This window comes from Canis lupus, chromosome 18 (assembly GCF_048164855.1).
Source record: "Canis lupus baileyi chromosome 18, mCanLup2.hap1, whole genome shotgun sequence".
Lineage (NCBI taxonomy): Eukaryota > Metazoa > Chordata > Mammalia > Carnivora > Canidae > Canis > Canis lupus.
Window position 1 is genome coordinate 19777481 of NC_132855.1, and position 494938 is coordinate 20272418.

Sequence of the window (494938 nt, forward strand, 5' to 3'; positions counted from 1 at the left end):
TAAGGTGCACACAATCACCTTTCCTGGGTCCCCTGTGAATGTCAGTGTCACACCTAGACAGGTGGCCAAGTGCAAACAAATGTCCCCGAGTGGTGCCCGGGTGACTCCCGGAGTTCTCAGGGCGGGATGCGCGTGTAATGAATAGATGTGTATGTATCACGAGTGTCATAGACAAGCGAGGGAGCTCCAAGCAGCTCGCATGTATCGCCAACTGTGGAGGGCAGGCCGAGGGGGATAAAGTTGGTGGCAGGAGCTCGCAGGTGAGGCCTCGGTCCGGGAGCCGCGGTCGGGGCCGCACAGCTGTTGCCGCGCGCCCTGGTCCCTCCTCCCAGCTGCGGCGGCCTCCCCGCCCGCGCCCGCGCCCGCGCCCGCCCCCGCCCCCGCGCTCCCGCCGCCGCCGCCGCCGCCGCCGCCGCCGCCGCCCTCGCCCTCCGCCTCCCGCCTCCCGCCGCTCCCGGTCTCTCCTCGCTCTCCGCCGCCGCGCCGGCCCCTCTCCCTCCGTCCCGCTCTCTCCGCTCCCCTCACCCCGCCTCTCTCCCCCTCCCCCAGCCCCTCCTCTCCTCACCCCACCCTGCCTCCCTCCCTCCTCCCTCCTCCTCCTCCTCCCTCCCTCCGCCCGCCGGCCCGGCGCTCGCAGAGCCGACACCAGGGGGGCTCTCGATGTAGCACCATGACAGGCATCGCCGCCGCCTCCTTCTTCTCCAATACCTGCCGATTCGGGGGCTGCGGACTCCACTTCCCCACCCTGGCCGACCTCATCGAGCACATCGAGGACAACCACATCGGTAAACGGCCCGGGGGTGGGCGGGGGTGCCCGGCGCGCGGAAACTCCTGCCCAGGCGAGAACCCCAGAATGGCCAGGGGCGGCGGGGAGGGAGGGCGTGTGCGGGCGCGGGGCGCGGGGCGCGGGGTGCGGGGGCGCCCGGAGGTGCGGGGCCGGCGGCCGGCGGGGCTGGGGGGTCCCGGGGGGCGTGCGCGCCGGCGGCGGCCAAGTGGTGGGAGCGGGGCTGCGCGGCGGCGGGGGCGGCGGGGGCGGCGGGGGGCTGCGGCGGGGCGGGGGCGCGGGGCGCGGGGCGCAGGGCGCGGCGGCCGGGCGCCGGGCGGGGGCGCGGAGTTAGTTGGCCCGGGGGGCGGGGGCGGGGGCGGGGGTCGGGGGTAGGGGGCGGGGGGGCGGGCGCTGCACGCCGCCCGCTGCTTCCGCCCGGGCTCGAGCTGTCAGGGCTCGGCGGCGGCTGCAGCGGCCGGGAGGTGGGAGCGGGGCGGGGGGCGGGGGTGGCTCCACCGCGGCAGCCATTCCGCTTCCTCCTCCCGCCGCCGCCGCCACTGCGTCCTGTCAGCGCGGGTTGCTAGGTGTGGTGCGTCGGGAGGGGGCGGGAGCCCGGGCCGCGGGCGGAGGACGCGGCTGCAGCCCCGTCTCCCCGCGCCGCGGGCTCGCTGGGCGCGGCGGGGGACGCCGGCCTGGGCAGCCGGGCACCCGCGCACCCTCCCCGGCCTGGCGCGGACGCCGGGGCGCGGCGGGCGGAGGTCCCGGGGGCGCCCGCGGGCCGCGCCCAACGCCCCGGGCCGGGCGTCCGCGGAGGCCCCCGCGGCTGTGTCTGCTGGAGAGCGATCCCCGGGGGCGGGGGCGGGGGCCGGGGCCGGGCATCCAGAGGCGCCCCGCTCGGAGATTTGCCTTTCAAATGGTGCTAGGCCCGAGGGGCGCCGGCTGCGCCCGGGAGCGGCGGCGGCGGCCTGCGCGGAGCCCGGGGCGCGGGGGACTCGCGGGCCGCGGGGGAGGGGCGCCGCCGCCTTCTCGCCCGGCCCGGGACCCCCCCCCGCCCCGCCCCGCCCCGCTCCGCCCCGCCCCGCCCCGCCCGGGGCAGGGGGGCTTTCAACAAGTCCCTGAATTCGCTCGAGTCCCGGCACGCATTTACAGACTCCTCCTACCCGGAGTCCCTGCGAGGGGAGAGGGGTCGGGCTCCGCTGGCTCCGGCGGTCCAGCCACCTGCAGAAGGTGTGGCTGGCGCCCCCGAGTCGACTGTGCGGGCTGCAAGGTGCGGGGGCCGCGCGGTGCCCCATCGGGCCCGTCCGATCCCGAGGACCTGTAGATTAACCCCAGAAATTCATTCCCAAACGAATGCTGGGGAATTCATCCATGTGGATGCAACTCACGTTTCTGCAAAGTTGTGAGAATAAATCACGACTGCTGTGTATTTATGCAGGAATAAAATGAGGCCGAGCCTCCTGCCCCTTTGCTTAGGATAATGCTTTCTCTTTGCACACAGTGGGTGCCTAATAAGCGTTGATTGCTAGTTTAGCATAGGATAATGAAGGGCGGGGGCATCCGGAATGGGAAGGAATCATTGAAAATGTCTACCGAATGCCTTTCAACTGATAATCCTGATGAGTAAATTGTCCAGGTTTTGAGACCTAAAAAGTTTTAAGACGTCCGTACCCTCCATCTCCTCTGATAGAGGTGTGAGGGAAAACGAGGCAAGTTTTGGTCGTCTTGAAAGCAGGAATTTAATGGAGTAACAAATTTGCTGATTCATATCATCATTGAATAGCTGGAACCGAAGGTACTTACAGGATAAATCAGATTTTTCATGATGGGCAGTTTGAAGTAATACTAAAACCCCCGTAATGCAAAGCTCCAATGGAAATTTTGTCAGTTCAAGTTCCTTTCCTTTCAATAATAAATAGAAAATAATAAATACAAGCAAATAAATATGTCATTATATAAATATATAAATAAATAATGTTTCCCGACTTTGAGAGGGCTGCTATTGCATACCTCATTATTCACTTTCACTAAGAGTTACTTCAGGATAAACTATAATTAATGTAAGGTGAGTTCATAGTTTTTCCACATTGCCTGCCTACTTGGATGGGTGGTTAAAAGAAAATATCAGTTATATTTATTAAAATGTGTTAAAGGCAGTTATCCTTCTTGAGGATTTAGTTTGTAATCAATTAGATGATTTTAAATGGTTGGTGGTTCGAAAGAGCTTTTTAAGCTCGCAGGAATTGTCTTTAGCATTGGGTAAACATTTTTAAAGAGGGTTAAAGGTTCTGTAAATTTTCTGAAACTCAGCTTTTAAGTAATGGTCATCCCCAAAGGGCTACTCTTTTCTCTTAATTAAAATATTGAAGAATTAAGTTTATAACAATAGTTATGACTTCGGCACACTGTGTGGCAAGGCTAACAATGACTGTACTTTGGAATTAGTTTAAAACCAGCCAGCTTTATGGAAAATAAATGCTAAAATGGACAAGCACTTGAAATTCCCAGAGTGAAGAGACGAACTTAAAACTATTGAGCGCCTCTGCTGAGCAGAGGCCCTTTGCTTTTTAAAGATAGCCCCGAATGCACAAATAAGAATTGACCTCAAGAAGAGTAAAAACATCCTGATTAGTAGGCAGTGACACATAAATAAACTTGCTGAGGGGCATATGAGTGCAGATATATCAGACCAAGCATTTAGTGAAAGTTCTTTATGTGTGTTGTTAAGCGGTATTTATTGTTTGTGGTTCAGTCTGTAAAGTTTTGGAGGCAGATGGTTATTTTTCAGGTGTCCGTGTTATTGAGTGACCACATTAAAAAGGTGCATGCAAGGACCACTGAAAGATTTATTTTAATATTATCTTTGATTTTTTTCACAGAGCTTGTTATTTAGCAATCATAAAAGTATTAGAAATAATGCTTAGGTGGAAGTTCCATCTTGAGGACCATTCTGAGTTATTGCAACTTAACCACTAGTCAAAATCCTTAAGCCAGCAGTGACATGAAGGTCTGTGGGACTATGGCCTGTTTCTTGCTTGACAGATTTTTCAAGGCCTTTGGTGTGCAAGGCCCATAGTTTTCATTATAATTGTAAAGCTTAGTGCAGATTAATTAAGAACATCAAGTGGCAAATAGCTGCTGTCTGTTCTGTTAAAATGTGCATTTAGCTGTTTTTTACCTGTACCCATAGGAACAAGGATTTGGGGCTGTGGAGCCAAGGGAAGTGTGATTTTTTTTTTTTTACCCCTATTCTCTGTCTTTGCTCACTTCCTCCTAGAAGAGCACAGCACTTGCATTTCCGTGTTGGTCCTTGCCTTTCTTCTCTGGTCTAGTACTGGAGCACCTGTCTCCATGTACAACCCTGGTATCCCAGCTGAAGCCGTCCCCTCAACTTGAATTACCTAGAAATCCCATAGCCCTGCAATTGTGAAGTGTTTCTCAGTCAGCTTTGCTCTCCATTCATTCATAGCCCAGCTCCGTTTCCTGGAGACGGGAAAAGCTGATCAAGATTTGTTTGCTTCTTACTGTGAGTAGATACTTGAGTTTGTAGAAACACTCTTGACATGCACATCCTAGATAGGTAAAGCTAAACTGGTAACTAGGCATCACAGAAACACCAAGGGCACTAAATTTAGCACTGAAGGTCAATGTCACAGACTCATGAAATGCCTGCTCTGTCTGTGCATCTCAGTGCTGGGAAATCTTTTTTGGCTTTTGGTCTCAGAAAGGGAAGGATTCCTGGTAGATTTGATTGTCTGGTACATTTGTAAAAGTACCTCTGCTTATTAAGTTTATTTATGTAATAATACATATTTAAATACATATTTATCTGTTTTGTGCTAGGCATAGTTCTAGGCCCTTGGTATTTTTTGGTGAACAAAGATCCCAACTTTGGAGAATTTATGTTCTAGTGGTGGGAGATAGTAAATAATCACCATAAAAATAAATAGGATATTGAAAGGTGGTTATGGAAATAGATTAGAGCAAGGCTAAGGTGGATTGAGAGGAGGAAGTGTTACAATTTTTAATTGGTTGATCAGGGTATGGTCACTAATCCAAAGAAGCTAATCCAAAGGTGATCCAAAACTTTCACAGAAGGAAGTTATCCATAAGGACATACAGGGAACATCAGGATCCAGGTAGAGGGAACAGACAGCACAAAGGCCTGGAGGCAGACCACACCTCTTAAACTGAAACAGAGAATCTGACCTAATTCAGTTATTCTTGTGATGGTACTGAACTAAAAGGTCATATAGAACATTCCACAGATGTTGGGAGCCTCAGCTTTGCTATCATTGTCTCAGATTTTCCTGTAGAGGCCACGTTAGGAGATGAAATATTGTTGACCTACTATCTTGCAGTAGCTAAGACTTGGGTTTTGTTTTGCTTTTTGTTTTAAAATATTTTATTTATTTATTCATGAGAGACACAGAGAGCAGAGACACAGGCAGAGAGAGAAGCAGGCTCCCTGCGGGGAGCCCAATGGGGGGACTTGATCCCACTATCCTGGGATCACAACCTGAGCCAAAGGCAGACACTCAACCACTTAGCCACCCGGATGCCCCGATTTGGTGGTTTTTGACCTTGAACGTCAGCAGGTTTCTTGTGAGTTTCTATTCCTTAGTTTCCTCATTTCCAAAACCAAGGTGATAAATCCATGCAGCTTCATTTCAGAGGGTAGGTTTGTAAACCACCTAATTAGTAAAGATCAAATTCCCTGGGAAGAAAAGTAAGGTAGTTACTGTACTGCCAATAATGTAGAATTTGGCTCTAACAATAGTTTAGTAAATATTTGCATTATCTTCTTAAAGTAGCACCATAGTGTGCTAAATAGATGGCTATATATATAATAAGTAGCAGGTCCTTTTTATTCCCACTTTATAGGTGAGCAAACGGAGGCATAGAAAGGTTATCAAACTTGCTTTAAGTTTGGCCATGGCTGGCCAACTGTGGACTGGAATTTGGATTTCAGACTGGTAGCAGAGCTGGGCCTATGCCAAATTGCCAAATGAGTGATGAACTCTACTCTTCCTCTAGACACAATTGGTCTGTATTTCCACCTTCAGAAAGTAGCTCTGAGCTCTTGAAGTGAGGATCACCTGAGAGGCAGCATAGTGAACACAGCATGTTTGGGTTTGAATATACACCTCGGATAATTGCCGGTCATTTGACCAGGGACAAATGGCGTAACAACACTGTGCCTCAGTTTCTGCCTCTGTACAATGAGGATGGTAATAGCACCTCCCCCATGCAGTGGCTAGGAGGATTAAGTGAGCTAATAAGTGTAAAGTACTCAATTACAGTACAATCACCCAATTTATTGCCATTTTGTGTATTTACCTAATAAGTATGTTTGCTATGAAACATGAAATGTCTCCTGCTATGAAAGTCTACAGTAGAGGTTAACAGAATGTGTGTTGTGTCCATCTACCGCTATGTGAAACCATCAGGCCCTTCCCAGGAAAGGTTGAGAATAGGAAATGAGAAACCCTTCTGCAGCATTGGGGTTGCAGACTCTGGTCACTTTCTGTTCTCTGTGGCCACAGGTACTTCAGATGCTGGCGGAGGCCTTTGCCACTGTGGACTGGAAAGTGGTGTCAGGGCCAGTGGCTTCCAACATGGCCTTTCCTGGTAGCCTGTATTTATTTGGAAAAACCCAGGATTAGAAAGAAGCACTGTGCTTTGAGCTTGTGGGCACATTCTTTATGAGGACATTTCCTGTGGGGAGAAGGAATGACTGAATGAGTAAATGAATGAATGAAAGGCTTGTCACTGCCTGCCCAGCTCTTTGCCTGCACCCTGTGGCTTGCCGGCAAGATGCCCTGCTGCTCCCTCCCACGGTTCACAAGAAGGGCCCAGGTACACAGCCACGCGAGGTTTCAAGTGCATGTGTGTGTGTGAGTGCATGTACAGACCATCCACGATGTGGGGGAACCCGAAATCTAAAACTTCGTAGCCTTCTCCAAAACAGTTTTCCATTTAGCCAGTTCTCAGCCGTAAACAGTCCTGTCCCCCTTTATGGAACATTGCTGGTGAACGTTCTGTCTCATAGATTTCACAAGCCTCTGATTTTTTTTTTCTTGTGATAGTGTCCATGTTTTCTGATGTGTGACTGAGATGCACAGACAGAAAAACTGCCTGCAACTGACTGACTGGGTTGGCCAAAGCCTCCATATTTGGAAAATAGCTTCCTTTAGATGGCTTGTACTTTGGAGACCTCTCCCACCGTGACAATACTAGAGATGCAAACTGATGGGCTGTTTGCAGGAAGCCTGATTCTTCCCCACTGATGACAGTGAAGAAGCCTCAAGGCTGGAGCAGGCTGGTGACACTTGATGAGAGGGCCTTTCCTAGCATTGTCTCGAAGCCAGAGGCCTTGTGTTTTAGACTGAGATCTGAGAGACAGGACAATGCTATCAACCCCCTTAAATATCCTCCCTTTTTTCCTGGCTTTTGCTTTTAGAACAAGAACCGTACCCCACATTTCTTTACATTTCTCTCCCTCCATCCCATCCTTACTCCTGCCTGCAGATTTTGACTGTGCTGACATGGACTGGATGCTTCTGAACTTGCTGGATTTAAAAGAACACATTTTGTTTCATGATGAAGTAATACATTTGTTCCATGTTGATCTTGCTCAAGTGTTGAATAGCACATGTTGTTTATTTAAAATCTGAAAATCAGAAACTGCAAATGTCAGAAATTTATTGAATGTTTGTTTGGAAATGAGCAAGCCTTTCAATTGTAAGATGCTAAATCGATTTAAAGAAAATTCTCTCTTCCCCCTTGCACTAAATGCTGCAATGTTGCAGTGGTTTTCACCTATTATTTATTTATTTTTTAAAGGCCAGCTGCAAGCAGGGACTGCATTAATGGATGTTCTCTTTGAGGATGAAGTCTTCCCAGTAGCTCTCTCTCCACTCTGGCAGGAGTCAAAGCGACTGTTCTTGGGTCACTAACTCCAGACTCTCTGTCCAGCATTGATAGTCTCCTAATGGCAGAGTGGCCCTTGCCTGGTTCAGCCGCTGGCCTCCCAAAGAAAGCCCTGTTCATTGTCTGCCAGGCTATAATGGTGACTTTCTTCTGAGATGGACCTCTTTGAAGGGACAAGATCCAGATGCCATGTTCTAATTATTAACATGGCACATCTCACTGTTTTGTTTTTTTTTTTTGGTATTATATAGAGAATTAATATATAGATAACTACAGATAAATGACATATACAGTATATAAAATACATATGTGTGTATAATACATATCTAAATAATCTATTTTTACATGTATGAATATCTCTACACCCACATGGATATATGTGTGTACATATATGTGTGTGTGTGTATTTATATGTGTGTTTATAATACATATATACATTTATATCTTTACTTACTCTGTGTCCCCACTGAGCAGGGAGCCTGATGTAGGACTCTATCCCAGGACCCTGGGATCATGACCTGAGAAAAGGACAGACCCTTAACTGAATGAACCACCCGGTGCCCCTACCATACACATTTTTGAGTGTTTACTATATGCTAGTTCTTAAGACACTACTTCCTTGTTTCCAAGGAATTGAAATGTATTTGGAAAGATCAGATATATACAGACTGAGATAAATGATGAGTAATAGAGACCATAGAGGCAGATTTATTGTGAAGCTAATGAAGCTCAAGCCCTGAGGCCCCACACTTGTATAATCCATGTTTCACCATTGATGAATACTCGCCTAGGACCCACAGAGTCCTTTCCAAGGTCCTGGAGGAGCCCTAGCAGTATGTGCAGTCCTGTGTTCTTAAGATCATAACGTGTTGTAAAATTTGAAAAAGCAAGATTAACAGCAGTTGGCTAACAGTTTTCTTTTCTACTCTGACTTCCCTTCTGTATCATATCTCTTTGAGTTCAGTGACTTGGGAGTTGAGAGTATTTTTGAGATATAGCTAGGGAGAAGTTGAATTTGGGACATACTTAGTTTGGGTTTAGTGGTATACATTTCTATGATTCATGTCATTTCTGTGTCTGAGTTATTCATAGCCATCCAAATATGGGAATCACTTCCCAGGAACACCTGTCCACTGTGCTGGCTCACCTGGGGCCCTTACACAAAGGGGTGGGGCTGAGGTGGTATTGTAGTATAAATGTGTACTATATCTATCAGTAGGAATTAGTTTGAAATGTATGGAAGAAGCTAGTCTGGAAAATTCTTTTGTTTGTTAAATGTGTAAAATTCTAAGTAGGGAGTTCAGTTCTTATCTAAGTTACCACGGAAGTTCCTTCTGTTAGGAATATACTCAGTAATGCAATATAACATGTAATATATAATATCACATATTATATATTATGTTATTTATATATTATAAAATTATATATAATTATATACAATACAATGTGAGATATTAGTATACATTTATAAATGCACTATTGTTTTTCATAGAAATTCTGCTTTTAAGTTTCTTGCTCATTTGATACAAGTGTGTGTGTATCAACAACAAAAAATATTGGCAACAAAGTGGTTAATGAATGTCTTTATGTTGATAAAGAATATCTGAAGTCAGTCAAGTCTTTCATTTACAAGAAAGCTTGAAAATGCCCTGAATTCTTGTGGTTCATATATAAAAGAAAGTTAATAAAGGTGTTTACAAGTTTGCCAGTGATCCTAAAAACGTATACGGCTTTACCAAAAAGGAGCTGTGAGGCTAAAAGTAACTTTTCTGAATTATCAATAATTAAAAATAAGTACTGATCACCCACACTTGGGGAAAGACTGATTTATGTTTGCACCTTATAGAAAATTATATTAATAAAAATCATTGTCATATGAGAAGTAACCAAAGAATATGAAGCCCAAAAGAAGTATTTATAGCAGTGTATCAGGTGGTTAATTCACATACTGGTTTCTTATTCTGGATATTGATTTTGTGATGTTTTGGTAATGTTAGCTTTTAAAATTTTGTATTTTGTTGTGATTTCTTAATCTAAATAAATGATAATTGTTGTAATCATTTTGTATTTGTAACTTTTTTTTTTTTTTCCCATATAAAGTCTAAAGCTGCAGGCCTCACAAAACATGGATCCATTTCTTGGTACCAGTTAGGGAGTCACTACCTTGTGCTAGAGATTGTATTAACCAATTTTCATACAATATTTAATTCACCCTCATTTTAGTCTATGAAATAAACATTACCCTATCCTAGAAGTACTTCCAGTTTGGAGTTAAATATACTACTATAGTAGTTAAATACATTATCTAGTGAAATATGAACCAGAATGTTTATTTTGGTAAGGTTATAAAACAGAAATTTTTTCCTTCAGAACAAAAAGCCTCTCTTACCTCAGAAAATAGCATTATTATCATTGGCCCTTCCATGTTTGTCCTGTGGCACCTGCTCACCATACTTCCATGTAATCACTTGTATACTTTGCCTCCCACCAAAGTACAGCCCCTTCCTGGAGGATGGGCCTGGTCATGTTCATAGCCTCTTCCTCAAGAAATGTTTTCAGAAATGAAATGAAAATAAAAATTGAGAAATGCTTTGGATGTTGAGAACAGTAAGTTCCAAGGTAACTTTGGGTGGTGAAAAACATCTTTGAAGCTAATCTTCTTTGGAAGTGTGTATGTATATATATGAGGAATAATATGTTTATGTGCTCAGATGTATATATGTATGGCAGACACAAATAACAGTTATGCAGCTGGCCCAGGGGGTTTATATTAAGGGAATTTGAAGAAGACTTTCTTTTTTTTAGGGAGATATGAAAAAGAAATCCATGTCTTTATTTTCACAGTTGGGAATTGAACTTGTTTAGGCTTGTTCCATGTTGAGGATATTATAAAGCTTAAGTTAAATGATTTCTTGCCTTACCTACCATATGTGGTTGCCTAGAACATTCTAGGACTTAATGCTAGGACAAAAGCATATGTTGCTTCCTCTTCCCCTTTTTCCTGGGGCAGTTTGGTATAAAGGAGGCTGGGGGCTGGGGTCAGGAGAAGCTTGGACTGTGAAGCAGGACAGAACCAGATTTTTTTTTTAAGATTTTATTTATTCATGAAAAAGAGAGAGAGAGACAGAGAGAGAGAGAGGCAGGCAAAGACACAGGCAAAGGGAGAAGCAGGCTCCATGCAGGGAGCATGATGTGGGACTCGATCCCGGGTCCCCAGGGTCACACCCTGGGCAGAAGGCGGCACCAAACCGCTGAGCTATCTGGCTGCCCCAGAACCAGCTTTTTTTAAAAAAAAATTATTTACTTATTCATGAGAGACACAGAGGCAGAGGGAGAGGCAGGCTCTGTGCAGGGAGCCCAGTACAGGACTCCATCCCAGGAACCTGGGCTCACGCCGTGAACCGAAAGCAGACGCTCAACCACTGAGCCACCCAGGTGCCCCCAGAACTGGATTTTGAATCTTGAATCCAACTACCTTTTAGCTTTTTTAATTTGGACAGTTCTGACAGTCTTCTTGTTTGTATAGAATAGTAACAACAGCTACTGTTTATTAAGCACCTACTAGTGAGGTACAGGCAAATTGCTTTTTATGCATTGCTTAAGAATGCCACATTTGTCCCATTTGACATGAGACATAGGCTAAGACATAGAGCAAATAATGTAGCTTATAGTACACAGCCAGTAAAATGCTCAGGGAAGTAGGCTTTGCTCTCAAGTGTCCTCCTGTGCCTTAGTACCTGCTTATACAGCCTTAGTTGTGCCCCAGTACAAGATATTTACATTTTAATAAAAGGCTCTTGTATGCCTGAGTGTTACTCATACAGAAGAAACGTTGGATTTCCAAAGGCAGCAATTTGGATTGTTGGGGAGATACTTTGATGTGTTCTGGTAGAAATAGAAATGTTTACAAGGGCACTGGGCTGGCTCAGTCAGTTAAGCGCCTTTTGGATTTGGCTCAGGTCATGATCTCATGGTCATGAGATCGAGCCCCATTTCAGGCTCTGTGCTGAGCTGAGCTTTGGGATTGTCTCTCTTCTCCTTCTGCTGCTCCCTGCCCTCCCTCCCCCACCCTGCACATGCACATGCTCTCTCTCTCTCTCAAAAAAAAAAAAAAAAAAAAAAAAAAAAGAAAGAAAGGAAGGAAAGAATGAAAGAAAGAAAAAATAGAAATGTTTCCAGACTACTGAAGAAGAGGTTTATGGTGATTGGGAGGGTCCATGAACATCCATCATCAATAACAGCAATGGAAAGAATAATTTGGCAGTTTTAAAGTGGTTGTAATTATCGAATTGTCTAAAGGTGCTAACTAGTTTTCCCTCCCTCCCGGATACTTAATTATCTGGGGATGGGAGACTCACCTCACGCTATCCCACACAAACTTCTCTTTTACTTTAGATTTCCAAATGAAAGTATTAGCATTATGTTTAGGTATGGTAATTAGAAAATTTGTTTGGACCAATGATAACTACCAGGACCCAGCTATAAGCAGTGTGACTGAAGAGCTGAAACCCGGACACTTCCCTAGTGTCCTTCATAGAAAGAGCATTTTTCAGGTCATAATACTTCATCACCAAGCCTTAAACAACTGGTGCAGGAGCACATCTGGACTTAAATTGAAGCACCATTTTTCTTACCTAAATCATTCAGCAAGAGTCTCTTGAATGCTAATTCAGCTGTCTGATTGTCAGTACAGGGTGTAATTATATAAGTAATGGCAAAAGCAGAGAAATCTGTAAAGACATTTGTACAGCTTACCATTAAGTAAACTGAACACCATGGTAAGAAGCATCAATGAGCATAAATTATTAAGCCCATGCTTCTTCAAGTATCAAACATCAAATGAAGGAAATGGGGTATTGAAGTTTCTTCATAAGCTAAGTACATATTACAGAAAGCCTTTACCCCAGAAATTCTAGATGAACTTCTCTAGGCCTCTCCTTTCTTCAGTTAATCTTACTTTATTGAGCCCACTGACAGGCCGGTGGACTGTGAACTAAAATTCTTCTTCAGGGCTCAGCAGATATTTCACAGGCATTTCATAGGCTCCAAGCAATCTATGGACAGTTTCAATTTTAAATCTGTACTGAGTAGATCTTTTGATAGGATATTTCTGACATTAGACATCTGGAGTTTGGCACCAACTCATTGGTTGACAGTGTATGCTTTAAATAATGTCTCAATGGTCTGCCTGAGTTGGAAACTCCCTTTTGTATGTTGGCCTCACTTCAGCCCTGAGCACTTTCAGCGGCCCACACCAAAATATCTGTTGTTTAAAGGGAACACCAGACAAGAAATTTGGTTAAGAGACATTAGATGTACATTTCACATCAGATGTTAGAATAAATAATATTTTGTCAAACCTGTAAAGATAATGGTACCTTAAGTACCATTTAATGTAATAAATATTGTAAAGTAATGAGGATTATTCTTATCTGTGGCTTGTGGCAGTCAGTCTTATTGATTTATAGGTCCCTGTATGGCAGTAGCTGACAACATGAGTTGTCATCAGAATCGCATGGGGGAGCCTGGAAAAGAGTAGGGTTACCTGGCTCCACCCCCAGAATTTATGATGTGATTGACCTGGGGTGGTCTGGGTCCAAGCACCTGTCAACGTTGATGCTAATTTGTTGTCAAAGTTGGGAACCCATTGGTTTACACTAATGGAATAACTAGTGGTGCAAAGATTATGGATTTTTTTTAAAAAGGGAATAATGCTTTTAAAAGTGTGTGACCTTTTTTTGGGTTTCAGTTCTGTAGGTGTTGTTTTTAGTTTTACTGGAGGCAAGTGTTCAGTGTAGAACAGTTTTGAAGATGTGATACTATCTCAGGTATGCACTCAGAGCAGAAATGCCCAAACTGGGAAACCTCTTTCCTAAACTTCTCAAAGTTGATGTACTCAGGATACAGTGTTTGTTTGTTAAAGATTTTATTTATTTATTCATGAGAGAGAGAGGCAGAGACATAGGCAGAGGGCGAAGCAGGCTCCCTGTGGGGAGCCCAATGTGGGACTTGATCCTGAGACCTCGGGATCACACCCTGAGCCGAAGGCAGATGGTCAACCACTGAGCCACCCAGGTGCCCCAGTGTTTTGAATGAAATGACCATATTCATTCGATGTAATTGGGAGTGCTGGGGACTCTGGCAAACCAGAAAGAGACCTTGCTTTGCTTACAAAGGCAGCTGCTACTCACCTGCAGTCCAGTGTTATTAGGTTTGGAGTATAGGCATCTGTTAGCATATCCTTGTCCTTATTTGGGAGAGAGAAGCTAGGAACTAAGATTTTTACATAAAATCTAGCTTATAATTTTGTTTTGTTTTTAAATTTCCACTTCTTTTCAGGAAATGATTAACTGTTTTTTTAAAATGAAAACTTTGTGATTTCAAACTCTTCCTTTATACAAAATTCTAAAAAATGAGCCTTAATCCTAAAAATATATTAGGATCATTATTGGGTACATTTTCTTCTGCTGAGGAAAAGAAACAGGACCATCCTGCAAGTGTTCTTCGTGGCAAATAGGTGATTTCGAACAGATGGATTTGAGCACTGTATCACTGAAAAGTCAGAAGGAAACTTCAAGGTGATCTAGTCGAACTAGCTAATTCCATAGAAGAGGCCAAGGAGGTTAAAGTCATGAATGGGTAAGAGTGCTTGGCCAAGAGGAGCAGAGAGAGCCACAGTAGAACAGGGATCCAGCCTGTGGCTGTTGGAGCCAACTTACCTCACTTGGGATCCTGGCTTTGTTCCTTCTGTCGAGTTTATAACCTCTCTGTGCCCCCTCCTTTTTTTTCATCTCTAAAATGGGAATACTAGTATGTATCTCAAGGTTTTGTGAGACACCATATTTATTTGGTGTGTTGGCTTTTGGAACTCTGGTGAATTCTGAAGGGAAGAAAGCTTTCCAGTGGGGCCCCCTTCATTGCCTTCTGGAGGAAGCTGTGTGGGAGGCTTTCCTGTGGAGTGAGTAGCTGTACTGCCCTGAACCCTGCTGGCTGTGTGACCTTGGCCAATGTTATTTAACTCATCTGGACCTCAACTTCTGTCAGATGAAGATAGTATTTATCTCAGAGTGTTCTTATGAGAATTAAATACAAACATGCATATGAGGGGCCTGGCGGCTAAGGAAGCATCCTGTAAATATTAACGCTAATATTGTTGTACCATCTTCCTGTATCCGTGATGATGCCGCCAGTGCCACATTCCGCAGATTCTTGTCCTCTTTATGTTTCCATAATATGATGGAAGAAGAAGAATCAACATAACATTACACATTTCTGTTTTTTGTTAAGCATTTTTACTTTGAGATATTTGATGAAATTTGATTTTGCTGGTAAGAGTTTTGGTTTGTATTTGTATAAGTCATACTGAGTGGTCATAGGAATCCATGAGCTGTTAAAACATTCCACACGCAAATTCTTGCTGTTTCAAAATATACCAGCCTTAATTTAGTATTGTTTATCCAGATTTAAGTTTTTGAGATGTTAGATCATGTGATTAGAAAAATGACTTCCATATTTGATAAATACAATTTTCCATTTGGGATAAAAGGCATTTTAAGAGTCTAGAGAGGTTTATTAAACTATATAAACAGAAAACATAATTTTTTCACGTTGTACCAAGTAAGCAATGGAAAGACAGGAGATGACTTTGTATGTATTGTTTGTAAAGATTTATTGTGAATCATTCGAAAGGATTTGTGGGGCTTTTATATAGCAGTCCAAAAATATGCCTATAGGAACCTAACCAGATGCCATGCTCTCCTGGTTAAGTGGCTGTGCATCTCTTTAATAACAGTCCTTGAAATGTCACATACTCAAATGCTGGGAGCTTCTCTGGGAAGTTCCAGACTAGGCCTTGTTTTAGAAGGTCGAGTGGCAATAGTTGAGTTGTGTACTGATTGCAGAGAATATTGAACTTCTTTGTTTCTAAATGGTATTTGACAATGACTGAAATCATTTTCAGTCCTACAGAATATGCTGCCAGTGGTTTTCCCCCTTTAAGAGTGTGCTGAGATCTGATAGAGTTCACCAGCTGGTCCAGGCTTCTGGGACTTATCTGTAGTTGAATAAGAAAAGAGTTTTCAACTCTATCATTCAGGGTTCCTTTAGTTATTTTCTTTCTCCCTCCCTGTGGATTTTATGCATTGAAAGATTTTTTTTTTTTCTGACAATCTGATTTAATAAGTAAATGCTTTCTTTTTCTGTTTTTTTTTTCTTCCATGAAGCAATTTCTAAGACTCCCCTTTATATATTTAGTAAATATTTATTGAGTGCAAACTATGCAGACACTGTCCAGGAGCTGGGGTACTGTAGTGAACCATACAGAATCTGTGCTCAGGGAGCAGTAAGAAAAAACACAAATCCATAAGATAACTTCAGAGTCATAAGGTGAGGATGGGAAGACATGTTGAGAGGCCTATTTGAGAGGTTTGGGATGGCCTCTGAGAGGAAGGCATCTCTGAAGGGACCTGAACAAAGTAGGGGCATGAAGGAGCCATTTGGGTCTCAGAGGGAAGAGTGTTCCAGGCAGAAGGACCAGCAAGGACAAAGGGTCAGAGCAAGAGTGTCTGGTGTGTTTGAGGACCAGCAACAAGGCTGGCTGGTGTAGTGGGAGGAGATGGAGAAAGGAGGAAGTGGTAGGGGACAGAATGGGAGCCACCATCAGGGCCTCCACATGAAGACCTGTCAGCCAGAGTCACCAAATGGAGTTAAAATAATTCCAGCCACGGGGAGCCTGGCTTGTACAGTCTTGGAATATGTGACTCTTGATCTTGGGGGGGTGAGTTCAAGCCCCACATTGGGGGTAGATTGTACTTAAAATTTTAAAAATCTTTAAAAAATTAATTCCAGCCTCAATAATGATGTAAGATGTTGTACAGGTTTATTATGGTTATAGTTTCCACTATACTTTCTGTAACATTTAGGTCACTCAGGGACTCCATTACTTCCTGCAAAGCTCCTTAGGGATCTGAGAAATTAACCAGCTCTAGATTTCTTCAAATCCAGTTCACTTTTTGTTCAATCCTAATATTTCAAAATCTATACTGAAATATAAATTTTTGACTAATATAATTCATGAAGCATTTGCTATTTTATTTTGGAGTGGAAGTGAAAACAAGGATTATCAATAATCATGATATGTTAGACAATAATGTTTGGTACAGTTCCTAAACTCTGGTCACCTATAGATTTCTTTAAAAATATTTTTCAGTAGCTTCATGAAATCTTGCATAGATTTTAGTGATGGGGGTATTGGCAGAATTGTTGGTGAGGGTAAGCTATGGGGAGAAGAGAGGAGAGGATGATCTTGGCAATAGTAACTTAAAACATATTCACAGAAGGGCAGAAAGGTTACTGAGGGAGATTATAGGGACCATGAGCCTAAAGGTATTATTTCACCATCAGTACCTTTTCTATTCTGAAATTTTAGTATTTTATAGGTCTCTTCCATGAAAAATAGATCCTGGTTTCTCTCCCACATCTGTATCATATGGGGAGACATTAGCATAAACATTTCACTGTCAAAATGAGCTTTTGTATTTATTGAGGATCTATGATCCTGTTCTCTACATTCTAACCTGCCAGTATCTTTTTTCAAGTAATTGAGAAATGGTGTGTTTTTGGTGACAGGATGCCAGTGCAGTCTGAGGGAATAATCACAGTGTGCTTTACCCAGAAATATATAGATTTGTACCTGTAATTTAGCCTTTTCCAGTTGATAGGAAATGATGATGCCATTAGTCAGCTATTGCCGCAGTAATATAGTATAACAAATTATCCCAAAACTCATTGGCTGTCAACAATAAGCAATTATTCCCATGTTCTATGGCCTACAGAGTGATTCAGCTGGGTGGCTCTGTCAACTTATCTATGCAGGTTGGGCACAAGCCAGCTGACATGTGTTCATTTTGGGGACCAGGCTGAAGGGCCAGCAGCTACTAGGGGCATGTTCTCATGGTGGACCACTGGAGCACAAGTGCAATACCAAACCAAGGAAGCTCAATAAAAGGCCTCTATTCATGTCATGTCCATAATGTTCCTTTAGCCAAATCAAGTCATGTGGCCAAGCCCAGAATTGATAGAGCAAGGGAGGGGGAGAGATGTGAGCAAACAGTAATCCATTATCACAGATACCGCTTATTAGAAATAGAAAAAGTCCAAAAGGATTTGAAATTTAATACAGAAATATAAATTTCCCCTTAAATGATTATAATACTGTGTAAACATTAGATTACTGTCCCTACACCTTCCTAGAGAATGTGGGAAGCATATATTGGGATTTCCCAGTAAGGAATGAATAAGCATTTCACACAGGGAAAGTAAGACTTAAAGAAAGTAACAACAAGGGTGCCTGCCTGGCTCAGTTGATAGACCATGTGACTCTTAATCTCAGGGTTGTGAGTTCAAGCCCCACAGTGAGTGTGGAGCCTACTTAAAAAAAATTTTTTTTAAAAGAAATTAAAAAGAAAAGTAACAAGCAGTTAAAATTATTTTTCCTTAGTCATAAAAAAACGGGGAATCTCCTCTGGTTAGGGATGAACCTTTTCCATTCTGAGGTTATGTAAGAATCCAAAGACTTAGGGTGACTTAGTCAGTTAAGTGTCTGCTTTCAGCTCAGGTCATGATCTCAGGGTCCTGGGATCCAGCCCCACATCAGGCTCCCAGTTCAGTGGGGAGCCTGCTTCTTCTTCTCCCTCTGCTGCTTCCTCTGCTTGTGCTCTCTATTGCTCTCAAATAAAATCTTAAAAAAAAAAAAAAAAAGAATCTAAAGACTTTAGGGGTGCTTGGGTGGCTTAGTTGGTTAAATCCAACCCTTGATTTCAGTTCAGGTCATGATCTCAGGGTGTGAGATTGAGCTTGTGTGGGGGCTCTGCACTGGGTGCGGAGTCTGCTGAAGATTTTCTCTCTCCCTCTGCCCTCCCCCCATCCCAGCACCTCCTCACCCTTCCCCCTGCTCTCACTCTCTCTGTCTCTAAAAAAAAAGGAACGAATGAACAAAAGAATTCAAAGACTTTAATTTGGGTGGCCCCATATGCCTGTCTTCTAAGTTCCTGAGCTGTTTGGCAAGGCTGACCCTAACTATAATGCCTTTTCCCAGCACAGAATGCTTCAGAGAAGCTTTGGAACTGCCTTGTGGGCTGGATCTTAGGACACTTCTGTTCCCCAGTTCCAAACCATTGTCCCAGAGGATGGGAAAGGGCTGACCTGCCAGTCTGAGACCTTTCCAACTTTACTGTACATCACACCTTCTGGTGGCTGAGGGAATGGTCACTGGTATCAGACACTCCAGGTTCTGGGTGGGCTGCTCTGTGACATTGGGCAACTTACTAAAGTATAATTTTCTCATTTACAAAATGAGAAATGTGATACCTACCATAGAGGGCTGTTATGAGAGCTAAGTAAGTGGTGAGTCCTAGCACAGTGTCTGGCACATGTTAAACATTTAATAAATAATGAGCTGATGCTGTTAATGCTTTATTATTATGTGGTGTAACAGGTACTACAGACGACATTCCATTATTCTTTAAGTATGTCTGTGTTTCCTTACTGGATTGTAAGCCTCCAAAAGGCATGATTCATGGCTCTGTGTTTCATCTCCGTGTCCTCATTCTGCAATAGCACCAAGTTTATGATGTAGGAACGTAAACTGATATTGACTGAATTGTATCCAGACAAGTATCCTCTACCATAAAGCCTTTAGCTCCAAGGACTAGATTAGATTATTCCTAAAAACAGAGTTAGTCATTCTTTTTTTTTTTTTTTTCCACTTTCACATTTTGCTTAGAAATAAAGAGTTCTGAAGCCATAGGAATGTAAAGGTTTTGAGTTAGTTCCATTCTTTGCCTTTAATCAGACACTTTGTACACACTAAAGGAAGCTGTGGCTTCTTTGTTATAACAGAGCAGTTGAAAACAGTATGGAGGCTGATCTTCATGGTGTGTCTACAAGATTTAAAGGGCATTTAAAGAATAGTGTGTTCTCCTAGTCTAACTCCTGTCCTAACCCCTGAATTGGCTCTCAAATTGCGTCTGTGATTTTTTTATCATCAACTTGTTCAAAAGTATTATAAATTTTCAGCTTAGTCATTTCTCCCAAGGAGTGGACATGCCAGGTTAAAGACTCAGCTATTGTTAGCAAATAGGCCTGACATTACATAGATGAAAGGTCCAGGGAATTTATTTTTCTTTCCCATAAGGATCTGGGCTTATGGATCTAGCTGGCAGGCCACTCAGCTCCATATAATCTTTAAGGGCTTCAAGTTCATTCCATCTTGTTTCTCTGCTCTCCTAAAGTCTACTCCTCTGCTATATGGTAAAAGCTGAGTTCTCTAGGGTCCTTCCCTGAGGATGAACCTTTGTATTCATTTTAGGAGAAAGGAAAAGAAGGTGGAGGATTGCACTTAAACAATGTGTTATGGACAGGGGCTTCGATGGTAACCCGTCATTCCACCCCTGTTCCATTGGTGAGAACTTAATCGCATGGCTGCTTGTAGCTGCAGAGACACTGGTGCTGTAGCCCCCAGTGAGGCCTAATGAGAATGGTTTACTGTGGGGAATGGAAGGGCCTAATTTGGGTTCCCACCTGAGACCAACAAGTAAGTTTGCTTTTGAGAATTTTGCTTTTGTTGATTAGCTAATATATATTCTAGTAGTTGAATGCAGAAAGAGGGCAGCCCCGGTGGCTCAGCAGTTTAAGCGCTGCCTTCAGTCCAGGGCGTGATCCTGGAGACCCGGGATCAAGTCCCACATCGGACTCCCTGCATGGAGCCTGCTTCTCCCTCTGCCTGTGTCCCTGCTTCTCTCTCTTTCTCTCTGTCTCTCATGAATAAATAAATAAAATCTTAAAAAAAAAATGAATGCAGAAAGAGTGGGTGTTTATAATAATAATAGGATTTACAATACATTGAGCTCCAAATATAGGACTCACAATTGAATGTATTCTCTCATTTGACTCCCTCAGGAAGGCCTTGAGGGGTGTTCTGTTGTTAGCTGCATTTTTAGGTCAAGACATTAAACCTTGAGGAGGGTGAGTAACTGTCAGGATTACACAGCCAGGCCTGCTTAACTCCAAAGCCTTCATCATACCGTTCTGGCAATGGTAGAGTCCTTAGGAATAGAGGGTAGCTATATACTGCTTCTAATTCTGGCTGCTATAGCTAATCAGTATATCAGGAAAGGCAGTGGGTTCTCTGGAAATATTCAAGCCAGCGGCTGTATTACCCTCTGTTAGGGATTCCACAGAAGGACTTTGCCTTGCACTGTGGGTCGTGGTGAACTTCCGTGATTCTCCGTGAATGTCAAGTGCACTGCTTTCTGCGCTCGGTTTCTGCATGTCACCCATGCTCCTTCATTCCTATGACAGCGGTGAAGTCCTGTTAGCACACACATTGTGTACTTAATTAATAATGAGGAGGCACCTGGTAGCATGACACAAGAGGGGTCAGTAGTTGAGATTGGAGTTCTAGTGTGACTTAGAACGATCGCATCAATCTTGAGTCTCCATTTCCTGGGGAGTAAAATATTTGTATTGAGCTTAATTACAGGTTTCCCAGGAGTGCTTCTTGGGGCTCTAGGATTTCTATAGAACTAGATAGTAGTTCTAATCCCTTCCATCCAGAGATTTGGGGTGTTCTTTTCTTAGATTAAAAATTTTTCAAGTTTAAAAGAAGTAAAAACCAAAGTGCTAATTATAGTGATGGTGGCTAATATTGAATGCCTATAGTATACTAGGTATTACTATGATTCCAAGTCCTTTACATAAATTAATTCACATATAAGGGTAGACCTATTACTATTCCTAGTTTACAGATGAAAGAGATGAGCTACGCCATAGATAAATAACTTGCCCTCTGTCACTTACTAAACGTAACCAGTTACTTTGAGATCTACAGTTTGAGATCTACAGCTACACTCTCAAGCAAGAATGAATGCTTTCTGAGGTTTCCTTTAGGTTTAAAGATGCTGTGTTGCATACAGACAACTCAGGAATTTGTCTTCTCCAAGAAAGACTCCTAAACCCACTCCCTCCCCTTCACTTGATCATAGTCAAAAGGCCAAGAAGCCATCCTACCTCCCTCTTGATAGTTAGAAGCTGAGTGTGAGTCCGAAAGGTCCATATCTTGCTGATAATTTCAGAAATCCTCCTATCTGCTCATCACCACCTGATGCAGTGTGAGGTTCTGTTACAATGAAGTTTCTGCATGGAGCTGCTTTGATAAATACACCAAAGTCTTCCTAAAACACAGCTGGCCCTGGGTGGGGGTGGGGGTGTCACTGCCACCTTCTCATGAGATGCTTTTGGTATGCAAGGAATGGCCTCCTGGGATGGATCAAAAATGATACTTTGTGGCTGACATTGCTATTAAGGGCATCTTAGAATCACAGAACTTGACAGCAGGAGGAGCCTTTGAGGACATGTAAGCCAACAGCCTACTTTCACACAAGCAATGTGCCTGCACCACCCCGTGCCTGCACTGTTCTAAGTGCTGCAGACACAGCGGTGAACAAAGCCTTGACTGTCATGAAGCCTGCCTTCTAGATGGGGGACCTAGATAAGCAGCAGCAACAAAATGGTTATGTCGGGTAGTGGTAAGTGCTGGAAAGAACAGGAAAGCAGAAGGGGGTAGAGAATGACGGTGGGAGTTCAGGCTGTTAAGTCTTAGATGAGGTATTTATGTAAATCAGTGTTGCTCAGCCCTTTCTTCATGAAGCCCCTCCCCAGGAACTACTGTAGACATTGTTCCGTATCTTCCCCCTACCCCCGTGAAATTGTAATACTACACATGTCCTGTGTGGTTTTGGACTGTATGTCTATCTGTGCTTTGTGTATAAAGAGAGAGAGATTCCACCTCAGAACGTTTTCACCACCTTGGAGGCAGTATCACCCCATCTTTGTTAAGTTCTTTTTGCTATGGTAAACAAAACTGAAGTAGCTGCTTTTAAAAGATCACAGTCTACGCTAAAAGAACATCTAAATCCTCCAATTAATTATGTTTTTATGAATGAGGAATATCAGGGCAAAAATTTGGGTAAAAATTTTTAAAAATTGTTTAGGCCTTAGGCGTGAAGTCTAATTCACTAGACTCCAGTTTGCATGCAATATCCATGATAACAGGCTCTATCTACACTTGGAAGGATGACATGGGCTCACAGAGCTCACAACCCGCACCCCTGCCTGTCACCCTTGATGGGCTCCTTGTCCTCCACCTCAGCTAACTGAGCAGCCTGCACTCCCTCCTCATGCTGTCATGTTACCCCGTTATATCTCTGCCTAGGACTGGCCTCTACTGGAACCGTATTACTTACATATTTGTTCAACTGTTCTCTGTCTCCCTCACCGGGTGTGAGTTCCTTGAAGCAGAGACTCGGTCAAGTGTACTATCATTTCCTGGGCCCAGGTTAGTACATTGGGATGCTCTGACCAGCTGGCTGTCAGCCATTAGTGGAGAGCCAAAATGAGGAGTGAAGTTCCTTGACATCTCTTTGAGGGCTTGACATCACTAGGCCTAATTCCAAGTGCACATCAAATTGAATGCTTAGCTGCAGTCACTGTAGGGCTGCAGGTATAGAGGAACAGTTGGGAGGTATAATAGGACCCGGGTAAGCCCAAGGTGAGAGGACCTGCAGGCAAAACTGGCCTTCCCAGAATCCCCCCTTACAGGACATCATCTTGAGCCTGTGATTGTTGCTCCATTATAGCTGAGAATTCTGTCTCTTGAGTTATGCACTGTACTGATGCAGCTGTTATCTTTATTTAATTGTGCAAATAGGATCTAATCTGGGGCCACTTGATTCTTTTAGCTTAGGTTAAAGAATTCTGGCTTTAGCTTGTGGTTCTTCTGCAGTGACCCAGGATATTCATGCCAACTGAGATCCCTACCGTTCTCTTCCTCTTTACCTCAGGATCACGGGGGCTCTTAGTTGAGGCTCCTTGATTTCCAAGCTTAGAGGAAGACCAAAAGGGCTTTCTAGGAATCCTTGTGCTATGCCTACATTACGTTGGCTGCCAGTGGGAGGTAGACAATAGATCTGGATGGGGAGGGAGAGGCCTGAGCAGTATTAGGAAGTGTGTGTGTTGTGTGTGTGTGTGTGTGTATACACGCGCACGCGCTTGCACGTGCATGAGCATGTGCACACATGCACATGCACACATGTGTTCATTGTGGCCTCCTTTCTCCTAGGCCCAGGGATCCCACTCCCAACTAAGCTTGGGGAGGCTAAGAAGTGTTATCTTTAGGATCTATTGTCCGGGTTTAGTTATGCAATAATAATGAGAGAGTAGACAGACGTTAGGCAGTCTCTGTTTGCAGCAACCAAGATTGATGTTGACCTCTGTGGGTTCTGCTGCCTTAGAAGGTTAGCAAGAAACATGGGTTTGAAGCTTACATCAGAGATTTTAAAAAAGGACTCTTCCATTTCTTTACTTTTTGTTCATTTTGAACATTCCTAATATCTCAGACTATCTCACACCAAAATGTTAATTCATATATGTAGCTGCATGGTCTGTAGTTACACTGTAAGCTTTCTTCATAGGGACCCTGAAATGCCATTACTCAGAGTAGAAGCTTCTTTCTGCGTTGTTAACAGAAGCAGACTGTGGTTTGGGTGGATAGTACCTCTGTTCCATGAGGCTCTTTAAGGACAGCTTCCTTCTCTGTTGTTGCTCCATCATCCTCTAGGCCATGGTTGGCAAATTATGGCCCATGGGCCAAATTTGGCCTGTACTCTGTTTTTGTGTGGCTCACATACTAAGATTGGTTTTTACATTTTTAAATGGTTGGGAAAATATTTTCTAACATGTGAAAATTATATGCAACTCCAATTCTATGTCCATAAATAAAGTTTTATTGGAACACAGCCATACTCATTTATTTTCATCTTGTTTGTGGTTGCTTTTGTGCTACAATGGAAGAGTTGAATAGTTGCAACAGAGACCATATGGCCTGCAAAGCCAAAAAATGTGCTGTCTGACCCTTTACAGAAGTTCGCCAACCTTTGCTTTAGAGTATGGTCCTAGATTCTGGAATGACGCTGGCCTCCTCTTGCCTTGGGTAATCTTCAGCCTAGGACAAGAGGGACTTTGTTGTCATTGGGCACACGTGGCTACAGGGAGGTGGAGAAATCTAGTTTGCAAACAGGCAACCATTTGCCCAGTGACAACTCTAGAGCTTCTGTTAAAAGGAAGGAGAGTATAGATGTTGGGGAACATTTAGCAGATCATCACAGGATGTGTGTATGTGATATGATCTTTTTTCTGTTTAAAATCCACTGTGGTTGAAGGATAGTGATGACCATCTTGATTTATATACAGTGTTCAGTAGCTTTGATATAAATAAATGCAGGAAATGTATTGATGGAAGAGGACTTACTCGTGCTTGTTTACTTGTACATTCATTCAACAAATATCTGATGAGAATGGTAACTCCTTCTTTACTTGGTAGTATACTCTGTTCTGGGATCTGAACTTAACTTTATTATAGCGAGTAGGTCTTCCTACTTATGCAGTGGTTCTCAAAAATGCAGTGATCCCCAGACCAGCAGCATCATTGTCTCTGGGTACTGTACAAGAATTGCAAATTCTCAGCACCAAGTCCCTTGTCCCAGACCTATTAAAGCAGAAACTATGGGAGTGGGACCCAGCAACTTATGTTTCAGCATTTGGAAACCACTGCTGTAGAAGATATAGCCTTAATCCATAATTATAATGAGCAAATGGCTTCCCTCCCTTCACTGAATGAACATTTTGTGCTTTCAGGGGAATCAACAAACATTTTTTCCTCTTACTTAGATTCCTTATCAATAGTCTCTTGTACTCAGAAAATGTACACAAGTCAAAATAGACAAATCATATTTTGGCTCCAGATTGATTCCAGCAGACAGTGGCAGGCTCTGCCAAAGCCACGAAGTGACTCCCCATGAAATTGGCCAGGCGACCACCACCACCACCACCACGACTGCACAGAGCGTTCTCAGTCTTTGACTGATTGCTCTGTGTGAAAAGGGGCCTTGACAGCCTTGACCCAGTGACTTTCAGATTCTGAGGAAAACAGACGCTTGATGCCTGGAAAGGAGACAGAGCCAACAGAACCTTTCGCAAGCAATACTTGGTTAAGGACTAATGGCTGTGGCTGAACAATTTAGGTGATTTGGTATTTAAGCATATGGTTGCATAGCTCCTGGCTGCCACAAAACGCCAGTGTGCTAGAGTGAGTGACAATTTGGGCTGAATGAATACTGTGTATACTAGGTACTGTACTTTGGACATTACCTGTATTAGCCTGTATAACTTCCCAGCCACTCTATGAGGTAGGTATCTTGTATTGTCACTTTACAGAGCAAAAGGCTGAGGCATCGCGAAGTTATTGTGCACAAGATCTTCTACCCAGTAAACGTCAGGGTGAGAATTTGAACCCAGGTAGTTGGGTTCTAGGGACTATATTCTTTACTGCCATAAAGCACAATCTCTAAAAGTAGTACTTGTGTTTGTACTTCTGTCGTTACACACATAAGTGCACGTGTACATGATACACATACTAGGCTATCCCAACCTGGATGTGGTTGTTTCTCCTGGTCTCCTTTGCTTGGGTCAGTGTGATAATTCAGAATTTGGGTGGAGGTTCTACTTGCTGCATGGCCATGAGTGGCCAAGCCCTGCTTTCTGTGTTCAGCACTTTTGCTGATTGACTCTGAAAGAGGAAGAAAGGATTACTTACTGCAGGCCAGAGAGCTGTAAGAGGTTCCCAAATTGCTCATTTCCCATCTGAATTTCTCCTCTTGCCTCATAACTAAAACACACTTTATTGGGGAAGGATGAAGACTGTATGACTCTTGGTGGCTTAGTTTGGTAATTAGTGAACTCGCACCTCTATCAGAAGAGTGATGCATTATTCCAGAGTCCTACAGAATGAGTTAAACCCAGAATGAATTATTTGGTTTGACTGATGTGTACAGTAACTGAAGACAGTTTATTACTAGGGTGGGATTTAATCTTCTTCCAAAATGAGTTCTCCTGGTATTCCGCACAAATACCCAGTCCCTTTAATGGGCCTGAAATTGAGTAAAATGAGAAGGTGCTAAAATAGTTGAAACAAGAAGTGATTCTGTTTCATCATCCATTCCAGAAAATATGCAGTATATTTTTACTATAGCCTCTCTTCCATCCCCCTCCCAGTCATTTTTATTAGTGATTGATGTGATTGCAGAGTGGTTTGGTGGGAAAAGCACTTGCAACCAAATTTAGTAAACCACAGGCCAATTTTATTTTTAGTTTTCTTGAACAAGGGCAGATAGCAGTTGCAAATAGATTACTATATCTGCTTCTAAGCTCTTTCTTTCTTTCTTTTTTTTTTTTTTAATGTTTTGGCTCTTGTTCTCCTTAGTATGTTTTGTCTATCTTGAATATAATTTCCTTCGAGGAGAAAAGGCCATTCTTTTCTATCATAGGAACACAGGTTTTTATTTCAGTATGTAGATGTCACCTTAGTAATACTAGAAATTGAATACATTTGTAGTCATTGGTGTTACAGAAATTTTGAAATTGATTGTTAAGTACTGTAACTAGTAAATGATAGTTGGGAATGACAGATCATTAAATAATGGTTTAATATTGTCATCAGTATCCTAAAGCTGCCCAGTGATAGACTAATAAGGTACAAGCAGAATAATAAAGGATACAGTTTCACCTGGATAGACAATGACAGGCATCTAGGAAATAGTAAATGTGGTTTGGGTTGTTGGTTGATTATTAAGTGAATATTTGAATCCTGCATTTATTCTAGGGCGCCAGAATATTGGAAATGAGATTAAGTTTGCTCAGGGATCTTGAGGAGGCTCTATAATTATCAAATTTTAAATACTGGAAGGGTCCTAAGGTCTCAAACTCATCCAGCAATCTCACACAAGATTTCTTCTGTAAGAATCCTAACAAATGGCTCACTGCCATGCTTAAACATTGTGATGATTTTTTTTTAAGATTTTTATTTTTAAGTAATCTTTACACATGGAGCTCAAACTTGAAACCCCAAGATCAAGAGTCACATGCTCCTCCAACTGAGCCAGCCAGGTGCCCCTAAACATTGTGATGATTAAGGGCACGTTAATTCTTTTCAGCTCCATTCTGGTCCATTCTATTGTTAGCTCTGATTGTGGGATTTTAGCAAAAACTGATCTGTACTATGCAGGTTCTTCCTTATACAAGCCAGATATCCTCCTGAGTGGAGGGAAGTCAAGCAGGATAACAATCCCCCAAACCTTGGAAGCCAGTGTTAGGGACTGTCATTCATATACTTCCTTCATCCCATTATGAAAGGACCAGATGCTCAGAATTCTCAGCATTTCCCAATGTTTTCCCTGGATTTTTCATAGTGAAGTTTTGACGGGGACTACTTTTAGATTCTCATGTTGACTGTTCCAGGGAAAATATGGGGTGGGGGTGGGGCAGAAGAGGATCTATGCTATGCAAAAAAAGTTATGGGTTTTCAGTTCCTCAAAAACTGAAAAGGCCCACAGGCCTCCAAAAGCCGACTTAGTAGAGGTATCATCATATCCTGACTATGGTGAGTGGTCACCCCACCATGGGCATTGCTAGACCACATCAATTCTGGTTGTGACATTTAGTGAAATAGGTATCTAGGGAAGGGCTGTCAAAAAATAAAAGCTCTGGAAACCTTGAACAAGGAAGAGTCCTATTGTCATAATGCTTAGCTTCATGAAGAGAACATAGCTACACATATGAGGAAGCCTGTCAAGGAAGAGAAAATTGATTTGTTCGATGTGGTCGTGGAGGGTGAAGACAGACTCAGAATGGAAATTATGATGGCCCAAGTTTGCCTTAGACAGAATTTCCTGGTATCATCATCTGGAATGGACTCTTTCTTTCTTTCTTTCTTTCTTTCTTTCTTTCTTTCTTTCTTTCTTTCTTTCTTTCTTTCTTTCCCCTTGCCTTTTATTATGATTGAAAAAAAAGCTACAATCTGGATACTATTATTTTTTTAAAGATTTTATATATTTATTCATGAGAGACACAGAGAGAGAGAGAGAGAGAGAGGCAGAGACACAGGCAGAGGAAGAAGCAGGCTCCTCATAGGGAGCCTGATGTGGGACTCGATCCCGGAACTGGGATCATGCCCTGAGCCCAAGGAAGACACTCAACTGAACTGCTGAGCCACCCAGATGTCCCTACAATCTGGACATTAAATGAAAATTTCCCAACAGAAAAATTAAAACCATTTCTTTCTTACTTTTTTCTTTCTTTTTTTAGATCACGATCTGAATGTAGAGTTTAGAAAAAAAGAGACTTTAAATAAATTGTTCTTTTTTTTTTTTTTTAAGTGTAAAAGTGATGCTTTTAGTCTAGGCTTAATTCGTTTACAGAAGAGACAGATGCTTCCATTTAATTAATTTTTTTTCAGCAAACATTTTCTAAGAGGCTATTCCCTGGCCAACATTGTGTTGGGAACTGTGCTCAAAGATGAGCCTACCAAGGTCTCTTTGGGGTTACTGGTGGCCCCACACTGCCCACACAGCTTCAGAGGAGGTGAGTGGGAGGGGCTGGAGCATGGGTATAAGGTAGTTACTGGAAGAAGGCCAAACTTAAGGGTGACCCTGGAACAGGGTCTAGAAGGAAGAGGGGTCTGAAGGTGAAGGGCAGATGTTTCCGAGCCGGTGACTGTGTGTGGGAAGGCATGGGTGGGGGAAGAGCAGGCTGCACTTGGCTCCCAGGGACTAGTGCTGTGTGGGACTCGGGGACCATGGGACAGGGAAGCGGAGAAGGGGAGCTAAGGCTTGTGTAGTTTTGGTTTTTCCTTCTCTTTTGTTAAACTAGAAAGTGGGGGTGGAGCTGCTGGCCTGGCAGTCCCAGGCTGTGTCCCAGGCTGTGTTGTTTGGTTGGAGACAATCCCAGGCTGTTCTCTGCCCAAGCATTTTTCTCTGTCTTTTCTTTTGAATCAAAGGGAAAATTGTCATAAACTGGAAATTGGCCCTTGGAAGTGGGAAGTTAGCCATAGCTCAACAAACCTTTATATGATACACATTTTTAATGTTCTGCGTAGAACTACCTATCCTCCTACATGCCTGTGGTTGTGAAAATGCAACACAGATTTACACAGGTTTAAAAAACTTTGTCATGATAGTTCTAAAAAACTTTTTATTTTAGTCATCTTTGCGTATCTCTATTTGTTTATCTGTGTATCTTCTTTGTGCTTCCTTGGTGTCATTTTTTCTCACGGTCTCTCCCCTTTTCACACCTTTGACCTTCCAGATACTTTTCCTGTATCTGTAACCCCTTCTCCAGTCACTGCTTCCCCAACTATTGTTCTTCATTAACTCAACATGTTACTCTTGTTCTTATTTCCTGAGTAGAATTTATTTTTATCTTTCTCTTCTTTAAAGGAAGACCAAATCAAGATTTATTTTACTTATGTGGCCTTTGATTTTTTTCCCCCTCTCTCTGAGTCAGTGGGAGGTAGACGAAATTAATATAATGTCTTACATGGAGTGTTTAATGTGCTGACAGGTGGTTAGTATAGTGGGTAATTGGTGAATGGGTTATTGGTGGGTCAGAGGGTCAACTTTTTTTTTTTTTAAGATTTTATTTACTTATTCATGAGAGACACAGAGAGGCAGAGACATAGGCAGAGGGAGAAGCAATCTCTTTGTGGAGAGCCTGATGTGGGACTTGATCCCAGGACCCCAGGATTATATCCTGAGCCAAAGGCAGATGCTCAACCACTGAGCCACCCAGGTGCTCCAGAGGGTCAACTTATATCAGGAACTAGACTCAAGGTTTCATGAGTAATAAAGCAAGCCATTTTGGGATTCATACTTGTGGAATTTTATACTAAGTATAGAACTTTAGGGTACTTGAGTGGATCTTAGTAACTTGTTGGAGAGACGTGGTCAAATGTGGGAAAATTCTACACAGAAGAGATATGACAACTCTGTCATGACTTCATCAAAGCTACTTCATTTCCTTTTAAATCTATTTATCAGTAGCTGACCTGTAGCCTTTTTGTGTGTGAGTGGAAGAGAACATCATTAATCAATAGATCTGGCTAGATGTCACCTCTAGGTGATGAAATAATTAAGTCAAATTGAAACTCCTACTTCATGTCAGAATGGAACTTCATAAAGACATGAACCTGCTGATTTGTTTTGAGAAATTGGTGAGTTAAATGATAATGTGATAAATATTCTAAACAGAAATAAAAATAATAAGTGTATGTCAACATGAGCCGCAACTCTGTTTTTTACTGGTAATGAGTGTTACTGCGAAACTTTCACTGAATTGTGGCAAATTTATAACAATTTCAAAATGCAGAATTTTTAAAAATTTAAGTTTGACCCTCATGCTTGTAAAAGTAAACATATTTTATCCTCTGGTTTTATTTTTATTTATTTTTAAAGATTTTATTTATTTATTTGAGAGTAAGAAAGCAAGAGGAGAGAGCACGAGCAGAGTAAGGGGCAGAGGGAGAAGCAGACTCCGCGCTGAGCAAGGAGCCGGATGTGGGGCTCAATCCCAGGACCCCAGGATCCTGATCTGAGCTGAAGGCAGATGCCTAACCCACTGAGCCACCCACATGCCCCATCCTCTGGTTTTAAAAGTATTGTAGAAAATGAAGAAGATAAAGAAAAATATGAACATAAATTATAGAAACTTTAGAGAATATACAAAAAGCACATTCATAATATCTCCTCCCAGGGCCATGGCTGTAAACATTTGCAAGTATTTCTTTTCAGTCTTTATTTGCACAATTCGTTAAGTTACTATGTGTAATATATATCATACTTTTTCCATTAACCTTACAATGTAAACATTTTTACTTTTAGTACAAATTCTTTGTACATGAAAATTTTAACAGTCCCTTATATTGAATCTGTGCACTTGTGTTTTAAAACAGTTGATGAGTACACTTCACACACTTCAGGGTTCAGGGGCCTGCAACAAGAGAAGTATGTGCCCTTCCAGCCACATAGGCCTCCTTCCTGTCCCTTCCTGAGCACCTCCTGATCTCACTCCACTCTGAACCTTGAGAAAGCTTATTTGCCTCTTAGGAGAGAGAAGGTCCACCTAAGCTCTGTAGTAATCTGACTCAAATGTGTAGTACTCTCACTCAAATCTCACACCCATTTCCATTGGTCTGCAGCCAAGTGACAAAAAATACAGAGACACTGTCTCTTCAAGTTAGTACGTCATTTGCGTTCTTTATTCTGAGATGATGCCCTTTGGTGAGAGTGGGCACTAACCTGTGTTTCTTTTATGATAGGAAGATGATAGTAGTAAATAACTTTCTGGGCTCTTCTTTGGCACTTCACTTGTCTTTAAAGTCCTGCTTTCTGAAATCCTAGTCTGGGAGCAACTCTTGCCAGCCAGCTGTGCCAAATTGGTTGGCAGTTCCTCAGCTGTGCCTATCTTTGCTCACCTCTCTTGCTCTTCCTGGGGTGCTCGTCCAACCATTGACAGGACAGAAAGTCTGGTAGGGTCCCTGTAAGGACCACCCTCTAAAGTCTCCAGACATGCTCTTCTGTCAGGTGGAGTGATCATCTCCTCTTTGTGTAATCCTCATTCTGCTTCCTCAGTTCTTTGACTGCTTTCTGGAAGAGTCTAGATGTTCCTTGAGACAGCTGAAAGACCTTTCTGAAGGAGCCAGGGAACATTCCTCGGGCTCTGGCCTGGGCATGGAGGTGCACAGCCAACAGCGCAGGGTCTCTCGTGAACATGTGCGTGCTCCATTTGCTCTGGTGTGAGTGTTGAGGGTGTTGCAGTCAAATTCAGACTGCTACAGTGTGCTTATTTCACCAGAGGAGGAGCATGGCAGGAGGAGAGTGGAAGAAGAAAATTAACAGTGTGAAGAAAACAAGATGATTCTGAAAAACAAGTGAATAATCTAGTAATTATTTAGCTCCTTGCCATATCAGATGCTTTTCAGCAAATACATTTGTTGAGGCAAATGTTGGGTTTAAAGACAAGTGAACTTTTTCTTTCCCACTGATTCAAATGGAAAAAAAAAATGTCACTTGTGTAGGAATTTATTTGAACTCACCGGTTTGGGCTTTCCCATTAGTTCTTTATTTCTGCTCTTACAACTAGATTCTCCTCCCAGTTTCTTACACTGAGAAATTCTCCAATAAGGGAGGCATGCCCAGGAGGGCTTGCCATAGACCACGAAAACAAGGCCCCATATGTCTGAGAGACTTGGGTGGGGTGGGGACCTGTGAACCCCCCTGTTCACATTTGATCTTCAGAGAAAAAGATAGATGAACCACTGCCCTTTCTTTCTCCGTAGACATTTTTCCTGACCCTGGTGACACACCTCTTTGGTACTGTTTCCAGTTTGAAGAGGCATGAAGAAAAAAAAAAGGCTTTTCATGCATTTGTTGACAGAGCAGGAGAGGGGATATGGTTGTCTGGTTCAGGTGGCTTAAATTGAGAGCTTGACCTGGGGAGCGGAGGCTGTTCATAGGCAACACAGCCTAGCTCATGTGTGAATGCTCCCTGACATCATAAGGTCTTGATTCCTTCACACAAATGGCAATTAATGTCAAGAAAGAAAACATTATCATTTTTGCTATGCATGACTTTGGATTGGAGAAAAGACTTGGATCTCATCTTTTCATTAATATTAGAACAGTATTGTACATGAAGCTGGTGTAAGTGGATGGGACAACCTTACCTATACTAAAGGCCCCTCACCTACCCCTCTCTGACCACATTAGCCAAGGAAGGTTTATCCTCCCACAGACTCCGAGATGCATGTATCATCAGTACAGTGCAGCTTAGCAGCAAATCTGTGACTCATGCCTGTTCCTTTGTTGCTCTAATTGTTCAAGTGCAACAAGTTTGTCCCCACAGCCAACTTGTGAACTTAGGGAGGGCAGGGAGTGTGTCTGACTCTTTTTAACTAAAAAAGATCTCTAACATCAACTGGGAACTTGGTTAAGTGTATTTTTTTTCTCATTAAACTTTTAATGGGTCTCAAAATTCTGTGACAAATTTTTGGTCAAGTTGTTTCCATTAAAAAGTACTGATTTTAAAAACTAATAGCTTAAAACTGACACACACACACCACATACACACACAAAACAAATGGTCCATGAAACATCCTCCTTTCCTTCTGAAGGTTTTATGATGCATTGTTATTAACCAGTCTTTTACTATTAAACTTAAATAACCAACTGACACAAACCGTTCATTTTTTTTTTTAAGATTTATTTATTTGAGAGACATAGCACGAGCTGAAGGGGCAGAAGGAGGTGGGAGAGAATCTCAAGCAGAGTCCACACTAAGCACAGAGCCTAATGTGGGGCTCAGTCTTGTGACCCTGAGATCATGACCTGAGCCAAAACCAAGAATTGGACGCTTAACTGACTGTGCCACCCAGGCGCCCCACAAACAGTCCTGAGACTATTGTTCCATCACTGATTAAGACCCAGGTGGCAGGTATCAGGAGTAATATTCATTTGCCATGGTGAGTGTTTGTTAAAAGAATGAATAGGTGAATGGATGAGTTAATGAGTGAAACCATTTCTTAGACTTCACCTTGATGATACCAAGGAGTTACTCTCAAGTCATATAATGCTCAGGTATGCTTTCTGAGAAGATTAAACATCAGGAAGTTAGACTTCTTGATGTGTAAAATGTTCTCTGAAGTCTATGTACAGCAGCAGGAAATTGGAAATATCCTAAATGACTAATGATGAGATAGGACTGGCCCTATTGCTGGTAGCCTCCAAAAAATGGTGGTTATGTAGCAAATTCAAGAAACGCATTTGGTAAGATGTGGTCCTAGGAGTGGCCAAATTATTGTATCCAAATTATATGTATCCTCCAAATATTTGGGAAACCCAGTTGCACAGGAAGAAAGAAAAGGAAATTCACCAAAATATGAAGACTGGTTGTTCAGATAGTATTTTATGAGGGATTTCTTTTTTCTGTTCTCCTTATGCCTCGGGAGGTAGCCAAACTGGTTTTAGAATGTAAAAAATTATATATATATTTTACTAGTAGAAAAAAATCTGAAAGAAATAGATCAGCTGTGAACAGTTTCTAAGTAAGTATCTATTTGGATACTTTCTAAACTTTTCTGAATCATGGGAATGTTTTTTGATTAATTTTTAAAGGGTAAACAGTAGTAGGTTAGCAGCAAGAACATAATAGTATCAAGACTGCAAGGTAATATTTTTGGAAGAAGACTGAAACTTCTACTTAAAAATGACGATTGTTGAGTTGCCTCAGTGGCTCAGTCAGTTAAGGGTCTGCTTTCAACTCAGGTCATGATCTTGGGGTCTTGGGATCAAGCCTTGCATCGGGCTCCCTGCTCAGTGGAGAGTCTACTTCTCCCTCTGCCCCTCCCCTGCTTGTGCTCTCTCTCTCTCTCTTTCTCTCTCTCTCTTCTCAAATAAATAAAATCTTTAAAAAAATAAATGAATAAATAAGAATGGCAATTGTTTTGGGCTATTTTGAATAGGAAGATACAAGTCTGCCAAAACTTGATAAGCCCTGAGACCATCTCTGTTTAAGCGCTCAGCACAATAGCTAGACTGTTTGTAATGATGATTCTGCATCATCAAGTAAACGTTTAATTATGTTCAGTAGACTCTGTTTAATAAGGCATGGAATTAGTACCTTTTTAGTACTTAATTAGTACTTAACAGCATTTAATAAGATAAATTTCAGTTATCTGAAAACTCACTCATGCAAAACACCTGAAGACCCTGAATCATCAGGTATCATGGGGGTACCCCTCACACTGGATGGGTGGCAATCCGTCCAATATATCAATATTCTCTATAATGTAGAAATACTGTTCAATCAATAAGTGGGGGGAACGGCCTTCTCTAACTTAGTGTTGGTCTAATCTTTTATACATAAGTGATTTCATCAGCATGTTGGCTTCTTATTCTGGCTTTGTTTCCTCAGCTTACGTAGTCATTTCCAACTCTTTGCTTAAGTTCTTATTGACTTGCCCAGCATGACCCTCCCAAGAGGAGTCAAGTGACCAGCTAAAGCCATGTTGACATTTCTTTGGAGGACGGACTCAAGGAAAGTGAAGAAATAGCCTTTGGAGTGTTAGCACACTGTTCCACTAGGGCTTCTGTTAGGGCTTCTAGGAAGAATGTACACGTGACGTGAAGGAACAGAATACTACCCAGCAATGAAAAAGAAGGAACTCCTGAACCACTCGGCGACTTGCCTAAGTCTCAGAACCATTAAGTGAAAGACACAGGCTTTTACGGTGTGATTCTACTTATACGACATTCTAGAAAAGGCAAAGCTACAGGGGCAGAAAAATAGATGAGTGATTGCCTTGGGTCCTGGGATGGAGGAATGGGGTTTGGCTACATAATAGGCACCAGGGAATTTTTGGGGCTGATGCAAATGTTCTCTCTCTTTATTGTGGTGGGTTACACACTGTATACATTTGCCCAAACTCATCAAACTGTATACTCAAAAAATGGATGACTTTTATTTTGTACAAATTCTATCTCATTAAAGTGGTTTTAAAAAGTGAATACGGAGAGAGCTTCAGATCAGAGAGCTTCAGATCACTTTTTGTGCTCCTTTGAAGATGAATTCTTAGGAAACCATTTTCAGTATTGTTAACGTTTCTTGGGCGTCTACAAGAAACTCCTGTGCTCAGTGTTTAAAAATGCTTCACCAGGGACGCCTGGATGTCAGTTGAGCATCTGCCTTTGGCTCAGGTCCTGATCCCGGGATCCAGGATCGAGTCCCTCATTGGGCTCCCTGCAGGGAGCCTGCTTTTCCTCTGCCTATGTCTCTGCCTCTGTGTGTGTGTGTCTCTCATGAATAAATAAATAAAATCTTAAAAAAAAAAAAATGCTTCACCTGACATTACTTAGGGTTGAGTTTGAGTGATTGATTAAACTGCAAGGTCAGGGTAGAATTTATCCTCAGCTTTGAGTTTTCCTTGTCTCCATTTCAATATGTGCTCAGATGTGCTTTCATATTTGCTGGTAATGTGGACTAGGCTTGAGGAAGATGTCAAGGATGGGAGCTATCTTGTTTCGTGACACTCTTGGGTCCTTCATTCCCCACATGACACTACAGACTCACTATGGCCTCTGGCCTTCTTGTAATATTGAGTGTGTTGGTGTCTTTTAGTGGAAAATAATATTTAAATCAGAAGAGAGGTGATTGGTCTCATTTCCCAAGCTCAATAAAAAGTGAATTGAAAAAGACCAATCAAAATTAATTTCTAGGTTTCATCAAAATTTATGTTTTATTCTCCCTTCTTGAAATTGAGTAATAATGTGGGGAAAGCAAGTATAATTTTTCAGCAAATTTAATTTTGATTTTAAAAACCTGAAGTAAATTAGGACTCTTTACATCTGTCCATTTTCCTTTATTTGGGGAGTATAATTTAAAGTCTCATTTGTAATATAAATGAGCATATTTCCTGCTAGATGATTATACTGTGACTAAACTGTGATTATATATATTTATTTTTGATGTTAATCCTATTGTTTGATTTAACTCTTTTCTTCTCTCTCTCTCTCTCTTTCTCTCTCTCTCTTTAAGGTAGGTGTTTTATTCTGTCTCCTTCCCGGCCATCCTCTGTAAGCTTGTCCCAGCCCGGGTGAGAGCCAGCCCCAAGCGCCCAGTGACAGTGGTGTCACTGCTGATTGGCAGGCTGGGCCTGAGACTCAAAGCGAGACTGCAGCTCCCATTGTTTCCTGCAAATGTCTGCCTCTCAGGGCCATGGAAATTGATGACTGAATAATGCAGTGTACACACACTGAGAACTTACGATTCCAGACAGAACAGTCTGTTTTTCTTTTGATGCAGTGTGTTGAGAATATGTGCAAATCGTTCTTGGTCCCATGCCTTCCGCTGTTTTATTTCCTCTAATATTTCAACCTTTTACAAATCAGCAGTATCTTTAATCTTGTTCTTATTACCAGCTAGGGGCTAAGCATTGAACTTGAAGCTGATTTGCCGCGTGACCTTGGGTTTGAATTCCCTTATCTTAAACTTGGGAGGATAGTACTGCCTGCATCCAAAGGGATGTGGTTTAGAAAAGCTAATTAGTGATTATAAAGCAATTTGTAAACATGCTTAGCAGTGCACAAGCTGTTCCAAGTTCTTTCCTTTCTCTTAGTCCTCCTACTCGGAACTTTATCTTCAGAGGTTCATTTGTTAGTTTGTTCATTCATTCATTCTTTCCTTCAACAGCTTTTTTTTTTTTTTTTTTAACAGAGCACCTTCTCCAGGTACTTTTTCTTTCTTTCTTTTTTTTTTTTTTTCTTTTTGGTAACAAGCCCATATAATGCTACACAACCACCCACCAAACTGCATGCCCATGGACTGTGCTCCCAGCCCACTGACCTGTGCCCACAAAGCCCAGGGCCACCCAGGGGGCCTGTCGGTCACCAGGCTGCACGCGGACTGCCTGGGACCATCTGCTGCATCCCCACCTGAGCTACAGCCTTAGGAACCCGACCCGAGCCACAGACCGCAACCATGTTGTGCAAACGGCCAGCTCCTCCTCGCACCTCTTAAGACCCTCGAAGGTTTCAAGCCAGTGTGACCCTAGGCAACCCTGAAATCCCCTCACTGCAAGGGTGGGCGGCGGCGCACCTCTGCGCTGGCACCCGGACCAAGAGCCCAGGAAGGCAGCTCCGCAGACCGACTCTGACCCAAACCACAAGGCACGTCCCTCTCCTCGCAGGTCTGCACACTGACCAGACCTGCAGAGTAAGAAAGCACGCTCGTCAGCATCCACCGGGCTCCATGCCCTGCAAACACCTGTGGAAGCACAGCCACCGGCATCTGCATCGAGGGGCTGAGAGCAGCCCCGCCCCGGGCTGGCTTTCACTGTGCGGGGTGCGTCGTGACCCCAACAGGGGCCTCATAGCATCCTTTCAGAGCACGAGGAAGCGTGAGGCCAGGGCCGCAAGGGCTAACATGCTTCTTTGGTGGTGGTCCCGCTGGAAGCCCCTCGTGCCTGCCTGGGCCCCACGTGTCCCACACACGTAGCCGTCGGGCTCCAGGTCTGGGGACACCGGCCACAGGAGAAGGCGGGCTGCCCGGGAGCCGCGGCCCTCCTACTGGAGGCCTGTGTTGTGTTTTCGGCCCTGGGGGGATTCAGCAGTGAATGAAGATGACTTTGCCCTTCTGGAGCTTTACATTTTAGCAGGAAAAGACAGATAATAGAATAATAAATAAGCTATGGCTTATGTCCTTAAGGGACCACTCTGGCCTCATTGATGAAACTGTACCATAGGTTCCTTTTACGGATGCTATCTTTTTCTCTCATACTTGGAGGATCCTTCTATAGTTCTTAAGACTGGGAGTAGGTAATGTTTCTTCTTGAAGCAGATGGGGGATCTTCAGTAATTGCTAGAGGGTAGAAGAAAGAGATCATCCACGCATTAGTTCCTTCAGTAAATAACAGCAAGTGACACACCTAGTACCTTGTGGTGAGTGGAATATCATCATCAAAGGATGTGGTCTCTACCTGTTAACAGAGAGACAGACACGCTTGCCAAAATTTACGGTTCAGCAAGACACTTGTTCAAGATGTAATAGGTAGAAGCTGTACCTGGGGGAGTCGGGGAAGGCTGAACCAGAGAAATACATAGCCTTGAACTGGAACTAGAAGGATATGGATGAGTTAACGACATACACAAGGGTTGCTAGGGACTTTCCAAGCAAGAAACAGCACTGCAAAGGCCTAAGGCATCACAGAGCCTTGGCCTATGCCTGCTTATAATGAAGCCTCCAGTTCCTAAGGCATTCTTTGTTGGAAAAGTCTAGTTGGATCTTGGGACTGTAGATAACATAACAACATAAAAGTTAAATTGAGAGTCTTGTTGGAATTAATGTGATACTGCTCTAAATACAGCCCTTTTACCTAGGAAACTGGCCTGCTTTGAGTAGTGTTGGCTTCTTCCCAACACCTTACAGGAATTTTCTGGCATGCCATCACTGTGTACCTAAAGAACATAGGGTAAGTTCTTTGACTCCACCTCTAAAGCTCAGAAAGCTGAGCCTTTAAAAAATTCTTTTCTTAAACCTTCTTTTCTGGTTGTCAGGCTATGTAGGAGCTGCTTGTTCATTTTGTTTGTTAACTTAAACTTTCTAGAAGTCACGTGTCTCCGAGTTGTGTCTAGATCAACTTTCTATTTAACATTTGGCTTGGGATTTCACTGGAACAGGATTCAGGCTGTGGCTGCATCTTCTGAGCCTGTGAATTTTTGTTCTACCTCAAATTAGAAGCTGGGATAACATAACCAACTGAGAGCTTCCTAAAACTACATGCTGGGAGTGGGTTTCACATGTGCTACCACATATTCATGGCTATAAAGTTCTTACTGTGGTAAAACATTTAATATTTCCTACAACCATTCAAAAAGCTATACCAATTCAAATCATATTTGAACCTCACTTGTATAGTTCCCTTTGTAAACTTCTTGCATTTAGCTATTTCAAAAGATTGTATTTGGAATATTTATCAAAACCCATTGTTTAATATCTTCCCTAGCATTTTATCATAATAATGTAATATAATAATCATAATAATGTAACATAATATCTTATAATAATGTAATAATTATTCTTATAATAGTGTAATTTAAAGAAAGAAAACTGATTTTTTTTCCTACCAGTCCGTACATAGGTGTTGCCAGTCACCTCTACGTTAATTCAATGGGTTATATAAATGTTATTGTTTGTATGTGCTTCTAGAAATATTGGAAGAACCAACAGAATCTGTTGGGGTTTGTATATTAAATATCTGTAGAACCTTTTAAGGGCATACATGTTCTCTCCCCACCTCAGGTCCTCTGAATCAGAATCTTGCTGGGGTTTGGGATGAGGGGCAGGCAGACAGGTTTCCCAGACTGCAGTAAAAATACCATAATAGCTATTTTTATCTCTCTTAGAGCTCCCTATTTTGACATCTCAGCACATTGCTGTCTGTGTATTTTCTGGGCAACTGGGGCTTATAGTGACATCATTCAGGCTTTTTTAGGGGTGCCCTTCCACTATTCCTAGTCTTGCTCCCCACCTCCTCCTCTTTTCCTGAAAGAACCATGGCTTCTATCTCTACCCTCCCCCACCCCCCTCAATTGCCAGCAGGCTCTCAGTACACCCGGGTTTACCCACAAGGCTGTTGCCTCCAGCTCCACAATAAGCTCCTGTCTTATCCTTGTGTCCAGGGCCTAGTCCCATAGTGAGTCCTCAGCAAATACATTGAATGAATGAGTAACTGAGTTCAGGGCAACAGAAGGAGTGATTGCTAAGTATTTCCTGGCCCTCCAGCAGGTGCATGGGATGGAATGAGCCTTTGCTCAGGATTTCCTCTGGTCTTTTCCTTGGAAGGGTTTGGCCCCTTCAGGGGCAGGCCCATGACCCTTCATGTCCTCAAAATGCTGACAGGGACAAACAAAAGCAGTACTTGTGGCAGAATGTGAATCAGAATGAGGTGTTACTCTAGTAACAGTGGAAATTTGCCTCTGATAGAGGTCATCAGACCTGGGCCACAGGGTAGTAATAACTCAGCCCTTCCACTTGAGGTTTACTAGGAACTAATTAATTAGTCAGTTAACTACTGAACTAGTCAATTATCTAGTCAACAAATTAGTTATCAGTGAATCAATTCACGCTTGTGTGGTTTATAGCTTGCAAACAACCTTCACGTGGGTTATCTCCTTTGCATCTCCTGCCGACCCTGGGAAGAAGTGTGGGTGCCTCTGTGTCATAGACATAGAGACTGAGGGCAGATTCACAGAGCCCCTAAGGAGTGAGCCTAGGCCTTTGCAATGCCAATCCAGTGCCCCTTTCCCTGTTCCCTTGAGGGATCCCTCTTCCCTTGGGATGTCCACAGTTCCCTTGAGGCCTGTCAGTCCCAACAGGTGTATGTATACTCAGCACAGCAATGAGACCCAGGACACTTCGGAGAAAACTGGAAACAAATATTCTTCAAAGACCAAGTTTGGATCAGAAGCCTGGTAGGATTTACGAATCAGATTTCCTTGTTCTCTTTGAAAAATGTCTTTAGTCTAGTCTAATCTGAAAGCTGTCATGCCTGTCAAAAGAAGCTACAGGTGAATGGTAAAGCATTCTGAGAATGAGAATAAAGGGGTTTTTTTTATTAGGGAAGGAAGGCATAGCAACTTAATAATTACTGTTGAAATAGTCACAGCAATGCTGAAGCTTCTCCATAATTTAATCTAACTTAATACTAACTGCCTCCTCCCTAGTGGCAATACATAAATTAATTAATAGTAGGTTGGATTTGAAGCTATGCTTTTGTATTTAGGCCATTATTAACTTGTTCTCTGTGCCTTTCTGAGTTGGCTGGATCTGTTCATAGAGTTGTAGAAATGAGAGTACCTTCTGGCTCTATTTCCATTAGGATGTCTTACCAGCATCAGGATTTTCAAAATGTATGCTGTTCTATTTGTATTTTACTCTCTCCTTTTAATAAACACGTAAACCCTACAGAAAGGCTACATCTACTTGCTTTGTGACATGAACTAGGTATGATTCTGGAATACGGATCTCCCCTCTTTAGTTTTCCTCCTAAGAGGTGGTTAGTCGAGGATAGTTGTTAGAACTGTGGCTCTGAGCAAGATCACCTAGAATTGAGTTTTGGCTCTACGACTTACCTACTGTGTGGCCTTAGGCAAGTTGTGTAACCTGCCTGTGCCTCAGTCTCCCTATCAGGAGAATGGGTAATAATTGTATCCACCCTATAAGGTTGTCATGACGGTTAGATGACTTGATACATGTAAAGTTCTTAGAAGAGTGCTCAATATGTTCTGAGTACCAGGAAATGTTAGCACTAGAAATGGTATCCCAGTTGCTCTTCATTTTAAAAATACTGCCATAGTATTCTTTTGCTTGTTACCAAGTCATTCCATTTGCCAGATGGTCTAAAAGGATCCAAGTTGGCCACTCTGAGTTCCTGGCTCTACTGCAGACACCACTCTCGCGATGAGTACTGAGAAACAGCACCTGTGGAGAGGGGGAGGTGCCATTCAGAAAGCACTGCCATCTACATCCTGGGGATGCACAAAGGCAAGTTATACATAATTCATCTGAGAGCTTACCATTCAGGGGCAGGAAAGGGACTTGCAAGGAAGTATTCCTGATGCTTGTGATAAATGCTGTGGAGGAGCTCAGAGCAGTGGGGAAAGGGGTATTTCTGGTTTACTGCAGATCAGTTTCCCCATGTAAATTTGACCCTCCTGTTTCGGAATGCCACAGCTTTGTGAAGAGCGGCTGGCAGTGGCACAGAGAAGATACCAATAAGGTGGAGAAGTTTGGCTGCAGAGAAAATGCTGCGTCTTAGCTTTGATTGGCCTTGTGCCTCTAGCCCACCTCTTTGCCCCTACTTTTCATATAGCTGGAAGAGTGGTTTTCTGAGTCACTCCCCTGTGTAAACCCCTCCTGCCCTCAAGAGCTTACTGGGCCCGAAAGGCCACATAGCACAGGGTCCACTGTGGGCTTTGGGATGGGATGTCCCAAGTTTCATTTCCAGCCCCACTGTTTTGCTGAGTCACTTAGTGCTAGGCGCTGCCCTCCTCTATGCCTTCGCTGCCTCCCTAGTAAAATGCATCAGGATGCCTAGTGGGGCACCTGGCTGGCTAAGCTGGAAGAGCATGCGACTCTCTTGATCTCAGGGCTGTGAGTTCAAGCCCCATATTGGGTGCAGAGATTACTTAAAAATAAAGTTTTTTTTTTAAAGGGTACCCAACTTATAGGGTTGTTGTGCAGTTGAATGCTTTTGCACAGGACCTGGAACAGGGTCAGCATGCAGTATTCGTCATTGTTATTTTCCAGCTTTTGGCCTCACTCCTGCAGACTGCTGGTGTGGAGGGCCCATCCTAGCCTCTGGCCCTCCAGATAGCCTACTTCATTCTGTTGGCTCCCTCGTGGCTTATCTCATGGCCCAGCGCCTCTGGGAGACCTTCCTGGTGGTCCCTCTGTCCTCCTCACCTGAAGGGGTAACCCTGTGCCTGAATAATTGGTACTTACATCAGCATTGGGTCTGATCATGTGTTGTAACTGCTACTCCTGCTGGTCTTTCCCTCTAACTAGACTGCAAATCCGTGAAGACAAGGTCTCTGACCTCAGAAATTCTGGCATGGGTTGACGTGGCTGGTGTGGCTGGTGTGTGGCTGGTGCTCACCAAACACTAGTGGATTTGGGCTGTGCAGTCCTACCACAACTGGACTGCCTGCTTAAGGCCTCCAGCCTCCCCCACCTCAACTGAGGTGTGGTGCTCTGTCTCAATTCTAAACACACTACTGTTTCTGGTTTCATCTTTCTTGGAGAACACAGGCCATATCCTTGTCTGTATTCAAATTACTTCTCCTTACCCCCTGCCCCCTTTAGAGAGGCTGCCTTCCCACCTAAGAAATTCCAAGAGCAGACAAGAGTGAGTGTGGCAGATAAGGACTTGAGTTTAGAGTTAGAAAAACTGGGTTTGAATCCCAGTTCAGCCATGTGTTCTTAGCGGTACTACCTCACACGAGTCACTTAAACTGGCTGTGCCTCAGTTTCTTCACCGGTCAGATAAGAAGTGTATACCTCTTCACGGAGCTGGAAGGGTTATGTGTTATGTGACTGAGTAAATGCAGAAGGCCCAGCACGAGTCCTGCCTCTTGTGAACTTTCAATAATTAGTCCCTGCTATGATTGTCATCATCATTGTTGTTATGTTTTTGGCTTCCATAGCAGCATTATAGATTGGCAGTGCTACCCATACATTTCCGAAAAAAAGAGTATTTTTCCTGAGGTGAAACAGGGAGAATGGAAAAAAGGTATTTGTACGGTTGCCAATCTCAGCAGCTTGCAGAAACTTCATTACATGGTGTTGCTTACAAGAAGAGAGCCGGTCCAATAGCTCAAGACGCCAGTGCAGGAAGAGGACTAGAGATGAATCTGTTGATAACCTCCTTCTACCTAGATACATAGATACAAACAGAATTTTGTGCTGGTGCCACCTACTTAGCCAGAATAGCACCGAGTTGTTTAGAAGTGTTTTGTTCTCGCTGTTGCTGTAAATGTCACTTCGCCTCACCCTGAAAAGAGTTCAGAGGCGTTTAACAGTACATGTGCCTCACTATTGATCAGACTTAAAAAGGAAATTGCTTCTTTTGAAGCTCTCTCTTGCCCTTCGAAACCTCTCCTCCGTGTTCTCTCAGAGCAGTGCCTCAAAATGCCGTCCCCAGATGTCCACGTGTGGGGGGCGTTTATCAAGATAAGATTTTGGCAGAAAGTCCTAAGTAAAGTTATTTTGCTATAAATCCAAACCATTTCTTATGAAAATAGCCAAAGAGCATGTAGTTATGAGCACGAGGCAGGGTGCTGTTTGCTCTTAGAAGCAATTAACTGACAGAAGAACAATTGTAAAACTCATAGCATGTAGCAACCCCTACATCTTCAACAGTGTATTTTGTACCTCATGGTGAAAGCTCTGTCTCACATCTGCCTTTTAGTTCATGTTTGTAGTAGCAACACAGTTCTGTTGTTAGGCACATAGCCTGTTGAGGAGAAAGGGCTCTCTGGTTTGGGGGAACACAAACATTAGGACTAGAATTTTCCATGCTTAATTTTCACTCGAGCCTGTGTCTCTGGGTGCATGCAGTGTAACATGTGCATGTTTGTGTTTCAAATAATCTGTTTCTCAAGTAATTGATGATGCTACTATATAGGGAATATATTAGTCATCCTCCCCCCTCCACCCCACTTACCTAGTTATCACTTAGGAAAGCTGCTGCTTGCAGGCAGGATAACTCAGAGTTTGCTTGCTTCATTTTGAATAATAGTGGGAATATCATCCATGCATTTATTTGGTGTTCATTAAGGGCCTGTCATATAGAAAGCGCAATGCTAGGGTGAATTCTGGGTCCTGAAAGTAAGTTGCTGCTAGATAAACAAAAATGGAGAATTTTCTTCCTTGGACCCTTCTGGCAGATTTTAAAAAGTAAACAGAGCTTGTACATTGTCGTCTTCTCTCTTTATCTATGTCCTTTTATCGAGGCAGCAGGTGTTCTTATGATTCTTTAATTTTATTTCTCCATTGTGGTATCCTTTTCCTGCCATATCCCTATGGTACTTCATTTCCTAAACTTAATTTTACCTTTCTTCCCCATTTAACCCTTGCAATTCAAAATTCTCATTTCTTCAAGGCAGCCAATGTTAGCTGGTGGTAGGAAAGCAAATCTGATTCATGGTCTGAATAACTGACATGGTCTGGTCTGCTTATAAAATTATTTGCATGTTTAAGGGTATGAAGCCTCATGAATTTGCCATTTTAATGAATAAATGGTAAACTAGAGATGAGTGAACCATATGAGTCGTCTGGAGGATGATCTTTTTTGGACAGGGGAGATTCTTGCTTGGGAGTTTGCCTCTGGGGTTAAAGTAGTGTCTGCTTTTTATGGCTTCTTTCTTCCCTCTACTCACAGATCCTCTCAAGAGTTCCATGTATATCTTTAAAGATTCTTGTGTGGCATCAGCAGGAAGTTCCATGTTTGGGTGTAGTGTGAAGGATCAGAAATGGGTTGGGGTTGAGAGTGGGAGAGAGGGCTGGCTCTCTGGGCTCATTAATTGTTTGTAAATTAAATATAAATTGAAAGCTGACTGTATTCGGGTATTTTATTTGGAAAATTTCACCTGCAGTTGGAGGATTAAAAAAATTGATATAGTTGACCTTTCTTCCACGTCTATGTTTCATTTCCACGCTATGTTTATGCATGTAGAGGCAGGGTAATTCTGAATAATGGTAATGATGAAGGGCCATCATTACAAAGAAGATCATTCTGTGCTCCTAATTAAAATTATGGCTGGAAATTGCTTCCTTATGTGTGGCTCAAATTGCATTTGCAATAATTTCACTTTATAACTTCTAGTTAATCCTCTCCTTACCACCCTTAAGAATCTTTCCTTGTCCTTGAAGTTGACTCCTTTGAAAGCTTTATGGGGAGTCTTGGTTTCCCCTAAGCAATGAATATCCTGATCTTTGTTCCCACAAGTCTTCTAGCTTGTGGGCAAAACAGTCTTTACTCTCTTCTCTCCCATTGCACTGTTAATGAGTTCTGGTTCTGGAACACAAGTTGATTTCATGTTGTGGTCAATATTATAAGTTAGCTGAGCCTTGCTGATCCTCTGTCTCCCTAATGAATTCATTGCTGACGATCTTTCAGGCCAAGACTGCCACATACTGTTTACCCTAATTAGTATTCTCTAATGGTAATCAAGTGACCAATAACTTACATGTTTTCAAAATAAGCACTTATTACATTCCATTCCATCAGTTATAGCAGGAAAATTGCATATAATGATATTCTCCTTGGGATTTCAACTAAGAAATGTTTTAGCCAAGAAACATCTGATCATGGGCCCAGTGTGATCAAAGAGTTTTTCATTTTAATCAATATTTTATGTAGTCAGTCTCTGACCTACATGTTGCAGGTGAGATTTTTGAATACACTTTTTTTTTAATCCCACTGGATTTCAAGAATCGCACCTAACAATAGTAAACAGAGAGAGCTGTGCTGTTGCTTTTCCCACAAAAGAGGAAAAGCTTTTGAGAAAGAATGCCCGTGGCAACATGACAGCCTGGTTTTCCAAGCCAGAGGTTAGAAAAATCAGGCAATATTTGACTCACTAAAAGAATGGTAACCGAACTTGATGCAAATTGTAGGATATGCCTCTGGAATAAGCTCTGCAGATTTGTGGTTGGTGCTGAGGAATGCTGGTTTTGGTCATTTGTTGAATGAATAAAAGAATGTTGTGTCCAGAGCTTTGTCAGTATGTTCAAAGAGCAGGTTGGAGGGGCCAAATGTCTGTCCCTTTTGTTTGTTTATAGGAAGAGATATGATAATTATGATTTTGAAGATATTTTTAAAATATCTACTCTTCTAGTGCACATTGTGGTTTATTTTTGTATGGAGAAAAGGTTGTGGTAAAATAAAAAATGTTTTGGAAGGGGATTGGCAGTCTTTTGCTATTGTCCTCTGTTAGATAGATAATAAGGGGAAAGTTCATTGCAGACCTTCAGGTGGTCATTTATATTAGTTTTTGTTGAAGTGACGGAGCACAGTTCTGAGGGCCTTCTGGCCTCGCAAATATACAAGTCACTGACATGCGGTTCAGTATGTTATCCATAGGGTTCCTAGTCTTCTGGAAACTAATGAGCAATTTTTTAAAAAGATTTATTCATTTATGATAGACAGAGAGAGAGAGAGAGAGAGAGAGGCAGAGACACAGGAGGAGGGTGAAGCAGGCTCCATGCCGGGAGCCCGACGTGGGACTCGATCTCAGGACTCCAGGATCACGCCCTGGGCCAAAGGCAGGTGCTAAACCGCTGAGCCACCCAGGGATCCCCTAATGAGCAATTTTTAATGTCAGGAATAATTGACTGTGAAAGGTCAGGGCATCTTAAAATTTCATATGTAGTTTTGTTAAACACTCACCAGAATCTCTGATGTGGGGTCTGAGAGTCTTTGTTTCTAAATGCTCCCCAAGTACTGGTGATGATAAGCCTGGGGTAGGACCATGCCCATAACTCTCAGAGAACAGTTGCTATGAAGAATATATCACTTGGACTTTTCATGGTCATAGTATGGGACTGTTGGGTCTGATTTCATTGTAAGGCAGTTCTCAGGCCAAGTATTAAAAGGTTAAATTATTCCTGTTCTTTGGGCTAACACACGTAGATTTTGCATTCTATCTAATCTCTTGTTGTGTTTGAGAGATTGAAGGGTATGTTAGTAGGCTAAGAAATGGTGGATGAGCAGTATTTCAGAGAGCTAGATCCCAGCTAGACTCCAGGTAACACTGGCATAGTACTTTAGAACCTCACTTGTATTATCCCACTTGGTCCTCAGAAAACCCTTGGGAAACCAGTAACAGATATTATGTATTAGCATCCTCATTTTCCAGACAAGGACTGGAAGCACAGAAAAATCTAGTGGCTTACTTAAGTTCCCATGTCTGAGTGTTAAATCCATTACAAGCGTTCTGCTACCAAGTGTTGCAGGAGAGTGTGAATGTGAGCTAGTCATACAAACTCCCATTCTTTCTGCCCTGTTTATAAAACATGCAAGAATTTACCTTTCAAGTTATGATGAGTGTATTCTGTGAAATGCATTCATGTTTTGGCCACTTCCCGGTTGAATAGAATTAAAGTTTATAGACTCCCAGGGCATGTTAAAAAAAAAATTATTTATTTTCTTGGATTTCAATTTTGTTCCAGTAGAGTCTTTTGGCTCCTTTTGAATTTAATGAGAAAAACCTTGGTCTAATAAGTTTCATTAAAGTGAATACTTGTTGTGTTAATATATTATATATATATATGTCTAGAGGCCTTTAAGTAATGTGTACACATTCATTAAAGTGAACTAAGGAGCTAATAAAAATTGCTAATAAACTCTATCAATGCTAAATCACTTAAAACGATGAGATTTCTAGCATTCTTGTACAAATGACACAAATATTTGTATTTATGTGTTCATTGTGCATATTTATGTACTGGCCACAGAGAATATTAATTCCTTGACTATTTTTTTAAAAACTCATAACCAGTAGAGAGTTGATATTTAGACATTCTGTTCTATCTGAAAGAATCAAGGAGTGGTAGAAAGATGTTGACAGTGTTGTTAGATGTAAAAAAACATATAATAACTATACTCTGATCCTACTACTATAAATATACTCTGATCCTATTACTTTTTTTGAAAGATTATTTTATTCATTATTTGAGAGAGAGAGAGAGAGAGAGAGAGAACACAAGTGAAGGGGTAAGGGGAGAGGGAGAGGGAGAAGCAGACGCCTCGCTGAGCAGGGAGCCCGATGCAGGGCTCCATCCCAGGACCCCGGGATCATGACCTGAGCCAAAGGCAGATGCTTAACCAACTGAGCCACCCAAATGCCCCTGACCCTACTATTTTAAAAAAAAAGAGAGAGAGAGAGAAACGGAAAGTGTGTGTGTGTGTGTGTGTGTGTGTAGAACAAGTTATTTGGAAGACTATTAATATACCAAGTTATCTCAGAGGTGAGGTTATAACAAGTATTTTTGCTTTCTCCCTTTTGCTTTTTTAATATCTTTTTTACAATGAACATGAATAACTTTTGTAATCAGAAAAAAGTTACTTGCTAAAAAGTTACCTTAATGACAGATACATACAAACTTTTTCTCAGCTACAATTTTCCAACATTGGCACCCCCAGAGAGAAAAAAGGAATTTGTAGTTCTTTTGCTGTAGAACTGCTTTATTTTCCAAAAAACAAAAATCCCCTTTCTCAGTCCCCTTATTAATACCCCTTGCAAATTGGAGAAGTTATCATGCCAGTAATTTTTAAAATTTATTTTATTTTATTTTATTTTATTTTTATTTAAAGACATTTATTTCAGAGAGCAAGAGAGAACGGGGGTGGGTTGGGAGTAGGGGCAGAGGGAGAGAAAGACAGAACCTCAGGCAGAGTTCCCTTGAGCACAGAGCCTGCAGGGAGGTTGGTGTCAGCCTGATTTCAGGACCCTGAGATCCTGACCTGAGCTAAAACCAAGAGTGGGACACTCAACCGACTAAGCCTAAGCCTAAGCCATACAGGTGCCCCTCCATGTCAGTAATTTAAATACAAATCCCTGCATCAAAATCACCTGGGCAAAAAAAAAAAAAAAAAAAAATCACCTGGGCATGCTTATTCAAAAGGCAGAATGCTGGACACCATCTCAAGTAAATTTGCTAATGGGGCCCAGAAGTCTGCATTTTTATCAGGCATTGCAAGTGATTCTGATGCACAATTAAATTTGAGATTCACCCTTCTGATTGTAGGCTTCCTCATGTATATTTACAATGATTAAAACATCTTCTAGGTTATTTTTCATCTTCAGTGTTTTTGATAAACATTTGCTGCATAACATCCATTTTATTGTCAGGAACCCTAAAAGGTTGAGTATTCTCTCTAAAATATAAGGATGAGAGGGAGTCCTCCATTCAGCAAGGGCTTTTGGAGTATTTACAGTGAGTCCTCCTGTAAGACTCTCTGTACCCCTAGGGAGCTCCCATTGTTGACGATGGAGCCCAGACAGTGTGTTGGGTCTGGAAAGGGAGGGGAGACAAGCATTAGATCAGAGAACTCAGTGATCATCAGAGATTCTCCCAGAAGCCTACACCAAACTTGGAGTTTCCTAAATAATAACTTTCTTTTTTTTCCATTTCTCTCTTTGCCAGAAAAATCGGTTATCTTTAAGAAATCAGTAAATCAGCATCTTGTGTTCTGAGTGGTACATTCTTTGGAAAAAGTTACTGTGTCAGGAATTCACACAATTAGTGTGTTTATTTTGAATGCATGCCACGTGCTGAAGGTACAGTGCAGCTATCCTTGGTTTCCTGTTGATTGAAATAATTTGCAGCAAGATGGTGCTAAGCATAAACTCAGAGACACGCCATCCTGCTGAACTGCCCTGGGAAACTGGATCTCAAATTTAGCATGCATAGAATCACCTGGAGGGCTTGTTACAAAGGATTTCTGGGCCCACTGCCAGATTGCTAATTCAGTAAGTATGGGGCTAGACCTGTGAATATGCATTTCTAATAAGGGCCCAGGCACTGCTCGTGCTGCTTCAAGAACCACTGGCCTAAAAGAAACAGCTCAGTGACCAGGACTACAGTCACATGTACAACCTGTTTGATCTGTCACTCAAAATTTATTATGGCCTCCTTGAACTGTCATTAGAAGTTGCAAATAGAGGGCTATCCTCCTAATTTTTCTTGCTTTTTGACGTTTAGCTCCACTTGGATGAAACTAAACTGCTCCCTTTTTTACCTCCTTTCTAGACTCCAGGCTAAATGAAGCACTAGTGGTGTTTCTTGTTAAGGCTCAACATGGATTAAGGCAAGACTGGTACAATGTTTGTATTGTACAGACCTGTATGGCATCTGGCAAACCATGCTGTTGACACCATTCCCAGAGCAAGTCCATTCTCTACCAACCAGGTAGATTAAGCCTCATCCCAGTTGTAGGTTCCTCTGGGGCATCTAGATGCTCAGCCTAAGCTCTTAGCCCACCCACTCTCAGGTGAACTGCAGGTAAGCTTTCACAAGTTTCTCTTAAGGTCATTTGCATTTAATACTAACTCTTAAAGCCTTCAAAGACTTAAGGCATGACCTATAAGGCCAGAGGGTGATGTGTTGGAAGAAGAATCTGCCCACCCTTAGCCCAACACTCCTAAGGTTAGTCTGGGGATCCTAGACTTGGTATGGAGCTGTCCGTATCATCTTTGTCAATTCTCCTTATAAGGAAGCTTCAGGACTTGTAATATATGTCCTGAGTTTCTGACCACTGATTGGCTGGCATATCCTGGAGTCCTAACTGGGTGTCTGGAACGAACTTTCTAGCACCTAACCTTTGAAGGCTTGCAGGCAGAGGGCTTTGGCCAGAAAAACCCAACCCACTTCATCTAGGGGACATCAGTTCAAGATTGTACTTTCCAGTTGGCTCAGAAATTTCTCAGGGATCAGGAGAGCACTGAGACTTGACCCAGAGAGGAGAGACCTTTAGGGTTCAGGGGGACAGACCCTCCTTTAGCAGACTTAGGCTCTTTCAGTCCTGAAGAAAACTCCTAAGATGAACCTAGAGACAGCAGCATCCTGGAAATACTGTAAGGCTGGGGCTTAGGGATGCAGTCTTGTTGGAAGGTGGTCTAGGAACTTAGCTCAAAGCTGCACTTGTCACATCTCTCTCTCTCTCTCTCTGTCCTTGGCATTAACTACCTCAGCCTTCCTGTTGTTCCCAGCTCATTTCTGCTCCAGGAAGCATGCTTACTTACCCCCTCCTGGGCCTGGGTCCTCACTTTTCTTCTAAATCTGTACAGAAGTCACCTTGTGAAAGGCTACTGTGCTGTGGTCTGCTGAACCCTCCCTTCTCCCCTCCCCTCCTTAGCCAACTTTACTTCTCTGTTTTGTTTTGTGTTTTACCTGAAATGTTACTGTTTATGTGTTTCTTGATTTATCTGTGTCTCCCTGCACCAAGATAAGTGAAGATAAGGATTTTTTCCTATTCACTGCTGTCTCTCTAGCACGTAGATGACAAATTGTAATTATGTAATAAATATTTGTTGCATGAATAAATGAAAGCATGACAAGCACATTGCTTTAGCTTGAGTGATGTGTCATTGAGGTGGTGAGGACAGGGCTAGAGGCACCCCTTCTTGATGCCTATTGCTGGTGGAACGTGGTTGTTCCCAGGTGGCTCTTGAATGGCAGGACCAGGCTGAAGTCAAGAGCACCTCACTTGGCAGTTTTGAAAGGAATTTTACTCTGCAGGCTCTGAAAGAGTCATCTGAAGGTCTGATTTTGTGTGCAAACCAAACTTTTGACCAATCTTGATCTTGGGTTGGCAAGCCCTTGTGTCACCCGATTGAATTGTATACTGAGAGCCTCGTCCACTCATCATTGAGCGCTGTGAGAAATCTCTGCAGTGCCACTCAGTAAGACCCAGCAATATTTTGTCATTTCTAATACCAGTGGTAGGAGGAGGGCACCAGTAAGGTGAGATGGTGGGTAGGGAAGATGGTGTCCCAAGCTGCTTGCAGCCCTTCCAAAGGGAAAATCCTGAACTCTGGTGCTTTGAACACCAGAATGATGTTAATCAGGGCATTTTTTTTGGTCAGCATTGTCAACATTTACAGTCACTTTACACATTGGATTTGCATTTGAAAAGACCAACTATAATCAACATTTAAGGGATAACACTCATATTTGCATATGATTGAGCAGACATGTTAAGTCATTTTACCCTGGCTGTTGCTAGGAAACCAATTAATAATGCTCTACATTTCATTAAAAACTGGGTTCTATCTTTGCTTTCATTTAACTTCACAATTCAGCTGCTTGTGCTGCATTTTTTTCTTTCTTAGTAAATTGTGACAGAGAAATTATCGTTTTACTGAATTTATTTCTGTGATTACAGTTGTTAGTCACATCTGTCAATACAACTTCAAAGCTTTTTTTTTTTTAAATTCTGGGGAGCGGGTGGGGACTGAATTTTAACTGTAATCATTTTTCCCTTTATAAGACGGTGGGAACTTAAATCATATTTTCATGCAGGCCTCACAAATTGTGGGTTAACGACAACAACAAAAATTAAAGCAATCGTCCCTGTCTTCTAATTGCCCCTTCCCAGTGTGGTGACTAATAATTAGAATATTAGTCACTATTCAGAAAGTGACAGACAGCTGATGAAGCATTCAGCTGCATTTTGTTTCTTTTTGTTTTTCCATGGTTTGTGGGCTAGACCAGGTTCTGTCCTTGATGCAGTGAAATTAAAATTTTCATGACTTTATTTTACATAATAGACTCCTGCTCTTAAGAGGAGAAAATACAGTTTTAGCTGCTGTAAGTGCCTCAATCAACCGGGCAGGTGTATTTAAATTGTAATGACATTTTGCCGTTCAGCATTTTGTAGTATTGATCTGGTCAAAATGCTCATCAAAGAGCAAAATTAGTTCCTATTCACATCTGTTTCATAGTTTTTCAATCGCTTTATTTGGGTGATGCATACAAATGCATCTGGTTCCTCAGCTTAGCTAAAATCGTGATCTTGCCCATTTTCTTCAAGCTAAATTAAGCAAACCAGGATCTGCTTTCATAAACTCCACTTTGGTCCTTTGGGTCTGAAGGTCTAGTGCAAAAAAGGATATGGAATTTGGAAGCAGATAGCCCTGGAGTCAAAATATGGCTCAGCCTCCTTTGTGACTCTGCCTCAGTGTCCTCATTTGTCAAATAAGAAGGAAGTACAGCAGCAGTGGGGAGAAGATGACCCATCACCTCAGATTGCCAAAGTTGAGGTGGGGAAGTAGATAACATTCTACTGACATGGCAAACATTCCTTCCCTTTCTCTCAAGGACTGCTGGGGCACTGTATTGGTTACCTCAGACTTCAACAATAGAAATGTATTTCCTCACAGCTCTGGAGGCTGGATGTACCAGATCAAGGTGTGGACAGGGTTGGTTTCTTCTGAGGCTGCTCACCTGGGCTTTGCAGATGGCCACATGCTCTTCCTTCTGTGTGTGTCTATGTCCCAATCTCCTCTTCTGCGATAAGGTCACTGTTGGATTACAGTCCACTGTAAGGGCCTCATTTAACATAAACACCTCTTTAAAAGCCCTGTCTCCAGATATAGTCATATTCTGAGGCACTGGGGGTTAGCACTTCAACATATGAATTTGTAGGGGGATGGGACACAATTTAGCTCATCACGGCCACTAACCAAGAAGCTGCATATGGCATGTTGCTGTCTCCAGTTGCTCGGTTTGGGTCCTACTCAGTGGTCAAAACAGCTAAGACATCTACTAAAAAGGAGTCAGAAAGTGAGTTCTTTGGTTATGACTTTTCTGGTTAGATCAGAGTTGATCAGAAACACTCGATAATATTTAACACCCCCATCCATTCATTTTTGGTTCTAATATCAACCTTCAACCAAAAAGAATATATTCTTTTTTTTTTAATGTAAGTTCTACCCAACTCAAGTTGTTTTGTTTTGTTTTTTCCAACTCAAGTTGCAAGCTTGAACTCACAACCCTGAGTTTAAGAGTCACATGCTCTACCAACCAAGCCAGCCAGGCACCCCTTTTTTGGATATATTCTATGCCTGTTTTCATGATCTCAGTATACATGAGGATCTTCAACCTTAGGATCTTAAGATCCTAATTTTTATCTCCATTGTTGCTAAATGTGGATATACAAGGTGTAAGTGATAGGAATAAATGTTCATTTCCCTGGATAAATGTCCATTTAAAAAGGACATTGTAGAAAAGTATTTGGTTCTGGGGTGGCTGGCAGGAGCCTGGTTTTAGGGCCAATACACAAACAGGCAATTGGAATTCAGTGACACAAGTAGAGAAAGTCTCTCGTTCATTCAGCTAATACTCCCACCTATTATGTGCCACTGTGGTTACAGTGATGAATGAAAATAGTCATGGTCCCTGCTCTTATGGAATTTATAGTCTAATGAGGAAATAGACTTTAACCAAAGAGTATCAAAATTCTAACAATACAGCTCTGATTAGTGCATGTGAGGAAAGGCATTTGAGACTATGAGGGTGAATAATGGTGGGGCTCAGGGATGGCTTTCCTGATTCAACTGAGATCTGAAGGGTGGGGAGGCTTACTTAGATAAAGGTAGGGGAGCAGTAAGGACTGTGGTGCTGGGGGTTATGAGTTGGAATATGGACAAAAATATTTCAGCATCACAGACTGCATATGCAAAGGCCCTGGGACATAAAAGGACTTAACATGGAAGGCAGGAAGTGAGAAAGCATCAGTATAGCTAGGAGAGTGAAGGAAAATGTGGTGGGAGATGTACCTGGAAGCCTTCTAAGAAGACCAGAAGAGTTGGGAAAGGCTTTCTAGGGAAGTGACATCTGTATCTTTCAGTATAAATATAGCTGAGTTCTTCTGGTAGAGAAGAGGGAGAGTTATTTTTAGACACACTATCAGTGACTTGGTATGTTCAGTGTGACTTGAATGTCGCTTCTATGAAGGAAACCCATCATTCCAGTTAATGGAAGTTCATACTTCAGTGGGTTCAGGCTAACTACTAATTTACTAGATTTGCAATTTTGAGATGTATCTTCCTACATCTATGCAGGGACTCATTAAATAGTGAAAGAATAAAGGAAGGAATGAATGAATAAACACATGCGGTGTACTGAGTAGGTGGTGCCAAGGTTGATATAACCTTAGAGGCAAGGATACACTGGTGTTTCACCTGCTTGAGTCTGGCTGATAGAAGTCTGGCTGCATTGACATGTCAGGCCCCCAGCCTCTGTCTCTTCCTCCTCTGCAAGACCTGGGAAGACCTCTTGAATACTGATCACTGGCCCATCATCACCCTCATTGCCTGAATCAGTCCCAGCTTGAGACGGGAGACCAGAAAGACTTCCAACCCACGGTCTGGGTCAGCAGTTAATGTTAGGCTGACCTGGGTCATGGTGGCCCAGTTTTGGTAAGCGAGGTTCAGATAATCACATCAGCTGAGCTGCAGAGCATGTTCCGGATATGGTGGGCAGTCCAAACTGGATGGAAGATGTCCTGCCTGCAGAGGAGGAGTGGGAGGAAAAGCTGCAACAGGAAAGAGAAGAGGGGGCACATGAGTGAAAACTCTGGCAACTGTATCTCTGATGGATTGATGTCATGTGGTCTGGGTTTAGGCATGAATCTTTGTTTCTTTCCCCCCAAGAAGCTAAAATCAGATAGAAGATGATTTTGGAGCTTAGAATATTTTTCTTTGTCAATTTTTAACAATTCATTTACATAGATAGAAACAAACAATGCTACTTGCTAGCTGTTGTTAGGTAGGTACCTCTATAGTTCAGAGGTTTGCATAAAGGTAAGGAATGTTCTTTGATCTTGAAAACCAGGACTTTCTTCCCACCAAACTATCCTTCCAGGTCCAGAGATAACTTGAGAAAGAACTATTGGTGACTTTCAAGGTTACGGGATTTGGCAATACCAAAAGACCGTGACATCGAGGGATTATTATAAATTGAGGGCACAGATTTTTACTTCTGAATAAAGGAACAGCTGCCTAAAACAACACGTGAAGGGCAATTACCTCCAGTCTAATTTGATGAACGTGGGCTTCATAATCTGTGGCCAATTAAGTACTGTCAGTCCTTCTGGGCCCCCAGAGAACATACAAACATGAGCCGTTCTTATCTACATTGGCCACATGTGCATGACTGCTTCTGTTAAATTTGACTTTTTTCAGCTCAAGCAAAGGGTAGATTTCACTTGTGGGAGATTCAGGAAACGTTATTGAGCACCATTGTCATTTCAGTAGGTAGGAGGAGTAGGAGAGGACCACACATGTCTCTGAATTCCGTATGAAGAGTGCAGAGGGAATGACCAGGTGATAGGGAATAGGAATGGGGCTCATGCTAAAAATCCTGGCATTTCTACATTATGCTACATCTCATTGCTTTGTAGATGACACCTGGACTCTACTAGCCCATTCCAAATTGTACTTCCCACAGGGCTACGCTGATTTTGCACCTGTAGATACTTTTAATTATGGCTCCATTAACCTCTCCCTGTGTGCTCCTGCTGTTACTAGCTCTCTCCTTCAGAGAGCTCTGGCTCCCAGCCGGGGCAGCCCCTGGCCAGTGCAGAAAGGTGAAGCATGATATGGCAGGCTAAAGGAAGCCTTGGATTTCATGGGTGCAGAGAGGGAGAGCAGTCTAGAATCTGGAAAATCTGTGTGCTTAGGGCCTCATTGTTTATCATCACTGAGATCTCCAGCTACCTGCTTGCAGTTAGATAATTGGAAAGAGGGCAACTGTATAGAACTAGGCAAATCCACCAGGGTGAGGTTAGTTAGGCCTCAGCTGGGCAGTAGCTCTCAGCAACTTGTCAGACAGCTTGGGAGCACATGTGTGGATTCCAGGAGGAAAGAACTGCACACAACCAGCAGTTCAGCCAGCTTCCCCCATCTCTAGGGACAAAGAAAAAGATGCCTGCCAGTCTGCAATTAATATTTATTCACTTTTTTTTAAACACTTGATACTATGACTTAACCTCCCTAGGCCTCAGCTTTCTCAAGGGGCAAGATGGGTTTGATGAACTGGTGTCCGACATTTCTTTTGGCAGTAATGTTCTGTGATTAAGGAATCCTACTAGGAAGTGCAAAGAAGGGAAAAGTATCTAGTCTTCAGAGACCTCTGTTCTAATTAAAGAGTTTCGTTAAACCTATGAAAAGAAAACCCACACCCACATCCCAGAAGCACTGTATGAGATAAAGATGTCTCACACACACACACAAAAGATGTCACACAAAGTACTAAGGACCCTTGCTGTGGGTGTAGGTGCCCAGGAAAAGCTTTAGGGAAGTTAGAGGGTTTGGATTGAGTGTTTGGGGGTGGGCAGGAGTTAGAGGGCAGGGAAAGGAGAAGGCATTCAGAGCAGAAAAGTGAAAAGAGGCCAGAGTGGGACATACAGAAAAGGCTGCTCTTGCTCATGACTGGATCCAACACGTAGTAGGGTTTTTTAAGGTATCATTGAATGTATAATTATGCCAGAATATAACTTCTGGTATAGATTTATTTATAGATAATGTTTATAATTATCTAGGAGGCTAGTGAGATGAAAGGCTGGAAAAAAAATAGGTTAAAGTAAGATTAAATAGAAGTTTTATCTGTTCAATGATATGCCCCAAATGCCTAGAATTGTGCCTGGCCAAAAGGGGGATTCAGTAAATATTTGTCAAATGAATGAAATGATCAGTGATATGGTTCCAGGCTATCATGTAAGTAATGGGGAACACTGAAGGTTTTGGTACTATTTAAGAAAGGTACATGGCAATTGTTTGTAGAATTGTTTATAAATGGGGAGTGAAGCAAGAAGGAAATCAGTTAAAAGTATATGAGTTAGAAAAGACTGTCTTTTTTCTATTGGATATTCTTTCCTGCTTAGTCAAAGATTCGTTGACCATAGAGTTGAGGGTCCATTTCTTTGTTCTCTGTTCCTTGATCTGTGTGTCTGTTTTTGTGCCATTACCATACTGTCTTGATGAGTACAGCTTTGTAATAGAGGGTAAAGTCTGGAATTGTGATGCCCCCAGCTTTGGTTTTCTTTTACAACATTCCTTTGGCTATTTGGGGTCTTTTCTGGTTCCATACAAATTTTAGGATTTTTTGTTCCAACTCTGTGAAATAAGTTGATGGTATTTTGATAGGGGTTACATTGAATGTATAGATTACTCTAGGTAGCATAGACATTTTAATAATATTTGTTCTTCCAATCCATGAGAATGGAACATTTTTCCATTTCTTTGTGTCTTCCCCAATTTCTCTCATGAGTGTTCTGTAGTTTTCGGAGTACAGATCTTTTGCCTCTTTGGTTAGGTCTATTCCTAAGTATTTTATGGTTTTGAGTGCAATTGTAAATGGGGTTAACTCCTTAATTTCTCTTTTTCCTATCTCATTGTTAGTGTTTAGAAATGCAACTTATTTCTGTGCATTGATTTTTTATATCCTGCCACTTTGCTGATTTCCTGTATGAGTTCTAGCAATTTTGGAGTCGAGTCTTTGGGGTTTTCCATATAGAGTATCATGTCATCTGCCAAGAGTGAGAATTTGACTTCTTTACTGATTCAGATGCCTTTTATTTCTTTTTGTTGTCTGATTGCTGAGTCTAGGACTTCTAAACTATGTTGAACAACAGTGGTGAGAGTGGACATCCCTGCTGTGTTCCTGACCTTAGGGAAAAAGCTCTCAGTTTTTCTCCATTGAGAATGGTATTCACTGTGGGCTTTTCATGTATGGCTTTTATGATATCAAGGTATATTCCCTCTATCCCTACACTGTGAAGAGTTTTAATCAGGAAAGGATGCTGTACTTTGTCAAATGCTTTTTCTGCATCTATTGAGAGGATCATATGGTTTTTGTCCTTTGTATTATTAACGTAGTATATCACATTGATTGATTTGCAGTTGTTGAACCACCCTTACATCCCAGGAATAAATCCCACTTGGTCTTGGTGAATAATCCGTTTAATGTACTGTTGGATTCTATTGGCCAGTATCTTTGTGAGAATTTTTATATCCATGTTCATCAGGGATATTGGTCTGTAAGTCTTCTTTTTTTTTGGGGGGGGGTGGTCTTTGTCTGGTTTTAAGATCAAGATAATGCTGGCCTCCTAGAAAGAGGACAACCACATGTAGAAGAATGAAACTGGACCATTTCCTCACATCATACATAAAAATAGACTCAAAATTGATGAAAGACCTACATGTGAGATAGGAATCCATCAGAATCCTTGAGGAGAACACAAGCAGAAACCTCTTTGACTTTGGCTGCAGCAACTTCTCATGAGACACGTCTCCAAAGGCAAAAATGAACTATTGGGACTTCATCAAGATAAAAAGCTTTTGCACAGCAAAGGAAACAGTTGACAAAACCAAAAGGCAGCCTACCGAATGGGAGATGATATTTGCAAATGACACATCAGATAAAGGCTACTATCCAAAATCCTATAAAGAACTCAAACTCAACACCCAGAGAACAAATAATCCAGTCAAGAAATAGGCAGAAGAAATGAACAGACATTTCTCAAAAAAAAAAAAAAAAAAAAAGGCATACAAATGGCCAACAAACACATGAAAAATGCTCAACATCACTTGGCATCAGGGAAATAGAAATCAAAACCGTAATGAGATACCACCTCACACCAGTCGGAATGGTTAAAATGAACACATCAGGCAATGATAGATGTTCGCGAGGATGCAGGGAAAGGGGAATCCTCTTACACTGTTGGTGGTAATGCAAACTGGTGCAGCTACTCTGGAAAACAGTATGGAAGTTCCTCAAGAAGTTGAAAATAGAGCTACCCTATGACCCAGCAATTGCACTACTGGGTATTTACCCCAAAGATATAAATGCAGTGACCCAAAGGGGGTGCCTGCACCCCAATGTTTATAGCAGCAATGTCCACAATAGTCACACACACACACACACACACACACACACACACACACACAATGGACTGCTACTTAGCCATCAAAAAAGTGAAATCTGGGCAGCCCGGCGGGAGGGGTGGGTGGAACTCAGCGGTTTAGCGCTGCCTTCAGCCCAGGGTGTGATCCTGGAGACCTGGGATCCAGTCGCATGTTAGGCTCCCTACATGGGAGCTAAAACCTACTCACCCTCTGCCTGTCTCTCTCTCTCTCTCTCTCTCTCATGAATAAATAAATATTTAAAAAAGAAAAAAAGTGAAATCTTGCTATTTGCAATTATGTGGATGGAACTAGAGGGTATTATGCTAGGCAAAATAAGTCAATCCGAGAAAGACAATTATCATAGGATCTCACTTATATGTGGAATTTAAGAAACAAAACAGAAGATCATAGGGGAAGAAAGGAAAAAAATAAAAGAAGACGAAATCAGAGAGGGAGGCAAACCATAAGAGACTCTTAATCATAAGAAACAAATAGGGTTGCTGGAGGGGAGAAGGAGGAGGGGGGATGAGGTAACTGGGTGATGAGCATTAAGGAGGGCATGTGATATAAGGAACACTGGGCCTTATATAAGACTAATGAATCACTGACCTTTACCTCTGAAATCAATAATACATTATATGTTAATTAATTGAATGTAAGTAAAATTAAAAAAGCAAACAAACAGAGTATATGAAGTAGGCACAGACCTGGTCATGAAGACGGTCTGAAATTGGAAACAAAAGGGAAGGGCAAGATGGGGGATATCACAAAGAAATACTAGATAGGTGGCTGTCATAGGGTATGAAAAGAATCAGAGGATGCTTAAGGTGTAAGGTGGTATGAAGAAGGAGTTTGACTAAATTGGAATATAACAATATTATTGATACCGATAGGAAACAGAATTTTGTTGGGGGGGAGGACGATAGGCATTAATGGTTAGTTTTAAGTACTTAGGTATGATATGCGGGTGAATTGCCTTCACTAGACATTTGCGAATTAAAAAAAGTCGAAATTCAAGAACATCATCTCGGGGACAGAGATCAGGTTTGTGAGCCTTTCTCAAGAGTCTGCAGGCTGACGTGGGAAACAACAGCTTGAGGGGAGGAGGATATAGGGAGACAGGGAGGCCACCTCAGAAGTATCAGGAGTACAGCCTCTGTGTTCACAGGTCTGTTGGCCTCTACTTCAGCTCTGTGTGTTTTAGAAGCATCACAGAGGTCAAGGTGCCTGGTGGCACAGTAGGTTAAGCACCCAACTCTTGGTTTTAGCTCAAGTCATGGGATCAAGCACCACATCAGCCTCTGTGCTCCGCTCAGAATCTGCTTAAGATTCTCTTTCCCTCTCCCTCAACTCCTACCTCCCCACTGCCCACCCCCTCAAATAAATAATTTTTTTTTAAAAGAAACATCACAGAGCTCTCAGAAGCTATGTGTCGTTCCTGTCTGGGGGAGCTTTTACTCCATAGGATCCTCCTGACCCACTTCCTCAGCATTTCCTTTATTTCCTATGTGGGATCATTTTGTTGCTGTCATTATTTTCCTGGTACTATTATCCCCTATGTAAGATTTTATAGTTCATGTCTAATACATGAGCATCCCTGTAGGAACTGATCCTCTTGCTATTTTTGAAGGTTATGCTGCTTATAACTCTGTGTGTGTGTGTGTGTGTGTGTGTGTGTGAATAAATCTCTTAGAAACTGAACTGTAATAACTAATTTTACAACCTCGAGAGGCAGGGAAATATGTGCAGTATGCATTGATTGGATAAAACTTGAAGGCTGGTGTACATGATATGAATTAATATTGGAGAAGGACTATAAATACATAAAATACTATACTTTTCTCATTTTACCTTAAAAATTCCAGTTTATTGGAAACTTTTGAATAGAAATAATTGGGACTGTTAAGTCTTTATTAAAGAATATTATTTGTCATGTTCATTTCAGTAGCACATATGCTAAAATTGGAACATTTCAGAGAAGATAAAATTACATGGCCCTTTGCAAGGATGACATGCAAATTTGTGAAGCATTCCATATTTCTATTTACCTTTATGAAAACACACACACTTATATATATATAAAATCACTTTTCGCTTTTCCAGATGAGGTGAATCAGATATTTTCTGAATTGCCTTTCTGGGTTTTTTTTCTCCTTTCTTTCTTTTTCATAAATCTTTTGGATGTCACATTGGTGAGCATATGAACTTGGAGCATATAAATGAACTTGGAAAAACCAGAATTCTGTCATTGATGGCAGTTTTGTCAAACCTTTTAGAGATTTTAAGTTATCTCTACACACAATGTGGGGTGTCAGACTTAACACCCTGAGATCAAAAGTTACATGCTCTACCAAATGAGCCAGCCAGGCATCCTGAAAAATCTGATATTATATTGTTTTTACTTACTTACTAAGCTTTATACTCAGCATGGGGCTTGAACTCATAACCCTGAGATCAAGAGATACAGAGTTTTGCCAAACTTTAATTTTGGTGTACTACTTGCCTTTTAAACAAATTATTGTGAAAAATAATTTAGCAACTTCCAAATTGTAAACTTCTCAATGACAGTCTGCATCTGTATATCTCTTCAAGTCAAGCATCTGTTGAAAAGATACTGATGATGGGGGAGGAAGGATAGTGCTGTATAAGTGCAGTTTCATGAAACTTGGCAGTTTTCATAAATAAATTGAATAACATAAATTGTATTTACCTCTTTGGTGTCTAGACTAAAGAATTAGAACCATGAATTTATAAAAATTCAGGTTGCTATCTATACAAATAGAAAAGTATTTAAAAATTATGTTTCCAATGGGATGATGATGAAATATTTAGTATATGGTATTGGGCCAAGTGGGTAGGTATCTGGAGAAAGATGCAGTTGGGGCAGTGCAGGTAGCTCAGCAGGTTAGCACTGCCTTCAGCCCCGGGTGTGATCCTGGAGACCTGGGATCAAGTCCCATGTCGGGCTCCCTGCATGGAGCCTGCTTCTCCCTCTGCCTGTGTCTATGTCTCTCATTAAATAAATAAAATCTTAAAAAAAAAAAAGAAAAAAGAAAGATGCAGTTGTTCTATATCTCATACCATTCAAATAAATTCCATCTTGATTTAGTTCATTTTATATGATGATTAATGTGGTATTCAAAAGAATGATGACAGAGAAAGGAACAAGAAATCAGGAAGGCAATTTATAAAATGGTCTACCTCAGTTGGAAAAAGTGAAAAATGATGTTTCTAATAAATATTTCAAAATATGAGTATATATTCATATCTGCTTAAAATCATAAAAGGATTAGAGGGGTGCCTGGGTGATTCAGTTGGTTAAGCATCTGACTCTTGATTTCAGTTCAGGTCACGATCTCAGGATTGTGAGATTGAGCCCTGTGTTGGGCTCTGCACTCAGTAAGCAATCTGCTTGAGATTCTCTCTCTCCCTTGTGTCCCCTTCTGGAGGTCATGCATGCTCTTTCCCCCTCAAATAAATAAATCTTTTTTAAAAAATCATAAAATGACTAGAAAAAACATAGGTAAATTCCTTTGTAACCTTAAATAAGGCCCTTTAACTATGACTTAAAATTCAGAAACCATTAAAGAAAACAATTGATAAATTTGGGTAAAAACTTTATCTGGTAAAAACCACAATAAGAACATTCAAAAGACAAATGACAGTCAGGGAAAAAAAACATTTATAGTGGGCAAAAGACTAATCTGTATATAAAGAGTTCCTACAAATGAATAAGAAAATGACTGTCAGACCAATAGAAAAATGGGCATAGGACATGTTCACAGAACATGAAACATAGGTTGTCTTTAGACCAAAGAAAATATCTTCAAACTCCAACATAAGAGAAATGCAAATTTAGACTGTGTTGAAGTAGTACTTTTCACTTCATCAGATTGGCAAAAACTCTAAAGTGTGATAATTATATATTATTGACTAGATGTGGAAAAATTGTCAGTGTACTTCTCGTAAGATTACAAAATAGCACAGCCTTTATGAAGGCCAGTTTGGCAGTATCTATCGAGATTACAAATGCAATTACCCTTTGACCCAGCAGTTTGGCTCTGGTAATTTCTCCCTGCAGGTACATCTGAATACATATAAAGTGACGTATGTAGGAGGTTTTCATTAGACCATTGTTTGTAATAGAAGAGATTGGAAACAATTCAAATATCCATCAGTGGAAGGCTGGTGAAATAAACTGTGACCCATTCATACAATTGAATATTGTGTAGCATTTAAAGAAAACTTGGAAACTCTTTATGCAGTAATATGGAAAAATCTTCAAGATTGTGATTAAATGAAAAAAGCAAGGTACAGAACATTTTATGTAGTATGCTACCTTTGGTGTAGAAAGGGGATAAAATCGGAGTCTACAGTCATATCTGCTTGTATCTGCATGAAGAAACATTGAAAGGATAAACAAAGTCCATAGAAATGATTGCCTTTAATGGGTTGGTGGCAAATGAGGTGGACAGAAAAAGGGTGGGAACGGTATTATTTGTTAGATACCTGGTTGTGTTATTTTTACTTGTGAACCATGTGAATTATTGCCTATTCAAAACAAAAAGTGGGGCGCCTGGGTGGCTCAGTCGGTTGAGCAGCCAACTCTTAGTTCATGATCTTGGGATCCTGGAGCTCTTGGGATTGAGCTTGGTGTCAGGCTCTGCACTGAGTGGGAGTCTGCTTAAGGGTTCTCTCTCCCTTTGCCTCTCCCCCACTTAAATAAATAAATCTTTAAAAACAAAACAAAAAGTAAGTTTCATATTTGCAAAATGTCATTTCAGTGGCAGTTTACCTATGTTCAGGGACTGGAAATATCTGCTCAGAGCTTTATTACAAGTCCCTTGTTTGGACTCCTGGCTGCAGTATCCTCAGTGGGTCTTGCATTTTGGTTTATCTAGAGCTGTCTGTCTAAAATGGTAACCACTGGCCAGTTCTGGCTTCTGAGTACTTGAAGTGTGGCTCATTCAAATTGAGGTATCCTGTTAAGCCTGCCAGATCTAGAAGGCTTAGTACAAGAAAAAAAGAATGTAAACTATGTCATTAATAATTTTTAAATATACTGATTACATGTTAAATGATAGTAATTTGGATTTGGGGGTTAAAATATATTATTAAGTTAATTTCACTTTTTTTTCTTACCTTAGATGTGGCTGCTAAAAAAATTAAAATTATATATGTGGCCTGGCTCTGTGGCTTGCATTTTATTATTATTTTTTGCACAGCACTGACATAGACTCCTGTCTACACTTGGCATGTCTGCCAGAATTACTTTCTTAAAGAAAGAAAAACAAAAACAAAAAACCAACTGAACATGGTTTAAAACTTTCATTGACTCTGAGATGCCTATAGAGACCCTTTGTAATGATCTCTGAGATGCTTCCTTTACCAGCTCGCCACCTCCCTTCACACATAAACACTGCTTCTCTTCACTGCTTGGACTGCAGGCTCCTTCATAAATGTGAGTCTTTGAATGCTCTGTCTCTTCTGCTTGCAATGTTCCCAAATCTCTAAATTCTTTGCTTTAAAATCTCAAAATCTTTAATTTTTTTTATTTGCTTTAAAATCTCAAAAATTCTTTGCTTTAAAAACTCTCTACTCATTTTGTAATGCTAGTTCACATGGCCCCTTCTTCTTTTTTTTTTAAGTTTGTTTATTTATTTATTTATTCATGAGAGATGCAGAGAGAAAGAGAGGCAGAAAAAGAAGCAGGCTCCATGCAGGGAGCTGGACGTGGGACTCGATCCCGGGTCTCCAGGATCAGGCCCTGGGCTGAAGGCAGCACTAAACTGCTGAGCCACTGGGACTGCCCCACATGGCCCCTTCTTTAATGAAATCTCCCCCTGGTTCCTCTCTCCTGTTTCCTTCTAACACTTGTCCTTCTGTGTTCTCACACCTATCACCTAATACTGCCATTAATTTTTTCAAGGTATTGTCTCCCTCACCAGACTTGTGAGCTCCTTAGGGACAGAACCCATCATCTCTGTATTCCCGGAACCTGAAACTGCCAGGAAATAAACTTCAAAAAATCACTAGGATAATGAGGTTGGTTGTGTTTCGTTGAGAGCACCCCATGCCCCGTTTGCCTGGCTGGTGCTTCTGTTTGTCTGGTCTGTATATTAACAAAATCAAGTTCAAACCTCGTTGGTCTTCTCTTAGTTAAGAATAGGCCTCTTTGGAATATTCTAGTTTTGAATTAACAGTCCAGCCTACCTATAGGCAGAAGATTACAAATTGCAGAGACATCAGTAGCACCAAACTCATAGTCAGTCTTGGTCTTCAGGGTTGTGTTCAGACTGGAAGCTGAGAGGTGTTTGTGTTCAGTCAGAGAGCAGAAATCTCCAGCCTGGCGGCATGCCCGTGTTTCCAGAAGGTAAAGGTAGCAGGTGGTTGCCAGGAGGTGAAAGCACTGGTGGAGCCTTGCCAGCCACAAGAAGGCTGCGAGCTGGGATAATGTTCTCCACGGTCTTGTCCACGGGCTCTTCAGTGACCATCTCTGTTCAAAGTCATTCCTGCTTGTCAAGATTTCCATTGTCTTTCTCTTCTACTTGTGGGGACTTGAGCTTTGGCCTGAAAGAGAAAAGAAGAGTAATAAATGGACTATTCAGGATCTGGGAAGCAAAGAGTTTTTAGAAGGAAAAAACTTTGCAAGAAACTTCTCTCCTTAGTGAAATACCTGAAAGGGCTCATGTTTACACCCAGATTTTAGAAGCTTCCTTCTCATTGTTCAGAATGTTTATTTCCTATATAATGATTCAGATATTTTCACTAGGCAGAGCTTCTTGTGCAGCTCTCATAAATCAGTTGAATGAGGAGTTCTTTCTTTTGCAAAACTTTGAGGGCTGGTAGGGTAGTAGAAAGCACAGTGTCTTCAAGGGACTAGGAAAACATGTCTGAACCCAGGATTGCCACTTACCTAGTGGTGTGAGCATAAGCAAGTTACGTCACCTCTTTTAGATGCATTTCCCGTAGAATGAGGTTATCAACACCTCCTGAGTTGTGAACATTACAAGAGGCGAATGAATGCTGGTGCCTAACGGGGTGTCTGGCCCAAAGTGCATTTTGGTAAATAGGATTTACAATTCCAATATGAATATAGATTTTTCTCTTGCTACTTGTCTGGTGTTGAGTGAGCACATGAGCATGCCCGAGGCAGAAGAAGACTGTATCTGTTCGTAACTGTGCCAGAATGCAGTGACCACTCCAAAGTGGCAGTCCTCACTAGCTGCTCTTCAGAGCCTCTCCATCACCTCAGGGAGTGAGCAGGTGGGTAAGGAGTCCTGGCTTTGCCGTTAGTTAGTCCCACAAGATTGCTGTCTATCTCCTTGGCCTTGAGTCTCTGTTTGTAAAATGAAGGTGTTGATCTTCTCCATGTCTAAAATGTTCCAGCCCTGTCTCCATAAAGCAATAGAAACGGGCAGCTCGTGGTTCTATCTACTACATTGTTTTTAGGGTAGCAGTTTACTGCATTGGACTCCATCCACGAACCTAGAAACTGCCCAGCAAGCTCTGACACTTCCCAACAGCCCCATACCGGAGGGTCATTCCCCTTTGTCTTCAGTTTGTATCTCAAGGCCACAGTCTTCTGGCTGGGCTCCGTTCCCCACAGTCTGCTCTCATCTTCTCCTGGGATCCACCTGGCTACAGACACTCACTTTTTTCCGGGGATGAGATCTGTTCCTCGTCATTCTTCTGACAACGGAAAGATTAATCTTTTCTAAGAGGAAGATCATCATCAGGCTTTTTTTCTAAAAAGTAACTTTTGTGCTTAGTAAACATTTTTATGAGCCTTCTGCTTTCTGTTTGGCGCTTACCAAACAGAGGTTGGCCTCCTCTGCTTTCTTCCCTGCCTCCCCATCTTATCTGACTGCACACCTTGAGGGGCCTATCCTTCATTCTTGCTTGAGATAGATGAACACAGCACTTTTTATGCCTAATGACCAGATGATTCGAGCTGGCAGTAATCAAGATTTGTGGCTGATTATCATTAAAGGGTAATTTCGTTGCTGTTCATAATTGGTCTTGCTTAAACTCACTATTGCATTTCTTTTGTCGTATGATTAAAAAAGACAAAAATGCTCTTGGCAATAAACTTTGGCAAACAGGCTTCCTACATTCAGTTCTTTTTCAGACCAACTTTACAAATTTCAAGTGTGCCTTTCTTAAAGTAATGATTTGCCTGCTTTATATTACATATTCAAAATAAAAGAGAATTGAAACAGTTCATCATGGAGATGAATATTACAAAAACAGCATCTGGTTTGAATAATGAATTTTTTTGTCCAAGTTGCGCTTCATTGAATGAAACTAATAAAACTGCCCTCAATTGTTGTATCATTGACTTCTCTGTCACTAGCATTTGGTTCTTTTCAGTTGCCCACTTGGAGGCCAGTAAGGTTTCTTTCAGAAAGTTTGTTCCTAGTGGTACTTGTTTTAAATAACTCTCAGACAGCCACTATTTCTGTCACCAGCTGGGTGGAGGTGATGATACACCAGGATCACAAAATCATAGGTTTGGGACATTTCAAGTATCTTCTCCACCAGTCAAGCTTTTGGAACAAGAGCAAAGTGGCAAAAAGGAGCTCTAGAGTTAGAATGATGAAAGATTAGATGTTGGCATAGCACCATGATTTCCATACAATTCATGGTTAGGTAGGCAGCTGTACCCAACTTGTTTCTACCTTGAATCCTAATGCTTGCAGAAATGTAGTGGTACCTGGTAATGATAATACTATGTGGAGGGTACAAAGCCACTATTGCTACTCTTACTGATAACACACAAGCATATAACATGCACAGAGACAAGCCTGGGAAGTCTCTGGAAAGCCAATACATTTTTTTAAAGATTTTATTTATTTATTCATGAAAGAGAGGCAGAGACACAGGTAGAGGAAGAAACAGGCTCCATGCAGGGAGCCTGATGTGGGACTCAATCCCTGAACTCCAGGATCACGCCCTGAGCTGAAGGCAGACACTCAACTGCTGAGCCACCCAGGCGTCCCAGCCAATACATTTTTTTTGCTACTAGGTTTTCTGATCCACGGGTATCAATGCTGAGTATATTTATAGAGCACTTTCAGATTCATCATTTGATTTGACTTTCAGAAAACCACTTTAAGATGGATAGGGTAGATCCTGTTATCCTTCTTTTACAAGTGAGGAACCTCCTCAAAGAAGTTCTGTGGCTGAGTCAAAACCTACAGCTGTCATATGGTAGGAAGAAATGATATTTTATAAAGGCCTAGTTTTACATTTTATCACAAAGCCTGTATGACATGTAAGGATAATCCTGTACTACACCTGCTTTTTAAAATTTTTAAAATTCAGTTTAATTAACATATAGTGTATTATTAGGTTCAGAGGTAATTTAGTGATTAATCAGTTGCATATAATACCCAGTGCTCATTACTTCATGTGCCCTCCTTAATGTCCATCCCCCAGTTACCCCATCCCCCACCCACTGCCCCTCTAGCAGCCCTCAGTTTGTTCCTTGTAGTTAAGTCTCTTAATGGTTTGTCTCCCTCACTGTACTACACATTCTACTTTAATAAAAAGCTGAATGAATGAGCGAATGAATGAACAAATGAAGAAACAAAATAAAATCCTAGCAAATAAAACACTAAAGAGAAATATCCTCAGGAGTCAGGTAGTAAAAACATGGAAGCAAAAAAGTATTTTTTCCTGTGTATTACTTCTTTGCCTGTATTTGGAGTTGGCAAGGATGCAGACAGGCTTGCAGTAGATTTGAAAGATATAATTGAATTTCATTGAATTGGCATTATTAGCTAAATAGAAAAGTAGGAGAATATTCTTTTACATAGGTAAATACTTTGTTACATGGATTGTTACCAAATATGAAACCAGTGGAGACAACCAATTTCCTACTTTCTTCAACCAGGTGTAGGTCCCTAGCAAGAGAGCCTTTGGGAAGCTGCTGGCAAAATCATGGTGGTTGTACCTCATGTCAAATAGATCTCAAGCATTCTCCCCACTCAGCTTTAGAAACAACAACGTATTACCAGTTGTGTTTCCATCTGTACTCTTTACAAGAATAAAGGGAAGACAGAAATTTGGGGTGGAACTGAAAGGCCCTGTGAGGCAAGGCTCATAGGTGAGGGAATGATCTCAGGTAGCTGTCTGGTAACCCTGTGGCCTGGCATGTGGGGGAACACCATCAAATATGAATCTTTCAGGATAGTGGGACAAAAACAAAAAGTACATCCCTTTCTCAACAGAATGCCACCTTTGAGAAATCCTGGAACCCTTGCTCTTAATTTTCTCTGAAGCTTTCCAATTATAGTTCCTTGTAGTTGGTTGTGCTTTCCTCTTGATCATGCTTTTTAAAATTCTAGCTCTTCAGGAGCCAAATGGATGTTTGCCTTTTTACTAATTAATGTGTGTAATATGCAAGAGTCCTTAAAAAGTATCTAGTATACTTTGTGATTTAACCTTTGTGGGCTTCATCTGAGGTTCTTTCCTGATGACACTTTGTTGGATCCTACTTGTAAAATTCACTTAGGACACTTAAGTTTCCAGACCTCAAACCCCTCTTTTGGGTTGGCCCATTCCTTCTTCACCTTTTGGCCCGGTTTGGCCATCAACAGATGATGCAAGGTAAGTACCCTCCCTCCCATGTTTCTCATGGCTGATTCCTAAGCAGGGCTTGGCAGAGACAGACTAATGAATGGAAAAGGTTCTGATTTAGTAGCTGATGGACAAGGTTTGGGTCCCAGTTCAGCCACTCGCTTGCTGTATTCTCTAGGACAAGTTGGTTAATTCGTACACACCTTGGTTTCCTTGTATGTAAAGTGAGTTAAGATCTATTTCATAGTGTTGTTGAGGATTGATTGAGATGGAATCGTTGGAAGTGCTTTACAACATATTTACTACTATTATTGCAGATGCTCTTTCAAGAAGAGTGGCTGATATACAAAGAAGGTGCTTAGATTATTATCAGATGAATCATGCAGGAAAGGTAGGATTTCAAGATTTGCCTGAATGAGGAAAGGAATAAGCCATTCCCTATCAAGGCACCTCGTGGGATGATCAGACCAATGAGCGGCTGAGTAAGTGCATGTTACAGGAACAAAGAGAACTGGCAAGAAAGAGGGAAGACATAGAACATGAGCTGGTTTGTTGATATCAGGGTGATGAGAGATGAGCTCCAAAACCAACAGTGCAGGCTCTCTTGTCACAAAATGTAAGAAAAAGGAGCATCATGGGCAGGCTCCTAGTTTGAAAGTAGGATGCTGGTGACCTTGGAGACTGAATGTATTTGGCATTGCTGGAAAGGTAAACATGAAGAGAGGTTGGAAAGTTAATCCAACCAAGAAATGAATTGGGCCCGGGTACAACTGTGTGCGCTAGGAGAAAAGCAAAGCTCAGAGCACAGTACCTGGCACAGAGTAAGTGCTGAGTAAATATTTGTCGAATTAGTAAAAGGGCACAATAAAGGTGGTATAGAGAACCAGTTGCAGAATTGAGGTGTAATCTCAGATTAACCTTCCCACTGCCTTCTGAAAAAGCCCTAAAGGAAGGAGTCCTTGCATCCCACCCGAGGGAGCCTCTATAGCCCAGGGAGGGCATTGTTTACCCTCTACAGAGCACATGGTTTGTTTTTTTGTTTTTGTTTTTTTTTCTCAGCCTAGTGAAGTGAGATGTGCTGGGGTAAGATGTGATATATAAGCCTTTAGTCTTATGTCTCTCTGTTTTAATTTGCAGGCCACTGTTCGCTAATAAATCATCCCTATGAAATTGTTTTAGTTCTATTTTAGGATCTGAAAAGTGGAGCTTTGTGTGCATCCTTTGACGGTAAACTTAGCATGTGTGTCCAGTGCTGGTAATGGTGACTTTGTATTCCTTCCTTTGAATCACTGTTGTAGTGGCATTTTGCTCTGATGGTGTCATAACCCCTGAGGTCATTCACGTCTGCCGTTCCTCCGTAGGGTTGCCTATGTTTTACTGAATCTTGTGTCTTGTCTTATTCCTGCTGGTCTGCCCTGGCAGCCTCTGGCTTCAACTCTACACTGGAATTTTTGGATTGAGAGGCTAGTCAAGCCCTAGATCCCCATATTCCTGGCTCCTTTGTGCTACACCTGACAAACCACATCTTCCAGTGAAGGTCTCATCAATCTGGAGTGAGGAGCACCGTGACTACAGGTATCCAGAACATTCTCTGCCCTCCACAGCTCTTTTCTTTCCTCTGGGTCATCTGGCACAAAGAGGACCACTATTCTTGGTTGCATTCTCGGCAGGTGACTCGGCTCGACTCCACTACAGTCTAACATAGTCTGTTAAATTAGACTGTGTAGTGTGTCTGTGGCTTTTAAAATATACAGAAGCGCTTCAAGAGACCGGTTGAAGAACTCAGCACATGAGGAGATATGCCTCAAGAGGCCTCACTCAGTAAGAGCTGGAAGCGTACTCTCCTGGGAGGGAGGTTTGTGGTTTCGTTGGTATTTAAGGGACAGATAAAAAAGCACACCTGTAAGACTGGGAGATTTAGGTGACAGATTAATTTGATGTTTGTAGCTTGAGTCATTTGGAATTGCTTCAGTTTAGATGCTTCTGCCGCAGTTAGAGATTTGTAGTCTCCTTTCCTGAGACAAAACAACTGGGGTATAATTTAAATGACTTTGCTAAACCCGAAACCCTATAACCCTCAGATTTCTCCAGTCCCAGTCTGTGCTAGCCCACTAGACCACTGGGCCTCTGCGGAAAATGGAAGTGCAAACATGTGTACTTGTATTTCCTGGGTTCGGGATAATTTTGTATCTCCTGCTCACATGGAGTACAGTATTTCATAATGGTATGTATAGTGTTCTGAGCTGAAAGAAGTATTTATATGGAGCCTCTCAGAGGTATGCCTGGTATGAAAACCATAAGTGATTTGCCTCACTGGTTTGTTTAAAATTTTCAAGCATAATGCTGAACTAACATGGATTTTATTCACTGGCTCTCTTTACAGTGGAGAGAAAATGACCATGTGGTAAATGAAATAAATATACTGGACTTGATCCTCATAGCAAGAGAGGCCTGTAATGTTTATGTTAAAAGGTGATCCTCTGTTCCTTCTGCTTGGCAGAGGGCCTGGATGTATAATGAGGTATTAACATGTGTCAGATCTTGTTTCTCCCTAGAAACTGGTGTTGTCTTATAACACTTGGGTTCTATTTATTGAAATGATGACACACTGCCATGGGTGCACCGATGCATACCTAGCCAGGTGCAAGTCTCCGTGAGAGGCTGATAAAGGGAGTGGCCATTGGAACATTAAGTCCAGATTTCCTGACTTGTGTGTGATGAAAATTTCAAATCCAGTGTGGAGTCAAAAGCAAGTGAGAAAAAAAAAATCATTGCTCTTTGGAAGAAAAACATGTCATGTCAGCAATATTAGAGGATTTCTGTGTGCTGATATAGATTCATTCATTTTCTCTAGTTTCACTATAATAAATAAAGTATTTCATATGCTGAAGTAGACTCTAAGACACCATCCAAGTGAAGATTATTCTTGATACCTGCTGAAAACCTCCACATATGCTTGGATTGGATCCTAGCAGAATGGATCATAGGCTTGCCTGTGTGTCCTTAAACATGTCCTTAAAACAATACTTCTGATTCTTCTTGGGAATGCATTGTTTGCCCTGGAAGAGAGTCCAGATGCAAAATAATTTGATTTTTTGTTTTGTGTCTAATGAAGAAGAAAAAGCCAAGCTTGATGAGGATGAGATAGTATTGTCAACTAATTAGTCACTTACATAAAGTGAGAAATGAAAGCTTTTTCTCTAGAAACTTGTTTAATTCTTTTTGGTTGAAACTATCTTCATCCTGCTTCTTAGGTAATGCAGTCTCAACATGATGAGAGGAGAGGAGCAAGTCAGGCTTGGTATGTTCCTGACAAGCAAAATCTTACAATTAAGCTGATTAAGTATTTAATTGGTCAGCTTTGAGGATAGGGTCTTTAATGGGATATAATTTTATAAGTTGCTTCTTTCTAAAAGGGGCTGGAGAGAAGATGATGGAAATCCTTTTCTAAAAGTCAAAGATGGAATGTGATGGAACTGCTTTACTTCATCTCTGTGCATTCCCTAACTGGAGCAGGCATTGTTGCTGGGCTCAGGTGTCCCAGAATGCAGTTTTACTCGCTTGAAAACCCTCACACGTTCAGCTCAATTAGATTAATTGCCTTCCTCACCAGAATTCACAATGCTTTGCAGTTTAGCTGCAGTAACTGTTAGTTCTGCAAGTAGAAGTTACTATTACTGGCCTCTAACAGGCCATGGTTTCTTTAGAACTCATGTAGAGGAATTTTTAACAGCCATTCTACCCAAGACAGAGTAGAGGTTAGTAAATCTGTCCTCAAGCTGAGTTTTCTACTGGCTGTGAAACATCTGCATGGAGAAGAGAGGTCTAACTCTGTATCATTTCTGTGTGGCGCCACCATGAGTAATTAAGTAATTCCAGGGGTGTTATAATGAAACATGCTATTGTCTGTATCTCCTAGAGTTCATAGAGTATGTTCTATATTCTTGATTTCCTGATGGAGACCACTGAGCTGAACCCAGACTTTTGTCCATTGAGAATTTACACAGAAACTTACCATGGGTGAAATCTGATTATATCATCAAGGCCAAGCAAAAGTCAAGGACAGAGTCCTGTCCCCTTGAGTTGTGTTCAGCAGTATTTCTGACACAACAGAGGGGGATTGGGCACTCTTAGTTTTTTTCCTCCTATTCCCCAAGGGAAGGCAAAAATCCCAGCCTATAAGATCATCATTTGTAGGGTTAGACATTGAGTGGATTTCTGAACCGAATTCTTTCCAGAATCCTAGCATTGTGGGAATTCTCAGTTACTAATCTCTGTCCTTGAAATAGATAAGTAAAAAGGGAGTTGGGGAAGCATTGTTCAAGCATGCCTAATTCAGGTCATTCTGATAGGATTGGGGTGTGTCTTCAACATAACAGTGATGATAATAACACCATTTACTTAGTTATCAAAGGGTCAAATTATTTTTTTAAGATTTCATTTATTTTTGAGAGAGAGAGCACGAATGGTGGGAGGGACAGAGGGAGAAGCAAACTCCCCACTGAGCAGGGAGCCTGATGCAGGGCTCGATCCCAGGACTCAGATAATGAACTGAGCTGAAGGTTGATACTTAACCAACTGAGTCACCCAGGCACCTGTTAAAGTGTCAGATTATTTAGTAGTTAGTTTGACATGCTTTAGTTCATGTGTTCCTCACATAACCCTGATGGAGGTGAGGATAGGAACCCTTTAATACTGCTTATTTATTCAAAAATATTTATTCAGTGCCTACTATGTGCCAGGCTCTGTTTTAGGTATTGAGGATACAATTAGGAGCAAAACAATAAAACAAATTCCCACTTTTGTGGAACTTCTATCCTCACTGTAGGGAGACCAAAAAATAAAGGAAGTTATGTTGGGCAATGGAAGTGCTATGGAGAAAGGTAAGACAGGACAGGGGGTTAGGGCATGTGTGGAGGCAGGGGGAGCTTTGTCACCAGACTTATATAGCCTGGTTGGGAAATCACTTTGGTGAGAAGACATTGAGGTAATGGCCTGAAGGAGATAAGAAGGTAGGGAGGGAGATCTGCAGGAAGGCCAGGGGGGTTGGAGTGAATGAAGAAGAAGGAAGTGGGAGACGAGGTGGGGGTGTGCACATGTGGGCCAGCGCAAGGATTCTGGCATTTTGTCTGTGGGAGATGGAGAGCCTTTGGGAGTTTGGGCAAGAGAATGACATGATGGACAGACACTTTAATAGCATTATTCCAGCTACTGGGTTCAGAATAGATTGGAGGGGACAAGGGTGGATGCAGGAGACTGACTGGGGAGGCGGGTGGCCGTTGCCATAACAGAACAAAGGTACTGGTTCTGGACTAGGATGGTAGCTTTGAAGGTGGTGTGGAGTGGTAAGGTTCTGGGTATATTTTAGAGGTAGAGTCAAAAGGTTTGGGTTTAAGGCATGAGACAAAGAAAGAAGTCAAGGATGACTCCAGGGTTTTTGACCTGAGCAACTAGAAGGACTTGGTTACCATTAATGTTGAGAGGGTGACTAGGAAATAGGTTGAGGGCTAGAGAGGCAGATGATGACCTTCATTTGGGCCATGCTATTGCATTTGCAATGCCCATGAGTCCTCTAAATGATTACCTCCAGTGGGCAGTTATTGATACTCCAGTCTGGAATTCAGGGGAAAGGTTGGAACTAAAGATAGACATTTAGGAATAGTTGGGGGTATAGGTGGAACTGAAACCACAGGGTGAACAGAGCTCCTCGGAGGTGAGACTCAACAGAATGGAGAAGAGGTCAGGGGTCGAATCCCAGATACTGGGACAGTAAGGAGCCAAGACTCTGGCTGAACCAGTAATGGAGACGGAGAAGGAGCAGCCAGGGAAGTGGGAGGAAAGCAAGAGGGGACCAGCTGGAAGCCAAGCCAGAGTGTTGCAAGGAGGAGGGATGATCATCCCCTGTCAGAGTTACTGCAGGTCAGATCTGATTCCATCTATCAGTCATAAACGGAGACCACAATAAATGACTCACCAGGGGCCATGGTGGGGAGACAGCTGGGCTAGGGCTCAAAGTCAAGTCCAGTTTCTTTCTGCCAGGAGAGGCCTCTGGCTGTACCTGACCTTTGTGTGCTTATTTGAGGTCATCATGCACTTGGTGTGTTGTATTGTCAACCCTGCACTAGTCCTGCACAGTTCTTTCGGCGCTGTAACCCAGGCTTAATATGAATATTCTGTTCTCTCAAATCTTTTATATAAATATGGAATGGATGTTCATTGTAGGAAGATTGGAAAAACAGATAAGCAAAAGGAAAAAAAAAGTTAATATAATTAATAATAATTGCACCACTCAGAAGTGACCATACTCACAAATTGGTGTATGTCCTTCTGTGCTTTTTTCCAGCCATAGATTGTGGACATACATGTTCTTTTCAAAGGATTGATTCTGTGCTAAATATATTACCTTTTTTAGAAGCTTTTAGAAACCCATAGTCTGTCATGAGTATCCATCATGGTATACATATTGTGTAGTTGTTTTATATCTTTTTTTAGTATCGTGGGGTGCTTGAGTGGCTCAGTCAGTTAAGTGTCTGCCTTTGGCTCAGTCATGATCCCAAGGTCCTGGGATGGAGCCCCGTGTCATGCTCTCCGCTCAGTGGAGAGTCTGCTTCTCCCTTTCCTTCTGTGATCTCTCCGGCTCTCTGTCAAATAAATTAATTAATTTAATTTTATATATATTTTGTGCCTAGATATCTATTATAGTTTGCCAGGGCTGTGGTGTTAAGATATGATCTAGATGTGATCTAGAGATCACCTATAGGAATTATTCAACCCAGATATGGGAAATGATGATCATGGGAATGCTCAGTGAGCCCTACCATGTGTTAGGCACTGCTACCAACCATTTTATTTGTAATGTGTCACTTATTTCTGACAACAGTCCTCTGAGGGGGAGATACTTTTATCTCTGTTACTGTAGTTGAGACACCAAGTGCGAGACCCTTGGTCATGGTTGGGATGCAGCAAGGATTGGAGCTGAGATGGGCTTGGGCCCAGTCCATCCAGCTCTAGGGCCTACAGCATTCTGCACTATCCATCTCTCATCCCTCACTGCATTTTCATATTTGACCCCCTGCTCAGCTAGGCCATTAGCTGCCTGCCTCTCTATTGACTTCTCAGGGGAGCTGTGTAGGCAGGAGGGTTGGAGGAAGCACCTGCTGGAAGTGGGTTTGGTGACACCCGCTTCCCACCCAGAGTGGCACCACTGCCCACCCCAGTCACTGAGATATGTCTGCTGAGGTGCTGTTTGTCCATCTGTGGTTCATAAGACAGCATGTAGTAAATTAGGATTTTATCCCTTGAGGTTTACTATGCTAAAAAGTTCTATGTCTTGCAGCATCCCTAGTCTGTTGATTCCCTTAGGCCTTAAAAAAAAAGTGACATTTCATCTCATTAGTTAAATATGTGTTTGGTTTTTTTGCAGATTGTCAAATATACCAGGCACACACTTTGAGCGGGCTTGAACTTAAATTATGTCAATATCTTCTGTGATTTCTTTTTCAAACCTTCTTGTGCATCTCAATTTTGTTAGATATCCTTGTGGTGAAATAAACATAATATATAACATGTAATCTATGTAAATAAGTAATGCATAGGGTATGGATGGCATATAACCCTGTGTCTGTGATACAGATGTGATTCATATAGCATATAGCAGTAGTTAAAATGTTGACAAGCTGCAGTGGCAGGCATATCAGATTAATTGTGTTTGAAATCACAGTTCTGGTATTATTTGCAAAATTAATGTGGTACAGTGAGAATAAAAGGGGAACTCCTGTATTTCCAGTACCCCTGTTGTTACTTGCAAAATTGGGGGACTTGATTGTTCAGTTCATTAAGTCATTAAACATCACACTTCAAAGCAATACTGAAAATGCAAAATTTCATACAGATTACTTCAGTATTATTCTCTTTTTAGGTGCTCAGAATCTCTAAGGAACTACTACCACCAACTCTTATGGGTTCAGTTCATCCATTCCAGTTTTTCACCCAGCAGAGAACACAGTGCTTCCACACAGATGCCCCATACATACCTGCTTATTGGTGTACCTCTGATCACTTTGCACAAACTTGGTCTAGTTATTCTCGTAATTCTTCACTTCCAGGCAGACCTTTGCTTTTCAGAATATTGGCAGGATATTTTAAAAGGAGTCATGTTTGTGATGATCTTGTGACCCTGTTTTCTTTTCCATTCTCCTACTCCCTTAGGTTTGTGACCAGAGTGGTCAGAGAATAAAGGCACCTCTGTGGTGGATTTTTTTCTCTCTCTTTTTTTCTCTGTGGCAGATTAAGCTAAATTGAGCTCTTTGCTAGGAAACTAGTCATGCTGCTTATAGAACCTAACATGCCATCCCTAAAATATGGGCCAATAAATGAAAGTAAACTTGCAGAGTCATCCTTTGCATTTGGGTACTGAATGAGACCTAACTTCAATGCCTCTGAATGTTCATAAACCAGAAACCTCCTCATTCAGTAAGAAATATATCTTGCTAGTTACATGTACATGAGTTCCACTTTGACAATCAATAGTTTCAGAAAGAAAACATTTTTAATGTGGATTTGTAGAGTTTACTTTACAGAAGTTTTCAGCGAGCCCAAGATGCTAATCTAAAACCCAGAGTTCATGTAGGGATTGTAGTTTATAGCAGTGCTCTCATGTGTTGTTTTATAAGTCCTGGTTTATAGTTTATTTTGAACTTGATTTATGAACAGAAGTATTAACTCTCAGTTACTAATGCTGATGGGCTTCTCCACTCATCCTCTCTTTAGAACTTGACTTTCTCCCTTTTAGTAAATTGGGAGTATGGAACATACTGTCTATTTCTCTTCCTTCCAACATTGGATTTCAGACTAATTAACAGAATGAAGCAAACATCTTTCAAAAACTTGACTTTAAGTACTTGGATATATATCATCAGAACTATTAAAAAGAACAGGATGTTTAGTGTGCTTCTCCTCCCTTAGGGAGCACAGAAACTTCTCTTGGCTGTTCCCAATATTAAGGCCGGCCAAGTAGAGTTCTAAGCACCAAAATCTTGGAGACTAAAAAGCCGAGTCTCTTTGTAGGAAAGTGAAGACCCCTTTCTTATTCATCAGTTCTGTTTTTGTCACTGGGTGGCTTTTGAAAATATGTTAAAAAGCTGTTCCATCTTGTATACTCCCTCTCCCCCATTTTGGTACGATTCCAAAGCTTAGAAAATTTAACCTTTCTAAACTGGAATTTATTAGCTGTAAAAAATGCTTTTTAGTCTTGCTGAGGTTGTGAATAGACAGTGAAAATTACATAGAACTTTTTTCAGTCAGTCCAAATACAGGTTTTCTTTTTTTAAGTCCCAAATCTTTTAGCATTGAAATTTGGGTGTGAAGGTGTGTTGGCTGAATATAGGATAAAAACAAGATATTGGGGGCACCTGGGTGGCTCAGTCAGTTAAGCATCCAACTCTTGGTTTTAGCTCAGGTCCTGGTCTCATGGGTCATGGGATTGAGCCCTGCATTGGGCTCCATGCCCAGTGGGGAATCTGCGTGAGATTCTCTCTCTCTCTCTTCCTCTGCCCCTCCCCATGCTCATGAATGTATGCTCTCTCTCTCTCTCAAATAAATAAATCTTTAGGAAAAAAGAAATAAGACATTGGACATTGGACATTTGGATAAAGTATATAGTGTACTTTTTGAATAGGAGAATTTCAGTTCCATCAATGCAGATAATTCCCATGTTATTCTAAGTCGTGTTGGCCAACATGTCAGCAGTAACCAAATCAGGGGAAAGTGGGGCTAGCAGCCCTCAGTTCTGGTCCTAACTTTGCCCTATTGCTTATTAGGAAAAGTTAGAGTGGTTCATGGCTGCTTACCATGGCCAAGACAGACAGAGCAAGAGTGAGATGGAGAGAGAGAGTCAGAGATTGGACATTTAGTTAAGAACATTTAGCTCTGGTTTGTGAACAATATCAAGAAAGGAATCTGGGCATGACTAGGGGATTTTCCTTTATGGACCTTCCAGAAGCACTGGGAACAGTAAGTGCTGCCCTCAGAGTTTCCTGATGATTAGGTGAAGTACTGTGTGGTATGCTTAGCATGATGGTGCTGGACGGGACGTAAATATGTAGTGTTAGCTTTTGCCAGGATCATCATCATTTTTTTACCATCAAATGCTATATCGTGAATCCTGGCATTTCCTTATCCAGTGGGACATAGTGTGAAGCATTCCCACGTTCAAAGGAACTAGAATCTAGGTAGAATCTAGGTATGCTAAAAAAAAAAAAAAAAAAAAAAAAAAAAAAAAAAAAAAAAAAGAATCTAGGTATGCTTTAGTTAAAAGGGATCTTGAAATAAAAAGTGAACTCTGTTTTGTTACAAAATGGAATTTACATTCTACTAGAGAGATTATGGTTAGTGGAATTCATTTATTAATGTCAGTTGGTAATTCCCGAGAACCTTTTACAGGGCCGACATGTAGCTAAGTGCTCAACATAGGAAAATGAAGAAGATAGATCTGGTCCCACACTCAGGGAGCTTAGATTTGCCTGGCACTAAAGGTAGTAAAGAGGCAGTTGCAATTGCTGAGTAATTGCAAGGTACAGCATCCTCTGGTGCCTAATGGGCGCATTTAACTCAGTCTCAGAAAGTCAGGGAAAGCTTGCTGGACCTTTGGCTTTGACCTGAAGGAGGAAGCAGGAGAGAGGAGGAGGGTGGAATAGTCTAGCACAGAGGCAAGCTGAGCTTTGGCCTACAGCTGAGAGAGCACAGTACATTGGAGGAATTAAAGGACCTCAGTAAGGCTGGAGTGTAAGGTCAGGGGCAGGGAGAGGTAGGAGAGGAGGGAGCACAGGAGTTTGGGAGCCTTTCTAAGGAGAGGGGAAGGTAAATACCTGTAAGTAGAGCCGTGCCACATTTAGGGTTGCATTTCAGAAAGATCATTTTGGCCACCCTGTGGAGGCTGGGTTGAAGGGAGGCAAACTGGAGGCAGAGAGACCAGTCAGAAGGTGTTTGAGTGCCTAGGTGAGAGGTTGATGAGAGCTTGAGCCAGGAGGGTGATGAATGATGAACACAGTAACCTCCAGGGTATCATCTGCCCTACATAGCATTTACTGTGCAGGCGTTGTTCTGAGTGCTCATATATATATTAACTCATTTCATCCTCCCAACTATCTTTGGGGGTGTGTACTATGAATATATAAAATATTTTATTCTATTGGGCAGATAGAAAACTGAGGGCCAGGAACTTGCCCAGTCACATAATTGTAAATAGCAAGAGACTGTTCTTGATTGGATTGGAGACACATTGGGAGGAAGAATGAATAGGGCTTGATGATCCTGACATGAAGATTGAGGGTGAACAAAAGTGATGCCTGGTCTCTGGCCTGGGCATTCAGGTAGATGGTGATGGCCTTGACTAAAATGGGGAATATACGATAGAGCAAACTTGTGATTGGAAATAATGAGAGATCATGTGGATTGTGACTTTCCAGTAGAATCCAAGCATAGCTTTGAGCAACAGCATCACACTGGTGGGAACTGACACTGTAGGAGCATATAAACTTGCCCAAAGGGAGAATCTGTGCACTCAGAAGAGCAGAGCCAACAGCTGAAAACCAGGAAGAAGAGGAAGGATACTGAGGAAGATGGCAGAGCTGAAGGGTGAAATGGTGGAGCATATGCACGAAGCTGAGGATAAATGGGGTTTCAGGACGGGTTGATGGATTCTCAGTGTACTGCACTCTGCTGAGAAGTTTAGTAAAAATGAGGTCATTTGGTGTCTTCCACTAGAGCACATTCAGTGGACTTGGAATCTGAAGTAGAAGGTGCAGTGGGTGTGGGGAGGACTGGGAGGCAGGCAGCCGTGTAGACCGTGCTCTCTGGAATTGAGGCTGGGAAGTAGAGAGATAGGGAAGGTTTTTGTTTGCTTATTTAAAGATGAGCTAGTAGGTGGGTTTAAATATGGATGGGAAAAGATGCTGATGGGGCCTCACCGCCCCCGAGGAAGTGGAAGGAGATGAGCATCTGAAGGACAGCAGGAAGAAGGAAGGCAGGGTGTAGATGCTGGAATGGTGCAAGCGTAGGGCAAAGAACTGAGGAACGTGCCATCTAGTGGCTTACTCTTCATGGTTGGTAGGCAGCAAGGTTGTCTGCTGAAGATAGAGTGAGGTCAGATTTTCGGGAGTGGAAGAGATTGCTAATACCTGCTGCCTAGAATGGGAAGCGGATCCAACCAAGAAGTGGAGGGATGTGGGCAGTATTATTAGAAGGAAGGCAACCTGATGGAACTACTTTAAACTAAGGTAGAGTTGATTGATTTGTTAACCCTTAAAAACCCCAAGGTTCTCCAGCCAATAAGGTATTATTGAACTTTACTTTCTTTGATTTCTATTATTAAAAGCATACCAAACAAAAAAATCCAGATTTATTAAAAATATAGGTTTTTTTTTTTAAACTGCTCCCCTTCCCTGAAGATTTTTTGTTTGTGTGTTTGTTTGTTTTTTTGTTTGTTTGAGAGAAAGAGAGGATGTACATGGCAGAGGGAGAGGGAGAGAATCTCAAGCAGTCTCCATACCCAGCACAGAGCCCGATGCAGGGCTTGGGGCTCAGGGCTCTTTGTTCTCACCACCCTGAGATCATGACCTGAGCCTAAACCAGGAGTTGAATGCTTAACCAACTAAGCCACAGGTGAGCTTCCCTGCAGATTCTTAAATACTTCCCTAAGAAACCTTGCCTGCCAGCCTCTATTCAGTATCTAACTGGTGCAGTATCACCCAGTACAAAGAAAATATTTTAGACAGGGAACCTGTAACTACCCAGAGAAGAAGTATATTCAGAAATAGAACTGGCTGCACGTGTACCCCTGAATTTTTGCCCCTTTAGCACTTCTCGTTTGCATAGGTCCCCATCCCAACACAGCTGATATCATGTCATGATTAAAAAAAACGAAAGCTAAAAAAAAAAAAAAAAGAAAGAAAGAATTGCCATCTCCACTGTAACTCTGGGTTCCAGCTTAAAACCTTCATCTCTTTGCTCCCTCCACCTCTGCCAGGTGGGTGGTAACTCACCAGCTTGCCTTGACTTTGGTCTTCACTCAAAAGCCTTATCCCCAGACGCATTCCAGGAGGTATCCCATTTAGCCACAGACTCCCATCTCTGCAGGATTCTAAACTCCGAATCCCAAAGCTCAGACCCCTGCCCCACTCACTCCAACCTTTGGGGCATGTCAATGAGGAGAGAAGCTAGAAGGGGCAACACCCAGTGTATTTCTCACAGGCTTTCCTTAACTGAATCCTCTCGCAACTTGTTTGCGCATAAAACCAGTGTTTTACTTAAATGACAGTAAAAGATAGTTGTTCATGGCTTGTGAGTCTTGGGCAAAGGCTATAACAAGGAAAATTAGTCTGTATTTGGCAAATGAAAATACAGCCTACGTAAATACGTATGCCATCTTATTTTAAAAAGAAAAAATACCATTGGTTGTGACCTGCTAACTTGATTGACCTAGTATTTGAAAAACACTAGCTTACCCTTGGTTTTTAACCTAATTGTTAAATGACACAATAGAAAATTTATGTTTTCTTGATACAAGAGGATTTAAAATAGAAGACACATAGTGGTCATTCCCACTCGTGCAAAATCTGGGGTTGTCAACACTTTTTTTTTTTTAAAGATTTTATTTATTTATTCATAGAGACAGAGAGAGAGAAAGAAAGAGAGAGAGGCAGAGACACAGGCAGAGGGAGAAGCAGGCTCCATGCAGGGAGCCTGATGTGGGACTCGATCCAGGGTCTCCAGGATCACACCCTGGGCTGCAGGCAGCGCCAAACCGCTGTACCACCGGGGCTGCCCAGGTTGTCAACACTTTTGAAGTCAGCTTTGTCACATGTTTATTCACATTTACTGCCACCATTTAAGGTCACACTTAAGTTTACTTGGGAATAGTTGCATAATAGAGGAAAAAGCATAGAGCTAGTAATCAGGGGAGCTGGGTGCAAGTCCCCTCTGGTTCCGAATGAGCTGTGTGGCCTTGAACAGGTAAATTTTACCTCTCTGTGTTAACATTTTTCTCTAAGCTGTGTCCAGACTAGATTTTTGGTTTATATATATATATATTTTTTAGTTACAGGATTCTTCAATTTATAAAATAGCTCAGAGACTTAAAGAAAAAAAAATGTCTACAAACCTAGCACTGCTCAAATATAAATATTTTTTTCCAAAATCTGAACCTTTCTGTGCTGGTTCTTTTCTAGTATGTGTTAAAATACATACTAGAAATTTTCTAGTTAAAAATTCAAATTTCATGTGTGGGAAATATCAGAAAGGGAGACAGAACGTAAAGACTGCTAACTCTGGGAAACGAACTAGGGGTGGTAGAAGGGGAGGAGGGCGGGGGGTGGGAGTGAATGGGTGACGGGCACTGGGGGTTACTCTGTATGTTAGTAAATTGAACACCAATAAAAAAAAAATTTAAAAAAATTCAAATTTCATAATCAACTTTGAAAGGAGGCGGGGGGGGGAATTTAATCTCCTATGGCAATATGATTTTATTTCATATTCAAGTGTCCAACATATTTCGTGAATTGACACATTGTTTCATGAAAGCTTCCTTTTCAGGCAGCAGTTGTTGCATTTCACCAGTAAGTAGGTCAGTAGGTTGGTCGGTCTTAATGAAAACCTAAAAGGTTGAGGTTTAGTCCCAACTCTGTTAATTCAGTATTTTATAACATGGTGCTGGTGAGACAAGTTCATGAGACTAGCAGCCTTCATGTTGGCTTCTTTATTTCTCCAGCCATAGGGACACCATTTCTGAACAGTGCTCTCTCTAGGGAATGTTCTCTGCTCTAGGCCTACCAGCCAGCCTCTTTCTCCCTGCTCAGATGTTTGTCTGTGGTTCTGGGTTTCCATCATAAAAGCTGCATAAAGACTTATTTCCTTCAAAATGCATATCTCTTTCTGATTACTAATCTTTTCCCATGTGTGCATTATCTGTATTCAGTTAGAATCCTTATATGTTTGTTTGCTGTTATTACCAAGTGTTTGCACACTGTGTGCATGTGGGCTTTCCCAGCAAGACTGAGTAGTACCACTTGGTAACTGCTTTTGGAATAGATGAGTGAATGTGTGAATGAGCTGATGTTGCTTGATTGGATGCCTAACTCCATGCAAATCCATTACTGGAAGTAGAAAAATGATTTGACATTTATGAGTGGGCGAATGATATCATCTTTGTTTACCAGAAATGTGACATTACTCTTGGAGTTGTCACTTGTTTTAGGGTAGTCTTTTATAGTAGTTTGCTCAATATTTCCATTTCTGTCTCCTTCTGGGCACATAGTAGGAACACACTTGGCTGGGATTGTATTATGTGATTAGTTGAATCAAGGTGGCTGGGTTGGTATGATTGGTCCCAGCCAGTGAGTTAGGAAATGATGTGTACCCCATCTAGGCAAGAGCATATAATCACCAATATGAGGTTCTGTGGGGTCCCCTTCTCTCTCTTGTCTGGTAACTGACAACTCTCAGTGGTCAAGTAACGTGAGCAAGAAATAGCTAACCCTTGTGGGTTTGGGGATTGTTTCTTTGCCAAAACTTCTCCTGACTGTGCAGTATTCTTTTTTCTACTTGGAGATTATAATGTGTATTATGTTACATGACACAGCACAGTAGTTAAGAGCCCAAACACAGAATCAGAATCAGAGTGCCTGGGTTTGATTCTTGGCTCCACCATGTACTAATTGTGTGAACTGGGGGTAAAGCATTAACTGCTGTGTGCCTCAGTTTTCTCATATGTAAAATTGGGAATTTATTAATAATGCCTATAGTATGGAATGGTTATGAAATGTGATGTGTTAATGTTTGTAAAGAGGCTTGGGCTATGGTGAGTCGTTTGTTGAGTAAAACAAATTAATGTATCAGAGAGTCATGGGAGAATGTAAGGAATTTGCCTATTTGCATGAAGGAAGGTTTAAACTTCCTTCAAAGATGGCCTGTAGGAGTATCTGGCTGGCTCAGTCAATAGAGCAGAGGACTCTTGACCTCAGGGTTGTGAGTTCAAGCTTTACATTGGGCTTAGAGCTTACTTTAAAAAAAAAAAGAAGGCCTGTAAAGCAGGTCAGTGACTAAGTCAGGCTTGTGACTTGGGACCAACTTTGCACCTGCATCTGGAACTCTGAACGCTTTGGAGCCCATGGCAGACTGGGGAGCCCATCATGCCTGTGCAGAAGCATTTGGTGCCCCAGCTCAGTTAAGGAAAGTTGCTATGTGGCCACTGGGGGGCATAGCATTTCTAAGCTTTACTTCCTTCATGTCATTGTCCCAGTCCTCTGGCCAGGAGACCTCTCAGACTTGTTCCCATCTCCCCACACCTTGCCTTCCTCCCTTTTCATTCAAGGTACCTGGAATTCCCCCCTCCTTCCAGAGCCATTCCTGTGCAAATTTTGGATACCTGTGATTTTCTCTGGCTCTATTCTCTATAAACATCCAGCTCACAGAACTCTCCCATTTTTTACTTCAGAACAAAATGTAGGTACATGCATGTAAGTTCATGTACCTGTGCTGTTTGTTCCATTGTGTCCATGTGCTTTAGTTCATCTATTTTAGGCAACAAGCTCTGAGGCAAGGATTTGGCTTAACTCATTTATACAGAGCTTAGTAAAATGCTCTGTGGAATGAGAGACACCTAATAAATGCTTTAGACTTTTGAATGATGCTGTAATCATTTTAATGGAGGCTGATGTGTGTGTGTTTAAACAAATGGCATGTTTTCCAGCAACATTCTGGCAAATTAGCAGCTTCTAAATGAAAAAAAAAAGTCTATACTTAGAAAATGAATTTTGTAAACTGCAGTAACATGCAGTTATTTATTGCTAAGCTGATTTAAGCAGAGGCTGAAATGCGGTGGTGAAGCCAACATTTAATTTTTTTACTGACTTTGTTTTCTGAAGAGTTGGTTGGCATGACAGGGGTAGGTAGGAAAGCGGGGCAATTTAAAGGCGTTATTGTGAGTTTAATACATATTTTAAAGAGTTGGTTAAAAAAAACCCTTTATATTAGGTTAGCAGATGTGATTTGGCACCACCTCTTCCCACACATGTGCCCTTTTCATTAGGAATGTGTGCCTGATGTGGTGCAGATGGTATTTAAGCCACTTAGTAATATTTTCCACAACCTGTTTTTAGTAATTAGGCTTGAATTTGCTGGTTCAAAATACTGCAGTGCCTTTTGATAACTTTGTCAACTAAGGAACTTGAAATGTGGTCATCGTACCAGCAGAGGGCAGTGTAAGTCAGTGTTTTATTCGTAGTCCCCAACCTGCTGCTTGGTTTCCACACTGGAGAGCTAGAATGATCCGAATCTATTTGAGAGATGTGACTTGAGGATTTTTTTAAATGACTGATAATGACAAAGTTTTAAAAGTCTTTTGTTGACTGTCCTCTAGTAAGAAAATAAGTTGTCTAGAGCAGATGTGAGCTGTAATTTTATGAATTTAATTTTTTCCTGATTCTTCCATCAGCCAGTATGTGTGACTACGTGGAAGGTATAGTCCTTCTAGGGATCATTTCATTCATGCACTTAGAAAACATAATATTTGGTTTGATGAGAGTTTTTCTTCAGCAGACCGTTGGCTGACTGAGCCACCCAGACGCCTGTTCCACTGTTTTTATGACAAGGGAATAAAGTTAAAGGTCATTTTTGAGTTTTTTGGATAGACTTCTTCCTTCCTGGGACTTCAGATATATTTCTGGGTTTTTATTCCCTTCTGCCTTCTTTAGTCAATAGCAGTGGAGGAAACAGGGCTTTGTTAGAAGACCGTGAACAGAAACATGAAGAAAGGGAGGGTGGACGTGGTGTCCTTGCATGGAAGGAAAGGCTTTGGATCTGCTTGTCTCGATTTCCTTCTTCCAGAAAGTGCTCTGCGCTGAATGGTTCATTCTTCCCACATGGCCGTTAGGTGACTGCTTTTTAGCAGATGGTAATCTAGAAAGAGTTTATTAACATGTGTAGGCTCACAAACAAGGTAGCTGTGTTTCTAGGACAGAACCCCAGGCCCAGCCCCAGCCTCTTCAGGCCTTTCAAGCTGCAGTGTTGTCTCTAGAGACAGTGGGCTAAGAGATGGGGCCTGGAAAGAGCGTGACCGCTGTGTTTGGCAACCTGGTCCTTCAGTTTCTGCCCTGCTGGTTACCAGCTAGGGAACCTTGAGACAAATGTGGCCTTTATTCTGGGCAAACATTAGGGATCTGTGTTAATGGAGAAAGGGCGGGATGGATAGTGAGTAACCAGACAGCTATTAGCTTTTAGATTCTTTCTTGATGAAAAAAGAAAAACATGAACATCTATTGCCACAATAGATGCAAATAAAAGTTTGACTTCTATTTCAAAGGACTATGGGCTGACTTTCACGTATCATCGTGTTTTCTCTTCTTGCCACATTTTGGATATTTACACAATTTTCCTACCTCCACAATGTGAGGACATTTATCATTGTCTGACATGATCTTATTTATGTGTTTACATGGTCTCCTGCTTTCATTGCACAAGAATGTAAGTTCCAGTAGGGAGGGGACCTTGGTTGGCCTTGCAGGTGTCTCCACATTTGTGACGTGTTTGTCGTGCTTGATAAATATTTGCGAATGAACGGATGGCATAGTGAAGAGGAAGGAGCAAGTTTTACTGGACACTGAATTCAATCTTTCCTCTCCTGCTTCTGCCACCCACTCCTTGCTGTGTTGTCAGGAACCCATTCTAAAAGGCGTCAGTGTTATTGGCTTCCTTGTAGGCATGACCATGGGGGCAAGAGGGGCATGGGGTGGGGTTACAGCACCCAAAAAGAAGGGAGCAGCATCTGTCGTTGGGGGTGTGCTCTGGGCTCAGAGAGAAGTAGAATATGCCACTGAGCTCCTCCATTTCCCCTGGAATATACTGGGGCCTGCTGACTTAACAACTCGCCAGCAAAACAACCCATGAACTCACAGCCTGGTAGACCTGATTGGATTTTAGCCATGTGAAAGGGTCATACACCAGGAGAAATTTTTAGCCAATTGGAAAGAAGATAGCTAAGTGATGACCAATAAAGAATCAGTTAAAAAAAAAAAAAAAAAGAAGAATCAGTTTTTTTCAAAGAGTTAGGTTTGAAGTTATTTAATCAGTTATTTAATCAGTTTTTTGTTTGCAACACCACCACCACTGATTCTAACTAGTGGTGGGAGCTGGGGGATAGGGGGCGGTGGTGATGTCAGATATCGAAACATCACATTAAAGAATGTTTTTGAAAGGATGTGCCCTTCTATCTTCCTCCTCAAATACATGTGGTAACTAGAACTAGAGCTACCTGGAACTAAAACATCCTATAGAAATCCTTCAAGAGACATTTTTTAATAAAGGGGTTAAAATGATGTGAATAAACATCGATTATTGGCCTAAGAATGGAAGTTTCCAGAGAGAAATTTCTTTTTTCTTTTTTTCTTTCTTTCTTTTTTTAAGATTTTATTTATTCATTCATGAGAGACACAGAGAAAGAGGCAGAGACATAGGCAGAGGAAGAAGCAGGCTGCATGCAGGGAGCCCGATGTGGAACTCGATCCCAGAACTCTCTGATCACGCCCCGAGCCAAAGGCAGACGCTCAACCACTGAGCCACCCAGGTGTCCCCAGAGAGAAATTTCTAAAAAAAAAGTTCTATGAGCTATTTTAAGTTATCCCCCCACCTTTTATAATATTTTAAAACACTTTCTGAACACACAATAGAATGGCAAAGTTCAAACTCCATATATTAACTAAGTGAAAGCTTAAATCAGCAGATATCATTTTTGAAAATGAGATCTTTTCATTTCCTTTTTTTCCTACTTTGGCAATGGTTGGTAGACTCAGCTTTCTTTTCCATAAAATGGGATATTAGAATTTATTTTTTTAAAGATTTGTTTAGTTCCTTTAGAATTTAGAGTATTGTTGCCAGATTAAAAAATATATATATTAGAAACTAAAATTGAGGGGTACCTGGGTGCTCAGCTGGTTAAGCATCTGCCTTCAGCTCAGGTCATGATCCCAGGGTCCTGAGATTGAGCCCCTTGTCTGGCTCTCTGCTCAGTGGGGAGCCTGCTTCTCCCTCTCCCTCTGCCTGCTTGTGCACTCTCTCAATCTCTCTCTCTCTCTCTCTCTCTGTCACATAAACAAATAAATTTTTTTTAAAAAGAAACTGAAGTTGATAGTTTAAATATTAACTCCAATCCACTGGATGTCCTTTATATGTGTGTAACTCAATATTTACTTATATACATAGGGCCACATAAAACACTCCACATATGCCCCTGAGGAGAGGACAAAGAAGTTCCTAAAATCTTAACTCCTTCTAACTGGAAATTGCATGTTGCTGTGTGTTCTTGTGTAATGAAGGCATTCTGGCAAAAAATTTCTTTCTTGCAGCAACAGCACTTGAACTTCATGAAACATTATTTTGCTAAACTGATTTTACAAGCTTTTTGCCTACTGGCATGCTGAGGTAAAAGATGAGTCCTTTCAAGTCCATCATCTAGGATCCAAGGACCCTTATAATCTAAAACAAGAGAATATTTTCTTGGTTGGGCCACACACACGCTGACAGATGTGGATGTTGCAGTATATTTCTGAATTTTAAAACCCCTTTTAAAATAAATTTTATATTAAGTGTATTTCCCTTTGATCTTATTATACGTGTGTTAAATCTTCATTTGGGATTCATTTTTTTCAGGTTAATATTACGATTTTAAGAGCATACAAGAAATTAAAACTTTATTTCCTTGTCTCTAAAAGTGGATTTAATGGGAATAATACCTACATTTAAAAAAAAATCTAAACTATTTTAAAAATGCTCTGAGTGGTGAAACTTGTTATGGTAGTACATTTGGGGCAAGGGAAAACGCTTCACGAATACCTCGTTTAACAACTGTGGTTTTTAATAATCGGGAAAAATAACATGACTGTTAGAGGGAAACATTAAATATTCATGGAAATATGGACTTGTGTTTGAGACATAATGAAAACTTAAAGTTTAGGGAGAGGGAATAAAGTACAACTCTCAAAAGTATATATGAATACTAACTGTTATTTCACCTGATAAAATTAGAAAAATAATTCAAATTAATTTTTTTTCAAATTAATTTTTAAATAAAACAGATAAACATGCACACAAAAATCCATGAAATAGGAAAAAAAGAATGGCTTGAATAGCAAAAGAGGAAGACAAATAGGAGATGAGGAGGCGTGGTGAAAAGTCAGGCAACTTGGCTTCATTCCAGTTCCATCAGTGACTAGCCTTGTAGCCTTGGGTCCTAGGCCTTGTCTTCTCCTCTGTGGGAAGGGAGTAATAATACTTGTTTCAAAGGGTATTGTGATGCTCAGATGGGGTGATTCACATCTAGAGTTTTTATTAGTCTTTGCCTACATAGAATAGAAAATGTAAATGTTAAGAGTGCATTGCAACCCTGAAATAACCTTCCTTTTGGCGAGTAAATTGGCTTAGAATTTACATTAAAAGTCAACCGTAGATTCTTATGTCTTGATTTGGCAGTGTTTAAAGTCTGAACAATAAAATAAAGAATGGGCAAGTAAAGTAATTGTAGAAGAAACTAATTTGAGGAAACCCCAGTATTCACATTGCATTCCTATTGGACATAAGCATCTTTGATAAGTAGAGCAGTTTGTTTTCATCATGATGTAGATGATGGTGACATTGAAGGTCCACTGAGTTCATAAGGTGTGCTAGGCCCTGTAACCATATAGAGGCAGTGTCTTACTTAGTACTCACTAAAGCCTGATGAAGAAGGTTTCATCATTAAACGCACTGACAGTTAAGAGGTTGGGTAATTTACTCAGTATCCACAATGAATGTTGGACCTGAAGCCCTGGCAGGCTTACTTTGGAGCCCTAACTTATTTTATTTTATTTATTTTATTTTATTTTATTTTATTTTATTTTATTTTATTTTATTTATTTTATTTTTATTTTTATTTTTATTTTTATTTTTATTTTTATCTTTATCTTTATTTTATTCTATTCTATTCTATTCTATTCTATTCTATTCTATTCTATTCTATTCTTTCTATTCTATTTATTCATGAGAGACACAGAGAGAGAAGCAGAGACATAGGCAGAGAGAGAAGCAAGCTCCACGCAGGGAGCCCAATGTGGTACTCGATCCCAGGACCCCAGGATCATGACCTGAACCAAAGGCAGACACTCAACCGCTGAGCCACCCAGGTGTCCCCGGAGCCCTAACTCTTGATTGGCATTGGCACCACAATGGATTTGGGGGTGCCTGCCTGTGGTTATATTCTTGGGGACCCAAATCTAAAATGGGCTTTTTGGTCTGAATAGTATAATTAGAACATTGAATTTGTTTCTTTTACTACTATTTCTCCTCCTTCTCCTCGTTCTTCTTTTTCTTCGTCTTTTATAGGAGCATAGTTTTGACAACTGGTTGGTATGCGTGTAAGGAAGAGGCTGTAGCTGCTTAAATATGTGTTAAGCTTCCGTAAATATCCAATACTATTATTGCTTTAGTGTCTGTATTATTTTCTTCTCCACTGTTGCTCCCTGGAATGTATCCAAATGGGATCTATATCATGGATAGCATTTTCATTCTTGTTGAAAATTGGTGGTTGTTGACAACATGATGAATATACATAGTGCTAATAATTTGACAGATTTCCTAGTTCAGAGATGTTAAATTAAAATGACCTAAGAGAAAGGGATTAATATGGGAATCAAGCCCCTTAGTAGTTTAAGAAGGAGTTTGTCTGTAGATTATATAAACTCACGTAAACAACCATCCCTGCTAACAAAAGAAACACATGAGGCAAGAGGATGCAAATAGTGATTTAGTGGAATAATGATGGTCTGGCAGATGAAAATAACTGAGTGTTCCCGCAGAGGAGGATCAGAGGACCATTCCTCAGAAATAGGCCTTTAAGGGATGGTAGGGTAGGGTTCGGAAGTAGAGGGAAGAGACTCCCTTAAACAAATCTAGCTAGACTTCATCACACTCACCTCCAGCTTTGATCTCTGCAGCAGGAAGCACTCCTATTAAAACTGGGACTTGCTGAGGCTTCCTCGTGTAATTAGAGAACATGTTCTCTACATGTTCCACGATGAAGCCTCCGCTCTAATTACTCACAACCTAGCTGTACCTTGATGGCAAGAGGTGAGCCACCAATAGCATTTCTTAACGAATTGCTGAATTTCCTTACAAGACATGGGGAAACTAGTTCCTAACAGAAAAATATCTCAGCATCATCAACAGCAACAACAACAAGATTTAGCAAGATGGAAGAGAGGTTTGTAGAAAAATGAAGAAATTGGGCTTTAAGAAGTGATGAAACTTTTGGAACACCATTTCATTTGGAGCTGCTCTTGGCTGCCGTGCTCCCACATTATTGCTCCTTGCACAGCAAATTGCAGCCCCTTTTGTAGCAAAGGATACCCTGTGTGTCCCTAAAAGTTCCATTAATGGGCACGTTTTGAACCCCCTCCTGGTTTTAAGGCTCTGTCTGTCACCATAAGGCATCTAACTTGTCTGAGGGGCTCTGGATAAAGTTCCACAGGTGGCAGGAAGATAGCTATCTGGAAACGAGCTTGTCGGGGTAACTGCCTGAATGGAGCAGAGATCTCCCTCCAATCCTCTGTTTACCTCCTCCATTCCCACTAGGAAAAAAATCAGGGAGGAGCAAAAGAATAGTTGAGAATACTGTTGATTTTTTTTTTTCTTTTAAAACTGGCATTTTAAAAGTTCTTCCATGGGGGAGTAGTAGTTGATCAAGGAAAAGAAAAGAAAGGAAACATGACAAAGACATACTTCTTTTAAAAAAAAATTATTTATTTATTCATGAGAGACACAGAGAGAGAGGCAGAGACCTAGGCAGAGAGAGAAGCCAACCCCTTCCAGGGAGCCTGATGTGGGACTCAATCCCAGGACCCTGGGATCATGACCTGAGCTGAAGGCAGATGCTTAACCACTGAGCCACCAGGTGCCCCAAGACAAACTTCTTGTTTCGTGTAAACAATTGGCCTTCTCTCTGTTGGTAAGTTTTAAAAAACATGTAAGATGATTGCATTCTGAAACTTAATATCCTAAGTAAACAAGTCCTTGGTAAAATTTTCTCAGTTAAGAAGCAAGAAATGGTTAAATGTATGCAGAGGGTCTTCATTTTTTGTGGCTTTTCCCCCCCAGAAAATAGGGAAATGGGACATTAATGCCAACTAACTACAGTTCTGAGCCATGTTATTTTTTGAAATGGTGCTGAACTACTTTTTTTTACCCTGTTCTGGTAAATGTGGATTTTTCAAAAAAAAACAATAAAACCAAACAAAAAAGAAAACCTGCAAAAAAGCCAAGAAAGGAAATTAGGGATCAGTTTATTTTTTATTATTAGTTTTTAAAGATTTATTTATTTGAGAGAGAGTGCACGAGCCCACATGTGCGCAGGAGCACCAGTGGAGGAGGGGGCAGAGGGAGAGGGTGAGAAGTAGACTCCCTGCTGAGTGCCCAGTGCCATGCCAGGCTTGATCCCACAATCCTGAGATCACGACCTGAGCCAGAATCAAGAATCTGCCCACTTAACCAACTGAGCACCTAAGAGCCCCTGGGATCACTTTTGAAGACTGTTTTTTTTTTTTTTTTTTTTTTTTTTTGATTTTTTTTTTTTTTTTTGAAGACTGTTCTTGTTCAGATTTGAGCATATCCATTTTGCCTTCTGAAATTAAATGGAATCTGATTGTATTTTGAAGGGGGGCCTTGGGACCAAGTCATCCCTCCAAGTTTGCTTCCTAGGATGGTTCTGGCTAGCGTATTCTTAAAATCAAAGCAAGACCCTGTCTCATTGTCAATAACAGGATTTATGCAGCTTTTCAGGATAATGTTGGTCCTTGGATTAACACAGCTGGTACACAGTTACTTTCGTCCATTTGATCATTAACATATAACATATAGAAGATGCATGTAACTTGTTGAAACACAAAAGACAAAACCTCATTAAATCAAACATTTGGTGTCATAAACTGTTTATAACATTCAAGTATTTTTTTAAATGAATTAAATCAAACGGACTACTATGAATTACAGAGTAAAGAGAAGGAAATCATAAAAGGTTAGATGAAGAAATCTGTGTTTTCTACATGTCACACTGGCAGGCACATTTCCAAGGTCACATCACCCTTATAATAGGACCATGGGTAAGTTGTTAACTCTTTAAAATTCTACTTCTAAGGATAGTTGTCATCATCAGAGGTAACCTTTTCTCTTGCTTCAGATGTGTTAAGTCTTTACACTTATTAATTCTTTTATGTAGTGTTTGTAGTTTGTAGAAGGAAATTGATTTTCTTGTAATGGGAAAATCATCGCTCCTATTATGACATAAAACTTTAATTTGATGTCTCCTTCACTGACCCAAGCTAATTACAACAAAAACATGTTAACAAAGTGAGTAAAGTTCTTTCTTTCATGCATCAATTTTACTACATAGGGCTGCCCCAGAAAGTCTTAAAGGAAGGTGCTGCTCTGTTACCCTGGGACCGTGTGTGTGCGCGCGTGTAACCGCTCTGACAGGCTGTGAAATATTGATGCTCTGGGTGGAACCTGAACTCCTAAGATCATCGGCTTCTCAGAAGCAAAGAAATATTAAAGGGAGTTATCCGTCAGAACACACAACAGCTGAAAGCATGGCCGTAGCTTCCTCTTTAATTTGGGCAGATTGGAATGCACTCCCCTAAAATCAAACGGAAATAGTAAAATTTAAAAACTTTTATGAGTACCCAGCTCAGCTGCACCTGGCTTCCCTAATTGCCTTCAACCAAGTCATTACTGGGGAGGCAAGATGTTTAGCCACTAACAGCCCTTATTAATGTATAATAGGAATTTACTTGTAAAACAGAATTATTGGGATGGCATGATGTCATAAAGACAGAGTGCTGACATTTTAGATTGTTTTATATAGGAATGTTGAATTAGAATTTAGGAGTGGAATATTCCTTTGGTAATTAATCACAATTTGGTGTGGCCTCAGTGTAGGTTAGGCGCATGGCTGCTGAAAATTCATGATTGTAACAGCCCTGCATTAAAGGCCATGTTTGTGCATATGCATATCATTCTCATGAATTATCTATGGGAAAGAGAAGTGTTCTCCACTAGTTTGCAGATGTGCAAAAACTGACCATTGCAGGTGTAAATACAATGAAATGTTTCATCAAGGCTGCTTCTCTGATTTCTGTAAAAATGTCAGAGCCTTACAATTATAAAAATGCCTACCTATTTTCATCTTGGTCTCGATGATGCAAGAAAGGGATTACACTAATTTTGCTGGACCTCAAACTTAGAATCTGTCAATATGGCCCTGTGATTAATGGGCACAGACTTTTACCTGCCTCATAAATATAATGTGCCTTGATTACCGGGCTCTGTTTGCAGAGCAATAGTTAACATGATGTCAACACTTCCATTGTAAACCCTGTTTTTGGAGGGGTTTATAACGTGGTCATAAAAAATCACTCGGGATGACACTTTGAATATGAGGTCTTAGTCCTGGGGGATGAAGATATATAAAAGGATAGGTTTAAGTGTTCCATTTACCTAATTTTATAGGTTTATGAAGACCTAAGCTGCATATACAAATTTCAAGTTTTATATTCTTTAAAGAGAAAATATTTAAATAACAAAGAGGATTTCTTATTGCTCATTTTGTTCAATGTTTTCCTAAGGGAATAACTCCATACCTAGCTGTTGGGTCATTTATTTTGAACCAGGAAGGAATATTTTAAGCATGGTTATGACACATATCAGAAGACATTTAAAAATCATTCAGTATTGATGTCTTCAGGATTTCATGCCAGTTAGCCACATAAAGTCATAGTTTAGGTCAAAATCAATTAGAATTCCAAGACAAAGCTTGAACTGGGTGAGCCTTGGAAGGTATAGGATGAACTGGGTCACTTTGTGTAAGATTCAAACATCTCTCCTGAATTGGAACATACGTTTTCTCTTGTGTTAAAGTGAGAGGAAATTGCCAAGACCTGGTCCAAGGCCAGCCCCTTTTCACCTCCTGAAGCATGGTGATTGCATGGTGATGTTTACCCAGTATCATGAGGAGTGGGGTCACTCTCAGAAGTTCAGGATTTCTTTTTTTTTTTTTTTTAAGATTTTTACTAATCTATCTATCTATCATCTATTTATTTAAGAGATAATCTTAAATCTCTTAGAGAATCTCAAGCAGGCTGTGCTGAGTGCAGAGCCCAGTGTGGAACTCAGTCTCAGGACCCTAAGATCGTGACCTGAGCTGAAACCAAGAGTCCACACTTAACCGACCGAGCCACCCAGGTGCCCCAGGAATTCAGGATTTCTTATGTCATATCAAGAAAGGACCAAAGGAGCCCTCTGGCTGTTACTGTGCCATACTTCTCTTCTAGTTTGTGAGTGCAGGCCAGGAAGCCAAGATTAACTTTGCTGGAATTTGGTGGTGAGGGGGGAGGAGTGGCGGAGGGTTGGATGGGAGGCTGTGGTTAGAATCCAAACTTTTGAAGTGGGTGTTCAGCTACCACAATGTACTTGACTTATTGGACAGCTTAAGAGTTTTAATTTAAAAAGTCATCTTACAGAATTTGTGATTGGTTCCAAATCCACTAGTTGACCTGACCAAAAGGGTTTTTTGTTGTTGTTGTTGTTAATTTGTTTTGTCTTGGGGCTTGGGGGAGGAGGATAGAAAGGCTTGGTTGTGCCATAAAGTCAGTAAAACAAGACTGTTGAATTCACAATGATGGGCAAGTTTTAGGTTTTCTTCCTGCCTCCCTTCTCTTCCCCATTCTCCCTCCTTCCTCCCACTTCTTCCCACCTTTCCTTTCTCCATTCCTCTTTCCCTCCTTTGGAAAATAGGATATGCCCTTTAAGGCATCAGTACCAAACCGTTAAAAGGACAAAAAGATCTTGTAGCCTGGAGCAGCAGGGGGCTTTTCCAGAATCTGGAACAGGCAGCGGAGAGGGTTGCAGTGTGGTGCTTATAGGACTGGCATGTGTTTCAGCACTCTGTGTAGTGCCCAATCTATTTTTCAGAATATGCTCTTGATTCTCTCATTCGGTCATCCTGGGCAGGAACGAATCATTCTCTTTATATTTTTAGTCTTACTACTGTAACATGTAAAGTATAGACGCATTAGCATCATTCTTAGGCTCACAGGTGTTAGACTTAGTGGTTTGCTTGAGTTACAATGCAGGGCGCTGAATGAATGTACTGGGCCACTGGGCAAGCCTTACTGCTTGGAATAAGTGTAAGTGTTCACATAAAGGCACCGGCAGCCTAAAGGTTAAGGCAGCAATAGTGTTAATTGATACAGTGATAAGTTGGTAGCACTGAGTTTTGGGAACAACATAATATGCTGCACTTGTTGCTTTATGTGATTGGTGTATTTAAATCCTCACAACAACCCTATGAAGTAAGTGGTTTATTCTGTCTCTGCAGGTTTGGATACTGGGCCTTAGAAGGCCCCTTTACACTTTCTAAGATCACATAACTTTTGTGAGCTGTGGAGCTAGATGGAAACCCAGGTCTGTCCCATTCTGAAGCTCATGGTGTTACCATTTTGCACAAACAACTCAGAGATCAAGTTCTCACGAGTGAAATAGGAACAAGTATTCATGAATTCATCAGTAAATATTGGTTGTACACCTCTCCTGAGATAAATAAACCTTGTGCTGCAGTCCAGGGGCATGATGTGAACAAGACAGCCTTAGAGAATTTAGAGCCTTCCAGAGTTTATAAACAAATGAGGTGGGGGTACGAAGGAGTAAATGAGGAGATTGCAGATTAGGCATAGGGCAACACTAAGGAAGCCCCTCCAAAGGGTACCTGATGTAGATTTAGGGCTTCAGGCAAAACTTCCCCAGAACCACAAAGCTGCAGGAGGGGTTGACATTAGCCAGATGGCAGGGATGTGGGAGAGGGGGGCAGAGAGATAGGGAAAGCATTTTAATCTGGGAGGACAGTAAATGCAAAGTAGGTAAGAAACATATTTAATTGGGGGAAAGGCTGGAACCCTCAGCAATAGTCAGGCCCTGAAGGGCCTATGAACAGAGTTTAAGGAAGTTTGACTCTCTTAAGAGCTATGGGAAGGAAGGCATTGGAGGGTTTTGAGCCAGGATTAGGTGATCACATTAGCATCTAGGAAGCTGGCCCTGACTGCCTTATAGAGCATGGAGTAGATTTGAGAGCACTGGAGCCAGAGCCCCAGTCACAATTGCTATGACTGAGATCTGGCACAGATGCCAGGGGTCCTCAGTGATTGGTGGGCAATGAGACCCTGATGGGCGGCTGGGTGGAAAGCCATGCTTTTCACCAGAGAAAATCAGAGCCAGCAGCCGGGTGCAAGGGAGCAGGTGATGCCTACAATTTTGAACCTGTTGCAGCCTGGGGAGTCTCCAAGTACACACCTCTGATAGGCAGTTGAGGCTAGAGAAAGAGATGTGAGAGCCATTATTATACAGATACTAACTAAAACTATAGGAGAGGAAAGAATGGTGGAGTGAGAGGAGCACATGGGAAGATCCTCTAGGACAAGGACCCTCCAAGGTTGGACAAAGAAAGGGGAGCCTGCATAAGAACAAAACGAATGGCCAGAGGTCAGAGAATAATGGTGCTGTGGTCTGAATATTTGTGTCTCCCCTACCCAATTCATATGTTGAAATCCTCACCTTCAACATGATGGTATTAGGAGGTGGGAACTTTGAGGGTGATTAGGTCATGAGGGTGGAGCCCTCTATGTGAGATTAGTAGATTAGTGCCCTAATAAGAGGCCTACAGAGCTCCCTAGTCCCCTTTTGCCTTGTGAGGTGCTGGCTATCAACCAGGAAGTGGGCTCTCACCAGACACCAAGTCTGTTGGCACCTTGATCTGGGACTTCCCAGCCTCCAGATGGTGAGGAGTAAATTTCTCATGTTCGTAAGTCACCCAGTATGGCATTTTGTTAGAGCAACCCAAATGGACTAAGACAGATGGGGAAATCCAGAAAAAAGGACTTCAATGAGAAATGTTGGCTGGTGCAGTTGAATGCTGCAGAGAAGCCGAGAGTCCAAGGGCTGCCAAGGTGAGTGACATCTGCCACCTTCCCGCACACATCCACATGTGCACTTGTCTTGAAGGAGGCAGTCCTTTGGCATGCTTTTTTTTTAAAAAAAGATTTTACCTATTTGACAGCACAATCAAGGGGAGCTGTCGGCTGAAGGAGAGGGTGAAGCAGCTCTCCACTGAGCAGGGAGCCTGATGTGATGTGGGACTCAATTCCAGGACCCTGAGATCATGACCTGAGCCAAAGGCAGATGCTTAACCATCTGAGCCACCCAGGTGCCCCCAGGATGCTTTTTCTGAAAAGATTCTATCATCTCATTTCATTTCGTCAGAGACCTAAAGAATACGTTAGTGGTACTTTAAGTTTTAGGTTTCCATATACTTTCTTATAATTATCAAACATACTCTATTCTAAAATAGCATAGGGACTTGTAAATAATAAACATATCTGCTATCTCAAAACGTACCATTTTTAGGTTGAAGGTAATTTCTAAAAAAAATTTTTTTAAGATTTTATTTGGGCAGCCCTGGTGGCTTGGCGGTTTAGTGCCACCTTCAGCCCAGGGCATGATCCTGGAGACCCGCGATTGAGTCCCATGTTGGGCTCCCTGCAGGGAGCCTGCTTCTCCCTCTGCCTGTGTCTCTGCCTCTCTCTCTCTCTCTCTCTGTGTCTCTCTCATGAATAGATAAATAAAATCTTTAAAAATTTAAAATAAAGATTTTATTTATTTATTTGAGAGAGAGCATGAGCAGGGGTGGGGTGGGGGTACAGAGGGAGAAGCAGGCTTCCTGCCTGACGTGGGGCTCGATTCCAGGACCCCAGGATCATGATCTGAGCTGAAAGCAGGCACTTAAACAACTGAGCCATCTAGGTGCCCCTAAGGTTGAAAGTAATTTTTGAGATCAACTTGTCTAGGACCTTAATATTACCTTTAGTCATTGGTTTATTCAGTAAACATTTATTAAACTCTATTATTAGCCAGGTATATAGATTAATAGGAGTTTTACTGTATTGATTTTGTTAAGAAAGTATAGGAGTGCAGAGTTTTGTCATAGTAAGAATGTTATGTAAATGCATAGAAATACAAAAAGTTCGATCTGTGTTAAACTTTTGTTGTTTTGTTGTTTTTTTGTTTGTTTGTTTCCTTTTTGGGAAGAAGGAAAGACAAAATATAAATGCATATTGAATCTTTCTCTGTGGGGTTTTGATGAGTACCTCTCACTCCTTGACCTTTACGTTTTACCAAATTCCTGCATGTCACTGATGCCTCAGTTTATCCCACATCCCTCTCCAGGTGGGGTCAGGCTCCTGACCAAGTCTTGGGGGTAGAGCAGAGGCCATGATAGTGCTCCAGGCCACACCAGTTTACCAAAGAGCATGGGCACTGCACTCTCCAGACTCAGGTCCCTTCTTACTCCCTAAAACCAACCACCATGGGCCAGTGTGGATGGGTAGTGACTTGCCTTGTTGGTGCTGGTTATGACCGGAGCTGTTGACTCTTCTCTTCATGCTCATCCTCTGCAGGTGTTGGCCACTCCCCCAAACTCCTTCCCTGACCTTCCTTTAAGTTGGAGCTAGACAACTTGCTCTGTCTTCTAGTTACTATTTATCCACATGCATCTTCTCTCATCATAAAGCCATTCTCATGTTCCAGGTTTACTGATGAGTGGGGACTCTCAGCTTAGTCTGTCCCCAAAACCTTAACCTGATCACATTCCAGCTGGTGTTCTCTACTGCATTGAGGTAAGAGGAATGCAAAGCATCCTTTAGCGCTTCTCGTTATTTCTCCATATGCTGCTCTCCACAGGGTTTGCTTGACTTTTCCCCCAATTACCAACTTACTCACAATTTCTTCTTGACATCTTCCTCCTCATTAATAGGTCATTTCTCTGATCTATGGTGCTCACTGTGGTTTGTAAACTGATGCTGTAGTTAATAAAGGTTGTTAACAGCATGCTGAGTGTTATGATGAGATTATAAGGAGCAAAGCATTTGAAGCTCAGGGCCTGCTGCATAGTGAGTATAATTAAATATTTCTTAATTAAACATTTTAGCGAGTAACTAGGTTCTCGAGTGCTCACTCCACCCATCCACAAGCATTTATTGATTTGCTTGTGAGCTGACTGTCCGTCGTCGGTGTTATTTTAATATTTGCTAACTCACAGATGAACTCTGAGGCAGTTTTTTTGTTTGGAGACTTGATACTTCCATGATTTCGCATAATGAGTTCTTTTAAATGATAGTATCGATATTTGATTTTGCTCCCTTTGGCTTAGTTTTTTCAGTATTTTTCAGTGTTTCTCGTTGCTCTATACCAGCATCACAGGAAAATGGGAATGAGGTGGTTTTTGAGCTGTGAATGAAGAGGTGATACACATGGCTCTGCCGTGGTTGGATTCAGCAGTCAGCCCAAGTGAGGCTGGTCTTTTAAATGATCTGGATCTTAGGTTCCTTAACTGTAGAGAAAGAAAGTGGAATGACATGGCATCTTAGGTCCCTACCATTTTGAAAAGTCGATTTTTCTAGTTCTAGAGTCCAGGCAAATGTGTGGTTGGCATTTTGGTCCTATAATTTGCAAATCATTCCACTGGCTTTTGAATATCTATGTTCAAGGAGGGAGGAGGGCAAGGCTTCCCACCAATGCTCAGCAGACCTCCTGAGACAAGCTCTCTTCTCATTCAGTGCTTTCTACTTCCCACAATTTTTTTATCATTATCTAATGGTTCCCAAAAAGTGGGTAGGAGCGCTGTATCTGGATTTACTGTTCACAGATTTAGGATTCTTTCCTTAAACTCTCTCCATCCTGTCACTGAAATTCAGGCTCGGTTATGGCATCAAGGTAAAAAAATAAATAAAACAGCTTGAATTTTATATTCCATATCAAGTGCCCCTTTGTCCACTAGCCTCACAATCAGGAGTTAGCTACATAAAAATAATCCAGCAGTCATATAATCATATCCTCCTTGGTTCACGAAATAACTTTACCTTTTGAGTAGCATTGTAGCTTTCTTACCACAAGAGGGCAGTGCAGGTGACTGAATGAAGGAAATGGCTCGTGCACCAGTAAGGACAGTGTTTGCTGTACTAGCATCCATTTTACAAAGCATCTTCGTGTGTGTGTGTGTGTGTGTGTGTGTGTGTGTGTGTGTGTGTGTGTGTGACGGTCTTAGTGGTTCTCTGTGATAGGGAAAGTAGGCATAATTATTCCCATTTAACAGATGGAGAAACAAACCAGAAAGGCTTAGAGCATACAGTTGTACAGCTAATAGTATCCTCTAGAGCTTGAATCCAGCCAAGTCCTACCTGAATCTAGGTCTCTTTCCACCACACCTCTCTGCCCACAAATGGTCATTATCATCATCCCAGTGACCTCCTAAAGTAGAGCTGAGAGGTTGTCCAAAAGCTAGAAAACCATCTGTTCTGTGGCAGCGGTTCTCAGATTTTTTCCAGTGGACACAGCATCTTGTGGGAGACTTTCCAGACCCCTACGTGTCCTGCTGTCCCAGAAAGATGGGAAAGGCTGGGAATGTTAGCCTCGTGAGTACCGCCACGAGCAGCCGTCATTGCAGTGCCAGCTCTTTTGATCTATACTAGAAAGAGGGTCTTAACTAGATAGAAGATGGAGAGGATAATGAGAGAGGTCGAAGTGAAGGACAAACTGGGACCCGGATGTGCATGATCCAAATGACTGCTCAGTTTCCATGGTGAACTTGGAAATTCCCTGTGGACTCCCTGAGCTCCACCCCCTTAAGTAGTTTCAAAGGAGACAGCGGAACACAGGAAAGGCACAAGCCAGGCTAAATCAGCACTAAACCAAACACCCCATTATTGAACATGCAGATGAAGATTTTTCTAAGCTCCCAAATTCCAAAGCCTAATACTGAAGGGCCAGCAGGCAGTTACCCAAGTGGTCGCTTTGCTGGGCAGCTTACATACAGAATTTATCCTAAAGGGATTTTGCCTTTTTTTTTTTTTTTTTTTTTTTTGGTAGTTAGAGTGATTCTATCAGGTAATTAATTTCAAGTGCATTTATTCATTTGTTGAAAAAAATAAAAGGCTCACATAGCAGCCTGTGGTTATTCTAGTTGCCCGATGATTCATGCATTCAGATCTAAAACCTGGAGTAGGTATAATCAATATGTGAAAAATAGGTGCTGCCTAATTGCCTTTTTAAATCAGTAAAATAATTAAAGCCTTTATAGCCTGGCCAATTAATGTTTGCACATCTGTATGGTTGGCTTAATAAGGAAAAGCTTGAGAAAGATAAAATTACAATACCAAAAGCATCTAATAGCTGAAAAACATTTCCAAGTGTAGTTGATTAATTATCCTCCTCTCTTCCTCTTTTTTTCCTCCTCTTTTTCTCTTAACAGACTAAACATTCAGTAAATCCGAGAGTTCCAGTTAAGTCAGCATTCCTATTGTAAAATGCCAGTGTTATAATTTTTCCTTCATCATTTTCTTAGATTCCAATATGAGTGTCATTGTTGTGTTTAGTAAAAGAACACAAATATTTATTTTAAACATTTCTTTAAACAGATTCTTAGTGGAGGGTAGAGCTCACTAATGCTATGCAGCTGGGTTTTGGGGCTTTAAAATTGGTTGTCGTCTGCATACCAAGTCCTCTGCAAGTACTCAGCCGCAGAGAGCAAAATCCCACTTGACAAGAAGCCTCTAGATATGGATTTATGCAATAGGATGCAATGTTTACTTTGGACCCGCCGTGATCTACCTGGGAAATTTTTCCTATGATATTTTATTAAAAAGTTCTAAATACATATTTGCACAATATTTTCTTATGGAAAGATCTGTGTAAGGAATCTTTAACTTATTTCCAAAAGGGAATTTTTTTTTAAATGCAGAAATGCAGCAATTGTGTCAGCAAATCACAGAAAAAAAAGGTATGGACATAATACGTTTAGAACTAACACTCACTTCTGGCAGAATTTCCATTCCTTCTCATGTCGGTGCAGATAGACGAAGTGATTATTATCCTAACCAGAATCCAGAATCCAAATCTCATTCTGAAGTCCTTAAATTAAACATACGATCAGTCTTTTTAGCAAAGCCTGTCATGGGAGGAGTTGGGTATTGGCTTTTCTTCTTTTTCTTTCTGTTTAGCCTGCATTGAACCTTTGGCCTTACCCCAAGTGTATGGGTGGTATATGGTTTAAAATTGATATATTAATGTTGAATTTTTATTGTCACAGTTTCTGTTCGTGCTCCTTTCAAACCTTTCATTTATTTGTTTCTGAACCTTGGATATCTCATAAAAATGTCACCATTGTGGTTGAACATTAAGCACCTTCCCATTTTGCCCTGGGCCGTTGAAATAAATTTGGACCAGGTGCTCTGCTCATAATGGAGCCTCTTGAAGTGCTCTGATAATGAGCCGGGAGCGGAAGCTGTCAGCCTTCAGCTGGCTTGAAGAATGCAATTAGAGCAGTTTTAATACTGCGGAGGGACCCCATCCAATCAAGGCCATTTGAGTTAAACCAAGTCTAGAATCCTAAACATGTACATTTAAGCACGTGAGCTTTGTCTCTGCACTGCGTATAGGGAGAAGGCATTCCTCTACAATGGATCCATTTTGAGTCAAAGAGGGAAAAAAAAGCCCCGAATGCCGGTGGAAGTTCTCTATCTTTCATCCCTCCTGTTATGTTATTGTGACCTTATTTATGGTCTGATGTCATTGGGCTCATGATAGCTAGCATCAAATTAAACTTCACATCAGTCAAGGACTTAGTAAGACCACTTAGCTCAACTTCTGTTTAATAGCAAAGAAAAATTGGATTCTCCAAGACACCCATGAGTATGGGGAGTGCTAAAGTAAAGTATACTCACTATAGGAAACCATTAAAAGGAATAGTATTGTCTATATATATTACTGAGTAAAGTAAATCCTGCTTGGGGGAGGTGGGGGACCAACCAACTATAATATACATGTATAGGTACGTAGGAAAGATTTAGAAGAACACATACCAAATCAATAAGGGGAAGTGGGGCTGGGAAGATAGGTTAAGATTTTGACATTCTCTATATATGTATTTTTAAAATTATTTTCTCTTTTATTTAACCAATAATTTTTATATTCTTGGGGTAGCTCAGTTCACTATCAAGCCAATGGCTTATTGTAAGCAAATAAATTAGCTTCTGTGGAGTAGGAAGTTCTGTGAGGGAGAAGCACCCACTTCTCCTACTACTTGAGATGCTGGGTTATAGTAATGAGAGAAGGTATTTACCAAATAGCTTTACATTTGTCATTTCAAATACTCATTCCTCCACAGATACTCATTTGATACCTGAGGACATGCAGGTTTAAGGAGATTTCCGTGATTTGCCAGGCCACAAGTTTGAAGAGAGGTTTCAGGATTTGAACCCTTATCAGCCTGGCTCCAAAGGCTATATGCTCTTAATCCTCTCTCTTCCCTGCGCTTGGTTTCTGAGAAGAGTTTTTAAAAGCAGATTTTATTTCCAGGGTCACGCTATCCCTTCAGATTTGATTTCTTTTCAGAAAATGAAGACCTACTTCAGGAGTAGACGTTGTTGTATGGTAGTATTGTTGTTAATGGAAGACATTTCTGTAAACACTTGAACCAGTCATTAAAAAGTCATTCCGGGCCCATGGAATTCACAGTGGATACTCTAGTGAGTGGAAGCCTTTGCCCTAACATGATGCTGTGATAATAACATCAGTTCAATTGCAGCTGAAAAGTAAATAATTTCACAGAGTGGGCGAGGTGGGCGATGTCCTCATTAATAGCAAATAGTATGCATAATGTAAGGATTGTAGTAATTAAGTATTCTTTTATTAGCTCCTGATTGCTGAACAGTAGCTTACTTAGTCATTTCTTCTAACATTTATTATTTAATAAGCCATGAATCTTTTGTATTCCATAAAAATATGAAGCTTATTCCATAGGGTACAAATCTTTCTCTTTGAGTGTGTGTAGATAGGTGTATATGTACATATACGTATTTCCATTTCTTTTTTTTTCTTGTGAGCCCTACAAATTTTGGAATTACTCATTTAAAAGAAATAATCACTCTAAGATCGAAAGTAGAATGGTGGTTGCCAGAGGCTGGGGGAGTTATTGTTTAATGGGAATAGAGTTTCGGTTTACAAGATGAAAAGAGACCTGGAGGTGGATGGTGGTGATATTTGTCCAACATTATGAATGTATTTAGTATCACTAAACTGTACGCTTAAAAATGGTTAAGATGGTAAATTTTATGTTTTGTGTATTTCACCACAATAAAAAACACTGGAAAAAAATTACTAAATTTAGCCGCAAGTGAGCCTCATCCGGTGAACTAACATTTAATGGCCCTTCTTTTGACATCGTGACACTGCTTGTTAACTTATCTGGGGCAAAGTAATGTATTTAGGCCAAATAATTTAAACATCCTCTCCCAGAACCTGAGAAAAATATCACTGCATAGGTAAACATGAGGCACTTTGAAATGTTGCAGTGACACCTGTATAATACCATTACTTAACTATATTTTTATAAAGCATAGGAAATGATAGAATACATTGGAGGGGAAAAGCCTCACCTCTGATTTTTTTTTTTTTAACTGAAGAAATAACTATTCTTTTTGAGCATCTTTTCCAACTGAAGTGATTTTATTTGGCATTTGGGTTCCTTTCTCATACAATTTCTTCCCAATTGTGATTATTTTATCTGATTATGTTTCGTACCTTGCCAACCCCTTTGACCATGTACGTTGCCTTTCAACTTTTCTCCCTTTGTGGTTGAGAAGAATTCACCGACCTGGGCGACCTGGGCACTTCTGCTTGTGGAAGGTTAGTTACTTTGAAACCAGCCACAGCACAGCAGTTATCCCTCCTGGGGTTGCAGGCAGGGAGAATGATGCAGACATGAAGTCAGGGACATAAACAGGTATATTGTATATTCAGCGTGATGAGGCGTGAGGATTCGGTGTTCCTCAAAAGGGAGTAGACTTTGGTGGTTTTCAGGGCACCTTGTAAAATTGTCCACTGTGGAGGGGAGAATGCTTTAGGCAAAACCATCAAGAGACTGAGCCCAAATAAACTCCTTTGATTGGAAATGAAAATAAAGCAAAATGCAAAGATTCAGGCCCAAAGAGCCTTGTGGGGAGAATGTTTGTGACTTCAATTTGCAAACCTTGGGCGTTGCTACATTGCAAGGTGGGTATGGAGGCAGCCCAGAGTCACCACACTGTGGGGCACATCTGAGGACTGACCCTCCATCTCACAAATGAAACTGCATATATAAAAGCCCTACAACAGACAGCCACGCTGGAATAGGGTAGAGGGTGGGACACCAGGTCCCCAGCCCGGCTCTGGCATGACCAGCTCTGCGTACGTAACCTTTGTGGATACTGGTTGCTTGTTTAGAAATCTGGAGGACCCAACAGATCCTCTCTAACCCCTGTGAGTGAAATCTAGAAGACAATAGTGTTGGATTTTGTGTGAAAGAAGGATTGCAGATCCCATATTTCCCCTACCCCCAAAACAAACTACAGATAATGCCAATTATAAAAGTCATATTTCATACTGGGACAGAGCTAGAATTTCTTTTTCCCTGAGGTTGGGAAGGCGTGGGGAACAAGGTGAGAAAGGTTGTCTTTCTGTTTTTCTGAAATATAATTTTTTTTCTGTCATTTGCACAGCGCAATTGCCTTTTTAGCATATATATATATATATATATATATATATATATATATCCGCAGAGAAAAGTCTGGAAGGTATGTGCATGTGCATATAAACTAGTTTCAAAAAATTAAAATCATAATACATGCGTGTGATAAAATAATTTAGATGATACAAAGAAAGGTAAGTTCATCCTTCTGTGATCCCCGAACCCATTCCAACTTTGTCAAACAGGTTCTGTTAAAAGAGTTTATATCTTTACTTCTTAAACATTACCATTAGGTTTTCTGTGGGGTGGAAGGGAACTGAATGATGAGTGATATATATTTTTTCTTTGTTTTGTTTGTCTTTATTTTCTTGTTTCTACAAATTATTTCTGGGCTTTTTTTTCTTAAAGTTATATGCAAAAGTTTGTATGTTTGGGGATATTTCTCTCAAAGGTGAAGCAATGCCAATTTACATTGAAGACCAGACTGTAGGAGTGGTTTTATGCTATTTAATCATGGAGTTGCATATAGTCATATCCATAAGGAAATATGGTAACAATTATTTTAAATGAACTTTATTCTTCAGCTTGAACAGATTAAATTCTATAGTGGGCTCATGCCATTTCTTTAATTGCATTAATTATTTATTACATACTACCACGCATACAGTTCAGTTGGTCTGGGGGAAGTTGATTATAGCAGTTTGTTTCAAGTCAGTTTTACACCCTGGGTGGACAACATTATCGCACTTTCTCGCTGAAATGAAAGAGCCGGGATAGTGCTCCAGGGCAGTTATCACAGATGCAGGGTTAAGGTGCAAACTGTGTTTGAAGTGTATCCACCATATTCATAGTGGAACTCAGTTTTGCAAGCAATATGGATTTGCTTCATGCGTCTTCTCCGAAGTTCTTCATTTTGGCAGATTTTAGAACAGGAGACGTGTTTAATGCAGGTACTGTGTTCTCTCGTGATTTCAGATTGTTATGTTAAGGTTACAGGATCACTAATTCCTTCTTTAACGTACTCTGTCTTCTGACAAGAGAAAAGGTTGAAATCTGCTCCATTTTATTATTGGTGGTTCTGTTCTGTATTTTTGGAATGAGAACTGCTAAAAGCATATTAGGACACTGTGCCATGTGAGCATCTGGAACAGCCAGCCTCTCCTTTTGAAACCGGCGGTCAGAATGCAAATCGAAAGCAGCTTCCTCTGCAAACTTGTGCTGTTTCTGATCACAGATGTGCCCTTCCTTGCTGCCTGTTGTTGTCAACCACACGTATTTTTGTCATCACCTCCAAACCCTTTAATCAGCTCTAAGTGCCGTCCCTGGATGGAAGGTCCGTCTGGGGGGCTGCACGTGGGTGGCAAATTGTAAGTGAAAAGTTTGGCAGAAATCTTGGCAGGTTGGGAGCTGGGTTAAAAATACATTTATGGAAAGTATTAACATTTGTGTATTAATACGTTTATTGAAAAACCAAAAACCTTTCCAAATGGTCCAATTTGAAAGAAATGGACATTTAATTGTCAGAGTTTGGGAGGAGGATTAAAGATTTTTTCCGGGACAGTTGAGGCAGGATTTTTAGAATTTGAACTTAGTGATGAAACCATAGACTCTCCTGGTTGTGGTTGATCAAGGCATATTAGCTAGGAATTGTAGCTTTGTCCTGGTCATAAAAGCTGAAAAGAAGTATGCTGTGTGGGGCACCCGGGTGGCTCAGGCAGTTGAGTGTCCCACTCTTGATCTCAGCTCAGGTCGCGATCTCAGGGCCCTGGGATTGAGCCCTGCATTGGGCTCTGTGCTCAGCGGGGAGTCAGCTTGAGATTCTCTCTCTCTCCCTCCCCCTCTACCCCTCCCCCTACCTGCACGCTAGTGCTCTCTCTTTCTCTCTCTCGTGTGCTTGCTCTTCTCTAAAAAATAAATAAATCTTAAGAAGAAAGAAGAAGAATGCTGTGATTTGAACTTCTCAGAACATTTCAAAGGCCTTTCCTGCACCTTGTAACACACTTTGAGTCTCCTTGGTGTCAGGCCTTACCTGTGCACTCAAGTGCTTGATTTTGCAGGTCACTTGGAACCTGTAGTGTCATGGTGCTTTGCTTGTTGACATTGAGGATATTTCACTGCAGATGAGGAGGCTGGCTCTTCATACGCTGGGAAAACCAATTCCATATTAGACGACCGCATTTACCATGTAGGAATTCTCTGTTCATCTCACTTTTAGCTGGCAGCCAGTTGTGGCTAGGGTGCCTGCTGGTCATGGCCCTGTTCCCACAAAGCTATTCATAGCTTTAATTCTGGTTCATCAGATCTCTTGAGTGTCAGCTGTGTGTGTGCAGTATGCAAGTGTGCTGAGTGTGCAGAGATGGATAGAAAAACAGGTCTGTGCCCTCAAGGAGCTCATACTTTAACATGAGTTTGGGATGTCCTGTAAGAAGTAAGCATCGTACTTGTGAAATTTTAGGCTTTGCTGATGACTGCTGTGGAGAGAATCTGGTGTCTTGCTGTGTTGCCCCCACGCACTGCTCTGGCCTCCCGCTGTGGGAATGCCAGAGCCGCTCTCACCAGACAAGAGAAACAACGGGCTGGGAGGGGAAAGAGGCTTGTTCTAAACGTAAGAAAGGCAAGGTGATTTGGGACACTTCAGTTCCATTGCCACCGAGAGCTGGCCCAGGGGCTCTACATGGGGCAAAATCACACGGGGTGTGGGGGGCGGGGTGCAGCGACTGGACCGATGGAAAATTTTGCAAAAACATCTGTTCTGTTTGGATGGTCCAAATATTTTCAAAACCATCAGCTTAGCCAAAGCTCATATTTCATAAAACCTTTGCAAATATCTACAGTTTTTCTTCTTTTCCACATGGACATGGAAGCAAAGGAGAGGAAAAATGTGGCCACATGTATGTTTCCAACTTCTCATTTCCAAATGTTTGGCCTTTTCAGGCATGAACACCCATGGTATCATTTTCCTGAGGTGTGCAATGCCCTCTAGACTTTTCTCTTTCAGATAGATAGCCTGAATCTTTGAGGACAAAGCCCCCTAGATGCGATGTAGAGAGATGACGATAATGATACCAAGCTGTAGTTTTAATTGCTTGAAAATAAACGAAGAGAAAGGTTCACAGCTGTTTGAGGGTGAGGATCGGACAAGGACAGAGCAACAGAAAAGCTCCCCTTTCCCGGGATTACTGCCAGGGCTCCGCGCTCCACCTCCGAGCGGAGGGTCTCCCTGTGCAGTGAGCAGGGAGGGGGAAAGGCGCCCCGGGGAGGTGGCGCAGGGGTGTCTGTAGGTGAGAAGCCTCAGTGCTGGCTTCACTCCAGGCTTGCGGGCCTCAGGCTTAGGCCAGACAGACGGGGCCAGTGGGGACTTCTTTTGGGACCTGAGTGAGTTTGTTAAAATTTGAGGGGGATGAGGTTTCGAGCAAACCACTCGACTCCTAGCCCTGTGCATGCTGTGAACCCGGCGTCAAGCCGCTGCCCAGAGAAGACGGTGCCCCAATCTAAGGCCACAGGCCTCTGCACATGATTATCAGTGAACCAGCTGGGTTGAAAATAAGTTCATTTCCCTCTGTTTGTGTAGTTATGTACAGAAAGACGAAAACAATGCCTTGGAAAAGCCCCCAGGGATTTAAATTGGAAATTAATTGTAAGAGCATGTAGCTTCGGTTCCCTTGATTGGTTTGAGTTTAGATGCGATCCAGACGCCCAGGACTTGGGCCCCCTCTGTGGCGGCGTCATCAAAGGTGGTTGGGTCATCTGCAAGGTGGGTGGAACCGTGAGGTTTACAGTCTCCATAAGCCCTACGTCTGAGAGGAGACACCGAGGCACAGTTTTATTTCCTCCGTGATTCCAGTTCGGGCATGGAGAGAAGCTTTTTAGGTATTTTGAATGTGATCCAGACACAGGAAACCAGGCCTCTCCTGCAGTATAGGTCTCACCTTAGGTACATGGCTCAGGCTCCTCAACAACGCCACTACACTTTCCTTTGTTTTGTTAACACTACTTAGCAGGCGGGGAGCTAGAGGACCAGGGGGGATGAGGCACTCGTCCTCAGCACCATCTTTGGGCAAGTGGAAAGTGGGATCCGCGGTGCTTCATGTCTCCTTAAAACAAGAAAACAATCCTGACTCAGCTCCTCCAGAAAAAAAAAAAATTTTTTTATTTAAAAGGTTAAAAATCAACAAGACAAAAAATCCATGTGACGCAGATATCCAATTTATGTGCAGTACTCAGGTCTCCAGATGAAAAAATAACATAGTCATGAAGCATGAGTCTCCTTGTGAAAACAGCTGAGTGGTGAGCAATTTCAGTTTTCACTAAAACTGGAAAGATTGGGCAGGGAGAGGAGGGGGAAGGCGCTGAGCCAAGGAACCCCGAGAGCCCGGTTCTGTTCTCTGCTCCAACACTGACTGCGCTGGTGCCTCAGTTGCTGGGACTCTGTCCCCCACGTCTGCCTCGTACAGAAGCAGGTTGGGTGGTGGATAAGTTTACCCTGTTCTGAGAATCTGTGAGCTGAGGACCGGATTTCCAGAGCCCTGGAAACATCTTAGCAATGGAGTAAATCCCATGGGACTTCCCCAATGGAGGCCTTGATCACATTTTGTGCGACATTCATTGGTGTGCAGTTGCCATGATATCAGGCAGCATTTTGAAACCATATACAGGGATGACTCAGTTAATAGCTTGGGCCATCTGTCTTTGCTACCAGAGCCAGCTTCTCTGCAATTCCAAGGGAAAATATGGGCAATTGTTAATACCCCAAAACGCTTTGTATGGTTTAAAACAGAATTGTCAACAGATTGTTTATCGATGACTCATGTTTTCTTTTTCTCTCCACCTCTTTTTTTCTTAAAGTGACATTTCCTAGGCCTGCTTCTCTCTTTTACGTTGAGTAAATGTATAGATATCTTGAAACCTACATTTTCTGTACTTACCTTGTTCATGAGAATTTCATGTGGCCTTGGTTATAGTCGAGTTAAATCTCATTAATGGCATTGTAACAGTTGGGCACTGGGATCATTGGCAAAGCCTGTGGGGGAGGTTTGCCTTTATGTAATTTAGGAAAGATTTTATTAGTGAGGTAAATAGTATAATTAATATAAGAGGAATGTTTAACTTAAGCCAATTCATTTTGCATACATCACAAAACGTATAGGTGTTTACTGATCATCTGCATGCTGTTTAGAGAACCTTCTATTTTTTTAGAATTTATTTATTTATTTATTTATTTATTTATTTATTTATTTATTTATGAGAGAGAGGCAGAGACACAGGCAGAGGGAGAAGCAGGCTCCATGCAGGGAGCCTGACGTGGGACCCGATCCCGGGTCTCCATGGTCACACCCTGGACGGAAGGCGGCACTAAACCACTGAGCCACCCGGGCCATCCAGAGCCTTCTTTTTTTTAATGGAAGAACAGCCCATACCATTTATCTCCTAGCCCAGTTTCTAGCATACTTGAAAGTAATAGAGTGTGTCTTTAAGTAACAGAGGCAGAGTGAGGCAGGGGAGGGGCCGCTAGACTGGGCCACTGAGGCCAAAGCTGACCAGCAGGTGACTGAATGTCTCTTATCCCATCTGTAAAGTTTGTAGATTGGATAGAGCACTTCTAAATCCCTTCCAGCCCTTTTCCACACTGAGATTTCACCAATTGAAACTGATTTCCCCACTTGATTCCAATTCATTATGTTTGTCTAAGTGACCAAACCCCAATTTCCCTTTTTATTTTTTTCCATTTTGTTAAGCTAGGCAGAAAACAAAAGTTTGCTTGACCCATTCTCCATCACTTGTCCTCCAGAGTTCCCCAGGGAGCTAATGCCTGGCATAGTATGGGCAGCCCCCGCTGATTTGCTGGCTGGAGTCTCGGTGTTGAGGTCCCTAGGATTATGGGGAGGCCGAGGTGCCCCCCGGGAAAGGGCAGAAGCAGCAAGGGATTGTTTGGGGGATGTGAGCACAGCAGCATCTGTCATGTGAGGGAGCAGGGGTCCACAAGTTCAACGACCGTAACAGTGGCATTCAGTCCTGTTCATGCCCAGGTCACCATCCCCTGGAAGCTTCCCTCCAGATAACACTAAAGGGGCAGGGAAACATTTTTAGTGACGACTCTCCCAATTCAATTTTGTCTGAACCCAGCCTTTTCTACCTCCCTCTGCCGTGGGCCTCATCCGTGATAAAGCTCTGCTTCGTTCGCTGAAGGGGACACAGACTCCAGCCTGTGATTATGTCTGGGTGGTCCCACCAGCTGAGGACGGATGGCAGCCGCTTGTCAGAGGCCCTCGTGTTCAAGGGTGAGGAGGCACAAAGGAGTTAACTGGCAGAAGTATGGGCCTGGAACGTGGTCTGGAGCCCTGCCAAGATTCTGTAGGTACTTGCTGCTTCTCTTGGCTCTGGATGAGTGGAGGCATCATTCGGATGGATTCTGTAGGGTTTGGGGGGAAAGCCTTTCGTAAAAAGGCCATTCATCTCTTTGGGTCATAAAATGGAATCACAAACTGGTTTTCCCAATTAGAATCTTAAAACAACAAGAGCAGAATCAGCCAAGCTCGGCCATCCTCTGGAGAGTATTGCGTGTGTGCTCAGAGAGTTAAGGACGGAAGAGCACAGGAATCCCGCAGGACTTTAAGGGGAGCAATCTTCTGCGGTCTGACATTTCCCATCATTTGCTGTCGATGCTTTCGCACTCCCAGCCCTGACCCAGCCTGTGTCAGAGCCTTTTTAGCATTCTTTTAGAAAGTATCCAGTCTGGGAAATACCTCTGGTGAAATTCTGTAGCCTCCGAAATTTGTTTCTGTAACTGTTTGTGTTAGAATACCACGCATCCAAGGTGTTAACACTTAGGTAATGTGCTAAGCAAGAGACTGAAGCTGCCTGGGGGTAATTTCCTCAGCATCGCTAAGCCCTTGGTTCTTGGCGGAATAAAAACAAAAACAGAGATAGAAGAACTAGCATGTTCTATGCTTATGCTAGCAGTCCTCCTGTGAACACTTAACTGTGCTCTTGGCAAGTGTGCAATCCATCTGGTCCAGTATTTTTTGTCACAAGTTAAAATTTGCCTGATGGAGCTCAACTTTTTTTCCCCCTTTCCGTCTTATTGTGTCAGATCTAAAAGGTACACTGTTTGGAAAGAACAAGAAAGAAAAAATAGCCCCAGGCTGTATAGCTAACACAAAAATAAAACATGTTGTAGTTTTATTTTCTCTGCTTTTTCCCCCCCATTTAAAAAGAGGGACAAATAAGAAGACCTATAAAATACAATTTCTTAGAAAAGAAAAGTCATGAGATGTTTTGGTGATTCTCCTTTTTCTTTCAGCTATCACATTAAACTGTTGTGATTTTACTAACCTAGTTAACAAGATTTTAAGAATTAAAACATCTTTGGTAATCTTTTTAACATAGTTGGAACATTTTTAAGTCATCTTGCACTGACTTAACAGCACATGTTGGGACAGGATAGTGACATTTACGGTCTGGCAGGGGAGGTCTGGGAAACATTGTGCAATAAACAAAGCGTGTTTCTTCCATTCCCTCATTTCACCTTCCAGAATGCTCTCTTGAGGGGCTTTCCCAGCTTCCCTCGCCCCTCCTCTACCTGGAGCTTTTACTCTGCTTACATTTGTGAGAATTCTAAGCTATGTCTCTTGAGGTTCCCTTCTAGTCCCTCCTACTATTAAAAACCACCTCTCCATACTCCTATTCCCAGAGGATTCTAAGTCAGTGCTCAGGGAGAAAGGCATCTGACCGATTCTTTGGCCATTTTCACCAACACTATAATCAATTTGTGCATTATTACAGTCTGCCAGGCTCTCTGGAGTTACAGAGGCCAAAGAACACAGTCATTTCCCTGAAAGAACTTGACCTAAATGTAATTCAGATAATGCTTCTTGAATGAGCTTAGACCAGTGATCTATACAGATGCCCTCATAACCTCTAGATTCTTAGATCTGACACATAATCCAGTAGAAGGAATCTTTAATGGGACCATTTCAGATATCCCATTAGGCTGGTCAAGAAATTGGAAAGGTACGGTCATCTCCTAGGTGGCCTAAGTAGGATGCCTCTCAAATGGCACTCTATTTCTTCCACCTGCGCATAAACCCAGTAACAGAGCAGTTTTTAGGAGAAAAAAACTATTTATTTGGTCTTTGATTTCATAATTTGTCAAAGGAGACTGAATTAGATGATAAGATCTCTTTCTGTTTTATCCCACATTTATGATACTTTGTTTGGCAAACATGAGGTATGGAGAAGCTCTGTGTGACTAGAGTGTTGCCGACAGTTTGTTTTCTCAACTGTCATTAGGTTTGTTTGAAAATTTACAGAATTTCCTTTGCAACCACTTTTTGGAATGCATTGCTTTATTTTTTCATTTTAAAGACTAGTTCTTTACCAAGTGGATGATGAGTAGGACTGTATCTCTTTTCATTCTTTTCTAGTTAATAATCGCTTACAGAAATGTTGCTTTCTGCTCACATGGTGGGATATGAATTGAAAAAGCATTTGCTTATATAATATTTTTTTAATATTTTAAAATTTCAGAGAGAGAGAGAGCATGAATGGAGGGAGACAGGGAGGGAAAGGGAGAGAGAAGCAGGCTCCCTGCTGAGCCCAGAGCCCAATGTGGGGCTTGATCCCAGGACCCCAAGATCATGACTTGACCCGAAGTCAGACACATAACCGACTGAGCCACCCAGGCGCCTTGCTTATACAGTATTTTTTACATAGTTTCCTTCTTTTAAATTTTATGTTGGTTTCCTGCTGGCTGTTTAAGGTAGAAAATGCTGCTGGTTGAAATATATTTATATTTTTGTGGGAAATGAAGTGACTTAAAAGATGGAAATAAGTGAATATATTGGCCAGATTTTTCTAGTCATTGAGAGGTGTTAGCTCTGTATCTTTAGTTTTTCTTGATGCATATAAATTTTGCTTGCCTCAGTCATTTCTATTTTTTAAAAATTATAATTTATAAGATTTCCTAATTTTAAAAAATTGTTGGCAGTTACTTATCACCATTAGACTGGTATGACCTTTGAGAATTATTTTTGGGGAGAAAGAATAGAACATTTCTTGCAGCCCTGTTGAAGCTCTTTACATAGACACGAGATGCAGCTCATTACATTTGAAATTCCATTGTGATGACTTTCAGACGGTGGCATTTCTTGAGGCCTCCCTCACATGTCAAGGAGAGGCATATAGATTGGAAACTATTTACTGAGGGAATCTCAAATGTTACTGAATATACAGCTGTAAAATGTCAAGTTATTTGCATGCTGGTGAATTGAGTGTCCTAAAAAATTTCGTAATCCTTAATATCTGCTTGTTTTCCTTACCAAGGAATATGGAGAAATACCACAAATGAAACACTTTTTTCCTTTTCCGTTTGTGTACAGTAACTGCTATGTTATAGGCAGTTTGTTGTTGTTGTTGTTGTTTTTAGTTTAATTCAGCTTCTTCATTTAAGAATCTGATTCCCAATGGATATGGTATAGAACTTTAAAATTTTCACTCTTGAAGATATTTGATCCTTTTCCCCCCTGAATATATGAGTATTCAGTAATACTTAAGAGGGATTTAATACTGTTTAACAGTGGGATTGCAAGGGTGATTCTTTGGGAGTACTTTTTAATCTTTCATTGTTATATCTCTCCTCTTTTTCATTCTCTTTTTCACCTATATTCTTTTTTTAAAAAAAATGATTTTTAAGTAATCTCTACACCCAATGTGGGGCTCACACCTACAACCCTGAGATCAAGAGTCATGTGCTCCACTGACTGAGCCAGTCGGGTGCCCCTTTGCACCACCTATGTTTTGGTCCTATTCCCCTGAACACAAGGGACTGTGCCTCATTCATCTTTTTATGCCATAGTACCTGGTTTAGGACCTGTCTCATATTGGACCTTCAAAGAATGCTAAATAAATGGACAAATAGCCTGTACTTTTCAATAACTTTTAGTATCTTAGTTGCTTGTTGTTAGTTGCCCAGGAAGTGATTAGGATCTGCAAATTTCTGTCAAAATAAGATGCTTTAGAATAAGGCATGGTGTAATCTTCTATTTGTTATCTTGAAATTATGAACAAAAGACCATCCCTTCTTTGTGAGAGGAAGACCAGGGTGTATAAAGAGGATGAAATAAATAATTGGACTTGAAATCCTTGGGTAGGTGAGGTGCTAAGCTTGGAATTCTTTCATATGATATTAGAAAAGAATGAAATAAGCTTGGAAGATATTTCCTGTCATTATGCAGGGATTTTCAGAACATCTAAGGAGTATGGGTGGCCCACATTTTAACTGTAATGCATATGAAAAGACAGTTTTTTGAATTGATAGAGGAAGTGGTATATGTTGAGAAAAGAATACATGACTATACAAATTTAGAAATGCAGTGTCAAGCACTGTATCAGTTTGGATCAACCAGGGACAGAAACCACACCATCATTCAAATAGGGAACGTTTAAAATAAAGAAATATTGGGGTGATTGGCTGGCTCAATCTGTAGAACATGCAACTCTTAGGGGATGAACTCTTGGGATCGTGAGTTTGAGTCCCACATCGGGTGTAGAGATCACTTTTTTAAAAAATCTAAAATAAAGAATTATTAAGCTAAGATAGGTGAGTGACCATAGGATATAAAGAGAACACCAAAGGATCCTTGGAAGCTAAAGAAGAGTACCTAAGGAAGGACAGGCTTGGAAGGGAGCCCTTCCTTATGACTAGGGTTCAGAGCTCACTGGCAAGGATGCAGACAAGCCCACTAGGATGGCAGGTTTGTAGGTTACATGGGCCACTGCTCCACAGTTGCTGGACTAGCAGGAAAAAAACATTCTGAGCATGGGCAGGCTGAGGCTGATGGGCCAACATGCAAAGGGAGTTGGAGTACGGCTGTGGGTGGAACAGCTACAGTGTGCAGGGTGTAGCAGGGCTGTGAAGAGGTGGTTACTGGGCCCAGAACAGTCCTGCATGGTCACTGAGAGACTGCGTGCCCTGGACTCCTGCCTGGAGCACAGAACATCACCAGATGTTTTCTTATGCGTGCAGTGCTAAGGGACCAAGATGCAAAAACTGTACGCCGGAACCACTGCAGTGTCCCTGCAGTGCCCTCTACTGACAAAGCCTAATATTGAATTCCCTGCAAAGAAGAAATGCTGAGTCTGGTTCATTATCACAGAGCAGGTGTTAAAGGGTGAATTTGGAATTGAGCCATGATAAACTGATAATGGCACAGCCTCAAATTCCAATTTAGTCAAGGATGTTTTGTTTTGTTGTCGTTAAGAACAGTGATAAATCAAAAGTAGCTGATTTCTGTTTGAGGACTCTCTGTACTTTGTAACTGAAAGAACCCATCAATGCTGGCAGTGTAATAAGCTGGGTACTCAATTAAAAATTGAACTTATGATAGATTGATTTTGACACTTTATGTTCAAAATTAGCACCTACTAAAATCATGAAATATTTGTCTTATAAAATGATCTCTCTGATTATTAAAAGATCAAAGATTGCATAGTATGTGCCTTTTACATAATTTGTAATATAGTAGCTTTCCACCTCTAAACACAGTCACTCAGGGCCCCAAAACTCTTGTGACTCTTATTTGGGTATCTATATCTCATGAGGCTTAAGAGCAAAGGATAACCATATTTAACAAGCTCCAGGCCACACTCATATCAACATAGCGTAGTTGCTCACCTTTACAGCTGATGGCAACAGCTGGCTCCATCCATTAGACACCATGAACATTACCCTTTAGGTATTTAAAATTTATGCCTTTTAATTTCATTGTGCTCTCTCTTTGTCTTAAATTACAAGAGTGGCTAAGTAGAAATGTTCAGTGAAATGTGTCTGCCATTCATTATTATATGTATTATATATTTTCTTAAATAGCAGTTTCATAAAAATGAAAGCATTGGCAAAAATGTTAATATAAAGTTACATTTTACAGAACTTGATTTTTTAAAGTGGTAGTATAAGGGAACAGTATTATGGAGTAGGAAGTCAGTATCTGTATTGTAGTGTCTCAGTATGGCACTAGCATGTAACCGTAATGATAATGATAGCAATATTTCTCTTTTGAGTGCTGGTTCTGACCAGGCATTGTTGTAAGTGCTTTATATGTATTAATTCATTTAATCCTCATAAAAACCCTCATATGAGGCAAATACTGTTCTTATGCCCATTTAACAGGTGGGGCTACTGAGGCAGAGAACTGAAAAAACTTCCCAAGACTACCTATTTAATAAGTACTGTGCAGAAATTTGAATCTAGGCAGTTTGGTTTCAGAACTCTCATTCTGAACCCGTGTATATAATACTGCCCACAGGGCTGATGGAAGGGATTAGTTTTCAGTACGCTGCTGATCTGACAAGATAGGAAGACATGCTCAGATGTTAAATACCAAGTGAAATTTGGAAACCCAGAAAGTTAAGCTGAACACGGCAGGCTGACTTACCTTAAACCTGCTCTTAGGTTTTCATAACCTCCAGGGCCACAGAAGGCAAAAGCCTGGACCCACCCAAGTTCCTTGATGTTATTAGCAAAGGCTCCTCTCTTTATGGAGCTAGAACCCTAAAGCTACATTCTCTTGGTAATGGTGAGCTAGGATAACAAAAGCCCAGGTTCTTCCAAGGAAAATTTTCTGTCTTGAACCTTAGAACTATGTGGTGGAGCAAACATAAAACCAGAAAATTTGTCACCTCAAGACAGTTCCTGGATTTACAGCTAGAATTTATACTAGCTGGATGGTCAGAAAAACATTAAACTAAAAATTAAAATGGTAGTAGGTTGGTAGTCCCTCCCAGCACTCAGTAGGAGCAAATAAAGATTCTTTGTGGAGGAACTCATGTTAATTTGATCATAAAAAACCCTTACAGAGTTCCTAAAATATGTTAACTCCCATTAAAAAGAAAAAAAATCACACAACACAAGAAAATACATCATCATGAAGGAGTCAGCAAAATCAAACGGCAAGGTTAGATATTGAATTTATCAGACACATATATAAAATAAGTATGTTTTCTGTGTTTAAAAATGGAAGAAGAGGGACGCCTGGGTGGCTCAGTGGTTGAGCCTCTGCCTTCGGCCCAGGGTGTGATCCTGGAGTCCTGGGATCAAGTTCCCATATCCGGCTCCCTGCACGGAGCATGCTTCTCCCTCTGCCTGTGTCTCTGTTTCTCTCCCTCTGTGTCTCTGATGAATAAATAAATAAAATCTTTAAAAAAAACGGAAGAAGAGATTGAAAGTATGTCTAAGGAGCAAGACTATTACTATGACAAAATTTGAGAAAGAGGCAAATATAATTTATATAAATAAAAAACACATAACTGAAATTAAAAGCCTAAAAGGCAGTTTATGATAAATTAGAATTGAAGAGAGAATTAATAAATTTGAAAAGAAGATTGAATTAGTGTTCAGAATATAGTACTATGGGCAAAGGAGAGAAAATACAGAAGAAAGGCTAAGAGACAAGGAGAACAGTGAACTTTGCAGAAATGAAAGAGATCAGGCCACAGATTGAGGACACCCAGCAAATTCCAAGCAAGATTAAACTTCTTAAAAAGAGGTCCATACCTGGATATGACATAGTAAAATTGCACAATGCCATGATAAAGATCTCAAGTAAGTCAGAAGTGATAGCTTTCAAAGGAACAATTCAGTTTAACAATGATAGAAGCATGAAATAGTGGAGCAATGTTTTCAGCATGCTATGAGAAAATCACGTCAATCTGTGATTCTCCCCAGCTAAATCTATTTCTCAAAAAGGAGGTGAAACAGCAATATTTAGATTGAGAAAAAAAAAAGTGAGAAAAGATCTGTCATCATCAGATCCTCACAAAAGGAATTTCTAAATTAGAGTATGAACTCTGCAAAAAAGGAAAGAGCTCCCAAATAAAAATATCAGAATCTTAAAAAGGAGCAAAACCAAAGAAAGTGGTAAATGTATGAGTAAATCTGAACCAACATTAACTCTTATGTTATGAGCTTAAAAATAAACGAAATATGTGTCAATATAGCGCTATCAGTTTTGAAGTGATTAAACATAACCTGTTATCTTGGAGGAAGGTAAAATAATGGATAAAATTTGAGTTTTAAATTTTGAAATTAGATTTAAAATTTAGATACATTATGTATACATTTCACGAATTCTAGAATAATCAATAAATAAAGCTAAACAAAGTGTTTAGCTTTCAAACCAGTAGAGGAAGCAAAAAGGAAATAAAAGAGTTGATCAATCCAAAACTTTTTAAAAACATAGTAATAGATAAAATAAATAGCACAAAATAAGATGGTAGAAGCAAATACAAATATAATCGTAATTATGTCGTGTAAATGGACAAATTATTATAGCCAAGGGATAAAGATTATGAGATTTTTAGAAACTCTAGCAATATGCTGTTTACTAAAAGAATCACATCTACATACATCGTAAAAGTATGTAAAATTATACACCAGATAGAATCCTATTAAAAGAAAGCTAGAAAAAAAAAAGAAAAAAGCTGGTATATTAGTAATAGAATTTAAGGCAAAAGTATTATTAGTGATAAAGACAGTCATAATAGGTACAATTTATTAGAAACATAAAACAATTCTAAACTTTTATACACTTAATACCCTAATATGATGATTTCAAAATATACAAAGTAGGGGATCCCTGGGTGGCTCAGTGGTTTAGCACCTGCCTTAGGCCCAGGGCGCCATCCTGAAGTCCTGGGATCGAGTCCCGCGTCGGGCTCCTGGCATGGAGCCTGCTTCTCCCTCTGCCTGTGTCTCTGCCTCTCTCTCTTTCTCTCTATGTCTATCATGAATAAATAAATAAAATCTTTAAAAATATATATACAAAGTAAAAGTAATTGAAACTAAAAAGGAAGAATAAAACAGTCCTTTATCATAAGGAGAGATTTTAACATGTTCTCTCTCTCTCACTTATTGGTAGATGAGGAGGCAAAAAATGGGAACACAATGAACACAGTATGTAGCTTGATGCAAAAGACATATAAAGAATCCCATGTCCAACATCTGAAGAGTACATACTTTTAAAGGACACATAAAATATTTAAGAAAATTGCACCAATTTACAACAAATTAAAAGGACTGGCATCATACAAACCAAATAGTCTGCAATACATTTAGAACCCAGTAACAAAAGTTAACTAGAAAAAAGCCTCGTGTTTGGAAATTATGAAACACGCATTCAAATACGTCACAGAACAAAGCAGGGAGCTCAGAAATTATAAAAGATTTAGAAATAACAATGAAAATATTTACATACCAAAACTTGTGGGATGCAGCTGAATGACACTTAGAAATGCGTAGCCTTACTTGCTTACTTAGAATTGAGAAAGGGCTGGAAATTCATGAGATGAAAGCATCTGTTCTACTTTGGTCTGTTGTCAGCTTGAGCTGCATTTCCTGAGTATCCTTCCTTGTATAGTTCTAGGTCAGTTGGCCCAAAGAAGAACTTGTGTGAGCCTGGGAGATGGAGTGAGGGAAGCAGGGGCCTTTATTCTCTACAGGCCTTCTGCTGAGACACAGTGGCAGGCAGAGGAGTGCTTCCTCTGTGCATCCAGTTCCTCTTCTCCTTGGGTGGCCACCTCCAGATTCTTCACTCTGGACCCACAGGGATCCAGAGGCCATGCCCCGTATTTTCCCCCACGTAGGTCCATGTGGGTGCAGAGTGAGCCTGGCCTCTGAGTTCTCTGCCCTCAGACTCAGGCTGGTCCTCCCACTCTGGGGCTTCAGAGGGAGGAGTGATGGCCGCCTTCACTTCCCCCAGCACCTTCCCCACTAGGAAGATCTACTTCTTTAAAAAAAAAAAAAGATTTTATTTATTTATTCATGAGAGACAGAGAGAGAGAGGCAGAGGGAGAAGCAGGCCCTACGCAGGGAGACTCAATCCCGGGTCTCCACAGTCAGGCCCTGGGCCGAAGGTGGCACTAAACCACTGAGCCACCCGGGCTTCCCGGAAGATCTACTTCTTGTAGTGTATTCCTTCTCTCGTGGCTTTGAGCTTCTGTTTCCCTGACTGATAAGCATCCAATGTAAGTTAGGAAAAGAACCACAAAAAAAAAAAAAAAAAAAAAGAAAAGAACCACATGTTAAACTCACAGAAAATAGAAGGAAGGAGATAGTGAAAGAAATTCAAGGATTAAGAGGAAATTTTAAAAATTTGTACACTAAACAGGATCAAGAAAGTAAAAAGTTGGTGGTGTTTTGGGGTTTTGTTTGTTTTTTTAAGATTTTATTTATTTATTCATGAGAGACACAGAGAGAGAGAGAGAGAGAGAGAGGCAGAGACACAGGCAGAGGGAGAAGCAGGCTCCATGCAGGGAGCCCAATGTGGGACTCCATCCCTGGTCTCCAGGATCAGGCCTTGGGCTGAAGGCAGCACTAAACCGCTAAGCCACCTGGGCTGCCCTGTTTGTTTGTTTTTAAGGTTGGTTCTTTAAAGAGATTCATAGAGTTGATAATCCTCTCCCAAGACTGATCAAGAAAAAACAAGAGAAAAGCCATAAACAGACACAGTGAAGGAAAAACTGCCTGTCTGCAGTTAGGCCAGAGCCTTAAATCTAATAAAAGAATATTTTGAACAAATTTGAAGCCAGTCAGTACATTTAAAAATCTTAGGTGAAATAGACAAATCCTTAACTTACTAAAACTAATTCAGGAAGCTACAAAAAACCTGAATAGCCTGTAAAGAGTAAAAACAGAAGTCTAAATCTTTTCATAGCAAACATACTAGACCAAGATGTTTTTACACCTAGGATGGCTAAGGAGTAAATGAGATAATACACATCGAGTGCTTTGATAGTACTTGGCACAGTGGTGCCAAGTGCTTAGCAAATGTTAGCTGTTGTCATTGTTACCAGCTTATCCAGAGGATCTCTGCTTAGCTTGGACTGAGGTCTAAAGGTAAAGTGTAGGGCAGCCTGGGTGGCTCAGTGGTTTAGCGCTACCTTCAGCCCAGGGCTTGATCCTGGGGCCCCGGGATCGAGTCCCACGTCGAGCTCCCTGCATGGAGCCTGCTTCTCCCTCTGCCTGTGTCTCTGCTGCGCTCTCTCTCTCTCTCTCTCTCTCTGATGAATAAATAAAATCTTTTTAAAATAAATAAATAAATAAATAAATAAATAAATAAATAAATAAATAAATAAATAAATAAAGGTAAAATGTAAAAATGTCCTAAAACCTCATAGAGCCAGACACGTAGGTTAAAGTCAAACATTTTTCTCTGCTGTACTTATGTAATAGGCTAAAAATCTCCTTATACTACCCATTCATTTATCTAGTGAAGTTTTCACCAAACCCTTGGTCACCAATAAAATTCACTGTCTCCCCACCAGAGGCAAACCCCTCTCTGATGTATGATAATCCCTGGACTTGAGGGTTACCTCAGTGGTGAGAGGCACAGCGCGGCGGTTTAATCTTACTTTCTACTGTTGAGAAATTGAGAAAAATGGCCAAATTAGTGTGATTTTTTTTTTTTTTCTTCAAGTGCTCCGGAATGAATTTAGTGTCTTAACATTTTGGCGTGTTCTAGAAGAGCAGCCTAAAATCTTACCCCTTTAAAGGCACAAAACTTTTTGTATATGTATTTTTTAATAGAGGGTGGTACAGGCACCACCACCCCCCCCCCAAATTAGAGACAAGTGTGCTCCACAGTATCCTCGTAGGTGGGTTCCTGAGTCGTGGAGACGAGGGGGCCGCAGGCGGGAGAAGGGGCTTCAGGGCCTGGGAGGCAGGAGTGCGCAGCCCCGCGGGTCATGGCCACAAGGTAACCCGAGCCCCATCTGAGGCCAAAGCGGGAGAACGTCCTTGACTTCCTAAGCTGTGTTGGCTTTCAGTCTAATCCACTAGTTTAGCCCTTGTGATACGGTAGATGTGGTTCTTTACGGAGTGAAACGTTTGGAATGACTTTTTCTTCGGTGAAATTTCATGCTTACATTCAGATAATACTTTCAGTCCAGCCTAAACAGGTTTTGTTGTTTTTTTTTTTCCAAAATAGTACAAGAAAATAAGCTGCCTTCAATGTACCGTTGCCCTTTGAGCCTTGCGGTTCACTTTTATACACGAAAGCCTTGCAGCCCCAGGAGCCCCATCCAACTCAGAGCTGTTCTCTGCTGTCCTGTCCACGTGCTGTGAACGGCCTCCTCTCCCTCATTAACTTCCTCCTTGTACTAATGAGTGCTCATGTAGGTGTTTGGTGAGCTCCCGCTTTTGAAAACAGTTTTTTTTTTTTTTTTTTTTAGGGAGACTGTCTAAATCATACTCTCTCCACCCCCTTTATCATCTGCCATTCAGTGACTCACTGGGTATTTCTGGAGCCCCCTCCTTCATTATGGAGCTCCAGGCTGGGTGCGTCGGAGGAGCCTGGGATTGGTAAACCCTCCCTCTGCTCATAAAGCTTGGACACTTGCAGGAGAGGACAGGTTCTTCCGTAAATGCAGTCTCAGGCAGGGGATGCACACCACGGTGGGGGTACATCGTTTTCTGAGAATTCGAAGAAAGAGGATATCAAATCCAGACTGTTCTGAGCTGGGAGGCCTCAGGCAAGTTCATTGCCGTCTCTGAGCATTTAGTTCCCTCATCTAGATTGGAGGGTTTGTACTATATATATTGCAAGGGTGTTTTCAGGAATAGAACTATGTGTAAAGCACCATGTATGGGAAACAGGCTCTTATTCGTGAAAGTTATTATTAATAAAACAGTAAACAATTGTTTGTTATTATTATCAAATTGGTAAACATTTGTGCACCTACTACATGCCAGCCACTGTTCCAAGCCCACAGGATACACAAGTAGAAAAATGAGTCTTGTCTTTGTGGAGCTTATATCCTATGTGATAAAAAGTATTAAAGCGTTATTGACTAACAAACATAGTAAACAAGTATTTGTCGCTGTCACTTTTTTTTTTTTTAAAGAATTTACTTATTTATTCACGAGACACACAGAGAGAGAGGCAGAGACACAGGCAGAGGGAGAAGCAGGCTCCATGCAGGGAGCCCGATGTGGGACCGGATCCCGGGACTCCAGAATCACACCCTGAGCCCAAGGCAGGTGCTTAAACCGCTGAGCCACCCAGGGATTCCCCCTGGTACTATTATTTTATCCATTTGGAGAAATCTGGAAAGAAATGGAGTTTTAACAGTCCAAGATGGAAATCTGGACAGGGATGGAAGTATGGGAGAAGGAATAACATGCACCAAAGTGTATGTTTGTGGAAAATTTGCAGAGGATATAGGCTCAGTGACAACCTCTGGGGAGTGTGTTGGGCCAGCACACCTGGCTGACCCTGGGTGAAGAGTGGGCAGCCTGAGTACCAGGCTGAGGAGTTTATAGACTGGAAGTAACCGAAATCAACAAAACAGGGATTTTTTTTTTTTTAAAAGCAAGTATGGAATTTGACCAGACCAGATCTGGACTTTAGGAAGTTTTAATATTTTAGTGCTGCATGAAGGATATTGGAAGGGAGAGAGACTGGAAGTGGAAAGGTCAGGTCACTGCAAAAGCTTTGTGAAGAAAAAACCCACAGGGAATGAATTGGTGCCATCCCTTGTTATTTATTAAGCCTATGTTGGGAACTTAGAAACCTTAATTTTCCCAAGTCTTATTGACATAAAATACAGAAATCCTAAGTGTACCCAATTAATTTTTTACAAATGTTTATTGCATATAGACTCATGTGGATTCCATGTATATTGAGATACAGAACATTGCCAGCACCTATAATAGGGACTATTAACTCAGAAGGCAGCGTGGGCACCATGTGCTGTAGCCAGTTTCAGGGAGGGATGGTGGGTGAGTCTGTGGGGTAAATCCTACCTCTAGCCAGCCAGCAGTCTTTTGGGCTCTGCTGTCCATCTCCCTCCCCTTCCTTCCTGAGCAGCCAGTTGCTACATTAACCAGACAGCAGGAAGAAAGGCAGACTGTGTCTACCCGAGTCTGCACCTCTTCCTGAGTTAACTTTTTTAGTGGGATACACGAAGCACGTTTACCCTAATGGCCCCAAGCATGAGAGAATCACATTTTATACCAAGCTTTGGGTTTCCCTAAAGGGAAACAGTAGAAATATTTACAGCTAGTTTTAGTGTGGCCAGAACATACCCAAACAAACCACAAATAGAGATCCTGTCAGCAGTGCGCTAAGGGGAGGGGTCCCAGAAGCTCAGGTGCGACCAAGGGACAGGGGGGCCCTCACCTCAGAGCCTTTGGCCATTCTTCCTCTCCAGGTGGGAGTACAGCCTTCTCTTTACCCACAGGAAGGAACCCATTTTTGTTCCATTGATGATTATGACATTGCAACTTAATAGTTAAAAAGCTTTGTATCAGTTGTTACAAAAGACACCCACCACCACCACCACCACCACCACCACCACCACCCTCACCCCCACCGCCACCCCCCCACCACCGAGTTTGGTCAAATTTTAAAGGATAGATTCTTTTAAATTGTAGTTCTTCAACTTTTATAACTATGATGTGGTCAGTTTTATGTCATTCTAGATAAATAGTATTGGTTATCAAAGTTGTATTTTGTGTGTTGAAGTATATTTAGGAATATCTACTTGAGGTAGATAGTATTTGAAACTTTTGTTTTCCCTTACTAACCAGTTGATGGCACGTATGCTTTTCACAATGGATTTGGGAAGGGGTGCCTGGCTGGCTCAGTTGGTAGAGCATGCGACTTTTGATCTCTGGGATTGTGAGTTCAAGCCCCACATGGGGTGTAGAGATTTTACTTAAAATCTTAAAAAAAAAAAGGGATCCCTGGGTGGCACAGCGGTTTGGCGCCTGTCTTTGGCCCAGGGCGCGATCCTGGAGACCCGGGATCGAATCCCACGTCAGGCTCCCGGTGCATGGAGCCTGCTTCTCCCTCTGCCTGTGTCTCTGCCTCTCTCTCTCTCTGTGTGTGTGACTATCATAAATAAATAAAAATTAAAAAAAAAATCTTAAAAAAAAAAAGAACTCAAAATAGACTTGGCAAATTATTCTTGAGAAGGCATAATGAAAAGTTAGAGAAGAGCAGACAAAGAATTATATTGGTTCCTCTCTTAATTGAAGAAATTGAATTTTAATGCTGGGAGGGTCTCAAACATGAGTGATTTTCCTTTGTCCTTTTATTTCTACTTGATTCAATAGATTAAAAAACACTCTCCAGTTCTTTCCACTCCATTCTGCTCCTTTGCTTAAAACTCAGTTGGTAGTGTGATGAAAGTTAAAAAGCTGTTTGATTTCAAACTCTTATCTGTTACAATCTGTCATTTAGGGTTATAGCATATTTTGGATCTTTGGAATACTTTTGCCATTGATAGGAGATATGAAAGTACTGTTTTATGTACTATTTTATTTTGTTAGCTAGCAGAATGAACTTCTTTGATTATTTCCTGAATGCACCCCTGAAAAAGAGTGTTTTTTCCTAACTATAATTGTCATAGTCTTACCACATCAGTCCATCTAATTTAGAAACCTAGACCTGAAAGCATAATGAATGTCAGATGTAGTGAATTGATTCTCTCAGGAATGTGTTCCGATATCAGACAACATAATTTTTAGAGTTCCTTGTCTACCTTTAAAAATAACTCAAGTGTATTGAAGACCTAAAACTCCTAGAAGAAAACATAGGGAAAAGCTTTAAGATATTGGATTGGCAATGATTTCTTGGATATGACACCAAAGGTATAGGCCACAAAAGCAAAAATAGACAAGTGGGATTGCGTCAAACTTAAAAACTTCTGTATGTCAAAGGAAACAATCAACAGAATGAAAAGGCAGCCTATGGAATGGGAGAAAATAATTGCAAATTCAATAACAACAAAACCAAATAACCTGATTGAGTAATAGACAAAGGATTTGAATAGCCAGTTCCCCAAGAAGATATATTTACAGAAGGCCAATAAGCATCTGAAAAGATGCTCAATATCGCTAATCACTAATGAAAGAAATGTAAATCAGAACCACAGTGAGATGTCACCTCACACCCATTAGGATGGCAACGAAAGAAAGGAAAGAAAGAAAGAGAGAGAGAGAGAAAGAGAAAGAAAAGAAAGAAAGAAAGAAAGAAAGAAAGAAAGAAAGAAAGAAAGAAAGAAAGAAAGAAAGAAAGAAAGAAAGAAGAAAGCAACAAATGTTTGATGAGGGTGTGGAAAATTGGAACCATTGTACCTTGTTGGTGGAAATGAAAAATGGTGCAGCCATTATGGAAAATAGTATGAATTTTCCTCAAAAACCTGCAAGTAGAATTTAACCACATGATCCAGCACTTCCATTCCTAGGAGAAAGAGTTGAAAGCTGGATTTTGAAGAGATGTTTGCACACCCATGTTCACTGGAGCATTATTCACAATAACCTAAAAGTAGAAGTAACCCAAATGTTCATTGACAGATGAATGGATAAAGCAAATGTGATTTATACATACAATGGAATATTATTAGGCCTTTCAAAATAAGGAATTCCAACATATGCTACAACATGGGTGAACTTTGAGGACATTATGCTAATGAAATAAACCAGTCACAAGTGGACAAAGATTGTGTCATTCAGGTGAGCTTCAGAAGTATTTAAAGTAACCAAAATCAGAGGCACCTGGGTGGCTCAGTGGTTGAGCATCTACTTTTGGCTCAGGTCATGATCCTGGGGTCCTGGGATCTGAGTCCTGCATCGGGCTCCCCGCTGGGAGCCTGCTTCTCCCTCTTGCCTATGTCTCTGCCTCTTTCTCTGTGTCTCTCATGAATAAATAAAATATTTAAAAATAAATAAGTAAATAAAGTAACCAAAAATCATAGAATCTGTTGCACAGCAATGGGAATATGCTTAACACAACTAAATGTACACTTAAAAATGGTTAAGATGATAAATTTAACGCTACATATTTTTTTACCACAATAAAAAGAAAATAGTCTCCATACTTGTTCTTTTCTCTTTGGATAAAAAATGATTTCTGATCTTTGTGAGTTTCCTTTATTCTAAGACTGGAAGCCTTAGCATGACTTTTGCAGGTTTGATTTTAACATGCTGACTGATCAGCATTTCAAGTAATCTCAAGTAACACAAAGCAAAGGTTACTTTGCTCCCCTTGTGAAATTGGAGAGATGACCGGGGAGTTTTTTCTTTGTATTTTTTTGTTAAAATACTTCTACGGTTCTTACTGGGCCAAATGGTTTCATCATTTTCAAACTAAAGAAGCTAAAGAAACTGCTTGTATGGTGAGGGCCTGGAGAGTAGATTACAAATCCGTGCAACACTCACCTCTCCTTTGCACTGATGTAAAGTGACAGTGTCAGTAGAAATTGTTTTCTTCCAAAAGTTTTTATGGTAGATTTTTATGCCTGTATTAAAATTATCAAATTATCAAATTGATTCCAGAAACTCAAGGAAAATGAAAATGATGCAGAGACAAAAAGGTACACAGTTTCCTTGGTGCTATTCATTTTAGGAGGGGGGGAGCACCCAATTTTTAATACGAGCAGTTTACAACCACTCATGGTTAAATGGTTTATAGGATTCTTTGTAACAAAAGGTGGTCTAATTACTAAGGAGGAGAGAATGATATAGCCAGGTTATTTACAATGTGTGACTTACTTAAATTATGATCCTGTTAACTATACAAAAATGACAGAAAGCAGAAACATCAGAGCAAATTAAACATTCTGGCTTTTCATTAATGATCTTGAATATAGGAGGTGTGCAGAAGGTTAATTTTTTTCCCCTTTAAACATCACATGAGGCCTGCCCTCAGAGTGAACCTGCAGTTTCAAAGATTCAGTACATCAGCTCCCACACGGGGAAAAAAAAAAAAAATGACAGTAGTTTTTCTTTTCTACTAGGCCACACTAGAATGTTTAGTTTCTGTCACTAAATCACATGGTAGGGTTTCTAAATGCCCATCTGGATCAATTTTAGGTGTAATTTCTTTCCTTGTGGTTTTTGTTTTACTCTGAGTTACTTGTTGTTTTTAATTGTTCTTATTTGCAATCTTTAAATATTGATTGACTGTGCCACTTAAAACACTCTTTTGTGGCACTGATCTTTGTAGGGAGTTTGCATATGAATCTCAGGACATTTTTCTCCAGCAATAGTGTGAGGAGGGCCTTGTCAGGAAGATGTATTCCTTGGAAGTGGAACAGATGAAAAGTATACAAAAGGAGCTGGAAAAATTAGTATTCAGAAGCCGGTTTGCAGGAGAATATGTAGAATTTTACTATATTAGTGACTTTATTTATCCTAAGTAAATTATACTCATTTAAAATATTTCAGTAAGACTTGTAACTATAGAGAACAAACTGATGGTCATCAGAGGGGAGGTGGGGAGTGTGGGTGAAATTGGTGATGGTGATTAAGGTGCTCAACCAGTGATGAGCACCTGGTGTTGTATGGAAGTGTTGAATCACTCACTATACTGTACACCTGCAACTAATATTACACTGTATGTTAACTGATTGGAATTTAAATAAAAACATAAAAATAATAAAATATTACAGTAGTTTTTAAAAACATAGTCATAATGTCTCTCTCAGTATTTGTCCAGAGACTCAATAACAAAAGAAAGTATATAGAAAATACTAGTAACTCAAGTAATAAACTTGATTTAATGACACTAGTAATTCCAAACAGAAGGAAAGCACATACTCTTTCAAGGTACTCCTGTGACACAAAAATTGAGTGGACCAGACCACCAAGAAGATTTGCACACATTATGAAAGTTGGATTCCGTGCATAGTTCAGGTTTTTTAAATGAGATATGCTAATACTGGAAGGACAGCCTTCCCCCCATCTAACAACTTGGAAATTTAAAAATACTATTTTTTTTAACTATTGCTGTTATTTGAGATACAACTCATCTACCATAAAATTCACCCTTTTGAAGTATATAATTCTGTGGGGTTTTTTGTTTTGTTTTGTTTTATTTTGTTTTATGTAGGCTCCAGGTATGGGACTTGAACTCACGAACCTGAGATCAAGACCTGAGCTGAGATTTTAAAGAGTTGATGTTTAGCTGACTCAGCCACATAGGTGCCCCCAATTCAGTGTTTGTTTGTTTGTTTTTTTTTTAATAGCATATTCACAGAATTAGGCAACCATAAACACTGTATAATTTCAGGACATGTTTATCACCTCTAAAAGAGCTCTGAACCCACTAGGCCTCCCTTTCCATTCACTTCTGTCCCCAGCCCTTGGCAATAGCTAACCTATTTCCCTTCTTCATATATTTGCCTGTTGTTGACATTTCACATAAATGGAAGCATAGAATGCATGTCCTTTTGTATCTGGCTTCTTTCACTTAGCTTGTTTTCATGGTTCATACATGTTGTAACATGAATCAATATTTGATTTATTTTTATGGCTCAGTAATATTCCATCATGTAATGATGACACTTTCTCAAATCCATTCATCCATCAATCTACATTTGGGTTGTTGCCACCTTCTGGCCATCATGATCATAATGCTGCGAACATTCAGTTTTTTGTATGAACATTTTTCAAACTCTGAGTTAAAGAATAAAATCATAATTTAAATAAAGTCATAATTAGAATGAAAGACAATTTAGAAGTCACTGGGAATGAGAACACTTCACATAGAAACCTATAAGCTGTGGCCAAGGCAGCCCTTAAAGTATAAATGATGGTCTAAAGATTTTTATAAGAAACTTCGAATTGCTGAAAATAGATTAAGTACTTAAATCAATATTTGAGGAAAAAGAACAACAGAATTAACCCCAAATGTCAAACAACATAAGTAATAACTATAAATTCAGAAATTATATGAAACAAGAGTAAAGGAAAAAACCTAACAGATTTGATAAATAAAATTGAAAAAACTTTTCTTTGAAACCATTGATAAAATAAGGACACCTCTGGCAAGCTTAATCGGAGAAAGGAAGAAGACAACCAAAGGTTCACAAGCATTTTTATGCATCTCTATTTTTAACAATGAATTTGAAAAAATTCAAACAATTATTAAATTATCAAAATTGACTCAAGAGAGAGCACATGAATAGAAAACAACTGCAGGTGAAAATTACTCTTCTGGCCATCCATCTATATCCATTCTTTCATTTCCATCCTAGCCAACCATTCAGTTCCTTTATAAAAGTAGCCAGTCTCCTTCCTCCTAAATACCAGATGATACATTTTGAGATTGGCAGAGAGAAATGCCAAAGCATAAAGAAAGATAGTAAGCATCCAGGTTCATTCTACAGATCAGCGTAAGTCTCATTAAGTAAACCAGACGAGAATATGACCGAGAATATGTGGAATCCTCTCACCTGTTAGTACGATACACATCATTATCAGAATAATACTCCATGATTTTGTATGCTTAGTGTGGGAAGGTAAGGATAGTCCAATATTAGGAAACCAGTGTAATTTGCACTGTTAATAGGATAAAATACTAAAGCTCACATAATTCTCTATGTGTGATATACGTATCAGAAAAGAAAGATAGCTTCAACAAGATTGTTTCATCATTAGAATATGAATCAACAAGGACAGCCCAGGTGGTGCTGCGGTTTAGCGACGCCTGCAGCCCAGGGCGTGATCCTGGAGACCCTGGATCTAGTCCCATGTCAGGCTCTCTGTATGATGCCTGCTTCTCCCTCTGCCTGTGTCTCTGCCTCTCTCTCTCTCTGCTTCTATGAATAAATAAATAAAATCTTTAAAAAAAAAAAGAATATGAATCAACAAAAATGAGTATTTTTCCTGTATGATGGCATTAACTACATCTACAGTATTATGGGGGAAAAATGACACCTCTCACAATGATATCACAATCTGTAAAAAGAGGAAGATAATTACCAAAAAAATGTATAAGAAACAAATGAAAACTTCACTGAAATGTATGAAGAGATGCTAATAAATGGATATATGTTCCACTTCTGACTAGGAATTATTACAAAGCAGGTTTTCTCCAAATTGATGGAATACTTATATGCAATTCCAATAAAACCCCAATAGAATTTTTTTAAAGCTTGACAAATTGCTTATAACGTTCATATAAAAGAATAAGCAAAAATCGCAAGGAAATATATCTAAAAAATCATTGTGGGCATTTGCCCTATGAGATTTTACAATATGCTAGGGAGAATCTACAAATAGGTCTGTGTGTACATAAGAATTTAGTATATGATAAAAATAAAACTTTCCAATCAGTAGGAAAGGATGGGCTATTTAACATCTATAGTTGACCCTTGAACAATATGGAGCTTAGGGGTGCCAACCTCTCTGCACAGTCAAAAATCTGCATATAACTTTTGATTCTCCCTATTAGCTTAACTACTAATAGGGAGAACCATGAGAGATCACTTTTTACTCTGATATGCAACTTGCTAGAGAGATGAACTGCTCACAGGGAGATGATTAGTATCACACAGTTTGAGGTTTTTCAAATTGTTGCAAATCTTTAAATACATTTACTGAAAAAAATCTGTGTATAAGTGAATCCATGCAGTTCAAACCCATGTTATCCAAGGGTCAACCCTTTCTTTGGGGAAATATGTATTTAGATCCCTATTTCATGCCACATACTACATTTCAAATCTATAAAATTCTAGAAGAAAATAAATCAATATATTTTTATAATTGTGGAGAAGGTCTATAGAAGCATGACAAGGGGCCCCGAAGTCTTAAAATGTTTAACAAATTCAGTTTCATGAAATTATGGTGAAAGAAAGTATAAACAAAATGAAAGTATAGATAGCCAAGTGGGAGAAAGTATATGAAACATAGCTAACAGGTGTAGTGTTGTATACAGAGCTCGCACGAATCAGTAAGGAAAGGTGGGGGAATAGAAAAGTGTGGGGAGGGGATCCCTGGATGGCTCAGCAGCTTAGCGCCTGCCTTTGGCCCAGGGTGCGATCCTGGAGTCCTGGAATCGAGTTCCACATCAGGCTCCCGGCATGGAGCCTGCTTTTCCCTCAGCCTGTGTCTCTGCCTGCCCCTCTCTCTCCCTCTCTCTCTCTCTCTCTCTCTCTCTCATGAATTAAAAAAAATTATAGAAAAGTGTGGGGAGGTTATGAACAATCACGTAAGAAATACAAATGACTAATAAACATCAAAATGCCTCCATTTACCATCAAGGAAAGTGACTCTTGGATTCAATTTTCATCTATCAGATAGCCAAAAATTAAAATGACCGAGAATGTCTGAAATTAAAGTAACTGATCATGTCTTATTTTTTGGAAGGTATGGTGGGAAGAGCTTTCTCTTACACTCTTACTGAAAGTTTAGATTTATACAGTCACACCTCTCCTAATGTAAAACATACCTACTTTTGACCCTTGACAGGTCCATCTGCTGCTATACTACAGAAATTCATCAGAGCAATATTTATGTACAGAAAACCTGGGGGCAGCTTAAGTTCCCTCAGTAAGGGAACAGGTGAAATAAAATTTGGAGGATTCATTATGTGTAATGCCATGCAGCCATTAAAAAGAACAAGCCAGTGGGCCACGTGGGTGGCTCAGTGGTTGAGCGCCTGTTCTTGGCTCAGGTCGTGATTCCAGGGTACCAGGAGTACCAGGATCGGGTCCCACATTGGGCTCCCTGCAGGGAGCCTGCTTCCCTCTGCCTGTGTCTCTGCCTCTCTCTCTCTGTGTCTTTCATGAATAAATTAATAAAATCTTTAAAATAAAACACAATAAGAACAACAAGCGAGTTTTCTATAATTTGACATGGATAGATGCCATATGTCAGCATAATGGTGAAGAGCCCAGGTCTGGAGCAGACTGGGTATCTACAAGGCTGAGTGACTGAGCAAGTTACTTAACTTCTCTAAGCATTAGTTTCCTCTCTGCATAAATGGGGCTCTTTATGATACCTCCTAAGAGTTTTGTGGGAGGTAATTGGGATACAATACCCCATGCATCATGCTGGGCACAGTAGTAAGCACTCACTAAAAAGTAGATATAAAATGTTTAGTACAAGCAATTTTGTATTTGATTGTGTGTTTGTTAGAAAAATTGGGGAAGGATAGCTGTCCCAGTGGTTGTAAGTAATTAATGTGGTGGGGAGGTGAATAAAATGGTAAAAAACAAACAAACAAAAAACCCCACACACCTACTGCAAAGTGTTCCTGACAGCATCAGCCTCACCACTGGTTCTCATTCTATGTAACAATCCGTCTACACTGTGGTCACTACACTTACCGCTATTTCTTATTCTGAATGTAATCCCTTTCTGCACCCCTGAGTTTGGAATAGTCCAGAATGCAGGAGGAGGAGGAGGAGAGAAATCATTTAATCTCAGTTCAGCAGAGCTTTTCTTCAAAGAGTCCCTTAGGAAGTCTCTCCTTTCCTGGCAGTTCCCCTTCATCTCTTACACAGTATGGGTCTACTGAGGAAGAAAGGAAGCAGTGCAGATAGTGTCAGAAGAAAACATTTTAAATTTTAGGGAAGACGTGTTCTGAGGCACTTAGCCATCTAGAGGCACTTCTATGGACACACTCCTGCCACCCCCAGCCCCCCCTTCTTTGAGGAAGTGAAGCCAATTTCTTTTTTGCTTCCCTAATTTTCACCTTCTGTGTCCTCCTCCCAGCCTTTCTTCTTTCCTTCCTTCCTACTTACTCACCCCATGGGGGGAGACATCCATCTCACCTCATTCAGAGTTAAAGAGGCTGGGGACCCTTGGTGTCAAAATTTCATCTCTTTTGGACAGTTGAACTCCCTCCCCCTTGCTTTTCTGGTTGTTGGAAGCATTAAAGGAAAAACTGACACTAAATTCCGAGAATTCCAAAATGGGTTTCAAATAAGGTTGGGTCAGCCCTTTGCTTGAGTGTGATTATAATGTCTCTCAATCTGTATCCCTCCCTACCAGCCCTCGCCCCAACAATTAGATGGTATGTAGAGACCTAGGAATTCTATGATGATTATAACCTTTTTCACTGTACTGCCACACTGTTAGTATCACCAGTAAATGACATCGTTTTTCATTACTATAGCTGCCTCAAGCCATAGATTCAGAAAGGTCAATTTTAATTAAAAACCAAAGAAAAATACGTTTTGTGGATTTTTTTTTTTTACCTTAGAAGAATAGGTTATTAGCTTTCTTTATAACTACTGCTATCTTGCAGAACTTTGAGAGAACATGGACAGACTCTTAAAATTCTTTAGCACATCACCTCATCAGGTAGGATAGTGCAAACACTTCAGCAGAGGAAGGGGGACTCTCATTGCTGTGCCCACTCTCTGCTAGGGGCATCCCACACGCATAGGACCTACATCATTCCAATAAATTGTCCTTCAAACATTAGAGCAGGAAAAAATTGTACGACGATTGGGTTCATGCAAATCCCATTTTGCAGATGACATTGAGGACTGCAAGGTTTGCTTGACTTTGTCCAAAGTCCCTAGTAAGGTGAGAATAAAGAGAAGGAGGTGTGGGAAGGGGTGTGGGAGTAGAGGGAGGAAGGAAGGACAGATGGACACTCACACAGGCTTAGAAGGTTCGCTTATTTGGGTTAGGTGTGAGATTAAATTTACAAAGATGAAATTGTTTGAATTGAGGTAAAATTCACGTGACATAAAATTCACTGTTTTAACCACTTTAGAGTGTCTAATGCAGTGGTTTTTAGTGCATTCACGACATTGTACAACTATCAACACTATCTAATTTTAGAACGTTTCATCAGTCCAGAAAGAAACCCCATCCAACTGCTTTAAGCAGCGCCTCCCAATTCCTCCTTCTTCCCGCCCCTGGAAACCACCTGTCTGCTTTCTGCGTCTATGGGTCTACTTAGTCTGGATATTTCAAGTAAGTGGAATCCTACAATATCTGGCCTTCTGTGACTGGCTTCTTTCACCTAACAATATTTTCGAGGTTCATTCGTGTTGTAGCATGTATCAGGACTTCATTCTTTTTCATGGGCAAATTGTAATCTGTTGTATGACTGTACCGCATTTTGTTTGTTCATCAGTTGAAGGACGTGTAGGTTGTTTCCACCTTTGGCTGTTATGGATAAGGCTGCTTTGAACATTTGTGTACAAGTTTTTGTTTGAACACTTGATTTCAGTTCTCTTGGGTATGTACTTAGGAGTGGAATTGCCAGTCATACAGTAAGTCTATGGGTAACTTCTTGAGGGCCTGCCAGACTTTTTTATAGTGGCTGTGCAACATTTTTAAAGCAATGTTTAACTGACAGTGTTTCTTAAAGTAAACACTATGTTATGTGCCAGGCAGTGAGAACACAAAGATGAATAAAAAGCAGCCCTCCTCCATAAGCAAAGACGCGCATGGAAATATTGTTGGGCTGACCTGCTGAAGGTGGGCGGTGTGGGGCTGACGAGAGAGCAGTTCAAGCTCTGGCTCTCGGAGGAGGTGCCACGAGGTGCAAGTCAGAGGTGTTAGGTCACATGGGAAGAGATGCACTCACAACACTTGGATTCTTGCATGGAAAGAGCACATCTTCTGGGGGTAAGGACAGTCATGGTCTGCCATTAACAGCAGCCATCTTTTATAGAAGCCCATCTGCTGGCCAGATTGTTGGTTCCCTAATTTTATTCTTCACTGCCTTCGTTACCAAGTTAGCTCCCCTTCTTAGTGTGAACCTTCATTCACTGTTCCAGGCTACTTCCCAGTGGTACTCAGGGCCTTTGCAGCAGTTACACATGCATCTTATGTTCTTGCAGGATCATAGGACCCCAGGAGCCCCTGCCAGCTAAACAAATAGATATACTTAACAGTAGAATATGGTACAGGACACATGAACCAAGCAGGAAGAGTGTTAGCCAAGGAGGACCCCTGCCAAGCACAGGTGAAAGGGTGGTTGGTTTTTGTTTCTTTGTTTTTTACATAAATTAGTTACTTTGAGGCACCTGGGTGGCCCAGTCAGTTGCGTGTCTGCCTTCAGCTTGGGTCATGATCTAGATCTAGGGTCCTGGGATTGAGCCAGGTGTCAGGCTCCCTGCTCAGTGGAGAGCTTGCTTCTCCTCCCTCTCCCTCAACCCCTCCCCCGGGCTCATGTGCTCTCTTGTCTCTCTCTCTCTCCTCTCAAATAAATAAAATCATCTTTAAAAAAAATAAACAGGGACCCCTGGTGGCTCAGTGGTTGAGCGTTTGCCTTAGGCTCAGGGCGTGATCCCAGGATTCGGGATCGAGTCCCACATCAGACTCCCTGCAGGGAGACTGCTTCTCCCTCTGCCAATGTCTCTGTCTCTCTGTCTCTGTCTCTGTCTCTGTGTGTGTGTGTGTGTGTGTGTGTGTGTGTGTCTCATGAATAAATAAATCTTAAAAAATGAAAATAAATAAAGCAATTAGTTACTTTATCTTTGTTACTGTGTCTTGCCAGTCTTGGCATATTCCCAGCCCCCAGCCTTACCCAGATCCGTTCTCTAGCTCCTCCCAGGGCTATTTCTAAAATGTAAATTTGATCATGTCACACACTCTAAACTCATAATTCTTCAGTGTGTCGTTGTTTCCTTCTGGGTAATCATCACATTCTAGCAGGATCCCCTAAGGCTCCCTGGGAGTATGGCACTGACAGCAGTGTCTTCTCCAGCCTCAGTCTGTCCTCTCCCCTCCCCCTCCCCTATGCTGTAATCCCAGGGGGCACCTTGTTCCCCAAATGTCACACTCCATCTTGCCTCCTACCGACACACTGTCAGCTCCTTCTCTGAGATGTTCTCGCCAACTCGCAACCCTCTTAACCTAACTTCTATTCATTCTTCAGAATCCATCCTGTGTGCCTTCAACACGCTCTTCTTCTTGACTGTAAAGGTTTACTTCTCTGCCCCCCAAGAGGACAATCTTTTTCATTCACCCAGGACCTTTTTTATTTTCATGGGGTGACCCCATCGTCTTTGACTGGACCAGTAAACATGATTAAAGGCAGCACTTCTAGGATGATCTAGATTTTTGAACCTAATTAGAGAGGCTTCATCTCCTATAGCACGGGAAAGGAGCCATTCCTTGAAAGTCCAACAGTTGTTAAAATTTCTCCTTAGCAGTTTCTCAGAGAACACAATCATTAGTAGCACTAGTCAGTATGAGAAATACTATTTCTGAGATGCTTATGAGTTTTTAGGCCCTATCCATTGCCAGACAGCTATGTTACAGGGAAATTCACTCTTCTGAGGATTTGTTAATAAAGAGTAAGGCGGCCTTTTCCTAATTGTTGGCAAGGACACTCAGAATGAAAACTTTTGGCCCTTGTGTGTATGATAGTCATAATCTCTAAATTCAAATAATCTGAAGTATGTAGGTCTTGCCCTCAGACTGATGAAGCTCAGACACAAAAATGTCTTGGACTGTGGAGAGGCACGATGCAGTGAGATTTTACTGGCTCTGGAGAGCTGAGGCTTGGGAAGTAGATGTGGTCATGGAATTCTGTGCTGCCTCATAATTTGGTACTTTAGTGAGATGTCTAGTTTCATTTTTCCCATGTCTGTGTCACCTTTTTTTTTTTTATAGATTATACCAAATCCATCTACATTCAAGCTCCTAGAATCCCAAGTAAGGAAGTATAATCATTTGGGACAGTCTGGCTTGGAAAGGAGGTGAATTTTCCTTCCTTCCACGGTCAGCCAACATCGACTCACCCTTGCAAACACACACGAACATGCTCTCACGCTGACGTGATCAGCAGAAACTTGTTCTTGGCATGTGAACCACAACCACATCTTCTACCTCTGTTTTCTACTACACAACTTCTGTTGCACGCATTTTCATTAAAAAAAAAAAAAATTGCCACCTGGTCACTTTTCATTCTATAAAAGAATTTGTGGCTTTGAGAACATACTCTAGCTATAAAATAGAAACAATCTGTGTGGGGAATGCATGGGTGGCACAGTTGGTTCAGTGACTGACTCTTGGTTCAGGTCGTGATCTCGGGGTTGTGAGATCGAGACTTGTGTCCAGCTCTGAGTCCAGTGTGGAGTCAGCTTAAGTCTCTCTGTCCCTCTGCCCCCCACCAGAATAAGTAAAATCTTCAAAAAAAAGAAAAAAGAAGTAATCTGCGTGCTTTCTAAATAGTTGTTATGACCCATTGTATAGAATTTGGGGCATATGAAATTAAATATCACTTAATTAAAATGAGTATCTAAAGCAACTCATGGAATGGAACAAAGCTTACTAGAGAGCCACAGTCTTTTACCCAATGTGGCCATAAAAAGTGGCATCTGTTCCAAATTCTCCCTTGATGCTGGGTGATCGTGTAATTGCCATAATTTATTGTTTAATTAGAACCATTCTCTTAGGTGGGCATTTAAAACATTACATGTTCAAAATAAAACTCTTGATCCTCTTCCCCTGTACACACTCTCTCGCACACAGAGGCACTCATACACTCTCTCCCTCCCTCTCTCTCTCTCTCTCTCTCTCTCTCTCTCACACACACACACACACACACACACACACACCTGTTCTTCTCCCAGGCTTCCCTCTCAGTAGGTGACACCATCCCCTGCCTTGTGGCTCAGTCATTGTGACCTTCCAGCCCCTCACACCTGCCCAGCTAAGTCTGGCCTTCCCACAGTGGCAGCAGACATCTCTGTGTCTGAGCTGTTTTTCCCTAGATCCTTGTGCGGCAACTTAAGACTCAACATAAATGCTTGCTCCTCAGAGAAGGCCCTCCCCGCACTCTTGACCCTATTGCCCTTTTACTTTCATTATTGTTCTAACACTCTTTTTTTTTTTTTTTTAATTTTTTTTAAATTTTTATTTATTTATGATAGTCACCGAGAGAGAGAGAGAGAGGCAGAGACACAGGCAGAGGAAGAAGCAGGCTCCATGCACCGGGAGCCCGATGTGGGATTCGATCCCGGGTCTCCAGGATCACGCCCTGGGCCAAAGGCAGGCGCCAAACAGCTGCGCCACCCAGGGATCCTTGTTCTAACACTCTTAAAAACTGTTTTGTTCATTTGTTGTTTGTCATTTTCCCACCTAGACTGTAAGCAGCATGAAAACAGGACCTTCTTAGCCCCACTCAGAACAGTACCTGCCTGGTGTGTACTTGGCACTCAGTAGATATTTGTTTTGTTTTGTTTTGTTTTAAGAAATCACTTACTACATAACTTTATTTATTTATTTTTTAATTATTTTTAAGATTTTATTTATTTATTCATGAGAGACACAGAGAAAGAGAGAGAGAGAGGCAGAGACGCAGGCAGAGGGAGAAGCAGGCTCCATGCAGGGAGCCCAATGTGGGACTCGATCCCCGGACTCCAGGATCATGCCCTGGGCTGAAGGCAGGCCCCAAGCCACTGAGCCGCCCAGGGATCCCTCAGTAGATATTTGAATGAGTGAATGAATAAAGGGAATGAAACTGTCTTTAGATTTTTCTTCAGAGGAGTTTGAAGAGCCCGGGTGGTATATAAAATGGAAGCTAAAAGTTAACATTCATTTTTAATGAAATTAAAGTTTTTCTTTCATGTGTAAAGAATACCCTTTAATAATACTTTAGATTTGCATTATCTGGACTCTCAGCATTTTTTTAATGTGTTAGAGGCTTCAGTTCGAGCACTTTCTGAAAGGCTAACTTTAATAACATCAGACCTGCCATTTCTACAGGGCTTAGAATAGATTCCAAAATGCCAGAGAAAATTAAATGCAAAAAAGCTCCAGTTAATTAATGTTTCAGAATAAATTAATGTTTTAGGTCTGACTTTAACTGACAAGATTGGTGAATTTCAAAGTTAAAACTGCCACCTTTTTCCCATGTCTGGATTTTGTGCAGGATTTAGTCTTTCTAGTTATTTATCTCCTTGGAGAAAAGGGGGAGACATGTACTTATTAAATTTTAAGTTAAAATAAAAAACACAATTGAACTCATTATTCTTAGGAGAATGGGTTTTAGCATTCTTCGTAACTCTCTTTAGTATGTGATAATTACTGAATTTGCAAAGTTGGGAGCAGATCCCAAATACCTATATTGATGCAGTGCTATAACATCCTGAGAGGAAGCTCACATGTATCACATGTATGTGTATAGTGTGTTCCAGGAGGGGCTGGCTTGGCTTACTACATATTTCTTAGTAAATTAGTTATGAAATGTTGGTGTGTGCAGTTGGCCACAGGGGAGGGGAGGCACATTTTCATCTTCTCTCATTTTTTCTGATTTATTTCTTATTTATCCTTGACTCTTAGGTCATTGGAAAAAAATTGGCAAAAACTTGTGACACTTTTTCTGATTTTCCTTCTGCTTCCTCATCTTCTCTTTATTTTCTGAGCCTCAGTTTCCCTGTTTGCAAGATGTCTTCCTCATAAGAATATTCTGAGGTAATAAGGTGATTGTGTGTGTGTGTGTCCAGTATAGTGCTGGATACCAAACTATTTTTTTTAATATTGGAATGTTCTTGGAGGATTTCTGCACTAAGGAGGGCTAGGTTGAGCTCTAAGTTCTCTTTAAACCTTAAGATTCTTCAGTCTTACATTCTTATACTGTACAATCATGAATCTTTTAAAATGTAATATGTCCTGCCTCCAATTCACCACTATTTATCCATTTGTTGGCGCAGATATTTCACTATGGAATTGTAATCAGTGTGCTAAGCAGTAGAGTTACAGAGATAAAAGATTTATATCCTATTTTGTTCCACAAAAGGATTTAAAGTAGACGTAGATGTTCATCATGAACATTTGTTCTTCTTGCACAATAAATACTTTAAGTGTATCAAATAAAGACAAGGTAGGTATAAACTGACCTGTAAAATGTTCAAGAAGTCTTTTGTTTTAAATATGTATATGTATTTAAATATATATATATTTATTATTTATATATTTTTTGTAGTTTCCTGCTTTTTTTTTTTTAAGATTTTTTTTATTATTATTTATTCATGAGAGACACAGAGAGAGAGGCAGAGACACAGGCCGAGGGAGGAGCAGGCTCCATGCAGGGAGCCCGACGTGGGACTCGATCCTGGGTCTCCAGGATCATGCCAGGGCTGAAGGCGGCGCTAAACCGCTGAGCCACCAGGGCTGCCCAGTTTCCTGCTTTCTTATAAAATCATGTGCCAGGACAAGCTCCAGGAAATCTGGAATTCTGTGGTTGGGCTAGGGCTTTCAGTTAATCAAGAATTTATTGAACTTAGAGGTGTGCACATGTTTCTTTTTTTGGAATTTTAGTTGATATTTGCAAGTAATTCTTGGAAACAAGAATTTCAAACAGAGTTTCACAAGAAATAACAATATTATAAAAAGCAGATGTTAAACAGTTATGTTTTAAAAAATGAAGATTATCTACATTATTTATAAATGTTTGAAAGAAGCTAACAAATTCAATAGTACAGTTTTTATCTTTTCCTCTTTTCCTTCCTTCATCTAGTCCAGTTATGCAAATAAAATTTTATGAATCATTTGCTTAACAAGTTCAAATCTACATAGATTTCTCATGTTGGAACCATAAGTCCCTGAAAAATGTGTGTTTATCTATGAGTTATGTTAATTAACACAAGCACGTTAAGAAGTCCTCTGCTGGGAATTGTGTAGCCAGGGTGCTTCCCTTAAACTAGGCTGTTGATCTGGTGTTTAAAAGGACAGCTGCCAACCTCATTGGTGAGCCTATTTTTGGCCAGTGAAGTGAACATGGACACTAATAATATAGGAGTAGGTCAGTTGAAAGAAAACCTATAGCATATAAACTTGGGGGGTGGGGAATGATTATGGTCTTGAATTATCAATTTGGACAGTCCCACTGCATGGAAATTCCCATTCTCCCCACACTGTGTGTGACATTGACCTGATGGATCATTTCTGGTTGAGTTTTTTTTCCCCTGCTGTGTGGGGTACAATGTGTAAGGATTAGCTGAGTTTCAGGGTTTTTTCCACTGGAAGAAAAGAGCTTTTTTTTTTTTTTTTTTTTTTTTTAGATTTTATTTATTTATTCATGGAAACAGAAAGAGAGAGGCAGGGACACAGGCAGAGGGAGAAGCAGACTCCACGCAGGGAGCCTGATGTAGGACTCAATCCCAGGTCTCCAGGATCAGGCCCTGGGCTGAAGGCAGGCACCAAACCACTGAGCCACCCAGGGATCCCCTTTTTTTTCTTTTTCTATTTAAGATTGTGACATCGTGATGTTGGAAGTTAAAATTCCCAAATCTCTGTCCATTCCTAGTCAAGCATCATAGATATGCATGTGCATGGAGGAGAGGGGAGGGAGGGACAGGCAGAGGTTACAGGGAGGCATATCATCAGAAGACCTCGGTGATAATTACGCTATCCAAAAAGGGAGTGAATTAGCTGGCAGAAAAGTTCTGCATTGCTGGAGGTGTCCTAGAGTTTGGGGAGTTCATTATTAATAAGAATTGAATTGAAGAAACCTCTTCATCCCATATAACTGTACACTCAAGCAGCCTGTGAATCAAAGTGTAGAAAGAGGATTCAGTTTGACCAAGTGTGTTTGACCAAGTGTGTTTGACTGACCTGAGCTCAGTCTCTAATGAAATTAAGATGCAAGGAATAGACACATGCCAACAAAAATGGAGAATTCCTTCCCTGTCTCTCAGATAAAGAAAATGAGCCCCCGAGAAGTAAAGCAACCTGTCCAAAGCCACATGACTAGTTCCTGAATTTGATAATAAGACTCTGATCTCATTCACGACCCTTCTTCCATTTTTATCTCACTGTGTCCCCCTTCTTTCCCTGAATCATTTTCAGAACACTTTACATAAATCACAAAACCCCACTGAGGTTAAAACGTGGAGGAGCTCTTGCAATGTTGCGCAGATCAATCAGGAAAGAACTGCTTGAGAATTAAATTAAAATTGGCTTCATTAGTCCTGCCTAGAAAACTGAAAAACAAAGTCACCAATTTTTTTCTAAGCAGATCTTTCAGGTATTTTCTTTAAATTCCTCAGCTTCTGTATCTCATTGTAGAGTTCACTTGCAAGAAAACATAATATTTGTTGCATCTGAGTACATCGAGTCTTGGTGCTTTATCTTTCCTTATGGTCATAATTACGTTGTAATTAATCTTAAGCAAGGTCTGCGTGTACCCAAATTAAATTCTCAGAAGACTGATTTTCTCTGTACCCTGCTAAGGATATACTCAGCTGTGTGCTCTTGTCTCACAAGTCTAGACTCTTCTTGAAGTCACATGAGCCACTGAACTGTGCACCTAGGCGAGTCAAAAGGAAGCTGTGTCTGTTGGTTTCCACTACACATAAAGAGAGTGTGTTCTTTAGGTATAGATGATCTGTTACGGGAGCTGCCAAAATGTTTGCTGTCTTTCATAGAGCTATGTATATTCTTTCCAGATGCTTCTCTCTACTCCTGACTCTACTGCCTTCCCCTCTCTGGGAGCATAGCCTCACCTCCAAAATTCCATAGTCCAGAGTGCCAAAGCAGAGTGAGAAACCTCTAGGTGTCTAATAAAGGAGAAAAGCCACTGGCCCACATTGGGAAGACAGTTCTCCTTCCTTCCCCCCGATTTGGGCAGGCCTTAGAATAAACTTGTATACCAAGAGAAAAGCAGAATGATCCTATTGTCTCTAAGCGACGGAGCCTTCCTCAAGGTGCCCTCAGAGTCCAAAGTCAACTTGCAGAGAGGGGTGCATTAATTTACTGCTTAGATTTGTATCCTGGTTGTTCCCCCCAAAATGAACCAGGACTGTGATAGCAGATGAGAAGTGAGCAAGAAGGAAAACTTTCAGTTACTAATATTCTTTAAAAAAAAAAAAAAAAAGATTTTATTTATTTATTCTTGAGAGACACAGAGAGAGAGGCAGAGACACAGGCAGAGGGAGAAGCAGGCTCCATGCAGGGAGCCCGACGCGGAACTCGATCCCAGGACTCCAGGATCGTGTCCTGGGCTTCTGAAGGCAGGTGCCAAACCGCTGAGCCACCCAGGGATCCCACTGATATTCTTTTAATAATATGAATGTCCCTGATAACAGTAGGAACCTTAAGAAGGTTAGATCTCTGTTTCAGTCTGTTACCATGTCAGTGGCCTGTTAATAAATATTTATCAAGTGGACTCTAATCTGCAGTTCATTCTGGGCTGGGCTGCTCTCCCAGTGAACTTAGTGTATAATGGAATTGTAATTATTGGCAAAGAGCAACATGTTAAAACGACTGGTTTGGGGAAGGTTTGATTGACTTTTTATTTTCCCTCACGTTTTACACACTAATGCGCATGGAGACAAAGAAAGGATTGTAATTTACTGAACGAAGTTGCAAAGGTCCTTAGTGATCATCTCACATATATTTACTTATAAGGAGGCTAGAGGGACTCTATTGGACTCTGAATGTTACACTGTTAGAAGAAAAGATGGTCTTCCTGCCAAATTGTTACATATACACCTCCACCTGGTTCAAGATGTGAGGTTTGACAACCACCTTTTTAAATTTTCCCATTTTTCTTTATTTTTATGTATTTTCTGTTGCATGTCTTTGGTCTTTTCTCAGAGTTTCAGTTGCTGTTACTTTAGAGTTGAATTCAAGCATTGCTCAGAACAATATTTGAAAGCTTCGGTAGAGTCTAAAACCCTGAAGGAAAGTGTATCCAGTTACATATTTTCTGACTTACATGTTGTCATTCTGTGGACTGTCTAATGAGCACATGCTAATGATGTCTAAGCAGCCAGTCATAATTTCTGCCTCTGTACTTTATCTTCTATTTTTTTCTTCCTGTACCCTCCTTCCCAAAGAGGAAACAAGAAACAAAATCAACAATTAGGGAAGAGGAACTCTATGCCTTAACTGAACAGCTCATTTGCTTTAAAGAGTTTATTTATTTTTTTTCTCAGAAAATGTTTTCTAAAAAAGTTTTGATGATGCTCTTTTTAATCTCTTAAATTTCTTGTTTCTTTCTTTTTTTCTGATTTCTTACTTTACTTGAGATTAATACCACCCTGATCTTTTTCAATTGTTTAACAGATAAATTGGGCCTGTCTCTTTTTTTAGATACATATATGTCTATGAGGACAGTAATTGTTCAGCCTTCACGTCGTCTGCTTCTTGTTGCATTGTTCCCGTCTTACTAGCTATGATATTTCATTAATACGCAGGCTAGTAAAAAAATCATTCTTTGTTTGCAGAGGCCATGGCATGTTTACCTTTTATTCAATAACAAATTCCTTTCTGAGTGAGTAGGGGAAGGACGATTTCTCTTTTGGTATTTCATCCAGTTCCGTGTTTCTGTTAAAGGGGCTATGGTGTCATTTGTGTACTGTTCTAGAAAGATGATGGCATTTGAATTCAGAAGCCTTGGGTCCAGATTCCCACTTGGCCATACACCTGGGCATGTGAGCAGAGGCAAATCACTTTCAAGGTTTGGCCTCAATTTTTTTTATCTGTGAAGTAAAGGCAAGAAGCCTGTCTCTTTTGTAAGTCTTTTTTGGAATTGGGCAAGATTAGGTATAATGAGAATATCTTCCTACAAGGATGTTGTGATTATTACATGCTACATTACATAAATCATAAATCACTGTGTATATGTTAGTTATCTTCTTTCAAATTCAGTTTTCAGTTGTAACTGACCACCCTCAAAGGCTGCCTACTAATATTAAAAATATCAAGCAGGGAGGCATACTTATTTGGTCACAAAAGAAACTGAAAGTATTTCTTTGTGCTTCATAATGTTCTTCCCCCTGCTGTTTGTTTTAAAGGCAGTTGGGACCCTTGTGTGCAAAGGTCTTGGCTGAAAGGAGCAAAATCCCCCTTTAACCCAGAAGAGAATTCATCAACATTGCTCTGGGAGTGGACTTGGCTTTAGATGCTTTTTTAGTAAAAACAGAATTACAGTTTCTCAGTTCATGGAATCAGTCACTTAAAAAAGATCTATATCAACTTCGACTGCGTGTGTGGTTTGTTGGCTTGTGTTTTGCCATGAAACGATAGCACACAAACCAATTTGAAATTTATACAGTCATGTTTTATTTCAGAAAATTAAGTGAAAGAGAATCCTTTTATAGTGGGAGAGATACTGGTATTTTTTTATGTGTCAAGACTAGCTGATTTTAAAAAGAATTAAAAGTCCCTACAGAGCACCATAATTATAAATTCAGAAATCAGGACGATTTCAAAATCAGGAAGAAACGAGGGTAAATTACTGCAGTATGGCATTTGAACGAATTCCACCAAGCCCTGGGGACAGCATTAACCACGGAGCTGGTGTATTCTTGACTTCATCAGCTAAGTGGGTGGGGAGGAGGGGTGCCCTGTGGTCACATTACAGCACTTCTCCCCGTCTCAGTGCTCTAAACCCTCAGTGCTCGTTAGTAGGACACCCTCTTTTTTTCCAAGGCTTCTGCTCCCCTGCTAACTCTGTGAATGCCTGGCACGGCTTAATGTGTGTAGCCTTGTTGTCACCAACGCCAAGTCAGGTCTGGGTCCTAGGGTGTCTCGTAAATAATCAGAGCCCCCAGCTGCTCCTCCTCTGCCCCAGCATCTGCTGCTGCTACCAGCCCTCTTGCCACTGTCCTCTGCCATTTTGCGAGGTTTCATTCCCCACCGCACAGCAGTCTCCAAATCCAGAGTTTTTCTCCTCGGCTCTTTGGAAATGTTTTCAATTTTGTGAACTTTGATCCCATATTAGAAGTTCAGGGCAGCCTGGGTGGCTCAGCAGTTTAGCGCCACCTTTGGCCCAGGGTGTGATCCTGGAGTCCCGGGATCAAGTCCCACATCGGGCTCCCTGCATGGAGCCTGCTTCTCCCTCTGCCTGTGTCTCTGCCTCTCTCTCTGTGTCTCTCATGAATAAAATATTTTTTAAAAAGTTCAGTCAGTCTTTTCACTTCAGTCAACGTTTTATCAACTGCGTGCCAAGTACTTTCCTATGTTCTGGGGGTTAAGACTCCTAACTCTGGGAAATAAACAAGGGGTAGTGGAAGGGGAGGTGGGCAGGGGGTTGGGGTGACTGGGTGATGGGCAATGAGGGGGGCACTTGGCGGGATGAGCACTGGGTGTTATGCTATATGTTGACAAATTGAACTCCAATTAAAAATTAAAAAAAAAAAAAAGCAGGTGAGCTAGAAGCTCATCGTCTAGTGTGCTCAAGTGACTGTAATCAGGTGAGGGGCTGACGAGAGGTGCCAGGCATGGGGTGGGATGACACAGGGACATAGTAAGGACATACGTTTGGGTAGCAGAGAGTCAAAGAATAGGCCCTTTATGATGACCCTGCGTCCTTACCTGGTAATGACACTTGCCAGGTCGTGGAGTCTCACCTTCATCAGAATTATCTTAACTCCAGTAAAGTTTCCATCTCCTTGAGTTGGCTCTTGGACCTCGCTTGAAATGCATGAAGTACAGAGACAGTTATGTTGCTCCAGGGATAGCCTTACCTCATGTTCTAAACATATCAGACAGATTCTCGTTAAAGCAAAGATCGGGTTTCACTTATCACAAACAGAAGAGGAAACCTGATCAGTGAATGAGGTAGTGGGTCAGACTCTCAAGCTGTGGCTCACTCGCACTAGCAAAGGAAAACGTGCTATTTACAAACACACCAGAGCAGAGAATGCTTTCAGCAGGGCACCCCAGAGCTTCAGTTTTCCTTGCTCTTTCATCAGTTCCCAAACTTACGTGTTTATTTTCTGTGGTTCTTAACAAAGAATGCCCAATAACATTTTTTTTTTTAATTTTCAAATTGCAGGCCTATGTATTTAGTTCCTATCTCGTTCTCTCAAGGAATATGTTTTCTTTCTTTGGTTTCTATCCAAAACGTGGAGACTCTTTATTGATTCTTACAGGGAATTCCCTGTGCCCATGTACAGGTTAAAGAAGACAGAAAGGAGAAGATAAACGTGTAAGCAAAGAGGTAGGATCACACTGTAAATGATAGGTTTCACATAGTTTATTTTTACCGATCGAGGATAAACGTTGACATAGGCCAGCCCCAGAGCTTACTTTTAGATATGTTGTAAAGATTAGTTAGAGAACTAGCCCCCAGTCTTCACTTCTGGATATGTGAGATACTCAGAGCCTTCCCACGTGCAGAACATCCTCCTGCTCCCCCTGAAAGCTCCCCCCATGTAACAAAGCTAAGTGCCTGCCTCTCCCCAGAAGATCTTTATCAGAGAAAAGAAGCCCAGGTCTAAATGGAAAAATTATGCGCATGCAAACACACACACATAAATGGCAGACTCTACAGTACAGTGCTTGTGACCAGAGTAAGGTCTTACCCGGGTCACTATTCATCCAGCCCTCTGCTTCCCATCCTTAGAAGCTGTCAGGAGCTGACGGGTGGGGCATGGGGAGGGTGGGGCTGTCTTCCTGCAAAATGCCTTCTTGCTTCCCTGCCCATCATCCACTCCCCATCCATCCTCCCTGTCTGCCAGGGTTTGCCTTCTGTGGTCTTTCACTGTACGTGTGGCAGAGAAAGGCCATCACCAGGATTTTCCCCTCTTGCCCCTTTCAGCTTCTAAAGACTTCAGAAAGTGTGACTGACTTCAGCTTTAGGATCTAATGAATGAAGTTGCCATCAAGAGGGAAAGGATAGAAAGGAAAGTGGACCTGGGATGGGTGTCTTTATAGCTCTCGAAGGCTCCATACCTTATCCATTGGAGGAATTTTAGGAGATATTTATGGACTTGGTAGATGTAAATACCCTTCACATACAGTAGCCAAGCTCTACGAAGAATAGGTACCTTGGGTTATTAAAGAGGTGCCAGTCTGGAGCACCTGTGTGGTGCTGTCAGTTAAGTGTCTGACTCTTGGTTTCAGCTCAGCTCATGATCTCAGGATCCAGGGGTAGAGTCCCATGTCGGGCTCTGCACTCGATGGGGAGCTTGCTGGAGATTTTCTCTCCCTGCCTCTCTGCCCCTCCAGCTTGTGCTCTCTTTCTCTCAAATAAATCAATAGGTCGTTAAGAAAAAAAAAAAAAAAGAGGTGTCAGTGAACTCTTGGTCACTTTTAATGATAACTTGCCCTTCTTGGTATGACTCATAAGACAAAAATGAAAATGACTAATACGTTCATCTGAATGTATTATAAGAAGGTTCGTATCTTTATCATGCGAGCAGTTTAGGTCAGATTTGACAATCTTCTTAGTAAATATTTATGAAATACTTTTGGTCAAGACCAAAATAGAAATCAAAACTTTTGTTCTCTTCTCCCCCACCCCCCCCAACCAGAAGAGAGGGAGACATTATTTAAAGTTAAAGTTTTAAAACCAGCACAAAGAGAAACAAGAACTATTTTAAAGTCAAGATGGTAACTGACGACCTGTACTTTACATTATAAATAGCAGAAAGGTTCATAGTAACTCATGCACTTTTTTTTAGCAGCGCAAGTCTCAAACTGACAAATAGACAATGTGAAATTTACAAGACCTCCCTAACCCCCTTCCAAAAAGAATGAAAGCCAGACCTTGCGAGTGTTACCAGCGTTGCCCTACTTAGGCAGCGCTGTCCGAGACCATCCACTCACCTTGGACATTTACCTGCACGAGGGCATCATTGCTTGTCTCAGGAAGGCACCGCTGTATCTCGTGTGGTGTCACAAAGCCCCGCTAACTGCAACAGCCAGACCTGAAATTATCCAAGTCTCTCCCTTTGGCAGCAAACCTGGCTGCAGAAACATCTTAGTTGTACAAGACCTTTAAAACTGTTTATCTCTCACTCCTGTCCGCATCGATTTGTTTGTGCTCCATGCCTGCCTTCCACAAGCCTGTGAAATTTCGGCTGTTGCACGAGTCAGCGCTGAGGCTGCACTCTGTGTATGTATATTTAAACTGATCACTCCTCCTCAGTTCTTTAAAAACATTCTCCACCCCTGCACCAACCGCTCAGAGGGATCTTGTTCTTCTGGTTTGCTCAGATCTGAATCTAGAGATGCAAACCCCCAAGGAGTCCTTGTCTAGTTTCTCCGAATCTCATGCTTTTACATCCTTTTGTAATGCAGCCAAGCTGTATTATGGTCTTGCTATTTGTTAGCTCTTGAAAGTAAAGGTGCTTGGCATCCCTGTGTGGCTCAGCGGTTTGGCACCTGCCTTTGGCCCAGGGCGTGATCCTGGAGTCCCAGGATCAGGCTCCCTGCATGGGGCCTGCTTCTCCTCTGTGTCTCTGCCTCTCTCTCTCTCTCTCTCTCTCTCTCTCTCTGGGTCTCTCATGAATAAATAAATAGAATCTAAAAAAAAAAAAAAAGAAAGAAAAGAAAGGAAAGAAAGAAAGAGAAAGAAAGAAAGAAAGAAAGAAAGAAAGAAAGAAAGAAAGAAAAGAAAAGAAAAAAAAGAAAAAAAGAAAGTAAAGGTGCTTTAAACTAGATAGAACCGGAGGTCGGCACTTCCACCAGGAAAGGCTCTGTCCCATTGCCACTATCCAACTTGCAAGGAACATGTGCTTTACTTAAGGATGAATCTTCCAACTGATTTTTATGATCTGCTCTCCACTTAGAAATGAACTCCAGTCAGTACTTGTGTAATCATATAAATCTTCACTTTGCCGGCAAATAAATAAATCTTCACCTGGCCAGCAAATTGATTACTTCAAAGTAATAATAATAATACTTGAAAATAATTACATATATAATAATAGTATTTGAAAATAAAAATAATTACTTGAAAATAATAAAAGTGACACTGCTTTCTTTTTTTTAAGCATTTTCACAATTAGCTTGTAAAATGTAAGGAAAGATCTCAATGCAAGTTGAAAAATATTTTCTTTATGCCTCAAATTTTAAAAATGAGCTTCATTTCATATAGCAACTTACTTCCATGGAATTTCATGGATTTCCCCTCTGAAGCCTTTACTTAGGTGTTACCATGGTCTGCAGCCTTTTTTATCCACCAGGCGTCTGTTTGGGGTAATGAAAGTTACAGCTGCCTTTGTAGTGACTTCCCAGATGATCCCAGTACACTCTGTTGCATGTATGTGATAGATGATTATTTAAGAGGGGATTTTTAGAGGACTGACTTTTCATCTGTTAGCAATTCCTAACAACAAAAGAAGTATCGTGTATCATACACTCACTCTTGATTGTATTGCCTCATCGTCACTCTTTTGCCTTCATTCTTAGAATATTTCATAAGTTTCTGGGGTGTTTGGGTGGCTCAGTCAGTTGGGCGTCTAACTCTTGGTTTCGGCTCAGGTCATGATCTCATGGGTCATGGGATAGAGCCCTGTGTTGGGCCCCATGCTCAGCAGGGAGTCTGCTTGTGGATTCTCTCCCTCAGCCCCTCCTCCTACTCACACACGCACTCTCTCCTTCTCTAAAAATAAATAAATCTTATAAAAAAGGAATATTTCATAAGTTTCTGCCAAAGTTTTCTGAATAAGGCATTGCCATGTTATTTAACAGTCAAGCGTCAAAAAGAATGGTTGGTGTTATACGCATAACTTTGGCTTGGCAGGACATTGCAAGAGAGTCCTATGCTGGGAACTATTTTCCTCCGTGTAGCCATCCTCTCTCTAAAAGAATGCAGTAGGGAAGAAAAAAAAAAAAAGAAAGAGAGAAAAAGAAAGAAAGAAAGAAAGAAAAAAAAATTAAAAATAAAAGGATTCAGCAATATCCCTTGAATCACTCCACTCCCCAGAAGTGAAAAAATGCAAGGAGGGTATTTCAGGAACATGGATATTAAGAGAAGATGTCTGCATTGATTGGCTTCAAGTTGGGTATATTGTTTAAAAATCCTTTGCAAAATAATTTTTTCTCTTAGTATGAAGAAATAAATTTGAGAGTCTGGCTCAGTCAGAAGGTCGTGACTCTTGATCCGGGTTGTGAGTCCGAGCCTCACAATGGATGTGGAGATTACTTAAATACGTAAACTTACCAAAGAAAAATAAAGAAATTTGAGCAACTCATACGGGTTTCTGTGTTACAGCTTGTTTTAAATTAAATTCTTGTTTTAAATTAAAATTTTCCCTTTTATTTTCAAGCAGTACAGTTTTCACAGTTTGTCATCATTCGCCTCCCTACTAGAACACAAAGTCCATAATGGCACAGATTTTTGTCTGTGTTTTTTTTTTTTTTTTTTTTTTTGTCTGTGTTTTAATTCACCTCTGCATCCTGTCGCCATGAACAATGGCTAGCATTTAATAGACACTCTACATATTTGTTGTAGGAATGAGTGCCAAGTATTATTCACCAACATTTGATACAGTTAAGGCAAAGGAGATTTTCCAAATGAGATGCCAAATCCCATCATTATTTGTGACCACAATGATATTCACTGAGGCTATTACACTAATACCAAATACTATATGAACCTTAAGAATGAAGCTATAGTGTGATTCCTACCATTTTGGAAAAGCAAACACATGGTTAAATTAAATCCACAGATAATATTCAAGTGAACCCTTTGGTCCTCATATTTGCAAAATCCTTCCACTTAAACTCGAATAGTTTAAAGGAACAATCATTTGAGCCCACCCTAGCCTTTTTTCTTTTCTTTTTCTATTTATTTATTTATTTGTTTGTTTGTTTGTTTTTATTTATTTATTTATTTATTTATTTGGAGAAGACAGCAAGCAATAAAATACTCAAAGGTTAAGAAAAAAAGGATGAGTACTACTTGGGTAATTTAGATTTGGCTGAATAACATTACTTTGCAGAGTAACATCTGACATTAGGTTGTTTCATATTGTACTTGGGCCTGTTTTGATGAAGGTCCTTTCTAGCCAGGGCCTTTTGCAGTAATTTTCGAATAAACTGGCAAATACAGAGAGTAAACAAAATTCCATTGTAATGTCTTTGCCATCATCTGGATTTTATAATGCAACAGGCTCAATTTAGAAATAGGCTCCCCTCACTACTCAAAGATTAATCTGGAAGATTTATTGTGCTTGTTCAATCAAGGGCTGACAACCCTGCCTTCCTGCTTCACATCCCATACTGTAAGGGAAAGAAAACAGGCATTGGGGCTGAATCTCAGCCTCCCACCAATCCTGTAGCATCACCTTGGATGAGTCACTTGCATCGATGCCCATTTAAATCCTTAGCTACAAAATGGAAATGCAGTATTTGCTTTGCAGTTATGAGGATTAACTGAGATAATGTAAGTACAGAGTAGAGCCTGTTGTAGAGTAGGTGTTAACACATCCTTGTTTCCTGCCTTCCCCTACATGGTGTATGGTTTATGTTGCCTCAGACGTTCTGAAGGAACAGTGTTCTTCCCCACCCCATCTACCCCCATTACCATTCCCCTATTCCTTTTTTTTTTAAGTTTATTTACTTAAACCATCCGTACACCCAAGTTGGGGCTTGAACTCACAGCCCTGGGATCAAGAGCCGCAAGCTCTACCCGCTGAGCCAGCCAGGCGCCCTGCCATTTCCCTCTTCAGGAGCTCTGGCATGCAGTCAAAGGCAGTGTTTCCTACACTTTTGCATTTCATGGGCCAGTAAAATTTTACCAAAAAAAACCTATCAACATACTGATGCTAACTTTTTACTTTGCCAGTTAAAGACTTTAGAAAGTAATGCCATCGACTGTCAACATCATTTCACAAAAGGCAGGATATTTTTATAACCTAAACAGAATATGACCTTCAAGCATAGGACTGTCCTTAAAATGTTTTGCCTCTTGCTAGAAAGCAGAGACAGTCTGGGGACAGGCATTTAGGAATAGGAACCTCTTTTCTCCTGACATTGACACAAAGAAAGATGATTTTCTTTTTTTTTTTTAAGATTATATTTATTCATGAGAGACACAGAGAGAGAGGCAGAGACATAGGCAGAGGGAGAAGCAGGCTCCCTTCAGGGAGCCCAATGCAGGACTTGACTCCAGGACCCTGGGATCACGACCTAAGCCGAAGGCAGATGCTCAACCACTGAGCCACCCAGGTACCCCGATGATTTCCTTTTTTAGCACAGAAGCACTGGGACTCTCTAAGTGAGGCCTACTTAGAGCAGCCCCTGAGACTGGCGTGGGGATGGGTCAGCTGGCCTGTCCATTGAGACTGCTTCTCCAGGGACAGGAGACAGGCCGTCACACCACATGCACACACGTGCACACACGCGAACATCCACATGAGCCCGCTCAGCTGTTACCATTTAGGGGCCTGAGTCTGTGCTGAGCCCGGGGCTTGGAGACTTTCACCAGCCCTAAATGCTCATAAATTAAAGAGTCTGTTTTTAAACATGGGTAATGGAAAAAGACACACTGGCAAATATGGGGGAAGGTGTGAAGCCCACTTGGAGCAGCAAATCACATCAGTTTTTGACCTGATGGAGTGGAAAACCGAGGTAAGGGGTGGATAGTAAGTCTTGCGACTTCAGCTACTCAGTAGGCATCTCTCTCTTTTTTAATTTTTTTAAAGATTTATTTATTTTATTCAGAGAAAGAGAGAGACTGAGAGGCAGAGACACAGGCAGAGGGAGAAGCACGCTCCATGCAGGGAGCCCGACGTGGGACTCGATCCCCGGTCTCCAGGATCACAGCCCGGGCTGCAGGCGGCGCCAAACCGCTGCACCACTGGGGCTGCCCGGCATCTCTCTTTAACCAGTCAGCAGTAAGAAGCAGCTTGTTCCCATTTCTAATGCTGATCCTTTGAAAAATACTTCATTTGGTTCTGTTCAGTTGAGGGGACATTTAGTAAATGACTACTAGGTATAGAGTTCTATGTTAGGGGCAGGATATTGGGTCTTCACATGCCTGCCAGTCTCCTTGAGAATTATTCTTTTTACAAATAGACAAGTGAGAAAGGACACTTATGTTTTTGTGCCTGAAAAAAAAAATAGCATTTGCATGGTGCTGCCAATCATTACACTAATGATACCAGTGCTGTTGGTCAGGTTCCCCTGCAGTGAGAACTTGGCATGACCAGCACATTCTAGAAGGATACGTTATTCAGCATACATCCCGTGCATGTGTTGGAGGAATTCCAGTCTCTCGGAGGGGAAAAGTTGCTGATACAGGTTCTAAATCAGGACTCTCACTGGGCCCCGAGTGCCACGGACTGTCAGTTTGGCTCCCCAAAGGTTAGAAGTTTCTGTGTCGGCACTACAGCCTCCTACTTTTTTATCCCTCTCTGGGGGAAGATATTCTCTTGGCCTTCGGCCTAGATGTAGTGAGAAAAACAGACTGCTTCCACTACAATCCACCCGGCTCTCAGGCTTAGAGCAGGTGGTTTAGGCTGGCTCTGGGCTTCAGGGAAGAATGCTTTTTGTAGTTATTCCTCCCTTGGAGCACTTTTCCTTAGTTTCATCTTTAGAAGCCACTTGCTGCTATTGGCAACAGGATGAGGTTGTAGGCTTGGGACCAGACCCAGCCTCTAGACTGGCTGTAATCTAGACCTTCAGCTAGACGGGAGAAGAGCTCCTCATGACCAGGGTGACCGTAAGTTCTGCTTTGCCCTGGCCTGACCTGGTTTACACATTTGTCCTGGCGTGATTATTAATAGTGTCCCCTTTCACTCTCAGAGGTGTCCCAGTGGTTTGGACAATAAATTATATGATCACTCTACTTATGAGTCACTGACATATAACCCACCCTGTCTTACCAGACCCGTGTGAAGTTTGGTGCCAAAGCTCAGAATAGTAACAGTGTGCCTTTGGCTAGAGTAACCCCAGCCCCACCCCGTCTCTCATGAACCTGTAGCCACTATGGAAGGCTGGTCTAGAATTTAGGATTTCAGAAACTTGGCCAGAAAACTTTCCATTTCACGTAAGTCCAACGTCTGGTGGTGTGAGGACCATACCAACAAGACTAAGTACGCCACCAAACCAGAAATGATGGCTTGGGAGTTGAGGGTATGATTTCAAAGTAGAATCTTAAACCCCAGATTGGGCTCTTGACCAATCTTCTCTAGCAAAGAGTATCTTCCAACTTGCCAGAGTTTATACATTTTCAAATGACCTTTTTTAAAAAAAAATAGTTTTAAATGATATAGTAGAATGAGTCTGTGGATGGGTTTGGACCCAGTGGGGCTTGATTATCCTTTTGCCCTCATCAGCCACGTGAACAACAGCAGGACAGTGTGCCTTTTCCAGTTTTCTCATCCATTTTATGAGGACAAGCATATCCTCACCAGTGGTTGTTGTAAGCGGTTTAGATATGATGCTGCTATACAGTGCCTGTTAGATATACTTTCCAGTTTTATTTTAGTTTCGTTTCTCCTCCTTAGTCACAGCTATGAGGGAATGGGGCTAACACTGCCCGGCTTAATGTTAAGAATGGGAATAAATGTCTAGAGAAAGGTTTCATTGTAAGTGGCATTTTTTTCAGCAATGAGGGGACAAAGTAGCTAAGTCCCAAGAGGTGAGGAGTGAAGTCAAGCCAAGAATAGCCCTGGACAGTTGTGGTGCCATGTGGACACTGTTGATGGGAGACCAGGGCAGCCCAATGCAGCTAAAGGAAGGTGTAAGGGGACGGTCCTGTCATCCAGAGGTTGTCAGTTCTGGGGAAGTACTGAGGCCGTAGCTCTCATCACCCAGCCCACAGTCTGGACTCTCTTTTCCTGCCAGAAGCTTGGCCATCTTTTTGTTTTTTAATTATCTCTTAAATTTAAATTCAATTAAATAACATACAGTATATGGTTAGTTTCAGAGGTAGAGGTCAGTGATTCATCAGTCTTATTTTTTTTTAAGATTTTATTTATTTATTCATGAGAGACAGAGAGAGAGAGAGAGAGAGAGAGAGAGAGAAGCAGGCTCCATGCACGGAGCCCGATGTTGGACTCGATCCTGGGTCTCCAGGATCACGCCCTGGGCTGAAGGCGGTGTTAAACCACTGAGCCACCCAGGCTGCCCTCATCAGTCTTATACCCAGTGCCCTCCTTAATGTCCATCACCCAGTTACCCCATCCCCCCACCCCCTCCCCTCCAGCAACCCTCAGTTTGTTTCCTATGATTAAAAGTCTCCTATGGTTAATCTCCCTCTCTGGTTTCACCCTGTTTTATTTTCCCTCCCTTCCCCTATGATCTTCCATTTGTTTCTGAAATTCCATATATGAGTAAAATCATATAATTGTCTTTCTCTCATTGACTGATTTCACTTAGCATAATACCCTCTAGTTCTAACCCCGTTGTTGCAGATGGCAAGATTTCATTCTTTTTGATGGCTGGGTAATATTCCACTAAATATATATCCCACATCTTCTTCATCCATTCATTTGTCAATGGACATCTGGGCTTTTTCCGTAGTTGGGCTATGGTGGACATTCCTGCCATAAACATTGGGCATTGGGGTGCAGGTGCCCCTTTGGATCACTACATTTATATCTTTGGGGTAAATACCCAGTAGTGTAATTGCTGGGTCATAAGGTAGCTCTATTTTTAACTCCCTGAGGAACCTCCACACTGTTTTTCGCAGCTGCACCAAGCTTGGCCATCTTACAAAGAAGGAAGGAACCCCAACCTGTGATTCAGGTGGGCTGTGGCATCTCCACCAAGGGCCATGGCCCCAACGTGTGTGTTAGCCCTATAGATTAGAAATCCTTGAGGACTAAGATTCTGTTTTATCTTAGAGTCTCTCAGGGTGGAAACTCAAAGCCTTATATGTCAGGTGAAAGAATGTGAGCCCTTCGTCTCTCCAGGAAGCTTGGTAAAGATTTCATCACCACTCCCTAACAGGCCTCTTTGACCTCTACTCTGTACCTCTCCAAAGCATCGACAGTACTTTTCCAATGACGAGGCATTCATCATGTCCCTCCCCTGTTCAGGATCTTTTGGCTACTTTATTGCTCATCATCAGGTAGTGCTCTGTTATGCCTCAATTTCCTCATCTGTAAAATGAGGCTAATCATGAGAGGGTTGTTTTGGGGTCTGAAGGAGTGTATATGTGTCTATATGCACCTGTATGTACAGATGGACGTACACGTGTACATACATCTTCCCCTCAAGCTTCATCTCTCACCAGAATCCTCCCTTTGCCACACTCTGACCCTGCCATTCTAAATGGATCATTTCCACAATTTCATCATGGTTCTTCCCTACACTAGCACTTTTAACATGCTAACCCTCTACCCGCCTCTTTGGCTGCCCCACCTCTTTCCTCTTCTTCCTTCAACTTAAATAACATCCCTTCTGAGAAGTCTTTACTAATTCTCCAAGCTTGTTTTAATATAGTGTATCTTCTACGGCCTCATCCTTCACCTATCCTTTATAAACAGCATTTGTGTTCTGTAGCCTAGCATTTATCACATGGGGTTATAGTTATCTGTTCACTTATCAGCCCTCTTCTACTCAACCATCAGCTCCAGGAGGGCAGGGACATTGTCAGTCTGGTTCCCTTCACCTTTGCATATCCAATGTCTATCCCTGTGCTGGAGTTATTAACCACCAGATACTTTACCAGTATTTTCTGAATGAATGGGTAAAGACAAGCTAAGCATTAAAGTCTCTCCCCAGGGGTTAAGTTTGGCTGATAAGTGGTTCCAAACTTGAAAATCATACATGGAATAGAGTTGTGTCTACCAAACAAATTTTATTCTTGCTAATATTGCATATATGATTTTTCACATCAGTTATTATTTAGACACTAGGAATCTGGGATTTCAGAATAATTTCAAAATTCTAATTCCTCAGGTAACTTCTTGATTTCCACTCGAAGGTCTGGTTTTCCTCATGAAGAAAAACATAATTTAAAAATTGCTTTAACTAAGTTGAATTTAGATAAAAATTCTTTTAAAATAAAAAATAAACAAACAAACAAACAAATAAATAAAATAAAAACTTATGGTGTATTAAGAAATAGCATTTGCAGGAACTCAGTTTTGTCCATAATGGCAGAGGCATAGCAATGGAAATGACTTCAGTGAAACTATATTTCTGTATTTTGGGGAAAGGGGGGGATAAATTAGTAGACTCATTAGCAATTTCAGATTATCTGTGAAATGGTAGTGCTTCATGGTTGGACTCAGGTCTTCCTCCATGACACCCCCTCAAGACCATGCTAGGCCATGGTAAGCTCATCTTGGTTTGAGCCCCTTACAGACATTCTTGTTTCCACTACTTCTGCGATCAGTACAGTAGATCGTTATTTATTTTTCCTTTGTGTTGTCATGTATCTTCAGCTAAAGCATAGGCTTTTGGTGAACACCAACTTCATCTCACATGCCTTATAATACCACTTAGCATTGAGCTCAGCTTTATGTACTAAATGGGTGCTCAGTAGTTTTTTTATGAATTAAATATTAAGCAAAATCTTTAGGTTATAATATGTGGAAAGATAAGATTGACCCCATATTGAAAAATATATATGCAAGGGGTGCCTGGATGGCTTAGTTGGTTAAGTGTCTGACTCTTGATTTCAGCTCAGGTCATGATCTCAGGATGGGGAGATCAAGCCCTGGGCCTGGCTCCACCCACAGTGCACAGTCTGCTTAAGATTCTTTCTCTCCCTCCCCACTCCCTCTGTGTGCTTGCTCTCTTTTTCTCTCTGAAATAAATCTTTTAATATATATATGTGTGTGTATATATATGATATATATATGCTGCAAGGAAAACTAGAAGGAAACACAGCAAAATGCACAAGTGGAACAATGTTTGGATAGTTGATTATGGGTAACTTTTATTTTCTATCATTTTCTACATTTCCCACTGTATCTAAGTCATATCATTAATTATGCACAAAAAAAATTTTTTTAGGGCAGCCCGAGTGGCTCAGCAGTTTAGCACCGTCTTCAGCCCAGTGCGTGATCCTGGAGTCCCAGGATTGAATCCCACGTTGGGCTCCCTGCATGGAGTCTGCTTCTCCCTCTGCCTGTGTCTCTGCCTCTCTCTCTCTCTGTGTCTCTCATGAATAAATAAATAAAATCTTTAAAAAAATTTTTTTGTAAAGAAGATACTTTTCTGCCCTATTTATCAGTAGAACCTTGTTAGGAAAAGATTTGGGGCTAGACAATCTTATTGCAACATGATTTACCCACTTGTGAGGACGATTGGGATGAGGTGGTGCCAACCACATTCTTTTGGTAGAAATTTGCAAAGGTTTAGTCTGGAAAAGCAGTTAAGAGCAGTGCTGCCATGGTGTGTTTCTGGAGCTGTGCTTAAGAACTGAGAAGTTACATAATGCTGAGGATAAGATGATAACCCAATTTTCTTAACAACTCCTTTATAAATAAACATTTGTGTGGAGGTTTTGTGCCATTTCTCCCTGATTTATCCTAAGCATGTCCTTAGGTCTTTGGGACTGGATTTCATAGAAACTAACAGTGGCTATGAGGTGTGGCTCAGATAGCAGCTGTCTTATTTTGAGTCTGTCTCATGTCACTTCACTTCATTATCTGAATCTTCACAGTAAACAAAGGAGGCAGGTATTGTTCTTGACTCATATTTTACTGATGGGGAACCTGCAACCAAAAGAGGTTAGTTCATTTGCCCAAAGTGACCCAGCACAGTGAGGCTCCAGGCCAAATGGTCCTTGAGCATCTGCTGTGCACAGGGCCCTCTGCTGGGTGCTTTGTGACATGTGGCCCGTGCCCTCAGGAAGCCGAAACAACCTCTGGAGAGAGAGAACACAGAGATGAAAAGGCCGGGTGATGAAGTCAGGAGACACCTGGGGAGCACAGAGGAGGCAAGAGCTGGTCAGATGCCTTAGCCTGGTGCTCAGTGACCTCCATCCCCTACCCTCCCCCTGCCTCCCACTCATGTCCTTGACCATCACACACCCTCTCTGCCTTTGCATCCATCTCTCTGCACGTGTGGCTCCCTCCAGCTGATAACAATGGTCATCTGCGTGTCCTTATTGTGTGCTGAGCCATCACTTTACATGTTATTTCATTCACTCCTCAAAGCTACAGTATGAAAGGAAGTAGCATCTCTGCTGTTCAGATGTGGAGAAGGTTTTTGTGAGCTTGGGGAACATGCACAGATGTATAGTTGGGAAGAAACAGGCCTAGGATTCCCATCGTGTCTGATTCCCCAGACCCGTGACTTCAGCCACTCTGCTGTGAACACCTACATGCCCATCTTTATTTGCCCCCAAATCTCATCCTATAGGATAAGGGCAGCACAAAAGCCTTTCCTGGTGTCTCCTACACCAGGGCTCTCCTGGCCCAAGTCGGCCTTTCTCCACTTCTTTGCTTTCTGGTACCAGGCCCCATGGCCGCCTCCTCCTGGGCCACGGGCTGTCTGAGAGCCCCCAGGTGCTTGAATGCAGCTAGACACTCTACAGTGTGTGATTCTGCAAGCGGGAGGAATGCTGGCGCACATCCACGACCGGGTTTGCTCCTTGGGTATGGTTGCGAAGAGAAATTTCATTTTGAAATTCCAAAGCACCAGGTTATTTTTCTGTTTCCTTCCTTCCTCTCTTGGACCTCATGGAGGTGAGAACGGGAAGGGCAGGGGAGATGGTATTTGAAAGCTCCAGCTGCCGTTTTCATTTCACTTTTAAAACAACCATTAAGTTTCAGGAACTCTCCTGCCCGAAGCCTCAGGTGCCAGATAAGAAGAAATGCTCAGCCAAGAGTTGCACGTGCTTGAAAACAGTGACATTTATTAGAAACACCGACACTGACACAGTCGCAGCCCAAATGCCAACGTCTCCGGTATACGTGTTCCTTGGTACAGCAGCGGCTACCTTTCCTCACTGCTGTTTCCATGGTGTGAAAACAGTGAGCTTGCACTTGAGAAAACATTTGAAGTTTTTTAAATGCTGCAGAATTGACAGATGGTAGGAATATTACTATGTAGGCCCATTTTGCTTTGGGGCCACCTAAGTGTCATGATACTTGCAGCCACAAGATGTCAGTATGGTATCAGTCCTGGGTGTCAGAATGTCTATGGGGCTTCCCTCGGTTTATAAATCCTAAGAGGAAGACACACACCGTCGAGGCCCTGGGATTGCCTCACCCTTTTTTTTTCTCCTGCAGTATTAGCCTAAATACTGCCTTTCCTATTAATTTTCCCTGTGCAGTTTTCCATTGGCTCACACTTCATCAGGAGGCTTTTCTTAGCACTCGCTCTAAATTTAAATGCTTTCCTAACTCCTACTTAGGTCACAAATAACCTCAGGAATCCCCCCATTTTGATGTTCTCAGCACTTTAAAAAATTTCCAGAAAGATATAAGTGACAGTGTAGTTTTATCTCTTATCCAAGGAGGGTTTTTAAGTAAGTTCGGGATGGGAGAAAATGTAGTATCTCTCGTAATAGTACATTTGGGGTTGGATTTCTCTCCTTCCTCTCTCTCTTTTTGTCAAAGCTTAACCTAGAGAGAACAAGGTAGGAGCTTGTATCAGCTAAAGAAAAGAAGAGAATGGTGCTTGGTGCTTGGGGAAGAAGACATGTGCGGAGACCCAGGCATGCTTCCTTAACCTGCAGAGAGAAGTAGGTAGTTATCATAAAAAAACGAGTAGGAACCTTGAGAATCCATGTGTGCCTTGGACGGCAAATATCTGTTAAGTCCTGGCCCCACAGAAGGTACGTTGTGAAGAATACAAAGACCTATTAAATATGTTTTCTCCCCTCAAGATGCAAAATAATGCCAAGGAAGGAGACAGGAAAAGGCATGTATACACGGGTCAATTGAAAACAATCAGAGGGCAGTGACATTTCCTTCTAATAGTGGAGAGATGGCAAAGCAGAGGGCAGAGCTCCAGTCCAGAATGAGTTCCAGCCCTTCTGCGGGCTCTTTATTAGATCAACCTTAAGTAAATCTGATAAATGAAGAGAGGGTCGCTAAGATTGCCTCTATCCTGACATTCTGTGGTTCTAAGATGGAACATGAGAAGGGGGTGGATAATCCAAGCCAGCAGAGGTTGCCACCCATGCCTGCCTTTGTAAACCAGACACGGTAAGATTATACTTAATCCTCTCTCTAGGTGGTCTGGTCCAAGGAGGACAGGTGAAAGCAAGACAGGAGGGCTAGCATGGTATGGCCGGACCAGTTCCAGTTTCCCAGTCCATGGTTTGGATGCAGAGGAGAGCAGATCTGAAGCTTCTGGAAAGATTTGGTAGGGGAAATAGCAGAGTGCTTCTGGAATATAACTTTAGAAGTACTGTGTCAGTGTGAAGAGCTTGGCGAGGATAAACAGAGGAGCCGCAAGGATGACTGAACATTTGAAAAATAAGACCTGAGAGGAGAGGTTAGAGAAACAGCGGTTATGTAACCTGGAGCTGCTCAGAGGTGACTTTGGCAGGCTTCTTCGAGAACAGGACTCTCAGTATCTCAGTACAGAGAGCAGTGACTGGCCCTGTTTGTCCATATCGAGTGAGTACAGACTCCAGCTGAGCCATGAAAATTGTTAGATTTGATCCGTGGAAAAGTTTTCCCTGTGCAGCAGCTGTGAAACATGGGCTACATCATGGAGAGAAGTTTATAGAATTTTCTTTTCTTCCTTTCTCGAAACAAACCAGAATACAGTAGACCCTTTTTATAATTATGTTGGCTGGAGGACAGGCTTAACTTGACACTATAGACTCTTCTGCATCCCCAGGCTGTGAATGTTTGGCTTGAGGGGACATGATTGGCCCAGAGAATATAGGGCTTCATCTAATACTCAGTCATACTCATTATAATAATGGGTTCTGGAGAGGATGGCCATATAGCTTTTTACAGTCTGCAACACTTTGGAGAATGAAACCGGGTGCTATTAATAATCTGCCGGGGCAATCCACATAAAATGACATTGTCCCCGACAGACTGTAACCTACAGTCACTCAGATTCTGAGGGTACCTTGTTAGAGTAATTTTCTTAACATATAAATCTCATGTTCTCTCCTGCTTCTGTGGCTTCCCATGGCACTTAGACGAAAACCCACACCCTCCTCAGTGTGCCATGAAGGGCCTGTGAAAACTGGCTCCTGCCCGCCTCCCTGCCCGGGTCCCGCACTCATCCAGTTCCTTGAGCACACTCAGCACATTCCCACCGCCGGGCCTTTGCCCGGGCTGTCCCCTCCGCCAGGAGCCTCGCTCTCACTGTCCCTGCTCTTTGCCGGGCTGGCTCCTTGTCATCCCTCACCTTCTTGGAACAACCGTCCCCGACCTCCTCGCTGTCGCTCTCATCATCTCCCATACTGTTGCCTTCAAAGAACTGGCCACACGTTGAAATTATTTCCAATTTGTTTATATCTTTTGGCTACTGTTCACCAAAACGTATACACACCATGAGGGCAGGAATCACGTCTGGCCAATTCAGTGGCAGCTCACCCTCGGCGAGTGCTGCACCCATACATCTGTGCAGCAGGAAGGACTCCCCGCACCTCGTTCATCTCTGGACTTTCCTTTGCTGCCAGAAGTGCTAAGGTTCGAAAACAGGAATGAGCTGATTTATATAAATTCTTTCATTGAACAGAATGGGCTGAACATCTACTGAGTGCACAGCCCTGTGCTCACGGAAGCCCAACACAGCCCCCGTCCTTCTTGCATGTGGGGTATCCAGCTGAAGAGGCGACCCAGAAACATTAACCAGGATGAGTAATGATATATCCTAAGCTCCAGTTAAGAGACCAGAACTGTCCCTCCAGCCTCCCAACCTGTGTGCTAGATTTCTCCTGAGAGTATGCGTAGTAGTATATATGCACATATTTCCTCGTTGACAGTGTCCCTTCCCAGAATGTAAACTCCACACAGAAGGGATTTTCTCTTTTCTGTTCATGGCTCTATCTCGAGTGCCTAGAATGGGACCTGGCATATAGTAGGTGTTCAATAGATATTTGTGTAGAGAAAGAATGAGTTGGGTAAAAGAGAGCAGAGAAACCCTGGCTGCATTTAGGATTTTAATGGGCCCTCTAGGGATGGGTTGGATTTGACTCCACTGTGGGGTGAAGGGGGAAGAGCCCAGGATGAGATAATGGCACAGATAAGAGGAAGGAACAACCAGTAGGTAGAAATGCTGACTTGGTTGATGTAGAAAACAAACCAGTAAGCTTTCAAGTTTTATTTATGGAACTCCCAGGTGATGTCCCGTGGCCCCCCTTCCCCTCATCCTCACTCATTTGGTCTGGGCAAGACCCAAGACAGAGGTGTCGGGGGGAAGGCTGGCCGCCACACACATTCCTTGGTATTGGCGCTGAAACAGCCAAGCGAAAATAGCCAGCCTCAGGAACATGTGGGCAGCCATGAACGTCCATGATTCCAGGGATTAGAATTCAGCTTATGGGCTGTCCAGGCCTCTCAGCCCCCTTTCCCCTGCATTCCCATTCTGGTGGGCTCATCACCTGTTTCTAACTCCTTTGGAGGTTGGAAAATGCGAGGACCAGTGTGTTAATTAATTTCTGCGACATCAGGAGTTCTGGATTGGCATGGAAGCATTACTCAGTGAGACAGGCCCCTGGGGCCAGGGGGATGGGTTTTACCTCTGACCAGGCACGGTCCAGTCTGAAGCAAAGAAGACACATGGACAGTATCCATGCGGCTTGGTCTGAGGTGGCTCTCTGCTGTCACAGTGCCTTGAATTCCACCGCTCTCTTCCCTCCAGTGGCCCTCCTCTGCCCTCACTAAGCTGCCAGTGCTGTTGGAGGAGGGGCACTCCAGGGCAGTGCTCAGCTAACATTCGAACACTCTAGCTGGGCCGCAGGCCCCCGGGAACGTCAGTAGGAAAGAGAGGGACCAGCCGCAGTCGGGCTGAGAGGCGAGGCAGAGGCTGGAGTCCAGGGAGGACGCGGGCCCAAGCTCATGTCCTCCACAGTTTTCCTCCACGGGTAATCCTGAGGGGGTGTCCCCTCCATGGTGACAGGGCCAGCAGTGCCTGGGGACCTCGGACTGAAAGGATCCGTAGCGAACTATCTCATGAGGGTGTGCTTCAGGCCTGCTCCTGGCACAGCAGCTTGTCTGAACACAACACCAGTCCTTTTCTGGGGCCAAAACAGGGGTGTATATGTGTAATTTTTATAGTCTCGAACTGTAAAATATTTTAAATTATGAAATCTCTCAAAACTAGTTTAAACCTGCAGACCCCCCGCCTGTGTATTGGCCATCTTGCCGATGCTTCAGCGCCACGGTTCCTAATTTGTTTAAACACCCTTTTATTTTTTTTTTTTTTACATTTTATTTATTTGTTCATGAGAGACAACAGATAGAGAGGCAGAGACACAGGCAGAGGGAGAAGCAGGCTCCATGCGGGACCCGATCCTGGGACCCCAGGATCACACCCTGGGCCGAAGGCAGGCACTAAACCGCTGAGCCACCCGGGCTGCCCAACGCCCTTTTATTTTAGAATCGTCTTAGACCTGCAGAAGAGCTACAGATGGTGGAGAGCTTCCCTGTTACCACCATCCTACAGCGCTGTGGTATGTTTGTCGCAGCGATGAACCAAATTGACAACCTACTGCAGTCCACACTGGATTCACACCTCCTTCGTTCTTCCCTCCTGTTCCAGGACCAGCCTTTAGGTTGCCGTGGCTGCGGATGAATGTCAGGCCTTACAGTCGTGGTGTGGGTGAGCCCTCCATCTTCATGCCCCTCTTCCCATGACAGAGGGACAGAGGTCTTGTGCAGAAGCCACAGCTTCCTGTTTACTTGTGCTCTGGGACTCCTCGTGGATTAACTGTTTCACAACCCAGGCGTATGCGGTTTTCTAACCCCCAGATTCGGGACAGCCAGCTAGAGTCCGGAGCACTGATAACGAGATGTGGAGACAGAAGCCCTGCCTGGTTACTGTCACGATGCCATCTGTCCTCTGTGCAGTGGCTCGCGTGACTGGAGGGGAGTGGGGGCGGGGAGGGCTGGCAAGGAGTCTTCCTTCCCATTCCTGGGAACCCGGAACCAGGAACCAGTGCGGTCGTGGGAAAACCGAATGCGTGGGCATTTCCTTTATTCCTTACCTTTGTCTCTTAAGAAAGAAATTTCTGAACTGAGAGTAGTTGAAGAAAGCATTTTTTTTTTTTTTAAGTAATTCTAGTACAGCATCTATTTGGGTGGCTATTAGAAGCTTGGATTTTAAACCACTGTATTTTTACAGCTGTAGAATCTAGTGCTTGAGTTGATTTAACAAGCAGCCGTGGGTTTGTTTTCTGGCCTAAGTCTGCCACTGGTGCTCTGGGAAAATTTGATCTTGGGCCTATTTCTAGGAAAGTGTTCTGTACTTTTTATTTAAATGTTGATGGCTCCACCTTAATTCTGAGTGGTAGTGAGCACATGATGATTCAGATACTCAAGCCTTGAAAACTGAAGTCTGTCAATTGAATTGGGAGTCCCGAGGGGCAGTTTTCTTGCCCCTGATCTGTGGCCAGTAATCAAACAGGCTTACAGACCAGGGCCCATCCCTTCCTGTGACATTCCCCACAGTCCTGCTGTCCTTGGCCATGTGGTGAGATCCCTGCAGCCCGGGTTATCACGTGTTGCTGTGTGTTACCTCATTGGAGATTATGAGGCTGCTTTCGGGGTTTTCAGGGCAATGATTCTGGAAGTGGGGTCCTGAGATGAGCAGCATCCGCACCACCTGGGAAACCCATTAGAAATGCAGGTTCTCAGGCCCCAGCCCAAAGCTGCAGAATCAGAAGCCCTGGGAGTGGGGCCCAGAAGTCTGAGGTATAACAGGCCCTCCACTTGATTCTGACACGTACTAAACTTTGAGAAGTTCTGTTACTGTATAACCCATGCTGAATGCCCCTCCTGTTTTTATCCTCCACTTTTTTTTTTTTTTTTAAGATTTTATTTATTTATTCATGAGAGACACAGAGGCAGAAGCAGGCTCCAAGCAGGGAGCCCAATGTGGGACTTGATCCTGGGTCTTCAGGATCACACCCTGGGCTGAAGGCAGCGTTAAACCACTGAGCCACCCAGGCTGCCCCACTTTCTTTTCAATCATTGGGCAACCATCTTTTATTTAGTTAGTTAATATTCAGTGAGCAAGCTCCCGTGCTGGGTGTCGGGGTTGGGGTAGGGTGGTAGGCATCCAGGGTAAACCAGCCATGGTTCATGTCCTTTGGAGGCTGAATACAACAGTGATTCTCCGCGCTAGCTGCATATTAGATTCACCTGAGGAGCTTGTAAAAATCCAGGTGCCTTCACTTAGTGGGTCTTTCATCCCAAATCAATTAAATCAGAATTGCTGGGGTAGTACCCAGGTGTAAACTACTTCATAAAGCTCCCCAGTAAGAAACGCCCGCCTTGTGGGAGAGAATGGGCAGTTTCACACAATATGATGAGTTGTGGGGATGGGGGTAACCAGAGGGTGTGGTGGGAGCAAATGGAAGGATCACCCTCCCCACGTTTGGGTTGGGGGTAAAGAGGAAGAAGTATGTGCAAAGCTTTTGGCTCAGGTCAGGATCTCACGGTCCTGGGATTGAGCCCCGCATCAGGCTCTCTGCTCCATTGGAAGTCTGCTTCTCCCTCTCCTTCTGTGATATCTCTTGCTCTCTCAAATAAAAATAAAACCCTAAAAAAAAAAGGAAGCAGCTCGGGGATATAACCCCATCTTTCACTGGCCTTCAGTGCCATTCTATCAACAAATTTTCTTTCCAAGAATTTTGATCTTTCCATGCTTTAAGAAACCCTTTTTTTTTTTTTTTTAAGAAGTAAAAGGGAGGTTTATATTGCAATTCCTTATTCATGAGTCTCCATTTTTGATTCAGAAGGTCAGGTGGGGAGATTTAATTTGAAATATTAGCTGTCTTTACCAATTGCTATACCCTGTTACCATGCTGTAAGCCAGAAATAGAAGCGACCTGTTTTCAATGACAGATCAAAATTTAGTGCTATGTTGATGGTCCAGAATGAAGATTTTTTGACACAGTGAATGAAATACATACCGGTGCATTTCTGGTTGTGATTTAGCTGACCAAGTAGTTCAGTTATAATTATATTATTTTTACTCCTGGAGATCATTACTCTGAATGAAAAATGCTTTAGTGTCCAGACTATTAAGATGTGGATGGTGAACATTATTTAAAACAAAATTATTTTTTTCTTTCTGGACTGTTAAACAGCTTTATGAGCATGTGAAGGCTGGAATATGATTGTTAGCATTTAAAATCAAATGAAAACATAGAAATGTTTTGGGTTTTTTTTTTTTTTTTGGTTTAAAAAATAAACTTGACTGTCCATTATTGTGTGCTCCCTTCTGTGGCCTATCTCCTCTTAAGCCCCTGATAATGTAATGGGGAGACACGTCTAGTAAATATACAGTCGACATAAATCTGAGGACATGAATATTATAAAAGGGCATTGAAGAGAAGGACTGTGGGGAACAGGCTGGAGGGAGTTTGTTTCTCATTTTTTATGAGGGACAATGCTCTTTGGGATTGAAGTATCTTTTAATAGTAAGTGTAGGTTTGATCTGATCTTTGGATCACTGTGTTGTTGTTCGTTGCAAATATTTCCCTGGGCTCTGATTACCAAGGTGTTAGAAGAACTTAAAATGTCCTCTAACCCTCAGGTTTAAAAGACTCAGTGTTTATAAGGGACAAAGATGATGTAAATGCCCAACAAGCTGCATAGTGTTCTCATTAGGACACTTGCCTGCCTGCCTGTCATATAAGAAAACAGAGGTTGACATTTGTTGTGTGAATGAACAAACATTTTAAAGAGACCAAGTAGGAGATGAGTGTTATCTCCTCTTTATTACACCTTTTCATACAATAAAGTGAGTAAATAATTCTATTGGGCAGGGAGTTTTAGAACCCGAAGCTAAAACCTAGACTTCATGAGGAGTCATTGGACTAAATCTGAAATGTAAACTTTCAAGAGACTGTAATTGAATAGACTTAACCTATATTTATGGAAAGGAGAAATCTCTAGATGATTATCTTTTTTTCTCTTTAAGGACCTTTCTTAAACTCTGCAGGTCTCTTGTCTGTTGACTTGATTAATGAATATTTTGCTCACTAAAATTGGCCATTAATTATTTCCTTGGGTTGCCACAATAATTACATCTTTCAAGTAAAATCTAATTAGCATAATAAGCAGAAAACACCCTGCCAGGTGATGGGGTATTGTGGGAGCTAGTTCGTCATCACCAGAGATAGCCAGTTCACCACACGGTAAGCAGCAATTGCCACGAGCTGCCTGCCAGCAGGTACAGTCGAAGAGATAGACCAGATCACCCCAAAAGAGGAATTTCGATGAAGTAGCTCTGTAGACACTATTACTAGAAAATATTACCTTATGACCTACAATCGCAGTGTCCTTAAATAATTAATCTTGTTACCTTTCATTCATTTATTGATCTTTTTAGTAATCACAGTTACTTGGGGACAAAGAGAGGTGCTGTGCTGGCTTTGAAGAAGTTGAGTCTGGTGGTGAGAACATGAACACATTCAAGTGTAATTCATTCTTTTCTTTTCTTTCTTTTTTTTTTTTTTTAAAGATCTTACTTATTCATGCAAGATACAGAGAGAGAGAGAGAGAGAGAGAGAGAGATCGGCAGAGACACAGAGAGAGATGCAGTACAGGGAGCCCGATATGGGACTGGATCCTGGGTCTCCAGGATCACGCCCTGGGCTGAAGGCGGCGCTAAACTGCTGAGCCACCGGGCTGCCCCAATTCATCCTTTTAACAGATGTATGTGCCGAGGTGAATGCTACCAAGCAGATTCCCAGAGCACTTTCAAGGGGAAGTAGCCTTGGTAGTGGCCTTTGAAGGATAGATCTGAGGATGACAACAAAAGTGGGAAAGAGAAGGGGTTTCTAGTAGGGGAGGGGGCCAATGTGACAAAGTCTTCTCAGCAGAATACTTCTCTCTCCTCCCAACTTCCTAATCTCGTAAGGGTGCTTCCTGCTGGTGAGGCTGAACAGAGGGCGGAGTGTCTGGGTGAACCAGCTCGGGACACAGAACGGGAGGTAGGGACGGAGAAGGGCAGGCAGTGGATCTAGAGAGGGAAACAGATCATCAGAACAGCAGCTGTAAAGCATGAACCAGGTGTATACAGAGGCTGGGAAGGAGGTGGGGGTTGTTAGAAGGTAGAGAGCTTGAAAAGAGCTAAGGAAGATGAGTTTAGAGCCAAATTGTAAACAATCTTCTATACATTTTACCTAAGTCTTTTATCCTATAAGCAATAAAGAGCCATTTGTTTTTTTAATTTTTTAAGCTTTTATTTATTTATTCATGACCCAGAGAGAGAGAGAGGCAGAGACACAGGCAGAGGGAGAGGGAGAGAAGCAGGCTCCATGCAGGGAGCCTGATGCGGGACTCAATCCCGGGTCCCCAGGATCACACCCCAGGCCGAAGGTGGCGCTAAACCGCTGGGCCACCAGGGCTGCCCTAAAGAGCCATTTGTGCGGGTGGACTTAATACATTGATTTATTGATTTGTTATTTAGCAAGATTCACATTTTTAAAAATCACCATTTGGGACTCATCAGTGGGTCATAAAATCAATTTAATGGGTTTTCCCAACTTTTTAAAAAGATTTTATTTATGAGAGAGAGAGAGAGAGAGAGAAAAAGAGAGAGGCAGAGGGAGAAGCAGGCTCCACGCAGGGAGCCTGACAACGTGGGACTCAATCCTGGGTCTCCAGGATCACGCCCTGGGCCAAAGGCGGCGCTGAGCCACCCAGGCTGCCCCTTTCCCAACATTTTTAAAGAAATATTATCAGAGTGCATTGCATGTGGTGAGGTTGAGTGCTGTTTTGTGAAACTTTTGTATATTTCTGTGCAGGAGGTATACTGGTTATAATTTAAAATATATATGCTACTTTGTTTTGTGGTGCAAATGTTGAAAAAACACTGAGCTAGATTGTTGGCTAGAGTGGAGGTAGAACAAGGGAGGAGAGAAGGTCAAGCAGGCAGTGTGGCTGTAGATGTTCAGCAACTAACATACATATTTAAAAAGTATGTTATCTTGACATTCCTTTTTAAATATCTTTATGATATTGAGTCCATGTCTAGAGTATTAAACTTCATCTCATATAAGCCGAGAAAATCCATCAGTCTTTGCCTTCCATTTTTCTGAAGCTCAGCTGATAGTAATGTTTACCAAATCCCAAAAGTCTCCTGAGCCTCTCTGAGGAATCCAATGTCTTGCAGTCCCTTTGATAGCATCATTTTCCTTAAGCATTAGAAAGTTTTGCATTTGGTTTGAATGTGTGATAAAATCACTTGAATGTGTCTTAGTTTATGAATTGAAAGGCTTTCCTTTTGTCTGTAGAGCAAGTTAATTGACCACACTCTTATTAGTTAATCACAATGGCTTTTAATAAACTCAGCTGAAAGCTAGCCAGAAAGTTCTATCTCTACTTGAAAAGACCTGTAGCTCTTTGGAAAAATAATTGGAGAACTTCCCGACTCTCCCAGGAGAAATTAACACAGGTGCATACGCACACTCGCTCTCAGAGCTCCAGGGTTGGCACAGGAAAACGAAATCTAAGTTCTTTATACAAATAACTCTGGTCATTGTTTTAATGTATAGTTTAAGCCTTCTCTACGAAGTATGTGCTAGAGGCACAAACAAGTAAATACATGGCTGCATGGAGTTATTAACTCCGAGACCACCTTAAGTTGGCCACTGGAAGCAGAGCCCTTGGAGTTTAGTTCAGTGCAGGATTCTCCTCTCCATCCTGTGAGGCTGATGGCTATCCTCTCCATTTCACAGGTAAAAGAACTTGCTAAAAGCTGTAGGTTAGAAATAAATTAAGACTAGACTCTGTACCTTCTAAAGATTAAGTTCTAAATCTGTGTTAAGGTCCGGCACCCAAAGGAGTAACTGAATAGGAGATGCAGGTGTAGTAACCACAGTTAATCCTGTATCACAGTTCTCATTTCTTTTTTTTTTTTTTTTAAAGATTTTATTCATTCATGAGAGACACAGAGAGAGAGAGAGAGGCAGAGACACAGGGAGAGGGAGAAGCAGGCTCCATGTAGGAAGACCAACGTGGGACTCAATCCCAGGTCTCCAGGATCAGGCCCTGGGCTGAAGGCGGTGCTAAACCGCTGAGCCACCCGGGCTGCCCACGGTTCCAGTTTCCATCAGAATTTGTCCCTGTCTCGTTCCAGTGTTTCCAAAGCATGCCAGTGCTTCTATCGATGAAGTGTTTTTTCTTTTCTTTTTTTTTTTTTTTTAAATAGTAAGGGAAGAGAGGGAGAGCCACTTAGTGATTTACTTTGAGTGCATTGACATTAATAGCATGCTGGGACTAAGCGGTGGTTAGGGTCAGTGGCAGGCACTTGGAATTCAGACCTGGATCTAAGGCCTCATCCCCTAGCCGTGTGGCCTGGATGTTTTCTGAGCCTGATATTTTCCTTTGGGAAAGGGATGGGGGAGATACTTTCTTTGTAGGGTTCTCCTGAGGATTGCCCATTCCATACTGATGCATAGTAGAAATATGGTAAGTGGCAATGATACCTTTATGATCAGTTGTTACTGCCACTTAAAAGCAATTGTTCACAAATTTGTCCACAATGTAAACACTCAGTGCTTTCAGACATGACTGCCTAAGAGAATAATAGTAATTGCTATGATTTATTAAGTACTTAGCATGTACCAGCCACTGTGCTCTGGGATATATATGGCTTATCTCCTATAATCCTTATAATAACCTCATAATGTGTAGGAACTATGAGTCACTGTCTTCCCTATCAGAAAACTGAGATGGGCTGAGAAAATTGCTCAAATTGCAGTCAGCAGTGAACTGTGCCTGTAGCTACCATATTATGTTGCCTCGCCTAAAGGAAGTAAGCCTTATTTAAAAAAAAAAAAAAAAAAAAGGCAATGTCAAGTCCACAGTTGCTTCCCAGAAGTCCTTCCACAAAAGCAAGGGATGCCAAGAGCCATCTGCCAGGGCCCTCCCAGGAGCCCAGATTCACACAAGAGGGATCTGAGTTACAGCCCAGCACGCACCCCTACTCATTAGCAAGTAGAATGAAGGCAGAGCCTTCACAGAATGGGGGGGGGGGGAGGGTGAATACCCAACAACCCCATCATCTCTGTGGCCCGTGAGCCTGCACACCAAGCTCCTGGCTAAGCCTGGGCAAGGAGGCCGTGGTGTACGTGATCCTATAGCCAGCCAGGCAGAGCTCTACAGATCTGACCTTGAGCCACGCACCGCTGTAACCAATATGCGTGTTCTGTTTGGTGACCTTTGGGCAGAACAATCAGGTCACTAGGTCTAGACTTTCAGCTTTTTAAAAAAATTTTTTTATAAGCACTGATTTGGCTTCTCTGGGAGATGAGAAGTAATGGCGGTGATTCTTTTTGCCAAATCCTTGACTTAACTGGCTTCCAAAAATGCAAAACTAATATGCTTGGTTGTGACCTGGTTTGTAACTGAGGTGAATAATAACAGCACAGGAAAACCACACTGGTTCAGGCCAATCTGAATTATGGGAAAATCTGAGCCACAGAATAGTTCAAGTGATGTAGTCTTATTAATTTTAAGACCACACTGGGAAGAAAATCAGTGACCAAAAAAAAAGTTCCTGGTCAGAGGTCTTATCAGAATGTTCTCATGCATAGATGAAAATCACTCACGACTTAAGGATCATTGATAACTGGTTGGTTGTGATTTGGCTTTTAAAAAACTTGAAGACCTTAACCCGTTCCTATAATTATCAAGCTTAACACTTTCTGTACAGAAAGTAAAAGAGGGGAAAACAGAACTCCAAGTGAAGTCTGAATTTAAAAGGTTTTACTGGATGTTGGATTTATTTTTAAAACCTTTAAGTCACTTTCAATATTTCATTGCCAGTTTCACAATTGCCTTTTTAACTTGGAAAAAATACAAACTGTTTGGTTTAATGACTTTCCCAACCAGTTAATTCTCGATCCCTTTCCTGGTTTCTAAGCCTTCTCAAGTCCTATTAATGATTGTCAATCCTGGTGACATGTTAGAATTTTGGAGATGGGTCGTGGGCATCTGAATTTTTTTTAAGCTCCCCAGGTCATACTAACAGGCAGTTCTGGTGGAGAACCATTTATTTCTAGGTAATTGGTGTTATAGAAATGAAACAGATGATACCAAACCTGCTTATAGGATGCATAGGCAGTGGGTGTCAGAACACCAGGATGGGGATTTTTTTTCTCAGCTTGGAAAGACTTTTTCCTAACTGGCTCACTTCTGCATTTATTCCTGTCATTTCTCTAGAGCCCTTAAAAGTACTTAAATCACAAAACCTATGTAAGCAGTGTATGATTCCTATGCTTAGCAGGAAAGCAGGTATTTTTTAATACTAGATCATTTTTATTACAGACCAATGTAAGTCAAGTCCTCTAAAGTCTGGTCTCCTTCACAACTGGGACCTTTTTTGGGGAAGGGAGAGGTAGGTCTTCAGTGCCTAGCACCAAACACTTGCCATATATTTGGCCTTCTGTAAATATCAGTTATTACTTCAATCTTGGTCTCTTAATTGGGTCTCACTTCTTTATCAAGTTTTTCTCCTATAGTATCTAAGCTTGTCCTGAATTTATGATTTGGTCAAGGGAGAGGGAAGGAAATTTCTTCAGGTGCAGATGGGAGAGATGTCACAGTAGATCTAGGCTTCAGGTGAATGCAATTCATGGTGTCAGAACTGCCCTTTAAAGAAGAAAAGTTTTGGCAGGTGGGGGTGGAATGGGTTACAGGGGGAAAAAAAGGAACAAATGGGAACAGATCGGCATTAATAAATATTCAGAGTGAGCCCCACTCTTGTGTCAGTGTTTGTAGGTGGTGTTATTACAAGTAGTATTGGGTGATGGGAGTTGTGCACACTCTCATTTTTCACTTTAATTGCTTGCCTGAAAAGATCCTGACAGCTTCAAAGGTTACTGGTGGTTGCATTGTTCATAACTCAGAAGTAATATGCATGTGCAATTTGCTTCATTATTGCCCACTAATAACCAATTCTGGAGGAAGTCCTAAAGCCACCAAAGGAGCTATAATTTGACATGATGGTTTCCTCCTCCTCTTTCCCCCATTCTTTATCCTATTTTAAGAAGGAGCCACAGATGTTGTGTTGGTGCAGGTATGATTTTACTCTCATTTTCTTTCCATGGGGTTTGATAAATTCTTAGAGGTGTTTTTTTTCTTTTTTTTTTTTTTTTTTTTAGATCCAAAAAAAGGCAAGACAAAATATTTAAAGTTTCAGATTAGGACTTCAGGTCCAACAAAACAAACTGGCATTCCAGTTACTTTGTGTTCTGGTTGATTTAGTTTGGCAGCACATGACTCACTAAAACCCTTAAACATAAATGGCTTAAGTGGAAGAGTTTATTTCTCTCACTTTCCAGACCTCTGGAGGATGTCGGTGCAGGAGTGGTATGGGGCTTCACAGGATCAGGGATCCAGATTCTTATTGTGTTGCCCCGCCATGTATGATTTCCATTCCTAAAATTATCTCAATTCCAAAGTAGATGCAGGAGCTCCAGTTATTCTTCCAGCCTGCAGGAAGGAAAATGACCCCAAAGAAAGGTGCATGCTTTTAAGGAGGCTTCCCAGAAAGCTTACATCCTGCTGGCCAGGACTTGGCCACATGGCTGCACCTGGCACGAGGGGGATACGTAGACTTCTACCAGACAGCGAGGTGCCCGGTCCCTGGAGGAAGAACAGAAAATGGCTGTTGGATGGCAGCCAGCAGTTTCTGCCACACTGTGTGAATGATGAGTTCTTAGGTTTTCTCTGCATCATTCTGCCTCTGACTATAAAATGGAGACAATGCAGGACAGTGCGGAATTTAATTGCAAAACACTTCACAGGCTGAAGAATTGAGTAGTAGCTACATCGAACACTGCTCATTTAATCCCTCATTTCAGCCCCGGGGCAAAAGTACTATCTTTATCAACATTTTTTTAAAAATATGTATTTATTAGAAGCATGAGCTGGAGGAAGGGCAGAGGGAGAGAGACCATCTCAAGCAGACTCCCTACCCAGTGTGGAGCTGGATGTGGGGCTTCATCTCACCACGTGGAGATCACGACCTGAGCCAAAACCAAGAGTCAGGTGCTTAACCGACTGAGCCACCCGGGTGCCCCATATCTTTGTGTTTTACAGATGAAGAAAATGAAGACTTAAAGAGGTTGTATAGCTAGTATTGAACTGAGGCAGCTTGACTTGTGTGGGATCGCATTATAAATCCTAAGCAACACCAGGAAGTGGGAACAGGGCTTCCAATGACAGGGTAACTGCAAGAGTGAGCCTCAGAGACTTGGGTACCAGGTCGTGTAAATCACTGGACTCTAGGCCGTTTGTGACTCTGTACCCCCTACCCCTGCTAGTTTTTCCTGTGATACTTACCAACTACTCAGTTTCTAGTGCAGTCCAGCCTCTGCCTTTTCTACATACTGGGTAGGATCTCTTTATCCCTCGTGCTTACTACTTGGCTGAGTGACAGGATAACCAAGTTTTTAATCAGACTTGGGTTTTTACTATATATCATTGTTTTGAGTACTTGCTCTGGTTCGGGGGCCTGCTGGAATGTGTGGCTGTGTGATGGCATCTTCAACACTCCGTTTCCATGTGTATCATGGGTCCTTTATCTCTCCCTGCTTTGAGATCCAGGCTTTCTTGGTTCTGCAAAATGTCTCTCTACACCTCAGAAGCAGACCTCCCTTTCTTGGCTGTCAAACCCTTTTCACTTTCTAGATACTTCTTACTTTTGATAATGAGGCACTCAGCTCTATAACATAAGCAAAATTATGTCTCTTCATTTCTCCTTTCCTCAGATCTTCTATTTCTGTCTTCTACTTTCTCCCCCATTCTCCATCCCACCACTGGTTATTTTTCTAAAACACAGACCTGTTGGTTTACATCTTCAGCCCCTCTCCACTGTCTATGGAAGTAAGTCTGAATGCTCCTGAGCATTTCAAACCCTCCAAGATGTGGGCCCTCTGAACTGCAAGACTCGTCTTGCAGAGTTCCAGCCACCCTGGACATCTTGCTGGTCTCTGTTTCTGCTCATGTGCTCAAACTCTTTTCTATTCCAACTGACCATTTTCTTTCTTTTCCAACTGGAGATTTAGTTCAAAGCTCATGTAAAATTTGCTTTCGAGAAGTGTCTGATTCTCTAAGAATCCTGTTTTGTTTTTACGGCAGTTAGTATGATTCTCTATATTGGCATCGTTACACCACAGTCCATCGTTAGATTATTATTAACGGTGAATGGTGTCATTTTTCTTGCTCAGTTGTGGATCTACTGACTTAGAATTTCCCTTGAGCAACTAGCATATGGCAAGAATTCAGTATGTCTTTCTTGAAACAAATTCCATTTCTCTGTTTCCATAAAGAAAAAGCTCTTCTCTAAGTGGAAACAACCTCTTGCATCCTTTTGCACCTTCCTCACAGCCTTTGGGCCTCCTGATTCAGAAAATAGAAAATAACAAAAATTATCATCTACAGGCAATCCAGGAGCAACAGCTCCATTTCTCATTCATGTAGCTCTGAAGCAGGGTTTCTCAATGTTGGCACTATAGACATTTTAGGCCAGGCAGTTCTTTGTTGGGGGGCAGAAAAGATGGGGGATGCTGTCCTGTGTGTGCATTGTAAGATGTTTCAAGCAGCATCCCTGGCTTCTACCCACTAGCTACCAGTAGCACCCAAGAAAGTTTCTCCATAAATATTCTGTAATGGATTACTATTGGCCCTACTGCCTTTCCTAGTATCTACAGGCTTCTCGCCTATGCTTTCTGCTTCAAATTTAATGCCATTTTTAGATTCCCTAACCTTACTTTTAAACCCAGCTCCGTTCCTCTTCATCAGTAAGTCCTTCCCAAATTAACCCTATCTGGACTCCATTCTAATTTTGCATCATTTTATTGCCCTCTGAACATCTGTAGGTATATTTTTCATGTAACTATCTCTACACTGGTATAGTCGTTATACGTGGGTCTATTTCCCTCTCCTGTCTGATTCTATTAGTTGAATTGTCTGAACTGGATGCTTATCTTTGTGTCTTTTGTGTTATGCATGTCCAGGGTATGCATTTATGTGTACGTCATAACGCACAGTGATTATTTACAGAGCACTGGGCTTACGATATGTGGCATCTAAGGACTGGTCCCCCAAGGAGCTTCTCTTTTGATGGGGTGCTAAACAGTTTTGCAAATATGTATAGCACAACAGATGGTAGAGGTAGTATATAGGCCAATGCCTTGGAGGATGGGTAGGATTTCCTTTGGCAGACAATTTGAAGCAAAAGGAATGGAGGTGTCTTTGCATAAACAGCGTTCTCTCCCAGCCCTGAAGAGAGGTTCTCAGAGCCTCTTCTCCTTGCCTTTTCTTTTGTCATCTAGCCTTACCCACCAGCAGCTAGCTATCTTCTCTTCCAGATGCCTCCTTATTAAAGGCCCTTCCATTGGCCAGGAGTGACACAGATGCTCCTTTGTGCTCTTCTGTGTGGCATACTACTTGGATCCATCATCAGGTTCATTCCTGGGGAAAGTAGACATGTATGTTTATGTGTACATACACACACACACACATACACGAAGGATTAAATGGGACCAAATTTTGCCCTTACTCCTGTTTGAAAGAATTATGTAATCCCAGTATCCAGGCTGCCATATACAGAGATGTGGGTTGCGCACTTCACAAGCATACCTGGCAGCCATGATGGTCTCTGGCCAGTCCTCTTGTCCAAGGTAACAAAGTGAGAGCTCAGGTGGATAAATACTCTGTCACCATAAAAGAGTATGGATTGATGGTGTCCTAGATATAAAGCCTACATGTCTCATACTTAGGGAAAAATAGCTATGGCTCTCAAGCAGCCTTCAATGACCTTAGGAATTTGATGGGTTGGTAAAGCGTTAGAAAGCATCCTGGTCAGAACTGTCTATTTCTAATAACTTTGACCCTCTGGCCATGCCAGAAGCTGGGAAGGCTGCAACATGCCGTGTTTATGAATTGGCCTCATAGAGCCTTGCACAAATGGTTGAATAATGTTTATTCACTCACTTGTAGGAGAAAACTCCAGTTACAAATGTGAACATGAATGCTTTTTTTAATAGGCGGTGTTATTGTGCTGCACAGTGTCCCTGACTTTTAGATATTTAACTCATAAAATTTACAGCAACACTTAAGTGCATCTGGATTTTACATCGAATTTGGGAAGGCAAGAATCTCACTGTAATTTCCACTGACTGCCCTGTAATGGAAATTATGGCTTGGGAAAAGTTTCAAATGACGTGTCTATAAACTAAGGAAAAGTTGATCCATTCAAAGGCTGGTTATGTGCAATTGTAGGATTTTTTTTTTTTTGAAAGGCCCATTCCCAAAAAGAAATATTTATTTCAGCAGCTGAAGTAAACTAGCCAAGAATTAAAAGTTGGTCTTTGTAAGTTGTTGGTTCATCAAATTCAGTCCTGAACATGAAGAGAACATTGAAGTAGAATTATGCTGGGCTTTTTAGACCTCTAGAAAGGTCGTCTATACAGAGTCCAGTGTTACAACTGGTAGTCGCAATGAGTTGACCTCGGAGGATGAGCAGCCTTTTTAAAGGTCAGGATGCTGGCCTACTGGTGCTCAGGATGCCAGTCTTCTGATCCTCACCCTCTCATTGCCTGGGCTTGTGTGAGCAGGCATGGCACTTGACCTTCCAAGTCTGTGGCTCTCCTTTTCTCTCCATACCTCCCTCCCCCACCATTGTTACCGTGTATCCCGTTCAATTTCACGACCTTCCCTCGAATGTCCAATGATCATTCATTGACTGTTCTTGGCTCATATTTAAGACCAAGGCAATACAAAGCTGATGGGAGGCTGTGGATGGAGGTGTGGATGAGGCTTGTTGACCATGGACTTAACTGTGGAGAGAGGACTTAATGGGGAATTGCCAGATGTCAGCCTCTGGTGGGATCTTCTCTGCACCCACTTAATCAGAGGAATCCTCTAACTGGCTGCTGGTAGTGGCCTGGGGAGCAGTGGAGTAGGTTTATTTCTACGTTCATGCCCTTCTTAGCCCTGATCTCTCCCCTCGCCCCTGCATGCTTTCCTGGTTCACTGTCTCTGGATAATGAACCATTTTAAACAGGCCTCCATGTTTTTTGTCTGAACTGCCCATTCCTTGTGTGTCATCACCTGGCACTTACGAGCCAGGGCTTCTCAGGGTTTACCGAGCTCAGGGGTCTCCCCCAGTAGCAGACACCGGAGGATACAGCTGCTTCTACTCTCTGGGTCACTTTCCACTTATGCAGGGCTTTTCTATCTGCCAAAACCTGGCTGAAATCACTGGTCTGCTGACATCTCCCCTATTTCTTCTATCCATGGAGAGTTTTCTGTCGCTTTATTTCTACTTTAGTGGGGCTCCAGATGGTGAAAGAAACAAATCCCCTTGGTCAGTTTGCCATGTTTGATCAAAAGTTCCACTTCTGGTCCTAAAATTAGTGTATCCATTTCATAAGTGTGCGTTCTCCTATCAGCCAGGCACTGAGCAGAGCAGAGCGCTGGAGAGGTGAGAAAAGAGGAGACAGTTCTTCACCTCAGAAGTGTGGAAGGGGGCAAGGATGTACCCAGAGGATGCCTCCCCGGGGACCAAAATACAGGGACAGTGCTGGCAGTGGAGCAGTGCAGAGAAAGGGATGTGGTAAATGTGGCCAGGGGCACGTTGTGGATGGCCACACTGGATAAACTAACACTCGGTGGTTTTATGAGTTGAGCTATTAGGAGAAGACTGAGAACAGACTGTGCCCATTAATTATTACTGAGTGAGTCCAAAGAAAAGTGGTGTATCCAGCCCGGATCTCCCAAATCCTGTGTCTGACCGGGTGGGCCTTTGCCTCTCCAGGGTCTTCCAGCACCGCAAGTGGCCCGCTGCCTCCCGACCCACATCCTCCCCACCTCCCACTGTGGCTGTTCACACTGAGAAAAGGGCCTGGTGTTAGGAAGACACAAAACTTGTAGGCCTTCTCAGGGGGCATGATTTCTCCCTCTTCCCATAGCACTCTCAGCCTGCAAATAGCTTGTGACCAATAGAGACCTCAGTAGTCTTGTTGTGAGGCAGGACAGTTGATTTCTCACTTTCTTAAATGTATAAGTAATTTGGGTCTATAAAATTGTAACAGTGGGCAGCCCGGGTGGCTCAGCAGTTTAGCGCCACCTTCAGTCCAGGGCCTGATCCTGGAGACCCCGGGATCGAGTCCCACATCGGGCTCCCTACATGGAGCCTGCTTCTCCCTCTGCCTGTGTCTCTGCCTCTTTCTCATGAATAAATAAATAAAAATTTTTAAAAAATCCTAACAGTGTAGACTACCTAATGCAGAGCTTGATTAGCCTCAGTTAACCCAGCAAATGACCTTGATAGTTTTCACTTCGGCTTGAGAATAGCACGATGAAATGTTCAACATAAGTCACAGATCCCCTTAGCTGCCATTGCTTCCCAACGCCAGAGACAGCAGAGCCTATGAGCATGAGCCTTACTGATTGAGCCTGTTCCTTGGTCATGTTGCAATTCCACTTCCTAATGAGAAGGGTCTGAGTGCTATCCTCTCTCTTACCTCTGCCATCGGTTCTGCCTCCCCCCACACACACACACACGCCCCACCCCCGCCACTTGAGAAGTAGTGGGAGCCAGTGCTGTGACATTGAGAAGTAGTGGGAGCCTTTGGCATTCAGTTGAATCTGGGAAGCCACGAGTCACCAGGACCACATGACCTCTTCCACTTTGTGCCTGCGTCTAGGCCTTCACGTACAACCGAGCATTCAAGCTGTCAGCCCGAGGTAGCAATGCCAGAAGAGGCGCATCGCCGTCTATTTTAGAAGATGTTTTAGAAACTGAAGCAAGCCAATAGGTTTCTATCACTGGGGTATTTATAAATCTTAGCATTTGAATCCTCTTAGCCTTCAGTCAACTTGAAATCTGTGAGCAAGCAAGGGGTGGCATGAGGCAGAAAACCAGAACCTCTCGGTGCTTTTCTTGGCTGTCGCCTGCCCTGCTAAAAAAGTTTGGGTTTATCTTCTTGTCACTTCTTAGTGCTATAAAAGCGGTTGAGTGCTGTTACATGTGGCCGTAGACAGCCACATTAGAGAAATGCTTGCCTTCTTGCCAGTCGCCAGCTTGAGGAGCATCCTGCGGCTATGAAAAAATCAAGTGTTCCTCTCCCACAGACTATTTACTGAGGTGGATTATATCTCTGCGCCGCGGTAGCTGATGTTCCAGTTTCGGATTTTTATTGGCACCGTAGACAAACCAGCCAGGGAACTATCTGGGAGATTGGGGCCATAGCCATTGGCGTTCATATCACATTTCTTTCTGTAGCAGCTCATCGTATGCAGAAAATTTCTCAGTGGCGTGGCACATTGTATAAGGAAATTCTTTTTATTGAATTCGGTAATATCCAGGGGATAGTGTTACTCTCTCCAGCCCGTTCTGACAATGGACGCTCCGTGTTCCTGAGGAGCACGTCATCGTCCTGCTGTGCAAATCCTCGTCTCTTGTTGCTCTAATCCTTTCCTGTAGAGAGTTTCTAGCAGCAGGCAGTTACTTTTCTGTCAGGGAGGGAGAAATAATAAAGGCAGCTATTCTACTTTTACCGAATGTGAAGTGCTCAGCGGCGTAATTAAATCCATAAAATGGTGAGTCATGATCACGGCACACCAGTCAGCCAGGAAGCGAGTGACGGAGCTGATGTTTATTTGCGACCAGCAGCTGATGCAGTTCCTCCAGTAGCACTTGTGTAGGCCTCTCCTGATTTGTGGGCACCAAGTGCCTAATTTCATTTTTAAGAACTCCAGGCTTTAATGAATGTTCTAAAGGTTGCCCAAGGAAATGTTTAATCCAGAAAAGATCTTTAAAGCCTAGTGGATATCTGTCTGGAAGTTCTACTTTCTTGTGGTTGGCAGAGTCTACGTTCTAGAAAAGAGAATCCTGTCCGAGGTGCTTCCGGATGGTCTTTTTGTCATGGAGAGGATGACATTTGGAAGCTTCTGGAAGTCCATTTCACCACTAATAATTTGAGGGTATGCGACCATAAGTCTAGCATAGGCTATAGAAGGTGGTGAAACAAAGTAAGGAAACAGTATTTCAGTACCTTCCTTTGCAGCTGGAATGCAAACATTCTTGATTCTTTGTGGGAAAATTACAAGGTATAATTTGTGTGAATGTCAGTGGCCAACATCATTCATCTGAGCATCAGAGAACTGAAGGATTTTATATAAGGTACTTCCTACCCTTCCCCAAAGACATATTGGGGTGTCAAGAAGAAAAGAATAATATACACGTGTGTTTGTGTGCGTACCTACTCACACTACTACTCACTACTCACACACTAGTGAAAGAAAAGTAAAAGTCAAGGTAGCTTAGAGAAGCCATATTTAAAATAGCTGAACTTCTATAATGTGGAAACAAAGGAAAGCTTCAGAGGATGGTTGTGGGAAAACAGACTGAGCATCAGTTACAAGAAGAAAGGCAACAGTGGAAGATATAAAAATGTTTATTGGCCTCCTAACTCTTTTCCCCTTTAAATGGACATTTTAGACTCAGGATGGTGTTTCTTTCAAAATCATACACCTTATGTAATCGTGCACCAGATGGCTTGGAAGGAATGGGTTTTAGTGAGTCAAGCTCAGGCCCTTGTCTCAAAAGCTAAACACCTCGATCATCAGGCACTCCACTCGAGGTCAAAGTGTTTTGTGATCGTTTGAGAAATTTTCCACATAGACATTTGCAATCATTGCCTTGTGCGTTCTTACCTTCCTCTCCATTTTCATGGTTTTTGTTTCCAATCTCTTGTTTCTTACCTCATTAAGCACCTACAAAGACCTTGCAGGATTGGTCTGTCAGTCACCATTTGCACACATGGCCTGCCCAGCATTCCAATGGACCATTTTGGAGATAAAACACCTTTCCCTGGTGAGCGTTGTCCTACTGACTCCTCTCTGGCAAACACAGGGAAAGGGCACAAGCATTCCTCAGAAACAAGGTATGCTTTGGGGTCACAGCAAACTTAGAGGAGCACAAGGAAAGGTATTTGAAAATGAAGTTTGCCTTGAACAGTGATTTCCAGTATGCAGAGAACCGTGGGTTGTATCTGTAGGCTAGTGATGTACAAACAGCCTCAGTTGCATATGTAATCATTGTAGCAGGGAGAGGAAATGCAGAGTTACTGATCTGTTCTCACTCGTGCTGCCAAAACCTTGAGACCCGACTTGATGGAGCCATTCAGAGAATCTTTGTCTCTTGTTTCAGAATTTGGCTTTCAAGGACCTGCGATGGCAAAGACCCAGGAAGCAGGATTTCTGAATAGTATGTCTCTGAAATTCTTGGCATAGGAGAAACAATAAAGTGAACATGAGATTTTTAACTTTAACACCAAGAATAAAATTGCTGCTACCGCCTAGTTTTAGTCTGGGAGTCAAGAGCATTGCAGATTGATTTTTATGCTATCATTTTTGCCACCCGTGCTCTGTGCCACTGTGTCTGCGCCCCCCCCACCCCCCCTCACCTGTTAATGTGCTTTGGGGTTAGCGTGTAGATCTTGCATCGACTCCGTGCAGTAAACGCTTCCTGTACAAAGGTGCTTGAAACAACATCTGTCATTACATCAAAGAAGGTGTTATTGCCAAGTGCAGCTGGAAGAGTTCTAATAATGAGATGCTTTTAAATGAGGTTATAATGAAAAGAAATCTGTGTGAAATGGCTGAGCCTTTTTCTAGGAAAATAAAAACGTGTGCAGTTTCCTCCCTTTATAGTCTTATTACATAAACCGTGTTTTGCATGTGTTTAGTGCAATCATTGCTCTATGTGAGAAGCTTGAGAATTTATTTCTAGTTGTGAAAAGTGCAATTTGTGTATGTGTGTGTGCGCACGCGCGCGCACGCCATGTTGGAAAGGCACCATTACAGAAGGTTGCTATGGTGTTGAATTCGCTCTCTTCAGGAGAAAAGCCCCTCTAATGAATGTGGTGTTTGTAGATTCTGAACCAGTATGAGAATTCCTGAATGAGAGTCTAGAAAAAGTTATAATAAACCCATTATACAATTAAAAAGGAGAAGAGCTGCCCTCCAGAATGTGAATCCAAACCCAGAAAAGTGTTCAGTGAACAAGAACAATACTCAGTGGGTTTTCAAATTGATGGAGCTTTCCAATGGCAACTAATTTGTTCCAGCATTCAAGTGAGCATAATTAACAGAGACTTTCTTTCTTAGGCCGATTACCCTCCAAAAACCATGCCAACATTGTAACTGTAAGCAGTGAAAACCAATATTTATGAGGGGGATTGTGCAAGAGTTTGTGTGACAGATGGACATTTTATCACTGTTGATGTTTGGAATTCCCTTGAAAAGTAATGTAATATCTTGTTATTTATGAATGAATGAACAAATGATTGTGCTTTGCTGCCTGGGTTTTCTTTAAAAAGAGCAATGTTAAATCTGTTTCTCTGTCTAGCCCCTATTTCTTTATGTTAGGCATCCTCATATATTCTAATGCAAAAGCTGAAAAATCATAATTGTGTTTTTATTACAGATACAGATCCACGTGTCTTAGAAAAACAAGAATTACAGCAGCCAACCTATGTTGCCCTCAGTTACATTAATAGGTAAGCTATTTTCAGAATTTATAGCAACTTTGTATCTGCCACATGTTTGTTTTTTAAATGTATCTTTTTAACAGTAGAAAAAATTGTTTTCAGTCTTAAAATATTTACTGGAGATTATTTAAGATCCACCTCTATACAGAATTTTGTTTCTCCATTGCAGAGCTGTAGGATTGTAGTGTTCTGTGCATATGTCTGAAAATAGGACTGATTTATAAGCTCATTCTGGAAGTACTTTGTATGCAGAGTTAGAATATGCTCTTTTGACTTCATAGGGCAGTTTGAGAGATTAATGGATGTATGTTTGAGTGAAACTTTTAAACCCTGGGGTGAAGAGGTACTTTATGAATTCAGAACATTGTTGGAATATCAGAATATATCAGGATATAATAAATCGAAATAATTTAATATAAGAAGGTTATTTAGTAGCAGCTCATTTTTAGTAAAAACACTCTCAGCAACCATCCCATCTGTGCAGAGTAACATGAGTTTTTACTGTAACTGAACGTGTGAGCATGACTTTAGAGAACACTTAGGACTTCATCTGTCAGATCTAAAAGGAGACTTGGTGTTTCAGCCAACTTAATTAAGGAGACAGTGATTTCTGGAGACAACCTAAAATCAACTTACATTAAGAAAACATACACCCCCAGAGAGAGAAAGGCAAAGCAAAAGCAAAACTAACTGGCTTTTAATGAGAATGAAAAACTCTGCTCGTAAGTCAGTGCATGAATTTCCATCAACTGTCCCTTTTTCATATGAGGCGAAGAGTGGTTTTCCTTCTCTTGGTACCAGAGCTGAAGTTCAGAGTCTGAAGTAGAAGACTGGGAATGAATTATCTTTTTTTTTTTTTAAAGATTTTATTTATTTATTCATAGAGACACAGAGAGAGAGAGGCAGAGACACAGGCAGAGGGAGAAGCAGGCTCCATGCAGAGAGCCCGACGTGGGACTCGATCCCGGGTCTCCAGGATCACGCCCCGGGCTGCAGGCGGCGCTAAACCGCTGTGCCACCGGGGCTGCCCTGGGAATGAATTATCTGTACTGTTCCATTTCGAGGCATTTTTTGGGGGGAAAACTTACTAATCTTTAGAGAGCTTTGAGTTGGAGTTGCCTGTACTCCATTTCAAGTTATTTTAGAATGCATGTTTTTAAAATGATTCATTAACATCAACCTCTATCTGCATATTATTGCCTTTGGATTTCTTGCTTACGAGCCTTGCCTAGAAGTGAGGTAAAGCATCTACAGGGTCTCACTGCCTATGATTTTTGAAATTTTAAGTAGAACACCTTCAAAACCACATCAGATACAAATGAAGGTTTACGTGCTTATCTGGATTTCTCACAAAACCGGTTTTTGATGATTAACCTACATTTTGAAAAGTCTTTTATACATTAGAATTATGTGTATGTGATATGTTAATTAGCCTAATATTGGGCAATAGGATCAATAGGCTTCTGGATTAACTGGCCTTGAATAAGATTTTTTAGTAGTGCAGCTGTTATGTTTCGGGTAAAACTTTACCTGTGTGTGGACAATTTCATAGAATACCAAACCTTATTCTAGTAAGAATCTGAGCTTTTCACATTCATTCTTCTTCACATTGTCCAACCACGTTGGCAGCAGGGATCTACTCATTACATAGGTGTTCTATTCCCTGGAGAAATACTCTGAGAAATATTTGGTAGTCCCAAATACTCTGGTGTGATTTGGGACTATCAAAGAAGACACTGTCGACAAGGGCCACACACAACAAAGCTACCAGAGAACTTGAATCAAGTATGGTAGTTTAGCATAAACTGTGCAGTAGGAGAAGCTTGAATCTGAGTCTTCGCATAGGAAATACAATGACGTGAACATGTAGTTCTTGGAATTCGCCACATCCTGTCCCAGATGACACAGAGTTGACGTATGAGAGGATGGATGTGTTTGCTGGTCTTTAGGTGACGAGAAGGACTGTGTACAGAGGTTGCCCAGGTTACTAACAACTTTTCTCACTCGAGATCCCTTTGTGAACAGTGTCACATTGGTAACGTAGTACATTAACATATGACAGTCTGTGTATTTGTAGGTGATGGATAAACACTTAGTAAATGAGAAGACCAAGCCCTGGATAACTGTGAGGAAGAAGTCAGGTCTGGCAACAAGGAGAGTTAGGTGAAAAGGAGTTGTAGGGCTCTTAGACCTAGAAGGGAAACCCTGGAATTCACATGAAGCCAGTAGAGGATTCAAGAAGAGAGTAATGAGTTTAACTGGAAAGAAAGTCTGCTTGACAGCAATCTCCTGCAGCAGAAAAGAGTGCTATTAGGGGGGAAAAAATAATTTTTTTTTCTCTCCAACCTCAGGGGAAAATAAAGCTTAATTTTGCTGAACAGTGAAGACAGAAAAAGAATATTTCTCTGCTCATGTATCTGTTTATACAACCCTAATGTACTTTTGGACATCCCAAAATTGAGATGAAACTTTCTTTGGCAAGAACATTGCCAAAGAGTGAAAACAACAGACTTTGGGCCCTTCAAATGGAGCTAGCTTTTTGGATTCTAAAAAAGAAAAGAACTGAGTGGAAATTGGAGCCTATATTTATATGTTTTAAATTGCCTTACTCTCTTGAACCCAATGTGTTGAACAAACTTTTAATTCCTTGAAAAGCAGTTCTGTTACAACACCTGAGCAAATTTTAAAATCTAAATAGTGAGAATGAGACAGACTGAATGAATTAGGGTTCTGGGAACAGTTTGGGGCGAGGGAGATGGATATGAATTTTAAAGATAGGAAGCTCTGTTAATTTTGTGATGTGAGGAGCAAGAATAAGTCCATGTAATGGGAAGTTTAATTACTGCGTCTGTATAATATTCGTATACCTGGGAAGTATAAAGTGCAAGAAGAAAGGCTATAAGACTTTGAGAGCGAATATAGAAGAAATAATACTAGAAAGAGCAAATATAACATTTCTTATGCTCTGAGCTCTATGCTAAACATTCTTTTTACATGGCTTATTTCAGTCTTCACAATAACCCTATGAAGGAGGTACTGTGATGATCTCCACTATACAGTGAGGGATAGAAGTTAAGTGACTTGTCATAGGTCCCCAGGTGGTATGCTGGGGATTATTGGGTTCAAACCTACATCATTAGGCTCCAGAATCTGGGCTCCTAATCACTATACAACTTGATTTGTTGGGATATCAGAGTTACATGCTAGTTTACTTTAGAAAAGTAAGAAGAAAATTTGGAAAACTAATGTTAGAAAAATACAGTAGGACAGCTGGGCAGAGGGGCACAGAGAGACCTAAAAATCAGGGTATATTGCCAAGCTGTAGATAACCAGAGAGTAGCAACCTAGTAAAACAGTAGGAGACAGCAGGAGCTAAACCTGCTGTAAGTGAGGCAATCAGTAACTCCTAAATGATACATTGCTATGGGAAAAGCAAATTGAGTGTGCCAGGCACATCCTAGCAGAGCAAGCAGGCCTCTGCTGTCCTGGAGAGGGATGCCTTCCATTGCAGGCAGAAAGGGTGGAGCTCATGAGCGGGGTGCACAGGGGACAGGATGGGTCAGGACTATCTTCACTCCCCCTCTCACCAGTAGGCACGTGATAGGTGAGTGGCAAGGTGAAGTCAGGTGAGCCTCCATCAAAAGGCTGATCAGGGGGATCCCTGGGTGGCTCAGCGGTTTAGCGCCTGCCTCCAGCCCAGTGTGTGATCCTGGAGTCCTGGGATCGAGTCCCGCATCAGGCTCCCTGCGTGGAGCCTGCTTCTCCCTCTGCCTGTGTTTCTGCCTCTCTCTCTCTCTCTCTCTCTCTCTCTCTCTCTCTCTGTATTTCTCTTGAGTAAATGAATAAAATAGTTTAAAAAAAAAAAAAAAAGGCTGATCAGAAACACTAACCCATACCTGGAGGTTTCCTTCAGGTTATGGTGATGTGGTTCAGGTGGCTGCCTTGAGGTGATAAGATGGCTTATTAGTAACTTGTGACTCTGCAAAATAGGTACCTGAGAGGAGATCCCTGGGTGGTGCAGTGGTTTAGCGCCTGCCTTTGGCCCAGGGTGCGATCCTGGAGACCCGGGATCAAATCCCACGTTGGGCTCCCGGTGCATGGAGCCTGCTTCTCCCTCTGCCTGTGTCTCTGCCTCTCTCTCTCTCTCTGTGACTATCATAAATAAATAAAAATTAAAAAAAGAAAAGAACTTCATTCAAAAAAAAAAAAAAAAAATATGTACCTGAGATAACCTAAACCTAGTAGCCTACATGGCCATGGCTGCTAGTTAGACTATCTTTTCTACAAAATGTTTTTCTTAATTTAGAAATGTTATTTTAACCTCAGTTTTTCAATTGTGTATATGATTTTGAGGTAAACTGTAAAGGAGTATCCTGCCTAGGCCCAAATTGGTACCTTTCTTGCGGTCAATACCTTGTTGTTTACTACCTAATAAAGATCTAATAGTTCTCATACCTAAACTACAGCTCTACTCCAGTTCTCTTTGTAAGACTGCACTGCCACAAGAGTTAGGTTTCACCTCCTCTGAAAATGGCTTTTTATTTAGCTTCGTGTTTGCTATTAAATTGCAAATTCTAAAATGAGTTTCATAGAACACCAATTCCAAAGGGTATTTTCTTGTGTCTGTCTGTCTCTCTCACACACACCTCATTTACTCACAAAGGATTCTGTGGTCAATTAAATGTGGGGAAAATCTGAGTTAAATAAAATGGGTTTCTTTACTGCAGGATTTATCAGATCTTTTCCTTTGCTGCTATGCATTCTAAGTCTCTAGGAGAAAATCTGTTTCTCATAGGGACCTGATCCCAGAGCACTTTTTCTTGAAGCATCTGATGGGACTTGTTCTGCATATACCGGCAGGGGGTTGCTAGAATTACATCACTTTCACCTGCATCCTCAACTTCCCCAAGGAACCCTGAAACCTTTTATTCAGGAAAGCGTTCTATTCTTTTCCTGGTTCAAAAATCAGAAGACTACTTTTTTCCTCATGGTCAGCTGGGACAAAGGAGAAAATTATGCCCTTCTATGATAACCCAGTCAACCTGTCTTGTGCCTTATTTATTTGAGAGAGAGTGGAGGGGCAGGAGGGAGAGGGAAAGAATGTCTTAAGCAGACTCCCTGCCCAATCTTAGGACCCTGAGATCATGACCTGAGCCAAAACCAAGAGTCTGACTCTTAACCAACTTGTACCTCTTTTTATTTTTTTTTTTAATTTTTGAAAGTTTTGAGAGAGATTGAGAGCATGCATGAATAGGGGGGAGGAGCAGAGGGAGGAGAAGCAGACACCCCACTAAGCAGGTGGCCTGACCTCAGGACCCTGAGATCATGACCTGAGCTGGAGACAGACACTAAACCAACTGAGCCACCAAGGCACCCCTTCGTGCCTCTTTTAATAGTAATCCCTTTACTTCTCACAGCCTTCCCAGATACCTAGTTGGTTTCTATGAAAACAAAACTTACATTTTCTTATTTAGAAACTATCACAGTTGATTTCCCCCATCTCCAATGTCATTCTCTTCTCTCTTTGAGAAATAGGACAATGTAGTAGTTATGAGTATGGGAGGAGTGGGGTGCCTGGCTGGCTCAGTCAATGGGGCATGCATTCCTCGATCTTGGGGTTGTAAGGTCAAGCTCCACATTGGGTATAGAGCTCACTTAAAAATCTTTAAAACAAAAAAATGGACAAGTCAGGCTACTTAGGTTTGAGTCCTTTTTCTGCTATTCATGAACTTTGTGAGCAAATTGACAAGTCTCAGTGTGTTTCCTTCTCTCTAATGACACATTCCTTATTTTGAGTATTGATGTGTGTATATAAAGCACATGCAACTGTGCTTATGACAGTATTACATAGGTCTAAGTCTTTATTTTTTTATATTCTACTCTTGCAAGTCACTGTTTTCTCTCTCAAATCAATAATTAGAGGAACAAGTGCAGAGGGGAAGCACTGCTTTGGCATGGAGCCAGAACACCTCTCACCAGGAAATCTACTCCATGAGGACAGGGACATTTTTCTGTCTCCCACAACTGTGTCCCCACTCCCCAGAACAGTGTCTGGCACATAGTAGACTCTCAGTATTTACTGAATGAGTGAACGAATGCATTGTGACTTTGTGTCTGAGTCAAAGAGAGTGACTACATGGGGGATTCCAGGAACTCTAGGGATGCTTATCTGAGAAATCAGGAGCCTCTGGTACTCACGTTGAGAGGGCTACATGATAAAAAAAAAAAAAAAAGGCATGTTGTACATTTATTTAGCACTTATGTGGATTGCAGTACAAAAATCTGTTAAGTGGTGGCTATCAATAGTTCTCCTGCCATAAACAACTGGACAAACTTAGGAGATAATGGTTTGTAAGCTCTGGATAATAGGCAGTAAAGACCGATCCCTGAGAGAAAGGAAGCATGATCACCTGGCTCACTCTGAGGACCATTTTCTTACTGCAGTGGAGTTCCCTAGAACTGTTCAAACCTGAGCACAGCACAACAGTCCCACTGCCCTAGGAAGAGAGAGGTTGATGGTTGGGGTAACTAAAGCTGCTGGAATCTGTAGCACAGAGGGACTATAGATGAGGGATCTGTGTAGAAGAGGATCACAGAAGTCTGTATGAGGATCCTTCATGAGTCCATGACTGAGGATGGGCTGTGTATATTATTTGGTATAAGACTGTGGATCTTACCAAGGAGCAGCAAATACATGGGTGAGAATGAAACCACGAGACCAGAGATGAGGTGTTGCTGGTAGGCATTGCATTCCAGCCCAGCCAGCGGGGAAATGACTGGTTAGCACCCTACTCTTCTACCTGAGATATTAGAAATAAGAACTTTGTCCTAGAGCGTGCCCTGCTTTAGAGCCACTCTAAAAACCTCTAAAACTGGGCAGCCCGGGTGGCTTAGCAGTTTAGCACCGCCTTCAGCCCAGGGTGTGATCCTGGAGACCAGGGATCGAGTCCCACATCAGGCTCCCCGTATGGAGCCTGCTTCTCCCTCTCCCTCTACCCCTACCTCTCTCTCTCTCTCTCTCTCTCTCTCTCTCTCTCTCTGTGTGTGTGTGTGTGTGTGTGTCTAATAAATAAATAAAATCTTAAAAAAAAAACTTGCTCCACTAATGCTTTAAAAAAAATAAAATAAAAACCCCTAAAACCAAGCCTCTATAAGATCTTCAGAGGAGACAAAGTTCAGAAGTGAGTCCTGACAAGTTAGATATTCTTAGAAAACACTCTGGGAAAACACTCTGGGCTTTCCACAGATTTGCCCTAAGAAGGTATACATTTAGGCCTATACAGGTTCAACATAATCAGCCTGAAATTGAACTGCCTTCTAGAACAAAAATCACTAGTCTTCATAGGAATGAATCTGATATGACAATGTCTAATATGCAATAAAAAATGACTAGACATGAAGGACAGAAAAATCTTATCCTTAGATGAGGGGGGAAAAAAAAGCAGTCAACAAAGACTCTCCCTAACATCTGATATGGCCCAGATGTTAGTTTTGGGAAAAAAAGACTTGAAAGCAGTCATTATAAATGTGTTCAAGAACTCAAAGGAAGAATACACTAAATAAGAGGTTGTTTTGAATGAAAATAAAATCAGTCTGGATGCTTTTTAAAAAATTCTACCAGAGTATAAACTGCTTCATGAAAGCTTTCTTCCTTTTCACCCCACTTTTATTCCCACTCCAAAACCTCACCTAATTCCCCCGAACCATCACTCTGGCTGTTTCAGTTGGACTCATTTTTGCCAGATTATAGTCCGTCATAGCCTCATAAAAAAAGCTGTAATTAGCCAAGTGTGCACTGACCTTCTATTTTATACAAACAAGACTGAAACATTTGATTTTTTTTTTAAATCTAAAGGCAGTAGGTTTTTTTTTAATGAAACCACCTGTTTGTGGTCTTCTGAGAGCAGTCTGTATTTATTACAATACAAGACATGCTTTCCTATTTCCCTCCTTTGTCCACCAGATCTGAAGTTCTCTGTGCCCCAGCCCCATACTGAAGTTTGTGGCCTAATGCATGCCATAAACATGTTGCATGCTGTTAGATCTCAAACACCAGACGTTGTGCTACCATTTTCTCAACCTGTGTTTTTTATGAACATCAGTTGAAACAAAGCTGAGATGGCTGCCTGCCAGATTTTCCTTGTAATATCGCTAACCTGATTTGGCTTGCTCATTGTGTTTTGCAAAAACCATGTACTCTCAAGAGACACAGAGAAACTGGAAAAAACCCTTATGTGACATTTTGGCTTGCTTCAGCAGAATTCGCTTGTGCTGCTGGCATAAAACACATGGTGAGAGAGGGGAGTCCTGGCAGAACTTGGTGATATGATTTGCTTGTTAGAATCTGGGCTTCTTGCATAACTTACTTCTTTGCTGTCCAGTTTGTTCTTAGCTCAGTGTTTTAAAGCAGGTTGCTTATATGGTTACCTGTTAGGTCCATTTTTTTTAATGTTTCTTGTGTCTACCATCAGTATTTATGACTGATCTTTTTTTTGATGCCAGTATACTTAGCATACAGTGATATATTAGATTCAGGTGTACAGTGTGGTGATTCAACAATTGCATATAACACCCAGTGCTCATCACAAGTGCACTCTTAATCCCCATCACCTATTTCACCCACCCACCCACTTCCCCTCTGGTAACTATCAGTCCTTTATATTTAAGAGTCTGGTTTTTGGTTTCTCCTTCTTTTTTTTCTTTGTTCATTTGTTTCTTAAATTCCATATGTGAGTGAAATCATACGGTATTTGTCTTTCTCTGACTAATTTCACGTAGCATTATACCCTCTAGATCCATCCATGTTGTTGGAAATGGCAAGAGTTCATTCTTTCCATGGGTGAGTAAGGTTCCATTGTATGTGTGTGTATTTATACATAGCATTTTATCCATTCATCTATCAGTGGACACTTGGGCTGCTTCCAGAATTTGGCTGTCGTAAATCATGCTGCAATCAATCTAGAGATGTATTTTTCAAATTAGTGTTTTCATATTGCTTGGGCAAATATCCAATAGTGGAATTGCTGGATCATATGGTATTTCTATTTTACATTTTTAAGGAACCTCCATACTGTTTTCCACAGTGACTACACTAGTTTGCATTCCTACCAACAGTGTATGGGGGTTCCTTTTTCTCCACATCCTCCCAACCCTTGTTTCTTGTATTTTATATTTCACCCATTCTGGTAGGTGTGAGGTGTTATCTCATTATAGTTTTGTTTTGCATATCCCTGATGATGAGTGACACTGAGCATCTTTTCATGTATATGTTGACCATTTTTAGGTCTTCTGTGGAGACATGTCTGTTTGTATCTTCTGCTCATTTTGAGTATATAGTATATAACTGTACTGGAATTAATACCTCAACACAATACCTTGTTTTTGAGGTATTGAGCTGTAAAAGTTCTTTATCAGATATGTTATTTGTAAATATTTTTTCCCATTCAGTAGGTTTTCTTTTAGTTTTGTTGATTTCCTTTGCTGCGCAGAAGCTTTTTGTTTTGATGTAGTTTTAATAGTTTATTTTTGCTTTCATTTCTTTTGCCTCAAGAGATCTATCTAGGAAAACGTTGCTACAGCTGATGTCAGAAATTACTACCTGTGTTCTCAAGAACTTTTATGGTTTCAAGTCTCACATTTAGGTCTTTAATCCACTTTGAGTTTATTTTTGTGGACCATGTAAGAAAGTACTCTAGTTTCATTCTTTTGCATGTAGCTGTCCAGTTTTCCCAACACCATTTGTTAAAAAGATTTTTCCCATTGCATATTTTTATAGTTTTTTAAAATTATTCTTTATGCCCAATGTGGGGCTTGAACTCAGATTCTTGAAATCAAGAGTCATATGCTCTACCAACTGAGCTAGTCATGTGCTTCCCACCCCCATTGCCTATTCTTTCCTCCTTTATCAAAGATTAATCCATAATCTTGGGTTTATTTCTGGGCGCTCTATTCCATTGATCTATGTGTCTATTTTATGCCAGTGCCATACTGTTTTAGATACTACAGCTTTGTAACATGAAGTTTGGAACTATGATACCTCCAGTTTGTTCTTTTCAAGATTGCTTTGGCTATTTGAGGTCTCTTGTGATTCTATACAAATTTTAGGATTGTTCTAGTTCTGTGAAAATGCTATTGATATTATTTTGATAGAGATTGCATTGAATCTGTAGATTGTTAAAATGTCCATATTACCAAAATCAATGTTATTGTTCCCAATCCATGAGCATAATAGATCATTTGTTTCATTTTATTTTATTTGTTTGTATCCTCAGTTTCTTTCATCAATGTTTTATAGTTTTCAGAGTATAGGTATTTTACCTCTTTGACTAGGTTTATTCCTACATATTGTTTTTGGTGCAATTGTAAATGGAACCATTTTCATAATTTCTCTTTCTGCTACTTCATTATTAGTGTGTAGAAATGCAACAGATTTCTGTATATTGATTTTTGTATCTGGTGACCTCACTGAACTGATTTATAAGTTCTAGTAGTTTTTGGGTGGAGTCTTTAGGGTTTTCTATATAGAGTATTATTATGACTTTTTTTATGCATCTTTGAGTACAGTTCAAAGCTGCATTACATTTTTTAAAAATCTTCAAACTTACTGGAATGAGATACCATGATATTGAAAGAATCTAATAATAGACTTAGATTTTCTATTTTTTTTTTTCCCTTTGTAGAAACCCATTCCCCAGACTTATCCTAAGTAAGAGCTGCTATACTTTCAGTGTTTCTGACTGTGACATTACTGTGTTGATCAGTGTCCAGTGCCACCTCTTCTCTCCCCCTATTCAGGCCAGTTGCTGGATATTAACTTGGAGTTTGTCAACTTGCACTAATTGCCTTGTGTCATTGACCCTGCTCACTCATTATCTCCACTCTGAGCCTCAGATAAAACTAACAAGTGCCTCTCTACTGAGGCTAGCTTTTGAGAGTCACTACAGAAAAGCACCTAGCAATGTGATTCATTTCACTGCAAACACAACCTTTCCAACTTAGCTGGGCCCTCAAGACTGTCCCATAATCCTTTTTCATCTCATGTTAAAACCTGGCTAAACTTATCACAGTCAGTTTCTAGTGTACCTATTATACTAAAGTTCCTAAAGGAATTCCCAATCCCCTCATCAGCAGATATTCTCAGTTCCTGTACTGAGCAGATAAAGACTGTTTCTGTGTCCACTCTCAGCTTCCCTCTTCATCATCTCCAGATTCATCTGGATCCTTCATCCAGTTATACTCTACACCCATCTCTTATCCCAATGGCCTGGAAATCCCTCTCCTCTGGCTTCATTTAGTAACAGCACATATACCTGAAGGTTTTGTCTGTCCTAAGAATTCCCTATCCATTTCCATTTTCTCTTCATGGATACCTATGGCATCTTCCTTGACACTTCACTTACTTGGTCTACCTGCATCGATGCCATTGGCTACTTTGTTTCTGAAAACTTTCTTCTCTTGTGCCCATTAACTTGTTCTGTCCTTGTGCTTCTTCTACTTCTTTTCAACACATGGCGGCTTCTTCCTAATTTGTGTCTCTAGTATTTTGCTTTTCTGTGTATATTTCCTCCATTCCATGAGTTTACCTCTATTGCCTCTGTGGAAAGAACTCCTCAACCCATAACCCCAGCTTCCTTCCAATCTTAATTTCTAACTGCCCTCTACTTCTTGGTACATGAATAGTCAGTATGGGCTCCACTTACCCAGTGCTAGGTCCATTACTTCACATCTCTCTTTGAAAATGATCCTCCTTTTTGGATTTATAATGTTGTTTAATGGTGCCTACTCATTCATTAATCTTGGAAGCTTGGAGTTAACTATCTGCTTGCCATCTCTTTTCCTCCCATTTCCAAATAACCAGACACCAAATTTGCAACATCTGCACCCTAATCACCTCTTAAATGCTTCCCCTGCTACTGTCTTTACTTGAGCCTCTAAATTCCTATTTTGATTATCCCAAGAACTCCCAAATCTCCATGCTTGCCCTGTTTTCTCCACTGCAGCCTACTAGCTGCCATCTAAAGATTTGTCAAAAGAATCAGCACCATGTACAAAAATCTTCTGTGTTTTGCCTTTAGCTTGCTATGTTCTCCCTCTTTTCTGGCTAGGACAACTCTACTTTTCAAAATCAACTTTTAATGCTACCTATTTTATGAATTTTCCTGACCCTCCCAGACAGAATTATTTACATCTTTATTTTCCAAAACCATTGTGTTAACACACTTTGCTATGACCATTGAATCGTATAAAATTTAAGTTTGTGTACGTTTAAAAGGAGTAGCAGCTTCTTCCTTCTCTCCCTAAGTCCTCACTAAACCCCTACCCAAAGTCACCATGTAACATCATGGTGTAGGTATCCATCTATATTCTTCCTTAGGTGCAGACATGTATGTAGAGCTTCGGTTGTGGCATTTTTCTTTTAAGATTTTATTTATTTATGAGAGACACAGAGAGGCAGAGACATAAGCAAAGGGAAAAGCGGGCTCCCTGAGGGGAGCCTGATGGGGAACTTGAACCCAGGACCCCAGGATCATTACCTGAGCCAAAGGCAGACACTCAACGGCTGAGCCTCTCAGGCGTCCCTGGTTGTGGCATTTTTAAAAATGGGAGACTGAAACGTGAATAAATATATAAAATCTATAATATACAAACATTATAATGCACCTATTACTTTTTCATTTAATATCTTTCCACATCAAAGAGGTAGATCTAACTCCCTTTTTAATAGTGACATACAATTCTAAGAAATGGACGTGTGGCACTTCAACTTCCCCCGTGCTAGTTGGACACTCAAGTTTCCAGATTTGTTTCTGTTTGTGTCTTTTGCTCCTAATAACAGTGCTATAATGTAGATTCATCCCTATTTATTCTACAGGTCTGTATTTTTTGCTTATATTTCTTCATTAGTAGAATTTCAGTCTGATCACCCTCCTCTCCTGACAGTGGCTTCTAGTCACCTCTGGAATAAAAGTAAAACTCCTCACCATGGCAAATAAGGTTTCTATGATCAGATGACCCCTACCTCTAACACCCTCCAGCAAGAGCCACCGTTCTTGTTCCTTGAGCACACTCAGCTCCTCCTGCTCCCAGCTCTTGGGCTGCCAGTACCTTTGATGGGATGCTCTTTCTCTGATCAGAGCTTCACACAGTTCATTTCCTCCTCCCTTCAGGTATCCAGTCCAATGTTACCTGCACAGCAGGCTTCCCTGACCACCAAATGAAATAGTTCCCTATCCACTTTTGCCCTCATTCTGCTTTCTTGTTCTTTGTGGTACTTACTTATCACTACCTGAAATAATTGTTTCTGTTGAATGAATACCTGTCTTCCTCATTGAGACTATGAGCTTCTTGGGGGCAGGAACTTTGTCTATCTTGGTAATCACTATATCCCCAACTTCTAGAATAGTACCCATTACACATAGATTTTTCAATAAATACATTTTAAATAAATGTGGGAATAACAGTTTGTGTGTGTGTGTGCATGTGTAGTATTGTGTTGCCCTCTCATGTGTTTTACTCATCTTAATTCCTACCTCTTCACACCTGACTATATGTTAACTGTTTGAAATCAAGGGATTGTTGTGAATAACGGCAAACTTTAACATAAGGGATGACCTTGGAGATTCTCCCCCCGACCCCCCTCCCTACCACCATACACATTTACAAAATGACTCAAGGCGCTATACCTCTTATTTCATTTGGAAATTCAGATCACTGGCAGTAATCTACTTGATTTATCGTTTTCCCCTTATGTGTAGCACCTCGGAGTTAATTAAGAAGGCCATGAATCTTCCCTCCATAGCTCTAGCACACTCCCATTTGCGAGATACTCTCATATTGCTGAGACTGTTGATTTGGGACTCAAGTTGAAACATTACTTAATTTTCTCACATTGAGCTTCATTATGCTGAGCCTAAAGACTAGTCTTGCCTTTGAAGGCCCCTTCACTGGCAAGCTTTAAAATAGCTCTGTGTTCCCAGTTTCTAAATAACTTGTTCTCATTTCCGCCACCATGGCCAAGACCTTTCCCGCTGGCTCAAAGTAGTGCAGCTAGGTCAGCCTCATGTCCCCAGAAAGACCTCTCCCTCCTCAGCCAGAGTGTAGACTCTCACCTCTGGTCTGTGCATTGGCTGTCTTCAGCAATAGAAGTGTGGACATAGGACAGCTACACAGCTATGTGGTCTCAATACCAGAGCATCTCGCCTGAACAAGTGAAGAGTCCAGCTATAAGAAAGCATTAACCTTAATTCCTTAGAACACTGGTGCTAAATTTTATGGAAATCGTCATGCTAAGGAAGAATGAAATGTGTAGAGAAAATGACTGGGATGCCTGGGTAGCTCAGCAGTTGAGCGTCTGCCTTTGGCTCAGGGCGTGATCCTGGAGTCCTGGGATTGAGTTCCGCATCGGGCTCCCTGCATGGAGCCTGCTTCTCCCTCTGCCTGTGTCTCTGCCTCTCTCTCTGTGTCTCTCATGAATAAATAAATAGAATCTTTAAAAAAAAATAGAAAATGACTTTGTCTCATCATTTTCAATACAGAGTAGCTTGTGTTGAGCACCTACTCTGTGCAGGGCACTGGGCAGTGCACTTGGCTGTGTCATCTGTAATCTCATAGTGCCCTGTGTCTCAGCTCTTCTCTTTTAGATCTAATGAATTCCCAAGAAGGCTGTGGGAGCTCTTAACCTTTTTAATGCCTTATACCCCTTTGGAGAACTGATAAAACCTATGGACTATTTCCAAAATGTTTTTAAATTCAAAACCAAACTACATGGGATTATGGAGAAAATGAATTACATTAAAATGTGCTTTTCAAAATATTAAAATTATAAATTTGTAGTGTTGTAACATGTGCTGCTTTATTGAGGCCTTTAAGGAAGCTTAGGTGCTGAGTTAATAGCCTCCATAATTTCAAATTAGTGATGAGTATAAATATCTTGAGACCTCTGTTAAAATTATACCATGATATCAAATTATCCATGACTTCTATGGATGCAGAGTCGTAGGTAGAGTGAAAATACTGTGGCTAGTTGTCTAAACTTGTTACTGAAAGAAATGCTATGTTTCAGTTAGAGTTCCAGTTTAGAGGTTACTGGAGGTTAAGATATCAGTTATTTTTTTTTTAATCCAAGTTCACAGATCTCCTGAATCCTACTAACAGCCCCTGTGGGTTCACAGACCCCAGGTTAAGGACACCTCAGTTAGGTGTCACAGTTACTAAGCAGCTTTTAGAGGTGGACTCAGACCCAAATGTATGCAACTCCAAGGTCTTTGCTTTTTCTTGTATGCCCTAGAAATTTTTCATCCTCTTGCTCTGCTTTCCATTAGAATTTCACACAGTTTACATGTCATAGGGCTGCTTTGTATGGGGTAGGCCATGGCAAAAGCAAATAATAAAATTTAATATGTGGATAGCAACCCCTTTTATTTTACAAAGAACTTCACAAATATTTCCAAGTAAACTAGTTTCTTAGGAAATCACACATTTTCTCCATTGAGCCATGATTCCACTATAAAAGATTGTTCTTACCTTATTTTTGTCAAGGATCAGACAAATTTTGCAGTGACTTGTCCAAGTTCACACACAGCTTGTAAATGGCAGACTTGGGACTTGATCTCCTAAATCTTTTTGTTGTATAGCCCTCTTCTTGTCCTTCTTCACAATTGCCTAGACTCTAAGGTAAAAAGAAGTCAGGGGATTTCTCTCAAAGAATCATGGAATCCAGGCGTGTCCTGGATGAGGGCCAGGTCTCCTAATCTCCACCTCCATTGTCTCTCACACATTGCCTCTAAAAACCTACTACTCAGAATTTATGCACACAGAATTCTTTAATCGGATATGCAGACCAGGTGGGGTTACCAGACTTGAATAATTTAACTGCTAGCTTGTATTTTATGCCCTTGTCTTCATTTGCCGATAAAACCAAACAAGTGAGGAGAATTTTTCATTCCACCCTAAGCAGGTGATAATTTAGTCACTGGTCATTGCACTCATGTCATGCCTGTCCCAGGGGCTTTTTTCCCTTGCCTGATGCAAGTTAGTGCATTTTCCTTGACAACCAATTCACTCTGTACCGTTGCTAAGGCCATAAACGTGCTATTCGACAAGCAGAAAGATTTGCAGAGAAGCCTTCCCAGTGGCTTCCACCTTCCGTGATCACTGAAATTTCCCCACAGATTTAGGTGGCAACGTGGGCCCTTGTAATTTACAGATGGCGAGGCTAGTGTGCAACCAGCTCTTGCCAAGTACCTTTCTCCTCAAACGAGATAAGCTTTGGTGTGCTGAGGCTAGAGATTGAATCTGGCTTTTGGAGTGGTCCCTGCCTTCTCAGCAGTGTCTGTGGACATCTTTTCTTGTCTGTGATTGACTAAGCCAACTCCATCTTTCATTTCAGGTTGAGAGGGTTGAGTAACAAAGCTATTCTCAGAAAGTACAGCATCACCTTGGCAACTCATGTGCTTGTCTCTTTCTATCAGATACTCCCCAAGTTTGCCATCTACCCAAAGTTTAGCAGAAAAGGATAAGTGGTGTCATAGTCCTTAAACCTAGAGAAAGTGCTATTGCACTCTTTGGCAGGTGTGTCAACCACAGATGCCTCTGTCCTGTAGACTTCCAGGAAAAATAGAATCCATTGTTGGTGCAAACTTGATTTATATTTTCATTTTCGTTATTGGGACAGATGAATTTGAAGCAGATAAGCTGCGAAGTTGCTTAGACTTCTTTTTGTGCCCATACAAACATTTGCTCTTTATTGCCCATTTTATTGTTGTGTTCAGCACCAACCAGATTCAGTGATGGACAATTCTCTTGGGTCAAACAAGTATGATGAAAAGCTGGTTTCTATATTGCATTAATCTTTGCTAGACAGCAGCCATATTTTTGAAAACTCAAAGCCAGAATGCTTTTAATGATAAATGTACACTATGCTCTTAGTTCATTACCCCTTAAAAAAAAAAAAAAAAAAACTTTTTTTCCTGGTCTTTAGCATAGATGTCTCTAGGGATAAGGTATCAAGGTCTTGCTTTCTAGATTTTTAAAGGGGCATGCATGTTTTTGTGTATAATATCAAATCTTAATTCAAAGTTGGTGAACTATTGTAACTCCTTCAATTTCTTTTTTTTTTTTTTTACCCCTTCAATTTCTAATTCCTTAGGTTACACAACACCCTGGTAGCTCCTAAAAAATGTCAAATTCAAAAAGACCAGGTCCTGGCTCTGGAATTCTACTTGCTATGTTTCTTTCTTTTTTTTTTTTTTTTTTCCAACTTCAAAATAACATAACTTTACCCATGGCGGTCATCTCTCCCATTTGTTATTAAGTTTATTATGTGAACGTGAATTATAGGACTCATTCTATTATGTATAAGATAATACTGTTTTGGCAAAGCAAATTAGGAATTTCAGGTGATCTTCTGTTTTAATTTTCACTTAATTGATTTCTTTTGCTTAACATGTTTTTGAGATTCATCCATATTATTGGATGTATTAGTACAAGTTTTGTTTTTGCTTGTTACATAGTATTCCATTGTATGACTTACTGAATTTATTTATTTCTTCATTCTTCTGTTGATGGTCTTTGACTATCATAAGTAGAGAGTCCATGAACATTCTTGTACCAGTCTTTTCGTGGGTGCAGCATTCATGTTTCATAGTTATATTACTAGAAGTGGAATTGCTGAAACATGGTATAATGTGTATTTGCTGTTAAAAACAGCCAGGTTTTTTTTTAAAGATTTTATTTATTTATTCATAGACACACAGAGAGAGAGGCAGAGACACAAGCAGGCTCCACACAGGGAGCCCAACGTGGGACTCGATCCCAGGTCCCCAGGATCACACCCCAGGCTGCAGGCGGTGCCAAACCACTGCGCCACCGGGGCTGCCCAAAACAGCCAGTTTTTGAAAGTAGTTGAACCACTCTACTCTCTACACCCAACATGGAGCTTACCTCACAACCCTGAGACCAAGAGTCATATGCTCTACTGATGAGCCATCAGGGGCCCCTAGATTCTTTTGAATCTTTCCCAGCTTCCTTTGTTATAATTTTCATCTATTTGATTCACTATCTTTTTAATGTATTTTTCTCTTTACAAAAGAAGTATCAGTGTGGAAATTTGGTAAAATAAAGATGATGAAGATAAATTTTTTCCATCCAGAGTTAATCATGGTTGATATTTTCTTCTAGTTTTTTTTTTCTTGTGCATATTTTTTCAGAATCCTACCATACATAGAATTTTGTCATCTACTTTTCTTAACTATATTGTGAGCATTTTTTTTTGCCTCTAGATATTTTATTAAATAATCATTTGGCAGCATTAGTACCTGGAACTTAACCATTTCCTATCAGTCATTGGATTGTTTTCTATTTTTCACTGTTATAAAGAATGCCATGACTCCCTTTGACATGTTTCTAGAATGGATATGCAAGAGTGTGGACACTTCACCACTGATAGAGACTGTCCTATTATCACCATAAAGGATAGTAGTCAATTTTTATTCTTACCAGCAGTGAATGAGAATATTGTTTCACTCTTTCCTTGCTGGCATTAAGAATGACCATTTTTAAAACTTTACCAATTTAATATTAAAGAAAATGTCAGTACGTAGGGTTCGTAAATGACCAGTGAGATCTCAGTTTTTCATGTAAATAGGGCCATGACCGAGAATAGGGCTAGTAGATCTTTTCAACAACACATAAAGGAAGGCTGTAATTCCCAAGCTGTCTTCTGGAATTCCTTTCAAAAGGGTACTGAATATGAGATCCAGAGAGAAGCCAAAATTTATGCCCCAGTCCCTGTAGAATAATGATCAAATCATTCATATAAAATGATGGAGTCCCTTGTTTGAAACTGAATGACTAAACATTTGTATGATTCCCGAGGAATCAAAGATCATCTTGCACTCAGATATGTTCCTTCCTGTCCACCATTTGCGATCAGTCTGTGAAAATCACAAAGGCCCTAGATGAGGAGGGAACCAGATGTAAGGGGGTGGAAAAGGAGAAGGTGTGTTGGCTGATTTCTGTTCCCATCTCTTTAACAGCCCCTCCCTGCAGGCCCCCACTTCCCTTCCATCCTCCCCAAATGAGCAGAAGTCTAAGGTGAGAGAGTATAATAGGAAATGGTAATTGGGCCTTTCCAAATCCCTTGGCTTTCACAGGTAGACCCTGACTAGCCCGATTCCTTAGGCTCGTGAGATCCACACTATCTTGCAGTCAACCTGCATATCCCTCCAGTTTTCTTTTTTTGTCTGAACTTAAGCAGCTGGGAGGTGAAGCCATTACCTCCTCTTTGTTGCTTGCTCTGCTGCTTTGCAAGTTACCAGATCAGCATCCCAGACCTCTAAAGGAATTAAAGAACTGGAAAGAACTTTCTAAGCAGGGTACCACGGGAAGGTCAGACAGGATTATCCCTTGAGAGTTTCCTAAGAATTCTGTTTATATCCAAAAGGTTCAACTAATATGAAAGCATGAAAATAAACCTGCCTTTCCCACCAGAGAGATTTGGCCACCAGTAATGATTGTGGCAGCCCGTGTTATCCTGCTTCTCTGTATTTATAGAGGCTCAGAAAAGGGATAACACAGTGTATGGGCTTCATCTCATTCCAGGCATGGCCACATTCCATACACAAGCACCAGCAGTGTCCTTTGCCTTCCAGGGGTCTCCCCGCCCCCATGAACATGACTGTGTCGAGGGTCAACCTTGAACTATGTTTTTCTCACTTGTGACAGGAATAGAATTTTGCATCTCACTCTCCACCTCCATTCATCGCCAAACCACTGCAATTCCCTCGTCACCGCTTCAATCTGCACAAAGTGAGGTTTCATTACTATATTTGCAATAAAAATACTATAAATCATGTAAGGCTGGTGTAAGAAAGAGCGGGTGGGGATAAAAGAAAAACAGCGCTCTTCCCAAGTTAAACTCAAAGCCAGCATCTGTGCGAGGCACCTTCTCGGAAGAACCCGACCTTGTGCTAGCGGGAATCTTACCTTGCCATGCAGAGTTGCTGAATGCATTGTATGGTGTTAATGTGTTGAATACTTTTTCTTTTAGCCAATCTTCTAGAACTGAGAAGCCATGCCAGCATGTTGCTTAACTTTTCCTGATTACATTTCCACGTTTTGTAATAGCAGAGGAAGGAGGATTCAAATACTTTCAGTAGCTTTCCAATTGAACATTCATGACAAAATACAGAAACACATGTGTCCAAGTAATATGTCACTTGATGGTATTTTTCTGTCTCCTCTTGTTTTTGTGTGTATGTGGCCATGTTGGTCATGTGTTTTTATTCAGGTAGTCCTATCATTATCCCCCTGCCTCCTGACTTGTTCTAGGGATGGGACAAGACGAACTTCAGAAGTTAAATTCAAACAAGATGTGCAGGAATGAACTTCTTTTAGGGATAAGGGAGGAATGCCTTCTAGTCAAGAAGGATTTATGATTTTTGGCTTTGTTTTTCTCTTTCATTTTTTGTCAGTCTTGAGCACGTTAGATTTTGGTAAGTCTAAAGATTTATAAAATACAAGGCTCTTTCATTTCTTGTCAGGACTAAAGATCAAGAAGGGTTAATCAGCACTCAACTGAATATACTCAAATATACCCCCAAAAGATGTATCACATAGAAAGATAAATTTTTTTAAACAGAAAGACATTCAGCAGTCTTCATCATATAGTCAAATTTGGGGAAATTTAAGGATGTTGTGATCCATGGCCCTTATTCATCTCAAATAGTAATTTTAAGATGTCAGAAGACTTTTGAGTGATGGACCTTGATGTATGTTAAATATTAGCCATAAGGAAAACTTATTTATGCTGTGTGAGACAACCTGACTATAACAGTGAACATGTTCAGATCTACGTTATCTTGGACTTTGCATATAGAATGGATGCATTTTTCATTAGCTGCCTGACTTTTTGTTATTTGTGTTATAAAAAAAAAATCACGGAACAAAGTTATCTTGGGTGTACAACGACTTGAAAAAGTAAATGCAACATTTTGGTACTGTCAGAGTTATGCTCTTTGCTTAGATTTCATGCTGAAGAACAATATGTACATATTTTAACCTTTGAATCTGATATGTACTGAAATGTGCAGTGTCAGTGTCTATAAATGAAACCCTGTAGCTGCCACAGCTGTCTTGACTTCTGAAAAATCTACAGCACGTTTCTAGTCGTTCTCATGCTGATAATGTTAGAAAAAAGAAACACATGCAAACATACTCACACACTCATGGTCACAGATACCACAACAGATTCCAGACCACAAGATAGACTGGGAATGTCTCTATATCTGTCTATCCCTCTCTTTTTCTCTCTCTCTGATTTTTCCTGAAAATAGCTTGGGCATTTTAGCTGCTATTTCAAGGACTAACGGATTCATGAGTTACTATCACTGGCACATGCAGTGACCCAGCTAGCCATCAATAAGATTCACAACCACCAGAGTAGATTGGGTTCCTTTTTCTTCTGATTTCCTTAGTCATCTCCCATGCTTGACTCCTTTAAAAAAAAAAAAAAAATTAAAAATTAAAAAAAAAAAACAAAAAAACACTTTATACATACTCTGTGGGCCACAAAAAAAAACATTTTTTTAAATTAAAGAAATCCTGGGGTGCCTAGGTGGCTCAGTAGGTTAAGCATCTGCCTTTGGCTCAGGTCATGAACCCTGGGTCCTGAGATCAAGCCCCATGTCAGGCTCCCTGCTTAGTGGGGAGCCTGCTTCTCCTCTGCCTCTGCCTGTCCTGCTTGGCTTGCTCTCTGTCAAATAAATAAAGTCTTAAAAAATTAAGGAAATCCTAAGGTATACTTTAAAGATGGTACCCTGGGAGTGGACCGTTTATGACTTCCTTTTGATTTTGACTCAGTCGAATTTATAGACATCTGTATAAGGGTATGATTGTGACATTTTAAGTCCTTTCATGAAGATCTTATTACCACATCTTCAAAATTACTATTTTTTAAAAAATGACCACATAATATCCCTTTGTAAGATACAGTTCACAGAGACATGGACTCTGTTGTCAGATGACTGCTTAAAAACTTTCATTATCAAAAAAAATAATAAGCTTTCATTATTAATAGATTACATTCAGTGTAACACAGCAGTTAACATGCCAGTAGGTTTTTTTTTTTTTTTCCTTTTAGGTTATTTTCATAGGACCTTTTCTCAGGAGTGGATACTATTTACCTTACCGATGAGTCTCCAACTTCTGCCACAATGTACATATTGGATGATATTATACAGTCCCCAAGGGAAAACAGATTTCTACTAAATCCCAAAACATTTGGAGGACAGAGAGTATGTAGGTGAAGCACTAGAGAAATTCACAATTGCCATTACTATATTACAGGTCCCTAAGTAAACAGTTCATATGTTAGCAGCATCCTCCACCATAAGAAATTTTGTTAGGATAAGAGAAAATACTGCTCAGTTAACCATAAGTCTGCCTTAGTTTGTTTAAAATGCAGTCATTTACAAACATGTATCTATGTGTTTTTAACCTGTGCAATTATTTATGGCGGCACCACAAATGTGTGCAAGACCCCTAGAATTGACCATTCCCATACCACTGTTTTAATTTAATCTGAATAATTCCATGGAATAGGGACAGAAATTGAAATGAAGCAGTAATTTTTTTCTCTTCCAAAAATTAGCTTTGATTCTCTCCACAGGTGAGGTAGCCCAAAAGCTACACTGTTTCAAATTTAGAGTTCATTGAAACTTAGCTGTGATATAGATGATTATTTTTGTACTCCTAAAATTGCATTGACTTAACAACTAGAAAATGAGTTTGCAGAATGCTATATGCCAGACTATACATAGTATGTACGAGGATACATTCCCCAGAAAATCCTGTCTCATTATCTGTGTTCACCTTGATTTATAGAAAATCAATCTCAAGGAATTCCACTTCAAAGTGCAATATACTTGGGAATTTGAATTCCCTAATTCTGAAAGCTCTCTGTGTTCACTTTGTTGCTTTTATTAAATTAAAGGTAAATGTTAACCCTATACAGTGAGGATTTAAAAGAAAGGATGATGGGTGGAATCATTTATGTTAACCTTTGGAGAACTTTAGCCTATTGATTTAAAGGAGACAAGATTTGCAGTGTATTCTAGACAGGCATACGTAGGGTGGTTCTACAACCAGGGCCAAAGTTCAAATTCCCTTCAATATCAGGCGAAATTCTCTCTCCAGCATGTTACTGTTTTAAAAACAACTGCCTTTCTTGCTGATTAAAAGTGATTTTAACTCTAGTGCTAAATACCAAAATGAAAGCAGCAGATAGGGAAGTGCTTGCATGTCTATTTGCTTTTACCCTAAGCCTGGCCATTAAAGGTAATTAATTTATGGTCTGGCAAAGCCTTTCTGCCTTTCTTCTAAGGATTTGTTAGTTCTGCGTTCGGTATGGGATTCCACATCTAACTCATATCCACCATTTCTGATCCCTTTAGTTCTTGTCTCTTGGAGAGTCCAGGATTAGCATGAAAGCCTTCTGTTTTTAGAAAGGCAAATCTTGACTCTCGGGGATTGGAGAAGACTGTGAATCACCCAATCATTGGTGCAAGTTAGATAAACTTCATAAGCAGTGGGTATACACTGTGAGCTGGCTTCCTAACACTTAAGGCCATGGACCTTGTAGTAATTTTCCCAAATAATTATAAAGTTATAATAGTTATAATGATCATTCTTACCCTTTTCTAGCATAAAATCGACAAAGTTATGCACATCTACAGTCAGAAAAACTTGAAGAAAAGTTATTTGATACTTCTTATCTACATGCATTTCCTTTACTATGTAGCTAGTCTTGTGTATGGTAGATTCTCCATATGTTGAATGAAAACATGCATTTTGTGCTGAATTATAGAAGACTGTCAGGGATTCACGTCCACCAAAACTTGATGTGCAAAAAGCAAGAAGTTTTGTAGTTATTAAATATTGTGTCTGGAGCGTCATCATCATTTTCTACATGAGCAGAATGAAGCAGAAAGAAGTTGCTCATCAGTAGCAGAGCTGAGATTTGAATTTGGGTATCCCCGGTTCTAAAGCAGTGGACCAGCACAGCACTCTGCCTCTGGGTGATGACATACCTTTGACACCCATGACAGAAAGACCCCGAGAGCACCCCAAACCTTTAGATTCTTTTTTTTTTAAGATTTTATTTATTTATTCATGAGAGACACAGAAAGAGACAGGCGGAGACACAGGCAGAGGGAGGAGAAGCAGGCTCCATGCAAGGAGCCCGATGTGGGACTCGATCCTGGGACTCCAGGATCACATCCTAAGCCAAAGGCAGGCGCTAAACCACTGAGCCACCGGGGCATCCCAAACCTTTAGATTCTCAAATTACATCGCATCGGCGCACAGTGGCAATGCAGAGTTCCTCTGGCTGGAGCTCCTACTGAAACTTTTAATGATGACATTTCCTCGTTTCCTATAAAATGTCTGGTGGACAGGTCTATATCATAGAGCTGATCAAAGCCAGCATTCCATTCTTGAATGTATCCAAGAACAAATTCCAACAAATCCTCTCCTTCCTGCCATCGCTAGCTCTCCCTATCTCTGTTTTGGGGTGGGAGTATGTGGGGGGGGGGCGGTATTTTCTGAAACATTCACACTTGAACATTGTCACCAGCGTTCCAGGCATGCCTGTGGTGGCAAATAGGAGGCCGCTCCCGGTCGTGAGGCAGTGTGAGGTGGTCGGTGGGGCCAAGTCGCCCCTTGTGCTGCTCGCTCACGCACACCAGTCTTGGGCAGTAGTGAGGATTCAGAGTCCTGCCTGGGGGGGCAGGGGGGAGCCACAGCTCCTGAACAACTCCCGTAACCTAGGGGCTAGCTGCTTGCCATAGGCTGTGGCGGACGGTCTAGCTGAGCGGCTAAGCGCACGGCCCCTGGAGACAGACTGTTTCTCCTGTGTCCCGCTGGTAAACTGTGCAGCCTTGGGCAGGTCTCTCCACCTCTCTGTGCTCCCGTTTGCCCATTGGTATACTGTGGTAAATACTAAACGAGGTAGTACACGTAAAGCACTTAGGACAGTACCTGGTGACGCTGTGGTCCATAGCTGCTATCAGTTTGTCGCAGTTTGTCGCAGAAGCGTTAAACAGTAGCGTCAAATGCCAGGCTCCCTTTGCCATGAGCCTCTGTTTACCCAGGGGCTGCTCCGCTGGCCTCTCACACTGGCTCCCGCAGAGCGCCCCCGTGCTTCTTGCATTGCTTTGGTCCGCCCTGCTGGCGTGCGGCCTCTTGCGCCTCGCCGCGTCTGCCGTCCTGCTGCCCACCTTCGGCGTCTCGCCGCACGCCTCCCGTGTGCCCTCGTCCTTCCCGCTCACCTCCCAGCAGGCTTTGCAGCCAGGCCCGGAGCGGCGGGCCCAGGCGCAGTTAGTGTCGGCGAGGCGCAGGTGTTGCGCCCTCAGCAGCGATGGGAGGGGGGGGCTCCTGGGAGCTTTTCCCTCTGGGTGTCCTCCTCCCCCTCCTGCAGCCTCCCATCCTGCCAGACGACCCCTGGTCCCCCTGTGGACGTGCCAGCCCCGCTGTTGTCACTCACAGCCAGGCTGAGGGGCCGCCTCCGGCCACGCGCCACTTCCCTGGGCATCAAAGAGCAGACCAGCAGAGACCAGCCAGGCTCGTGAGAGCCTTGCCCACGCTTTTACACCACGTCTCTCCCAAGTTCCTGGCGCCAGGTTAACGTATCAAAGGTTATCCTGAAACGAATGTAACCTAAAGAAATTTCCTGCGCGAGGTAAGTGCACTGCCCCTGGGAAGAAAGATCACGCAAGTTAGGAACCAGCACTTAGAGGGCAGCCCGGTGGCTCAGCAGTTTAGTGCCCTGCCTTCGGCCCAGGGGTGACCCTGGAGACCCAGGATCCAGTCCCACAACGGGCTCCCTGCGTGGAGCCTGCTCCTCCCTCTGCCTGTGTCTCTGCCTCTCTCTCTCTCTCTATGTCTCCCATGAATAAATAAATAAAATTTAGAAAGAAAAAAAAAGCGGCACTGGAATTGTTCAGTGTATAACGTTTTCCAGTGAAAGGCCGTTCGGTTAAATAAACACAGTGGGTCTAATGAATTAGGAAGATTTCATGTTCTGAAATCTGCCTTGTTTCTGTTAGAAAGTTGCTTAGAGATGCATACCTTTTCCAAAGAGAAGAATCTAGGGAATGTTAGTGCATTTTTATGGCGAGTGAAGTTAAGTGGGAAGGTTACAGCATTTCACCCGATCCCCACTCTGGGCCCTCCTCACCTTGCTGTACTGATGGGCCTTCTCTTCTGTGGAATAGAGATAACGTATGCTAATGAGTGCCAGGTACCTAAGGAGAGACCGAAGATCTAACATTTGGTCCCTATGTTCAAGAGGATGCACCTGAAAACTTAAATAACGATGCAAAGTGTGTCCCAGGGGATTCGCTGAGTGTGTGAGCAGCTCAGATGGTCAGCGCAGTGACTTGGGAGGAACTGAAGCAATCAGAGAAGCTTCATCAGAGGAAGAGGAAAATGACTAGGCTTTGCAGTGTAAAGAGGAGTTGGCTACTTAGGAGTAAGAATGACATTCCATGCTAAAGGGATGGAAGAATGAATGGCTTAGAGATATTTGCTGAGATTTGTCCAGAGGACTTAGAGTGTGATGAGAAAACATCAGGAACATCCTAATTAAAATCTTAAGTCTATTGTTTGCCACTCCCCCCATATCCCTGTGAGATAACTAACCTGAGAGCCACCATTTTCTCATCTGTAAAATAAGCACAATAAAGAAAAATGAATAAAGAGTCTCAACAGCCTTGAACGCTTAGTAGGTTTTTCCCTGAATGGCCACTAGTATTATTGATGTCACTGCTACTGTCAGAATTCCACCAACCACCAGCACTATTGCTAAGCTTACCTCTCCTCTACTGTTACTATTACAACCACTATTACTCCTATTAGTACTATGCTCATTTCTATGAGCAGGTCCCATCTCCCCACCCCCTCTCCCCCCATGGTCATCCGTTATCTGCTCCCTAAGTTCTTTGTAAGGAGACCTGACCTGGACACAACAGAGTGGGGCTGATGTAGCCAGACTGGAAAAAAATCCCATTCCAAGACTGAATTCAAAGGTGTAAAACACTTGACCTCACTTTGCTCACGAGCTATGGTGAGCAAAGGTGAGTCATGTGGAACTGGACCCTTTGGTTCATAACAAGAACGAATTGGAGAACATGGGCTGGAGGCTTCAGGTTTCACTAGAGCCATTTGGCAGGGATGCTTCAGATGAGCAGTGAAGTCTAGCTTGCAGATTGTTGGGGGAGCAGCCATGTGCCTGATAACACACAGGCTAGGTAGGCCAACTGACAGGTGGGTCCTATAGCTCTGTTATCATTCTTCCCTCCCCTTGACTTAGAACTGGTTGTGTGGCATTTTAAAAATATGTTTTCTACCCCCTTGTCTTTGAAGACATTCCTACCCTTCAACATTTGAACTGCTCTTTAATAGAAACTATGCATCAATCACCTTAATGATGTTTATTTTGAGCATTTTCTTGTAGAGCCACCCTGAATATCATCAACTGCATCCTTTAGGAACAGGAAGAGATGTTAAAACGTACAGAATGGGTAAAAACCCATGCATCTCTTAAATAAGCCTCGTGTCACTGCAGAAAGATGTAAAGTAGTAGGAGGAGTCAGGAATGCATGAGTAAATTAATAAAGATGGCCTCCATTCCTTGTACCTGCTCTCTTAGTGATAAATAATAATTTTCCATTTTCATTCCTGATATATTAGACTGCTCTCAAGGTTCCTATGTGATGACCTATTCCCTCATTTCTTATTTCACTGACCAAGTTCTCCTACTGCACAGATCTGTAGAACTTGTCTGGTGGGCTGTTAGATATGTTTTATGGCCATATCTAGAGGTCTGGAGTATTTTACATGCTATTCTTGGAATTTTCAATTAGCAAATTTTAATTAACTAATTGAAGTTTCTTATTAAGAAGCTTTTATGATTTGTCATAGTAGTCTAGCCGTGCGTCTACCCTATTCTATTAAGAAGCCATTAAATCCTTAGAAACAGCCTGTGAATTCATTAATCTTACTGTAATATTACAGTAGTCTGAGTACAGAGGCAGGGCATTTGTTAAGCATGTCCTAAAATAGGATCTTCTAGATGATAAAATGTTGCAACAATGGAGCTGGGGCAAAGGAGGAAAATACAGTACTGCAGTACTCTGGATAACCTGAAGCACCCCATTTGGATTTATTTTTGAGTCCATTTTTATTTGCTTTTATGCCTCTATATTTGATGCTCTGGAAATGTATAATACTTCATACCAGGTGCAGAACTTGAAATCCTGCAGAAAGGTCTTTATAAGGTGGACCAGCCCAAGATGTCACTTTCTCTGAGACCGTCTTGAAAATGATCCCTTGTGTCACCATTCCCTAGAAAATAAGCACAAAATAGGCTTATCATATAAATAAGCACAATAGAAGCCATGGAAACCACTTCTAAAATGCCAGGCGAGGCCTAATACTTAGGATACAAAAAAAAAAAAAAACTAGAAATTTCTGGAACAATGTGGCCAAGTGACATTAGGTATAAGCTCGTGTCCTCAAAGGTCTTTGAAGGAGTGCTTTGAAGACTCAAATGCAATTCACTTACCCAGGAAAGAACTGAGGGAGATTTGTACGTTAGATAATACAGGCCTTCATCACTAGAAGGGGAAAGGGGTTGGTGAATTCAGACTAGGGCAGAACAGAAATGCATCAGCAGCACAAACTTTCCATCAACAAATGGCCTTAGGAGTTACCACACTTGATTTTGAGTTTTAATAGAAAAAATAAGATTTGAAAAAAAAAAAGAAAAGAAAATATAAGATTTGCCATTATTCATGTGGAGCCTTGACTCTGGGATCTCAAATACATAGACTCTTACTTCAGAGGTAGCACTTCAACAAAGTTAACTGGCCCTATGTCTTGGAGGCGGGTGTCTTGCAACAGCCAGGCCTGGCCTTCACCAAAATGGTGAGGTGGGGGAATTTTGACGTGGCTGCACTTTTCACCCGTCCTCCTTGGTATGACATTCCTGCTGTTCTGTGGATGTGTGCCCTTCCACATGCGCCCCCTTCTCCAGAAAGTAGTTCCTGGTATTGTGAGGAAAAAAACCTCTCCCCTCAGAAGCTTCAAGAGTCCTGGTTAGGGGTAGAGGATCGGGTACAAAATGACAATTCCAAGTAGAGGGGCATTAGGGAATCATGATGAGCTCTGCTCATGAGGTTCAAATACAGGGGTAATTGGCTAATCACAACCTAATACATTACCCTCCCTAGTAGCATTCCTATGTTAAACTATTTCTTGAATACCTGAGTCATAAACCTAAAGAGCTTGATCTTAACAGGGGTCTTTGGACACATGGCAGACTCAGTGAGACAGTAATCGAGTCAGGAGACCCCTTGTTTTATATTACTAGTTGGTCACCTGCTCTCGTAGTAATGTGAAAGACGGGTAAAGGGTGGATCCAAATTAGATAGGTGTTAGCCCATCGGTATCACGTTCTACTCTGCTGCTTCATTGAAGCTCTCAGAGCTGAATAAAGGGTCCTGATCCCTGATCTTTAAGATTTTCTATGCCCTACTCGAGGATTTTGCTGGCCCTCCCACTACTACATCAGTGCTCCAGCCCCCCACCCCTATCCGAACATAAGCTCATCTCCTTGTTCCCCCAGTGCTCTGTTAATCTGCTAAATGGAATCCACATGTCCAAAAGTGAATTTGTCACAACATTCAGTCCATGAAGATGCTCTTCAGAAGGATTCTATGGTCAATATAAGTTTGGGAGTTACTATATATCATATATATAGTTGGAAAGATTCACAATGCAGATTAAAGCCTGTGAGAATTTTTATTTTTACTAAGATATCTGATTGGCTTGTTTAGCCTAGGGGTTCCCACCTGTATTTTGACTATAGACTCCCCCCTCCCTTTAGGAAATGCTATGTTAAGTCAAGATCATGACTAATCATGGCCTTCTATCTTACTACTACTCTTAGCTGACATATTTATGTAAAAACATGCCTTTTAGTGACACCCTCACGATCAGTTGTAAAATTAAAGGAAAGTAGTAGTCAAGTCACTGAACAGGCATGGGGGTTTGGGTGAGGGTGGAGAGGGGTCCACATGAATCCCTAGCAGTTGCAGTCAGGGTCGCCAAACAATTTGTTCTTGACCCACAGAAAATCTGAAATTCGAAGAATATGAGTCAACTTCTTGTTCATTTTTAGAAGCCAGGAAACTTACAGGGCTTTGGGGAGGTGATGTCCATCAGGAAAACACTCTAGAAAGCTAATTAAAAGTCTTTGAGTACTGAAAGTGTTTCACGGAAACAAATCATTGCAATCCGATTGGAAAGGTCGCTGTCAAAAGCAGCCAAGAGCATTAACTTAGCACTGTTATAAATGAAATGATATAAATTACACCTCTTTTTCTAAAAACACACTGAATTCAGGGAACGCATGTTGGCTTGATTTTCATAGGAGTTACAAAGGATGTTTCACTTATTACCACTTTTTTCTATTACTTCACAAATCTGGCAGAAATGAACATTGAATATGTAAAAGACTAATATATATCTTGAGAGGTATAGGTAGGCCAAACCACAGGAATTTATTGGCCAGCCTCCTTAATTGTCATGAAGTTAGAAGAAGTCAATTAAGACAGTCCCACTTGAGCCTGAAAAGTCTAGTGTGGTGCTTAGAGAGTGATCTTGCTCACAGATTGAGCTGAGCCTGTCCCCCACATGGACCTCAATTGTGGTACCTTTGATTTTTTACTAATCTCTTTTACAAATGACAGGTGGGCACCCTAAGCCACCTTTCTCTGAGTTCCTAATTTTGGCCTTCATATATGGGCTGACCAGTCATGATAGTGAAAAATTGCTAGATTATAAGGCTGGACTTCTTCTGGGGGTGGAGGAATGGGATTAATATTGCAAGTAGACATGAAGGTCCCACAAAAAACACCATTCTAACTAAGTGTTCCTGGACTCAGTGGTTACACTCACTGCCCACCAAGCCCCATTCCATGGTTAGCACTCCTCTGTAGGTAGCAGCAGGCACTGAGCATCCCGAGGGCCATCAGCCAGGCTGGGCAGGATAGTTAGAGAAAATTCAATGAAGGGAATCTGGGAAAAGAAACACTATGGCACCTGGGAACCCATTTGCATACCTTTAGAAACTATGAGGAGGGAGGTTACCCGCTATAAGGAGTAAAGGGTGTGTGTCCAAAGCCTCTAGGATGTCTGCAGTTAGGACTCTAAAGCCTCATTTTTGCTGGTTCCTGGACAGCCTACCTGGGAGGGGCCAGCTGAGGAATGAGCAGGTACATTGCAGGGAGGGGCCTGGCAAGACCCCAGTGGGGACAGGAGTCAGAGGTCACAGCACCCAGCACCAGGGTGTACTACCTCTTTCGCCATGCTGGAGTGATGGTAATATTGTCATTGTGGCTTCTCCGGTGAAATCTCCAGTGAGGAGCCAGCTGCATTCTGATTGTCCAGGATAAGCTGTTCATCTTTTCCCTGGGTTGTTGGCGCAACCTCGCTCATTCCTTTCTCTGAGTTGGCCCATAACTTACTATAGGTATATTTTTTCCAGATCTTTGGTCTGATCTTAAAGGAGTTCAAACATGATTTTCAGTCCATTTGTTTTCCAGTTGTTCAAGGGAAGTTGATCTTGTTTTACTCCTTCCCGTGACAAAAGAATGTGGGTGTGTACACACTGCAGGCCCAGGGCCCTGTTTAGAGATTCTGAGGATCTGGACCCTTCTAATCTGATTAGGTCAGTTCTGAGGTCACATACCCCAGCGAAACTCAGAGCTTTAGGAAGCCTGCTCCCTCAACCTCACCCTCTCAAAGCTGAGCTGGCAATAAACTGCTGGCACTTCAGCTAAGTACGGTGTCAAACAGCTGGATTTGTCATTTGCCCTGGTGACTAAAACAGCACATTTTAGATTCAGCATTAAGTTTGTAAATCCTTTTTATACACATAAATTTTATTCTCAAATGTTACCATACAGATGAATGCCAGAATTGGGTTTGGGCAGTTTTTACCTCTTGGCTGGAGTTAACACAAAGCCCACACCTCAAAATGTTGTTCAAGCTTAAAATTTATCCACCTGTACATTGGATTAGGGGCTTGAAAAATTGAGAAAGTGGAGAGAGTATTTTTAGTACATAGGGCCACATAGCCTTACATGACTTGACTTTTCAGATTATGCTTGCCAGCTGGAAAAACTTGAGTTTGGTAGAACTTAAGGCATCATCAAATATTTGTTCCATGCTTTTAAAATAAAGTAAGCTCAGGATTGTGCTAATACTGTAACTAATATTCCATGCTACTGCCTATAGAGTCGGGGGGAGTCCCCCTTTTTTTCTCTGCTAAAGATGATTTTGTTTAATATATGAAACTCTTTAAAAATATATATATATATATGAAACTCTTTGTTGATCAGGATGTGGTTCCATTTGGTAACATTTAAGGGATCAAATAGGTAAGACTTTTTATATTGAATATTGATAGCAGGTGTCTTCAAATCCCTACCATGTTTATACTCTCATAAGAATAAATATATCTTAATGTGTTTTTCCCGAACATGTTTTAAACATGTTTTAAATGCATTTCTGCATCTGTCCTTATAAAGAACAGAAAACAGACTAAAGTCGATAACATCTGATTTTAATGAAAAAGGAGCATGCTTGTTTAGCTCTCCCAGCCCTGTAGCTGCTTACAGTTCACTTCAGTCCCTTTTCCTCAGTGATTCATAGTCTAGAGAGAAAAGACTGCACTCCCAGCTAAAGCTCAGCCACCTCGGGAAGGCCTAGTGGGATTTGATTTCTTTTAGCTAGATCTGTATTTCAGCAGTTGGTGTTACTTAGGAGACCTAAGAAAGAATGTAAATGGAGAATCGGTGGGTTAGACTGTAATTTTGTTCTCACGGCTGTGTCTGCATTGGCAAAGGGCCCCGTTTGGGTTGGGGGCACAGGTGAAACAAGGGAACCATTTCACTGTGTGCCAGGATCAATGACCTAATCCCCTTTTCTCTCTGATAAACTCCAACCGATCCCTCAAAAGCCAGCTTCTGCAGAAAAGACTTCCCTGACTCTTCCTACCCCTTACAGCTAATTACTCCTCTATGCTAAGTGTTGCCTTCATGTCATGCAGAAGTGGTTATGGTTCACTGTGTACCTGCCTTACCTATTAGACTACCAGCTCTTTGAAGGCAAGGGGTGGCTGTTTTTTTTTATGCCCCAGGAACTGAGCACAAACTTCTTGTTACATTGAATTGCTGGTAATACAGCTGTTCTGAGCACCCACCCCACTGGCCTCAGCATTAACCAGTTTTTCATCTGCCAAGTATTTACTGAGAATCCTCAATATCAGAATTTGAATGTTTGTGAATGAACGAATTCATCAGATAGGAATAGGCACATTTAGATTGGTGTAGCTACAAAGTGAGTATGGTTGCCTAGGAAAGATGACCAGAATCAGAAAAATAAACATAAAGTTTCTGCTTTAATATTTCAAATGCATGCTTTTACTGTTTATTTGCATATACTGTGGTAGCAAATGCTTTAGAACCTGGTAAAAATTGCATTATTAAATATCAGAGACTTGCAGATTGGATTAGGCTAGCAGTAGTATTCTTTTAGCCTAGCAGAATTAATGCATCCAGGAATACAGGGTAAGGACTGTTATAAGCCGTCAAAGGATGAGCTATAATATTATTCCTAAGGAAGTTATCAAACCCAAATTAAAATGAAAGAGCATACTTACATAGAGGAGATGGGCATAATAATAAGTGTTTCTTGAGCCTTCACTGTATGACAAGCATTGAGCCAAGCTTCCTGAGTGAGATGGGTGAGTAGAAATAGTAAGTCCAGTTTAAGTGGTTTACAGTCATAAAAGTATGGGCAAGATAATGGAATACATACAACCAGTTATTTAAATACCATTTTAAAAGGAAAATGTAATAGCCTTATTTTATATTTCCAGAAAATTAGAGAAAGATTAAGTCTTCCTGTGTACAAGGGGAATGTCTTTTTTATGATTGAAATTCAGATCATTTGAACCATCAGTGCGTTTTTAATAGAAACTTACTGGACTGATTTGTAATATTGTGTACTATGTTTGGCCTTGAAATAACCAGTAATTTATGGATGCTGTGACAACTACTTTGCATAGTTCTTTTTTTTTTTTTTAAGATTTTATTTATTTATTCATGAGAGACCCAGAGAGAGAGACAGAGACACAGGCAGAGGAAGAAGCAGGCTCCATGCAGGGAGCCTGACGTGGGACTCGACCCTGGGTCTCCAGGATCAGGCCCTGGGCTGAAGGCTACACTAAACTGCTGAGCCACCCGGGCTGCCCACTTTGCGTAGTTCTATACAGCGCATTGTAGGCTAAGTATTGGATTAAATTAAATATCTAGTTCATAGCACATAGTCCTACTAAGTAGGACAACACAGAGTTCAAGTTTTGTTAACTAAGTTTGATTCAAAGTTAAAATGACTTCATATATTCATCCCAGTATTTGATCTATAGTTTTTAATTACTATGAGTTGACATCACTGGAATCATTATCATAAAAAGCTCATTTTTAAGTAAAATGTATGCCTGTCTAGAATTACTCAGAAGTCCCATGCTCATGATAGTTGGCCATTCATGGATTGTCTCCCATAATTGTGTGTCTCTTCATCACATTTGGATGGGGGTCACTGGACAATCCCAGCCCCTCTTGGGAGGGATAGCATTCTAAGCAGATGCTCTAAGTATACCTAAGGACACTGAACCACCTCGAAGATAAAGCAGCTTTGCCTATTTACTGTCAACCACCTAGGGTGGCCCTCAAGTGTCTTTCTGTAACTTCCAAATGCGTAGACTCAACAGCATTGCAAAGAAAAGGGGAAGTCTTCCACTGAGATCTGGCTGACCCACGTAATCACTTCTATATTACTTTGTAGATTACAAAACATTTTAGTAAGCATAATCTCATTTATTACATTCATGATGATGCTACAAAAGCTTGAACCTCGAAAATGTTAACATGTCTGTGTCTAACAGGGGTGGTGGACTGTGCAGTGAGGTACTATCAAGAGTACCATGAAGAACAGGGAAATATCTAATGGGTCTGATGCGAAGTATCCAGTAAATGGAAGGCACACTTGTGGTCAGGAGTCCTAGGAAAGTTTCTAAGTTGGAGTTGGGAGCCGGTGTGGGGAGTAGTTTTGCCTACATATATATAGGGGAAGCTTGAGGCTCCTGACATACATCCTATGAATCTGGAGACCTGTGAGATAGAGCTTCTTGAAGAATGGCATTGGCTGGGAGGTCAATTTTTAAATGACCACAGAGTTCATTTATATGGGTCAGGACCCATGTGGCAAAGCTGGTCTTCATGCCATGAGCATGGCAGTACTTGCCTGCATATAATCTGGATTCTGCGACTACACGTGCAGTCTGAAAACTGGCAGTGTGGGGACCTCAACTACAAGAGAGGGAAAGGAAAAAAACTGCTGTGTTGGTGGGCAGAACTACAGAAAGGATTATGGGAGGCAGGTGGTGCTCAAGGGTCAGCAAAATCAACCAGTCTGCTTCTGTTAGTATTGCCTCTTACCACAAACTCTTCCCTCTCTTCCCACCTCTCTGTAGTCACCCAAGATCCTGATATGGAACAGTATTGCTCTATAGAACATATCAGAATGACTGTTGAATTGGAGGATTCCTGGGGGGGAAAAAGGTGAAGAGTAACAATCTGGGTAGTGATGCAAAGCATGTACCTGATGGAGAGCAGCTTTTGGGGGGATATGTATGCAGCTGGTAACAGGGCCTGTTGAACACAGCCTCCTCTCTAGCCTTGTAAATTTGTGGGTGCACACTTTAGCATATGTTTTAGGCTTTCCAGATATTCAAAAATTGGGGGTCTCTTAAGGGCAAGTGGTAGTTAGTGATGTTAACTGCCAAGTTTTCTGATCACTGGCGTGGGGTAGAACACGGGCACAATTGGATGTAGGTCCAGGGGAGAAAGTTACCAAAATAGAACTCCAGAACTCAACCACTGGCCAAGAATGATAGTTTAAATCCTGCAATCTCCATTTTTTTTTAATCAAAAAGATGGGATATAGCCCTTGCAGGGAAGTTGTAGAACTATCCACAAGGCTTTGTAGATGGATTATCCTTATAGATTATAGACCATTGCTGTATTCCTGTTCCTTACGCCCTGGCCATAAATGCTCCTACATGCCTGAAGTTAATCTGCAGAATAGGAGGCTGTTGGGATTATTCCAACCCCTTGAAAATACATGGATGCACAAACACTAAGTCATCCACTGAAGTGGTAATGAGAGACTATTACTAAGGTTTCTACTGGGGTCCTTTTTCCTTAGGCACTGTAGTATAGTAGGAAAAATTAATGTAGGAAAAAAATACTTCATTTGGACCTAAAAGTCGTCTGTAATATTCATTGCCAGATTTTGTTTGATTAGATGAAACTCCTGGGGGGTGGGGGGGACATAAACCCACTGCCTTCTGTATAAATATTACCAAGTAGCAGCATGTAGTGTCTATTTGACCATCCTTGTGGTGATAAACTAGAGCATCTCATACAGTTTGTCTCTGTCCGACCTTCCTGGGTCCCTTGAGTCACCAGTTCTCCCATGTTAGTGAGCCACCTGTCACCCACCAACCAACTGAGCAGCCCTGGTCACTATCATCAGCACTGAGGCCTCTGCACATCATACCCACCCCCTAGTCTCTGGCATCCTCTCAGGCTTTTTGGCCTCCTTGGCAGCTTCTACTGCAAGTTGACCAAAGACGTAGGTAAAGTGAAGAAAGAGAATGAGGAAGGCAAGTGGAGGCCAGGTCTGGAGGAGGGAGGCAGGTTTGCTGTTGCTCATCAGTATCATCTCCAGGCCGCATTGGCAGTGGGTCCTGTCAGCAGCTAGGTAGGAATCTGTGGGCAGAGGCCTAATAAATTTTCATCAAGCATTCCTGGGCTTTGATCCACAGTGAGGAGTGGCTGGTGATGGCAATTTATTACCATATGTCACTATAGATGTAAATAACCAGAGAGAAATAGGAGGAGGGGAAGAGTAAACTTGATACATTCTGAATTTTACTTGATACATTCTGAATTTTACAGTTTTTTGGCTAGTTTACAGATCATCATAGATCCAGGGGGAATAACTAAGGAGTGTGGACTTAACTAAATTATGTGAAATGTAATAAATAAATGCTATATTAAAGCAGATTCATTTGGGGGCAGCTGGGTGGTTCAGTCGATTGAGCGCCTGACTTTCAGTTTTGGCTTGAGTCATGATCTGCAGGTCATGGGATCGAGCCCAGTGGTGGGCTCTGAGTTCAACATAGAGTGTGCTTGTCCTTCTCCCTACCTCTATGCACATGCTCACACTCTGTCTCAAATAAATGAACAAAAACCTTAAAAAAATTCATTTGAAAGAAGCAGAAGCTTTTATGAGCCACAAATGCTAAAAACAGAATTACTGAGTGCTAAATTCTTAGTAAACTAGTTCCTATTATATTGTTTATGGATGACTACTATTATGTAGTGGTTATAAATCTATTAGCAAAACTATGTCAGTGATGAACTTGACCTGTCAACGGAGAGCAAAATAAGACAAACTTTTTTTTTAATCTTGTAAGTATTTGAAAGCATTTAAAACTATTTTGTAAATATATGACATGAGTATCCTTGGGCGTGGTGAATAAATAATCTACCCTACTAGAAAGCAACAAAATGTAGACTCTCTGAAGATAATCAAAATGCATAGTATCACTTGCTTTATTAGGTAACATGACACATGGAACAGACATAAGGCTTTTATTTTCACCTCAAAGAGGAAAACAAATTATTTCATGCTCCTACTCTAAAATGATCTAGACTTTAGGCAAGTTTTCCTGCAAACAAACAATACAGAACCATTTCTGATTAAGTGCAGTGGGCACAAGATAACATAGCTATCTAGAAATGTTGAATTCTTCTTCTCCCCCTTAGGACAGTGGCACTTGTTGGTGGCTTCATTTCTATTTTGAGGCCTCACTGTCCTTCCAAGGGGCAGAAAGAAATTTTGGATCATTTGGCTCTGCAGGAAACCCCTCGCACCTAGCTTCTATTTCTCGAAGCTACACTCTTTCTAGAATCCTATCATCAGCTATGATGGGACTATTGATGCATTTTGGAATGCAAGAAATACTCTTTGACACTTCCCACTATGCATTTTTATCTCAAAACAATCACAAGACCTTAGAATCCTCCTTGGTACTTCTGGGGTACTAAACTAGGAGAGGGAGCGGGGAGAGCGGAAGCCTTTTAAAAATCTTTCAAGCCTAGGGACGCCTGGGAGTGTCTCAGTGGTTGAGCATCCGCTTCAGTTCAGGGCATGGATCCCAGAGTTCCCACATCAGGCTCCTCGCAGGGAACCTGCTTCTCCTGCCTATGTCTCTTCCTCTCTCTGTGTGTCTCTCATGAATAAATAAATAAAATCTTTTTTTTTATAAATAAAAATCTTTCAAGCCCAGAGCTTAAACACACAGCTGTTGGACACACTTCCCTTCTTAGGGCAGTGGCACTTGTTGGTGGCCATAGTCTGTCCTTGCTTATTGGAGTAAGGAATAGAGCGACATAGTTCACTAAGCACATAGGCACAACCTATGAGGTAGTCAGCAAAACCCTTCTTCACCTTTGGATTCACAAGCCTACTTAGTCTGAATCTCCATATAAATCTCTCTAAGGGCCATTAAATAGTGGCGACATTCAAGCCACCTTTGGAGCCACTCAGTGGCCTAGAACAAATGGCTCCTATTTATGGCCTTTCCCCCAACTCACCTAAGGAGATCTTAAAGACACAAACTCCTGGCTCCAACCTCTAAAGATTCTGGTCCAGAAGGAACGATGTACAGCCCGGGCATTTGTATTCTTATGTGCCCAGTTGTCTTTTGGAGCATTGAGTACTCCACATTATCAAAGAGATTTAGTTGGTTGTTAGGGGGACCATGGAGACTCTTTGACTCTTTTTATCCCCCCAGTAGAATGTTGAGTAACACAGAGGTCGCTTCATTCCTAGCCCCTGTCAGCTGGTGCTGAACATGAGGCCCTGAGAGATCCCAAAATACCTTCAAAATTGCGTATTAGATGGTCTTAGGTTAATTCTTCAAAAATGTTTATCCCTATTTGGTGTGTATGGTAACTAGAATATTTAATCCCCTCTCCCAGACTAAATAAACTGACTGCAGATTTAGACCTATCTCCTGGTTACCAAAGTAGGGTGAGCACTCCACCGATGAGATGTTGTAAAGTGGCTACAGTTGTCATTCTGAGGATTGTGTCAGATTCCTAGATCACTCATGAACTGTTGAGAAATTAGTTATTTTCAGGAAAGATCTATCAGTCCTAGACCAGTGCTACAAACAAATTACATAACTCTAGGGTAGAGTCCACTTCTGATAGGCGCACAGGCCATGCTGATGCTGCCGATCCTGAAAATACCTGGCAACAAGGGTACCGTGATGAACCAGACCCCTGATATATGTTGGTTACTGGTGTGGAGGGAATCAGATATCCATAAAAATCCGGTTGGTGTAATGAGACCTGGTGGGGGAAGTGGTGTGACTTGGCGGGAGGGGGGGCGGTGGGTAGGCATGGGGGTGTGGAGGAGGGTGGGAAGTGGGAACTGCTGGGAAGAGCTGACTTGTAGGGACCTATGGGCCCTGGGACTGAGAGAGGAGGTATAGAGGACTCTGATGGTCGACCTCAAAGTCAGAGATTGGAAGATGCCACCCAGAAACTCAGTCGGGATAATCAAGATTGCTTTTCATAGTCCAGAAAGTCAGTGCTGAGTATGGCTCACCACACTGTGCTTTACTGGATATTTTATGCACCAGCTGTGTCATAATTTTGTATAAAGGCAATACCTACACACCTAATTCTGTTTGAAACAATGGTTTCTTGTTTTACTTTGTTTAAAAGTGCGCCCAATAGCTGTGTGTTTAAACCTGAAAGGTTTTTTTCAAGACTCCCCCTGCCCAATTCAGTACCCCAGAAGTACCAAAGTGGATTCTCAAACACCTCCCCAAAGATTTGAGATGGAAGGTCTATTTTCTTGTAAGTCTTGTCATAGTTTTAAATGAAAATGCATAGTGGGGAGGTGTCAAAGATTATTTCTTATGTTCCAAAATGTATTAATAGTCACATCATAGCTGATGATGGGATTCCCAAAAGGGTGCGGTTTCAAGAAATAGAAGCTAGGCAAGGGGTTTCCTGCAGAGCCAAATGATCCAAAATCTTTTTCTGCCCCTTGGAAGGACAGTGAAGCCCTAAAATAGAAATGAAGCTCCCTAGGGCTGGCTTTACTCAGATTGCTGGAGTGCTAACTGCTGACATGTGTTTTTATGAATATTGTTGCTAATGGAAACAGCTTCGGGCAAATGACAGCACCCAAGATTCTCATGTGACCCCTGCATGATTTTTAGAAAAACGTGACTTTACCAAAAACAATAAATGAAATCCCGCATCCATATGTTTCAGGCGAGTTCAAGAAACTATTTTGTTGGCCTGAAACCAGGACTGTGAAATAAATAGCAGGCATAATTAATTTTTAAGATGTGGTCAACATTATAAAATGAAAAATCTGATAATAGCTGCTAAAATCTGGCATCCACATACAAAACAAATTATAGTCTACCACTTAAGTCACAGTTTATATTTCAGATTACTTGATTTTTTTTAGTAGAAATGTGTCGACAGGCTTATTTTTCAAAATAGGAAGCCAAATGGCAAGTGATTGGATACTCGGAAAATTAAGGGTTTGGTCGGCAGGCAAGCATAGGCCTGTTAAAACCTAATGCACTGTTGACTCTGCCTTTGAGCCACACGTTCTGTTGAAGTGGATTCACGCATAAGAACAACTTGGAATACAGAGGATACAAGTATGACGCTAATAGCACACCGAGCATATATATTGCATTCCTTATTACTAAAGCGTTTGGAAAGATTTAGTTCCCTTTGTAGTGCTCTGAGAGAGTTAAATGGTATCAGACCATTGAGCTCTGCCCAGTGGGGCAATAACTTGCATGCTAAACTTGTCTGTAGAGGATATGTTTCCATAGTTTTTGTGAAACCTTATGTGGAATTTGAATGTATGTTTAAGAACATGCCAAGGAGGGATGTGGTACAGAGCAATTTCCACATCAACATTGCATCGTGTCCTAGAAATCCAAGGAAATGTGAGAATCGGGACACAGACTTAAGCCTGTGAGGTTTCATTCCCAGACAAAAATCTGAGTTTACCTTCACAGAGCAAGGTGAGCAGAAGCTTGAAGACATGAGAAGCTGGACCACCAGGTATCTCTGTGGCACGCACTGAGGCTCTGCTCACTCCCCAGAGAAGCAGCTGTGTATCTTATGTCTTGTGACAGCAGCACTCGTGAAAGCAGATGCAGGCACATATACTTCATGGGGCAGCAATGAATGCTCACACAGGGGGATGACCCGAGCACCACTGGAAAGAAAATCAGCCCACACGGTGTTCATGAAACACTTGATTTATACCCTCGTGGCACTAACTTGGCATCAAATGGAGGGGAAAGATTGGTTCCCTAATTTGAGATTGTACGTGAAGGAAGTAATGAAGTAGGCCAGAGGTGTCAGGGAAGAGGGAACACATTATTTCAGAAGGAAATGACCACATTCCTTTCTTGTATCTCCCCGGATCTGTGGCGGGAGACCCTCATCTGGGTCTCATTAGCCATCCAGCCATGCAGCCTCCTGCTGGCAGTGGAGGCGTCTACCCTGCCTTCCTCTCCCCTGCATTTCCCACAGCCCTGAATCCTTCTTGCAAGCCATCTTGGGTGTGGCCACTGGGGAAACATCATTTGGCCTCTCACTGGACAGGGTGAGTTCTCAGTCCTTTCTGTATAGACTACATGGCCCAGATGGAGGGAATGTGAACATCTGTATTTTCATAGGGGCCCACTTGAGAGGAGACCCTTCCAATCTGGGAAAATTTAAAACCATTTTTTGAGGAGGTTGCTTCAAGTTAGGCTCAGAACCTCTTCACTGCTCCGAGTTCTTATCAGGCTGGCCTATGAAGGGCAGGTGGGTGAGGCAACAAGGTGGCCATGAGGCAGAACTGAAGAGTGGTGGTATTTCCACTTGAAAAAGCAAGGTTCCCAGGAGTCAAAAAAGGCAGTGGAGAGGAGGTTTGTGCCGCAAAATTACGACCTAAGGCTGAAAATGCTTGAGGTCACATGATGAAATTGTCCCAGAACCCCCAGCCCCCATGAAAAGATAGAGGCTGTTTCGGGCTTAGTCCTGCCGTGTTGTTTTGTGATTTGTCACAGCAAGAGAGCCAGAAAGGCACATTATTTATTGTTCCTTATAATTAAAATGCCACATAACAGTGTAGGGTAACATTCTCAGGCCAATGTCAGCCCCTCCCCTCCTCTCTACTAAAAGCATTTGTCAAAGTAAATAAAATACACAAAGGGGTCCCACCTGTTTAAGGAAGTAGGCGCTTTGCCTGGGCCCTGAGACATACCCGTCATGGGATATTGGGCAAGTCCTTTCACTGCCTCTTAACCTATTTCCTGGTCTCCAAATGAAAGACGATAAAAAGGATGTTGTGTGGATTCAACAAAGGAAAGCACTCCCTACAGTGACTGGCCTGGAATAAATGCTCATTTCAGTAAATGCCACTCCATTGGCTGTGGTCCAAGCAAGTTGCCATGTTTGCCTTAGATCTTTCAGAAGAGTCTCATCTTTGGTTTTGAATAGTTTAGGGCATTTGTACCAGTCAGTAGGAGGCTGTAGTAAATGATCTGTGGGAGTAACTTTCAGCTCAGCTAGTCTCTTAAATTCTGACTAGGGTAAGGGAGAAAGATTGAGTGGCAGGATGCACGTAAGACGCTGTGCAGGGCACAAAGCAGGCAGTTCGTAAACGTCCCTTGTGGCTGATCCTACCTTGATCATGGAAAGGGAAGCAGGGAGAAAGTAAATGGGTATTCACTCCCCACTGTGTGATGGCACCATGCTAAGTGTTTCTACACTTGTTACCTCTTAATCCTCACCCCAGGCCCGAGTCAGTGAGGGGATACTGTTGGCTCCATTCTTCAGTTGAAGCAATTTATTCCAAGTCACAGCAAGTAAGTGACAGAGCTGAAATTGAACTCAGATCTGATTCCAGATGCCCTGAGAAGTCCTAGAACTGTGCAATTGTATGCCTCCACCTCCCTAGCCTCCACTTTCCAGTAGCTTCCCTCCTGTGGGCCATGCCTAAGCGGGCATAAATTTCAAAAACAGCTAATTCTTCCTGCTGGACAGGCCATAAGTAAGATGCATCATAATTAGCTATGTCTGATTGACCTCCTGTTGTCCTAAGCTGTAGCCCCTAATTGTCTGGTGGTGGGGGTTTTGCTATGGCTAGTTTTATCATTTTGACAGTTTGCTAATAAAAGGTCACCACAGGTACAGAAGCACTCTGATTTACATATGGCAAGTAAAAGGGCATTATGGGAAGTCAGCATCTAAGGTAGGCCTGTGCATTTGTTGCTATTGACACCCATGCTGAGATTCCATAATTGACAAGAAATGCTATTATTAAGCAGGTCTGTTGAGATAATTAGCACTCGGGGTTGCATTTTTAATCGGACTTGAGTCAGATAATTTATCACAGCAGTAGCAAGCTGTCAGGGTCACACAATAAATACTCATTAAGGCTGAATAAAGATTAACTGCAGGCTGAAAGAAAATTAGGCCAAGTAGTAACATTTGATTTCAATATTTACAGTGCTAATTTGGACTGATATTGGCAAAAAGATCAGATACCCAAATTGAGCTCATTTATGAAGGAAGAAGGGATGTTGAGATGCCTGAGTGGGACTCTTTAAAACTTGAAATCTTATTCCTAACTGATTGTCAAAAGTATTAATTTTGAAAGGTTCATTTGGTGCGGCTGTTCTGGGAGCCTTGATATCTCTGCATTAATAAGTTGACAACTCCAAACAGAGAAATTGTGCATCTTGAAGGCATGCCTAATTTGTTAACATTAGTCAGATCCTGCACTTTTAATTTAATGCAACTAGCTTGTCTTTGGTTCATACATGGGCAGTTTATGGCACTTCAAGTTAATTAGAAACACCTACCATTAAAACATGCAACATCTTTAAAGGAAAAAGGAAGTCATTTCAGGCCACTATATTACCAGGCCAAGACATTTATGTACTTGCTGATAATTTACAGTATACTAAAGATAGGGAACCAAATGAGAACATTAGTATTTATGAATACAGTAAATTTTGTTGACAAAACCAGTGTAAAAGGTCAGACACAGAATCCACAGCAAATGTGCAGTTTGTTTATCAGACTGAAAGGCTTAGATTCTAATAGAAAATTAATTTCAAGGGCTGCTACATTGGTGTAAAACCCCACTGAAAACCCAGGACCCACGCAGCCTCTCCTGGAGCCTACAGGGACCAAAAGTCAGTGGCTGGCATGGACCATTGTTGGCATCTTGGTGCTGTTATCAGACTTGAGGGATTTCAGCCAAATCGCTGTCATCATTGGAGAGCTTTTGTTAAAAGCCTAGTTCCGCTTGCAGTCTTTCTCTGTAGAAAGATGATGAGTGAACTCCTGAGACAGACAGGGCTTCTGGAGGAACATGTGCTGTGTGTTGGAAATGCAAGTTCTAGAAAGTCAATGGATTAGACTAAGGCAGGAACTCTGAGGTGGGTTTAGGACATAGAAAGGGCATCTGAGGGCATGAGGGGACCAGGCAGAGGGAGTTTTAGATGTCCCGAGGCCAGGAGCTGCTGTGTGAGAGATGGGAGTGTTTGGTGGCCACAGCAGAAAAGTGTTGCCTTTCTTACCAGCCCTTCCAGGGAACTTACCAGAAATAAACTGAAGAGGACTTTGTGTTCTGGGGTTCATTTCCAATGGTGGCACAATCAGGACTGGTGGGGTGTTGAGTGGCAAGCAGGTAAGAGGAGGACAGAGGACAGGTGGCAGAAGTTGGATGCTTCCCAGGAGACTGGATGCTGCTCACTGCCATCACCCTGGGGGGTCCTGATCCACACCCGAAGTCTGACCCCCTGCCTGCCATTGCCCTCAGCGCCCTCTTCATTGGCCATGGCAGCCACAGAATAGGCTTTCAGCCTTAGCTGGAAAGAGACGTGTTTAATTATAGACGAATAGGAAAGCAGAGCCCCCGATTCCAGTTTATTCATCTCAATCAACAGTGTGTTGACCTTGCGATGGAAAGCCAGGGATGAAAGTAGATCTGAATCCTCAGAGCTTCTCATGGAGTTGGGAGGCACACCAGTGAGCAACCATAAAACCAGGCTCCTATTGGTGAGTGCCAAATGTAAGAAAAACAACATGTTAGGGTTGCTAATGGCAAGGTGACATTTAACCTAGTCTTACACTCAGGATCATCCCACTTCTAAAAAAGCCACTGTTACTTCTTGCTGAAACCTGCTCAATGCTAAACGGTAGCTTTCAGAGGGATATGAAGGAGGAAATAGGACTGAAGCTGTGGCTAGCTGACTGGGAGGACAGGGCACAGGACCACAGACGCCAGGGTTATACAACTCACCCTCTTCTCTCCAGATTTGGAGTCCTGTAAGCTGGGCTTGCTTTGCTGCTCTTCGAATGACAGGAGGTTGAGGCAGGTCTGTGACCTGCACCAGAGACAGTGAGGCTTTCCTTCCCAACCCACTTTCTCTTCTAGGCTACTTCTCACCCTCAGTCCTTCCCTACCCCAAGCCATTATTTCTACCTATCTTGGCTTAGCTCCCTGTCAGTTCATCTTTGCTAAGCTGTGAGCTGATAACGAGAATTTTCTTCCCAGGATCTTAGGATTTTAAGCAGTGAATTCCTGATAATCAAATCATTCCCGAAGTCCTGAATAATGAACCTCTAACTATAGCATTTTGTTAGTGTATTTTGGAGTGGAAAAGTGTGCTCTGTGCTCCTCAAACCACATTGCATGGCCAGCTGCTACTTCACTCTGCAACACCAGGGGTATTTTAGAGACCTGGCCCAAGCATCTGGTTTCTAGCTAAGTAGCGATGGAAGTGAAAGAGGCAGAATGTCTTTGCGGAAATAGGGGTGAGAAGTGCACTCTATGTGAGGGCAGAAATCAGAATTTTCAGGTCTTTAAAAAGAATCCTTAAAAACAACTACATACTGTTACCAATAATGGCTACTATATATTGACCACTTACTGCCACACCTGATCAAAGCACTCTACATTGTGTTAATTTATTCAGTCCTCATATGGGAATTCTGCCCATTTCACAGATGAGGTACTTGATGCACAGAGATAATAAGTAACTTGCCCAAAGCTGTAGCACCTGTGAGGGGTGAAGCTGAGATTAATACGCTCTGGAACTCCATGGAAATTGCTACAGAGCAAAGAGCTGCTGAACAGATGCTAGGACCAGGACAGAGAAACGGGTTTCCTCAGGATCTGAGCACAAACACGGATGTTTTGGGTTTTGTTTTGTTTTTTTTTTCTGTTTGTATTTCAAGGAAAAGTTAATGTTGAAAAGATAAAAACAAAACAAGCCGGGACGCCTAGGTGTCTCAGAGGTTGAGCGTATGCCTTGAGCTCAGGTTGTGATCCCAAGATTGAGTCCTCCATTGGGCTCCCTGCAGGGAGCCTGCTTCTCCCTCTGCTTATGTCTCTGCCTCTGTCTGTGTCTCTCATGAATAAAAATAAATAAAATATTTCAAAACAGACTAAGTCATGTGCCTGTGTACAGTAGAACCTTAAATTTCCTCAAGAGAAAAATACCTAAAATAGCAGGGTTCACTTGAGGATTGCATATGGCCATTCATTCCAACAGATGATAATGACACTGGGAAGAACCTTTGTTAAATGTCTTGAGACTGGGTCAAGCCATGGATCTGTTAAGAATTGGGCTGTGGGATTGTGATAGAAAAAGAAAAAAACATGAAAATAACCAAAATGCTCTTCAGTTTGAGACTGGTTCAGTAAATTGAATATATTCATCCCATTTAAAACCATGAGGTTAAAAAAAAAAAAAAGACCATGAGATAGATCCACATATACTGACCTAAGCATATGTCCAAGATACATTGCTAAGTTTAAAAGGAAAAAAGAATTTGCAAAGTGCTACAGTCTTTTATACATGTATATAGTAAAAGTTGGTAAAGAGTATACACTGAAAAATGTGTGTGGAGTAATCCCCAGCAATGACAGTGGTTGAGATGGGACTATTCAAACTTTCCCTTTTTACGTTGTAAATAATTCTATAACATTTGGATGTTTATGGTAAGATATGTTGCTTTTGAATTCCAAAGAAACAAAGAGATAAAAAGCGAGTTTTAATGGACTGTCCTAGTCAGGCAAATGAGATTTCTGAATGGGATATAAAGCTTTTTCATAGCATATTGATTCTATTGTTATATATCCATAAAAACAAGAGAGAACACAGATTGCTTAATTTTTTTATTTGTTAAGCAATAAATCCATTCTGATAATTTTGAGTGTTTTTGAGTGAACAATTTATTTTCTACTCAGTAGATGTGCTCTTGGAAGAGAGAGGTCGTATTTTGGTTACCTGGGAGCAGATCAAGATAAGAGTACATCATAGAAACATCCAAAAGGCAAAGTTTAACAATAACAAAAATAGCCATTGCCTTTATTGAGTAACTGCTATGTATCTCATTTGCTCCTCACAAAAACCCTGGAGGAGTAGACTGGTCCCTGTTTCTCTGGAAAGGAAAGGCAGAGATTGATTAAGCGCTGTGCGCGGAGCTATGGAGCTAGCCAAGTGGTAGCGTGGGGCTTCAATCCTTAGGTCTGAGTTACTCTTCCGGAGGCCTCGTTAACCATTAAGCTTAACTGCTTCCCTGTGGAGTAAATGGTTGGAGTACCAGAGTTTGCTCTCTAATAGCCACGTCTCGTTAGTCTCTAAGAGCCATGCCCGGAAAGTAGCTGGCAAGACTTCAGCAGCTCTAGTTGACACCAAGTACGATAAGTACATGAGGACAACCCAACATTGTTGGCAAAGCCTCACATGAGGATTTAGGAATGAGTAAACTGCTTGTCTGGGGAAACAAGTAGAGCAAAACTAAACATTCGAATGTTAAAGCCCAGGCACCTATTTAACTTGCTGTGTAATGGGATCCTAAAACTTGGAGTTACCAAGCATGCCCGTGATGTCAAATATTTGGCTGTGATTAAAGCAGGAAATGGTTTGAAAATGTTGAAAGCATGCAGTTCATTCTGGAGGGGATAATAAATAGGGAATCTTTGACAACAGCAAATAAATCAGAACGTGTAAATAGAAAGGCTGGCCTTATGAGCCATTTTATGCCATCGACAGGCAAGATAGGTAATCAAGATAGACGTGGGAGAGCATTTTAATCTTTACCACCGTCATCTGTTATCAGTCATGGTAGAAGTAAACAAGTGGACAAAATAAAGCTGAAAGCCTACCCACTCTTTCAGGAATACTTCGTACCTGACTTTGTACTGGATAGAAGCCAAGCAACATGCAAAGGGTGTGCGCTGAGCTCACTTTAGAGAGAATGTGTAAATGTGCAAATAAAAAATAAAGGATTATTGAGCAGCAATAATTCAACATTTTTGCTGTCAACAGACTATGGCCACTGATAAGTTGAATTTTCCATAATGGAAATCTTTATTCATCGCACTCACGAAGAAGCTTGGCCAATGAAAAGAACGAAAGCCTGTTGGTGTAGACACAGATGAGTTGAGAGGGCTGGCAAATGATAGGTTGAGCTGGCAGCTGTAGTAGACACGTCGCAGAGGAAGACCGTGCTAAATGAAATAGTTAAAGTAAGCGGTGTTGTTCCTTCTGGTCACAAGAGAAAACATGTCCTCTTGGCAAGCGTGTACTTTTTCTCACTTGGTTTTCCTTCCAAACTCTGCCTAACCTCTCATTCTTTGGGTCATCTCTGTTTTCCCTAAAGTAAAAGCAAAGAAAAACCTTTTCTTTTTCTTCGTGATACTTGCAGGAAAAACAAATGAGGAACGATGGTGGAAGCTTCAACAACGGTGTGCCTATTTACAGACGGTCTCGTTTTGAACTTCCCAGGGAGGGAACGTGGAAGGGATGTGCAGGATACCAAGGCCGGGCCGGGCCAGCAGGCCACGGAGTGTCACCTCCTTAAATGCGTGCTGGATGCTCTTGCATCACGCTGGTCCCCCAACCCGCATGGAACTTGGGCAGCCCAGGTTCTGGTCCTGCTTCTGCCACCTGCAGCCGTGTGACACCCGCCCCCCAAGTTATAGGGGTAGGGGCTTGGAAGGGGCAGCTGCTCCAAGGCCATGAAGATTTTGGTTTTTTCTTCTTTTTGAATAAATAATACCCTCCATCTTCCTGTTGATTAGCCATTGAAAACCTTTGACTGAATCTTTTTAGCAGCTTTATTGAGATAGAACTCACATATTGTGGGGATCCCTGGGTGGCTCAGTGGTTTAGCACCTCTGCCTTTGGCCCAGGGCGTGATCCTGGAGTCCCGGGATCAAGTCCCGCATCAGGCTCCCTGCATGGAGCCTGCTTCTCCCTCTGCCTGTGTCTCTGCCCCTCTCTCTCTCTCTCTCTCTCTCGATCTCTCATGAATAAATAAAATCTTTAAAAAAGAACGAAAAAAGAAATCTTTTAAAAATATATACACTTCAATGGTTTTAGTGTATTTGGAGTTGTGCAATCATTGCCACAATCTAATTGTATAACATTTTCATCACCCTCAAAAGGAACCACGCGCACCTCAGTTTCTCTTCATTCCCCTGCTTTCCCAGCCCAAGGCTACCATTAACCTACTTCCAGATTTGTCTCTTTTGGACATTATATATAAATGGAGTAACACAGGATGTGACCTCTAATGTCTCAGCTGCTTTCACTTAGCACCGAATTTTCAGAATGTATTCATGTGACAGCACATATCAGTACTTTTGCCAATGTTCCAGTATATGGATATGCCCTATTTTGTTTATGTGTTAATCAGCTGAGGTACAGTTCCATTTTGAGGATCTCCCAAAATAATTTCCAAAGCAGCTCCACTGTTTTTGCATTCCCACCAGCCATGTGTGAGGATTCCAATTTCTCTACATCCTCTCCAACACTTAGTATTGTCTGTCTGATTATAACCGTCTTTGTGGGTGTAAAATGGAGTCTAACTGTGATTTAGGTGTTCATTTCCCAATGACTAATGATGAACCTTTTTTTCATATGCTTATTGGCTATTTGTATATCATCTTTGAAGAAATGTCTATTCACATCCTTGCTCATTTAAAAATTGGGTTAACTTATCATTGAGCTATAAGTGTTCTTCATATATTTTGGATACAAGTCTCTTATCAGATACAGATTTGCAAGTATTTCCCCCATTCTGTGGGTAGTGTTTTCACTTTCTTGATGGTGTTGTTTACAACACAAAGTTTTCAGTTTTATTGAAGTCCAATGATCTGTTTTTCCTTTTGGTGCTTGCGCTCTTGGCATCCTAGCTTAGGAACCATTGCCTAACCCAGGTCAGGAGGATTTACTCCTGTGTTTTCTTCTAGGGGTTTTATAGTTTTAGCTCCCACATTTAGATCTGCGAACCATTGGAGTTTATTCATCTGAGTTTGAACTTTACAAAATGATCTGCTCTGTGGATTGGATTGATTTTTGTCCAATTTTTCAGATGGGATGTAGGGCCAGAATATAACTGCTCCAGAGATGACCCCACGATGTACCATCTGGCAAACTACGTTTATCAGAGCAATCTTGCACACTGTACCTCAAGAGGCAACATGAAAAAGTCCTTACCGAGCTTTAACCTTTGTTTAGTTTTTATTGCCTTTAAATGCCCTTTAGGTGGTGCTATTGCATTTCCTCGTTTTTCTTTCTTTTGGGCTTTGAAAAGGAAAGGGTCCGCAAGCTGTTTGGTGCGCCACATAATTTACTAGAGGAGACCATTACACCAAAGTAAAAGACTGAAATCCTGCATTTGGAGGACATTTACCCGATTGTCCTTATCTAACCGAATTTCTTAAAGACGTTCTCCAGGAAATATACCTCTCCAACTCAGTGACTTTGAATGTGTGCCTTAACTATCAAGTGAACATGGCCGGCTTCTGAGAACTGGTGGTGCAATGGGTTAAGATCTCCATGTGGCATTAATGATGATTTCCAGCTCTTTCAACTTCCATGTGGCTAATTAAAAAGTAAAACTTTCAAGTGGTTGACTTCCTAAAGAGGTTTGCAAAATGCCTCTTCTGTTAGGGAACCTGTGTACGGAGTTTACATCTCATTTCCTGGATTATCTTCCCTGTGCCAACTCACAGTGTGGGACATTAGGACACGGTATGCCTTTTTTTTTTTTTTTAACCACTTAAAAAATTCCCAGGAAGGTTTTTTTTCCACTCCAACTGCCTTCCCATTATGTTCTGCAGTCTGCCAAGCTTGCCAGAACTCAGCAGGTAGCCCACATGGTATGCGTGTCTGTGTGAGAAAGCTCCCCTGATGTGGACAAGATGTTGGTTGTAAAATGAAGCCAACATCTTGTCCACAAGTGTGCAAAAATACAGTATATCTGCAAGCACCAAGGCCATTAAGAACGTTTAGTCAAATATGGCTTGCTAGAACGACTCTATTGTTGTAAATGTGACTCAGAGATGAGAATTTCTAAACCTAGAGAAGAAAAAAATCTATAGTCAGACTGCCTGTTTTTCTTTGGACATTTCCTAACACAAAATATAATATTCGTGTGTTATTTTATAAACTGGAGAGTCCCAAAAGAGGGTCCAGAAGAGATTTTCCTGTAGATTGTTTTCTACTGTAGAGGCCACTCTGCTGGTTTTCTGGAGCTTACATTTCCATTGCTTCTTGCCTTCTCAGTGCTTGAAGTATTATTTTGGAAAAATACCTGGTTAGTAGTTATCAGTGAGCTGATGATTGATATTGGTGCCTTCTCTGTCTGAACTCAAAACCAATATGCTGCATGACAAGTCTGTTTAACTGTGGAGTGAATGCAATCATTATTAAACTTTCAACCACTGATTTTAGAGAATTATAAAAGGTATTGGATCCTCCTTGGCCTACTTTTACTGGGAACATTTTGAGCCACATGTAAAGACAAATTATAAGAGTGAGAATTTGAATATGTTTACTAAAAACAGTGAGATTTCAAAAGTGGAAGTGTTTGAAGGGAGCATTTAACAGCCCTGCTGTATTTATATATGCCTTGAGTTATATTGAGTTTTGCATGTATTGCCTCGGTTACACTGTAAACTCCTTGAGGGGACAGACTCCAATTTGTTTTAATATCTAACCTGTGATTACCCTAGAGCCAGCCCCGAGTAGGTACTCCTTTCGTGTTTGTGGCATGGAATTGTATCCAGAGCTCCTGGAGCTGAAGCTATAGCCAAGAACAGACAAGAAAAGATTGTGATGGCTTTCCTTTGGACATATTCCTTAGGAGTTTATGTGATGACGTTTCCCCATTATATTTCTTCCTCAAACTAAGGGCCTTCCTTGGAATTATAGCAGAAGCTTTTTTAGACAGCTGCCACCCCCAGTCAAAATTAAGGTGTGATATGAAAGAAAGAAGGTGGAGTTTTGAGGGATGGAGACAATATTTTATTAAAGGTGATTATATGGTCTCTGTTCTGCTTCTGTGCTCCTACTTTTTACCAAGCTAAAATGGACGTGTGGATTACTCTTGGCCCATACTGCGCCTTGAACTTGTTCCTGTGCCTGTGAATCCACTTACGGGCGTCGTCACCCAGAGGACTGGGAGGAGCTCTTCATGAGCACATGGGAACAATACCAGGACTGACCTCGGAGTGACTGTATGGGAAGCAGTTGAGTAGCATGACCTCAGAATGCTAAACCAATCAAAAATGCCGTCTTCTACTTCATGCACGTCCGGTTTATAGGCAGCCCCCAACTTGCCAGTAGATTGGATTGCAAATGTCCATATATAAATCAACCACAAAAAATAAAAAGACTTTCCATAGAAACAGTGGTCCAGGGTCACGGGTTAGCCTACCAAAGCTCATCTAGCCTTAATGTGGCTGGAGTTTTGTATGTGCGTGATAAACAACAACAAAATGCCAATTAATTGAGTAGAAGGAGGTGATTGTTTTTGTTGAGCATTATTATAGTCTGAGAACATTTTAATTAGAGAAGAGAGGGAAGTAAGTGGAAATACTCCTTATATTCCAGGAGTATTAAGGAAAGGAAAAGGGACAGAGATTCTGAATAGTTTAACCTAGGAAGCAGGAGGGGAAAAGAGGAAAGGAGTGAACAAAGATATAAATCTAAACATTAAAAAAAAAAAATCTCCCCAGAGAAGTTACCTGATTTCTAAAAAATAAGAGAACACGCAGGGAAGCTTTTGAACACTTCCCTGGCTTTAACTGAATAAAGGCATTTCTCCCTAAGATTTCAGAGGCTCCCACAGTGTTCATTTATTCTTACACCAGCATAGGTGTAGGAGCTTTTGAAGGTTTCTGTGTATGAAGGGCATGGTATTATGAGTTTTAAAAAAATTCTGCCAAAAGATTAGATGTTTATAGCCTATCCCTTTCTCTAGTTGGTATGCACTCACTTTAGAATTTTTCACGTTTGTAGTAGGCAGAAGTATGGCTTCGTGGATTTTGGAGTCAGGCCCCAGTCTGACCCCCAGATCACCACCTATGGGACCTGGTTCACCGTGGACATCTTGACATCCCTGAACCCACTTTCTTTTATTAGAAAATAGAAATAATAATAACCGTATTACAAGGTTATGAGGGTGTATGCCCTGCTAACATTTTTAAAGTGCTTCCTGGCCTGCCTGGTAAAATGCTTAGTGAATAACAGCCATCGTTACCAGATCTTATAGATCAGATTTCTTTTTTTTTTTTTTTTAAAGATTTTATTTATTCATGACAGGCACAGAGAGAGAGAGAGGCAGAGACACAGGCAGAGGGAGAAGCAGGCTTCATGCAGGGAACCTGACATAGGACTCAATTCCGGGACTCCAGGATCACGCCCTGGGCCGAAGGCAGGTGCTTAACTGCTGAACCACCCAGGAGTCCCAAAGATCAGATTTCTTATAGATTTCTGGCTTAGCCTGTTCATATTTATACAGAATATTAAAAACATGGTGGTGCCTAGGTGACTCAGTCGGCTAAGCGTCTGTTGTCGGCTGACGTCATCATCTCAGGGTCCTGGGATAGAGTCCCATGATCTCAGGGTCCTGGGATAGAGTCCTGGGATAGAGTCCTTGCTCAGCTGGGAACCTGCCACTCTGCCAGCTTGTGTGCTCGCACTCTCTCTCTCTCTCTCTCTCTCAAATAAATAAAATCTTTTGAAAAGATATATTTTAAAAAATTATGTGTATGTAATACCTGCTCAAAAAATAAATACTTAAAAAAAGAAATCAGCATAGAGGCACCAGGCTGGCTTAGTTGGTAGAGCGTGGGACTCTCTCACTGTCAAGGTTGTAAGTTCAAGCCTCACATTGGAGCCTACTGGAAAAATAAATAGCAGCAGCATAAAGAAGAGTGAAAAATGTTTAATTTAGGTTAATGTGTAAACTTCAAAGCTAGAAGAGAAGACTATTCTCAGTAGTGTATCAGCTCACCCTACACTTAAGTAGTTCTAAAGTCATTCAGCTATAGGCTTGCAGAAGGGCGGACGTGGAGTCTTGTTAAATATAACAAGTTCATTTTCACATCTTGAAAGATTTCATTTTTCATCTTTGGCCTTGCTTTAGTTCTAGCTGTAGCTGTTTAAAGAAAAGATGAGTTTGCCGTAAATAGATGCACATTAAAATGTTTTGGAATAAACCGTGTGTGACCAAAACACTTTTTAAGTCTGTGTTTAAAAAAAAAAAAAAAAGTCTATATTCTACGCTAGGAATCAAATTTCCTTTAGTGTTTCAGGCTGATTTCAGAAATGAATAAGAGCACAGCATGTGCCTTCTCTCCCATCTATACCTGCATCGTGGGTGATGGTGTCTGTGATTTTATGTAGCAGTAGTCACTGTAGAGTAGTACGTTATGATCTGGCCTGCGCAACACCACTGTTTTTCTCAACTGCGACTACCCACGGGCTGACACGACCCATGCATCACTGACCCAGGGTAGAATTTGAGAACTGAGGGAAATGCTTTATTTTTTTTTCCAAAGATTTTATTTATTCAAGAAACAGAGTGAAAGGGCAGCCCAGGTGGCTCAGCAGTTTAGCGCCGCCTCAGTCCAGGGCGTGATCCCGGAGACCTGGGATCGAGTCCCACGTCGGGCTCCCTGCATGGAGCCTGCTTCTCCCTCTGCCTGTGTCTCTGCCCCTCTCTCTCTCTCTCTCTCTCTCTCTCTCTATGAATAAATAAATAAAATCAGAAGAAAGAAAGAAAGAAAGAAAGAAAGAAAGAAAGAAAGAAAGAAAGAAAGAAAGAAAGAAAGAAAGACGAGCAGGTGCAGAGGAAGAGAGAGAAGCAGACTCTTGGGGCTCAAACTCCCTTGTCCCTTCCAAACCTTGGGTTCCCTTTCTTTTCTCATTCTCCATACCCATGTAACTCTTCTCTGTCTTTGCCCCTTTTTTCCTAAGCTTATCACTCTCAGCCCCTTTTTAAGAAATCACAATAGCAAAAAAAAAAAAAAAAAGAAATCACAATAGCCCATGTTTTTAGTACATCAAATGAGTTTCTATTCAGGACTCGGCCCATGATGACTCGGGGAATTCTTCCCAAGCACATCTAGGCAAGTCACCCAAACCTGAGTTTCGCCATCATGTACAAACCACACATATACTGCCCATAGCTACCTCAAATCTGTCTCACCCCACAGCAAAGTTTATTCTCATAATGTGATAGTCCTATGCTCTTAATTTTTAGGAAAAAAAAAGCCTTTAAAGAATGATTTTATAGGGATCCCTGGGTGGCGCAGCGGTTTGGCGCCTGCCTTTGGCCCAGGGCGCGATCCTGGAGACCGGGGATCGAGTCCCACATCGGGCTCCCGGTGCATGGAGCCTGCTTCTCCCTCTGCCTGTGTCTCTGCCTCTCTCTCTCTCTCTGTAACTATCATAAATAAATAAAAATTAAAAAAAAAAAGAAAGAAAATTCTAATCTTTAAAAAAAAAAAAAAAAAAAGAATGATTTTATAATTTGTTTTGTTCCTATACACCAGGGACCAGCAAACTATGGCTTTTAGACCAAACCTAGCCCTCTCCTGTCTTTTGTAAATAAAGTTTTATTGGAAGACAGCCACGCCCATCCGTTTAGGAATTCTCTATGACTCCTGTCATACTATCACGGCAGAGCTAACTAGTAACTGAGACCATTTGGCCCACAAAGCCTAAAATATGTACTGTCTGGCCCTTTATACAAGAAGTTTGCTGACCCATGCCCTCTATCTAATCTCATTGCAGATGGCCTTCCAGAAAAACAAAGATTTAGTACTCCACTGAGAAATTCTCCTTTGCCACAAATTTACCCAAGGGTCAGTAGCCACAGTCATTTAATCTCCTTAGGTCTGGTTTCACGTTCTGTAAAGATGTGATTGTTAACACCTGCTTTGTTTTTCTGAGAGCAAAGTGATAGACTGACTTCAAATTCCTGTTCATGTATATTTGAAGATTGAGATGCTGGCATTGGGTATAAGGCCACTGCCCTGGTTATGACTGTGTTCATATTTAGCATATACTTTTCTCAACATTTAGCATACTTTTTATATAATTTGCATTCAACTTCTAGTAGAATATTGGGTGGAATATATATATTGCAGTGGTAAGATATAAATATTTTCTTTTTTTAATTAAAAGAATATAGAACATAAATATATGAATATAAATTTAAAACATAAATTATATGAACATTTTCTTGGTGGTAGAGCAAATATATATATTTTGGGGTTCTTATGAAAGCATCTGAGGAAAACTATTACATCACGTTTTATTCCATGAAGAAAAATTATATATTTCCTTTAAAAAAAAAAAACTCAAAATCAAGTTATCAAAAAGTGAATAAGATACAGTTCAGTTATAATTTCATACTCAAAAAGTAATATGTGTTTATTATAGAAAATGTAGAAAATAAACGGGAAAAAAACCTATAATCTCACCACCCAGAGATAACCGCTGTTGACATTTTGGTGTAAGTCTTTCCAGACCTCGTTTCATACATATTATATGAGTTTTTTAAAATTGCTGTTCTTTCTGAGAAAAAAATAATACTGCCACTTATTAAATATCTGGTTTGACTGCATATTGTACTAACAGCTTTATACGCTTGGTCTCATTTCATCCTTACAGCATCCCTCTGGTACGCAAGTATTATAAACCTCATTTTGAGAAACTAAGACTCAGGAGGTTAAATCATTTGCCCAGGGTCACACAGCCCTCGCTTAAACTCACTCTTAAACACTGTACTCTCCTACCTGCAAACTTTTGTGTATAGTCAATAAGCTAGTGTTTGAATCTGGCAAGCTGAGGAACTTCTTTGTGGTTAATGTACTATTTAGTAAAAGTGGTCCTTCTGTAGTGCACCCTGTAGTGAGTGTTTTCATTGAAGATTCCAGAATGACCCTCACTTCCTGCTGCGAGTCTGGATCTCCTCCACATGGCTGCCGAGGACCTCCCTGGCCTGCCGGCCACCGGAGTTTTCAGAGTGGCTGGCACTTCTCCCTCCCCCTGCTGGCCACAACACACAATATGCTGGTCATCCCACAGGCCAGCAGGCAGTGCCTGGCTGCCCACTGGAGCCACCCTGCCCTAAATCATAGAGAAATACTTTAACCACTAAATAAATCATAAAACAGAATGTAGCAGCACTTGTAAAGGAGTCGGCTCCTAGAAGACTGTTTTATTTGTAAGTTTTGAAGAAGAGTCCAGAGGGAGAAGTTGCTTACAATCTTTTAGTTGCAAGAAAACCAAGCTGCCAATTTAAATCAAGTCTTGAACACTCCCCACCCTTGCCCATGCTTTTAGATTTAGAGCCTTTAGGTAAACACTGTCCCTGCCCTCCTGTTGCTGACTGCCCTGTGCTCTGTTTAAAAGGCTGTAACTCAAAGATGGTTAAGGAAGTTAGTTGCACAATACTGGGGAGGGCATTAGCGAAGAGTAAAGGAAAGAATCAGTGTACTTTAGAGCATACTAAATTAAAAGTTCACAAAAACAAGATTTTAACAATTGTTTTCTTCTGTGTTAGAGGGTAAATCTAAAATCAACTACAAAGTTCTTTCGTGAGAGTCATAAAAAGGCCTTGCCTGCAACTGGCTTTCCATTGGGAAACCTAATAAAAATTTGTTAATGCATTGTGATTGAAAATTACTATGAAAGTTAAGAATAATAAAGCAGAACCTAAATAAAGTGCTCTTAACTGTGTTTATATCTGCATTAGGCTTAAGCTGTGCTGGCAATTACATGTTTTTACTTTTCATTGTTCAACAGTTTCAAATGTACCAGAAAATGCTGGCCAAAGACTGTTGCCTAACTGAAACCAGATAGGTCCAGACTTCCAAAAGCTACAAGAAGAAAATAAATCCCTCTGTTCAAAATAACCTGAGCATTTTAAGTATAGCAATCACATACCATTTGACACAATCTGGTACAAGTCTGTGTTGCTTTTCAGTAAATATATGATTCAATAAATACAAATGAACTACTCAGATAATATACAAACATGCTGACACAAAGTTATACGACCTCATGTTGCCTATGGACCTCGTAGATTCAATTATTATTTCACTTTATCAGTAACCTGTAACATGAGAAGTCTTCATTGTAGGGTCCCTGAACATTGATTCCAGGGAAGAAATTCTTACTTCCAGAATTGGTTCTGACTGTCTTGTAGAATACTAATTAGCATTTGGGATGATTTAAAGGGCGCTGAGGATCCCTTACGCAAATAGTGCTCCCAAACCAACCGTTATGAATTATTCCTTTTTGTAACCTCTCTCCATAGTTCTATTTTAAAATGCAGATACTCTTGTGAGAGTCTTATTCCAACAAGAAATATGGATTGATGACTGGGTAGTAGACCCCATGGTCCCTGCCCTCGACAGGCATACAGCTGGAAGAAACAAGAAAAGCATTAAATTTTCAATACTTAGAAAAGGCAGTATGTGGTAGTATGATATTAAAAACACTGGAGTACATTTGTTGAGCAGACAGAGATATGTGTGTGTGTGTTCTGTGCATGTGCCAGACACTGTTCTAAGCTCTTCACATCTATTATATCAGCTAATGCTTACAACAATCCTCTGAGGAAGGTACTATTGCCCTCATTTTACAAATAAAGATACTTAGGTACAGAGACATTGAGTAACTTGCCCATGGTCACACAATAGATGGTCATGCTGGGATTCAAAACACCGCAGAGTGGTTTTGGAGCCCATGCTCTACTTAACATGTCTCTGAAGGACCCTCATCATAGTGAGAGCTTCGTAGTTCATTTCTATAGGAAATACTATAAATACAAATTCAGGGAAGAACATGGGAGTAGGGATTCCACAAGGAATTCTCAGATGAGCAGGAGAAAGCTGCAGCTGCTGCCTCTGAGAACCTGAAGCTCTGAAGGACAGGAAGCAGCTCTGGCCTCCTGGTGCAGCCCCAGCTACTCATCACCAATTCCTACTCTTTTGAGTATTGAGGGAGCAGGGGCTGTCAGGGTCAGATGGCTAGTTACTCCCCTTCTTCTCTTCCTCCACTTCTGGGAGCCCTTGGGAGTTATGTGAATCAGTTCACAGAAAAATCCATTCAACTCTGATCCCAGCAACACCATGGAGATGAAAGGGGGAAGTATGTCCATTACAAAATGAGAATCTCCCAGGGACACCTCCTGTTACCCAAGAACCCACAGGGTGTGGCCTGATATCCTAAAGAAGAGAACAAGGCTACTGTTCCCTTGGTAGGACTTGTACCCTCTTTGGGAAAACCTTCTTCTTTGTTGCCTCCTGCCACTAAGCCTGGGCTCTGGTGAATCTCTGGTTTTCATCATGGGATAGACTGGGAAGAGCCTATAGGGATTCTTGAACTCCAAAAACACTGCCTGTTAGCCACTCTGTGCCTCGGTTTCCTTGTCTGTAAAATGGCTTTTGTGATACTTTTCCCATCTGTATCCCTTTGTTGTGAGGCTCTTCATCTATAAGACAATATCTATATAAGATCTTCATCTACATTGACAAGTATTTGTGGAATGCCTAATTTGGATAAGGGAATGAATAAAAGAGGACAACAAAATAAGAGGGGGTGCTGTTATGGTGACACACCTCAGTGTCGCAAGTTACTTGGTAGGGTATACCCACATGCTGTATTAGTGAAAGTCTGAGATTCTCTTCACGTATACAGATTATCCAAGAACCCAGCAGTGGTTCAGAGCAGAGGGGTCAGCCTCCCCTTTGGATGCCGAGGGGAAAGTGAAAGGCTCTCAGCAGGTCTGTCCCACTGTCTTTCTTGACCATGCTGCTGCGGGAGGTGTGTCCTGTCCGTTGCAAAGACAAATCTTTTGCTGTCAGGGCAAGCTTGCAGGTCCAGTCATGGCCCACAACAAGGTAGAGCTTCATGTGGGGTCTCTAGCTATTTTGTAATCCTGTTAGTCTCTGTTCCCCCCAAAACGAAGTGCTACACCCAGGACGCTGGATCCCGAGGTGCTTCTAAACAGTCACTGTTTCCAGACCAGCCTTCCTCTCTGTCTTGAGCCTGCGCCCTCTTGTCCACACTCTTCTTGCCTTGGGGGTGACCTCTTTCTCCTTGGGCACTCATCACATGCAGAATGGCTCAGTTCCTCACCAGTACGTGGTTCCATGTACCACAGGGGATTTTTCTAGTCTGGCTGTGGTGAGGTTCCCAAAGTTTCTAGTCCACTTTTTCCTCTTAAGTTCCATTTTATATGTCTGTGTGTGTGTGAACCCACATATTTAAGTTATAAAGATTCAAGTGCCTGCCCAGAAGAAAGACGCTCTGCATCTAGGTGACCTTGATAGAGGAAAGTCTACAGTGATTTGTAAGGATGCCTGTGATGGGCATTTTGCTGACTTTCTACCACACACATGCACCAGAATGACCCATCCAAACGAATATTGTCCTTTAAAGGTGTCACACTGGGAGATGTTTGCAGGTGTGTATTTCTGTGAAGTTCCCATTGCTCGAAACATGAAACATGTCTGCAGCTGTTCTTTTGGCATGGCCTTCAAAGCAACTTCAACCCACAGGAGAGGTTTAGACTCCTATTTTGCCACACCTTATTTTGGGTGAGTTGTGCTGGTTTGCATTTTACTCTTTAGGGACCTTGGGAGGCTGAATCCACCCATCTTATTCTCCAAACTTGATTATAAATGGCTTTTGGCTCCACAGTGACAAAGAGTTACCACCCTCAGTGATACTCCACAGAATTCCAAGCATTTTCCAAAGTTGTTTTCAGAAGGAAGTCTAAAACCTTTTTGAGGGCAGCCCGAGTGGCTCAGTGGTTTAGCACCGCCTTCAGCCCAGGGTGTGATCCTAGAGACCCGGGATCGAGTCCCACGTTGGGCTCCCTGCATGGAACCTGCTTCTCCCTCTGCCTGTGTCTGTGCCTCTCTCTCTCTCTCTCTCTCATGAATAAATAAAAAAATTAAACCTTTTTGAGTAATGAAATGGCAGCATAGTACAATAAGTGCATATGGCTGCTTAAGATGGCTGCATGAAAGAGGAGAGCCCTATCTTTTTATATGTGCTCTGGCATTTGTCTTAAAATAGTCTGATTACTTTATAGTTAGGCATACCACACTGGTAAAGTATTGTGTTTATGGTGGGTGGTGGTGGTGTTTTGTGTCCTAAGCAGTTCTAGGTTTGTGCTTCCTTAGAGCTGAACTCATCATCTTAGCAAAAAACAAGTTAAAGCAGCTTATGCAGATTTGCCCAGAGAATGCACGCAGTACCCTATTGGCTTCATAAAAATAAGAAGACATTTTTAATGGCATCTGTTTTTCTAGGTCCTTTAACACGACAGCAAATTGAAATATTAGCCACCTTCCATTGGATGACACAGTTGTCTAAATACTCATTAAAAAAAAACTCCTCCTTTCCTGGCTTCCCAAAAAGAACAAGGTTTAGAAAGATGAAAATATACTTCATGGGCGCTAATTCATTCTTTATTCATTCACACGACTTTGTGAGAGATTTAAGATATGTCTTGATGCTCCTACTTATTATAGTGAAAAAAAATTCCAGAAAATGTTCAGTTTCTGATATACCTTCTTGTCAGACTGTTTCTGAACTTGGCTGCAGGCAAGTGGCAGGCCATGTGGCCAATGACCTCGCCAGGCTTTGCAAGTGCTACCTGCACAGATAGTGACAAGGACCCAGAACAGCACACACACAGACACACACCATCCAATAGGAATGAGGTGAAGGCGGCGTTTCTTGTATCCAAGAATAAAGCCCACTCGTACTCTGTGGCTAAATTTTAAACAGCACTTTGGACCCGAACTAGCTGACTTCTTTCTGTTTCTTCCATTAACCCTGGACTAGCCCATCCCTGCCAGATGTGTTGCATTTTAGATCTCCTTCCCTCAGTCGCCTGGTGTTCAGAAATTGGGCTAGGGCTGTCTGGGGTTTAAGTTCAGCCACTAAATCATGTCACTGTGGTGTGAATTTCCTTCCCTGTGCTGAGGATATGCAAATACGCTCGGCCTAATCCTCATCACCTGTCCACTCCTCGTGGGCCAAGCCTGCTGCAGGCCAGGCCCTGGTGGGACTGGGCTTGGGGGGCCGTGGGGAGCAGGGGTGGGAGGAATGACTGTAAATGTTGGCGGCGCCAGGCCCAGTCGCGCTCCCGTTGCTGGCAGCCCAACATCTGCTGAGAAGCGTGCGCTTCCATCAAGTCGGCTACAGCCTCCCGGTGGGAGATAAGCCCCCCAGTGAAGGAGGCTGAGCCTGGCGGCGGATTCCAGGCCTGGTGGAATAATGTCTGACATTCAACTCTGTGAGGTTGGGATGGGGTGTGTGGAGATGATTCCACAGGAACCAGCAGCTGCCCTATTTTAACTTTGGCTGTTGACAGTTCATGCTGAGAGCACTTGTTTCTGAACTCCACAGAGCTGGAAACTCAGCGTTTTAATTTGGGGTTTTCATTTGGAAGAGTCATTTTACTGGAACCAAAACGTCTGCTGACATTACCCTAAGAACATGCTGGTCTTGTCTACACCCCGGAGAAGAGGAGATGAGAAAACCCTCCAACACCGAACTCAAGTCCTTGGGAAAAGCAGCCAAGCCACCAGAGAATGTGCGGTTGGCTGGTTAGACTGTCCCCAGGGTCCCCAGGGAAACACTGAGATTCATCTACAGATTTACTGCAAACAATTGTAGCCTTGGTCCTTGCCCCAGACCACTGCCGCCTTTTGACTCCCTGAAGGTCTTTCAAAAAGATCGTGTTTACTGATTCAAAGTCCTGAGGAAGGAAGTTTTAATACCTACAATATCAAGTTCTTTTCCATCATCATATGACTTCCCATTTATTCCACTTATCCTGGCTTCCAGACGAATGTAAACCATGCATTTTCCTGCCAGAGAGAGGAACTTTGAGGAGCTCGCCCCAGCCCCTTGGAGAATTATTAAAAGCATGTATCTCTGGGTGCTCCAGGAACTATAGGAGTTACCTGGCACAGATTAAACTCAGTAAAAGGAAATATTGTGGTCAGATGCTTCCTCTTTTAAATTAATACTCCCTTGACTATTCTGGAAAAAAAAAAATCACCCACTATTAAAAGTTGTTAGTACTTTTGCTGACTTGAAAATATTATGAAAAAATTTCCTATTAAAAGTTGTTGGTTATTTTGCTGACTTTAAGAATATTTTATAACCAACATAAAATGTGGCTTGAAAGGTACCATCTAAATGAAAATGAGAGCTTGCCTTATTTTTTGTTCTGTCTTCAGTACACTTCCTCATATTTATCTTTACATACGGGTTTCTTTCAGTAATGATTTATATTTGCTTTATCCGAAAAGTTTATAATATGCCCTGTAAAAATTTACATTAAGTTCCCTAAAACACTTGAGAGGTTCACTGGATTTTGGTAGGCATATACTTCATTCACTAGAATGAAAACTTGGCTGAGGGAATCATGACGTTTGTCCACATAACTAACTTCTAGTTTCTTCTTCCTTGTATCCTGACCCTTAAAGCTCAGGTATGCTAGAAATTTTTTTCTTAAGTGAACTATTCAGGGCCCCATGGTCTTCATGGATAATCTTAAGAATTATTGTTGCGACAATAATAATACTAATATTTTGCAGTGCATTTTAGGAAGAGGTCCCAGCAGTGCACAGAAACTTTGTATGAAAGGCAGCTCGAAAAAAAAAAAAAAAGGCAGCTCGAATTAACAAAAGTGTTATTTTTTGTAAGTGAGTTTCTTGGAAGAGTCTTTGCTTGCCTGCCGTTATAGCAAACATCTTTCCAATGAGATCTGATGTATGAAGTTTTGACAACCATTCCCCTTTTATTGCAAATCTAAATCCGGGCTGGTAAGCGCCTTCAAAACTTCTGGCCTGCAGAGGGCTCTCTAATACCATGTTTTCTTAGCCCTCGCTTGGAAAAAGTAAAAAAAGCCATACTTGCTGGAAGGGGGAAGGGGAAGCCCAGAGGCTTCATAACGTTCCTGCAGTCAGCCTGGTGGCAGTCTGGTAAACAGACTAGGAATTGTGGGCAAAGTCCTTTTCCCTGAGTCTTTACCAAGCATGAGATCGGAGGACCCTGTCCGGATTCATTATTTTAATAGCCTAGAGCTAGTTCACGTAGCAGCAGGAGTCCACCAAAAAGGCATTTCATTATTGAAACCAAAACTGGTACGTTGTAACTGCCGATTAGTAGTAGTCAGGGTTTTTTTTTTTTCGGTATTTCAAGTAATTTATAAAGCGTTTACACACATAAATAGAAAGCTTTAAATGCTGATATTCCATAAAAAGTAAATAAAATATATTTTTGTGCATTAAGACTTAATTAAGTGGCATGATTTCATGTCACAAATTTAAAACAGGCGGGTGAGACTTGCCAACATTACTGCAGCTGTGTTTTACATTAGGAAATTAATTAAAACAGTCATTTATGCTTTTTTCCACTTACAGGTATTTAGACCTCTCTGTATTACACCATATATTTTCCCTTCAATCATTATATTATGGTAATCTATCTTAGCAGGCTATATCTTATTCTGTTAGTAGTAGAGGCATGTGGGGGGACATGAATCTAATGAAAAATTTGTCCTGTGCTGGTGAAGCAGATCAAACAGCCTGAAGACACTTCCTGCTGACTTCGAAAGAGGGGGTGCTCCGTATTTATGCACAAGTTCTTTCCTTTTTTCACATCTTAGCAGAATTTCATTTTACGTTTCATTAGAACAGGGTTTTTCTTTTTCCCCTGGTGTCAGGAAGGGGGAAGCAGGGGAAACAGAAAAAAAAGACTTGACGTGCCAGGTGACACATCATCATTTAGACTTAGCTGTTATGCGAGACCTTATTTTTGAAGCCGACCTGCTTATAAAGCTCAGTTATGGAATGTGCTAAACCTAAAACAAATTAAAACACGCCCAAGTGGATAGTTGATATGCAGTTTGCAATTCAAATAAATATTGTCCTGATTTTCTGTATCAGAGCTAAATAATGGCTAAATAATGACTCCCTTGAGCTATCAAGAACAAATCGATCACCCTGTACTTATTTACTGCAGTTATTTATGTTAACAACCATAATAAAATTATTACTTGATGAAGTTTTAATGATGTAAGTAATTTTGCTTCCCAAGAGGCATCAGTTGCCAAATGAGGCTGAAGTTTTGAAAAAGCTACAGACTCAGTATATAAAACGTTAACTATAAGATCTTTACTTTGGGGTGTAACATACAATAATATGGACTAGTCTTAGGTCGGGGTCAGAGACTTTTTTTTTTTTTTTTTAGAGACTTTTGTTTCCTCAAACACCAGAGGTATTTCCCGTAAGTTACTCACACCTGTGAGACATCCATTTGATTGATTTTAAGGGTGGCAATCAGGGAGGATTCTAACTAAGGCATAAGCAATTACACAGTTGCACACAGAAGTAAACAAGGAAGGAAACCAGGAACTACCAGAAACAAGGAAGGAGTTGTCATTAGTGGTAGTTAGACTTAGAGCCTATTTCCAACTTGTGCTTCTTGAATGGATTAGCTGCTTTTAATTATTTTTTAAAAAGGCATATGTAAAAAAGACATTGGTAAAATTCATAGCTCTGAATCTTCTTAGCTCTCTGAAATCAAATTCCTTGTTGAGTGCTCCTGTAATCAAACAGCACAAAATTAAGCCCATTCCTTCCTTTTTTTTTTTTTTTTTTTTTTAAGATTTTATTTATTTATTCATGAGAGAGATGCAGAGACACAGGCAGAGGAAGAAGCAGGCTCCACGCAGGGAGCCCGGCATGGGACTCGATCCCGGATCTCCAGGATCAGGCCCTGGGCTGTAGGCAGTGCTAAACTGCTCAGCCACCCGGACTGCCCCTCCTTTTGTAACCTTAAGTCCACCCCTTTTTTCTAAGACTTCACTCAAACCTATTGTGTGCTTTCCAGCAAATTTGGCACTATTTTACTTATTTCTGTGTTGTTGCCCTGTTATCACAGAATACATCCTCTTGCTTGCTCTGTCTAGCACTGGTAGGTTACATTTTTGATAACAGAACATGTTCTTATAGTGCTTTCAGCCAGTATTGACATGCTTGCATCTTGAGTAGTCTAAACTTGGTGGTTCTCAAACCAATAGCATTAGCATCCACCTGGGGAACTTGTTAGAAATGCTCATTCTCAGATGCTACTCCAGACCTATTGAATCCATTTACCTTTGAAAAATTGATAAATGTTTTTTTAAAAACTCTCACCACAGGTTTGTGTATGATTGACTTATCATTATTCTTAACTGGTTTACACCCCAATTTTTCCCTTTTTAGATCCTGTTGACAACTTGGGGCCAGCCAGGTCCAAAGTGTTTCTCCTGTGAGGTCAAAAGTTGTAATTCTGCAAAGTATAATTTAATATCTCCTCCTAATGGGATAGTCCACCCAACCTGTGCTGAGTATTTAACATTGCCCCTTACTGGGTTCTGTTTTTTTGTTTTTGTTTTTTAAGATTTTATTTATTTATTCATGAGAGATACAGAGAGAGAGAGAAGCAGAGACCCAGACAAAGGGAGAAGCAGGCTCCATGCAGGGAGCCTGATGTGGGACTCAATCCCGGGACTCCAGGATCACGCCCTGGCTGAAGGCAGGCGCTAAACCACTGAGCCACCCAGGGATCCCTGGGTTCTGTTCTAATACTACCTCAATCGTTTATTAAGCAGGTGACCTTCAGTGGGCCTCTCACCATCTGCTCTTAAGAACTCTAATATTTCGCATGGTGTGAAAGCAAAAATCTTTACGCAGAGGGCTGGGCTAGTGACTTCACAAAGTCCCAAATCAGATTATTGATATTAATGAAATGTGTTAAAAAAAGAATCCATCTGAGTAAATCTGAAGATCTAATTGGCTTTATTCAGCAATTCGTGGATCAAGCAACATCCCACCCAGCAAATAGAAAGGAGCTTCAAGGACTTCTACAGAATGAAAGGCTTTTATAGGCACCACTGTTTCTCTTCCACTCCTCAGTTCCTTTGGGAAAATATACAGTGAACAGTCCAATAGATTAGTCAAATTAGTTAGTATATAATCAATATTAGTCAATGTACAGTCAGAGAAATGGAAATTTAAAAAAAAAACACAACAGTAAATGAAGTGACTGCTTGCAACTCTGCTCACAAATGTTCAATGAAGCCATACAGGGAGAACATACTCAATAACTACCTGATTATCTGCAAAGAATGAATGGAAAAGTTCAAATACTATAAACTATTGACTGCTCTATTCTTGAGCTAGATTCTGTTTGTAAGCTGCTAATTCCCCTCCTTTGCTCAAAAGGATACAGCAATATCTGTGTCATGATCCCCTGCCTTGCAAATCAGTGAAGTGATATTACTATATATGAACAATTAGAAAATAACCAAGTACTGAACCTTGTGGTTTTCTGGTAGTTGGAATTGGTGTCCACATGACATACATGTTAGCCCGAATGATGATAAAATGTGAAGTGTAACATGAGCCAGGGCTTGAAGGATGATTAGGATTTTTTTAAAGGGGGTGTCTGAGCTAAAAGGGAAAAAATAATTTAAATGCAGCATTAAAGTTGTATATACTTTATATTAGGTAGGATGGGCTTGGTTATACTGCTTGAAAAAAATAATTTCCAGAACTCAATGACTTAATACTGCAAAGTTTATTTTTTGCCCACTGTGAATGTCCAGTGTGGCTGAGGAGGAATGCTCTGTTCATTTTAGTTATTCAGTAACCTAGAGTGATAAAGCTTGACTCACCATCTGTAATCACTACAGCAAGAGGAATCTCAGTGTAAGCCATCACTGCCATGCATTCCTCACTGGCCAAATCCAGTCACATGGCCTTGCCTGATCCTGGGCCCAGAAACTGGAGAGCCAGAGACACTTGGAGAGCCACATCAATAATCTTTAGAAAGAATGTAGCACTTGGTGTAGCTAGTAATTAAAATTCTGTACGTGCGTGCGTGTGTGTATGTGTGTGTGTAAGAGCAAGAGAGAGAAAGAGTGCGCATGCATGCATGGAGTGGGGGAGAGAATCCCAAGTAGGTTCCACACAGGGCTCTATCTCATGACCCTGAGATCATGACCTGAGCTGAAATCGAATAGGACGCTTAACCGACTGAGCCCCCTAGGAGCCCCAGTAATTAAAAGTCTTATTGCAAGGTTATCATACCTTGATAATTTCTAGTGTACCTTCTATGGATTTTAATAGTTTGCTAGGTGTTAGCTTCCATCTAGAAAACTGGGAATACAAGTTGCTAGTCTTCAAGCTCCCCACTTGAAAGTACCCTCACCAGTGTTTCGACAGACCACCTATGTTCCATAAAGAGTATATGTGGCTGCCATTGTTAGTGTCCACCCTAAATCTTCCCTCTTCTTATTTGCTGGAAGAGCTCAAGTTTGTTCAGGTGGTAAATCTTGAATAGTTTAAGCTTAGTGGTTCTCAAACCAACAACATTAGCACCACATGGAAACTTGTAAGAAATGTGAATTCTTAGGTTCCTCCCCAGACCTGAATCAGAAACTTAGGTCTGAGTTAATGGTAGTAATTCATACTCCTTGACACTGATTGATGGACAGTTAATATTGGGGTGCAAGTCTAGTCAATAAAATATGATGAGACCTACGCCGGGTTGGAGGGTGAAGGAAGGCTCTCTGGAAAAGGTCCTTTTTATCTTTAAAAGAGACTGCATCTCCATGAAAATATGTGCTAATGGGATATGATGCAACATTCTTGCAACCAGAGGAGCATCCAACATGCTTCGGATGATAAAAAGATGAAAGGAAGTAGAATCCTTGGTGCTACTGAATTAATTAGTCATCCTGGCACCACCCTTTTCCAACATTTTTGTAGGTAATAAATTCTGTGTTAATGAGATTCCTGGTGGCAAGAGTCATCCCAGCTGTGGAACAGAAGTGCTGCTGTATTCCTTCCCCACCCCGCCTCCCCGCAGTGTCATCCTTGCTTTGCCAGGGCTCTCAGGAGGCTGCTGCTGCTCTGGAGATTAGAAATACCTGAATTGCTGGTCCCCTGCTAGTCTGTTCTACAGTAAGACCCCCTTTGCCCTGCAAGGAGCCCTGTCCCTTACTTACTGATGTTTTTCAGCTGCGTACCAGTCACATATCAGGGTTCTCCTAGTTTGTACTCTACACAGTCAGCTGGGTGTTAGTTAAAGGATATTTAACAAGTTCCATATCAACTGGGCCCCACTGTCTCAGTCCTGGAGCTCAATGGATAGGTCTCTGCTCACACCTCTGCGTAGGCAGGCCCTCCCTAGAACTGGCGTAAGACTATGTCAGCTAACTCAACTGTGAAACCTAAGACAATGATACAGTCATTAGCTCATAAAGTGGCCCCTTTGCAGGTAGATCCGTAGGAGTTATGAGGGACATGTGACTCTTGAAGGACTATTTAAGACCTTCCAAAACCCATCACAGGTTCTTGGTATATTTTTTTTTTTAAGATTTTATTTATTTACTTATTCATGAAAGACACACAGAGAGCGAGAGGCAAAGAACCAGGCAGAGGGAGAAGAAGGCTCCATGCAGGGAGCCCAATTTGGGACTCGATCCTGGGACTCCAGGATCACGCCGTGGGCTGAAGGCAGGTGCTAAACTGTTGAGCCACCCAGGGATCCCCTCTTGGTATATTGTAAAAGAAGACAGGTATGAAAGCAAGAAGCCTCTATGTCCAACTTTAAGAAAAGCCCTTCCCAAAGTGAATCCATTTCTTCCTAACCAATTACATTGACCCCTCATAGCCAACACATCCTACGTATACCATCTAATATCATGGCTTTTATTAACCTTATGTCTGCACCAATACACTCAGGTATATGAGCAGCTCCTCATGGAAAAATCTGATTTTTAGTGTCCCTTGCCAACTAAAATCTTTTTTACTTTCTTTCTTTCTTTGCCCATGCACACAAGGGGGGAGGGGCAAAGGGAGGGGGTGAAACGGACTCCCTACTGAGCCATGGCAAGGCGGTAGGGGAGTGGGGACATCTGATACAGGGCTCCATCAGGACCCTGAGATCATGACTGGAGCCAAAGGGAGATACTTAACCAACGGAGCCACCCAGGCAGCCCCTTTAGGCTCATTTTAAAATTTTGTTCTCCCCTTCCCTAAATAGGAATCACTAATTTAGGGACACCTGGCTGGCTCAGTCGGTAGAACATGTGACTTGATCTCAGAGTCGTGAGTGTGAGCCCCATGCTTGGTATGGAACCTTTAAAAAATAAAATAAAATAAAATCACTGATTTATTGATTGCTTTTTGTTTGTTTAGATACTGGTTCTTCAACCTAGTTCAAGTTCTCCAAATTGGAGGAGGAGCTTATTTGGCTATTCTCAGAAAGCAAGACCAAATGGCACATAGTAGACATCTAATAAATATTTACTGAATAAGTATCATTGAAGATGTGTATGTCTAAGCAAAGGGTGGGGAATTTGAGGGCTTAAGAATGTCGGACAAATGATGTAAATGAATGGAGCTGGCTGGTTGCTAGAAAAATAGGGAGTGACTTTGAGAGCTTATGAGAGGCAGATTGCTTCTCTGCTTTCAGCTCCTTGTTGCTGTGTAAGAATTGGGTCTCAGTGATGTCAGAGCTGCTCATTTTCCAAGGATCTGGAAGACTGGATTGTCCTGTAAAATCTCATTTTTATTTTTATTTTTTTAAAAGATTTTATTTATTTATTCATGAGAGGCACAGAGAGAGGCAGAGACACAGGCAGAGGGAGAAACAGGCTCCATGCAAGGAGCCCAATGCGGGACTCGATCTTGGGACTCCAGGACTGCACCCTGGGCCAAAGGCAGGCGCCAAACCTCTGAGCCACCCAGGGATCCCCAAAATCTCATTTTTAAATCTTGGGTCAGGGGCAGCCACTGTGGCACAGTGGTTTAGTGCCATCTGCAGCCTGGGGTGTGATCCTGGGGACCTGGGATCGAGTCCCATGTCGGGCTCCATGTGTGGACCCTGCTTCTCCCTCTGCCTGTGTCTCTGCCTCTGTGTGTGTGTGTGTGTCTCTATGAATAAATAAATAAAATCTAAAATAAATAAATAAATCTTGGGTCAGCCTTCCGTAGACCATCAATTTGTGAGCTCTGGGCTTTTCAGGCTTTATTAAATTTTTCTGGCTTTATAAATAAAGTAAGTATGGGATTCCAGGTGGCTCAGTCAGTTAAGCATCTGCCTTAGGCCCAGGTCATGATCCCGAGGTCCTGGTGTCAAGTGCCGCACCAGGCTCCCTGCTCAGTGTGAAGTCTGTTCCTCCTGTTCATGAGTTCTCTTTTCTCTCTCTCTCATGCTCTCTCTCTCTCTCTCAAATAAACAAAACCTTTTTTTTTTTTTTTTAAGATTTAACTTATTTATTCATGAGAGAGGCAGAGACACAGGCAGAGGGAGAAGCAGGCTCTATGCAGGGAGCCCAATGTAGGACTCCATCCTGGGATTCCAGGATCACGCCCTGGGCCAAAGGCAGATGCTCAACCACTGAGCCACCCAGGGATCCCAACAAATAAAATCTTTAAAAATAAATTAAGTAGGTATGCTCTGGCCCATACCATTGGATGAAGGGCCTATCATAAGATGGAGATTCTTATAGTGAAAAAGATTTATAGTGGATAAGCAGATACAACATACAGATGAATGAGTAGTATAAGCCTGTGGCAGAAGGTACCATCGATCCCCATCATTAGCAGCTCCATTATTTGTGAATTCCACCAGCTAAAACTTCTTTGTAAACCCAGAATCAGTACCTGCGACACAGTGGTTCAGTATTCACTAATTCAGTGTTTGCAGCAACTTTATAAAACATATCTATTGTGCATAACTGAAGAATCAACCAATTCTATTTACAGGAGGAAAGAAAGTTCCATTAGTCCCCTTTACATTAATGAATTCTTTTTCCTTTTCCCTGAATAATCACTAACATGCTATTTTTTGAGACTGAGGCAGCAGACCACCTTTTAGGTATAATTAATGCCATCTTGGTATATTTTATCAACTCCTTTAAAAATAGCCAGAGCAATACTGATTCATCAGAGAATTACAGTTCATGAGGTTGTAGGGTGATATGGAAAGCTCTTAGGTTCCACCCACCTCTCTCCCTCTCTCTTCCCTCCCTCCCCCATCTACCTCTCACCCTCTCAGGTGGGCATACACACAACTAAAATGCTTTTAAGGAACATGTAAAGTACAGGGGAAAGAGGTTTGAGGTCAAATAGTTCTAATGTGAACTGAAATTTCAGTTAAATTCCAGTTTGTTTCATGATCAAATATTCTCACAAGAACCCTGGAATTTACTAGATAATATTTCACTGTTATCTTGAATAAGTCAATAAATCAAGTCCATCATGTTTCAGATTTAATAGCTGCCTTATTAACCAAAATTGAGTATTAATAATAAAGTCAACATATTTACTGCCCTTTTCAGTGGGATGGTTTTCATTATTCATTACTCAATTACTTTTGCAGTAAAAAGAAATGAGTTATGATTTGTTTTGGATGAGCCTGTTATTAAATTAATGGCTTGTTTCAAATGTTTTAACCTAAATGTTGTAGTTGAAAAACATTAGTAAAACTTTGCACTTTACCTTATTCAGGATAATAAACCTGTTCTGAACCAAATATTAAAACTCAACTCCATTTTTAATTACGACAATATCGTATTGTTACATGATACCTGGAATATGAAATTTTTAAAAAGTTGTAGTGATCAAATTATGCACCTCAATTAATTAGGCAATAACCCATGAAAGATCTATTGTTACCAGTGGGTGAAAACTAGTTTGCTATTTAATGACCCAAGCTGAAGTCAGGCTGAGCTAAGCTGAAAGAAGGCACTCGTTAACCACAGGAAGGATGAATTTTGAGAATTATAATTACCATATTAAATGGAATTTGGTGGTTTATTACAACCCCCTTTTGAAATGTAGCATTATAAAGAATTCCTGCCCTCAGCAAGGCAGGAAGCTTGACATCCTCCCCCAGTTTATTTTATAATTACTCAATAAAATCCAGACGAAATTAGTTGTTACCAGTAATTAATGACCAGTTTAATAAAAAAGAAGGGAGTCTAGCAGATGGTGATTATTTTTTTAATAGGGCCTGCTTGAAGGGATCATCCTGATAGTAAACCCTAAACGGTAATTTGTAGCTAAAATGGCTGGTGGTTGCCATCTCATTGGTTACCGAGGCAGAGTCTAATCCTTGCTTAAGAGCCGGGGCTCATTTCTCCATCAGCTAAAATTCTTGACTTAAAGGGAATGGTGCTCTGGTTACTACTACAAATAAAATGGGTCCCATTAGCACACCAGAAGGGGAGATTCTGAAAGACAGAGAAGCCTGATGCATGTCCTGGGAAATTCAGAGGCTCGTTTTCTAAGGGCACGTTGAGTGGGAGATGGAGACACAGTTGAATAGAGGCTACAAGAACCCTGTGTGAGCATCAAGTTAGTATCATCTAGTCCTTTCTGAGAAGTGGCTATCTATCTTGGGGGGCTAAGGAAGACTGGCGAGGTCAGCGCTGGCCCCACGCCCCTCTTGTCCTTGGCTGGTAAGCAGAATTTTCCATTTTTAGCAAGGGACGTGAGAGCTGCTGTCTGGCAGTCGTGCTGAATGCGTGAGAGTCAGAAATGCAGTCTGGAAACAAAAGGTACACAAAATTCCTGCAGACATAAACAGCAGGAGCCATGGGTGACGTGCACACACAGTTCTTCCGATCCAGGACTGCAGCCCTGCCATATACAGCGCTCTGCTGCTTTTTTAACCCTCACCCTGTTGCTGACCTGCTCAGAAGTAGCAGTGTTCCCCTCCCCAGGCTCTTCTCAGGCTCCCCTCAGACTCCCCAGAACCAGATCCCACAGCCTTGGAGGGCAGGGACCTGACTCCCTCAGCCCTGGTAGCTCAGAGATGCATGTGCACTGGAAGCACACACACGCCGTCCTCCTCCCAGTGACTGAAAACGTGGGGAGCCATCCCTTATGTCTGTTCAGAACCTTCCCTTTTCAGAACAGTCAATCCAGTCCGGTTTGTTTTAGTCCCATTCCTGCCTCTGTGCTATACCCCCACTTCCACCTCATTTTGCTTTATTTCTTCTACCTTTATCATTCTTTGTTTTTGATCATACTTCATGTATCCTGGAAAGCCATTTTTTATTCTTCCAGGACTGGTGGAAATAAACGAGAGGATAAAACTCCCATTTTACAGATCAGAAAACTGAGGCCCAGGGAGGGTTAAAATTTGATCACAGGCTATAAGAGCATCTGGTAGAGCGGGATACGTATCTTGCCTTGCAGTTCCCATCTTTGTTTTTCCGTTCACAGAATGAATGAATGAATGAATGCTAAGTAGCAACCTCACCAAGAATGAATGAGAGAAATTAAGCATCCATTCTAGCACAAGCAGTGTAGGTCAGAAACAAAGTGGCCAAAGTAGCTCTTTGCTTGCATTAGGAGAGGAATGTGGTGGCTGGAATTCCTTCATCTGGAAATTTCAGTCAGACAAGAGATGGAGGGGAAGGGAGCGATTTGAACTAAGCTCTGACCCAGCCTGAAAGAGAGCAAATTGTCTCCATCCTTAGCCTCCCAACAGCCTCAGGGCCCCTTGGAGGCTGCCCGAGCCTGGCCCCCCAAGCTGTCTTCACAAGGGGTGAGTAGGGTCTCCACCTTCTCCCCTTCCTCTGCTCGTCCTTAAAAAGATAACCTTCTCCTCACCCATCCTGCTTGTCCTAACAATATGGCCTCCTCTAGTGTTTTCCTTTTTTCCTTAAATAATGCATTGCATTGTTATGGTTGAAAATTTAACATTAAAAAAGATCAGAAAAAGTCAATTTCGTTACTGAAAAAAAAATCATATAAACTATTCTGTAATGACCTCCCTTTGGTCCCATTAGGCCTGATGAAGCACATTCTTGGGGACCCTCAGAAGGTGAATTAACTCTTTCAAAGGCACTAGGGTTCCATTCGGTGAATTACCCACTAAATGGCTCCCAGGTATCCTGAAAGATATAATGTCTCCTTGCAAATTCCTCATGTCCTCCCAGGGAGTGATGCCAACACAGAGAAAATATGGTTAATTGCACAAATGGGGCAAAAGCTGACTGTATGTAAATTCAGCACCAGGATTAGGAACACTATCCACCAGGAGTGAGAGACAGCTACGGGAGGGGGGGTGCGGGGGGGGGGGGGGGAGCTTAATTTTGGCATCCTCCGGTCTTTTCCCAGTATTAATGGGCAACGCTGGCCCTCCGTTTGCACGCTTCACACATTTTAACTCCCAGAATTCCTCTCTCCAGTGCTGCATTGTGCATTTAGCGCCGCGTGTACTGCGAGTGCCCACCAAAGCCCTGTTGTAAATTATGTAGGGAAAAAGTTGGAAATATTTTAATGGGCTTTTCAGAACTCTAAATTTCAAGGTTTTTGTTTTAACTCTAACCTAAATGCTAGCAGGCTCATTTATCACCTTGCTAATACCTTTCTCGCTCCCCCTCCTTCCTCTCTCATGCATCACCCACCTCCATTTATGGGGGTGGGTGACAAATTCTCTTTTGAAGTCAGTGGGAGTTCTAGACCCTACTCTTCTGTAGGATGAAAAGTATGGGGTAAACTGGCCCAAGATTTTTCTCACCCTCTCCAAGGGAAAGCAGTTTGGTCTCAGATCTTCCCAAATGAAAATTCCTTACCGCAAAGGCTTCACCAGTGGTCTTTTCACTGCCATTAAGGAAAAGGATTAGGCTTTTTTTCCGGGTGACTTTGGTTACACAGTAAGAAATACAGGATCAGATAACTTCATGAAGAATCCCCCAGGCAACTGAAAAGGAGGGTTTAAGCAAAAACCTTCCTATAAAGTACCCTTCACCACAGGGATCTGTGTCCGAGTTTTTATTTCAGTAAGTTTTGGGCATCTCCTTATTTAAGAGGGTTTGGGTACCTTTTGAAATTGAATTTAAACCACTTCCTACACGTTACATCAAAGCCATGGGATGCAGTGCTCTATGCCAGGGTTCTACTGCACAAAGTGCTCTGGCTCTGAGCTAGAATGTGTAAATGCCCGTGCATTTCCAAGGGAGGCCATTTTTGCACAAAGCAATAGAATGAACAAACAAATATACTTTTTATCATTTAAAAAAGCAGATCTTCGGTCTCTGTATATTTGTTCCCTAAATTTCATCTAAAAATGTAATAGGAGGGAATCCCTGGGTGGCTCAGCAGTTTAGCACCTGCCTTCGGCCCAGGGCGTGATCCTGGAGTCCCGGGATTAAGTCCCACATCAGGCTCTGTGCATGCTGTGCATGGAGCCTGCTTCTCCCTCTGCCTGTGTCTCTGCCCCTCTCTCTGTGTCTTTCATGAATAAATAAATAAAATCTTTTTAAAAAAGTAATAGAAATTAATTATCAAGTCTGACAAAAGTACGAGAACTCTATTTCTTGGTAACTCTGGGGGCTCCTCTTCCTCCTACTGCCTAAAATGTGAATTTCCCCCAAGTTTCTTTTCTCAATCTTGGTCCCTTCTCTCCGAACATGCTCTCCTGCTTTCCTGCTCTGAGTAGATGAATCCTAATCTAGATTGCTGAGCTGTGTGCTTACATCCCTTGGATGTCCCACCACTATTTCAAATCCAACATATCCAGAAATGAAGCATGTCCACTGTAGCAGCACCATCCAATAGAGCTTTCTGTGATGATGAGAATGTTCTCTGTGCTTTCCAATATGGCAGCCACTAGCCACATGTGGCTATTTACATTTAAATTAATTTAAATGAAATTAGGGGCACCTGAGTGGCTCAGTCCACTAAGCTACTGACTTGTGCTCATGTCATACATGATTTTAGCATTCTGGGAGGGAGCCCCCATATAGAGCTCCCCCTCTCATCAGGGAGTCTGCTTGTTCTTCTCCCTCTCCCCCTGCTTCTGCTCGCTCTCTCTCAAATAAATAAAATCATTTTAAAAAATTAAGTTAGGAATACAGTGGCTCAGTTTCACTAGCCACATTTCAAGTGTTCAGTAGCCCCTCTTGGCTGATCACTATTGGATTGGATATCATATCTTTAGCACTTTTGTTTCTATCTTTTCTATGGCATTTTATTAGCTGTGAGTCCTTGGGCAAATAAGACTCAACTTTGTCAGCTGCAAAATGGGACTGATAGGGATGGCTGGATGGCTCAGTCAATAGAGCAGGTGACTTTTGATCTCAGGATCATGAGTTCAAGGCCCATATTAGGCGTAGAGATTGCTTAGAAAAAAAAAGAAAAGAAAAAACAGAGGGGACTGATAATAACCTCTGACAAATTAGTAATGAGGATTCAAGAAGGTAATAGTTACAGGGCATCTAGAATAGTACGTGCTGAAAAGGCTTTTTTGAATTGTTAAGATCCTTTTCCCCTTATCCATCTCTAATATTAATTTGCAAATATCCTTCTAGAACTTAGATAATGTGAACAATTACTAGAGCCATTTTAAGAATGGGTCGCTTTACATATTGTAAGAAACACCTTTAAAAAACCCTATGGGTTTAAGCTGCAGGTCTTGGTTATTGGACAAATTCTGAGCAATTCTGTGCAGGAGAGTTAATACAAGAGTGCTCTGCGGGATCTAACAAGATTCTCCTAGGTTGCTTGGAATTATTTTAGGGCATTAGGTTTGTTTTTCCAGAACATAACAACAGGAGAAAAACCCCCATGAGGCTCATATCTGTAGGACGGTTGAGAGGTGTCTCCTTAATGAAAATGCCCATTGCTTCAGTTAGACACTATGAGGGGCAGTTTGATTTGCCTGTGTGAACCTTATGAAGAAGCTCCTTGAGCATCAGAAATGGCCTGGGTGTTGGTGCAGGGGTGTCCAGGGCCTTCACTGCCTCAACAGGAAGCCCTCTGGCATGGACCAGTCCTGCACACTCAACACGTTTAAAAAGGGGGTTTGCATGGTTTATATCCTGGCTGCAATCCATTAAAGCTTTAATTACACTAATTAGGGATTTGGGATAATCAAGTTGGCCTGCTTGAAATGGGGGCCTGTGCTCTTTGTGAAGAAAAGGTTTGTGAAATAAACCAGCAGGATAAACAGGATTGTGGGGGCACATGTATTTCTGGGAACCAGCTGATGCTAAGGATTAGTGCTTGCTTTTGGCATGCAAATGAAGGCTGTTCTTTGTAAATCAGCAGAAGGGCTAGAGGCCCCCCTCCAAGAAACACTTCATTAGCAGTTAAATACAGTGACATTCCTGAAAATTTTAAACACACACACAAATATACCTGAATTTTTCCCCCCACGTAACCTGTAAATTCCCCATTTGGGGTGGAACTTGTGGAGGAAAGGTACCTAGGGGATCTTGTAAAATACAAATTCATTTCAAAGCAATATTGAACAGTAGTTTTGTGTTATTCTTCCGCCTACCCACACACAATCTAAGGGACACCAGAAAGAAATACCATTATGATAGTCAAAGCACACCATCTGACACTATATGGATGGGGTCCCCAGACCTGAAGGAGTTAGGAACCATTGGCTCACACCTTCCAAATTAATACACCTTCATCATGTCATACAGTAGCATGTGCTCCATATAATAGCACTCAAACTTTTCAAACAAAATAGCTTAGGGGTGGGTGAGTGAATGACAGACCAACCGACCCTGCAATTAATCACACTGTTAACCGTTGTATTTGATTTTGAATCCCCATTAAGTATTTCTTAGGAACTATGTTGAAAATTTTCTTGGGGCACCCATGTGGCTCAATCAATTGGGCATCTGCCTTCAGCTCAGGTCATGATCTCAGGGTCATGAGATCAAGCCCCACATGGCATTGGGCTCCCTGCTCAGTGGGGGGCTTGCTTCTCCCTCTCCCACTCCCCCTGCTTGTGCTTGCTCTCTGTCAAATAAATAAAATCTTAATTTTTTCTTTTTTCTCCCTTTTTTTTCCTTCTATTTTTTTAATCCCTATATATTTTTCAAGAGATTCTGTGAACCCAGATTGGGGTTCAATAATCAATAATCATGGCCCAAAAAGGAAGTAGGCAGGGAGAAAGCTTAAACAAGATGGCAAAATATTAATAATGAGACAGTTCATCATACTAATTTCTAGTTTTGAGTGCTTTTGAAATTATCTCTAATAAAAAGTATAAATTATCACCATCATCAACCTCCCTATCTTCTTCATCCGAAGTGTTTATCCACAGCTTATAGTTTACCAAGTATCCTGAGCATTCACAAATTTATTGCGTTTGCTCAAGCAGGAAGACCCAGAAGTTCACATCTTTGATTTTTTTTTAAATAATTTAGTACTCTGAGGCATGTGCTTATTTGAAGAACCATATATCTTAACACATTTATCAAGTGCCACCTCCTGAAAAACAGGGAAAATCAAACCAGAAGCAGCTTAGCTGAGCTCTTGGAACAGGAGGTGTAAAAAATCACTTTGAAAAAAATCAGCACCCAAGGCCCACCAAACTTGTGATGGCCTCAGATGTATACACTGTGAAGGACAACCCATGTATAAACTGACTTTGCCCCCAAAATTATTTCACTGCCTAAGTAGATTAATCCTTTTAAGAAAAGTTGCTGTTGACTCTGCTCTCCTCCCAAACAATGCTAATGTACTGACTGCTACTCTGTATATAAGTGAGTCACAGGATGCCTGGGTGGCTCAGCACCTGAGCCAGGGCCTGATCAGCTCAGGGCCTGATCTTGGAATCCGGGGATCAAGTCCCACATAGGGCTCCCTGCATGGAGCCTGCTTCTCCCTCCGTCTGTGTCTCTACCTCTCTCTGTGTCTCTCATGAATAAATAAATAAAATCTTTAAAAAAAAATAAGTGAGTCATATATATACAAAAATAAGTTTCAGTGAGCAACTGGCCTCATAATTGTATTCATGAATACATGCAATTATCTGAATGTGTATTTAACATGCTTGCCCTACTTTGGAGACAGCTCTTATCTTGGACATAACTTTCTCAAATATTTTTTTTTTAAGTTGCATTTATTTAACTGATCTCTATGCCCAATGTGGGGCTCAGACTTACCACCCTGAGTTCAGGAGTCACATGCTCTCCCAACTGAGCCAGCCAGGTGCCCCACTCTCAGATCTGTTTATTGTCTGGCAGCCTTTGCTCCCCAATTCTCTAGAATGGATGCAGTATAGTTCAAATGAATTAGGCAATGCCTAGAATAAGATATTAGTAGAAATATCAATGTTTAGAGGGGAAAAGGTGTAAATCAGAGATGGCACAAACCATCATTTTAGGAGTTACCTTTATCAGTAGATAGTGGCCACGTCAGGCCTAGTGATGAAGAAGCTAAGGTGGAATGCAAAAGCAGCACAGGGAGGGTAACTCTGATCAATTAGGGATGCCTCTCATGGGCAGAGTAGGTTATAAATGGCTCCAAAGGAATGGTACATGCTACCCCTGGCATAAACAAATCCCATTTGAGATCTCCTCTGACATTGAGAGCCCTCTGCTATCTCCCTAACCTCTCTTCCCCTTTTTCAACCCAGGATTCCATTAACCAGAGCCTTCAAGTGTACCTCATCCCCTGGTGCTGAATTCATTTGGTGTCAGTTGGTCTGTGCTAAATGTTGACTGTCACCTGGTTAGAAGAGCTCACCTAAGTAAAAAGTCATGGCAGCATCAGAGAAGTACTTCTCAGGGCTGTCCCAGTGACTCAGCGGTTTAGCACCGCCTTCAGCCCAGGGCATGATCCTGGAGACCTGGGAACAAGTCCCAAGTCAGGCTCCCTGCATGGAGCCTGCATCTCCCTCTGCCTCTGCCTGTGCCTCTCTCTCTGTGTCTCTCATGAATAAATAAATAAAATCTTAAAAAAAAAAAAAAAAGTAGTACTTCTCTTTAGAAATGGAGACTTATGATCCCAGACTTAACATATCTAACTAAGCCCATCTATGGATTCCATGGCTCCCCCAGCCACCCCAGCAAGATGTCCTCTTATGTAGGGATTATACAGTCAAATGAGTATTAAATTTAGCAACAGTTACTCATAGTTTCTGGGTGAGAGTCAGGTGCATAGTGCTAACACCAATGGAAATACCAAGACTCTGAGTGGCCTCCTGATACATGTTGAGTATTGTGTTGGGCCAACTGCTTTCCATGCGTTTATGTAATGAGATCTTGACAGTAACCCTGATGAAGCAGGTATTCACGGTTACCTCTGTTTTATAAATTAGGGTCCCAAGTTTGAATACCTAGTAAATCAGACTAGGAGTTTGCCTCCAGAGCCTAGACTTTCAACCACTAAGCTGTGTTCACAACCATTAGTGATATTGGAACTAAAACTCCAGAGACCCTAAATCCAGTTTTTTTTTCTTTAGTTTTTAAACTTCTCTCTGCTTATAAGGAGAGTTATAAAAAATTAAAAAAGAGTTATGTATCATCTCATTAGCAGTTTACATGAAAACCTCAAATAACTCATTTAGTTTCCTTACCAGGGGAGCCAAACAAAAAAACTCAAGCTATTTGTAGTTTTGTAACACAAAACCTCATAAAATGCAACTTCTTTGTTTTGTTCATTGGTTTTGACACAGATGTCAAATTAGCAATGAAAACCATGTGTAAGTAACAGCCATAGTTATTCCCAGTTCGATGAAAGTGGAAAAGGAATGGAAAGGGTGATGGTGAGATGCTGCCAAGAGAGGATATTCCAGTTGGCCTCCAAACCAAAGATTTGTGCATGTCGTTTTCAGAAGTGGTTTTTATTCTTGGCATTGATGATGAAAAAGTCCATGGTTTACTCTATTCAGGCTGAAGTAAATCAAAATTAATTGCTTCGCTGATAATTTATACTGACCTGTGGCTTAAAATAGTGGTTGCTGGAACCAGAACCAGAGCTTTCATTAAGATAGATTGACTTTATTACTCCTTAGTTGTGAGAAAATACCCAATATTTATTGGGAATATACAGAGTAATGGTATGCACGAATGGGACTTTGTGCATTATTGCAGTTACTCGGCCTCAGTACATGAATTTCATTTGAGTGCTAAAATTCCAGAAGAGATTATTGGCTTAAAAAAAAAAAAAACACACAAGTAATTTCTAAGTGCTATTCACAGAACAGCTGCTAGTCTTTGAATGATGCCGTTCATGTGGATGTTTCCACTGGTGTACAGGGCCAGAGAACAAGGAGCCTCCAGCACCCCACGGGCCTCCTGTGTGCCCTGCCGTAAGAGGACACTCAGCTCTTTTCACCTTTTTCCCAGCTCTTAGAGAAGCTACTAGGTTTGGGTACTCTTAGATTTGGTACCCTTTCATTTTGTTCAGCGTATTACAAATGATTCCTCCCACATGTAGGAGTTTCATTTGGTCAGCAGTCCTAGAAAGAGAATTTTTAGCAATGGCAGTGATAGACTATAATAAAGTTGGATATTATAAATAACATGTCTATCCCCCCCCCAAAAAATAAATAAATAAATAAATAACATGTCTAGAGAATAATTATGAACAATATATTTTAAATACATTAAATGTATAGATGATGTAATTATAAAATGATGATAAGGGCAGCCCCAGTGGCTTAGCAGTTTAGTGCCATCTTCAGTCCAGGGCATGATCCTGGAGACCCAGGATCAAGTCCCACATCAGGCTCCCTGCATGGAGCCTGCTTCTTCCTCTGCCTGTGTCTCTGTGTCTCTCTCTCTCTCTCTCTGTGTCTCTCATGAATAAATAAATAAAATCTTTAAAAATAAATAAATAAAATGATGATAAAATTACACTTAATATTGTAGTTTCTCTGCATCTCAAAAATTTTAAGTAAATTTTTTCCTGTTTTTATTATTTATTAAATAATTTAATTAGATATTATCTTATGATTTATTATTATTGCAATTTCAGAATAAAGAGCAGTCTTTCTCAGGAAAGGGTTATTTTATTTAAGATTATGTGCTCCTTCTATGTCAAAATGGCTTTTTCTTTTCAACAAGAGGCCAGTGACAGTAGATGGTAGGCAGATAAAGCAATATAAAAATTGGCACGTGGCAATATAAAAATTGGCAAGCCAAAGTTCTTATTAAATAAATATTTTTTAAAGATTTAGAATATCTAGGCTAGATGCCATAGAAAATATAAATTAACTCTAGCTGGCCTAAGGAAAAAAAAAAAAGAAAAGAAAAGAGGAAATATGATTGTTAAGAGTAGATTTTTTTAAAAATATGTTTATTTATAGGTGAGTAATCTCTACACCCAACGTGGGCCTCAAACTCACCACCCTAAGATAAAAAGTCACATGCTTTTCTGACTGAGCCAGCTAGGTGCCCGAGTATAAATTTTTTTTTTTTTTTAATCACCTCTTGGCTTTTTTTTTCCTCCTTACTCGCCATTCTTTTTCCTTCTTGCTGACCCAAAAATAAAGTGAAAATTTATAAGAAAATTGAGCTACAAAATCTCATAGGAAATTGGCTTGCCCTCAATGTTAATTTATTTTGTGCAGGTTAGGCCAGAACACCTTGGAGTCCAGGAACTAGATTTCTGTATGTTTCAGATATAAACTTAGTTAAAGAAAAGGGAAAAAGAGAGAGAAAAGTCTTACTTAGCGCAATAAATCTGTCAGCTTGGTTTGGTACCCAAGAACAAAATCTGATTCATTGGCTGTGTACTTCACAAATTATGCCCACAACCCATGTGAATATCAGATGAAAATCCCACTCAAGAGAACCCTCACAAGTGAATTGCCAAACTGATCTGATCAGATGGTGTGGGTTTTTCCTGGTGCTGCTTTTAGTTTTATTATTTAGCATTAAATCTTTAATAGCAGCATGTTAAAAGAGGCTCAGAGTTTTGGTGACATTGCAAAAAATTTTATGAAGCTTCAAAATCCACCCCATCGGCCTCAGATTGTGAAGTCAAAAATAGCTCTGGGATGAGAAGTGAAACACATGCCCATTCAAAACATTATTTGAAACCTTCTGAAATTAGCATTACTCAGGACTCTAAATTTTGTCTACTTTTGTCTACTGGAAAGAACAACATTTACTTATTAAGTTCCCACTGATCACCAGAAAAGGCCCCTCTGTTAATAAAGGGGCATAGACCAGCAATTACTCTGCTTGTTGCTTACAGGTTATGTTTCACTGGCCAGCTGTTTTAACCAAATACTCCTTCAACTGTGCTGTGGCTTTAAGCTGCTGCTAAACTATGAAGACCTGCCTCATGAATTTATTAGCAGATGTGTGTTCTGAAAGCCATAGTTACATGGAGACCTAGAGCAGCAGTCAGATCTTCTGACATGTGGGCCACACATGATCGTGTGCCGAAATGCACCCATTATTCCTGTGGTCATTTCCCACAGCCTGTATTCGAATGTCCTGTGGGTGGTTTTACTGCCTTACTGGCTTTCTGTCCATCTATGCCCTGGATTGCACATGGTAGTGGCCAGACAAAAGAAAAATCGGTAATGTACAATTTGGACTCTCCACTGGAAAACTGGATTGTGTTCCTTGTTTGGTCAGAAATCCCGTTGTCTGGAGCCATGAGTTACCAGATTTGGGGGTCCTTAGAATCTCCTGGTCTGCCTACCAACGCTTTGCAGCTTTCCTCAAAGGCTTTCTGGGTTTCACAAATTTGTTTTTGCTGGAAAATGGCAATGCCCAAAGGGCCATTGAAAAGGTAGGACAACGCTTTAGACTCCCAGTGAAGTAGTGGGATGCAGTGCTTTGTACAGCGGGTCTGGTTGTGGACCAGTCGGAGCCTTGTGCAACTTTATGAATCTCTCAAGGCGAGGGCAGGCTTAAAACTTCATAGAAAGACATCTTTCTGTCAGCTAGCTGTGAGTTTGGTCCCCTGTTGTTTGTCCTGCTAGAAGGACCTTTGAAGGTTTGTTTCTTCTCAAAGAAGTGAAGAAGAGGAAAGAAGTATGTGGGTTTTCAGAGAGTGCCTTACTCCCAGCATGTTGTCCCTCAAGAGAGGGATCTTCTGTTCAGATTCTAATTACTATAACCACCTTCTCAAATGTACCTGTGATCACAGCACTAGTGTAATGAATGTGTGCAGAATCACTAAGAGTGCCACTTTGCTTTCAGAATCAACAGAACTAATGATGGCAGTGCTTATCCTGTTATTCAGGAATTCAACTTGGAAATAATCAATTGCTGACCTAAGTGTCAGAGATGAAAGATTTGTGAATTAGGATTTCCAGAACAAATCTCATTCGTATCCATTGTGTACCAGAAACCTGACATTTGTCAAGGTCAAAGTGCCAGGCCCTGTTCCAAGTGCTTTACATGTATTAACTCAATCTTCACAAGGACTCTGTAGGACAAGACCTGTTACTAATGTGTCACTCTTTACAGAGAGAGAACTTGAGGCACAGAAAGGTAACAGGCCCAAGGTCACGCAGCTGGAGAACATAGGGCAGAGATTACAATCTAAATGGTCTACCTCCAAAGCCCATCACCCTCTTAACTGATCTTTTCAAATTCAGACTCTGTCTGACCCGTTAGTAGGTCAAGAAACCAGTGACCAGGACGTTTTGTTAAAATGAAATAGAATACGAAAATATCAGAGTATATCACATGTAAGAAGGATTGTTTAATAAATTCTTGTTTCAGACAAATTAGATAAAAATTCTTCACATCCAGTTATGTTTTATACTTTTTCTGATTTCAGCCAGGTAATACGGTGCAAATGGTGCATAGTACATAACACACCCTGCAGGGGCCTGTGGCGGGGGGGGGGTGGTGGTGGTGGTGGTGGTGCCTGGAATCAAACACATTAATACTTGTGCAGTGAGGCATGTGAATATTCACACTAAATACAATAAGTAGTGTAAGTAGCCTTTAAGCAGATCAATTTGGGGCTTGTCTCAATGAATTTTGCTGCCAAATTTATAAAAAAAGTTTTCCAGTTTTCAGAGCTTCAGATATTTCAAAATTGAGGATTGCAGACCTAATTATACATATGTATACAGGCTCCCAATAGGAGATACACTTCTTACAAGGAGTTGGGGTTTAAAAAAAAAAAAAGTTTGGAAAACACTACACAAGGCTATTGCTGAAATCATGGACTGTTGGAGCAGGGAAGTAACATAAGGATGATATATTACATATATCCCCAAAACCGGAACACTTCAATTTTAACAAGTAGACAAACCAAGGCCAGAACAGAGGGCATTGGGACTTCCGGAGGCCACCCGCTTCTTTGCCCCAGAACAAGCCTCCTGACACACAGCTCAGGCCTCTGGACCACACGCCCTCTCCAGAGTCCTATAATAACAACCAAACCACACCACGCATCTCGTAGTTTGGATTCTTTTCAGGTTTTTCCGAGAGCGACTCAAGTTTCGAGTGGTCACTTCCATCCCTGGGTTCTCCAGAGCCAGGGAAAGCCATGTGGTTTTTTCCCCAGCAGGACACTTAGGCTCAGGTGTTTGGCCATAGAGTAGGTGGCAGTGGGGTTTCTGCCCAGGTTCCAGGGAAATCTGTAAATTTCCTGAGTTTGTGGTTGAAACTGGTCTCCCTGGACCAGCAGTTTGACATTTTCCCCCTGTGGTGTTATATTCATGTTTCCACATTTAACATGTCAGACTGAATGAACATTGTGGTCTAAGGATTTAAAAGATTTATAATGGAGTCTTGAAAATTTACTTAAGGAATATGTACTTCCCCAAGCAATAACAAATATTACTACAAATGACCATATTAAATTAAAGTAACTGAGGCATTTCTGATTTGTAGGAAAGTTAAAATTAATCTTATGGCAGTTTCAGTTTCAAAATGAAAACATGGCTCTGCCTGGCCACAGATTTCCCGGCTGTTAGTCAACAGTGAATGAACTCTCAGGTGACTTTTTTTTTTCTTTAAGAAATATTCAGTTTTCTCTATGTGTAGAAAGGCAATACTTGAAGGAACATACCCTGAAAAATCAACCGTGCTTGTATCTGGAAACTTCAAAAGTTCTGGTAATATTTTTTTTTCGTGAACTGGGTGGTGAGTCTATAGACCGTCGTCATTTTATTATTATTCTTTAAACAGTAATATCGTAAACACATGCACTCATTTGTGTGTGTCTGTGTATAGGTATATTCCACAATTTGAAAAGCTGTTTTGAAATACAAGCCACAAATCCATAAAAATGTTTACATAAGTATATTTCAATGAGATGTGTTTTTATAATTTTTAAAAGGAAAGGAAGACTTAATTGAACACCAATAAAAAATAAATTTATTAAAAAAAAAAAAAAAAGGAAAGGAAGACTTTCTTATATATTCTTTATCCCTTCCCTGACTGGCTCTGTTGGTGAGTAGGCAAGGGGTCTGGTTCCAATGCTCTTTTCTACATTAAAAAATAATAATAACCACAAGGTGTTCTGATAAATGTTGAATAACTGACTTTTGGAAAGGAAAAAAGCCCTCATTGGTAATACTTGCCAATTTCCATGGTGTAAATATTCCCGTTGCCAACAATTTCAAGCTACCAACATAATGTCATTTAACAGAGTTGGAAAGAGGTGTATACAGTAGCATACCATATTATATGGTAATTATAATAAATAGGATATTAATGTAAATTGCCCCGAAATACACATAATAGTAAAATGAAATAAAATAATTTAGAATTGGTAAGCTTTGCATATTACCTTTTTAAAAATACACTTGTTTAATTATTAACTCACATAATTTAATTTTTAATAATGGGTATGTTTAACAACTGGCTCACAAGAATCCCTGAAAATTTAATGATCGGCTCTCACAAGCCAGTACAAACCCACAACAGCACACTATTACAAGATTAGAACAGTTCCCATTGCAAAGCAGAAAGAATTCAGGGAGGCAGGCACAGCCAGGCTTCCCCACATCACAGAGTCCTGAGGCTACAAATCCAGGACACCCCCATACCACCAGTCAAGCAACCCCACCCAGCAGAACATGGCTGACATGGAGAGAATGAAGCCTCCTTTCTCCCAATCACCCTACTTACAACATATAAATCCCCAGAGGGATTCCCTCTGCATTTCCCCAAGCCCTAAGCTCTGGTTCCTTAAGCCCTTTCAACTTTGAAGACCAGGACTCTGAAGCAAAAGCGAGAAGGCTCAGAGTTCTTTGACATGCCCATAGCAGCAAGGCAGAGTAGGAGCATTTGATTCCGCCCTGGCTGAAATTCTCTGATGCCAGCTCTGCCCCTTGCCAGCAAGGTGACCTTCAACAGGCCACTCTCCTCAGTTCCCAGTTAATGTGAAAAATGAGGGCATTAGACTAGATGATCTGTCTTAACTAGGTTTCTTCCAGCTCTAAACCGCCCCCCACCCCCTTGTTGGCTGCTGTGACTGAGGGCTTCAGAAAAGATGACCCATCAGGTCAAAACCCATCAAGAAAAACTCCTCAGACCACAGGGTGATATGACTTCCCAAGCCTGAATTCCTTTCCAGCCATGGGAATACATGGGAACATTTCTAAGATGGATGATGGAAAGATCTAGGCTGTGCTTCTTCAAGGCTGTGTCACGCAGCGCAGCTGCCTTTGAAGGTGGGAAGTAGATTTGCCTGGGTTTCTGGTCAAAACTACTCGAGTCTCTGGCTCCTGGCTGCATTCACGGCCTTCGTCTGCAGCATCTGGTTCTTTATGAACTTGTCTCCCCCAGTGATGCCTTGCCTTGGGAATCTACCCATCTTTTGACAAAGAGTTGTATTGGTGGAGCATTGCTTTAAAACTTTGGGGTTTAATAGGTCTCAAAAAATAGGTAAAGTCATGGTTGATAAGTGAAAGAGGAAGAGGAGCTGTACAATATTGCCAGTGAGAAACCAGTGAATTGTAACCACTGCTCCCAAGGCGTGTACACCCATGCATGTGTGTTGTCACCAGGAATTAAATCGTGCAGCTGTGTATCTTGGTACGGCACGGTTGCCGTGATTTATGAGTCTAGCTGCGAGCAAGTTCACAACCGGCAATCCAAGAGAGGAGGAGGGAGGGTGGAGAGAGAGGAAGGTTGGCAGAAGTGCTTTATGAGTTTCATATTTAATGCTTTTAACATGATGTCTCGTTCTCACTTCTAGAAAGCACTTAGCAGATATAAGCCAAAAATAGATTGCTGTCCATAGCTGACCAAACATGAAAGTGGGGGATGTGTGTGCACGTTGTTGTGGTTTTTTATGGTTGTTGTTTTATATCTGAGCTGTGGGAGAGTATTTTACAATAAAAGACATGAGCTACTGATACTGTTTAACTGGGGTGAAAGAAGACACAGAAGCCCATCCCCCACCCCCATTCCCCTGCCTGTCTCCCTCCTCTCCTACCACCCTCTTTTTTTTTTTTTTAAGATTTTATTTATTTATTCATGAGAGACACAGACAGAGGCAGAGACATAGGCAGAGGGAGAAGTAGGCTCTCTGCAGGGAGCCCGATGTGGGACTTGATCCCAGGACCCCAGGACCACAACCTGAGCCAAAGGCAGATGCTCAACCACTGAGCTACCCAGGTGCCCCCTACACCCTCTTTTTTTTTTTTTTTTTTTTAAGATTTTATTTATTCATTCACACACAGAGAGAGGCAAAGACATAGCAGAGGGAGAAGCAGGCTGTATGCAGGGAGCCCGACATGGGACTTGATCCCGGGACTCCAGGATCGTATCCTGAGCCAAAGGCAGATGCTTAACTGCTGAGCCACCCAGGTGTCTCTACACCCTCTTTTGATGAGTGTTTCCATCTGACACTATCTGTGTGCTCTCTGGGCTGATTCCCTGTCAGCCAAGCCACAGTCCATTCTATAGATGAGGCATGAACCCGCAGCTTTCAGAGCATGAACACACAGTGCGTTCCCAAGAAACTTAGAGTTAGGTAGGGTAGACAGGATATATAGATAAAACCATTATAAATAAAGTTTTATATAATCACAGCTTCCGTGTTTTGAGCCACTTCCTATGTAACAGACACTGCTACCTCATTTAATCCTTACAACCATCCTCTTATATGAGTACTCTACTGTTCACTAGAGGGTGGTTTTCTTCGATCATGAACATTCAGACTCACAAGATGACCAGAAGCCACAGCGGGCACTGGGTCTCTTCAGAGCTTGCCAACAGGGCAGCATCAGGCCTTCTACAGAGTCCTCACTGGTGCATGGGAGTCTACATAGACTCACCAGGGCAAGATGCCCCACAGGCAAAAGTGGGAACTGCGCTGGTATAAGAGGAATCAAAGGTCCTGTAACATTCCACGGGCATACTCCTTGGTTCCCTGCTTGGGACATGCCTAGGGACAAGATCACCACATTTAGGAAGCCCAAGCTCTGACTTCCTATCAGGTGTGTATAAATGGTTTCTCACGGGGATCCCTGGGTGGCTCAGCGGTTTAGCGCCTGCCTTTGGCCCAGGGAGTGATCCTGGAGTCCTGGGATCGAGTCCCACATCAGGCTCCTTGCATGGAGCCTGCTTCTCCCTCTGCCTGTGTCTCTGCCTCTTTCTCTCTCCCTCTCTCTCTCTCTCTCTCTCTCTCTCTGCCTTATGAGTAAATAAATAAAATCTTAAAAAAAAAAAATGGTTTCTCACTCTTCCCAGTCCAGAAGTGATTTGCCCATCAGGGGTCAGTGTGATCATAAGGAGTGTTGACTGTTAGTATAGTTGAAATACCATTTTAGCAGATTACCTGAGCTTAACTAAAGATCAAATTCTCTGGCAGAAAGGGAAACAATGGAGGATCCCTGGGTGGCTCAGCAGTTTAGTGCCTGCCTTCAGCCCAGGGTGTGATCCTGGAGTCCTGGGATCAAGTCCTGTGTCGGGCTCCCTGCATGGAGCCTGCTTCTCCCTCTGCCTGTGACTCTGCCTCTCTCGCTATCTCTGTGTCTCTCATTAATAAATAAATAAAATCTTAAAAAAAAAATAAACGGAAACTATGTTGACCCTTTGCCTACAGTCGTTAGTCCCATTTTACAGAGAATAAAGCTGAGGTTTAGAGAGACTTACCAGACTTGCCTCAAGTCACATAAGTAACACAGGCAGGGCTAGACCCTTGGTCTGCCTGGCTCCAAGTCCCGTATTCCTAACTAAGGTGCAAGATGCACATTTTACATTGTACTCCATAGAGTATCTGCTTTCTTTTACCATTTGAAAAAACTGACTTGAGGGGCACCTGTCTGGCTTAATCGATAGAGCATGCAACTCCAGATGTCAGGGTTGTGAGTTCAAGCCCCACATTGGGCAAAGAGCTTACTTTATGTTTTTTTTTTTTAAGATTATTTATTTATTTATTCCTGAGAGACATAGAGAGAAGCAGAGACACAGGCAGAGGGAGAAGCAGGCTCCATGCAGGGAGCCTGAATGTGGGACTCGATACCGATACCGGGACTCCAGGATCACGCCCTGGGCCAAAGGCAGGCGCTAAACCACTGAGCCACCCAGGGATCCCCAAAAGAGCTTACTTTAAAGCAAAACAAAAAAACTGACTTGAATTACCTATATTGAGAGCCCTTGGTTTTTCTGGAAAAAGCAATGTATCTATTCTGTGGTTTTACCCACTCCACATGTACCATGTAGCCCAATTGGAGAAGCTTGGTACTGTGCAAGTTAGTAATTCTACTTAAAATAATAGAAGAAAGCACTAGTTCTTTGCTTTTCTCTTAGATTCCATAATTTGAATAGAAGTTTGGAAGGGGTGGGGGTGGGGGAGCTGGGGAAGCAGTTTTAAGAACATAGAGCCAACTTTGCATCTGAAAGTAAATGAATACCTGGCTACCAGGTGCTAACAATTCTGTTTTGCATTGTTCTTTTCTTGTTTTTAAACCTTCACCATCTTGTAGCATAAAACCTAAGAGCCCAAGACAAAGCACCTAGCTTTATTACCGTTCAGTTCTTCATAAACATCTGGTTGATTATATATCTAGATCGTATTGCAGAAGCCATTCAAGAAATGTGCCATCCATGTTCCAAGTGTAAGAGTAGACATTTTAAGACACTGTAACAATATTGTAATATTGTTTCATTGGGTATTTGGCTAAGCTTTTTACCAGGCATTGGAACTATCTATTTATTGACTTCTAAAACTTCCTAGCATAATGAAGACAAATACTAGGAAATTTTTAGACAGAACATGAAATGGGTTGGGTCGTAACCATGTTTAAGTACAATGGAATTAATGAAGAGTTGTATTAAGATAGAATGTAATGATGGGGGTTAGGGACAAGGAAGAAGACTTGAGGGGCATGCTTATGACCTTTTAGCCAAGGCAGTGGGCATGGGTGCCTGTTTTATTCCCTAAATCCTTTCAGGCAACCTATTCACGCTTTCTGTCACAGTTTTCAAAAATGCAGCTGAAAAGCCTGCCTGTCAATAATACAAAAAAAAAGTTTGCTGGCCCCACTGGCTCAGTCAGTAGAACATGCGACTCTTGATTTTAGGCCTATGAGTTCAAGCCCCATGTTGGGCACGGAGCCTTCTTAAGAAAAAGATTGTATAATGTCTGAAAAAAAGATTTGCTCTTTAGGTGAAAGCTATCATGCCATGGATTATTTTGAATGTTATATTACACGAATTTATGACATGTTAAAACAGAAAAGAACAGATCAAATGTTACAAACATAAGAGAAGTGTTGAAGGGATAACTTTGAAGTTTCCAAAGTGAAATCATGAGGAAAAGTCGCTTTTCCCTTTAGGAGTTATAAAATCACAACATAAACCAGTCTTTAGCAATGATCTTTCTCCCTGTACTGCTCTCTTTCCTTCTTGAATCTGGGCAGATTTACTCATTCTGTAAATGTTTACTGAGATAGACTTGGCAGTGTGCTAGCAGCAATCATGGGGACTTGTGTCCTTTCCTTTTGGCTAATGGTTAGGGAGACAAGACCTTCGGTTTGCCAAGAAAAATTTTTAAGATCTCAATAACAATATGAGGATTGGGAGCAAGACAAAAAGGATCCGTTTTCAGGAGGCCATATATGTTAAGTGGCAGTGAAGCAGTACGAACAATAAATAGTACCAAGCCACAGATGAAGGAAGCTCTTTCCACCTGGGACTGCTGGGGAACTTTGAGAATGGGTGGGCTTTCTATGAATTGAAAGAAAAGAGAGGACCTTCCAAGAGAAAGGAAGTTGTCTTTTTTTTTTTTTTTTAAGATTTTATTTGTTTATTCATGAAAGACACAGAGAGGGGCAGAGACATAGGCAGAGAGAGAAGAAGGCTCCTGCAGGGAGCCTGATGCAGGACTTGATCCCAGGACCCCGGGATCACAACCTGAGCCCAAGGCAGATGCTCAGCCACTGAACCACCCAGGTGCCCCTAGAGAGGTCTTCTAACCCAAGGCACTCCAGAGGATATAAACATGGTCTCTGTGTGTACGAGGAGGGTTCGTGTCAGGAAGAAATGGGGCCTTACCTGTGAGGAACCTGAAGACAGTGAGCTAGAGGATAATTTATCCCAGAGGAAAAGGGAATCTGTTGTGAGTCTTTGAGATTGTGAACATGTCCCCTTCCCTGGGTGGGGTATCTGTCGAACTCGGGGTAAAGTCATCATCCCTCATGCTGCATAGATGGTCCCAGTTACTTACTTTCCTTTGTTGCTTCAGATTCATGACAGATGCCGCCCGTCGAGAGCAGGAGTCCCTGAAGAAGAAGATTCAGCCGAAGCTCTCGCTGACCTTGTCCAGCTCAGTGTCCCGAGGGAATGTGTCCACTCCACCACGCCACAGCAGTGGAAGCCTTACTCCTCCCGTGACCCCACCCATCACCCCCTCCTCATCATTCCGGAGCAGCACTCCCACAGGTAAGTGGCTCAGCCCCTTAGCATTTTCCAGGTGAGGGAGGGATAGCACCTGTGTGGGTGTGACATACTGGGGGTAGAAGGGGGCTGGGGACAGGTGATGGTTCAGACCCATCTTTGTTCCTTTACTGGTCTCTGTAGAGTTTGTCAATATAGTCATCTATCATTGAAGAAATATTTACAAATTATTGTATATAGTCTGTACGTGATAATAGTTTTATAGATATTTTTTGAGCCTTTACCATTTGTGAGCCTGGAGTGAATTCCCTTCAGTCAGATGGGAGAGTAGATGAAACAAGATTGCTATGTGTTGATTATCATTGGCTCTGGGTGATGAGTACATAGGGGTTCATTCTACCATTTTCCATAATGTCAAAAAAAATTCTGAGTGCCTCCTGTTTGCCTGAAAGAGGTTAGGCTTCGTGGAAGATGTTGGTATTCTAGGAGGACCAACATGCACACTCTTAAAAGAGTCTTCCCCTCCCAAATGTAGAAGCAACTGAAAAAGTAAACAGCAGCCAGAGGAAAGATCAAAATCAACTTTATTAGTGAATAAAGCCAAAATGCAGAATGGAACTTGGATTCATAACCATTGGGCTTCTTTTAGTATGTTTTCCCTGAATTCAGCTTATTTCCCAAACTGCCCTTTCACACAGATGCCAAGCAGATGCGAGTGCACCGCACGCCCTGAGATGAGCATGCACGGCCCCTTCTCCCCAGTTAAGTTGTTGCTCCTCCATGGGCAGGAATGAGTAAAGACAGTCAAAGGAGCCTGGAAAGATCCCTCTTCTTTCTGCCATCTGAGAAGCAGGGAATTTATTTCCCCTCCCCACAGTCGGGAGTTTAGACAGGCATTAAATAAAGGGAATCTTATAACCATGACAAGTGCTATATAGAACTCAGTGATAGGAGAGTATCCAGACGGAAATTCAGGAAAGGTTTTCCCCAGAAGATAAATAGGACTTAAGCAGGTAAAGAGGGGAAGGAGGAACATCCCACCAGGGGACATTTTGCAGAAGCTCTCTGAGGAGGAGCCTGGCAGGTCTCAGGTATAGAAAGAGGCCAGCTAACTAGTGTGAGGTGAGGCCAGGGCAGTCAGCAGAAACCAGGGCACCGTGGGTTGATCCTGAGAGCAAAGAAAAGCCATCTAGAATCACACCATCCTCTCTATAGGATCACTCCCGTGACTGTGGTTAAAAAGTTGATTTTCTCTGACAGTTTGTAGATCTCTCTTTCAGCCATCTCTCATCAAGGGAGAGGACGACAGTAGTATTTCTCAAGTTGTGTTTCAGAATATTTACTTCACAAAATCGTAGTTTGGAGGGAAAGGGATTCCCTAATAAGATGGGGAAAGTGATGGGTTAAATCAAAGTAAACTGATTTCTTTAATGCAGGGCTTTAATATGTATTGTTATTCTCCGAGGGAAGGATTTAGTAAGTTTCTCAAACTTAGTTGACTTTCATTAGGGGACCTGCTTTCTAAGGGCAGTTTGGGGGACTCGAGGCTGATAGACAGCCTATGTCTTGTCAGGATTAGGCACTTTGGAGATAGGACCGGTGTGCGAGACAAGCCGATCAGAGTTCTATCTGTACTTCTCCCTTTACAGATCACTAATGATACCCAATATATGGATTTTTCTGTGAGTTAAATGTGAGGGCATTTGTATACACCCAGCATTCAATAAATGTTCATCTCTGTGGTCTGTGGTTTTCAACTAGTTGCTTCAAGAAGAGAATCAGCGTCACTTGCCTGTAAATGGTGAATTGGCTCATTTGTGTTGGGCATTTGTCCATTCCTTTAGGTAGGCCACCATATTTCCCTTACATTTTATTCTGTGAAGATTTACTTTCCAGGATCTTTGTGTAATATTTGCTATGTAAATCTAAGGAGTGCTATGAGAACGTAGTGTAACTCTGTGGTCCTCTTTTCTGGGTATTTCTGTGATTATTTATCCATATATAATATGAATTATGGGGGCAGTTCTGTACTGGAGAGTGTTTTATACCGGACTTAATATGGACTGACTCATGGCCAAAACCAGATAACCATGACTGCCCCAATTAGTAACGGGTGCCATAGAACCCCATGAACACAGTTTAAAAGTGAGAGTTTATTATTTTTCATGTAAGAATGTTTGGAAGAAATGGAATCATTTCCTTTCCTTCAGACATAAAGAAATCGTTCTGACACCTTGCCTATTTTAACAATTTCCCACTGAGAGAATTAATTTATGTTGTGGTAAAGATGTATCATTTTCAGTCTGTCAGGATCATTGGTAACTTATTTGCTGCTTGAAGAACGTTCCATGTAAACATCAAAAATTAGGGGAAGTGGTTGCTTAAACCCCTACCCTGTACCATTTTGATTGTGTACATTTTTCAATGTTCGAAATGTTATTTTACCTGTAGTTAGAGAGATCAGCTTATTTTGCCTGACTAATGTGGTTTCGTTCACTTTTCATTGCCAAGTTATAAATAATATTCCAAGTTTCTACCTCCTAAATTCACTCTTCCAAGTTCCACATTTAAGGTATATTCCAAGTCCAGAAGTAATAGTCCTCTTGTAGAAAATCTCATTTATAAAATATTCTTTAAAATATACCATCTTGACTGACTTAGAGCTCCGCTTCCTCCTGGAGTTTCAAATATTTCTTAGGTCTTCTTGGACTTAATATTTACTTTGAAATTTCTAAATCCTAGGAGAATCTTCTTACCTTAGCTTTTTCATTTTCTATCCTAAGTAGTTTTAAGTATATATGTATTTTTTATTATATATATTAAATATGTGTGTGTGTGTCTATGAAAGAAAGTATTCACTTAAGGAAAGATTAGAATGGTTTAAATCATGAGTTGGCAAACCTTTTCTGTAAAGGATCAAATAGTAAATATTTCATGCTTTGTAGGCCAGAGGGTCTCCGATTCAGCGACTCAATCCTGCCATTATAGCATGAAAGCAGCTGTAGAACTCCATAAATGAATAAGCATGGTGTGTTCCTTCAAAACTAAAAGTTTTTGTAAAACTTTATTTATAAAAATAGACCAGATTTGGCTCACAGGCCATAGTTTGCCATCCCCTGGTTTAATGATAAAGCTATGTAATTTAAAGATCAACCTCAGGGTGCCTGAGTGGCTCAGTCGTGTGGGGGTCTGCCTTCAGCTCCAGTCGTAATCCAGGGTCCTGGGATTGAGTCCTGTGTTGGGCTCCCTGCTCACTGAGGAGTTTGCTTCTCCCTCTCCCTCTGCCCTTCCACCCTCCTCTCTCTCTCTCTCTCAAATAAATAAATAAAATCTTTAAAATAAAATTTTAAAAAAGATCAACTTCATTAAATTCCCTGCAAACAAAATGTCAAAAGAATTCATACCCTTCTCTTCAGAAGTAGTAACATCTAGGGTATAATTCCTAAGGGGGAAAGACAACTAACGTTTGTAGAGTATTTACTATATTATATGCTTTCATATTCTGGACGTATAATGCTTTTAATCCCAACACCAGCTGCACTGAGACAACATTCTTATTTCCATATACAGATTAAAGAAATAGAGGCCTTTAATAAGGTTAACTTCACAAAGCCCCATGTCTGTCTATTCAAAAAAAAATGTGGTCTTCCAGTAGTGCAGTTTTCCTTGCACTTTCCACATTAGGACCTTTTTTAGAAAATTCTTATTAGACCTTCAGCCATCTAGCTGCTCCAGTTACCAATTAGACAACTCCAAACCCCAAATCCAACAGAATGTTAAGATAACTGGAACTCTGGTTCACTTCCATTCTCAGACTTCCCACCCTGCTGTCCAAATAGCATATTAGAAGTGGAGAGCCAACCACTTAGCCGAGGTTTTCTTTAAGGATGAGCTGGAGCTGATTCCTGAGAGCCAGTTATTAAATGTCCCTGTTTGCCAACCAGTTGTTAGAAGGATTACCTTGAAATTGGCCTTAGTGGGAGTCTTTACACCAATCGAATTGACAAATGCTACCTATCAGTACCCCCACCTTACCGCCCCCCCCCCCACCGCTGCCTCTTTACCATTATACCAGGTTTATCCTTTCAGTAGTTAATGGATTAACATTACTTTGTTATTCAAGGGATCAGGGTCCTTCCTAACTGTGTCTGTGAATAAACCGAAAGCAAACCTCAGTCACCAATAAATAATGGCCATTTCGAATATTGGATTGCTTTGCAGTCATTCGCAGCAATGTTATAGGTGACTATGTAATGACACGGAAAGTTATTCACATTATTGGGTTACAAAACCACACGTGCAGCGTGATCCCAATTTTATTTTTTACTCCAAAAGAGCTAACTGTGGTTGCCTTAATATGATAGGGAAAAGGGCGTTATTTTCTCCATTCTCTTTTCTCCCATTTACTAAGATGAATCTGTTTTACTTTTATAACTGAAATTAGTGTTTAGTGCATATAACCAAAAGATCTAGACAGGATGGCCCCATGCCGTCCAAAAAAAACAGTTAAATGAATTTATTTTCTTCAAATTAATTTAATTATCTTTTCTGGAAGAGGAAGGATTATCCTCTAGGAAAGGCCTGGGTTAGCATATTATATTGGTTATCAGTGCCTGTAGATTAATTAGTTAAGAAAGTAATTCCTCCCCCCACTCTGATCCCCACACCTATATTTGCCAATGAATCTCTTAAAAGAGTGATTCTCCATCAGGCTGAAATCAAAATCACCTGGAAGTTCTGTTTTGATTTGTTTTAAGTGAACTCTACACCATACATGGGGCTCAAACTCATGACCCAGATATCAAGAGTTGCATGCAGGGACGCCTAGGTGGCTCAGCGGTTGAGGGTCTGCCTTTGGCTCAGGGCATGATCCCAGATTCCCAGGATCGAGTCCCACATTGGGCTCCTTGCATGGAGCCTGCTTCTCCTCCCTCTGCTTGTGTTTCTGCCTCTCTTTCTGTGTCTCTCATGAATAAATAAAATCTTAAAAAAAAAAAAAAAAGAGTTGCATGCTTTACCAACTGAGTCAGCTAGGCACCCCAACATGGAGGATTTTTTTTTAAAGATTTATTTATTTATTTATTTATTTGAGAGAGAGAAGAGAGCATGTGCATACGTGAGCACACAGAGGGAGGGGCAGAGGGAGAGAAAGAGAATGTTAAGCAGGCTCCATGCCCAGTGCAGGGCCTAATGCAGCACTCCATCACATGACCCTGAGATCATGACCTGAGCTGAAATCAAGAGTTGGATGTTTAACCCTTGAGCCCCAGGCACCACCACCCCAACCTGGAATATTTTTAAGCCACTTTTTGCTTGGGCTCCATCCCTGAAACTCTGATTCAGTTAGTGGATGGGGCTTAGGCACTGGGAGTTTTTAAAAACCAGATAATTCTAACCTATAGCCTGAGTTGGAAAAGCACTGTTTTAAAACGTGATCAGTCTAGTTGTCATAGCCATGTGTTTTCTTGCTTGGGTTAACATATTTCCACCTTACCTGGAGAAAGGTTACAGTAGTCTACTTGCTAGGACTCCAGAGATGGGTCCAATGGGACTGAACAGATGCTCACTTATGTCTTAATGGAGAAGCCACAGAAAGAGTTGGCTGGATTTCTGGTTATAATAGCATATTGCATAGTCTCTCCTGGAAAATATTTGTATATATATTTTTTGGCCCACTCAGAAGGGGAGAAATTCAAATATTAAACCAGAGAAAGGCACCCAAGGAAATTAAACCAATTTTTTTGTTTTCTTGTTTAGGTTCCCTATAATGACTGTGAAGTCACAGATAATATCTATTAATGCATAATTTGAGTTTTTATGTTGTGTTATTTCACTTCATATTGCTGTGTCTCCTGCTATTTGGCCTTACAGTAGACCCTTAACATTCCTTTATGGCTTTTGCAATAAGTTGTTCAGGTTATAAGATTTTGAAATTTCCAGGAGTTACTGATCCACAACAAGTCTTCTTAAAAGTATTAATTTTTCTACAATACAGACTTTATACAACTGATAAAATTTTGCTTGACATTTTGAAACTATCTAAATGGAGTTGAGGTGGACTCTCCCTACCCCCCCATGCCTTTTTTATTTTTAGAAGACAAAATAAACATAAGTAAGCTTAGTAGAAGTAGAAAATCTCAGAGAAAGATAACTAAGGTTAGGTCTAAACCAGCATACCTCCCCACACCCATCCAAGGCGGAGGATGAAATAGAAGGAGAAACCTCAAGGAGAGAAATCCTATTCTGTTTTATGGTGGAACATAAGAAAAGAAAAGCAAAATATTTCAGCATGACTGAATTTCATGACATATTTATAAATTCCTGAAGCCATGGTTTGTTTTTTCTCACAGGTTCTTCCCTCAAGAGTTCAATATTTAGACCATACCTAAGAAACATCCCCCAAAATCTTCCTATTAAGAAAATGGCCTCGATTTACATTTCCCTTTTCGCATAAAGGTACCTTCTTGTTGCTGGAGAATGACAAGATGTTGCTGTATTATCTGGCTTCCATTATGTTCGGAGTCACTAACACACCCTTTCCTGGTCCACGGTTTCTTTGCTTCTTTGTTTATATACTAATTTGCTCTAGTCATTGTTCTTTCATCTTCTTTTTTGATTGACTCGTAAAACCTTTGTCCTGCTTCCCAAGGGTCATGCTCCAATCTTATGGCTAGTTCTGCTTCCTTCACCATCTTAGGTGGCTACTTGTTTTTCATCTCCTCTTGCCTCTCAAAATGTTGGTAGAGTAAGGATGGCAACAACAATGCAGCATTTCAATTATTTTTCTGTAACTGCACAACTTCTAAGAAACCTTCCTAAACAAAACTCTTTTCTTGACTGGAAGAAAACAATCAAATCAATGGTGATCTGTAATAATAATAGATTATATCTTCATAGCACTTAATGCACAAAAGCATTCACACTCACCATCATTAACCCCACTTGAAGACAAAATAAATTGAGCCTCACTTAAATGATAACTTGCCCAAGTTCAAGTGGTTTCCAAATGGCATAGCCACTGCTTTCCACAGCACTAGGATTGGGCATCTTTGCATTTGCCATAATTTACTGAGTATCCATTTTTTTATAGGTTCTGTGCCAGGTATTATGGGTAGTCTGCATAAGGCATAGCCCTTATGGATTAGAATTTATATCTTTTAGTAGAAGCCAGTTATACACATGTAGGACAGACACATAATGAATGTGACATAGACACAGATGGCCTACATTATCAGGATGGGTGATTAGTAAAACAAGAGAGATACATACAGCATCATTTCCTCTGTGCTGTTTTCGCACAGTTACAAGTTGTATATTCACACCTATAAAATGTCTTAGATATTGTAAGGCAAACATAAATTCCAAAGGAGTTGGAATAAGGTGAGACCAGTGGGAACGTGACTTGGGGCAGTTTTATATTCCATGATCGTTATGGAATGTCAGTTTAGGGAATTAGTAATCAGACCTGGATATTAACAAAAGATGTTAGTGAATCTGGGGTTTTCTGGGTCACCTTTCAAAACTCTGGGAGCATAGAAGTAAAGGGGGGTAGGGGAAGCCTTAAGCATCAGAAGGATCTGAATCCAAATCTTGATTCTGCTACTGGAGAGAGACTTGGCCTTAAATTCTTCCAAGTCTCAGTATCTTTTCTGCACATTGGAGGCAATCCTACCTCACCGTGAAGATGAACGAAATAGAGAGAGGGACAGAAAGAACCACTTGTGTTAACACCACCTCTACTGAAACCACCAGTTCAGAAAGGACATTGGCCTTGGAAGGGCTCTACTCTGCCTAAGACACTCTGCAGCGGTAAAGGAGCCCCGTATGTTCGGGAACTGTCGGCTGGCAGTGGTAGGAATGGCTGACGCTGGCAGGTTAGTTAGGGTTTCTTGAAGTAGCTGAGTAGCACGTTCAAAACAAAGAAAACACTTTTTGCTCTTAACTGAATCCTGCCCTTTCAGGCAGACAGAATTTTGCCAGCCCTGGCCAGGACCACTCGTGCGTGTTTATTTTTGGTCTGCACTAACCTCAGAAAAGGCTGGTTCCAGGAATGTGCATTACAGGTGGTATTTGCTAATGACCTGCTCTGGGTAGAGGCACATTTTCTAAAGAAAGGTTGGCGGGTGGCGGGGGAGGGGGTCCTATCTGAAAACAAAAATGACACTATGTGTTATTAATACGGGGACACATTTAAGATAACCACTTTGTGACCAGGGGTGGTAGGAGTATAGAGTTGGCCAGTTCACAGATCTTTATATCTTCTTTTGTTATTTTAGTAAATGTAATAATAACAACACTTTTAATTGTGGAAATTCAAAGCACTGTGAAAGTGAAAGATTGAATGTTTCTAACAAATACATGCGCTCCTTACAAGCTCTGTCCCCCTCGTTTTTGTTTTTTGGTTTTTTTTAAGATTTTATTTTGGGATCCCTGGGTGGCGCAGTGGTTTGGCGCCTGCCTTTGGCCCAGGGCGCGACCCTGGAGACCCGGGATTGAATCCCATGTCGGGCTCCCGGTGCATGGAGCCTGCTTCTCCCTCTGCCTGTGTCTCTGCCTCTCTCTCTGTGTGTGTGTGTGACTGTCATAAATAAATTTAAAAAATTTAAAAAAAAAAGATTTTATTTCTTATTCATGAGAGACACACACAGAGAGAGGCAGAGACACAAGTGGAGGGAGAAGCAGGCTCCATGCAGGGAGCCCGAAGTGGGACTCGATCCCGGGGCCCCAGGATCACACCCTGGGCCGAAGGCAGGCGCTAAACCACTGAGCCACCCAAGGATCCCCTGTCCCCTCTCTTGTGAAGGGTGTGACCACACAGGCCCAACCACCACTGTGGTCGGAGGGAGGGGGCACTCCTTTGCCTCACCTACATTGAGGTTCTTTTATGTGTTCAGAGCCCGTTATGATGTAGCAGAACTAAACATTTCACTCATAAAATATATCTAGGTACTAGGGCCACATAAAGACCATCTCAAGGTTTTGAGGATCTGGTGAATTTTGACTGCCATATCTTGGAAACTCCAGCCCTCCTTCCTGTCAAGGGCCGAGGACACCCTCAAAGCTGCTCTGAGGAGGGCAGAAAGCATCAGATGTCGCTGCTCCTCCACCCAGACAAGGAGGGTTGAAACCTGCTGAGATCACAGAGCTTCTTCAGGGCTCCAAAAATCAGTGACATCAGTGTGGCAGTTCCATGTCAGGACTTTACCCAAGGGTAATGGAAACATGCCCACAAAAGACAAGTAGAAGGATGTACAGAGCCGCTGTATTCACAATAACTCTGAACTGTTAATTCTCTTGTTAGGTGAATGGATAAACAAATCATGATCTGTCCATACAGTGAAATACAGATTTAGCAATAAAAAGGAACAAAGTAATGGTTTGTTTTTTTGTTTTTTTGGTTTTTTTTTGGAACAAAGTAATGTTATACCAGAAAATGTGGATGAATCTCAAAAAAAACAAAAAACAAAAAAAACCTTACACTGAGCAGAAGCAGACACAAAAGAGTTCATAGGAAATTCAAGTACAGGGGCACCTGGGTGGCTCTGTCAGTTAAGCACCTGCCTTCGGTTCAGGTCACGATCTCAAGGTCCTGGGATGGAGCCCCACGTCAGGCTCCCTGCTCAGCAGGGGGACCTGCTTCCCCTCTCCCTTTGGCTCCTCCCCTGCACTCCTTCCACTTGTTCTCCACCCCCCCCCTCAGATAAATGCTTCTCCCTCTCCTTTTGCCCTACCCTCTCACCCCCTCATGCTGTCTCTCTCAAATAAATAAAATCATAAAAAACAAAACAAGAAATGCAAGTACAGGCAAACCAATTTGTGTTGACAGAAATGAGAACACCAGTTGACTCAAGGAGAGTGGAGAGAGGGGAATGTACACAGAAGAACTTTCTGGCATGATATATTTCATATCTTGAGCGAGATGTCGGTTACACAAAGGGATACATTTATCAGACCTATCAGTTATACACTCGAGATCTGTGCGTTGCATTGTATATGTACTTGCCTCAGTTCAAAAAGAATTGGTGGCCAACGCAGAAATGAGGAACAGGAGGCCCCAACTTCCACCCATCCTTGAGTGAGCAAATAGTGTTTCCTCTGCTGTAAACAATCCATTTAAGAGCAAAGGAAGTAAATACATGCGGTCGTTCGAATACGAAAATCTCTGGAATTTCCTCTCCATTGAAGACAGATAGTAAGTGTAATCCTTATTCTCAGCTTTCTTAGGAACATTGAGGAATCAATAGTGTGGTCAAAAGAAACAATTGCAATACATCCTAAATGGAGAAATAAAAGGAGGGAGGAAGATAAGGACAAAGAAATGCTAGTTGCCAAATGCTTGGTCTTAGGCTGCAGTTAGAATTGATTAATGACTAAAAGGATCCGGGATAGAAAATTCTAGCATCCGGATCTTCCAATATCCAAAACATTTTGCTTCCCATGAGATAAAGAGTGAATGCTTCATTATGTTGAGAATTTTTCAGGAAAGAAAAAGCGGCTCAGTTTTATCCTCTGAAACTCCATAAACCCAGTTTCTATCATGGGCAGACACTCAATAGCAGCTTCTCTTCAGCTGTGGTATTTGCAGTGACAGAGATATCTATAATTTACCTTCTAATGAAAATAGTTTTGAGGCCTCCCATGTTAGCAATACCTTGCTGAACCATGCACACCTAGTTATAAACCTCAATTTCATCTCCGCTATTAACTGTGTTGTTTAATCAAGCTCAATAAAAATAATACGTCCACTGTTAAGAATTCCCACAAGAAATCTTAAAAGTCTTGACAGTCTGTTTCGCCTCGTGCTAGAAAGAGTTCGTGGCAAGGCTTTGGCTCTCCATCCGTGTTGCTTTTTCTTTGTCCCAGCAGGAGTCTCTGCACTGGCCAAAAAAATATCAGGAAAGATCACAAGATAAAGTTATTTTAAAGGGCACACGTTCAGACTGTGCTGCTCCCCCAGTCCCCCTACCCCACCCCCAAAAAGGAAGGCAGTCCAGAGCTCACTCGCAAGCCAGCACCCATCAGTGCACACCTCTCAATAATTTTTCTTTGAAAGCAAGTTTCAGAGCTGCAGTGTGAGTGCTAAAGAGAGTAACGGACAGTAAGCCTGGAAAACCGTGCAGATTTCCCTGGAAACATGGATAAACAAACAGACACGCAGTGCTCCCTTACCCCTCGACCGCGAAGGTGGTGGGGATTTAACACCTGATGAATTCGTAGCCCGGCCAAATGTCTGTTTCCAAAGAAGGCTTTTCTTTTCCCTCCCACCTAAAATATAGCATATTAAAATCAGAGAAGCCCTTTCATCTTCACAGGTATCACAGCAGCAAACTTATTTTAATGTCTTTTCCATGTGGGTCTAGTTTTCGGAATAAAAACCCCGGGCACATCCAGCTGCACAGCATTAAAGACAGAACCTGCAGAAAAATGTGAAAGCTTTAAGCTAATTTGTTCTTGCTAAAAAAGACAATCCAGGTACAGAATCTCCCCTGCTCCTGTCCCAGGGGTTTGTACAGACTTCTTGGAAATGCACTGAAAAGGAAGCAGTATCTGACAGGAAGGGAGAAAGTTAGGCAGTTGGATCCTCTGCGGTGCCAGAGATGGAGAGGTTTCTTGTTGGCCAGCGAGCTTACATAGTTCCTCCTTGGAAAACTGGTTGCTGGTGTTAAATTTATATCCATCAGACCAGCAATGAGTTGGCTTGATCTTATCAGATTGAAGATGTGTTTCCCACTCCACTGGGCTCAATAAGTTGTTTGTTAAAACCTAGCCAGTTCAGACCTTTTTTGGCATGGAAACATTTGGCATGAAACACACATCAAAAATCATCCCTAAGAAACTGAAGTTGGTTGAGGGACAACTGTGTAGGAATTTGAGATTTAACTATGCCATGATGTGCTATGTTTTCTACATAGTCACTCAATTATTACTTTTTTTTTTTTTTCCTCTAAAGGCAAAATAGGCAGCCAAGGTGTTCCAGATGATTACAGGCCAGAGAACAAGTCACTCAGAGAAACTGTTTTTCCTCTCATCAGATAATTTGGAATAAAGTGGATAAAGTAGCTGGACAGTGCCTGCTATTGTCTACCTGCTAAGATGTCTCTGTACAGCCTGGGTCTGGGGGGAGTTTTTAGTTTCAAAATAGATACATTTGGGAATCCCTGGGTGGCTCAGAGGTTTGGCGTCTGCCTTTGGCCCAGGGTGTGATCCTGGAGTCCCACATCAGGCTCCCTGCATGGAGCCTGCTTCTCCCTCTGCCTGTGTCTCTGCCTCTCTCTCTCTCTCTCTCTCTCTCTCTCTCTCTCTTTCATGAATAAATAAATAAAATCTTTTTAAAAAATAGATAAATTTTGGGATCCCTGGGTGACTCAGCAGTTGAGCATCTGCCTTTGGCTCAGGGCTTGATTCCACAGTACTGGGATCGAGTCACATATCGGGCTCCCTGCATGGAGCCTGCTTCTCCCTCTGCCTGTGTCTCTGCCTCTCTCTCTGTTTCTCATGAATAAATAAATAAAATCTTAAAAAAAAAAACAAAATAGATACATTTTTCAAAATCGTCATAATAAAAAAACATGTGTAAAGCAGATTTCTCTTGTAGCAAATAGTGAAAAAGGTGTTTTATGTGTGAGAACTCTCAAGCTCTCTATAGGCTATGTAACTGCATAGTTAAAATGTCAGTGGCAAAGTTTGACTGGAAAACAATTACATAGAACCTTAAATTCGGGGGTGGAGAGGACCTCAATGTGCTTTTCATTGGCTGCTATGTTCAGGGCAGAACCCTGAGGCATTATTTTAGCTGAACTCCCAGGTACTCACAGACATGAAGACCAATGCCAGTCACTCCATTCTGGATGATGTTTTTGGGACACAATCATGATCCTGTATCTTGAACAGGCCCCCCATTCCATCCCCTTAGATGACTACTTTCTAAAATTACATAAAGTTCTGGGCCATTATTGTGTTGAAACTCTCATGACATGAGGGAAAAAAATGTCTCCCTAAAATTCAACTTGATAAAGTTTATTTTGGCAGAGCACTCAGATGTGATGGACAGTATTTCACTGCCATTAAAGGGAAATGTCAGTGAAAAAAACTTTAAAAATTTTTTAAAAAGAAAAACTTTTTTTTTAAGATTTTATTTATTCATGAGAGACACAGAGAGAGAGAGAGGGAGAGAGAGCCAGAGACATAGGCAGAGGGAAGAGAAGCAGGCTCTCCATAGGGAGCCCAGTGCAGGACACTGTCCTGGGACTCTGGGATAATGCCCTGAGTCAAATGCAGATGCTCAACCACTGTGCCTGCCACCCAGGCATCCCAGGGAAATAGTCTTTGAAAAAACTTCTTGATTTAAAGCCGCTTGGTTTCAGTAATACATGTGTGTGATTTAGAATATCCTATGTTGCACCTAAAAGAAATTATTAAGACTAACAAAACTTGACAAATCATTAACTTTTAAAAGCATAAAATTAAAACATTGCAGCTCAGTTGCGAGTGAGCTGCCAAAGGGGCCTGGTCTGGGGTTGGTTGTGACAGGCTAGATGGGTTCCTACCACCACCTGTGGACAACGCACCACAGCCCCGAGGGCTGTGTGTTTTTTGTTTTTGTTTTTTTTTCGCCCTGGGAGATGAATAAGCCCCCTTTGGGAACTAACACCATAAAAATGAAACTATAAAGTAATTGCAAATATAAAAATTGGGATTTTAAAATTCTTTTCAGAATTTAAATCAGAGGTTCTGGGATAACTACATAAAGTTAGCATTACAGAAGCATACATACACCATTGGCAATTAATACGTGGTACTTGGCAAGTACACAGCAAATTAAAAGTTAGTAGAATCCAGTTAACACATGTGTAAAATGATCTATAAAGCCATGCTTCCTAAAATGAGTCAGTAATATTCCAAAATGGATTTATTTTTTTCTCCCTTTTTTCACTTCTCAACAAAGATCTGTTTCCTGGCATCATCAGAAGAGGAAGGCTTGCCAGGACTAGAAAGCTCATCCTTTGTCACGTGGAAGCCCTTGAGCTATCGATGTGGCAGTGAGAAGCCTCGTCCCTTTGATTCTATCAAGCAAGGAGGGCAAACTGAAAAATGAATTATGCTATATATAAACTTGAAAGGAGCTTCATGTTCACGGTAGCGGTGACTCTTAAAAATAGCAGCTCACAGCCTCCCAGAATTTCTGTTCACTTTGTATTTTCTATTGTGATTGTATATTTTGGAAAGATGACAGGACTGAGAAGTGAGTGGATATTTTTCTCAGAACATTTTGCCTCTGTCATCTTCCAGAAGATGGCAATTTATGGCTCCCTCAGAGCGATGTCAGGTTCATGTCTAGAAAGCATTCTGAGTGGCCTGAATTTATTAACATAATAAACCATATTGTTACTTAGGGGCCCAATTAATAGTTGTCATTGGTTTTTCTCATTGACAGAGAAAGATATGAAACAGAATCAGCTCTGCATGCTGGTTCTTTCCAGTCTTGTAGTAAACTGTCTTCCCTTCGGTTCGTGATGCTTACCATATGGAACTCTGGCTTGAAGTTAGTTCAGGTGACCACAGCATAGTGTTACTAAGTCTCAGGTGTTGGGCCTCATTCCCATGTGGGCCAGACATCCTAGGACCATGACCCATGCCCTTGATGCTAGCTGAATGTCAAACAACAGGTAGCATAGTCCCCTTGAGATCTCTCAGGAAAGAGTTGGAGAAGCTGTGGTAAACACACAGGGCCAGATAAGGTTCTTAAAGATTTGCCTTATCCCTGGCTTGACCCAAGGGGATCGAGGTCAGTGGTAATACAATTATGAAGAAAACAGTTCACAGTGCCTGTCTCTGAAGTACTCTGAATGGCCTCACATATTCATCTTCCTGGTCTTTTGTGCTCAGTACAGATGTCTTTGGAATATTCAAAAGAACTGGAGACTGACAAAGATGAATTGGTTAAAGTAAATGTCTTAAAATGGGGGCGGCCCCAAACCGTCAGTGCTTGTTGCTGAGAAAGGACAGAGATTCTAGAGCTTGGGTGGAAGAGGCTCCATTCCAGTTCTTGCTCCCTGTAAGATGATGGTCAGAGGGGCGCATGGTGGGCTCAATCAGAAGAGCATGTAGCTCTTGACCTCAGGATCTTGAGTACCAGTCCCATGTTGAGTGTAGAGATTATTTAAATAAATAAACTTGGCATGCCTGGGTGGCTCAGTGGTTGAGTGTCTGCCTTAGGCTCAGGGCATGGTCCCAGAGTCCCGGGATCAAGTCCCACATCAGGCTCCCTGCGGGGGCCTGCTTCTTTCTCTGCCCATGTCTCTGCTTCTCTGTGTGTGTGTGTGTCTCTCATGAATAAATAAAATCTTTAAAATAAATAAATAAACAAACTTTACAAAAATAGTAAAATGATGGTCTAAGATGGGAGAGCAGCTCCATTCTCTCCTTCACCCCATGGGAGAGAGTTCTTGGAAGAGAGTGGCAGGTGAGTGATGCAATGATTTTATTATGTAAGTCGTTGTTCCTTGACACCCCTGAAATTAGGAGGTGCGCTTCTGCCTCAAACTCCGCCCGGCCGAGGAAAGCATAGGAGGCAGGCCAGCATGGCATAAAACACAGCATCAGACCTAGGCAGCCATCATCTCGGCTGTTGTAATTTTAAGTTTATCACAAGCATAAAAAAACAAAGAAGGAAAATAGGGTGCCTCCCATTCAGTCAGTGTACATATTGTCTGGGGGAAACTTTGTTTTGTGCTCACGTGTGTCGTTTTCTGTGTTGTGATGTAAAATGTCATTTTTCACTGGATCATGATCAGAAAATTTGAACGACAGTGTTACAGGCTCATGGAGTGTAGTGACAGGCTCAAGCTCCTGTAGCCAAATTGGGTCAAAACAAAATCCACACTTCCTGTTTCCACTCTTGTGCTTTCCCTCTCCGTCACACTCCAGCCACTACACAATACCAAGTGTGTGTTCATAGGCAGTTGTGTTAGATTCAGAGTCCTCCATTCATGAGACCTCATCAGACCGTGGCCGTGCAACTCCTTCCGGGCCTGCAGATCCCAGAACGTTCCCAGACTCCCATCCCCAGAACAAACACGAGCTTCTTTACCAGAGCCCAGCCACAGAGGAAGAAACAGGTTTTTTTCTCTATTTGTTTTATTTTGGGGCTGGGGGCAGGAGTGGTGCTAGAAGTTTCTCCTTGGTTTAATCAATGATCCGTCCTAGGGAGTAACTAAGCACTTAGTATGCAAGACCATCCTCGGGTCTGTGAAGATGAAGTCCTGGTGGGAAAGAAAGCGTCTTTACCCTAAGCAACTCAATGGGAAGGAAAAGAAAACGTGTCACAACAAATATGGTATCAGAAAACTGTATCTGTGCCAGATGACAGGAGGGCAGGGCAGGGAGGGGCCCAGAGAGCAGAGACGGCCCCTGAGTGGGGCAGACGTGGTCTGGAAGGACTTCTGGGGAAGATACTCTCCTACGAGAACTTGTTTGGGTCCAGGCCTGGATTTCGCTTCACAGAAGCCTGTTCTTCCCTCCCAGAGAGTTAGCTAACCAGAGTCCTAAGCTTTCTAGACAGGTGTTTTCTCTGGGCTCGGTCCTGGGGCAGGTGAAAATGATTTCTTGCAAGTATGGCAGGAGCACATCCAGCCCCTACCTCTACCGGTCCCGTAAAACCGGAGGTGAAAATAGTTGGGAGTTCCTCTGGGTGTTAGCACCACGGCTAAGGAATTTGGGTTAGCGTTTTACCCCCGTACCCCATCCAGACCACGGTGTCTTCACACACCCTCTTCCAAAGACCTGCAGATGTGGAGAAAGCGGACGTAACTCACGTGGAAGACGTAAAGCAGACAGAGGCTCGGTCCGTCATCCCCTGTTTCTTCCAGAAAGCCCCCCCTTCCCGTCAGGGCTCAGGGCAGCCTTCCTTCTCTGTCCTCCCTGGTTACCTTGAGTTGGTTTTTCTCACTAGGGCTCTTGTCCCGCTTTCCTGTCCTTGTTTTGACAGGGAAGAAAATAAACGTGGTCGGTGACAAAGCTGGGAGTACGGGCTTCCGCCGCAGCCCCTGCCGAAGGCCGGCGTCCTGGGGTAGCCTGCCCTCCCGAGCGGGAATTGGTCGTAGGGGAGCTTTCCCCGCAGCCTCCCCGAGGAGCGAGTTCACCAGAGTAACCCTCTTGTCTAGACCGTACGAACCCATAAAGTCATCACTCGCCGGGATTTCCAAGCTACAAAGCCGGAGTAGAACACAGTGCCTCAAGTCTTTAAGGGCCTTCGAGGATAGAGGCCCATTGTGGAGACCTGCCGTCCACACCCGCGCGGGGCCCTCCCTCCGGGAAGGGTAATGGGAACTCGCCCACCGACTCCCGTCGGCCGAGGCAAGAGACCCCGGCTGGTGATTCCTGCTTCATTGGCATCTGCGACAGCCTTGCCATCTCCTTGCCTTTTCCACCCAGTACGCTACCTGGGATTTTCTGGTTCCAATTTGTTTCTAAGAGGGATCCAGCTGTGCCTCTCACTTTCTTGCTTGCCGAAGCTAATTATTAATTAGTGAGATAAAAGCAGTTTAATACCCGACGTTTTAAGAAACGGCTGGCAAGACACCCTGAGAGAGAAAGAAGAAGGGTTCAGGCTTTTAATCGAGTGTTCCTTCCACTTTGGGTGCTCAGCGAAGTATTGGCAGTTGCGATGACAATACTGTTAGTGACCCTGGACGGTGGAAACGTGCCCGCTGCAGGGAGAAAGGGGAGAAAGTGTGTCCTGAGTCCCCTGTCAGAGTCCCCCCCTGAGTAGAGTGGCATCAGATGACTGAACTCTATTGCCTGTAGACTGTTCTTTTCAGAAATGATGTGGGGGTTTTTTGTTTTTGTTTTACATAATCTCTACACCAAACGTGAGACTCAAACTCATGACCCTAAGATCAAGAGCCACATGGTCTGGTAACTACACCAGCCAGGCGCCCCAGAAATTTCGTTGAAACAGAGATCATTTAAGGAGGAAAACAAATGAGGAGATATGACTTATGGAATAAAATAGTTCTGAAAATGGGCTGAAGAAACATCCCCTGGCCCCTAACCCAGCTTGGCAAGAAGCATTAGAGTTAGCCTGTGGTGCACCCACCTGGAGGAATGAAAATAACAGTGTTAGGTGCTCCTGGGGGGCTCGGTCAATTAAGCATCCGACTCTTGACCTCAGCTCAGGGTCGTGAGTTCAAGCCCTGTGTTGAGCTCCACGCTGGGCGTGGAGCCTACTTTCAAAAAAAAAAAAAAAGGGTGGGGGGAGAATAACAATGTTAGTCACTGTGTAGGGACACCTAAAATGTGCTGTGTTCTTTGCTAAGCACATTTTTCACATCCCCATTTTATATTTGAAAGGAAACTGAAAGGTCAGAGATGTTAAGTAACTTGTCCAAGGGCACACAGTTAGTAAATTTCAGCACCTGGATCTTGACCCAGGTCTGCCTTTCTCCAGAGCACGCTCCTGGTTGCTCTCCTCTGTGGATATGAAATGTGATTGATGGGTGTGCCCTTCAGGGTTTTCAGTACATCCTCTGCCTCGAGGATGACTATTTTCCAGGAATAACTAGGAGAGGTATTCTTGTTAATACACAGAGCAAACATTTGAGCACCTACCATGTGCCAGACATGTGTCCAGATAAAATCCATCACCCCCATCCTCAGGGAGCCCAGAGACAAGTGTGGAAGAGACAGATGATGAAGCCCACACAGGATGCTAAGTTCCTCCATAGAGCACATAGAAGGAAGGGACACCTAGCCCAACCTTGGAGGGAGGAGTCACAGAGGACTTCTTGGAGGCAGTGATTAGTGTCTCTGAGTTTTAAGAATCGGTACATCTCAGATGAAGAAAAAGAAAGAGGGTGTATGGTTCAGATGGGTAGGGAGGGGGAAAAATGCCCAGTTATCAGTAATTTGCCCTTTTTTCGAAGTACAACGGGAAGCCACAGGGGGATTTCACAACAGAGGAATGTCATGGTTTCCCTTATATTTTTTTTTTTTAAAGATTTTATTTATTTATTCATGAGAGACACGCGCACACAGAGAGAGAGAGAGAGAGGCAGAGACATAGGAAGAGGGAAAAGCAGGCTCCATGCAGGGAGCCCGACGTGGGACTTGACCCAGGACTCCAGGATCATACCCTGGGCCAAAGGCAGGCGCTAAACCGCTGAGCCACCCAGGGATTCCCCTCCCCTACATATATATATATTTTTCCCTCCCTTATATTTTTAAAAGAGGATTCTGACTGCTGAATGACTGTTGGGGCACAGGGTTAAGTATGGCGAAAGGGCAGTTTGGTATCTATTGCAGCCTTCCAGTAGAGGTGGCAGTGATAGAACCAGGGCACAGGGTAGATGTGCAGAGGGACTTGGGGTGTTTGGAGGTAAAGCCTACAGGAGTTAAAGGGGATGGAAAAGGAAAGGCAGGAGCAACTCCTAGGTTCTTTGCCACAGCAGCTGAGTGGGTGGTGGTGCCATTTCCTGGGCCTGGTGGGGCAGAAACAGGTTTTCAGGGGCAATATACAGTCAAGGACTCTCTTTCTCAGAACCAAGACATGATCTTAAATCACTGACTACCTCTGTCATGAGAGACTATATTGCAGTAGTTCCCCCAAATTTCCCCAGTGACCCGGGAACACTCTAAAAATATGGATCCCTGGTTCCTGGGTGGCTCAGCGGTTTAGCGCCTGGCTTTGGCCCAGGGCACAATCCTGGAGTCCTGGGATCGAGTCCTGCATCGGGTTCCGGCATTGAGCCTGCTTCTCCTGCTGCCTGTGTCTCTGCCTCTCTCTCTGTCTCTCTATATCTATCACGAATAGATAAATAAATCTTAAAAAAAAAAAAATGGATCCCTGGGATCCACTCTAAATTTAGTCAAATGTGAGGGGTAGAGCCAGGAATTGGGAGTTTCCAGCAATGCCCAGGTGATTCTAGCACCGCCAGCCCAGCATCAGGCCTTGGACTTGTTTCATATGTGCCGAGGCCAGTCGTGATGACTCGAAGGCTATTTGAGCAACCTTCCTGCCCCGATGCAAACCCCCATCATGCCACAGCATCTCTCGTTTGTTGTTGCCTGGTGAACCACTAGCAATTTTCAAAGATAAGTCATTCTCACTTGACAATAAAGGTTTGCTGACTGGCCTAGCCCAGGCTATCCCTCTTTGATGTTTTTTTTTCCCCCCTAGATGTCAGGCATATTCTAATACACAGGGAAGCTTGAAAGAATAGCCTTTTCCTAAGTGACAGGAATGTTCCCACATACTAATGTTTTTCATAAGGACTGAAGGCTCAGATGTCTGTCTGAATGATCTGATCCTCATAAATCGGCGGATTGGTCCTGGAAATCCCATGAGCCTTGGCTTTCTTGAGAGATTTATGGCACTTCCCGCTCTTGTGGAGGCCAGGAATAACATCATAGCTCCCTCAGCACTTGTGGTTCTTGTTCCTCAGGGGCCAGCAAAGGAAGGGAGAGGTGTGCTGAACCAGGACCACTTCGAAGGAAAACCATCTAGACTTCTTTTCCAAAACCTCAAAATAAGCCTCATGCTCTGCTGAGAGTCTGACCGTTCTGCCCCCTGGTCTCCTCTCCCTCGGGGTGTTCCCATCACCTTCACCCAATTGGGTTCCGTGGTGTGCGGTGGGGCCCAGAGCTGGCTGGAGCTCATGGGCACGTTCCAAGACGAGGCTGTGTTTTAAGATACTTCCAAGACAATGTTAATCGATGGGTAGCAGTTAGTTCCTTCTTGGCTTGACCTAGCAGAGGGACTAATGAAGACTTCCCTTCCTAGTTAGAACCCACACCTGGCAAATCTCTTTAACCGAATTGCACATTATATTGGTGGAAGTGAGCCTGAGTGTTTTCAGCCTGCACAATAATGGCATCTAAGTATCTGTAGCTACCTTCAAAGCAGCATATGAGACAAGATTCAGAAAATGTCCCACCAGCGCTCTAGAAGATGGACAACCACAGGACTGGGTCTGATGACTCTCACTTGAAGACCCAGTTCTGAGAGCCGCAGGGAGGGGATGAAAGATGAGAAAAGAATCACTGCCCTCCAGGGGATGAGAACCTAGTTGCAGAGGAAGACAAGTGTGTAAAGAAAGCACCTAGAAGACCCTGAACCTAAGAGCCTAAAATCAGGCATTGTAATTGTCAAAGAAAGGAGCAGTCACTTCTACTTGGGAGCAATCCAATTCCTATTTAAGAGAAGTAGCATCCTAGAGAGGCCGTCAAGGACAAGGGCAGGTAAGGGCCATACCTCGGAGTAGATGTTGGACTATGGACTTCAAGCCCCAAAACGTTGCCAGACGTCAGGAAGATGGTGTGGGGACCAATCGTAGTAGACACACACCAGTTTGGTGTGGTGCGTTAGATTCACGAAGCGTACACACAGATATAACAGCCTGAAATGCTTGGCTGGGGAATTTGTGTTTCATAGAGTTGCCAGCGGGGAGGCATTTTTAATATGAGAGGTAACTAATGCAATCAGAGAAGAGCGATATTATGGACTGCAGCTATTTGGGAGAATATTTATCTGGCAGGGGAAGGAGGACGGGTTGGAGGCCGCGAGACTGGAAGCTACTGGTATATCAGTTAGGAGGTTGTTTCAATAGCCACGGTGCACGTATGGAAATAGATTTGATTTTCTTGATGAAATTTCTGCAGGTTGAAGGGGAAATGACTTGATGTGGAAGGCTTTTCAACGCCGGTCTGTGCAGCACACAAATCCCCCAAGTTGATAGAAACCTGCCCAGCTTGCTCAACATAAGTAAACCTCGTAGACATTGGAATGTTTATGTTCAGCCCAAAATGGCTCTGGTTTTTTACACAGCTGTAAAGCGTATTTAACTCCCAAATATAAAACACTTCTTGACTACTGTTTCATAGCTTCATAAAACGAGCCTCAATTGCGTAGGTGCTTTCTGTTGTCATCCCCTATCTTTCTACGCAAATCTGTTTCCTGATATTGTTATTCCAACGGGAAAAAATGCAGCCCCGCGTAAACTACCTTTTTTACAAGCAGCCATAAGAAGAAAGCCCCAAAGACAATAAGGAGCCTCTGCATTTATATTTTTAACCCAAGATTACAGATCTAACTAGCAGGGAAGCAAAATCGCTTTAATTATGAATGTTTTTCATTGTGGTTGTGAGTGTAAGTCAGTAACAGATGTTCATTTTCCCCAGCTCAACTGTTTTTAATTCTTTCTTGAACATGGAGAGAGAAATCTTTAAACGTTTGCCAAAGTTCAATTAACATCCCTGGCTAAAGGTGGAAAATGCCCTACTTTGTTTTTTCTCAGCCATATACCTGCTTTGGCTGCCTGTGCCACAGAGCACCGGGGAAAGGTTCCAGCTGGCACAGGTTTTATTACTGCAAAGTTAATTTGCAGAATAAGCTTTTGGCGGGAGGGGTCTGTTGGACTTTTTATATATTTATTTATTTACTCTTTTTCAGTTATAAATAAAATTACACTGTAAAACATTGCGGTTTAATTGCAGGAAACCCGGTGCATTTTTTTGTTGTTGTTCTGCAAGTGGTTAATAGCTTGTGTTTTGTTTATACGAAGCTGTAGAAATCTTGTGTAAGAATATGTTTACAGCCAAGGCTGTGTGACTTGGTTTATCATGTTTTTCCTGCGCTCTGTGGAACAGACCTGGCTGTTCATTATTAAAAGGCCTTTTTCTGTTGGAGAGTGGAGTTTGGGGGTCGGCAGCCAGGGGTGGAGGGGAACATTTATGTAAGAATGCGGAATGAGTGCCAGAGACTAGGGCACTCTAGCTATAAAGCCGCAACAGCACCTCATGTGATGACATTACAAGTTTGCTTTTGCACCTTAGAAGTAGTTCAACGGAATTTTCTGGAGTCCTCAGAACAAGGCACACATCGTGATAGCACCAGTCGACTTTTTTCCTCATCTCTGATCCCATGACATGTGTGACTGCATATCTAGTTCCTATTTGACAGTCCGCTGAGATAGAATCATGCCGAAAATTGCAGAACCCACTTCCAAAAGATTGGGACCATCATATAATTTGTATTTGAGGTTCGGCTTTCTGAACTTTGACTTTTCAGAAACACAGAGTCACAGAAAACATTGCTCATGGATGCCAAAACTTGAAAATTTTGCCTCCAAAATAGTGTGAAATTTACAAATGCCTACTGTGCAAGTTGCTTGGGCTTTGATGATAATGCCCATTCCAGAGATTTCCTTGTGTCTCCCCAAAGGTTTGCTGAATATCTGTTCATTAATCCTCATTTAGGCAACTGGAAAATACTTCCTTTTTGGTCTGTGACACACAGATTATGCCTTTAGGAAATCTGTGGATGACATATGACTTATAGGACTTGCAAAGGGTCATTGGGTTTGTCTTTGGATAAAGTGCATTCTCTTTACGGAGCAAAACAACGCAAGGGAGGAAATAGTAGACCCATGCTGGAAAATGGGAGGTTGGCTAAGGGTTGTAATAATCGAATTACAAATATCACAACCCCTTTGGCACGCAGGATTGACTTTGCTTCTTCAAGGTCGACCTTTATGCCTCTGGGCCAGGATTGATTTGAAAAATGGACCATTTGGATTTAGTGCTGGCCACAAATCAAACATAGTGGAGGAGGAGGACTGGGTAGTAAAGTTACTCAGTGATGTGAGAACTTAGAATTAAGAATTATCACATTCATTTTCCCCTCAGGACCCAGTTTCTCCTTAACATTAGAGTTAGCAGTTTAAGAGAAAAGTTTAAACCTTTTATCCCTCGTATATGCATGAAGCTGCCTCTGTGTATGTAGCTCATGGCTGGGGGATACAAGGACTCAATCAAAACTACCTGGGAAGTATTGCTAACTAACTACCTATAGTTTTGAAAAGAACATACTCTTTCAACATCACCTTCTGAAAAATAAATAAGCAGCTTGTTTGGATAGACACAGTATTGGAGGACCGAGTGTGTTTACTGAGCAAACTTCTCAGAATAAGTTTTAAACAGCTTTTAATCCTCAGGAGCTGTGAAGTGAGGGAAGTTTCTATTACCTGGCTTGCAAAGGCAGGGTTATCCACCTATTTGGCCCATGAAGCCACTGACAAGACATTAAGGGGGACGGTGGACACTCAGACCTGGGTGCCAGACTTCCACCCCTGCCTGGACTTTTGCAGAGTATGTGACCAGGGACAGGTTACCTCCCCAGGCGTTGATGTAGTCCTCTGTCAGAGGGGAGGTTGGCACAGAATATCTGAGGTCCTTTCCAGACTTGCAATGTTGTCATTTTATGATTCAGTGATAACATTCTATAAAGGTCAAGCTTGGGCATTTTAATATCCATCAGAAAGTATGTACTGATGGTGTGTGTACTCAGGACTTGTAGAAGAGAGGCATAAAACTGAGTCCAGGCTCCCCTGGAACTGTAAACAGAGATAAAAGAAGCTGGAGAGACGCAGGAGAGCAGGAGCCGTGAGAGATTTGAGGGTCAGATAGTGAAAACTACCTCCTAAGAGGTTCTGGAGGAGAGGAGCTAATTGAGCCAGAGGTGCTTTTTCTTCTTTTCTTCTTCTTCTTCTTTTTATTTTTATTTTTATTTTTTAAAGTAGGTTCCACACTCAGTGTGGAGTCTGGTGTGGGGCTTGAACTCACAACCCTGAGATCAAGACCCAAGCTGAGATCAAGAGTCAAGACACCCAACTGACTGAGCCACCCAGGTGTGGGGCAGGGGTGCTTTTTAGGTGAAATTTAAGAGGTGGGGCCAATTAGTGGAGGGTCTGGGAAAATGAGATCCAGCAGTTCAGATAAACATCCTATATTTTGCACAGAGTCAGATCTTGGTAGAAGTGCTATTTCCTATCTCTAAAAGAGAGAATGGTGAAAGGACCATGACATGGTGGCCTTTTGTCACTGTATTTCTATTTTTGTTTTTTTTATGGACAAAGCCAATTTCCTAGCACATGTTCAAGACAGTGGGTGCGGCATGCCCTTCCTGGCCTGCCCTCTCCTTGATAGGATTCTGGAAAAAGGCCAGAAAGCAGTCCATCAGGTCTCCTGTGGGATTACCACACAAGGAAGTGACCCAAACAGAAGCCCCTGTGCAGGTTTGATAACGTGTCTTGGAAGCAGGGAATGGGGGAGGAGCAGCTGACACCGCAGCGTTTACACCTCCACGTTGGCACCATCAAGCACAGCTGTCTAAAGTCTCAGGAATAGTCGGTTGGCCCTCATGTATTATAAGAAAACTTCCTAATCCAGAGTGGCCACAGGCAATTCAGGCAGAACAGAATGTAAGCACCTGGTGATTTTGGAATCAGACTTGTAAATACATCATCCGTCACATTAACATGTGAGGGTTTGAGCAGAATGACGGGTCTTTCCTTATTCCTGTTGCCACTTGTCTGGGGACCGATAGATGTGGTTTATTAGGGCCACAACTACGCATCTTTTTGGCCTTCAACGGATATCTAATCAGAACTATGATTAGAACCATTACTGAAGCATGGGAAAGCCTCTTGTTTATCACCATGTGGCATTTATATGGCATTGTTCAGTTAGACACGACTTTTCATAAACACACTGAGAAGAGACAGCCTAGGAATCAGGATTTCCAGTCTAATGATGCATGTGTCTAGGGAGACCTTGAACTTGAGGAGGGCACAAGGAGAAGAGTCCACCCACCACCTCTATTCTGGGCAAGGAAGAAAGACATCGTACTACCAGTGCATGTGAGCGTCAACCCTCGTTCTCTTCCAGGCTCTGTCCATACCAGCCATCGGGGAGACAGTGGTGCAGTTCTCCTTTTCCAGGTGGGGTAACAGAGTGAATAAGTTGCATAAGATCCCACACACAGGTTGTAAATTTTGGCATTGGACTCCAGGGGCAACCTCTCGTGGCCAGAGTTGACGCTCGTATGTCACAACAATAGGGAAAGCTCAGAACCACTTTTGACATCAAATCCAACCTAGAGAAGAATGTAGATTCCTTCTTCTGAGGAAGGAGTGTTATGTCTTTGTCACATGACCCATATCCTCTGTCAGGGCAGTTGAGGGAGTCGGGCCAGAGCAAGCCATTCCACATTCTTGTCCAGGGTGGGAGGCGAGAAACCCCAGTGCAGTTGACCAGGGACAGTGCTCATGGTGGATGAACCTGGAAGTGGTGGCCCAGTGGCAGAGTCATGTAAGCAGCCTCCAGCTTGGGTAAAACACCAGCAGGCCTGGGGCAAGGCAAGAGGGACAAGTGAGGGCACAGGGGACAGAGGGGCCTGGAGCACGGGCGCTGAGCGAGGGAGCAGGAACCAGCCACAGCCATGCAGGTGCCATTGGGCTACTTTGCTGACCTCTGTGGCTCCTGGGGCCTGTCACTGGCCCTAGGTCTTCAAAAATAACTGAGCAACATCCATCGTCCTGATTGACCTTATAGTTTGTGACATCACCTGTCTGCTGAGCTGGTGAAAATGCTAACAACAGTGCTAAGTGGCAGGTGTATTTTTGTATATACTAAACTCATTTAATGCTCTGCTGTGGGTTCTGGGGCAAAGGGAACTTGGGCAAGCTGCCCGCCGTCACCGAGTAGTGCGTCAGTGAAGGAGCCAGCACTGGGACCCAGGCTGTCAGGTTCGCAAAGGTCTTCTAGCGAGCGTGAGATATTGCCAAAATAATATAAGGAAAGCACCGTCCAGGTCACTGGATGATCATACTAAGATCTGGGCCTTCAAGAACGTGCCACCCCCCAGGGTGGTGGAGAATCTAGGCCAAAAAGCGTAGGGAAGAGGAGGTGGTGCTAGGAGCTGGAAAAGCCATGTCTGCTTCTCACCCGAGCCTTTATTATCATGCCTGGAGCGTAAAAAGTCTACCTCATTTTTATAACACGTTTCAAACGATCTCTTTGACTGGGAAGTTCTCTCCCTTGCAGTTTCTCCCAATAGCTTTTGTCAAGGTTTGTCACACGCATAATGTTTCAGTGGATTTTAACGCAGCCCCGGTGATCACGAAGCCAGCCTGATGTGTGCAGTATGTAAAGCCCACATTACTGGTGCTTTCAGGAAGCTGCCCTGTTATGAAGCCAAATAGCCTTCTTAAAAATCAGAAGTACTCTCATAAAACTTGTTTTTCATGCGGCCCAGGCTGTAGTTTCCACATGGGACGAAGTGTGAAACTCAGCTTTTATGGGAGATCTCTGAGATTGGTGTGAACTCTCAGTGACTCTCGTGACATGATTCCCCAGAGGAGCAACTTATTTTCTTTTGCGGTGCGTTTCCTTGTCAACTGCTATGTCTGGAAGGAGGATGTTACTCTGATGCAGGAGAAACTGGCACTTGCTGGTGGACCCTCATTAATTCTCAGCTTGATGATTGCGGCATTTTTCTCATATCCGCCATCCAAAGGAACTTTCTCTCGGCACAGATTCACCCTGTCTGTAGGTGTGCACTCTAAACACGGCACGTTGTACTTCAGTGTTAGGGGGGAACACACCACAGCAATAGCCAGCTGTGGCAGGTGCCTCACTGCAGAGGAGGCTGTGCTGGCGTCATGAGCAGACCCTCTGTCCACTCCCTTGCTTTTCAGAGTTTGAGTTTTTAAAAGCAGGGCATTCCTCCAGTGGAGGAGTCCACGGTGTGATAGTGACCCATCAGGGGTGCCCACGTCCTCACTGCACACCTCCAGGTCTTTTTTTTTTTTTTTTAAGATTTTATTTATTCATGAGAGAGAGAGGGACAGAGACACAGGCAGAGGGAGAAGCAGGCTCCATGCAGCGAGCCTGATGTGGGACTCGATCCTGGGTCTCCAGGATCACACCTTGGGCTGAAGGCAGTGCTAAACCACTGGGCCACCAGGGCTGCCCTGAAACAAAAGGTTTATAAGCACATCTTACACTCTGACACTTTCTATTCCATTCCATCCTTATATTTTTAAGTGCTCCACCAAATTCATATTACGACCTGCTGATGGGTCACAGTCTGTGGTTTGGAAACACTACGACTCTGCACTGGAAGTAGGTCTCAAGAGCTACCCTATTGCCTCTGGAAACTTAGGTTAAATGTCCATGAATCCTAGCAGCCACTAGAAGACTCAGGGAAAACAAGCCATTTTGTTCTCCCCCAAAGGTGGAAGAGTGGAGCTCCTAACTGGAGCCGAGAAATGGGAGGGGGCGGATGTTGCTGAAATCCGTGCTGTACTGAAGAGACGTTGTCATTTCTTTTCTTTTTTCCTATGGTTGACACGTGGTGTTACGTTTATTTTAGGCGTACGAGACATCGTTTCTTATTGCTCATTTTTCCTGAAAAATAGCCAAGAGCTGGAGACAAGAAAGGAGATGGAATTTTTTTGGTTTTGTTTTTAGAAGCAGTTTCTTTCTCCTCCAACCCAGAGGAGGAGCTGGGAGATTGGGTACCCAGAGAAGTCTGCCCAGCAGGAGCTCCAAATTGGCAAGAGGACTCCTCCGGGGTGGGCTGGGGGTTAGTGTGGAATGATGAAAACGGAGCTAGGAACATGCAGGTAACAGAAAAGTGTACAGAATGCTTCTCTGAGGTCTCAAAGTAAATAGAAGAAAAGTATCCAGAGGGGTAACAATGAAGGGTTAACGAAAAGGGGCCAGTTTCTCTACATGTTTCTTTCTTTTCATCTTTTTCTGAGAATGTGCCTATTCAGATGCACACTTGCTTGCTCTTGCTTCATGGAATTGCTTTAAAATCTGAATTTCCAATTTTTAGAAGATGCTGATTGCAACAGCCCTTGATCTTGACCTCAAATTAAGGCACAGGCCATGGAGGTAGAGCGACATCCTCCCCACTCCCTGATGGAGGGTGAAGGAACCAGGGGGGAGTCACCACCTGCTCTGTGCACACCTTAGCCCTCTCGATGCTGGCAGTCACACCGCAGTGGCCAGGTGGCAGGTAGGGCTGTGCCCTCCTGGTGGAGTCTATGCTCTGTTTACAATGCTGGCAGGTGTTTTAGGGGGAGAACAGCCTGAGCATTTCTCCAGGGCTCCCCTTTTTGTCAGCATGTACTGGTGGGAAGTGCAGCTGCCTGTAACCCTTTCCACTTTGTCAAAAAACACAGAGAGGCGCCCCTGGCTGGCTCAGTCGGTGGACCACGTGACTCTTGATCTCAGGGTTGTAAGTTCAAGCCCCATGTTGAGTGCAGTGGTTACTTAAAAAATGAAATCTTAAAAAAAAAAAAAAATCAACAGAGGCAGGTGACAGGGAATTGGGTTTGTGCATCTCATTTGCCATTAAGCAGCAGAACCTGCATCTCAGATCCCTAATTACTTTGTATCTTCACTTTGCCCCCATGCTTGAATCTCTACCCCCAACACCCCCCTCCATCCCAAGTAGGGTAGTTGGCAGCAGGGCTCGGGAAGCCTGATGTTGTTGCCCTTGCCTTTCATTTGTTTGTTCAGCAAATAGATCTAGAGTGCCTGCTGTGCCCCAGAGGCTTTTAAGGACTCCAGGCATTCAGGGGTGTGGTGCTTGCTTCTAGTGAGGAAGAAGGGTAATAAGGACAAGAAGAAGATCATTTAGAAAGTTAGATGTGTTGTGAGAAAGGCACTGGGGGGGGCGGGGGGGGGCAGGACATTGTGCCTGCAGAAGTAGTCAAGGTGATCAGGGCTGGCCTCTCTGAGGTGGTGACATTTGAGCGGAGCTTGGGATGAATACAAGCAAGCAGCACAGCATACTGGTTAGGAACGCAGCCTCAGCCTCAGGATCCAGGTGGCCAGGGTGGCACCCCTGCTCTGCCAAGGAAAAGCTTTGCAGCCTCAGACCAGGCACTCTGCCTCACCGAGCCTCTGTTTGATATAAAACGTAGATAATCACAGTAGCAGCCTCTTAGCGTTGTTGCAAGGGTTTATATGAGCTAATGCACCTGGGGAAGCCCTGTGTCAGCTGCCCTTATGACGATGAGGATGGTGAGGAGGAGAATGAAGTTGAAAAAGAGGAGAGGAGAACCATAGGCTCCGGAAATGTGCTGAGTGACTCCTAGGGCAACAAAACTGTGGTCATAGTTCACTGAGGCCCAGTGTCATGATGATGCAAACACTGAACACTGATGAGACCTAGTGTCGTGATGCAATCCTACTAGAAGAAGGGGAAGTGCAGGAGCAGGCTTGGACGTGTGTAAAAGACCAAAATTCGGGACGCCTGAGTGGCTCAGTGGTTGAGCGCCTGCCTTCGGCCCAGGGCGTGATCCTAGAGTCCTGGGATCGACTCCCACGTCGGGCTCCCTGCATGGAGCCTGCTTCTGCCTCTGCCTCTGTCTCTGCCTCTCTCTCTCTCTGTGTCTCTCATGAATAAATAAATAAAATCTTAAAAAATAAAAGACCAAACTTCTTTTTTTTCCAAAGATTTTACCTTCTCTCTCTCTCTCTCTCTCTCTCTTAAGATTTTATTTATTTATTCATGAGAGACACAGAGAGAGAGTGAGGCAGAGACACAGGCAGAGGGAGAAGCAGGCTCCCCGTGGGGAGCCCGATGCATGACTCGATCCCGGGACTCTGGGATCACATCTCAAACCAAAGGCAGACGCTCAACCGCTGAGCCACCCAGGTGTCCCCAAGATTTTACCTCTTTAAGTAACCTCTACACCCAACATGGAGCTCCAACTCACAATCCCTAGATCAAGAGTCACACACGGTCCACCAACTCAGCCAGCCAGGTGCCCTAAAGACCAAAATTCTTATCTTGCATAGTCAGTAGGGATCCAAGACGGAACATCAAAAAGAAGCAGTAGAGTCATGTTGTTTAGAAGCCACAAGGTGAATCCCAGGTAAAGAGGTATAAGCGTGGGGAGCAGGGAGGAGGGCGGAGGGAGGATGAGACAGAGGACTCCTCTTTTTCACTGCCAGTCACAAAGAACTATCCGACTACTTACTGTGTACAGTGATAACTTTGATCAAAGAGAAGAAAATGTTAATTAAAAACTAATAGCAGAGAAAATACCATAAAGTCTGGAGACCACCTCAAAGGGTTTCCAGCAGCCAAGTTGTAGTAATTTGAGCATCAAAGACTATGTTGATGACTGGTAATTAATTGGATCTGTGAAATGAGTCCAAGATGGTACTGACCATGGAGAAGTTAATGTCAAGTGTGTCTGAAAGTAGCTGTAATAGAAGAACGGTGGAAATAACAGGATGTGTTTTTGTTTCTCTACATTTTGCTCTCTCGGGGTGCATTGGCAGTTGTGTTCTGTAAAGTGGAGGTTGGTTTATGAAACGCAGGTGTTGTTTTTCTCCACCTCCGTTGGCAGATTGGCAGGGGGTTGTGAGTAAGCCCCAGAGTTGCAGGTAAAGTAGAACTGGGGCAGGCATAGGAGAGACCAGCCTGCAGCCTGTCACCAATGGTGGGAAGCGGGTGTGCGTGAAGGTGGTTTGCAAGATGGGGCAAGAGCCGTTTGCCCTGGGAGGGAATCCCTTATTCCCAGAAAATGCTATCTCCAGTGGCCCTAGTGATTATATTGAAGACATGATATGGCAAGAAAGACACAGGCTTTAAAAATGCTGTCTGCGGGATCCCTGGGTGGCTCAGCAGTTTGGCGCCTGCCTTTGGCCCGGGGCGCGATCCTGGAGTCCCAGGATCGAGTCCCGCGTCAGGCTCCTGGCATGGAGCCTGCTTTTCCCTCTCTGCCTGTATCTCTGCCTCTCTCTCTCTCTCTCTCTCTATCGTGAATAAATAAATAAAATTTTTTAAAATGCTGTCTGTTGAGCAAATGGAGCTTGAGTAAAGATGCCAGGTGTCTAGCCCAGGAAATGCATGCTCACCCTTGAACCTGACCGAGTGTCAGTTGGTCAGTAACCCCTGCCTTCCACTGGTCAAAATCAGCTTCTGGTTCTTTTAGGTCTTGCCTTGTAACCTCAGGAAGGTCAAAGCTAAGAATGAAAATCATGACAAAATAAATCTATAGGACCAACTTGTGTTCTAGGTTAAATGTAGGTTTTATAGTCATTGGGATTATGTATATGATTTGTCTGTTTTTAAGATATTTTAAACCTTAACTACTTAAATGGTGAAGTTGGCACAATGTTGAAATGTGTAGAATTTGAGTTTGTGATTAACACTTAGATGGATATATTAGAGCATTATATTTTTAAAAATTGTATTTTGGGGGTGCCTAGCTGGCTCAGTTGGTAGAGCATGCAACTCTTGATCTTAGGGTCTTGAGTTTGAGCCTCATGTTGAGCATAGAGCTTACTTTAAAAAAATATTTTTTGATTTATTTAATAGTATTTGAGGATTTAGAAACATTTGTTAAATAGACTTATAGGTATAAAATTTAGCACTAAAAAAACACAAATATTTCTGAAGTTTTCTTATTTAAAAAAGAAGTCCTTCAGGTATTAAAGTTCCAAACAACTATGACATGGACTAAGCTCACGATAAGGCATTGAGTTGCTCCTTGATGGGGGAAGCCATTGGAGAGTTTTAAGCAGGCACGCAATATAATTTATTATCTTTTTTCTAAGACTGGGGGAGGTCAGGAGTACAAGCTGTGTAATCTTGGGTCCCCTTGTACTACTAGAACCCGTGAAATATGTTCCCTCATTAACTGATTCAGCAAATGCACATCGTTGGCTCCTTCCGTACAAGCACAGCACTGGGCACATAACCAAGGGCCTCCCAGTAAGTTAGAAAGTGTGGAGTCCTATAAGGAAGAGGGTACTTCTGGCTTGGAGAACTAGGACCATTTCCATGGTGAAGGAGCGGTGGGGGAGAATGACATTCCAGGAATGAGCTGAGACCAGGAGCAAGGAGGTCAAGCATTGTCGAGGCTCGTCACATGGTCCCTCGGAGCCAGTAGCGTGTCTTCCATCAGAACCGTAACGTTGCCAATTCATTTAGACCGTTGTCGCTGCAGCTCCTGTAAAGTGGGTCAGTACCAATTAAAGCTAATTTATAATGATAAATCCATAAGGCAGAGAGGCAACTCTTAGCTAATGTATTTGCCAGAATTTGACACCCCAGGAGAGTTTTAATTTGCTGTCACTGCAGTTACCACTTTTGCATGAATATTAATGATCTGCATTATAGGAAAAATGTGGTGTATTGGGTTTCTGGAAGAGGTTGACTTTTTTTTTTTTTTTTTAATCTACCTGTATGTCAGTGTTTTATGTTTGTGAATACAAGGAAGGAGAATACCAGAGGTGCTGAAATGGAGAGCAGGCCATGTGCCCGGGAGTGAAGGGGTGAGCACAGGGCAGGTGAGCAGAGGTTGGAGGGCAGTAGACAAGGTTTGAAGGGGCTCCGGGGGCGAGTGACCGGGAGCTCGCAGAGGCGCTCAGCGGGGCTCCCGGCCCGCGATGTGGGTCGGGGAGGGGTGCGAAGCTGCACGTGCGTGTCCGTACAGAGGCTCCAGGCCACCTCGTGTTTTCGCGTGGTTCAGGGGGCCAGCTCAGGTTTTTACTTCCTTTGCTGACAACCAGTAAGCTTTTCTCTGGCCATCCTCGGGATGTAATTGTCTTACCGTGGGATCCCGTGTGCTAGGTTGCGCTCGCTGCCCCGACTGAGACGCCGAGACGGGCTCCCGGGGCTGCCTGTCCGAGCTGCCGTCCCGCCCGCGACAGGCCCCACGTGGGGACCGTGTGGCTGTGGACGGTGACAGTAGAACGCTCGACCCGAGGAAGAGCGGTGGCAGCCGGCGTCAATGTGAGGCGGTGCCCGGTGAAATTACGTCTTCGTAGAGAAGCTCTGACATTGACGCATGTTATTTTAAAATTCATAATGACTAAGGCAAAGCGGAGCCCTGATGAAACAACTCGCGTAGCTCTGCTTTGAAAGACTGGCTGTGCCCACCCGGGAGGGCACGTCCTGCCACTTGGGTCCGGGGCGCCGCTTCCCACCTGCTCACATGTCCACCCGCACACGGCTGCGAGTGACCCCGCACGATGCGTCCCTTTTAAGTCCTCTCTAGTATTTCCAGGGCTTGGTCTTGCATGTCACCTCTTTATCTCCCTCATATGGGGGATACTCACTTTGAAAACAAATCAGGGATCCCTGGGTGGCTCAGCAGTTGAGCACCTGCCTTCGGCCCAGGGCCTGATCCTGGAGACCCGGGATCGAGTCCCGCGTGGGGCTCCCTGCATGGAGCCTGCTTCCCCCTCTGCCAGTGTCTCTGCCTCTCTCTCTCTCTCTCTTTCTCCCTGTGTCTCTCATAAATAAAATGTTCAAAAAAAAAAAAAAAGAGAGAAAACAAATCAAAGGAGCACAGACCTTTGGGACCGAACTGCCAGGTCCCGGTGCAGTCTGCCTGTTTCTGGCTGGGGGACCTTCAGCACCTCCATCACTTCCTGCAGCCCCCCCCTTCCCCGTGTTAGGTTGGGGAAACAAAGGTCGGTTACACGGAGAGCACCTCTCCCACCAGGCATACACGAGGCACCCCTACCCTAGATGGCAGAGGCAGCTCCCAACTCTTTCTGGTTCCAGAAGAGTGTGTGGAAAAACAAAACTTGCTTGTTCTTTAGCCACATTTTTCATTAAAGATCCAAGTAAACGCAGAGAGGTTTAGATATCTGGGCAAGTGCCAGAATTTGGGGAACAAACGGCTTAAAAGGAGGCTAACCAAAAGCAGGCAGTGTTATTGCATCATGAGTACATCCCTAAAATCTTCTCATTTTTTTTTAAAGATATTATTTATTTATTCGTGAGACACAGAGAGGCAGAGACATAGACAGAGGGAGAAGCAGGCTCCATGCAGGGAGCCTGATGTGGGACTCGATCCGGGGACTCCAGGATCACGCCCTGGGCTGAAGGTGGCGCTAAACCACTGGGCCACCCAGGCTGCCCCCTAAAATCTTCCCTTGTTGCCCATTTTTGTGCCGAAATGAACAGGCCCTTGGGAGAACTGGTGTTGGGACAGACGCTTAGAGCCATGGAGAGTGGCAGCCAGAGCATCAGCAAAAGCAATGACCATCTTAATGGAAAGGCTGCTGGGGCTGAACTCCCCCAGCGTGCTCAGCGGCGCTGCCGGGCCTTTGGATCCTCCGTTCCTAGGGGCCTTTTGAGAGGGTGTACTGTCTTGTTTTGTGTGTGTGTGTGTGTGTGTGTGTGTGTGTGTGTGTGTGTTTTAAAGATTTTATTTATTTATTCATGAAAGACAGAGAGAGAGAGAGAGAGGCAGAGACACAGGCAGAGGGAGAAGCAGGCTCCATGCAGGGAGCCCAATGTGGGACTCGATCCCAGGTCTCCAGTTTCACACCCTGAGTCAAAGGCAGACGTGCAACCACTGAGCAACCCAGGAATCCCTTTTTTTTTTTTTTTTTTTTTTTAGATTTTATTTATTCATGAGAGACAGAGACACAGGCAGAGGGAGAAGCAGGCTCCACGCAGGAGCCTGATGTGGGACTTGATCCCGGGTCTCCAGGATCAAGCCCTGGGCCGAAGGCGGCCCCAAACCACTAAGCCACCAGGACTGCAGTGTACTGTCTTTTAAAAAGAGAATAGCGGGTTTGTGAAATATAGAAATCGGATCCAGGGACGCCTGTGGGGGCTCGGTGGTTTAGCTCCTGCCTTTGGCCCAGGGTGTGATCTTGGAGCCCGGGGATCGAGTCCTGCATCGGGCTCCTTACTGGGAGCCTGCTTCTCCCTCTGCCTGTGTCTCTGCCTCTCTCTCTCACTGTCTCTCATGAATAAATAAATAAAATCTTTTTTAAAAAATAAACTATTTTATCCTCTTCCTTTTAGTTACATATCTGTTTTATACAGTAACCTATTAGTGCACATATGCCATTTACAGTAAATGCATTCACACCATCATACTCACTATTTTTTATTGGGATGTAGGATCAGATTGTTGGGAGGCCACTGCTGGGGAAAACCAGCCTTGCTCCGTCCTGCTTTCCCATAATGGGTGGGCAAATTCTCTAGCAAGGGTCTGGAAACGACCAGGAATTAATTTATTCTGAAGTTAGTTTTGAAAACAGCAGATGAAGGGACACCTGGGTGGCTCAGCAGTTGAGCATCTGTCTTTGGCTCAGGTTGTGATCCCGGGATCAAGTCTCGCGTTGGGCTCCCTGCAGGGAGCCTGCTTCTCCCTCTGCCTGTGTCTCTGCCTCTGAGTGTCTCTCATGAATAAATAAATAAAATCTTTTGAGAAAAGAAAGAAAGAAAGAAAGAAAGAAAGAAAGAAAGAAAGAAAGAAAGAAAGAAAGAAAGAAAGAAAGAAAGAAAGAAAAGAGGAAGGAAGGAAGGAAGGAAGGAAGGAAGGAAGGAAGGAAGGAAGGAAGGAAGGAAAAGAAAGGAAGGAAGGAAGGAAGGAAAAGAAAAAGAAAGAAGAAAGAAAGAAAGAAAAAAAGAAGAAGGAAGGAAGAAAAGAAAAGAAAGAAAATAGATGAAGCAGATGCAGCAAACGAACCAGGTTAGGGTTTACTTTCGTCCTCGGACAAGACAGGCTCAGATGTTTTTGTAACTACAGAAGCAACTTTAGTTTCGGGTTAGCTCTTCCTAGAGTTCAAAGATGTTAGAAAGCAGACGAAGAGCAGTTGTTTGCAGATGTTTTCCGCAGGACACCACAGGCCCCACTGGCGAGTTTTCCAGATGTTAGCACCAAGCGGGCGCTGGCACGTGCGCATGTGTGGCTTTGGAGAACCATGTGGCCTGTCTCCACCTGCAGCGGGCCCTCCGGCTGCAGAGTGAACGACAGCAGCTGAGGAGCAGGCCTGGCCTCGCAGCTGCTCTCGGCTCCGTTTGATGACAGGGTGGCGTGGGGGGTACAGCTAAGATGAGCAACGGAGCTCCCCCACACGCTCTTCTGTTTGGAAAAAGTGAGCACCCTGAGAACAGGGGAACAGTGGGTGAAATATGGAAACTGCTCTTGTGACATTTTTACTTGTTTATGACCAAATACTCCTTTAATGCTTACCATATGCCAGGCGCTGTTCTAAGTACATTGATTTTATTATTATTTTATTTTATTTATTTATTTTTAAAGATTTTATTTATTCATTCATGAGAGACACACGAGAGAGAGAGAGAGAGAGAGGGAGAGAGACACAGGCAGAGGGAGAAGCAGGCTCCATGCAGGGACCCCGATGTGGGACTCGATCCTGGGTCTCCAGGATCATACCCCGGCTGAAGGCGGCGCCAAACTGCTGGGCCATCGGGGCTGCCCAGAGAACTCCGTATTCTTTACAACAACCTTAAGAGCTGGCTAGTACTGTTAGCCCATTTTACAGGTGAGGAGTCTAAAGATCAGAGAGGTGACATCACTTGCCTGGGGTCACACAGCTCACTGGTGGCAGATCAGTGCACACTCTGCACGGGTCTCGGTATAAAGTCCCACTTGTATTTCTTCTAGTGGAGATTCCCGTGGCTTTCAGGATTATTTTTGGTTTTGTTTGGGTTCACAGGAGGCCTTTCTAAAAATTCTACATATAATACGTACATGTGATGTTATTACAAAAATGATGTTACAGTGTCTTCCATCTTTTGAGCACTTAACTGTGTGTGGATCCTCCCATGCCAGATGTTCTCTAGACATTAATTCAAATCCTGAAAGTGCAAGGAAGAGATTTGTGCCCATTTCATAGATGAGAACGTGGATGACAGTAGCTGGTCACTCAGCTGACATGCCCAGCCAGGTCATGAACCCGGGTCCGCACACAGTTCTTTGTTATAGGACAGAATTAATTAAGTATAAACAGGTCTTTCTTGATCCCCTACCCAAGGAGATGGTGAGCTTCACAAGCACCCAGGGCACCTCATAGTGCACCAGTGCCTGGGGTGGGGTGGGAGGGCCCAGGTAGCCAGGGACAGTGCCGTGTTGTGCCTGTCGTCCCTGAGCTGGCGTTCACTCCCATGGGCGTCCCAACTTGGATGAACTGCGTGGTCCCCCTATCTGCCCCCCCTTGGGGCTGGGTGCCGCATGGTTTCCAGGCGACTATGTCCCCGGCACCAAGCCCTTAGGGTCCGGCTCCTTTTGATCCAGTGGAGTTTTGAAGTTTTATCTTCTGCTGGGCTTCATTAAGTCAGTGGGTCTGAGGCACCCTCCCCCCCCCCCCAGTTGTAAATGTTGCATGGTTCTTGGTATTCAGGTTAACAAATTAGCCCAATTAGATGGGTAAATTAGTCATTCTAACTTTCTGAAGTCCTGCTGGAGGAGCTTTGTGAAATAGCATTTATAGTTTTCTAACAAGCAATTTAAAGGACACCAGCATGTGGCATTTGTTTAAGAGTAAAATGTCCTAAACAATGCCCTACTTAAAAACAGATTTCGAAATTTGCTCACAGACCCAGAAACGTGGCAGGGTGCATGCGTCCCTGCGTTGTCTCGGACAGGCGTTTCCAAACTGGGTCTCTTCTTTCTGGGGGCTACAGCCAAGCACAAGAGAGTTGCTGAAACTCACATTTAATTCCACAACCTCCTTTTTTGCTGAACTGCTTTTTTTCTGCACCACCCAAGAGTTTCTTCCAAACTGACTGCTCTGATTTCCATCCGAGTAGGTAGATGGTGAAGGAGCGGCAGCTGCAAGGAGGTTGAAAGGGGCCCCCTCGGGTGGCTGCTGGCCCTGGCGGCCGGAAGCAGGGCAGGGGAGAAGCAACATCCCTCAATAGCTCAGTGAAAGTGCATAAGCTCTTGGACCTCTCTGGACTCGGTTTCCTCGTGTTCAGGGAAGTGCCTGTCCTCCCCACCTCACAGGGCCACTGGAGGATTCTGTGAGGATGATGCATCGAAGGTGCCTAAAACGCAAGAGGTCCCTGCCTTCCTTCTTGGCCCCTTTGAAGTGTTAGCTTCAGAAGCCGGCATCCTTGTGCCTGGCTCAATTGGCTCTTCAAACAATCTTATTAATGCCTATTAAAATGAAACCCAATAAAAATGCCAATATTTGGTGTTGAAATAATTGATGTAGCAGAGACAGACCATGGAGCACCCAGGCAGGCCCCTGGTGCAATTTAGCCTCACACCTGGGGGATGAATTTCACAACTGTAATTGCTACCATATAATTCTTATTAATGTTGTGCCATAATTCCTATTTATTCCACGGGGCTTGTAAATGCATTAAGACTTGTCAACATATTATTTTACACTGTTTATGATCTGTAGAATTATGTCCTTCGGGGTTGTATTGTGCAAAAGCTCAAAATAAATGGCTTTGGGCCTCATTAAAAAAAAAAGAGCAAAAAGCGGCTGCCTGTGGAAGTGGTTCTGCATCCCCACCGTCCTGCACAGAAGTCCGTGAAGTAGATTTTTAACTCCGTTCTGAGCAGAGCTGGGAATACACGGGACTGGCCCTCCCCCCGTGAGCAGTCCGCCCTCCCAGGGAATGCTGTGGACAGCTAGGGAGCCCCAGGAGGGGTTCCTGGGACACCCCGGGTGTCCTCCCCTGGGGACAGAATGTGCTAGAGAATTCTTGGCTCTGCCACAAGCTGGAACCTTGCATGTTTTTTGTTTTTTGTTTTTTTTTTAAAGATTTTATTTATTTATTCATGAGAGAGACAGAGAGAGGCAGAGACACAGGCAGAGGGAGAAGCAGGCTTCATGCAGGGAGCCTGACGTGGGACTCGATCCTGGGTCTCCAGGATCATGTCCCGGGCTGAAGGCAGCGCTAAACCGCTGAGCCAGCCGGGCTGCCCATCCTTGCATGTTCTTACGGTGAGTTTGGCTCCGAGCTTGAGGCGTTTCTGTCCTCCTGCTCCGTAGCCTGGGGTAAGCCCCTGGGCGTCTCAGCTCAAGCCATAAGGAAAAAGATTAGAAGTTCCAAGCGTAGAGGAACCTAGCCAGTGTAGACTGCAACCCCGTCCCACCGGTTTCGGCCTCTCCTAGGCCAGGAAGCGGGAAGGCGTGGGGACAGGCTTCTGTGCTCCAGAGCGTGGGCCGCAGCCGCGCGGGCACCTGCTGGGCCCGGGTGCCTGTGCCTCGGTCATTACCGGCTCGGGCCTCAGAGCCCGCCCAGCGCCTCCGCAGAGTCCGGGTCAAGGGCTGCTCAGCCCATCTCCAGCCCCCCGCGGTTGGGGAGCCCTTAGTCTGGTCTCAGGTGCGAGCGGAGGTCTCGGCCTCGGCACAGCCTGGCGGCCCTGGTGCCTGGGGCGCCCGGCGGTCCGGCCACCGCCTTCCCCCGTCCCGTGGGCGGCCGGGCCACAGGCCGAGCGCGGCTGACCGTCCTTGCCCCCTTGGCCCTGCAGGCAGCGAGTACGACGAGGAGGAGGTGGACTACGAGGAGTCGGACAGCGATGAGTCCTGGACCACAGAGAGCGCCATCAGCTCCGAGGCCATCCTCAGCTCCATGTGCATGAACGGGGGGGAAGAGAAGCCCTTCGCCTGCCCGGTTCCTGGATGTAAAAAGAGATACAAGGTAAAGGCCCGAGCACCTGAGCCCTCGCCCGGGGTGGGGGGGGGGGGCAGCGGGGGGACCGGCCCGCGTCAGTAGCAGCTCCTGGCGTCTGCGGGGCGCCCGGCCTCGTGGACTCACCTGCCCGGGGACGCGCGGGCTCCTGGCTTCGGGGCGCTTGCCGGGTTCCCCCTCGCTGCTCCGTGTGGGAGCAGAGGTCCAGAGGCGGTTTTTCTGGTGGGAGGATTGTGGGGTTTTTTTTATTATTATTATTCATGAAAGACAGAGAGAGAGAGAGAGAGAGAGAGGCAGAGACACAGGCAGAGGGAGGAGCAGGCTCCACGCAGGGAGCCCGACGCGGGACTCGATCCCGGGTCTCCAGGATCACGCCCCGGGCTGAAGGCAGGTGCTAAACCGCTGGGCCACCCGGGCTGCCCAGAAGAGGGGCCTTTGCTCTTTTTCGGCGCAGGACCCGCGCCCCGGAGAGCCTGACTGGTGTCAGCAGCGGCCGGGGACAAAGGGACAAACAGGGAGAAACACCACGACGTTCAGGGCTCGGTCCAGAGGGCCCCGACACCCAAACTCGCCGACTTCCCCTGAAGCGGCCGTTAGCAGGCCCCTCACAAAGCCGCCTGTGAGCGGGGACAAGTCGCGGGGCCCCGCGCGACTCTGAGGACGTGCTGACCGGCCCGCGGCTCGGCACCTTGACTCCCGTTTGTAAAAAGGTGTAAAAGGTGTGTGAGGGCATAAGCACTTCTCACGTGGCTCCTAACTGTGTCCCTGAACACCAAACACACAACCCTATTTCAGTGATTTTTTTTTTTTAAATTTTATTTATTTGGTACCAGCAGCCGATAGAAGTGGCTGCGGCTCCGCCTGTAGAAAGCGGGCGCCGGTGTCCGCGCGGACGGTCGGGGGCGCTTTGCATAAACCGCAGGCGCCGGCCGAGGCGAGCGAGCCCGAGCCCCATGGGCCGGGGCTGACTCCGGTGCACGCGCAGGTTTTCTGGGTCAGAGGCGCGGGGGGCGGAGGGAAGGCCAGGAGGTGGTCCCCTCAGGAGCCCAGGGAGCACAGGGCGGCCGCCCGAGCTCCTTCCCCCGGAGGCAGCCCTGGCACTGCAGCCCTTTCCTTCTGGCTTTTTTTTTTTTTTTTTTTTGGTTCAAAGTGGAGAAAGCTTAGCCGCCCCTCGGTGCTTGGCATCTGCTGCCTTCTCGCAAGCGCCCAAACGCTGCTTAGGGGGTGTCACGCACATCAACAGTGTTAAAAGGGGGACCAGACTGCGGCAACCCCAGAAAGGGCCGGGGGGAGCCCCAGCCTTTACTCTGGCTGGAGAGGGTGAGCGCCCCCCCCCCCACCCGGCCACCTGTTAGCCTGTCATCATCCTGCTCTTACTGTCCTTGGGTTTCCAGCAGTTTCTCCTACAGTTGTCTACACCCGGGTCGATGGGACTTGAGTGCTCTTCCTGCCCCGAAGGCCGCAAGAGAACTGAGCGAGGCCTGGGCTGCGGTGCCACCACCCCCACAAATGACATGGGTGGCAGGGGGTGCTCTTGATTTCCACGAGGGGGCTGTGAGTTTCCGTTCCTGGGCCGGCACGCCACGCCGTGGCACGAGGGACGAGAACACGCGCGTGTGGCCTCCCCGTGGGACCCCTGCCGCAGGCGCTGGTGCCCGCCGTGCGGCCGCTGCATCTTACCCACCGCGCGGCTGTCGGCCTGGCCGTCGGCTCGGGGAGGCTCTAAGGGGCCGCAGCGCGGTGGGGTCAGGCTGCCGTGCCCTTGGTCCCCCGGGCTCACTTCCGACTGGTCGCCGCTTGCCCGCTGTTGGCCACGGACCCCGGACCAGCTCTCCTCACCATTCCTTGGCATTTGCAGAATGGAAAGAGGAGGTGGCCAGCTTCCGGGCTTCCTCCTGAGTAGGGCAGGGCAGGGGGCCCCGGCAGGACAGCTGAGGCTCCATGTGGTTTCCCGTATTAATCCCTTTACCGCGGATGCCTCTTCCCCCCACTCTCCCCATTAGTACCTCTCATTTGAGTCCCCCTCGTTTCTCGAGGCACAGCTCAAGCGCCACCTCCTCTGGGAAGCCCTCACCAGTTTCCCAGACTGATCCCCCCACCCCAGACCGATGCTCTTGCCCCCGACCTTTCCATAGCTCTGTTCTTACCACTGGAGAGCACGTACCACCGTGGCACCAGGCGTCCGTACGGCTCCCAGACCCTTGCTCAGCCCCGGGCACGGGTGCTTCAGCATGAAGGCACAGAGATGAAGGGACGGAGGCCAAACGTGTGGGGAAGAGGACAGTGTGGCCGCCAGCGGGCCACCAGAACCCCAAAGCAGTGGCAGGACTCCTGTCGGCTTTGTCCCAGACACCTTCCAGGCTGAGCAACCGATCCCGTCCACCTGGGTGCTCCTCACTTTTCTTGTGGTTTCGGTCAAGAGAGAGAGGACTCCCCAAGCCTGGAATTGGCAATGGCTTGAAAAGATGGGTTGAAGTGCTTTGAGGTTTCTTTTCCTTTGGTGACGTTTAATATTAGAGTTGTCAGAACTAAAGGCATTTTGCTACTTCAAGAAACATAGAACATGTCCCCTAAAAAGTTTCCGTGAAAGGGTCCCTGGCACTACATGGAGAACACGGATGGTTTCAGCGCCACGAAGGAAGCTTGGCCTCCGAGGTCTAGATGCACAGGCAGCAGGTGTGTTGCTCACGGTTTTCTGAGGGCAGCTCAGCCCTTCTCCCCCCTCAGCGGATCTGAGCCTCCCTCCCTCTTCTCAGGGCCCCGTCGGAAGCCCCAGTAGACAGGCTTTCTGGGTTGTAACTTGGCAGCCAATAATCAGAACTTAAAAAAAAAGTCCATATATTCCTTACTCCATGATTCTCCTAAAAATGTATCCCAAGCACATCACCAGGGATGCAAACACTGATATACAAGCGTGTCCATCACATTAGTTACAGTCAGCACAAATTTGGGAATTACTAAATTTCTAACAATAGGGAAATGGAATAAAGTACTGCCATCAAAACCCTTCTTTCAAAAAAATACTTCATGGGAATCCAATTTCTTTTCTCTCGTGGGAAAATAAGGAAGGTACTTCAGATGTTACTGATTATACCTGTTTGCGTTTTTTTTAAGATTTTATTGATTTATTCATGAAAGACAGAGAGAGAGGCAGAGACACAGGCAGAGGGAGAAGCAGGCTTCATGCAGGGAGCCTGATGCGGGACTCGATCCCGGGACTCCAGGATCACGCCCCGGGCCAAAGGTGGCACTAAACCCCTGAGCCACCGGGGCGGCCCAGTTCTGTCTTTATGTCCCTTTGTATTTTGTACATTTCGACAGCGGCCCATGCTGGGCACAGATGGCGTTAAGAGGGGGTTGAGGGATGTGGTGCCCGCCTGACGCAGCCCGGATGTTGCAGGTGCGGCCGGGCCGGCGGGGTGGCGCCTGCACTTCACGCTGCTGCCAGCGGCTTTATTTTCCACGCTAACATTTCCACCCCTTCCAACCCCAGCTTCTGTGTTTTAATTTTTCATCAAACCCCGGGACTTCATCCTCTCCTTTAAGTAGGACATCAAGGCCTGCAGGGAATTTAAAGGTAACGGGTTTTATCTCAAGGGCACGTGTCCACATCTTGTACCTCCTCGGTCTCAGTACTGACAGAGATCAAATACCGTCCAGGACGCCGTGGCCCCCCTTGGCGTCCGGACTTTGTGATTTGATCTGGACTGGCATTTTGAGAAGCGCCTGGAAATGAGCTGCTGCCCTCCACCCACCCAGCCGGGCAGGCCCTCCCTCCGTCCACCTCCTGCCCGGCCCCTTCCTCCGCACGCATCCCCAGGCCTGCCCACTGGAGTCCACAGACCGTTTTCTCCAGCTGGAATGTCCCAATCCTTCCCAACTTGCAAGGTGGTTCAAAGACCACCCACTGGTTGTACTAAGTACCTAGCACATGAGGTACCTGGAATTCTGGGGGACATGTGGACTCTGGAACCAGGCATCCCAGGTCTGTCGTTTACCTGCTCACTCACCTTCTGGAGCATCTGTTCATCTCAAACAGGAGTACGGGGTCGGCCAGGCATCCGGCACTCAGCCCGAGCAGCTCTCGAGCCTGCCCTCCGTGACCCCCCTCTTGCCCTTTCAAAGCTCCATTCTCCTTTACTCAGAGACCAGAGGATTTAAGCATCTGGTTTTCAAAGTCACCTGCCATTTTTTTTGGTGGTGTTACTCATATTTCTGAAAGACCAAACTTCCATCAGGATGTCTGCAGTGATCAATGTCAGCAAATCTTTTAAAAACCTCAAGTGTTAGTAGAAAGTAAAAATCCGGGGATCCCTGGGTGGCTCGGCGGTTTAGCACCTGCCTTTGGCCCAGGGCGCAATCCTGGAGTCCCGGGATCGAGTCCCGCGTCAGGCTCCCAGCATGAAGCCTGCTTCTCCCTCTGCCTGTGTCTCTGCCTCTCTCTCTCTCTTCTCTGTGTATGCTCATGAATAAATAAATATTTAAAAAAAAAAAAAAAGAAAGAATCCCCACCGCTATATGTGAATGAACAGACGGACAAACCCTGACTCTCAGAGGCGTACTAACATTTGCCCTGAGGGGAGGAGGGTGCCCCACTGACACTCGAGAACATTTTAAATCACAGCAACAGAGACAGTTAATGCAGGTTTTTTTTTTTATCTTCTTCGGCCAACCCTGGACATGCCACAGTTTCCAAATGTGCACTTGGCTTACTGGTTTTCCCAGAGTAATAAAGCAAATGTATGGAGTGAGCTGTGTTTTCCTGACAGTCTCACAGCCAGACACACAACACGATGTTTACATTGAAGCTGGGAACAGACCACAGAACCTGCTGAAATCACCTCAACCTTGGGCTTGTCCTTCTGGTGAACTCCAGATCTGGTCACGTTGGATTGGCTTCTTGTGGCTTTAGCAATTTCTGGTTTCAGGTTTCCCCTCCCCTAATTTATGATAAAAGCTCAGCCCCGATGGAGTATTTAAGCCCTGTCCCTATTGGAGTTGCCATGCGTTTTGGCTTGCTAGTCAAATGTTTTTATTTTGGGTTTTCCCCTATTTTCTGACAAGTGATAGGGCTCTAGGGCATAGGGGTAGCTGGACATTTAGTGACCCATCTTTGCAACAAGTTCCTGTGAAAACAAGGACATGAAATGTTTGAATCACCCTTCATCTACAGAAAAGGACCCCACTAGGTGAAAATCTGTTGAGCTAATAAGTGGGATATTAGTAAGCAGACAAATGCAAATTTCTAGTATTGTATCCAGGAGGCTTCCTAATTTGTTATTTTGCAAGTTGATGGTGCTTCCTAATGGTAATAAGCCTTTATTTCAAGTAGCTTAAAACTGTTCCTATTTTTCATGGTTCTTCGGGTTGCCTGGCACCAGCTAGGTGCTTCCTGCCTGGGCGTCCCATGCAGTTGCAGGAAGATGCCAGCTCAGGCTGGATACACGCTGGCTTTACTCAAACCCCTCAGCTGCTTCTGGGATGGCTGGAACAGCAGCAGGCTGGCAGGGGACCCATCATGGTAATGGGTCTGATTTTGCCACCGTCCCTTCTTTCCCTGTATCCCTCCACAGCAAATTCTCCCCACCATGCCTCTAGAACAAGAGTGAGGGGTTTCCTTGCCCTGCATGCAGGGACTGATGCAAGACAGACAGAAACACAGAAGGCCAAGAGCCAAGTTCAGGGTGGAAGGGGTATTTGTGTCCTTGTGCTTGGACTCAGTTGACAACTGTAGGTCCCACTCTGACCTGAACACAGCCAACTAGTTGCTATTTGGCCCCCTTGGGTTCAACTAAGTCAAATGGGATTCTCTACCAAAGGGCTTTTAAAAAGTACTAATGTGCATTACGAATCTCTAAAAGGGAAACGTAAATAGAAATAACCACTTAACACACTTTAATGGAAACTGTTAATTCCAGAAGAGCGAACCATGTTTAACCAATTCACTCACAAATGCTTACTGAGCATCTACCGTGGGCCAGGCAGTGGCAGATGCTGACACAAGAGCACTCGGTCCCTGTATCTGGGAGCTCAGTAAGAGCATCTTATGAATAAAGGTCAAGACCACTGTGATGGGGCAGCCCCGATGGTGCAGGGGTTTAGCCCGGGGTGCAATCCCTGCATGGAGCCTGCTTCTCCCTCTGCCTCCCTCTCTCTGTGTCTTTCATGAATAAATAAATGAAATCTTTAAAAAAAAACAAAAACAAAAACAAAAAAAGACCATTGTGTTGGAATCCTTTAGCTGGTCTCAGGACTACGCTCAGTGAGACTAGATTCATATAATACTTTCGGAAACAGCCCACTCCTCTGGTGATCAGTTCTTAACAATTTTGTCTCAAGCCCTTTATTTTCTCTTCCCTTACTCCCAGATCTGGCAAGAGCTGACTTGGGAATTGATACCTATGCTCTAACATTACCGCTATTTATTCTTTTCTCATCTCTCATGTCTTCCATCAGTTACTTCAGTGCCTATTTTCTCACCATTTAATTGGGATGAACAACAGTAAAATAAGTCTGTAGAGTGATTTTAGGCAGGAGTCTTACATAGAATATTCTAGTGCAGTAGCAAAACCAGTTACTAGAAAACCAAAAAGCATTTTGATATTTTATGTATCACTTGGGATTTGTATGCCAATTTGAAGTTTGGAACTCTTATGTTGCTGACACTTCAATAACCTAAGATTTTTAACGTTTATTGTATGTTTGGAATGCAGTACATAAACATGAGGCCCAGTCTTGCCCATGTTGCTTATTTAACACACACACCTCTGCCAGCGCATGATTTAGGCAAGGAGCTCCCACAGTGAGACACACACTGGCTTAATGCAGAGTAGAAAATGGACAAAAATCCTAGGTAAGGTAGGTTATTCTCACAGCTGTCTGGAAACAAAATAATGTAAGCTGTGTTTCTATATCAAGGATTTATTTATGTCTTGAATTCTATTGCCCAGTGTTTTCTATCTATCTTTAAAAAGACCATTTAAAAAATAAAAATAAAAAAATAAAAATAAAAAAATAAAAAGACCATTTTTTGGCCATCCCAAGGATATGATACTATAGTTGTTTATTGTTAACACTCTTTCAAGTAGAAAAGAAAATCCAGAGAGGAATCAAAGCTCTAGGCAAACTGTGCTTCCTTATACAGTCTTAAAAACATATTCTGCATAAAATTTGAGGAAGCCAGTACTTTCATTTTCGGAGTAACTGAGGCCTAGTTTGCAACCCAGTCTGTACAGCCTATTAGACTCCTTGAAACGGAGTTCACGCAATGCCTACTATGTACACACCTGCCATCCAGGAGATGTCCAATATTAATCCAGACCCACACCAAGCAAACGTCCCCGGTCTGACATTTTGATTGCATCTAATAGGTGATGTTTTGTCTTCTCCACAGAATGTGAATGGCATAAAGTACCACGCTAAGAATGGTCACAGAACACAGATTCGTGTCCGCAAACCATTCAAATGTCGTTGTGGTAAGAGTTACAAGACAGCTCAGGGCCTGCGGCACCACACAATCAATTTCCACCCCCCGGTGTCGGCTGAGATTATCAGGAAGATGCAGCAATAACATGCTGGTCATAACTGTGCCAAGAAATCCTCACCAGCAGTTGCTGATTTTGAAAACAGCCACCTTTTTTCAGGGGAAGCATTCAGCAACCCTTTAAAGAATTAAATGCATGCTTTAAATTTTTTCTGTAATTTTGGAATGATGTATCTTTGTAGAGTTAATGATTTTGTACATTTGCACATGTAATCATCATACCCATTTTCATTACTTTGATATAAGGTGCTAAACAAAAGAAGCTCTAGGTTCTTCAGCACATTTCCCCCAAAACAAAATAAAACTGAGGGCATGTTGCATATTATTTAGTTGTATTGCAGTGATATCAATGGGGGGAGGAGGGGCTGGCACTGAGATTTTTTTTTCCAAGATTGTAATGTGATTGAAATTTTTCAACACATCAACTCACTATGTTCAAAACCAAAATAATACCTTCATTATCAAACTGGTTACCATGCCTTACATAATGGAGTTAGTATTTGTGAGTAGAAAGACTTTAGGTAATGGAAATATAAATAAGAATGTTTAACATAATATGCTAAAAATATTTTCATATTTAAATAACATACATAAAAGGTGTGCTTTCTGTGTTTTATATTATCTTGCAAATCCTTTTGCCCCTTAAAAAGCTGAAAATCTTGCCATCTGACTTACCAATCATTTTTAGTGTTATAAATGGCATTTTTGTACAAAATAGTCTATTCAGTTCACTCGTTAACACACATTCATTGAGTGCCTGCTGGGTGCAAGGGATTCGGTTTATGCCGATTGATATTTCTGGACCAAGATAAGTTTAGTGAAATACTTTTCCCTGAAATCTGTTAGGAAACACTTTGAAATACTTAAAGTGCAAATTTTGTGTGTGTGAAATTTAGTTCTATCTTCATCTTTAGGTGAAGTTTTAAAGCACTTTGTAGTTCTCTATTGCCAACAGATTTAATGTTTTATGTGTTGCCAATTCTTGCAACCACTGCCCTAACAAACCTGTGGGTTGCAAATAAGAATTAAAATTCCAAGCACGTTTCAAAGAGAACATTTTTGTTAAGACCCCCTTATTGCCTCTTCTTCATGCTCATTGTGTTTTTAGACTTTTTTTTAAAGGCACTTTTTCCATCACATCATAGAGGTCTCTATTCCCATTGGCAATGTCTGTTTAGCTTTATAACACATTTTGCTGAAATACGAAATTGAGCCTTATTGACAATTAAGTGCTTCTTGCAGCAGGTGGTCAAAGAGTGACTAGTATGACCCGTTAGAGTGACCTACATCTGGACCATTCCTGAAGTTTTTCTCACCAACAATACCATCATGCCTTGAGTGTTCTTTTCTCCCAAGTGCTTTTCCTTAAACATACAAGAGTTTACCAATTGCCTCATTATGCAATAAAAATTGCTCTGAGATGGCTAACTGCCCACAAAACTGGTGAAAAGCAAACATGAAGTGCTTACAACATAACTTTCTTCCCATGTTCCCATTTGATGAAAGTCTTACAGCTGGGAAGCAGGTGTCCCTCCTCAAATTTTCAGACAGTTCGAAAGGATGATATAGCCCTGCTGGCCAGATGGGTAAGCTTCTATATTCTTCAGTTGTGAATCCCTCATAATGAGAGATTTTTAAAGTAAAGTATTTATAAAGACACTGCCCTCTAAAAATTTCCTAGATCTCTGAAGAGTGGTCTTGGTCCTGAATATACAGTGTTCTGTGTTTAAAAGGGTGATCCAGACATGAGAAGCAACTAGTTGGTGCATAAGAAGGCCCTACCTGGATATTTCATATCTACCTACAATTGACCAAAATTTTTTAGGCCAGCAGTTATTATTTAGCTTTGCTCCTTCTAGTGCAAGAAACTGTAGGCTGGATCAGTAGTTCAACAGCTAAACAGTCATTAAATAGTCATTGTGCATGTTAAATTTCTTTCAACTATAAAACAAATTCAATTTCTATTTACTTATTCATTGTGACAGTATTACTAAACAGGTAAGGATGGGAATATTTTGTTATACCGTGTATAGTGAATGTATTGTACTGTGTCTGTGAAAATTGTGCTTTAAATTATATTTTCATATGTTTTGTTGGGGACAGAGCACATTAAGTTTGAAAGCAACAGAGGTTTGTTTTAGAACTGAAGGCAACTTAATCAAAATTGCTGTCAAGAAAAGCTGCTTATAAATGTAAATGAAATCACATTTAAAATAAACTGCCTCTGACCCAAAATAAACATGGCTCTTTATTTTTATTAGTGTCCATTACTGCTCTAATATTGGAAGGATACTTTTAGGTTGGCATGCCCCGTAATTAACTGATGCAACATGAAAATGCTACCACTGAACATATCCCAGGAAGGGAAGACATGGAGTCTTCAATACTACTGCTTTCCAGTCTGCCATATCTTGTTTTTGCCCTTCACTCAAAAATTTTAAAGGATTCCAGCAATACAAATTCTGCTTTCAGAAATAAACACAAGCAACATGTGTATGCAGTTCACACACAGTACACCATAATGCCACCGACTGAGTACTAGGTTAACATCCTAGCTAATTTGCTTAAGACAAGCTTAAATATTTTGATAACTACAAAAAGCAAACACAAAGTCCATAAATTCTTAACGTTAAAAGAGAAAGAACCATTCAGAAATTTGCTTAAAGGCCCAGACCAAAAACAAATAAAAGTTTAGACTTAATGAAAAGCTACTGCAAATTTTCAAATAAATGTGACAATTAACATCTCCAAAAAAGTGTCCTCTTTAATGAGAATACTATACAGAGACATAATGAACACATTGATTTGCATTTATAATCACATTTTAATCAAGAAGATGTGAAAAAGATATGGGTACATTTTCTGTGATTTTATCCCACAAACACCACTGTTTAGTAGATCATTTAATATGAAACAACTGCACTATAACCTATCTTGTCCCATTTTCCTATTAGATAGAAATACAACTTCAAGATGGCTTAAAAATAATCAGATCGGTCTAAAATGTTTTAGTCATAAAATTAGCAAAATATGCCTTCTATTCCTAAAAGCAAACATTTCAAATATAAAAAGGTGTTTGCTATACTGCAAGCATGTGATCTCATTCTACATGCAGCTCCATTTCTAAAGAAGGCTAAAAAACCTCCTTTCATGGGCTATATTATGGAAGCTTCTATATTCAAAGAATTACTTTGCAAGACTGTAAATGATAAATTACTTTTATTACATAATATTTAGTAGTCATGCTCAATCAACAAGGTCAACAGAAACTTGTAAATATGCTAAATGACACACTCTACATACAGATATTTTCAGTGTGGCAACAATAAAGTAATCATTTTCTTTACTGATATAGTTTTGCAAACTGGGGAATAAATAAAGATACAAACACAGAAAAACTTTTCTTAAGCTGGTAAGATTTTTTTTGTTGTTATTAAGCTGGTAAGATTAACAAGGGTTACAATTATATTTTATTGATAAGCTGAAGACTGACTCTGACCCTAGTAACACAAAACTCAAAAGTAGCACTTGGTCAGAAAAGTGTGGTAGAGGGTGCACATAAGTGATACCTTGTGGTCTCCATAGTGGTCTATTTGAGGTGATTTTTTTTTTTTAATTGCTAAATTGTATTATTAACTCATAAGAAAAAGTAACTAGTCAAAATTTAAAACATTCTGGTCAAAATGGGTTTGCACATGCCTTTCAAAGCCCTGTTGGTCATAGTCAGGAGGGAACTGCTCGCTGCACATTGGACACACCTTCCAGTGACTTTCAACATGTTCTTCAAATTTGCTCTGATCATAGTTGGGAGGGAACATTAATTCACAGAGGGGACACTTCTTGTGAACATCAAAGCTTGAAGAAATAGGAAAAGGAAAGAATTACATATTTCTAATAAGTAAAATTTCTAACAGCATAATCTTCAGAATATGACAATGTTATATTTATCTAGTTAAGCTGATATTCACTCTGAATGACTTACCTTGAAAATCTTCAGTTATTTCAGAAACTTCTTTCTGCTTCTAAATACTTGCTACTAACAATTATGTAAACCACTCATAAAGCCTCTAAATTGAGTTTCACAGTGACAAAAAAAATTGTTAAAAATCCCAAAAATTCAACCATATTACATAAAATGAAGATTAACAAGAATTCCTCAATCTTTAATTATAGTTTAACAAACAGCATTTTCTGTTAAAAATTAATGAGCTTATAATTTCCCAACCGGATTCATCCACTTTACGAGTATTTATTAGCCCTGGTTCTCAAAGGACCGCATGCATGAGAATCACCTGGAGAAACACCTAGAAGCATGTTAAAACACATATTGCTGGGAGCCACACCAAGGGTTTTGGGTTCAGAAGGTGTGGAGTATAGCCTGATCATTTGCATTTCTAACAAGTTTCCAGGGACCACACTTTGAGAACCATTCATCTATATTATCCAAATTCTACAGAGGAAAGAGAAAAATTACCTGGAATCAAAGCAAAATCCTGTCCCATGCCCACGTAAATGCTGACTTGGAGGATCAGGAGCAGTGGGCACATTCTCATCTTCCTAGGCAAAAAATAATTTTGCAACTTTTGAGGAAAGTGAAACAACGTAAATTCCTTAATTCAAGCATAGTAGAAAGGAATTAAGATTACCCTTTTTAAAATTTTACTTGTTATCAATTAGAATTTCACATAAATACAGATTTAAAAGTCAATTTTTACAAAGCATTTCACTATAAACTAAGTCTTACCTTTTAGAAATAAGCAGTACTTAGTGGAACAGAGAACAAACATATCACACCTCTATGTGTGAATAAAGTATGAATCCATAGACTTTTTTGAATCAATATGCAGGTAACCTTTTATCATTCCATACACTAGGTGACTGAATTCATAAAAATCTTAAGACTACATTATTTTTCCTATTATTCTCATTCAATAAATCTGTAAGAAGTACCCTCTTTGACAACATACATCCCACTGCATGATACATAGAAATTATAGAACTAGTAAAATACAAGTTTGCAAGTGCATGTTCTTGGGTACACACACAAGCTAATCGAACTGGAAAACTATGTTAAAGATGTACCAAACCACCGGCTTCAAAATCCTGTCATGAAAGAATGAAATTCAGTATTAAATATCTAAGAGACTGTCAAGGAAGATTCCTAAAAATCTATATATAAATCTGAAAGACAACACTGGTTTGGAGTTCTATGCCCATACATCCCTGTGATTATTATTTTTTTTAAGTGGGCTCCATACCCAGTGTGGAGCCCAACATGGGGCTTGAACTCACAACCCTGAGATCAAGACCAGAACTGAGATCAAGAGTCGGACACTTAACTGAGCCACCCAGGTGCCCACACCACAGTGGTCAATTTTTAGAGATCTGTATGCTCTGAATCAACAGCCAAAAACAGACCCACTTCATATCAAAAGCAATAACATCTCCCACATGCCCATTTACTTTCTTCTGAGCAGTTCTGTTAATTGTTCTCATGTTATGAACTAACAGTATATGAACAAGTATAGCAGACAACGATGAAAGTCTTTAGATTATATTGCTAGGTAGTTACACTTGTTCCACAGCTGCCATTAACGGGCTAAGTAGTCAAGTCTGTCATGGTAAGAGGCACCAAGAAAGTGTGTATGGTGTGAAACCCAAAGGAAACAAAAGACAAACTGACTTATCTTTTTGGGAGAGTAAGAGGTAGGGGAAGTTACTTGGCTATTATTCTGGTAATTATCCCTTCCTGAAAGGTCCAAGAAAGGATAGGGGGCTCTTTTTTTTTTTTTTTTAAAGGGTTTGTTTATTTATTCATGAGAGACAGAGAGAGAGAGGCAGAGACACAGGCAGAGGGAGAAGCAGGCTCCATGCAGGGAGCCCGATGTGGGACTCAATCCTGGGACTCCAGGATCACGCCCTGGGCTGAAGGCAGGTGCTAAACCACTGAGCCACCCAGGGATCCCGCAGGGGGCTCTTTTTTATTTTATATTAATCACATGAGAAAATATTTCGTTTACACAATTCCTCACTAAATAACCCACTATGTACATATTTTCCCAGTGTGGTAACATTAAAATAATCCCTGTTTCCTTCCTTTGTATAGTTTTGCAAAGTGGGAAATAGATACAAAACAGAAAAACAACTTCTAATCTTTAGTAAGATTGAAAGAGGTTATATTTATTGATAAACTGAAGACTGACCCTGGCCCTCCTAACACCAAACTCAAAGTAGCTCTTCATGAGAAAAGAGGGTGCACGGAAGTGATACCTTGTATAGTCTCCATTATGGCCTGTTTGAGGTGATTTTTTTAACTGCTAAACTGCATTACTAACTTCACAATAAAAAGCAGTCAAAATTTAAAACATAAAACTCAACTTTCTAGGAACCAAAAATATAGCCTATACCAATCTACTGCTTCTGTGAATCAGCTAACAATAGAGTTTATTGCTAAAGTGCTAGACTTATGTCAACCTATCTGACATGTTAACCATGGGATGATGGAGCAATTTTTTTACTTTTATACTTTCTAAGCCATATATAATTTGGTAATGATAGACCCCCATTATTCTGTCTTTATCTTCTACCACATATTACCTAATAAAAGGGGAGAGGGGGATCCCTGGGTGGCGCAGCGGTTTGGCGCCTGCCTTTGGCCCAGGGCGCGATCCTGGAGACCCGGGATCGAATCCCACATCGGGCTCTCGGTGCATGGAGCCTGCTTCTCCCTCTGCCTGTGTCTCTGCCTCTCTCTCTCTCTCTCTGTGTGACTATCATAAATAAATAAAAATTAAAAAAAAAAAAAATTTTAAAAAAAAAGGGGAGAGGGACTCAACAGAAGAATTCCAGAAGTTGTAAAGAGACATAGTGCTCATGAAATAAGAAATCACCTACTCAGAGAACAGTTAGAAACCAGAAACTGTGTCATAAGTTCTCTGAATAGCCAATTCATATAAGATCTCTTGACCCTAACATGCAAACTGACCAAATTTTCACTCATAAATACATTTATTCTATTTTACTCATCAAGCTTGGCTAATTAACTTTCAAAATCATACTGGATTAAATACAACAAATGAGATTGGGAAGTAAGGTTACTCAGGCAGGCCTACTGTCAGCAACAAAAAATGGCTAACTAGTAAAAAGAAACGCAGACAAGAACTCAGAATATCCAGTATTTTAGCACTGGATCACAAAGCTTTACTAACAAAACATGGAGATACTGTTTAATGCTCATTTTTAAATTAATAAGCTTAAATCATCAAGGTTATATTAGGTATTCTTTAAGAAGGCAGAGAATCGGGCATCTGGATGACTCAGTTGGTTAAGCGTATGCCTTCAGCTCAGCTCATGATCCCAGGGTCCTGGGATTGAGCCCCGCATTGGGGTCCCTGCGCAGCAGTCTGCTTCTCCCTCTCCTTCCTTGTGCTCTCAAATGAATAAAATCTTCTAAAAAATAAAAATTAAAAAGAGAATCTTATTTTTTAAGATTTTATATTTATTTATTCCTGAGAGACACAAGAGAACCAAATACACAGACAAGAGGGAGAAGCAGGTTCCTCACCAGGAGCCTGATATGGGACTCGATCCCTGGACCGGGATCATGCCCTGAGCCAAAGGCAGACGCTCAACCACTGAGCCACTCAGGAATCCCAGAATCATGTAATCTATTTGAGAAGGATTTCTGTCCCAAACTGCCAAAATAATTACATTTTAGTACTGAAAATAGTCAATGCAAAAATATTTTTGAATAGGTTTTAAGGTGTAAGTACCCAGTCTGTTAGCTAAACTGCTAAAATAATTTTGTAAGCATATTTTATTGGGAATACCAAACTGGAATGTATTTATGAACAATCTCAAATAATTAAATCTTAAGAAAACATTTTTAGCAGGATCTTAACTCTCCACAAAGATCTAAACCACTTTATGTTGTTTATCCACTTGGAAACCCATGATCACAATACTATTTCTACGACAAAACAAAGGAAACAATCTACAATAAACTGAAGCTCTATATGAAACTCAAAAACTTATGAGATACTAATTTAAAATCTAGTCTATAAAAATTCTTGGGGCATCTGGCTGCCTCAATCGGAAGAACATGCAACTCTTGATCTCAGGGATTAGGAATCTGTGCCCAATGCTGGGGTGTAGAGATTACTTAAAAAATTAAAAGTAACCAAGAAACAGAATAAAACAGTATTTTTAAAAAATTCTTATTTTCCGGGCAGCCCAGGTGGCTCAGCGGTTTAGCACCTGCCTTCGGCCCAGGTCCTGATCCTGGAGATCCCGGGATCAAGTCCCACGTCGGGCTCCCTGCATGGAGCCTGCTTCTCCCTCTGCCTGTGACTCTGCCTCCCTCTCTCTCTCTCTCTCTGTCTCTCATGAATAAATAACAAAATAAGTTAAAAATTCTTAGTTTCTTCTCAAAGTACATAACCAACTTGAACTTCTGAAATAGTGTTAAAATAGGTTGATCTCTTAGACAATAAAAGAAATTGATAAGGTTAATAATATTAAATTCAAAATAAGGTTTTCAAGGCACCTGGGTGGTTCAGTTGGTAAGGATCCCAACTCTTGATTTCAGCTCAGGTCAATCGAGCTCCATGTTGTGGAATCGAGCTCCATGTAGAACTCCACACTCAGCACAGAGTCTGCTCCAGATTCTCTTTCTGCCTCTGCCCCTCCCACACACTCTCTCTTGCTGTCTCAAGTAAAATCTTCAAAATAAGGTTTCATACTAAATTAAGATTACTAAAATTATTATACTAAATAGCATTAATTATACTAAATTCAAAATGTAATCATGATTGTAAAAATATAATTGCCATATGATATAGCAATTCCATTTCTGGATATACAGGCAAAAGAACTGAAAGCAGAAACTCGAACAGATATATTTGTATATCTATGGTTGTAGCAGCATTAGTCACAATAACCAAAAAATGGAAACAACCCAAATGTCTTATTAATGGATGAATGGATAAACAAAATGTGCTATATACAATGGAATATTATTTAGCCTTAAAAAGGAAATTCGGGGGCAGCCTGGGTGGCTCAGTGGTTTAATGCCGCCTTCAGCCCAGGGCCTGATCCTGGAAACCTGGGATCGGGTCCCACGTCAGGCTCCCAGCATGGAGCCTGCTTCTCCCTCTGCCTGTGTCTCTGCATCTCTCTCTCTCTCTCTCTCTCTCTCTGACTCTCATGAATAAATTAAATTTAAAAAAAAATTCTGACACGTATTACAAAATGGATGAATCTTGAGGACATTATGCTAAGTGAAAAAAAAAACAGTCATAAAGAATGAATTCTGTATGATCCTACTTATATGAGGGATCAATAATAGTCACATTCATAGAGACAAAGTAGAATGGTGGTTGCCAGGCTGCAAAGAGTTGAGAAGAAAAAAGTTCTGGAGATTGGTTGCACAACAATGTAAATGTAACTTAGCACTACAGAAATGGTTAAACTTACTTTTTTTTAAAGATTTTATTTATTTATTCATGAGACACAGAGAGAGAGAGACACACACACACAGGCAGAGAGAGAAGCACACTCCATGCAGGGAGCCCGGTGTGGGACTCGATCCTGAGTCTCCAGGATCAGGCCCTGGGCAGAAGGCAGGCACTAAACCATTGAGCCACCCGGTATGCCCAAGATGGTAAACTTATTATGTGTATTCTATAACTATAAAAAAAAAAAATGCAATCATGATTAAACTAGCAATATACATTGAGGAGCTAATGACTGAGTTACACACCTGAATCATTAAGATCTAGACAACAGAACTATATAATCAGCATATCTCAGACTGTGCTTTAATTCTGCCTTTGCTAAGAATTATTAATGGGAATATTTAGATATCACTCAGGAGTTAATAATGTCAAGGAAGAAAGGTCCACCACTTAGTAAAGCTTTTACTAAGCTGGTAAGAATTACTTTAGTTCAATAGCATACAAAACATTTGCTAAGGCCAAAGTTAATATGTAAGAGAAAAGAGTTGGGCAGCCTGGGTAGCTCAGCGGTCTGGCGTTGCCTTCAGCCCAGGGCATGATCCTGGAGACCCGGATTGAGTTCCACATTAGGCTCCCTGCATGGAGCCTGCTTCTCTCTTTGTCTCTCTCATGAATAAAATAAATCTTAAAAAAAAAAAAAAAGAAAAAAGGAAAGAGTAACAATGACTGTTTAACTTTTATATAAAACTATAGTTTATCTGTATCCCTGAAACTTTGCATTATTACATAGTATTAGTCAACATTCTCCTTTTTATGAGATGTTACTGTTTAAGTTCTGCCAAATATCCAATTTTAGTAATAGAGCATGTCAATGAAGGGTGTCACTAAATTCTAACTACATAAAGATATTTAAAAATGAGAAAGCAGACTTCCAGGAAAGAAAGTAGTAGGACCCTCTATTTACCTCGCCCCAGGCTAGATAACTTATCAGTGCAAATAACCCAAAAAGCAACTTGAAGACTGGCAGAACAAAACTCCAAAACAAAATGTAGAGAAAGGCTACAAAGAAGAGGGTAGGAAGAGCAGAGATGTGGTGGGGAGCTAAACCCTTCAAGTGTGTCTACCAGAGGGAGCCAGAGGGGCATACACGTGTAAGAAGCAACTATCAACACCAGGAGCCTACAAGGAAAAGACAAATCCCCATAGTATTTGGCTTTGAATACTGGATGGGCCAAATTTCATGAGTTCTTAAAACCAGCTGGGACTTAAATCCTCTAGAACTTTAAAAATCAGCAGGCTCAATCTGAGAAAGCCCAGAGGACAATGGGAAGCTGAGCCATCCTTACTGAGACAGCCCAGCAAACAGCCCACAGAGATACAGGTAAAAGCAGCAGCCTGAACAGGGCTTGGGGCATACAGGAGGGAGAGTTAGTTACTGAAGTCAGAGTTCCCTGAATAACTTCTCTAGAAGCAAAGAATCTGGCAGGTGCCATTTCTCTCCCGAGCCACTGTCCCCAGCATAATCACATGGTCACCATGTGACTGGGAACCAGCAGGGCATCAGCAGACACTAACTTGCTTACACCATGCCCCACACCCCTCCAGCCAAGTCTGCCTTAGTCCCAGTACTCTGGGTCCCCTCCCTGAGACAACCTGCACAAACCTTGCCTACATTTTCTCCCCTCAACTTCCAGTGGAGGACACATATACACTGTTGAAACTACACCAACCCCACCCATACACTTTGCACAGCAGCCTCAGCCAGCCGAGTCTCCATACTGCCGAGTCTCCATACTATACCTTCTCTGTGGAAGAGGACCAGCACATACAACTTGTAAACCTGCCTGCGTTTTGGGAAGCAGCCATAGCCAGCCCTATTTTGGCAGTGGCTGCTCATCTCCTATGGAAGAGGACCAGGCCAACTAGTTAAAAGAGCCCACTACTTTCTTTTTCCTTTTTTTTAAACATTTTATTTATTTATTCATGAGAGATGAGAGGCAGAGATATAGGCAGAGGGAAAAGCAGGCTCCCTGCAGGGAGCCTGATGCAGATCCCAGGACCCCAGGATCACGACCTGAGCCAAAGGCAGATGCTCGACCACTAAGCCACCCAGGCACCCCAAGCCCACTACTTTCAAGACCAAGAGACATAACTGACTTTTCTAACACACAGAAACAGAGTTCGGCAACATGAGGAGACAGAAGAATATGTCTCAAATGAAAGAACAGGACAAAAATCACAGCAAGAGACCTAAGTGAAGCAGAGAAAAGTAAAATGCCTGATAAAGAATCTAAAGTAATGATCATTAAGATACTCAATGGACTTCAGAAAAGAATAGAAAACATCAGTTAGACCCTTAACACAGAGATAAAAATAAGAACCAATCAGAGATGAAAAACACAATCATTGAAATTAAAAATACATGTGATAGAATAAATAGCAGGGTGAAGGAAGCAGAGGAACAAATTAATGACCTGGAAGACTGAAGTAATGGAAAGTAATCGAGCTGCGCAAGTGAGAAAAAGAAAAAAATCACACAAAGTAAGAACAGATTTAGGGAACATGACACCACTAAGCATAACAGTGTTCACTTTACAGGGATCCCAGAAAAAAGGAGAGAAAAGGGAACATAAATTTATTTGAAGAAATAATAATTAATCTGAATGTAAATGGACTAAAGGGTCCAATCAAAAGATATAAGGTAACAGTGGGGGAAAAAAAAAAAAAAACCCAAGATCTATCTATATGCTGTCTACAAGAGACTAACTTTATTATTTTTTTTTATATTTTATTTATTCATGAAAGACATTGAAAGAGAAAGAGAGCTAGAGACACAGGCAGAGGGAGAAGCAGGCTCCATGCAGGGAGTCTGATGTGGGACTTGATCACACCCTGGGCTGAGGGTGGCACTAAACCGCTGAGCCATCCAGGCTACACCTGAGACTCACCTTAGATCTAAAGGCACCCGTAGACTGAAAATGAGGGGATGGAGAAACATTTGTCATATCATGCAAATGGATATGAAAAGAAAAGGTTGGAGTAGAAATATTTATATTGGAACCAAAAAGTCTTTAAAACAAATCCTATCAGTTAAGTGTCTGCCTTGGCTCAGGTCATGTTCTCAGGGTCCTGTACAGAGCCCCATGGTGGGGGGGGTCCCCTGCCCAGCGGGGAGTCTGCTTCTCCCTCTCCCTTTGCCCCTCTCCTTCATTTGTGCTCACTTTCTCTCAAATAAATAAAATCTAAAAACAAAACAAAGCAAAAATAGACTAACGAGACAAAGAAACTATATAATAATAAAGGGGATAATCCAATAAGAAGATACAATATTGTAATTTATACATCCAACACAAGAGCACTTAAATACATAAAACAGTTAATAACAAATATAAAGGAACTAACTGATAGTAATGCAATACTAGAAAGGGACTTTAACACCCCACTTACATCAGTGGGCAAATCATTCAAACAGAAACAAGCAAACAGTGGCTCTGAATGACACATTGGACCAGATGGATTTAACAGATATATTCAGAGCATTCCATCCTAAAATAGCTGAATACATATTCTTTTCAAGTATACATGGAACATTCTCCAGAGTAGACAACATATTAGTCTACAAAACAAGTCTCATATAACTCAAAAAGACTGAACTCATACCAGGAATCTTTTCTGACTACACCACTATGAAACTAAACATTAACCATAAGGAAAAAAAAATCTGAAAATAGCACAAATACTAAACAACAAACAGACCAAGAAATCAAAGAATAAGAAATTACAAGGAAACAAATGAAAATGACAACACAACAGACAGACCAAAATCTTTGGGATGCAAAAAAAGCAGTTCTAACAGGGAAGTTTATAGCAATACAGGCTTGCCTTAAGAAGCAAGAAAAACTCAAATAAACCTCACCTTACAACTAAATGAGCTAGGAAAAAAACAAAAAACCAAAAGGAAGGAAATAATAAAGATTAGAGCAGAAATGAATGATAAAGAAACTAAAACAAAACACAACAAAAAAACAAACAAACAAACAAACAAAAATCAATGAAACCAGAACCTGGTTCTTTGAACAACAAAAGCACCACACATACCAAAAAACACTCAAAACCCAGGAAGGACTCAAATAAAATCACAAATGAAAAGAGGAGAAATAACAACCAACACCACAGAAATACAAACAATTGTAAGAGATTATTATGAAAAATTATATGCCAACAAATTGGGACAACCTAGAAGAAATGGATAAAGTCCTAGAAACATAAAACCTACTAAAACTAAAATCAGAAAAAACAAAACAAAACAAACAAACAAAAAAAAAAACAGAAAATGTGAACAGACCAATCATCAGCAGTGGCATTGAATGAATAACAGAAAACTACCAACAAACAAAATCCAGGACCCAACAGCTTCATAGGCGAATTCTATCAAACATTTAAAGAGGATTTATTTATTTATTTTTTTTAATTTTTATTTATTTATGAGAGAGAGAGAGAGAGAGAGAGAGGCAGAGACATAGGCAGAGGGAGAAGCAGGCTCCATGCACCGGGAGCCCGACGTGGGATTCGATCCTGGGTCTCCAGGATCCCGCCCTGGGCCGAAGGCAGGCGCTAAACCACTGCGCCACCCAGGGATCCCTAAAGAGGATTTAATACCTATTCTTCTCAAACTATTCCAAAAACTAAAAGAGGAAGGAAAACTTTCAAATTTATTCTGAGGCCAGAATTATCCTGATAACAAAACCAGATAAAGACATCATAAAAAAGAAAAGTACATGGGACACCTGGGCGGCTCAGGGGTTGAGTGTCTGCCTTTGGCTCAGGGCGTGATCCTGGAGTCCCAGGATTGAGTCCCACATCGGGCTCCCTGTGTGGAGCCTGCTTCTCCCTCTGCCTGTGTCTCTGCCTCTCTCTCTCTCTCTCTCATATGAATAAATAAAATCTTAAAAAAAAAAAAAAAAGTACAGGCTAATCTGATGAACACAGATGCAAAATTCCTCAACAAAATACTAGCAAACCGAACCCAACAATAAACTAAAAAAATCATTCACCACTACCTAGATTTTTTTTCAGAATGCAACAAGTGTGGTTCAAAATTCACAACCAATCAACATGATACATCAAATCAGTAACAGAAAAGATAAAATCTATATATTTATCAATAGATGCAGAAAAAGCATTTCACAACGTACATCCATTCATGCTAAAAAAAAAAACCCTCAACAAAGTAGGTTTAGAGGAAACCTACCCTCAACATAATTAAGACACATATGAAAAACCCACAGTGAAATCATACTCCTTGGAAAAAACTGATAGCTTTTCCCCTAAGATCATGAACAAGACAGGAATTCCACTCTCACCACTTTTGTTCAAACTCTACTAGAATCCTAGCCACAGCAAAGAGACAACAAAAATAAACAAAAGGTATCCAAATTGGTAAGGAAGAAGTAAAACTTTGGCTATCTGCAGATGATAGGATACTATATAAAATCCTAAAGACTCTGCCCCAAAATAACTAGAATTGATAAATGAATTCAGTAAAGTCATAGGATACAAAATGTCTTGTATCTGTTGTATTTCTATACACTAACAGTGAAACAGCAGAAAGAGAAATTAAGAAAACAATCTCATTAACAGTTGCATCAAAAACATTAAGATACTGAAGAATAAACCTAACCAAAGAGGTGAAAGATCTATATTCTAAAAACTAAAAAAACACTCATGAAAGAAATTAAGGGTGATACAAAGAAATGTAAAGACATTTCATTCTTACGGACTGGAAGAATAAATTGTTAAAATGTCCATACTACCCAAAGCAATCTACAGAAACAATGCAATCTTTATCAAAATACCAACAGAATTTTTCAGAAAACTAGAACAAAGAATCCTAAAATTTGTATAAGATGACAAAAGACCTCAAATAGCCGAAGAAATCTTGAAAAAGAAAAATAAAACTGGAGGTGTATCACAACTCCAGACTTCAAGTTATATTACAAAGCTAGGGTAATCAAAACAGTATAGTACTGGCATAGAAACAGACACATCAATGGAACAGAACGGAAAATAAACAAAGAAAGAAAGAAAAGAAAGAAAAGAAAGGAAAGAAAGGAAAGAAAGGAAAGAAAGGAAAGAAAGAAAGAAAGAAAGAAAGAAAGAAAGAAAGAAAGAAAGAAAGAAAGAAAGAAAGAAAAGAAAGAAAAAAGGAAAGAAAGGAAAGAAAGAAAGAAAGAAAAAGAAAGAAAGGAAGGAAGGAAGGAAGGAAGGAAGGAAGGAAGGAAGGAAGGAAGGAAGGAAGGAAGGAAGGAAAGGAAGGAAGGAAAGGAAGGAAGGAAAGGAAGGAAGGAAAGGAAGGAAGGAAAGGAAGGAAGGAAAGGAAGGAAGGAAAGGAAGGAAGGAAAGGAAGGAAGGAAAGGAAGGAAGGAAAGGAAGGAAGGAAAGGAAGGAAGGAAAGGAAGGAAGGAAAGGAAGGAAGGAAAGGAAGGAAGGAAAGGAAGGAAGGAAAGGAAGGAAGGAAAGGAAGGAAGGAAGAGAGGAAGGAAGGAAGGAAAGGAAGGAGGAAAGAAGGAAGGAAAGGAAGGAAAGAGAAAGGAAGGAAAGGAAGAAGAAGGAAAGGAAGGAAAGAAAGAAAGGGAAGGAAAGAAAGGAAAGGAAAGAAAGAAAGGAAAGAAAGAAAGAAAGAAAGGAAAGAAAGAAAGAAAGGAAAGAAAGAAAGGAAAGAAAGAAAGAAGGAAAGAAAGAAAGAAAGGAGGAAAAAGAAAGGAAAGAAAGAAAGGAAAGGAAAGAAAGAAAGAAAGGAAAGAAAGGAAAGAAAGGAAAGAAGAAAGAAAGAAAGGAAAGAAAGAAAGAAGAAAGAAAGAAAGAAGGAAAGGAAAGAAAGAAGAAAGGAAGGAAGAGAAGGAAAGAAAGAAAGGAAAGAAGGAAAGGAAGGAAAGAAAGGAAAGAAAGGAAAGAAAGGAAAGAAAGGAAAGGAAAGAAAGGAAAGAAGAAAGAAAGGAAGAAAGGAAAGAAAGAAAGGAAGAAGAAAGGAAAGAAAGAAAGGAAAGAAAGAAGGAAGAAAGGAAGAAAGAAAGGAAGGAAGGAAGGAAGGAAAGGAAGGAAGGAAGGAAGGAAGGAAGGAAGGAAGGAAGGAAGGAAGGAAGGAAGGAAGGAAAGAAAGAAAGAAAGAAAGAAAGGAAAAGAAAGAAAGAAAGAAAGAAAGAAAGAAAGAAAGAAAGAAAGAAAGAAAAGAAACCCACAATTATATGGCCAATTAATCTTTGATAAAGCAGGAAAGAGCATGCAAGGGGGCAAAAAGATCATCTCTTCACAAATGGTATTGGGAAAATGGGACGGCCACATGCAAAAGAATGAAACTGGACCACGTTCTTACAACATACACAAAAGTAAACTTAAAATGGATGAAAGTCCTATATGTGAGAAATAAAACCAGAAAAGTCCTAGAAGGGAGCACAGGCAGTAATTTCACTGACCCTGTCTGTAGCAACATTTTTCTAGACTGGTCTCCTGAAACAAGAGAAACAAAAGCAAAATCAAACCACTGGGAAAATGTTGTGGGAAGACCCTCTCTCTGTCTCTCTCTGTGTCGCTCATGAATAAATGAATAAAATCTTTAAAAAAAAAGATTTTATTCATTTATTCATGAGCGACACAGAGAGAAAGAGGCAGAGACACAGGCAGAGGAAGAAGCAGGCTCCATGCAGGGAGCTCAACGTGGGACTCCATCCTGGGTCTTCTAGGATCACACCCTGGGCCGAAGGTGGCACCAAACCGTGAGCCACCCGGGCTGGGCTGCCCTCCATTATTTTTTTCCATATTCAGAAATTGACTCAAAATAGAAAAAAAAAAAAAAAAAAACAACTAAATATAAGAGCAAAACTAGAGAAAATTCAGGGACAAATCTTCCTACCTATGGGGATTAGGCTATGGATTAGGCAGTGGTTTCTGAGATCTGACAACAAAAGTACAAGCAAAAAAAAAAAAAAAAGGATAAATTCAACTTCATCAAAATTTTAAAAATTGGGGGTGAGAGCCTGGAAAGGTCAATCAGTTGAGTGTCTGACTCTTGATTTCAGCTCAGGTCATGACCTCAGGGTCATGTGATAAAGCCCTGTGTCAGGCTCCATGCTAGGCATGGAGCCTGCTTAAGATTCTCTCATTCTCCCTTCCCTCCCTTTCAATAAAAAGAAAAAGAAAAAGAAAAAGAAATCTGTTGGTGCATATACTGTATTTTTGAGTAGCAAGGGTTCAGAGCCATGGTTCCCACTGCTAGGGCACAATAACAAATTCACAGGGTACTATGGGACAGTTTTAATTTTCTAAGTTGATGAAATATGCAGAAACACTCCACTTTGTCAAATATCACTGTGAACAGCTAGTTCAACATAGCTCAGAGTTTCAACATTAGACAGTGCTACATTCCTTTCACTGACACCGTATCTTTGAGAAGCAGCTAGGATTTTGGCAGCTGCTGAAATATAAAGCATGTGCTTCGTGAAAATCAATGTGAATCAGGAAATGAAGGTAGTTTGTCCAATCAAATTCCCAAGGTTTGAGAAGCTGTACATTGGTCAATAACTACATATATCCCATTAGTAACTGCTTATTAATTTAAGAATGAAAAGTAAGAATTTTTCAACTCAGTATACACTTTTTTTCAAATGGTTACTACATTTGTTAGGAAATTGCTAAGTATTTCTTTGGCTTATAGAGTATCATAAAAAAAAATTTTTTTTACTTAGTAGTAGAAGCCAAAAATGCCATGAACTGGAAGTTTGGGAACCTCTGGTTTAGTCTATTTGATAGACTGGTAAGTGGTTAGGATCAGAGCTCCTATAGCCAAACCAATGAGGTTCATATCCTCATCTGACTGTACCCTTACCAGCTGTGTGTGATGAAACAAGCCAGTTAATCTCTGTTTCCTCCATTATAAAAGAAAGGATTGTAAGAGTTCCTACCTCACAGGACTCCTCTAAAGAACAAATGAGTTAATATGTTTAAAGAGCCATGCACTAGCTGGATAGAGAAATGTTTGGTGCATGAGCATCATCATAATTAGGATGCTATAGCTATTGCTATTGCAATTATTAGGAAAAAAGGAGTCACAAAAAGCTTTTGATCTGATTGCTGACCAGTATCTGGTGCAAAAGGGAGGAGATGTGGCAAATATATGACTGGAGTAGGTTGGAGAACAGGCAGCCTCAACCCTGACTCTGAGGTCCTATGGCTGTTAATTACTCCCAGAGCAGGGACCAGAGAAAATGAAGAAGTCAAACTCAAATCTGCTTTCTACATTCTAAAAATTACTCATTAAAATACTTCACTTGCAAGTGATTTTTGTTGCAATGACAAGGATTTTTTTTTAAAGACTAAATGTACATAAAAATTAGTTTCTGTCCAAAGTGAAAAAATCTTCTGATTGCAAAATACAATTATCCAAGGTGTGCCTATTAAGAATCCTTCCATCTCATTACCAAATCTAAGCATGTCAGCAAATGAGCACAAGACTCTAACACTGCTTCTCATGGGTTTGCAGGAGGGCAAAGCACACAGATCAGAAAGAACATTCTGCTAATTAAACTGAAGCAGATGACTACAGAAGAGAAGGGCTTGTCACATGTAACATCTGTGCCAAGAATGATCAGATTAAATATGCAAAATCTGAAGTAAAGGTGTGAAAAAGCAGTAAGATTATACTCTAGACCTTAAATAGGCTACAAAAGTTCTGACAGTTTCCCTAATTATTCCCAGTAATGGACATAGGAGGCCAAAAGGCAGGAGGGAGAAATACATTTTTCTCCATTATGGGTGTTGAGCACTAGGGCTAAAATCATGCCTGTCTGAACACTGATCAGTTTCTGCAAAGGTTAATAGCAATTAAATGCAGCAAACTAGATTAAATGAGAAACAGGTCATGCTACTGCTGTACTTGCAAAGAGCACGATAAAGCATTTCTTTTAAATTCATCTTAATGCACAGGAAATCCAAAAGAAAAAAGTGCTATGAGGAAAAGAATTTATTTATTATATGGTGAATAAATCTTAAATGAAATAAAAATAAAAATGACATGCTACACAAAGGAACTCAAATTATCTGTATTGGGTTGCTGAAAGATTATTAAATACTAATGATGCCTAAAAGACTATTTCTCGGTGGGGGGGGCTGATAATACACCTCTTTTCTAGCTAAAGATAATATAGTCTACCTTAAAATTTAAAGTGAGGTATAAATGCTAAAATGAAAAGATGCATATTGAAGAAGCATTACATGTCTTTAATACTGCTTCTTCCAACCTAGTACATCTACAAAAGAATATAGTAAATTACTTAGTAATAATCTGGGACTATAGCCAATAATAATGTATCATATACTTGAAAGTTGCTGAGACTAAATCTTAAAAGTTCTCATTACAATAGAAAAAACTTGTAACTATGTGTGATAATAGATGTTAACTATTAACTAGACTTGTAGCGATCATTTCATGGTACAAATAGTCAATCATTATGTTGTACATCTCAACTAATGTTATTTATCAATTATATCTCAAAAAGGATTCTTTTTAAAGATTTTATTTATTTATTCATAGATACATAGAGAGAGAGGCAGAGACACAGGTAGAGGGAGAAGCAGGCTCCATGCAGGAAGCCCGATGTGGGACTCGATCCCGGGTCTCCAGGATCACACCCCAGGCTGCAGGCGGCGCCAAACCACTGCACCACCAGGGCTGCCCTCAAAAAGGAAATTTTTTAGGGACTCCGGAGTGGCTCAGTGGTTGAGCGCCTGCCTTTGGCTCAGAGCGTGATCCTGGAGTCCCGGAATCAAGTTCTGCATCAGGCTCCCCGCACGGAGCCTGCTTCTCCGTCTGCCTGTGTCTCTCATAAATAAATAAATAAAATCTTTAAAAATATTTTTTGAAGATTAAACTGATAATTATTATATTGAGGTCATTCTCTGAACTTATTCTTATATTTTAGTATAAACCCTAAAGTGTAAGTCTCAAGCATATTAATGGTTGGTTTTTCAAATTTAAATACAAGCAGGTTTTTCCAAGATTTAAGAAATCACATGTATATACAAACACATACACTCTCTTTTCTATAAATATAATTCTCTACATGAAACAAAAATAAAAGGAACAGGTTCAGAAAATAGAAATGCAATTTACTTTGCTATCTTCAGGGTCTTCTAAACCATCAGGCCGACTAAGGTTTCTAGCAGGCTGGCTGCAGACTACATTATCTTCCAGTCCCCAGGAAGGTACTCTCACAGGTGGCCTTTGGATTTCATCTGGGTAAAAAGCACCATCTGCTCCATCTGAAATAAAAACTTTGGAAGTGAAACCCAGTACTATAATTAGAATCTCTGGGTATAGCTATGATAAACAGGATATAAAGAACCATTTTTGTGCATCACAAAAATGATCTTTTTAACCCAACTCATTTTTAGAAATAAGAAGCCAATCAACTACTCATTTGTGTTGAAGCACTCCTAGATGAACCTAGTTACTGTTAAACACTAAGACTACTGGTTATAAGATGTTTCTATTAGAGTTAACTGTACTAGTAGTTCTCTAATCCCATGAAGATACAAACCAAAAAACTCCATATTCAGTTAACCTCAAGTCAAAAATATTTTAATAACCTCTGGTTTCCTGTGTTGCATAAGGATTACCATACTGCAGAACTGGCTGTATATGTGGCACTGTAGCAACATGACCACTTTGCTCTGAGCATGTGTGGAGACACTGTGAGATCTTTTGAGGACTCTGGGAATTCTGACCTTCCATTTTCCTTTCTGCTTGATCTTCTAGATTCCTTTTAAGTTCCTAAAATTAACAAAAACAAAGGTAGAGAGCATTCAAATATTTTACAATAAGAGCAGCATTAAGTGTTTAGCTAAAATATAATAAAATTACTTCCCTATTATGTTTGAAGAATACAACTGAAAAGGCTGGCTCTCAACCCATTAAATATCCCTTCCACATGTAACAGCATCGGAAGGTAGAATAAGGCCCAATGTATTTTCAAATTTATCTATGCCAAGAAGCTGCCCTTTTTATTGAGCTAGGAGGAAACTGTGAATCTTCTTGCAACTTAGCTATTCATAAAAGACAAAAAGCAATCCACACTGATTCTCCAGTAAATTCTATCAAACATTTAAGAAACTTTTTTTTAAAAAATATTTTATTTATTCATTTGAGAGAGCACATGCATAAGCACAAACAGGGAGAGCACCAGAGGGAGAGGGAGAAGCAGGCTCCCCACCATGCAGAGTGTCCAATGTGGAGCTCAATCCCAGGACCCTGGGGTCATGACCTGAGCTGAAGGCAGAGGCTTAACCAACTGAGCCATCCAGGCACCCAAGACACTTATTTAAAAATACTAATCCCACATAAAGTCTTTCAAAAACTAGAGGAAAAAAACACCTCTGAACTTACTTTATAAAACCAATACTATCCTAATACCAAAGTTAAACAATGACATCACAGGAAAACTGCAGGCCTGATCCCTCATAAATATTGATGCAAAAATCTTTAAGAAATTAAATCCACCAATACTTAAAAAGAATATAATATAACCAAGTGGTTTTACCATAAGCAAGCAAATTTAGTTTAACATCCAAAAATCAATATAATTCACTATGTTCACAGATTAATGGAAAAAACAGTATGATCATTTCAAAAGATGAAGAAATATTTTACAAAATTCAACAGGCGTTCATATATGTTTTTTAAATCTCAGCTAACTAGAAATAGAAAGGAACATCCTTAATGTGAAAAAGACACTTCAAAACCCTACAGTGAATGTTAATGGTAGAAAAACTAAATGATTCTACCTAAGAGCAATAATAAGCCAATGTCTGCTTTCCCCACTTCTATTCAACATCATACTGGAGATTTTATTTTTTTTTTTTATTTTTTTTTTTTTTAAAGATTTTTAATTTATTTATTCATGAGAGAGAGAGAGAGAGAGAGAGGCAGAGACACAGGCAGAGGGAGAAGCAGGCTCCATGCACCGGGAGCCTGACGTGGGATTCGATCCCGGGTCTCCAGGATCGCGCCCTGGGCCAAAGGCAGGCGCTAAACCGCTGCGCCACCCAGGGATCCCCATACTGGAGATTTTAAACAGTGAATTAAGGCAAGATTAAGGCAGATTAAAAAGGAAGACGTAAAATCGTCTTTATATAGAGGATCTGATCATATATGTAGAAAATCCTAAAGAATCTACAGAACTAGGAGAATGAGTAGATTTAGCAAAGTGGCAATATACAAGATCAATATATAAAATCGATTTTCTATATATAAGCAACAGAATTGAAAAATGAAAATTTTAAACACACCATTTATAGTAGAGTCAATATTAAAATACTTAGGAAAAAATTTCATAAAAGATATTGAAGGTCTGTACACTAAAAACAAGCACCCTGAGAAAAATTAAAGAGAACTTCAACAAGTAGAAAAATATACCACATTCATGGGTTAGAAAACTTAGCATTTTTATAAATTCCTCCCAAATTAATCTATACATTCAATACAACCCAATAAAAATCCCAGCAGGCTTTTGTATAAATTGACAAGCTGAAACAATGACTGAAATACAAATGTCCTGTAATAGCCCATTTTTAAAAAGAACAAAGTTGGAAGACTTACACCTGATTTCAAGGCCTCTATTAAAGCTATAAAATCGAGAGAACAGAATGTAAATAGATCATAAATGGATGAACACACAGATTAGGAGCTGACAAATTTTTTCCTTTATAAGGTCTGATAGTAGATACTTTCAGCTTTGTAAGACAGTCTGTCACAACTACTCAAATCTGCCTCTGTTGTTTTAGCCACAGGTAATGCCTAAATGAATGGCATTGTCATATGCTAATAAAACTTTATTTACAAAATAGATCATGAGTCATATTTGGCTTGTAGATGTTAGCCGGCAGACCCCTGATATAAATCTATAAAACAGGGATGCCTGGATGGTTCAGTGGTTGAGTGCCTCCCTTCAGCTCAGGGCATGATCCCAGGGTCCTGGGATCAAGTCCCAACATTGGGCTCCCTATATGGAGTCTGCTTCTCCCTCTGCCTATGTCTCTGCCTCTCTCATGTGTCTCTCATGAATAAATAAATAAAACCTTTAAAAATTAAAAATAAAAATAAATCTATAAAACAAAAGACAGAGTCCAAAAATATATCCATATTCAATTTTCAACAAAGATGTAGTCAGTGAAGGAAAAGGATAGTCTTTTAAACATTAACTTAAAAAACTGGGTATCTAGGGGCACCTGGGTGACTCAGTCGGTTAAGTGTCTATCTTCAGCTCAGGTCATGATCCCAGGGTCCTGGGACAGGGCCCCTCATGGAGGCTTCCTGTTCAGCGGGAGTTTGCTTCTCCCTCTCCCCGTGCCCCTGCCCTGCTCATGCTCTCTCAAATAAATCTTTAAAGAAAAAACAAAAACAAAACAAAAAAAAAAAACATGGCTGTTTATACATTTTGACTATATATCATACCATACAAAAAATTTATTTTAGTATTTTAAAGTTCACAAGGCTTGAACTCAACAACCCTGAGATCAAGACCTGAGCTGAGATCAAGAGTTGAATGCTTAACAGACTGAGCCACCCAGGTGCCCCCCCACCAAAAAAATTTTAAGTAGATCATAAATCTAAACATAAGAGCTAAAGCTATAAATCTAGTGAAAGAAAAAATAGGGGAAAATCTTTATAGTCTTGGATTAGTCAAAAATCTGTTAAGATAGGGCACAAACAGCATGAACCATTAAGAAAAATACTGCTAAATTAGACTCTTCAATATTAGAAGCTTCTGCTCTTCAAAGATATTTTTAAAAATGAAAAGGCACTGGAAAACAGTATGGAGGTTCCTCCAAAAGTTATAAACAGAGCTACACTATGACCCAGCTATTGCACTACTAAGTATTTACCCAAAGGATATAAATGTAGTGATCTGAAGGGGAACCTGCACCCCAATGCTTATAGCAGCATTGTCCACAATAGTCAATTACGGAAAGAGCCCAGATGTCCATCAACAGATGGGTGGATAAAGAAGATGTGGTGTGTATACACACATACACACTGGAATATTATTACTTGGCCATCAAAAAACAAAAAATCTTACCATTTCCAATGATGTGGAAGGAATTAGAGGGTATCATGCTAAGAGAAGTCAATCAGAAAGACAATTACATGATTTCACTCATATACAGAATTTAAGAAACAAAACAGCATCATAGGGGAAGGTAGGGAAAAATAAGACAAAATCAGAGAGGGAGACAAACCACAAGAGATTCCTAACTATAGGAAACAAACTGAGGGTTGTTGGAGGGGAGGGGCTTGAGGAGTGGGGGAGATGGAGAGGTAGAGTAAGTGGATGATGGGCATTAAGGAGGGCACATGATGTTATGAGCACTGGGTGTTACACTCAAGTGATGAGCCACTGAACTTTACTTCTGTAACTAATAATAATTCTATGTTAATTAACTGAATTTAAATAAAATTTAATCACAAATAAATAAAAATGAAAAGGCAGGCTACATATTGGAAGAAAATATTTCCAAGACATATGAAAAAGGAATTGTATTTAGAATATATAAAGAACTCCTAAAACCAAATACAACCAACAAAGATAATCCAATTAAAAATAAGTAAAAATCTCAACACTTCACAAAAGAATATATATGAATGGGGGTACCTGACTGGCTCAGTTGGTAGAACATAAAACTCCCTCTCAGAGTCATGAGTTTAAGCCCCACATTGGACTACTTAAAAATAAAGTATATATGTGAATGGCCTATAAGCACATGAGAAGATGCCCAGCACCATTAGTCATCAGGGAAATTAAAACTTCAACACTGCACACCCACCAGCATGACTAAAATTAAAACTCAATAATACCAAGTACTAATGAGGCTATAGAGCAACTGGAATGCTCACACACTGCTAGTGGGAATGCAAAATGCTACAGCTACTTTGAAAAACAATGTAGCTGCTTGTTAAAAACATACTCATCATGTAAGAAAGCAATTCTATTCCTAGGCATCTACTTGAGAAAAATGAAAACACAGGTCTACAAAAAGACATGAGAATGTTCAAAGCATTATACATAGCAAAACACTAGAAATAATCCACATGTCCATCAGCTGGTTAAAGGATTCATGTCCAACTAGTGAATGGGTAAATTCTGCCTGACTGCATTTATATGAAATGCTTAGAAAAGGTCAAACTATATAGTAGAAGGTAGATCAGTGATTGTCTGGGACTGAGGACAGCTGAAGGAGTTGACTAAAAAGCATGAAGAAACTTTGTACAGTACTAGAAACATTCTACAGTCTGAACATAATGGTATTTACAGAACTATAGAGAGTCACCATAATCCATCAAACTGCACTTAAAATAGGTGGGTTTTATTACATGTAAACTGCACCTCAAAAAAGCTGTTTAAAAAAAAAACAAATTTTAACAAAGGATGAGAAAATGGAAAATTTCATCTGTAAAACTCAGCTGGTTTTGCTGAATGTCATCCCAAGAGAATAGAGATGAGATTCTGGTCAGCAAATTTTTACCTATATAAACGACCATCAAATGAAGTAACCTTAAAACAGAATAAGTCATTATCACTAAAAGCAAAACTGATAAACATGAAAAATTCAAATCAATTTAGGTTTGAGAAGAGATACAGCAATTAGAAGTTCCTCCTAAGCATGTGAAAAGAGTACAGAAGATATGTGAACAACATTATTGCAGGATTGGTTAAATGACTGATATGGCTAGAGCATAGGCTTCATGTGAAGAACGAAAGAAAAGACAAGTTGCAAGCCAGATATGCCATATCTATATCATAGTTTACTACAATGGGCCTATCAGTGTCTGAACAGTCATAAGATGGTTCTTTAGTGAGGTTATTGTAGCAAAACTATACTGGGCACACTTGAAATTGGTTATACTTGAAATCATAAATAGGGGGATGGTATGACAATGGAAAGACTGGAGTCAACTACCTGGGTTTGCTCATCAGCCCCAACAATAATAACCCTGAAGAACTTACTTTCTCCAGCCCTAGAGGAATACTGAGAAATTAGAGTGTTTTTAACACAGCAGGTCCTCAATGGAGGTTCCTTCATCTCCTGCCATGACTCAAGAAGTGCTGTCATGTAATTCACAATTGTGAAAGTGCAATGTGAGTAGAGAAAAAGTGAGAGTAAATTTAAAAAATATTTCAAAGAAGCGTCAAGAAGAAAAGGGCATGAAAGTAGCAAAAGATGTAGATAGGATAAACTGCTAAAAAAAATTTTTAAACTAACTTGAAAGAATATGGTAAAATTCTTCTCTAAGCAAACTACTTAAATTGAGTCAAGGGTTTCATCAAAAGATTTATGGTACAGTCAAGCAACTTCATAGAGATTCCAACATAATAAAGAGTTCCCTCTAAGTTAATACTCCTCTCTTCTACCATGAGAGATGCAATAAATCTCCTGCAAATAGGATACAGGGTAAGAAAAGGACCAGTAACAAGCAGCTTTGATTCCTCATTAGGGAAACTGGAGGTGGGGTAAACAGAACACAGGGACATGAACAAGACAGCTATAAGTAGGTTGTTTGGTAAATTGGAACACTGAGCTGTTGACTTAGTGAATATTCTGAAATTTGCATTCACAACACTCCCTAAAGGGTCCACATTTAGAATTCAGAAAATAAATGAACTTATATGGGGAAAATAAATTTTTATCTTTTCACTAACTTCTAACTGAAATTTAGCATTTTCTTCAATTACCAATGTAGGCAAAATAGCACAGCCATAGTTGTAGTACCTTTAACTTTTTCACCTACAGAATCACCAATATATTCACTTCATATTATAGTCATTGCAAGCATCTCAAAACAACCTTTATACTTCACTACCTTGAACTTATGGTAATTATCAGACAAGCTAAATCTTATTTAACATTTTTAAATAAGCACATATACTACTGTCACATAGATCATAAATTTGGGCTTTTTAAAAAAGATTTTATTTAAGGGGGACAAGCAGGTGAGAGGCAGAGGGAGAAGCATCCTTACTGAGCAGGGAACCCAACGTGGGGCTCAATCCCAGGACCCTGAGATCATGACCTAAGTCAAAGGTCTGAGCCACAACAGGCTGAGCCACCCAGGCACTCCATAAATTGTTTAAATATTTTGACGAAGGATACCTGGGTGGCTCAGGGGTTGAGCAACTTCCTTTGGCTCAGGGTGTGATCTGGGATCGAGTCCCACATTGGGCTCCTTGCCGGGAGCCTGATTCTCCTCCCTCTGCCTGTGTCTCTGCTTCTCTGTCTCTCTCATGAATAAATAAAATCTTTAAAAAAAAAAATTGTTGATGACTTTCTTATAACTCGTTTCCTTTGTGATTCTTTATGTTTTGCTTTATTCATTTAAAAATATTTCTGGGGTACCTAGGTGGCTCAGTCAGTTGAGTGGCCAACTCCTGATTTCAGCTCAGGTCATGATCTTGGGGTCCTGGAACCAAGCCCCACATCTGGTTCTACACTTAGCAATGACTCTCCTTGAGATTCTCTCTCTGCCTCCCCCCCGCCCCCCAACACTGTCACTCTTTAAAATAAATAAATCTTTTAAATGATATATATTTTTCTGAAAACAGACCTAACCAGACTATCAAAAGGCCCATAGAATAATAATGGTCAAGAAATCCTTTAAGACCTCCTCTACCTTCAAAAACATGCATGACATGAGTATGGCTAATTTACCTGAGCATAGTATTAATAATGGCTATTTATAATTCTCCTAAAATAAAAAGCCTCCACAATTTAAGAAATAGATTTTGTTAGAAGTCCTCTCTTATATAGTTCCAGTGCACTTAAGTTTGATTCGCTGGTTTTGCCTTTGCTAGAGTGCCAAAAACTTTTTTGTTTCAAGGCCCCAGGATGGCCCACAATAGCACTGGTTTTATAAATAAACCCACAAACAAGGATATCTCTGGTACTCCAACTGTTAAATAGGAGGAGTAATATATTTCTCTTTTTTGGGGGGAAAAATTTTATTTATTTATTCATGAGAGACACACAGAGAAAGGCAGAGATATAGGCAGAGGGAGAAGTAGGCTCTCCAGAGAGGAGTCCGATGTGGGACTCGATCCCAGGACCTGGATCCTGTCCTAAGCCAAAGGCAGATGTTCAACTGCTGTGCCACCCAGGCGTCCCAATTTATTTCTCTTACTGTCACATGAGGATGCAGTAAGAGTAATGGAGAAGAACAGACATTAAGTGTTTTGAAATCATTACAACTCAGAACAAGTTGTTCAAAGTATTATAGAATTCTCATAACCTCCTTTTATCACTCCCAGATAGCCTCTAAGTTACAGCTAAAGAGGTAAACATATGGCAGTCTGTATGACTTTTATTATAAGATCAGTTGTTGGGGTCATGATTATTTAATCACCATGCTATTGCTATAACACTTCATTAGAGATAGCTCCCACTAATCATTTCTAAGTATATATATTACTTTTCCATCCTCAGGTGGTAGGCAGATCCAGGGGGAAAAAAAAAAATCACTAGTCAAGTATCTGATGTTAACAAATATTCTGAAATAGTCTTTAAAACATTTTTTGGGCAGCCCAGGTGGCTCAGCGGTTTAGCGCTGCCTTCAGCCCAGGGCCTGATCCTGGAGACCTAGGATGGGAGTCCCACGTCAGGCTCCTGCATGGAACCTGTTTCTCCCTCTACCTGTGTCTCTGCCTCTCTGCGTCTCTCTCTCTCTCTGTGTCTCTCATGAATAAATAAAATCTTTAAAAAAATAAATAAAACATTCTTAATTTTATTATTTAATAAAGTATTTCCTACAATGTTTTTTTAAATCATTTTTTGTCATTTTTCTCTTGCTTCATTATTTTCTTTATTCTCCCACTTTCAAGTATCTACTTAGGGATTTATGCACAATATCTGAAATAGTATAAAGATATGAAAATGTTAATCCTAAATAGTAGTTTTGGAATGACATGAAAACATAAGATATTTTAAGCTATTAAGTTTCTAAAGGAATTTAAATCAGTAGGGTTTTTAATCCTAGGAGATATACTACTTCATACTACTAGTTATTTTACTCAAACACATGTTCAACAAATATTTACTGAATACAATGAAGCAGGCACTAGAGATTCCAGGATAACCAAAACACACAAAAATTCCTTAGCCCAAATGGAGCTTATATTCTAAAGGAAGGAGGACAATAAACAAATAAAATATATATTCTTAGTGATAATCCTTTACTCACTCATAGATCTATGTCTGGATCTAGGTTTTAGTGATAAACAAAAGGGGCTTAATCCTACTAACTCTAGAATACTGGGGTAGGGGTGAGGGTTCTGAGACAACACTGGGGGAGATAAACATTAAGCAAGTTGTTAAAACAGCAAATAGAAATTCTTATAAATACAGACTTTTGAAGTAATATAAAACTATAGTGGTAACAGAAAATCAAGAGAAACTCAAGAAGACAGGAAGTAGAAAGCAAACTGCCCTACTTTATTGTACCCTGACAGGGCAGGGTATTAACTGACAATGAAACTGTTGGTCCCAGTACATTTCTTTTACCAAATGTTTTTACAAGCAAATGCTATACAGTATGTATATTTGCCCCATTAATTCAACTAATATTTATAACTTTAAATATCAGGCACTCTATTAGGAGCTAAAAAGACCATGGTGAATAAAATAGGTACAATTCCTATCTTCATGGATTTTACAATTAAGCAGAGAAGGCAGATGTTGAATAATCAGAAATAAGTATTAATTAGAAATTATGGTAAACGCCATATAATAAAAGTACAGGTCCCAGATTTGAGTTTAACAGAGGCACTACATCAGAGTGGAAGGTCAAAGAAGGCCTTACTGAAGAAAAAATCAATATGGGACTTGAAGGATGAGTCAACAGTTGTGTTACAGGTGGGGTGCCTGGGTAGCTCAGTCGATTAAGTGTCTGACTCTTGGTTTTGTCTGAGGTACTGATCTCATGGTTGCGGGATCAAGCCCTATGCCGAGCTCCATGCTCTGTGCGGAGTCTGCCTAAGATTCTCTCCTCCCACCACATTCTTTAAATAAAAAAATAAATTTTTAAAAAGTAGTTACAAATAAATATTTAGAGGGAAGTAATAAAAATTCTGGGATATACTTGAAAAAATATCAGAGGGGGGAGAGGAGGAATGCACAGATAAGACAGCCATAAAATATAACAATTATCAATGTTGGGTGAGGAGTACACAAAGTTTATTATTCTCTCTACATAAACATATGTCTCATATATTTAAACTCTTCTTTAAAAGAAAGTCCAACTAAGTAACAAAAAAAATTATAAGCAGGAATATTCCTAGCAAAAGAAAAGAATGAGAGCCCTTGAGAAAATAAAGCAGTTGGTGAGCTGTAAAGCCTGGGTGACTAGAACCAATTCTTTTAGTGTGGTTCCCAGAGCAGCAGCATGGAACTTAGAAATGCAAATCTTCAGCTCCACTACAAACCTACTAAATTAGAAACTTTGGGAATGGACCCAGGAATCTATGTTTTAACAAGCAAACAGGTGATTCTGATGCAAGCTCAGGTTTGAGAACTATGGGGACTGACTCTACAACACAGGATAGTGAAACAGAACACTGTAACTTAAGACAAGAATAGAGAGATAAATGAAGGCTGTCATACAAAGTATCATAGGCTATGTTAAGATTTTGGGGTTTTATCTTAAGTACAGAGGAAGCCCATTTTGGAGCTTTAAGCAAGGGAGTGATCAGTTTTTACATTGTTAAAGGTTACGTTATGAATAATCTTTCTTTACTTGAGGCAAGAGAAGGGGAATGACCTCATGGAAGATGGCAGAGGGAGACATGTGTCTGTTCCCTGTTCTAATAACTGCCAAGGAACTGAATCGTAACATCACGTGAGTGAACTTGGAAGTTTCATGAGATGACTGAATCCCATTTGATACCCTAGTTGCAGTCCTTTAAGAGGTCTAAAGCCAGAGGACCCAGTTAAGCCACACCCAAATTCCCCACTCACAGAACCTGTGAGATAACAAATGTTTTAAGTCATTAAATTTTGGGGAAATTTGTTAATGCAGCATAATACAGCCACTATATTATTGTACGTGATTTCAGCCATTTATTTATATAATAACTTATAAATGGTCATAATCATTCAGGACTCTCTGGTTCTATCCTGTATAAAACTTCAAAATAAATATATATGTATATACAAAACATAACATTTTACATATAAATATGAATTGCAAGGTATGTAATTACATAAATTTTATACACTCATGTATAAATTATACATATAAAACTTGCAGATATAAAATTTGTTTTATATATGTAAAATATAAAAGTATCTTGACTGCTTCTCTCTAGCATTAATCTCTCTAAGCAAAATACCACTTAGAGCTGGATTTCTTAGTTAACAATACTGAAAGTAAATCCACATTTTAACAAGTCTGAAGCATTTATTTATTTTTAAAAGACTTTATTTATTCATTAGAGACACAGAGAGGGAGACATAGGCAGAGGGAGGAGAAACAGGCTCTATACAGGGAGCCTGATGCAGGACTCAATCCTGGGATCCCAGGATCACGCCCTGAGCCGAAGGCAGAGACTCAACCACTAAGCCACCCAGGCATTCCTATCTGAAGCATTTAGAAAATATATTTATATTTTTTGCCAACTTGTCAGATCTGATTAGAGAATCATGGTTTGCAATACACCTAATCAAAACTTATACCAAAAATTTTTAAAATAATTTTCTTACTCTTAATTTGTGTTATTATTTTAATTATCTTCATTCCATTGTTTATTTGCAGGAATCTTTTTTTTTTTTTTTTTTTTTAAGATTTTTATTTAGTTATTCATGAGAGACAGAGAGAGAGAGAAGTAGAGACACAGGCAGAGGGAGAAGCAGGCTCCATGCAGGGAGCCCGACAGGGGGACTTGATCCCACGACTCCAGGATCACACCCTGGGCCAAAGGCAGGCGCTAAACAGCTGAGCCATTCCGGGATCCCCCGCAGGAATCTTTTTAACCCACTTGCCATTTTGTGTTACCGAAAATAAAAAACTATTTGAACATAATATGCAAAAGTAGAGGAGGAAGAAAAAAAAAAAAAGAACTTCAAACAATCACCAATTCTATTCCTAACAGGTTTCTTTCTCATGGTGTTATAATGCTAGCAATTCTGAAATTATTTTATGTAGATTACTGGATTTAGCAAATGAATACATGTGTTGGTATTATTGGATGCCAGGATTCTGGAAAGAATACAAATAGGAAATGAGGAAGACAAGGAAGAACCATGTGGAGTTCAACTAGAACGCATATCTGAAAAGTTTCTTAGTTCTGCCCACTGAAAAGATCTAGAAGCAATGATCATCAGTAATCATGGACAAACCTAGAGCCCATATTTTGGTTTCTAAATACCATGTCCCACTAATAATGAACCATAAACTCGTTGGAGAAAGAATTCAAGGGTTGGATGAGGGCTTCTTTCTTACTTAAGAAAAAAAAAAAAAAGGACAATTCCAAAGATGAATAAAGGAGGAGGATATAAGACAAGCTAGAATATCTTGCAATGCTGGAAAGGTATTAAGTGTTCAAAAACATCAACAATACCCCCTTTAGATACAGAGCATATCAGGAACCTCCTTGAAAATGCTCCCACTGACCAAATCTAGGGTTGCAGGAACATCAAAATAAGAACAGTAATAAATTCTGATCTACTAAGGAGTTCATACTGATGACTGTCAGGTAAAAAGGTAAATAGACAGATGGACAGAGACATCAAAATATACATCAAAAGACAACTGGGTGGCTCAGTGGTTGAGCATCTGCCTTCAGCTGGGGGCATGATCCTGGGGTACAGGGATCAAGTTCCACACATCAGGCTCCCTGGGGAGGGCGGGGGGCGGCGGTCAGTGGCCCTGCATCGCCCTCTGCCTATCCTTCTCTGTGTCTCTCATGAATAAATAAAATCTTAAAAAAATATATATAAATCAAAAATACACTCATACATACACGGATATAAAAAATGTATTTGGCTTTGTCCCTGGTTCCTAGAATTCTAAAACTCCTAGAATTTTCTAAATAATAGGAGTGTCTTGTCATGTATAATAAAACTCCGTTAGGCTAATTTATGTTAACAAGGTTCCACCAGAATGACCAAGCACATGACTACAGAGAGTTGGAAATTTAGTGCCATGTCCTCACTCCACACCACTTCTACACTTTAAGGGATAGGAGTTAAAACTCTTGGTCAATGATTTAGTCAATCATGCTGTTATACTGAAACCCCAGATTTGAAACTCTTAAAGTTTGGAGAGCTTCCAGTTGGTAAATATATCACTGTGCTAAGACAGTGCCAGGCTAAAGAGGGTAGGAAAGCTCTGTAGTACCTCCCACCTTGCCCTATATATCTCCTCCATATGGTTTTCCTGAGTTGTACCCTTTTATAATAAAACTTTAGTGCTCACTTCAGCAGCACATATAATAATAAAACTTTATAATAAAACCTAATTTTAATAATAGTGCCTTCTTGAATTATGTTAAGTCATTCTAGCAAAATAACAAACCTTCTGGGAGGGTACAGGAGGGGAGGAAAGTTGTGGATCTGAGCCCTTAATGTAGATCTGCACTAACTCCCAAACGGCTGATGTAAGATTTCAACTGAATTGTAGTATACCAGGCTGATGTCAGATAACTGTTCCTGCAAAATAAATGAGGATAAAGGAAGGTTCTTCTTCTTCCTTATACTAGAAAGCCATGGGGCAATAGGGAGGAAATGATGGATTTGAAAAGTCAGAATTCTATTAACTATTACACAGCAATGTCACCCAACCTGAAGATCTGAATGGTCATCCTCTTACCATGTATTATTTCATAGTATCACTGATCACTTGGAAAGTTATTGACTGGTTCACTGAGTTACACAGATCTGCCAAATGCTGACACACTTCACTGAAGAATTTTTAATTTTTCCAATTTTTAATTTTAATCAGTCTTAATATTACCACTCCTCTCATTAGAAAAGTAAGTAAGCATTGGAAGGGCGCCTGGATAGCTCAGTAGGTTAAGCTGCTGACTCTTGATTTCAGTTCAGGTCACGATCTCAGGGTCATGGGATCTACCCACATGTCAGGCTACCTGCTCAGTAAACAGTATGCCTGAGGATTCTCTCTCTGTCCGACCCCCCGCCCCCCCTTGCATGCACACACACACTCTCTCAAATAAACCTTTTTTTAAAAAAAAGAAATTTTGGGAATTATCAAGTTCATGGTAGCAGATACAAGGTTCCCAAAACTGTAGTTTTTGCTTAGAAGTTTGAATTTTATCATTGGCAACAAATACTACCAACTGTTTTTCCATAAGGTAACAGACTCACTTCATTTCTTTTCAAGAAAATATCTGCCAAATATCCTACTTTCAATAACCAAATTTTGTCTATTAGCCATTCTTTAATACAGAAATGATATACTAGTTCAGCTCACACCCAAACAACTCACAAGTTCTTCACCTTAAGATAACCATACTTCATTAGGTAGAAGTACCTGGTTGGGGGGTGGGGGGTATTTCCCATTTCATCACACAGAATATTAAGATGTGCACCCCCAAGGTCAAGCTTCAATAAGATTATTATTTTACTGTTTCATCATAAGTGAAATCGGCTTTTTCTTTTTTTTTTTTAAACTGTGAATGCAACAGTTAAGATGAAGATGATAACTACACTAATGTACTTTGGTTCAACTGCCTTGATTCAAAACTAACTCACCAATACTTACACACCAGCATGTAACTGTAACACAGTGAGGGGAGGAGAATATACATATTCATTCATATTTATATAATATATATTTATATATTACTATATTTATATATAAACACAATGGGGAATAAATTTTAAAATATAGTATTGTGAAAATAGTTTATTTTGTAGACCTCTGGAAAGGGGATGCGGACCTCCTAAAAGACCTTACACCACACTCTGAGAAATGTACTACAGCATGTTTTACATTATAGATGTATGCTCAGTTTCAATGTCAGGGGACACTATAAATCATTAAACAACTTGAAAATGTTTCCTATCACAAAAGAAAACCAGATAAAGACAATAGCATATATAATTTTTAAATTTTTTACTCTTCCTAAATTTAAAATTTAAAAATGCTTATTGTTACATATAAAATACGTAACAAAGACCAAGTTAAATTTCAACACTTAAGCATTTTTCTCATATTATGAAGTAAAATATTTAAAATTATTATTTAAGGATGGCTGGATGGCTCTGTCCATTAAGTGTTCCACTTGATTTTGGCTCAGATCATGATTTCATGACACTGAGATCAAGCCCTGCATTGGGCTCTGTGCTGGGCGTGGAACCTACTTAAGATATTCTCTCTCTCTCTCTCTCTCCCCTACCCTCCCCAACTCTGTTGCATCATCTCTAAAATTAAAAGTTTTTAAAATAAAAATTTTTCACTAAAAACATTCTCTAAAACATTTGCTATTAGTTAAATACAAGCTAACAAAAATATTCTCTACTCTGTTTCAGTCTTTAACTTTTTTTCAAAGCCACCCTCACATGACTGTAAGATGGGTCTTCATAAGGCTGTGGTATCATTCACTATCATATGAAGATTTTTTTAAAGATTTTTTTATTTTTTTTGAGAGTGAGTGCATTCGAGAGCACAAAAGAAGAAACAAGAATCTCAAGCAGACTCCATGCTGAGAGCAAAGGCCCAAAGAGAGCTCAATCGCATGACCCTGAGACTATGAGCCAAAACTAAGAGTTAGACACTTAACTGACCGAGCCACCTAGGCACCCCGGCAAGATTTTTTAAGTACACTGTTCAATACCTTTTCCCTGGACAGGTTTTCCAAACGTGAAGTCAGACCATTTATTTCTTTGTCTTTCTCTGCCAATTGAAGCTGGAAAAAAGAAAATCATCATTAATCTTTTTCATTATCTACTCTCTCCTTATGTGCCAAGAGCTAGTCTATAATACTCTATCAAAATAAAACCTATTACCATACCCGCGTATTTTCCTTGGTGTATGTCTTTGGACATCTCTGAATTACTTGTTATTCCTGACCAACTTCCCTTACTCGTACAACTTCTCCCATAGTTTATGTAAAATTTCGCCCACGGTGTCATCTTCTCTTGCTCTTTTTTGTGTCCACTTCTTCACAATTAGAAATATGAGTGTTCTCCAAAGTTTTTTCTTTGGCTTCTCTATTCCCCCTGAAAACTCCCTTTTTCCTATGCCTTCACAACTATGATCCTCATGGGAATAAAGCACTAATATTAATTCACATGGCATACATCTTTCTTTCCCAAGTTTCAAACCCGTCTTTTCAATCTATCGGTGGCATCTTTTCATTTCTTTCTGCGTTCTAAGGGCAAAAGGTCCCAAAGCTACTTTAATAATTTTGTTAAAGAATATTATCAGTATCAGAGCCACTGTGACTGAAGCTAGAAAGCTATGTTACAATATTTTCTCCTCTTCTTCCACTCAACATTTTCAATTTCTTAAGTCATTCATTCACTTAACAATCACATTATAGATACAAACACAAATAAACCTATTTTTCAATAATTTTTCCCTAAGGATCCCTTTCAGAGCTTTACTTGATAGACTCATGTCCTATTCAGTAATAAGTGATCAGGGAAGGTACCCAAGAGGGTAGTCTTTACCAAGTAATTCTGAAAATACTTCAGATTTTCTTATCCTCAAAACCCTCCCCACCTGTAAGTCCGCTCAGGGTTACCAAATTGTTTTCAAAAAGACCTACTATAGTTAGGTCCCTTTACTTCTAGAAAAAAAAATTTTTTTTAAGATTTTATTTATTTATTCATGAGAGAGAGAGAGAGAAAGAGAGAGAGAGAGAGAGGAGGCAGAGACACAGGCAGAGGAAGAAGCAGGCTCCATGCAGGGAGCCCGACTTGGGACTCGATCCCGGGTCTCCAGGATCACACTCTGGGCTGCAGGCGGTGCTAAACCACTGCGCCACTGGGGCTGCCCTACTTCTAGGAAATTTTTAATAGCAAATAGCACTCAAATTCCATTTTAGGCCTTCCGAAACATGGCTTCAATCTCTTTCAAGTCGAATCTACTCCATCATAGACATTAAAGTCCTATTACTCAAGATTGCTCAAAATTTCCAGGCTACGCTCTCTACTTTTCACTTCCAAACCTGTATAAATGTTTTTCCTGTTTAGAATGCTGCTTCTTTCTTTTCCCAGCTCTGCTTCTCCTCCCTCCAGTTTGGTCTTTCAAAGGTCGGGTTTCTCCATGTTTAACTCCTAAATATTCCACTGGAAACAGCCCTAAGATACTTCATTAGACTTATTATTCATGTAGAACTTCCTCCTACTTTGTCTTGTCTAGTGAGTAACTGTGTCTAAATAGTAGAAAATACGGGAAAGGACACTAAACAAAAAAAAAAACAAAACAAAACAAAAAAAAAAGCTAAGCACCTTTACCAGATACATAATCTATGTTAACTCAGATGCTCACTATTATGAACCAAATGAACTAAACTAGTCAGCTTCCCACAGGTTTGATAGATGATTGCCTGGGTCATGAATGTCAAGGAGTTATGATTATCATCATTATACTTGTAGCAATCCCTACTATAGACTCCTTATGCATAAATAGCAGTCGCCCTTACTTGTATGATCACCACCATGACAGCTAACATAATGCTCTTTCATGCTCTCTCTATATGTAGTAGCCTTTAATTTTACTAAACTATTTTTTTCTGGTCAATATGCAAAGACAAAAGTTCATATAAATTCAGTATTCACACTTTATAAATAATAAGTTGCCAGCCTTTGAAAACAAAATCCAGGGATCCCTGGGTGGCGCAGCGGTTTGGCGCCTGCCTTTGGCCCAGGGCGCGATCCTGGAGACCCAGGATCGAGTCCCACGTCAGGCTCCCGGTGCATGGAGCCTGCTTCTCCCTCTGCCTGTGTCTCTGCCTCTCTCTCTCTCTCTCTCTCTGTGTGTGTGACTATCATAAATAAATAAAATTAAAAAAAAAAAATCCACAGGGATCTCATAAATAATAATCTCATGAGTATGAAATTTTCATTCTGACAACAGATGAAGATAAAAAAGAACCACCAGTAAAATTACTATAATGTGCCACCTTCTCCACCCCACCCCCGGGGGGAGGCACCTAAATTCTTGTTGTCTTTAAAAATACTACATTTAAAAATTAGATTATAAGTATAATTAGCTATAATACAGCAAAGTTAAATAATTTAGAGCTTTTTGGTCTTCACTCACACACACATATGCAAATCATGTGTACGTATATATTCCAAAATATGTAAGATTATTCTTTAAAGTGAAAATATCTTCCCATTTATAATTAAACAGCCTGTTGATCTTTTTCTCTAACATTCTTAAAAATATCATTTACCATTTGGGCTTATTTGTTGCCTAATATTACACTGACGAAAAACATTTGTTAATTAAAATTGTATCACTTTGCAGTATTTTTCAGGATCACAGGTAACACATTTTGGTGATTCACTTAATAACTGATACACAAATTTTTAAATTTCTGATCATATATTATTATGCTCCCACAAAAATGTGAAGGCCCTAAAATAATTTTACACTCACATTCATGTTTGTTTCTAAGTGAATAGGAAAATGAAATGATCATTTTTCATCTTAAAAACTAAGAATGATTTAAAAATAGAATTTTTCTTAAAGATTTTACTTATTTATTCATGAGAGACACAGAGAGAGGCAGAGACATAGGCAGAGGGAGAAGCAGGTTACATGCAGGGAGCCTGATGAGGGACTTGATCCCAGGACCCTGGGATCACGACCTGAGCCAAAAGCAGATGCTCAAACCACTGGGCCACCCAGGTGCCCCTAAAAATATTATTTTAATGAGTTAATTGAGTGCACAGAACTAAAGCCACAATGGCAATGCAAAGGAGTATTTATTTTCTCAGTTCATAGTTATATTCAACTATAACATAGCTGTACCTTTTTGTTTAATATATACTATCCCAATTTCTTACATTAAAATTGCACATTAGATTGATAAAAATTATAGCTAAAATACTTGCAAAAGTACCAGCTACACTATGTCTCAAGTTATACAAATACCAAACTTACTTTGTAATTGTCTTCTACTTCAGCTAGTGCTAGTTTTACATTTTCAGCAATCTTCACCTGTTCTTTCCATTTCAGTTCCATTTTTGCAAGTTCATCAGCATACTTATTGCACTTTGTTTTCTCATCCTAAATGAAATTAGCATGATTACCAAAAGATTTTAAATCCAGAAAGAGCCAATCTCTATAAACATATTTAGATACGTGCTGAATGTCTCATTGTAACAATTATAACAGTATAAATATTAAAATAACCAAATGTCAAAACAAAAAAACAGAAAACCCAACCCAAATGTTGGTCAGTGGAAGATAGGACAAATCATTTTAAACCCATACAATGGAGTAAAATATATTTAAAAGAACAAATTAGATCTACAAAGTACCACGGAAAAATGTCAAATTACATTAATTGAAAATAGCAAGCTGCAAAAAAAAAAAAAACCAGAATAGTACTCCTATTTTTAAAAGTTAACACACTTTTATATGATCTCTATACAGTGCTGTGTAGGGAAATATAAACAAAATATGAATAGCTTTTATCTTTTGGAATCAGGATCATGAAGGTAACTTTTACCATCTTTATTCTTTATTTCCATAATGCCAAAAGATTTCACAATAAGCATATGTTACTTTTGCAAAGGGAGATAATAAAAAATATGATTATAATGACATTGCTTCCAGTCATTGGGATGTCCTGAACAAGATAATCTCTAGGTTGACTTCTCATACATTGCTTCTTCTCTACAACTCAGAATGTTAAAAGGAAGGAGTTACAAATAATAACAAAAGGATACAATGGACAACTTCATTTTGAATGCCTTACATTCCTTTTCTTTTTTAAGATTTTGTTTACTTATTCACGAAAGACACAGAAAGGCAGAGACAAAGGCAGAGGCAGAAGCAGGCTCCATGCAGGGAGCCCGATGTGGGACTCGATCCCAGGACCCCGGAATCATGCCAAGCCACCCAGGCGTCCCTTGAATGCCTTATATTCAAGGTAAAAGTTTAAAACTATGCTTCAAGCAACTCAAGAAAAAGTCTTTAACAAATAATGCTAGATTAACTTAATATTCATTCCTATATATATACCTTTCACATCACACACAAAAATAAGCTTAAAATGAAAAGAGACCTAAATGTAAAACCTAAGAGTATAAACCTTATAGAAGATATGAGAACATCTTTACAAGTTGGATTAGGTAAATATTTCTTAGGACATAAAAAGCATAGAATGGAACCTACTTAAGATTCTCTCTTTTGGGATCCCTGGGTGGCTAAGAAGTTTAGCACCTGCTTTCGGTCCAGGACACGATCCTGGAGACCCAGGATCAAGTCCCACATCAGGCTCCCTGCATGGAGCCTGCTTCTCCCTCTGGCTGTGTCTCTGCCTCTCTCTCCTTTGTCTCTCTCATGAATAAATAAATAAAATATTTTTAAAAGTTTCTCTCTTCCTCCCCTCCCTCTACCCCCCCACACTCTCTCTCAAATAAATCTTTTTTTAAAAAAGAGCAAACTAATAAATCTGTATTTAATCAAACTTGAAATTTTTTTCCTAAAAACCACCATTAAGGAAAGGGCAAGTCACAGACTGGGGGAAAATATTCACACATGTATCAGACAAAAGACATGCATCTAGAATAAAGAACACTTACAACTCAATAATAAGATAATTTTTAAAATAGCAAAAGATCTGAACTCTAATAAAAAGGAATGAGCTACCAATAAAAGCAACATGGATAAATCTCTAATTATTCTGAAAAAGGATAGAAAAAAAGTATAAACCATATGATTACACTTATAAAACCTGTACAAAAGGCACGCTAATCTGTAGCGGCAGAGGGCAAGCCAATAGTTTCCTGGGGATGGGGACAGAGGGAGGAATGAGTTGCAAATGGGTACATAAAAACTTTGGCAGGTAATGGAAATGTTATCTTGACATTGTAATAGTTTCACAACTATATAAATGGCAAACTGATCAAAATGAAGACTTTCAATGTAAGCCGTTTATTAGATTTCAACGCAGGGGGCATTTAGCTTAGGAACATTCTATCTTCCTTTCAATAATACTATATTAAGGACATTTTAAAAAATTCATCCAGAATTGTCCCAGACCTGATGAAAAAAGCTTAGTCCCTTATAAACAACTATTTGGAACCCAAGGGTAATAAAACCGTTCTAATCAATCCTTCTACAGAAGGAGGATCCTCTGAAGCAGCAAAAATGTTCAGCTTAAAGTTTAAAAAATTTCGGGCACTTGGGTGGTTCAGTCCATTAAGCAGGTGCTTTCAACTCAGGTCATGATCTCAGGGTCCTGGGACTGAGCCCAGGGCCAGCTTCTCCCTCTGCCCATCCCCTGCTCATGGGTGTGTGCGCGCTCTTTCTCTTTCTCTCAAATAAAATCTTTTTAAAAGAGTTTACAAATTCAGGACACCTGGGCGGCTCAGCAGTTGAGCATCTGGCTTCAGTTCAGGGTGTGATCCTAGAGTCTGGGATCGAGTCCCGCATTGGGCTCCCTTTTAGAAGCCTGCTTCTTCCTCTGCCTATGTCTCTGCCTCTCTGTGTCTCTCATGAATAAATACATAAAATCTTTAAAAAAAAAAAAAAGTTTAAACATTATTTAGAAGACAGTGACAAAATGTTAATTACTACACTAACATGAACTAATGTATGAACCTCATCATTCTATAGTTCTAAATATCCTTGCCCTCTCTACACACACGGAGAAACATAAACCAAAAAATTAACAAAACTCACACATACAAACACAAAACACTTTTGCTTCCCTTCTCCAAATCAGGTATAAATGAGAAGCATTTTCCTTCTGTCCTTTTTTTTTTTTTTAAGATTTTATTTATTTGAGAGAGAGAGAGAGAACGCGCAAGCATAAGCGGGGGGAGCAGCAGGGAGAGGGAGAGGGAGAAGCAGGTCCCTGGATGACCAAGAAGTAGGACGTGGGGCTCAATCCCAGAACCTTGGGATCACAACCTGAGCCAAAGGCGGGTGCTTAACCAACAGAGCCACCAGGTGCCCCACCAACCCCTCGTTCTTTAAATACTCTACGAGTGAATCCTACCAAGACAGCTGTAAAACTGAAATGTATGAAGAATTCCGTTTACAACAGTCAAAATAAGTAACACCATAAAGGCAATAGTTCATCTGGTTAACAGTCTCTTTTTCCACTTTGTAAATTTGGTTAAAGATGTGGTAAAATCCTTTGCTACTCTTACAGTAAATGTAAAAAGAATACTTCCTTTTTATGATGTTCAATAGCAAGAAGAAAGACAAAAATAATCAACTTCAATTAATCACTTGCCCATTATTGAGAAAGGACATTAGAGTTGATAGAAAATTTTAAGAGCATGAGTTTACATACAGGCCTACATGAACAGGTGCATAGAACCCCTTTTCATCACCTCAAAAATGAAACTAAATGTCAGTAAATGGGTATGAAAAAGAAACCCCAGAATTTAAAAAAAATCCAAAAACAAAGATAAGCTAAGACACTTTACCTAATCCATCTTTCACTTACAAAACAGCTAGCTTACCTGCAAGAGTTGTCTACATTTATTGTATTTTTCTGTTTTGTCAGCAATTTCTTTGGTCATTTCACAGACTTGTCCCTTTGTTACAATGTCAGAATCTGTCTCAGCTATTACAAGGCAGAAACAGTATTATTAAAAATTACTTTGCCCCTTAAATTATCTTCTTGCTCAGAATAACAAAGGTCAGTATACTGTGAAATAAATGAAATACTAAAGGAGAGAAATATCTGAAAACATCTATTCATACACTCAATAAAAATAAGATAAATTCAACATGAGAATTTAAATGTTAGTTTGTCCAGAAACAAGCTCACATTCAATAATGAAAAGGACTATTTTTTTTAACTAACTAAAAATAGTTTTTAAATGGCACACTTGTTCTCTTCATATAACTAAACAGGATAAATAGAAAGCCATACTCTGATAAAACACCTAAGTCATTTTTCTAGTCCTTCATTACTATTCTTCATGTCTTATTAAGTAAATAATTTACACAACACCACTCTAGATACGAGAGAGGATGTACAGAAATGGAAGTCAGGATCCTGTTCAACAGTGGCTGAACCTAATTAAATATTTAGTAACATGGGAAATTTATAATACATTTAAAAAGTCTACAACAGCAACTACTCCAAACACTACACAAGGAAATGTATTTTTATATACTCTAGTGCCGATTTTCATAATTGTCAAATCTCTTCACATAAGGTGAAAAAAATTAGGCCAAGTGAAAACCTAGAGTTAATTCATATTTTCATTTCATATATTCACTAGATCTTTCTAATCTGTTCTATAAATTAATAAACTAATAAAAATTTAACTGATCTACCAACAGGTACACTAACCAGAAAGTACCCTAATGATCTCAAGAAGTCAGACACACACAAAAGAAGAAAACCATGAACAGAACAGGGGATTTATTTTTCCCCCAACAGAATTATACAATTAAAGCTCCCATAAACGCTTCAAAATTCCATAGATTTAGTGGAATAGTAATTAAAAATTCAACACTGGCTTTTTGTCCTATAGCCTAAGGGCTATCAGCATTTAAGCTTATAAACTACAGCTCATTTAATACTTATGAATTCTCTCATGAAGATAAATACTAGGTTCACATATTTTGTATATTTCACATGCATGACTTTCTTACTTTTAGGCCCCTACTTTATTTTTGCCTTAATTCTCTCACTTGTAAGAATTTTTAGAAGCTCCCTTAAATTCATATACCTGGAACAAGGAAGTATAAAGTAAGTATCAATATTGTCAAGGCAGGACAGTATGCAAAAGGTCTAAACAATTTTTACCTGCTGAAGGTGCTGGCTTTACATCTATAGTAGAGGCAATAGTAGCTGGGTCTGTGTTTATTGAGGCATCATTCACTTTTTGCTGATTCCCAATTTTCTTTAAGACACTGTTGCTATTGGCCTATTCAAAATGTTAACAATAAATTATTATAGGAGTTTTATGTCCTTCCTTCAGTAACTGCCATATAAAGAAATTCTGAGAAGTTGACAAAGCTGCTACTGCATTTTAAAGGCCAACAAAGACTAAAGGTAACAACATATATCATTCTCTACTAAGTGACCGAAGTATTATAAAAGAGAAAAATTTTACTTTGGTTTTCATTGACAAACCATCAAAATACCACCAAAACAAGACACAGAAAACTCCTAAGTCATCTACTGCAAAATCATAATATACTTACAGGCCCCAAACCAAAAGACATACATGTGGGTCATACTTAAGATATTTTTTCACAAAAGCCTTCCTAGCTTAACACATGCATTTCTATGAAAAAATCTGTACCAGGCAGCCCAAGTGGCTCAGTTGGCTAACTGTTTTGCCTTCAGCTCATATCATGATCGTAGAGTCCTGGAATCGAGCTCATCAGGCTCCCTGCTCAGCAGGAGTCTGATTTTTCCCTCTTCTTTTCCCTCTGCCTCTTTCCCCAATTTGTGCTCTAATACATTTTTTAAAAAGGGGGGATTTAGAGGGAAATGGTCAAGAAAAGAGGACCCTCCTTCCTATCTTTTTTTCCTGCTGCTGCCCTGTTTTCCTCTGCTGGTTTTCCAGCAAATAAGAATTCTAGATTAAAAAAGGTATGAATCACTACAATATTAGACCAATGACTTCAAAGCAGACCACTAACTTCAAATCAGCAGAGATAAATAATATTAAAAAGGTTGATATTTAGAATATTATAAATCTGGGGGCACTTGGCTGGCTCAGTTGGAAGAGTATATGACTCGATCTCAGGGTCATGAATTCGAGCCCCATGTGGGATGCAGAGATTACTTAAATAAATCAAAGCTTTAGAATATAAATTTGATTTGTAAAGAAAAATATTAGATATGTGTTCAATTGTCCTTACTGATTGGTCTGAAAGTTTGTTTATTTGTTTCTGGAGCCTCTGGCATTCCTTGAATTTTTCTTTATAATGATCTGCTGCCATCTGAAGACGAAGTTTCAAATCTTCAACTTCTCTTCTCAGTTCGTGTTCCAGTGTATCAGTCTTTTCCTATGACAAAAATACACATACACTTCCTCTCAAAAAAAAAAAAAGGTTAAAAATCTCCGATCTCATAATGTAATAGTAAATTCCAACTTCATTTTCACTTTCTTCTTTCTGGCTTTTAATTTTTATTTGTTTTGGAGTTTTGGCAACAGAGCCACAATTAGCTCCTAATAAATTCAGCTTTATATTCTTAGGATCAAGGTTCATTAAAAAACTAGAGAAGAACAATCCACCTCCTGAGGAGTAAGTATTACCCTGTTAAATAACCATAATACCACTTTATGAAGCTAATAAATAAGAAATTCCAAATAAAGCAATATACAACTGACATCAGAAAGTTTAACAATAAAACAATAATAGAGCAGCTTAAAAAAAAAAAAATAATAGAGCAGCTTACTAACCATTAGGCATTTGCCTGCATAAGTTTTTCTTAAAGCTTACATAAATTTCAACCCAAGGAGTTACAATGACTAAATGAAATGAATGGAAATTTAAATTTCTGTGATAAGGAATCTGACCTTATTTTGATATACTTGTTCTCTTCTGTAAGCTTGTAGTGAGTTTTTGATCAAAATGAAAATTCAAAATTAACCACTTTACCTGGTCTTTTTTCACAGCATTCAGTTTAAGTTCTGCCAGTGCATCAGCTAACTGCTTTTTTACTTTCTCATTTTCCAAGCGTGCAGTATGCAGATCTGCCATTGTTTTATCTCGCACATTTACAGCATCACTAAGTTCTTTTGCCAGAAAGACAACTTCTTGCCGAGTTGCCTGGACCTGTTCCTCTGCTTTACGAAGTTGCTCTTTCAAAAAAAAGGTATCTTCCTGAAGAAAAGCAGATAAATATATTTGTAATAAAGCTATTAAAATAAAAACAGGAGAAACAATTTTTATTCATATTTCAAAAGATCTAAAACTTCAAATTAACTATTTTTTATTCCTTAGATGAAAGTACATAAATCTATAAAAAACTTAAGATATGACTCTGTTAGAGTCCATGTAACAACCCAATGCACTCAGTATCTCTATTACTTTAAATACATGTAAACTGAAGTTCAGAAGTCAAGCAACGTGCCCAGTACTTAAAAGCCCTAGCTTAAATGGGAATTCAAATGAAAGCTCCTGTCCCCAGGGACGCCTGGGGTGGCTCAGCGGTTGAGTGTCTGCCTTTTGGCTCAGGACATGATCCCAAAGTCCCGGGATCGAGTCCCACATCGGGGTTCCTGCATGGAGCCTGCTTCTCCCTCTGCCTATCTCTCTGCGTCTCTCTCTCTCATATGAATAAATAGGAAGGGAGGAGAGGGGAGGGGAGGGGAGGGGAGGGGAGGGGAGGGGAGGGGAGGGGAGGGGAGGGGAAAGGAAGGGAAAGAAGAAAGAAAGAAAAGAAAGAAGAAAGAAAGAGAAAGAAAGAAAGAAAGAAAGAAAGAAAGAAAGAAAGAAAGAAAGAAAGAAAGAAAGAGAAAGAAAGAGAAAGAAAAAGAAAAAGAAAAAGAAAAAGAAAGAAAGAAAGAAAGAAAGAAAGAAAGAAAGAAAGAAAGAAAGAAAGAAAGAAAAAGAAAAGAGAGAAAGAGGAAAGAGAGAAAAGAAAAGGAAAGAAAAAGAAAGAAAAAGCTCCTGTCTCCAAGAACCTTTAATGACTGGAAATACTGACCCTCATTTTTTAAATAATTACCAACAAGAATAATTTCAAAAACTTGTCATTCCAAAAATTATGGTTAAAATAAATCTATTAACTAACTTAAAACATTTCCAATGTAACATTAATATACTATTACATATCATTCATTATGAAAACACAGAACAGATTTAGAACTTAATTCTAAAAACAAAGTATTGATATGCAAATAGCAAAGATGAAGCACTAGGAAAGTAAAAATTAACACTGCTTAACCTAAAAGTATCTTTATTTTTTTAGGATCTTATTAGAGAGAGAGAGTGTGCACATGCAGGGTTAAGGTCAGAAAGGAAGGAGGAGAAATAAGACTTCCTCCTGAGCAGGGAACATGATGTGGGGCTCGATTCTAGGACCCTATGATTGTGACCTGGGCTGAACACAGATGCTTAACCGACTGAGCCACCTATGTTCCTCTAAAAAGTATCTTTTAAAAAAGTTAAAATTGCTGGTAAGAAAAAGGGAAGAAAAGTGAAAATTGCCATGATAAAATTATTTCCTTTAATATTATAAGCCCAACAAATCCACTTTAACTTTCCTATTTTTATCTCTGTACTAAAAGTTACAAACTCAAGAAAAGTGCAACTCATTCTTCGTTTTTAAATTCTTAGCTCCTGGAACACCTAGGTGGCTCAGTGGTTGAGCGCCTGCCTTTGGCCCAGGGTGTGACCCTGGAGCCCTGGGATCGAGTCCCACATCAGGCTCCTTGCATGGAGCCTGCTTCTCCTTCTGCCTGTGTCTCTGCCTCTGTGTGTGTGTGTGTGTGTGTGTGTGTGTGTGTGTGTCTCTCATGAACAAATACATAAAATCTTTTTAAAAATCAAATGAATGGGGATCCCTGGGTGGCGCAGCGGTTTGGCGCCTGCCTTTGGCCCGGGGCGCGATCCTGGAGACCCGGGATCGAATCCCACGTCGGGCTCCCGGTGCATGGAGCCTGCTTCTCCCTCTGCCTGTGTCTCTGCCTCTCTCTCTCTCTGTGACTATCATAAATAAATAAAAATTTAAAAAAAAAAAAAAAAAAAAAAAAAAAAAAAAATCAAATGAATGAATGAATGAATGAATTCTTAGCTCCTGAAGCACCAGGCTGGCTTAACTGTGGAGCATGTGACTCTTGGTCTCAGGGTTATAAGCTCAAGCCCCATGCTGGGCACAAAGTCTATTTAAATAAATGAATAAATAAATAGCTCCTTAGAAGAAAATAAATGATTATGTACTGTTAGGTAGAGAAAATCTTTACAGATATTACATTAATAGATCTATGTAAATATCACTAGCTTCTATATGTCAAAAGGAAAAAAAGAAACAACAAAAAACTCGAAATTGTTTGGAATATATTCAGAAAAAGACACAATAATACTGATATAAACATATTTTCTAGTCAACAAGAAAAAAACTCTCCCCCCTCCCCCCAAAAAAATTCATTTCATGGAATGACCATGAAATTTTTTTTAAAAGAAAAGGCCATTATGCAGATTAAAAAAAAAAAACTCCTCAACAAAGAAGTTAAAACAAATACCATTTTCTTTCAACTGACAAAGATTCAAAAACAGGAATACTCCAATATTTTGATGACATTAGGGAAATTAGCACATTTATAAACCGGTGGGCTATGTATCTGTAAGTAGTATAGTTTCTCATCAGATTTTTACAACATTCACAACACCGTTAAAAAGCACATAACAACAACAACAATAAAAAGCACTTAACTTCTGATCTAGCAGTTTTATTTTCATGAGTTTCAAGAAAATAAAAAGTATGTACATAAGTTTAGCTTCACAGGGATTCAGTATCATTACTAAAATAATGAAAAATTATTAAAAATTGAAAATAAGTAATAGGAGAATTTACTATAAATTCTACAATATATCCTTCACACAATGAAAGTCTGTGCTGCCATTACAAACTGGAGTATATATATACAATGGGGTATTTTTTTAAAGCAATTTGAAAATAACTATGAAATTATTCTGGTATGTATGTGAGCCTACATATCTGTAGGAGGAGGTTTACCTCAGCATGCTTATAAAAGCTAAAGATTGTACACAACAAAAAACAATCACATACTACAACACAGCTATTAAATAAAACAAGGGATTCTATGCAGCTGTTATAGCAACTGCAGAAGACCTATATGGGTACTCATACTGTAAGATGTCCAGATACTCTATAAAAAAATTTTTATGCCTTTTTTTTTTAAAAAAACATTTTCGTTATCTATTCACGCAAGACACACAGAGAGAAGCAGAGACACAGGCAGAGGGAGAAGCAGACTCCATGCAGGGAGCCGGATTCAGGAGTCAATCCAGGACTCCAGGATCATGCCCCAGGGCTGAAGGCAGACACTCAACCACTGAGCCACCCACCCAGGTGTCCCTCTATAAAATTTTCTTAAAAGGTTTTAGAACATTATATATATTCTTAGTTTATATAAAAATGTAAATTCTATATGTACATTCATAGATTTCTAGAAAAATTTAAAATTCTCTAAGACCTATCTGGGAAGGGATAAGGGTTATTTTTACTTTATATCCTTTATATTTTACAGATTTATTTGAATTATGATATAACCATGACCTTGTACTGCTTTACAAAAAAAACTTTAAGTTGTAACAATTAATGGGGCTCCTGGCTGATTCACTTGACTCTTGATCTCAGGGTCATGGGTTCAAAGCCCTACATTGGGCATAGAATTTTTTTTAAAAAAAGTTTCACAAGAGTCTATTTTCTCAGGTATTTTTAAACCTGTTGTTTTCCTTACCGAGGTCTTGTTTTCATAGGAAAGAGATGTTAGAGAAAATTTTAGCATTTTAATGAATTAAATACACTTTTCACCTCTGTACTTCCAATGTGCTATATTAAATATCCTGAAAAGTAACTTGGGTGTTAATCATAAATTCTAAATGTCATGCAGAACTGACGTTTTAGGTGTTATATTAGTTACACCTGAGTATATTTAATAGCAAACTACTGAAAATGAAATAATACTCATTCATAAAAGAAATATATCAGGGTAAACCTGCCCAATCTAGTATTGCGAAGCCATTTAAAAAAATTCGAAGATATCTCCCTGAACAGATATGGAGTAATTTTTTTCAGTTTATATTATTCTATTTTAAAAAGGTGCAAAAAGTATATCATGGCAATTTTTTTTTAAGAGAGAAGGCAATAGACAAAAGTTTGTGCACATACACATGCTTATTTTTGCAGAAAGAAACAGGAGGGGGGTACCTGCATGGCTCAGTCATTAAGCGTCTGCCTAAGGATCAGGTCATGATCCCAGGGTCCTGGGATAAAGCCCCACATCAGGATCCTGGGCTGGAGCACAATATCAGCCTCCCTGCTCAGCGGGGAGTCTGCTTCTCCCTCTTCCTCTGCCCCTCCCCTTGCTCATTCTCTCCCAAGTAAATAAATCTTCTAAAAATTTTTACAAAACTAAACAGGAGGATAAACTGGAAACTAATGAAAATGTTTTTTAAAGATTTTTATTTATTTTTTCATGAGAGACACACAGAGGGAGAGAGGCAGAGACACAGGCAGAAGGAGAAGCAGGCTCCATATAGGGAGCCCAACGTGGGACTCGATCCCGGGACTCCAGGATCACGACCTGAGCCAAAGGTAGACACTCAACCACTGAGCCACCCAGGCGTCCCAAAAATGTTTTTAAATATGGGTATAAGGGCTTTTTAGGGAAGACAGACATCAGAGTAAATTTTTTTATAATTGTTTTTACTTTTGAATGATGCAACTATTTAATATATTCAAAACAAAATTCAATCAAAAGGTTCAGAGAGTAAAATCTAATCTTAGAATTATTGCAAATAAAAGTTAAGCTGTATAAATATTCACTGTCCATAAATGTTAAAAAGTTAATTCAAATAACTGTTGAACACAGTACTCTGTACATCCTTACTGAAATAAAATCTAAGAAAAAGGCTTGAAAGAATTTTATTTAGAAGACATAGTTGGGAGTGGTTCAACACTTCTGAAACTATTGGTGTGTGTAACAGGGTAGACTACTTGAATAAATATAATGATATGTTGGAAACAAGGGCTCTCACAGAGAGAAGAGATAAATATGGAATGGAGGAAGAGAAGGAAGAATCATAAAGTACTGAATCTGAATTGGAGAGAACTATACAAAGACTTTAAATGTTTGTCCAACGAAAATGCAAAGAAGCAAAGGCCCCTAGTAGCAACAGGATCCAATATGAAAATACCAAAATACTATTAATTTCACAATATTCCACCCTCTTCCTCTGTCCTTCCCCCTGCTCACGTTCCAAAATAAAATCTTAAAAAAAAAAAAGTCTAGAACAGCTCCCTGGCTAAATATGAGACAATCTGGGTATGAAAAAGAATAATGATGATGTATGATACACTGAACAAAAAAGAATCCCTAAGTCCACAGTGATATGAAAAGAAGGGAGAGGGCAACAGAGAACCTCACTATAAAAGAACACCTACTAATAAATGTAAAATAGTAATTTTTTTTAAATCACCATTTTGTAATCATTAATGTAATAGTAACTGATGCAGGTGAAAATCATCAAGGAATAAAAACCATTAGGTGAAAGGCTACTGGGGACAAGGATGTTCGTATCATCTCCAAGTATTGTCCTACATATTACTCAATAATCATAAAGAAGGAAAAAGCACCAATATAATAGATTCAGGCAGACATAACTTTAAACAAATTATTAAACCTAATGTCAAGAACAGAATTGACATTATGTGACTTTTGATAACACTTCAGCAGAATTTATAAAAATCATTTATGCCTTTTCTTGACAAAAAAAAAAAAAGTTTGACCTGAATCTAATCATAAAGAAATGATATATAAATACAGATTACAGACCATTTTCTCACACAAGCCTGAATTCTTCAAAATTATCAATGTCATTAAAAAATAACAAGGATAGGGTCTCTGTTCTAGATTAGAGCAAACCAAGAACACAATAATCAAATTAATGTGTGATCTTTACCCCTGGGTCAAGAAATTTTAAAGGTTATATAGAAACATTTGGGACAATTTGAATATACTAAAACTATATACAGGAATGAATATTATCTTATGAATGTTGTATTTCTTAAATATGTTAATGGTTTTGGTGGTTATACGGAATAATGTACTTGTTGACAAGGAAGACATGCTAACATACTTAAGATGTAATGTCATAATCCCTCTAAATTTGAAATTTTTCAAGAGAAAAGGTTGAGGACAGATTAAAAACCACTATATTTAATAGACATAGGTTTTACAATCTTCAAATACATATTGCAAAAGTACTTACCTTACTTGAGGTTGTAAGCAAGAAAGCCCTTTGCAGATTTTCCTTTTCAGCCAAACAGAACTGCAGCCTGCCAATCTCTTCTTTGAAATGAGTAATCATGCTTTCTTTGTTCCCATCTAAATTCTTCAAAGTCTGGACCTCTGACACCAGTTTGGTATTTTCTATTTCGGTATTCTTCAGATGTACCTGTAACAGTGCTTGAAAATGTCAAGAAAACTCTAGTTCCAAAACTAAATTTCTCAAACTTCAAAATACCAATGTTTCTCTCTAACCTAAGTATGATCAAGGAATTGGAAGACTTACTAGACAGGGAGTCAAGAGACTCAAGGTGTATCAAATGACTAATATACAGGAACAGAACATAGCCTAAGTTTGAGTTTTTGTTTTTAATTTTTCATAGAGGTTATATATCTAAGGTCTAACAACATTACCTGACCTCTTAAGTCTTTTCCATTGATTTAATAAATTTAAGTTCTCTTTAAAAATGCAAACCGATTTGGTTGTTCTTTTGGAGGAACAAATTATTTTATAGGTATAATCAGAAAGGCATGGTGAGATTCTGGAACACTGAAGAGGTACATTCAAGAACATCTTAGGGGTGGCTGAGTGGCTAAACGGTTGAACAGCTGTCTTCGGCTCAGGACATGATCCTGCACCAAGCTCCCTGCAGGGAGCCTGCTTCTCCCTCTGCCTAGGTCTCTGCCTCTTCTCTGTGTCTCTCATGAATAAATAAATAAAATCTTTTTTTAAAAAAAAGTGTTTTATCAATTCCTCTAAATTCTGACAGGACAGGGACAGGTCATATGATCTCATAGGGGCTAGAGGAGAGAAACAAAAGGAATCGCCCTGGTTATTTATATAAGCCACCTGAAAGGGAAAGCCTGTTTCTGAGATGAACAATATAATGAGGTCTTATCATAGTAAGTATAGTCTCCTTGCCATTAAAAAAAAAGAAAGAGGGCAGCCCTGGTGGCGCAGCGGTTTAGCGCCGCCTGCAGCCCGGGGTGTGATCCTGGAGACCCGGGATCGAGTCCCACATCGGGCTTGCTGCGTGGAGCCTGCTTCTCCCTCTGCCTGTGTCTCTGCCTGTCTCTCTCTCTCTCTATGTGTCTCTATGAATAAATAAATAAAATCTTTTAAAAAAACAAATAAAAATAAAAATAAAAATAAAAATAAAAAAAGAAAGAAAAAAACCCACAAAACAAAAATCTCTAAGGAAGTTTTACTTCCAATTTTTGCGGATACACACATACAAATGAAATACTGCTTGGAACACTGGGAGGCTGGGGGAAAGTATATGCAAATGGAAATTCTGATGTCACTTTGATCCCAAGTGATAAGCTTATGGAAAACTAGAGATATTACCATACTATAAAAGAATAAATCCCTAAGGCACCTCATTCTTTCCCTTCCTTCCTTACTGCCCAGTCTTTTGCAAAGGACTCATCATTCAGATGTAAAACACACACAAGTCTGCAGAAGGTGAAAAAAAGCAAAGTATAAGGGATAATTTAGAGCAGTAAAGGAAAAATGCTGAATTTACCTTAAAATGTGCTTGTTAACCCTCTACAAAACATCAGAAGTCCTAGTCTCAGGACAGAAAGAAAAAGCAGGATGTAAATAACATCTTTAAGGATAGATCTTTCTCTTTCCAAAATAACTCTCCTAGTTGTCATTCATTACACCTCTTCAGCATCACTGTTTTAACTTAAGGACCTTCCTAAACCCTTCCCAATACTAAAGAGAAGGCCTTCAGAATTCATCTCATTATTGAATTGAAATGACTGAAGACATACACATTCAATCTTATTTATTATCTCCCACTGTGCTAAGAAAAAATAAAAGCAATTATCCACAGAGAAATAATGCTAAGGTCTTTTCCTGGCAACAAAACTGAAATATTCTCAGTGAAATTCATTGAGTAAAAAATTATTCAAGATGCCAAATTTTCGCTTAAGAAGTGCTTTACAACTTTAAAAATAAACTGCATTTGGAGGAGGTTTGCAAAAACACTGTATAAACAGTAATCCAATTGTATCAATTTTTCTAGATGTATTTATTATTTCCCCTTTTCACAAAATGTGTTCAAAAACCAAACATTATTTTGGGGCATATTTTCTTAAAGGGTCAAATCGTAAAATCGTAAAATCACCCACCAGTGAATCATGTTTTGGGAGTGACAAACATACATGCATGCATGTACGCACACCCTGGGGATAAGCTATTCAAGAAATAAAATGAGTTTAACACAGTATGTAAAATGTCCCCATCCATCCTTTCTGTCCTAAGGTGTATGGTGTATTCAAGACCTACCTTCTAAAATAGCAAAAACAAAAACAAAACAAAACCACCTTGACTTGAAAAATAAAAAGGAAGGGGACACCTGGGTGGCTCAGTGGTTGAGCATCTTGGGGTGTGATTCCAGAGTTGCAGGATCTAGTCCCACATTAGGCTAGTCCCACATTCTCCCTCTGCCTATGTCTCTGCCTCTCTCTCATGAATGAATAAAATCTTTAAAAAAATTTCCTCATCTGGAAATGCCTTCAAGAACTGCTGTTAGCTACTTAAGATAAATGTCTCAATTTATATTTACATTATTGGTAATTAAGCTAACCATTCTATTTCCAAATCATTCAAAAAAGAAAAACTTCAGAAGGTGAGGATTAGAACATTTTTTTAAATGACATTTTCTGAAGAATATTCTCAAAGTCAAACTTTAAAACATGACAATTGTCACTGAAATTAATGCTCTAAAACATATGGTGTTCCTAAAAGGGGAAACATTTGGTTTTATAAATTCTGATAAACATTAGGTAACTTGTTACTTTGACTTATTATGTATCACCTGCTAAGTAACTAAAATACCAGCAATTCCCTGAAAACTTTTAGGGACTACACACTTGAGAGGTAGTTTTCAAATAGATCCCCAAATCCTCTGATACTTCTCTGCAAGAAGGGAAGCCCAACTCCCCTCTCCTTAAGTAGTGGCTTGAGCCAAGTGACTGGGCTTCTAATGAGCAAGATAAAGTAGAAGAAATAACATTCAACTTTGGTGACTAGGTCATAAAGTACACTAGGACTTCCTATTTGCTCTCTTGGAGAGCTCACTCCAAGGGAAACTGGCTGCCATGCTGTGAAAACATTCAAGCAGCCACTGAAGATGCCACATAGCCCACACAGCAAGAAACTGAAGGGCATCCTGTCAAGAGTCATTTGTGTGAGCCACCTTGACTGCAGATCCTCCAGTTCCAATTAAGCCTGTAGCTGACTATAGCCCTAGTCAACATCCTAAATGCAAATGACCAAGACATCCTAAGCCAAAACCATGTAGCTAAGCTCCTTCCAAGCTCCTGACCACTGAATTTCAGAGTAATTTGTTACACAGCAATAGATAACAAATAAAAATGAAATTAAGGGCAGCCCGGGTGGCTCAGTGGTTTAGTGCCACCTTCAGCCCAGGGTGTGATCCTGGAGACTCGGATCGAGTTCCACGTCAGGCTCCCTGCATGGAGCCTGCTTCTCTCTCTGCCTATGTCTCTGCCTCTCTCTGTCTCTGTCTCTGATGAATAAATAAATAAAATCTTTTTTAAAAAATGAAAGTAATAAAGTACCTTATAAAGTTCCTTCTCATCCTTTTCTGTCTTCAATTGACATTCCAGTTGTTCTCTTTCATACTGTGCTTTCCTGAGTTTATCCTTTAAACTGAGTTAAAGTAACATTAATATAGACCAAAAAAATTCATTGAAACATTTCTGAAACAAAAGTATTGTTGAAAACCATCAGAAATACCTGTCTAATTCAGTTTCTTTTTCAATTGCTTTATGTGTCACTGACACAATATCTTCTTCAAGTTGGAGAGCTTTGGATGTAGCATCATTGTATCTCTTCTTAAACTCTTCATTTTCTGTTTTTAAGCTTTGTGATACTTCAATAAGATCCTTAGAAACAACAAAGTATTTTGAGAAATGTAACTTCTAAAACAAATGTGCATATCTTGCAATATCCCATATTTGTCCCCTCTAAAGTCTATAAACTAAGATTAAAAAACTAAACCTGAGACTGAAGGTTACATTCTACTTTTCGTATACCAAATTAAACATTTATTAATTTTTTTCAGACTTCCCATATACCCTGTTTGTTGATTCCACAAGCTTCTCCACCAGAGGGCAGGCAAAAATGAGAAAAAAAAATTTTAGTCACTTTCATTTTTGACATCATACTTTTCAATGCTACTCTAGTGATAAATCAGTTTCATATGATACTATCACAGTTAACACCTTCTCAAAAAAACGAAAAACAAAATATCCTTCTCTTCTAGCACAGATTCATTAAGTGCCACCAATAATTATACCAAAATACTAATTTAAGGTATGTGCCTGAAGCGACGTTACTAATGATCTGATCACTCTGGGACTCAGAGGCCTGAATATGCAAAGAAACAGAAATATAAAAGTAGTAAATGCAATAAAAAAGTTTCTATTTAAAATATATTCCACCACAAACAATTTAAAAGTTATAAAAATTTTAACACATTAAGACAATTAAGGAACTTACAAGAACCTGATCAAGCTCCTCTCTAAATTCATTTCATGATCTGTAACATGAAGATAAAGCTTTTTCTCCCTAGCTAATAAAATCATGAGAATCAAATTTAACAATGTATATGGAGGTACTTTGTTATGAAAACCTATACATCAAAGAACTGATAAGAAATTATTTTGTTAAAAAATGATTTTAAAACTTCCCATAATGAAAGTGCCACCCACCTAGGCAACAGAAGCTAAAGTAAAGCACCATGTTTATAATTGAAACATAAGAAACGTTATATAGTATTTATAAGCCACTTTGATTTTCATAAAGTGAAATATCACTTAAAATATATTGCTAGAATATGAAAATTACTGTGTTGCATCTACACTTCATTTAAAAACTCGTCACAATAATGGTCAGATATATTCTGCTGGTTTTATTTTTGCTCAGCAAATGTTTCCTTACTAAATTTGCAATATTAAAGATTGTTACATAAAACTAAATGCTTATCATGCTGAGTAAAGTAAACGTCAATGGGAGAAAGACAACCATATGGTTTCACTCATAATGTGAAAAATAAGAAATAGTCAAAAGATCATAAGGGAAAGGAGGAAAACTGAGTGGGGAAAAATTAGAAAGGAAGACAAACCATGACAAACTCCTAACTCTGGGAAACGAAGGGCTGCAGAAGGGGAGGTGGTGGGTGGGGGAATAGAGTAACTGGATGACAGGCATTAAGGAGGGCACATGATGAGATGAGCAATGGGGGTTATACTATATGTTGGCAAACTGAATTTAAATAAAGTAAAAAACTAAGTGCCTTTCTGATTCCAATGACAACACCATAGAAATAAGTAACATTCCCTCTGCTGTAAACTGTTGTCAATATCCAATGATTCTTGCAAATCTTAAAAAATGTGATAGAGAGCAAATGGGGGCCCACAGCAGACTCCAGAGGCGGGGCTCCATCCCAGGACCCTGGAATTATGACCTGAGCCAAAGGCAAACACAATAGACTGAGCCATCCAGACGCCCCAATTCTGCAAATCTGACACATTTTTCAGTTATCTGTCTTGCTGATTTATAAAGAGAGCCAAAGAGGTTTCTAAACAGTTTTTTGTTTTTGTTTTTTAATTTTGTATTGTTAGTTTTGCCACATGCTCTCTTGGCACTGCAAATAGGCTACAGATTTTATCCAGGTATCTCTTCTTTCAAGAAGACCACATTGCCTAGAATCTATAATTATTGAAGTTCCATAACAGGTAAACAACATTCTAAAAGTGTATGGGGGCAAAACTAGAGAAGATTCATAAGCAACTAAATGCAAAACAAGAACTTAATCCTTTATCTAGGAGCCAGTTAACTTTACAGTGAGTCACAAATTAATTCTAATGTAACTTAACAGTCTTAGAATCTTTTCCTGTTACCCATAAAAGCACCTAAGCTTCTCAGCATCCATACCTATTTTCTAATGGCATGAAAATGCTAAAGATTATTCTTCAGGCTACTAGTTTTCTTGTATGAGTGAAGCATTACATCTCAATTTGGCTAAGTCTTTTCACAGCATGAAAATGACATACAACTAAAAATCCTGCTTTCTTTAAAGCTGACTTTAAAAAAAATAAAATTTAGAATACAATTTTTGAAAAACACTTGAAATTTGAGAGATCCATTCAGTCAATATTTGCAAATCATGCCCCAAAACTAATTCTATTAAAGTAACACTTAGACTAAGTCTGCTACACTGTGCATCAAGATAAAAATAAGGCAAAAGGAGACTAAGAGACGGGCATCTCAAATTCATGTAGTGGATTTCTTCCCCTTCTCAAATGTTAAAGAATCCCTACCATGAATCCACTATTGACAATTCTTTCAAGTTGTAATTCTCAAATATGAACGAGAGAAAAAAAATTAGTCACTTATCTGTGTGGATAAACATGCACTAAAAATATCTAAAGTAACAATACACTTATTCTCATGATTGAAAAATAAATTCTGATTACAAATGAATACATTTGGAAAAAACATAGTATCATGGACAACTACTTAAAAAGTATGGTATTCTGGATTCAAATGTATACAGTGGTAAAATTTAGTAAATTAGTAACTGAATACTCTAAACAGCAAATTACTGGCCAAGAGATTATGTTATTTATGGAAGTTGTGAGATTTTAAAGATTTTATTTATTCTAGAGAGAGAAAGAGCATGAGCAAGTGAGGGGAGGGGCAGAAGCAGAGGAAGAGAGAATCGCAAGCAAACTGCACTAAACTCTGGAGCCCGACCAGGGAGCTCAACACAGGGCTCAATCTCACGACCTTGAGATCATAACTTGAGTCAAAATCAAGAATCAGATGTTTAACCAACTCACTGAGCCACCCAAGTGTCCTGGAAATTGCATCATTTTAAAATAAACCTTACTCATCTGATTTAATCTGGCTTTTCTCAAACACTCTGCATCTTGAAACCAACTAAAATACTAAGCTATGCAGATACCTACATAGAATGTAAGTGTACCTTACATTCTATGTAAGGCCAATGCTCAACAAGGCAGATTTTTGAAAAATAGGGATGCCTGGGTGGCTCAGTGGTTGAGGGTCTGCCTTTGGCTCAGGGCATGATCCCGTGGTCCCAGAATCAAGTCTCTCATCGGGCTCCCTGTGGGGATCCTGATCCTCCCTCTGCCTATGTCTCTGATTCTCTCTCTCTCTCTCTCTCATGAATAAATAAATAAAATCTTAAAAAAAAAAAAAAATCACACAACTGATGCCTTGCTGGCTCAGTTGGGCATGCAACTCAATCTCAGGGTGGAGAGTTCAAGTACCACATTGTGGGTAGAGAAATTTAAAATTTTTTAATTTTAAAAAGTTAAAAATCACAAAACTCATCAGGAAAACAAACATGGGAAGAGGAACTGAATAAACATTTTTTCATAAACAATATACAAATGGACAATAGGTACATGAAAAAGGTACTCAACATCACTAAACATCAGGGAAATGCAAATCAAAACCACAGTGAGCTATCTCCTCATATCCGTCAGGATGGCCATCATAAAAAAGTCAAGACAGGGATCCCTGGGTGGCGCAGCGGTTTGGCGCCTGCCTTTGTCCCAGGGCGCGATCCTGGAGACCCGGGATCGAATCCCACGTCAGGCTCCCGGTGCATGGAGCCTGCTTCTCCCTCTGCCTGTGTCTCTGCTTCTCTCTCTCTCTCTCTGACTATCATAAATTTAAAAAAAAAAAAAAAAAAAAAGTCAAGACATAACCAACTCTTGGTGAAGACGTGGAGAAAAGGGAACCTTTGTACACTTTTGGTGTGAGTACTATCGAAAACAATATGGAGGTTCCTCAAAAAATTAAAACTACCATATGATCCAGCAATCTCACTTCTGGGTACATATTGAAAGGAGATAAAACCAGGATACAGAAGAGATCCACACTCCCATTTACTGCAATTTACTGACAATGGTCAAGATACAATCTAAGTGTCTATTAACAGATAAAAGGATAAAGAAGATATGGTACATATATACAATGGAGTACTATTCAACCATGAGAAAGAAAATCCTGTCATCTGCAACAATACATGTGGACCCTGAGTGCACTCTGTTGAATGAAATAAGCCAGACAGAGAAAGACAAACACTGCATAGCACCACTTATATGTAGATTCACTTATATGTACTTAAATTCATACAGAAAAAAGGGGGGGGCCTCCCACGGCTACCAGATAGAAGAAACAGGGAGAGGCTGGTAAAAAGGTACAAAGTTTCACTTATAAGATGAATAAGGTCTAAGGTTCTAATGTATAAAATAGTGACTATACTTAACACTGTACTATTTAACAGAAATTTACTAAGAAAACAGAACTTAAATGCTCTTTAAAAAAAAATAAAAAACATAAATGTGGGACGCCTGGGTGGCTCAGCAATTATTCATCTACCTTGGCTCAGGGAGTGATCCTGGAGTCCCAGGATTGAATCCCACATCAGGCTCCCTGCATGGAGCCTGCTTCTCCCTCTGCCTATGTCTCCGCCCCTTTTTCTGTCTCTCATGAATAAATTAAAAAATCTTAAAATAAAAACTTAAAAAGAGAAATGTGAGTTGACAGATGTGTTAATTAACTAGATAAGAATCCTTTCACAATGTATATGTGTATGTATAGCAAAGCTGAAAAAAATAAACTAGAAAATATCAAAGATACAAGTCTTATAAAACCATAAAAATGCATTATCTTACACTTCTGTATCAATCTATACAAAGATTACGAGCTAGTTTAAACTATACAAATATATTTTAGGAGCAAAGTATTATAAGTTTCCTGAAATTATTACTTAGCAAATCAGGTATAAAATGAAAATTGGCCTTAAAGAAATTTATTGATAGGGGGATCCCTGGGTGGCGCAGCGGTTTAGCGCCTGCCTTTGGCCCAGGGCGCGATCCTGGAGACCCGGGATCGAGTCCCACGTCGGGCTCCCGGTGCATGGAGCCTGCTTCTCCCTCTGCCTATGTCTCTGCCTCTCTCTCTCTCTCTGTGTGACTATCATAAATAAATTAAAATCTTAAAAAAAAAAAAAGAAATTTATTGATATACACACCTAAGTTATAAGGATCACTCCTACAACATTAAAATGAAGCCTCTATAGGGCAGCACCTGGGTGGCTCAGTTGGTTAAGCATCCAACACCTGATTTTGGCTCAGGTCATACTCTCAGGGTTGTAAGACTGGGCCCCTCACTGGACTCTCTCTGTGCTGAGCCTGGAGCCTCCTTTAAGATTCCCTCTCCCGGGGATCACTGGATGGCTCAGCGGTTTAGCTCCTGCCTTTGGCCCAGGGCATGGTCCTGGAGTTCCAGGATCGAGTCCCACATCAGGCTCCTTGCCTAGAGTCTGCTTCTCCCTCTGCCTCTCTCTCTCTCTCTCTGTCACTCATGAATAAATAAATAAAATCTTAAAAAAAAAAAAAAGATTCCCTCTCCCTCTGCTCCTCCCTAATAAAAAATAATATAAAAATAATTTTAAAAAATAAAAGTCTGTGTTTTTTTTTTCCTCAATGATAATCCATTTAAAAAAAAAGTTAGAAAGTCAGTGGTTATCATAGCTTCAAAACTGGTTTTCGGCAATTCTAACATATAAGGATATATATGTACACACACACACATACTCAAGTGTGTGTGTGTGTGTGTGTGTACTTGAGCCAATTCCTATACTAAGCAGTTTAAGTGTCTTAAATTACCTCTGTCCAAAACTCATTATCCAATACAGTAATAAATACAGCTTTAGAAAAGAGAAACCCAAAAATATAAAGAGAAGTCTGCACTAGCCAGAGCCAGCATGAGAAATCTTTCATGCCCTCTCTCCTATACCTCTGATAACTCCCAAATGCCTCACAGTACCTCAAAGTATCCTACCTAGTTGATGAAACTTAAGATGAAAACAATATGAATATATACAACAGTTTATAACATGCTCCTTGCATTACTTAAGCAATACTGCTTTTGTTTTCTCAAAAATAATTTAGTTTAAAAATATCCTGAAGTACATCTTATATTAACAACATTCGAGTTAAGAATGTAATTTATTTTATGGGGGAAAAAACCTCAACTCATAGTTTAGACTCCAAAACATAATACACCAAACTCTAAAACTTAACAAGGTGACAGTTCATTTTAGTCCTATTCAAAAAACAAGACTCAAGATCATTGGTTTCCTGTGCCTTAATCTTCTGATTTTCAAATATGTATCTAGCACTCCAAAACAGAAAGAACACAATGATTATACCTACAAACAGTTAATCTTATGACTAAAAAAATGTAAAGATTGGGTTAAGAAAAAGACTAACCAATACAATGGAATATCATTTGACAGTGAATAAACTACTGATACATACTATACCATACATGAGCCCTGAAAACATTATCCTAAGTGAAAGAAGCCAGTCACAAAGGCCACACATAATTTCATTTATATACAATGCCCAAAATACACAATCCATAGAGATAGAAACTTAGCTTCGTGGTTGCCTAGGACTGAGGGGGAAGGAAATGGAAAATGACCACTAACAAGTACAGGTTTCTACCAGGGTGATGAAAATGCTCTAAAATTAATTATGGGGGAAAACTGGGTAGCTCAGTCAGTTGGCTGGCTGCCTTCAGCTCAGGTCATGATCCCAAAGAGCCCCATGGCAGGTTCCCTGCTCAGTGGGAGTCTGCTTCTGCTTCTCCCTCTCCCGCTCCCCCTGCTTGTGCTCTTACTCTCACTCTCTCTCTCAAATAAAAAAATCTATAAATAAATTTAAAAAATTAGATTATGCTAATGGATTCACAATTCCATAAATGTAAGAACCACTAAATTGCATACTGTAAAGTGCTAGACTTTAATGATATGTAAATTATACATTAGATCTCAATAAAGATGTTTTTTTAAAAAAAGATCAATTACGGGCACTTAGGTGCATCAGTCAGTTAAGCATCTGCCTTCTGCTCAGGTCATGATCTCTGGTTTCAGGAGCAAGCCCCAGATCCAGGGATCAAGCCCCTTACCAAGCTTCCTGCTCAGCAGGGAGTCTGCTTCTCTCTCCCACACTCTTGAGCTTGCACCCGCACCCTCTCTCCCCTCTCCACCGCTCTTTTTTTTAAAAATCTTGTTAAAAAATCAATTAGATAAGTTCACATCTTTAGTCCCTATGGGCAGAAGTACAGAGTGTCATTAAGAGCAATGGAAGGAGCCAGACTGCCTGCCTCTACCATTTTACATACTGTTCGACCATAGGCAGGTTAAACAACCTCTCTGTGCTACCTTTGTAAAATTCATATTTTAAAATGTCTATTTAATAGAATTAAGTTAACATAAGTCAACACTCAGAACAGCACCTGGCTTATATTAAGTATTCTATGGGTTAATTCTTATTAATCAGTCTTTTATAGTAGTGAAAAAACACAAAGTTGAACTAGAAATGAATGTAAAAATTATCCTTAATAAAGCAAATAGTTACTTTTTAAAATCTAGGGTATACATGAATAATGGAACATACACATCACATTAAAATATAGGCAAAATACAATATGTAACTTATGAGCTCTCAATTTATAGATGTTATTTGGTTTCAGTTTTAATCTACTTTGTAATCCTACTTTATTCCTTCAAGCAGCCAATTACACAATATAACCTAAAATATAATTTAAAAAATAATAATAAAATAAAATATAATTAAATGTAACACTTAAACCAATCTGTTTTTGATAACCTTCACACATCCAATTCTTTTCATTTACAAAATAGGAGTGTTCTCTCTATTGGCATTTTTTTTTTTAATTTTTATTTATTTATGATAGTCACACAGAGAGAGAGAGAGAGGCAGAGACACAGGCAGAGGGAGAAGCAGGCTCCATGCACCGGGAGCCCGACGTGGGATTCGATCCCGGGTCTCCAGGATCGCGCCCTGGGCCAAAGGCAGGCGCCAAACCGCTGCGCCACCCAGGGATCCCCTCTATTGGCATTTTACAATAAAAAGTATTTATAAAAGATAAAAGATTTATAAATAATTATTATAAACATTTAACTTAGTATGTGTCAAGTATTGAATGGATAACAAGCTAATCTTATTTTATATAACAATGAAAAATGCAACTATGTCTTATACCATTAAGAAACTGAAGGTTGCTCCAGAACGTTCCTAGTAAACTGTCCATTATAAAATTTTAAGTGAAATTGTAGATGATATATCATAACAGTCCTTCAGGTATTCAGTAGTATACATACCCAAAGAGAAGACATTTAGAATTACTGTATCAAAAAGTGTTTAGAATTCACACTATGGAAGAGATTTAAAACCAGTGCCAAGATATGTAATGGATTTTTTAAGCCACCCAATTTAAGACAAGCAAGGTGTTCTATCTGACAGGAAAGCCTGCCTGATTAGATAGGTAAAAAAGAATTTCTTTTTAAAAAAGCCCAGGGGACAAATGGGTGGCTCAGTGGTTGAACATCTGCCTCTGGTTCAGGGCATGATCCTAGGGTGCTGGGGATCAAGTCCCGCATCAGGCTCCCTAGAAGCCTGCTTCTCCCTCTGCCTATGCCTCTGCCTCTTTGTGTCTCTCATGAATAAAGAAATAAAATCTTAAAAAAAAAAAAAAATACTAGTAATGAAAAGAACTATTTCTCCTAGCAAGCACATTTTATTCCCAGAAATAAGCAGGCAACCTATAACTCAGGTTTTTTTTTAACATATGTAAGTATCACTTCTAGGATCTGAGAAAAATGGTATGAATGTCATATTCATATTTTACTCATACATTTTTAAACATTTTATTTGAGAGAGTGAGCAAGCATGAGCAAGGAGAGGGGCAGAGGGAGAAGCAGCAGACTCCCCATAGAGCAGGAAACCTGACATGTGGTTCAACTCCAGGACCCTGGGATCATGACCAAAGCCAAGGCAGATGCTTAATTGACTGAGCCTCTCAGGTGTCCTTTTATTCCTATTTTAGTTCATCATTATGAAAACTAGTAAAATAATACTTATATTTAGTGGGAATCTATAATGTAACAAACACCATTCTAGGTCTTTTTTTGTTGTTGTTAAAAGATTTTATTTATTTACTTGAGAGAAAGAGAGAGAACGCACAAACTGGGGGGAAAAGCAAAGAGAGAACAAGAAGACTTCACACTAAGCATGGAGCCCAACATGAGGCTCAAACCCATGACCCCAAGATCACAACCTGCGCCGAAATCAAGAGTCTGATGCCACCCAGGCACCGCAGGTCTTTTTTTAATCACCATTTTTTTTTTAATATATATATTTTTTTTTTTTTTTATGACAGTCATACAGAGAGAGAGAGAGAGAGAGAGAGAGGCAGAGACACAGGCAGAGGGAGAAGCAGGCTCCATGCACCAGGAGCCTGACGTGGGATTCGATCCCGGGTCTCCAGGATCGCGCCCTGGGCCAAAGGCAGGCGCCAAACCGCTGCGCCACCCAGGGATCCCTTTAATCACCATTTTAATAGCATGGAATAGCATTTTAAAAGCCACTTCCAAATACCTCATCTTCCCAGATTATAAACCCAACACAAGAATAGCAGCAGGGAAGAAGTCCCCTCTAAGATTAGTGCCTGTCATCAATATTTATGAGTTGCCATAAAAACTGTTGTTGACCTCTTCTGGGTACAACAGCTACAATCTTCTACAAATTTTGCTTCACTAATCCCCTGACCTCAATCTACCAACTTTCTTAATCTATGTATGTCAGAATAAGCTCTCTTCAGAATGGTCTTTTCTATAGTGTTTAACTCTAGTCACCTGGACAGCAAAGAGTACCTGAGACTTTAAATCTCCGCTAATACTCGACTAGACCAGAGGCAAGGCCTCACACATATGAGTAATTTCACACAATCAAAGCCCTACTAATTCTGCCATTTCTATTCTTCCAATCATCCATTCTTCCCTTGGATTTCAAGATGATCAGAATTGAAACCTCAAAGGCCACATTTCAAGGCATTCTTGATCTTATTGGCTAAGTATATGCTGTAATAGGCCATTGTTATGAGTATTCTATCTTCTCACCTCCATCCCAGGCTGTAACAGAGTGAAAGAAAAAAAGACTGGCATTCCACTCTGGAAAACTGCCAAATTCAGGTATAAAATGAGATAGAAGTGTAAAGAATAGAGAGAACAGAGTAATAACTATACAGAATAGCCAGTGAGTTAAAACAATGGAATAAGCCATTTATCTGAATGTCCTAACAATCAAGGAAAGCACATATAGTATATTTTAATATTTGGTATACTTGCTTATACTATAGGATATTCTCACTGCAGGATCCTAAGTGTTCCCCTCAAGAGTAAAATGGGGGAGTAACTGCATATTTTAAACAAAATAGGCTAATGGCACTAAAAACAGATGTTTCAGATGTTTATAAGGAGATTTATTATTATAAACATTGCTTGATATTATGTTTCTAATGCAAAAGAGTAGTCCTCAAATTCACAAGTCAAAAGAAATCTTTCCAGATTTTCAGCCTTATTTATGTATCATCTCTGTTCAGGTGTACAATTTACAACCATTCTACTGGAGTATAAAAATTAGTGAAAATCACTGCACTACTGGTTCAAGTGACAACTAGTAATTAATTGCTCTAGGCCTTGTTGAACAAAAAAAAAAAAAAAAAATGTAACACCCACCCTTAGGGAGCAACAGGTTAATCCTGTAAAAAAAGACACAAAATATCCAACTAGTTATAATGAGATTGTGAAAGGTATCATCATAATCTGTGTTTGTCAAAACTAACAAATTACTTACTGAGGGGGGCACTTGACAGGATGAGCACTGGTGTTATACTGTATGTTGGCAAACAGAACTTCAAAAAAAAAAAAAAAAACTAACAAATTACTTTTCTTGTGAAAATAAGTCCATGACTAGGTGACTGTTTTCATCTACTAAAGTTAAATCCATTTGCATCTCTAATGAAACAGGGCAGCCTGGGTGGCTCAGCAGTTTAGCGCTGCCTTCAGCCCAGGGCCTGATCCTGGAGACCCAGGATCGAGGCCCACGTTGGGCTCCCTGCATAGAGCCTGCTTCTTCCTCTGCCTGTGTCTCTGCCTCTCTGTCTCTCATGAATAAATAAATAAAATATTAAAAAAAAAAAAAAAGAAACTACACTATTTCAAAGGTATACCTCTTTATATGTATTTTTAGAATAATTTATAGCATTTCTCACATTTTGTCTAATATTACCTCTTATTTCACTGAATTCCTTTTGGAAAGGTAATTTTAACTACTTTGTTCTGTCATTCTGTTATTCAATATTTATCACTCCTAATTATATTTCCAACCCCTACTCCCAAGCCAATTATTCTACAATTAGATGGAAAGCATATAGAAAGTTGTCAGGAACTAACTCATCAAGACTGGCACCAAAAAAATCTGCAAGGATTTTCACCATTTATAACAAGAAGTAGCAGCAGCAAATTGATAGGAACTGACCTATTCTTTATGTATCTAAGTGCTATTTTTTAAGAACAGTTTTTACTCATGTTAACGGGCTCAGCTCTTAAAAAAGTGGGCTTCAGACAATATACTACCAACTACAATCAGTTACATAAAACACAACTAACCTTTTGCTCTGTTTGCAGTTGGTCACATCTTTCTTTCTCATGGTTAAGTTCTCTTTCCAATCTTCCAACTTGTTCTCGAAGTTGTGTTGTTTCTTTTTCCAGAACACCAATTAACTTCAACAGTTCTTCTTTTTCTTTCATGGTTTTCTCAATTTTCAACTGTAAAACAAAAAACTCAAATTGATTTTTATGATCCTAAAATGTTACTCAGTTTTCCACTTCAAAAAAAATAGTGAAGAAATGCATAAAAAGAACTCCTACAATCTACTTCATGAATCATACATGTAAATAAAAATTCATGAATCATAAATTTAAACTTCCTTTTGGTTGGGCAAAAAGAACATTAAAAGAAGGTATAAAATCAAGGGTGCCTGAGTGGCTCAGTTAAAGCGGCTGCCCTCGGCTCAGTTCATGATCCCGAGATCCTGGGATCAAGCCTCGCATTGAGCTCCCTGCTCAGTGGGCAGCCTGCTTCTCCCTCTTACTCTCCTTGTTGTCTCTCAAATAAACTCTTTTTTTTTTTTTTTTTTAAAGGAACTCCATTATATGTTACATAAGGCCTTCATCTATGGCATTACTCTTAAAGTTTTATTTATTAAGTAATACCAGTTGATATTTTTTAATGGTCTCTGGCTAAATTAAAACAAACTTAAAGGAACTGCAAATTTTAGGACAAAAATGCATACTGTAACAATAAATTAACAATGTAATTGATTCTTATACGAACACAAATAGTAACTCAATTCAGGAAAACCTAAACTCCAACAGTCTAAAAGATCACTAATTAAAGGACCTAAAATAGTAAATAAAATGGTTAATATTTCTCTTAGAACAAGAAGTCTCTGACTCAAACAGGAGAATAATGAAGACTCAAAGGGAAAATTTCACAAAGTAAGCATCATACATTTAACTAAAATAAAATATTTTCCTGGTACAGTCTAAGTTGGTGCTCCAGGGTCTTGGAATCAAAGTGATTAAACTCTACGATGGGGGGGCAGGGGGAGGGGCAGGGGTACGGCTCCTGGGTGGCTTAATTGGTTAAGCATCTGTCTGCCTCAGGTCATGACTAGGATCCTGGGATCAAGTACCGAATCAGGTTCCTTGCTCAGCGAAGAGCCTGGCTCTCCCATTCCCTCTGCTGCTCCCCCTGCTTGTGCTCTTAATTCTCATTCTCTGTCAAATAAATAAATATTTTAAAAGAATAAAAAACGCTAAAATGAGTCTTACAAAAGTTGAAGAACTGCAAAATTTTAATATGACTCTTCTAACAGACCAAATGAAAACATTATGAGAAAAAATGCCCTCAAAAAAGAAAACTTTATTCATTAAACTTCTTCTATACCTTATTTTTTAAAAAACACCTTTCGGCTCTTAACTTTCTGGCAGCTTAACAGTAAAAATATATCTTGACATAGTGCAATGGAAACATTATGAAAGAACCTATTTTTCCTAGTGATTCATTTAATTGGCACATACTTTCTGAAGAGTTTACTAAATCTTAAGGAGGAATTTTAAAAAGGAATTCAAATTAGATAAAAATGTATACAAATCTAATTCCTGCCTCCGATTGTGTAATTTGAAATCTTTTAAGCACTCAAAAGTTAAAATTTTATAATTAGCACTCATCATCTAACCTCACTGATTAAATTAATATTTCACCCTGTTTATCTCCCTTTATCACTTCTTTGTTTTTGTTGTTTTTTGCTAAACCGACTGCAGCTACACACACTTCATCCCTAAATACTTACAGCAAGCATCTCCTAGTAAGGAGACTCTCCTTTTCAACCACTACTCTCACAAATAAGAAAATTCACAATAGGGGATCCCTGGGTGGCGCAGCGGTTTGGCGCCTGTCTTTGGCCCAGGGCGTGATCCTGGGGACCCGGGATCAAATCCCACGTCGGGCTCCCAGAGCATGGAGCTTGCTTCTCCCTCTGCCTGTGTCTCTGCCTCTCTCAATCTGTGTGGCTATCATGAATAAATAAAAATTTAAAAAAATATTTAAAAAAAAAAAAAGAAAATTCACAATAGTTTAACATCCAATGGATAGTTCATAGTTCTGTATATTCCCACTATCCTCAAAATACCTATTTTCTTAAATTCTAAGATCCAATCAAGGTTCACACATAAAATAATAAGACATAACCCTTCAATGTCAGTGCCACAAATGTCTTATACTTGTACTAATTTTGTGCAGTTTTAGATAAAATCATTAAAGAATTTGATGAATGTGGAAAATTTTAGACACATCAAAAAGTTGTTCAATATATAAAAATATTTTATCTCAGCACCTAAGAGACAGCACCTAAGTTTTCCTTATGAAGTACCTCTTATGAATAGGAAGAAGTGCAATGAATTACACAACGTCCCGAATTAACTTAGAGAAGAAATATAAGAAAGATATTATAGATGCCTAAATGTTGTTTTCTGGTTTCTTTTTTTTGGTTGGAGGCCCTGAAATCAGGGTGGTCTAATAAGTATTTAAAATGCTGCAATATAAATGCTAACTGGATTCTTTTTAAGAGATGGGCTTGTTTCACTGTCTTTGACTAGCATTCAAATACCAGGCTAAAAACCTTGATCATCAGGCAGTTGTCACCACAAAATGCTTTAGTCACCCTATAAAAGTTACATTTCTTTATTTAAGATAAGAAAGGAATTTCTAGAAGGGGAAGGGAAGATACAGAAGAATTCACAAAAAATGATTGGTTCCTTCTAACCTTCTTAGTTCGACTATCTAATAAAAGTATTAGATCTATGACCTTATCTTTTTTCTCTAGGCTCATTTTGAAGATAAATAAAATCAAAGCTATAAAATATTTATGTATAAAAAAATCCACCTATTAAATACAAATGTAAATTAACCAAAAATATATACTGAACCAATTAAGCTGTTTTTCACAGAAATTCAAATGTAACATTCTACTTTTTTAAGTTTAAAAATACTGAAATCTTGAAAAAAGAATGTCGTTCTATTTTTTCCCCTCAAAAATCACTAAAATTTAAAACATAAGGCATTATTCGACCATCTATACTGTAAATTTCTATTAGAGCCAATGCAAAGCCTCCCAAACAGTCAATTAAAAAAATATATAAGAAGCTTTTCACCTTTCCTCTTTAAATTATGGCTAATCCAGGATATTCACTTGATAAATTGAACGAGGAAATCATTCTAAAAATGCTCAACCTAAAATGAGACTGGAAAGTTCCCTGATTCACTGCCATACTTGGGATAGCGCATGCTTAGTGAAATGAAGTTCATATCCAATTACGGTTAGATTTATTACTTTACACCACCTTCAGCCCCCCCTCCCCCAAAATCTGTACTACTTTACAATCAATGGATTAGGGACCCCTGGGTGGCTCAGCGGTTGGTTGTCTGCCTTTAGCTCAGGGCCTGATACCGGGATCAGGGACTGAGCCTTACATCCGACTCCCTGCAGGGAGCCTGCTTCTTCCTCTGTGTCTCTGCCTCTCTCTCTCTCTCTCTCTCTGTCTCTCATGAATAAATAGATAAATCTTTAAAAAAACAAAAACAATCAATGGATTAGGCAACCACTAAAGAAGAAAAGTTAGGGTAAGGTAACATTAGGAAAATTTAACTCAAAGCTATTTACTACACATCTGCTATGCACAAAATACCGACAGGCCCTAGGGACAGTCCCTGCCAGTGAAATCAATAACCTGACAAGAAGAAATTTAAAACACTCTAAGTTTACCATCTTAGTTAAAAACCACTTGATGTTCGGGTTATTTTCTTGAATTTTTTAAATGCCAACATAAGCTCTGTTCTTAAATTATCTATAAATCATTAGCTCACTATTGGTACCAACCTCAAGAAGGCCAGCTTTTGTGGTAACCACCAACATGTCAGAATTTCCTTCATCTTCCATAGTAAGTAACTCTTCAACCGGAGAAGCAGCTCGAAACTGGAAAGGTGTACTTGCTCCACGAATCTCACCCTTATGGGTAACATAGCAGAACTGATAAAATTCTCCATCATCATTTGGAAGGTAATAACCTAGAAGGAAGTTAAAAAAAATTATTAAACTTAAAAAGACAATTAAATGCCATATGGGATTTTGGATTGGATTCAGGAACAGGGAGGAAAAAAAAAATCATTGGAAACAATAAAATTTTAATAAGGTTTTTTTTTTTTAATTTTTATTTATTTATGATAGTCACAGAGATAGAGAGAGAGAGAGAGAGAGAGTGGGCAGCCCCGGTGGCGAGAGGGAGAGGCAGAGACATAGGCAGAGGGAGAAGCAGGCTCCATGCACCGGGAGCCCGACATGGGATTCGATCCCGGGTCTCCAGGATAGCGCCTGGGCCAAAGACAGGCGCTACACCGCTGCGCCACCCAGGGATCCCCTTTAAGGTTTATACTTTATTTATTTATTTTTTTTTTATTTTTATTTTTTTTTTAAGGTTTATACTTTAGTCACTACTATTGTACCAATGTTAAATTGCTGGTTTTTTAAATAATGTACTATGTAAAATGTTAACATTAAGGAAAGCTGAGCAATGGGTATACAAAAATTCTGTGTACTATTTTTGCAACTTTACATCCAAAATTATTTCAAAATATAAAGTTTTATAAGAATAACACAGGGGCACCTAGGTGGCTTAGTCATTTAAGTATCTGATGATTCTTGATCTCAGGGTGGTGAGATAAAAGCCCTACAGTAGGTATGGAGTTGGCTTGGGGTTCTCTCTCCCTCTCTCCTTACTGCCCCCTCCCTGTGGCCATCCTACCCCTTCTGTTCTTTTAAAAAAAAGTAGGGGGAAGGCACCTGGGTGGCTCAGTGGGCTCAGGTCATGATCCCAGAGTCCTGGGATCAAGTCCCACATCAGGATCCCCGCTCAGTGGGGAGCCTGCCTGCTGCTCCCCAGGCTTGTGTTCTCTAATAAATAAAATCTTAAAAAAAAAATGACATGGGGTAGATTTGGTAACATACTTTTAAGTTTTTAAAACCCCATCCTATCATGTACAACTAAATTTATTAAGCCATGGCTGAGTGTAACTTCATAAATGGCCACTAGACTTATTTTTAAATAAGTAGAAAAAATACATATGCTCTGACTAATCGGCTCTGGTATCATGACATTAAAAATTCTACAAACTAGGGATCCCTGGGTGGCGCAGCGGTTTGGCGCCTGCCTTTGGCCCAGGGCGTGATCCTGGAGACCCGGGATCGAATCCCACATCAGGCTCCCGGTGCATGGAGCCTGCTTCTCCCTCTGCCTGTGTCTCTGCCTCTCTCTCTCTCTCTCTGTGACTATCATAAAAAATAAATAAATAAATATTAAAAAAAAAAATTCTACAAACTAGATATTCAAGGTCTGATAAATCTCACAAAAATAATCCAATAAAAAGGGACACCTGGGTGGCTCAGCAGTTGAGCATCTGCCTTCAGTTCAGGTCATCATCCCAGGAGCCCAGGATCAAGTCCTGGATCAGGTTCCATGCAGGAAGCCTGCTTCTCCTTCTGCCTATGTCTCTGTGTCTCTCATGAATAAATTTAAATAAAATCTTAAAAAATAATCCACTAAGAAATCGTTCAAATTCCATTTGAGATACAAGACATAGTTATTCAAAGTTGCAATTTAAAGCTATCTAGAGGGGATCCCTGAGTGGCGCAGCGCTTTAGTGCCTGCCTTTGGCCCAGGGCGCGATCCTGGAGACCTGGGATCGAGTCCCACATCGGGCTCCCAGTGCATGGAGCCTGCTTCTCCCTCTGCCTGTGTCTCTGCCTCTCTCTCTATCATAAATAAATAATTTTTTTTAAAAAATTAAAAAAAAATAAAGCTATCTAGAAAAATCTCTCATCAGAGTAATAGCATTGAAAATAAAATAGAAAAACAACCAAATTACAAAGGTCTATATAGGAGAATTACATGTAGGTATTTTTGTTAGTTGCTCTGAGTTTTGCATTTCAAGACTCGTGACTCATAACAAAATGAGCAAAGCAATTCTGGATTATGCTTATAATCTCTTCTAGCTCTAATACTGTATAACTAAGTTTTTCAAGACTCTTTGTTTTTTTAAGATTTTATTTATTCATGAGACACAGAGATACAGGCAGAGAGAGGCAGGCTTCCTGCAGTGAGCCTGATGCAGGACTCGATCCCAGGACTCCAGGATCAAAACCTGAGCCAAGCACACAGGCGCTCAACCACTGAGCCATCCAGGTGCCTCCTGACCTCTTTATATAACAAATGAGTTCTAGGCAGGCAGAAGTGTTTATCTCTGAATTTCAAAGTAAAAACTAACATGAATTTTTTAAAACTTAGAAAAGTTATTGCATTTATATTTAGCTGCCAGGAAAATATTCTTAAAGTATAAACAAACTGGATGCTTTTTATTTATAAAGATTTTATTTATTCATGAGAGACACACAGAGAGAGAGGCAGAGACACAGGCAGAGGGAGAAGCAGGTTTCATGCAGGAAGCCCGATGCAGGACTTGATCCCGGGGGGTCTCCAGGATCACTCCCCGGGCTGAAGACAGCACTAAACCGCTGAGCCACCCCCCAGGCTGCCCGCCCTTTTTTTTAACTGCTTTTAAACTTCTCGGTAAATCACTAGTGAAGCCTATAAAACACTATAAAACACTATAAAAAATTCAGTAAGTTAATTTAAGAAAATTAATCACATTAAAAATGATTGGAAATAAACCCACAAGTTTTAAGAAAGAAATATCTGGAGCACTTGGATGGATCTGTCAGTCAAGCATCCTGACTTCCAGCTCAGGTCATGATCTCAGGGTCCTGAAGTCCTGAGATCTAAGTCGGGCTCTCCTCAACAGGGAGTCTAGTCTGCTTGTCCCTCCACCTCTCTCCCACCCCCTGGTTCATGCACACGTTTGTACACTTTCTTTCAAATATTTTTTTAAAAAATATCTTAACAAAATCATTTCAAATATATACATTTGAATTTGATTATCTTTTAACTCATAGCCTTTTTTTTAGATAAACTATATAATTTACATCATTTCTTAATCCATAGAACATTATGAGGACCTAAATCTTGGCCTATATTACAGTATAAATTTTATCCTCTGAACATTATAGAATTTTTTTTATATGCTAGTTCCACGTGGTCACATTGCCAACTGATTTTCACATCAAACATATATAAACCTCAGAATAAAGTTTTTTGGAAAAACAAACCACCAAAATCCAAAACACTGCCAACACCAAATGCTGGCAAAGATGCAGAGGAATAAGAACTCTCACTCAAAACTGATGGGAATGCCAAATGGTATTATCACTTTGGAAAACAGTTTGGTGGTCTCTTACAAAACTAAACATACCAGGACGCCTGGGTGGCTCAGCAGTTGAGCATCTGCCTTTGGCTCAGGGCATGATCCTGGAGTCCCAGGACTGAGTCCCACATCAGGCTCCCTGCATGAAGCCTGCTTCTCCCTCTATGTCTCTCATGAATAAATAAGTAAAATCTTTAAAAAAAAAAAAAAACCCTAAACATACCATACCATCCAGCAATTATACTCATTGGTATTTACCCAAATGAGTGGAAACTCTATATGCATACAAAAACCTGTGAATGAATGTTTATAGCTTTATTCACAATTAACAAAACTTCTTTTAATATACAAACGAACAAACTATTAAACTATTCAATAGGGGGATCCCTGGGTGGCTCAGTGGTTGAGCGCCTGCCTTTGGCGCAGGGCGCGATCCTGGAGTCCCGGGATCGAGTCCCACGTCGGGCTCCCGGCATGGAGCCTGCTTCTCCCTCCTCCTGTGTCTCTGCCTCTCTCTCTCTGTCTACCATAAATAAATAAATCTTTTAAAAATAAATAAATAAACTATTCAATAGAGTATTACTGCTTCCTCTGCAGTTTTCTGCATTTTATGTGCATTACAATATCATACTCAGATAGCATTCACTGGCTTCAACAGACCAAAAAGAATCCACAGAATAAACAAGGCTAAGAATTTCCTTTAATACAATCCAAAATCAGTGCAATTATAATAGAAAGATCACTCTGAAGCAAATTCTGTGATAGATATAAAGCATTTTTTTTTTTAACTTTGTATATCATGCCAAGCTAAGAACAAATTTTATATTTACTGACTTACACCTATTTTAAAAGCAATTGCTCAGGATCCCTGGGTGGCTCAGTGGTTGAGTACCTGCCTTCAGCCCAGGACGTGATCCCAGAGACCCTGGATCAAATCCCACGTCAGGCTCCCTGCATGGAGCCTGCTTCTCCCTCTGCCTGTGTCTCTGCCCCTCCCCCCCTCTCATAAATAAAATATAAATAAATAAATAAATAAATAAATACATGCAACTGCTCTATAAATTCAATAATCATTGTGGTTTTCATACTGAATTATTTTTCTCACTCTAATTTGTTACATTATTCTAATATCAGTAACAGTTTTCTCATTTGAAAAAAAAATAATAATCCACAGTAAGGATCTGGAATGAAACTAACTTTTCAATGAAAAGCAAAAAGCCGGGATCCCTGGGTGGCGCAGCGGTTTGGCGCCTGCCTTTGGCCCAGGGCGCGATCCTGGAGACCCAGGATCGAATCCCACGTCGGGCTCCCGGTGCATGGAGCCTGCTTCTCCCTCTGCCTGTGTCTCTGCCTCTCTCTCTCTCTCTCTCTCTGTGACTATCATAAATAAATAAAAATTAAAAAAAAAAAAAAAAAAAGAAAAGCAAAAAGCCTTTTAATGTCCACAAAAAATATGTATCGTACACTACATATTTACATTCTTGTGACTTCTGCTAAACAAACATACGAATTAATTCAACTTTGGTATGTTGGACATGCCTAAGTAGACCATCACGATGGAGAGCAACATTTTTAATGGCAAGAAAACATCAAATTTCATCAAGTTGTTTTCAGTTCTCTCACCTTGAAAAGCTAATACACAATTAACTGTTGATCCTTCTACGTAATGTTCAGGCATAGGAGACCATAAAAATGTGTAATAATCACGAGCAGTACTCCATCCAACCTAAAGGAAGATACCAAAAACACAGAGATTCTAAGTATTTTAATATTTAGAATCTTATAGCGTATTTTTTTACTGCATCCTAAAGTTAAAACATGTGTTACTATGTTTACAAATCATTGCATATCTTAACAAGCATGTCAAATTTTTATTATTTTTATTAAGCTATAACCTAATGTTATAAAAATCTATGAATTGAACAGTAGAATTTCTATTATGTATTAAAAATACAATCTGATACCCAATTTCTGAAGGAAAATCTTAGTATGTACATGATCAAATAACAACTTATATTTCTTAAATTTCCCTTAAAATCTGATTTCACTAAGCATAAGGGTTTTTTTTTCTTTTTTAAGCATGGCTCAAACTCATGACCCAGTCCTAAGCTGAGATCAAGAGTTGGACACTTAACTGAGCCACCCAAGTGCCCCCTCACTAAACGTAAGTTTCTAAAACTTACTATTTTAGTCTCAAAATTCAGTGTATTTAGATTTTCCTCTCCACCTTAAATGTGGTAACTAACCTTCACTAATCTCCCATACCAATTCTTACCTGCAGCCAATTGATATTTTGTAAAAAGTCCTTTGTTACCAAGATATTTATATATACAAATAGAAAACCTATGCTCCACCTATATCTAAAACATTTTCAACTTGGAGCACCTGCGTGGCTCAGTCAGTTAAGCATCTGCCTTTGGCTCAGGTCATGATCTCCTGGTCCTGGGATTGAGCCCCACGTTGGGCTCCCTACTCAGCGGGGAGTCTGCTTCTCGCCCTCTCTCCCACTGCCCCTCCCCACTGCTGGTTTCCTCAAAAAAAAAAAAATTTTCAACTTACTATACATACAGATTCAGCCTGTATTTTCTAGATGGACTATACTGTGTTAAATACTGAACATTAGAGATGTTTAAAACAGGTACACACAAAATTCGTTTTACTGTGCTTCACAGATACTGATTTTGTTTCATTTTGTTTTACAAAGTGAAGGTTTGGGATAACCTAGAATCAAGTCTATCAGAACCATGTTCCCAACAGCATTTGCTCACCTCACAACTCTATCACATTTTGGTAATTCTCTGAATATTTCAAACTTTTTCAATATTATTATAATTGCTATGGTGATCTATAACCAGTGATCTTGGATGTTACTATTATTATAATTGTTTTGGAGGTTCACAAAACCACACCCATATAAGATGATGAACTTAATATATATGCTTTGCTCCACCAACTGGCCATTACCTTATCTTTCTCCTCAGGCCTCCCTATTCTCTGACACCCAACAAAATTGAAATTAGGCCTCAAAGTCTTCCCAAAGGAAAAGTCATACCTCTCACTCTTAAAATCTAGAGTTTTAATGTAACCTCTCAATCTTAAAATCTTAAAAGCTAGAAATGAATGATTAAGCTTAATGAGGAAGGGATATCAAAAGCCAAGAAAAGCTGAAAGCTAAGTGTCTTGCACCCAACAGCCAAATTAAAAATGCAAAGGAAAGGTTCTTGAAGGAAATAAAAGTGCTACTCCAATGAACACATGAATGATAAAAAGCAAAACAGTCTTATTGCTGATATGAATAAAGTCTTAGTGGTCTGAAGAGATCAAATCAGTCACAACCCTCTCTCAAGCCAAAGCCTAATCCAGGAAAGGCCCTAACCTATCTTCAATTCTATTAAGCCTGAGAAAAGTGAAGAAGCTGCAGAAAAGTTTGAAGCTAGCAAAGGTTGGTTTGTGAGATTTATACAAAAAAGCATGTCCATAATATAAAAGTGCAAAGCGAAACAGCAAGTATTAATGTAAAAGCTGTGGTAGCAAGTTACCAAGAAGATCTAGATAATAAATGAAGGTGGCTACACTAGAAACAATAGATTTTCAATGTAGATAAAACAGCCTTATATTGGAAGAAGAAGCCATCTAAGACTTCATAACTAGAGGGAAAAGTCAATGCCTGGCTTAAAAGGACAGGCTGACTCTCGCTAAAGGGCCAATGCAGCTGGCAATTTTAAGTTGAAGCCAAAGCTCATTTACCATCTCAAAAATCCCAGGTCCCTTAAGAATTATGCTAAATCTACTCTGACTGTGCTCTATAAATGGAACAAAGCCTGTATGACGGCACATCTGTCTACAACATAGTTTACTAAATATTTTAAGCCCACTGTTGAGATCTACCACTCAGAAAAAAAGATTCCTTTCAAAATCCTACTGCTCATTCACAAAGCAGCTGTTTACTCAAGACCGCTGATGGAGAGATACAACTTTAATGCTGTTTTCATGCCTGCTAACACAATATCCATTCTGCAGCCCACAGATCAAGAGTAATTACGACCTGCAAGTCTTACTATTTAAGAAATACATTTTGTAAGGCTATAGCTGCCATAGGCAGTGATTCCTCAGATGGCTCTAGCCAAAGCTAAAAACCATCTGGAAAGAATCACCATTCTAGATGCCATTAAGAACATTCACAATTCATGGGAATAGATCAAAACATCATCAACAGAAGTTGTAAGAAGCTGATTCCAGACTTCATGGATGACTTGAAGGGGTTCAAGACTTCGGTGGAGGGAAGGAACTCCAGAGGTGGTAGAAACAGCAAGAGAACTAGAATTAGAAGTGAAGCCTGAAGCTGTAACTGAATTGTTGCAGTCTCACGATAAAAAATTAAGCACATGAAAAGTTGCTTCTTATGGATGAGCAAAGATTCCTTGAGATGGAATCTACCCCTGGTGAAAATGCTATGAAAATTCTTGAAATGACAACAAAAGATTTGAAATATTATAGAAACTTCATTTACAAAACAGCAGCAGGGTATGAGAGGACTAACTCCAATTTTGAAAAAAGTTCTGTGTGTAAAATGTTATGGAAAAATCATTCATGAAAGAGTCAATGGATATGACAAACTTCATTATTGTCCTATTTCTCGCTTTTTTCTTTTTAAGTAAACTCTACCCCAATGTGAGGCTCAAACTCATAACCCTGAAATCAAAAGTCACATGCTCCACTGACTGAGCCAACCAGACAGTCATTTTGTGGTCTTATTTTAAGAAAATGCCACAACCAACTCAACTTTCAGCAACCAGCACCCTGACCAGTCAGCAGCTATCAACCATCAAGGCATGACCACTAAAAAGATTATAAATTGCTGAAAGCTCAGATGATGGTTAGCATTTTTTAGCAATAAAGTATTTTTTTGTTTTTAATAAAGTATTTTTTAATTAAGGAATATACACTGGGGATCCCTGGGTGGCGCAGCGGTTTGGCGCCTGCCTTTGGCCCAGGGCGCGATCCTGGAGACCCGGGATCGAATCCCACATCGGGCTCCCGGTGCATGGAGCCTGCTTCTCCCTCTGCCTGTGTCTCTGCCTCTCTCTCTCTCACTGTGTGCCTATCATAAATAAATAAATAAATAAATAAATAAATAAATAAATAAATAAATAAATAAATAAATAAATAAATAAATGGAATATACACTGGTTTTTATAAGCATACTGCTATTACACACTTAATAGACTACAATAAGTGTGAACTTTATATGCACTGGGTAACCAAAAAAATCATGCTCACTTCACTGTGGTGGTCTGGAACCCAACCTGTAATATCTCCAAGGTATGCCTGTACTAGATATCCATTTGCAGATAAGAAAGATGTAGAAGAAAATTATGCATCATCCACAGGTTTAGATTATACATACATTCTACAACTCTAATAAGCCTAGGATCAGATTACAGAACGTTGAAACTAAAAGAATATTGGCAATCTTTATTCTCTAAAGGAGTGCTTTCAAACTGTAGGTCACAACCCAATAGGAAGTAGTAATATCGGGGCAGGCGGAGTGGCTCAAAGGTTTAGCACCACCTTCGGCCCAGGGTGTGATCCTGGAGACCCGGGATTGTGTTCATTGGGCTCCCTGCATGGGGCCGACTTCTCCCCCTGCCTGTGTCTCTGTCTCTTTCTCTCTGGTGCACTCTCATGAATAAATAAAGTCTTAAAAAAAAAAAAAAAAAAAAAGGAAGTGGCAATATCAATTTTGTGGTTCTCACCCTCACTTATTTTTTAATTATAGAATTAGAGAATATCAGTGCATGAAGGGTAAATAATGCTTCTTGAAAATCTGCTTCAGGAATACTTGTGCACGACTTCCTGCTAGGTCAAATCACAGAATTTTTCTTTCTTTCTGTTGGTCAGCTAAAACCATCTGAAAACATATGAAAGACACTATTCATCTCTTTATAGATGAGAAGCTTGAGGAACCCATGATGCAATCTACCTCACTTAAGGCTGTTATTTTTTTCTCTCAGAATTGTTAAAAGGATTAAATTAGATGATGAACATAAAAGCAATACCCAGCAGAGTGCCTGACCCACAGTAAGCACTCCATAAACAGTTTTTGCAAGCACAGTATATTATAGTGATTAAGAGCATAGGAAGTAAGGTCAGACCGCCAGAAAAGATCACTTACTAGCTATATGACTTCAGAAGTTATTTCTGTTCCTTCCTCCTTAAAATGGAGATAACAATCTCAAAGGGCTGTGTAATAAATATGATAATCGCTATAAAGAAATCAGCAGTGCTGAAGCACATTAGTATTCATTAAATGTTACCATTAACACCCAAGGACATGCAGCCTATTAGGAATAGTGATCTTGATTCTATGATGTTCTCTCCCTCATTTCAGATCCCACCAATGCTTCACCATCTCCTGAAAAAAAGTCCATCTGAAGTCTTTCCCCCAACATATGCAACTGGTACAAATCATAGCTTGTATTCTTTGTGCCTGAATATATACTGATATTGAAAGAGGTAACTATCCAGAGGTACCAGGGAGGCTGAGTCAATTAAGCATCTGCCTTTGGCTCAGGTCATGATCCCAGGGTCCTGGGATCAAGCCCAGCATTGACCTCCCTGCTCAGCCGGGAGTCTGCTTCTCCCTCTCCTCCTCCCTCTGCCCCTTCCCACCACTCGAGCACTAGCTCTCTCAATTCTTTTAAAAATTAAAAATTTTAAAAAACATACATTGAAAAATGTACTATCTAGAGCTACATCGTTTTGTTTTTTTTTTTTTTTTTTTTTTTTTGCTACATCACTTAAAAAAAAAAAATCTCCCTAAGTGAATAGGCTCTCTCTGGACTAAATAGTCAAGAGAAGGGCTAAGTGTGCCATTTATTTTTGACGGCTGACACATAAAACCGCAAACATCACAATTACAGATATCTGACTCAAGTGGTACTGGGAATAGCAGTTAATATAGATTTACTGAATGTTTGTTTTGTATAAATATTATCATCTAAAAAATAAATAAATAAATAAATAAATAAATAAATAAAAAAATAAAATAAAATAAAAAAATAAAATAAATAAATATTATCATCTTACAAATTAAGAAATTAGTAAAAGGCTAGGAAATGAGAGAGTCAAGATCTGAACCTAAAGTTTAAGCTCTTCACCACCAGGACACTACTTACTCCTCTATTAGCAAGATATATAATTTCCTACCTTCTGAAATTCTACCACTTTCCTTCCAACGCTGCGTCAGACTACATAATTCTTAAAACAACTGCAGTTGACAAAAGACAGAAACAGTAAATAGGGGAAGCTCTATATTTATGTATCACACTCAAACAAAATGGAGAAATACAAGAAAAATACGTCTAAGAAAAGAGAAATGTTGAGGGGTGCCCGGGTGGCTCAGGTCATGATCCCAGGGTCATGGGATACAACCTTGCCTTAGGCTCCCTGCTGCTCCCCTGCATGTGCTCTCACTCTTTCTCAAATAAAATCTTTTAAAAAAGAGTGAAAGAAAGAGATGTTAAATGATTTGGTCCTTGCTGTGTTTTCTCTAAGTGAATCACAACAGCTCAGAGCTTATCAGTTGCCTACAATGGCAAACTACAAAGTATGCCTTTCCTTCATTGCCAAGTCTGAGCAATCTTCTCAAAGTGGTTGACAGTGCTATGAGATGTCACAGGTATCTCACGCTGAGCACACTGAGGGGCAAGATGAAGCCCAATCTAAGTGTAAAATATAAAATTATGCTTTAAGGGGCACCTGGGTGGCTCAGTGGTTGAACATCTGCCTTTGGCTCAGGTCGTGATTCTGGCTGGAGTCCTGAAATTGAGTCCCACAGGGCTGCTCGCAGGGAACGTGCTTCTCCCTCTGCCTATGTCTCTGCCTCTGTGTCTCTCAACAAATAAGTAAAATCTTTAAAAAAATAAATAAAACTGGGATCCCTGGGTGGCGCAGCGGTTTGGCGCCTGCCTTTGGCCCAGGGCGCGATCCTGGAGATCTGGGATCGAATTCCACGTCGGGCTCCCGATGCATGGAGTCTGCTTCTCCCTCTGCCTGTGTCTCTGCCTCTCTCTCTCTCTCTGTGTGACTATCATAAATAAATTAAAAATAAATAAATAAATAAATAAAAATAAATAAATAAATAAATAAATAAATAAATAAAACTATGCTTTAAATTCCTTAAGAAACACTGAACAATGGATCTTGAACAATGGATCTTGAACAATGGATCTAAGTCACTATGGAAGGGATATGTCAGACATACATAAAAAAAATAAATGTAGGGGTACCTGGGTGGCTCAGTCACCAGTTGGAAACCTGGGTATCCAACTCTTGGTTTCAGCTCAGGTCATGATCTCATGGGTCGTGGGATCAAGCCCTATATGGACTCTGCACTTAACTGGGAATCTGCTTCAGATGCTCTCCCTCTGCCCCTCCAAACCTCCCCCTCAAATAAATCTTTAAAATAAATGTAAAAGCCTCTCAATTTGGGAAGATACAAAGTACTGGATCCTTTAAGAAAAGTATGGCTAAACTATCACATAAAAATATAAATCGGGAAAAAATATATATATATATAGTAGATCGGGATGCCTGGGTGGCTCAGTGGTTGAGCATCTGCCTTTGGCTCAGGGCATGATCCCAGTTCAGGGATCAAGTCCCACGTCGGGCTCCCTGTGAGGAGCCTGCTTCTCCCTCTGCCTGTGACTCTGCCTCTCTGTCTCTCTCATGAATAAATAAATAAAACCTTAAAAAAAAAAATAGGGGATCCCTGGGTGGCGCAGCGGTTTGGCGCCTGCCTTTGGCCCAGGGAGCGTTCCTGGAGACCCGGGATCGAATACCACATTGGTCTCCCGGTGCATGGGGCCTGCTTCTCCCTCTGCCTATGTCTCTGCCTCTCTCTCTGTGACTATCATAAATAAATAAAAATGAAAATAAAAATAAATATATATATATACACACACACACACACAGTGGAGCAAGTCATAATGGAAGAAAGAGTAGATATCTGAAAATTACATAGGAAGATTTGGTAAGAATAATAAACAATTTAAAAAGTCAACAACACAGTATCCAAGTCACAGCTATTTCTCTATTTTCCCAATCACCTGGTTAGAACTTGACTGGAATTCAGATTTCAGAATTCAAACAGATATCCATCCCTTAATATACAAGGAATCTTCCTTTTAGGGTACTGGCAGCAAATTGAAAGAAAATTATTAAATTTGGAATAACAATTTTAAAACAATGAAAAATGGCAGGGAGAAATGACAACACTTAGTACAATGGAACAGTCAAAATTACCTATGACTGTTATATTTGAACCCAATTAAGAGAGTATATCTGGGATGCCTGGATGGCTCAGCGGTTGCACACCTGCCTTCAGCCCAGGGCATGATCCTGGAGACCCCGCATCGAGTCCCGCATCGGGCTCCCTGCATGGAGCCTGTTTCTCCCTCTGCCTCTCTCTCTCTCTCTCTGTGTTTCTCATGAATAAATAAAATCTTAAAAAAAAAAAAAAAAAAAAGTATACGTATATTAAAGAAGAAACCAAAGTCAACAATTATTAAATTGTTTAATTTGGGAAATCACAATAGTACTGGGGATCATTCTTCTGTTACTAATGCAATAGCAAAACGAGCAAAAAAGGAAATGACTGAAATAAAGAAAAAACCACCAATGTGTTCCACCCCCCCCCCTTTTTTTTTAGAGGGAGGAGGGGGAGTGGGAGAATCTCAAGCAGACTCTACACCCAGTGCAGACTCACATGGGGCTCCCATCTCACAAACCTGAGATTACAACCTGAGTCAAAATCAAAGTTGAACTCTTAACAGACTGAACCACCCAAATGCCCCAATGTTCCCTTTAAATAAGATTAACATTTTAGAAAAACATGTTGGATGAGAAATATTGATCATACAGGAAATTCTGAGAAGGAATGAAAGAAAAGAAGGATATCAAGATTACCTCATAAAACTAAAATATTAATAAATTCTGCAGACACCTTGACAGAAAGAAACATTAGGATGAGCACACAAAGAACACTTGTAAAGAGAAAACCAGAGTTCCAGAGGGGACTGATTTGGGGGGGGAGGGGCAAAAGGAGAGAGACCTAAGACCTGGAAGTAGGAAAGGCACTGAAAATAAATTTGCTGGTTCTAGGGGTGCCTGGGTGGCTCATTCAGTTAAGTGTTTGCCTGCAGCTCAGTTCATGGTTCCAGGATCCTGGGATCAAGTCCAGCATTGGGCTCCCTGCTTAGCAAGGAATCTGTTTCTCCTTCTCTCCTGTGCTTGTGATCTCTCCTTTGAGAAGAGAAGAGAAGAGAAGAGAAGAGAAGAGAAGAGAAGAGAAGAGAAGAGAAGAGAAGAGAAGAGAAGAGAAGAGATTTGCTGGTTATATATGGATAAACACAAAACCTATAAAATACTATAAAATTAGCCTATGGATTTTTAAATCTAGAAAAATATATACCACACTTCTTCACTCACAATTCTGGGTGCTCAACCTTTCTGCTCAACCTAAAACCAATTCTCAGAAATCTCTAATTCCCTATGACATTCTTCCACAATAGCAAAACCAAATCGGCATACTCAAGCCCTCCTCAACTCTTAACACATGATCTTATTTCTCCTTACTGAATATAATAAAGCCATGAGTGAGTTCCAGTCCAAATTCATTCAACTAATTGTGACAAATTCACAATGATTCTACTTATGGATTATAATCCACAACTGACTCCCTTTTCTACTTTAGGCGTTATCTCACCTAGAAAATTAGGATAGTCTAAAACATTTTCTGTCTCCATTCTCTTCTAATTTCAATTTAAATTTATCTTACTCAACCCTCCAAGATAAAGACTCACTTCTAAAATTACTCTCTGCTGTACTTCATTCCTCAGCCAAATATCCAAACCAAGCTTTTCCATTCATCTTCTAAAACTGATGATCTGTCCCAAACAAGTCAAATTCCTTTAACATTTTCACAAACATACCACACACACTTTCCCTTCATTCCTTCCCCCTTATAGCTACCATCCTGCACTTTCTCTTGCTTCCCTAAAATATTGTATCCATCAAAATCATCCTAGAGGGCAATTTGCAGTACACCTAAATGTTTTAAAACGTGCAATGCAATAAGCATGGCAATTCCACTCTATTAAACATGATTTATTTTCTTGAGACTTCCCGCACGTATTCTGAAATTTTTACCACATACCTGAAATTCCTATCAAGTTTAAAAGTATTATCCAGGCAATTCTATAATCCAAGCGCATTCCATACCACTGTATTCATTTATGTAAGTATTATTTCTTAGAGAAAAGTTACAGCACTTGAAGTGCACGTGAGATAAGAGTTTGGCATTACCAAAGTAAAAAATAAGGCAATTCCCGGGATCAAGTCCCATGTCGGGCTCCCTGCATGGAACCTGCTTCTCCCTCTGCTTGTGTCTCTGTCTCTCTCTCTCTCTCTCTCAGTCTCTCATGAATAAATAAAATCTTTGAAAAAATAATAATAAGCAGGCTATGACCAAAAAAAAATGAAGTTACATATACAGAAGCTTTATATGGGGAACCTGGGTAGCTCAGTTAAGCGTCTGTCTGCAGCTCAGATCATAATCCCAGGATCCTGTGATCAAGCCCCACTTTAGGCTCCCTACTCAGCATGGGGAGTCCGTTTTTGTTTCTCCCTCTGCCTCTCCCCCAGCTCATGCTCACAAGCTCCCAAATAAATAAAATCTTAAAAAAAAAAAAAAGGAAGCCTTATATGGCACACTGGTAAAGTTATTTGGTCTTGGCGTTATTCTACAGATAATGAAAAACTAAGAGTTTGAAACAAAAAGAAGATATGTTCAGATTTTCATTTTATAATATAGTTTATATACAGTACTTTGAAGAACAGATAAGGTAGGGGGACAAGAATGAAAACAGGGAAAACAAGTGCAATAATTTTGGAAAGGGCATAAAACTAGAGCACTGATATCACAGATACAAAAATACATATGCAATAAAATGTAAAGAAATGGTGTTTGAATAGATTTGAAAGGAAAGTAATTAGCTTTTGGCTTAGGCAATAGGCCATTAACTAAAAATTGAGGGGAAAAAAAAACTTCAAAGGAAAAAGGTAAAGATTCATCTTGAAATGCAATTTATCATACATCAGCCTACATACCTACATATGCAAAGACATCCCATTGCCCAAAATAGAAACCTACATTTTAATTTTAGCCTATAACTAAAGGTCTCCATAGATAGTCTGAAGCTTAATTCCAACATTACCTCCCTCTACTTTCCTAAATGAAGGTCATTTTCTAGTCAAACTAACTTGTCTCAATAACATTCTCAACTCTGTGGCTCTGCTTATACCATTTTCCTGCCAGAAATGCCCCTCCTTTCCCTCAATCTTATTTCCTTGCTCTACTTTTGTCTGACCAATTCCTATACAAAACACCAATTTTCACTCAGCTTCTTTAACTTGATAACCCATACTTCACATAAAATCAAACCAGTACTAACTTCATAAAAATGCTTACAATGAATGTATCCCCATTTTGGAATTTGACTCAAACAATAAATAGATTAAAAAATAGTAAATGATTCCTCTATCATCAAAATCAAGGAAGGGATTCAAAAAAGAAATGAAACGTCATTAGATGCCAAAACTTTCTTTGTCCAATAGTTTTTCGGCCCTCCTCACTCTAAAAGGCTGACTTTCACTTCTAGATACCTGTGTTTCATTCTGGCAGCTGTTCTTTCTTTCTACTTTGCTGTAACTTATACACACCATGCAATCAAAATTTCAAGACCCTTAAAATCATATCTAAAACTCATTCTGAGGGAGAATCTAGAGGAACTGAGGAGAAAAGTTTTATTATTTGGACATTTACGACATTTTGATTGTTGAAAGGACACTTTTTAATTTTATTTAAGTAATCTCTACACCCAATGTGGGGCTCAAACTCACAAACCCAAGATCGAGAGTCACATGTTCTTCCAACTGAGCCAGCCAGGCACCCTAAGGACTCACCTCACGTTTTAGTTATCCACTACATTCTTAAGAGTTGAAATTGCCAGTAAATTTCTAGCACAGAGAAGCACCACCATAAAGATCACCTCAAAGTAATTCTCAAGCAACTACTATACAAAATGACTAGCAAAAGGTAAGAACTGGGATTCCTGTCATCAGAGAGTTTACTATTTAGTCATGTAAAAACAGAATACTCTTAATAAAATGGGGCAGCCCGGGTGGCTCAGCAGTTTAGCACTGTCGTCAGCCCTGGGCCTGATCCTGGAGACCCAGGATCAAGTCCCATGTCGGGCTCCCTGCATGAAGCCTGCTTCTTCCTCTGCCTGTGTTTCTGCCTCATGAATAAATAAAATTTAGAAAAAAAAAAAAAAAAGCATAAAATGACATGAGCAATAATTAATCAACGTAGAATAGAAAAATAACACGGCTGTAGAGTTGTATAAAATTAATTATAAATGACTGAAGAGATAGTAAATGATAAAGCAACTCAAAGGAAAAGACCTTTTTTCAAATAAGGAATGGAAAAAATGGAAGGGAAAGAAAGGTTCCAAAAAGTGTTTCACAGACCTTTTGATCAGAGAGACGGGCAAAACTGGTGAACTTTAGTTCCCAGTATCGTATACCACCCTGCACTATTAGGTGTTTCATGTTTATAAAGCATTTAAGTTTACAAATGTAAAAAGACCCTTATCGCAGAGTGAAGACAAGGCTAATACAAGCTACTTATCAACCTGCTTAAAAAGAAAATAGAGTACCTATACCTACATGGAAGAAACATGCAACAAACTGTTCTTACCTTGAATATACCAACCCAATCTTTTGGATGTGGATGGATATATGGAGTTAAGGTGTAATGACATTCCAGGTGTGCATTAGGAAGATAACTCTTGGCCACATTTTGAAAGATGACATGGGCAAAGTTGGAAGTCTGCAAGGGGACTTCTTGAAAGGATGTCATTGTGAATCTGAAACAAGCAAATCATACAAGTTGAATGATACCAACTAACACAAAGTTTATACCTTCAGAAAATACACAAAACTAAATGCAAATTACAAGAGCATCTGCATGCCATAATTATTGAGAAGACACACACTTGGAATTCCTCCTTAAAAACATGATTGAGGGCAGACCCGGTAGCTTAGCGGTTTTGCACTGCCTTCCGCCCAGGGCGCGATCCTGGAGATCTGGGATTAAGACCAACGCCAGGCTCCCTGCATGGAGCCTGCTTCTCCCTCTGCCTGTTTGTGTGTGTCTCTCTATCTCTAATAAATAAATAATTAAAAAAAAACATGATTGAATATATAAAAATACAAACTGATGGAATGCCTGGGTGGCTAAGTGGTTGGATGCATCTGCCTTTGGCTCAGGGTGTAATCCCAGAGTACCTGAGTCAAGTCCCACATCAGGCTCCCTGCATGGAGCCTGCTTCTCCCTCTGCCTATGTCCCTGCCTGTGTCCCTCATGAATAAACAAAATCTTTTTAAGAAATAAAACTACAGGGGATCCCTGGGTGGCGCAGCGGTTTGGCGCCTGCCTTTGGCCCAGGGCGCGATCCTGGAGACCCGGGATCGAGTCCCACGTCGGGCTCTCGGTGCATGGAGCCTGCTTCTCCCTCTGCCTGTGTCTCTGCCTCTCTCTCTCTCTCTCTCTGTGACTATCATAAATAAATAAAAATTAAAAAAAAAAATTTAAAAAAAAAAAAGAAATAAAACTACATCTGCAAGACATAAATGTTTCCCATATTTTGTGCTCTACTTTTGAGAAAAAGGATACAACTGAGGATTTACTCAAAAAATCTATACAGAATCACAGACTCAGTACAATTATTGATTGTATACTACATATAAGAAACTATGACAATGTCCCTATAGTACTTGCTCCTGTATCATCATAAAAATCCCCATAATGTGACAGGAAAACCTGGGCAAGCTTTTTGCTAACCAAATGAATCTAATTTACTTTATAAATCAATAAAGTCTCTATAGGGCAAGCACAGCAGTTAGTCTCTATTCATATTTTAACTATTAAAATCTTAATTGTTAAGATTGAAGACAACATGCTTATACGTTTCTTTTGCTGACCTGTTTGAAACACTAAGGCAAATTTTCAAAATTTCAAGATAAATACTTCAGAAAATATCCACTTTTCTTCTTGTATCTTCTCTGCTTCTGTTAAAGTACTGCTTTACTGGAACAGTATATTAGACATCTCATAAAGAGACTATCAATGGTGAGCCTGGGAGCCACCATGGTAGAGTACCAGTCTAGTTGTCAGTTAGCCTCTCCACAACCTGAGCTTTGCCAGGATTCCAATGCAAGGAGAGTGCATCCAGTAGCAATCCTCCTGTCCATGGCTTATTACCAGCAGCCCTATTTTACAGAAGGATTTGACTATCACTATTATGCCAAAGCCATCAATAAAACGAAAAGATAGCACTTACATACAAACACTGGGAACGCTGTCTAAAATAAATGAAGAGTTTTATTACTTTCTTTGAATTGTCTGAGCTAATTTGGGCTCAGGGGGATGTCATGATGCTAATAAAATCACTAATGATAATCGCTTTTCAAGTCAATGGTTATACTAGTTAAGAGAAACAATAGCTAAAAATCAATGAAACCAACTTCTAGCAGATCCAACTACCAAAACTGAGACAAATGAATGAATCAGTAATATATTTCTAGGGAGAAAATAAGTATTTAGGATTCTCTGAGGAAAACATTTAGTAAGGAAAAAATAAGGTTAGCTTAGACTGAGTTGCCAATGTTTTTTGCTAAAAGTAATTTAAGAATGAAACTTTTTCTTAAGACTTAACATATTTCCTTTTTTTTTTTTTTAAGATTTATTTATTTATTCACGAGAGACACAGAGAGAGAGAGGCAGAGACAGGCAGAGGGAGAGGCAGGCTCCATGCAGGTCTCCAGGATCACACCCTGAGCTGCAGGCGGTGCTAAACCGCTGTGCCACGCCACCGGGGCTGCCCTTAAGACTTAACATATTTCCTAAAGTAAACTAAATCAACAAAGCTGTAATTGTTATAAAACAAGTCAGTGAAGTTTAAACTTTTGTTTAACCTCAACTACACTGTTTTAAAAATCTATAATCCAATCTTACACTTTCGCTTCACTGAAAAAGTAGAAAGTAGGAAGGTATACTTCCTACTATGTATTTATGTATTTATGTATATGTATTTATTTATGTGTATGTGTGTATATACACTTACAAATGCATCAAAAAGGACTAAAAAATACAAGAGTTAATAACAAATGCATCAAAAAGGACTTAAAATAAAGTTAATAGTCTTTACTCATGAGGGACTATGTGTGAAGACTTTTAATGGATTTTTTATCAGTATGTATAAACTCATCTTCATTTTAAATCAACATATTGACATGAAATTTCATTTTAAACCTTCCCCCATTCAAGTTTTTAATAGAAGACTCTAACATCAGACTTTAAATATATTCATGATTATAAATCTTTTTTTTTTAATTTTTATTTATTTATTTATGATAGTCACAGAGAGAGAGAGAGGCAGAGACATAGGCAGAGGGAGAAGCAGGCTCCATGCACCGGGAGCCTGACGTGGGATTCGATCCCGGGTCTCCAGGATCACGCCCTGGGCCAAAGGCAGGCGCCAAACCACTGCGCCACCCAGGGATCCCCATGATTATAAATCTTAAGAGTAAAATAATTTGTGACCATTCTATTAACCTTATTATCTCTCCCCAACACTCCAATCTAAAAATTTCAGTGCAACTATAGAATTGTTTCACAAGTCATTCCATTCTCACGTTTTAAAAACTTTTTTTAAAAATTAAATTCCAATATTATCTTCTACTCATAAAAAGTAACAAGGGATAATGTAATCTGAATGCAATTACCACATGAATCAACCCATTTTAAATAGTAAAATAAAATTTCCCATATAATTCCTGTTTTATACGTATGCAGATAAAGAGGGCAAGCTTATAAAAATGCTAAAATTTATTGAGAATGTCAATTTATCAAGATGATTCAGACAGATTTATACAATATCCATGCTCATGCGCACGCGCGCACACACACACACACACACACAGCCCAGTGGGGAAGTAATGTGCAGTCACTGCATCACCTTGTGGTAATGCTTGGGAAGTGTAGCTTCACTAACATCCTGAGAAAAGACACTGCACCTTAGCTGAAGAGGAAACATAGCCCCTTTACACACAAAGGGAAGTAGAAGCTGCTGTACTATACCAAATTTTGCTTCCCATTCTCTTAACGTACATCTCCAGAAACACAGGTACATTAAGATGCAAGCCAAAGGCTAAACAAAAATTTTCCACTCAAGGGCAGCCCGGGTGGCTCAGCAGTTTAGCACTGCCTTCAGCTCAGGGCATGATCCTGGAGACCCCGGATCGAGTCCCACGTCAGGCTCCCTGCATGGAGCCTGCTTCTCCCTCTGCCTGTGTCTCTGCCTCTCTCTCTCTCTCCCTGTGTCTCTCATGAATAAATAAATAAAATCTTAAAAAAAAATCCACTCAAGAATTAAAGAACCAAATACATTAGCTGAGAAACAAAGTCTGAAATGCATATATATATATATATATATATATAAATGTCTGCAAGTGCCCTCTTCCATGTTTTCTACCATATTCCCCAAAGGTACAAAATGTCTAGAGTTCCTTAGTATGTGCTATACTGTAAACTTTATAAAGTCTTTGATCTAAATTCCAATTTTGATATTTGGGGGGATTCATCAATATCTAAGGAAAAGATAAATACTATGCAGCCAGTGGGCACTTAATTAAGTAGCTAAAAGAAAGAGAGGGGTCGAAGCACTTTAATGTTATGTTTAATTCTTCCTCCTGGAACTTTTTCAAGCCCAAAACAAATCTAGCTTTTGTGGTAGTATTTTTCCAGTGGCTTCTGATAGTCATTTACTGGACTAGCCCTTAGTCAACTAAACTAGAAAATATACATACTAATTTTGTTCTGTGTGATATGACTGGTGATTGTATTTTTTTTTCAAAGTACTTATCAAGTTAAATACACTAAAGGTAAATTAAATATCCTGATGTCCAGGATTTGCTTGAAAAATTCCAAGGGGAGGGCAGCCGGGATGGCTCGGCGGTTTGGCACCTGCCTTCGGCCCAGGGCATGATCCTGGAGACCCGGGATCTGGTCCCACACCGGGCTCCCTGTGTGGAGCCTGCTTCTCCCTCTGCCTGTGTCTCTGCCTCTCTTTCTCTCTCCGTGTCTTTTATGAATAAATAAATAAAATCTTAAAAAAAAAAAGGGGGGGGTGGGGACGCCTGGGTGGCTCAGCAGTTGAGTATCTGCCTTTGGCTCAGGGCATGATCCCAGAGTTCCGGGATCAGGTCGCACATGGCTCCCTGCATGGAGCCTGCTTCTGCCTCTGCCTATGTCCCTGCCTCTCTCTGTGTGTCTCTCATGAATAAATAAAATCTTAAAAAAAAAAAAAAAAAAAACTCCAAGAAAAAAAATATACTGGGAAAGGTAATAAAACAAGATTAGTAAAATGGTAGTTCCTTTTACTGTTTGTTCTCCCTTTGTGTATATGAGTAAAAATTAGTAATAAAAACTCCATGTAAGACCTACTGCAATAGGAACACATTATATGTAGTGGATGGCAAACAGCAAAAAGTTTTTAAAATCTTCAGTTAAAAATACATGAACTTTTAAAATTATGTTTAAACTTCAGTCCCATCACACAAATATCTGAAGAAAAAACTGTTTTACATTCTAGAGCAAAAAAAATGTTATCTGCAATCTTTCTGGGATGCAGAAACAAACCCAACACTTAATTTGCACTCTTACCAACATCTGTATCTCTAGAACTCTTTTTTTTTTTTTTTTTTTTTTAAGATTTAGAAGCTGAACCGCTAAGCCACCCAGGTGTTCCCAATCTCTAGAATTCTTCACAATGGAGTGCCACTTCATTCTGCCCAGGTTTTATTCATACTACTCTTATTTCCTCTACAGATTGTTTTAAAAAGTAGTTTCTAAAAGCTATAATAACGGCCCATATTTTTTCTTAAGATTTTATTTATTTATTCATGAGAGACAGAGAGACATAGGCAGAGAGAGAAGCAGGCTCCATGCCGGAAGCTTGATGTGGGACTCCATCCTGGGACTCTGGGATCATGCCCTGAGCCAAAGGCAGACACTCAACCGCTGAGCCACCCAGGCATCCCAATATTGGCCCATATAAAGAGGGAGTTTTTATCTTTTTGTAAGGGTTTATCTGGGCCATAATAAACTTTAAAAAGCCAGCAGAGCATACAGCCAAAATTTTACTCATGGTAATATCCAAATTCCAACCGAATAAAATCCAATAAATTTCACACATGGTATCCCCCAAAATACTCTCCCAAAGAAGTACACGAGTATCAATCCTTAGGATGTTTCATAGTTAACATCAAAAGGCTGAATGAAGCCATAAATGGTATGCAACTTAAGAATGTGATGATGAGGGACGCCTGGGTGGCTCAGCAGCTGAGCGTTTGCCTTTGGCTAGGGGGGTGATCCTGGAGTCCTAGGATGGAGTCCCACATCCGGCTCCCTGCACGGAGCCTGCTTCTCCCTCTGCCTGTGTCTCTGCCTCTCTCTCTCTCTGTCTCTCATGAATAAACAAAAATCTTAAAAAATAAAAAAAATAAAAAAATTTTTTTAAAAATGTGATGAGAAAAACTATGATAGGATGTCCTTTGAAGCAGCAGCAAAAAAAAAAAATTAAAATTAAAGATGTAATAAGCCATTTCAAACGTAATCAAGTAATTCTTCCAGAAATCAAGCCTATTCTAAGTAAGAACGAAACAAAGGCCTAGCCTCAAACCCTTCTCTATACCTGAACTGCACTTTGAGGGGCAATTAGCCCACTTTCCTATTAACATGTTACTCAAATAATCTTTTCATATGCTTTGGAACTCAGCACCAAAACTATAGTTAGTGCTCCATCCGTGCTCAGGCTGTAGAAATCTTACGCTGAGGGTAAAGCAGAGTTGAAAAAAAAAAAAGTAAACTTTTCAGGGGTGCCTAAATGGCTCAGTCCGTTAAGCGTCTGCCTCAGCTCGAGGTCATGATCCCAGAGTCCTGGAATCCAGCCTCAGGTCGGGCTCCCTGCTCAGCGAGGAGTCCGCTTCTCCCTCGGCTCCTGCGCTCGCTCGCTCGCTCGCTCTCTCTCAAATAAATAAATGAAAATAAATTAATTAAATAAATAAATAAGCAAACCTTCCCATCTAAATCCTTCTATTACAGCGTAACAGCAATGCGTGACCAAACGGTGGAGCCTAAAACCTAACACACGTAGAAAGCCGAATGCCATCGTGTTTTTCAAACAGAACTATCACAGAAAAGGTTAACAACACGCGTACCAACAGTCACACACGACCCCACCCCCACCCACCTCAAAGACTGCCCCAGGCGAAGAGTGTAGGTTCGGACTAGCCCGCAGCCTGCGGACTCGCAGGGCGCCGGGCGGGGGGTGGGGGGAGGAAGAGTTGTTGTGAAATCAAGAAAAGTTGCTTAAGCAAAGGAAGACGTGACTCTCCTCAGAGGACTTTTAAGATTCCTCGGAACACTGAGCAGAGGAGCCGTCCATAAACAGACCGAGAGAAACGTTTACCAGACCCGCCGCCCAGGTAAAGTACGCGGTCGGGCCGCCACAGCTAACCCCGCCCCCCCGCCCCCCCGCCGCCCATCAAACGTCGCCGGCGCAGCCGAGTCTCCGCCCCTCGCTCCGCCAGCGACACAAACCAAAACACCTGGGTTTCACCCCACCCGGGCCGACTCGGACTTGACCTGCTTTCCCGAGCTAGCCCACCCCGGCAGCCCACACACAAACTGCCCTCAAAACACACCCTAGAACGGGGCCTCGGGCAACACACGTTCCTCCTCAGGGGGTCCCCCGCGTCACTCGCCCCCTGCCCCAGCGCCCCCACGTCCCCCACGGCTCCCCCCAAACGGCGAAGGCCTATCCCGGGGCCTCCCGGCCGTGTGGGGCGGCCACCCGTCGTTTTTCCCAGACCCGCTGTTACCAGAAGTTGCCACACACACACCCCACCGTCACAATCGTAGTCCAGGAGCAAAAGTTTGTCCTCGGAAAGGAAAGCATCGTCATCTGGCTGCATCGTCACCAGGAGAGCACTCCCGACACTGGCCAGGCCCCTAGACTCTAAGGGCTGAGGAGCGTATCACGAGCCCCCGCAAAGAGCTCCAGCTGGGGACCGCCCCACTAAAGGCGCTGGAGCCGGCCGGAGAAGCCGCTTACCTTGCGAGGGGCTCCGGGACGGAGGGAGCGTTACAGAAGCTTCCGAGCCCGTGCCGCCATCAGCCGCTGAACCTCTTCCGCCACCACAACCTCCCTCCACCGACCAGCCCCACCTCCCCTCAGGGCCAAGAAGCCGGCGTGGCGTCACTTCCGGCTGAGGGACCTCCCCTTCCGCCGCCGCCGCCGCCGCCCCAGCCACCGCGCGGAGGGGGCGGGGCGGAGGGGGCGGGGCCATCCACTGAAACACCGCCTCCGCCTCTGCGACCTTTCCTGGGTCCCGCGGACAGAGCCAAGCAAGCCCGGGCCTGCCTTTGACCTCTTCTTGGGGCCTCGCAGTAATGATTCACAAGCCTAGTCAAACAGGGTCCATTTGGGTTTGCATTTTTCTTTTTTTTTTTTTTTTAATTTTTACTTGAACCGAGGGATCCCTGGGTGGCTCAGCGGTTTAGCGCCTGCCTTCAGCCCAGGGCGTGATTCTGGAGTCCCAGGATCGAGTCCCACATCGGGCTCCCTGCATGGAGCCTGCCTCTCCCTCCTCCTGTGTCTCTGCCTCTCTGTCTCTCTGTGTCTCTCATGAATGAATAAATAAAATCTTTAAAAAAATTTTTTTTTTTACTTGAACCGAAAAGTTAGGTACCTTACCAGTTAGGTAGAAAGGGCAGTCTAGAGGCATGGGAACTATTACCATGTCATTACCTGGATCTGAAAAATCTAAGAGAAGCCACTTATTTTATAGATCAGAAAAGAAGTAAAGGAGCGACCTCGTGGTTAGGGCTGTGAGATTTTGGTCCCTGGAAGACCTGGGTTCCAGGAGCGTCTGGGTTCCAAAGCTCTATGATTCTATTTCCTCTTGCTCCCGCGGTGGCCTCTTTCTGCCTGCACTTCTATGAGTGGTCACCTACTTTTATTATCTGTGTTCTCTCGTGTGTGTGTGTGTGTGTGTGTGTGTGAATTTTGTCCTGTAGTCTCTGTCCAGTTATGTTTTCCAAGATCACTTTGGGCTGTGACGGGTCTTGCCTTCCTAGAGTAGGCATTCAGTTTGCATCCTAACTCCACGGAAGTAAGTGTATTCTGTTCTAAAGCATCACATTCCTATGTTTATCAAGACCCTGATAAAAATCTTCAATATCTCCAGTAGAGGAAAGGCAATTAGACCACATTAAACGTGCTCAGTACAGAACATACAAAATCTTCTCACTCTTTCATTTTCACTTCCACATAGTTAAGACTACAATCCCTTTGGTAATATAGGTTCTCAGTGTTTGCTCATTTGTTCCCTATATATTGAAATTCTTTTGAACTTGGTTCTGTTCTGTATAGCATACTTGGTAGAATTTCGGAAGAACTTTATGGGTCATTTAGTATCAACCTCCATATTTGACAGTTGATGAAAATGGTATGATAATATCAGTAATCACTAGTGTTTACTAATAGCAAGTCTTCCAGTAGCAGAAATATCTGTGTTCTTTTAGAAATGTGAATGTAGAGCAACCCTGGTGGCTCAGCCGTTTAGTGCCGCCTTCAGCCTAGGGCCTGGTCCTGGAGACCCAGGATCGAGTCCCATGTCGGGCTCCCTGCATGGAGCCTGCTTCTCCCTCTGCCTCTGTCTCTAATTAATAAATAAATAAAATCTTTTTTAAAAATGTGAATGTAGTAGTGAACTTTAAAAGCACAATTTTTCAGAGGTATCACTCTGTATGTTTTAACCACATTATTTATTTACATGTAACAAATCAGAATGATTTAATGAAATTTTTTATTTTTAATGAAATCAGAAAAACTATATGCTTAATAAAGCCATAATTGCAAAACACTTTTTGTGCAGGTATTTTTATTTTGTTATTTTTTATAATATTTTGAATTTTCAGACCTTAGTTTCCCCCCAAGAAGGTATTTGTTTAGAAACTTTAACTTGCTTTAATCCATTTTGCAATGATCCCTTGAATTTTCATACGATGTTTCTCACAAGATAAATATATGTCCTTTCAGTATTTGATTTTTTTTTTTTTTTTTTAGATTTTATTTGAGGGAAAAGAAGAGAGAGCACAGAAGGAGAGGGAGAAGGAGAAGCAGACTCCTTGCTAAGCAGGGAGCCTGATGCAGGGCTTGATCCTAGGACTCTGAGATCATGATCTGAGATAAAGGTAGCCACTTAACCGACTGAGCCACCCAGGTGCCCCTGATTTTTTTTTATTATTTTGTCTATTGTATGTATAGCAGTGTCTTAGAGTCATAAAGAATGTGGATCCACACATAAATCCTTTAGGCCAGATGAATTTCAGAATTAAGAATTTTTTAGACTTTAGAAAAGGATACTTACTTTACATTACTTGACATCCCATGAGGCTTATAGCAGCACTTCATAGTCAACATTTTTTAAGAAAAATAATGATTATCACACTACTAAGTGGGATAAACAAAGCATACATATTACTTTAGTTCAAATCAGGTTTTTCAGATAGATAGGTTTTGCCATTTTGCTACAATCAGTTCAGGTCAAGTTTTTTTTTTTTTTTTTTAATTTTTATTTATTTATGATAGTCACACAGAGAGAGAGAGAGAGAGAGAGAGGCAGAGTCACAGGCAGAGGGAGAAGCAGGCTCCATGCACCAGGAGCCCGACATGGGATTCAATCCCGGGTCTCCAGGATTGTGCCCTGGGCCAAAGGCAGGCGCTAAACCACTGCGCCACCCAGGGATCCCAGTTCAGGTCAAGTTTTACTGTCAAATGAAAGTCTAGGTCAATATAGGTTTTGCCACCAAATGTTAAGAAAACATTTTATTTAAGTTTTTTGGATTTCAAAATAGTGAATAAGGGATTGTAGACCTGTTCAATAAACTATTGGAAAGTAAATCCCTCAGCATCCCATCATATTTCTGGAGCAATTATAATTTCAAGTAGTTTCTAGTTACTTGTCCTAACCTATCACATACCACCTGTCCCATGTTTTGACTGAGCAAATACCTGAAAGACACCCTTCCTCTATTAGAAGAACCTACGATAACAAAGGGAAGAAAATAAATGAATCTGTGAAAATAAGGGTGATTAAAATGTAAAATACAGTATAAAAATGAGGTATAAAATAAGATATTCAGAGATCAGATAACTCAGTACAGGCTTGTGTGAGCAGTTACCTTTTCTTGGAGAGGCAGGCTTCCTCATTAAAGTTAAGTAAGGTTTTGGTGAAGAGATGGAAGGAAGAAGACTTCAAGTCAGGGTATAAGGGCTTGGGCAAAGGACTTTGGTAGAGAGAAGATCCTTAACAAAAAATAATTCTCATCTGTGGAGTACACAGTGCTTAGTTAAAACTAAGTGTTTTGGTACTCAAGTGTCAATTGACAGGTGAATTAGTAAGGAAGATGTGGCATACACACACAATGGAATATTACTCAGCCATCAGAAAAGATGAGAGCTTGCCACTTGTGACAATAGAGATGGACCTAGGGGATTTTGTGCCAAGTGAACTAAGCCAGAGAAAAACAAATAACATGATTCTGCTTATAGGTGGAATCTAAAAAACCCAACAGAATTAAAAAACAAAAAGCAGAAACAGACACATAAATACAGAGAACAAACTAATGGTTGCCAAAGGGGCTTGGGGTAGGAGGATGAACAAAATGGGTAAAAGGAAATGGGAGATACAGTTATGGAATGAGTAAGTTACCAGGATGAAAGATACAGCATAGGGAATGTAGTCAAAGGTGCTGTAAAGCCTATATGGTGACAGATGGTAGTAATGCTTGTGAGTATAGCATAATGTATAAACTTGTCAAATCACTATATTGTACACCTGAAACATTGTATGTCAGCTATATTTCATTGTATGTCAGCTATATTTCCTTCCTTTTTTTAAAAAAAAACCACAACTTAAAAAAATTAAGCACCTGAAACTAGGCACCTGAAACTGCTTTACCATTTTTTAGGTATAACATTGTAACCTTTATAACATTATCGTTCTCAAAATTTCTTGACAATTATTTTGTAAATAATTTTACTTAGAATTTATTTTCTAGAATTGTAGTCTTCAGAGTTTCTGTGCAACCTAAGCAACACTTAGAGAGAAATTTGTTATTAAAGTTTTTTTAAAGATTTATTTATTTATTTGACACAGAGAGAGAGAGAGAAAGCACAAGGAGGGGGGGCAGCAGAGGGAGAGGGAGAAGCAGGCTTCCTACTAAACCGGGAGCCTGATGTGGGGCTCAATCCCAGGACCCCAGGATTATGACCTGAGCTGAAGGCAGACACTTAACCGAGACACCCAGGTACCCCTATTATTTAAGTTTCAGACAAAATTATATATGATGTAACACGTACAAGTTGTCTTTCAATAAATGAAATAAAAGCATTTATCATTAAAAAATTTTAAATTAAAGAAATAAAATTGAGTGTCTTGGGAAGTTTCTTGTACTATAAAGAGAGAAAGTATATAATCTATGATATTAAGAAACAGAGCCTGCAGCGATGTATACTTTAGTAAGACCTTTGCCCCACCTGACTCCTAACAGTGTTCTTGTTCCTTATGCAATCACAAGGTCACTGGAATGTAAATACTCTCTCACCTTTCTTCCTAAGCTTACTAAGAGGAGTAACACCAGCACAGTGCTTTGAATTCTTAACATACTTAGGTCATGAAGGTTCTTTCTTCTCAGTGTTTTAAATCACATACCTTAATCTTATGAGTCACTGCATTTCAGTGGTAATTAAAGTTAAAAGTTATTTTTTTATGTAATCTCTACCCACAATGTAGGGCTCGAACTCACCACCTCAAGATCAAGAGTTCCATGCTCTACTGACAGAGCCAGCCAGGTGCCCCAGTAAAAGTTATTTTAAGAAAATGTTATTAAGATAATCTTCTGAACTTTTAAATTTTAACAAAAGCCAAATCAAAATTTTAGGTTGAAAGATGTTTTATTTCTTCAGGTCCCCTCTCTTCCCACCTTCTCAGGAACTCAACATTTTCTCTTTTATATTCAAGATTTCCATCTCCAGGGCAGTCCAGGTAGCTCAGCGGTTTAGTGCCGCCTTCAACCCAGGGCGTAATCCTGGAGACCTGGGATCAAGTCCCACATTGGGCTTCCCTGCATGGCGCCTGCCTCTCCCTCTACCCGTGTCTCTGCCTCTCTCTCTCTCTCTGTCTCCCATGAATAAATAAATAACTTAAAAAAAAAAAAAGATTTCCATCTCCACTGGATCTTTCCCATTGTCTTCTCCATTGGCTCAAGTCTATTCTATTTAATATTTTAAATACTTCCTGGCTCCAGGTGTGCCTGGCTGGCTTGGTCAGTGGAGCATGCGACTCTTTGTCTCTGGGTGGTGAGTTTAGGCCTCATGTTGGGTATAGAGATTATTTGAAAAAATAAAATCTTAAAAAAAAAATTCCTGGCTTCATATTTCCCTTCAACTGCTACTGCCTCTTGTCATCACCTTCACAGCCAAACTCCTCACTATTAAAAAGAATTGTCTATATTCCACTCCACCATTTCCCACTCTTTCTTACCCCACTTCCTTCTGCATGCTGCACCCATCACACCAAAATAGATTGCATTAATACCATAATGTACATGATGTGCTCTAGACAGGCAAGTCCATCTTTTTTTTTTTTTTAATTTTTTTTTTTTAATTTATTTATGATAGGCACACAGTGAGAGAGAGAGAGGCAGAGACACAGGCAGAAGGAGAAGCAGGCTCCATGCACCGGGAGCCCGATGTGGGATTCGATCCCAGGTCTCCAGGATCGCGCTCTGGGCCAAAGGCAGGCACCAAACCGCTGCGCCACCCAGGGATCCCCAGGCAAGTCCATCTTAATACCATGCATATTACATGGATGCCAACCTGGTTTCTGACCACATCCCATGATTTGCCTGGGACTCAAGACATCCATGAGAAAGAATTTGAATTTTATCTGTATTGGAGAGTGGTACCCATCCTACTCATAAAACATCAAAGATTTTTCAGGGGCTTAAAATTAGGAGTCGAGGAAAGAATTTTTTGTAGATTATTGTCATGCCGGTAACCAACTTGTTGCTTCTCCATTCTAAATTCACCCTTATTGCCTCCTCTTTGAAAATGCATCTAGGTCCTTTAAATTTGACTTTTTCTTTGCCAGCTGGCACAATATTAAGCTTGGTCAGTAGAAAGTGTTGGACGGACGCTGAAGTAGAAAAGGATTCTGCTTCCTGGTTCCTGTATGCTCATTCAACAGACTCCTACAGTGCCTGTGACTTCTCCAGTGTCTAGCTAGTACAGGCTACTCAGGCTTCCAAGTGTCCATACCTCCTGCAGATCAGGGAGCTTAAGCTTCTGATTCCACTGCATGGTAGCTAGCAGCCCCAGCGCCCAGCGACTTTACCCCCAATGTTCCCTTCTAAGCAGTTTTGTGGCAGAGGGCCTGTACAGTATAGGTACTTCTCCATGAACATTTTTCTCTAAAACCCTACAGAGCAGATTTCCAACAAGTTCCAGAAAGTAGATTTCTGGCAAGTACCAGAGGATAGCTCTCCAGCAAGTTCCATGTACTCAACAACTCAGATATTCTTTGTGAAACTTCTTCCTTCAATGACTCATAGCCATGTCCTCTCCAAGGTCTGGATCTCTTGGTTGGGCATGTGTCTTGGCCACAGGGATAATATCTGTTCCTTATAACTGTTATTCTTAATGGTCTTTTGAGTTCCTTTCACTCCTTACCAGGCTGGTTACTTCAATCCCTTTTTATAGCTAAGAATTCTTTCTATTAAACTTTCCCTCTTCAAATCAGCGAGTAAAAAAAAAAAAAAAAACAAATCAGCGAGTAGTCTTTCATTAACTGGACCTAGACTGATACAACCACTATGCCCCTTCCCTTAGCTTCATAGGAGGAACCTGTCTTGTTTATTTTTCCTTCTTCCCCTTCAGTAATTGCTCAATGAGTTAATTTAGTTCTGACCAGCCAGGGTTATTGCCATGTAGCTCTTTGTTGCAATCTTGTACTGCTTTTTGATGTTAATTATGATGCATAGGGGCTAGAATTTCTTCTGTAACATATAGTTTAGGTTGTAGAATTCAATGAGCAATGATTTATTGCCATTTAGCACTGGGTTTCCTAGATGAAAGAAATGCCTTTATTCCCAGAAGAGACCATAGCTATGCTGATCCTGCCATGAGGACAAAGGGAAAAATGAAATTATTACTAAGTACTCATGTTGAGAGCATCTTTAGAAAGTGATTTATAGTACATTTTATTGGTTAATTGTGAAAATTGACTCTTGAGTTTGGTTAGTATAATACAGCAAGTTCTAAGAAGCTGAGAGTAGGGATCCCTGGGTGGCGCAGCGGTTTGGCGCCTGCCTTTGGCCCAGGGCGCGATCCTGGAGATCCGGGATCGAATCCCACATCGGGCTCCTGGTGCATGGAGCCTGCTTCTCCCTCTGCCTGTGTCTCTGCCTCTCTCTCTCTCTCTCTCTCTGTGACTATCATAAATAAATAAAAAAATTTAAAAAAAATAAAAAAAATAAAAAAAAAAGAAGCTGAGAGTAGATAAAATTCCTCCCCTTGAGTCTTTCTTTTTCGACACTTTTCCCTCCTGTTCAGGTATTCTTTCCCAGGTTCAATAGCCCCTACCCCTCAAGCAGCAAGCAGTCTTGTGCAGGGAAACGAAAGAAACCTAGTCTCAATATTAACCTCTGTGACCATGAGGGACTTAACATAAGTATAAGGATCTCAAAACCGTGAGCATGAAGCAATCAATCAATGTAGGTTTCCATGCATCTGTGGGGAAAATCTCTGTGGGAAGGGACCTTATTTTGCTTTTTATTTTTATTTAAAGATTTTGCTTATTTATTCGTGAGAGGCAGAGACACAGGTAGAGGGAGAAGCAGACTCCACGCAGGGAGCCAGACATGGGACTCAATCCCCGGTCTCCAGGATCAGGCCCTGGGCTGAAGGCGGCGCTAAACCTCTGAGCCACCCAGGCTGCCCTACTTTTGCTTTTTAAAATCACAATTGCTGGGGTACCTGGGTGGTTCAGTTGGTTAAGCTTCTGCTTTCGACCTCATCCCAGAGTCCTGGGATTAAGCCCTTCATATCAAGCCCTGCATATCGAGCTCAGTGGGGGTCTGCTTCTCCCTCTCCCTCTGCCCCACCCCCTGCTCTTGCTCTCTCCCTCTCTCTCTCTCTCTCTCTCAAATAAAATCTTTTTAAAAAATAAAATAAAGTAAAATAAAAAATAAAACCATAATTGCTGTCATTCCAGGAGAACTTTTTTTTTTACCCCATGTCCAACTATCAAGCTATTTGTCTTCTTTCCTTCCTAATTCATGTTTATTTTTAAATATTTTATTTATTTATTCATGAGAGACACAGAAAGAGAGGCAGAGTCATACCAGAGGGAGAAGTAGGCTTCATGCAGGGAGCCAGAGGGGGGCCTTGATCCCAGGTCTCCAGGATCAGGCCTTGGGCTGAAGGTGGCGCTAAACAGCTGAGCCACGCAGGCTGCCCTATTACATATTTTCAACTGCCAAATATACTAATACTCATGTTAATAACTACTACATCTCCAGTCCAGGCTTTTCTCCCGACATCAACCCTACGTGCACATTGCCACTTGTATGTCACACACATGAACATCATAAACTCAATATTCTGGCAGGAAACAGATAACACACTAAAGAAGACATTGAAGAAAGGGTTTGGGAGATTTACTAAGGATTCTCCAGCAACAGAAGGGAAGCAATTACTCTCTAGGCCTAAAGGCACTAGGTACCCACCTACAGGTGGAGGGTAACATCTCCTTCCTGACAGAAGCTGTAGTCACATGATGAAACTATGGCCTGTTTCTATGATCTCTTACTGATACTGCCCACTGACCAACCCAACTTGAAGTCAGAGGTCAAAGAAGCCCAGGTGACTCAGCCCATAGACATCAGCTTCCTGAGGCACAAAGCAATGAGGTAAAGGATGAAGAAGAGCTCTGGTGGGGCAAATGGAGGCTCATTAGTATATCACTTCAGGGAATGGCATCACCAGTGATTCAGTCTGTCTGAGAATCTTTCTCAACTCCTCTGTTTTACTTTCTCTACCATATGCAATCAGTCACCAAATCATGAGAGACTCGGAGAGAGAAAGAGAGAGGCAGAGACACAGGCAGAGGGAGAAGCAGGCTCCATGTATGGAGCCCGATGTGGGACTTGATCCTGGGACTCCAGGATCATGCCCTGAGCCGTAGGCAAGCGTTAAACCGCTGAGCCACCCAGGGATACCCCTTACTTTTTATTTAGAAATAACTATAGACTCTGAGGAAGTTGAAAAGAATAGTATAGAATCCTATGTACACTTCACCCAGTGTGGTGAGTTGAATTGTGCCCCCACGAAATATGAGCTAAAGTCCTAATCCTGAATACCCTGCAAACTTATTTGGAAAAGGGACCTTATTAGATATGATCAGGTTAAAATGAAGTCTTACTGGATTAGGATTTATCCTAATTAGGGTAAATCCTAATCCAGTAACCGTCATCCTTATAACAGAGGCAGACATTGGAATGATATCTGTATAAGCCTAGGAACACCAAGAATTACTGACAACCCCTAGAAGCTGAGGAAGAGGCCAGGAAGAATTCTCCTCTCAAGTCTTCAGAGAGAGTGGCCCTATCAGCACCTTGATTTCATGTTTCTAGCCTCCAGAAATGTGAGAGTGAATTTCTGTTGTTTTAAGTCACCCGGTTTGTGGTGATTTATTACAGCAGCCTTAGCAAACTAAAATACCCAACTCCCCCCAAAGGTAATATTTAATTTACTATAACACAATATTAAAGGAAGGAAATTGACATTTACATGATACCATTAACTAGACTATAGACCTTGTTCAGATTATACCCTAGATTGATTGTTTTAATTATAGAAAAGCATGCGCACATGCATGCACACACACAAACATGCACACACAGCATTTCCACTGCTTTCTGAGTTCCTTAGTTCTCTGGTTAAATGAAGTGTTTTTTTTGTTTTTTGGGGGGTTAAATGAAGTTTAATCACTGGTATCATTCATGACAAAAGAAGGATTTTTATATGAAGTACACCCTCGAATCAAGAAAAAAGACTAACCAACAGAGAAAACTAGTTAAAAGATATAAATAGGCAAGCCATAGAAGGAGAAATATTGGCCAATGAACACATGAAAAGATTCCAAGTCTTACTAATGATCAGGGAAATAGAAATTACAATCACAATGGAATCTTTTTCACCATTAAATTGTCACAAATGTAGAGACTGGTAAAAGGAAGAGATACTCATACTCTGTCAGAAAGGTGAGATGTAAAATAGTACAATTTTTTTTAGAAGACAATTTGACATTATCTATAAAATTTAAGGTGTTTATACAATTTGACCCAGCAATGCACTTCTGGGACTCGTGGAGATACACATATGCAGAAAGATAATATCTAAGGAACATTTACTGAAATATTGTTTTCAATAGGGGAAAATCAGGACAACCTAAATGTTGATCCATAGGGGAATGGTTACATTCATTTTATATGCCCATATTATGCAACCTTTAACAGAATGAAGTCAACAAACAATGATATATTGATATGTGAATAAAGAAAACAATACAACAATACATATCAGAGGGCTATATTTAAAGAGCATAGGCTCTATTTGGATTCATAGAGCTCTACCATGTACTAGATCAGGGAACATGGATAATTTAAATATTTACTTAATCTTTGGAACTCCAGTTTCTTCACAAGAAACTGAAAATAGTAGTATTTATATCTATCTCATAGAGTTATTATAAGCATTAAATTAGTTAATTCATTTATGTATATACTAAAATGGTATCTGGCATACAGAGATTGCTATGTAAATGTTAACTACTACCATTATTATCATTTATATAAAAAAATCTGTATATATTATCAATCCTTTAGATAGATATATACACACATACATGCCTGCATATCAAATTTTGACTTCCTCTGAGAAGTAATATAACTTTCTTTTTTAATAATATAGACTTCTGGGATCCCTGGGTGGCACAGCGGTTTGGCGCCTGCCTTTGGCCCTGGGCGCGATCCTGGAGACCCGGTATCAAGTCCCACGTCGGGCTCCCGGTGCGTGGAGCCTGCTTCTCCCTCTGCTGTGTCTCTGCCTCTCTCTCTCTCTCTGTGTGTGACTATCATAAATAAATAAATAATTTAAAAAAATAATATAGACTTCTATGTCAGTTGCAGAAGCAGTTGACTTTTACGGTTATTCTTGGCCAATCAACATCTGAACTACCTTGCTATTTCTGGAGAGTCCCCTACCTTAGAAACTGAATCTACTCTAGAAACTGAAATGCAAGCTACATGCTTTCCCATACACTCCTGCGGTCAGCGAATGCACTATACCAGTTGGAAGCTTACAGAATCCATTCTGCCCCAGGAGAGGCATCAGCTTGGTTGCAGCTACATTCTGTCTCCAGAGGAAGACATGGCAGTATAGTAGCATCGGAGGGTTAGCAGAACAAGCTATGAGGTTGGTGGGGACAGTGAGAAACTCTTTTTTTTTTTTTTTTTTAATTTTTATTTATTCATGATAGGCACACAGTGAGAGAGAGAGAGAGGCAGAGACACAGGCAGAGAGAGAAGCAGGCTCCATGCACCGGGAGCCCGACGTGGGATTCGATCCCGGATCTCCAGGATCGCGCCCTGGGCCAAAGGCAGGCGCCAAACCGCTGCGCCACCCAGGGATCCTCAGTGAGAAACTCTTCATGGGGTACATTAGACATATGATTTACAAGCTTTCCCAAAGGATCTGTGAATACTCTTGATCTTTTATTTTATTTTACTTTTATTTTTTTTAAAGATATTTATTTATTTATTTATTCAAGACACAGAGAGGGAGAGGCAGAGACACAGGCAGAGGGAGAAGCAGGCTCCATACAGGAGCCCAACGTGGGACTTGACCCCGGGTCTCCAGGATCAGGCCCTGGACTGACGGCGGCGCTAAACCGCTGAGCCAACGAGGCTGCCCACTCTTGATCTTTTAAATAAAAACCTTTCCCCTAAATTAACCAGAGTTGGTTTTTTTTTTTCTAGAAACTAAGAACCCTGACTGATGGAACATATTTCTGAAATTAAAAAAACCTTCCTGTATGCCTGGGTGGCTCAGTCAGCTAAGTGTCTGACTTTGGCTTAGGTCATGATCTCAGGGTCTTGAAACAGAGCCCCAGGTAGGCTTCCTACTCAGCAGGGACTCTGCTTATCCCTCTTCCTCTCCCTCTGCCCCTCTTGCTCAGGAGCTGTCTCTCAAGTAAATACATAAAATCTTTAAAAAAAAAAAAAAAAAAAAAAAGGTCCCTCTCTGCCTGCCTGCCTGCCTGAATGAATGAACGAATGAATACTTTATTTACTGGAGCGCCTGGGTAGCTCAGTTGGTTAAGCATCCAATCTTTTTTGTGTGTGTGTAATGACAATAGACATTTTATTTATTCATTTTTAAATACTTTATTTATTTATCCATGAGAGACACAGACAGAGAGAGAGAGAGGCAGAGATATAGGCAGAGGGAGAAGCAGGCTCCACGCAGGAAGCCAGATGTGGGACTCAATCCCAGGAGTCCGGGATCATGCCCTGAGCCAAAGGCAGACGCTCAACCGCTGAGCCACCCAGGTGTTCCAAAGCATCCAGTTCTTGATCTCAGCTCAGGTCTTAAGTTCAGGGTAATGAGTTCAAGCCCTGCATTAGGCTTGACACACAGCCTGGAGCCTCCTCAAGAAAACAAAAACTTTCCTGAGTTTTTATTTACAAACAATTTGAAACATAAAGAAAAGTTAAAAGAGCAGTAAAGATAACTACTTGCATACCGTCCAACTAGGTTCAACAATTAGTTGTTTTCATATATTTTCTTTATCTGTGTAAATAATTTTTGCTTAACATTTTTATAAAGATTTTATTTATTTGAGAGGCAGACAGCATGAACAGCGGGAGGAGAAGAGGGAGTAGCAGACTCCTCACTGAGCAGGAAGCCTGACAGGGGGCTGATCCCAGGACCCTGAGGTCATGACCTAGGCCAAAGGCAGAGGTTTAATCAACTGAGCCACCCAGGTGTCCCTTTGCTGAACTTTGAAAGTTAGTTGCAGGCACCTAAGAAAATGATTAATAATTCCATAATATCTTCATATAACTGGGCTGTATTCAAATTTTCCAAAATGTCCCCTGTTGCACCTATTTTTCTTTCAAGCCAATGTAACATATTATATTTGATTATGTCTGTTCAGTGTCCTTTTGTAATATAACAAAATATAATTTTTTAAAAAGGGGAATATATGGGCTTTGGTTTTTCTTTTATTAATTTCTACCAAATGATTGACAAGATAAACATCAGAACTAACAGTTATTAAGCAGCAATCACATGCCACGTTTGGTGCAAGGCATATCAATATATATAGGACAAGGTCTGGCGGCCCAGGTGCCTCAGCAGTTTAGCGCTGCCTTTGGCCCAGGCATGATCCTGGAGATTGAGTCCCACGTGGGGCTCTCTGCATGGAGCCTGCTTCTCCCTCTCCCTGTGTCTTTGCCTCTTTCTCTGTGTGAATGAATAAATAAATAAATTAATTAAATTAAAAAAAAATAGGACAAGGTCCCTGATCTCAAGGATAGAGGTTGTGTTTCTCCAAATACACACAATTTGTTCCTCCCACTTTTAACCAGCTCAAGAAACACAAACACAGGAAATATGAATTAATTATTTGCATGGCTCAGATCCACACCATAGAGTGGGCGAACTGAGCGAGGCTGGTTGCACACATCTAATAATTTACCTTCTGCTACTTCCTGAATCCTACATGAACTTCTCAGCCCAAGAGTCAAGGATATCACAGCTTGATTCCAGTCTAACTTTCCATCCTCAACCCTTACCACTTCCTCTTACAAACTCAGACTGGACCCAGACTTTCTGGAATATGTTGCATGTTTTCCCATCTGTACATTCCTCTGACCTACTTTCCCCTCTATGTATTTCTTCAAACTTCTACCTATATCGCAAGACTCAAAGCATATGCCTCACCTTCAGTGAAAATATTCTAGCCTATTTTTAAAAATATTTTTTCATATATGTGTATATATGTACATTATCTAAGTGATATTTATGTAATACACACACAAGCCTCTCTATTTGGTTTATTAAAAGCTGTTCCAAATTTGTAAGAAAATTATCTTGTAGTCTAGATCAATAATTGAAAGTGTGTCTAATCTGAAGAAAGTAAGGTAGAGATTTAGCAATTATCTGCTCATGGGATAAAGACATACAATTGCAAATATAAACAAAAATATAAAAGTGTCTAAATTACCAGCTTATTTACATTGATTATATCTTCAGGGTGATTTGTAAATCTTTTTTTTTTTTTTTAAGATTTTATTTATTTATTCATGAGAGACACAGAGAGAGATGAGAGGTAGAGACACAGGCAGAGGGAGAAGCAGTCTCATGCAGGGAGCCCGACGTGGGACTCGATCCCAGGTCTCCAGGATCAGGCCCTGGGCTGAAGGCGGCACTAAAACCACTGAGCCACCCAGTCTGCCCTAAATCTTCATTTTCATTATAAAGAGAGTAAGCATAGTTATAGATTTTTTTAATTCAATTTGCTTAAACTAAAAAACCAAAAAAACAATAACAGTTTACCCATTTCTCCTACCTGCTTAAAGCTTATCATTAAAAATAATGAAGTTGCCTTTTCAGAACACTTTTAATACTCTCCAAAATAGTCCAACACCTCAGACTGCAGTACAAATACTGTCTTTGTCACACAGCTAAGGTCACATGTTGTTAAAATTCCTTATTAAGGAAAACCCTCTCTGTGTGTTTTCGATTTTCATTTCTGACCCTTAATTAGAATTAATGAAGTTACCTCACATACAGATCACGAAAGCTGCCAGGACTCCTGAAATTACTGCATAGAGTGCTGAAATTTGTGACTACATTCACATGAGGTCAAGTGGTTACAGACCCATAATTCTACACGTATGTTGAGAATTTGTGTGCTTCCTTGTATGTGAGGCAGAGGCTAAGTGCATCTAAGGTGTGATCTTTGGCAACTTTATACGCAACATAACGGCTTGAAGAAAAATGTTTATAAAAGAATACATTCCAATCCCTGGTATTTAAGAAATGCTTAAATACAAATAAATAATACTTTCCTTGAATGAAGTCTCTTCTCTTGGTATAATTACTGGATATATGCTTGAGAGTTCCAAGTTTGACTGAGTGTTTCATTTCTTACTTATGGGATTCAGCTCACCTCTTGGCACCCATGACGCAGTAAACAACAGATTCCAGATATCAGAAGTACACTCCTGCCAGCAGCCAGCAGATGGCTATGCAGATGACAGACACGATGCCTTCAGACATGGCTCCATCCTGAGCTGGCTTGTTTGATTTATTTACTTATTTGATATCTGATACATACAAAGGAAGTCACATAATTTATATCTAAGCCTTGAAGCATTATAGTAAGGTATAAACACACCACACAGACTTAAGGACAACTAGAACTTTATCAGTTTTTTGCATCTACCTACCCTCTTCCTCTGCCTTCTCTTCAGAAGTAACCCAATCTTGAACCATGTTTATTTTTCCTGTTAAAAAAAGGTGGAGGGAAGAGGGGGTACCTAGGTGGCACAGTGGGTTACACCTCTGACTCAGGTCCCGATCTCAGGGTCATTGGATCAAGCCTCTCATTGGGCTCCACACTTGGCTCAGAGTCAGCTTGAGATTCTTTCCTTCTCCCTCTCTCTGCCCCTCTTCCACTGCCTCCTTCTGTAGATGCACTCTCATTCTCTCTCTCTCTCTCAAATAAATAAATGAAATAAAAAAAAAAGATTTAGCCCAGATGTATATACCTTTAAACTTTGTATTGTTTCATTATTCTTGTTTTAGGCTTTATAAAAATGATATAATATTTACTCTGGTCTACTGCAACTTGATTTTTTTTTTCTTTCGAGGGTATGTTTCTAAGCTTCATCTGTGTTGTTCCCTGCAGCTATAGTTCAAACATTCATTTTCGCTATTGTATAAAAACATTTTTAACCATAGCACTACTTATGAAGTTGTTCTAAAGTCTCTGGATGTTTGGGTTGCTCAGTTTAGATTGGAGGATGGGGACAGAGGGTTGATTGGTTGGTTGGTTGGTTTTTGCCTTTATGAATGAAATTGTTGAGAATGTGTCTTCTGGTGAAAAGGTACAAGGAATTTAGAAATAAGGCCAAAGAGAAGCACTGTTGAGTCTTAGAGTATGCAGAAGTTCAATTTTACAAGTCACTGCCAACATTTTTTAAAGTGATTCTATCATATTCTCACCAGGGATTTGTAAGAATTCCTGTTAATCCATATTCTCATCAATACTTGGTATTAGAAGAACTTCCTTTTTTTTTTTTCATTCCTTGTTTTTTTATCAACCTAGTAGGTAAAATAATAATCTCATTTGGGATCAATCCTGAGTTTTCTTCACCTTGTGCAACACTGACAACATTCCAAGTCAGCTAGTTCCAGACCTGTGGATCTAAAAGGAATTGAAAGAGGTGGGGAAGGATGGAAAGTTGCATGTTGAATCACAAAGACATTGACATTTGTAGAATTGATTCCTGCAAGAGCATGTCCTGTGAGACTCAAGGTTATATAACATGTACATCATTCTCTGAATTAATATTTTTAGTTTCATATAAGTGAAGTACCAGATGCTTTCCTGGGCCCAGGGAAATCAAATGAATGACAGACAAGTTCCCTGCCTCTTTGAGCTAACACTCTCATCAGGGAGGAAACAGACAATAAGCAAATAAATATATGACATAATATTTATGTCATAAGAAAGTAAAGGCCAGCTTTAGAGACACATAGGCCAGGGCTCAAGTCCATTTTCCATACTGCACCTCACAGTCGACCTCTCTGAGCCTTGGTTTCATTTCATGTAAACAACAGTTATTATCTTCCAGGATTATTGTGAGAATTGAGAGCTGGTGTATATAATGCTTTTTAGTTTAGTGCTGAGCAGAAAGGCCATTCTCTCCTTTCTGGCCACTTTGAAAAGAGCCTGGGGGAGGAATTCCAGGACTTCAAGGGTGGGGCGATCTTGTCTCCTAGCTGCCTGGAGGTTAAGCTCCCAGGACTACACTCCTCCTAAATGGAAACAAAAGCCTAAAGATCTCTGCCAGTCAGCAGCTGACTGTTCATTTTATCCAGTTAACCACTGATCACCTTCCCTCACTCACTTGAACTGATATTTTTTTATTTTTTAAAGATTTTATTTATTTATTTATTTATTTATTTATTTATTATTATTATTTTTAGATTTTATTTATTTATTCATGAGATATACACACACACACACACACACACACACACACACACAGAGGCAGAGGCAGAGACACAGGCAGAGGGAGAAGCAGACTCCCTGCAGGGAGCCTGACATGGGGACTGGATCCTGGGTCTCCAGGATCAGGCCCTGGGCTGAAGGCGGAGTTAAACCTCTTGAGCCACCCAGGCTGCCAGATCTGATAATTTAATTCTAATTCTGCTTTTGTCACCCTCTGTGAAGCTGCAAAATTTACCATTGAGTTCTATTCTCTCCAGCCACACAATCTTCCTTGCTATTTTTTGGACATTCTGCTAATCTAATTTAAAACTTGAGTTTGATTTTAACAAACCAACTAGAAAGAATATATGAACCAATTTGGAAAAGTTGAATACTAGAGACTATTGGATAATATTAATGAATTTTTAAGTATGATAGTGATATTGTAGCATGTCAAAGAAAAGTGCTCTTAACTTTGGATATATGTTCTCAATATTTATATGATGTCTTAAATTTGCTTTCAAATAATCCAATATTTGGGGATCCCTGGGTGGCGCAGCGGTTTGGCGCCTGCCTTTGGCCCAGGGCGCGATCCTGGACACCCGGGATCGAATCCCACGTCGGGCTCCCGGTGCATGGAGCCTGCTTCTCCCTCTGCCTGTGTCTCTGCCTCTCTCTCTCTCTGTGACTATCATAAATAAATAAAAATTAAAAAAATAAAATAAAAAGGGGATCCCTGGGTGGCGCAGCGGTTTGGCGCCTGCCTTTGGCCTGGGGCGTGATCCTGGGGACCCGGGATCGAATCCCACATCGGGCTCCCTGCATGGAGCCCGCTTCTCCCTCTGCCTGTGTCTCTGCCTCTCTCTCTCTCTCTCTGTGACTATCATGAATAAATAAATAAAATCTTTAAAAAAAAAAATAAAAATAAAAAAAATTAAAAAAATAAAAAAAACAAATAATCCAATATTTGATCCAGGGATCCCTGGGTGGCGCAGCGGTTTAGTGCCTGCCTTTGGCCCAGGGCGCAATCCTGGAGACCCGGGATCGAATCCCACGTCGGGCTCCCGGTGCATGGAGCCTGCTTCTCCCTCTGCCTGTGTCTCCGCCTCTCTCTCTCTCTCTCTCTGTGACTATCGTAAATAAATAAATTTAAAAAAAAATGTTTCAAATAATCCAATATGGCGAGGTGGAGTCTGGTAAATTGGTTGAAAGTATAGAAGCAAAGTAATGGATACATGGGGTTTATTGCACAATTTGTCCACTTTTGTGTATGTTTAAATTTTTCTATAATAAGAAGCAAAAATGATGTGAAAATGCTTCTACCTCAGAACAAGCTTTGCATGTGCTGTTACCTCTGCCTAGAACCTCTGCCTAGATAGCTGTGTAGCAACTTCCTTAATTTATTCCAGTCCCTGCTCAAATGTTACCTCCTTAGAAGGGCTTTCTCTTACTACCTTAGCAAAACAGCATCCCTCTTCTGCTTTACTTTTCTAGCCCTTTATCCTGTTTTGTTTTCCTTTACAGCATTTTCCGCTTGCCATTATTTGCCATATTTTCATTTGCAAAAATGTAGGTTCCATTAGGATAAGGACTTGGTTTCATTTATGGCAATGCTTCTATGCCTTGAACAGTGCCTGGCACATAAGGGAAACTCAAAAAATATTAATTATTTTTTTTAAAGATTTTATTTATTTATTCATGAAAGACACACACACAGAGAGAGAGAGAGAGAGAGAGAGGCAGAGACACAGGCAGAGGGAGAATCAAGGTCCACTCAGGGAGCCGGATGCGGCACTCGATCCCGGATCGCCGGGGTCACGCCCTGGGCGGAACGCAGATGCTAAACCCCTGAGCCACCAGGGCTGCCCAAAAAATATTAATTAAATAAATGAATGCACACAGCTTAGAATGCCATCAAAACCAGATCAGAACTCCTGCTACATTGAGTACCTTTATCTACACAGATTGATCCTCAGTCCAGAGTTCTATTCATTCAAGGATGAGAGAAAGTGCTTTGTAAATGCTAAGGTGCTACATAGGTTTCTTATCATCATTCTCAATCCAGTTTGGGGCACTAAAAAGAGATGATCAGATTACTACACTGAGGTCACCGGGTCAGCAATGTCTTAGAGAAGCTTCCATTGTAAAATCAGCTCTTTTCAAGGACATTGCCTAGAAGCAAATGTACTCAGGCTAATTTCACCTTAGAAACATAGACCATTATGTTATCCCACAATTGAACACTGGAGTTTCCTTTTCCTGGAGATAATATAACCAGCTTACCATTCAAAGAACGTAATTTCAAATTACTTTTCCAATAGAAGTGAATTTACTCTGGGTTCCTTACAGCTGTAGGCTGGACCTTCTCCTATCTAGTACTGCAGATCCACAAAACACTGATCAGGCCTCAGCCCATGGAACCAAGAAAACCAGGGTCCTGGCTTCATTCATCAAAACCAAAACCTTGTAGGACCCATGACTGGTTTTCTTTCTCTCTCCTTTACCCTGTTTAAAGTGAAAACAGGGATTTCTGGACATTCTTACTAGACTTTGACTTCTTTTTCTTTCCTGGTTCTGCTGCTGGTGTTCTCCACACCTGATTTATTTATTTATTTATTTTAGATCTTTCTTTCTTTCTTTCTTTCTTTCTTTCTTTCTTTCTTTCTTTCTTTTTTATTTATTTTTTCTTTCTTTCTTTTTTAAAATTTTATTTATTTATTTGATACAGAGGGAAACAGCATGAACAGGGTAAAGGAGACAGAGGGAAAGGGAGAAGCAGACTCCCTGCTGAGCAGAGAGCCTGATGCAAGGCTCGATCCCAGACTGCCAAGATCATAACCCGAGTAGAAGGCAGACTCTTAACCAACCAAGCCACCCAGGTGCCCCCCAAACACCTCTTTTGAGGGGATTAATAGCAGAGGCAGCCACTGAGCCAGAAGACCTTAGAACTGCACCTTCCCCAAAGACCAGCCTAGAAACAAAGGGTAAGCATTTCCAACAAAACCTAGGTATCCTCTTCATGAAGTAACAAATTTTGGAAATTATAAATTTATTTGAGGATTTCAAATTTAGCATATTTTACTTTAGAGAAATAAATGTACATTTTCAAGATTCTAAGAGCAATCAGACTGTAAACATACATAATACATGTGTACATGATATCAAAGACTTTCTTGGATCTGAACTACCCTCGTAATAGAGTATTACATAATCACTGGGATGATATCTAAAAGGTGAGCAAAATTTTAATACAAAGGGTGCCTGGGTGGCTCTGTTGGTTGGGTGGCTGCCTTCGCTCCGGTCATGATCCAAGGGTCCTGGGATAGAGCCCCATATTGGGCTCCCGGCTCAACGGGGAGTCGGCTTCTCCCTCTCCCTCTGTAACTCCCCCTGCAGCTCCCCCTGCTTGCGCTGTTTCACACAAACATTCTCTCTGTCAAATAAATGGGTAAAATCTTTTAAAAAAAAATTAATAAGAGAAACTTAAATATACTAACACTACATAAACAATGTTAAATAAGCATTTTCAGGGGGTTCCTGGGTGGCTCAGTGGTTTAGTGCCTGCCTTCCACCCAGGGTGTGATCCTGGAGTTCAGGGCTCGAGTCCCATGTTGGGGTCCCTGCATGGAGCCTGTTTCTCCCTCTGCCTCTCTCTCTCTGTGTCTCTCATGAATAAATAAATAAATAAATCTTTAAAAATAAATAAATAAATAAATAAATAAGCATTTTCATAATGTTTGCTTAACATTTGCTTTCAAGATTTTTCTGCCTATAAAATAGGACCATGATTAGATTCTTATATCCTGTTAAGGCTGACTGATGGGGACTCTGGCTCTTTTGCATATGAATTTTTATGGGAAAAAAGTCTGGGATTCTGGGAAAGACCACGCCCCTGTTATAATGGAGACTAATTTTCAATGGCTTTCATGAGAAAGGAAGCACACGACAAAAAACATGGATAGCATGACAAAAGACCAAGTTCTGCATCACATCACACTCCTAGCCTTACATAAGGCTACATAAGGCTAGGAGGAGACATGTAAGAGCAGACTGAGGGAGGGGCACCTGGGTGGCTCAGTAGGTTAAGCATTTGCCTTCCACTCAAGTCATTATCCCGAGATCCAGGGATCAATCTCCGTGTTGGGTTCCCTGCTCAGTGGGGAATCTGCTTCTCCCTCTCCCTCTCCCGCCCCTTCCCCCCGGCTGTGCATGCAGGCTCTCTCTCTCTCTTTCTCTTTCTCTTTCTCTTTCTCTTTCTCTTTCTCTTTCTCTTTCTCTTTCTCTCTCTCTCTATCTCAAATAAATAAATTTTTAAAAATTAAAAAAAGAAAGAGCCAACTGAGGGGCAGAAATGTGATACAGTGGGCTTTGGAGGAGGCCAGGAGTTCCTCTGCTACTTTCAATCTCCCTAATGATAAAATGTCACACTTCACATTCAAAATTGAATTATTTGGGGATCCCTGGAAGGCTCAGCAGTTAAGCACCTGCCTTTGGCCCAGGGTGTGGTCCTGGAGTCCTGGGATCAAGTCCCCACATCAGGCTCCCTGCATGGAGCCTGCTTCTCTCTCTGCCTATGTCTCTGCCTCTCTTTCTCTCTGTGTCTCTCATGAATAAGTAAATACAATCTTAAAAAAAAAAATTGAATTATTTTCCATGGATGCTTCCCTTTGTCTACAAACTAATTCCTATAAAGAATTCATAGCATGGAGGGCATTCAATGATCAAGAAACATTGAAGGACATAGGAAGGAAATCCACAGAAGGATGGCTGAATAGTGAATAGTTCATCACTACCAAGATATTTGACACAGGAGTCTATTTTATGCTTTTCTTGTCCTAGCCTGGATGAATCAATGCAAATCATACATATATATTTAATTTATCATGAAATATTTCAGACATCGAAAAAAGTATAAAGAATTATAAATACCCATATACCCTTAATCCAATTTAAAGAATAAAATTTTATCCATGCAGTTGTAGGCCTCTATGTACTTCTCAGAGATTGCATTCCCTTCCCTACAGAGATAATTAGTATTCTGAATTGAGTGTTTGTCATCCCATACATTTCTTGAAAATTATATTTCATGCCAATCCTGTGGAAGTTATGAATACACTCTTTCAATCCTAAAGCGCTAGGGCACTTTTTAAATTGTGCTAAAAATATCTCTCTTATTGCTCTAATAAGTTAATACTAAAAATATTTTTAGCATAACATGAAGCTTTCTACAGCATATTATTTTTAAACGAGTCAATTAATTGGTAGTAAATATCTCAAGTTAACAATAAATTTAAGTAATCTGGGGACTCTGTGGATTAATAGCTTTTATTCTACCTTTTTTAGAACTTAAAAAAAAAAAGCAGGCGTTCAAAAGTAGAAGGAATCCTTGGTTGCCAGGAGCTTGGCCATGGTCCATGACACTTATTATCAACGGACGGTAGCCAGAATGTAAATCTTTAAAGGAACTAGTAACTAGGAGGTATGCTCTGTACTCTTTAAGGTGGGCAAAATTCCCAACAAACTCAGCCTTTTCCTGACACTTCCTAATAATAATAATCAGGTGTGTCTCAGAGTTGTATGAACGCTAGTTAACGAGCAGTCCCCATGGCTCAGCAGTTTAGCGCTGTCTTCAGCTCAGGGCATGATCCTGGAGACCCAGAATCGAGTCCCACGTTGGGCTCCCTACATGGAGCCTGCTTCTCCCTCTGCCTGTGTCTCTCTGTGTCTCTTGTGAATAAATAAGTAAAATCTTAAAAAAAAAAAAATGCTGGTTAACCAGCAGCGTTTACCATTTAGTAAATCTGGGCACCACTATAGTCAAGAGGCCTGTTAGACACCAAGTACTTTTGCCAGAGTGGTGGAACAGCTGATGCACTTGAAAGGGCATTGTTTCAGGCTAGCTCAGTAAACATGAATGGGTCAAATGAAGCACAGTTTATTTTGTAAAGGGCCAGATTAATGGAGCTTTGTTGGGAATCAGCAGTGACGATAAGCTATAGTCCAATGGTTTGGTTTGTTGGTTTTTGGTTCCTAGGACAATGACCTAGTATTAATTCAAGCTCATAGTCATATCTAAAACTGAAATTAAAAACAAAAACAAAAACCTGAAATCTAAGGAACTATGGAAGCTGACAATTTGTTCAAAACTCAGCTGATACCAAAACCATATGCTGGTCTGAAACCATTTAGTGACAAAACATCACTTGAACTGACACTAGACTACTTAAAGTCTTCATTTAAACCAGTTACTGAAAAAAAAATAAAAAAATAAAAAAAAAATAAACCAGTTACTGGGGCAACCCTGGTGGCAGAGCAGTTTAGTGCCACCTGCAGCCTGGGGTGTGATCTAGGGGACCCGGAATCGAGTCCCACATCTGGCTCCCTGCATGGAGCCTGCTTCTCCCTCTGCCTGTGCCTCTGCCTCTCTCTCTGAGTCTCTCATGAATAAATAAGTAAAATCTTTTTAAAAAATAAAATAATTAATTAATAGACCAGCTACTGTGACCATATGTTTTACTGAAGAAATATTAAGGAGCACCTGAGTGGCTTGCTGGTTGAGCACCTGACTCTTGGTTTTGGCTCAGGTCATGATCTTAGGGTCTTGGGATGAGCTCTGCATCGGGCTCTGCACTGGGTGTGGAATCTGCTTGAGGAGTCTCTCCTCCTCTCTCCTTTCCCTGCTCTTGTATGCTCTCTCTCAAATAAATAAATATATATTTTTTAAGATTTTAAAAATTTGTTTATTTGAGAGAGAGAGAGCAGAACAAGTGAGATTTGCTACTCCACCTATCACCCCAACACCAGCAGCTTATATACAAAAACCAAAATTATAGAAGAAATACCAGAACTGTGAGTTCCCTCCCTCCCACTATTGCTTTTTTTTTTTTTTAACCCCTGCTTTTTCCTTTCCCATCTCCCACTGAGACCAAGTGAGAAGGACACTAAGAGAACCACTGGTAGATTCATAAATTTGGGACGTACCTGCAAGAAGAGAGCATTTTACAGCTGAAGTTATAATCATGCCCTGGAATTGCTTCTCTACTTTCTGTGCCTATCTGAACAGAGGGAAAAGGAACTAGGGAATGATGACAAGGAGACAGGGGACATTTAAAGAGCAGCCTGTCCTTTGCTAAAGAATGGTTGATGCACTCAGAGATGGCACTGTTTTAACATTAGCTGGTAAAACATGAATGTGTCCATTGAAGTGCAGTTGTTTTTTAACTAGTCAGATTCTAATTAGACATGGCAAAAATGTGGGAATTTCTCTGGTCAAGTGTACAATGGCAAAGTGAGCCAGGCTGGAGCTGTCTTGTGGGCACCCCACCCAAGAGAGCTACCTCCTGGGAAGGATAGCGTCAAGGGGGTTTAGTAGGGTTATATGGGGGAGAGAAGGAGTTGATGCACTTGAAAATGCACCAGGCTGGTTTATCCCAAATCAGAGGAAAAAAACAATGGAGACCCCGACTATAGGGCCCCCAAATAACCTCTACATATACTCTACTGGATACCTGTTTCACAGAGAGCATCTATAGTCAAGAGACAACACAGCACAAGTTAAGTAACGAGTCATTTGCCCCTTTTCACTGCCTTTGCCTTTGTCACAATCCACAGAGAAGAAAAAGACCAAGGAGTGTGTGTGTATGTGGTCTCCCTTTTAGGCTTCTTTCACTTTGATATCCACAGTTAATCCCCTACCACTCTCCATCCCATTCCATCCTTTCCTCCAACCCTGACAGAGAAATTGTTCTTGGGTCTCTGGCTCAAGCATGAACAAAAGAGCATTGTTTCTCTCAGTACAGCAAAGCAGACTGGAATTTTCCAAAAGAAACTGAAGACAAAGAAATGCAAGCAAAGAAAACACAAAGTTCATAAGTATAGTCAAGCTATCAACAGCTACAATAACTAAACAGTGCCAAGTTCTCAACTGTTCTGTCCCACACCCTCTCTGACAGTCCTGTCCAGAGAAACCCTATATCACATCTTCTACAAACCTTCTCTCCACACCTTTCTTTGTTTCCAAAGCCTCCTTAGAGGAGAGTTTGAAAGACTCTTGGCTGAACAGTAGGTGATACATACACAGATTAAGAAATACCACACTTTCTAAGCTTTTGAATCAGACAGACCTGACTGCCTTTATGAGAGTACTTCACCTCTCTGAATCTTATTTTTTCTCATCTAGGTAGCACCTACCTGGTGCTCACATAAATGCTGCATATGGTAAGTACTCAAAAAATGTTTGCCAGCATAGGAAATACAATGAACGAAATTGTACTAGTGTTGTAGGGTGATAGATGGTAGCCATACTTATGGTGAGCATAGCATAATGTGTAGACTTGTTGACATCACTATGCTGTACACCTGAAACTGTTACATTGTATGTCAACTGTACTTCAATTTAAAAAAATGTTTGCTATTATTATCATTATTCAGTGTAAGAAGACAAAGCTGGATGGTTTCAAAACCACCCTGCATTGTCTTCCTTCTTCTTCCTATATATTATGTCTCCATCTCCCCACTCTTTCTCATATTCCTCCTACACTCATGGATAGGTAAAGTTTATTTCTTCATGCCTGGATATATCAACAGGTTGCCCTATTGATTTGAACAAACCATATTATAGGTTTATGAGAATAAACCATCTAAAACTCATCAATCCACACATAGGAGAAGCTTGGCATCTGGACTAAAGAAATTTTATACCATGACAGATTACTACATCCAAAGACTAGCTGGACATGTCTGTCTGTTTCACCTCCGTAGGTCATCTTCATTTATTTTTTTTAAATTTTTTTTTTTTTTAAATTTTTTATTTATTTATGATAGTCACAGAGAGAGAGAGAGAGGCAGAGACACAGGCAGAGGGAGAAGCAGGCTCCATGCACCGGGAGCCCGACGTGGGATTCGATCCCGGGTCTCCAGGATCGCGCCCTGGGCCAAAGGCAGGCGCTAAACCACTGCGCCACCCAGGGATCCCCGGTCATCTTCATTTATAAAATCTAGAGGGTGAACGTCAAGGTCAACCACTCATCATCACATTTTTCCCAACTCATATGGTTCATGTTTAAGCAAGTGAACCACACCCTTCTCATCCCCATACAAGGATCAAACAGACCCAGGCTGAAACCTTGGCTCAGTGTTAAATTACTGACATTAAGTGCCTAATCTTTCTAAGCTTCAGTTCACTCTTTGTGGACTTGTGATTAGGGTATTTCCCTGACAGAGCCTTTGAAGATTAAATGAAAAAATGAATGGCAGGCACTGAAGACATAGTAAATGGTGGCTGACGTCATCACTACATGTTTATCAAGTTACAATTACATTATCTGAACAATCAAGTGGATAATTTATATCCAAAGATTAAAAAAGGACTTTCTTTTACATAATCTCTCATTCACATAGAACCTAGTCAGTAAACCAGTGATTGTCAACACTGAGGTTCGTAAGAGTCACTTGTTTACCTCTGAATCCTGATAGATGTCCTACTCACCTTTGACAGAAGTACAAATGACACATTTATGAACCTGGGTACTATTGATTTTCTAATTAGGTAGAAGCTTTATTGCCAAGTCCAATCACATGATTAAACAAAATTTCCCTACATTTATTGTTTTTGGAAGCCTGTCAATAAGATAAAGAATTTGACCGAGTACTAGTATGTCAACATTTCACACTGACATTTAGCAAGTGGGGCCCCCGTGCTCCCAGTCTTTATTTCTATCCAAAGTCCCTTCTGCAAAATGCAGCCATTTCTGTTCCATAGTAAGAAATAAAGATGTCTTGTTTTTTGTATTTTGTTTTTTGTTTTTTTTTGTATTTTGGGTTTTTAAAAAATATTTGTTAAATAAGTGAATCCACAAGCAGAGGATGGCTGCATAGCCTTCGTATTGCCATCTTGTCTGAAAAATGAAAGGGTTATGGAGAGCAGATGTGGCATACTGTCTTTGAAATATGTCAGTGGGAGGCAGAGCTGTGATTCTGAGTTAGATACACCTGAACTGGAGGTTTGGCTCTGTGTGACCCTAGGAAGGAAGATAAATTAATCTCTCTGAGCCTCTTAAAGCACCTGCTTCCTAGATTGTTGAGGATTAAATGAATTAATGAGAAGTGGATAGTTTTTAAGAGTCTCCTGGGTATGGACCTCACATCTGTCCTTGAGGTTGCTCAGCCTCTTTTAGTTTTCTTCACCATTCAATTTCTGACCAGAGATCTACCCCAGCCAATCATATATGGAGAATCGTGTTTATTTCTGAGCATTTAAAGAGGACTTTGACCAGGATTAGAAAACTGACATTTGAAAAATAGACTTCTAGGGACACCTGGGTGGTTCAGTGGTTGAGCATCTGCCTTTGGCTTAGAGCATGATCCTGGAGTCCGGATGGAGTCCCACATGGAGTTCCCTGTGGGGAGCCTGCTTCTCCCTCTGCCTATATCTCTGCCTCTCTCTCTGTGTCTCTCATGAATAAATAAATAAATCTTAAAAAAAAAAAGAAAAATAGACTTCTAGACATTCGATAAAAACTTTAAAAATGAGTAAACTGTGGACTTTAGTTAATAATATTGGCTCACTAGCTCTGACAAATGTACATTAGTCATGTTAACAACAGGAGAAATGAGGTAAGAGGTAATATTAACTTTCTCATCAATCTAAAACTATTCTAAAGTAAAAAGTTTATTAGCTATTAAAATTATCTATTAATATCAAAGCTATAAGAAGTCAAAATTATATGTATGTTTATAATTTGTTCCTATATGTATGTAATATTTCCATATGTACAAAATATCAGAATAAAAATGGAAAGGAATTTTTTAAATAGACTTTAGCCAACACTGAGGAACATGTTGGTGACATGACAATATTATTACTTTCTTCAAAAACATGAGTTTCCCATGTGGTTCAGTCCAAGTGACTTTTAATTTTGTCTCAGGTTATGACCTTGGGGTCATGAAATAGATGCCCTAAGTTGGGCTCTATGCTGAGCAGGAAGTCTGCTAGAGATTCTCTCTCTCCCTCCACTCTTGCTCTTCCCCCTGCTTGCATTCTCTCTCTCTCTCTCTAAATAAATAAATTAAAAAAAAATCTTTAAAAAACAAAACAACATGTAGTCCTTTTGTGTGAAACATAGATATATGCTGTATAGTCCCCAAAGCAGAAAAAAATTAGCAGAAATTACAAATGATACAGTTTCACCTCAGATAATGATTAGAATTGTCCATACAGGGCAGCCTGCGTGCTCAGTGATTTAGCGCCGCCTTCAGCCCAGGACCTGATCCTGGAGACCTGGGATCGAGTCCCACGTCAGGTTCCCTGCATGGAGCCTGCTTCTCCCTCTGCCTGGGTCTCTGCCTCTTCCTCTATCTTTCTCTGTGTCTCTCATGAATAAATAAATAAAATCTTAAAAAAAAAAGATGGACACTCAAAAAAAAAAAAAAAAAGAATTGTCCACACACACATATAAGTGGACACATCCTGAAGGTGTATGTGACCTCTTTCAAAGTTGTTGATAGAGGGGCATCTGTTTAAGCGTCTGACTCTTGATCTCAGCTCAGGTCTTGATCTCAGGGTTGTGAGTTTAAGCCCTGCTTTGGGCTCCACATTGGGCAAGGAGCCTACTTAAAAATAAAAAAAAGTTGTTCATAAAGGGAGTAGGTGACCACCCATCAGGGGATGTTGCAATGAGTGTGTATCAAGAGGCGTTTGATAAAATTTTATATATATATATATAAAATATATATGTATATATATGTAATACATATGTATGTATATGTAAAATATATATGTGTATATATGTAATATACATATATACACATATATATTTTTAAAAGATTTTATTTATTTATTTGAGGGAGAGAGAGAGCCAGAGAGCACAGTAGGGGGAATGGGAGAGGAATAAGGAGAAGCAGGCTCCCCACTGAGCAGGGAGCCTGATGTGGGGCTTAATCCCAGGATCCCGGGATCATTACCTGAGCTGAAGGCAGATACTTAACCAACTGAGCCACCTAGGCCCTCCAAAATTTTATATATTTTATGACCATCTCTTTATCCTTATGTCCATCTGTTCTATCTTGCCCTTTTCTAACTTTATGCTTTTCTTCTCTACCTTTATGGTTTTGGTACATTAAGTTCCTCATGCATTGGGTTCAGACTTTCATTAGCTTTTCTCTCACTATATGTAGTGTATTTATATTCTTTTATGTATGTCTATCCAATCTTTCCACTTGTCCTTGGGGGCAAGATCACTTTTTTTTTTTTTTTTTTTTAGAGACAAAGAGAGAAGAGAGAGTGTGCAAGCAGGATGGGAGAGGGGCAGAGTTTGAAAGAAAATCTTAAGCAGGCTCCACACTAGGGCAAGCCTGATGTGGGAATGGATCTCATGACCCTGAGGTCATGACCTAAACCAAAATCAAGAGTTGGACACTCAACAGACTGAGCCACCCAGGTGCCCTGGGGCAAGATCATATTTATGTATCTTTGTATATCCAGTGTCTACTATGGTCCTGGCGCAGAATAGACATTGACCAAATAATTGTTACTTAAATACAGATTATTCTCAACAAAACTGCAAACAGAGCCTTAAGAGATATGTGTGTTGGGGCAGCCCCCGGGGCGCAGCGGTTTAGCGCCCCCTGCAGCCAGGGGCGTGATCCTGGGGACCTGGGATCGAGTCCCACTTCGGGCTCTCTGCATGGTGCCTGCTTCTCCCTCTGCCTGTGTCTCTGCCTCTCTCTCTAGCTGTGTCTCTATGAATAAATAAATTTTAAAAAAAAGAGATATGTGTGTTAATTATTCTTTCTCAGCCAACATCTATGTATGGGGGACCCTTATTTAGAACAAATCTCTATAATGCCCATTCCTTTGTAATGAAAGGAGTCTACATAATCATGCACTAGATGACCAGATCATAAATACGGATGTAGGATTACAAGGAGGGACCCAGATGATGGGCATGACAAGCTGTTAGCAATTCTGTTTTGCAAAGAAGAAAATCAATCACATTGAAATTTTTCATTTTGGGGGCACCTGGGTGGCTCAGTGGCTGAGCATCTGCCTTGGGCTCAGGTTGTGATCCCAGGGTCCTGGGATCAAGTCCCCCATCGGGCTCCCGGTGGGGAGCCTGCTTCTGCCTTTGCCTATGTCTCTGCCTCTCTCTGTGTCTCTCATGAATAAATAAAATCTTTAAAAACAAAAAAATTAAATTGTATGTGGTATCCCATAATTCATGCATCATAACTTACGCAAGTGTTTGTACCTTATTCTTACCAGGACAGTAACAACATTGCACAAAATTAAATCAACTGTTTTTATTTCATTTCTTGATATACACACCTTCTACAACACTCTCTACCTTCAGCTTACTGATGATAAGAAGTACTAAAAGGAAAAGGAACCATGGGTTGCCCATCTTTCATTTTCCTTCTATGTCATCATTTCCAGGGTACATTGTTGACCACTACAGGGAAATAATATGTGCCAGAAATGATACAGCAGGGTTCCTTGATTGTCATGTTTCTAGAAATGCAATTGCCTTCTTTCTGCATAGCAAGTTCTAGTTGAAATAGAAAGTGTAGCCTCTCAGGGCTGTTAGAGACCCAACTCAATCAGTTGTAAATGTAACACGCTTTCCTTGAACTCACCGAGTATTGCTGAACTCCAGCTTATGGTGGGACCACAGGAATTCTGAGCTTTGAGGCTGTGTGCAAATGCAACAACAAGGAACAGCAAATAAGCATATTGCACACACTTTCTTCTCACGCACATGCTCTGTTGCTCTATCAGACTTTGCTTACAAAACACAGCTTCAAAGACAAAATGATCAAGAATTTCAAGATAGTGATAATAGAGCATTAGGCCAGGCTGAAGGCCTCCTAAGCAGGGGTCCTGCTATGACTGCACAGCTTGCATGCCTATGAAGCTGGCATGTTCCACCAAGTCTTCAAGCACACAGATTCCTTTTATCTTTTCGCTCCTTTACACTCCGTGTGGGGCTTCCACCCTCAAGGTTAGTTCATGATCTAAGTAGGCTGCTGGAGTTCAAGATCAGCAGAAAGACGAAGGAGAGAAGTGCAAAAAGCCATTCTCCAGGCTGAATGCCCTTAAGGGGCCTTCTCAGAAGCCCAGCTCTGCTTGCATCTTATTAGCCTAGAGCTTAGTCTAGGGCTTTGCTAACTCTAAGGGCTGCTGGAAAATGGAGTCTTTTTGTTGGATACACTGCCACCCTGAATGAAATCACGGTGTTACTAAGAAGTAAAGGTTAATTGATATGGATAGGCAAGTAATTGTCCCACCACGCCAACATGAAGATGTAATTTATTTCATCAAGCCTTCATTTTTATTATGGGGGTTGTTTTTGATTTTTCACCATTACCAACATCATCTATAAACGTTTAAATTGTATATTACTCTAAATTTTTAAAAACTTATTCCTAAACAACTAGCACATCTTTCCAGGCCGCCCTGGTGGCGCAGTGGTTTAGTGCCGCCTGCAGCCTGGGGTGTGGTCCTGGAGACTAGGGATCAAGTCCCACACTGGGCTTCCTGCGTGGTGCCTGCTTCTCTCTCTGCCTGTGTCTCTGCCTCTCTCTCGCTCTCTCTGAATGAATAAATAAATAAATCTTTTAAAAAAGCAAACAACTAGCATGTCTTTGGAAGAATCTTTCCATTTATTAAATCAAACTAAACAACATGTACTTACTTAAATTTGCAACAGTAACAGTTAAAAAGAAGTTTGTTTTTTTAAACAAAAAAAAAAAACAAAAAACAATTAAATGCTTGTATTGATGTTTAGTCCTGGCATAAACACTGCATGAGGCAAGGTATAGCTAGCTAAAGATAAAGACATGTTAAATTGGGATGCCTGGGTGGCTCAGTTGGTCAAGTGTGTCTGCCTTTGGCTCGGGTCATGATCCCAAGGTCCTGGGATTGAGCCCCAGTGGGGCTCCCTGCTGAGTGGAGAGCCTGTTTCTTCCTTTGCCCATCCCCTTGGTCCTGCTTTCTCTCTCTCTCTCTCTCTCTCAAATAAATAAAATATTTTTTAAAAGACATGTTAAATTATGTGGCTTTTTTTTTTTTTTAATTATGTGGCTTTTATGATCCTCTACTCCTGTATAGTACTGGTAATTTATCCATGACTAGATGACAAAAAGCAAAGATGATACAAGCAAGTCCTGAAAGTTGCTGATTTTTTTTGAAGACAACTTACTTCTACCTGAATCAATCTCCTGTCAATATCAGGATCCTCTGGATCATCTTATGCTGATTCTATTTCTAATATTGAGTATCAGGATGCTTTCCATAATCTTATGCTAATGTTATCTAATTTCCAATATTGAGTACCTGGATGTGTCATCTTAAATTAATGTTATCTAGTTGAAGCACAGCAGAATACCAAACCTAAGTGAGAAGGAGTCATTGCTCATTTCTACATTAGCATTTGCATAGCATTTAATCAGGCTGTTCTTTCATTGGTGAACTCATTCTCTGCTCCATGCTAGTAACTCAAGACTAAAATAGCTTAAATGTTCTTAGCTCATTTGTTTTGTCACATCTTTGCCAAGCTTATCAAATTATTTCCATATGAAATGAAAAAGAGATTTTATTAGCCTCCAAAACACTTTTATTTGAAGTAAATAACTATGAAAGAATGTACTTATCCTAACTATTTTTAACCAATTCTTAAATGACAAGAATTTGTAATTTATTAAACAGAATGGTATCTACATATTCAGATTCTAATGTGTGAAGTTTTTCTGAATGAATTTTGATGCAATTCGATTTCAATTCGAGCCATTAAAATCCGAGGATTATGAGCAAACTATTATTTATAGAGTATAGTTCTACATACTCTAACATTTTGTCCTTCACATATAAATATCTGGGTACATGCACCATCTGAGTGTATAAAATTAAACTACCCAAACACCTTTAAAAAATTAAAGTAAAACGTAAAAATGTCTATAAAAAGAAATTCATTAGAGATTTCAAAATATCCGTAAGTGCTAAATAAGGTTTCCAGAAATCAGTGATTACGCTGAAACGTGTCACAAGGGGAACTGTTAACAAGTGTTACTTTGCCAATGGTAGGAAGATTGCCAACCTTTAATTGGCTTTAAAGTTGGTGTTCTATCAATGGTGTATTGTAAAAGGCAATAATGCCCACATTTATGATCTAAGTCTGAAATCTGAACTCTAGATTTGACCATAACTGTGGCACTATGCACTAGTCCTTCTAATTAAAAATATTCAAATGCCTGCCTTTTAAATTTGATCAGGATGTTTATTATCATGTTTTTATTAACAACAACAGCAACAAACAAAAGATGTTTGTCCACACTTTACAATATACAATGACCAGTCAACACCCCCGCCCCTTGTTTTGCTATGCATTAACTATTTTGCTCTAATGAAAATAGCTCTAATGAGAATAGCTCTTTCTTGGTGGCTGGGATGATGGGGATTCTACTGAATGAAACAAAAAAATCTGGCATGGCATCATTCTTTGCATTCTGTAAGGGAGGGTGTCCTCATTAATAAATGCAAAAGAGAAATCATATTATCTTTAATAAGCAGAGTCAAAAATGCTCTGCCCATTGGCTTCTGGATTTCTTTTCTTTCTTTCTTTCTTTCTTTTTTTTTTTTTTTTTTTTTTTTTTTGGCTTTTGGATTTCTAACTGTGAATTCCTAACTGCCTACTGATGCTGATGCTAGGGCAATGTGACAGGACTCTTGAATAACAACACAAACAAACAAATACAAAGTCAACTTCCAGTCAAATCATGAAGAGGGGAAACCCCACCAGAAAGATCACTTTCCATATGTGTGAGGCTTCATAGTGGGAAAAAGATCCAGAGAGGATTTCTGAGGAGCTCTGAGTGTTTGGTATTCAGTATTCAGCTGACTAACCTGGCAGCTTTGTCTAGCCAACTTGAATAGCTTTGCAGATTAGGCATAGTTTACAGCTTTTCTGACTCTTGCAGGTTCCTGATTCATCAGACTGCTTTTCTATACCAGCTACTTGTTTTCCACTCTCTAATCTTACTCCTACTCCATGTGACAGCACACACTTCATATTTTAGCCCATTGGCCATAAGAAATCAGAAAATCACATGCAATAACCGTAGCTACAAGCCCCTGTGGCAGACACTGTTGGCTGCCTTCCCAAGGCAAAACCTCCTCTTCTATCTTCCTCTTTGGCAGGGCTGCCCCCCACAGTAGAGGCAGACAATGCCAAGTATATGCATTCTCAGCCTCTCTTCTGGCCTTAGTCCTGGCCTGTGAAATAAGGCCAATTCTGCTGGGAATTTCTGGGAAAGAAAAGAAAGAAAAGTTTCCCTATACATCCCACCCTAGCCTTTTGGTTTTGATATGACTGGACAGAAGGGATGATGCTTAGAGTCCAGGAGGCCATCTTGTGACAATGATCAAGAAATTTCAGAAAAGCCAGCTTAAAGCTCTCTGGACTTCCATTGTGTGATAAAAATAAGCTATTCTTTTTTTTTTTTTTTTTAAATAAGCTATTCTTATGGTCACTTTGATTTTTATTTTTTGTTTTACTTCCACCCAAAAGCATTACTAATATTTGCTCTTTTTAAAAAATTTATTTTATTTTAAAGGAAACTTTACACCCAACATGGGGCTTGAAATCACAACCTCTAGATCAAGAGTCGCAGGCTCCACTGACTGAGCCAGCCAGGTACTCCCAATATTTATTCTTTTTTTTTTTTTAAGATTTATATATTTATTCATGAGAGACACACACAGAGAGAGGGATAGACACAGGCAGAGGGAGAAGCAGGCTACCCACCTCTTGTTCTTTCTCTCTAAAATGGATAAATAGAGGTGCCTGGGTGGCTCAGTTGGTTAAGCACCTGCCTTTGGCTCAGGTCATGATCTCAGGATCCTGAGCCCCACATTAGGCTCTCTGCTCAGCGGGGAGTCTGCTGCTCCTTCTCCCTCTGCCCTTACCCGGGCTCATGCATGCGCTCTAATTAATAAAAAAAAAAATCTTTAAAAAAAAAAATAAAATGGATAAATAAATCTTTTTTTTAAGTTGAGACTCCCCAAAAGTGACCCCCTCGAGGTGTGTATTTTTTTAAAAGGTTTCTGAGAGGAACCCGATGTGGGACTCTATCCTGGATCCTGGGATTAGGTCCTGAGCCAAAGGCAGGTGCTCAACCACTGAGCCACCCAGGTGTCCCCTAATATTTATTCTTAATATCAATATAGTTTGCCAACATGAACAGACATTCTATGGTGGTTTGAGCTGCCTTTCAGACAGTTCATAGTATTAATCAGGTTACTTTGATGTTATAGAAAAGGCATACATGCCATTTATTTATTTTTTTTTAAGATTTTATTTATTTGACAAAGAAAGAGGGAGGGAGCACAAGCAGGAGGAGTAGCAGAGGGAGAGGGAGAAGCAGGCTCCTTACTGAGCAATGTGCCTGCTTTGGGGCTGGATCCCAGGACCCTGGAATCATGACCTGAGCCAAAGGCAGGTGTTTAACCAACTGAGCCACCCTGGTGCCCTGCCATTTATTGAGATTTAAGTAAAATCTGAGCAGAAAAACAGTTTGTGGAATAATTGCTTATCCTTCATATCAAAATTCACCCACCCCAACACTATTTCAATTTTTGTCTTTAATACTTCTGTAAACATAAGGCAGAATGCCTGTGGACATAAAAATATTTCTCAGAAAAGATATATATATATAATTTATCATGGATAAAATGGTTTGTGGAATGTAAAATGTAAAAGATGAGGATCATAGCTATTAAGAGCTAAAAGCAGTGATAAAAATTCAAAAAGAAAAACAATTGATTCCATATTTTGTTCATGCAACTCATTCTCATATAACCACAAACTATAGGTAAAAAATGCAAGTATTTAAACCTGGAGTTTGTGTTCATCTTAGGAACATTAGCAAAATAAATCTTTCACAACTATTCTCAGCTAGAAAACTTGGCAAAAACTTACTGTCCCCTATAAGCATCACGATTATTTGTTTAGTCAGAAGAATAAAATATGGAAAAGATTTTAAATGTGTTTGCAAATTTGCTTCAGAGTCAGAGCTATCTATCCTGAGGTTATCACTGAAGTAATTTGGAGTTCAAATATAAAATCTTTTTTTTGTTTTGTTTTAAAAATTGTTATTTATTTATTCATGAGAGACACACACAGAGAGAGAGGCAGAGACACAGGCAGAGAGAGAAGCAAGCTCCATGCAGGAGCCCAACATGGGACTCAATCCCAGGTCTCCAGGATCAGGCCCTGGGCTGAAGGCAGACGCTCAACCACTGAGCCACCCAGGGATCCCTCAAATATAAAATCTTGATTAAATCCCTTGTGTGTGTTTTTTAAAGACTTTATTTATTTATTCATGAGAGACACAGAGAAAGTCAGAGACATAGGCAGAAGGAGAAGTAGGTTTCCTGCAGGGAACCTGATACAGGACTCCATGCCAGGACTCTGGAATCATGACCTGAGCTGAAGGCAAACGTTTAATCACTATGCCACCCAGGCACCCCTAAATCACTCATTTTGTAGTCTCTCCTATCAAAGCCTGTTCCTTAATACAGAGTCAATATTATTATTATTTTTTAAGTAAACGCTACCCCCAACATGTGGCTGGAACTCACAATCCCAAGATCAAGAGTCACATGCTCTCCTGAATGAGCTACCCAGACACTCTGGAGTAAATATTTTTCACAGCACTTGAATCTCCTGTGAGCTTGGAAAATTTGAGTTAACCTCAAGCAGTCTATGAGCTTATATCACTAAGGATTAGACTCAGCTGTTGGCAGCAGAGATTCTAGTGGCTTGTCTATTATCTCTTATATTAATGGTCTATTATCTCTTATAAAATACATCCCAAGAGTAAAAAATCCCCATGACAATAAAAATAGAGTTGAAGCAAGGAAACTTTCTCCTCTAGGGAGCAAGAGCATCACATTTGTAGTTTATCTGAAACCTGTATTTGGTATTACCTCTGCTACTTATTAGCTACATGGCCTCAGGCAAACTGTTGTCTGAGACCTAATTTTCTCTTGAATAAATGAGAAGACTAAAATGTGCTTGGCAAGATTACTGTAAAGATTAAATGAGATAGGGATCCCTGAGTGGCGCAGCGGTTTAGTGCCTGCCTTTGGCCCAGGGCGCGATCCTGGAGACCCAGGATTGAATCCCACGTCGGGCTCCCTGCATGGAGCCTGCTTCTCCCTCTGCCTGTGTCTCTGCCTCTCTCTCTTTCTCTCTGTGTGACTATCATAAATAAATAAAATAAAAAAAAAAAAAGATTAAATGAGATAATAAGTGGGGCTTTTTTATAATATAGCTGCTGGAAAATTATTTTAAAAAGACAAGTCCAGGGCTGGAACTCTACTTAGATGAGCTTCTCAGGACCAGTAGACTTCATGTCGAGAGCAAAAGCTAATTGGTTCCATGGATCTCAAAATTACGTCCAATGCACTGTTGACTAGTAAGCACCAGGTGCTCTTGCTTCTTTCTGGGAGGCTCCAGAGCTTTTTCTGCCATAGTGGTCACATTCTCTATGATAGTTCATTTTATGTCAACTTGTCTAGGCCATAGTGCTCAGACATGTAATCAAACATTGTTCTGGATGTTTCTGTGAGGGTGTTTCTGGATGAGATTAACATTTAAATTGGTGGATTTTGCATAAAGAGACTGCTTTCCATTATGCGGGTGGGCCTCATTCAATCGGTTGAATGCCTTCATAGAACAAAAGACCGACCTCTACGCAAGAGGAAATTCTGGCAAGAGATGGCCTTTGGATTTGAACTGCAACATTGGCTCTTTTCTGGACAATCAGCCTGGTGATCTTTGGACTTGAACTGCAGATTTTGAATTTGCCAGTCTCCATAAGTGCTTGAGATAATTCCTTAAAATAAATTTCTTTCTCTCTCTGTCATATATATATGTCATACATAAATATTGTGTATATATATATTGTACATATATATGTCATATATGTGTGTGTGTGTGTATATGTGTGTGTGTGTATGTGTGTGTATACACACCCTATTGTTTCTGTTTTTCTGGAGAAGCCTGATTAACACATTCTTTTTTTTTTTAATATTTTATTTATTTATTCATGAGAGACTAAGAGAGAGAGAGAGGCAGAGACACAGGCAGAGAGAAGCAGGCCCCATGCAGGGAGCCCGACGTGGGACTCAATCCTGGGACTCCAGGATCACGCCCTGTGGGCTGAAGGCAGGTGTTTAACCACTGAGCCACCCAGGTGTCCCAACACATTCTTTTACAAAAAAACTATGAACTTCTCTGTAGTCTCTTCCAGTCTAATTTCACCATTAGTAAAAATCACCCCTCTTGAGATATATCATTAAAACATTACTGTATTTGATATCACAGGATAGTGACTCAATAGCAAGAATATTGATTACAATAAACCTCTGATAGGATGGTTAAGTGGGGAAAGAATGAACTTTTATATTTATTTATTTATTTATTTATTTATTCATTCATTCATTCATTCATTTATAAATGAAGAGATGTAAGTTTCTTTTTCTTTTTTAAAATTTTCTTTATTTGAGAGAGAACAAGTGAGGGGAGGGGCAGAAGGAGTGAGAGAGAGAAGCAGACTCCCTACTGAGCAGGGAGCCTGATGTGGGGCTCTATCCCAGGACCCTGGGACCATGACCTGAGCTGAAGACAGATGCTTACCTAACTAAGCCACCCAGACACCCAGGAATGAAATTTTATCTGGGTATAAATGCAACTTGCCTATTCCAGCCTTGTTTAGGACAGACAATGCCTTCACACATAAGGTAGGGGCTATATAAGTAAAGTATTATATTGACTATATGTTTTATTCATATACTTTTCAGTATTGAGCTGGTGATTTCCTGGAATGCTCATTAATGTGCATATTAATTGCATTTCTAAAAGTTTTTTTGCAGATTTTAAAACAATTTATTAGCAAATACAGTCTACAACCACAAATGCTCACTACTTTCCAACTGTGAATGCATCAATTCATCATTCCTTGATACTTTTTCATCACACATTTTAGAACTGTATTCTCAGTGTTTGGTTGGAAAAACTTTAAGTTGGCTCTAAATTAAAATTATTGAGCATGGGGATCCCTGGGTGGCGCAGCAGTTTGGCGCCTGCCTTTGGCCCAGGGCGTGATCCTGGAGACCCCGGATCGAGTCCCACGTCGGGCTCCCGGTGCATGGAGCCTGCTTCTCCCTCTGCCTGTGTCTCTGCCTCTCTCTCTCTGTGTGTGACTATCATAAATAAAAAATAAATAAAAAATTAAAAAAAAATTAAAAAAAATTAAAAAAAAATTATTGAGCATGAATGTGATTTTCCTATTAAAAGTATAAAATTATACATGTAATGATGACCCATTTACACAGGCACACTAGAGTTTTCTATGGAAAACAGAGAAAGAAGTGATATTTTCTTTTTTTTTTTTTTTTTAAAGATTTTATTTATTTATTCAATGTACAATGATAGTCACACAGAGAGAGAGAGGGGCAGAGACACAGGCAGAGGGAGAAGCAGGCTCCATGCACCGGGAGCCCGACGTGGGATTCAATCCCGGGTCTCCAGGATCGCGCCCCGGGCCAAAGGCAGGCGCCAAACCGCTGCGCCACCCAGGGATCCCAGAAGTGATATTTTCATTTATTATTTCTCTACTGTTGAATAAGTATTTTATGACCACATGCAGGCCTTTAGATTATAAAATAATAATTAATTCTCCATTAGAAATAGCAGATGGCTTTTATGCATTTAGGTGTTTTTGATCACTAAAAGCTTACTGCTTAATTTTTAGCTTTAGTATTCTAAACAGCTGAAATAGTTTTATGAATTATCTTATTAATCTTCACAACACTGTCCTGAGCAATACTGGGAATCAGTTATAATTTTTGGGGAACATAAGGTTAATGTAACGTATGTTTATATTTATTAATACAAGTATTTATATAGTATATGTAAAATACATATCCCTCTACTTTTGCATTTAAATCACTGTTATTTTATTATAGTCAAATCTAATGCTAAGTGACACTTGTAGAATACTATGTGGCCACTAAATCACTGCTAAAAAAGGATATTTGATTGTTGGAAAACTTGCTTTTGTTAAGTTTTTAATAAGTGGGTTGTGCAGGGTGTGTGTGGGTGGCTCAGTAGGTTAAGCATCTGCATTTGGCTCAGGTCATGATTCTGGGGTCCTGAGATCAAGAGCCCCAGGCTAGGGCTTCTTGCTCAGTGGAGAGTCTGCTTCTCCCTCTCCTGTTCCCCTGCTTGTGCTCTCTTTCTTTCTCTCTGTCAAATAAATAAATAAAGTCTTTAAAAAGATAAAAGGTGAGTTATGCACAGTATGTAACTTAAAACACACAAATACATAGACATACAAATAGAAAGAAAAAAAAAGACCAGAAATAACTATATGAAAAGTGTTTGTAGAGTTTATGTTTAGGATTTGGGATTATTAATTATATTTATTCTGTGTGTGTGTGCATGTGCATGATTTTCTATATTTTCCAGTCTTCCTAAAATGAATATTGATTACTTTTTTAATTAGATAAAATTTAGAAAATTTACAAATGACTCCTGAACTAGAAACTATATAAAACTGAGCCTCATGTAATTTTCTATAGTTTCCTTAATTTGAGGTTTTTCGAATTATAAAAATGGTACAGTCTGGTTGTAACAATTGAGATAATACAAAGTTATATAAAGAAAAAATCAATTTCATCTCTCTATTCTATACCTGCTATCTAAGGTAAACAGATTAGAAAATTAATACATATCTTTTCACAAATTATGTAGTATAATCAAACCTATATAATTCCTTCATCACAACACACACACACACACAGAAAAAGGGAAAAATTGAATGATTTTTAGGTTTACCTGTCTTCTGTGAAATATAATCCTATTATACACACTGCTCCGCAACTTACTATTTTTACTTAATGTATTATGAACTTCTCTACAAGCCAAAAGATATAAATTTAACTTTATCATTTTTTCTTATTTCTCTACACGTGCATAGAGACACATCATTTTATATTTTGTATTCCACTATACCCATCTCATTTTGGAGCTTGGAGGTATCCTTTAAATAAAATTTACTAAATGTTCTGTTATGTTGTGGAGGGCAGGACGTGGTATGTAACAGTGGGATGTTCTACTGGTGAACTCACTCTGCCAATCTTGATTTTGAAGTTCATCAAAGGGGCTGCTTGAAATTTGTATTTCCAAACAGATCTATTCCCCCAGCCATCTGTTTTCTCTTGCCCTCTACTTTCTTATTCCATATTTCATCTTGTATCATACTAAAATGTTCAGTCAGTGCTCTGGGTTGCAATTTGCTTTTTAATGCATTATCCTCTCCTTTTTTAAAGGGAAACTAGATTTTGTTCCTTGAAGAAGTAAGCAAGAATATAACTTGATGTTTATTAGTTTAACCTCAAAAGGCTAGGGAAAACACAGCTTTCAATAATATACCTGCAGTACCAATAGTTGTACCTGAGGAGGGATTGAGGGAATCTTCTTAGGGCTGCAGAAGCATTACAAAATAGACCATGTTGATATTTAAAAATTAAGGTTATGCCTACATGATACCACAAACAGATTTCTAAGTCATTGTCTCAAAACTGACCAATTTGAGGCTTTGTGTAGGCAGTCTCAGTGAGTTCTCAGTGACCTCAATGTTCTTATTAGTATGAGATGGTTAAAAAATTGTCTATTCTCAAGTGCATGTGCATGCACTTAACTGCACTTAAATCTTCATTTAATCTGAGCCGGCAAAGAGTTGCTCTACAAACCGATAGTTCTCTTATCATTTTAAAATATATTACCTGAATAATTAAGTTGTTTCTTCTCCGTAACAAGTTCACCATTTCATCATCGACTGATAATGAATCCACACCTTCTTAATGTTGCTTATTTATGGCTGTGTCATCATTACCAATTATTCACTGTGCACTGACTGTGCTCAGCAGTCTCTGCTGATGAGACTAGAAACTGTTTCTATCACCCCCAGGAAACATATAAGTACCCTTTGGGGATTATTTTCTTGAAAAAAAATTTTTTTGAAGATTTCATTTTTTTTTAAATTTTTTTCTTTTTAAATTTATTTATTCATGATAGTCACACAGGGAGAGAGAGAGAGAGAGGCAGAGACACAGGCAGAGGGAGAAGCAGGCTCCAAGCACCGGGAGCCCGATGTGGGATTCGATCCTGGGTCTCCAGGATCGCGCCCTGGGCCAAAGGCAGGCGTCAAACCGCTGCGCCACCCAGGGATCCTGAAGATTTCATTTTTATATTCATGAGAGACACAGGGAGAGAGAGGGAGAGGTGGAGACATAGAGAGGATAGCAGCCTCCCTGATGCCAGACTCTGTCCAGGGACCCCAAGATCACTACCTAAGCCAAAGGCAGACCCTCAACCACTGAGCCATCCAGGTACCCCTTGAAAAAAAATTGATAGAGTTTTTCTTCCCCAAATAAGTGGACGGGATAATATTTACAGGTTACAAATGCAAAATGTAGGTGGAACAGCCATAACATTGAATGTATTGTGAAAACAAGAGGAAGTAAGAGAAAGTCCTCAAATCCTATAGCCAGGGTATCTTCCTGAAAGCTAGATTTTGGTACCCAAAGATCAGGTTGGGCCAATTTGTTACTTTAAGGGCTTTCCCCATAATGCAGATAGAAGATAAAAATTAAGCAAATAAAATTAGAGTGAATCCTCTGCTCCAAATGCATATCAAGAAATGACTACTTCTCCCCAAACCAAGGTTATGCCAGGCTAAATGTGGTAACTAAAGAAAGCCTTGCCCTCTAGGACTGGCCTGGCCAGAGGCAAGCTTGTGCAATAGGAAGTGTGTCCCTGGAACACTCACCCTCTCTCCAAACAGTTCCCTTGCCCCTGTAGTCACCTCCCCTCCTCCCTCTCTCTAGCTTTCAGGGTCTTTCTGTCCCTGGCTAAATTTTGCTCTCAGTTGGCAGCTAATTAATGGATAAGCGGGTACATACATTTGTGGAGAAAACTGGCCTGCCAAGGATTTACAATGTCTTTATAAGTTTCAGAGTTTTTCAGTTATTAGAAACAGAAAGGAAAATTCGAGTTAGTAGAAAAACCAGTTTGGCTCTAGGTCAGTAAACCCATCTGGCAATTTAATAGAATCAAACCTCGGTAATTAATTTGCATCGTATTGTGTTAAATGACCCTAAGGATATCTAAGCAGCAGAGATAGAAGAGGGAAGGTGAAAGTTAGTAGTGCTTTGCCATTTTCTTTTCCGTAGGGTCAAAAAAGTCGTGGGATCTACCAGAGTCTGGAAAAATTGCTATTTTCTTCTTTGATAGTTAGCGTGTGGGGAGGACCACCATCAGGAGAACTGTAATCGGAAAGTTTTGGTCTTGTGGGGGTTCAAATATAGGCTTCATAGGCTTAAATATCAGGAAAATAGAGTTTAAGCACCAGTCACTTCCCACCTAGCATAAACAAACAGGCTGAAAGATGGTGGGATGGAAAGCTTTAGTATGTCCTCTGGCCAAATTCTATATTTAACAGGGTGAAACCCACATTTGATTAGACTCAAGGGTAAAAAAAATTAAGTCAACATAAGAAAAATGTTAGCTTCGTTAAGTATGAATTTTTACTAAGATGTTATATTCTTTTACATCCTTCTTTTAAACGGGACATTTTTCATAGTTAATTATAGCTGTAAGTTATATGGTTCTATTTTCCTAATGAAGAGTTTAAATTGCTGAGGTAGTTTCCGTTCTTTAGACCAGGGATCTTCAAAATTCTTTGCATATGTAATCCTGAAAGAATTTTGAAAAATAGAGTCCTTTTAATATTTTACGTTGATATCTAAAAATGTTTCACCTTAAGTTTAAATTATTGTAAAGAATGTATTTTAATTTGAATATATATTTTCACTTTTTATCAAGTCCTTGGAGCTGTAGGTTTAGTTCATTTGGTTTACAGAATAAGTCATATATATATAAACATATACATATGTATCGATCTCACTTTTGAACCCAGTCTTCATTGGCAAAGCAATCAGCTAAATCAGACTTACTATCTATCATTTTAAAACTTAAATGATTAGGACCACATCATTTCGAATCTTAATTCCACATAACAGAGACAGAGGAGACATAGAGAAGGCATGGAAACTTGCCAAGAGCTTGTTGCCTAGATAAAAGAAGACTTCAGTGCTTTTTCCTGAGGCTTTCTTCGCTTATTTTGGGGTGGGGAAGGGGAGGATGGCCCCTCAGAGGCAGTACATGTTTCATTATCCACTTAGGAGGTTCCTCCTAGATTTTTACAGCCTGGAGCAATGCACCAAAAGAAGACTCAGGTTGAGAAAGAAATATGTCTTCTGTGAGGCGGGAAAAGGGTGAACATGGAAAGGTCTGGCAGTCCTCTGGACAGCTGTTGAAGAAAGAGATGTGAACAGATAGATAGAGATAGAGATAGAGATAGAGATAGATAGAGATAGAGAGATAGAGAGAGAGAGAGAGATTGAGAGAGGCAGAGACATAGGCAGCAGAAGCAGGCTCCACGCAGGAAGCCCAATGCAGGACCTGATCCAGGACCCCAGGATCACGCCCTGAGCCAAAGGCAGACGTTCAATTGCTGAGTCACCCAGGCGTCCCACTGTGTGTTTTTAAAGGAGAATCTTCGTGTAGGCCAGGAGTATGAGTACCCAGTTTGCAGTCTGTTGCGTTAAACCCTTCCTGGAAGAGAAGTGTGTATGCTACAAAGATAAAAGCTACAAGATAGCCTTCCAGCAATGAGACACTCAAACAGCAGAGGGCATTCCAGAAACTCAGTAGGACAAAGGGAACTACTTTAATGCTTCCCATTATCAGAATAGTTCACATTCCATGGCCCATGTCTCATATTTTGATACAGAATTTCTAGAGATGAAGAAGCCTATAAGACACAACATTATAAAACTGTAATAGTGGGAGTGAGGGAACAGCAATGAGATTATTTAATTATTAAAAATTTTTGCCTTCTCAGCTTAAGTAGCATAAGGCATCTTCTGATTTGATGTTTCCACTGAAGGTACTAATTTATTCTATCATATTAAGTGAAAACAACCCCCCGCCATGCTTTACATGCTTTCTTACATTTAATCTTCATAATCACAACAAATATATGAAGTATATGTTATCATATTAATTCTACACATAAGCTTGTTAGGGAGGTCAGAGAGCTTAAGTGATTGGCCCATGGTTCCACAATTAGCAAGCAGTAGAGGCAGGTTTTAGATCATAAATGATTCACAGGCCTTAATTCTTTAACATAACTCTACATCACAGTTGTTGATTTCTTTTTTTAAAATTTCATTTTCTTTGAATTCAATTAATTAACATATGGACATTAAGTAAAAACTTAAGGTAACACTACATGTCAGAGAGGTTGAATGTGCACAAAAATTGTGCCCCACTTTGAAAATACCAGTTACATAAAAATCTAAGCTTCATAATAGACAAGCAATTATGTTAAAGGAATACTCCAAAGGACATCCTTTGGCATTACTTTATGTTAAATATGTGTTCACTTACAATTCTTTTTCACAAAGCATTACTTTCCCTATTATTCTCCAGGTACGATAAAAAACGCCAAAAAGAAAGAGCTTGTCCTGAGGAAGGGCAGGAAGGGCCAGATCTCGACTGGTAGCAGATGATTGTTGCTTTTTTGCCCATTTCCTCTGGCATATTCCATTTGATGTAGGGAAGATGTTAGGATTCCAAGCCACTGGCGAAGAGAGAATTCTTGAGACATTTCTGGTGCAAAATGGTGGTTTTATTAAAACACGAGGACAGGACCTATGGGCATAAAGAGCTGCACCAGGGTCATGAGGAGTGGCCTAATATAGACTTTCAAGTTGGGAGGGGGTCAGGGATAGTGTAAGACTCTAAGGAATTTGGAAGCAAGGTTTCCAGGACTAGCTATTATTGGGAGAGATCATTTATTACTGTCTAATAAACCCTGAGTCACGAGACCCTTCAGGTGTATATTGATGGGTCATATGCTTGGGGAGTAGAGATAAAGAAAGTTTCCAAAGGAATTTTTATATGTTAAAGTAGACCTACAGAATCCTGGAGGGTTGGTCCTAAGATTGCCTTTTGCCCTTAGCAAAGTATTAACATTGTGGCAGCTGAGTCTCTAGAGGAATGTCACTCTGCCTGTTTCAAGGATTTGTCAATAGGCTGTAGGTAGTAAGGAAATTTAATAATTTCTCTTCTGCCTTTGTTTCCCACATCATACTTCCCTCACTCCACAGAGTTCTGGGCTGCCACTTATGCTCCCCCCGTCATAGAAATATGCATGTCTAGTCAGTTATCCTATCCCATCCGCCTGACCATACATGACTCATGGTTGGCACATGCCCAAGCTGGGCCAATCAGAGTCCTTCTCTGGGACATTTACATGAAATTGGGACCACTTTAGTGATGTTGCCCAAACACAAAAGTGGTGAGTTTGTTGATTTCTTATGGAAGGTGATAAAAAAAAGGCATTTTTTCACTGAAATCTAATATAGACCAAAATCTAGCAGGCCACATGGATACGGTAGACAGGAAAAGATTGAAAGGCACATAAATTATTTAAAGGGCTTGAGCTTCTTCAGGCCTTGGACTGGTATTCAAGTATTTACTTTTATCACAGGTAAATCTGAGACAGAGAGGCTCCCAGTGACATATAAATGATGAAGTCTAAAAACCAGTGGTCAAGAAGTCAATTAGCTGGGACAAATGAAACAGGAAAGTCCTGTTATATCACTTTTAGGCAAGTAGCATGCCCATGGGCTTGTTTGCATTGATGGAATTTCCTGTGCTGAAAGAAACTGTGTATGCAAGGGGAGAAGGTTACCAGGTTTTTAGAAGAGATGTAGATTGGTTCACTGTTAGGGTTTGTAAGGCTCCGAGCAAGCTGGGGGATGGGATCAGTATGAGGAGGGGTACTGAGGCAGCCATGATACCTGTGTTTCAATAGTGCCACCATGTGGCTGTGATACCAGCAACAGCCTAGCCCTAGCCCAATATACCTTGATGGACCAGCTGAATTTCTAGTTTTTTTTTTTTTCTGAAAAGTAGCCCTAAGTAGGGCTAACCACCCAGTCCCTGAGGTATGGATTGCTCATGGTAAGAGATGGGGAATGGTTACAGAGCAGAAAGATATTTTCAGTAATCTTGAAAGTTAGTTATTAAGCAAAGCTGTCATGAAAATTGACTGCATAAGTCAGATATAATGACAATGGATTTATTAGGAAAAGAGACTGAGGGCAGCCTGGGTGGGGCAGTGGTTTGGTACTGCCTTCAGTCCAGGGCGTGATCCTGGAGACTTGGGATCGAGTTCCACGTCGGGCTCCCTGCATGGAGCCTGCTTCTCCCTCTGCCTCTCACTATCTCTCTCTTTGTTTCTCACGAATAAACAAATAAAATATTTTTTTAAAAAAGGAAAAGAGACTGAGATGCAACTCCATTGTCAAATCATAGTCCAATTGCAACCATATGTTGGCGACAGACACAAAAATTCAGCAAAAGTCAACATAAGCATTCTTTAAGAATCCATTGGCTATATGCAAGTTACAAGTTTTTGTCATTTATTATTTTATCATTATTTGTAAATTGTATGCTACACATCCTTCATATTATACAAATTTATAATAAACATATATTTATACACATTTTTTCCTGAAGAGTTGGCTGTTAAATATTTACTAGCACACCACTGCTTACTGTTATATGTTTATAATGGATTGTTTATAATAACAAAATAGAAATAATTTAAATAACTTCACGCTACTCATCCACTTAGTTCCAGACTAATATGACTTCATCCCAAGTCATACTCTATCAATGCTACAAAAAGTTCAGGCTGTTATCAATGCTTAGTAGCAATACCCATTCAGGAGTACCTGGGTGGCTCAGTGGTTGAGGGTCTGCCTCTGGCTTAGGGCATAGTCAATCCCAGGACTGAGTCCCACATTGGGCTCCCCTTGAGGAGCCTGCTTCTCCCTCTGCCTATGTCTCTGCCTTTCTCTGTATCTCTCATGAATAAATAAAGTCTTTTTTAAAAAAGGGAATAACCATTCAGTTATTTCCTTAAATGTTGTGATAGTAAACATGTAAGTGAATTCATATGACATCTATGATAATACTTTAAAACCATTCTGAAATGCTAAGGGCCTAATATTTCTGGAAGAAGACATTTTATTCTCATCCATATAGTTCTACTTTATATAACTACATAAGTGGTTAGATCTCACCATGAGATACTTTTCCATGGAAAAATTAGACAGGTGAGGGGCACCTGGGTGGCACAGTCAGTTAACCATCTAACTCTTGGTTTTGGCTCAGATGGTGATCTCAGGATCATGAGACTGAGCCCCACATCTGGCTCCATGCTCAGCACAGAGCCTGCTTGAGATTCTCTCTTCCTCTCCTTCAGCCCCTCCCATTTGTGTTCTCTCTCTTTCTAAAATAAATAAATAAATCTTAAAAAAAAAAAAAAAAAAAGCAAGTAGGTGAATCCTTATCCATGATGACAACCAACGCAATTATTTTGAGACTAGAAAATCAGAAAAATTAGAGAAAGGCTTTCCATTTGAATGTCAAACTGTGCTGTTTGATCTGAACACAATATGGTAGTAAAGAGGTGCCTCAGTTGGTTAAGCTGCTGTCTTGGGTTCAGGACTTGACCTCAGGGTCCTAGGATAGAGAGCTCCATATCATCTCTGCTCAGCGGGGAGCCTGCTTTTCCTCTCCTTCTGCCTACCACTCTGCCTACTTATGCTCTCTCTCTCTGTCAAATAAATTAATTAAATTAAATTAATATGATAGTAAGGGAAAAAATCAAAAAAAGGAAGCAAAATCATAAGACTGGATAGGATAAGAATTACCAACAGATGAAAGGTTTTTTGGTTTTTGTTTTTGTTTTTTAATTTATGGAAGTCAGAAAAGAGAAGAAATTGTGATGGATTAAACAGAGGGAAAGAAGCCACAACCCAGATACAATCAGTGGCAGTAGGAGTAAGTCTGTCCAAGTAGAAACCTCAGAGATGTTCTGGAATTGAAAACTTGAAGTCAAACTGTCAGGTAAGCAAAGGAACAAGATAAAGATATTCAAGGACTCAGAGCTCCCTTTTGTGGGAAGTTATTTGTTGTACTTGAGAAAAAACAAGGAGAGAAAGCAGAGAGAAAATGACCTGGAATACAGAAAACATGAAACTAACATGTCTTCAATCAATAGAAATCCCAAATGATTGCTAATGCCAAACGTCTAGAAATAAGCCATTTCAAATTAGAGCAAGTATTTAGTGGAAACTAAAAATAAGCAAATAAGTAAATAAATTCTGTGCTACACATAGAATAAATAAGTTGTTGGAAGGTATTTGGATGTGGTAAAGAAGGCATGTTCCATTTCTCAAAGGAAAAAAACAGAAACAGAAAGAAAAGAAAGACAATTAGAAACTCCAGGAAAACAAATAAAACTCAAAGCTGCAGTCCAAATATTAATCAGTCTAAAATACAGTATAATTTTGAGCAATTGGAATAGTATAAGGAAAAACAATCTATTTGACTACGATGTAAAAAAGTGTCTGCATCTGGCTCAGTGGGAGGATTTGTGTTGTGTTGGTCATGTGGTGCCCTTTCTCACATGGGGAGCTGAGTCCTAGAAGCAGTTGTCCACCACTAAGCAACTAGCTAACATTGGCTCAAGCCCTTGTCTGCCTCCATGATGCTCCTCACTGTGTATGGGGATTATCTCTGCATATTTTCATCTGTGCAGCTCCCAGCACCAAGCTGCAGAAGAACAGGGTCCTGAGACCCTGTACCTCAGGGTCCTGTAGAACAGGAGGCTATTTCCCTAGAGCAGAGAGGCCTAAGGCATGCTGTGGGATGATCTCGCCTGCAATCATTTCCAAGCCGAGAGAACTAGGCTTAATCGTTTTCAAATCCTGTTAAGAGGGCAGCCTGGGTGGCTTAGCAGTTTAGCGCCACCTTCAGCCCGGAGTGTGATCCTGGGGACCCGGGATTGAGTCCCACATCGGGCTCCCTGCATGGAGCCTGCTTCTCCCTCTGCCTGTGTCTCTGCCTCTCTCTGTGTGTCTCTCATGAATAAATAAACAAAATCTTTAAAAAAAAGAAAAAACAAACAAACAAAACTTGCTGAGAAAAAGTGCCCATGTTTTCTCTGGTGCTGCCAGTTTGGGGAGACTGTTAAATCAAAACAGGAATGGGAGGATGAGGCACATCTGACATTAAATATTTTGCCATGTCCAAAAAAAGTGTATGCATCTTTTATTTTATTTTTTTAAAGATTTATTTGTTTATTTTAGAGAGAGAGAGAGAGAGGGCACACGGGTGAGGGGAGTAGAAAAGGGAGAGGGAGAGAGGGAATCTCCAGCAGGGAGCTGAGGGCAGAGCCAGACATGGGGCTCAATCCCTTTACCCCAAGATCAGGACCTGAGCTGAAATCAAGAGCCAGACACTCAGCCAGCTGAGCCACCCAGCACCCCTATGTGTCCTTTATTTTTTATTTTATTTTTATTTATTTATTTTTAAAGATTTTATTTATTTATTCATGAAAGACACAGAGGAGAGAGAGAGGCAGAGACACAGGCAGAGGAAGAAGCAGGCTCCATGCAGGGAGCCCAATGTGGGACTCGATCCCAGGTCTCCAGGATCAGGCCCTGGGCTGATGGCAGACACTAAACCGCTGAGCCACCCAGGGATTCCCTTTATTTTTATTTTTTAAAAATTGTATTTATTTATTTGAGAAAGCATGAGGGAGAGGGAGAAGCAGATTCCCTCCTTTCTAAATAAATAAATAAAATCTTAAAAAATAAAAAGAATGAGATAAATCTATATGTATGATTCGAAATGATTTCCAAGATTCACAAAATACAAAAGAAAGATGTTAGAACAATGAGTATATTGTGCTTCTATTTGAATAGAAACATGGACATACACATATATGCCAAGTTATTCTGTGGTTGACTCTAGAGAGGTAGATAATATCCGAAACAAGATGGACACTTACTTTGATTGTCCTTTTACACTGATTGAATTTCACCATATGCTTGTAAAAAATTTTATGAAGTTTTAAAATATTTTAAAAGTAGGGGTGCCTGGATGGCTCATTTGGAAGAAAAACATGACTCTCCATCTTGGAGTCATGAGTTTGAGTTCCACATTGAGTGTAGAGACTATTTTAAAAAAGAAAAAATATTTTAAAAGTGAAATAAAATTAAAACAAACTCACCTTTTCAATTAGGATACTTTTGCCTGAGAATAACAAAACCAGACTTCACCTAGTTTCTATTGGCTCATGTAACTGGGAATTCATTGGTCCACATAATGGAAATCTAAACGAGGGCAGGTTTCAGGATCAACTTAGTCGAGCCTGCCACGACTGTTATTCACTTGTTGTCTGAATTCACCCTCCCACTGACTTTTCTCATGGTAAAATGCTGCCTTCAAATCTGCTCTCCCTATTGTCCAGAGAAAGAGAGTATTTCTTTCTGTGATTCTCTTGTAGGAACACGGACAACTCTCATTCATGTCTCTTCCCATTTCTTATTGGCCCAAACTGGTTTATATGCTGTTTCTAAACCAGTCCATGGGACCAGAGGAACACCATAGGCAGATCAGCTTAGGTCTGGTTTCTAGCACCAGTCAATGTACTGAGGGAGATGGCATTACCCTTAGTTCAAAACAGTCTTGCTCTGGAGCTGGGTGTGATAGTTTCCCCTGACACACATCTGAAGAGTCATACTGGTTACCTGCCAAAAGTGGAGATGGATGTGGGTATCAACCAACAACGACCATTTTCCCCACCCTAGTCTTCTTCAAGAAGACTGCTGTTATGAAAGACTTTTCACTGTTGCCTGCACAAAGTCATCTTAGTTCATCAAACTATTGTTAAAGAAAACCAATTAATTTCTCTTCTGCAGCAACAGAGTAAATAAAGCCTGACAATGATAATCAGGATATGTGTCAAAGAGATATGACTTCTAGGAAGCCCTCTCATTTGATATAGAATAGGTCATTTGTTAGATCATCCTATCACCTAGAATACAACCATGGGAGGAATAGAACTATATCCTTCAAGAGTATCAGGCTTGGAGAGACTGTAGAATAATGATCATTATGATTAATGACAATACTTTACAAACTTCAAGGTGGAATTAGTTTATTACACCTAACTTCTTCTCATTAGTGACTGGCTACAAAGACACAATGTAAAAATTATAGAAAGAAGCCCACAAAAAGCCTGGCAAATAAACAACAGAATATTTCCTTGCTAGTAACAGGATCAAGTTAAAATTACTATGGACATTCTGTCTCTTCTAAATCTAGTCCTATTTAGAGTAAGTATTGGTACTCTCAAGGGAAGGAAGAGCAACTCTGAACTCTTTGACTTATCTGTTTTTCACAGTATGCCCAGCAAGAGATGATACTCCTATTTTTTAAAAAAGATTTTATCCATTTATTCATGAGAGACACAGAGACATAGGCAGAGGGAGAAGCTGGCTCCCTGCGGGTGCCTGATGTGGGACTGGATCCCAGGACCTGAGGATCACAATCTGAGCCGAAGGCAGACACTCAACCACTGAGCCACCCAGGTGCCCCAAGAGATGATATTCCTGAAGGACCACATAATACAAACAAAGCTGAAAGTTCCATGTGTGCTGCCTACAAGACAATTATTGTTTGACTATATTTCAGACTTCAGAGTCTAATCATTTAGGTCTCAAAAAGCCTCAAGTTTCTCCTGGACTACATGGAATTCTTCTATGTAGGTTGCTGGGGTGGTGACTGAAGTGAGTAACGGAGAATTATGTGGAGTGAAACCCATAATTGTAATGGATATTTTAAATGCTGGCTGAATGGACTCATAGAAAAATTCCATAGTGTTAAGGTTGCTCTACTAAGGGCAACTGTCCTATTAAGAAGATGGCCTGAATCTGAAATATTCTAGCACTAAATTCATAGATTCTTGGCCATGAATTTACAGGTGAGGGGAAGTAGACTTGGACTTGGATTTAAAATGCCTTACAGGTATGGGCTACAAGTATGGGGCCTTGTAAAGGTTCTGTAGGAAAGGAAACCATTTGGTAGTTTGTAGTCTTCCAGCACATTTGCAGGTACATGGTTGCAGATGATTTTGCAGGTGCATGGTTGAGTGTTCGGCGCCAAGTGTGAGCAGGAACAGATGACACATAAACTATCTTTATCAGTAGCCCCATCACGCCTTAGATAGACCCAGAGGAAAAAAAAGATGGTTTATGATTAAACTGTACGACACTATCCGCTAGCAGGCTTAGGGGACAGGAAAAGGAATAAGAGCTCCTTGGGAATCACTGACTTATCTTTTGGCCAAGAGTATCCTTTATTTGTCTGACTAATGAAAAAAGTTATGTTGCATATGGGACTATTAGATTCCCTAATGAGTCAAATTAGTTCTCTTGAAAGGGTCCCAGTGGCCCTCTCAGTTTGCATCCTGGCACAGCAGAAAGGCCTGGATCCAACTTTGTCTGCTGGGACATATAACTGGCTATAGTTGCATGGGAGGGCTTCCTTTCTCCCAGATCACACTACTGTCAGAGTTTTCCAGAGCTCTGCCAAGCATGGACAGATGTAGGAACAGTTGGCTATATATTGTGGGAATACTTTCCACAGAAGTCAGCCTCTGTGACACTCTGAAAGGTTGCTTAGGTATATGTCAGACACCATAGAGACATTAGATTCTTGCTGGTACCAAAGGCAAGGCCCAGAAAGCTGGCATGGCCCTAGCTTTCTAAGACCAAAACTCCCCTCAATGAGCAGTCTCAGGCTTGCTTCCCTCAGGTGTCTTTGCCATGTGTGGGGGTATCCGGAGAGCATTTGCCAGGCCTGACTCTATAGTTTCAAGCAGTTGATTCAGCTGCGCACCAGGAGCAGTACCCTAGGCACCCAGCAGTATTTGGAATCAGTCATCTCTGAATAAAACCCTCAGTGGGCTTTAATTCAATCAAGTTCCTGCTTTGCTTTCCCATTTTCGCTTTTCTTTCTCATTCACTGTCTGGCTGCAAATTTTGGGGCTTGACAATATGTCTGGGAGCTCCAGATTCAGACTCTTGGCTCTCCCTCAAGGACTTTGCCTTAGACTTGTTCTGCTAGAACTCCTTTACTTGTAGTTCCTCAGGTATTCAAAAAAGAGTTACCTGGGTAGACCAAATGCTATCCTTTGAAAGGTCTCCTGACAAGGTTAGCCCTTGGCTAGGGTCTGGGAACTTGGATTTGGGAGGGGTTCTCATCACCCTAAACTAGTAAGAATGGCTCACTGCTCCTAAACTGCTTGTACCAATGATGCAGTTAATGCCCAACACCTGCTTTCCTTCTGGAGTCTGGAATTCCGTGCTAGGCAGAGGGTACCTGTGTGATCAGCTCCCAGTAAAAACTTTGGGCACTGAGGGGTGCCTGAGTGGATCAGTCTGTTAAGCATCTGCCTTTGGCTCAGGTTCTGGGATCAAGCCCCACACCGCCTCCCTCACTCTCTCGCCCTGGCTCCCCTTCCCCTCCCTCGTGCACTCTCTCGCAAATAAATAAAATCTTTAAAAACAACAACAACAACAACAACAACAACAGCTTTGGGCACTGAGTCTCTAATGAGTTTCCCTGATAGACATTCTACATATCAGAACTGGGGAATTAAGTATGTTCTAGGTGACTCCATTGAGAGAGGATTCTTAGCTTACATGTGGCTTCCTCTGGATTTTGCCCCCTGTACCTTTTACCTTTGCTACTTTTGCTTTGTATCTTTTTGCTGTAATGAGTCATAGTCATGAGTATGACTATATGCTGAGTCTTGAGTCCTTCTAATGAACCCTTAAACCTAGGGGTGGTCTTGGGGACTCTTGACACATTAGGTAACATACAGAATCCATTAAAGGAAGACTTGAATGTGAATGATTTTTAGTTTGATTGTCTTTCTTAAAGAGTTAGGAGTTGGAAACCCTGGCTAGACCTGACATTACACAATATGGTTAGGAGACCTAAAGCACTAAAGCTGAAACTAACATATATGGAAAATTGGTAGATGATGTGGCTTTCTCAAAAGACACCTGTTAGGAAAGGTTACAGAGTACACTCAAGAGAGGTCAGTGTGGGGAAGGCCAAGGAAGGTTTGGAGGATTCAGTATGGGAGAAAAACACATAGATAAGAAGCAAGATCCTCCTTAAACAGAATTCAAGACCACGTTCCCAGAAAAGGAAATAGAGAGACAAAGTCTTATCTCCGTTGTAATGACAGAGTAGGTTAAAACCTGAAAAGTCTGGGATGCCTGGGTGGCTCAGTGGTTGGGTGCCTGCCTTCGGCTCAGGTTGTGATCGTGGGATTCGGGATCTAGTCCCGCATCAGGCTCCCTGTGAGGAGCCTGCTTCTCCCACTGCCTGTGTCTCTGCCTTTCTCTCTCAGTCTGTGTCTCTCATGAATAAATAAATAAATCTTAAAAAGAAAACTAGTGTTAATGCAAGGGAAAATTCTTAAAAAATACCATTCTTTTTTTTTTTTTTTTTTTAAAGATTGTATTTATTTTACAGTGAGAGAGAGCACAAGCAGGGAGAGCAGGAGAGGGAGAAGCAGGCTCCCTGCTACTCAGCAGGGAACCCAATGTGGGGCTCCATCCCAGGACCCTGGGATCATGACCTGAGCCAAACACAGATACTTAACCAACTAAGCCACCCAGACATCCCAAGAAATACCATTCTTTTTTTTTTTTTTTTGAAATACCATTCTTGATAAAGCTGCAGTCATGAATTATTTTAGGAACAAAATGGTCACAAAGAGAAAGTAAAAAAAGATGGAGGGAGTTATTGAGGAGTATTTTCATTTTTCTATCCTAGAAAATCCAAGTTGTTCATGTATTTCTATGGATAGGATGATTAGATTTAGCGTCGAATATTTTTTAAGTATCAAGTATTCAAAAAAAATATTTTGAATACTACACAAAGCCCTACTAGGCCTCGTCAGATTGCTGTCTCATGGAAAAGTAGGGTTTTATTTGTCAATGAGAAGGCGATCTGATTTATTTATTTATTATTTTTTTTGAGACATAAAATGAGCATGGACTTTGGAATCAGATTGCCTAGTTTTGAGTTTCAGGTCCAGTTATCAGCCATGTGATCTTAGACAAATTAATAATCTCTTTACGCTCCAATCATCTCATCTTAAAATGCAAATAATAATAATATTAACTTCCTAGGGTTGTTGAAAGGACAGCCTGAATTAATCCATGTAAAGAATTTATAGTGCCTGGCATATGGCACACGCTCAAGAGATTGTAGATGTTATTATTACTTTTATAAGACATGATTACTGTGCTCTTAGATAGTGGATTCATTGGATGTTCTAAATACTTTGGGGCTATCATGATATGCCCTGATAACTTGTAAAGGAGATAAAATAAAACATCTAGGAGTTTAGCTATAAAACAAACCAAAATGGATCACCTGAAGGATAGCCTGAAGTCTCAGAAAACTTCAGAGTAACCAGTTTGAAATATCATATCTTAGGAATGTCAATCGAAAAAGTGGTTGTTCATCTACAGGAGGGTAAAACAGTAGGCTTTTAGGATTATGACTCTTTAAAAAAAATTGGAGGACCTGATGAAGTGCTGCCAACTTTTCAATTTACCAGAGTGACACGAAAAAAATCTATCAACTACTCCCATCATCATGTCATATGAGAAAAGATGTTTTACCACCACAAAAAATAAGAAAGAGCATATTCTCAGAACAAAGGCAGTCATTCCCAGAAAGTCTACTATCTAGGGAGATTATTTTTTTCTTTTCTCCCAAAACAGGCGAAAATCTCATTAAAGCAACACACTCTTGGACCAGCCCTCGGGATAAAAAAGAAGAGTCACAGGCAAACATTGGAAATGTCTGTTGTTCATGGAAAAGGAAGGGTTAGGGTTGGGGTTGGGGTCAGGAAAAGTAAGGCTTACCTTCTGCCATTGAACTATTTTTGCTCTCAGCTGTAATGACATTTCAGATGTGAAGATAAAGATAGGAAATTTTAGCTTTTGATTTTGATTCTGTCACTATGGTTACAAAAGTAAGAGGATAATCACTATACATTTAACTCATGTTTTCCCTTATTTTGATTTTATGATCATGAAGCAACCTTCTAAGTTCCATGCAGGTCTCCCTATTGGGGGAGAGTGAATTTACCACATGAACTTTAAAATTTTCTGGCAAGTCACTGAAACAGCCTCTGATGAATTAGCTTCCTATGTAGCTTTATTATCAAGGGAATAGAATATGTTAATTATGTCTGCAAGGGTGTTGCTGTTTTTTCATTTTTAAAAAGATTTTATTTACTTATTCACAAGAGACACAGAGAGAGGCAGAGGCATAGGCAGAGGGAGAAGCAGGCTCCTTAGGAGAGCCTGATGCGGGACTCGATTTCAGGATCCCGAGATCACAATCTGAATCAAAGGCAGACACTCAACCACTGAGCCACCCAGGAGCCCCACTGTTTTAAATCTCCTGGTAAATGAATCAGTTCGAATTCTGGTGTCAACTTTGGTCTCGTAATTTTTAGCCATCTTGTCCCAGTGTGTCAAGGCCTGAAAGTCCTAGGAAGTAGAAAATGAAATTTCTAAGGTGTGGAAGCAGCTGATCTTTTCCCAGACAATATCATAGAAACACTGTGCTGTTGTCAGAATCATGCCTTATCTACTCTGCTGATATTTACAAGGAACACATAAAGAAGGACAATGGCTTCATTAGTCAAGGGACACATTGCTGCTGGAAAAAAAAAATTCCAGGATACAGGGACTTAAAATGGTTTCAGTAAAAGAGTCAGAGGTGTCTTTTATTCTGGTCCATACTAGCAGAGGCCCAGGTTCCATTAGAGACCTAGGTTCTTTCCATCACTCCCTGAATATTGCCTGAACCTGTAAATGATCCCCACGAAGTGTGTCCTAACCTTAACAAATTTACATTCTCAGGCACCCTACTGGTATGTGCTTAGTTTTAAAAATTAGTTCCAAATTGGTCCTTTTTAAAAACTCTTTTAAATTGGGGCACCTGGGTAGCTCAGTGGTTGAGCATCTGCCTTTGGCTCAGGTCATGATCCCAGGGTCCTGGGATCAAGTCCCACATCAGGCTCCCTACAGGGAGCCTGCTTCTCTCTCTGCCTATGTCTCTGCCTCTCTCTGTGTGTCTCTCATGAATAAATAAATAAAATCTATCTATCTATATACATGTAGTGGATACTGATCCTTTGATGCTTTTGTGTGTGCAAACATCTTTTCCCAGTGGCTTGTTTCTTTACTTTCTATTTGTTATATTTTGATGAACACATGTTCTTAATTACATTGCTGTTGAATGTATTAATACTTTATTGTTTGTATTTTGTGACTTGTTAAAAAAATTCTTTCTTACTCCAAAGATACTCTTCCACATTTTCTTCTAATAGCTTTAAAATTTTGTCTTCCATACATAAGTCTTTTGTTCATCTGGAATTAATTTTTGTATGGTGAAGTAGGAAAGGTGAAGAAAAGCAGAGATAAGAAAAAACATCTTTGGGGTGCCTGGATGACTCAGTCGGTTGAGCGTCTGACTCTTGATTTCAGGTCAGGTGATGTTCTCGGGTGGCGGGATTCAGTCCTGCATCAGGGCTCATGTTCAGCAGGGAGTCTGCTTGTCTCTCTCTCCCTTTGCCCTTCCTTCCCTCTCTCTCTCTCTCTCTCTCTCTCTCAAATAAATAAATAAATAAATAAATCTTTTTTTTTAAAGAAAAATCTTTAATCCTACTTTTTGTCTTCCTATGTATGTATATGCTTAATAAAATACAAATTGCAAAATATTGCAAGAATAGTTTTGTATCTTGATTTTTTTTTCACTTAACATTATGGGAATTTTCCTATACTACTAAAAATTATTAGGAAACAATATTTTGAATGTTTCCATAAATGTCCATGTATATATAAATTAGAATTAGGCTCGTCTGTGAGTGACCCAAACTGCAAAATAACAGTGAGTTAAACAAGACCAAAGTTAAATTCTCTCTCCCATGTAAGTATGGACAATCAAGGCTGGTGTGACAGCTCTGCTCCATGCTATACTAAGGTAGATTTGGACATTACTTTTATCTCTGCCCTGTCACTTCTCAGACATAGCCCTTGTGCTCATGGTCTAAAATAGCTTGCCAACTATCACATCTACATCCCAATCAATAGGATGAAGGAAGAAGGGACAATTTTATATATCAACTGCTTCCTCAGATTGTTTCTACTATGCTTATGTCCCAATGGCCAGAGATTAGTTATATTGCCATACCTACTTGCAACAGAAGTTGGGAAATTTAGTTTTGATGCTACTAGCCATGTCTTCAGCTAGAAATTCTATTATCCGGATGAAGGGAAGAACAGATCTTGGGGGACAGTGTTCTACAGTATATATGGAACAGAATATATTTAGTCTAGACTTCTCTTTTTGTATGGTTTTATTGTCCCCTCCTTTTAGAAAAGCACTCCTATTAACATATCCCTCTATGATTGTTTCTTTTGGATAGATTTCTAGGCTTACAACCTATGGATCAATGATGATGTTTTTTAAGTGCTTCTCAAAAAAAAATTGGAGCAGTGGATAAATGTATTCTCAATATATGCTTGATCAAAAGTTATACAGAGGACTGGATGAACAACAGGCATGAGAGCAACCAGAATGTTACTGTATTTCAAGATCCATTTCCCTAAGGGATGAGTACTTAGAGGAGAAAGTCGTTGATTAGACTGGGGCTTTAGCTCAACCCGCTGGTCATTTTCATGTTGTCTGGCAATAGAAAATGGGAACCATAAGCTAACAAGAATTGGCAACTAATTTGTCCCTTTCATTAGAATTGTAAGTGAACCTTATACCCATCTATGGAGAGAGTCTGACTTAACAAGAGAAGTGGCAGGAACTTTTCTTTCTCTAAAATTCTTACTGCCAAGAAATCACCTTAAATGCATGCATGTTCCTGACTTGATCTGTATTTTTTTAGATTTATTTTCTTTATTTATTTTAGAGAGAGAGTACACAGCAGAGAGAGGGGCAAAGGGAGAGGATCTCAAGCATACCCCTTGTGCTGAGCTTGGAGCCTGGCATGTGGTTCGATTTCACAACTTTGGGATCATGACCTGAACTGATGTCATGAGTCAGACGCTTAACTGACTGAGCCGCCTGGGCATCCCGATCTACATTTTAAAAAATTATTATGCCTCACTATGCTTGTGTTTGTAGGATTGTTCTAAGTTTGTGTTGTTGCTGGAAAGAAAATCCATAGCTTTACTAACTGAGGCTCTCTATATGCTTTCTTTTCTTTTTTAAGATTTTGTTTATTCATGAGAGACACAGAAAGAAAGGCAGAGACACGGGCAGAGGGAGAAGCAGGCTTCCTGCAGGGAGCCTGATGTGGGACTTGATTCCAGAACCCCAAGATCATGCCCTGAGCCAAAGGCAGATGCTCAACCACTGAGCCACCCAGGTGCCTATATATATATATATATGTATATATATGTATATATATACATATATATATATATATATACTTTCTTTCTTACTATAGGTCTTATGTAGAAACTAAATAGGGATTTTTTTTTAATCAAGGAGGAAGAATCCCACGGATTATTCGGTAATAACCCCCAAACTATCACCTCCTTCAACTCTTTACCTTTACCCCTTAGCATACTCAAACGTCTTTCCTCTTTAAAATGAAAACAAATAAAGGCTTCCCTTGGCAATTACTTCTCTCTAAATTCTCATTTCATTCACAGGCCAGGTTTCTTGAGAAAGCAGACAGTATTCACTGACTCAATGTCTCCATTTTGCCATTGGTCATTCTCTCCTCCATCTAACATGATCTGGCCCCAGTGTTTCACTACATCTGCTCGTTCTGACTAAAGCCAACACTAACTCTTAGTTACAAAAGCCCACAAAGACTTACCTTTTTGCGCTTATCTTACCACTTAGTTGACAATAACTGGCACTGTGAAATATTCCCTCTTTGAACTTTTATCCTGCTTTTACTTCTCAGATATTTCTCCTTGTTTCTCTCCTCCTCTGGACCCTCCCTTTCAGTCTTCATAAGCTCTAAATCTTCCAGCCACTCCTAGGATGTTCTCTGGAGTTTTATCATCAACCATGTTCCTTTATTTTTAATTTTCTTTAAATATTAAAAAATCCCAATGTGGGGCTTGAACTCATGACCCTAAAATCAAGAGTTGCATGCTCTACTGACTGAACCAGCCAGGTGCCCCAACCATGTTCTTTTATAATGTTTATAATGATCCCATCTACACCCATGACTTACATTACCATCTATTGGCCCACGACTTCAAATATGTATCTCTAACTTAGATCCTCCATCTCGTCAACTGCCCCTGGACACATCCACTTCAAACACAACATAATCCAATTCCTCATATTGGGAAATAGCACTTTGATCTATTCAGTCACTCAAGCCAAAAAAACCGGGGCTCTACCTAGATTACTTCTCTTTCAAGTCTCCTCCAACTTCAGAAATAACTGGTGATATCAATTTTGCCTCCCGGATATCTTTTATACTTGTCTCTTTTTCTGTATGCCCATGGTCACTGCCAGCATGATTAGTTCCTGAGCATCTCTTATGCCTTAGATAGTTTTACCTTCTAAGGCTGTGGCTCTCAATATTCACTGTGCAGCAGAATCATTTGAAGAAATTGAAAACAAATTCAAGTGCTCTATGACTTACCCTAGAAACTACTTGTGGATGAGGACTGAGCTTTGGTATTTTGAAAATGGCTTAACATGCATTTGGAATTGCAAACCACTGCTTTATACTCTTTACAGATGAATTGGGCCAGATGTAGAAATAATAATAATCTGACCAGGAAATATCAGAGTGATTGAAGGCTACCAAGATCATATCATGGGCCTCTGGTAATTATATCTTTAAGCAAAAACGAACAAAGCCAAACATCTCTATTATTTTTATCATAATTGATATATGCGATATTGACACTTTTTTTCCCCCATTCAGTTTAAGATATTCCTGGTTCTTGGTATGGTTAAGTTGAAAATGTTTGGGTATTGTTATACTCTGGATCTTGTTATTTTTCCCCCCATATCTTATTTATTTATTTATTTATTTATTTATTTATTTATTTTTGTAAGGTTTTTTAAAAAAGATTTTATTTATTTATTCATGAGAGACACAGAGAGAAAGAGAGAGGCAGAGACACAGGCAGAGGGAGAAGCAGGCTCCATGAAGGGAGCCCAACGTTGGAGTCCTTCCTGGGTCTTCAGGATCACGCCCTGGGCTGAAGGCAGCGCTAAACCGCTGAGCCACCCGGGCTACCCCCTCTGTATCTTATATAAAGCACTTTTTCTTGAAAGTGCCCTGGCAAAAGAACAGAGGAGGGGCATTGTCTATGTTAATGGCAGGTAAGGGTAGAAGTTGAGTTTCCCCATTCTGCCCATATTGACAGTGATATGGTAGGGGTGGGGCTCCTCATTACTGGTGGGCTTGGGTAGGAGTTCAACTTCCCACTAGGCTTCCACTGATACTTCCCTAGCTGGGAGGCATAGGAGAACCTCATTACTGTTCCCCATGCAGCCTCTACTGGCACCATTCTGGGGTTGCTTGGCGTCCTTACACCAGACAGTGGTGAAGGCCCTTCCTCTGATCCTAGGGGTGGAAGTCCAGGCTTCTCATGTAGTCTCCAATGGCACTGTGAGGAGAGGGATGGGGCATATGCATAAAGGGGTATTTGTTACATCTCAGCAATGGGATATAAGTCCTCTCTCTCTACTTGGATTTCTTTGACACATCAGCAGGATTGAAGTGTAGAGGGATTGGGGTATTAGGACGTTTGGGTGTTTCATGACAGCCTATAGACTGTGCAAGTCTAGGCTCCTCACTTGGCTTTTGCTGGCAGGGGCAGGGCTATAGGTTTTTATGGTGTGGTGTTTGTCTATAGCAGACTAGTTATTTCCTGAAAGTTATGTCTTGGTAGGCTGCCCCTTTCTCATCCTTGGGCTAAAGAGAGTAGCCTTTTACTGGGGCAGTTGTGTCTGTGCCTTTTGGCATTTTCAGGTGTCTAGTTTGGAGATTCTCTAGTACCCAGTAGGAGAATATAAGGCTAAACAAAAACCCAAGAGTTTGCCTCTGTGTTTGTCTTTGGTCCTGAGGTCCCTAGCTAGTATGACACTTTTTCCTCCACCTTTCAGAGTTTCTTAAATTTGTTTTATATACAACACCCAGAGTTTTT

At 40.9% G+C, this 494938-nt stretch overlaps 2 protein-coding genes, 1 long non-coding RNA gene and 1 other non-coding gene across 12 annotated transcripts; 2 read left to right on the forward strand and 2 right to left on the reverse strand.

Moving 5' to 3' along the window:
• Positions 1–417: 417 nt before the first annotated feature.
• On the forward strand, positions 418–336719 carry JAZF1 (JAZF zinc finger 1). Of its 2 annotated transcripts, none has more exons than XM_072783660.1 (5): positions 418–785; positions 192375–192447; positions 286549–286745; positions 326777–326946; positions 334331–336719. In XM_072783660.1, the coding sequence occupies exons 1-5, from the start codon at positions 671–673 to the stop codon at positions 334505–334507; spliced, it is 732 nt and encodes a 243-aa protein (XP_072639761.1). In that variant the 5' UTR covers positions 418–670; the 3' UTR covers positions 334508–336719. The 2 variants fall into 2 exon arrangements, with proteins under 2 accessions (XP_072639761.1, XP_072639762.1); XM_072783661.1 differs by lacking the exon at positions 418–785 and adding an exon at positions 73536–73572.
• Positions 63102–63209, forward strand: LOC140609656 (U6 spliceosomal RNA). The gene has a single exon (XR_012011408.1). It is a non-coding gene; the product is annotated as a U6 spliceosomal RNA (small nuclear RNA).
• On the reverse strand, positions 123374–126128 carry LOC140608786 (uncharacterized). Its single transcript, XR_012010767.1, has 3 exons — positions 125677–126128; positions 125087–125202; positions 123374–123596 (listed from the first exon to the last, which is right to left on the reverse strand). It is a non-coding gene; the product is annotated as an uncharacterized lncRNA (long non-coding RNA).
• Positions 336720–337226: 507 nt separating the features above from the next.
• Positions 337227–431535, reverse strand: TAX1BP1 (Tax1 binding protein 1). Of its 8 annotated transcripts, none has more exons than XM_072783658.1 (18): positions 431331–431535; positions 423851–424019; positions 411652–411754; positions 406595–406782; positions 402762–402920; positions 390914–391062; positions 390736–390826; positions 387125–387310; positions 380762–380986; positions 380018–380164; positions 378951–379071; positions 377650–377753; positions 374108–374233; positions 370824–370895; positions 355714–355759; positions 355100–355248; positions 338955–339037; positions 337227–338335 (listed from the first exon to the last, which is right to left on the reverse strand). In XM_072783658.1, the coding sequence occupies exons 2-18, from the start codon at positions 424010–424012 to the stop codon at positions 338134–338136; spliced, it is 2313 nt and encodes a 770-aa protein (XP_072639759.1). In that variant the 5' UTR covers positions 424013–424019; positions 431331–431535; the 3' UTR covers positions 337227–338133. The 8 variants fall into 8 exon arrangements, 7 of the variants coding, with proteins under 7 accessions (XP_072639759.1, XP_072639758.1, XP_072639757.1 ...); XM_072783657.1 differs by having other exon boundaries at positions 355100–355260; XM_072783656.1 differs by having other exon boundaries at positions 355606–355759.
• Between the last annotated feature and the right edge of the window lie 63403 nt (positions 431536–494938).

Coding starts and splice junctions, on each gene's coding strand:
- TAX1BP1 (XM_072783653.1), bottom strand. CDS start 424,012: ATGACATCCTTTCAAGAAGTCCCCTTGCAGACTTCCAACTTTGCCCAT. Junction 380,165..380,761: donor ATGCTGTGAAAAAAGACCAG/GTAAAGTGGTTA, acceptor TTTTTGTCATAG/GAAAAGACTGATACACTGGA. Junction 355,760..370,823: donor AAAACCTGTCCAGGGAAAAG/GTATTGAACAGT, acceptor TGTTAATTTTAG/GAACTTAAAAGGAATCTAGA.
- JAZF1 (XM_072783660.1), top strand. CDS start 671: ATGACAGGCATCGCCGCCGCCTCCTTCTTCTCCAATACCTGCCGATTC. Junction 786..192,374: donor CATCGAGGACAACCACATCG/GTAAACGGCCCG, acceptor TTTTTATTACAG/ATACAGATCCACGTGTCTTA. Junction 192,448..286,548: donor GCCCTCAGTTACATTAATAG/GTAAGCTATTTT, acceptor TTGTTGCTTCAG/ATTCATGACAGATGCCGCCC.